The sequence below is a fragment of the Mirounga leonina genome, unplaced genomic scaffold, assembly GCF_011800145.1.
Source record: "Mirounga leonina isolate KUSES-001 unplaced genomic scaffold, KU_Mleo_1.0 Mir_129, whole genome shotgun sequence".
Taxonomy (NCBI): Eukaryota; Metazoa; Chordata; class Mammalia; order Carnivora; family Phocidae; genus Mirounga; species Mirounga leonina.
Window position 1 is genome coordinate 20,396,459 of NW_023270323.1, and position 539,032 is coordinate 20,935,490.

Below are 539,032 nucleotides of genomic sequence, written 5' to 3' on the forward strand. Positions count from 1 at the left end.
TCGATCCAGGGACTCCAGGATCATGACCTGAGCCGAAGGCAGTCGCTCAACCAACTGAGCCACCCAGGCGCCCCAGCTCAAGTCCTCTTAATGGCCTTCAAGGTCCTACAGGATCACACAATCTGCCCCTCTATACCTCCTCGACCTTTTCTCCTGTCACTGTCCCTTGTGGTTACTCTATTTCAGCCACCCTGGCTTCCCTGAGATTCCCTGAACTGTCCAAGGACACATCTACTGTGTGCTCTTTGCACTTGATGGATATTTGTATTTGGAGCAGTTTCTTCCAGGTAGCCATAGGACCCACTACCCCTCCTCCTTCGGGTCTCCTACACTCACAAGTTTAGCAAAGACTGTCCCAAATTAGAAAATTGCTGGGGTGGGGTTGGGGTTGGGAAGAGTTTGGAATAAGAGAGAGAAGAGAAAAGAAAAAGGATATTTAAACTTTGAGTTTCTCCTAAGGCCAGGGTCTAGTTGCTTTACTATTTGGTTGAATCCTCAGAAGCTATGAGATGAGGATGACAATATGTCCATTTCACAGATGATATAACAGAGGCACAGAGGGATTAGGTCATAATCTCTAATAAATGTCTAGCAAATGGTTGAGCTAGGTGTCCAGGCAAAAACCTAACCTCAAAACCTATCCTTGGTCGCTACATCATAGATTCCCAGTTTCCTATTTAGTTGAGAGCAAGCTGGGATGCCTATTACAAAATTCAAATTTTACAAAAGTAAAGAGATCAATATGGCTTATTTTTCTAAGTTCTTCACCTTGACTCTACCCTAAAACTAAACTTGCATGTGCTCAACTGAAGGGTAGATTCCAGAGATTCCTGGCCATCTTTCAACTAATCATCTGGGATCATTTTTGCATGATAAAAATTCCATCCAGTGGCCCACTACACACGGATGCTTGTCAGCAAATTTACTCCTTCCAGTTGCTGCTAAGGGAGACATAAACAGAAGGTCCTGCCAGTGAAGGAAATGAAAGGAAAGTAATTTGTTAATGGCTCTACTCAACAGTGCCATTTCCCAAAATTCCATGCTGGGTGGCCCAACTGTTTAGAAATCCATGCTCCATAGACCTTTCTTTAAGAGGAGCTGTAATGCTGGTCCTTGCGCAGATGCCTGAGAAAGCTTGGGGGTGTCTGGATCCCCCTGTTATTATGCTGCTGTGACCCACCCCCACACCCATTATCTTTCAATCATCAGCTCAGCATTTCTTCCTCCCCCTCTGGCCTATTCTTCTCTCCTGACCTCTGACTTACGTATTTGCTTTTCCCCTTCTGGAATCCTGGCCCGAACTGGCTTCAATCACTCAAAACTCTGTGCTGCAAGGAGGGTGAAGGACATGGGGGAACAGTGACAACCAAGTGACTCGAATGGAATTGTTTGCCGCCTGCCTCCCCGCCAACCTCTCTCCGCCTTATTTAAGGTGATGGGTTAGTGATTAAATGACCATGAACCATCAGTGAGAGGCTGGTTTCTATTGTAGATTGGTTTCCTATGAACAGTAAATTAGCCCAATAAATAGCTAAATGTAAAATGTCTTATCAAATCTGATTTCTACTTTCTCCGGTTAAAGTTTGGGAACGAAGTGGTGGTCAGGGTGTTATGGAATGGTCCCCTACATCTTACTAATTGCCATCAGGATAACTGTAACTTCCAGTTGGAAATGTTTCCCAGGTGCTAATTAATCTAAAGTTCATCAACTTAATCCAAATAACAATCCTGAGAGGTCAACTGGTATCGTACCTGTTTTACAAAGGGGGGAATGTGAAGTGACTTGCCCCAGAGCCCAATGTTAGATAGTCTTTGCTTACATGTCCATCTCCTCAATCAGACTAAGCTCCTCCAGGAGCAAGGAATTGGAATTCAAACTCAGCGTAATTCCAAAGTCCGTTAGGCAACACACCTCCTGATGGCCAGCAATATCCAATGGGAATATTAATTCTTTTCTTCATGTACTGGTTTATTTTAAAAAACCCAATATATTGAGCACCTACTGTGTGCTGGGCTTGGAAGTTATAAAAACATTTGGTTTTTACTCCCTTATAACCTAGTTGAAAATGAAAGGCATATAAAAAGGAAAGGTAGCATTTCCTAGTGTCAAACAGGAATTCGAAAGAGGAAATGCTGTGTGCACTCTGGTTCAGACCAGAGAGTAACCAGTGAGGCCCGGCAGGACCAGGATGGTCTTTTAGAGGGAACCGCTATTGACCTGGACCCAGTTAGCTCTTGGGCCATTTGCTATAGGGGCCCTTGAATTATATAAAACATGAGCTGGAGAGTAAATCCTTTCTATCGTCCCCAAGGAAGAAATTGAAACAAGGACAATGAAGCATGCCTTATTAAGGGCCAATTTCTCCTTTTAGGAAAAAAAAATGCTAATGGGTCATGGTCAGTGCATACAAAGCACAGACTTTAAAATAACCGTCTTAAAGTTTAGATATTCATTATTTATCTGAAATTCAGATTTAATATCCAGTATTTTTATTCACTACATCTGGCAACCCTACTCTCACCACCATATCCCATTCAGAACTCCCTTGTTTGAATATCTTTTACTGACTTTGAAAAGAAAAACCTTTAGAAAGGGGAAGGAGACAGGTCAGCCTTGCAGACTGGGAGCTTGATTTGGTCCCTGCAGCCAGAGGTGAATTCAGGGGCAAACCTCACATGAACCAAACTATTAGGAGACTGACACACGGATCCAAACCAACCAGACTTACAGTGTTCCAAACCACCATGTTTTTGGCCAGTGCCTGGAATGCTCTTCCATCCTTCATCATTTGCTTGTAAACTCATTCATTCATTTATTCATTTAGTCGATTCATTCATCGAGTCAGCTAGTCTCTGTTGAGCACCTACTGTATACCAGGTACTGTATTAGGAGCTGAACACCTAGACTTCCCTTGCTGTTCCAGCAACAATAATCATGACAATAGCTAATATTTTTTAGGGCTTGCCATGAGCTAGGCACTGTATTAAATGCTTTATATCTATTAAGTCATTTAATCTTTACATAACACTATGATATCATTACTATTTTTATTCACATTTGACCAATAAGGACATTGAGATATAAGTCTTTTTAAAAACCAACTAACAAAAAACCCCACTTGTTTTCAGTCATACAGCTAATAAATTTTGGAGGCAGGATTTGACTCCAGCCGTTTCCAGAGTCTGTGTAGTGTCTAAATACTATATTAAGTGACCAGCTTTTTAAAACCCTTTCCTCCTGACTCGCCCCTCCCCCAAGTTAGTCATTTCTGTCTCCAGGCGCACATAGCATTGTAAACTTAATAAACTTCATGAATAGTTCGTTTTACTGCATCACAGATTCTTTGCTTACATGTCCATCTCCTCAATCAGACTAAGCTCCTCCAGGGCAAAGATAACACCTTATTCATTTTTGTATCTTCCGTGCCTAGCACAGTTTATGTCCTAAAATAAGTGGTCAATACATGTTGCTGTATTAATTTCTTGCTAGCCATGGTAAGCTAGAGTGGTACGCGTATCATTCAGGGTCGATCTAGGAAAACAGAAATTATTCTAAGTATTTAAAACACAGGGACTGTGACAGAGGGGATTCATTATATACATAGTGGACGAGCTCACAAGCCACTGTGAAGCCACCCGCACCCCCACCCCCAGGAGGCTGGAGATCTGCCTGGCAGAGACATGGCAGGCAGGATCTAGCGCACTAGAAAAGACAAAACCACCATCACGCGGTCTGAGATCAAGAGACAGGAGAAACAGCCTGGCTCTGCCTAACCCCCTCCCTCCCTCCAGTCATTCATCTCCCATTGGCCAAACCCTGCCAGAAGCCAGTTGACTAGGGACACTGAGAAGTATAGCCTGCGTGGGTTAGCCCCCTTGGAGAGGAGCCAGACTGGCTTTAAGGGCAGGAAGACCCAGGACAAGGGGCAGAGCACCTGTCAGAAATCGCACCTCTCTTGTGAGCCGCATGAGAAGCTGCAGGGTAATGAAGCTGACCACCGCCGCAGTGATGGGGGCTGGCCCTTCTGTGTCCCATCGTTTGTCCAGGACCTATGAGGATACCACCTTTCTGCTAACTTACTATGTGTTGGCCAAGTCTAAGTTCACATGGATTGGGCTACTTCTTTATGTTTCAATTGACATCGACAACAACTACTTACTGAGCTTCTGCTTTGCATCAGACATGGTGCTAGGTCCAGGGGAAACAGAGCTCAAAAAGTGAGAGGACCTGTACGTCAAGGCATTCTCGGTCAAGGGGAAACAGACAACAAATATCTGCCACATGGTAAGGGATAGGACATATGTTTGAACTTGGGGGGCTCTGATGAGGGTCATGCCCCACCCCCCCATAGGCTGGAAATGCAGGGATAAGATTGTCTTATGAGTCTTTAATCTGCAAAATCAATGCAAATGGGTCAGAGTGGAGATAAGCAAAGATAAATGAAAGATAGGTAATAAGCCCTAAGACTCCACCCAGCTCTGAAATCCTGGGACTCTGCGCTCTACACACACACCAGAATGCCACCTTATAGTGTACGTACTGTATACCACGCACGCGGCCAGGTCTTTCCATGCAAAATCTCCTTTACCGGACCCCTGGCTCTCTGAAGGTCACTCCATAAATGCTTGAACTTCATAAACAAAAATTTTACAAATGGAGAATGATGCGAGATTTTCTTTGTCCTGCTCGGGGTCATAGAGCTAAGAAGTTGCAGAGCAGGCATTAGAAACCCCGCCTCCAGATCCTCATTTCTGCTCTGAGACACTAACTACCCCAGACACAGCAGTGTGTTCGACCGTTGCAAAAATAAAACTTGGCTAAAGGAAGACCCCCTTAATTTCCACTTAGTTGACTGCTTCCCACACTGAGTGCCAACTCCTATTTTTTAAAAAAATTAAGTACATGTAATATTTGGTTATTATTTTTCACATTCAAACAGCTGACTGGGTCAATAAGAGAGGGTGGTGGTTTTCTATCCTTATCATTTTGTTCTTTTTTAATACAAAACCTTTGCAAGGTATGTTGCTTTTTAAATGTTCTGCACCAGATGGGAGCTCATTCTTGGCTTTTCCACAACAGTGTTCTCTAAGATGAGACAGAGACTCTTCACCTCTGTCTTCTGTCCCCTGTCATCTAAATGTGGAGCTTGTGGAGCGGCCGGCTCCTTGAAGACAAATGGGAACAGCCTGGGAGCAGGCTTTAAAGTGATGAGGACAATGGGTTTTGACTCCATTGGGTTTCTCTGGGAAATCGCTAAACCTCCCATAGGTTTTTAAGTGCTTATTTCAATTTGAGTATGCTTCTGCCTTGTATAGTCTTACCATTTCTCTGACCCTAAAAAAATGTCCCTACAGTAAACACAGAACAGGTGAAGTCAACTATTATAAGGTGTCCATGAGTAAAATGAAACAAAACAATAGCTCATCAAGATCTGCTATTTAAGAAGAAAGAAATCCCAGCCTTGATTCTTCCTGTGTATTCCTGCAGCTGGCTCTAAAATTTGAGGAAGTTATTTTATTCCCAGTGGAACAAGAGACTGGAGTGTTTATGCCTTTCAGCTACTCATCGTAAAAGAAGGAAGACTTCAGGAGTGAGTGGACAGAGAGAGTTGGGGTTGGTTCCAATGGCCATCATCGTTGGCATTCCTGGAAAGGAGCTATTTGATGGCTCTGCTCATGGCTTTCAGGATTCTCTTTGTGCCATGGAGTGGGAGGTAATTGTCTGTTCGACATTTTCCAAACGCTAGCTGAACTGGACGGCTGGCCAGGAACCGTGTGCTTGGGGCAGGCTGTCATTCAGTAATCACTGACTAAGGGCCGTACTAAATGCTTTGCGGGGGGACCTGCATTTCATCTTTAAACCAACACCATGAGGAAAATACAGTTATGATTTTTTTTTAAAGATTTTATTTATTCATTTGAGACACAGAGATACAGAGAGCGAGAGCATGAGCAGGGAGAGAGGCAGAGGGAGAAGGAGAAGCAGGTTCCCTGCTGAGCCAGGAGCCAGATGTGGGGCTCGATCCCAGGACCCTGGGATCACGACCCAAGCCGAAGGCAGATGCTCAACCATCTGAGCCATCCAGGCGCCCCTACAGTTATGATTGATAGATGCAGAAGTTCAGATGATGGTGATATTTCCAATCTTTTTCCCATCACAGCACCTCCAGGGCTGAGAGGACAAATCTCATGACACATGTGTATGCCATCGGCAGTGTGCTGGAGGGAAGGCTCAAATTTGGACAGGGTGAAAGTATCCTGCAGGGTTAAGAAAGTGGCTGAGCTGAAATTTAAACCCAAGGCCATGACTCTGAAACCTGTGCTCTTCATCACTGATTTATACTGCGGTGTACCATCGAATTATTCGTGTGGTGGTGTAAAATTCTCACAAACATCTCCAAGGGGTGAATTATATGTCTTTATTTGAAGGCTGAATATAGCTGAGCCCCTTATGGTGCTGGTGTTGGGACACAGGCTAAACCCTCACTTGACTATTGGATTGTACTTCCAATCATCGGTGCTTTTTAGAGTCACCGTTTGACTAATGCTTTCATGGAAATCCTGTCATCTCACCAGCTACACTGTAAAAAGATTCTATTCTACGTACACTCTGAGTGGGAGGGTGTTGGAAGTCGGAATTGCAAAGTCAAGCAAACAGTAGAGCTATTACTACAGTAGGAAGAGTGGGAGTCCCTGTTTCTGGTGAATTTAATATATCTGACTGCAATCTGGGAAAGCAAGTACAGTCCTTCGCAATTCTTCCTTTTTATACTCTTCAGTCCACTGAGAAGCTACTTAGGAGGATATTCCTTCCAAGACCAGCTAGTCAGTGTCCAGCCTCCCCGGTGTGACCCTCTCTGTCCACAGGATACAGACGCAAAAAGGGAGCAGGGCTTGCTCATCTGCGTGTGGCTTGTTCATCGGGTCCTCCCTGCTCCACGTTCACTTTATTGGAAGCCTGTTTGGGTGTGAGAATTAAAGATTGCATGTGCTGTGTTCCTCTCCCCGGAGACAAAACCTCTCCCTGGGCTTTTCTTCCTCAAAGTCATGTGTTTCACCGCGTGAGTGTTTATTGCTTATTTGCCTAGAATGTTCAATTCAACGTCCACCAAGAAAAGAGGACAAGTGCCTAAATATACTAAATATACCAGAACTATACACAAGTTTTAATCCTCAGGAAGCTCTTCCCTGTCTCAGTGGTATTTACTCTCGGTTAAGCCCTGAAGGAACCGAGAGGTGTGTCTCTATTACCAAGACCCGGGGGGAGGGAGAGTCACGCCGTGGCTGGGAGCTGGCATGGCAGCTGAGCTAAGCCTTGTTCCGGGAACCCAGAAACTGAAGGTGGCCTTTCATGAAGCAGATCCCCCACAGAAGACGGCAAATGAACATGAACCTGCACACCACACACCCAAGTTTTCAACTTTCTGTGATGTTTATTGAACACTTTGTTAATCTGTGCCTTACAAAACCAGCTCACTACTGACGCAGCAGAGACAGTTGTCATTTACCCCTAAATGCCTTCCCATTTGCCTTGTAAGCAATGACTTTTTCAGACAAGACCTTGTTTTTTCACTGTTAAAAATGAGAGTCTCTGAGGAAAAAAGTAGATATTAGATCTTTAGTATATGTGCTGCCGAAGTGAGCACAATAGATATTAGATCTTTAGATAGCACCACTCACCTCACGAGACCTGGGCCAGGAACCTCAGCAAAGGGGGAAATTGTGCTAAATGTGTTTAGAGGAATAAAACCAAGAAATAAAGCTTGGGTACACTATACCATTCATTTTGTAAGAAAGTTCTACTGTATTGCTAAAGCTGAGAAAATACTTCCAAATCACATGACTGCAGTCAACATCCAGACCTAGAGCAAAACTACTAAGCAGTAGGATTTGTGCCATAACAAAGATTTTCAAAAGAAAGAAAATTATGTAAACCTCCCCTCCTCCCTCCCTCCAAGCTAGACGGAGAGGTAATTAAAAAAAAGAAAAGAAAAAGAAAGAAAGAAAATCTTTGCTGGGCTGGAAGAAAAGCAAGAAAGAGAGTAAGTCCTTGGTCAGAGTGGCCGACAGAAAGTAGGGATGATAGAGACCCTCAGATGGCTTTGAGGATCTTGGAGCACGTGACTCATGACTCCACGCCCCACCAAGAATCCTGCAAGGAAATATTCTCACGGAGAGCCGATGCCAACACAAGGGGCTATAGTAGAGCAGGACAAGTTGAGCCAAGAGACAATCTAAGATAAACCCACCATCACCAAGTCCATGCTTCCTGTCATGTCAGAGCAAGACAGAAGAGCAGCCAAAACTTTCCCATGGCTTCCCTCACACCCTCCCCCCATGAGACTGGGCAAGAGCGGCTGAGAGAAAGCCAGTGGACTGGGAATGCTCTTATCACTGTGTGTGTCGAGAAGCCAAAGGGCGGGGGCAGACTATGGACGTCGGCAGTGGATGGCAGTGAAGACAGATGCCAACAGCCACAAGGAGGACTTGGCAGTTAGCTGCCCACTCTTTAAATGTCCAGATCATATGTGACAATGCCAGGAACCAAGATCGTCTTATCCTTAGGGGGAAGGTTAAGAAAATAAAAAAAGGGTGGGAGGAGGAGAAGAATCTTGAAGTAAGAATTTACTCAAGAAGGACTGGGTTTCCCAAGACTAGAGTCGCATCCTGACATAGTTCTTGTCCTGCTGTGCTGGAGTTCTCGGAGAGAATTTGCTGGTCTTTTTTTTTTTTTTTTTTTTAAGATTTTATTTATTTGAGAGAGAGACAGAGAGGGCATGAATGGGGGAAGAAGCAGAGGGAGAGGGAGAAGCAGACACCCTGCTGAGCAGGGAGCCCAACACAGGGCTCGATCCCAGGACCTTGAGATCATGACCTGAGCCGAAGGCAGATGCTTAACCGACTGAGCCACCCAGGTGCCCCGAGAATCTGCTGGTCTTGATTGACTGGCAAGGGCAGGCAGCACCCCCAGGAGTGGCCACGACAGAAACATGCTCCCACTGGCTCTTAGATGGAGTAGCTTGGCAGACATCATCCCTCATACCCATCAGGGAGCTGGTACCTGCCACGGTGTGTTATAAACCCTTTCCCTGTTCTTCTAGGACTACTATGAAGCTCTGGGGAAGGAAAACCTCCCAAAGCAGACAATCGTGGTAAAGGTCAAATTCTTCAGCAGAAGAGCTAAAGAGAAGATTAAGGGTAAAAGGGGGGTAGGGTGGGAACAGGGGGCTGTGTCCTGGTGTTTTGAAGTCACATGGAGGAAGGGCCATTAAATGCTAACCAGTGCTTTTCAAAAAAAGGACTGGGTTTTACATGAGAAGTAATTGAATTTCCTTTGAATTAGAAAGATTTCGTTTTCTATTATCAAGAAGAAACTGGGGCTCATGAGTTAATTTAATTCAATTATGGAGAAATAAAATTACTTCTTAGCTCACTTGAGATTGACAACAGCAAAAAATTTACTCCCTTGACACATTTTAGTGTAAATACACTGTTACTATTTCAATTGTATCTCAAGTTTCAGAATGAGAGGCTTGAGGCCCTCTTAAAGGAGTTTTACCCCTCAGTGCAGGAATTAGAAGGAGCTTTTTTTAGGAGATGTAGTGAGGAGAGGGTGAGCATTGGGGTTGTCGCCCAGGATCCACGGCCCCCTTCCTTCAGTGAAGCAGCCTTGGTGACCTCACCCCCTCTCCTGTTGGGAAAGCCCAGCCTCGGCCAATCGGCACATGACCTTCCCCCGAGGGGGTTCGTCATGGGTGAGCAGCCACCACCGAGGACAGGCCTCCTCTCTCCCGAGATGAACACCGACACACGGCACCAGGCTTAGTTTGAAATGGACACCACAGAAGGTAAAGAAAAGATGTCTGGCAAAGCGCTAAATCAAATCCACCCTGAGACCCCTGCTTCTGAACTTTCCAGGACTGAGTCCCTCGGTCGCTTACTGCTGAACCCCGTGTGAGTTGGGCTTTGTGTTATGTGCAACCGAAAGAACCTGAAATGTCATGGTTCGAGAAAGGGACTTTCTCAGCCGCTAAATCTCAATGTCTGAGTAAAGTAGGGCCTCACAGTCGTTACCTCATACTTTAATGCCTTTTTTTTTCCTACAAGGGTATTCAATGAGAAAAACCCACAAAGAAGTAAAACCGAATCCTATGGAGTGAAAAACCCGGGGTATCCTTTTTCCCCCCCATATTTCACATTTATCTTCCCTTCAACCTGTGACATCATTCTCCTGGTGACCTGTGCACGATGGATCTCTTTCTTTTCCTTCCTCCCTCTTCTTTCCTGCCTTAAAGACAGGAGGGGAGGGGCACCTGGGTGACTCAGTCGTTAAGCGTCTGCCTTCGGCTCAGGTCATGGTCCCAGGGTCCTGGGATCGAGCCCCACATCAGGCTCCCTGCTCAGTGGGAAGCCTGCTTCTCCCTCTCCCACACCCCCTGCTTGTGCTCTCTCTCTCTCTCTCTCTCTCTCGCTGCGTCTCTCTCTGTCAAATAAATAAAATCTTTAAAAAAAAAAAAAAAAGACAGGAGGGGAGGACGAGGGGCAGGAGCAAGAGAGAGAAGACAGGCAGGCTGGCAGGCAACCTGCTTCTGATTGGGTGGAAGGAACATTCCTTCTTGGCTCTTACATAAAACTACGAATGTGTGCTCCCATTGTTCAGGGATATTGGGTGACTCCGAGAGAACAATCCATTCCACAAATTCCACTGACAGCTCATGAGCAGGTGATGCAAGCAGTGGGACACAATGCATGGGGATTGTTTGCTCTGTCATGGCTCTCAAGCCTGGCCGCTACAGGATTCTTATATTTCACTCACTCAGTTTCTCTCTCACAAACCACTCCTAGGCTCTTAGGGTGACCTCCCAGGCCAGAGTTTAGAACAAGCCACTGGACAGGACACTTATCAAAGTGCAAACATTGACTTTACAATGTGGCAGGTAAAAATAACCTGCCCGAGCGAGACTCCAAGTGCGTCAGGGGAGGCCAGCGTCCTGGGTGGTATACAGTGTACTCAAGACTTCCTCCTGGAGGCCTTCTCTCCCACGTTCTTTTCTTTCCTTCCCGTGGCTGCGGTCAAAGGAGGCCGCTGTCTTTACGATGTTAGATTTTTAAGTTTCTGCCCTTTCTGATCTATTCTTTGCCTTTTGGGAAAACAGACAAATTCCAAATTGACTGCTGCATACAATAGCAGTGCAAAGGAGCCCGCTAGCATTGATTGGTTACTTCATTCATTCATTCATTCATTCATTCATTCATTCATTCATTCATTCATCTGGCATCCAGAGCATGCGAATCCAGGAAGAGAGGTACAATTCCCAAGGCTTGGTTTCAGCTCACAAAACCAATGATGAGGTTGGGAGGGAATCTGAGGCTAAAGTCCAGACTACTCCGGAGGTAACACGTGGGTATGGCTCAGGGCCTGGCCAGGGAAGAGCAGAGGATAGGGCAAAATATTTTCAGATGTGATGCAGGTGGGGAAATGCCCCTGCTAAATAATAATAATTGGATCCTTGCATCCATGCTGAAGCAAGGGTGAGTTTAGAGTCAACATCCTGCTAGTTAGAGCTAAATCACATTAGGTTCTGTGCTTGGAAGAGTGAGACTGAAAAACTCTACTGGAAGAACTCTCAAAACTCTACATTAAACAATCCAATTGGAAAATGAGCAAAAGACATGAAGAGACACTCAAACCAAGAGGATATATGGTGACACATGAAAAGGTGTTCAACAGGACTAACCATGAGAGGAATGCAAATTAAAACCACATTGAGATATCATTAAATACCTGTTAAAGTAACTAAAATAAAAAATAGTAATAATGACAAATGCTGGCAAACATATGGAGAAACTTGATCTCTCACACAATGATGGTAGGAACGTAAAATGCCACAGCCATTCTGGAAAAGTTTGGTAGCTGCTTTAAAAACTAAACATACATTTACCTATGACCCAGCAACTGCACTCCTGGGCATTTATCCCAGAGAAATGAAAACTTATGTTCCACATAAGTATACGACTGATCACAGCAGCTTTGTTTGTAATAGCCCATAACTGGAAACAACAAAAATATCCCTCAGTAGGTGAGTGGTTAAACAACCTGTGGTATATCCATACCATGGAATACTACTCAACAATAAAAAGGAATAGTATTTATATAACATTACCAAAGTGACAAAATTAGAAATGGAAAACAGATTAGTGGTTGCCAGGGGTTAGGGACTGTGTAGGAATAACATGTGGGGGGATGAAATAGTCCTATATTTTGATTACACTGGTGATTACATGAATTTATATATGTGATAAAATGGCATGGAACTATACACATGCATTGTACCAATGTCAAATTCCTGGACTCGATATTGTACTACAATTATGTAAGATGTAACCATTCGGGGCAATTGGGTAAAGGATTCACCAGAACTCTTTCGTACCATTTTTTGCAACTTTCTGTGAATTTATTATTATTTTAAAAAAATTTTTCTGGGGGTGGGGCACCTGGATGGCTCAGTCAGTTAAGGGTCTCCCTTTGGCTCAGGTCATGATCCCGGAATCCCATGATCAGTCCTGCATCGCCCCCCTCCCCAACTCAGTGGTGAGTCTGCTTCTCCCTCTGACCCCCCCCAACTCTCATGCATTCTCTCTTTTACTCTCTCTCAAATAAATAAATAAAATCTTAAAAAAAATTTTTTTTGACCTTACCAAGAGTTTCTGGACCTAAGGCAGATGCTGTGACTTCTGTGGTTTGCGCTCTCCAGCATCCATTTAGCAGTGGTCTCCTGTTCACTGTACCCAAATTTCCTCAGTGGGACCCCCTCTTAGCCACTCTCTGCCCAGATAGTTCCAGTGAAAACACATGACCTGGGCCTAGGCGGTCAGCATATCATGTTCCCCTGAGCCACTCTAGACTGGATTTTGCTGGAGCTGGAATGGAAATAATTGCTCTTTTGCACTGGACTCAGATCTGGAAGGATAGAGGTCTGGGAACCACATAAGGGGCCGGGAATGACACTGTTGCCAGGGAAACGTTAAGTGAGAAAAAGAGAAAGAAATTCCTTTCCGAGGAAATCGTGTGAGTTTTGCGTCCAGTCATGCCTACCTTCGGACTGTTCTGTTTGTGAGCCAACACATCTCATAAATCCCGGAACAGGCGGCCCTCTGCTGGTTACCATAACACCTGGATATTTAGCAGTTAATGTAATCCAGGGAGAGAAAACCGCCTACCCTTCCAGAAACAAAACTGCAAAGAGCTCTCAAGGTTGCCCACGAACCCATCTCCTTGGATCAGTGGTACTAATGGAAACCTGTTCTCTGGGACTCGTGGCCACAAATCCACTGCATCTACCCTCCTAAGAGTTGATGCTGAAACCTAACACCTGCCATGGGGGGCGTGACGGGTAGGGCAGGAAGGAGTCACGTTTCATTAAATAAGGAGGAATACTGATCCTCTGAGCAGATAATATTTAGGACCCTGTCTCTCCCTCCAACTCCACATGTCATTCTGCTTTTTCATTTTCTCATTTTATTTTGCTTACCATTTTGCTTCCAAATGCCTTCATGTATAGCCCAGTTTTTGTCTCCTTTCTCTTGTTTGCCCCAGTCACAAGATCCATGGTTCTGACCCGGCCTAGTCTCTGTCCTCCTCTCTCTTGTCCCTCATGAGGCCCCGAGGAGGTCTGAGGCCCACACCTTCCCTCTCCTCTAGCCCCCGCCTCCCCATCTTGGTGAAAACGGGGTTCTTTCCACCTGTGCTCTGGGTCCCAGATCCTCAGGATTCCTTCTGCTCGCCCTTATACACATGCCCAAATTTCTCTCCTCATGTGAAAACAAACACTGGCCCTCACCCTTTGCCTCCTGCTAATGATTGCCCTATCTCTCTGCGCTTCTCAGGCAAGTTTCTGGAAAGAACATTCTCCCTTGATAGGCTCTGCGCTTCCTTACCTTTTATTAAATGCCTAGTCCTTGGCCATCTGGCCTCTGCCTTATTGAAACTGCTCTCTGAGACCTCCCAGTTGCAACATGGAAAGGACTGGTGTGAGTCTCAGTGTTTGCAGCCCCTGTGCGCTGCCTGAAGTTGTTGCCCGCTCCCTCCCCACAAACGCCCTCTCTTGGACTTCCCTGATGCCACGCTCCTGGTTTTCTTCCCACCTCTCTGTCCACTTCTCCGCAGTCTCCTTGGCGGGACCTTCTTGTTTTGCCCTGCTTCTCAGAGATTCATGCTTGGCTTTCTGTGTGTCATTACATTCTTATCGTCACCACACTCTACCTGGGAAATCTCCTCACAATCTGTGACTTCACTTAACACCATTACAAGTTGCCAAGTCCATTTCCTGGGCTCCAGGTCACCTCACTTGAGGCCCTCCACCAGGGTCTTCAAGTTCCCCCTGTCCAAATGGAGCACAGCCTCTGTCTCCTTCTCTGCAGCACTCCCTCTCTTCCTCCTGCAACCCTTGCAGGGAAGGGCGGCACCAACCACCCAGGCCCCCAAGCCCCCCTTCCTCCCTCCGTGTGGTCAGCAGCTCAGCCCTCTGGGTTTTAGCTCATTCCCAGCCTCTGACGCTCCTGATTTCTTACCAGCTTATCCCACCTGGCTCATCTCCAGGTTTCCCCACACACCTAGCCCCCAAACAAAAATGTGGTTAGGTTCCACCTTGCTTCGAGCCCTGCCTTGGCTGCTCCTGGTCTTCCTGGTGAAGGCTTCTCTCGATGCCGCACCCTCAATGACAGGCTTCCTGCCTTTCCTCCTGACACTTCCCCAAGTGCACCCTCACCCCCGCAGCTGACTCCTACACTGACCTTCCAAACGGTTCAGCTGTGTGTCACTTCTCATGGAAACCCTTCTAATGTGCCCAAGCTGGCTCTGTTCCTTCCCATGTGCACAGAGACTGTCACGGTACGTGTCCCTATACCGTGTCCTCCATAACAGCAAGATAGCCTCATGGGCAAGGGAAGGGTTTCTTTTTTTTTTCTTTTCTTTTGTATAGCACATTTTTTTCCCCAAATTTTGAATTTGAAGATTGAATAGTCCCCCCCCCCCCCCCCCCCGCCCAGGATTCTGCCTACACAGTACCTATGAATATGACCTTATTTGGAAATAGGGTCTTTGCAGATACAATCAAGATGCGGTCATATGAGATTAGGATGGGCCCTAATTGAATGACTGGTTCCTTATAAGAAGAGGGAAATCTGGACAAACACACAGTACAGAATATCACATGAAGAGAGAGGTGAAGATCGGAGTGATGTCTGAAAGAGGCAAGGAAGGATCCTCCCCTACAGGCTTCAGAGGGAGCGTGGCCCTGCCACCACCCTGATTTCAGACATCTGGCCTCCCAAGCAATGAGAATGTGAATTTCTCTTGCTTTCAGCTACCCAGTTTGTGGTACTTTCTTATGGCAGCCCTAAAAAACTAATAAAATTATCTTATACAGAGAGAAACACAACAATATGCAGTTGACCCTTGAACAATGTGGGGGTTAGGAGCACTAACCCCCTGCATCATTGAAAATCCACTTCTAACTTTTTTTAAGTTTTTTCCCAAAAATCCACTTATAACTTTTTATAAGTTTTCCCAAAAACTTTACTAATAGCTGGAAACTGTACCAGTAACATAAGCAGTCTATTAACACACATATTTATGTTTTATGTATTATATACTGTATTCTTACAATAAAATAAGCTAGAGAAAAGAAAATGTTAAGAAAATCATAAGGAAGAGAAGATACATTTAGTACTGTACTATATTTATCAAAAAAAAATTTATATAAATAGGCCTGCACAGCTCAAACCTATGTTGTTCAAGGTTTAACTATAGATTAATATACCTATTAATATAAAATATAAAATCAAGTGTAACATAAAATATAAAATAGATAATATATTTATTAATATAGATATAAATTTTTTAAAAGATTTTATTCATTTATTTGAGAGAATGAGAGAGAGAGAGAGAGAGAGCACATGAGAAGGGGGAAGGTCAGAGGGAGAAGCAGACTCCCTGCTGAGCAGGGAGCCTGATGCGGGACTCCATCCGGGACTTCAGGATCATGACCTGAGACGAAGGCAGTCGCTTAACCAACTGAGCCACCCAGGCGCCCTAGATATAAATTTTTTTTACTGAATCATTTGAAAATTTTAGAGATCATGACATTTATCTCTCAATACTTTAGTATGTATCTAAGAGTAAAGACGTTCTTGTATAATTACAATATCATCATACTCTGAAAATGTAACCTTAATACAATAATATAGATTATATATAATACATAATATATAACATAATATTTATTTGAACTTCCCAATGGTCATAACAACTTTATAGCTTTAAAAAAAAGTTCAGAATTCAATCAAGATTCAGTTACTGTATTTAATTATTGTTTCTATAACCTCCTTATAGAGCAACCGTTCTTTGTCTTTATTTTTTTCTTCTCTTAACATTGACATTTTTAAAGAGTCTAGGCCAGTTTTGTACATTGCCCCCAAATTTGGATTTGTCTGATTGTTTCTTCATGATTAGATTCAGGTTAAACCAGTTTGGCAAAGAGCTACAAGGGTGACATTGTGTCTTTCTCAGTACATCACTTCGGGAAGCACCTTATGACATTGATTTTGTTTGCTTTGTTTTGTCTTAATTTTTTATTTGAGTATAGGTGACACGATGTTACATTCATTTCAGGTGTAGGACACAGTGATTTGACAAGGTTATATGTTATGCTATGCTCACCACAAGTGTAGCTACCATCTGCCCGTATGACACCTGATTTGATTACCAATACTCATTACTGGCAACAGTAAGTTTGATCACATGGTTAAGGTAGAGGATTGTGTCTTACTGTATTCCCAGTATTTATCAATAGGCCTGTGACCCAGGAATTGTTCATTGAATGAATCAATAAATGACCCTTCTGAAGTCCAGTAGTCTACACTGAAACTAAAAAATTTGAAACCTTAGCAACATGTGCAACTTCATACCAATCATCTACATCACCTCCTATTAATCCTGGACATCACTGGGCCACAGTGACTTTGTCATCCCCGCTTCTACCATGTTAATGCTCCACACTATGATGTGAAATCTGTTGTGCAGAGTGGTATTGGCTTATAGAGAGTTGTACTGTGAGCTTAGGAGCTGTGGAACATAGCTATCAGGATGGCTGGCTGTAACACTCAAAAATGAAACAAACTGACTCCAATGTCACTGTTTTCTTCCAAGATATTTTATTTAGGTCCCAGCAATTTAGGCCAGTCGCCAGAGTTAGCTAATATGTTTGTAACAGCCAATTATAAAATGTTAATTTTGAAAATTATCTGTTTATCTTTCAACACACAGCCTTCAGATCACCTAAAACCCCAGGGCTTACTGTCTGTAATTGGTTTCTGTCCACCATATTTAATCACTGGTCAATATTTTTACAAAGATACTCAATTTTGATTACAAAGGGAATGTTAGAGATGAGATCATGAATGATTAAAAAAAAAATAAAAGGCTTTTATTATGGAGCCAAATACTAGTGAAGCCATACGATTTAGCTCCCGAAAGCTACCTCAGATCCAAAGATGGAAATACCGGACCTTGATCACTATAACAAGAGTTGTTGTTTCTCACAAACAGTGAGAATTCTCTTCTACAATATGTGGTCCCTAGTTCTAGCTGCCCAAATATTGGCAGAAAGCTGTGGGGAGTGTTCTAATTGGCTTAGTCTGAGCTAACTTCACACACTGCAGGAAGCACTGGCATAACCACTCTGGTAAAAAAAGAAAAAGTTGATGAGCTCCCTTGGCTTCAGTGTTTATGAAGTACACCCAAGCAAACTTGGGTGGCCTTCACAGAAATTTAGTAAGGACAAAAATGCAGTCCTTGGTGTCTGTAGTACCGTATCCACTGCTGGATGTCATTCTAACAGAGAAGGGGCGATCTAGATCTCATCAGAGGAGTGTCATCAAGCAATGGTGTTAAGAGGGAAGTCCTGGGAGCCAAACCACCTGAGTTCAAAGTTAAGCCCTGTGACTTACTAGCTGTAGAACTTTGGGCACATTGCCTAACCTCTCTGTGCCTCAGTTTCCTCATCTGTAAAATGGGGATAGGACTCACCTCAGGGTTAAGGGAGTTATATGAACTAATATATATGAACTGCTGAGGATGACACCTGGCACATAATACGTAGTCAGGAAATGTTGCTTATTATTACTGTGCCGTCATCACCACCACCATTATCTCCTGGAACAACTGGTGAAAATAAAGCAGGGAAAATAAAAAGGAGACTTGGAGGGATATGACTGGTCTCTTCAAAGGCTTGAAATGCTGCCAACAGGAAGAGGGATTAGGTGATTTCCGTGGGACCTGGGAGCACATCTAATATCAAAGGGTATAAATTACAGGAATTCAGAATTGAGCTCACTATGTAGGGTACATTGTCTTAATGATCAGAGTTATCTGAAGATTAGAGGCTTGCTCTGAATGAGAGATGTCCCGGGTTACTGGGGTGTTCAATCCCACCCTGGATGATCCTGTGGGATTTAATAATTAGCTGGAAGACTGAATTAGGTGATCCAAAAGAAGATAGCCTTGTGAGTCTATAATCAAATACACCCATTAAAGCATCAAGCACAGTGTTAAAGAATGATTAAAATATAAGAAGCTCTACACAAATCAAAACCCCTATATTGCAATACTGCCACACCTCACACCTCCCAAATCTACTCATGAGTCATCCTGATTTCCACCTGATACCCACATAAACAGGAAAGAGATGCAGTAAAGAGATACCACCTGAATAACACACTCAGGGACACCTGGGTGGCTCAGTTGGTTAAGCGCAGACTCTGGATTTCAGCTCAGGTCAGGCTCTCAGGGTCCTGAGATGGAGCCTCAAGTCGGGCTCTGCACTCGTCACAGAGTCTGCTTCTCCCTCTCCCTCCGCCCCTCCCCCCTTCTTGTGCACGCTCACTCTCTCTCTCTCCAAAATAAATAAATCTTTAAAAACAAAATACACTCAGACGCATATACAAAAACATAGGAAGCACCTTATACTATAGGAGTTTAAGTTCTAACATCAGTCAGCGTATATGGTAAGAATCACCTACAGTCAAAGTTGCCCTGAAAAATCTAGAAAGGCACCACCTTAGCAACTGTTTCTTTGTAAGCTGAGCACAGTTTCCCCCGTGTTGTGAATGGTCTCTGCTTCTCTGGTTCAGCACTAAATAAAGGAGTCGGCTTGAATTTAAGTGCCAAGTTCTATGAAAAACATATATGTTTAGACAGTACACTCTGTCAGGGGGAAAAGAGATTTGTTCCCTAGCGAGATGAGACTAAATGAGACCAATGAGATTCATGTCACCCACTCGTTCTCACTTCAGGACACATACTCAGTGAGTAGAACAGCAAATTAAATTGATTTTCCTATTTTGTCTATTTCTTTTCTTTTTCCTAATTATCCAAGGGCACAGAGTTGAAGTCACTGAAGTTAAATGCACTGCTCTGAATTTCAGAGCAAACCAGGGCTTCTAGTCGGCAATCGCTATCTTTCAGTCTCTGGTTTCTATGACTACTCCCTGGCCCCTGGAGATGCACTTGATTGTTTATCCAGTGCCCTCCTTTCTTCTGGAAAAGGCACCCCCTTCACCGGGGGAACTGCCCCTTCCCGGCTGCGGTCTGTGATTCCAGGGTACCACCCACTGGAATGCCTCGGTGGCCATGCAGCAGGCATGTGACCCAAACGGGGCCAATCAGGAGCCTCCCCTGGGATTTCTGCACCCGCTGAGAGTAGTTCTCAGTCTATGGGCTGAAGGAACACAACAAGCAGAGAGCACAGCGTCCAGAGGTGGAGGAGGGGTTCCTGGCTCCACTCCTGTCCTGGTTCCAGTAATCTCGAGGGTCCAACAGGCTCTTGCCCTTCCTGTGGTGATCCAATAAATAGCTTCTTTTTGCTTAATTGGGCTTAGGTCACTTCCAATAAAAGGAATTTTAATACAGTCCTCAAGGGTTTGAGTCCCTGACCTGTACCAATCTCAATATTCTCCAGGCAAATGAGAGAGTACACAGAGATAAGCTTGGATACCTGGTGCCAAACTTGTTACAGTGCATGTTTGGAAAGGGGTTCATTTCCCAGCAGGTTCCATGGAGCCCTACGAGATGTGAAGAGCCATTTAAATCCTTGCAAATCATTCAGATTATGTAACACACACACACACACACACACACGAAAGGGAAGGAGGGAAGAAGAAGAGTCAAAATGAAAGAAAACCCTGTGCTTTAATGAGAATTCCCTCTACCTTTGCCTCTGTCTTTCAAAGTTATCCGATCAAGGCTCTCATTTAACCACAGCAAACATTTCCTGCGTGCCTGGTATGTGCCAGAGGGGGAGATAGGTTGGAGGAGACTACACAAATGAATATATGCGGTCCCTGTCCTCAGGTGGCTCAGCACCTGAAAGATTCTCAAGGTTTGAGTCTCCTCAAAATACCTCCAACAGATTCATTGATTCTTTGTTCCCCTATTTATCAGAAGTTGAGATAATTTGGTATTTGATATGACTAGTAAGAGTCTAGCTCTCACTCTTCACTAGGAACACACACAGACACACACACACAGCATCAAAATGACAATCTTAACAATTTCTGAGAATTATTTGAGTAGACATTTTCTTATAACAAATAAATCTCTCGTTTTGAAATATGTCCTTCTGGATTTTTTTTTTTTTAAAGATTTTATTTATTTATTTGAGAGAGAGAGAATTAGAGAGAGCAAGCACATGAGAGGGGGGAGGGTCAGAGGGAGAAGCAGACTCCCTGCCGAGCAGGGAGCCCGATGCGGGACTCGATCTAGGGACTCCAGGATCATGACCTGAGCCGAAGGCAGTCGCTTAACCAACTGAGCCACCCAGGCGCCCGTTCTGGATTTTTTAAAAAAGATTTTATTCATTTATTTGACCACAGAGGGAGAGTGCACGCACGCACAAGCAGGGGGAGTGGGAGAGGGAGAAGCAGGCTCCCCCCTGAGCAGGGAGCCTGATGCGGGGCTCGATCCCGGGATCATGACCTGAGCCGAAGGCAGTCGCTTAACCAACTGAGCCACCCAGGCGCCCCTCCTTCTGTATTTTTATAGAGAGAAGCTGAATTAAGGAAATTTACCACAAATAATTCAGCATTTCGTTGGAAGGAAAAAAGATTCATGTCCCCTTCCTAACACGAGCCATTGTTCTGTTGAAGCCACAGTGTCACAGGGAGTGGCTAGTAGATCATTCGACCCACATCCTTTTACAGGTGGTACACCTAGGAGGCCTTGGCTCAAGGAGCAGTCCAAGGCCACACAGTGGCAAGCTCTGGCCCAGGGTCCTACTCTGCAAACACCTGGCTCTTTCCTCCCTCTGCTAGCATGCTTAGGCCTCACTGACCTGGGAATTAGCAGAATAGATCCCAGGATGCTGAAGAAATTTCGAAAATGACCTCAGCCACCGACTGAAGCCTTAATGTCCAAAAAGAAAAAGAAAAAGAAAAAGCCCTAAGATTTCCCTAGGAAGTCAACACTCAACCAAGAGAAATTCTTTAAATTTCATTTCAGAGGACAAGAATCCCAAATCTTATCTCTCTATCTAGCACATCGTCTGAAAAATGACAAGTTAGTCAGATAGGAATTCTGAGAAGCCACCCAGTCAGAGCTTAGATTAGCAGAGCTGAGAATAGTCTGCTGGGCGTGCAGGGTTAGGAATATAATGTACTTGGGATGCATGCAGCTTTACTGCTGGGAATGGGAAAGGGAAGGGAGTGGGCCTCTCTGGACATTCTGTCTTTAATAGTCCAGGTAATTTGCCTACAGCCATGCAATGCCCCCTGCGAATAAACCAGGGTGACTCATCATTTCCTGGACAATGAGGGTGTGATCCAGGATGGGCAAATATGTGATCTCTTCCCCCCTTGCACCCAAGGCAGGCATTTTCCACTTATCAAAGTTCAGACTCTTTACAACAGAGCAGACCAGGCAATTGTCACTTAGAAAAAAACCTTATTGCTACCCTTGCAGTGGTCCTTTGAGCACTAAGTATCTAATCCCTTTGCACGACTAGGGGTGAGAAAGTCACCCAATCCGTAACCCTAGGGAACGTATTTGAAGACAGTTTTAATGATAATGAAATGAACAGAAGTTTCACAGAGTGAAATTTCCTCAAGTGAGAACATAACACATCATTGAATTCTGGATATGATGAAAGTTTAGCTGGAAACAAAACACCCCACATGGGCTCGCTCAAAGCAGGTTCCCAGGCCTCCCTTGTAATACTTTTTTTCCCCCCATAAATTTTCCCTTGTGTTTGTGGACTGGGGTTGGAATTGGAGGTAGGAGCTGTAACTCAGGAAAGGGACCCAGGACCAGAAACTTGGAGAACCAGGACTGGAGACAGAACTCAAGTGCACTGATTGATTGGACTTTCCCCAGGGATTGGCCCTGGGACTTTGCATTTCTGTCAAGTACTTAACGGCATTATATCTATTAGCTGATGACTTTGGTTTCCTTTTTTAAAAATCATACTCCTTTTCTCATAAATTGTGACCAAAGTGCTATTACTAGAGTGTCAGCTGACTAAGGCCATTCAGTGCAGGGATTTCTCAAGGTTTCTAGGTAGGGACTCAAGTAAGGTCAAGTCTGATGGCCTTGCAAGGGAACCCCGTCCTTCACACCATGAGCAGCTCTGCTTAGAGCTTCATCTACTCTCAACACAGGGGAACTAATGGGGCAGGGAAATAGGATGACTTGAACTTTAGAAATATTTTCATAATGTGAAGGGTGGATTTTAGGGAGGGCAAGATTAGAGACTAGAAAATTGGTAACAACACTATTGCAATTGACCAAGAGAGATGAAGAAAGATGGAGAGAAAAGATGGAGAAAAAAGAACAAGTTTGAGTAGGAGTAGTAGGTAAAATGAGCAGCCTTGGTGACTGATTGACCATAGAGAGTGAAGGAGAGGGAAGACTCTGGGTGGACCAGAGGAGGAGGACCAGACCCCCATTCCCTCTTAGTCTACTGCTAGCTTCCACAATTTTCCACTAACCTGACTTTCCCAACCTCTCTCATTGTCTTTGTTTCATTATGAACTATCATTTCTGATTATTAGAAGTGACTCACCTGTAATGGTATTCCATGTCAGGCCCTATGTCAATAAGCTGAGCTTTCTAGCCATCTGGTGTTTGGTCAAGACAAATTATGTCCAAAACCTTGAATTAATTATTCACTCATAAAATTGTTAACAGTTGGGTGAGAATGATAAGTCATCTATCCTAGGTCAGAAGAAAGACTTCTCAATATGACTCAATACAGGGCTTCTCAGTATGACTGTAAATAATGGAATTAAATTTGGCAATGGAGAACATTTATCCAAACAAGTTTCAGCTTGAGTTTAAATGGTTTTTAAATGGGGAGCACCTGGGTGGCTCAGTCGGTTAAGCATCTGCCTTCGGGTCAAGTCATGATCTCAGGGTGCTGGGATGGAGCCCCGCATCAGGCTCCCTGCTCAGCGGGGAGCCTGCTTCTCCCTCTCCCTCTGCCTGCCACTCCCCCTGCCCAAGCGCTCTCAATCTCTCTCTCAAAGAAATAAATAAAAATCTTCAAAAAAAATAATAAATGGTTTTTAAATGTAATATTCAACTCTAGTTAATGACTGATGCTGCAAAGCAAGACAAATTTCACATCCTCAGTTCATGAATTCCACTGAAATAAAAACCAAGCCATTGAAGCATTTAAGGGCAAAGGGCAATTAGAAGACTGGAAACAGTGGTCAATTTATTCATTAGAAGCTCAAAAGGCAATAATAAATAGGTAAGAACAATTTGAAGACCACAGCCCAAATGACCCTCAGAGAACGAGAGAAATTTTCTATTTTGTCAAAAATCATGGAATCACCCTCCCTTTTTCTTCTTGTATTCTTATTTTCTTTCTTGTGCTAAACATTTTCTTTGTTTATTTATTATCTTTTTCTCCTTCCCCACACTTCATTTCTAATTATAATTGGGTTATATTTCAACTAGTATATATATATTTTAAAGATTTTATTTATTTATTTTTTAGAGAGCGAGCGAGAGAGAAACAGCACGAGAGGGAAGAGGGTCAGAGGGAGAAGCAGGCTCCCCGCTGAGCCGGGAGCCCGATGTGGGACTCGATCCCAGGACCCTGGGATCATGACCTGAGCTGAAGGCAGACGCTTAACCATCTGAGCCACCCAGGCGCCCTCAACTAGTATATTTTTTAAATAAAGTTTCACGTGTCATGTTTTATTGTGATATAATTTACATGCCATAAAATTAAGTTCACATATCATAATATTCACCCTTGCTAACCATATAATTCAGTAGTTTTTAGTATATTCACATTGTCGTGTGGCCATCACCACCATCTAATTTCAGGACATTTTCATCACCCCAAAAGAGGCCCTCGTATCCATTAGCAGTTACTCCCCACTCTCCCCCACATGCAGCCCCTGGCAACTACTAATCTACTTCCCATCTTTACGGATTTGCCTATTCTGGACATTTCATATAAATGAAGTCATACAATATGTGGCCTTTCATGATCTTCCACCCAGCATCATGTTTTCAAGGTTCTTCTATGTTGTAGCATATATCAGTGCTTTGATCCTTTTTATAGCTGAATAATATTTCACAATATGGATATATCACATTTAGTTTATCCATCATCAGTTAATGGCCATCTGGGTTTCCCTCATTTATGGAGTATTATGAATAGTGCTATTGTGAACATTCTTATGAACACTTGTGACATTTGTGTGGATATATGCTTTTACTTCTCTTGGGTATATATCTAAGAGTGGAATTCCTGATCATATGGTAACTCTATGTTTAACTTTTTAAAATTTATTTTAATTTTATTTATTTTTATTTATTTATGATAGAGAGAGAGCACAGAGGGAGAGGGAGAAGCTTCCACTGAGCAGGGAGCCCGACGCAGGGCTCAATCCCAGGACCCTGGAATCATGACCCAAGCCAAAGGCAGACACTTAACCGACTGAGTCACCCAGCCACCCCTATGTTTAACTTTTTGTGAAAATTCCAAACTGTTTTCCAAAGTGGCTACCAAATGTTACTATGCTTCATATTTTTCACTTAAATATTTAGGCTTTTAGAAATTTTTAAAAAATCAATTAAGTTGCCTCTTGGTTATTAACAGCCCAAATTGAGTTTTAGTGTGGGTCATTGGTCCTCAATACACTCAAGGATTTTAACCCTAGGCCAGAAACTGTAGCACCCAAACATTATAATGATCTGCTAATGACTACCCAGTAGTATATCACTTTTTAAAGATCAAAAATGTCTAACCCAGATAAGAAAAAGCAAAGTCCCAAGTCCTCTAAGTCTCCCCCTTATCCTCAGCATTTTCTCTATGCCTACCAAGTTGAGGACAGAGATTTGTCTCTGTGTTCGCTAATGACAATGAAACCATTTTTTTTTAAAGGCTTTACTTCAGGGGCGCCCGGGTGGCTCAGTCGGTTAAGTGTCTGCCTTCGGCTCAGGGTCCTGGGATCAAGCCCCGCATCGGGCTCCTTGCTCTTCGGGGAGCCTGCTTCTCCCTCTGTCTGCTGCTTCCCCTGCTTGTGCTCTCTCTCTCTGACAAATAAATAAAATCTTTAAAAATAAATAAATAAATAAATAAAGGCTTTACTTCAGCAATTACCTGGCTCTCCTTTCACTCTTGAAGTAACTACCTGTAAATGTGATCAAACAGATGGAAGTACTGTTTTTCCCCAAATTTTAGAAATGGAATCAGCAACCAGCTCTCCCTTTTCCCGTAGTCAATTTGAACAGTTTTTTCTAGTATTTACCTGAGGTTCTCTCCCTTTCAGAAGCTAAAGCATACATGCAAATGTCTATTAGGGAGTCACGAAAGGCCCAACAGTACAACAGCTCCGTGGAGGGTCCTCTGAAGTCAAGGGAAATCCAGGACGAGTCTTTGACACAGAATCGACCACCTACCTGCCCTAGCCCCGCAGCTGGCAGCTTAACACCAGGCTAGCCTGAGGCCAGTGGCACGCTGCAAAGCACTGAAGCGTCCTAGAGGACTTGTTTGTGCAGATGTGGGCATGCTCCACGGTTTGGGGACTTTTATGAAATTGCCAAGGAAATCAGTTATGATCCAAGGCTCAGTTATGCTTCTTTCTTCCCTATATTTTAGCAAACTATTAACCATTTTCCACCTGAGCTCCTCCATAAAGCTCTCTCTTCAGTTAGTAATACTTCAGGTCTATGATATGGTCTTTGCTGGATTTTTTGCTAATTCTCCCTCCGTGGGAACACCTCATCCAACTGTAAGAGAAATGTGTAATTCAAGTCTGCTGCATTACTCCCCTCACCCCAAGCCCTCACCCCTTAGGGCCATGTTAGATTTTCTTTACCCACCCCAACCGCCCTCACTTTGGAGGTAATTTGGGTAACGGCTCCCAAAAAGGCCACCAAATTTGAAGATGAAGAATTTCCCCTCTTTGTGCCTTGATCCCCAAACACCCTGCAAAGGGCATAACATCTAAAGCAGGCACATGAAGGTGAGAAGCAAAGGAATTTTGAGGGAATGGTCAGCATTCCAAATCTACCAGTTTCCTGCTGCAGTTCTCCTTCATTATTCTCTTCTTACCACTTAGCAGGGGAAAAAGGAAAGAAGGAAGAGAATTTTCTCTGAAAATCAAGACTCAGTTCATAGACTAACAGTAACATGGCCTTCCTTTCTGTCTTCTGGAGATGTCCTCCCCACAGAGATCGAGAGCGTCCCAAGAATCTGTTCAAGATCACAGCCAATCATTCTTTATAATCACGGGAGCAAATCTCAGGAATGAGCTGAATGCCTTTGAGGGGAGTTATAAACACAGTTTCAGGTTGCTCAAGTCACACGGCATACATTTAAACCATTCAACAACTTCTTCCCAATATTATGTGTCAATTTCCTTCTAGTCTATACGCCAAACCTTTAACCGGACACTTGACACTATCTGTTCAGCATTTCCATTCTAATTCCACCTGCATGCTTAGGCTGACTTCTGTCTTGAAGTCCTTAGTCCTTGTAGAAAGGCGATCTATTTTGTTCTCATGCCCACTCCCTTAAGGCCTCAGGTTGAAATTCCTTTCCTAAAGATCACCTGGCCTGGACCTGAACCAGGACCCTGGCCTCTGCCCCTAGAGATCCTCAGGAGCACCTTCTCTAGCTTCTACATTCTGCAACAGCTTTGCCTATCTCACTTCATGGTCAGCCTCCTGCCTTTTCCCTACCCCTTCCCAGCCTACCTGGCCAACGGTCAGCAACCAACCAAGGATCACAGTGTCCCAACCCACAGCTTTGCATCTCCCTCCACAGTTTGTAACTGGGACACATTTGAATGGAATGATAACACAAGGGTGTTTTATTTGAAATTTATTTCCCTGGGTAAGCACTATCAGGCACCCATGTTTTGGAAGAAAGAATCCTCCCAGATTTTAGAAGAAAGAAATTTTTATTTTGCAATGCACACAGTTGCCACCCTGCCATGGAGCCCCCAGCTTATCACAGGTAAGAATTTGGCAGGTATTTTTCTGAAAAGTGGTAGCCATGATGAAAAGGGCCTTGGGGAAGGGTGTGTGTGTGTGTGACAGGTGCTGAGTAGTGACTCCATACCTTCTATGGATATACTGGAAGAACAGGAAAATCCTGATTATAGTGATAGAAGCATCATTCTAGGGACTTTAAACTTTAGCCCCATAGAAGCCACTAAGAGCAGGCTGTCATCTTAAGTAATTTGCATTTTTTTCACTCGCATTTTTATCACACCCAGTAAGTTGGGGAATATTAGTTTATCCTACTGGCAAATGGTAGCCAAGAGTCTTGTCTTCTGCTGCCACCTTGTGTTTAAGAGGAGAAAGTCCAAATTCATAAAGTTGATCTGGCAATGAGAAATGTGCATTTCAGAGCTGGAGACATCTAAGAAATTCCCTAGCTCAACTTCCTTCAGTTAACAGATAAGGAAACCAAGACCCAGACTGAAACCAAGAGCCCCTTGCTCCTTCCTCTGCACCACACCACTTCTCTGGACAATTACATTCATAGCATATACACTTGGGTCAAGTCCACAACAACTCAGACCATCAATGTACCTGGCAGCAAAACCCAGTGTGTCCAAATATGTGTATGTCTCAACTATTAAAAGCATTTACAAGGGATTGCAGTCATATGTGACAGGGCCCAGGAACCAACGATGAGAGCTAACATTATAGAGCTCTCACTATGGATCAGACACTGTTAATTACTGGGTCTGTTATCTCCAATTCTTTGAGTCACCTTATGAAGCAACAACTATTATCCTCAACTTACACTTCAGGAAACTGAGGCTTAGAGAGGTTAAATAACTTGCCAAAAATCACAGAGCTCCTTCTGACAGAGAGAGAATTCAAACTTGCATCTGTGCAGTACCAAGTCTGGGCTCTTAACTCTTTATCATTACGCATCACAGTGACTTTATGCCAACCAGCTTCACTTCATAAGAAAGGTTCAAATGGAGATCCCTTAAGGGCCCATTCACTTAGTACCCTTCTTCGTCTACATCCTATGATTTCCCTTCCTTTTGCTCTCCTGTACCGTGATCCTCAGACCAGCAGCTTCCCCATCACTCACAAACTTCAGAAATGCAAATTCTTGGCCTGAACCCCAGACCTACTGAATCAGGATTTCTAGTGGTTGGGCCTGCCAATCTGAGTTTAACAAGCCCTCGGGGTATCCTGATGGCGATCAGGTTTGTGGTTCACTGCTGTAAATATATAGGTACTTCAACAATAGTTTGAAATTAAAGAATGAGTGGACACAGTATTTTAGGTATCTGTCTAAAAACAGAAAACAGAGAGAATGTATTTCATTTAGGAGAGGCCAAACTCCAATCTTATTTAGCTAGAGGGAAAAGACTCCTGGAATATTTACAGTTTCTTCCAAATCCCACTCGACCCCTTCCCTATTGGCCTTAGAGTTATTTTCTACTTAGCAAGAGAAGCCAAAAGGGAAGAACTGCACAGATGGGCGCAGGTGTTGAGGAGACACATCTCCATCCCCAGGCCGGCACTCAGCAACACCATCATAATGTTCCTATCTGGAGGGGACGCTGGTTAAATGCTTTACCAGTAAAACTCCCCGGCCTTTTGGACATTGTTCTAAAGTTCTCTAAACCACTTTTTTTAATAATATATTTTTCTGGTGATAAAAGCAATACACATTAATAATCCTAAAACTTTAGAAAAATAGGGAAACTATAAAGGCAGTTAAAATAATCTCTTCTCCAGTTCCTCAAAGAGAACATTATTAACAGTTTGTTATATTCCCTGCCAGCCTTTTTCTATGCAGAGATAAGTATTTTTTATGACACATACAAATTGATGTCAACATTTTCATACCAGAAAATCATATAGATGAAGACTCCATATATAAATCTTTATCTGAATATTAGAATTTTTATGATAGATTTACAGGAGGAGAATTAGAGGGTTAAGAGTTACAACCTTTATCTTTTGTTATTGGCAAACTGACTTTCAAGAGCCTGAACCATTTTACAGTTCCATCAACGGTACCTGAAAGCACCCATCTAAACCCTTCCTCAATCAACACTGAAAGTGTTCAGATTTTCTCAACTTTGCTGAGAGTAACCTGAATTTTGGCATTATTCAAGGATTTGGGAGATGAGAACAACATGTATCCCATCATCCTTCTCTACCTGAGAATTCCAGACCTAGGGTAACCCAAATGATCACATAAGAACAAGTTCACTTTGGGATATATTAAACTCTACATAGAAAAAATTATTAGGTAAATGTCCAAAACTTCCTAATGGAGTAAAGAGTATAAGAAGTACCTGCTAATTACCCTCACTAATCCATATACGTACAAAGAACTTTTTAAATGCTTTAACTCAGGGGCGCCTGGGTGGCTCAGTTGGTTAAGCGACTGTCTTCAGCTCAGGTCATGATCCTGGAGTCCCAGGATCGAGTCCCGCATCGGGCTCCCTGCTCGGCAGGGAGTCTGCTTCTCCCTCTGACCCTCCCCCTCTCGTGCTCTCTCTCTCTCTCAAATAAATAAATAAAATCTTTAAAATAAATAAATAAATAAAATAAAATAAATGCTTTAACTCAGGATTCAAAAATTCAGATGTTTTCAGGAGTCAGGCAGATAAATAAATTAGCAAAACAAACCAGGGAAATAAAATAGGCAGCAGTTTGCAGCAAATGTAGACTGTACACCAGAAGAAAGGCATTCAAATTTGTGTTTAAAAAATGATCTATATATTCTTGCAATGAGCAATCTGAAAATGAAGTTTAAACATAACTCCATTTATAAAGACGAAAATAGAAATACTTAGGAATAAATTTAACAAAAGAAGAAAATACTTAGGAATAAATTTAACAAAAGAAGTGCAAAACATGCTCTGAAAACTACAAAACATGGTCAAAAAAAAATTAAAGAAGACCTAAGTAAGTAGCAGGACATCCTATGTTCATGGATCAGAAGACTTAATAATATTAAGATGGCAATATTCCCCCAAATTGATCTACAGATTCAGTGCAATCCCTATCAAAATCCCATTTGGCCTCTTTGTAGAAATTGACAAGCTGATTCTAAAATTCATATGTAAACTCAAGAAACCTAAAATACCCAATAATGATTTTGAAAAAGAAGCATAAAGTTGGAAGACTAACACTTTCTGATTTAAAATTTATCATAAAGTCACTAATACAGTATGGTACTGGAAGAAGGACAGACATAAATAGAATGGAATAGAATTAAGAGTCCAGAAATAAACCCTCATATTTATGGTCAATTGATTTGCAACAAGAGCATCAAGATAATTAAGTGGGGGAAAGAATAATCATTTCAACAAATGGTGCTGAGGCAACTGGATATCCATGGACAAAAGAAGAAGCTGGATCCTTATCTCAGAACGTAGTAAAAAATTAACTCAACATATCAAAGGCTTAAATGTAAGAGCCAAAACTATAAAGCTTTTACAAGAAAACATAGGCATAAATCTTCGTGACCCTGAATTAGACAATGGTTTCTTGAATATGATAGTAAAAGCACAAGTAACAAGAGAAAAAAATCAATAAATTAGACATTATCAAAATTTGAAACTTTTGTGTTTCAAATGACACCAGCAAGAAAGTGCAAAGACAATACTCAGAATGGGAGAATATTTTTGTAATTCATATATTTGATAAGGGTTTGCACCTAGAATACATGAAGACTCTTAGAACTCAGTAATAAAAACAAATAACTCAATTTTTTAAGTGGACAAAGGATTTACATAGACATTTCTCTAAATAAGATGTACAAATGCCTAATAAGCACATGAAAAGCTTCATAACATCATTGACCACCAGAAAATGCATATCAAAACCACAATGACACATCACTTCACACCCACTAGGGTTTCTATAATCAAAAGATGGCTAACAAGTGTTGGTGAGGATATGGAGAAACCAGAGCCCTCACACCCTTCTGTTGGGAAGGTGAAATGTTCTAGCCACTTTAGAAAACAGTTTTGGTAACCTAATATAAGGCAAATTTTTGTGTATGTTACTCATACTTGGTCACATGAGTTTATCTGGAAGGATATTTGGGTTTATCTTCAGGACATTATTCAGATTTTCCACATCTTTCTTAGTTTTCCTCTGTTGGATCAGATACAGATTAACAGAGGTGACTAAAATCTTCTAGTTTTATTCTTTCTGACCATTGTTGCATAAAGTTATATAAAAAGGCTACTGTCCTTGTAAATTGTATTTTTTATTATAAATTTTATCTCTTTGCCCCATTTACAACTCAAGTCCAGCGCTGGGTTTCTTTCATTAGTATTCACATTTTTATGCCTTTGCCCATCCTTTTGGTTATTGTGGAGAGGGCCAAATATATAATTAAATTATCTTTATATAAATGGGATCATAAATGGGGAAGATTTGTTAGTATGGGGAGAGAACTATAAGAGCATTAAATTTTCATCTTACATAATAGAAAGTCAATAGATAGTACTGACATCTGACAAGAATCAAGAAAAATCCATATAGGCATGTTATTAAAAATATGGTTGCAAATATTTTTAAAAATAGTTAAGTGTTGAGTGGTTGCCTTAGAGAATCAGGAATGAAGTAGGATGGCATTGGGGGAGGGGAGGATACTTGAACCTTTAGCCAAGTTGTTTTAGGACACATATTCTATGTACCTTTCTCTGCCCTCTGGGTTTACTGTTAAGAATATTGATAATATATAGATATGATTTATTGAGAACCTACTATATATGTGCTAAGTATTATACATATATAAAATGGAAGTAAAGCCAGACCCTGGAAAAGCCCTACAACATTGGGTCCTAGAGTCAAAACAGAGTAGATATCTTAAAAGATCCCAAAATAAAAAGCATTTGATAAAATTCAACACATATTCATGTTTCAAACAAAATCTTAGGAAAGTAGGAATGGAAGGACATTTCCTTAAACCTCCTTTAATTTTATCGAAAACTTTAGTAAGGTGAGTGCTATTATTATTGCCATTTATCAGATAAGAGATCAGATAAGGGCTTGTAAGTGGCAACCCTCTGCCTGGCTGCATGACTTGAGGTCTTTCAACCATCAGAGTCACCTTAGGTTAATGGGACACAAGTACACAAGTAGTTCTCAGGGGCACCCGGGTGGGTCAGTTGGTTAAGTGTCTGACTTCAGGTCATGATCTCAGGGTCCTGGGCCTGAGCTGCTCAGCAGAGAGACTGCTTGGCCCTCTCCCTCTGCCCTACCGCTCCCCCTGCTCATGCTCTCTCTCTCAAATAAATAACTAAAATCTTTTCTTTTCTTTTCTTTTTTTTTTTTTTAAGAGAATGCAAGAGCATGAGCAGGGGGAGGAAGAGAGAGAGGGAGAAGGAGAAGCAGGCTCCCCACTGAGCAGGGAGCCCAAGGCGGGGCTCGATCCCAGACCCTGGGACCATGACCTGAGACAAAGGCAGACGCTCAACCGACTGAGCCACCCAGGCGCCCCAATAAATAAAATCTTAAAAAAAAAAAAAGGACACAAAGTAGTTCTCAGAATGAAAACTCAAAGCTATACTCTATACCATTGTCTCGTGTCCACAAGAGGGCACCGGGGCTCACTTAAACCCAAGTCTAATGTTGAGAGAATGATGTAATCGTATAGTATCAAACTGTGATAGTAAATTTGGAAACCCGCAAGTGTGCATTTTTCAGGGTCCATCTGCAACTTGGGCCAGAATTGACAGCTCTTCCCTTCTCAGTAATAAAACCTACTGCAAATTAGAGTCTTCATATGCTTCTCTCTACCCCAACCATCAGGGAACACTCAGGCCATATTAAGGATCAACTGCATAACCAGCTGATCAGCACTTCCTCAATGTAGTGGTGATGTATGGAGGCTATTTCTGTGACTTCCAATTAGGCATAGTGAGGGAGAGTATTCTTTCTAGGGAGGATGTTTCAAACTTGGGGAAAGGAGGAATATTGTGTGTATGATTTGAAAAAATGTAATCAAAATTAAATTTTACATTTGGGAAATTATTTATTGTTTCTACATTACAAATATTAAACAAAAGTGCAAGGGATTTTTATGTTTATCAAAAAGGCAGGAGTTTTAAAAATTAAGACGTTTGGTTCTAGTTGATTTGTTATTTTTTATTTTTTTAAATAAACTCCACACCCAGTGTGGAGCCCAATGCAGGGCCTGAACTCATGACCCTGAGATCAAGACCTGGGCGAAGATCAAGAGTCGGACACTTAAGCAACTGAGCCCTCCAGGCACTCCTGGTTCTAGCTCATTTAAACCCATTTAGGGCTGTACAAAACATTTTCTATTACAAAGCATCAAGATCTCTCACATTCATCTCCTCCTCCCATGGTTAACAGCCACTTCCATGGTTCAAGTCCGTATTTATCCACTTTCTATTTCTAGAGTTTTATAAATAGGGGCACAGCCAAATTCGGGGAAAAGGCTATATTATCAGGTTCTAGAGCTGAGTCAAAACAGAAGAGGACATCTTGAGAGATGCAGAAAAAGCATTTTATAAAAGTTTGCATCCACTCATGGTTTTAAACAAAATCTTAGGAAATTAGGAACAGAAGGGTATTTTCTTAAATTAGTAAATTAAAACCACAATGAGATACCATTTTGTACTCACTAGAATGGCTAAAATAAAAAAGAGAGAAAATACCACGAGTTGACAAGGGCGTGAAGCAACTAGAACGCTCATACACTACCAGTAGGAGTATAAATTGGTATAACCACTTTTCACAAAGATAGGGACAGAGTTAAAACAACAACAAGGGATGGTGAAGCACGTTGGGGCCAGCGACAACTCCCTAGGGACAAGGACAAGGAGAGGGAATGGTTCTGAAACTCGAGACCTGTCACTGTAGGAAACGCCGGCCAGCAGGAGCCTCTCTTTTGAGAGAGCAATGCAGCCCCAGTAAACGTAAGGCCCACTCTCCAGTCTCCCTTCCATTATTCCAACTGGAAACTAGAGGGCAAGAGGTCAGGCTGATGGAGTCCACACAGCCCAGCTTCCTGGGGCCCAGAGCAGGGTGGAGGCAAGAACATGGATCTGGGGGCACAGAAAGAGAAAGTCAAAATTTGTTTTAAAATGACAAAACACTTGTCAGAAATGTCAAAACCAGAGCGCGGGCTCTGGAGTCAGGTGACATGGATCCAAGGGTGGCTCTGCCACAGACCAGCCATGAGGCCTTTAGGCTACACACTGAACCTCTCTAGGGCTCAGTTTCCTCATCTGTAAAAAGAGGGTAATAATAATAACCATCTACCTCATAGAGTTGTGTAATAAGCAAAAGAATGGATATAGGAGAAGAATTTAGCACGTAACAGGTGTTTCATGAGTGATGGCTACTATTTTTAAATTTAAGCATTCCCCTTTTCATATTCTATTCTTATTTATACAGTTTATTAAATCTAAATATGTCCTATATTTTGCCTATGCTTAAGAAGCTCCTCTCAATAGAAATGCTCCCGAGTCTCCTCTACAAACCCTCTAAGAAGTCAAATGTGACTTTCTCCACGAAGACTTCCCCGAGCCCCTCATCCAGAAGAAGCATTTTCCGTGCATCTAGAGGCCACGGTCCACTCCTCTCTAACGGCACTTAGCACAGTCCTCACTGAAATACAGCCCAGTGTACACACATCTACTCCCATTTCCTTAAAACCAGGGACTGTGTCTCGTTCTTTTTTATCTTTGAGCTGACTGCAGCACCTAACACAACACGTGATATACAAATGCTTGTCACCCTGACTTCAGTTGGAATTTTGGTGAATCAAACATTGCTTGAAGCAAATTTACTACTGGTTGACATTTTTAAATCCTCTAGTTCTACTCAGTATTTGTTGAGAGGGTTTCTATTCTGTATCATCGCTGGCGGCAAAAAGGAGCTAATCACTATGCTATTTACTGAGCACCTATTTACCCTGTGCCAGGGTTTTCTTTACATATTATGCCATGTAACTTTCACAACCAGCCCTTGAGGTAGGAGCAGATAAGCGAAGTAGGCCCAAGGAGAGAATATGACCTGCCCAAGGCCACAGCAACTAGTACGTGGTAGAGCTTTTATTCCCACCCAGACCTCCACAAAGCCTGTATTAAGCCATGTGGCTTCGCACAATTAGTGTAGACTGATGGCAGGTGTAAACAGGCTCTTCTGGGCCTTACTTTCTTCATTTGTACAATGAGAGAGAACCGGATGCTCTCTTAGATTGCTTCCTGTTCTCCATTTTAGAAGCTTTGTGTGTTCATATCATGTGCCCGTGTTGATTACTGTGGGGACATTTCTTTCTTCATCAAGGCGGTTAGAAAATACAGGCGTTCTCAGTTTCCATCATAAGTGCAAGAGGCAGGTTTGGTGAAACTGCTTTCTATGGGACTCAAATTCCCCTGTCTTCAGTTTCATGGGTTACGGTGAAGTCAACAAGAGTGTAATTTGTATTTGCATAAAACCAGAACACAAAAGAAAAGATTCAGCCATTACTGAGTATTCCCATACTGAAAGGGCAAAGTTCACTTCTGTTAGCTACTCTCTCTATTCAGCAAATATGCCTCTTATCTGCTGGTAATATCCCAAATCTCTCTAGCTTTCTCACTATCTTTGGGAGATAAGCAGAAACCCAGACTATTTTGTTAAACTAAAATATATTTGATGATTAAGGGGGTGGAATCCAGGTAGCATTAATTAACCATGCAACTTCTGAACTCCATGTTTGTGATTCATAAGGAAAGAAAAAGTCAACCAGTCTTCCTTATACACTGCTGAAAAGAGAAAGATCCCTCCTTCATCCTCTCCCTCCCTACAATCTACCCACCCATCTATCCTCCTTGAGCTATCTATCCATCTGAGCCCCAGTCCAGCTCAGGGAAGTTAGGCATACAGCATTCACATTGCAAGTAGGACAAAGAGGTTACCCCTCTCTGTATGAACGAACTCTTTGGGAACCAAAAGTATAAACTCTCAATCTGTAAACATGAAATAAAAAGCTGCCCAAAGCAGCATCCTATCTCTGATCATATAAAATTAGATTTTTCTATCTCACAACCAGAAAACACAAACCTGCATGACTAGAGTCAAGAGAACAAACTAGCGTTCCCATAAGGGGAAAGGACTGAAGACTTCGAATCACACACTACCTGGCTCTAAACCCTCCCGTGATTCCCCATCACACTCAGGAAAAGCCAAAGTCCTCATGCTGGCCAAGAGTCCAAACCTGACCTGGCTGCCCACTACCGTCCTCCTTGCTCGCTCTGCTCTAGCCCCACAGGGCCTCTTTCCAGATCTTCAGACGTGTTTGGCATGTCTTGCTATAGGACCCTTGGACTAGCAGTACCCTCTGCCTTGGACTGTCTTTCCTCAAACATCCCCATGGTCCACTGCCTTACCTCCTTCTTATTCTATTTCTATTTCATTGAGTTTTCACTCTATTCTCCATTATTACCTTTCCTACTGACTTTGAGATAGTAAATTATTATTTGAGCCACTAAATGTGGGAATTATTTGTTACTTAGCAATAGATTACTGAAACACCAAGGAAAATAATTTCTCTACAAATGAGCTACTTTAAGGAGTTCTGAGAGAACAGTTTAGGAGGCCCAGACCTACTGTTGAGGTTCAGCATTGTTAAGGTGTTTGGCTGATATGCTGTGAGATCAGAACTCATACAACGTTAAAATGAGTAAAAATGTATTTTGGCTCAGAGAGCTGAAATGACTTGTCCAAGATCACACAGCCAAGTAGGAACAGATCTAGGAGTAGAACAGGGGTTCTCTTAACTCTGTTCACTATACATTCATTTACTTGTTCTACAAATATTTACTGAGCACATTCTTTACATAAGACACAATGCCAGGAGCCAGGGATATTGAGATGGTCCTTGTCCTTACAGAGATTACATTTCATCAGATGAGATAGACCTTAAGCAATGAGTTACTTAATTTTTTGTTTGTTTAATTACAACTATGATAAGAATCACAAGGGGGAATAGGGTGCTTTGAGAGTATATGATGGGGGAGGGGATCCTGAAATAACTTGGGGAGAGCAGAAAGAGACAGTTAAGCTAAATCCAAAGGATGAATAAGAATCAACTGAATGAAGAAGGGAGTGGGGAACATTCCAGGCAGAAATAAAACCACGTATCTTTTCCACAACAGCAACTACTTCTCAAATAATATGGTGTCCTTTATTCTTCAATGCTGGGGTCAGCAAGATAATTAGGAGATAATAGCAAGTGGAAATATACAAAATTAAGAGAGAGAGAGAGATCAATAAGAGTGAAGCTCTCTTGACTGAGAGACCTAACAAGGAAGTCACTAGTCCAGGAGAACCTGTAACACCATGAAAACCGAAAGACGGGAATGTTTAAGCTGTTTGGTTTATGTACCACCAAAAAAAAGATCTCACTAGAAAATCCTGTACCTCAATAATTTGTCTTTGCCCACTGCTTTCATTAGGGACACCTACCGTGCAAAGGCTCAGATACACAAAATGAGGGCATCTCTGAGGCTGGGGACAGGTTAGAGCTACATGTTCTGTGTGAATTTCTCAGGTCACAACCACTTCGCAGTGCTGACAGTGTCTGTGAAGATGGCCCATCCAACTCCCTAAAACCGTAGTGCTCTGACCTCCTCACCCCAGAAACTTCCCCTCCACCTGATTCAGACACCTGTGCCCATGACATATCCTAGACCTATTATTAGGCAGAAATGCTCTAACCCTCAAATCTGAAATTCTTACGCTCCAAACTTTGAACAAACCTTCCCAGCCTCCTCATCTTGCCACATGTTCTCTGTGTTGTGCTCACCCCACATATTCTTCCATCTTGACAAATATGTGGTCCATTGGCACCTCCATTTCCTCCCAAACTATATGTTCTTTTCTACCTCGAAGTCCTTTCGATGGGATTGCCCAGGTCCCCTTGGTTGACTGGTGTCCCACCCCTGAGCTGTTGTATTGGCTGCTAAGGCTCTCAGCTGCACTCTTTCATGAAAATTGCCCTCTTCAGAAAGGAGAAGAAAATGCCTACAGGTTACATACCATCCCCTGGGGGTGGCCTATAGCCAATGACTGATAAGAGTGTACGAAAATCTGTCCTCTTGCCTCAAAGTGGATAACTCTGTGCTGCTTTTCATGCTTTATGGATCCTTTGGAATCAGGCTGAGGACAGACTTCAGCTGGAACCATATCTTAACTTCTGCGCCATGCTGCCTTCCTCACTTCCATACATAGGTTTGGACCTATATATAGGTGCAGTGGACCTTATACCAACAGCAGCTCTTACAGCATCCAAGCCCACAACCTCACATCAACAGTCTCCCTCTCATTGCTGATTCCTCAGTATCTCCCACCCTGCAACAAGCTACTACCCCGACGGGAATGATCACTGCAACGCTCGTTGTGCTGTACTTTGGCCATCAGCTCACTTTTTCTCTAAGCTCCCACACAGTGGGGGCCATTCATTCTTCTCAGGATCCCTGGTGCCTAGCACACAGAAGAAAGTTGATCCAAATAAATGTTTTGGACTCAGAATGGTTCTAGAAGCAGGAATTTCCAGTCAGTTAGGTAAGAGTTTCTCTCTCTCACTCTCTTTAAGATTTTATTTATCTGAGAGAGTGAGCGAGAGAGGGAGAGCAAGCAAAAGTGGGGAGGAGTAGAGGGAGAGGGAGAAGCGGACTCCCCACTTAGCAGGGAGCCTGATGCAGGGCTGGATCTCAGGACCCTGGGATCATGACCTGAGCAGAAGGCAGACACTTAACCAACTGAGCCACCCAGGCACGCTAGGTAAGAGTTTCTCAAAAAGAGAAGAGCCTTTCACCCTTTGAATCAGATTGCAGAGGTGACAAGCTTAAGCAGCCCCTTTAGAACTGGCTTTGACCAATGACCTCCATTTGCTAAATTCCACATATGGCCTGTTTGAGTATCAAAGGCAACACAACAACCACGGAGAGCGCCACACAGAGGGCACCACAGAGCCCTCCTGCTACTCATCTCAGGATGAACAACCAAAAAGCCAGGGTATGTGGGTGCTCTCAAGTTGTCAGTGTTGGGGAGCATCCCTTATCATTAGGCACCTACCTTAGCCATTCCTCATGCCATGCATGCGTCACCATCAGCACATTCTTTTCCCGGTTCATCCTCTCACTGCTTTCAGCAGAAGGGCCTTGTGCCCTGAAATATTCACCAGCTGAGAGACTTCTCCCCCATTTCTCCAGCTCTACAGTCCTCTCCCTTTGTGGGAAAGTACAGTTGCCCAATCCAAAGGTGTTGGGTGATCCTGTTTGACAAACAGGAACAAACCAGCAGTGCACAATGTTGATTCAGCCTGGGAAGGGCCACAGGCAGCTAGCTACATACCAAGGTGAAAACGCAAGTACCATGTTGTCCCTCCATTTCTTGTAAAGACTCATGCTTCTTACTTCCTTAAAGACATGCCATGTGGGTAAAGAGTGTACAACTGAACATGACAACAGAATGATGAGCATAAATAAAATCTGGAAAGGCCTGGAAATTTAGGAAAGAGTTTGAGAAATTTGGCAATCATGTTTCTGTTGAGAAATAGCTGGTCCATGGGGGGTGGGGATCAATCTGGGGCACACACCAGGAGAAATCAATTTAATTAGGGAGGGGGCAGTGAGCACGGAGAATGAGAAAAATAAACAAGGGCCAACCCACTCATTTCAAAATTCAGAACAAAGACCATAAAATGGATATCATAACTACAGCATATAATAAAAAGTTAATATTTTTATTTTTGTTAACACCAGTTAAAGGTAAAAGAGGGAAAGGGGCAGAAGAGAAGTTCAAGGGTGAGTAGAGACTAAGAAAGAAGGGGGGGCTCTCTTCTCCTCCAGTTTTGGACTTGCACCTCAGTCTTCACTCCCTCACCTCCAGCTGAAGCCACTCAACCCCCTGATGAGACATGAGATCTATCAAACCTACAGAATCCTCCAGTAGCTTTTCCTTTACCCTTTCTTGAGCAACTGAGGCGAATACCATTACCAGCAATTATTCCCCCCAGAATTAGGGTTGCCTGATTTAGCAAATACAAATATAGAACTCCGAGTTAAATTCGAATTTCAAATAGATAATGAATAATTTTTTAGTATACGTATGGCCCATGCAGTATTTGAGACCTATTTATACTATAAATAAATAAATAAATAAATAAATAAATAAATAAATAAATAAATAAAATACTTGTTTACCTGAAATGTGAACTTAATTAGGTATCCTGGATTTTATCCAGCATCTCCACCCAGAATGCCACTATCAGAACCGAATTATGTTGAAATTATACCTCTAGCAAGATTTGTATGTTTCTGGCATGTTCTCTGAGAGGAGTGTAGGGACAACCCACACCCTGCAGCAGCCACCCCAGAGAACATGGGAATCTGTGCCTAAACTCTAAGGTCATGTGGACAGGATTGTACACATGGTTTAGTCAAATATGGAAAAGTTGAAAAAAAGGAAACAATTTCCCCTGGGCGGCAGTTATTAATGCAGAGTTAGGACGAGACTCGATGTAACATGTTTCTTTTTTTTCTCTTCCCCTCTTACCAGAATTTTCTTATCAAAAACTTCATACACAACACACAAACCTTCAGGAACCACACCGAATTCTAAAATAATTTTGGAAACTTAGAAAGTATAAAATGAGTAAAGAGTATAGTAAAGTAAGTGTTGACTTTTGTGAAATCAAACTTTGTAATGTACCTCTGGAATCTCAGTTTTAAATTCCACAATCAATTACTTTTCAATCAACCGGTCATTCAGACCTTCAGAATGCATGCTTGCTCCAATGGAAAAGCTCTGCAAAGCAGGCTAATTCTCATTAGCACATCCATCACTGGGCTAAAACGTGCCTCCCTGCCAATAGACACCAGCAAAGGCAAGGAAGGTGGGAAGAAGCAAATGAAAAGGGCAGCAAGCAGAAAATGCTTCCTTCTGCTTAGTGTGTATCTAAGGGCTATGGAAATGCTTCAAATTTACTAATGAGCCCTGTTGCCATTTGAGAAGCACATTGCAACCCTAGAGCCTAACAGAGACTTTCACCTAGCAGCAAACTGGGTCTAAGATCTGGGCGAGGATGTTTGACCCTTAGAGACTTTTGTTAAAAAGCCTGCATTTTCTAGAAATGGTATCCAAAGAGGATTTTCCTTTTTAGGAACTCCTATTCTTTTGCCAGCTTCAGTGAACAATTCTGATGATCACTCTCCATGGGAAGTTTTTCCAAATTTAATGTCTGTATCAGTTTGGATATTCTGGCTACAGATAACAGAATACCCATCTAAAAATGGCTTGGACAATGGGGGGGGGTTGTTTTTTCACATGACAAGTCAAGAGATGGATGGTCCCAGTGTTGCTCAGGAGCTCCCCGATGTCAGTGATCTGAGTCAACTTCCCACCTGTTTTCTTGGCCTATGCCTCAAGACTACAAGATGGCTGCAGCAGCTCCCTGGATGATACATGTGCATTTGAAACCCAAAGCGGAAAGAGATTTTACTTACTAGACTTTTTAGCATCAGAGAAAAATTTCTTCCTAGAAACCCCAGCAGGTATCCACTTGTGTCTCATGACCTGAGCTGACTCATATGCAAGGGAATCTAGGAAAGCAAGAATCCAGAATTTCTAGCTTCTATGTTGTAAAATGAAGGCTCTGATAGCAAGGAGAGAACTGCCAGGCTGCTCACTAACTGGTACACATTGCACGATAGTGCCCTACCATCACCACATGCCCAAACCATCACCATAGGCCTAAAAGCCTTTCCAACTGGCTTTATCTCTTGATTTCCCTATTTCTACTCATGACACCAGCAATCTTTCTGTCATTACTCTGGAGACCTCAGACTACTCTTAGACTTCTTCCCTTCCCTAATTCCCATAACCAACCAGTCTCCATGTCTCAGGATCATCCATCCCTTCTCAAAGGACCTTCTCTCTCTCCTCTCCTTTTGGTTTTAATCTAGCACATTAATTTGTACCCTTATCAATTCAAAGCCAGACTAAAGTGCAAAAGCCACCAAACCATTCTGCCCTCATCCCAGATATCACTTTCTCATGTTTCCCATCCAGAAAACTTTCAAAGATTCCCCCATTAACCACAGAAGATATTTAAAACCCTTTAGCCTAGGGGCACCTGGGTGGCTCAGTCAGCTGAGCGTCTACCTTCAGCTCGGGTCACGATCCCAGGGTTCTGGGATCGAGTCCCATGTCGTGTCGGGCTCCCTGCTCAGTGGGGAGCCTGCTTCTCCCTCTCCCTCTGTCTCTTTCCTCTGCTCACACTCTTTCTCTCTCTCTCAAATAAATAAATAAAATCTTCTAAAAAATAAAAAAATAAAACCCGTAAGCCTGATCCTGAAGATCAGCCACCATGGGCTGCCATGGCTGAGAAAGCAGACTTTGTGGTTAAATGACTTGTATGATATTTGGCAACTAACTTAACTCTCCAAGAGTCAGTTCATTCATTCATGAAGTGAAGGTGATAATAAACCAGAGCACACATGGTAAGTGTCAGTAAAGGTAATTGTTGTTTCCGCTGCTGTCCTTGTTATGAGGTCGCAGGCACCCTACTATGAATTGGGGGCTGTAGGTGGCTAATGCCTACACGCCGCCTGCCCGGGGTGAGCTGACTGCAACTGCTGAAATGCAGTCCAGCTAGTCCATCGGCTGAATGCACCTCTAATCTACCACTGAGTACCCATTTTATAAACTGATTCTTTGTCTTTCTCTCCTTGATTAAGGTGAGTCCCAAGGGCAGTACCATTTTGGGCTATGCTTACTCTTCAAGAAAGCTTCCTTCAAAATCCTAAAACTTCGGGCGCCTGGGTGGCTCAGTTGGTTAAGTGACTGCCTTCGGCTCAGGTCATGATCCTGGAGTCCCTGGATCGAGTCCCTGGATCGAGTTCCGCATCAGGCTCCCTGCTCGGCAGGGAGTCTGCTTCTCCCTCTGACCCTCCCCCCTCTCATGTGCTCTCTCTCTCTCATTCTCTCTCTCTCAAATAAATAAATAAAATCTTAAAAAAAAAAAAAAAAGAAAAGAAAAATCCTAAAACTTCATTTTGTCTTCAAGAAGACCTTCATTCCCTCTGAGGTCCTAAACCCTGGCTCATGTCTTGACTCAGTCTTTCAAAGAATACTATGCTTCCAGAAGCTGTTAACAGTATTTATTTATCTTCATTTGACATCCTTGCCACTTCAAAACGCAGAAACGAAGACGTGGTGCTTCTTTGTTTCTTGATGCCACAGTTAGACTGTTTCTGTACATTTTCAGTACTGGAGATTAAAGGCCACACCAGGAATTAAAGAGAGGCACGAATTACATTCTTCTCACTTGGCCATGGTCTTGTGAGTTTGCTTTTTCATCCTCAAATGTTTACTCCTCTTAATTTGACTCTTTTGCCAGTTTCCGCAAGCCAGCCATAATAAAAGACAATATTGTATACTAGAGCATCCGTTCTCTGTTTAAAAAACAATAATAAAAGGTATATCTTAAAGATAAGCCAGATCTGTACCCTGCTAATCCTTTCCAGCCACAGAAGAATTCCACGTAATTAATGCTTCTTTTGCCCTCTGAAATTATCCAAGCAATGAAAGGCCGGGACAATGCCTCAGTTCCCCAGTTCATTTTGGCAAAGTGCTGGCAGGGGGCTGAGCCCTGCACTCCCTCCTTCTTCCAGAGCTCTGGCCAGAGGCAGACATAAGAGTGTCCCCCATGTTTCCAGTCTGCATAGGAACACTTAGGGGTATTGACCCTGGAAATAGGTTCAAATCATGGCTGTGTGACCGTGAGCAAGATCCTTAACTTATCTATGCCCGAGCTCCCTCATCTACATTGAGGATACAAATGGACTGGCCTCATTGGATTGCTGTGAGAATCATGTGAGTTAATACATGTAACATGCTTAGGGCACTGCCTGACATATGATTAAGAGCTATGTAAGTGTGAGCTCTTGTTGTTACTAATACTCTTTCCTTTGGCTTGGCCACCTGTCAACAGTCTTGACGGCTTACTGGAATACTTCCTAAACATTCCTCCAAAGCTCTCTATTCAAAACCTCAGGCCGGCCCATGAATCAACCAATTTCATTCTGTGGAAAAGAGTCCAAGAAGAATAAATGGGGAATGCTGTATACGGTGGAGCTAATGCTTTATCGGCGTCTTAAGAAATCTGGCCAGGCTAGTGCTTTATCAGGTTCTTAAGAAATCTGGACAATAGAAATGCAAACTGCCTTGCTTAAAGGGGAGTCCATATTTTATTCCTCGCCAATGAAACAATGTTCTCCTTAAAAGTCAAACAGCATCCCTCTCACTGCCTAGTCTTTATAAGCTCCTACTCAAATATACATGCCACAAGAAAACTGTTAATGTCTGCACACTTCAAATAGCTTTGGCTCATTAAAAATCAGACTCTTGACAAGTCCATTAATCCTAGGATCTCAACTCTAAGGTCATGTTCACTTTACAAAATCATAACCAGAGCACCTATGTATAAAGTTACTCTTACGATAAAAATGTGTCTAAGATTTTAAAAATCTTTCTAGTGGTCCTTCTTCTCACTTAGCAACTTCTTTTTTAAAAAAATAAATGCTATAGTTTATACACTTAAATGATTTGTCTCCCATACTGTGCTTTTTTTTTTTTTAACCATCTTCAATAATACCTCTAACTGCACAGTACTAGAAACTAAGATAGGTTGAAAGAAGTCGATTGCAACTTCTTCCTAGTTTCAGGATAAACACAATTTACAGGGCACATAAAAACCATGATGACACACATAGTAAAAGGTCTTTTCACCAAAAGACTATATAAATACTTTGACTGAATTATCTGTGCTTCAGGTCTCTTAGCTCAGTAAGTGACACTAATGAAAAGCAAAAAGGCCAAAAGAAAGAAGGATGGCAAAGAACTAAGAAAGCAAAGGCCCTAGAATAATCTGAAATTGGCTCCATCCATCCTTTGAGAGTTGACTAATGGAAACAGGGAACCTCTGTTTCCACTCTATAGTTCCAAATTCTTAGTGAATACTGTCTGTGTTCCAAGTGCAGTAGCAAAATAATAAATCAGAGTGGATTCAAAGTAAGTATGACCCTGTTCGAAGAGACTAAACATTTAGTACAATTCGATTTTCTGTGGTTCACCTACTAGTTCCCAGCATGGGTTGGGGTAGAAGGTTGGTACAGGACCAAGAAGTAACAGCCAAGCCAGATACACACGATTAATAAGATGACTTTTAACATGATAGTTAATAAGAGAGATATTTCTAAATTTAAAATTACCTTTCTCGGGGGAGGGCGGGGAGATTGGTAAATAGGTGATGGGGATTAAGGAATGCACTTGTTTTTTTTTCCTTTTTAAAAAAATAAATATTTTATTTATTTATTTATTTGTCAGAGAGAGAGAGAGCACTCACAAGTAGGGGGAGTGGCAGAGGGAGACGCAGTCTCCCCACTGAGCAAGGAAGCCTGAAGCGGGGCTCGATCCCAGGACCCTGGGATTGTTACAGGATTTTTTCTCCATGGGTGCCCGCAGTTCTTGGTCACACCAATTCGAAGAATGAAGAGGTAGACCATACAGAGTGGTGGGCAGCAAAGAAAAGTTTTTGAGCGATAGCAAAGTGATAGTACAAAGCTCCCGAGAAGGAGGGAACCTGAGAGGGTTGTCCAAGAAGTGCACTTATGATGAGCACTGAGTGATGAAAAGAATTGTTGAATCACTATATTATACACCTGAAACTAATATAACACTGCATGTTAACTAACCGGAATTCAAATAAAAACTTTAAAAAAATTACCTTTCTCCCCAGCAATCCTACTCCTGGGTACATATCAAAGGGAACTGAAAATATATGTCCACCCAAACACTCTGTACATGAATGTTCGTAACAGCATTATTCATAATAGTCAAAGGTGGAAATAACTCAGATATCCATTAACTGATGAACAGATAACTAAAATGTGGTATATCCATATAATGGAATATAATTTGGCAACAAAAAGAAATGAACTACTGATTCATGCTAAAATATGGATAAATCAGGCACCTGGGTGGCTCAGTCGGCTAGGTGTCTGCTTTTGGCTCAGGTCATGATCCCAGGGTCCTGGGATCAAGCCCCACATCAGGCTCCCTGCTCAGTGGGGAGTCTGCTTCTCCCTCTGCCCCTCGTCCCCAATTGTACTCTCTCTCTCTCTCTCGCACGCACGTGCAAAAATAAAATCTTTAAAAAAATAAAAAATAAATAAAATATGGATAAACCTTGAAAATATTATGTTAAGAGGCCAATCACAAAAGGCCACACAATGTACAATTCCATTTACATAAAATGTCCAGAGTAGGCAAATTGACAGGGACAGAAAGTAGATTAGTGCCTGCCAGCAGCTGGGTAAGGAGAGAACAGGGAATGGGTATGGGGTTTTGGGGGGACAGTGATAAAATGTTTTAAAATTGATGTGGTGATAGTTGCACTATTCCATAAATATACTAAAAATCACTGTACAGTTTAAATGGGTGAGTTTTATGATACATGAATTATATTTCAATAAAGCTTTTTTTTTTAAACTTTCTTTTCTCTCATTCTTCACCAAATAAATATTTATTAAGTAGTTGCTCAGTACAAGTTACAGGGCTAATAGCAAAGTATTTAAGACACACAGTAGACCTTTGTCTTTCACAAAGGATACTTCTGGAAACATTTCCAAATTGTCAAATAAATGATTACCACTAGGGCTGAGACATTGCACAACTATAGGGGTGTCATTCATTTGGGGATCTATGTGAATGATGTCCCTCGGTGCTGCACAGAGCAAAATCTCATGGCCATACGGGGTGGTCCTGGCTACCAATAAAAGCCTAGCTTGCAGCTTTCCTTCCTGGAACTCCCCCTCCCCATCACCACCAAAGAACCAGTTCTTTCTCTTTTTCCTTTTTTTTTTTTTTTTGAACTTTACAAGAATTGAATATGTGCCAATGGATTGGGATATGGATAGTTGCTCAGCCAAGTGATATGCTTTATTGCCAGCACTCAATGCAGATCTACAAGGAAAAGTTCCATGCTCATCTTATTTATAGCCAAATAATCTTTTGCTGCATATTTGAAATGTCCTTTTCAAAATATACTAATTGCCATCCTCTGTCTTCTCTGGGCTTTTTGAACTGCCAGTTAAATACACAACTTTCTGAGCTTTTGAAATAAATATAGTCAGTAATGCAAATACGTATGCTTTCTTGATCAAACTCATTTGTGTTCACTTGTACCCCAACCAGCAGAGATGGAAGCTGTTGATCTTTAAGCAAATGGCAATGCACACATATTCTCTTCTGTATGTCAGAGAGGATGGAAAGCAACTAGTCACATCCATAAAATTCCTCTTGTCTTTGCTTAAGGGATAGGAAAGCAGAAAAAATTGAAATGACCAAACTGAGATCATATTAATATCTATGTAAATGAATCATATGACCATGTAGGACTGATTTCCCAAAACCATACATTTATTTGGTTTTGGTTTTTGGTTTTTTTTAAACATTTAACCAGGAGTGCCTGGGTGGTTCAGTCAGTTAAGCATCTGCCTTTGGCTCAGGTTATGATCCCGGGGTCCTGGGATCGAGCCCCGCATCGGGCGCCCTGCTCAGCGGGAAGCCTGCTTCTCCCTCTCCCTCTGCCTGCCGCTCCCCCTGCTCGTGCTCTCTCTTTCTGCCCAATAAATAAAGTCTTGCAAAAATAAAAATAAAAAACAGTTAATTATTTTGATATATTTCAGATATATAAGATATAAAAAATAGTAAATATCCCTATGTCCACTACCACCATACATAAGCAATAAATATAATTGGAGCCCTGATCATATTATTCTCTTTTCTATTTATTTTCAAATGGCTTGGGCAAGGACAAAAAAGTGATACACAATGCCTTTTCAGGAACTGCAGAACAAAACAGGGGTCACAGCCAAGCCAACATTCTGTAAAGGTGCTGCCTTGTATAGTCCAATATAAAGGGATTACCTGACCACAGCTAACTCCACTCCCCCAGACCCATTCTGCCACAATGTCTCAAACACTCATTACTAAAGCATCAAGGCCCCTCTACAGAGGTGAATGAACATACTTGATCCATTTATAGTGGGCAGGTGGGTCCATGAAAATACCATAAATGGCTGCATCTTTAAATATTTATTTCTGGAACAAAATCTCCCAAGCAAGTAAACATATAACTCTTCCCTCATAAATGTTCTATCAGTTTTTCTATTTGTATAAGGAAAGAAAAAATACTCAATTAGGAGTTTATCTGCTTTCCAATCCTTCTTACCAACTCTAGCCAGGGAAGTTTAAATCCTCCTTTTCACCTGGAAATTAAAAAAATTAAAAAGCCCAGAGCCCAGGCTATTTGCAGGCAGCTGGTACCAGTAAGAGGCAGGAAGTGGGGGACATAGGTAGGGGGACTAAGAGATGGTTGACTCCCAATTTGACATCTCAACTCCTGAATCCAGAGAACACAGGGCAATGAAACAATATGGAAAGATGACTAGAATAGGTTTCCTATGCAATGCGAGAAGGGAATGAGTTCTTCGGTTATCTAATATTTACCGTCGATGTGTTTACTGCATTGGATTCCACCCTCTAACAGAGACCCGAGTGAACAGACACAGGAAGGTTATATTCTCGCTGGTAGAGCAGAGAAAGGTCGGCGGCTTCACGTGCTCTCCCTTCGACAAGCCTGGCTGGGCAGCGTGAGGACTTGGGTCTGAGAGAGGGCAGTGGGAGAGGAGGGGAGGGAGAGAAAGGGCGGCTGGCCCTGGCCATTTTCTCAGATGGCAGGCCCACCACCCAGGCTCTGAAACTTAGATTGTAATCACAGCCCTCCTACTTTCTGCTAACAGATGTTGAGTCTCTGAGTCACTACATCTCAACCGCATTTTTGCAATCTGAGTAAAATCCCCAGTATTAGAAAGGAAAATTGAAAGACTATTCCTGCTGACCCATAATCAACCCTCTCAAGACCTATTTTTTAATTTGCTTTTTGTTTTGTGTCCTCTTTCTATATTCCCTGTTCATAATGACTTCAGTCCTCCCTTGATATAAAAGAAAATGTTAACTAAAAATTATGGATGGAAAAAGAACCATCCTGAACACCTCATGTGTTCTTTAGCAAGTATTTACATCTCACTTTTTTCTAAAAACAATCATAGATGACTTTATGGGAGAAATTGTGTATATATATGTATATATATATATATACATATATATACATATACATACACTCACATATATCAATCATACAAGCTATATATACACATATATGATAAATTAGGAAGAAAAAATCAGGACAATGATTTAAAAATTTAAAAATTAATACAGTCACTGTAACTGAGCATTAAGAATGGTTTTGAGCCTCCAGACAATTCAGGCAAAAACAGAAAAAGGACATATTATGCGTAGTCTTGCTGCAAGGGGCAATTGTCTGAGATTCCCTAAGGATGTGGGGCTGTCCTTTTCTCTTTCCACACATCAAGTTAAATCAAATATTATTTAGTTTAAGAAATGTTGCTCCCAGTCTCTCCGACTTTTTTCGGTCATATGAATTTAGATACATTTCATGAACATTCTCTGATATTTTTAAACCTTACTTATTTTTCCAAATTCATAGGAACTGCAGACTCACAGAAATTGTAGCTGAACTTATGCTAGCTCACTCCAGACTCACACACATTGTAGAAACCCATAGCACATTCCCAGAAGCATTATCTTAATGCAGTAGGTTATACATGGAAGATTAAGAGATGAAAGGAGAGGTTACATCTCCTAATTCTTAATCTTCTGCTATTTCTGCTTAAGAGAAAGAAATACATTTCAGTGTGCCAGAGGAAAATAAATTAACACACGGCAAATATCCCAGATGGGGACAAAAGATTATATGTTCAGATCTTTTGAAAGTGAGTAAAGTTGATAACCAAATAGGCCCATGGACTTACTTGCAGCTCTTCTTTAACTAAGAAACAGAAAAATGGAAGGACTCAGCTAAAAAATCCAATGTCTAGAGATGAATTGGATTTTGTTGCCCCTAAGCTGGTTTACAAGAAATGCAGTAATCTGACACTTGAAGGCCAAGTCTCTTTAATAATGGACAGATCAGCATTTAGAAAACAGATCCTTCAGTGTTTAGTGGAGGTCATCCAATTGAAGCAAATGGTTTTGGGAGTCTAGGAAAAGAGTAGAGAGATCATCTCTCCTTATGTATGAAACACACATGCCTCTCTAACCTGATTAGGTAACTGATTCTTTCAAAACAAAGAGTTTTCAAATTACTCTAAAAAACGGCTGCCTCCAGATTCAGATCCCAGAGTCCCCCCTGAAGTCTCATTTCCCCCATATGCCAGTCCTCAGCATACTGCCTGATTTGTAGAAATATTCTGCAGGCATATTGCTGCTCTAAGATTGTTTGTATGCTCGTGTAGTTCATTAGCTTTAAATAAAATAAAATATATGGTAATATAGGCAAGATTGTTTCATGTGATTTCTCTAATGTGGAGATTTAAAAAAAAAAACAGTATGGTTTTGTGCTGATTAAATCATATGGAACTGGGGGGATATTGCAGAAAATACTAGGAGAATTCACTACTGAATGTTTTTTCATTCCCTGTAATTTTTTCCCCAGCTGGGAATATTGTATTAAAGAAGGCTTGTGTGGGGGCGCCTGGGTGGTTCAGTCGTTAAGCATCTGCCTTCAGCTCAGGTCATGATCCCGGGGTCCTGGGATCGAGCCCCGCATCAGGCTCCCTGCTCAGCGGAAAGCCTGCTTCTCCCTCTCCCACTCCTCCTGCTTGTGTTCCCTCTCTCTCTGTCTCTCTATCTGTCAGATAAATAAATAAAAATCTTTTAAAAAAAACTTTCTGTTCAAAAAAAAAAAAGAAGGCTGGTGTGAAGAATGAATTTGCATTTAACACATTTTGGTCTATCCTTCCTTCTGAAGAACTGCATTAAGAAAGTTAAATGCTATATACAGGGGCACCTAGCTGGCCCAGTCAGAAGAACATGTGACTCTTTATCTCAAGGTCATGAGTTCAAGCCCCACATTGGGTGTAGGGATTACTTAAATCAAACTTAAAAAAAAGTTAAATACTGTGTATAAATTCAAGTGATTTTCTTTGGATTCCTTAAAATTCTATTTTAGCTTATAGTTTTTAATCCAAAAAGCCAACATTGCTTTATAAGCTTTTAAAATGTCCAGTCAGCGTATACTCAAAAAGCAATGTGGGATACAGATTTTATACATCTTCTGCAATCAATATTTGATTTTACACTACATTTATTAGAGCTTCCAAATGCTAATTTGATATCTCTAAAAATTCTGTAAATAGTTAACTCTTCGAGTTAACTATCGAGATGTGGACTAATACACTCATGTTTTCCCTTTCCTATTTTCAAAATCAGGGATGTGCATTAGTGAACATGACAAAAATCTCACCCTCATCTTCTATCACTTCTTTCCTACGAAAAGAAGTCGTGCCTATATATATCGATAATGCTTTACATTTTTATCAAGGTTTATATAATTCAGTTCGCCAGGCTAATCGGGTCAAGTCTTTTGGGGGAAAATTTCTAAATCACATATATTCCTTAACACAAAACTAAACTGCCAAGTACAAAATCACTTGTATTCTCTGAAACAAAGCCAAAGGAAGATGCAGAGAGAATGATAAAAATGATGTGACACTAAATTTGCTGAACCCTATTCTAATCACATGAATTACTTTCTCGATAACCTTTAATGGTCCTCCACAGCCAAGTGTCCAGCCACTCCTTATTTCCTATTACTTTCTTCATACACTGTAAATTGTAATTTAATCAAATACAACCATTCAAAGCATAAAACTATCCCATACTTCACATTTTATTTTATTGAGATATAATGCACCTACCATGATATTCACCTCATTAGACTAGACAAACCAGTGGTTTCAGTATATTCACGGAGTTTTTCAACCATTACCACTACCTAATTCCGTAACATTTTTATCACTCCAAAAAGAAATTCTGTACTTCTTGGTAGTGACTCTCTAAGCACCCCTCCCCTTGTCCCCGCCACCCTCCCTCCCCTGGCCATGCTCGAGTTTCCACAGCCGCTGACAACCTTGCTGTTTCCATGGATTTGCATGTTCTGGACATTGCATACAACTGGAATCATGCAACGTGTGGTTTTTTGTGACTGGCTTCTTTCACTTCACATAATGTTTTCAAGCTTTATCGGTGATATAGCAGGAATCAGTACTTCACTGGAATAACATACCATTGTATGAATATAGCATATTTTGTTTATCCATCAGTTGATGAACATTTAGGTTTTCTCCCCCCACTCCCTAACTATGCTGAATAGTGCTGCTATAAACATTCATGTATTTCATGTACAAGATTTTATGTGGACATATGTGTTCATTCTCTTGGGTATATACCTAGGAATGGAATTTCTGGGTCGTGTAGTAACTCTATGTTTAACTTTTCGAGGAACTACCCAATTGTTTTCCAAAGTGGCTATACCATTTTACATTCCCACCAGCAATGCAGGAGGGTTTCAGTTTCTCCACATCCTTGCCAACCCTTGCTATTGTCTGTCTTTTTCATTGCAGCCATCCTAGTGGGTGTGAAGTCGCACCTCATTGTGGTTTATAATTTTGATTAGCATTTCTCTGACGACAAAGGATGTTGTGTGTTTTTTGGGGGGGTCATTTGCAAACCATTTCTGGGGAAATGTCTATTGAAATCTCGTGCTCATTTTTAATGGGGTTGTCTCTTTTCATTGTTGAGTTTTAACAGCTGTTTGTCTTCTTTAACTTTATTATTTTAGCTTTATTGAGGTATAATTGACAAATACAATAGTTATTTATATATTCTAGATAATAGACCTTATCAAATACATGATTTGCAAATATTTCTCCCATTCTGTGGGTCATCTTTTCACTTTCTTGAAAGTGTCCTCAGAAGTAAATTTTTGGTTTTGATAAAGCCATTTATTTAATTCTTTTTCCCCTTTGGTTGCTTGTGTTTTACATGCCCTAGCTAAGAAACCATTCCCTAATCCAATGTCAGGAATATCCCATAATTTTTTAAATTGTGATATAGTTCACATACCATTCTTAAAAACTTTTTTACTATAACACATACACCAAAAAGTACACACAACCTAAATGCATAACTTAATTATTCTAGAACTATCATCTAGGTCAAGAAACAGAACGTTGCCAGATCCTAAGAAGACATCCTCCAGTGTCCCATCGCTGCTTCCCAATCATAATACCTTCTCATCTCCATGACAAGATTGTGGTTTTTGAAAGCAAATCCCAAATTAGATCCACTTCTTATTGGAACAGCGTTTATTACAGTACTTGATAGCAAATATTGTTGAATGAATTAACAAAGAATGGAAATTCAGTCAATTTTACTATTTAATAGTATCTCCTATAATTTTTGACTGGTGAAAAAGTTTAAAGTATCGCACAAAACTGTGTTTCTCCATCTGTTTTTGGTTTTTGCTTGTTTTGGCCCAATCTGTCTTAGCTACATGACACATTTTGATCAGTTAATGACTTACTCTAGATAAAGGAAAGAAAATAATAGTGTTCATGACAAAACAGCTGATAGTTATTTATTGCATGCCTACTCTATGCCTGAAGCTCTGCCAAGCATTGTGTCAATCTTCACAATGCTCTTAATGAGATGTCTATTTTTAGCTCTTCCCTTATCTGCTCTCCACTGACCCCCATTCTTTAATTTTTACCAACAGAAGTACTAAGGCTTACCAAGGCTATAAGTAATGTATCTCAGATCACACAAGTAACAAACAGCAGAGACAGCATGCAAAACCTGGCAATCTGACTCCAGAGCCTATATGATACAACCCTCAACTCTTCCCAGGTAAGTCTGATGCCCAAAGTACATTAGAGCTGCCCTTAAATCTGTTTAGGAAAAAAGATGCTCACTAGATCCCTGGTGTCTTTCTCAGATGTCCTTTCAGAGGTACAGACCCTTGAAACAGGAAGTATTCAATAAATGCTGCTTATTACAACACATTTTCTTATTGTTGGATGTTGGACGCATTCTTGATGCATTCCTGTATCACTTTCTGACCAGGAAACAGGCACTATGGGTGTTAAGACTGAATAAGACCCCTCCTTGGGTAAATTCCAACTGTTCCTGCTTTTATTTATTTATTTTAAAGGACTCAAGAACATGTTCAATCTTTTATTTAAAAACTATAAACAGGGTGCCTGGGTGGCTCAGTTGGTTAAGTGTCTATCTTCAGCTCAGGTCATGACCCCAGAGTCCTGGGATCGAGTCCCGCATTGGGCTCCCTACTCAGCGGGAAGCCTGCTTTCCCTCTGCCTCTGCTTCTCTCTCTCTCTCTCTGTCTCTCATGAATAAATAAATAAAATATTTTTAAAAAATATACATAAATAAATACTATAAATAGTCACCAAAGTAAATAAAGCCATTCTATAACATAAACTGTTAGCTCTATATTTTTTACTGCACATCTTAAGGACCCAGCAGAAATGGTGATTGGGAGGCCTTCCACATTTTTGGATGCTAATAGAACAGGTAATAGGCAGTTGTAAATGGATACATTTCACACTGGGGGAAAAAGACAATTTAAGGAAGTGAGCAGTTTCTGAGTAGGAATGCGGTACAGTATGTTCCTGCTTTTAGATAAGGGAAAGTATGTGGTCACAAAGAAAGAAGGAACTAGTACCAATAAAAGGTAACTATCTGCAGGTAACCATAGAGCTGTGTGATTCCATAAAAAAAATACCCATAGCAGATTAAGGGTCACTCAGAGGTGCTTTCTTCGGTCAAGACCTTAACGATTCTTTTTCAGTATGAAGATAAGTGACATTTCATAATAAAAATGGAGCTGGATATTATAAAGTAGTGCATACATGCATGCGCCGACCATACACACACAGCTTTAACCTCTTCCCTTTAAAAACGCACAGACATAGCACAAGATAGGAACTTGATATTCTTGGCATTTTTTTTTTTTAAAGAAGGGGAAGGAGGGGCCAAGAGAGAGGATGACAGAGAATCTTAAGCAGGTTCCACGCCCAGTACAGAACCCTATGTGGGGCTCGATCTCACGACCCTGTGATCATGACCTGAGTGAAAATCAAGAGTCAGACACTTAACCGACTGAACCACCCAGGTGACCCTCCTTGGCAAATTTTGGAACCAGTTTAATGAGAATATAACCAAGACTGAACTGAAGAACTCTCCATTAACATCACTACTTTCTGTTTAGGGCATTACTGAGAGGCTATCACCTGACCATGGGGTATTTGTCTCATTTACAGCACACAGAAGTGAATATATTAGATGAATTAAATTCTGCTTGAAATGCGGCATGCTAAATTGCCCATAGCTTGGTGGCAGCACGCTAACAAAATAATGAATTCAGTCTGGGCCTAGAGAACACAACCTTGGCAAAGGCATTCTTGGCATTTTTAGCCTCGTTCATTAAGTGGCAATACATTTTCCAAGAGCTTCATTAGCAGTTGAAGGTGGGAAGAATCTATTAGGCCATGCAATTATCCCTTTACGGACAGGTCAATCCTGTTCCAGCGTCCGTTCTACACAATGTAGCAATGCAATCTCCGTTTTCGGCTCTGTGAAAAACTCTCAATCCCAAGAAAGGCTTTTTTTTTTTTTTATTACACCTTACCTTTGTACATCATTTTTTTCCTTTTTATCCTTATGTTTTTCTTCATACTTATTTCGCCATCCAAAAGTATTTTATCTGCAGCTAATTTTATTTTAGCTTCAACAGTAACTTATTTTCCAAGTACTGTATTAAAAGGAGTGTTCCAGGGGTGCCTCGGTGGCTCAGTCGTTAAGTGTCTGCCTTCAGCTCAGGTCATGATCCCGGAGTCCTGGGATCGAGCCCCACGTCAGGCTCCCCGCTCCGCGGGAAGCTTGCTTCTCCCTCTCCCACTCCCCCTGCTTGTGTTCCCTCTCTCGCTGTGTTTCTCTCTGTCAAATAAATAAATAGAATCTTAAAAAAAAAAAAGGAGTGTTCCGCAGAGTAGAGTGAATAACATTTTCTATCTCTTGAGAACTGGCCTTCAAGTATATAGTGCTTTGTGGTCTCAAAGCATTTTCACACACAAAAATTCACTTGATTCTCACAGAAACACTATGGGGTAGACAGATGCAGCGTAGTTAGTGGCTCTGAGTCTGGGGTCAAAAGACAGTCTTCACGTCTCTTTCTTTGGCTGCAAAGTGGGGTTTATGAAAGAACCTACTTCATAAGTGTGTTGTAAAGAAGAAATGAATTAATGCATACAGAGCATTAAATTTGGGCACACGTTAAATACTAATTGAGAGGTAGCTATAATTTTTTAAAATGTTGTTAAACCTTGTATGTCAATGACAAATAAAGCTTTAAATGAAGAGAACTTTTCATTTTACCAGACCAGATAGGACTTCGCTGACCCATTCTTGATATTTTTCACCTTAAACCTCAAGCTTCCTTTCTCTAAAGCTCCATATCTTCACCTGCCCGTTATCTTGTCTTAGTTTCAGGTATACAGCACAGTGATTCAACAAGTTTATACGTTATGCTGTGCTCACCACCAATGTAGCTACCGTCTGTCACCACATGACCCTATTACAATACTATTGACTATATTCCCTATGTTGTGCCTTTTATTCCTGTGACTTATTCATTCCATAAATGGAAGCCTGTACTTCCTATCCCCCTTCACCCATTTTGCCCATCCCTCCACCCTCCTCCCCTTTGGCAACCATCTCTTTGTTCTCTGTATTTATAGTTCTGTTTCAGTTTTTTATTTTGTTTCTTAGATTCCACACATAACTGAAATCACATAGTATCTCTCTTTCTTGTCTGACTTATTTCACTTAGCATAATACCTTCTAGGTTCATCCATGTTGTCTCAAATTGCATGAGCTCATTCTTTTTTATGGTTGAGTAATATTCCATTGTGTTAATGTACCACATCTTCTTTGTCCATTCATCTATAAATGGGCACCTGGGGTTGTTTCCATAACTTGGCTGTTGTAGATAATGTTGCTATAAACACTGGGGTGCATATATCTTTTTTAATTAGTATTTTTGTTTTCTTGGTGTAAATACCCAGTACTGGAATTACTGGATCATATGGTAGCTCTATTTTTAATTTTTTGAGGAACTTCCACAATGCTTTCCTCTGTGGTTGCACCAACTTATATTCACACCAACATTTGTTATTTTTTGTCTCTTTGAGTCTAGTCATTCGGCCAGTGTAAAGTGATATCTCATTGTGGTTTTGATTTGCTTTTCCCTGATGGTGAGTGATATTGAACATCTTTTCATGTGCCTGGTTAACATCTGTATATGTCCTTTTTGGAAAAATATCTATTCAGGTCCTCTGCCTACTTTTTAAAATTGGATTACTAGAGGTTTTTTGGTGTTGAGTTGCATAACTTCTTTATATATTTTGAATATTAATCCCTTATTGGATATATCATTTGCAAATATATTCCCCACTCAGTAGGTTGACTTTCTGTTTTATTGATGGGTTTGTTTTTTTTTTTAAGATTTTATTTATTTATCTGACAGAGAGAGATAGCTAGAGAGGGAATACAAGCAGGGGGAGTGTGAGAGGGAGAAGCAGGCTTCCCGCTGAGCAGGGAGCCCGATGCAGGACTCAATCTCAGGACCCTGGGATCGTGACCTGAGCTGAAGGCAGAGGTTTAATGACTGAGCCACTCAGGTGCCCCTATTGATGGGTTTTTTCACTGTATAAAAGCTTTTTATTTGGTGTAGTTCCGAGAGTTTACTTTTACTTTTGTATCCCTTGCCTTAAGAGACATATCTAGAAAAATGTTGCCACAGTTGATGTCAAAGAAATTACTGTCTATGCTCTCTTCTTGGAGTTTTATGATTTCAGGTCTTATATTTAGGTCTTTAATCCATCCTGAGTTTATTTTTGTGTATGGTGTGAAAAAGAGGTCCAGTTTCATTCTTTTGCATGTAGCTGTCCAATTTTCCCAACACCACTTAATGAAGAGAAAAGTCTTTTCCAGCTTTGTTGTGCTTTTTCAAGATTGCTTTGCTATTCAGAGTCTTTTGTGGTTCCATACATATTTTAGTATTATTTGTTCTAGTTCTGTGAAAATTGTCATTGGTATTTTAATAGGGATTGCACTGAACCTGTAGATTGCTTTGGGCAGTATGGTCATTTTAATGATATTTGTTCTTCCAATCCATGAGCATAGAATATCATTCCATTTGTCTGCATTGTCTTCAATTTCTTTCATCCGTGTTTTATAGTTTTATAAACTTAAGTTTATTCCTACATATTTTAATCCTCTTGGTGCAACTGTAAATGGAATTGTTTTTTAAATTCTTTTTTTCTGGTACATTGTTATTAGTGTATAGAAATGCCACCAATTTCTGTGTATTCATTTTGTATCCTGCAACTTTACTGAATTCATTTATTACTTATAATGATTTTTTTGGTGGAGACTTTAAGGTTTTCTATGTACAGTATCATGTCATCTGCAAATTGTGACCATTTAACTTCTTTCTTACCAATATGGATGCCTTTTATTTCTTTTTTTGTCTGATTGCTACAGGTAGGACTATGTACTATGTTGAATAAAAGTGAGTGGACATCTTAGTCTCATTCCAGATCTTAGAGGAAAAGTTCTCCATTTTTCACCATTGAGTATGGTGTTAGCTGTGGGTTTTTCATAATTGTCTTTATTATGTTGATGTATGTTCCCTCTAAACCCACTTTGTTGAAAGTTTTTATCATGAATGGATGTTGAATTTTGTCAAATGCTTTTTATCTATTGCAATCATCATGTGATTTTTATTCTTCATTTTGTTGATGTGATATATCACATTGATTCATCCTTGCATCCCCATAATAAATTCAACACAATTGTGGTGAATGATCTTTTTAAATGTATTCTTAGATTTGGTATGCTAATATTTTGTCAAGGATTTTTGAATCTATATTCATCAGGGATATTGGCCTGGAGTTTTCTTTTTTTATAGTGTCTTTGTCTGGTTTTGGTATCAGGGTAATGTTGGCCTTGTAGAATATATTAGGAAGCTTTCCTTTTCGATTTTTAATAATTTGGAGAGAATAGGTATTAACTCCTTGTTAAGTGTTTGGTAGAATTTAGCTGTGAATCCATCTGGTCCTGGACTTTTGTTTGTTGGGAGTTTTTTGATTAAAGATTCAATTTTTTTACTAGTAATTGGTCTGTTCAGATTTTCTATTTCTCCTTGATTCTGTTTTGGAATATTGTATGCTTCTAGGAATTTTTCCAGTTCTTCTAGGTTGTCCAATTTGTTGGCATATAAATTTTCTTTTTCTTTTTAATTTATATAATTATTTGAGAGAGAGAAAGAGTATGTGTGGAGGGGAGGGACAGGGGAAGATGGAGGGAGAGAATCTCAAGCAGACTCCCTGCTGAGTGCAGAGCCTGACGTGGGGCTCCATCTCACGACCCTGAGATCATGACCCGAGCCAAAATCAGAAGCTGGACACTCGGGGCACTTGGGTGGCTCAGTCAGTTAAACATCTGCCTTTGGCTCAGGTCATGATCCCAGGGTTCTGGGATGGAGCCCCAAGTCGGGCTCCCTGCTGAGCAGGGAGCCCGCTTCTCCCTCTCCTCCCTGCTCATGCTCTCTTTCACTATTTCTCTCTCCAATATATAAATAAAATCTTAAAAAAAAAAAGAGCCGGACACTCAAATGACTAAGCTACCAAGGTGCCACATGTCATATAAATTTTAATAGTGGTCTCTTATAATCCTTTGTATTTCTGTGGTGTTGGTTGTTACTTCTCTTTCATTTCTGACTTTGTTTTCTCTCTTTGTTTTTTCTTGACAAGTCTAGTTAAAAGTTTATCAATTTTGAGAAAAACAAGGTATATCAATTTTTTTTTTATCTTTTCATAGAACCAGCTCTTGGTTTCATTGATCTTTTCTATTTATTTATTTATTTATTTATTAGTCTTCATTTCACTTATTTGTGCTTTGATCTTTATTATTTCCTTCCCTCTACTCACGTTGGGCTTTGTTCTTCTTTTTCTAGTTCCTTTAGATGTAAGTTATATTGTTTACTTGAGATTTTTCTTATTTCTTGAAGTAGGCCTCTATCACTATAAATTTCCCTCTTAGAATTGTTTTTGCTGTGTCCCCCAAATTTTGGACTGTTGTATTTTCATTTTCATTCATCTCCATGTATTTTTTTTTTATTTCTTCTTTGATTTTTTGTTGACTCATTGGTTATCTAGCATGTCATTAGCTTCTATGTGTTTGTGGTTTTTTTCAGTGTTTTTCTTGTGATTGATTTCTAGTTTCATACTGTTATAGTTATAAAAGATGTGACCAAAAGGATATGATTATAAGCTTCTAAATTTATTGAGACTTGTTTTGTGGCCTAACATGTGATCTATCCCAGAGAATGTTACATGTGCACTTGAAAAGAATGTATATTCTGTTGTTTTCGGATGGAATGTTCTATATATGCTAGATACATCTGGTCTAATGTGTCATTTAAATAAAGATACTATTTTCTTATTGATTTTCTGCCTGGATGATCTATCCATTGATGTAAGTGGCTGTTAAAGTCCCCTACAATTTTTGTATTACCATCATTTCTCCCTTTAGGTCTGTTAATATTTGCTCTATGTACTTAGGTGCTACAATATTAGGTGCATAGATATTTACAATTGTTATAGCCTCTTGTTGGATTGGTTTATTGTATCCATTTTCAAAATTAATTATTGGAAAGTAGGATGCACTCCTTGGAAGTCAACCTTATAACCAAGTCATTTCTCTAAGTTCAAGACAGTGCAAATGAAGTTTTGGCATGCAAAGGTCACCAGAATTCTTCAAATTATGGCTAGGTTTATGAAAGTTGGAACTATATATCTTCATCTTGAGCTTTCTATGCTTTCCCTTTTTCCTCACTTCATTCCTTAAAGATCGCCAGTTGAAGTTTGTGCCTTCATTTGTAAGGTCTAGGAGACCCTCGTTAGGATTAGCAATGTGTATAGAGGGCAATCACCGAGAGCCTTGACTTTTGTTTGCTCTAGACTGGAACTCATTACTTAGCTGCTTAAGGCATTAGCTTCTCTTACCAGTATTTGCTCTATACTTTATAGTTCCATGACCATTCACCTTCATCCATATTTTAAAGTCAGACAGGCCTGGGTTTGAATCCCAGAGGGACTACAAAGAGGCCATGTGATTTTGGGTTGATTTAACTTCTCTAAGCCTCAGTTTACTCATCAATAAAATGGAGGTAGCATGCTTTCTTTTCTGTGTTCTGGGGAGGACCAAGGTTATATGTATAAAAATCATCCAGCACAAGGGTTGGCATAAAGCACAAATGCAACAAATAATTTCCTATTATTCTCTTCACAGAGAAGCAAAATACTATTTTAGCAGTATTCTGCTCTCTCTTAATCCCATATTGTCATTGTATCTTCAGCCCATACCCAAGCATAGTCCTTCCTTGTCTGTTATTGTTGCTAAAATGTAAAATTTAACAAACAAACAAAAGAGATTTTGCATTGCCCTTAGAACTTGGCTTTTGGTGTTCTTAGTTATGTTTAGTTTATTTTTTGCAAGGCTTCTGCTGACTCTAAACTTGGACTTACTGTTACTAGTACGAGGTGAAGGTTTTAGATTCTTCCATGAAAAATGAATCATCATCACTGACTGAAAGGCCAAATAAAGCATCCAGGAAACAGCAGGACCCCTCTTGCTGCACTTGGTAAAGAAAATACTACAGACGAGGCCATGCCTCAGTGGCTGAGGCTTCCTGTCACTCCTCTTAGTTACGGAGGGAGTCTGTATACAGGGCAGAAGACACAGATTCATACAACTGTTTCTGTACAAAACCTCTATCCCACCATCAACACCAAATTGTACTGTCTTGAGAATTCACAAGGCAAGCTGGACGAGAACATAAAAGAGGAAGAACGTGAAGGAGCAGACGCCGTGGGAGAAGAGGAAAACAATTTTGCTTTCAGTCTATCTGATTAGGCTGTGATAATGCTTTCCACAGAACTGTCCATCACCACCTCACTCAGGTCAGACACGAGTCTGACCCGAATGCCTAGGCAACAAAGGGCAAACAATGCCAAATTCAATTTTAGCTGATCCTTGAAAGAAAGAAAAAATATTCTTCAAGGGGCCTGTTGAGAGCACCACACGAACCCCACATTTTTCATTTTTGACATCTTAGTTTATGTTAACACTTTATGATATAAAATGGAAACCAAAATAGAGTAAGATAAAGAGCAGAGACAGACAAATGTGTAAATGCTGCCCAAGATCTCCGTTTCTGCTCCCCAGACCAGAAATTTTGTCTCTTTCCTACATCCACTTTAAAATTTTATTTTCAAAAGTGACACTTTCTCACTTAAAGCAATGATGTTTTTCCAGGGAGAAAAAAAACCCCAGCTCTGTTCAACCTTTTATGTATGCAACTTTAATTAATTTTTCAAGAAACTTTCCATTATTAGAAATACATAAAAGTGTTCCCCAAAGCCTAGCAATCTTATATTTGCCAACAGTCTAATATTCAATGGACTTCAGTTTTGTACTTAAGGTGATTTCAATGTCCACTCAGGTCCTCGGAGAAACAAATACCAAAGTGGAACTTGACATGCAAGATGTGTACTTGGGGAAACACCTGAGGAAGATACAGGGGAGATGGGTTGGGAATAAGAGGTGAGAGCCTTCTGACCCCTGTCAAGTCTGACACATGTGAAAGGAGAGCAGGAAGGAAGGAGGACTGAGTAGGGGGAGCTTCAGCCTGGCTGCAATCCTGAGAAAGTCTTGGCCAGGTTGAACCTAGCGCAGACTGCCTAGCATAGCAGGCATAGGTCAGGAATGACCCAGCCTTCATCCCTCACCTGCTCAGCCATCCACCTGCAGCAGAATGGGGAGCATGGCCTTGGCATGAACACTGCAGCAGATAAAAGGTGTTGACAGTTGGAGGCTGTCTGACCATTATCTTCCTTGCAGCAGTTTCTTCTGAAGGAAGATCTGAGCAGTGCCCCTCCTTGGCTACTGCAACTTCTTAGACTAGTGGCTACTTGAAATTATTTTTGGAATAAGATAGGTATCCACCCATACATACATACACATGCATATATACTAGCTCTTTGGATAAACAAGTGATATGGATCAACTTTGCTAATAGGATTCAGGTGCCGTCTTGACCTTTTTACTGAGGGAAATTAAAGAATCTATAGATCTTTGAAAATTTCTTGATATTGGTTCTAAATGATTGCGAATTCCTGGGGACCCAAATCACCATTGCAGGCCAGTAGTCAAAGAGAAGACTTAATGGTGCTCAGAGGATCAATGAAGTTTGGGCTCAAGTTTACTTTCCAGGACTCACCCTATGGTTATTTCCTTAGTTCTTCAATGTATAATTGGTGGAAATGGGCCTAATCTCTACACTGGAATGTTGCAAAAGAGCTAGTACTGTAGAAGGGCCTACTGAAAGCCACCCCGTCCTAGGCAATAAACTAAAAGCAATACTACATCCCTAGGATAATTGCCAAGATAAATGTCACCACCGAAGACTTAAAAGATGCAGGTATGGTGATTCCTAGCCTTCCAATTTAGCTTGCCTATTTGGTCTGTGCAGAAGATGTATTCATCTTGGATAATGATCATGGGTTATTACAAACTTAATCAAGTCCCGCCAATTGTAGCTGCTATTCCAGATGCGGTTACTTGAGCAAATGAACGTAAGTATCTGGCATCTGGTACACAGCAATTGATCTAATTTGCTGCCCATCAAACAATTCTCAAGTATCATTACAAGGCTTGTGCTTTCAACTAACAAGAGACAACAGTACACCCCTCCAGTCTGTTACCCCAGTCTGTTTCTGCTCTCTGTCATAGGCTAGTCCACACAGATTGTGATCATCTTGACATCCACCAAACATCACATGTATCCACTTCATTGATGATATCATGCTACATTACTCCTCATAAGCAGGTCATAGTAAATATCTTTATGCTTAGTCCTTATTTTAAATTTCCTCTGCTAAAATAACTAGTGTAGTTTCTGTTTTCCTATCTTCTACTTTCTAAACTCTTTATGGACTAAGCCAAAAACTATGGTCAAACGTCTATTATTTTTCCATGGAAGTCTGAGTTGCTCCATAAAAGTCAGCTATCCTTATGATTAAAATAAGTACCACATGAGATATTCAAACAAATTTTTCTACTGGACTCATAATTGCCTTTGACTCCTTTCCATGATACTGGAGTAAATTCTGGCCCTTTAGTTAATTTCTCATTATCTGTGGGGCAAAAAGCATTTATAGCCAGTTATGGGCTGAATTATATCCCCTCATCCCCTGCCAATTCATATGTTGAAACCCTAACCCCAGTACCTCAGAATATGATTGCATTTGAAAATAGGGTGTTTAAAGATACAGTTAAGTTAAAACATGGCTATTAGAGTCATATGACCTTAACCCAGTATGACTGGTGTCTTGTAAGAAGAGGGAATTTGGACACAGAGGAAACATCAGGGATGTGCACACACAGAGGAAAGACCATGTGGGGACGCAGTGAGAAGGTATCATCTGCAAACCAAGGAGAAAGGCCTCAGAAGAAACCAAACCTGCCTACCTCCTTGATCTTGGACCTTTAGCTTCCAGAACTGCGAGAAAAATTTCCATTGTTTATGCCTCCCAGTGTGTGTGTGTGTGGTATTTTGTTATGGCAGCCCTAGCAAATGAATACATAGCCTATGATGTAAAGATGTAATATGGCTTTTAAAACCTTCAGTGGTAAGAAACATAAAGGTCCTAAAGACAAGGGTGAAAGCATCTCTGTCTTGGTGTCTGTTTCGGTGTGTTTGTGCATCTGTGTCTCCATCAGGATCTCTACTTTCCCCAATGTCTTAACCTCTCTTGACAACTCTTTCCTGTTTTGTTTTGTTTTGTTTTGTTTTGTTTTGTTTGGGCAGGGAGGAGAGTTTTATTTGACCCTCTCTTTCTCCTTCTTTCCCCAAAACTCTCTTTCAATTAACTAGATAATACTAATGATACTTACTGTGTATTAGCCACTGTTCTGGGAGCTTTACTTCTATTAACTCATTAAAACCTCACATGATCTTATGAAGTAATTATGACCTGTTATCCCAGTTTTAAAAATGAGAAAAACAGAGGTTGAATAATTTTCCAAAGGTACACTGGTGACTGAATTTCAATTTGAGCCCAAAAATTCTGGCTCTAGAGCTTGCGCTTAGTTACTATGCTATGCCAGCTTTTACATTAAAGGGAAGGATGCCTGTGAATATGTCCATTCACAAATATGCTATTTTTGCTAAATTGAAGGCAAATTGAAAGACCATTTTTATCTTACATATAAGTTTGGTTTTTTTTTAAAAAGGTTTTATTTATTTGACAGAGAGAGACACAGCGATAGAGGGAACACAAGCAGGGGGAGTAGGAGAGGGAGAAGTAGGCTTCCCACTGAGCAGGGAGCCTGATGCGGGGCTCGATCCCAGGATCCTGAGATCATGACCTGAGCCGAAGGCAGATGCTTAACGACTGAGCCACCCAGGCGCCCCTATCTTACATACAAGTTTAAAAGAGCCTTTAACTTATGTCATAACTTATATAACATAAGTTATGTAACTTACATCATAACTTATATAAGTTACATAACTTATGTCATAACTTATATAACATAAGTTATGTAACTTACGTCATAACTTATATAAGTTACATAACTTATGTCATAACTTATATAACTTATATAACTTATAGCCCTTAACACTTTTCCTTGGGTAATATTAAAAAGTTACCTCTTTTGGTAATGGTGAAAGTCCACACATGCATAATCCAGAAGAATAACATACACACAACTTCTAAATTCAAATATAAAAATTCTAGTGATGATGAATAAGAAGTATGCCCTGATACTGTAACAAACATATGAGTTGATCCTATTTGAGCCTCACAAGAACTTTGTGAATTAGAAGGAGCAGGTACATTAGGGTTGCTTTCCAGACGAGGTAGAGGCTAGGAGAGACTGACAATGAGCAGGGGTGTAAGGCCACAGCTACCTTTGGTATCAACCACAGGTCCCCCAGTTCTTCCACGCAACTCTTGCCACTTCTCAGAGAAGTCAAGTAAATCGCAATACTAATGCAATACATGTGCTCAACTGTCCTGACGTGACTTTAGCCAAAGCACCGAGAATACACGATGCAGTTAGAATGAGGATTTTACCGTTTTCTGTGCCTTAGCCTAGACTTCATGACTCAGCATCAATGAAAGGAAAAGTGGCTCCATGGCACTCTATCTGGCTGTGTGGGATTTTCCTCCATTGATTTTTTTTTTCTCCATATACTGCTCCAACTTGATCCTGTTTAGTGAATGAGGCCTGACGGCAAATCGAAGGCTGAATAAAAAGCTCCCCGCTGAAGCGCTGTCACAGCCACTCAACCTAGGCTCCCAGGAACTTTGGCAGGCGGAAGAATCCTTTGTCTTCAGTCTATGACAAGAGTGGAAAAAAATCTCAACTATTCGGCTGTGTAGCATCATTCAAGCATGCCTTAATGGGGAAGGTCTAATGAGGAATGTGGTCTTTGAAAAATCTCGCTTTAAAAACTCCCAAAGCATTCTCAACTGTACAAGTCCACACAATTATAATTAATAGGATTCAAACTATAAACCAGAGATTATGTTACTATTTTACCCAGTTTGATGGCCACGGATGCTTCTTTTCTTTACTGGTTCTGTTCAAAGAGATCTTGGCCTGTTATTATAATCAAATGTGTAGGAGAAAACATCCCTATTCTTCGTGGATTCTATGGAGGTAGCAGGAATAAGAGAATAAAAGAAAAGCCAATTTTAAACTACCAAATGAACCGCAGCTGCCCTTGGCCCTTTCCAATCCCCCTGCTTCCTCTCCTGCTGTTGACCTATTAATGGATTCCTGCTCTTGGGTTTAACTCAACTTTCAGAGGGGAGCTGGTTCCAGTTTGAACAGTTGGAACAGTCTTTGAAGGTAACCAGAGCTCCTTCCCAAAAACAGGACACAGGTTTCTAGCAGGTAAAATTCACTTAAAATTATTCTTCTATCGTCATTCCTAAAGAAATTCAAGAACATTCATCCTAACATTGTACTTCATGCACGATTACAATATTTCCAATTTAATAAAAAAAAGACAAAGAGGGCTAAAATACTTCAAAAGTGTGTGTGTGATATAGTATGTGAATTATATCTCAATAAAATTGTTATTTTTAAGGTATGTGTGTAGTTGAGAAGGGGAAAGGATGAATAAAGATGACTAAAGATAGAATTTTTCTGATTTTAACAAGTCATCACTAGAGGAGGGGGTGATGGGAACTTACTGCTTAATCAGTACAGAGTTGTAGTTTGGAACAATGAAAAAGTTCTGAAGATGGATAGTGGTGATGGCTGCACAACAATATGAACGTACCAAAAGTTGCTGAATTGTACACTTAAAAAATGGTTAAAATGGTAACTATTACATGTGTATATTTTACAATTAAAAAAAAGTCATCACTGTTATTTTAATTAACAAAACCATGACTACAACAAGACTACATGCTTGTTCTAGAAGCCTTAGAAAAAGAAATGAAAAAAGAGGAAAATATAAATCACTTAAAATCCCACTATCCAGACATAATCTTAATACTTTCCTATCTATAGTCTCCTAAATTTTATCAAAAACATGTAAGTAAATTAAACTGGAGTTGTACTAGCAATATTATTTACCAATGTATTTTTCACTAAAAATACATAAACACAAATATATATATCTTTCCATACCTATATAAAGATACACCTATATATGTGTGTATATACATTATACATTACATCAGCATCAGCATTTTTAGTGGCCCTGTGGTTTTGGACATTCAGATTTTTTTTCCAGCTTTTTGCTCTTTTAGATAACATATCAGTGAACATCCTTGTATATACATCTTGCATGATTTTTTTTTTTAGGGTAAATCCAGAGTTATAAAACTGTTGAGTATGCATATTTTTTTAGAGTTAATACATGGTGCCCTCCAGTAAGGATTCAACCAGTTTGTATTCCCATGGAAAATGTATGAAATTACTACTACCAACTGCATGTTATCACTCTTCCTGATCTTTGTCAGTCTTACAGGTTTAAAAAAAGGTTTAAAATTTTTTAAAACTAAAAATTCCATCTCACTTCAATTTTTATTTCTTTAATTACAGAGGATGATAAACGCTTTTCCTCGACTCCTTGCTATTCTTTCCTCGTGAATTGCATGTTCATGTCTTTTGCCAATTTAGCTTTTAGGTATAGCTTTTTCCTTTTAGTTTTATGTAAGAGCTCTCTTATATTAAGGACCTTACCCTATTTATCATATAATTTTATTTTATGGAGCTTTTGCCATATAGATATTTTCAATTTTTTTTAACATAATCAAACCTATCACCCTTTTCTTTCCCATAGAATTTTTGCCTTTATCATGTTTTGCTTCCTCCAAATAACAAATGTTTATCTATATTTTATTTTAGCACTTTTTTAGATTTTTTAAAAGTGTGACATAATAGAGATCATATATGAAAAACTCACAACTAACATACATACTCAGTGGTGAAAGACTGAAACTTTAACTTGAGGAATACAAATAAGAGAAAGATGCTCACTCTCACCACTACTGTACAACATAATATTAGCCAGAGCAATTAAGCAAGAAAAAGAAATATAAAAGGCATCCAAACTGGAACGGAAGAAGTAAGATCACCTGTTTGTAAATGACTTAGTCTTCCATACGGAATGCCACACACACACACAAAACCTGTTAGAACTAATAAATGGATTCATCAAGGCTGCAGGATACAATATCAACATATAACAATTACTGTTTCTGTGCACTAACAATGAAGATTCTGAAAAGGAAATTAAGAAAACAACTCTACTTACAAAAACATCAAAAGGAAAGCTATCCACAAATTCAGTGCAATCCCTATCAAAATTCCAATGACGTTTTTTGCAGAACTGGAAAACTCTATCCTAAAATTCATATAGAATCTTAAGGGACCCCAAATAGCCAAAAAAAAATCTTTAAAAAGAAGGACACAATGGTAGGTCTCACACTTCTTGATTTCAAAACTTATGGTGTTGAACCCAATGCAGATAAACATATAGACCAATGGAAGAGAAGAGGGAGCCCAGAAATAAACTCTCACATATATGGCCAAAGGATTTTAATTTGACCATTTAATATTGAAAAGACAGTCTTTTTAATATATAATGTTAAGAAAACTAGATATTTACGTGTAAAAGAATGAAGTTTAATCCTTGCTTTATGCTATATACAAAAATTAATTCAAAATGGATCAAAGACCTAAAGTAAAAACTGAACTATGAAACTCTTAAAAGAAGACACAAAGAAAAAGCTTCATGACATTGACTTCAGTAATGATTTCTTAGATACGACACCAGAAGCACAGGCAAAACAAAAAAATAGTGTGCTTCATCAAAATTAAAAACTTTTGTGTGTCACAGGACACTATCAACAGAGTGAAAAGGCAAGCCATAGAAAGAGAGAAAAAAAATTGAAGCATATATCGGATAAGGGATTAATATCCAGAATATATATATTTAAAACCACAGCAACAAAAACCAAACAATCCAATTAAAAATTGGGTGGAAGGACTTGAATAGACATTGCCCCCCCATTATTTCTTCTTATTATTATTTGCTTTTTCATAGGGGAGATCCTGGCTTTTTAAAAAATTATCTTATATCCAGTCACCTCACTGAATTATTTTTCTAGTTATTCTCCTATAAACTTTTTCCTTTTTTTTTTTTTTTTTTTTTTAGAATTCTTCAAAGATTTAGGATTTCTGGTTGTGAAACTGCTGCTACCTTGCAAAGCAAACATTCCCGGGCTTAGTACTATGAACTATTTTAAATATTTGCTTTGTAGAGGAATTTTTTTCCCAGAAGAAAATGGCAAAAAACTGTATTTTTCTAAAGCCTCACTAGATTGCTTTCTAGTCTTTCTTTCATTATCACACTTCCTTATAACCAGTGATTTCCCCTACCAACAACCCCAACCACCATCTCTTTTCTTCTGTGTCACTTATAAGCTTTAGAAAAATCAAAAGTAAACTGTCAACAGGAAAATGTGATTTATACCATTCAAGAACACACTTCTGAATTAAGTGGGAGAGCTAGAAACCATAACAGAAAAAAAATGGATAGTTATTGATTTGTTAATTGCACAAGAACTATCCATCATCTGTTTCCACGAAGAGAGTGCCACTACACTTCAGCAATTATACATGTATGCATTCACTACAGATCCCTTGGATCTGAGAAAGGCTTGATCACCAGGTACTAGAATGGAGGATGGCAGGGGATTTTGTAGACTTTTGAGAGACTCTTCCTTCCCCACCCCCACCTCTTCTCCCCCATGTCAAGCGTCCCCATTAGAAGTCAGAGTGGACAGCCAAGGCAGATACCGCAGGTCAGGGGGCACAACTGGGCATCATGGGTGATCAAGAAGCTCCTGCCCTCAGGTGGCCCATGCCCCCCCTGTGACTTCACAACGTGTAAGATGGCCCTTGTGAAATGCTTTTGCACCCCTCACCCTGAAATGCTTTTTTGCCTTCTTCATAATCTTACTAGTTTAGCAGCTTATTCACCTTTATAACCCTAATGGGGTAAGATTTCCCTATATTTCCATAGTCTCAATGAATAAGAATTTCTCAAGCTTGAATTGCCAGCACACCTTACCCTTCTGTAACATAACATTTTTTTGGTCACAATGTTAAATGCTTGTGTGTCCTCAAACTCCACTGAAGAATGAAATTCTATCCTCAGTAATTTAGCAAAAATTTTCATATTTTACATTATTTTGCTTTCCCAGGACACTGCAACTTCATTCCTCCAAAGACATGCAGCACACAAAACATGGGCAAAAAATTTTTTTTAAGATTTTATTTATTTATTTGCCAGAGAGAGAGAGCACAAGCAGGGGGAGCGGCAGGCAGAACAGGCAGAGGGAGAAGCAGCCTCCCCACTGAGCAAGGAGCCCGATGTGGGACTCGATCTCAGGACCCTGGGATCATGACCTGAACCGAAGGCAGACACTTAACCGACTGAGCCCCCCAGGAGTCCCAAAACATGGGTAAAATTAAACATAGAGATTTAAGATCTTGATAATGAGAAAGGCGTTCTTAATTCTTCCTTCAGAGAAAATCCTAGAATCCACTGCCTAGGTCTTCTGAACGTGGCATATCCTCTCTCATTCCCTAAATTGACTTATGAACAACTTTTTAGATTTTCCTGTTTCTTTAAGTAATTAGGACTCTGCTATGCTTTTTAGACCTTTGTTTTGGTCATCTTCCTCTACTATAAATTTCAGTTAATTAAATCAATACATGATGAGTAATAATCTACTTTGTGATTCTTACTTACTTTCTATCTCTGTTTTTTTGTTCCTTTTCATTTTTTTTTTAAGATTTTATTTATTCATTTGAGAGAGAGCGCACAAGCAGGGGGAAGGGGCAGAGGGGGGAGGTCAATGTGGGACTTGATTTCAGGACCCTGGGATCATGACCTGAGCCAAAGGCAGACACTTAACCAACTGAGCCACCTAAGTGCCCTGTTCCTTCTCATTTCTTATTACCAGACTAAAAGTGGCTTTTTCTTTACCATTCAATGTTTTTTAATATAAAGAGTTGTGGAATCCTCACTGTGATCTACTTCAGAACATTTCCATGACCTCAGAAAGAAACTTTGTACACACAGTCCCTCTCTATTCCCATCATTAGCCTCATGCACAAAGAAATTTACTTTCTGTCTCTATAGATTTGCCTCTTTTGAATATCTCATATAAGTTGAATTGCATAATATATGTATTTGTGTGTGTGTCTGGCTTCTTTAACTGAGCATAATATTTTTGAGATTAATCAATATTGTAACATTTTTCAGTAGTCAGTTCCTTTTTTTCTCAAATAGTATTCCATTATATAGCGATACCATATTTTGTTTATCCAGTTGATGGACATTTGGATTTTTTTCACTTTGTGACTATCGTAAATAGTGAGGGCACAAACAATTGAATATGTCTTTTTACAGACATGTTTTCATTTCTCCTGGTTATATACTTAGAAGTGTAATTGTTGGGTGATAGGGTAACTCTGTTTTTAACATTTTAACATTTTAAAATTAAAAAAAAAAACACCATATGTTTTTCCAAAGTGGCTGTACCATTGTACATTCTCACTAGCAATGTATAGCAAGGTATATTTTTAACCTTCATGAAATGACAGCATAAATAGGACAAACCAAGGAACTTTGACTAAGAAGAATTTTCGCCCTGCCTGAGAGATGGGAAGATGGAGGATAATTTCCTTCTGTACCACTTTCTGAATCTATTTTCTATTCCACAGGCTCCCTGCAGTTTGAGGAGGCATAAATGTGTTCCACAATCAACACCATGAAGTTAAAATGAACACTGACTTGCCAAGACCTCCCTCATTATAATGAAATGCCCCTCCCTGTGCTCACATACACACAAACATGATTTTTAAAATTCCTTGTTAATTCCTACTCGTACAAAGAGGCAAATACCTTCCTCACTTGCTCTTTTTTAATAGAGTATAAGTTTATTGCTTTATTATTTAGAGCTGAACTCTGAATAAACTGAAAAAAGGAATAATGCCTTTTGCATTGTTATATTCAAATATGAATTGAGAAAAGAGAGGACTGGAAGCATATTTCTTCTCTTGAGCGGCCAATTTCAGATAGCTGACAACATGAATTATATTACATAAAATCTATTCATTATTCTAGCCATTCAAGATCAAGCTGAAGTTTAAGGCGGACTAATGGCTGTCACATGAAGCTACAGTTTGTCAGTCTTCAGTGAACTCAAGCAAAAAACAAGGAAACTGGGAAAGGACAACATAGTGAATCAAAGAATATTCATATTGAGGGGAAACAGCTTCAAAAGAAGCTTCTTGTATTGAATTTGGCAGTGGTACAAGTTACTTTAAAACACTGTATTTTAGTGTTGAAAAGTTACTGTGTTATTCTGAGGTTGGGGTGGATTAGAAATTGTGTTATAATTTATTGCTTGCTTAGGTGCCAAACCTCATTCCACTGCCACGGTATAATGTCAAATATGCTGGACTGAAAAACAATATGTTGTCCACTTTCTTCTTGTGCTATGTTTATCATATGAATTGAGAAAGAAGAGAAGCAACATAAATAAAATTCTAGAAAAGAAACTATGCTCAGAGAGCTCCAAAAGAATCAGATATTTTTTCTCTCTGGCTATTCTGCTCAGGGGAGCACATTTTCCTTAACCAGTAACCTGTAGAGCCTAGAGAAGAAAGGAATCTACAGAACAAAAGAGACACTGGATTGTCCTCTCAGAGGGGAGGAGAAATTTTCTGGTGCTTGATTCATACTGAAAAAAGAAGTGATGATTAAACCAGTGTGACTTCTCAACCCATTCAGTGGAGAAAGAGAAAGGCAGTCCTGGGAAGGGGTAGAAGATGAAAGAGATAATTTTAAAACATGCTATCCAAGAATGAATTTCTCCTTTTCTTAGCACCCAAAGAAACATAGGTCTACGATACATCTGGAGCCCTCTGACTTGAATTTTATGGCAGCATGGAAAGACCATAGACTTTGGAATCAGATCTACATTAGGCTTTCGGATCTAGCTCTTACTTAGTAGGCATTCCCCTAATGGTGGTCATCTTGGTTTGGGTTTCCCCAGAAGCAGACTCTGAGACGAGAAGTCAAACTCAAGTGAAGAAAACTGGAAACACTGGAAAATGAAGCGCACTGAGAGGGAAGTGATAAGGGAGGCAAGGGACGGAAGGCAGTCCACAGAGATGTGTTTTCAAGCAGCTACAACCATGAACCAGTGAGGCTTACTTCTGCCAGGGCAACTCTAGGAGCTCGTGGAAACCACTCAGCTCAGAGTTCCCCATCCAAGGGATGAGAGAGCTGGGCCATATATCAACTCAACTCAGTCATAGGTTGAGTGTTGCTCCCAGAGTCCTTAAGCAGGTGGCAAAGGGGAAGCAAAATAAAGTCCTTACACCAAGAAATGTGGATGCTGACAGTTGGCAGTCAAGCCAACACACCCAGAAGTGAAAGGTGAGGGAATATGGTGTGGCAGTGACTGGGTCAGCTTCAAGGAGTAGAAAAAGAAATAGAGAACACGTGCCCTTTGGGTGCAGAGACCTCGTTTGCTGTTGTTTCCCCAATGCTGTCCTATTTTAGGCATTCGATAAATAATGTGTGGACCGAATATGTCAGTGAACGCATGAAATAACTTAGCTTTAAATCTGGGCTCCAGCATTTATAAAAAATCTCTTTTTTCACATGTCAAATCAGATCTCATTCTATAAAATCACAAATAAAAGAACTTACCAGAGTATTAATTAACCCACAGCAGAAAATGAGTAAATAGTAAATATTGTTACTATGTGTCCATTTCCTTCTTTCCACTTTGTGGTCCTCCCCGCTTTATTTTGCCTTCTTTTATAAAGAGGAAAGGTAACTGCAGTACTTCAGCGCCTGGCTTCAGAAACTCGCACTGCACCCAGCACACTGGAAGGGTCCACACCACACTTTCTTCATAAAGGTCAAATGCATCTACTTACATATGTTTGGAAAGCTGTGATCGTCATTCTTTCAAGATACTGCCAGGAACTCATGTAATTGTAAATGGCGAGTCGAGAGCACCAGGATGCAACTGTAATGCAATCCTAAAGAACAAGACTAACTAACTTTCCTGCAGCTCATACTTAGGTTGGCGGCTGTGTGGTTTTTGATCTGCTGCTCAAAAGTGAAAATATGAAAAACAACCCCCTGCCCCCCAAAAAATCAAGGAATAAGAGGAGAGTGTCCAGTATTTTCTACAAATTCATTTCCCAAAATATACTCACTGTCCTATTCCTTTACTATCCTATCTCAACCCGCAGCGTGTGTATTTATTGGTGGAACCCAGCCAGATCCTGTGTCTGAATTCCAGCAGCTCACCTCACAGTTTCCCTGAGACGAGGCCTTAAAAAAATTGTGAACTTCTCAGAGGACTACACACAAGATGATAAAAGCTTAAATTATGCCTATACAACTTCTTCCATTAAAAGTTTCCAATTTTTTGGGTGCCTGGGTGGCTCAGTTGGTTAAGCGACTGCCTTCGGCTCAGGTCATGATCCCGGGGTCCTGGGTTCGAGTCCCACATCGGGCTCCCGGCTCAGCGGGGAGCCTGCTTCTCCCTCTGACCCTCTCCTCTCTCATGCTGTTTCTCTCTCGCTCGCTCTCTAATAAATAAATAAATAAAATCTTTAAAAAAAAAAGTTTCAACTTTTTTAAAGGAAAGGAATATGACAATTACTTCTAGAAGTTTAACCTTTCTTCCCATCTTCTAGCAAATGTGTGGTTTAGGATATAACTTAATCCCCAAAGGGCTAGGTACTTAGTCCAGCTAACCTGAAGAATGCTTATTCCATTTAAATTGTCTGTATGTTAATTCCAAATTCACGTCATAGTTACCTTTAATCTTGGAATCTTTAGAATTCTCGGATCTGTCTGAACTGTTACCAGGAGCTAAGAATGGGTGAGGGATGAGACCAGTTGAGCAAGGACACTATTAGGCAGCAATGGCTTGTGTGTGGAGGTCCCAGGATTATGCCAAGTGAATGTACTATTAGGAGAGCTAGAAAGTATGCCTTTCAGGGAAGGTGGGTACTAATGAGAGTCATGGAACACGAGCAGACAGGTTAAGCATGGAGAGAGTCAGCTAAGCAGGAGACCAAACTGGAAGAGCACTAGAGATTATGGAGTGATATGCAAATAATCAGTAGTTTATTTATATTATAAGGTAAGCAAGAGCTAGAAAGGGACGAACAAGATAAAGTTTGGTACAATGGACACTCCTCCATGGAAGACCATCTGTTGTGGTGCTGATCTCTTCACCATGTTGGAAGGCATGAACTTGAAGTACCCCAGAAAATCAGCATGAACCTCAAGCTTAATTCCCTGGACTAACTGGATCCAGCTCCTGTTAGCTTTAGATTGTTTCACGTTCATCGAGTCAGTTAGTATTTCTCCTTGGGTAACTGCCCTGATTTTAGAGTTAAGGTTTTATTTATCATGCCTATCCAGATGATGGAATATATCCAGCCCAAGAGATAAGCCCAGGGTTCAGGCTGATGGGGAGCAGGAGTTTCAGTCAACTGAGGAGACAAGAGCAGGAGAGAGAAACAAAGGCACTGTTGATGACTGTATGTTAAGATGGAATACAGCAAGATCCCAGCTGAAAAACAACAATCAGAGGGGTGAACTGAGACCAAGGTTAGAACCTTGCAGACGTAAAAGGCAGGAAGCAGGGTCTGAGAAGATGTGGGGAGTCCAATTTAATTGTCGAGGTTGACGTCTTAGATATGTTCCTCACTTCCTGGTACAAGCTGCCTTCAAGATGCCATTGGGCTACCTGACTCTTTCCCACAGCTCACACATCCCAGTCCTTCTACCTGATGATCCTGCCTTAGGATGAAGTCGATGGAGGTGCTCTTTGGAACTATAAAATGACAATGAGGCCTTTACTTTCAAAGGTAATTTTCAGGCTTACATTTTAAAAAGTCTTAGATTAGCACCTAACTAGTTTTATGACCTTCTGCTAGCTTCCTGTTTATCTATAAAATGGAAATAATAATGGCCCTCTACCTCACAGAGTTTTGTGAAGCTTATATGAGATAGCATGCCAGTTACAGAGCAGGACCTCAGTAAAGTTAGTCATATGACTATGACAAAAGCAACTCCAGTAGATCTTGTTGGCTTGAGGTGATAAACAACCCAAGAGATCAACAGTTATGGGATAGAGGAAGATAAACGTCTCCCAACTAATCAAAAAAAGAATATTTGCCATTTATTTGTATATCACTCCATAAATTATAATAAATTCTTACTGTTGACTTTTGGAAGGCCCTGTCCTGTTGTAGACTCAAGAAGGACCTTAGAAATTCATACGAAGGAGAAAAGAGAAGGCGGCTTTAAGAGCCAGCACTACAAATCTCCCAGAGTTTAAATACATGCCAACAGTCCCTCTCACCATAAATAGAGGAAGAATCGTGATGTGATGTACTCTCACACCCTGTACTGAAACCCAGTCCAAGGTCCTTCCACAACCTACAAGGTCCGATATGATCTGACCCCTGACTGCCTTTCCATTTTCATTTCATACCACTCACTCTCTTGCTTACTTCTATAGACTGATTATGTGCCCTCCTTCATATGTTGAAACCCATTGCCCCAATGTGATGATATCTGGAAGTTGGGGCCTTTGGAGATGACTAAGTCATGAGGGTGGAGCCTTCATGAGTGAGACGTGTGCTCTTATAACAGACCCCAGAGAGCGCCCACACCCCTTCAGGCATTTGAGGACACAAGAAGACAGCCATCTGTGGACCAGGAAGCAGGCCCTCCCCAGACCCCGAATCTACAGGCACCTTGATCTTGGACTTCCCAGTCTCCAGAACTGCAAGAAATAACTTTCTGTTGTTTATAAAGCACCCTGACTATGCTACTCTGTTACAGCGTCTGAACAGACTGAAACACTTACTATGGTCCAACAACACTGACTTTATTTTTGTTTTGAACATTCCAAGACTCTCCGGCCTAGCCCAACTTACAAACCTCTTTGCATGTCTGATTTCATGTTTCTCATCCATCAGGTCTTAGCTCAGATATGATCTTATCAGAAAACTCTTCTCTGGTTCCCTCTTTAAAGTGACCCCTGCTTCTCATACCTCTACCCCACAAATACTATCACTCTGGAACCCGTCATATTGTTTGTTTGGTTTTTAATAATACTTACCAATCCTGAAATTATCATAGATGAACATATTTATTGCCACTCTCTTTCCCCTGGAACGTAAGCTCCATGAGGGCAGAGAATTATCTGCTCAGCGGTTCAGTGTGAGGTAGTGAGTGCAGCCAGGATACAGAAGTCAGTCAAATATCATCTTGGTTATGTGGGTTGCTAGCTCCTGTTCGATACCTACTATTCTCCCACTGGTCCATGTCATCATAACTAAATTCTGGATTGTGTTTTGTCATTTCCAAGCACTGTTGTTTAGCTTAACTCATTGGATACTTATAATAATTGCATTAGGTAGAATGTTTCATTTTGAAAGATGAGGAGACTGAGGTCCAACAAAGCTAAGTTACTCCCCACAGTCACAAAGCCAACAGAGACTATGGTAGAAATGAAATGTTCATTTTCACTCCAAGCCCTACATTGTCTGGATTGTGTATTGTGCTACACTGGACAGGCTTGCCTAAAATGGAAAAAAAAGAAAAAGAAAAAGAAAAGATAACAGAAATACAACCCTAAATCAATACAAACATACCAAAGTGCATTGAAAAATAAACATTCTAGATAAATACCATAAATCTCTAAGATAAAATGCAGTTCAAAATGGAGAAGGATATAGTAGATGGCTGAGGAATGAAAAAATGCAATTGACGTAAGAGCAAATTCAGGCTTAGATGCCCAGGACTGAGTGTTCGGCACATCCGTCTGTCAAGTTAGAAAAGCCTCCTCTAAAGGCAGGAAAGAACTGTCCCTTCCATTCAGTGGATCGAGATACACAAGTTATCTTTTGTGGGGAAAGTCATTAGAAGATGGGGGAAAACAGTGCTTAGACTGGGCAGAGAAACTTGGCCTCACTTCCTCTCATTGAGAAGGGGCTGGGATGTCAGAGCATGAGAGATGGATGGACCAGGGATAACACCAATTCTGCGGCTCTTTGGATCAAGATATTCACTGCTTGGAAGTACATCAAAGTGAGAGATGTGGAAAAATCGGTCTACGGGTTAGTTAAGACCCAGAATGTTCTTTAGGGTTTTGTTTTTTTCAAAGATGGAGAGGAAGTCTCTCATTATGTGTCTCCAGTCACATTGTGGGTTCATTAAAATGAGACAGACCAATATTCCTTAAGTTGTGTTCCCTGCATAGGAGGCAATGCCTTGAGAATCTATTAGCTTTGAAAGAAAGCAGAATTCTTACCAATGCTAATATCCATTTGGCACACCACCTCGGCATGCTACTTGAATACGGTTATTTCCAACAACATGGATGGGATTATGAGCTTAGTTTGTGACCAAAAAAAGGACACAACACTTTAAGCAATGTCTAAATTGGGTAATTTCTGAAAGTTAAATAAAACCATAAATTTCTGTTTTTTCCAATCTAATTCAACTCAACAAACATTTACCAAACACTAAGTATGTGCAAGACCTCATTAAATGAAGAACCAAACTCAACCTACTTGCCTCATTTTTTAAAGAGGTTTTTCTAGTATCTCATTTGCACATCTTTCTAACAAAACTTTTTTTAAAAGATCCTCTTTAGTATTCATTCATCTTCCTCTTCATTCATTAATATATTTTCATTGTCATCATTGTTGTGCATAGTTTAAGCACTGTGGATAACAGAAAGAAAAGAAGGAAGGAAGGGAAGAGGGAGGGAGGAGGGGAAGGAGGGAGAAACATTATTAGCTTCTAGAAGTTAATAGCCTAACAGGAGCTAGGATTCATTTAAAAGTATAAATGGCACAACCAGAAAGCACTTATTCCCTCACTGGCCGAGCTTTACACACACACATGTATGCACTCACACACACGCACGCACACACACAATTTTTTGCTAAGGCAGTAACCATCTTGGCAAATAAACGAACTTTAGTGAGTCTCAGTTTTCTCTCTGTGTAATGAGGAAGTTGGATTGAATGATTGTTGAGATTCTTTATAACTCTAAAATCCTATAAATAATTTCACATTTATTAAGCATTCATTCTGTGTGAAATGGGAAGTACTCTCCTAGGAAAAGCAGGACACACAGCATGAAGTAGACCTCATTTGGCTTTAAAGAGATTATAATTTATTGGCAAGATGCCAAATGCAAACAACTACCTGTATCAGATAATGGTGTAAATAAAGGTGTTGGAAAGATGAGAGCAAGGAGGAATTTGTGCAAATGTACGACAGGGGTGGATTTAAGGGAACAAACACACGGTTTCAGGGCAGCAGAGAGAGGAGACTCCCCTGGCAGGAAGGGCAAAGAATGCTAAAGGAAAAAGCAGGAACAGTAAGAAGAGAAACTCAGAAAGAATTGGTTGTGTTAAAAGATCAATAACAAGCTGACCTAGCTTGATACTTGGGAGGAAATGGAAAAGATGACTTTGGGGTGAACTAAATCAACCAGCCCAAGGTCTTGGGGAACTGCTTAGAAATCTATTTCAAATTGAACTTGGGGACCATGGCTGAAGAACTAGTAAAAACTGTTTTAGTGCAGAAGAAATGGGCCAAGGGAGATGGTATGGCTGATGCTGGTGTGTTGAAACTGAGGGGCACTAAGGAAGCTAGAAGGTTGGGAAGTGCTGAATCCAGACAGATGGATATAGAAAATCCAGAAATAAGAAAATCTCAACATGATCATCCAGACAATTATATTCTAAATGAGTAATTTCCTAACCTAGGGACTATTGATATTTCTAAGATTTCTCGCAGTGCACTAAAGCAGTTCATATCACTTTAAAGATTTATTTATTTATTTTAGGGGGTAGGAGCAGAAGGAGAAGGAGAGAGAATCTCAAGCAGACTCCATGCTGAGCATGAAGCCCGACGTAGGACTCGATCTCAAGACCCCAAGATCACCACCTGAGCCGAAACCAAGAGTCAGACGCTTAATCAACTGCACCACCCAGGCACCCCTAGTTCATTTCACTTTAAAATGGCAGGTCAATTGGGATGTTTTGGATGATTCTCTCAAGAGAAGGAATAATAAAGAGGATTCATGGATTAGATCAAATCACTAAGGCTAGAAGAATCCATTTAAAAAATCGGAATAGTGTCAGCCAACAGGAAGCCTGGAGACCTATGTTTGAGGACACCTCTGACTTCACCTACAGAGAAAGAATGCGAAGATGGGGATGGGATAGGGTTAGTGAGCTGAGCCTCGGTAGACAAGGCTAGAGGAAGGCTATGATTTAGACTGACAGCAAGAAGATGATGGCGTCATATGCAGAAAGAGGAGTTTCAGAAAAGGCGATGGTGTGAAAGATGGAACCACAGGATTTATACACAAAGAGAGTCCAGCTAATGCAAAGACGCCTCCCAGGGGAGCAGGAATCAGGAACATGTGCTCTGAGTGTCGATGACCTTATAAGAGCCTGGAGCAATGGCTTCTTCAGAAGGCCATGTTTGAAATGCACCAAAAGGTGCCTCTCCAAATGAAGACACCACCAATATACTTACTAAGAACTGTTAAGTGCTCCTCCTTCTATGGGTCTTGGACTACTTTAAAAGTGTTGCTTGAACAGTAGTCATACCTATTTTATGGTACCTTATAGGACTAAGTTGTGTTGTTTTTTCTAAAGATTGTTTTCCTCTAATAAATTTTGAAACATATATAATAAAAGATTAATCCCATATTTTACCCAAATAACAGCTCTAGAATCTAGACAGAGCCAAATATTTGGCAGGCAATGATGACTGAATGGCATAGTGTGTTAAGTGCATAGACCCCGGGAAACCAGAATGCCTGGATTCAAATTCCAATTCTATCACTCTCTAGCTGTGAGAGCTGCAGAAAATTACTCAAATACTGGGTCTCAGTTTCTTATGGCTAAATTTGCAAACTCCATTGCCTTCCTCATGGAGCTGTGGAAATTAAATGAGTTAACACATATGAATGCCTTGGAATAGAGCGTGGCAGGTAGTAAGAGCTCAGTAAGTGTCAGTTGTTGTTGTTGGGTATTATTATTACACTTGTTACTTGATTTCTGAACCCTGGAGCAGGTGCATCCCTACCACAGGTGGAACCGTTTTTCTCAGCCACAATGCGGAGTGAGTCATAATAAAATCATGCTGCCAACTTCCTGAACTATTGAATTACTTGAGCTTCCACATACAATCACTACTAAAAAAAAATAATAATAAAGTTGCCCTTTCTTTTTGAAGTTCACAAATGACAGAGGCTTTTTCCTCAACCTCACCTTTCCTTTTCAAGGACATTAAACCTCAAAGAAAAAGACTTGAAAATGATTTCTTTTAAAGCCACCCTTTTGTAGTTCCTTTCCCCATTCATTCTCCTAAAGAAAAAAATACTTCATTCATTTTATTGTCATCCATACCTGGCAGCTTCTAACTGCTTTTGTATAAGTGTATGTGCCTTTCCTATGTATGATTCAATGTGTACTATCCTTTCCCTTCCCTGACAATGGAGGTCACCCTACCTTGAGGGAATAGTGGACATCTGGCTACCAATGTATGAGCTGGTGGGAACTTTTCTCATTGTCCTAGAAAGAAGATCTGGGATATGCATGATCAGCCATTAAATTTCACTTTAGTCTCAACTCTTGGAGAGATGATATGGTCTTACTTACATGGACTTTCATCGGTGCTCAAATGCTTGGTGGCAGGCAAAATCAAACCCTCTCCCTGCAAAGACATCCACGTTCTAATCCCTGGAAACCATGATTATGTTAGATTATACGGCAATGGGGAATGAAGTTTCCAGATGGAATTAAGGTTGTTAGTCAGCTGATCTTAAAATAGGGAGATTATCTTGGTGGGCCCAAAGTGTTCCCAAGGGTCCTTAAAATTGAAGGAGGGAGGCAGAAGTAAGAGATCAGAGCAATGCAATGTGAGAGGGACTTAATCTGCCGTTGCTGGCTTTGCAGATGGAGGAAGGGGATTGTGTGCCAGGGAATGTGGGTGGCCTCTAGAAGCTGGAAAGTGCAAGGACGCAGGTTCTCCCCTCGAGCCTCCAGAAGGAACACAGGCTTGCTGACACCTTGATCTTAGCCCAGCGAGACCTATGCTAACTTCTGACCTATGGTTTAAGCCACTAAGTTTGTGGTGATTTTTTTTTTTTAAGATTTTATTTATTTATTTGACAGAGAGAGAGAGCACAAGCAGGGGAGCGGCAGGCAGAGGGAGAGGGAGAAGCAGACTCCCCGCTGAGCAGGGAGCCTGACGCAGGGCTCAATCCCAGGACCCTGGGATCATGATCTGAGCCAAAGGCAGACGCTTAACTGACTGAGCCACCCAGGTGCCCCAGTTTGTGGTAATTTTTATAGCAGCAGTGGGAAACTAATACATGCTCCATCTCTGAAGACCTGCCAGGCATCTTCATCTCATGGGACTCTACCTCCCACCTCCCCCTGCCTCCTGCTCTGTTTCTTCTATGCTTATTAATGCAGTAGAAGTTACTGAGCACATACTCTGTGCCAGGCACTTCACTGGATCCTGCAAATGCAAGATGAAATAAGACATAGCCCACATCCTCTTGTTTACTCAACAAATATTTGTGTCCCAGGCTACTCGTGTTAGATGTGGCAAAAATGAAAACAGTCCCTGCCCTAAAGAAGCTCTTCCACTTCTAAGAAGAGGACCAACATAACTAAAAAATTATGATTTCACATAATAAGTGCAGGTTATAAGAGTATAGAAGAGAGACCCCCTAACGCAGCTTGATGAAATCAAGAAAACTTCGGAGAGAGGAAGAAATGGAGCTTGGATGAATCAGTTTGCCAGACAGACAAGAGCTTTGAAGAACCGTGACACTTGAAATGTGGCTAGTATGCATGAGGAAGAGAATTTTACATTTTGTTTCATTTTACTTTTCATTGAAATGGAAATAGCTAGATGGGGCTGGTGGCTACCATACTGGACAGAGCAGACTGCACCAGATTATGCCCTCAAAAGGAAAGAGATTGCCTTGTCTAACTCCTTTTTCCACTTTTTCCTCACTGGAAAGCAGATATTGTGGCAAGTCACCTTTGACCATGCAGACGGGGCATCCCCTCTAGGACAGATGTAAGAAAAGTAGAAGGAACTTGGGTCTCTGACATCACGTAGCCAGCTTTCAGTTTGGCTTATGCTCAGATTGTTATGTGAGAGTGATAGAAACCCCGGTATTGTTTAAGCACTTTGTTATTTTGGATCTTTGTACAGCAGACAAATCTGTATCCTAATACAAATGTCCCCTAGAATAATAAAAAGCAATAACCATAATCTTTGCTGAGATCTCTTTGAGCGCCTTTGTGTGCCAGGCACTAGGCTAACTGCTCTACATGCATGGTCTCCTTTAATCCCCATACATTCCAATAAGGGAGATAATGTACCCCCTCATTCTGCAGATTAAATGGAGCCTTAGAGGGGTGGCTCATTAGCAGTAGCATTCGGCCTATCCTACAGCAAACTGTAGTCCAATGTACAGACACATAATATCTTACCACATAAGGCCAGGCAATTTGGGTATACAACCAGAATTCTAAAATGCAGATATGATATTTATATTTGTGGCAAACATTCTCAGTCGTCCACCTAGCACCCATTTCCTCCTTCCTCTTGAAAAGAGAACCCCAATTTATTCAAACAGTGGGCAGAGATTCCTTGACATCAGGAAAGGTAGGTTCCAGGAAAGAAATCCTGCCTGGTCTAAACTAGTCATGATAATCTCATGCCCGTTGGCCAGTAATTGGTCTGAGGAGAGGTATGTGGCACAGTTCTGGTTAATGAGATGTAAGCAAAGGTCTGTTAGGGAAGGTGTCTCTTTCCAAATAATAAGCCAAAACCCTGCCCAGAATAAAAATGCAACACTGGAGGCCTGGCATCCATCATGTAACCATGAAGACAAAAGCCTGGATCATAGGGCTGGCAGAGCGGAGAGATCATCAAAGTCCATGTTGATATGACTGAGCTGTGGCTCCTTGCATGGACAGCCTACCTCCAGACTTGTTGCAGTATGAGAAAAACAAACCCTAATTTACTTAGGCCACTATAAGTCAGGTTTTCAGTTACTTATAGCTGAACACCTTCCTAACTGATACATACATGTATACATCGATCTTTTGTTTTCTTAGAAAAGGCAAGGAAAAGTTACAAACCTTACAGTGGTATCCTGCACACTCTGGGCTGACTGCTGGAAACCAATTATTCACAGTAAGAATCCATTTCCATCTCTCTCAAAACACACGTTTTTGGGGCTATGAAAACTAACCTAAATAGGTAAGCTTGGGCAAAATGCGTATTTATCCCTTTCCCACCCTCAAACTAAAACAATTTTCTCCTCAAATACAAATGTTTCTTAAGTAATGCATATGTGTAAAAAACATTTATGTTCTACTGTTTTAGACAGTTAATATTCTGAAATTTTAAAAGAAATTTCTGTAATCTCTGTTAATCTCTGTAGTCGAAGAGAAAAACAGAAATACTAAGCCTAATACATAAAAAGGATTCCTTCAGTGGGTATATCTAACCATACCAAAGAAAAAGAACTGAGGCATGTTATGGATGACTAAGGTTTAAAAACTGGTTTAAATACACAGATATAGAAAAGAGGCAGAAATGGTGTCTTGCATTTGATTAATACTGAAAGTTGATTCACTTCTCCTTTCTGAGTGTGCAAAAAGCAATAAATAATATTTATGTAATCAATTATCCCAGAATTATAAAGAAATTCTAAAATATTCTGGAGGGCTAGCTATTTTCATTGGATGGGAGAAAGAGCAGATATTTTTCTAGTCATATGCTAAATAAAGGTACACATTCATAAACATATACCATGCCACTCCCTTCACCGTGTTGTTAATCTTTAATCTGATTTATAACTGAAAAGATCATGTGGTAGCTGCTTTTACACTATTTCATTCACAAAAAGAGATTATCCATTGAGCAAGCACATTTTTCCCCAGGATTTCATAGACTAACTGAGCTAGACACATTTTTTTTTCTTTCAAATGCCAAGCCATACAAAATATTTCCAGATATAATCTGAAAGGTATGCAGCAGCAAATTAAGCAATATTCAGGTAATCCCCGGCCTTATGGTTGCATTTTTGACAGACCTGACAGAAGTTTTAAAGTTGAAAAAGCAACGTGAACAAAGACAAGGTTACAAAAAGAAACCTACCTTAGAGATGATTAATGGTTCCCCGTGCTCCAGGCCACCTTTCAAAGTAAAGCCCCAAGGAGCTCCTCCCTGCAGGAACGCTTCCAGATAAATGTACCTGCCCTTGGGGGTCCTGTTAGGGTTTAGTGTGGCAGCAGTCTCCTCGAAGTTCTCTGTGGTCCTCATCGTGCCCAACACATGATCCCTCGAGTTAAATTTTAAATGCCTGAAGCTGATTCAGAGCAGGGCTTCTATTCATAGCACCTTATCCCATCCTTCAAGATACTCGCCGGCCAAAAAAGAGAGGTTTTGAGAAGGGAATTCTTTCAGATGTAAAAAGTTCTTCTGAGCTTAACTCCAAGATGCTGAACCAGGAGGATTCTTCACTTCGACATTTCTGAATGTAAATTCTCCTCCTGGGATTCCGGGATCTCACTGAAGCCCCGCGGTGCTATATATCTCCCCACTCCGTTTGAAAAAAAAAAAAAAAAAAAAAAAAAACTTCTTTCTATGTCACTCTCAAGACCGCTTTTATTTCGGGCGCACACACATGCCCCAAAACTTTTTTTCTGTATATTTCACAGGGAAAATTAAAATAGTCTTACAATATAGCAAGAGAATTGCAAAAAAACTCAAACGAATACCTAATTTCTAATTGATTATCAACCCTTTCTTCCTCTCCGAGTGAAATTTACCATTACAATAGCCTCCCCTCTCCCCAGAAGTAGCTTTAAAAGAAAGAAAGCACTTACTATGCCTCTGCTAGCTTCAGAATTTTCTAACTTGTCCCAAAGAGACAGAGCCTCTGTGCTAAAACTTTTTGCTTATGTTTTTCAGCAATAAGTTCACGGTGTGTTTCTTGCCCAAGGAAAAAAAAAGTTTTTGCAGGATGGAGAGAAAAATGAAAAAAAAAAAAAAAAGCAGCATGGTAAATTAATCCTCAGTGGAACAAAAATATCCAGGAGGCAGCTGAGTTCTTTCTTTGGTATTTTCAGCGATGATCAGCGACCACTGCAGCCACTTGCCTCTTCGGAGAGAAAAAGCAAGGAAGTGAGAGGAAAATGGATTAAGGCAAATACAGGCACCGCAACCTTTCTGCACAGTAAGCACTGCTATGCAGAATTCAGTTCAGCACAAAAACTCGCCCAATCCACACAGTCTTACAGCTGGTGAAACGTAGAAAGTTAAAAATACCATACGGATGGCTAATTACCAAGGAGTAATTAGATAGAATAGCCCCCATCTTGTACCAATTAAAGCAGAATCCCTGGCGGTGAGACACAGGCATTGGTATTTTTTAAAACTCTGGGCAATCCCGCTGTGTTGCCACGCTGGAAGAGCAGTGTCTTAAGCACTTTCAGTAAACAGTTAAGGGACGCGGTGGTGGCACAAGGGCTTTACTTTTTGTTGTTAGAAGAAAATACCAAGTGTCATATAGGACCAGCTTCTCATCTTGAAATTTGACTCCCCATCAAATTTCTGCTTGTCTGACTCAAAACAAACAGGAAGCAGGCTTTCTTCTATATTTTAATTGTTACCTACTCCAAGACTGTTATCTAGTCCTTAAATGAAAAGAAATATACTTAATGCCTGGCAAGTAATAGGTCCTCACAGCTGAATGTTATTCTAAGTTTAGGTTATCAATAGAATTTTGGATTGTTATATGACCTTTAACATTACTACTTTTTATTAAAAATGTGAACAGTGCAAGATAACTATACATTTTACAAAGAGGTTCAGCCATTAAGTTATGGGAACAATTTAGAATTATTTCCAAGGGATATGTTTGCTAAAACTCTTACTGTTTAAAAGTATGTAGTAATGTGAATTATGTTGGAAATTTAGGTTAAAAATTACTGTGGGTTTTGATATCAATTTAATTTGAATGTTTGGACTTATAATTAGTGAAAATATAATAGAGAAGCAGACATAGTATGCAAATAAGTCCAGATGATATTTAATGTACAACACACTTCATCTGAAGGGCTCCACAACAAAAAAGGTACAATCTCATTTTTATGTAATGATAGTATTTTAGTGGAAAGATAAAGTGTGCCAAATGAAAGTATATGGCAAATATTGTCTGACTCTTAATAGTAATTGATGCAATTTTTATTGCTGCTTCCTTTTGCAGCTTAATTTATAAATTAAGAATAAAAGGAGAAACATTGACTTTTCTTTCACTTGATTATTCAAAGTGCGTGCGTGTGTGTGTATACAGTTAGTGTCCTAAGTAGATGAATAATTTTTTTCTGAAAATTATTTTTGTGGCACTTATGATCTTACTTCTAACTCATTTTGTAAAAAATGACATTTTACAGAATCAACATTTAATATTAAAAGTAATGAAGCCAAAAACAAAAGGTAAGGGAAAAAAAAGGCAAGCAATGAAGAATACAACTAGCTGCTTATAGACTGATAAAACCTCTATTTTATATTATCATCAAATATATTTAGGACCTAAATATTTGATGAAAATTGATATATAATCTGAAAAAAAAAGTCAAAATTCCTTTGGTAGATATGTATAGCAACTGAGAGATCAGAGTTAGAATACCTTTTTCTCCCATCTTCCATTGCTCAGAGTCAACGAATACATCCTTGTTTTTGGAGGTAAACACCTAGAGGCCATGACAAGGTTAAATGATCTGATGGGAGTCATCCTGCAAACAGCATGAGTGGGCATAAAATTAAAATCTTCAGACACTTAGGAAAGGAATCGCAGCTTAAGGTAGGTCTTTTGCATAATTTATAGCAAAAAGACAACTTTCTATATAGCCAGCATTGCTAATTCATAGGAAGAACTTCTGCTAGGGCATGTGATTTGGACCCATACTCTAATTAGAGAATAAAATTAGACTCCCCACTCCTTCTCAGGGAGAGAGAAATAGCCCTAGTGTCTCAAGAGGCTGACAGTGGGAGGGACAGGATTCTAACAGAGACCAGGGTAGTTTTCTTTCTAAATCTTTGGCTTCAGATTCAGGCTTTCTGAAGAAGGATTTGTTTTTTGTCTGCTCAGTATCTCTCTGGGGAGCCACTCCTTCACCTATCCTGTGGTACTGGTGGGCTGACCCTGCTCCTGGGCTCCAGGGTTGGACATATGATCCAGGCATCAACTGCCCTTTGGCTCAAATGACTGGCATATGGAGGGGCATGTGACTCCATCTTGGCCAATGTAATAACTAGAAATTTTACTAGAGCTATTAAAAAGGGACATTCTCTCCTATGGGATTGCTAACCTGGTAGGGACAATGCTGGAGTTGCTGGAGGTCATCTCTGCCATCACAAGCCTGAGAAGGAGGAAGACAACACCTAGGAAATCAGTTCAAGGTATGGAAACAGTGTTTTGGTGATACCATTTGAGGTCTGGGCCCAACTATACCTCATTTAAGCCAGTAATTCTTGAACCTCCTGGTTTCAGGACCACTTTACACTCTTAAAAATTATTGAGGACTCCAAAGAAACTTTGTTTATGTGTGTTAAAGCTATCGGTATTTACTATATGAGAAAATTAAAACAGAAAAGAACAGTTAATATATTTATTAATCACTTAACAATAGAAAAGCCATCATATGTTAAACAGACTAACATATTTTACTGAAAATAACTATATTTTCTCAAGCAAAAAAAAAATCACCGAGAAGCATGAATTTGTTCTACATATTTGCAAATCTCCTTAATGGCCAGTTTAGTAGAAGACAGTTGGATTCGACCATCCACTTCTGCATTCTATCTGTTTGATATCACAAGTCAGGTAGCCTCTGGAAAGCTCTATTACACACTTGTGAAAGGACAAGCAGACAAAGGCCAACAGTGTCTTAGTTATTATGAAAATGATTTTGACCTTATGAGCCCCGAAGCGTCTCAGGGACTCCTTGAGGCCCCCACAGCACACTTTGAGAATTGCTGCCTTCACCAGATGCAGTCATCCCTAAAGGCACCACACTCCTAGTTATAGGAGATCATAAATACCTGTTTATTTGTCCTTTAAACAGCTGGAGTTGGGGTTCTGCCACTTGCAGCCGAAAGAGTTCTAAGCAAGGCACAACGAAATCCTTTGTGGTTCTTCCTAGTTTGGAAGAAAGTTTAGGGAAGCTTAGTGCAGTCTCAAAGTCTCTCCATCTTATTTTCTCTCTTTCTACTGCTTCCCTTCTTTCTTCGTCCTCTAACTTAGATTTATTCCTTTTTTAAAAATCGAATTGGCTTTCTTCAACAACTCATGAATGGGGCAGCAACCCATCTAGCGAGTAGAACCCCCAGAACTACTCCTATTCTCTTTGCCATGAAGAAATCCTTTCATAACAGCTCACAACTTCACTTTCTGTCTCCACATGAAAAATTCCCACTGCTGGTAACTGAGTGTATGTTGCTCTCTTACTGTGAGCACGGCCCCAGGGGAAAAATAGTTCCATCATATTGATTCTCCCATTTGCCTGGCATCCCTATACTAAACAGTTTTAAATGTCATTTGCCTAAATCATTGTGTTGACTCAGAACCATGCATCACTCTATTTGTTAACATCACTTAAAGAGAAACTAATTTATTCGTTTCAAAATTCTCATATCTTGATTTTAATTTTTCACAGTAATGTTTAATGTTTTTATCTTTATCTTTGCTAGCATTTTAAATATGACATTTAACTTACTGGATTTTTTTAATGCCTCTAAATTTAATATTTCTAAGATTGAAAAAGCTACTAGATTATTTCTGAAAATAAAGTAGGAGTGACATCTAGTGGCTCTTCAGGCTCATAAGTAATCATTGAAGTAACTGTAGATAATAAATTAGAGGTTTGGAAGGTTATTTAGTCTTTCTTAGAAAGGGCATCTCAGAATTATCCCAAACAGACAAAACCCAGCCTTGTTTTAGAGTTTGCAACCTTTCAGAGGCAAAAAGAATCCTCTCTTTGTGTGGCTCCTTCTTAAAATTAAGGACGACTTTCCCAGCAGACCTCCCCTCACCTCTAAATGCCAAGAAACCTCCCCTGAAAACAGTCACTTGGAAGAGAAATAAAGCCCAAAGATGAGTATAAAATAACCTGGGATCCCTCTGCTAGAACGTCCCTTGAAGAAGCATTGTAGCTTTGGAGAATGTTGTGTTGGATACCCAAACACAACTGAGATTCTCCGAGAAAGGAGCAAGGAGAGATGGATGTTATGCATGCGACTTATAGCGTCTACTTCATAGACTATCCTAACAGTTGTTGCAAAACTATCAAAACAATCAATTTAAATCTTTTGGGAATGATCAAAATGTTCTGTGCCTCAACTGAGGTAATAGTTTCACAGGTGTGTACCTCTGTCAAAACAGCGACTGGTACACTTTCAATGGATACAATTTATTAAATGGAAATTATACCTCAATAAAGTAGTTTTTAAAAAACTCAAGGACTTGGGGCGCCTGGGTGGCTCAGTTGGTTAAGCAACTGCCTTCGGCTCAGGTCATGATCCTGGAGTCCTGGGATTGAGTCCCGCATCGGGCTCCCTGCTCGGTGGGGAGTCTGCTTCTCCCTCTGACCCTCTTCCCTCTCGTGCTCTCTGTCTCTCATTCTGTCTCTCTCAAATAAATAAATAAAATCTTAAAAAAAAAAAAATTCAAGGACTCAGTCAACAGAAGGACAAACAAAATGTGGCGTATACATACAATGGAATATTATCCAGCCTCAAAATAGGAGGCAATTCTGACACATGCTACTAGGTGGAGGGACCTGGGGGACATTATGTTAAGGGAAATAAGACAGACACAGGACAAATACTATAAAACTCCATGTATTCGAGGTGCCTAGACTAGTCAAATTCACAGACAAAAAGTAGAATGGTGGTTGCCAGGGCCTGGAGAAAGGGGAATGGGCTGTTAGTGTTTAATGGGTACGGAGTTCCATTTGGGAAGATGAAAGAGTTCTGGAGAGGGATGTTGGTGATGGTTGTAAACAATGTGAATATACTTAACACAACCGAACTGGGTACTTAAACATGGTTAAAGTGGGGGCACCTGGGTGTCTCAGTCAGTTGAGCATCTGACTCTTGGTCTCAGTTAAGGTCTTGATCTCAGGGTCATGAGTTTGAGCCCCGTGTTGGGCTCCACATGTGAAGTCTACTTTTTTTTTTTTAAGGTTTTATTTATTTAGTTGACAGAGAGAGAGAGCACAAGCAGGTGGAGCAGCAGGCAAAGGGAGAAGCAGGCTCCCCGCTGAGCAGGGAGCCCAATGTGGGAATTGATCCCAGGACCCTGGGATCATGGCCTGAGATGAAGGCAGATGCTTAACCCACTGAGCCATGCGGGCGCCCCGTGTGGAGCCTACTTTTAAAAAAATGGCTAAAGTGGTAAATTTTATGTTATATACATTTTACCACAATAACAAATGTTTTTTTTAAAGTATTTATAAAAAGTAAAGAAACATTGTTAAATATGATACTATAGATAATCAGTTCATTATTCATCACTTACCCTTCCTGAACAAGGTTGTGGGTAGATGCCACAAAATTGCCAGATGCATAAAGAACCAGAAAAGACCTGATAGCATATACTAAATATTAGACATCTGACAGAAGTTATAACTGATACAGGAATTATTATGGTAGGTTATTATTTAAAAGCTGGTAGAAGGGTGCCTGGGTGGCTCAGTCGGTTAAGCACCCAACTCTTGATATCAGCTCAGGTCTTGATCTTGGGGTCATGGGTTTGAGCCCTGCACTTAAAAAGTAAATAATAAATAAATACATAAATAAAAGCTGGTAAAAGTATATCCATACACTTGTTTTATTTCTTAGATAAGAAGTAAAAGATCTTCATATACTCAGCAGTCACATTGGATGGTTACAAGAAAGGGTATAGTTTTTCTTTCCTTTGGAAAAAACAAAGACAACTTCAAAGACACTGGTAATGATGGTGATTGACCTCAATGGCAGAAACATCGGCTAGAGGAGAAAAGACGATCTGCCTTTATTTTACTTCCTATTTGACCTCTATCTCCTACTTCTATCCCTCTTTTTCAATCTTCTGTAAAATAAATTGTCCTGAAAACAAACGAACTCAAGAACTTGTATTTTTTTAAAAAACTCATTTCAGCATTGAAAAAGAGAGTGACTGGGGCATCTGGGTGGCTCAGTTGGTTAAGCATCTGACTCTTGATTTCAGCTCTGTTCATGATCTCAGGGTCCTGGGATCGAGCCCCACATCAGGCTCCACACTCAGTGGGGAATCTGCTTGGGATTCTCTCTCTCCCTCTTCCTCTGCCCCTACCCCCACTCATTTTATCTCTCTGTGTCACTCAAATAAATAAAATCTTTTTTTGTTGTTTTTTAAAGAGTGACCACAAATTAACCTTCTAGGTAGGTGGAAATAGTCTACATTTGATTGGAGAGCTTGATACTAGGTGTATACATTTCTCAAAAGTCATTAATCTGTATATTTAAAATGAATGAATTCCATTGTACATGATGTATACCTCAATAAAGTTGATTTTTTTAAAAAAATTATTTGAGAGAAAGAAAGAGAGAGAAATTGGGTGTGGGGAGGAGGTGATGCAGAGGGAAAAGGAGAGAGGGAATCCCAAGCAGACTCCTCAATGAGTGCAGAGCCTGACACAGGGCTCAATCCCAGGACCCTGAGATCATGACCAGAGCTGAAATCGAGAGTCAGACGCTTAACCACCTGAGTCAGCCAGGTGCCCCTCAATAAAGTTGATTTTAACAACCTCAATCAACTCTAAAGAGTAGAAACTTCCATGCACTAGGATAGTATATGAAAGTCTTCTTTTACAGCTAGTTTCAAAAGAAACCCCAAATTAGAAACTGTTCATCTTCTTAGTCCACCCTGCTGGGAAATGTTCCTAGAAATCTACTCACATCTATTCCTGGGAAGCAGGTGGATCTTCCCGCCTCTATTTAAATTTCCATCCATCCCACACACCCTCTTGCTTGCTTCCACAGCACTTAACCCCTTCTAATATGTTAACTAGGTCATCATGATTATTTATGACCTGTCTCTTGCAACTAGAATGTTAAGTTCCATGCGGGCAGGGTTTGGTCTGTTTTGTTCACTGATGTTCCTGATATAGAGTTGGTGTTTAATAAATATTTGTTGAATGAATTCAGGCTTTCTTATTAAATATATTTCTTATGTTCTGAAGAATGTCAGAACATTAACTATATGGTCTTTAATATTCTATACTCTATCAACTTGCAAAAATTACTGGAGATGATTTGCCATTTATTTTCTCTCCACTGTATATTGAGTCACTTCGATGTGTCCACATTGTACCAGGCATTGGGGAAATATGGCTGTCGGATAAGAGTTAACATAGAAAATCTTAAACCATAATCAGAAAGGGAAAATATCTATACTAAAAATCCAAGCTACTCTGTCACTCCGGTCTAACACTGCATTTAGTTTTGAAGATATTTCACAAAGATCTTTTAAGTTCAAAGTCATAAAGGACCACAATGGTTAAAAAAAATTAGATAATCTACACTACATATTTTTAACTATCACCTATTTACAAAACTGATTGTGTTTTAGGAAACAAGATCTTTTTTTAAACTAAGCAAATCATGAATTAAATTTTAAGTGACCTACATATATATCATGATTATGATGTATGAAGTGCTTTTCTGGTACAATTTTAATAAATGCTTTTATACTAAGATAAAGTTCTTTGATTTTATAGAATCATAGTTCTTTTTAGTTAGAAAAATGTCTTGCAATAATTTCTACATCTAATATTTGGCAGGTGAAAATACTAATGCTCTAAAAGGTTAAATGGCTTGCCTAAGATTATTTAGTTAGTGTCAAAGCTCAGACCAGATCTGGGTTCCTTATTCCTGAACCATCCTTGAATCAACCCACCCTTCTTAATTGTACCTCATAAAGGCCAGCAGCCATTTGGATTGACAACAATAAGAAGGGTACTGTCTCCTTGAAGGCAGAAACTGGAGCTTTGTAATAAACCAACACCCCCACCCCCCACCCCAATGCCTAGCACAGAGTCTGGTCCAGAGTAGGAACCCAGTGAAGGGAGACAAATAACAACCCTTGTCCCAGACATGGACTCTTACTAAAGAACTCTTGGTGACTTGGGCCCTATGTGACTAGAACCCCAGCCTTCTCCTGTTGGTGCCCTCTGCTCAGGCCTCACTGGCCTCTTGGTTGATTCTCAAATACACCAAGCATGTGCTTGGGAAGTTCTGTCTACAGTATACATCTGGCTCCAGCCCTATACGTCTCTGCTCAGTGTCACTTTATCAATGAGGTGCTCTTAGAGCACACTATGAAATGGTGCCTGATAAAATGTTCAACTTTTCATGTTTGTGGGCCCTGCTCCTGGGCTCCCAGGGAAGCTATACTTTAACACTACCAAGGTGAAAATGACTCGGCAAAACCTCAAAGCATGGGCTTTTTTCTGCCCCACACCACACACTGTACTTCTGTTTTGTTAAAAATATAACCATAAAGGAGCATTTCAAACCTAAAGATAAGAAAAAGAAAAAAGACTTCCTGGTTCCTGTAAGATTAAAGTCATACAGCCTTGCACATACTAAAAACATAACATAAAGCCTGTAACTTTCTGGAATGTCCTTCATCATGATGATTTGCAACTCTTTATGTGGAAAAAAAAAAAAATCTATATATAACTCTGTACCAAGCGTTCTTTTCCTGGAGCACTCTCTTCTTTGTGAAGATGGTGCATCCCAGGCAGATGTCTTAACTTGAGCTCGAATAAAATTCTTTTCCTTTCTCTTTCTAATTTTAAAAAAGACTTGTTCATTTTGTGTTGACATACCCCACACTCCCTAATTTCCTTACCCTGTCTCCATAACACTTATCATTGTCAGACATATTTGAACTTGTCCCTTTGTCCCTTTGTGCATTGTTCATCTTCCTCTACAAAAATGTAAACTTCATGAGGATAGGGACTTTATCTGGTTCATGGCAATATTTTCAACACCTTCGCATGGCATGTGACAAGTACTTTATGAATATATGTGAAATGTCTGAGTGAATGTTAAAGGAAATCTGGACAACTTCATCTTTAAATTCTCTATTTGAAAAACTAAAACTTAATTCAGTATAAAAAATATTGAGAAGTAAAACTTCAAGACACTTCAAAATGCAGAGACTTGTATAAGAAAATTCAGTGCACATAATCTCATACATATATGTGGTTTTATTTTTTTATTTTTTTAAAGATTTTATTTATTTATTTGAGAGAGAATGAGATAGAGAGAGAGCACATGAGAGGGAGGAGGGTCAGAGGGAGAAGCAGACTCCCCGCCGAGCAGGGAGCCCGATGCGGGACTCGATCCCGGGACTCCAGGATCATGACCTGAGCCGAAGGCAGCCGTTTAACCAACTGAGCCACCCAGGCACCCTATATGTGGTTTTAAATAGGGTTTTTTTTAAGTTTATTTATTGTTCTTAGTAATCTCTAGACCCAACGTGAGGCTTGAACTCAGGACCTTGAGACCAAGAGTCACATCCTCCTCTGACTGAGCCAGCCAGGAGCCCCTAAACTGTTCTATACAGTTCTAATTAACACATGTTAATTAAGGACTTCAAATAGAAAAGAAAAAGGAACTTAGTTCTTAGGGTCCGACATACAAATATAAACATAAAACTCCAATGGAAATCCTATATTAGTAACTAAAATATTTCCTTGCCATAAGAACTCATGCTTCGATGGAATAAGGATTAAAACAAAAAAAATTAAAATTGCTTTCCGTTTAGCTACAAAACTTAAAGCATTTACCTTTCCACTTAATACGGCTTCGTTCTCTATTAAACTACTTAATTCTACAGGCAATCTTAAATCTCTCTGGGTCAATAAATGAAATAATTTAAATTCCAGGTCTGATCAAAAGCAATCTTTAGCGGCACTTGATACTATTTTATTAAAATCCATAATTACATTAAGTAGTGTAGGATTTATTATTTCCAATCAGTTTAGACAGAAAAAGTTATTCGCCGTAGGTGTGTGTAATGTGACTGCTAACAGTATTACAAGCCGGGTTGCGTCCGTCACACGCGGGCCCTTCCGGAGCCCTTCCGTCTGAGCACTCATTTGGGCAGCACTGAGAGGCCTGAGAGTGCGCTCCTTTGATCCGATAAATTCTATGTTAGAGATGACGACAGAGAGCAACCGAAACACAGCGGGGGAAACAACTCTCCGTGGGCCAGAGGGTCAGCTCTCCCGAGAACACACTTGAACCTCGAAAGCCGCTCCAGACAGAGGATCAGCAGACGCAGAGGCAGAGCGGCGAAATGTGAATTGCGTTAACTTGAAACGGCCGAACGCGAAACGAAGGGCGGGAGTGGAGAAAGGGTCAGAAGCTGAGGAAGGGTGAGGGTGAGGCAGGGTGAAGGCCTGACGGGCCACACGCCACGGCTGGGCTTGACCCTGAGCGATTACGCAGACGTAGGATTTGCGTGGGTCTGTAAGAATTTGAGAAGATTTGCGGGACAACTGCGCGAATGGTCTGGGGGCGTTGGGGTGCACGTGTTGCGGGGGGAACAAGAGGGGGACGGGGAGACCGGTTACGGGGCTGAAAAAAAAAGTGAGAGGCCTTGAGTGACGGAGAGTACAGGCGCAGCCCCGAATCCAGGGTCGATCGGGGCAGGGCTGGCCGGGTTCGACGTACGCAGCCCCCTCAGTCAGGGCTCCGGGTGGAGGCGGCCCGGGTGGGGGAGGGGGCGACGGCGCTCGGTTGCCCCGGCGACGGCGCCTGGGGGGCGGAGTCGGGGGCGGGAGGTGCCCAACGGTCGCCCGCGCGGCTTGCGTGGAGCCGGCGGAGGCCAGAGCCCGAGCGCCGCGAGGGGCGGGCGCGGAGGTGGGGCGGCAGAGCGCCCCGCGCCGCCGCCGCCGCCGCCGCCGACGACGACGAGGAGCCGCCGCCGCCACCGCAGCCGCCGGGTCGACGCAGGTGCGGCCGCCGCGCCGCCGGCGCCCCCCGCGAGGATGCGGCCGGTCTCTTAAGATGAGGTGTTGGTTGCAGGTAGGGGGGCGGAGCACGGGGCGGGGACGGGCGAGGGGTGGGTCGTGCTCCAGAGGACCCGGAGCAGCGCATCTTCATTTCTGGAACCTTCCAGGCCTTGTGTTTGTTTCGCACATGGCAGATGCCCAATAAATTGTTTCTTGAACGGAAGGGACTGCTGTTGTTTTCGGGGATCGCAAGACCTCCGGGGACATTGGCTGTAACTCTGGGACCAGAGGGCCTTGTGCAAAAAGTATTCCACCCTTGGGGGTAATAACCGTGGATCCTGTCCCAACATTACCCGCTAAACTCTTGTTCCTACTCCGCTTCCCATAGACAGGGGGAATGGGTTGGAGAAGACGTGGAGATAAAGAGGAATGTCTAGCCTTGGACGGGGACCAACCTGGCATCCACAGTGGGATTGTAATAAATGTTGTGTAAGGGCTCTGTCAGCTGGAGCCCTCCCTGTAAGTGACATTAAGAATTTGGCTCTGCCCCATTATCAGCATCGGTCAGAAACGCTGAGTTTGCAAATGAGTCCAGCCTTTTCCACAAAACTCTGTCCCAGATCAGCACTCAAGCTGTTCCAGGATTTGTTCCTGCATCTTGGTGTACCTTAAGGTCAAGGGAAAGTAGAAGAAAAATGAGGTCTGCCACTATTTCTCAGGGTTTTTTGACTTGGCAACCACTTCTTGCTTTCTCTATCAGCTGATGATTCAGGAAAGAAAGGGCCAGTGCCCACCATGCATCTCAGAGACTAGCTAGGCAGGACTGTTTCTGTGTGTAAAGTAATAGGGTGGGGGTCCTGGTCCCTGGTCCTCCCACCTCCTACCACACTTACTGTTTTTAATCTTACACAGTTATCTATTTGTGTTGTGGGTAAAAGGTTTTTTATGCCATAGAGATATTATTATACTCCAAATAAATTGAGGGCAGAAATGGACAATTTATTTGGTATGTGCAAAGTCTTTACTATTGTGTTTTACAAAGAAGACTCGGTGTTGTCTAGTATGTTAGAATCATGCACTTTAAAACTGCACAATTTATTAAATCGGGCCTCTGTGAACCACATATTCCCAAACCAGGTGACCCCGATCATATGGTATAGTAGGTTGGGTAAGAGCCACTCAAAAATATCAGGTCCTAATCCCAGGAACCTGTAAACGCTCTAAGGAGAAAAGGGTCTTTACATATAATGAAGTCAAAGATCTTGAAATGGGGAAATTATCCTGGATTATCTGGGTGCGCTTTAAATGCAAACACAAGTGTCCTCACAAGAGAAGCACAGGGGAGATTTGATACAGACAGAAGAGGAGACTAGAGTACCACCACAAAGTTAGAGATCAGAGTGATGAGACCATAAGTCAATTTGTAATGCCAGCATCCAACAGAAGCTCGAAGAGGCAAGGAATAGATTCTTTCCTAGAGCCTCCGGGGAGAGCACAGCCCTGCCAACAACCCTTAATTTCAGTCCTGTGAGACTGCTTTTGGACTTCTGGCCTCCAGAACTGTGAGAGAACAAATGGCTATTATTATAGCCACCAAGCTTGTGGCAGTTTGTTACGGCAACTACAGGAAACTAATCTATATGTTAATTGTTATAAATCACATAAAACCAATCCTGTATTGATGGGTATTTTAAAGCTCTGCAGCTGGGGCAATGACAGGTGTAGTAGTGGAGACTACCAAATATTTTCCGGAACCCTGTAACTCTCAAGGAAAAGGCTTGAATAAGGAATTTGGCTAGAAGTGAAAATAAATTAGGTGCATAGGAAAGAACTAGTCTAACACTTAAAGCAATTTTTGGACTCTCATTTGTATTCCTATTAATATATCACTGTATTTGCTCTGGTTAAGAGAATAAAGGTAACTTAAGCTTGGTTCTTAGCTAATACATTATTGGATATCCATCTTATGTATATTAAATTACAGTTGCAGACACCTGGGGATTGAGGCCCAAGCCTAGGGAAAGTAGGCAATACAGACGTGCTTCCATAGGTGGGGATGTTAAAATCTGGCTAAAAGCAACTTCTGGTCATCTTGAAATTAACACACTTTGAAGTTTTCATGGTGTAGGAAAAAACCAGTGTTGAGGTTTAATTGATTGACTTCCAGGACCCAGGCAGCTAATATGCACCCCCACTCTTAATCCACAAAACATAACGACAGTGAACATACAACGAGTAGCCAATCTGCTTTCTTTCTGAACTGCTTTTCTGAAGTGTAATTTATATACCCTAGCATTCACTAATTGTAATTGTAATAGCATTCTCAAACCCGGCACCAACCCACTTTTGACCACTGGCGCACTCTATAGAGTTAGGTTTTAGTCCTTCTGCTGGGCTACTCCAATGGCCTCCTAACGGGCCTCTACTTCCACTCAGTGTATTTTTCACTCGACTGCTGGATGATCATATGCCCCTGATTAAAATCCTCCAGTGGCTTTCCACTGCAATTAAAATAAACCCCAGTGTCCTTTTCAAGACACCGTGAGCTCTGCCCCCCACCAAACTCACCAACACCTTCTCGGGATAATTTAGGAAAGAAACTGATAATAAGTGCTCCTTGGGGCACGATACACAATTGGCTGTCCATAAGCAGGCCTCTCACCCCCCTTGTCTACATGGTAGCCTCACTGCTTCCTTTCTGTCAGTCAGCAAACACTAAGCCCTTTTCATCTCAAGGCCTTTGCATGTGGTATTTCCTCTTAGGAGCTTCCCCAGTCCCCTGTGGGGGTGACTCCTTTTTGACATTCAGCTCAAATACCACCTCCTCAGAAAGGCCTTCCCTGACCTACCTGAACTAAAATAGCCTCAACTCTCTGTATACCACTCCCTGTGCTATTTTCCTCATTGCACTGAATCCCTCTCCAAAATTATATTTTTGATTTGTTTCTTTAGTGTCTCTCTTTCCCCACTCTAATATAAGATCTGTGAGGGAAGAAATTTGATTGGTCTTGATCTCAGCTTCATCTCTAGTATTTACAAAAGCACTATTCATAGCAGCAGTACATTTTTAAGCTATCAGAATGCCAGCAATGGTAAGTAATAATTATTGAGTGCTTCCTATGCGCCAGGCCCTGTGCTGAGTGCTTTGTATGCATGAATAATTTAAGTGAAGCTTATTACTTTACTATAGTAAATTATTGTTTTCAGAGGCATTAGGCAGTTTTCTTTACCTTATTATTGAACACTGATTTTAGGGACTGGATCAATGTACATTGCTACCAGCAATATAGTTTTGAACTTCCTCTCCCACAACCTTAAAAACTGAAGTGGAGGTTTTTGCTAAGAAGGAGAGAAAGAGCTAAGAGAGGATTGAACAGAGAATTGTGAACATATACAAATGATATAGGTAGACTCTAGTGGGGGCACATTATGTGTCAGGGGAAAGGCAGGAGATGAAGCTGGGTGGTTGGTTAGGCCAGATCCTAAAGGGCTTTGGGTGCTGGTTTTAGTTCAGACTTTAGTCTTTGAGTAAGATATGGTAAAAGGATCTGATTTTAAAGGAAATTCTTAAAGATTGTAAGAAACTGACACTAGAAAGATCCCTTTGAAGTATTTTGTAGTAGGTCTGGCAAGAGCTGATTAAAGCATGAAAGAATATAAGAGTAAAATTAACTAAATTTCATATTTGAGCACTCCTTCCTTGTGACTGAAGGACCACACTTAAGTTGTCTTTGCTGAGTTAAAAGGTATTACAGAGATAGATTCAACAGAATGTGGTAACTGATTGGATGTGGAGTTTGAATAGATGAAGAATAAAGACATGAAAATGTCTTAACTTGGGAAGTTGGGTTTATGGTGTCTTGATCTGACAACACCCTTGAAAGCAGATTTGGTGGGAATATGAAGAGACAGATGTGGGATAAGATGAATTTAAGATGACCGTAAAAATATATGCAGAGGTGGTAAGGAACAGATATTCATTAAAATTTATCCAGAGCCCCCATTTTTTTTTTTTTTTACAAAGTTGCATGAAACGTGCTGACAGGATTGCCCCCATCTGGCTCTGCTGTTGACTAAAATTACTTGTGAGAAATCATTATATTTTTGGTCCTTTTTCTGCTGAATCTTTTGCATAGGAATGCATAGAATGTCCAAGTTGGAGAAGATTTTAGAGATCTTCTAATCCAACACTCTGCCCTTGAGAGGGCACCCAGTGTCAGTTGTCATCCCAACAAATACTCATCCCCTCTCAGCTTGAACACGCACAAGGAAGTTCTCCACATATACATTCAAGGTACTGTAGCTTTTAGAAAGTCCATCTCCACCCTGTACTAGAACCTATCTCCCTATGTTCATTAGTCCTAATTCTGCACAGAGGATATTGTCATTTATTTTTCTAACATAGCAACTGTTCACTTAGTTTCCCCTGAGATATGCCAAAAATCCTGGTTGGTTGTCATCTCAGCTCCACTGCTTAAAATTTATAGACCTATTACTGACTCACCAGATAGGAATTCTGCCTAGCAACTTTTCTAATCAAACTCAAGAGCTGTTGCCTGATTAAAGCATCTCCAAGCACTGAAAAGCAATTTAAATGGTCAGAAGATATTCAGGTGGTCAATTTTAGTCAGTTCGGACTATACCTAGAAAGGTCTGGTCTGGCAAGGTCTGGGCAGGGGTTTTACTTGGTGTGTTATCTTGAATGCCAGTGAGATCTGTACCATCAAAATTAGCATTGGACCAATAGGGAGCATGTACTTGCACGGGTTCTGTTGTACAAGCATAGCCTAGGTAAGTGCCATAGGCTATTAATTCAAATATACTTTCATATACAAAATAAGCCCAAAGGAAAAAGAACTTAAAGGCTTTTGTGGTGGTGGTGGTTATATATGTGTATATGTATGTGTTAGGTATTGTCAGGATCTCAGGTGATGAAAATGAACTTGTGAATTGAACTTTAAAAAAATAATACATTTTAGATAATGAAGTATGGTTATATGTTAATACACAGATTTTGAAATATTTTCTTTTGCAGGTGTTAATAGGATAAGTGAAAATAAGAATACCCATATATTAAGGTATCTCTTGTTTTACTTTGAATTATATTTAAGAATTGTGAACGTATACAAATGATATACTAATTTATTATATCTATGTCTATATCTAATTTATTTTGGAGCCTGAAGCCTTGAGCTTGATGAATGCCTTGGCTGGAATATCTAAGATAATAAAGCTACAAGGGCTTTCTCTCTGTGGTTTTCAAACTCTTTTCAGCACTTTTTCATGTGTCTGTTGGCCATTTGGATGTCTTCTTTGGAAAAATGTCTGTTCATGGCTTCTGCCCATTTCTTGATTGGATCATTTGTTCTTTGGGTGTTGAGTTTGATAAGTTCTTTATAGATTTTGGATACTAGCCCTTTATCTGATAGGTCATTTGCAAATATCTTCTCCCATTCTGTTGGTTGTCTTTTGGTTTTGTTGACTGTTTCCTTTGCTGTGCAAAAGCTTTTTATCTTGATGAAGTCCCAATAGTTTATTTTTGCCCTTGCTTCCCTTGCCTTTGGCGATGTTTCTAGGAAGAAGTTGCTGCAGCTGAGGTCGAAGAGGTTGCTGCCTGTGTTCTCCTTTAGGATTTTGATGGACTCCTGTTTCACATTGAGGTCTTTCAACCATTTGGAGTCTATTTTTGTGTGTGGTGTAAGGAAATGGTCCAGTTTCATTCTTCTTCATGTGGCTGTCCCATTTTCCCAACACCATTTGTTGAAGAGACTGTCTTTTTCCCATTGGATATTCTTTCCTGCTTTGTCGAAGATTAGTTGACCATAGAGTTGAGGGTCCACTTCTGGGCTCTCTATTCTGTTCCACTGATCTATGTGTCTGTTTTCGTGCCGGTACCATACTGTCTTGATGATGACAGCTTTGTAATAGAGCTGGAAGTCCAGAATTGTGATGCCGCCAGCTTTGCTTTTCTTTTTCAACATTCCTCTGGCTATGCGGGGTCTTTTCTGGTTCCGTACAAATTTTAGGATTATTTGTTCCATTTCTTTGAAAAAAGTGGATGGTATTTTGATGGGGATTGCATTGAATGTGTAGATTGCTCTAGGTAGCATTGACATCTTCACAATATTTGTTCTTCCAATCCATGAGCATGGAACGTTTTTCCATTTCTTTGTGTCTTCTTGAGTATTTTATAGTTTTCTGAGTACAGATCCTTTGCCTCTTTGGTTAGATTTATTCCTAGGTATCTTATGGTTTTGGGTGCAATTGTAAATGGGATCAACTCCTTAATTTCTCTTTCTTCTGTCTTGTTGTTGGTGTATAGGAATGTCACTGACTTCTGTGCATTGATTTTATATCCTGCCACTTTACTGAATTCCTGTATGAGTTCTAGCAGTTTTGGGGTGGAGTCTTTGGGGTTTTTCCACATAAAGTATATCATCTGCAAAGAGTGAGAAGCCACGTTCTGCATGGAGCACTGGGTGTTATGCACAAACAATGAATCATGGAACACTACATCTAAAACCAATGATGTAATGTATGGGGATTAACATAACAATAAAAAATTTTTTAAAAAAAATAAGAAGAAAAAAAAAAAAAAACTCTTTTCAGCAGAGCATCTGCATTCCATAAAGGTGTCTCTGGGGCAGAGAGGAGGGTGTGTAGTTGGGGCTCTGATAATTTAAAGAAAGGCTTCCTCTGCTTCAAAAAAGTTTGGAAAACAACTGTATTCTCATTTAGTAATGGTGGAAATTGAGGCTTAGAGATATGAGAAGATTTGCCCCTGCTCTCACAGGTAACCAGTGACAGAATTAAGTTTCCCAATTTTAAATCCTGTCCTTCTTTCATACTGCCTCTTTACAAGACAGTATTATGTACTGGTGAGGTATATCTTAAATAGTTTACTTCTGTATTAGATGATAATAGTACCTGTGTTTACTCAAAGCAGTTTAAACCCACTTTCTTTGATGTTAGTGGACCTGTATGAAACTTAGTATCTTCTTTCTAGATGAATAGGAAGATATAGCCATTTATTATGGGAAAGTGAGTTAGTATACACTGCCTAAATTATAAAGACAGTATTGTTCACGTTTTACTATCCTGTTATGTGATACTATATGCATACGGATTGAGGCAAGTACTATATAGTAAGGCTGCACATGAGTTATCTTTTCCTGTTCTTTTCAGGTGCACACTCTTTATTTCCATCTTATATTCTTATAGGTTAAATACTGTTCTTACAGTCACAAAGCCAATAGATCACAGAGCTAGGATTTGAACCCTGATAGTCAAGGAACAACATCTAGAGAGAAAGAATGTGATTGAGAGAGCAGACATTAAGAGCCATGTGAAGTTAATTGAGCACTTCACAGTAACTAGAGCAGGGAAGGCAGTATTCAGCATCAACTGTACTCCTCATTGCATTTCTGAGATTGCACCAGCTTACGTATGTTGTATTCAGGTCAATGTGGGGGTGCCTTAGAACTTCCTAAGGAAAACATATCTTCAGACTCGTTCTTTCAGAGTATGGACCAATTTTATAAAATCCCCAGTCTCAGGCTTCTGTGGAAAGTAGGATGGTTCAGCAGCTTAGGGGCTTCAGTCATTAGTTGAGAAATCTAGGAATCCTCCACAAAAGTCTTTTTGTGATCTGTGGTTTCTAAGGCCTTTTCTGCAACACTCCAATCAAATAACCAGAGTAGAATCTTTTTTTTTTTAAAGATTTTATTTATTTATTCATGAGAGACAGAGAGAGAGACAGAGGCAGAGGGAGAAGCAGGCTCCCCGTGGAGCAGGGAGCCCGATGCGGGACTCGATCCCAGGACCCTGGGATCATGACCTGAGCCGAAGGCAGACGCTTAACCGACTGAGCCACCCAGGCGTCCCACCAGAGTAGAATCTTTACCTAGTTGTTACTTGTCAGAAATTCAAGGCTCTTTTCAGTGTGAATCTATTCATAATTTTAAATCCAGCAGAATTGTTGATAGTAAGTGTTGGGCATACCCAAAGAGGCCAAGATCTCAGCTTTGTACTTAGAGATTTAATCAAACACACGTAAGTTATGTGTTATGACCCCCAAATCAACAAAATGCAGCATTTTAACAATTTTATGTCTTATTGTGGCCAAAAAAGCTTTCTTTTGCCAGAAATCCTTAATAATTTAATAAGCTTTATGCCCCAAAATAGGAAAAACGTTTCAATTCTTAGTGTCATGAAAGTAGAGAAACACTGAGTGATTTGACCAAATTGAGGATATGGTCAGTCTAAAATTGTAAAAATGTGAATTGCAAATGCCTTTTTAAAGACAGATTTCATTAACCAGCAGCACTGGCAAATTGAAATACTAAACATCTTTAAAAATAAATGTTCATTTAAAAATCCTTGCTTAAGTAAATAAACCTATGCTGTCTTATTTAAACTATTAATTTTCTTTTCTTTTTTTAAACTGTTAATTTTCTAAGAAAAAAAATTTCCCCTGAAGGGCTGCCACTCTTCAATGGCCTAAAACCTATCAGGGGATACTGAATTAATGAGTTTATTACATTCATCATCTTATCCAAAATAAACAAATGGTTTTTTGTTTTTTTAAGGATTTATCACACAAGTTATTTAATAGGAGGTCTTTGAATTTAGGGAGCGAGAAAGCACAAGTTGGGGGAGGGACAGAGGGAGAGAATCTTCAAGCAGGCTCCCCACTGAGCGCAGAGCCCACATGGAGTTGATCCCGCGACTCATGAGATCATGACCTGAGCCAAAACTAAGAGTCAGATGCTTAACTGACTGAGCCACCCAAGTGCCCCCATACTTGATTTTTTATATCAGGTTATTCTAAAGTCAAATCTCCTCCTTTCTTCTCTTATCTATTCTCCAACTTTTAGTTTCAGTTCTGCTTACCTTACTCATAGGTTCTGTTTCCCAGAAACTTTGGTATCTAGCAGAGCGAATCAGTGTATGACTCCCAACACTTGGCTGTGATTCTCCCGGCCCTGCTCATTCCTTCATGTTTTTGATCTATCTGTATTTTATAATATTAACATTACTCAGTAATTTGAATTTTCTAAGTGTCTTTCATCATCCTGAAGAATCCCCAAATGCCATTTTAGTGTGTAAGTTATACAGCAAACATTCGTGATAAAACTTGCTTAAATGAGAGCTTCCCCCCAACACACACACCATAGCAATCTCTTCTATTTAGAACATTTGAATTGCCTAGCAATCTTGACTAACATTCTAATTCTTTATGGAATGTCTCCCTACCTATTACTTATTTCCTAAAAATGATAGTATGAAACACATTAAGGTACAATTTATCTAACTGTAGTTTTGACAGATGGCATCTCAGTAATCAAAAGGGAGAAACTGTGAGTGAAATAAAAAGGAATTCTGTTCAATAAAAATTCTCTTTAGGTCACAGAGTTTAAAAAAAATGTTTACCACTATGCATGAATTACTATAAAAATGATAAGCAATATGTCATATGTGACCTTTCTCTTTCCATCACGTTGATGGTCCTTGCCTATATCTCTTTGGTTTTTTTAAAAAGAACCAGGATTCTGATTCATTACTTTGATTTATTGTTTTTCTGTTTTCTACCTCATCAATTTGTCTGTATCTTTATTATTTCCTACCATGTGCTTTCTTTTGTTTTACTTTTTTTCTTTTTGTGTTAGAAATTTAGTTCACTTATCGTCATTCTCTCATTTTTATTGAAACAGGCGTTTAAGGCCGGGGGTTTTCCTTTTTTCACTGCTTTACTGCCTCTCAGATGCTTATGTATTGTGTTCATTGTCATTATTTTTTGGAAGTTCTTTAATTTCCCTTATATTCTCTTTATCACACAAGTTATTTAATAGGAGGTCTTTGAATTTCCAGGTGAAAAGACCTTTTTGCTTTAGGGTTTTCATTTCAAAAATGAAAAATGGGGTTTTCATTTCTAGTTTTATGACTTTGTGACCAGAAAATGTTTGTAACATTTTTACTTTATGAACCTGCTGATCTTTTTTTTTTTTTTAAGATTTATTTATTTGAGAGAAAGAGTGCATGCGTGCGGGGGCGTGGAGGCAGAGGGAGAGGGAGAGAGAGAATCTCAAGCAGACTCTGCGGTGAGCACTGAGCGCAGAGCCTGGTGCCAGGCTCTATCTCACCACCTTGAGATCATGACCTGAGCCGAAACCAAGAGTCCCATGCTCAACTGAATGAGCCACCCAAGCGTCTGTGGAACCTGCTGATCTTTTATTTGTGCCCTAGAATATCTTTGGTTTTTGGCAATGTTCCTTCCATGTGTGCTTGAGAGGAAGGTATATTCTCTATTATCAAAGTGTTGTGTTTGATGTATATTGAGAAGTCTACCTTAGTGATGATTTCATCTAAATCTTTTATATCCTTACTTACTTTTTGTCAGCATGACTTATCTCACACTGAGCAGCCTGTTAAAGTCTCCTCATCACTGTGTTTCTAGTCCTTATTGCACCTCCTGTAATGTATGTTTTATCTAAGGGGGGTGGTGTGTTAAATGGTACATAGAGTCAGTTGTACCTTTATTGTGGATTGTGGCTTTTAACTTTAAGCGCTCTTTGTCTTATTTAATACTCTGCCTTGAAGACTACCTGGTCTGGTATCAGGATTTTAACTGGTGCTTTCTTACTGTTTTCATTCTCCTGGCAACTCTTTGTCCATCACTTTATTTGCAGTCTTTTTGAATCAGTGTCTTTAAGTGCCCTCTTGTATAGAGACAGAGTTGAAATTTTTTAAGAGCCAATTTGAAAATCCTTTTTTTTGAATAGGCAAGTTAAGTCCTGTGATGTTTATTGATATGACTTTTATGTTTGGTCTAAATTTTGTCACATTATTCTTACATTATCTTCTGGTGATAAAATTACTATATATTATATTTACTGTGGTTTTTTTTTTTTTTTTTTTTTGATGTTTCTCCTTTTTCTTTAAAAGAATTTTTTTGTTGGGGCACCTTGGTGGCACTTAGGGTTGTGAGATCAAGCTCCCAGTCAGGCTCCACATGGAGCCTGCCTAAGACTCTCTCTCTCTCTCTCTCCCCTTCCTCCCTGATCTCTCTCTCTCAAAAAAAAAAAATTTTTTTTTGTCACTTGAGAAGGTTTGTGTTTTTATTCTAGTGGTTGTCTTCACATTAATACTTTTTGTAATACACCTATAGACAGACCCCCTTTCCTTTTACTTAATTCTTTGCTTTCTGTCAGTTGTAAATGATGTTTTTTGACAACCAGTGGTCTTCTACTTTTCCCCTTTTTATCACTTATCTTCCCATTTTGAGTTACATTTGTTCTTTTTCACACATGTAATATTTATATATTATTCTTCCATGTCATCGCTCTACCCATGTTTTAGTCGCAACTTTACAACTGAATAGGTAACGTTCGCCATCAGACCTTTTGCACACTTTCCCCATTTTTTTTTTTTAAGATTTAATTTATTTATTTGTCAGAAAGAGAGCACACAAGCAGGCGGAACAGCAGGAAAGGGAGAGGCAGACTCCCTGCTGAGCAAGGAGCCCAGTACAGGACTCGATGGCAGGACCCCGGGACCATGACGTGGGCCGAAGGCAGACACTAAACCTACTGAGCCACCCAGCCGTCCCATGTTTTGTTTGTTTGTTTGTTTTTAATGCTCACGTTCATCTTTTTTTCCAAATTTTATTTTAGAAAATTTAAAGCCTACAAAAAAAACAAGATTTTCACCAGTTGATCACACTTTGCCATATTTACCAGTCATCTTCTGGTTGGATGAAGCCCACCTCCTCTTGCAGATTCCTCAGAAGGGGCACATGTATACAGTGTTCTGGCACATTCTAAACAGTTTTTCTATGGCTTTGACTCTTTCAAAAATCTTAGCAGGATATAGGTGGTTTGTACTTTCTTTCCTTGTGTTTCTTTAAAATACTGGCTACTATTGCCTTGCTTTGTATGTTATTTTTGAATAATATGATGCCATCCTGATCCTCTTGCCTTTGTAAATTATTTCATCTTTTTTGCCTGAAGGCCCTAAGGATTTTTTCATCTTTAAATTCTAAATATGGTTTTATTAGGATATGTTTCAGAGTTGATCATTCTTGGTCGCTATTCCCTATTGTGAAAAATGTGTAGTAGATTCAGGGCTTCCTTTATTTCTAGGAAAGTTTCTTGGGTTATAGTTTTAAATAATAGTTCCATTTCAGGGTTTTGACTTTTTTTTCTTCAGGGACACCAATGATGTCCAGTCTCCTTTGCCTGTCTCCCATCTCATTCACTTTCTTTCTCAGCCTTTTCACTTGTTTTCCTCAGTTTTCATCTTCTGTTCTCCTGATTTTCTTCAGGGCCTTTATTAAGTTTTCATTACAGTCTGTCCTCCCCTGGCTTCCTCTGTAATTTGGGCTTCCTTTCTGATACAATATTGTTGTTTTCTTCTCTTTCTTTCCTGACCTCAGCCAACTCTCATTTCATTCCTTCCTGTTTGCTTGCTTGCTTGTTTTACGTGTTTCTTGGTTTTACATTTCTGATTCGAGGGTGATTTTTCATATGCTCAAATGCTTGTTTGAGAATATCTGGTTTGGTTTGCAGTGTTGTGTTACAGTTTTCTTCACCTCATGTTTGTCAGTGCAGTGGGAGGGGGATACTTTTTATCAGCAAAAAAGATTTTATTCACATTTTCTGATATTTTGTAATAGTTTTGTGTGGGTGTGGCCTGCTTGTATCTATTCCTGTTCATCTTGTGGACAGGATTTAGTTTGAGAGTGCCCTCTTCTGGGCAGTTTCTGTCATGCGTGGTGGTGGAGGAGTGGGAGGGGTAGAAAGAGGGTTGGCATATCTTGCTGCTTTTTGTTTCTGCTGGTGCCTGAATGGTTCCTACTCCCTCCTTTGTGGCCATGTTTGCTGGGGAGATCATCTCTTCTCCAGTAACACTGCTTCTCTGAGGCTGCTACTTCTGGTCCCCCTCACTTTCAAGCCGTTACCGGGTAACCAGGGCTGTGGACTCTACCTAGTTGCAACCGGAGCCTAACATCTTGGCTTCTCCTGCTCACTTTCTGGGGTGCATATGTCTGTGCTGCCTCCAGCCCTCTGCTCCCCCTGCTCCTTTTCAGTTTTCCAGTGTCTCCTCTCCCATTCTGCATACCTACATGCCCACAGGGCTGGCGGGTGAACGGTGGGAGCAACTTGGGAAAACATTTTCCCTCTGCTAACAGATAATTTGAAGGTTGTAGTAATCTCTGTCATCTAGGGATGCTGAAGGCATAGAGCCCATGTGCTTTTATGCGTTTGTTCTCCTTGTTGATTTTATAGCTGTTTTCAGAGGATGAGGGGGAGATTTGGAATCAGGCCACCACCATTTTCCTCCAAACCCAGAAGTCTTCTTGGCCTAATCTAAAATTATGAGCACTGTTTGATATTAAAGAAATTTTTTAGCTTTTATTAATGATTTCCGATTTGCTGGTTTGTGAATTTTTTTTAACTAATTTGTGACTTTTCACTAAGGAGATATTTTCTACCATTATTCGACCATGTAACCAGAGTGCTAATCATCATCGTAATTAAAGTATTAGTTTTTGATTTTCAGGTTGTCCTTAATAAGCTACTTAGATATTAAAAGCAACAATTTCTACAGTAAGAGTCTATTCACTCATTAATTTTATGTAGTGATAAAATATTTCTGTATAAATATTTTCCTGGTAAAAAGTTATTACTAAATTTGAAATATGAACAAAGTCAGTTCCTCTTCTATGAATTTTGTTCTCATAGTACCTTATTAATAAAGATCAAATCCCTGTCTTTTATAGATAAGAACTAAAAGAACCAAACAGGGAAGCACTCATATTTCAAGATCTCTAAGAAGAGGTAGCAATATTTAATATGGAACAAAAAGCTGGTGAATCAAATAATGATCTTTTATCAAGTAGTGGTGTCACATCCAATGGAGGTGCGTATTCTTTATCAAACAAAATGGGAAAATTGGAATTAAGCAGCCCTCAGAATATTCATTCAGGCTGCTGTTTTTTAGTATGTTTTGGTTTTAACTGCAGGGCACAGACCGTGGTAATGAATGTTTATTGTTGGAAATTCTACTTTTTGAGGAAGAAACTGTTTAGTCTTTTAAAAATAGTATATCAATTTTTTTTAGCAAATGTTTACATTACTTTTTTGGTTTAAAAATTGTTTCCGTGTTGAGGGACTACAACGTGTTCCATGTTTCCCTAACACCTTCTCTTCCCTGGTTCACTCGAAGCCAGATTCCTGTGTCATTTTGATTCCTTTTCCCCTGCCCACCCCATCCAGTCAGGCATGCTCCTTCTGGTGTAGGCAGTGGCTCTCGAATCCATTCTTCCCTCTCCATCTCTACTGACCTACTTCCGGCCCCCTCCCCTCTGCCCAAACCGATCTCAGTCCAAGGATAGCCAGCAGGAAAATGGTAACAGGTGGGATAAATCGGCAGAACAGTGCAGGGAATTGGCAAGGAGTTGGTGTCGAAAGATCTGAGAAGCCTCACAGGGGAAGAGGCAACCCAGGGAGGCGCAGCCTGGGGCTGGAAGGACAATGAGAAGAAGAAGTGTTCTGAGGGCAGGAAAGCGAGAGCTCACACCTCCAAGAGGGCTGCCTGGAGCGAGCGGAAACCACCACTCAGGGCCAGAAGCTCAGCTGAGGCAGGTGAGCGGAGTCAGAGTTGTGCCAGGCGCAGCTTCTCTTCTCCTCGGCCGGCCTCCGGGTCTTCCCAGCACCTCCCATGGTGACCTCCCAGGAGACAAGGTGGGAAGGGAGCCTGGGAAAAGTAGTTCTCTGCAACACACCGCAGAATAGGGGAGAGCTAGGGAATGGACTTTCTGGCCGTTAGGCAAGTAGCCTGCACGGTCCCTGACTGCTTTCCCTGCCTGTCTCTCTCATCTAAAAGAATGCACCCAAAGTTTATTCGCAATTACAGATCTGTTGTTTTACTGGTCTGCTTAAACACCTTTATTTCAGCACAAATACTTTGAGAAATCTTCTGCTTTTTAGGATGCTTATGCCATCCTGAGATGCCTCTGTCCCTCCACCTTGCTGTACCCGTCTCCCCTGCCCACTCCACTCACCCACCTCCCCACACACTCTGTCCCTCGTACTCATTGGGGCACCAGCACTTAGCTCCTGGGTTGTCTCTCCCTCCTCAGGCACATCATCATCCCAGGATATCATTGTCCTCATGCATGACCCATCTGAGATCTTAAAGCTTCTTGACCTTTTTAGTTCTTCTCATCTCGATCTTGACTCTAGCCACCCCACTTCTCTTACTTGGATCTTATTACCAAGAACTGTTAGACTTCTGAAATCCAACCTCTTGTCTTCCAACTCTCTCAATCCCTTATTCCTAGAGCACCTATTCTGCCTCATGAAAGGAGTGATTCTCAACCATAGCTCCATGTCAGAATCACTTTTTGAGATTTTAAACATTTATATGGCTTAGATCCACACCTAGAGATTCTGATTCAGTAGGTCTGGAATGGGGCTTAGGTACCACTGGATTTTTTTTTAGACTCCCCAGGTGATACTGATTTCCAGTAAGGGTTGAGAACAACTGCTCTAGTTCCGCCATTTTCTCCTAAAGTAATACTGCTTCTTATCCTCACTTTCTCTTATCATTCATTTTTTCAGCCAACCACTTGCCAATCTCTTTAACTTTTTCTCGTATTCTTCTGTTGCACTCTTACAGGAAAACCTCCATCTTTATCAGGCTGACTGCCTTCTCCATTTTTGTACTGGGCTTCTGGAAGATTCTCCTAGAGAAAATACACAAATTGTGGATTTTCCATCAGTTTGTCACCTCACAGTCGTAGTCTCCTATCTCATCTGTGTCCTTGATAATGCTAGAGGAGCATTCAGTGGATAAAGTTTCAAAATAGATTTTTTTGATCATAAATTCACATGGATAACTCAAATTCAAATCCAGAACCGTGGAGTTCTTCCTCATTTTCTCTCATTCCATATCTGCATCTCCCCTACAGTGAAATTCTAGTTTCTAAAACCTTCAGCATATTTGTTCATTTTCTCTCTTGCATGGTCCATACAAAAGCGTTTCAGAATTATAACCATGCTACCACCGTGAACAACTTCCCAGCTAAGTGAGGCTCACGAAGACCACAGAGTACTGTGTTCTAAAGTTATTTTAAGGAACTATTTTCTTTGTGACATTATGTTACAAACTTTCTATACCCTTAGGTTTATTTCTGTTAGTATTCAACTTCATTTTATTTTTTGAATATGTATAACATGTACATGGCTCAAAAGTAAAAACTTAATGAAAACGTATATTCAGTAGAGTTTTGCTGCCATCCCTCTCCCTTCCACTCTATTTCTACCCATCCCTATACCCCTATAGCTAACCATTTTCATGAGTTTCTGTTTTTATTCTTCCAGGGTTTCTTTTTGCAAAAGTAAGTAATTGCTTCCCCTCTCCCCTGACATACATGTGCACATGCTTAACACATTCACTCTTATTTCTCCTTTCTTACAAAGAGGAGGGAAATTAACCTCTACCTATTAAAGGGAGGACCATCAAAGAATTTATGAACATACTTTCAGAGCACCACAGTTTGCCCACCTCTGGTCACAAATTATTTACATTTCTCTCACCTACAAAGTACATTCACTCTCTCCCGAGAAGGCCTTTAACAGTCTCATCCCATTACAGCATCCATCCATTCAAAGGCCAGAATCTCTTTTTTGAAATTAGATTCAGGTATGGATGAAGCTCCTCAGTTGTAAGTCCTTAAGTACGGCTCCCTGAGTTGAGTTCCTCTTCATCTGAAGACCTGTGACAGCCAACGTACAGTGGCAGGGCCACATGTATCAAAACTACCGTTCCAAATGGGGAAAACAGGAGGCACACGGTCCATCACGATTCTGAAATCTAGCTGAGCACAGGTTTCCCGTTCCCTGATTAGGACTCAGGCTTGGGAATAATTCCTCATGGTTCTTGGAGCCATTCTCTGGACTCTTGGGTCTAACTTTGAGACCTTTTTTTTTTTTTTAAGATTTTATTTATGTAATTGAAAGAGAGAGAGAGGGAGCGTGTACCCAAGCACGAGCAGGGGGAGGATGAGGGGCAAAAGGAGAAGGAGAAGCAGGCTCCCCACTGAGCAGGGAACCAGATGTGGGGCTCCTTCCCGATCCCAGGACTCTAGGATCTTGACCTGAGCCGAAGGCAGATACTTAACCAACTGAGCCACCTGGGTGCCCCATGAGACCTCCTTCCTTTATATGAAAGATAGCGTATGTTTTCAGATAAGGGGTTTCTGCTTATTGGAAGGTCTCTTTTCATCTCACACTGTCTCTGTCCCTCAGTCCAAACCAGTGGTGTTTCTTGAATATAATTCTCTAATATCTCTGTGGCTCTTCTGTGAATCTTCCTGGGTTTTACTTCCTTATCTTCCCTTTAAATATTGGTATTTCTTCAGAGTACTCTTCTTGGTCCTCTTTTTTCATTCTATACTACTGTCTCTGGATGATCCCATTGACTTCAGGGATTCACTAGAATTCAAATGCTGATGATTCCCAAATCCTTATCTCTGAAGCAACACATACTCCTGAACACACAAATCAAACAGCATTACTTGGATGTTGAAGCTCAAAACCCAGTAGAGATCTTTGACACCCCCCTGTCTTTTACTTACCACATATATTTCTCAAGTCCACACCCTTTCTGTCTGTCACCACTGTCTGCTTTAGGGTAGACGCTTGCCATTTCTTGCCTGCATCGTTGAAAGCCTTCTCCGACTCCATTCTCTACTTCAGTTTTATCCCCATCCAGTGCATTCTCCACACTGAAGCCAGACAGCTTTTTCAAACCACAAACCTAGTTAACTACTCTCTTACTCTCAAATCCACTAATGACTTCCCGAAGCTTTCAAGATGAAATTCAAGCTCCTTGGCATGACCACAAGGTCCTTCAAGATCTGGCTTATATCTTCATTCTCATATCTGGCTACTTCTTTCCTGTCACCTGGAATATCTGTGCTGATTCAAGCCTCCTCACCAATAATTGTGGTGCTCCCACTGCCTGCAATGCCCTTCCTCTTCTCCTTAATATACTTCAAGGTTCATTCAGCTCAGGTATCACTTGATTGCTATCAAGTAAAACTCACTCCTCTTCCCTAATCTCCTTTTTACGTAGTGTTCGTCTCTCTCAGAGCTCTTACCAATCTTTTACTCGTCTATTTTCCCCAAGACCTTGAGCATCTTCAGGGTTCATTAAGGAAATCACCTAGGATAATGTTTACCACAAAATTATTTTATTAGTAAGTTGATTGATTAATTCTTTAATATTTAGGTTCTTCAAGTCCATTTTTTATGTCATCTATTCGTGGTACAATAATTGAAAACACATCTTCAGCTGGGACATTGACACAAATTCCTTTTTTCCCCAAATATGAAGTGGAACTTGATTCTCCTAGAAAAGTCATCCCATACCCTGGAAAGGAACACATTGAACGTGTTTTGGAAGAATATTCACATCAAGTCAAAGATCTGCAGAGAAGACTAAATGAAGTGAGTTGCGTTCTTTTCTTCTAGTACTTTATGCCATTTGGGAATGACAATGAGGCACGTTGCCTTGGAACAGAACCTAAACTTACTAAAAGAAACACTTAATGATGGATTTATTGGTTAAACTTGTTAATTTGGCTTATGCCTTCTATTTCAGTATTAAAAATTGGGCACATGAAGTTTATATACCTATTTTTCTCTTGTTAATAGTCAGAATGCCCTGGTTTCATTGTTAATTTTAATTAAACTTGAATAGCTCAAAATGTTATAATTAACGATGTTTATCTGTAATTATAATAATTGGTTCGGGCCTGCTGTCCTGCTCTCATGATACATTGTTTTTCTTTTTTTTTTAAAAAAAATTTTTAAATTATTTATTTATTTATTTATTTGAGAGAGAGAGCAAGAGAGTGCACAAGAAGGGGGGAAAGTCAGAGGGAGAAGCAGACTCCTTGCCAAGCAGGGAGCCCAACATGGGACTCAATCCCAGGACCCCCAGACCATGACCCAAGCTGAAGGCAGATGCTTAACTGAGCCACCCAGGGGCCCTGATACCTTGTTTTTCTTTACAAAGCAGTTGTGGGGATAGGTTTTTAGATGTATGTGTATATATGATAACTAAATAGTATATAGAAGTTATTTGCTAAAATTTTATTTTTATATTTGCTAAAAATTTTTAAGTAGATCTTATGTAGAATGAAGCCAGCTTTAGCCAGCTTTACAGTTGTAAACTGTGTCCCAGTAGTCTGTAGTCTTCTAAAAGTGAAACTTACCATTGTACCCAAAGCCTCTCATGATATAATCCCTCTCTGTATATTTTAACTTCATCTACTATCTGTTCCCCAAATGTACCCTCCATTCCAGCAATATTTAGCTATTTGCTGTTCCCTAGAGATAGCATGCTCTTCTAAAGCTTCATGCTTTTGCCCAGGCCATTTCCTCTTCTTTACCTTGTCTGCCTGGCAAATTCTTATTATCCATCAAGACTCAGCTCAAGCATTTCCTTTTCTGAATCCTTTGCTCTAAACAGGACTAGGTATATTCTCCTCTGTATGGCTGTTGCCCTATGTGCACATGTCTGTTGTAGTATTTAGTTCGTGTTACCGTATTCATTAACACCTTGTTCTACCTCATTCAGACTGTGTAAGCACATTTAGGGAAAAAACTACAACTTCATTAAGTGCTAAAAATCATGTACTATTGTATTATGTACAGGGATACAGAGATGAATAAGGTAGGACTCATAAGGGGTTCATAGACTTGAAGAGGATCTGGTATATAAACAAATAGTCATAATACCTTATGATAAGTTCACTAATAAAGAGGATAGGTGGGTTGGGTGGATGGATGGATGGATGGATGGATGGATGGATGGATGGATGGATGGAGCGAGCACAGAGATACCAGTGAGGGAAAGAAACAGTGTCTTAATTCATTTTCCCTGTCCATCCTCTGGCAGAGTATCTGACACTTGATTGGCTCCCAGTAAATATGTGTTAAATCTCTAAATAAATAACAGGACTATTTGGATACTTGTAATATTTAGCATGAACCTCTATGTAACACATGTGCTAGGTACTGGATATATAAAGCTGGAAAAGATGCGGCCCTTTCTATGTACACATTTACAGTCTGTGGCTGAGATTATTTATTTATTTATTTTTTAATATTTATTTTTTATTTTTTATTTTTATTTTATTATTTATTTGACAGAGACACAGCGAGAGAGGGAACAGAAGCAGGGGGAGTGGGAGAGGGAGAAGCAGGCTTCCTGCTGAGCAGGGAGCCCGATGTGGGGCTCGATCTCAGGACCCGGGGATCATGACCTGAGCCGAAGGCAGAAACTTAAAGACTGAGCCACCCAGGTGCCCCTTTATTTATTTATTTTTTAAGATTTTATATATTTGACAGAGAGAGACAGTGAGAGAAGGAATACAAGCAGGGGGAGTGGGAGAGGGAGAAGCAGTCTTCCCACCAAGCAGGGAGCCCGATGTGAAGCTCAATCCCAGGACCCTGGGATCATGACCTGAGCCAAAAATCAAGAGTCAGATGCTAAACTGAGCCACCCAGGTCCCCCAAACCTCATTTGTTCTTGATACCTCTTCCCTGGTGTCACTTTATCACCATGTCCATCCATTGTACCTCATATATATTTCTCAGATCTGTTTCCATTTCCACTGTTGCCATCCGAAGTTCAGATTATACTGTAGTCATTCACCTGAACTATAAGAGGAAAAGATAGAGGGCCTTAACCTTATATTGGCTATATAAACATTGTCAATTGCAGAACCAGCTAGTATCCTATCACACTTCCTTTCCTGTGTAGTGTTTTTTCTGGTGGTTATTTTTTTTCTTAAGATTTTATTTATTTATTTGAGAGAGAATGAACGAGAGAGAGAGCATGAACTGGGTGGGGGAAAGTCAGAGGGAGAGGGAGAAGCAGACTCTTATGTTGGAGGGAGCCCGATGTGGGACTTGATCCCAGAACCCTGGGATCATGACCTGAGGTGAAGGCAGACGCTTAACCAACTGAGCCACCCAGGCGCCCCTTTCCTGATGGTTATTCTTGCCTTTCTTTTTCCTAATGCTGTGTGCCTTTATCATATGATCTTTTTTTTTTTTTTTTTTTTAAAGAACCGCCATGTAGGTTTTCTCTCAAATCCTCCTTTGATCCCGGACTCTTCAGGAGTCTTCTGTCCTATTTTCCAGTCTAGGTGAGTTTCTTAGGTCTGTCTATAACTGTTTTCTTCTTTGCATTGCTTTCCTGATTAGATCCATGATTTCCAGAATTCACTGTTTTCTGTCTTCCTTTCTCTTGATCTACTTCTTCATTTAGTCAAAGCACATCTTTAGAAACTTAAAGGGTATATGTGCATACATTTTATGGATCTTTGCATTCTGAGAATGACTTTAGCTGGGTAAAGTTGAAAGTCATTTTCTCTCAGTCCTTTGAAAATATTGTGTCCTTGCATTTCGTATTGCTACTGAGAAGTAGATGTCTGTCTGATACTTGCTTCTTTGTGGATGATATGCTTTTACTTAATTTAGCTGGATAAAGTTGAAAGTCATTTTCTTTCAGTCCTTCGAAAATATTGTGTCCTTGCGTTTCATATTGCTACTGAGAAGTAGATGTCTGTCTGAAACTTGCTCCTTTTTGGATGATATGCTTTTACTTAATTGAGGTTTGTCTTTGGAAGCTTTAGAGTCTTCTGTCTCTGAAAATCCACCATAATGTGCTTAGGTGTGGATTTTAGTTTTTTCATTCATTGTGCTGGGGATTCAGTGGATCCTTTGGTCCACAGATTTGTACTTTTCAGCTTTGATTTGTTTTTTCTTTGATAGTTTCATTCCCTCTGTTTTCTCAGTTCTCTCATTCTGTGGCTCCTATTGGTCATATGTTATCTCCTAGGTTATACCTCTAAATCTCTTACCTTTACTTTCAAAAGTTTTACCTACTTTCCTACTTTGGGGGGACATTTCTTGACTTCTAACATTTCTATTGCAGCTTTTTAGTGTGCAAGCATAGTTTTAATTTCCAAGAACTCAGTTCTCACTTGGTCACTTCCTTGGCATTGTATTTTGTTCTTACTTTACAGCTGTGATGTCTCTCAAATTTCTCTGCAAATACAAGTTTCCGGAAGTGTTCTTCTGTTGCTGCATTACTTTGTTTCTTTGGATCCTTTTTTTCTCGTGTTTGCTTCTTTGTTTAACCTTGGTCTCCGTTTTTTATTTTATAACCTTTCTTCAGGTGTACAGTGGTGTTGGTTGGTTGGTTGGTTTTTGTTCATACTCAAGGATGAACAATAAAAAAGCTGATGGCAAGTTGTCTAGCAATAGGCAGAACTTGATGGCTTTGCTTTGGGATGATTACATTGTATCAATTTTTATGCTGGGAGGTCTTGCAGTGCCTGATTTTAGAGATCTTAGTGAATTTCTCTGTGGTAGAACACCTTGACTTTTGGGGGGTGGTTGTCTGCTGTCAAGTTTTTAAGTGGTTTGGAAGTGGGGATTGACTTTTCTGTATACAGAATTTTAACCAGTTTTCCTGTTTTCAAAAATAAAACTTATTTCTATATCTTGAGGTAGAAGTCTGATTTGTTTTAGAAATAGTGTTTTGGTTATTAAGTAAAGAATAGATTTTGAAAGGGGCCAAGCTTGAGACAGTGATACAAGTTAAGATAGTTCAGTAATCTAGGTAAGAAATGATTAATTAGGCCCTGCAATATGGTAAAAGGAGAAGGAAGTACACATAAAAATAAATTAGTAATATGTGGATTTTTGGAAATTATTAGGAATTTCCTAATAATTTAAGGAAATATGTTCCTCTGGTAAAGGCTGATTTGCATGGCATTTTTTTTTTTTTTCAGAGCAATGAATTGCATGAGAAACAAAAGTTTTACTTAAGGCAGTCAGTCATTGATTTGCAAACAAAACTTCAAGAGATGCAAATGGAGAGAGATGCCATGGCTGACATCAGGTTGGGCATCGTTACCTAAAATTATTTTAAAGTTTTACTCTTTGTAGTATAAAGCTACTTGTGTGAATATGAATTTTATCAATATTGTTTCTTCTCTTTCATTTATTTCATAGACGAAGGGAGAGTCAGTCCCAGGAGGATTTAAGAAATCAGCTTCAAAATACAGTTCATGAACTTGAAGCTGCCAAATGCCTTAAGGAGGACATGCTGAAAGATAGCAACGCACAGATAGAGCAGCTGAGAAAGATGATGCTTGGCCATGAGGGAGTACTTCAAGAAATCCGATCAGTCCTAGCTGACTTTGAAGAAGCCGCGGGCAAGAAAATATACGAACACGAGAGCGTGTCTACTCTCCACTTCCGCAACATGGGCTCGGCTATTAGTAAAGTCCTGAGAGAATTAGACACAGAGATTTCTTACCTTAAAGGGAGGATATTTCCAGTAAGTGGTGAGAACACTATTCAATTTTATATTAAAATTCATTAAGAGAATAGTATTAGGTATATAATTTTTTAAGTTCTTAAAAGTAAGCCAAGTTCTCATTTTTGTTCTCTAAAATAACAGTTATTTCTACAATGATGTCTCAGTACTTTAAGGGAACTAGCTTGATTTACCTGTATGGCTTCATGAGAGTATAACCAACCAAAGTAAACAATCTAATAAAATGCAGTGATAGAGTGTATTCGGTTTCTGTATTACTTTTATTTGCTTCTTTCTAAAGTGTTCCTCTAGGGATGCCTGGATGGCTTAGTCGGTTGAGCGTCTGCCTTTGGCTCATGTCATGATCCCAGGGTCCTGGGATCGAGTCCCCCACTGGGCTCCCTGCTCAGCAGGGAGTCTGCTTCGCCATCTGCCCCTACCCGCCACTTGTGCACACAGGGGTTCTCTCTCTCTCTCTCTCTCTCTCTCTGACAAGTAAATAAATAACATCTTTAAAAACAATAAAGTGGTCCTTTGGTTGGAAAATCTCCAACGTTTCCAAGATGTAGATTTACCAGTCCCTAAATCAGCATCTCTTTTTTGTAACTAGGTAGAGGATCAGCTTGAAGCACTGAAGTCTGAATCACAGAATAAAATAGAATTGCTTCTTCAACAACATCAAGATAGGTGGGTTTCTGACTGAAGTATAGAAAGTCATAGTGAACTAAACCATAGGTTTACAGTCCCTCATCAGCAATTCCAAAATCGAAAATGTTCTGAAACAAAAGTTTTCTTCGTTGGTTTGTGGCAAGTTCATGTGAAAGGGAAAATTTTTCTGACACTTGTTTAAAAGGTTCAGGAAGACTTTATTCAAGGCTTTTGCAATAGGGATTCTGTGTTAGGGGAAAGAGATGAGACTCAGCTCTCCCAATACAACCAAGGAAGTAGGAATTTACAGCCAAGGAGCAGGTGAGTGGGACAGTGGAGACATCAAGGGTGGGGGGATTCTCACTAAACTGATTTAGCAAGATTCTTACTAAGCCTGGACAGGCCAGGGCGGTTGGGGGAAGGGTTGATGGGTGCCAAGGTCAAGGCCTACAAGATGACTCAGAGGAGCCTGACTAAAGTTTGGTCAAAGAGAGAGTCTTTTGTCATTCATTTGTTGACAAAACCTGACTTGAGCTTAATGTAAAGCTTTATGATATAAAGTCTTTATGATTTAGTGTAAATATTTAAAAACCTGTTGTTGTATTTGTAATATGTTTGGCTTATAGGAACTTCCCTATGTGTGTCATATAGTATATAGTAGTTGTAACTTATTACCATTGTAAAATTAAAAAAAAAAAAAAATCCGAATTCCAAAACTTAAAATGAGCACCATGTTCAAAGTCAAAGCAAAATACTCAATTTGTGAGTGTTGAAAACCATTAATTTTTGGAATAATTCATAATCAAGGAAAATCTTATGTATCAAATAACAAACACCACATTCTTTTTATAGGATTGAGCAGTTAATAAGTGAACATGAAATTGAAATAACAGGACTTACCGAGAAAGCTAGCAGTGCTCGAAGTCAAGCCAATAGCATCCAGAGTCAACTGGAAATCATTCAGTATGTGTGTCCTCTGGTTTGAAATTGGTATCATTTATCTTCATTTTAGAGATACTGTTTTCATTAATGTTCTGTCCTAAGATCTTTTAAAATTGGCTTTAAAATCTCACAAGAAAGTAAAACTTCTCTCACATTCAAATGAATGGAAAAGATTACTTAAAGATAATATTATATGACCATATAAGAAGTATTATTGGCGTAAGTGAGAAGGTATTTGTACCCCTCCACCTGTCCAGTTTGTTGCGGGGGCTGTTTAGGGTGACAAGGTTGGCAGCAGGACAGGGCTCCAGGCGTGACTCAGGCCCACCCTAGAGGCCAGCCAAGCCCGCGGCTGAGGGCTGAGGCCCGTTGTGATGGGGGAACAGGAGCAGGGGGTATTTCCTTCGAGAGTAGGAAATAGGAGAGCGACTAGAAGTTCTTTCTTTAGGCTTTTCTCCTCCTTTATGCAACAGTACTTTACACAGCAACTAAAGGGATGTCACTGTGGCGCCTTGTCCACATCTGTCTCCCCCATTGGTGCACTGAGTATGTTGTGACTGCCTTTCTAAAGGCCCCAGTCACTAGGAGTAGCACGTCCTGTTGGCCCATAAGCAATGAACTGTGTGAGAGGACCGGGCACGGGCATGGTGGGCTCAGTCTTCCCTGATCCTTCGCAGGCAGCGGGCGCAGTGCGCACCTTGTGCTCAAGAACAGTGTGACCAGAGGCCGGTACCGTCTGCACGCCAGGGGTTAGACACGTATTCCCTGTAAGGCTGTCCTCGCTGGCCAGGGGGTGGACAGGAGTGCTGCATGTGGAGCCAAGGCCTGGGGCAGCAGCCGCCACCCCTGCACCCTGTATTCTCCCTTAGAGGGAAAAAAAAAGTATTGCAAGTATTTAGGCCTCTTGAAATTGGATGTTTTAAATATTGTTCATATTACAACTGATAGGATCAAAAACACGTGTATGTGTAAATATATATAAACAAAACGTATATGTATATATATAAATAATTTTGTAATTTGAGCTTATATGTATTGAAACCTTTTATTGGGACATTTTCAATCATATACAAAAGTAGAGAGAAAATAGTACAAATGAACTCCAATATATACTATCTAGTTTCAGCACTTAACAACATGGTTGAACTGAAGCTTTTAAGAAGAAATTTTGGAAAATAAAAGACTTTTCACCTAGTTAATGCCATATAAAAGAACTAGTGGCAGTATCTAAATCACACTTATTCTTAGTTTGCTGTTTGCTTTTATTCCCCTTTTAAACTCTTCTTAGAGAACAAGCAAGAAACCAAAATTCAATGTATATGCGCCAACTCAGTGATCTGGAATCTACTGTTTCTCAGCTACGTTCTGAGTTAAGAGAAGCCAAAAGGATGTATGAAGACAAGGTGAGGTTAGATTTGGCTGCTCTGCCTCCCCACACTATTATACACAGATTTAATTACAAATTTTTTAATAGTTTATTTGAAAATGAGGAATCAAAGTAATGTCAAATTAAAAGCAGTTTTTAAGATGGAGTAGGAGGGTGCCAAATAGTTTTATGTTAAATTATAAAAAATTTTTAAAGGGGGCACGTGATGTAATGAGCACTGGGTGTTAGATGCAACTGATGAATTATTGAACACATCTGAAAAAAATTATAAATAATTTTAATTTAAATGGTTTATCCAGATTAATTGTTAATTGTTCAAGTTTCTAAAAAAATAAGTTAAAAATAAGAGCACTTAAATTTTTTTTTACAGGCTTAGCTCTAACACAGATTTGGAACCAGGCAGTCTCCCCCTACCACTCAGTACTTGAGGGGCCTACCTCTTAGGTTTTACTTCAACTCCCAGTTATTAATCACTGTGTGGCTAGCAAACCGAATTAATAAGATTAGTCTAAATAAAAAATAATTAGGAAGATAAATCTTCATCTTTCATCACACAATTCCTCTTAAACCCAGATACTCATATTTGATATTCTGTAGTTTTTATTCTCTCACTTTCCATAGCTAAAGAGGAGCTGTTCACTATCAACCATTTATCCAGAGCTTATGTTTTCATTAATCGCAAGCATTTGTAAAACAGTAGAGACCCTAAAAAACCAGCAGAGGGCTCCCATTCAGAGGAGCTCAGTTTCTTCATTCCCTGTGAGAAGGGGGGCCCACCATCCATGCCTATTTGCGGCAGTCCAGTTTATACCTGCTATCCCCGTGTCTGTTTTGTGAACACTACCTTTCATCTCCAAATTGACTCAGTTTGGAAGACAAACTCTAATAAGTCATCCTACCTATAAGAGAACCTCCCGTTTTAACCATCGCTTTTAGCCAACTTCTCACACTTTAGCTGATTGGGAAGAAATAGAATATAAGGAAGTTGCCAGATTTCCTCTAAAAAATAGCCCAATTCTACAGGGTGGTAACAGTACAAGAAAAAAAAAAAAACTTCACATGGGAAGAAGCAGTTAAATACTGCAGCTCTAATTCTTCCAGACATTTGCCCTCCTTCGGGCAGTCCCTCATTTAGTTACCCCGTCACCCCTGTGTTGGCCACAGGAGGGGGCTGTTCCCCCTTGGTTCTCGAGTTCAAGGGCAGAATGTAAAATTACCTCGACCTTAATTCCCTGTGGCACAGCTAAAATAAGAATAGAAAATTTAGACATGGCTTTACTAAAGTCTAAACAATAAAGAGTAATGTGAAACTACATAATCTCAGTTATGAGATTTGGATCCCCTACCATAGTGGCTTTCAAACATTTTTCATCACTACCCACAGTAAGAAATAGCTTACCTTCCTATCTGCTATACACATATGACTGAAACGAGTTTCACGGAACAGTATTTACCAATATAGTAACCGATATTCATCACTATTCAACCTATTTTAAAAAAATTAAATATTCGTTGTTTATTGACAAACCCTTTGAAAAGCTATGAAGTCCTAAGCAAAACTCAACTCACTTGTGTCTTCTTACATAATTTGAAAGTGCTCTAGCTTTCCATTGTAATGTTGCTTGGAAAAATGACCCCTCCATAAGCTATCACCCATTGTTTGCTAATTCACATACAGTCTAGATACAGCACCATGCTGCTCAACTCTAAATTTGAGCATGGTGGGAAATTTTAATGAATACTGAATACAGTAAAGAATACAAAGAATACAAAAACTGCTTTTGAGTTTTTATAAATATTTATCTCTTTGGCATTGTAGAAGCATAAGCATCCAGATGAATGACTGCAGACTTTTTCGTATGAATGTTCTGAGGCCGTATGGATATATAATGATACAAATAGATATGATGTTAGAATCATTATCTTATTTTGCCCTAATGTAAATAGTGGATCACCAATAATTTTGTCAGTCTTAAAAGGTCAACATTTAATAAAAATAAGGGGGACATACTACCTTAGCTAATTTTAATCTAGATCAATGAGATTCATAACAACATATTGAAAATACGGAGTTGGCACCAAGATGGTGGTTAACTAGGCTCTCTTATTAGTAACTCCCTTTAGTCAGGGAACACTGAGAGCTGATTATCTTGTCATGTTAATATAGAGTTGAATGTACTTTGGCCTGAAATGTCATCATGGTGACATTTTCACATGGTGAAAAATCAAGCTAGTTAACAAAAGGATTTCATTTGGGGGTCATGAAATATTCTATTGTTATGAAATGTTTTTGTTGTTGAATATAAAATCTAAAAACCACAAACCCTTGCTTTATTTCTTTCATTTTCATATACCTTGACTTTACATTGCTAAAGCCTATGAAAACTTTAAAATCAATTTTGTTTTCTACTGTTTTTATGAGCATATTAGTGTATACTATCCAAATAACACTAAGGGAAAAAAATCAAAGAAAATAATACATAAAAGCTATGATTAAAAGTGAGATTTTTTGTGAGAAGAAACTTTAAATGAGTGTGTAGATACTACACATCAGCATAGTTTATGAGAAACAGTATTGTATTTTCACCTGCAGTCAGACTCCTTCAGAAAAAAGTCTTTATTATTTAAAAAATTGGATGACATGATAGGTCTGAAAAAAACTTTTCCAACTAGAAAGCATAAATTGTCCTTTAGGAGGACAGTGTGTGTCTTCAGATTAACAAAATATTTTCATACTGATGGAAATAGAAACTGTGTTTCAAAGAAAATTGTAGATGTAGCTTTTGTAGCTTACAAAAGTGTTCTACTGTAATGCTTTTTTCTATTCTTCTCTTTCCATTTTAGGAGAACCTCCAGAATTCCCCTTTACGAATTTGGACCAGTAGAAGCTGTCATTATTGGCTCTGTAGATTTGGCTTTACTCTTAACTTTCGCTTTTTGACAACAAAAATATCTCATGATCTTGATTCTAAGTTTACTTTTCCTACTTTGAAAGCATTTGGGGCTGAATTTCATACTCAAAAAGTAAAGATTTAGTAGCACTGGCTGGAGCTATATCCTGTGTGGGAAGAATCTGTGCAAACCTATTTGTGCAGTTCTGCCAATGCACCCCTGTGCTGACCCACAGCACCTCTCAGTATCCAATGTCTGTGTCATCTTTCGGAGCACAGAAAACAAAAGAGAATTCGGCTTGATTGGGAACGTCTCTAAAATCATTGTAAAGATTCGAATGAGATCCAAGTACTTATTTGTCCAGTGATCCAAAACAGAAAGTAGATTCATAGATGGTGAAAGGGAAAACCAGTGCTGCTATTGGAAAAGAAAAGAAAAAGAAAAAACCTTTGATATACCTCTCGGATGTCAGTATTTATTCTGGACATTTCAGAAGGCTTTGTAGTGTTTTGTACAGCTGTTTGTTCAGCTCAGCTGCTACTTCAGTGGTTTTCCCTTTCACTCTCCATTTCTCTTCTTGATTGATTAAGTAACAGAAATATTTTTCCTCTAAAAAGTGAAAGGTAAAAGCAGAGCTATAGCAGTTGAGTCAGTACTGACAACTACAAAACCAATGTTCCTGCAGGGGTCTGGAGGAACTTCTGATGCTTGATAAACCTAGAGGGAAAGAGGAGACTTGGCTCTCTTCTTTTTCTGTGTTCTTTTCTTTCTTTTCTTTTTTAAATTTTGGTCTCCTGAAGTTTACCATCCAGTTTGATGTTATCAAAGGGTGATCCAGGATATTTAAAAAAAATGAAAACGGACAAAATAGCAGGTCTTAATTTAAGCTTTTAAAGCACATGGACAAATACTTTGCTCAAAGAGAAAATAGTTTATGCCAAGCTTGGACTAGAAAATGTTTTAGTCATATGAGTAACTCTTCACTTTGAAAGTGTTCTTACTAAATTTATAGCTCAGAATGTTGTTTCTTTGACCATATTTTGTTTCCAAAAACAAGTGGAAATTATAGAATTTCAGCTTTATTAATACTGTTCTTCTCATGTGAGAAAGTATTAGACACAGAATTGAAAGGACTTCAAAAGATTATCTAGAATATTCTTTTCAAATTTTGGGTTAAAAAAAAATTGAGATTCAGAGAGGTCATGTGACAGAACTGGACCAGAACCTAAAGTGTTTGACTCTTAGCCTGATCATGTTCCCTCTCTGATTACATTTGTCCACCCACAGTAAAAGTCTGTGGGCTTTCTCCTAAGTATTCCTGATGTCATTACTAAGTGTGTGCTGATTTGGTCTTTCCCAATAATAATAGAGCTGAAAGGATTATATCAGCTGATACCATTCCTCCACTTTCCTTAGGAAGCTACTCATGCCACGGAGGTTGAGTTGTTGTATGGCTTTTTTCTATATACGCCCCCAAAGGAGCACAAGAGTGCAAGAATTTCTTTATAGGATTATTAGAATCTTTTAACGTTTCTATTGGTAGCCTAATGTTTTATATACATTTAATTCTTATGAAATACTTGCTGATATCTAACATACAGTCAAATATAAAGTCATTTTTAAAATATGTCCAATGTAAATATTAAAATGTGTATTCCAATCCCTGTAGGCTATGATTCTACTCTGTAGGTAAATGTGAAACTGTTTGATGATCCTATATAAGTACTTTTTAAAAGTCATATATATGTATGTGTAGTTAAAGGTATATAAATTCTATGTATTCATACTTAGCATTTATCAAAGAGGTAGTTGCATATATGTGTGTTTATATAACTAATAAATATGTGCTGAATTAATAAACGAAGGTCTTAAATGAACGTGGTCCAGAAAAAAATAGAGTCATCAAGAAAAAATTAATCTTGCTCATATATTTTCTAAGAAATTTTCATCACGGTTTGTCCTCCAAACCAATCAATAGGTTTTATTCTTGACATAGTAAATCTGGAAGCCTGTTGAAGTAAGAAGGAAATGTAGCATTTATGTAGATATGAAGGATTTCTTATTACTGGTTGATGAAATAGTATTTTAGTGATTACACTAAGTATCAACATGTTCTCATTATTTTAATATGTCTGTATCTAAATTATGAATTTGTGGGGCGCCTGGGTGGCTCAGTCATTAACCGTCTGCCTTCGGCTCAGGTCATGATCCCAGAACCCTGGGATCGAGCCCCGCATCCGGCTCCCTGCTCAGCGGGAGGCCTGCTTCTCCCTCTCCCCCTCCCCCTGCTTGTGTTCCTTCTCTCGCCGTGTTTCTCTCTGTCAAATAAATAAATAAAATCTTTTAAAAAAATAAATTACGAATTTGTGTGGCTCAGCTAAAATCCAAACCTGGGGTCTCCATCATCTGAGATCTTAACCTCTCCGCCTACCTTGCATCTACAGGTCAAGAGCTGTAGGGATGCTATGAACAGTGATGGGCCTTCTGGCGTATTGACATACGGACACGCATAGTCACACAGATCAAACAGCTGCCCTGTCTATGAGAGAAAAATGCACCTATACCAGTCCTTTGAGATTGGTATTCACCCATTTTATAGTTGAAGGAAATGAGGATTGGAACACATAATATGTATATAAGTATTTTAAATTAATATATTTAATTTAAAATAATTTTAAATTAATATATTTATGTACATATAAGTTCATTCATCCTTTCCAAATTGACTAATAATGACAATAATGAAAAACTTATTACCATTCATTCTTTTATATTCAATGCCTTTTGTTATTGAAACTCTGATAGTCTTAAAATAGCTCTTCTACATATAGTACAGGTCGTTTGTGGGGGCTGTGCAGAATGTTATTTATGCCTCATCAAGCTTCCTTAAATACTGAATGACAACACATTCATAGAAGGTAAATCTTGAATAGTGTGAAAAAGATTACAGACAATGTCCATATCTAACGGTATCAAATATTTCATTTTGGCTAATTTCCCTGGCTAAATTAAATTCTATATAGATCCTAAGTTTAGAAAACTTTGCAAAACATAATCTTTTATTTTTGCCCCCCAAATAATACCATTTGTTTCCCAAAGACTGTATTTTATACTCCCCACTAACATAGTCAGATTGATTTGTGCTTTCCTTTTAGATAGAAGAGCTTGAAAAGCAGTTAGTCCTTGCCAACTCAGAGCTAACCGAGGCACGGACAGAACGTGACCAGTTCAGTCAGGAATCTGGAAATTTGGATGATCAGCTTCAAAAGCTGTTGGTAAGACTATGCTCTAAATATGAATACGATTAATTCTGGGAAGTTCCTCACCAAAATATTTCACAAACTCGTTTTATTTATAAGATTACGAATTTTACATAATACTTGTGTATACATACACAATAGACTGTCTTGACATTATTCAAGTTTTGCGTATAAATAATATTCTAAACTTTACCTTTTTTTTTTTTTCCTTAAGCAGTGATAGCTTGTAAGTTAGGTGAAGCTAGTCTTCAAACGGCCCGTCTTTCAATTAGGTAAATGTGTTCGACTAAATTGAGGTAGTACTGTTTATTTTAAAGCCAAATAACATTTGAAACACAATTTGAAAGGAAGTTTAAGTAAAAAATTTTTTTTTAAAAAGGAAAGAAGATTCCATAATAGTGAAGCAGCCTGTGCCCTGTTAGAGGTACTAGAGGCTAAGAAATTTAGGAAAGGAAACTCTTGGCCCTCCTTTGTGTGATATTAGCGGTAGACTAGAATAAATTTCTCTTACCCCCAGCCCCTCCGCAGGGTGTAGCGTCCTCTGCTGGTGGAGCCGTCCTTCATAGGCTGTTGGGGCGTTTGAGGGGAAAGGGCTAAAGATAGAGCTGGCGACTGCGTGTGACAAGCTCCAAACCTTGGGATAATCCTTCACTTCTTTCCCTCCCACTGGGTGTTTCCTTGAGTCCTCAGATTGAATCTGAAAATCTTGCAGATTGTCTGAAAGACCCTGAAAGCCCCCCTCTCTTTTTCATCTTTACCGCCACTACTCCTCTATCCAAGCCCCTCATTAGACCTGGAGCAGGGCAGTGTCTCCTTACAAGGGTTCCTACCTCCAGTCTTTCCCCTCTTCAGTCTGGCCCATAAAGTGCTGTCATGCTCATCTTTCTAAAATATCACTCTGATTATGTCACTGTAATTCAAAAATTACATTCCCCGTAAAAGACTCCCTACCTTTCAACACTGTTCATGATCCAGCCCCAGTTTACTGTTCCAGTCCTTTCTCTCTACATATGCCCAACTAAACCACACAAACCCCTTTCCAGTCCCTTCTTACAGATCTCTGCACCTCCCAGCTGTTCGCGAAGGCCACTCAAATGCCTTCTCGAAGTATTTTGATCTCCTTAGTGATTTCTCTCTGCTGTTGCTTAGCTCTGTCTCTTTAATGAAAAATCACTTCCCGTTCTTTGTGTCTGTGTCCTACCTTTCCCTTTGGGTGATAGGTCCTTTGCAGATCTGTGTGTCTTTGTTTCTCCTACTCTATTTAGTTTTTGCTAACAGTAAACACTCACTATGTTTTTTTTTTTTTTTTTTTTTAGCTACTAAAGAGGGAGGTAATTCAATTCACAGCCAACCACTACTCCCCTCCCAATACCAAACACTATTCTGTCATTTCTGAAGCAGTTAACCACATTACTATTGCTATTCTTTCAAGCTTTTGAGCATTTCTTTATTACAGGAGCACACTTGATGCAAGGCATAATACCTTTGCTAGAAAGTCCAAAATTTAAAAACAGGATGACTTTAAAAATCTATTGTGTTTTTCTTTTCATTTTATTGTTTGGGGTCTAGTCCATTGAGATGTACTTGTAATGCAAGAAATTATAAGTAAGCAAAATGTTAACTTATTTATCTAGTAAATAATTGTTTTTAAGCCATTAAAAAGTAAGATTCCAAAGTCAGAGGCTTCTCAAATCACATAAAACCTCCAAAAATGATATAAGGAAAATAAGAGTTTTACTTTAATTATTTAATACAAGTTGGGGAACATACCTCACTTCTTCTAGGCTGATCTACATAAAAGAGAGAAGGAGCTGAGTCTGGAGAAGGAGCAGAATAAGCGTCTGTGGGACCGGGACACGGGCAACAGCATCACCATTGACCACCTGCGGCGGGAGCTGGACGACAGGAACATGGAGGTGCAGCGCCTGGAAGCCCTCCTCAAGGCCATGAAGAGCGAGTGTCAGGGCCAGATGGAACGGCAGGTCAGGCAGGACATGGACGGTTTCTCCCAATAGTGTCTTTAGAGGAAAAATGTATTTTATATGTTATTGGTAGAGTTTTTTTTTGAACATGTATGGGCCTAAAAATAACTTTGAGCAAGTTATAAAAACCTGTTATTTATTTCTATATTTTTGACCACTGATTAAATAAAATGTTCAGCTTCATCTCATTTTTGTTCATTGTTGAGTGATGAAATTGCCATCCAATTGCCTTTTGGTTTTCACCTAGAAATTGGTAACCTAATAGTCGCTTATTTCAGAAAAGCATCAAGCCATAGGAGATCTGAGGAACAGCAAGGTAGAAGGTTTCCAACAGATGTTTTTTTTTGGTTTTGGTTTTCCCCCAAACTAATTGAGACTGATAGGAACACAAAATGGATGCAGTCCATTTTAGTGCACCAGTGGCAAAATGTGGAATGCTTTATTAACAGCCCTGAACCTTAAGTACGGAAAGGACACAGGTCCGATGCTAGGTATTGCCACAGAGACATAAACAGCATTCCACAAAAGAGTAAGCTTCCCAAAATGTGAAAGCAAACCAGAGGGACCAGTCTTGACTTAGAATCCAGGCAAACCACTTTGCTACTCTTCAGCCCAACCTGGGCAAGAAGAAAGGTGAGAGGAGCAACTGGGAGTTAGATTCTTACTCTTTTCTGGAAAAGGACCTGAGAATGTGAGTGTGTGTTGGATAAAAGCCATTACTCACTTTTCTCTCAGAGGTAGAATTAAGGGGCAAGTTGGACGGAAATAGGAAGAGCAGCTTCTTCAGTCTTGTCACACTTCTCCCTATCCTAATTTAAGTTGGTACAGAAAACACCCTCAGAGGAAACTTCCCAAGCTCCCACACTAGAACGCCATTCTAGAGGAGTATTATTATTTAATTAATGTCTCTCCACCTTGGTCTAATTAACTTAAGTGGGTCTGTGGTCTGTACAGGTATCTGACAGCAAAACGATTTGAGTTAGTCTAAGTGATACCAGATTCATGATTTCATGTTTGTGAGCTACCTTGTTAAACTCTTGAGGTTGCCTCTACCTATCTGCCCAAATCCATGAAATTTTCTTTTCTTCAACACTCAGATGGCAGCAATTCAGGGAAAGAATGAAAGTCTAGAAAAAGTGTCCTCCTTGACTGCTCAGCTTGAATCCACCAAAGAGATGCTCCGCAAAGTGGTGGAAGAGTTGACCGCCAAGAAGATGACCCTGGAGAGCTCAGAGAGGACTGTATCGGACCTGACCGCTTCGCTCCAGGAAAAAGAGAGAGCCATTGAGGCTACCAATTCAGAGATCACAAAGCTGCGCTCCCGGGTGGACTTGAAATTGCAGGAGCTACAGCACTTGAAAACAGAGGGAGATCACCTCAGAAACGTGCAGACCGAGTGTGAGGCCCTCAGGCTACAGATGGCAGAGAAGGACAAGGTGATCGAGATTTTGCGACAGCAGATTGAAAACATGACACAGCTGGTTGGCCAGCATGGACGAACTGCTGGCGCCATGCAAGTAGAAAAGGCTCAGCTCGAGAAGGAGATCAATGATAGGAGACTGGAGCTACAGGAATTCAAGGTCTGTAGAGGGTTTTTTTGGCAGCTTAGCTTCTGCAATATCTTTCCCCTCAGGAGGAAGTTGACTTAAGTCACTGAAGATGGGCTCTGTGAAGATGGTCTGTGGACCCCAGAGATTGAAAGTATCTGTGCATCTGTGTGTTTTTGTGAGAAAGGATCCCTACTTTTGTTAGATTCTGAAAGGAGTGGGTGGCCCCAAAATGGTTCAGGACTACTGATACGAAAGAGAAAAAATCAGAAAATCCAGTTTCCCCAGAAGTCATTTCTGATCCCACAGTTTGAAGTATTTTCTCCCTCTCTGGACAGACCTCTCATTGAATCCCATCTCTCACCACTCAGTGACTGTAAAACACTGCATTGTTGGCTCAGTCTTGGCTTCCATATCTGTGGAAAAAAAGAACAGTTAACATAGTCATATTAGTTGCAGGTGTACAAGATAGCGATTCCACACTTCCATACAACACCGACTTGGACTTGGACACATAGCATAGAGAAGACGCCCATCTTCAACAGGTGTTGGCAAGGAAGTGGAGAAAAAGGAACACTCAGGGTCCCTGGGTGGCTCAATCAGTTAAACATCTGACTGTAGATTTTGGCTCAGGTCTTGGTCTCACGTCGTGAGTTCAGGCCCTGCATTGGGCTCTATGCTGGGTATGGAGCCTACTTTTAAAAAAAAAAAAAAGGAATACTTATGCACTGTTGGTGGGAGTGCAGCCACTGCAAGAGCACTCTTACCTTCACCCCCACCACTGTTTATGCTTCACACAGGAGCCAGAGTTATATTTTAAAGTGTTACATTTTATCACTCCCATATTCAAAACTCTCCAATGGCTTCCTATCTCACTCAGGATGAACTTTCACATCCTTACATTGCCTCTGAGGCCAGTCTTGCCCATGGCTCCCTCCCTGATTTCATCTCTGACTACTTCCTCCCCATTCTCAGTCCACTCCAATGTAGAGGAGGAGAAATCCTTCTTCCTCTGTCTTTCTAAATTCTCAGTAACCAAGACATCAACAAGAGAAGAGCAAAGAAGTTTATTAATATATCTCATAGGGGGGTGCATGGGTGGCTCAGTTGGTTAAGCGTCTGCTTTGGCTCAGGTCCTGATCCCGGAGTCCCAGGATTGAGCCCCACTTCAGGCTTTCTGCTCGGTGGGGAGTCTGCTTCTCCCTCTGATTCTCCCATCTCTATATATCTCTCTCAAATAAATCAATCTTAAAATCAATCAATCTCATATATACAAGGGAGAAACCCAGGGAAATGAGTAACTCAGGTGGCTTAGAAGTCAGGCTTAAATACCATCTTTAGCTGAAAGGAGGATGTGGAGAGGCAAGTCATGGAAGGTGACCAGGAAAACTATGGATAAAGGAATGAGGTTTGTTTTGCAGATTTAAGCCATGCTTTCCCCATTGATAAGTTTCTCTCATAATTTAGAGTCATCCTTCCTTTCCTGGTCAGAGAGGGAGACATCCTTATAAATGGAGACTTCCTTTATAAGTATAAGTACCCCTTAAAGGGTACCTTCTGTTTTCAGACCTTCTCCTCTGTCTGCTATTTCTCAAAATAATCAGCTCAAAATAATCCTAATGCCAAAGAGGCATGTTTGGGGTAGCATATTCTGATTTCCACCAGCCATTCTGATGGACTTGCTCTTCCCTGAACACATTACCTGTGCCTAGGGCTGTCCCCGAGCCTGTCACGTGGCTTGCTCCTTTACCTCCCTCTTTGAGGTTTCTGCTCAGCAGAGAGGGTCAGGGTCCCCAGGACTACCCACAGGTTCAGCCATTTGCTAGGACGACTCAGAACTCAGCATATAGTTATGCTCACGGGTACAATTTATTACAGTGAAATAATGTAAAGCAAAATCAGCAAAGGGAAAAGGTACATGGAGGAAGCTAGGCACAGGCTTCCAAAAGTCCTCTCCTGCAGAATCGTGCAGGATATACTTCACTCGCCCAGCAACAATCTATGACAGTACATGTCACATGTTCCTGACCAGGAAGCTCATTAGAGACTCAGTCCCCACGGTTTTTATACTGGAGACTGGTCACACCGATACCCATTGCCTGACAACTATTCCAGACTTACAGAAGGAAAGCAGGTGCTCGGCATAAATCATTTTGACTGCAGAACTGGTTTAGGTACAGTGAGCTACTCTTATCAGTTGGAGTGGTGGGAACCCTCCCAAATCCAAGTTCCCAGAAACCAGCCAAGGGCCAACCTCTTTGCAGGCTTTAATAAGAATAGCAGTTGGGCTCTTTTCTACATACCAACTGACCTCTTACATGCAGAGCCCCTCCCCTGCATTCATCCTCCACCCCCCACCTTCTTTTATTCTTTGTTTTGGTCACTTATTATTACCTATTAAATATTTGTTGTTGTCTGTGTCCTCTCACTGGAATGTAAGCCCCCTGGGGACAATGACCGAGCTTCCTGCTACTCATGCCTGGGACAGGGTAAGGTTAGTGAGGCACCTAGGACTCAGAGCTCAGGGAGGCGCTCACCTGGGGCCTCACTTGCCTCACCCCAGTCCCTGCCCTGCTGCTCTATCCCAACATGTAAAATAGTGCCGGGCACAGAGTAGGTGCTCAGTACCTTTCTCTTTGAAATGAAAAAAAAAAAAAAAAAAAAAAAAAAGAATAGGAATAATGAGTTATTGCAAACAATACTGGAAATTGACATCTAAGGTTAAAGAAAGGTAAAGTATTCCATTTGCTTTCCCATTTACTCTTGAGGCTTTATAATAAAATAGAAATTTAATATTCTAGGAAATAGTGAAAAGATATTAAATACAAAGAGGATACTAATACAATGTCCACTATAAGTATTTGTACATATTTTTTTTTTTACTTCTTACTCTGTCCTTTGTATTTATCCCTATATCTAGATTTTAAAAGATAAAAAAGATGCAAAGATACGGGAGCTTGAGGCCCGAGTGAGTGACCTGGAGCTGGAAAAGGTGAAGCTGGTTAATGCAGGCTCTGAGAGGCTCCGTGCAGTGAAGGACATCAAACAGGAGAGAGATCAGTTATTAAATGAGGTGAAAACTAGTAGGAGTGAGTTAAACAGTCTTACAGGTATGTTACTTCAGTTCAAATTCTGCTGACAACTCAGAGCACTGCCAGTGAAGTCCAGCATGGATGCTAGGACTGTTGCAAAAAATGGCCACTCATCCCACATCATAAACAGGGAGAATTATGCTGCCCCAAAATCCTGCTTCTGCTTAGAGAGCTCCCATATCTTACACTCATTAACTGTTAATTTTAGTCAACCCTCAGAGTCCATGAAATTCTTTACTGAGTTGTTTTTTTTTTTTTTTAAGATTTATTTATTTATTTTAGAGAGAGAGTGCAAGCTTGTGTGTGTGTGTGTGTGTGTGTGTTTAGGGGGAGAGGCACAGGGAGAGAAGTAGACTCCCCGCTGAGCACAGAGCCCACCAGGTGGCTCCAGTCTCACAACCCCAAGATCATGACCTGAGCTCAAACCAAGAGTCAGACGCTTAACTGACGGAGCCACCTGGGCACCCCTTTTTATTGAGTTTTCAAGAAACGGGTGAAGGAAGTGGACACCTTGAGTCCTTTGGGTCAGTTAGCTTGATTAGAGGTTTCATAATGAAGCAACATGTATAAACAGACTTGTGTAGATTTCTTGAAAAATCAGTTAAGATCAATTAAGATCTTAGATTTAAAAACAAGTTCTAGTTCACGATTGGTGTGGTGCGGGTATCATTTACTACACACACACACACACACACACACGCACGCACGCACGCACATACACACTGTCAAGGATTCCTGAGCATTTACTAGGCCAGATACTGCGATAGGCCCTAGAAACACAACAGTGAGGTTCCCGGCTAGCGGGGAGCCAGACCTCTATAGAACAGGTCACAGGAAGTGGGTTGAGGCACAGTGTGCTGGGTGCAATTGGAGGAGAGTGTAGACAATCAGTCTCCTATAGGATTCACACCTCCTCTGCTAACTTTGAAGAAAGAAAGGGATTTGGCAGGTAAAAAAGAGGTGGAAGGGCAACCCAGGCAGAGAGAACATTATGGGCAAAAGCACAAGGCATGAAATAACAATGTAAGCTCAGAAGTATGTGAGTAAAAGTGCAAAGGAACAAGGGCCAAGAAATGAGGCAGAGTAGATAGGCAGAGCCAGACAGTGCGGAGCCAGCAAAGACATTAAGTAGGAGATTATTGTCATCAAATTTACATTTTGAAAGGACAGTGTCGGCAGGTAAATAGAGAAAGGCAAGACTATAGGGCCAGAGGCCAGCCAGTTAAAGAGGGTGTTGCAATGGCCCCAGGGAGCCATGAAAACTTGAACAAAGGCAGTGGCAGTGAGAATGAGAGAAAAAATTAAGAGTATTTTGATGATTGAACAACAGTACTTTGTGATTGGAGGAGTTGTGTGTGGCCTTCAGGTTTTAGGTCTGTGGTATTGGGAGAACAGTGGTCACCAACGACTGAGAGAGGGAAACCATTAGGAGGGGCAGGCTTGAGGGCTGGAGGGTGAGATATAGCCAGTATGAGATGGTTGGTGTGGGTGGTTCACATGGAAATGTCTGGGTAGACAGTTACATCTCAGCAAAGAGGTCTTGGCTCTGTTTGTTCCCTTTGTATATATAAATCTATCATATATATAAATATATAAAAAGGTAAGTAGGTGTGTGTGTGTTTTTGTATAGAATGATGAATACACGCCAAGTATTTTAATAATTACTAGAAATAAAAAGAACACATGGCAACCTCAGGTTATCATGTCTTGGAGCTTCACCTACCTACAGATGGTGGTGAGATCTGTTGTGGTACATATGACCACCCAAGAAAGATGCAGTTCATGTGAGCCAATTACACTGGCTGGAAAAAATCAGTGAAGAGTAAAAGGAGAGTAAAATGTGACTGTACATCTAATTTCTATAACAGATGATGATGTAGATAAATGAAGTCTCTTCCAACTCTGAAATTCTGTGATCATTAATTACAAATAAAATACACTTCATACAACGAGATAGACAAAAGTAACCATCTATTATTATCACATGGTACAGAGGACTATGAAGTCTTAAAAAGGAATTTTCGAAACAAAACTGAAGAAATGGAAGCTACTACAAATAAACTGAAAATGCAATTAAAATCTGCACAGTCTGAACTTGAACAAACAAGAAATACATTAAAGTCAATGGAAGGATCCGATGGTCATGGTATGCTTTGCTGGATTTTATTCTTCTGTTTTTAATTCCATTGGTCTAGACTTATTAAAACATAAACCTGGATACATCGCCTGCCACCTCTCTCAGGTGCCACCCGATGTGAGAGATACACAGTGATAGGCACCAATGATGGGTGTTAGATAGCAGTCGTTCTACTCAGGGTTTTTTAGGGAAAATGCCATGTGCTTAATATAATCCCTAAAGTATCTGAGTTTTTCCTGTGGCTGTTTCAGTAATTTCTAACAGATCTCAATGTCTGTAAGTGCCAATTAATTATTCTTAAGGAAGTGTTGATAAAAATACAAATTACCAATGATTTTCCCTTATTTTTCACATGTTCGTTATCCACACAAACTATAAATTTGTGGTTAATTGTCAGTTCCTGACTCTTTCTCTGCAATAAAAATGGGATGAAGCCCTGGGAATTCAACTGCCAGGATGAGTGGTCCCTTGTCACCACTTAGACCTGTTCCCTTTGTCCCTTGCTGCCCATATTAATTCTAACAGAGAAGGTTATCTGCTGTTTTATATTATTCATATTGTTGTTGGTATGGCTATATTAGCTGGCTATAAGAATAAATATTAATCTAAGTAAAGTCTATATTTTTTTATTTCTCAATATTTTTTAATGTCAAAAGATTTATTTCTGTGCCTGCTTCAGCAGCACATATACTAAAATTGGAACCATTCAGAGAAGATTATTGTGGCCCCTGTCCAAAGGCCACACACAGATTCTTGAAGCATTCTGTATTTTGTGCAGTTCTTGCAGGTTCAGCTCTTTCTTTGCTGGTTAACACCAAGAAAATGGTGGGGTTTGGAGAGGTCACTCAGGAGGCCCATTTGGGGTCTGTTCCCTCCCCCCACCACCAGAGAGAGTCCTTTCCTCAGTGCCCTCCAGGCATTCCGACCACAGCCCCAGTCGCATTACAGTGATTAAATTAACTAGGTAAACCTGTGTTTGCATTCAAATGCTTATTTTTATTAATTAAAATTATCTTAAAATAAGAGAGATTTAAGAAATAAGCTTTGAAGGCCAGCCATGATGCACTTAATGAGACCAGAGTTCTTCTGAGTGCTTGAATGAGGTGACTGATGAGCGAATGATGTCAGACTGTCGCTCTGTTAATAAAGCCCTGTGCTCTGCCTAATCAGCCCTGTTTTGACAGCTAGAGGAACTGAATCTTGTTAGCAAGAAGTCAGACCTTTCATCCTCTCTGATAGTTTGTTTCTAAAGAATAGTACATTTTCTCTTTTTAACCTCTAAGCGCTATTTGGATCTGACTCAAAGCCATGGCATTTTCAAATCTCTTTCCTCAGCTACCTGTGGGAAACAACACTGGGTCTCTGGCTTTGAATTTCCAAGCAAGGGTGAGCTTCATAGATCTTTTCAATGACCTGCCATGTCTGAAGTATTCGGTGCCTCCTACCTGCTTTGAACATTCTCATTCCATCACTAGTTTTACTAAAATAATTCCATATATATGCTTATGCTGCCAAAAATGACTGTTGAAATAGTAGTGAGTGCCAAACACATGCAATAACCATGGGAATAAAAACTGAATGGTTTGTGGTATCACTGGAATCTTTAAAAAGATCACTTAATAATAGATGTCTTACACAGTCACTTATGACATGTTTATAGGATATCATATAAACAAATAAGAGATGTCTTTGGTATTTTAAATATGAATTTCTAGAAAATTATTTTAGTAAAAATATTACATATGTTTGTCATTATATGACTATGTTTATGTATATGTTTTCTATATGGGTAGGTATGAATTTGATCAGTATTCTATAACCATGGGAGATAGGGCAAATTATGATAGTCAATGAAATTAATACCAATAGGAAGGAAATCAAAACATCAATCTCAGCTCAACATCTCTGAGTAATTGCTGAAAATTGTTATATCCCAATACTGTGAAATCTGAAGACCTTTCTCCATGATCACTCTCTTGAAACTGTCCAAGTGCCTTGGAGAATCTTGTCGCCTTCTCATAATGTTTAACCATCAATTTATAGTAGCCTCTCAAAATTTAGAAATCTTAAAAACTAAGGCAGTTTACTTCCTTTTTTTCCCCCAGCTATGAAAGTGGCAATGGGGATGCAAAAGCAAATCACAGCTAAAAGAGGTCAAATAGATGCTCTTCAGAGCAAGATACAGTTTTTGGAAGAGGCAATGACAAATGCAAATAAGGTAAGTACCTGTCCTCAGAGTGGAGGAAGCCAATCTGTTCACTCTTTAATAGGAGAAGACAGAGGAGTTACAAAGTACAACAGAGACATGAGGTTATTTCTAACCAAGAGAATGAGGGAAAAGCTCCTGAAGGAACATTTGAGTAGGATCTTGAAAGAGCTAGTATTTTAAATGCAGAAAATGGGCAAAAGGACGTTCCTGGTAGAGACAGGAAATGATTTTATGTGACGTATGTGTTCTTAAAGTCACTGTGCTCTGCCAAACTGTGCAGTACAAGCCCCGGGGGTGCTGAGAACAGTGGGATTAGGAGCACCCCACTAACAGATTTCATCAGTGACATAAAAAAATAGGAACGGAATGAAAATGGTAGCAGTTTTACACATGTCACATGTTAAATGGTGAAGAATACATAAATACTACAATAAATATGGTCCTTTAACTTGAAAAAGACCTGAAGTTTGCTTGTGGAAGTGTGCATCAGAGGGTTGCGGCTTGTGAGGTATTATAAGGGGGCAAGAGGGGGGTTTTCTGTAACACCAAATGTGCGTGGATGTGAATCCTAAAACAAGGTAAACTGAGGTAGCGGTAGATGGGTGTTTGAAGAGTGTGCATGTATGCTTTTTGTGTATTCCTACACAGCTCTGTTTAGCTGGGCGCAGTTTTGTGTTGACTTAGTATAAATGAAACTGTACATAACAAGTGTGAAATCGGTTTTGTGCTCAGACGTTCTCTGATACATCAGTCACTTTGGAACAATTTTCAAAAGAAGTTACATCAGAACTGACTGTACGGAGGTGAAGCAGTAACGAGCTTGCGTAGAAGACAGGTGCAGCTCAAGTTAACTGCTTTCCCCATGCCCCACAGGAGCTGCTGACAGCCTTTAGAGTGAGGCTAAACAGTCCCGATATGGACAAACGCATGTGTTTGGGCAGACCCCTCGTCATAGGGACTTAGTTATTTCCGTTTTAGGGTTCTTTCCTATTTTTTTCTTCCCTCCTTTTCTCTTATCCTAAATTTGTTTTTTTCTTTTTCTTCTCCCATTATTTGCCCATTTGGGACGTAAAGCAGTGCTTATCCTCATCCTCCCTGGGGAATCTTAGGGCATAAGAGGTCACTGCCTGCTGTCATCACAGGTGCCTGTCCCCACCCAGAGGAAGGGATTCATCAAAACCCATGGACATCCCCTTCAAACAGAAAGGAGACAACTTGTAAAATTAATCTTTCTTTCTGAAGCCTTTTCTGTCTAACTAATCAGAAAAAACAATTATTTCCATCCAAAAGGTTTATTACAGTGGCAATACCATCTACCTTTTTTACATTAAACATTTTCTTGAAGAAAGAAATATATAAAGAAATACAGACTCAGTAAGTTGAAGTAACTTGACTACTGTGCATTTCTTTTTGTCTCCCTATCTCATGATGCTTTTTTAAAGGAACGTGCACAAATTTTAATGAAATTTTGTTGAATACCGAAGGCTCTCCAGAAGTATATCAATAAGCTCATTCTTATCACTGGGCCTTGAGGGCAGGAACTGTGTGTCCCATCTTTTTAGGGTCTGCAGTAGGCATTTATGAAATGAATATTCAACCTTAAAATAGAAGCCCACAAAGCTTTCAAATAAAGCATCTTCTTTAAATCTCTTTTGTCATTTTAAACAAATTACAATAAAATTTAGTGTATGATTACTCAATCTCAATTCACCATAATGCCGTCTCTTTTTATGCAGCATAGTTATTACATGTTTTGTAGGTTTTATCAAAGATTTAATAAGCCTAAGAAGAAGTAATAATACCAGTAGTGATAAAAATAAAAGAGTACATGGTAACAATTCTAATAGCTCCCAGCTCCAACTCAAATGCAATTAAATGGCATATGAATTAAACTATAGTTCAGGTCTTTATAAAGTTTCATATTTCCATCACATCTGAGCATCTATGTCAGCATATTATTTCTGATATTTTTTCCTCTATAATTATAGGAAAAGCATTTTCTAAAAGAAGAAAAGAATAAATTGAGCCAGGAACTGAGTACAGTTGCAACAGAAAAAAACAAGATGGCTGGAGAGCTGGAGGTCCTGAGATCCCAGGAACGCCGTTTGAAAGAAAAGGTTGCTAATATGGAAGTAGCTCTTGATAAGGTAGTTATTAACCAAACGTGTAATTATCAGCTAAATAGCTATGAAGTAGACTTGTTCTGAATAAAAGCTCCATGTTGATAGGAACCAAATCTCTATTACATCACAATCACCTGGCACAAGGAAAAACCGCATCCTATGGAGAAGGCTCTTCTAAGCTTTAAAACATAGTTATAATGCATACATTTTACAAAATTCTCTTTTTCAGGCTAATACAGTCACAGGAGCGGTAAGATATGAGATGTAAGATGCTCCTGATGTCCTTAGTGGACTGAATAAATTAAAATGTCTCCAGTCTAACTTACTGCCACAGAATGACTTGGACACTAGGTAGAATACAGTCTGTTAATGATATCAATAAAATGATAGCATAATTCTACTGTCTGACATTTGTTGGGGTCCAGAAAATGCAGGCAGAAAACACAGCTTAAAGAATGAGAAGGATTAATGACCCTGGATTTGTAATTGCCATTTATCATAGAGGAATAAATCTTTCTTGTCACCTGAGAACTCTGGAAGGCTAAAAATGTACCCAGACTAGTCCTTGATTCTTAAGAAATCAGAGCCTTTATGGTTAGGTAGAATGACCTGTGATCCCTCCTATGTCAACTTTGATTTTAAAACATGAGATATTGATTCAATGAATTTCAGTTGTTATTTCTCTGTATATTTTTCTTATATTGCTAAAGCTGTTTGCTCATTTCATCCTTAGCTTCTTCATTCTCTTGAATGCCCTTCATGTACTAAATGCTGTGTAGATGCTGGGGACACAGAGAATAAAGATGGCCTCCAATCGTTCTAAGTTTACTGAATAAAATAAATTAATAGACAAATGCAAGTTAGTGTGCTAAGAGTGGGGGAAGTTCCCTTGAAGAGATGGCAACTTGGTATTTATAGATTATTAAAATAAAATTGTATAGAGAATGGAGGATAAACCACATGTGGTTGCTTGATCGTAGGCATCTTTGCAGTTTGCAGAATGTCAAGATATCATACAGCGTCAGGAACAAGAATCTGTGCGCCTAAAACTTCAACACACTTTGGATGTAAAAGTGAGGTCTTTTTTTTTTTTCATCATAGTTTAAGCAAAAAATAATGCCATTCTTTAATATACTTATATATTTCCTTCCTGTGCCTTAGATACATTCAAGTGTACTTTCAACATTATCTGATACTAGCAATTACAGAATCTGTATAAACATCCTTACATGCTATACCTATCCTTTTCCTACGGTAACAAATTGAAGCACCATACTCCGAATTAAGTTTATAATAAGAGAGGCAAACACCTTCTTCAGGAATGCCTTGAGGCTACCTGAAAGAAGAACTTTATATACAGAAGTGGGTCAAGCAAGTGCAAAGCCCCGACATGCAAGCGTGTGTAGCTTGTTTGGAGAATAGCAAAAATGATTTAATCTGCAAGACAGAAACATGTGTTCTTTAAAAATGGTACATTTTCCATTGAAATATATGTCTATGTTGCAAATATATTTTAAAGCTTCAGACATTCATTAAAGTCTTAGTAATAGATACTTTCACAGGCTAGAGCACTCATAGTTGTAGAGGATTTTTCTCAGTAGTTAGCCAGAACTGCCGTGGAGTCTGGCAAAAACTAGGAACCAGTTTACTGGCCCACCATCCAAGGTGTTTTCATGCCTCAAATGCTTTTTACAGTTAGCAGTGTGAAGGCATCTCCCTAAGCATATGCTTCGTCTTCAAAGAGTAACTTAGAAGCATCTCGCTTGATACTTAGGTTTCTGACCTTGTAGATGTTCAGCACCTGAGACTGAGATTATTTTTGCAAAATACACTTGATTTCACAATTCTAGGTGTAGGTCAACAATTGCTTTTGCTTCCATCTGTATTGCTTTCTAGGAACTTCAGGGCCCTGGATACACCTCAAATACTTCTGTGAAACCTCGCGTTCTACAGCCATCCTCAGCTGTGCGTTCTCATTCTAACGTACCGTCATCCCAGTCCACAGCCAGCTTCCTGTCTCATGTAAGCAACTAGTCTCATAATCCCTGAGGCAAATGACCTAATATGCAAATAATTTTAAATTGAGAAGAACTTCATTGAAAAAGACATCTGTAGTTATGACATTTTCAATTACTAGATTTTAGATTTATACAGACCAGATGAGTGAAAATGTTTACTTCACTATTTGGTGTTTCCTCTGGGGAAGACAGATGAAATAGTCAGTGGGATTAATGTTAACAATAATTGGGGGTTTTTAAGTTTTCATTTTAATTCCAGTGTGTTAACATACAGTGTTCTATTAGTTTCAGGTGTACAATATAGTGATTCAGCACTTCCATACATCACCTGGTGCTCATCACAAGTGACCTCCTTAATCTCCATCACCTATTTAACCCATCTCCACCCCCCCACCCTGGTAGCCACCAGTTTGTTCTCTATAGTTAAGGGTTTGTTTCTTGATTTGTCTGTCTCTCTTTTTTTCCCTTTGCACATTTATTTTGTTTCTTAAATTGCACATAGGAAATCATATGGTATTTGTCTTTCTCTGACTGATTTTCACTTAGCATTATAGTCTAGCTCCATCCATATTGTTGCAAATGGCAAGATTTCATTCTTTTTGTGGCTGTGTCATATCCCATTGTGTGTGTGTGTGTGTGTGTGCATTGATTTTTGTATCCTGAAAATTTACTGAATTTGCTTGTCATATATATATATATAAAACTTCTTTATCCATACATCAATTGATGGCCATCTGGGCTGCTTCCATTTCTTGGCTATTGTAAATAATGCTGCTATAAACATAGGGGTGCATGTATCCCTTTGAATTAGTGCTCTTGTATTCTTTAGGTAAATACCTAATAGTGCAATTGCTGGATAATAAGGTAGTTCTATTTTTAACTTTTTGAGGAACCTCCATGCTGTTTTCCACAGTGGCTGCAGCAGTTTGCATTCCTACCAGCTGTGTATAAGTGTTCCTTTTTCTCCATATCCTCACCAACACCTGTTGTTTCTTGTGTTGATTGATTTTAGCCATTCTGACAGGTGTGAGGTGATATCTCGTCGTTTTGATTTATATTTCCCTGATGATGAGTGATGTTAGGCATTTTTTCATGTGTCTGTTGGCCATTTGGATGTCTTCTTTGGAGAAATATCTGTTCATGTCCTCTGCCTGTTTTTTCATTGGATTATTTGGTTTGGGGGTGTTGAGTTGTATAAGTTCTTTATATATTTTGGACACTAACCCTTTATTAGATATGTCATTTGCACATATCTTCTCCCACTCAGTAGGTTGCCTTTTAGTTTTGTTGATTGTTTCCTTCGCTGTTCAGAAGCTTTTTATTTTGATGTAGTCCTGATAGTTTATCTTTGCTTTTGTTTCCCTTGCCTCAGGAGACATATCTAGAAAAAAGTTGCTTTGGCTGATGTTAAAGAAGTTACTGCCTATGTTCTCTTCTAGGATTTTTATGGCTTCAGCTCTCACATTTAGGTCTTTAATCCATTTTGTGTTTATTTTTGTGTATGGTATAAGAAAGTGGTCCAGTTTCTTTCTTTTGTATGCTGCTGTTCAGTTTTCCCAACACCACTGGTTGAAGAGACTGTCTTTTTCCCACTGGATATTCTTTCCTGCTTTGTCGAAGATTAATTGACCATATAGTTGTGGGTTTATTTCTGGGCTTTCTGTTCTGTTCCATTGATCTATGTGCCTATTTTTGTCCCAATACCATACTGTTTTGATCACAACAGCTTTGTAATATAACATGAATGCCAGAATTACGATGCCTCCAGCTTTTCTTTTTCAAGATTGCTTTGACTATTTGGGGTTTTGTGGTTCCATACAAATTTTAGGATTGTTCGTTCTAGTTCTGTGAAAAAAATGCTGTTGGTATTTTGAAAGGGATTGCATTAAATGTGTAGACTGCTTTGGGTAGTACAGATATTTTAATAGTATTTGTTCTCCCAATCATGAGCATGGAATTTCTTTCTATTTCTTTGTGTTGTCTTCAATTTCTTTCATCAGTATTTTATAGTTTTCAGAGCAAAAGTTCCTTTCACCTCTTTGGTTAGGTTTATTCCTAGGTATCTTATTATTTTTGGTGCAACTGTATATGAGATTGTTTTCTTAATTTCATTTTCTGCAGCTTCATTATTGGTGTTTAGAAATGCAACAGATTTCTGAGCATTGATTTTTGTATCCTGAAAATTTACTGAATTCGCTTGTCAATTCTAGCAGTCTTTTGGTGGAATCTTTCAGGTTTTCTCTATATAGTATCATATCTGCAAATGGTCAAAGTTGTACTTCCTTCTTACTGATTTGGAGGCCTTTTATTTCTTTTTGCTGTCTGGTTGCTGTGGAAGTCAAAGACTTCCAATACTATGTTGAATAAAAGTGGTGAGAGTAGATATCCTTGTCTTGTTCCTAACCATAGAAGAAAAGCACTCAGTTTTTCCCCATTAAGGATGATGTTAATTCTGGGTCTTTCATCTACAGCCTTTATTATGTTGAGGTATGTTCCCTCTAAATCTACTGTATTGAGGGTTTTTATCATGAAGGCATATTGTACTTTGTCAAATGCTTTTCTTACATTTTTTAAATGATTGTATGGTTCTCATCCTTTCTCTTATTGATATGATGTATTGTGGTTATTGATTTGTGAATGTTGAACTACCCTGGCAACCCAGGAATAAATCCTACTTGATCATGGTGAATGATTTTTTTAATGTATTGTTGGATTTGGTTTGCTAGTATTTTGTTGAGGATTTTTGCATCTATGTTCCTCAGGGATATTGGCCTGTAGTTCTCTTTTTTAGTGATGTATTTATCTGGCTTTGGTATCAGGGTAATGCTGGCCTCATAGAGTGAATTTGGAAGTTTTCCTTTTCTATTTTTTGGAGTAGTTTGAGAAGAAGTAGTTAATCAAAAAAGTTTGATTAACTTTTCTTTAAATGTTTGGTAGAATTCACCTGTGAAGCATCTGGTCCTGGGCTTTTATTTGTTGGGAGTTTTTTGATTACTGATTTAATTTCTTTGCTGGTTATCAGTTTGTTCAAATTTTCTATTTCTTCCTCTTACAGTTCTGGTAGATTATATATTTCTAGGGATTTATCCATTTCTTCTATGTTGTCCAATTTTTTGGCATATAGTTTTTCATAATATTCTCATAATTGTTTGTATTTCCGTGGTGTTGGTTGTTATTTCTCCTCTCTCATTTGTGATTTAATTATTTGAGTCCTTTCTCTTTTTTTCTTGGTAAGTCTGGCTAGAGGTTTTTCAGTTTTAATCTTTTTTTTTTTTTCAAAGAACCAGCTCCTGGTTTCATTGATCTGCTCTATTGTTTTTTTAGTTTCTATATCATTTGTTTCTGCTCTAATCTTTATTTTTTTCCTTCTTTCTGGCTTTAGGCTTTGTTTGTTGTTCTTTTTCTAGCTCCTCTAGGTGTAAAATGAAGTTGTTTGTTTGAATTTTTCTTGCTCCTTGTGGTAGGCCTGTATTGCTATAAACTTCCCTCTTAGAACTGCTTTTGCTGCATCCCCAAAGGGTTTTGGACCATTGTGTTTTCATTTTCATTTTGTTTCCATATACTTCTTTATTTCTTCTTTATTTTTTTAATTTTTATTTTTTTAAAGATTTTATTTATTTATTTGAGAGAGGGAATGAGATAGAGAGAGCATGAGAGGGGGGAGGGTCAGAGGGAGAAGCAGACTCCCCGCTGAGCAGGGAGCCCGATGCGGGACTCGATCCCGGGACTCCAGGATCATGACCTGAGCCGAAGGCAGTCGCTTAACCAACTGAGCCACCCAGGCACCCTCTTTATTTCTTCTTTGATTTCCTGGTTGACCCAGTCATTGTTTAGTAGCATGTTATTTAACCTCCATGTGTTTGTGGTCTTTCCAGATTTTTTCTTGTGGTTGACTTCTAGTTTCATAGTGTTGTGGTCAGAAAATGTGCATGGTATGACTTCAGTCTTCTTGAATTTGTTGAGGCTTGTTTTGAGGCCTAATATGTAATCTATTCTGAAGAATGTTCCATGTGCACTTGAAAAGAATGTGTATTCTGCTATTTTAGGATGCAATGTTCTGAATATATCTGTTAAATCCATCTGTTCCAGTGTGTCATTCAAAACCATTGTTTCCTTGTTGATTTCTGTTTGAATGATCTGTCTATTGATGTAAATGGGGTGTTAAAGTCCTCTACTAATCGGTTAGGTCCTTTATGTTTGTTATTAACTGTTTTATGTATTTGGCTGCTTCTATGTTGGGTGCATAAATATTTACAATTGTTAAATCTTCTTGTTGAATTGTCCCCTTTATTATTATATAGTGTCCTTTGTCTCTTGTTATAGTCTTTGTTTTAAAATCCATTTTTTCCAGGGCGCCTGGGTGGCTCAGACAGTTGAGTGTCTGACTCTTGATTTCAGCTTGGGTCATGATCTCAGGGTCATGGGGTTGGGCCCCACATCATACTCCATGCTGGGCATGGAGCCTGCTTGGGATTCTCTCTCTCCTTTTCCCTCTGCCCCTCCCCCCCATTCATGCTTGCTTTCTCTCTTTCTCTCAAATGAATGAATGAATGAATGAATGAATGAATGAATGAATGAATGAAATTTGTTTTGTCTGGTAATAAGTATTGCTACTCTAGCTTTCTTTTGACATCCACTTGCATGATAGGTATTTCTCCATACCCTCATTTTTCAATCTGCGGGTGTCTTTAGGTCTAAAATGAGTCTCTTGTAGGCAGCATATAGATAGGTCTTGTTTTTTTAATCCATTCTGTCACCTTGTCTTTTGTTTGGAGCACTTAGTCCATTTACATTCAAAGTAATTATTGGTAGATATGTATTTATTATCATTTTATTATTTGTTTTGTGGTTGTTCCTGAAGATTTTCTCTGATTCTTTCTTGTCTTTCTTTCATGGTTTGCTGGTTTTGGATTTGTTTCTCTTTATTCTTTGCATATTTATTAGTATTTATTGGTACACAGTTACTATCAGGTTTGTATATAACCTCTTCTGCATATAGCAGTCTATATTAAGTTGATGGTTGTTTAAGTTTGAACCCATTCTTTATTCCCCTCCTCCCCATATTTTAGGTGTATGTTTTTATATTTTACATCCTTTTATTTTGTGAGTCCTACGAATGGTTTTCTACAGAAATACTCATTTTTACTGCTTTTGTGTTTCCTACCATTATACTGTTATTTTTGGTCTCTTCTTCCCACTCAAAGAGCCCCCTTTAATATTTCTTGCAAGACTAGTTTGCTGCTCATGAACTCCTTTCGTTTTTGTGTGGCTGGGAAACTCTTTATCTCTCCTCTATTCTGAATGATAGCCTTGCTGGATAGAGTATTCTTGGCTCCACATTTTTCCCATTCAGCACTTTGAATATATCATGCCACTCCCTTCTGGCTTGCCAAGTTTCTGTTGAGAAATGTCCAGCTAGCTTTACGGGTTTTCCCTCGTAAGTTAAGGACTACTTTTGTCTTGCTGCTTTTAAGATTTTTCTTTTTATTACTGTATTGCCAGTTTAATTACAGTATGTCTTGGTGTGGATCTGCTTTCGTTAATTTTTATGGGAGTTCTCTGTGCCTCCTGGCTCTGGATATCTCTTTCCCAAGATTAGGGAAGTTTTCAGCTATTATTTCTTCAAATAAATTTTCTGTCCCCTTTTCTCTGTCTCCTTCTTCTAGGACTCCTATAATATGAATGTTACTACATTTGATGCAGTTGCTGAGTTCCCTAAGTCTATTCTCATTTTACATAATTATTTTTTCTCTCTTTTTTGTTCAACTTGATTACTTTCCATTACTCTGCCTCTTCTGGGTCACTTATTCTTTCCTTTGCTTCTTCCACCCTGCTGTTCATTCCATTAAGGGTGTTTCTCATTTTGTTTATTATACCTTTTATCTCTGGTGTGATATTCCTTATCTCTGGGTTAAGAGTCTCACTCACGTCTTCCACTCTTGTCTCAAGTCCAGTGAGTATCCTTATGATCATTGCTTTAACTACTCCATCAGGCATGAGACGTATCTGTTTCACTTAGATCTTTGGATAAGTCTTGTCCTGTTCTTTCATTTGGGATAAATTTGTCTGTCTTCTCATTTTGTCTAAGTCTCTGTGCCTATTTCTGTACATTAGGAAAGTCAGCTATGTCTCATGTTCTTGAGGGTAATGGCCTTATGAAGAAGAGGTCCCTGTAGTGCCCTGCCTTGTAGTATCCCCACTCCCCCAGGTCCTGGTGCTTCCCAAAGTATCTTCAGTGTGTGCTGTGTGTGCTCTGCTGTTTGTCCCGGCCACTTTATCCTTCAGGCCAGTCATCTGCAGAGGTTCTTTTTTCCTATTGTGGATAATGTTTGGTCTAATGTGAATGTGGCGAGTTTTAACTAGGTGTGCTCTGGTCTGTTTGTGAAATGAGACCTGTTGCCGGAACCAAGGCTCCACAAAACTCCCATGTTGGGAGACACTGTGTGAGTAGTGTTTTGGGCTGGTCTTCTGGGGGAGGTTTCCCACCACACTGGAATTGACGCAAGCGTGACTAGGAGAGGTGGTTACACTGGAATGTGGAGGGGAGGGTGATAGGGCTTGGTGTAAGCAAGTTAGGTAGCAAGTGTTGGTGCTGAGCTGGTTCCCACAGGTGGAACCACAGCTGGTTCCCACAGGTTCCCACAGGTGCTTATGTTGAGGGGTAGGGAAAGGAAATGGCACCAACCAGTTCCTTTGTTCCCAGAGGGTCCTCTCTGTGAATGCTGTCTCTGGGACACACTCTAAGATGAGCAGATGACATTCCCACTGTGTGGCCCAGGTGTTCTTCAGACCACTGTTTCCATTCTGTGTGTCCACAGGTGGTTCGCCTGCCTTCTCTCCAAGAGCAGTGCAGTGCCCTCTGGTCTCTAGCCCCGCCAAGCCCACTGATCTTTAAAACTCCAGACTTTAAGCCCCACTAGTTGCTAGAAGTCACAAAATTCTGCTCCTTTTGCTTTCCAAGCCAATTGCTATGGGGATTCATTTTACCTGTGCACTCCCCTTTGTGTTAGTCTATCTCTCACCCTTTTCCCTCCCTCCTGCTGTGGCCAGGATCCATTTGTCTCTTAAACCATGTCTCTAGATTTTCTGCTTTTTTCAATGTGGCCTCTTCTCTACCTTTAGTTGTGGAATTTGTTCTGCCAGTCTTCAGGTCAATTTCTGGGGTATTTAGGATGATTTGATAGTTATCTTGTATTTGTGGGATGAGGCAAGCCTAGGATCCTCCTACTCCACCGCCATCTTCCAACCCACCAATAATAATTGTAAAGTACATTATTTAATAGTCTTATATTCAGTGCTTTCCATCACAAGCATTTCCAGATTACAAAGCGAATGTTGAGATGGCTAAAATAAGCATCACTTCAAATGCCAAAGGCAAATTAGTGGTATATTTAATATTCTACCAAGATGAAAATGATTTGCTGTATATTGTTTCTTCATGAATGTGAATTTATTTATAATCATAAAATTTTAGTAATCATAACATGTTTTTATTCCCTTTAGTTAAAACTTTAGAGACTTTGGGAAATTTTAGTTTTAATTTTTTATACTTTAAAGCTCAGGGGAAAACATGCGCAATGAAAAATTCAGGCTTTGTCTCCTCTGAAGATATATATTTATGGAACCACTAATACCCTGCAACCAATATTCAGCCCCAATTCCAAAGAAATAAAATTTACTCCATAAATAACATAAAAATCAATTTCATTAGTTAACAGTATATCAAGAGGTTCACCAGTGATCTGTGGTTATCCCACCTGTGCTTTTAAATGAAGGCATGTACTGTGAAATGACTAAGAGGGGAAAGGACTTCTCTCACACACTTCAGATATGTGCACTGAACAAGCTGTCACACAATAAATAATAAAACATCCGATCAAACAAGAGAATGATAATATTAGACATAGTTCTTTCTGGAGACTGGTACTTGGAGGTGGGCAGAGAAAGAGCAAGAGACTGCTGCTTTTTGGTTTTAAGTGTTATACAATTATCTTTAAAATTATGCACATGTTACATTGATAAAAATTAAATTAAACCACCCTCCCAAAATAATCAGAAGTCATTGGTGTGTCTCTCACTACTTTTGTGACCTTGGAAAGCCAAATATATTGTGCCTTGCTCTTTTCATTCTAATGAAGAGTCTGGACTAGATGACATCTAGGGTCATCTAGAAACATCAGCTCTAAAATTACACGACTTGTTATTACCCAAAAGCCAGCCTAGGAGATCTGTCTAATTGTGCAAAAATAAACTCTACTTGATTATAAAGAATCTCATTCATCATTGAAAAAGTACCAGTCATGTCTATTGAATCAAAATTTTAAATAATTCTAACAGCAAAAATGAACTATATTTCCTAAACAGACTGTCAAGCATGCTTTGTACAATTTCTTCTCTTAAAAATGTTTACGATATCATTTTATACAATAAAAGTAACATACATTCTTCGTTTTGTTCATTGATGTCATCCCAAAGTACCTACAACAGTGTCTAGCATACAGTAGATACTCAATAAATATTTGTCTAACGAGTGAATGAATTGAATTCATTGTAGAACATTGTATTCTGGATTCTATTTTTTCTACTGGTAAGTCAGTTTTAAGTCTTCCTGTTGCTCTTTTGGAGGTAATTTTTTCTCTGACCACTTTTTTTTTTTTTAAGATTTTGCTTATTTATATGAGAGAGAGAGAGAGTGCAAGCAGGGGGAGGAGCAGAGGGTGAGGGACAAGCAGACTCAGCACTGAGCTTGTAGCAAGACCTGGGGCTCGATCCCACAACCCTGAGATCATGACCTGAGCCAAAATCAAGAGTCAGACACTTAACCAACTGAGCCATACAGGCATCCCTCTCTGACCACTTTTAAGACTTTCTCATTGTTTCAGTTTATAGCAATTTGACTGTGATGTGCCTAGGTGTGGTCTTTGTATTTATCTTTCTTGAGGTTCACTGATCTTAGTAGGTGTCTGGATTGATATCTTTCATTAATTTTAGAAAATTTTTATCCCTTACCTTCTCAATTATTATTTCTGTCCCATTCTCTTATTTCCTTCTGGTACAATTAAAACATTATTCTTTTTTAATTGGTATGTGTAACTCCATTATCTGAATTCCCTATGGGCCTGTGACCATTGTTTCTCTCAGTTTTCAGTCACGTTGTCCAGTCTTTTTGCTTTCTTTTTTTTCCCATACTTTTTTTTTTAGAATAGTTCTAGGTTGACAACAAAATTGAGAGAAAGGTACAGAGAGATGTCCCCACTTGTGTACAGCCTCCGCATTATCAACATCTCTCACTGGAATGGTGTTTGCTACCAAGGATGGATCTACACTGACATGATATCATTACTCAAAGTCCATGTTTTATGTTGAGGTTCACTCATGGTGTTGTGTATTTTATGGATTTGGACAAATGTATAATGACATAATATCCATTGTTATACGAAGTATTTTTACTGCCCTCAAAACCCAACCTCTTCTTATTTATCCCTCCCACGCACCTCCACACCGGCAACCACTGATCTTTTTACTGTCTCCACAGTTTTGCCTTTTCCAGAATGTCATATAGTTGGAATCATACAGTATGAAGCTCTTTAAGATTGACTTCTTTCACTCAATAATATGCACTGAAGTTTCCTCCATGTCTTTCCATGGCTTGATAGCTCATCTTAATGCTGAGTAATATTCCATTGTCTGGATGTACCACAGTTTGTTTACTCATTCACTTACTGAAGGGCATCTTGGTTGCTTCCAAGTTTTTGTAATTATGAATAAAGCTCCTATAGACATTCATGTGCAGATTTTTGTGTGGACCTATGTTTTCAGCTCCTTTGGGTATCAAGGAGCATGATTACTGGTCATATGATAATAGTATGTTTAGTTTTGTAAGAAACTGCTGAACTGTATTCCACAGTGGCTGTGCCATTTTGCATTTCCACCAGCAATAAATGAGAGTTCCTGATGCTCCACATCCTGGCCAGTATTTGATGTTGTCTGTGTTCTGGATTTGGGCCATTCTAATAGGAGCATAATAGTATCTTGTTTTGATTGACATTTTTCTAATGGCATATGCTCTGGAACATCTTTTTATATGCTTATTTGACATCTATATATCTTCTTTGGTTGAAGTGCCTGTTAAGGTCTTTAGCCCACTTTTTGTTTGCTTCCTTTCTAAATAATTGAGTTCTGGACATTGACTATGAAAAATTAGATAATTTTGGTTTCTAGGTGACATTATTTTTCCTTCACAGAGGATTTACATTAGCTTCTGGCTGGTAGCTAAAGTAAAAGCACTAACAATCCCACATCACCTTAATTCATTTGAGGATTGAGATGATTCAGTCTAAGGCTCTTATCGCGAAGCCTGAGGTTTAGCAGTTGCTTTATCTTCCACCTCTTGGCTAGAGTTCCAGTTTTTATCCCTCTAGCGTCTTGATTCTGCCAAAAGCTGATCTCATCTTCCCAGCCTCTCAGCTAGTTCTTTTAGAATTGATGAATACTTCTAGAGAAAATGGCTTTAAATGCCTCCCTTGTCTGGATTCTTTTGTTCCAGACTTTGGCCCATATTCTTTACTATGTTGATAGGTCTCTAATGTCAGGCAGACTTAGAAATTTTATGTGTATACTCTTCTACTGAATTTCTAAACAGAAGGGTTGTTCTACCATTACTGGAAAAAGAATTCTTCTACTGTTACTCTTTGCCCATACAGTTTTAGATATTAACTATAAATCTATACTATAGAATATAAAAATTTACCTCTGTTTTAACCACACATACATGCACACATATACACCTTTCTTTTCACTGCATATTCCCCCTTATATAATCATATCATACATTTGGTTAAGTTGCATTGTTCAGATTACTGACAATGTAAATATTGTTCTCTAACTGAACTACAGTGAACTGTGACTATATTTCCTTTTGCCCTTAAATTTAATAATTATCTTGTTTTATTTTGGTTTGTTTTCTAGATATCTAGAACTAATTATCCCTCAAACATTCTCTGAAAAATGACTGTAAAATTCCTTTTAGTATGAGCAGAGTAAACAGATATTTTATCAATTCCTTGTTCATATATTCATGTGTTATGCATCATCCTTTTAGAGACCTCCGTGTTCCTGTTCTGATCTGGAATGTTCGCTCTCTAGGCTTGCCATGTAGTTGCCTTTTTGGATTTACCTTCTGTCACAATCCAGAGAATTCCCTTCACCTTTTTTCTGTTTTTTAGTTTTAATTTCCTTTCTTGGTTTCTTTCTTTTGGTGGAGCATATGATGCAGAGGCTAACTATGAAAGGGTGTATTTCATCCTTTAAGTGTTTTAAAACTTTGCATGTCTGAAAATACCATGTGCTTGATACTCAAAATTTTGTTGCTGTAGTGTCATTTTGACTCCGGGGTCTTTGCCTGTGACTTGTTTTTGTTTTTCTTAAAGTTTGTAGGGTCTTTTCTTTATCCCTCATAGATTCATTTCAAGATGATCCCTGCTGGAGGTCTTTTTCTTTTCATTGTGCTGGTACTTAGCAGGCTCTTGCATTCTTTTGTTCTCAGAAATTTTCTTGTATCATTTATTTGATCATTTTCTCCCTCCATTTTTCTCAGTTCTCTCTTTTTCGAATTCCTGTTAGTCACCTAACTAGAGAGTTGGACCTCTCTGGTTATCTTGAATTCTGACTTCCGTGTTCATCTCCTCATCTTTTATTCCCACCTTTTAGGAAATTTCCTCAACTCTGTCTTCTAAACATCAGTTGAAAATTTTTTCTGATATCATATATATATATATATTTTTTTTTTAATTTCCAGGAGCCCTTTTCTCTTTATATAGTTTTATGTTCTTTTGTGATAACAATACTTTCTCATTTCTGTTTAAAGATAATAACTTCAGTTTTTCCTGTCACCTGAATCATTGATATTTTTTCAAATTCATTTTTTCTCTTTGTTTTGATATCTGTCATTCATGTTAAAGATTTTCCTTCAATGTTTAGTGGTCAGTGGCTCTTCATTCATATTTAAGATTGAGGCCCTAAAAAGCTGCTTAAAAGGTCTTTGTAAGGTTGACAGGATTTGTCAACTGGTAGATGGTTAGTTATTGTTTGAGGTACCCAAAAATTACTTGGAGGTCTTTTTTCTTGGTCCTGTGAGTTCTCCTAAAGAAGGATTCTCTTGGGCGCCTGGGTGGCTCAGTTGGTTAAGCGACTGCCTTCGGCTCAGGTCATGATCCTGGAGTCCCGGGATCGAGTCCTGCATCGGGCTCCCTGCTCGGCAGAGAGTCTGCTTCTCCCTCTGGCCCTCCCCCCTCTCATGCTCTCTCTATCTCTCTCTCTCTCTCAAATAAATAAATAAATAAAATCTTTAAAAAAAAAAAAAGGATTCTCTTATTACTGACTTATAGGTGTAATTCACCTGCCAGTATTCTGAGAAGTGAGTTGGGTGGGGAGTCTGGGGTGCCTGTCTAGCTATACAATCTCACTTAATGCTCATGTTTCCAGTTCGCAGCCTTACTCTTGCTATGCCACATATCCCTTTGGAGCCTAAAGTCCTGTGGTTCAACCTCATGCAGAAATTAAGCCTTTAAATTCATCTAGGGAAAAAGAATGAGTGATTACCTGTCTATGTGGGGAGAGCATCTGGGTTTCTAACAGCTTCTCCCATAGACTTTTAGCCAATCCTCCCATTTTGCCACTCTTTCTCCTATCTTGGCCTTCATAAATACAGGAAGCCTCCAATTCCTGAGCCTTTTTGGAATGCTCTCATGCAGAGCAGCTTGCTTCTTGTTGGCTGCTTCTGTGCAGCTACTTTTCAGCTTTCTTTGTTCTGCTTAATCAGTTACAAATTATGCATTTGCTTTCCATCTCCTAAAATTTCATTATCCTTACTCATCTAATGTTATCTCTTTTTTCCTCTTTATCTTTATTAATTCCTTTAGTGTCCTTTCAGTTGGATAGAGTAGATAGAGTAGAAATAAATCGAAGTATCATGTTCAGAAGTGGAATATTACCATTTGCATTGTTCTGCATTGGCCTTTCATTTATCTTGCTAAATTCTAGTCTGCCTGTTCAGTAATTCTAATGATAGCTGTTATATACTGAACACCAGGTACTGTTCAAAGTACTTTCTGTAGATTATCTGATTTATTCCTCACAACTTCCACATAAAGTAAGTGCTGTTACCATACATATTTTACAGATGAAGAAACTGAGGCTTGGAAAAGCTAAGTGACTTACATAGAGTTCACATGCCAAAAACACAGTTATGCCAAGATTTAACCAAGGCAGCCTACGTCTAGATCCTGTGTTCTTAACCATTATTCTGTACTGCTTCTCTACAATACACTGCTGAATGCTGTTTATAAAAAAAATTTAAATAGTTGATGATGTAAATAGATTATCTGCCTGAATTAATACTGCATTTCATACATGCATATATACGTACACACATACATACAAAAACACACATGTATTTGGTATCTTTACATAAGACTTTTAATGTTTCAGATAAAGGCCATTTTGCATATAAAAATAAAATATTTTGAGGATAATATTTGTTTTATTTATATATCAGAATCCATGCACATGTTCTATATGTAATGTGTATTAGCTATGCTTGATCTTTGCCAACAAAGTATCCACAATGTGGGCAAGATTTTTAGCAACACTTTATGTTTGTCTTGTTCCCTACTCACCCATTCTCAGTATACAATGTAAATAATATATTTATATTCTAAGTAGTATATTCATATTCCACTTTTATTATAGTCTTCTAACAGAAATACAAGTATAAGAGATAGACTTGGTCAGACATTCTCAAAATAGAATAGTCTAATTCAAACTGAATGAGATCAAGCTTTTATTTTTAGCTTTTCCATTTATCTTCTATCTTTGGAGAATGGAGATAGGACCAGTTGAGAAGCACATAGTCTCCTTAGACATTACTTATCTTACATCATAACTCATACATTTGCCTGTAATGGACTCAAGGCCATTAGAGAGAACCATATTTGGAGAAGATGGAGGTGCATTAGAGATATAATTTAGGAGTCATTTTGGCAACAGGTCTAACTTAAAGTGATTTCAGAGTCAAAATGTAATAGGAAACTAACCCAATCACAAAATAAACCTTAAGTTTAACTGAAGAGTATAAACTTATATTCTTCCCTTGAAACCAAAAGCTTGTGGAAGTTTCAACCTGAAAATGTATATCCTCTAGAAATAGCCTTAATGTGTATCCTAAAGGTCAAAAGATTGGAGTGGGGGGAGAGCACGATTCTTTAGTGGGGTCCGGTAACTTCAGGAGGCACTAAGTTTAGTTATTTCTTTACCAGCCAGAAAAGAGTCATACATACACAATGTTCCCAGCTATTTTCTAATTTTAAGAAGTACTTCACTCACATTGTAAATCAAAATATTTCCATATGAATTAAATAGTAGTATATTAAAAATGAATCAATATAAGTATGACAAGATGTACAAAAGATTGATAATTTTGACTAAATAAAACTAATACTGACTATGACTTACAAAAATCACAAACCACCATAAAACTAAAAGGAAATCACAAACTAAAAAATATTTTGAATAGATAAAAGGCTACTATCTATCATATAAAGAGTTTTTACATATTTGGAAGAAAACAATATATACTCTAAAAGAAAAGTATACTGAAGATACAAATTTTGTAGATACAAAATTCATAAATAAAGAAATGCCAGTATCCAATAAACATGAAAAAATGTGCAAATTCATTTATAAACAAATAATAATGACATATAAAAGCAAAAACAAACTACCAATTTTGCATATAAAATGGTAAAGTGGAGTAATGGGAAGGTTGTGGCATAATAGCCACTCTTGTATCATACCCTGCTGATAAATGTATGAATTGACACAATTTTTTGTTGTTTTTGCTTCCAAAGCCCACATCTCTTTTTTCTTTTTAAATGAATGGATTCGATATTTCTAAAGTAGTTTTAGATTTACAGAAAAATTGAGCAGAAGCTATAGAGAGCTTCCATAGACTCCCTTTGCCCCCACCCTACAGTTTCCCATACCGTTAACATCTTTCATTACTATGGTACATTTATTACAAAGGATGAGCCAATATTGATACATTATTATTAACTAAAGTCTATAGTTTACATTGTAGTTTACCCCTTGTGTTGTACATTCTATGGGTTGTGACAAATGTATAATCACATGTATCCACCATTACAGTATCATGAAGAGTAGTTTTACCACCCTAAATTGCCTTGTTTTTCACCTAATCATGACACCCTCTGCACCCCTGGCAACCAGTGATCTTTTTACTTCCTCCATAGTTTTGCCTTTTCCAGAATGTCGCATAATAATCATTTAAGATTGTAGTCTTTTCAGATTGGCTTCTATCACTTAGTATTATGCTTGCAAAATTCCATGTCTTGTCATGAATTAATAGCTACTTTCTTTTTGTCACTGAGTAATATTTCATAGTACGGATGCACCACAGTTTGTTTATCCATACACCTATTAAAGGACATCTTGATTGCTTCTAAGATTTGGCAGTTATGAATAAAGCTCCCATATGCATCCAGATGTAAGGTCTGCATCTACATTCATTTTTTTTGCATGTGGATGTCCAGTTGTCGCACTATTTGTTGAAAATACCGCCACCATCTGTTGAAAATACCATCCTTTCTCCATTGAGTTGCCTTTGCTCTTTTGTTAAAGATCAGTTGACTATATTTGTATGTGACTATTTCTGGCTCTTTATCCTGTTCCATTGATTATTTGTTTATTCTTTCACCAGTGCCACTCTTATCATGGTAAGATCTGACATATCTTGACATACAGTTTTGCATGGTGTTGTCAGTTCTCCAACTTTGTTCTCCATCAATATTGTGTTTGCTATTCTGGGTTCTTTGACTTTCCATATAAACTTTAGAATCAACTTGTCAGTATCCACAAAATTTAAAAATTACTAGAATTTTGATTGGGATTGCTTTAAATTCATAAATCTGATTGGGAAGAACTGACATCTTAACATAGTGAGTCTTCTTATCCATGAATATGGAATCTCTCTCCATTTATTTAGATCCTCTTTGATTTCTTATGTCTGAATTTTATAGTGTTGCTCATATAAATCTTGTACATATTTTGTTAGGTTTATACCTAAGTATTTTATATTTTGGGTACTAATGTAAATGGTATTGTGTTTTTAATTTTTAAATTCCAGTTGTTCATTGCTGATATGTAGGAAAGCAATTGACTTTTGTATGTTAATCTTGTATACTGCCATCTTGCAATCATCTCTTATTTGTTTTAGGAGTTTTGTTGTTATTGTTGATTCTTTGAGATTTTCTACATAAAGAATCATGTCATTTGTGAAGAAAGACAGTTTTAATTCTTCCTTTGCAAATCTGTGCACCTTTTTTTTTTTTCTTTTTGAATAGCTATGACTTCTGGGATGATTATTTTTTAAAGATTTTATTTATTTGAGAGAGAGAGAGAGCACACAAGCGGGAGAGGGGGGGCAGAGGGAGAGGGAGAATCAGATTCCCTGCTGAGCAAGGAGCTGGACATGGGGCTGGATCCCAGGACTCTGGGATCATGTCCTGAGCCTAAGGCAGACGCTCAACCAACTGAGCCACCCAGGTGACCCTGGGATGATTTTGAATATAAGTGGTGAGAGGGGACATTCTTGCCTTGTTTTTGATCTCAGCAGGAAAGCATCTAGTTTCTTACCATTAAGTATGATGTGGGGCACCTAAGGGGCTCAGTCGGTTAAGCATCTGACTCTTGATATCAGCTTTGGTCTTGATCTCAGGGTCATGAGTTCAGGTCCTGCATTGGGCTCCATGCTGGTTGTGGAACCTACTTTTTTTTTAAAAAAAAAGAAAAAGTATGATGTTAGCTATAGGTTTTTTGTGGATACTCTTTACCAATGAGGAAGTTCCTCCTCTATTCCTAGTTTGCTGAGAATTTTTATGATAAATTGGTGTTGGATTTCATCAAATGCTTTTTCTGCATTTATTGATAGGATCATGTGATTTTTTTTTTCTTTAGCCTGTGTTATAAGGCGCTTTAAGCATCTGTGTGCATGTTTTTATGTGGTTATAAGTTTTCAATATAATCTTATAATTAACTAATTTTTGAATGTTGAACTAGCTTTGATTACTTGGGATAAATCCTCCTTGATTTTATGTAACTTTTTAAATAAATTGTTGAATTGTATATGCTAATTTTTTGTTGAGTATTTTTCTATATATGTTCATGAGAGATATTGGTCTTTAGTTTTCTTTTCTTGTAATGTTTTTGGTTTTGGTCATGGGGTACTAGCTTCACAGAATGAGCAAGTAAGTATTCCCTGTACAGCTATTTTCTAGAAGAGATTGTAGAGAATTGGTATAATTTCTTCCTTAAATGTTTGGTAGAGTTTACCAGTGAACTCATTTGGGCCTGGTTCTTTCTGTTTTGAAAGGTTATTAATTATTGATTTAGTTTCTTTAATAGATTTAAGTATATTCAGATTGTCTGTTTCTTCTTATGGAATTGGTCTGTTTCATCTATGTTATCAAATTCATGGGCATAGAATTGTTAATAATATTACTTTTTTTTCTTTCTTGAGGCAGAGTCCGATTAGAATTTTTTTATACTTACTTAAAACTCATATCTAACACAATAGGGACAGTTGTATTCTGTGTCTGCCTATTTAAAATTTAATCTAAGAACAGGCTCCTTAACAGATTTACTTGGAGATCAATCAGATTTGAAAACATGATCTAAGCGATAGATTGTTAAATCTAACCTAAGAGAGGTGTTCTTAGAACCATTTTGGGAAGGAGACAACGTTTTCTTGTGAACATTCTATCTAGGAGGAATTAAGCAAAGAGTGAGTGGTTTAACATATTTCAATTTTTACAGTCTGCTTTAAAACTTTTATGTTAAAAATAAAAGAAGATAAAAGCATGACATCAGGGGCACGTGGGTGGCTCCATGGTTAAGTGTCTGCCTTTGGCTTGGGTCATGATCCTGGGGTTCTGGGATTGAGCCCCACATTGGGCTCCCTGCTCAGTGGGGAACCTGCTTCCCCCTCTCCCACTTCCCCTGCTTGTGCTCTCTCTCTCTCTCTGCCAAATAAATAAAATCTTAAAAAAAAAAAAAAAGCATGACATCACTTCCAAGCTTCTCTCTACACACACTCAAGCACTTACTCATTTTGTGTGTCTGGCAGGATGGAGTTTGGTTGTGGTCAGTCTCTGCCTTTTCCAACACCCCTGGCACAGAGGAGTGAGGATAAATTAGTCAGTGAAAGGCCACCCCACCCGTGCTGCACTCTTCCAGAATGAAAAAAGACTAGAGATGTGACCACTACATGCAACATATGATCCTAGATTAGCTCCTATAAAGAAATACTAGTCTTTATCTTTTTAATATTCTTGGGATTTGCAGTGATGTCCCCTCTTTCATTTTTGATAAAATAGTAATTTGTATATTCTCTCTTTTTTTCTAAGTTAGCCTGGTACGAGGTTTATTGATTTTACTGATCTTTTCAAAGAATTATCTTTGGGTTATTGATTTTCTCTGTTGATTTCCTATTTTTAATTCCATTGATTTCTACTCTAATTTTTATCACTTATTTTATTTGCTTACTTTGGATTTAATTTGCTCTTCTTTGCAAGAAGAGAATTTGCAAGACATTTGGATTATTAGTTTTAGATCTTTTTTTCTAATATGTGCATTCAATGTTATAAATTCCCTTCTAAGCACTACTTTTGCTACATACCACAAATTTTGGTAAGTTGTATTTTCATTTTCATTATGTCAAATATTTTTAAATTACTCTTGAGATTTCTTCTTTGGTCCATGTGTTATTTAGGAGTGTGCTGTTTTATCTCCAATTATTTAGGAATTTTCCAACTATCTTTTTGTTGTTTCAGGTTCAATTCTACTGTATTCCTAGAGTATATATTATATGATTTTTATTCTTTAAAAATTGTTAATATGTACTTATGGCCCAAAATGTGGTCTATCTTGAGGAATGTTCCATATAAACTTAAGAATATGTGTTCAGCTGTTTTTGGATGAAGTAGTCTATAGATGTCAATTATTCCAATTGATTGAGAGTGTTGTTAAGTTCGGCTATGTCCTTACTGATTTTCTGCCTGCTGAATTTGTCCATTGTTGATAGAGAGTTATTGAAGTGTCTTCAGCTATAATTGTGGGTTCATCTTTTTCTCCTTGCGGTTTTTTAAAATTTTCTTTTATTATGTTTTGTTAGTCACCATACATTACATCATTAGTTTTTGATGTAGAGTTCCATGATTCATTGTTTGTCTATAACACCCAGTGCTCCATTCAATACGTGCCCTTCTTAATACCCATCACCGGGCTAACCCATCCCCCACCCCCTCCCCTCTAAAACCCTCGTTTGTTTCTCAGAGTCCATAGTCTCTCATGGTTCATCTCCCTCTCTGATTTGCCCCCCTTCATTTTTCCCTTCTTTCTTCTTCTTCTTTTTTTTTTTTTTTTAACATACAATGTATTATTTGTTTCAGGGGTACAGGTCTGTGATTCATCAGTCTTACACCATTCACAGCGCTGACCATAGCACATAACCTCCCCAATGTCTATCACCCAGTCACCCCATCCCTCCCAACCCCCACCCCTCTAGCAACCCTCAGTTTGTTTCCTGAGATTAAGAATTCTTCATATCGGTGAGATCATATGATACTTGTATTTCTCTGATTGACTTATTTCACTTAGCATAATACCCTCTAGTTCCATCCACGTCATTGCAAATGGCAAGATTTCGTGTTTTTTTTTTTTGATGGCTGCATAATATTCCATTGAGTGTATGTATGTATATATAGGTATATATATATACCACATCTTCTTTATCCATTCATCTGTTGAAGGACTTCTTGTCTCTTTCCATAGTCTGGCTATTGTGAACATTGCTGCTATAAACATTGGGGTGCACGTAACCCTTCGGATCACTACATTTGTACCTTTGGGGTAAATACCCACTAGTGCAATTGCTGGGTCGTACAGTAGCTCTATTTTCAACTTTTTGAGGAACCTCCATACTGTTTTCCAGAATGGCTGCACCAGCTTGCATTCCCACCAACAGTGTAGGAGAGTTCCCCTTTCTCCACATCCTCGCCAACATCTGTCGTTTCCTGACTTGTTAATTTTAGCCATTCTGACTGGTGTGAGGTGGTATCTCATTGAGGTTTTGATTTGGATTTCCCTGATGCCGAGTGATGTTGAGCACTTTTTCATGTATCTGATGGCCATTTGGATGTCTTCTTTGCAGAAATGTCTGTTCATGTCTTCTGCCTATTTCTTGATTGGATTCTTTGTTCTTTGGGTGTTGAGTTTGATAAGTTCTTTATAGATTTTGGATACTAGCCCTTTATCTGATATGTAATTTGCAAATATCTTCTCCCATTCTGTTGGTTGTCTTTTGGTTTTGTTGACTGTTTCCTTTGCTGTGCAAAAGCTTTTTATCTTGATGAAGTCCCAGTAGTTCATTTTTGTCCTTGCTTCCCTTGCCTTTGGCGATGTGCCTAAGAGGAAGTAGCTGCAGCTGAGGTCAAAGAGGTTGCTGCCTGTGTTCCCCTCTAGGATTTTGATGGATTCCTGTCTCACATTTAGGTCTTTCATCCATTTTGAGTCTATTTTTGTGTGTAGTGTAAGGAAATGGTCCAGTTTCATTCTTCTGCATGTGGCTGTCCAATTTTCCCAACACCATTTGTTGAAGAGACTGTCTTTTTTCCATTGGACATTCTTTCCTGCTTTGTCGAAGATTAGTTGACCGTAGAGTTGAGGGTCCATTTCTGGGCTCTCTATTCTGTTCCACTGATCTATGTGTCTGGTTTTGTGCCAGTACCATACTGTCTTGATGATGACAGCTTTGTAATAGAGCTTGAACTCCGGAATTGTGATGCCACTAGCTTTGCTTTTCTTTTTCAACATTCCTCTGGCTATTCGGGGTGTTTTCTGGTTCCATACAAATTTTAGAATTATTTGTTCCATTTCTTAAAAAAGTGGATGGTATTTTGATGGGGATTGTGTTGAATGTGTAGATTGCTCTAGGTAGCATTGACATCTTCACAGTATTTGTTCTTCCAATCCATGAGCATGGAACGTTTTTCCATTTCTTTGTGTCTTCCTCAATTTCTTTCATGAGTATTTTATAGTTTTCTGAGTACAGATTCTTTGCCTCTTTGGTTAGATTTATGCCTAGGTATCTTATGGTTTTGGGTGCAATTGTAAATGGGATCGACTCCTTTATTTCTCTTTCATCTGTCTTGTTGGTGTATAGAAATGCCACTGATTTCTGTGCATTGATTTTATATCCTGCCACTTTACTGAATTCCTGTATGAGTTCTAGCAGTTTTGGGGTGGAGTCTTTGGAGTTTTCCACATAAAGTATCATATCATCTGCAAAGAGTGAGAGTTTGACTTCTTCTTTGCCGATTTGGATGCCTTTGATTTCTTTTTGTTGTCTGATTGCTGTGGCTAGGACTTCCAATACTATGTTGAATAGCAGTGGTGATAGTGGACATCCCTGCCATGTTCCTGACCTTAGGGAAAAAGCTCTCAGTTTTTCCCCATTGAGAATGATATTTGCTGTGGGTTTTTCATAGATGGCTTTTATGATATTGAGGTGTGTACCCTCTATCCCTACACTCTGAAGAGTTTTAATCAAGAAAGGATGCTGTACTTTGTCAAATGCTTTTTCTGCATTTATTGAGAGGACCATATGGTTCTTGTTCTTTCTTTTATTAATGTATTGTATCACATTGATTGATTTGCGGATGTTGAACCGACCTTGCAGCCCAGGAATAAATCCCACTTGTTCGTGGTGAATAATCCTTTTAATGTACTGTTGGATCCTATTGGCTAGTATTTTGGTGAGAATTTTTGCATCCGTGTTCATCAGGGATATTAGTCTGTAGTTCTCCTTTTTGATGGGGTCTTTGTCTGATTTTGGGATCCAGGTAATGCTGGCCTCATAAAATGAGTTTGGAAGTTTTCCTTCCATTTCTATTTTTTGGAACAGTTTCAGAAGAATAGGTATTAATTCTTCTTGAAATGTTTGGTAGAATTCCCCTGGGAAGCCATCTGGCCCTGGGCTCTTGTTTGTTGGGAGATTTTTGATGACTGCTTCAATTTCCTTAGTGGTTATGGGTCTGTTCAGGTTTTCTATTTCTTCCTGGTTCAGTTTTGGTAGTTGATACATCTCTAGGAATGCATCCATTTCTTCCAGATTATCTAATTTGCTGGCATATATAGTTTTGCTCATAATATGTTCTTATAATTGTTTGTATTTCTTTGCTGTTGGTTGTGCTCTCTCTTCTTTCATTCATGATTTTATTTATTTGGGTCGTTTCTCTTTTCTTTTTGATAAGTCTGGCCAGGGGTTTATCAATCTTATTAATTCTTTCAAAAAACCAGCTCCTAGTTTTGTTGATCTGTTCTACTGTTCTTTTGGTTTCTATTTCATTGATTTCTGCTCTGATCTTTATTATTTCTCTTCTCCTGCTGGGTTTAGGCTTTATTTGCTGTTCTTTCTCCAGCTCCTTTAGGTGTAGGGTTAGGTTGTGTATTTGAGATCTTTCTTGTTTCTTGAGAAAGGCTTGTATTGCTATACACTTTCCTCTTAGGACTGCCTTTGATCCCAAAGATTTTGAACAGTTTTGTTTTCATTTTCATTGGTTTCCATGAATTTTTTAAATTCTTCTTTAATTTCCTGGTTGACCCATTCATTCTTTAGTAGGATGCTCTTTAGCCTCCATGTATTTGAGTTCTTTCCGACTTTCCTCTTGTGACTGAGTTCTAGTTTCAAAGCACTGTGGTCCGAAAATATGCAGGGAATGATCCCAATCTTTTGGTACCGGTTGAGACCTGATTTGTGACCTGGGATGTGATCTATTCTGGAATGTTCCATGGGCACTAGAGAAGAATGTGTATTCTGTTGCTTTGGGATGGAATGTTCTGAATATATCTGTGAAGTCCATTTGGTCCAGTGTGTCATTTAAAGCCTTTATTTCCTTGTTGATTTTTGCTTAGATGATCTGTCCATTTCAGTGAGGGGGGTGTTAAAGTCCCCTATTATTGTATTGTTGTCGGTGTGTTTCTTTGATTTTGTTATTAATTGGCTACTCCCATGTTAGGGGCATAGATACTTACAACTGTTAGATCATCTTGTTGGGTACACCCTTTAAGTATGATATAGTGTCCTTCTTCATCTCTTATTATAGTCTTTGGTTTAAAATCTAATTTGTCTGATAGAAGGATTGCCACCCAGCTTTCTTTTGATGTCCATTAGCATGGTAAATGGTTTTCCACCCCCTCACTTTCAATCTGGAGGTGTCTTTGGATCTAAAATGAGTCTCTTGCAGGCAGCATATCAATGGGTCTTGTTTTTTTATCCAATCTGATACCCTGTGTCTTTTGATTGGGGCATTTAGCCCGTTTACATTCAGGGTAACTATTGAAAGATATGAATTTAGTGCCACTGTATTGCCTGTAAGGTGACTGTTACTGTATATTGTCTGTGTTCCTTTCTGGTCTATGTTACTTTTAGGCTCTCTCTTTGCTTAGAGGACCCCTTTCAATATTTCTTGTAGGGCTGGTTTGGTGTTCGCAAATTCTTTTAGTTTTTGTTTGTCCTGGAAGCTTTTTATCTCTCCTTCTATTTTCAATGACAGCCTAGCTGGATATAGCATTCTTGGCTTCATGTTTTTCTCGTTCAGTGCTCTGAATATATCATGCCAGTCCTTTCTGGCCTGCCGGGTCTCTGGTTAGGTCTGCTGCCAATCTAATGTTTCTACCATTGTAGGTTACAGACCTCTTGTCCCGAGCTGCTTTCAGGATTTTCTCTTTGTCTCTGAGACTTGTAAGTTTTACTATTAGATGTCGGGGTGTTGACCTATTTTTATTGATTTTGAGGAGGGTTCTCTGGATTTTGATGCCTGTTTCCGGAAGTTCTCTGCTATAATTTGCTCCAATATACCTTCTGCCCCTCTCTCTCTTTCTTCTTCTTCTTCTGGGATCCGAATTATTCTAATATTGCTTCGTCTTATGGTATCACTTATCTCTCGAATTCTGCTCTCGTGATCCAGTACTTGTTTGTCTCTCTTTTTCTCAGCTTCTTTATTCTCCATCATTTAGTCTTCTATATCACTAATTCTCTCTTCTGCCTCATTTATTCTAGCAGTTAGAGCCTCCATTTTTGATTGTACCTCATTAACAGCCTTTTTGATTTCGACTTGATTAGATTTTAGTTCTTTTATTTCTCCAGAAAGGGTTTCTCTAGTATCTTCCATGCTTTTTTCAAGCCCAGCTAGTATCTTTATAATCGTCATTCTGAACTCTAGTTCTGAAATCTTGCTAATGTCAGTATTGATTAGGTCCCTGGCAGTCGGTACCGCCTCTTGTTCTTTTTTTGAGGTGAGTTTTTCCATCTTGTCATTTTGTCCAGAGGGGAATAGATGAAAGAGAGAACAAAATGCTAACAGGATAGCAATGACCCCCGAAAAATATACACTAAACAAATCAGAAGAGACCTGAAACCAGGGGGGAAAGAAAGGGAAAGAAAGAAAAGAAAAAAAAAGAAAAAGAATATGATCAGGCTGGTGAAGAGATCAGTGCCACACACTAGATTTTGGGCATATTTTGGTCTGTTAGAAGAAACTGCCTCCCAAAATTTTAAAGAAAGAAAAACTTACATATGTAAAAAAAAATAAGGGTAAATACGATGAAGGGATGGAATATGACTGTAAAGATGAAAATTATAAAAGATTTTATAAAAGGAATTGATAAGAAGTTGGTTGAAAAAAGAAAGAAGAGAAATTTAAAAAAGAAAAACAAAAAGGGAGAGAATGTGGTCAGGCAGGAGACTAGAACAAAGCCATACACTAGAGATTTAGGGTATATTTTGGTTTGTTACAAGAAACTGTATCCCAAAATTTTAAAGAGAGAGTAACTTATATATATACAAAAAATAAGGCTAACTACAATGAAGGGACAGAACATGACTCTAAAAATGAAAAATAAAAAAGATTTTTAAAAAACGGATTGATAAGATGTTGGTTGAAAAAGGGAAAAAGAAAAATTTTTTAAAAAATAGAAAAAGAAAATTTAAAAAATTAACTTTGAAAGACTAAAGAATCATGGGAAAAAAGCCATGAATTCTATGTGCAGTATTCCCCTAGCTCTGGAGTTCTGCCATTCTCATTGATCGGTAAACTTGGTCTTGGCTGGCTGTTCTCGCTGATCTTCTGGGGGAGGGGCCTGTTGCCGTGGTTCCCAAGTGTCTTTGCCGGAGGCGGAATTGCCCCGCCCTTGCCGGGTCTGGGCTAAGTAATCTGCTCGGGTTTGCTCTCGGGAGCTTTTGTTCCCTGCAAGCTTTCGGTACAGCTTTGGAGGAGGAGAGTGAAAATGGCGGCCTCCTAATCTCCGCCCCGGAGGAGCCGAGAACTTGGGGCCCCACTCCTCAGTGCACCCCCAGAGAAAAGCAGTCAATCACTCCCGTCTCCCCGGTCTCCTGCCGCACTCTGTGCTCACCCGGCCGGTGACCAAGGGTTTCTCTCTCTGGCACCTGACCCCATGTGGAGTCTCCAAACCCAGCAGATCCCTGTGGTGCGCTCCCGCGCCACTCCTCCCGGGGGGAGAAAGGGGATTCTCCCCGGATCTGCCACTTGTTGGGTCCCTGCTGGAAGAGCAGTGGCCCGACTGTGCCATGAATCACGGTTTATGGCAACCCCGAGCTGAGAGCCTGCTCCTCGGCTCCATCTCTGCAGCCGGCTTCCCCGCTCCGATACCTGGGAGCTCTGCCACACTCTGGCACCCCCCGTCTTCCTGTGACCCCGAGGGTCCTGAGAACCCACTGTCCCAGCGAGGGTTCCACCCCCTACTTAGCCACTGGAGCGACATCCCTCAGCGGAGCCGACTTCTGAAAGTTCTGATTTTGTGCTTTGCGGCTCTATCACTTGCCAGAAGTAGCCGACGGAGGCCCCCTCCCCCACCATCTATCTTCCCGAATATCACCTCGGGTTCACTTCTCCGCACGTCCTACCTTCCAGAAAGTGGTCGTTTTTCTGTTCAGAGTTGTTGCTATTCTTTTCTTCAATCTCCTGTTGAGTTCGTAGGTGCTCAGAATGGTTTGATCCCTATCTAGCTGATTTCCTGGGACCAGACAAAATCCAGGTCTCCTACTCCTCTGCCATCTTGCTCATCCCCCTCTCCTTGCAGTTGTTTTTTTTTTTAAGATTTTATTTATTTATTTGAGAGAGAGAATGAGATAGAGAGCATGATAGGGGGAGGGTCAGAGGGAGAAGCAGACTCCCTGCTGAGCAAGGAGCCCGATGCAGGACTTGATCCCGGGACTCCAGGATCATGATCTGAGCCAAAGGCAGTGCTTAACCAACTGAGCCACCCAGGCACCCCTCTCCTTGCAGTTTTATCAGTTTTTGCCTCACATATTTTTGATGCCCTGCTACTAAGTGCATACACATTAAGGATGGTTATATCTTCTTAGAGAATTGATCCCTTTATCATTATGTAATGCCCCTCTTTTCCTTGCTCTGAAGTTTGCTCTGTCTGAAATTAATGTTAGCTACTCCAGCTTTCTTTTTATTAGTATTAGCATGATATTCTTTCTCCATCTCCTTACTTTAATCTATATGTGTCTTTATATTTAAAGTAGGTTTCTTGTAGGCAACATATAGTCTGTCTTGTTTTTTTGTTGCATCCTGATAATCTCTCTTTTAATTGGTATATTTGGAGCATCAATATTTAAATTCATTATTCATATAGCTAGATTAATATTATGTTTGTTACTGTTTTCTTGTCATTGCTTTTGTTTTTATTCCTATTTTTGTATTTTACTCTTTTTCTGTCTTTTGTGGTTTTAATTGAGGAATTAAAAATATATTCTCTCCTTTGTTAACATATAAATTATATTTCCTTTTTTCCTTTTTTTAGTGGTTGTCCTAGAGTTTGCAGTATGCATTTACAACTAATCCAAGTCCACTTTGAAATGACACTATACCATGTCATGGGTAGTACAAGGACCTTATAATAACAAAATAGTCATATTTCCTCCTTCTTGTCCCTTGTATCATTGTGGTCATTCATTTCACTTATCCCTAAGCATGTATATATGCACATATATTTTGTGTATTTTATTATTATACTATGTATACATAACTGGATGCATTATTCCTATTATTATTTGAATAAACTGTTAGAGCAATTAAAAGAAAGTTCTTTATTATCCTCTGCCTTGTTTCTCAAATTCCACATATCAGTGAGATCATATAATTGTTTTTCTCTGATTGACTTATCTCGCTTAGCATAATACCTTCTAGGGAAGGAAGGGAAAAATGAAACAAGATGAAACTAGAGAGGGAAACAAACAGTTTGTTTGCAGAAACAAACAAACTCTTAATCTAAGGAAACACATTGAGGGTTGCTGGAGTGGAGGAGGGTGGGAGGGATGGGGTGGCTGATTGATGGACATTGGGGAAGTTATGTGCTATGGTGAGCGCTGTGAATTGTGTAAGACTGATGAATCACAGACCTGTACCCCTGAAACCGTTGTACCCCTGAAAAAAACAATACATTATATGTTATAAAAATAAATAAATAGAACCATTTAACATTGCACATTTAAAAAAAAAAAGAAAGAAAGTTCTTTATTTTACCTTCCCTTATTCCTTCTCTAAGGATCTTCCTTTCTTTATGTAAATCTGAGGTTCTGACCTATATCGTTTTCTTCCCCTCGGAAGAACTTCTTTTCATATTTCTTGCAAGGCAGGTCTACTAATAACAAATTCCCTCAATTTTTGTTTGTCTAAGAGTCTTATTTTTCCTCATTTCTGAAGGATAATTTTGCAGAGTATAGTTCTAGATTGGTGGGGGGTTTTATCTCAGTATTTTAAATATTTCACTTGAGTCTCTTTTTGCTTGTGTGGTTTCTGAAGAGAAATCTGATGTAATACTCATCCTTGCTACTCTGTGTTTTTTCCCCTCTGGCTTCTTTAAAAACTTTTTTTTCTTTGATTTTCTGCAGTTTGAATATGATATGCCTATGGGAAGATTTTTTTAGTGTCTGTATTGTTTGATGTTTCATAATGTTCCTGGATATGTGTCTTGGTTCTGTCATTAATCTTGGAAAATTCTAGGCCATTATTATGTCTGTCTTTCTTTTGTTTCTTTCTCTTTCTCTTTTCCTTATGGTACCCCCATTATGTGTATGTTACACCTCTTACAGTGGTCCCACCGTTCTTAGACATTCTCGTCCATCTTCTTCATTTCTTTTTCTCTTTGCATTTCAGTTTTAGAAGTTTCCATTAACATTTCTTCAAGCTGAGGCACCTGGGTGGCTCAGTCACTTGAGCGTCCAACTCTTGGTTTCTTGGTTTCAGCTCTGGTCATGATCTCATGATTGTGGGATTGAGCCCCATGTCAGGCTCTGTGCTCAGTGAAGAGTCTGTTGCAGATTCTTTCTACCTCTCCCTTACCCTCTGCCTCTCCCTGCTCACCTGCTCTCTTGTGCACTCTCTCTCACTCTCTTTCTCACCCTCTCTAAAATGAACAAATAAAACCTTAAAAAAGAAAAACACATTTCTTCAAGCTCACTGATTACTTTCTTGGTCATGTCCAGTCTATTGATAAGCCTATCGAAGGCCTTCTTCATTTCTTTATAATTTTTTTCTAGAATTTCCTTTTGATTCCGCCTTAGAATTTCAGTTTTTCTGCTTACATTATCTGTTTTTGCATGTTGTCCACTTTTTCCATTAGAACCCTTAGCATATTAATCATAATGAAATTCCTAGTCTAATATTCCAAAATCTCTGTCATATCTGAGTCTGGTTCTGATGCTGGCTCTGTCTCTTCAACTGCATTTTTTTTGTCCTTTTAGTATGAGTTTAATTTTTTGTTGAAAGCTGAACATGATGTACTGTGTAAAAAGAACTGAAATAAATAGAACTTTAGTGTGAGGGTTTTGTGTTTATTTGGCTAGGGGTTAAACTATGTGTGCTGCTTGCTGTAGCTATAGGCATCAAAGGCTAAAATGTCCTCTGATGTCCTTGTTTTCTCTCCCCTTTTGTCTTTGGGTTTCCCTAGAGACTTCTTAAATAAGGTCTTTGACATGCATTTTTTTCTGTTGTAATCTCATTATTCTACAGAAGCCTTATTGAAGTCATGCGTCATAAAGGTGTGGGGAGAGGTGAAGCATTCTATATAGTCCTGTGATTAGGTCTCAGTCTTTTAGTGAGCCTGTGCCACTGGGCTGAGGCCCTCCCAAGTTCTCAGTTTTGTTACCTCCCACCCCTACCCCCCCACCACCACCTTTAGGTGAGACAGGAAGGAACTGAGTTGGGTATTTCCCTTCCCACTTGGTCAGATTCTGGTATGACCCAAGCTGTTAGGGGCTCTGGTTTAATAGTGTCCCTTGAGGGCTGGATTTAAGAACAGAATGCTCTGGGGGCGCCTGGGTGGCTCAGACGGTTAAGCGTCTGCCTTCGGCTCTGGTCATGATCCCAGGGTCCTGGGATCGAGCCCCACATCGGGCTCCCCACTCAGCGGGGAGCTTGCTTCTTCCTCTCCCTGTGCCTGCTGCTTCCCATGCTTGTGCTCTCTCTCTCTCTGTCAAAAATAAATAAAATGTTTAAAAAAAAAAAAAACAACAGAATGCTCTGAACATATTTCAGAATACTTTTCCCCTATTCTGCCAGAAACACGGGGGATTTTTTCTCCACCCTTCACCTTAAGAACCTGTTGGGCTCCTGGAAGTAAAACTCACAGAAGTATGTGGCCTCAACCTGGAGTTTTTAACTCTTACATTTGTCCACACTGAGCCTCCAGCAGTTCATCAATTAAAATTTTTCTCCCCATTACTGGCTTAAATGAAGGGTTTCTGCTCCTGGACTTCTGCTCCAGTAAGCTATGATTCTACCATTGACCTCACTTCTCAGATGAACATAAGAAGAGTTGTTGATCGTTAGTTTGTTCAGCTCTTTTCGTGTTGTGAGGACAGAGGCAACAACTAACAAGCTCCTCACATACTGCATTGGACTGTTAGGACTTCTCTAGAAGATAGTTATCAGAAGTCCTAAAAATGCCTTTGGATTCACTAAGATCATTTCTATAAACTGGTCTTCAGAAAATAATCAGAGATAGGTACAAAGGTAAATACATGAAGATATTCACTGAACATTATTTATAATAGCAAAAATTGGAAATAATACAACTGACAATAGGGCATTGATTTAAAAATTATGAAACATCAGTGTAGCCATTAACAGTTATGGTTTTAACTAATGTTTAGTGGGGAAAACGTTCATGGTACGTCAAATGACTAAAAATCCAATGAAAAAGTAGTGTATACATATACAGATGGCCTGTCTCTCCATTTTGCCTGAGGCCCCAAAGCCAGGAATAAGACATAGACACCCTAAAGCAAGGTACTAGACCACTTATGCAGCACCAGCTAAAAGATTGTGAAACCAGTTGTAACTACTTTTAGCTAGTCAGTTCAGGGCTTTACAAGGAAGGCCAGGAGTTGACGAGGCCTACAGAGAAGTGTTTAGAAGAGACTTGCTACAGTTTGGCTATTGTGGACATTGCTGCCATGAACATTGGGGTGCATATGGCCCTTCTTTTCACTACATCTGTGTCTTTGGGGTAAATACCCAGTAGTGCAATTGCTGGGTCATAGGGTAGCTCTATTTTTAAATTTTTGAGGAACCTCCACACTGTTTTCCAAAGTGGCTGTACCAACTTGCATTCCCACCAACAGTGTAAGAGGGTTCCCCTTTCTCCACAACCTCTCCAACATTTGTTGTTTCTTTCCCTGTCCATTTTTGCCATTCTAACTGGTGTAAGGTGGTATCTCAGTGTGGTTTTGATTTGGATTTCCCTGATGGCTAATGATGATGAACATTTTTTCATGTGTCTGTTAGCCATTTGTATGTCTTCTTCCTAGAAGTGTCTTTTCGTATCTTCTGCCCACTTTTTGACTTATTTGTTTTTTGGGTGTTGAGTTTGAGAAGTTCTTTATAGATTTTGGATACCAGCCCTTTATCTGTAGATGCCCTTCAATAGATGAATGGATAAAGAAGATGTGGCCCATATATACAATGGAGTATTACTCAGCCATCAGAAAAGATGAATACCCAACTTTTACATCAACATGGATGGGACTGGAGGAGATTATGCTAAGTGAAATAAGTCAAGCAGAGAAAGTCAATTATCATATGGTTTCACTTATTTGTAGAACATAAGGAATAGCATGGAGGACATTAGGAGAAGGAAGGGAAAAATGGGGGGGGGGGGAATTGGAGGGAGAGATGAACCATGAGAGACTATGGACCTGAGAAACAAACAGGGTTTTAGAGGGGAGGGGGGAGGGGGGATTGGTTAGCCCAGTGATGGGTATTAAGGAGGGCATGTACTGCATAGAGCACTGGGTGTTACACGAAAACAATGGATCGTGGATCACCACATCAAAAACCAGTGATGTATTGTATGGTGACTAACATAACATAATAAAATTAAAAAAAAAAAAAAGAAGAGACTTGCCAGTATGCTCTGGTCCCCCCACTCTCCCCCACCTCAAGTGGAGATGGAGGAGCTTCAGGGAATACTCCTCCAGGGCTGGGCAAGTGTCCCCTGGGGTTTGATTTTGAGTCTTTTTAAGAAAAATTCATAGTCAAGTGCCTCTCTATAATCGGCAAAGTAGAAAAGAGGACAGCCTTGGTGGCACATGGCACTCCACTGGTGGAGGGCAAAGGTAAGGCGTATGCTTTCTATGGCCCACTTATAGGCCCTAGAGGAAGGGCCATTTTTAAAAGGGACCTCACATGATCTTCATCAAGGTATAAACTGCTGGAAGACCAGGGCTGGGCAGGGCTCATAAACCAGCTCACCTGCTAGTGAAGTCCCCAGACAGCACCCCAGGGACCACTCAAGGGGGGCCTCACCTCCCTCCTCTGCTTTCCTCACCTTTTGTCCCCAACCCTGGAGGGGCCCAAAGCAGCAGCATAAGGCAAAAAAAGAAAAAGACTTACTCCTCTTCACTGAAGTCTTTCAAGCCTGAAACAGTCCTCTCCACTCATTCTGTAATTTTATACATTGCAAAAAGACAAGAGAGAAACACCTCAAAATGTTAAAGTGTAAACAGGGTTTATCTTCTGGCACACAGGATTTTTTTCATCATGGTTTTTTTTTAATTTTTAAGTGAAAATTTAATACCTATATAATCAGAACAAAACATGTATATATATTCAGAAAATGTAAGTGGTTTTTTATAATGACCCTTCAAGAATTAATTTGTTGTCTATAAAATATATATATTAAGCAGTTAATTCCTCAGAAATATGTTCTTGTATGGTATAATCTCATATGAGGCCTTGTCCTCTAGAAGAAATCTTTTATAATTTGCCAAGTTGGGAATTTAAAATTGTATTATTTTTCATCAAAGTAGTTGCTCTCTTGATTAAAAAATAATTATTGATTTAATACTGACAATAGGCCATTTGCCTTACGTACATTATTTCTAATCCTCACACTAATCCAGCAGGATAGATTGTATTGTCCCCATTTTTAAAATGAGGAATAGGACACTTTAGAGAGGTAAAGTTGCCCAGGGTCCCACAGCTAGTACACAGAGGATCCAGGATTAGTACTCAAGTCTGTTTATGCCATGCTGTTCAGAGTTCCCAGATAATGTATATGTCCTTTCTCTGTCCTCTTCTATGTTTGTATTAAAGAAAACTTCTGGTTCACACACTGAACTTGTACAGAATTGGTCCATAGAATTGAATTAGTCATAATCTTTGGTTGTATGACACAGTCTTGTGGTTGATCCCTACATGGCTTTATTTATTTGACTGTTTAAAATAACAATGAACACAACTGAACACATTGCCCAGCCCAAGAATTAGCTTACCAAGGTGCTCCTCCCCATTCCACCCCCAAGAAGTAACCACTCTCTATAATTTTGATACAGTAGTAATATATAAATAAATCTTCAATGTAAAAGTAGCTAAATACATGTAGAGATTTTTAAAATAAATGAACTCATACCATACATATTGGTTTACAACTTGGTTTTTTTATACTTAATATTTCTTGGAGGTTTTTCTCTACAAGATACCCCTAAGGAACCAAATTCTCTAAAGTTTATTGATAAATGAGGAGTATCTGCTTTGGTTCCACAACCTCTAGGGGATCTTTGCCACAGCCTTCAGATTCCTTGGTTTGAGCCTAAATGTATGTAATATCTGGAGGTAGTTGTGACACCTCCGCATGTAGCAAAATCCTTTACATATTGCAGGACGTATGTATGCACACTGCCCATCCCCCCACACCCCCCCACACACACAGCTCAACAAATATCATTTGTTAAATGGTTAGCATTTGTTATAATTGTGTCAAGTTCACCTTTCCTTTAGTTAAAAGTAACAGTGTAACAATGTTTGCATAGAAAAGTAATTATACTTTTTAAATAATAAACTTCATGCTTTATTTGAACACATAGTTATAACAAAAAATATTTTCTTTAAGTGGTAGTTATAAAATTTACTGAGATGTAACTTTCAGACTCTGCACTTTTACCCCAATTTATTAGCTATTTATTTTGCTTATTGCATAAATATTTAATTTTCTGGGATTTAATTTGGTCTCTAGAATCCCGTTTATCCTGTTCCTAATATTTCCTTCCATGGCTCACTTATACTAACCTTACTGGGAAGACTCAAGAGAGAAAGAATTATCTTCTTCCAGGCTTACAGTAGGTTCAATTCTGGAGCCACCATATTACCTTTTTTTGAATGTCAATGTTGAAGGTATTAATGTAAAACCACGAAGGTAAATGCTTTCCTCCCTATATGGGTTCTAGAAAAAAAGGTAAGCTGTTGAACATGCCCCCCTCCACCGCCCACTTACAAGAAGCTGTTCAAAAAACTATTTGAAAACAAAAAGGAGATAAGTTTCTGACTGTGACCATATAACTTTCCCCCTGCAACTTGAAAGAATGATAATATCTCTACTTATATCAAGGGGAGCATAGTAGCTAGAATGCACAGCTAACCCTGATAACTTCTTAGTAGTGGCTCTACCCAGCTACTTAATTGCTGCACTATAAGTTATAGTACCTTTCTGGTGATTCTAGATCAGCAAATATAGAGCATATAAAATAGGTTTCTATAAATTTCTATACTAAGGGGAGAGTGAGGGGGGAAACAGCCTTTCTTGGTACTTACTGTGCACACATTAAGTAATCTTGTTTCTTATACCCTCCTTGTAAAGTAAGAGGTATTTTCCTCCTTTTTACAGATAAGGAAATGGAGATTAAAGTAAGCGTTCCTCTTGTTAAAAATTATCTGTTCATCATGCATTTCCCTCCCATAATGATCTGTATGGTCTCCACAGGCAGGGACCAGATATATTTGTCACTTTACTTCAGTTTCTAATGGAGTGTCTGGCACATAGTAGGTGTCCTGCAAAGTTTCTTGAAGTGTGAAAGGTAACTTGCTCAGGATCCCATGGTGAAAGAGTTGGGGGTGCAGAAGCTTGTGCCCTTTTCCACTGTACCACCTGCCTCTCCCCTCCCGGAGGGTTTAGGGAATGTGCCTGGCATTGGTGTTCTTATCTCTTTAGTGGTTTTAAAGATTCCCAAGGTGCATTTGACTTATAAATCAATCCTTGTTGAAGGCTTCTGAGTTTAGGATAATTGCCCTCATGTGATTTGTGAATTACTTTCAGTAATAACCCGACTATAATTATGTTGAGGCCAGTTGCTCAACTATATTATTTAATCTTTCCCCATATTCTGTAATTTTGTGATCTTAAATTTGGATACTTCATAGCATGCCGATCACATTTCCTAATGAATTTATCCAGTGAGAATCAGTCACTGTACAACAGTGGAAAGATCATGGGCTCTCAAGTCAGACAAATGATCATCTTTATTCCAGTTTTGCCATTTACTCCTTGCATAATTTTGACCAAATTATTTAACCTCTCTGTGCCTTGGTTTTCTCTTTTCTAAAATGGAAGCCATTATTTCTACCTTATTGGCTGGTTTGAAAATTAAAGTTCAGATGAGATAATATGTAGAGTGCCTGATGCATGGCAAGCACAGATAAATGGTGCTTCTGTTTGTTCGGAATGATGAGCCAAGTCTATGAAGAGAAAGTTTGGTTAGAATAAATGTTGTCTAGAACTTGGTACTAAATACACAAAAATACAAAGTGCAGCATATGGGAGATGTGGCTTATCAATAAGGGCCTAGGGAGCCTCAGGTGACTGCCTGCTCGGTCTGAGTCAGCAGTATTATGCGGCAGCCGAAAAAGGTTTTAAAAGATAGCATCCAGATCCAAGAGGGGGACAGTTCTCCACACTGCTCTGGTCAGACTCTCCCTGAACTTTGTGTTTCAATGTCTAGGCAGGGAGAATCACTGATTAAGCAGTCTGTCAAAAGAGACACTACCAGAGTGGTGAGAAATGGTGAGCCCATGCCACATGAAAAGAGTAGATGGCTTGAGGAGATTTAGCCTGCAGTGTGTGTTACAAAATGGAGGTAGGGGAGTGGAGGGTGAAGGGATAAAATAAGTATCTGTTTCTAAAGGGTTATGTTCCACTTGTTCCCTATGACTCTAGAGGGTAAAAGATGACCAGGGATGTAAGTTGTATGGAGGAGATTCAGTTTAATAAGTCTTTCTCTCAAAAGATTAAAGGTGTATAAAAATTAAACTGCCTTCCTTGGTTTTTGGTGATCATGCAAAGGCCAGATAAGTCTATTGTGAGGGTGCCATAGAGGAGATTTATCATCACTTCCGTTTGAAGATTAGACTAGAACCAAATGATCTTCAAGACCCCTCCAACCTTGATGTTTTTGTGATTTCATACCCAAGCCAAGTGTAGCTTATTTGTAAAGGAGTATAAAAAGAGTGATAATCAAATCAAGTCCTTGCCTCTATAAAGCAGCTTACATTTTAATTGGAGGAGCAACACACATTCCAACAGTTCTTAAAAGTATTAGGATGAAGTCATAATATGAGAATGTCATAGGGCTGATTATGATTATTTGCTAAGTGAATGTTGGAATTCAATGCTTTTCAACCTTTTTTTATTATTTCAAATTTTTATTTAAATTCTAGTTAGTTAACATACAGTGTAATCTCAGTTTCAGGAGTAGAATTTAGTGATTCATCACTTACCTATAACACCCAGTGCTCATCACAAGTGGCCTCTTTAATACTCATCACCCATCTAGCCCATCCCCCGCCCACCTCCTTCCAGCAAGTCCCCGTTTGTTCTCTATCATTAAGAGTCTCTTATCGTTGGGGCACCTGGGTGGCTCAGTCGTTAAGCAGCTGCCTTCGGCTCAGGTCATGATCCCAGGGTCCTGGGATCGAGCTCCGCATTGAGCCCCACATCAGGCTCCCTGCTCTGTGGGAAGCCTGCTTCTCCCTCTCCCACTCCCCCTACTTGTGTTCCCTCTCTTGCTGTCTCTCTCTGTCAAATAAATAAATAATATCTTTAAAAAAAATCAAAATAAATTTTAAAAAATGAAGTCTATTAAAAAATTGTTCATGTCTTTATTTTAAATTACTGGAGCCAAACTTAATAATTAAATGGAGTCTAACTTATGAAACTCTGAACTCTTGGCAATTTCCATCAATAAACTGTAAAGACCATACATACTTAACCACACATTCAGTCAGTCAGAACTCTTGACATCTTCAGCTGAATGTTATCTGTGGTTTGTCCACAGGGTTAGGAAGGGAAGGGGAATGTGAGGATTATATCAATAACATCAACACTTGTTTGGCATAGACCCTAGAAAAGCAAAACCAATGTTCATTCAACAACCAATGTATATGGCAGGTTTAACTCTACATTGGGACAGACACCTCCAGCTAAAATAGCTTGATGATGATTGATGACTTTCTAGCCGTGAGTGTCCTCCAACTAAGACCACCTGCTCACCAGAGCAACTGCTAACTATCAGTTGGTTTCCCCTTTTGAGGTGCCTATTGGGAACATCTATAATTTTTATTATAAATATTCTTCAGGGAATACTTATATATCTGAAAATCATTTAAAATTATTCTCAAATACCAACTAACCCAGTTTGAAAATACTGAGGGTCTCTTTCCTCATAAGTAAAATGGGGAGTACATTAATTCATCTCTAAAGAGTTCCTTACTTCTAAAGTTCTGTAGCTTTATAAAATTCAGCCCTTAAAAAGTACTGGAATTATTTTGCCTGGACATAGTTGTAAATATTTAATGACATAGTACACTATTCATACTCCATCATTAAAATTTTTTTTTCAAATGATTTAAGAATAGATATGTTTTGTTTGATCCTATGAGTGTATCCTCTAATTTATAAATATGGATATATAAAGAAGTATACACACATTTATAAATTAGATACAGCACTGTGTTGATTATTGATTGGTTGTTATTGATTATCCCTGAGATTAGTAAGATTATAGGTGATTTTTGTTTTTTCTTCTTTCTCCTCCATAATTTCTATTTACCAGCTGAATTAATTTTACAATAGGAAATAGCATACAAATCTAAAAAAAAAAAAGACTAAGGTGTTTGTTTTGTAAATTGTTTTAATACAGCACTCTATGAAACCTAACATATTGAAGGAAGATCCAACAAGGGACTTGAAACAGCTTCTCCAAGAGTTGAGAAGTGTGATCAACGAGGAACCAGCTGTGCCTCTGGGCAAGCCCGAAGAGGAAGGGAGAACACCATCCGTGGGGGTCTCCTACGTGGCTGTGTGAGCCTGGGTGTACTGCGGGATGGGAGAGCTTCTCTCAGCGTGGTTCCCTGTGTGAGGGGGAGGTTTAACTAACTTCGGAGACGACCTGACCTTACCAGGGAAAACAGTATGAAAGTGGAGGAACTAAGCAAAAGTCAAACAACTTGATATCAAGAGCAAATAATACAGTTATTCTGTTCAGAAAGAAATCGTCAAAGCAAGGTGTTACCCAAAGTTACATTCGTAATTTATAGGTCCCGACAGATTTTACATCCATAATCTTATTTGATTATCGTAACAACTGTTTGAAACAAGACAGGGCAGGATTTATTTAGCCCATCTTAAAAATGAGAAAAACATAAGTTTCAAAAGGCTGACTTGCCTGCAGCCACACAGTTCAGTGGTGGAGCTAAACTAGAACCGTGAGAATTACATGACTCTCCAGATATAATCTAGTAGGAGAGTCCTTGGTTCTCTAGGTATTCATGCCAATGACATATACCAAATTAATAAAAGATCACACCCAAAAAAGATTCAGTCAGTTCACCAGCCCTTCCCTGTATATACCTGCAGAAATTAATGAGATTCTCATATTCGGTTTTAAAATTTTATTGTGTGTTATTATTAAATTAACAAAGCATTTTAATACAATACACACTATATTTTTAGTATTATAATTCTAATTATATACTAGCTGTTAGTATTACAACAACCTGTTGTAATATTCATTTTCTGGTTATATGACAAATACCTAAAAGTAATACTCTCCGAAATACTTATATATAAACAATCTCCAGTTTTTAAGATGTTCAGTTAGTATATGTTAACCTGAAGTGGCTAAATATTAGCTGAATTTATTTAATGTTTATTAATAATATTAATAGTAATAGCAAAATTGTAAGTGCAGCCCAGTTACATAGCATAACATTGCATTGTCTGAATCACATGTCGGAAACATTCCATTGGCCACCCCAGTGAGGAATGCATATATGTGCAAAGAACTTTTGTTTTTATGGGAACTCTATAATAGGCCTTCTAAGCCAGGGCAGTATTGATTATTAAGGTCATTTGACAGATGAGTAAATTTAGGCATAGATTGATTTGCCTTCTCCTATAAAGCAAAGAGGCAAAGCCAAAAGTAAAAGTTAGAGCCCCTGGCTCCCAGCACTAATCATTCCACAAAGATTACTATGATTTCTCTGGTGAGATGATTTCCATCACTTTAGCCACTAATCGTGGGCTTAAATTATATTGGACTGTATTGAACATGAACATATTTGGTCCCTGCCTTTAAAGAATGTATGTTAATTTGCTATAATCCTACAAATGACCTTGTCACCAAAGCCTAAACTCGGCCTAAAGATTTTAAGGGTCTATGAAAGCATTTCTGAGTTGATGAATTCCAGGGGCAGCCTTCTACAAAATTTGCTTGGAGGCCTAAAATCTACTGTTGTGCTTTAAAGAGCAATGGATTATTCTAAAAATACATGGAATCTAGAAATTGTTCTTTGTATAAGTAACTGAGAGTTATATTTATCTATATAGAGATGATGGAGTAAGAGGTTGCATTACTGAATCAAGCCTGAGGTTAGAGAGATGCCTTAGGTAAGAAGAATCTGAGATTCTGATCTAATTAATTGTCCAAGAATTTTTTGTGTTTCCCGGTAATTTGGGAAGTCTGGACAGTTTACATGGGAATCAATGGGCATTTGGGCATTGAAGGAAAGCTGTTGCATTAACTAAAACTAAAGCGGATTTCAGTGTAATGTATTTTCTAGAAATCAACAGGAATCTTTTTGGCTTATTTTCAGTTTTGCTGCTGTTTACCCATAGGAAGATATTTACATGGTATGCCATACAAAAATGGAAGACTTTTTCTACATTTCACACTCATTTATAATGGCTTACCTAACTTTTGAGAGGAAGGTAGTCCAGAAGGAAAGTCTAACAACCTCAATACAGGATTATAAGAACCCCACAGAGAACAATCCCATTTTCCTCAGTAATTGAAGAGCTAAGTTTTTAAATGAAGTCCTAAAAAGAGCATAAAGAAATGAAATCCATAACCCCTCAACAAAGACAACCTCTTTTATTTTTAGCCAAGAAGGGAAAGTTAATATTAACCTGTTATCCATGTAAGACCCACAGGACATTGCTCTCAGGCCTTCATCAGCTCCTCACTGTCTGCTGTGTTAGTGACCTGGTCTCTCAGTCTGAAGTTGAGGGAGCTCCCTAACTTGTCACCAGCCCGCTTTACTCCCATAGTATGCTCTAACCAAAACAGACTACTCCTGGTTCCCAAAAGGAGTCAATTCCTTTCGTCTTCAAGCTGTTCTTCACATTGTTTCTCCACCTGGAAGAGCCAGTGCCCCAGTCTCACTCTTTGAATCAGCGTTGGTGTAAAAGCAGTGTTCAGAGGAACAGGTACTTTTATCATTAAGTAAAAATAACACTGTGTACTCTTTGTTTCTCCCACCCTTCTGCCAACAGAAGCAACAACTCATTAAGGGATTCCACTGAAGGTAGCAAATCCAGTGATACTCTCAGCAGGTGAGAAATGATCTTACCAGTCCCTGACTATATGAGTCCCCATTTCTACTCTTTACTCATTAATTCAGTAGATGGTTAGCTGCCCATTACATGCCACACTCCACGCTAGGTCTGTAGAATGTAACAGTGGGCAAGACAGACATGGGCTTATAGTTTTAACATCTGTTTATTGACTGACTGCCTGGAAAAAAAAACCTTACTTTTATCTTTTCTATTTTCACCACCTAAAAAAAAAAATAGAGATATCAGAGCCTTTCTTATATCCTAAGACTATGAAAATGAATTCTGTTTAAATCCTGTTAGGTGGAGGCTAATTCATTGCTGTATATTCAGCACCAGAGTAGTCATTCAGTAAACATTTGTTTAGTGAATGAATTAAGACAGTATTATAAATATTTTCTTACTGTCTCCACTGCTTGATCAATATATACAATGAACTTGAATCTTTATAAAATATATCTTTCTTTTAAATGAGTTTTGATTTTCTTCTCCCCTAGGTGTGTGACACTACATAGAACCTATTAATAATATCTATAGCTATCTACGGCATATTTTTATTTTTACATTTTCTGGATGCTTTAGACTTATTTAGTCTATCTAACTTAATCTTTGACTTAGGCAATATTATGTCCATATATGATTTAGAAATGAAGACTCAGATTGCTTAAGCAACTTGCCAGAGTCATACAGCTTGTAAACAGTGGAGTCAGATTTGAACTCAGGTCTTGCTGGCCCCTGAGCTCAGGTGTGTGAGCACATCTGTGTACCTAGACCGAGCTCCCTGGGAAAGAGCCCAATCCTAGGCATGGAGCACAGAGGGGCTACTCCCCTAAAATATGTAACGCTCTGCTCTAGTTTTTCTATGACCAGAAAAACCTGTTTTTTTCAGCAATGATGTGTTTGTGAAGAGAGAGATTGGGGAGGAAAAGCTGGACCTGGCCCCTTCCTGTGTTCAAATGGGAAGAAGAGGTTTTCTTTCTTTTTTTTTTTTTTTTTTTAAGATTTTATTTATTTGAAAGAGAGCATGCACGTATGGGAGCGGGGTGGGGGATAGGGAGAGAGAATTTGAAGCAGACTCCCTGCTGATAGTGGAGCCTGAGGCGGGAGTCGATCTCATGACCCTGAGATAATGACCTGAGCCCAAACCAAGAGTCGGACGTTTCACTGACTGAGCTGCCCAGGCGCCCTGGGAAGAAGAGGTTTTCAGATATTTTATAGAAGCTCTGAAAAGTATGAATCATACTAGAAAATTAAGGAAGCACTTGAATGCTCTCTACTGTGGCCAATTGGTCATTTTTAAAACTCACACCTAAAAAAATGAGAAAGGATACCACCGTTGCTGTTTTACTACAACATTTCACTGTCATTGCGGCATCTTTACTTCACTCAATATCTTATGGCAACATTTCTTCATTTAGAAACTTCTGCAACCTTTTAAGTTAAATCAATATAGTCCGTATACCTGGAACAGAATAAAAAATTAAAGACATGAGCACTTCTGTATGTGGATTTGTGCTTGAATTACTCTGAGAGCCACATCTCTCAGAAGTTTTGTAGAGAATTGACTTTTCTTATTTTGTTATGTTATTATAACAATGGGCAACATTATGCCCTAAGGGAGGTTTCCAATAAAGGCTTCGAAACATCTAGCTCCCTTTTACACATCTCTATATGGATATTTCAGGAGCTGAAACATACTGACCCTGAAGATCATAATGACCAAGACGAAGCAAAGGCCATCATTCCACGAAACCATCCCCCCATCTCATCTTCTGTTTCTGTAAATGGCACCCTGATTTTCAGGGCACCTCTGCTTAAACTCTTAACATTATCCTTGATTCTTCTTTCTCCTTTGTCTCGTTTCTCTAGTCACTAAATCTTATTAATTTTGACTCTAAAGCAGTTCTCAAATCCATTTTCTTCTTTGTACATCCTCTCAAACCCCTCTGTATTAATTCCCTATGGCTACTGTAACAAAATTAGTGGCTTAAAACAACACAAATTACATTTCCAAGGAGGCCCAAAGTCCTCAGTCAGTTCCATTGGGACAAGTCACAATGTTGGCAGAGCCACACTCCCTCCAGAAGCTCTTGGGGTTAATCCATCTCCTTACCTTTTTCCAGCTTCTAGAGCTTCATTCCTTGCACTCTGGCTCATGGCTTCTCCCTTCATCTGCAGAGAGCAGCATAGCATAGCATCTTCAAATCTCTCTGCTGAGATTGCCACATTGTCTTCTCGCTTCCGAATGAAATCTCCCCCTTCCTCCCCTTATAGACGCTTGGGATAACCTCCCGGATAACCCAGGATAATCTCCCCATCTCAAGACCCTTGATTTCATCACATATGCAAAATCTCTGTAACACTCGTAGGTTCTGGATATTCAGAAGCAGATATACATGGCAGCCATGATTCAGCCTACCACACTGCTTTAGGCCTCACTCCCTTTCTCATTAGGCTCTTGTGGTGGCCTTGACAGTGTTTAGTGTGGATGTTTTGAAATCTCCAGTCTCTTGCACGTTCCAGTCACTTCTGTATATCATTTTCAAATTGATCTGCCTAAAGCACACATCAGACTATGTCTGTTTCCCAGCCCCAAAACCTTCAAAGGCACCCCACTGCCTACTGCAGCAGAAACAATCTGCCCTGAGAATTAAGGCTATGCATAATATAGCCACGGCCTTCCTTTCCACAGCTTTTCTCCTAATACAGCTATCCTCAAACTTTTTGGTCTCAGGCCTCCTTTGTAGTCACAAATATTGAAGATTCCTAAGAACTTTTGTTTGTGTAGGTCATTTCTATTGCTATTCTAAGTATTGGAAAATAAGTTTTTATATTAAGCATTTTAAAAATTTAAAACATTGTGATATACATTTAGAAATAACTAAGTTGGGCGCCTGGGTGGCTCAGACATTAAGCGTCTGCCTTCGGCTCAGGTCATGATCCCAAGGTCCTGAGATCGAGCCCCACATCGGGCTCCCTGCTCGGTGGGAAGCCTGCTTCTCCCTCTCCCACTCCCCCTGCTTGTGTTCCCTCTCTCGCTGTGTCTCTCTCTGTCAAATAAATAAATAAAATCTTTAAAAAAAAAAAAAAAAGAAAGAACTAAGTTTATTACATGTTAACATAATGGCACTTTATTATAAAAAATAACTTTGTCCAAACAAAAAATTTTGGGGAAGGCATTGTTGTACAACTTAACGTGTGGCTTAATAAAAGACAGTTGGATTCTCATATCTGCATCTGCATGTAATCTGTTGTGACATCAGATACCGTGGAGCCTCTGGGAAACTCCACTGTATACTTGTGAGGGACTGAACATTAAAAAGCAGATAATATCTTAGTAGTATTATAATGAAAACAGTGTTGACATCACAAACCCCCTTCAAGGGAACCACTACCATCCTATTCTTACACCATTACCCAGACCACAGAGAACAGTGTGGTTGATTTCAACTTGTTGATTTAAATAAGTCTGATAGTTTTGTAAAGTGATGCTACTGTTGCCAAGAGAGGTTCCTTTTTTTGTCCTTTTTTTTTTTTCAATAAGTTACTAGGATTGTGTCTCTTGGAATCCATGAGAGAAATATTTGGGTTTTATAGCTATTATTACAAAAAATGAATCTTCTAACCAATATTATTACATTTCTGTTCTGCAAAATGTTCATGGGTACTGAAGGCATAAAGATAATGTAACTTTGGATCTCCCTCTTAGGGTATTTTAGGATTTCTGCACTTTAGGATCATAACTGCCATCTTTAGTTTATATTTTAAGTTATCACTTTTATGTGTGTTAGTTTGCTTCTGTCCATAAATCTTAACACTGTGTTTGTGGAATGGAATGTTTGCATGACCATCCTTATGCTTCCAGAGAACCCGTCACATTACACACAGGAGACTTGGAAGATCCATCTAGTTGCTTTACATTCCCATCCACAGGTGAGTATTCACTGAAAGTACAGAAATTGGGCCTGTCTAAAATTCCAGTGGCTCCTCATTTTCATGAGAGTAGAAGGCAGGTATTACAGTAGCCTATAAGTCCCCATTAACTCTCCAGACTCGCTTCTTCCTCCTCCTCTCCACCCCCCACCCTCATCACTCTGCTTCATCCTCCCTTGAATTGTTCCTTGAACATGCCAGGCAGCTTCTATACTAAGGCTTTTACACCACTGTTCCTTGCATGTTGCTTAATCCCTCAGCTCCGTTAAAGCCATTGCTTAGGTGTCACTTACCCAGTGAGACTACTCTTACCACCTTATGTAAAAATTGTAACTCTGCCATCCTCCCAGTCACCCTGTTTCTTTTTTAAAATCACACTTAGTATATTTTTAATATGTAAATTACTAATTTATGTTGTTCATAAAGATGACTGTGTCACCTCCTGCTAGACAAAAGCTGCACGAGGGCAAATGTCTTTAATTGTTTGGTTTCCTGATATATCCCAGGCACATAGCAGGTGCTCAGTAAATATTTATTGAATGGATGAAAAGAGAAAAAAGAATGGAGACAGATGGTTCTTTTCATGATTTCCAAAGGCGTATAATCCTGTCTATAAAATAGGGAGATCAAGGAAGAAAATGGAAGATACCAGAATCTGTTGAAAAACAAAATGGCATAACAGACTAGAAATGGAAAAGAATAATAAAGTCATTACAGGGGAAAGCCCTAGGGAAAATATAAATAGGATAGGCATGACTGAAATCACATAAACTTGATGGACTTCCTAGAGAAAATTACACGAAAGATGAAAAATAATTACAGAGAGTATATTAGATTTGGAAGTTATAATTGGTCTTCCTATAGAAGAGAATAAAATGAATGGGGGAAAGAATGAAACTGAAAATGATAGTTATTCAACAGAAGTGTAGCTATAAATCTGGACAATAATAATGTAAATAGGGAAAAACGAGGTGTGAAGTAAAAGAGATAGGAGAAAGATAAGTTTCCGTGGTTTCTTGTTTTTAATGGAAGATTGTCAATCTATATCTAAAATCAAAACAATAATTTTAAATAAAATAAATGCAAATTCTTAATTTTTAAATAATCTTTAACTTGTGAGAAATCTTTACAAACTAGTATTTTGAAGAAAAAGAGCATTTATTTGAAGTTAATGCTTTTTACTTCACTTACATGTTTTTACTGTGGTTTTAATAATTACAAGAGACTACAACATATATCCTTGCCTTATTAGATTAAATGAGTGCTTTTTCTTTTTTGCCTGCGTTGGGAGTACTTTAGAGCATATTAATTCCATTCACTATCCTTTCAAATTACATACAATTGTTGTCACATATGTATTTTAATTATAAAGGTGAATACCACAGTGGATAATTTGCATTGTTTTTATAGTTAATATCCATTTAGATATACCCACATATTTATACTTTACTTTCTGTCTGGTATCATTTTACTCTTATGCCTTGAATTTTTCCTTTAATGGAAGTCTGCTGGTGATACATTCTCTCAGTTCCTGTTTTTCTGCAGGAACTGTTTGGGAACATTTTCTCATGAAAGTTTGACTTTTTAAGAGGTGCAATATACTATTTTTAGTTAATTCTGTCCTTTACTTTTGTTCTTGCCAAATTTTAGCAAGTCCATCTGTGAAAAATTCAGCTTCTCGTTCATTCCATTCTTCTCCTAAGAAGTCTCCAGTTCACTCACTCCTAACTAGTTCAGTTGAAGATTCGGTGGGTTCCACATCACAATATAGATCCACCAAACCTGTTCATTCACCTGATCCTGTTAAAGGTAAGAATGATTTGGTATCACTGATGAGATTAATTGATTTCCTGCTCTGGTGAATTGAAAGTTCTTTTCCATAATCAGAATTAATAAGATTTTACATGATGTTCTTATGTGCAAGCTCTAACTGATGCTCTTTAACTTAAGTGAGTCTTATTTAAATAAAACAGCTATTGTGTGTGCACGCGTGCACACACACACACACACACACTCACACACTCCTTAATAAATATGCAGAAATATTATATGTGAATATTTTCTCTTTCTTTCTCTGACATGAGTAATTAACTCCCCCCCCCATTTTACTATAATTTGGGTCTTTTTTTATAAATGCTGTGACTTACCTTATTTACGTTCTTTAAAACCATGGCTCTCTTCAGTCTCAGCCTTCGTAAGTGCAAGTATCAATCATACAAACTTGTCAAAATGTTCTCATTTTTAAATTTTTAAGTTCATTTGTTATTTGCTCAGACAGATGAGAAAAATGGTTTGAGTTAGATTTAAGTGGACGTTAGGTATGTGTACATAGATGTTGAATTGAATGTGAAATGTTTTTCCGTCTATGACAGCAGCGCAGGCAACCCCAGTGCTCTCAGGCAGCGTCCCCTTTGACGAGGGGTAAACTGGGCAAATTGTTGCATCACTGCTCAGGCAGCTTTTAGTCTTTAGGAATTCTCTGCCTCACACATTTCTAGATTCCCTCCAAAATACGAAAATCACAACCTAATCACAGATGTTAATACATTTTCTTTTTTACCATCTTTTTTCTGCATTTTGCCTCCTTCGTCCCTTACGTTTCTAAGTTATCCTTTAGTATTTTTAAAAACTTTAGAGCAGCAAATTCTTTAACTATTAGAGCAGGGACTTGCAGGAGTAGAACAATACTTCTGGTCACCTCATTAATTTGTGATTACCTAATAGCATGGCATTTTTTTCTATTGTCAGATACTCATCAAACACCATATATTATTTATGTGAAAACTATCTCGGGAACTGTTTTTCATCCTCTTGAACTAGAATAATTCTTAGATGATTGCCTTTAATACTAATATCTGCACAGAAAAGGGGCTTTTTTTTGATAGGAAAATGAGCCACCAAAAAATATTTTCAAGATTATACAGCAAGTCAGGGACTAAGATCAAAATTAAAACTTCAAGATTGCCAATCAATCTTTTTAGAGATTGGCAAAACTGAGCACACTTATTAGAGTTTAGCTGACATGCTTCTAGCCCCCTTCACCTGCCACTGCCACGTTCATTCTAGGCTCACTGCGGCCATGTCAGCGTCCGCACCCTTGCCCCCACCATGTAACACTGTCCTCACTCAGGGCACAGCCACCAACACGGGCACTTGGTCTCATGCACATTCAAAACTGTTGCCAGTGGCAGTATTAAATCTTGCTCTTCCAAACCCTAAGTTAACGGAGCTACTCAGGTTTGGTATGGAAAGCTGTCATTTATAATGCAGAACATATCATTAAATTTAAAGTATTCCTCTCACTCATCCCATTTAATGCTATGTAGTTAAATAACAATAAATCAGATTGGTTTGAAACAAATAAGCTAGTATTGCAATATTTAGATAAAACACTTTTTTATTTTTAAATAGTGTTTTAAAGTTTCCATTATTTTAAAGGGAAGGTTGTTTAACCTGTAATTGGAAGATTTCTAAAATACCGAACAGACTTTTAATATCACATCTAAGCAATTTTCTAATAGCTTCACAGTCTCAGCCAATAGAAACAACAGGAAAAACATGCAGGAAGCTTCAGAACAGACTGGAAAGCTTGCAAACTCTGGTAGAAGATTTACAGATGAAGAACCAAGGTACTGTGCACATTTCAGAGAGATCTTCCTTGCTCAAAAGAGTACTCACCTTCCCTTCAGGTTAAGCCTCCTATCTATAGAGCCGCTGAAGAGGATATGGAATAAGCAATTCAGAAATCTTAGTCAAAATATGAAGGTCTTAGCCATGAGTAATCCCTGAATTAATTATTAATTAAGTAAGTAAGTAAGTACAACCCCGGGCAGGTCACCTAAGCCCCACTCTACTCTGTCATCTAATAGGGACGAGAACACTGCTCATCAACCCTCGGTAGCACACGTTTCAAGCAGTTTTTCACATGAGACTTTCCCACACACTGTCTTTCTTGTCCCTGTGAGGTCTGTACCAAGCATTTGTATGACAGTAGTCAGGATAAGATTGCAGTTGATAGTTAGAAGACAAAATAACCCTATTTCACCTTTACACAGGATTTAAATTAGCATAGGCTAGAAGAGACTGTGCCACCCAGTGAATCACTAAATAAAAAAGAGAAACTACTTTTAAATGTACTAAAGCTGTTGGATTGAGAAACTATCGTACTCTGCAGATGGGAGGCAACTTTGGGGGCATAAGTTCTAAGTGGGTGTTCCCATGGATGTGGGAGGTTATGGATATGTTCCATGGATTTGGGAGGGCTATCATGTTTTATGCTTTTCTGGTATAAATTCATGAATCCAGGAGCCTTTGTCAGAGAGAAATAATTTTGGAGTATACTTGTTATTCTTAGTCCATCTTTCCGTCCCTAGGGAATATAAGTTGCTAGATGAAGGATAATAAATATTTTTCTAAGAACAATTCCTTCTCAAGTAAATTTAACCTTACTAATAATAACAGAAATAACAGCTGCTATTAGTATTTACTGAGCACTTACCAGCTATGTGCCAGGCGCTGTACTCTGTGCTTGACTTACATTTTCTTTATGTGAGCCTCACAACAACACAGGGAGGTGGGTACTAATATCAGGTCATTTGAAAAGGAGGAAACTGAAGATCACATCACAGTCAGTCAGTAAGTTCTAGGTCACACAATGAGTAGTAGAGCTGGGACTTGATCTCTGCGATTGCTGATTCCAAAGCCCACTTTTTTTTTTTTTTAATATGTTAAGGCTATACCAAATTGTTATTAGGGAAAACTCCAAATCCCTTCCGATAATCCCAGATCCCTATGTATATACATCAAGAAAAACATTTGATTTTAAGTTTATTGTGATTTTTTTAAAGGATGCATTATCTTATTGGCCCCGTTTTTATTCACATTTTGACTTCATTTCTGAGTATATATCTGAGTATACACTCAATATAATAATGTAATAACCTAAGTGGGAGACGTATCTGTTTAAAAAATAAAAAGACCTTTTTATTTGATGCATTGTCTGGATGGATTGTCTCTTGGAAATTATGAAACAGATATTTTGGAGAGAATTTTGGTAGCATTGATCAAAATTTAAATTGCACATATGTTTTGACCCAGAAATTCCACTTATAGCAATTAATTCAAGAGAAAATTGTACAAACACATAAAAGCCTGTTTACAAATAGCATTGTTTATGAAAATAAGAAAGCAACTTTTTAAATCCAATTAGCCAACATATAGTACATTATTAGTTTCTGATGTAGTGTGCCACAGTCCATCAGTTGCATATAACACCCAGTGCTCTTCTATCTTAATGCCCATCACCCAGTTACCTCATCCCCCCACCCCCCTCCCCAGCTTGTTTCCTAGAGTTCAGAGTCTCTTATGGTTTGTCTCCCTCTCTGATTTCTTCCCAGTCAGCTTTCCCTCCCTTCCCCTATGATCCTCTGCACTGAGAAAGTAGCTTTTTCTACTGAAGTGTAGTTGACAATGTTACATTAGTTTTGGGTGTAGGACAGAGAGATTCAACTTCTCTGTACTTTATGCTGTGCTCACCACAAGTGTGGCTACCACCTGTCACCCACCATACAACGCAATTACTATACCACTGACAATACCATTCCCTTTGCTGTACCTGTCATTCCCATGACTGTTTCATTCCATAATCAGAAGCACGAGAAAGCCACTTTTTAAAATTTTATTTACTAACATGTTGGTACATTCATATAATGGAATACTGTGCAGTCATAACAAAACATGAGCTGAACTGGAAAAATGTTGACTTCTTTTAGGTGAATAAAGCAAGCTACAGAACAGCTCATACCACATATTTCCATTTGTGTAAAGCAAAGTGTGTGTGTGTGCGCGTGCGTGTGTGCGTGCACACGAATATATTCACCAAACTGTTTTCCGTGATGGCCTCTGAGGGGGGTTCAGCAGATTGGGGGAGCAGAGACAAATACTGACCTTCACCTTCGTCTCTCTTTGTGCCCTTCTGAGGGGTTCAAATTATTTACAGTTAGTATGTCTTACCTCTATAATAATTATGTTCATTTAAAACAACTGAAAGAGTAAAGATTTACCCTTAGCTATTTAATATCAGTCTTTTCAAAAATATGCTACTTTGAAATGTTTAAGAACTTCCTGAGCTCAGAACGTATCTATTCTATAGTAGCAAGCTGACCTTTTAAGAAGCACATTATAGAATTTAAAGCCAGAGCAGATGTTGCTAATCTAACTTTGTTTTATCAACATTTTCAGCAATGTCTTCAATGATCAGAAATCAAGAAAAGAGGATACAGAAAGTGAAAGACCAGGAAAAAATGTTACTAAAATGATACATTGCTTGCCTCTTCTTTACAGAAGGATGAGGCCCAATTAATTGTGGTGGTGCTTATAGATAGTGCCCTGTGTACTTTTTTTCTTTTTATGTGAAAATTGAATAAAAGATACCCTGTCCTGTAAACTCTATTTTGAAATAAACTATTCTTGAATGCTCTCACAGTAAAACTTTAAACTGTTCTAGCTAGATGTGAAAGAAATGCATACCTTATAAGGTATTAATTGGTGCTAAGACTAGTGTGCTGGAATAATTATGTGTTTTTTATTATCTTTACTGGTGCTTAAGCAATACTCTTTTCTGCTTTAAAAACAAAAACAAAAACTTCACATGCAAGTAAAATATGTGGTATAATGCCCAGAACAAAAGGACAAACTCCAACGTATTACAGGGATTCCTTTTGTGACCCTGAACTCACTGTTCCGTCTTTATCAATGAATGTCATCAGATAACAGAACATTGGGGCCCCTAATTAAAACTTTTGGAAAGGTTTCTCTATTACAGATTAATAACTACAAAGAAAGAAAGGGAAAAAATGTGTTCTTCAGCCAGTGGGTAACTTCTAGATTGAATGGATAAAATCTGCCTTGATTAGATTTTCTTAGTTTTGTATGTGGAGTGTTTTCTAACACCAATAACCAATTCTCTGTGGACACCAGCTAGGTGTCCTAGGAGTCAATTCAATTCTAACACTAACTACCTGGCGTTATTATCAGAGTTTCCAGGTTTAAGGATTCAGTCCCAAAAGACTTTATGCCCCCACTTCAGAGGCAATTGCACGTCCTGGGCCACCCATACTTCTAACTGACCGGCTATGAATTGGAGTTCCCCCCAACCCCTCCTCAGTGTCACTAATTTGCTCGAACAGATCACAGAACTCAGGAAAGTGCTTTACTTACTATTACCAACTTATTTTCAAGGAAACAGCTCAGGAACAGCCACATGTAAGAGATGCACAGGGCAAAGTAGGACATTCTGGTACATGAAGGTTTCATGCCTCTCAGGGCGCGTCACCCTCCCAGGACCTAGATGTGTTTGCCAACCTGGAAGCTCATCCAGTCTTCTTCTGTGGAGCTTAATCTGCTGCCCCCCGCCCCCTTCTGAGATCGGTGGGTGGGGCTGAAAGTTCTAACCCTCTCATCTGTCTCTCTGGTCTTCGTGCCCAAGACAGCGGGACGATGTGGCAGGACAGCTGGCCAGAAAAGCCCGTACTCCTGTTGCACAGTACGGATGCCACTGGGGCACGGCTGCCCGGCTCGAGGCTCTCTCCCAGCCCTGCCTCCCCTCCCATCTCCTGACCGGCTCTCCCTAGACTTGCCGATGGAGCAATATGCGGCACTTCCTGGCCGGAAGAATAGTAAGCGTTGGTGTCCTTCCTTACGTAATTTCCTCTTCCGTGAGCTGGGCACGGTGGACAGTGAGGTCCTGGGGGTGGCAGAGCCCCAGGACAGAAGCAGCCTGGGAGACAGTCTGCGAGGAGAGCCGCCCTTGTGCCAGAAACAGCCACTGCGGGCATTTAGTGAGCACGAAATAGGCTTCTGGTGCAGCCTTCTCAACACGTATGGTGTCTGTCTGTGAGAGCAGATGGCCTTAGGCCCAGCAGCGCTGATAGTCCGCTAAGGCCTCCGGTTTCTCCTCCGAAGGGCGCGTTACACTCTAAGCCTGTCCAGTTTTATAACACTCTTTTAAAACATGAAGTTTGATATTATATGTATCTCTTACATCAATAGGTTTTACTGAAAGATTAATTTTTATTTCATCAGGTAATGATAAAATTGCTAGTGAAAGCACTCTAAAGATACTTTTATTGTAAACTGTTTTCCCTTTAATTTTACCTAATAGAAATGTTGGGCATTCTGTGAAGTAACAGTAAATGCCCTATGAAGACCTTACTGGTAGAATGTGAAATTCATTCTGGAGAATATAAAAAGTATATGTGAGTTTAACATACAAGTGCTACATGAGCCAAAAACTGTCCTGTTCTTTTAAGCACTTCCTAATACCATTTTCCATTGGGTTTATGCTCTTTTCAGCAAAGACCACCTGTAACTAGGATTAAATGCTGTGTTTCGCCAAAAGATGTTATACTTATTACAAGTTGTTTTAACATAAAAATTCAAGTACAGGCATGCATAATGTCCTTCCAAACAAAGGTAAAGTTTTTTTTTTTTTAATCTAAAACGTTTTCTCCAAAGAGAGGAGAAAAATGGACTCCTCTTGCCTCTGATGTTTGCTTTTTTTCTGCATGTCTGTTATTAGTGGAGGAAAATATTGCTATTTTATTTTACATCTAAGCTATTATGGTACTAAGGTTTAGACAAGTAATTCAGAGACTCAATAAAGATATTAAAACTCAGATTTTATTTGTTCAGTTACAATAAAGTTTAAATATTTTATTTCTTCTCAGAACAAAGATGTACTTCTGTATCACTGTCCTGTTATAATTTTGTTACCCAAGATAGCTACTGGTCTGAAAGGAGAGGGCAGGAGAAATGACTGCTATGGACCAGTCTATCTGTCAGTCCAGACCCGTGAGAGAGGAGGGGCAAGGGGAGAGACAGTCCTACAAAGGCCCTAGAGGTAAATGACGGCTGTGTCCCCCCCTGCAGTCAGGCTGTACCTGGACCTCCCAGGCCTCTAGGAGCATCATGCAGGACACCTCACTCAGCCTACACCTTAATGGCATTCCTGTTCCCTCTCCTCGTGGGCTCCTCCCAGTGACCCACTCTGACTAGGCCCCTTGTTTCTACACCAGTTTGCCATCATTAAGACAACAACTTACTTGCTACCTTCAAACCACAGCTAGCAGGTAAAATCAAGCAAAAAAAAACAAAACAAAAACACTGGGAAGTCTTCACATCCTTGCTAGTCATATTTGCGACCAGATATCTCTGATCACAGTTGCATATGGCATTAATTATTTTTAAATATAAAGTGTGCATGTAGTAAAGAGAGAGTTTCTCCAGTTGTACCAACAGGAAAGCAGCTCTTTTCGAATGAGGCTTGCTTCACTCCTGGGCTTAAGGATCAGCCAGAGGCTCAAGCTTGAACCCTGTGCAGCTGGGTGGTGTGTGTGTGTCCTGGCCAATCCACACCTGAGGCGTGGCCAAGTCATGCCCCAAGAGGACCAAGCCCTGAAGTGTAATGATGGATCAGCAAAAATCCACCCATCAATGCCATGGGGGAAAAAAGGCCACGCTCACTGAAAGCATTACCTACATATATATATTTCTGCACATTAGACAAAAACCACTGGCAAATTTGAAACAACGCTGATGGCTAAATTTGGAGTTCTACTTCCTTTATTTAAAATTATTCAATGTGCTCCACAAACTTAGCTTTTTCCAGATTCTGCAACAGCCTCTCTGGTACTTTGAAACACTGAATCAGTGAATCCCCCACCACTTCTGAACCACTTTATCCTCGTGGCCAGTGTCGAGGAACCTGTTGCTGCATTCTTCCCAGCGGGTAATCTCCCCATTGTCTACCACTACAAACTTCCATTCCACCACCGTATCTGCGGGCAGGGGCACAGAACGAAACCAGAACCCATCCTTGCTACGCTGGAGTGTGATGTAGGCCTTCCACCTCCCAAGACTCTCGTGGTCTCCAGTTATTGCAATGAATTGCGTCCCAGTGCTTGTGATATAATGCACCTGGAACCGGACACTGACTCGCTGAGACCCTGAAGACACCACTGCTATCTTTTTTCGGCTCACATCCACTTCCTGACCTCTTGGTTCCATAATAGTGCTTCTGTCACAGTCCATTCCCTGGTTTGGGCTTAACACTGGAGCCTCAAGACTGCCACCCAAACCGACATCTCCCCAAGATGAGTGCCTGGACACCACTTCCCAGTCCTCACTGTCGGCCCGGTCCTGACTGCTCAACTGTGCAAGGCTCACTTCTTTGGCTCTGTCAATGACCAGGTTGCTAGAATACAACTTTTCTGCAAAACAGGAAGCTACTTTAGCAAGTGCCTCTTGTCCTTTCTGGAATCCCCATCCTCCTATAGGAGATTCAAGGCTTTCATTTCTTGAAACTTCAGAGTAACCCCGAGAGTTACCAGTCTCCGATGTAGCTAGAGATTCTGTGTCTGGAAACTGTCCAGAAGGAACATGCTCTCTTGAACTGTCACAATCACTGTCTTTTCCAGAAGGACTCTGCAGTCTCCATGCTGCATCCTGTAAGTTACCATGGCCTTTGGTCTCTGAAACCAAACATCCATTGCTTTCTTGAAGATGCTCTAAAAAACCAAAGGGAAAATGTTAATAGTGTTAGGCAGTTCTTGTGAGAAAAAAGGCTGAGAAAATAGGTTTAGTTATTGAAGACTTCACCACTAATCTACCTGCAGCTCACAAAATCCATCTTGATTCAAAATAAGTACTTAATTACGGAGTTCAGACACTAACTGAACCAACAGTGTACTCTAAGAATATGCATGCATATCCAGCAATAAAAGGCACATCAGGGTGCCCACACAAGAGTGTAAATGAAGTGGCAAGTTGTAGAGGCAGCCTTGTAACCCTGTCCTGGTCCCTGATCTCCGCAGTCCAGGCCACGGTGGCATGCAGCCATGTTGTTCAGCTTCTATCATCAAAAACTGCTGTTCCACCTTCGGGGCAAAGATCCTCGTGGCTACCCCACAGACCCTAAGGGTACACTTGTACTCCTAGGAACTGCATGCAGACCGAGGATCAGCTCTCACAGATGTGGGCAGATCCCCAGCTGCTGTTGCTCTGGGCAGATACAAAGGACGGCAGTGAATTGCTGGGCAAGAATTGGGGGTGGTGGTGGGGAGAGAGGGCTGGTTTCTCCTTGCCAACCCCATATGCAGCAGGAACCTCTTCAACAAAAGGTAGGCTTTTTACATCCCCTCCCATTTTATACTTAAAAAAGAAAAAAAATGTTCTTGACACTGCACAATCCAAGCTCCCTAAAGGGTCAGTTTCCTTCTTGGCCACCTTACCGACATTCCGAATAGCTCCCTACAAGATCGAAATCTCCAAAGTCATACAATCAGCACAAGATGGGGCTTTTCTCTTGGGGTTGGGGGTTGGCCTTGTTTAATATATTACCTCTTTTTAATGGTGGAGTTGTGAGACATAAATATTACCCTGAATTCCCAGTCTTCCAACCTAAAACATGAGGCTGGCTTTCAGAAGAAGATAAATGAGCTCTTTGCTCATCCCAAACCAATCCCAGGAAAAGCACAGAGGCAGATTTTCAAATGGTTACACGTGAACACATACTCCACTAAAAATAAAGTTCCCAGACGTCATTTTCACCGTTCGGCTGGAGTCCAGGCATGGGCAGCTGGCCAAGGGAGGGCACTGAAAGCTAAGGGTTTCTGCCAGTGCTCTTACTTTGGCTAGTACACAGTTGCTAACATGTACACACACAAACCTGGATGTCAATTCTACTCATCGGTGTCGGGTCCTCTATTACGTAGGTCCCTTCCCGGGGTATTAGACAACCCTGTGCTGTCGGGGCCCATAGCTCTGAAATGGGTGGCCAGCATGCAGCCTTAAGGCTTCAGCTGAGGCTGTCACGACCAGAGTCCAACCTGAACTTTGCCTTCCTGACAGAAGCGTCCAGATAGCGGGAGGTGCTCACAGCCTGGGTGTTCCCAAACCCGGCTCTTCCAAGGGGTGAGGGATGGGAGGACGTGAAGTTATGGGATTGGGACTGAGAAAGTGTCCCTGCTCGGTCGGAGATTGAAGAGGGTTGTAGGATCCCCCTGAACCTAAGCACTCCTTTTGTAAGGCCCGGAAGGGGCGCCGCCGCTGCAGCCGCCCGCACTGCGCCAAGCGCCGCCAAGCGCAGGAGCCCGTTCCGCACCCCCGCCCCCGCCCCGCCTGCCCCGCCCCGGCCGGAGGGGCCAGACAGGTCCTCCCGGGCGGGCGCCGGGCGCAGAGACTCTGCCGGGCGCTGCCCTCGGACGATGGGTAAGGGAACCTCCGGGGCCTCCGTGAGGCGAAAAACCTGCCCGGCGCGTGCGCACCGGGGAAAATGCGAGGCGTGGGGAGGGTCGTGCCCCGGGCAGACGAGGCTAGTCCGCGGAGAGGGGCCGCGAGAAAAACTCCAGGTGGGTTTTTTTTCCTCCCTCGGCGAACTTCAAAAGCTCCCTGGCAGATCTGCCCTCGAGACGTGGGAGGAAGAGTACCTGGTTTGGTGACCAGCTCCCGCCTGGAAGGTCCAGGGCTCAGTCCCCCGGCGCCATCCTGATCGCCTCCCGGAGCCGCAGCGTCCCCAGGAGGGGCGTCCTTCTGCTCCGCGTCGCTCTCCTTCCCCGTGTCCCTCAGCAGCCACACGAAAATCGCCCCGGCCAGGCCCCCTCCGACCAGCAGGGCGGACCAGACGGCGCCCATGGCTGAGAGGCTGCAGCTGCGGGAGGCAACGGCAACCGGGACCGGGGCTCGGGTCACGCAGGCAGAGCCACACCTACCCCGCCCGCGCCAGCCTTCTACGGTCCCGGCGGCCGGCGCTCCTGCGCGGAGCCCAGCCCTCGGCGACTAATACTCAACTTTCGCAGCCCCGCCCCACTGCCCGCCCCGGGGCTGCAGCCCCAGGCTCCGGCCGGGCGGAGACTCGACCGCCTCCTTTTCCAGCGTGTTCATTCCCGACCCCGCCCGTGGCTGGCGGGTGCATGGGTGCGCCGTTCCCCGTGTGGCCCGCGCGCGGAGAGAGCCCAAGTGCGCCCCGCTGCCGCGCGCCAGCCGGGCCCTGCCCCGCCGCCCTTCCTTCTCGCTCCAGCTGCCGGGGAGGCCGGCTCCGGCTTCGGCCTGCGCCGGGCACCTCGGCGCCTCCTCCGCGTGGCCTGTCAGCCGCGGCGCGGGCAGCCACGGACCGGGGCTTCCGGGAACTTAGACGCTGGAGAGGCCGACGTGCGTCGGGGAGGCGCGGGCTTGGGCTCTGGCTGGAGGGGTAGCGGGCCGGGTCGGGTGGGGCAGGCGGGGAGCACAGCGGCCGGCGGGCGGGGAAAGCCCTTTCGGCCGCCGGTTAGCTGCGCCGAGCTTCCCCCCAGCCTCCGCCACCCCCTGGTAAAATGAAAGGATTGGCCTGAGACCCAGCCATCTATCCGTGCCAGTCATCTCAACCACATCCAGCCGTTGCTTCTTCCTCGACCTGTGTGTGTGGGGGGAGGGGGGGGTGCAAAACGCGTACCCCCTTGTCTGGACTGGATGTTGCCCAGGGACAAACTCCTACAAATGGGTTTATTAATAAAAAACAGCAACCCTCTCTGTTAAGCGCTGTGTGCCAGGTAATGTATGTGTTTCATTTGATCCTCACAAGCCACCCACCATGGGAGCTAAGTAAGAATTAGACACACTGTCTTCTCAATTCACTCTGTTGATCTGACAGCTTTACACACCGGCTTCGAGCTGCTAATTCCCACGTTTGTGTCTGCAGCCGGAGCCTTTCGCTGGAAGCGCATTTCTACACCCGGCTGCTAAGGCCACAGCTGGCTAATACCGCCTGGGAATAACCAGTAAAATGGCTCCCTCTGGTAAGGCGAATCGTTCCAATGTGCCCCATGTTCAGGCACACAGCAGCCCCTGACCCGGTTCCTGGAGGGCTGGTGCGAGCCTCCCTCGGGTCACAACTCCTACGGTCCTAAGGGAGGGGGGAGGGCGACGGTGGGGGACGGCACTGGGCCTCTCTTCCTGGACGCTAACAGCTCAACCCCAGCTCCCTGGGGTCTGACTCCCTGTCTTCTCCCCAGGCCCGCTGCTTGCCCCGCCTCCCTCATCTCGGAGGGAGTGGCGACCACATCCTTCCCCAGGGCTGGCACACCAACAACTTGGAGTCGTCCTCCGCTCTCTTTTCTTCCCCTCTCCCAGTAGGCAGAAAGTAGCAAACTGCCACTCTTTCTTCAAACTACGGTATGAAGAATTCTACTTCTCTGCTGTGACACCCTGGTCTGCCACCAGCATCTCTCACTTGGATTACTGCCGTCACCTCCGTCTGCGCTCCCTGCTTCCACCCTGGAGACCCTACAGGCTACTCGCCAAAGCAGCAGTCGGGATCATTGGTAAAACATCCCCTGAGCCTCTGCCCAGGACCGTCCAATTGCTCTGTAGCTCATGACAAAAAGACCTTGTTAGTTTGCAGCTTCCTCAGGAGCTTCTCACGTGTGATCTGAAGCCGGCGCTAGTGTGGTTTGGAGACCTAGGCAAACCACTCCAGATTGGTAGGTGGCGATTTCAGTAAGCAGGGGAATTGGGGGGCTTGTCCTGGGCCCGGAAAGATGAGTGGATGAGTCTGCAGACATGCATCCAGACAGCTATCCTTTCTCACTCACCCTCTGCAGGTGTTTGCACAAGGCTCATCTGCCCTGTGAGCCCTTCCCTGATAATCCCAATTTAATTACAACCCCCTCCTCCTTATAACCTTCTTTGCTTTATTTCTCTCCATAGCATTTAGGGCATCACTTCTTTTTTTTTTTTTTTTTTAAGATTTGATCTTTTTTTTTTTAAGATTTTATTTATTTATTTGACAGAGAGATAGAGGGCACAAGTAGGCAGAGTGGCAGGCAGAGGGACAGGGAGAAGCAGGCTCTCTGCTGAGCAGGGAGCCGGACGTGGGGCTCGATCCCAGGACCCCAGGATCATGACCTGAGCCGAAGGCAGCCACTTAACCGACTGAGCCACCCAGGCACCCCATAAGATTTGATCTATTTATTTGAGAGGGAATGTGAGCTAGAGAGAGCACAAGTGGGGGGAGGGGCAGAGGGAGAAGCAGAATTGGATCCGATCATGACCAGAGCTGAAGGCAGATGCTTAACCGACTGAGCCACCCAGGCGCCCTAGGGCATCACTTCTAATACACTGTAATATCCATGATTTGTTCTGGTTGATTTCTTTCTTTATCCTCAGATAAACTACCTGAAAGGAGGGTTTATTGTCCTTTGTCTTCTGCTAAATTCCTGGCACCTAGAGCATTCCCAGAGTGGTCCCTCAAAAAGTACAGATTGAGTGAATGGATTAAAAGCTCCATGTATACTCAGCCATCAGAAAGGATGAATACCCAACTTTTACATCAACATGGACGGGACTGGAGGAGATTATGCTAAGTGAAATAAGTCAAGCAGAGAAAGTCAATTATCATATGGTTTCACTTATTTGTGGAACATAGGGAATAGCACGAAGGACATTAGGAGAAGGAAGGGAAAAATGGGGAGGGGGGAATTGGAGGGAGAGATGAACCATGAGAGACTATGGACCTGAGAAACAAACAGGGTTTTAGAGGGGAGGGGGGAGGGGGGATTTGTTAGCCCTGTGATGAGTATTAAGGAGGGCACGTACTGCATGGAGCACTGGGTGTTATATGAAAACAATGGATTGTGGATCACCACATCAAAAACCAGTGATGTATTGTATGGTGACTAACATAACAATAAAATAAAAAATAATTAATTAATTAATTAATTAAAAAGCTCCATGTATTCCCAGGCTAGAGCTTAATGCCATCTTCTTCATATAGGTTCTATTTGCATTTTTTAGCACAATGTAGACACTACTTTTTTTCTGTCAAGTAGGTTTCATGTCTTAAACTATTTAGAAGTCAATGATGAACTTTTTAAGACCTCTAAAATTTAAAACCACTAGCAACCACCCATTCATCTCAATCCAGGCAGCTTTAAGATAAAAAAAAAAAAAATCTTGCAGTAAGTTGAAAATAATAAAAAGTGATATCAAAGGTATATTTTTAAGAAAATGAATGTCTTACTAATTCATTCGTAAGTCATAAGACTATTATAGATCTATTTTTTAATAGAATTTTGTAGAAAATTTTAGAATTATTCTATCTCCTTTTGTCAAAGTAAAACTTGATGTCATAGGACATAGGACAAGGACATAGGATGTCCTTGAATTTTACAAATTCTAAAGCCAATAGAGTGGTTTTATGAATAGTATGAAAATTCTTGAACATTTTCTTTTTATTTCCTCACTGATAACTTTATGAGCTGCTCATTGGTCAAAGTTTCTTTTTTTTTTTTTTTTAAAGATTTATTTATTTATTTGACAGAGACAGAGACAGCGAGAGCAGGAACACAAGCAGGGGGAGTGGGAGAGGGAGAAGCAGGCTTCCTGCTGAGCCAGGAGCCCGATGTGGGACTCGATCCCAGGACCCTGGGATCATGACCTGAGCCGAAGGCAGTCGCTTAACCAACTGAGCCACCCAGGCGCCCCTCAAAGTTTCTTTATCAATGTGCTCACAAATGAAGTCCCAGAGGATCTGTAAAATCATAGAAGGCAAGCCCCACTATCCATTTCTAATAACTAGAAGGTTCTTAGTAAAGATTTACTGTTGTCATCAATTGCTATTTATTAACATATAACCAATAAATGATACAGTTCTTTCCACCCATCAGAATTCTTTTTACTTTGTATCAGCTTTCTCATGCAACATTTTAAAAGAACATTATTTATTTGGCCTTCCTTTTGGCTTTTCTAAACTTAAATGTTGACTCATTGATTTCTGTGTTGCTCCTTTAAAAAGAAAAAAAAAAGCAATACTCCACTCACTACCATATTTCTTGGAAGTTTGTGGCTACATAATCTAAAAACATGCTTCCCACACTAACGGTACCATGTTTATCACTATATGGGTGCAAATAGTGTTGCCTTTATGTGGAAGTCTTTGAGCCTAGGGAGACGGAAACAGAAAAGGAAAGCAGGTTCAGTAGAAGCGGGAGGAAGATGACGCATTCTGCTGGGATGTGTTAAACTTGAGCCAAGAGCAGGCAGCTGGAACTGGGGGCATGTTGTTTAATGAGAAATTGGAAATTCCTCACAGAGAGGGGACAGTGAAATCTGTGGTAGAGATTAACGTTACAAAGGGAAATCAATGTGCTTCAGCCATAGGCATAATATCAAGAAAACAGATTGGAAAGCTGCCTCCCTATGGCTACTTACGTTGCTATTATGTCTTTATATTACATTTTAGGGGTCATAATAGATATAGATATGGGTGGATATTTTAAGGTTTTATATGTGTCATATATATATATATCATATATATGTAACTTAAAAATGCCCAATATGCATATTAGGGAGTCAATGATGGACTTCTAAAGGCCAGTTATATTTATTTTTACTTATATATGTTAATATATCTATATGTATGTGTATACTTTTATGTAACATTATTTTTTTTCTTTAACTTCATGCAAGAAAAGATTTCTCCCTCCTGTGTGTGGAAGGATGAAGACAAAACAATTAAAAGCAGCTTTGTTTGCAAGGCCAGGGGATTAAATAGGATGGGACGGAAGAGTTAGGGAAGAGAGAGAATAGGGAGACTTGTTTCCAAAGTCTGTGCAAGAAGGTGGTGGGGAGGGGAGAACAGGGGTGTCGCTCAGCAGAATTTAAGAGGATAGAGGACTAAAAAGAAATGGGTGGATTTGACCTATACGAGGTCTTCGGTGACTTCAGTATTTGTGAGGGTATGCACTCTGTTTTGGAAGGCTGAGGTATAAATGGGGGGAAGGCTATGAAGTCCAACTTTCATAGGTTAGCCTTCTCTCAGGAAATCTGGAGGCAAGGGGTAGGAGAGAAATAGAAGTGTCCCTTAAGACCAGAACAAGGTCCAAAGGAAGTTCTCTCAGACCAAGAAAGACCTACCTGGGCATGATTGTAAGGAGGAAAGAGCCAGTGAAGACTGAAAATTAATAAAAGGAAACCTCCTTTAAAATGGAGTCGGGAGGAGAGAAGCGGGAGCTCTCTCAGCCTACCACCTGTAGTCAGCTGGTGACGCAACAGGAAGAGAAGGACCCAGCGGTGATTCTATTTGAGCGCCTATGGCACTAGCCCAGCAGGAGGAAGAAATGTTTCTCCTTCCGCGGCAAGAGTCCCGCCAATGAGACTGTCACAACTCAGCCAAGGAAAAGCCATTATGCTTCCACTTCCCAGTTTCCTCCAATGGACTTTTTGTTATTAATAGACCTCCCAGCTGCCCCCCTTTCCTCTATGAAAGGGTGTTCCTCTTCTTTGTTCTTCAGACTAGCCTCTGGTTTTGCTGGCTTTGATTGTTTCACATTGCAATTCTCTACTATTCCGGAACAAACCCATCTTGCTGGTAAAGTAACTGGCAGTGTTGGTTTTAAGGCTAAGACCACACCTGAAGATGTGAGGACAAGCTTCATGGCAATCCCATAAGGGAAGAGGAAGGTGGCTCCGAAACACCAGGGGAAGGGTTGGCCTGCGATGAATGAAGGAGAGGAAACAGGCATGCAAAGAGGAAAGAATGAACAGAAGAAACAGTTGAGGTACAAAGGAGGCAGGGAGTGAGGACGTTATCAGCTGAGTGAGAGAAAGGAGGTCCAGCTGAGGTTTGAAGGAAAGCAGAGGAAATCGCCACTGAGAGAAGAGATCACCTGTTGGGAGACCTGTCCTTCCTGGATCATGTTGAGTCTTCAGTCCTGGGCCTCTGCTGTGCTCCGAGCTTCCCCGACCTTCCAGGGCCCTCACCCCCACTCAGACCCCACCTAACTGTCCAGCCGACCAGACAACTGCTTCCCAGTTCCTGTCTACACCTCCCTCCCCTCTGGCTGTGATCCACTCTGCAACCACTCCAGACTTAATCCTCCTACAGAGCAGCTCCCCACAGGGCATCTCCTGGGTCTACCAGATTAACTTCAACCCCACTGTAGCCTTCAAGGTCTCTATGACACAGTCCCAAGGACCACTCCAGGCCATTCTCTTACCATTGATCTGCACTCCAGCCAAACTGGGACTCTCCCGCTGGAACCTTCACTCATTAGTCTAGAGATTTCCTAGAAGCCACTTAACTTCCATGAAACCTCACCCCAGCCCACAGTCCCATTCCCCAGCCCCCAGCCCTCAAACTGATATGTTGGCAGACTTCGAAGAAAAGAATTACATATTGTAACTGTCTTAGAAATAAAATAGGTTTTCTGTGTTGGTATAATTATTTTCGTAGTTTATCTCATCCCCATACTAGATCATACATTCCTTGAGGGCCAGAGTTCATTTATTCTTTGTGTTCCCTGGAATACAAAGTCTATTATCTAAGAGGCCTTTTAACTCTCCTTTTTTCATTGAATACCCCGTGTATACTGGCACTAGGCTAAGTGCTTTATAAGGATGATCTCATGTAATGCCCCGAGAGATGTAAGCTACTCAAGGTCAAAAAGCTGCTGGGTGACTGAGCTGGGCTTTGAACCCAGTATTTGACCTCCCAGGACCCAGGCTCTGAAACTCTAGCTATGCTGAATCCTCACGGCTGACTACTAAACCATGTCCAAATTTCAAAGCATACATTTTAGAGGTGAAGGTGCAAATGTGGATGTGTGACACCAGAGAATGCCTCTGGGTGGTATTCCAACATTTACAATGAATTTCAGCCTTGTTCCTAATTTATAATCACTCTCTCCGCAAGCCATCGCCTCCTCAGGGAGCTGTACTCACCACCACCAGCACCTGTCTGCTGCTGTCAAGCCTCCGGCTTCTGCTCCTCCCCAGAACATGAACCACAAGCCAAACCTTTCTGCAAAGCAGTCACATGGGAGCTGCCCAGTTTCAGATTTCACAGGGACATTTTCTAACTGCAAATGTTTGCAAACCTCTGACTCATCTTAGTTCCAGAATAGACTCAATGCGGAGATCTCTTCTGTGAAATGATGAAGCCTTTAGAGAAAAGGGAAATCTGTGTTGGGAAATCCAGCTCACTGTATTGAAAGAAAGTTAGATTACAACTTGGTGGACTCCTGATGGAATAAAGCACTACCTGTAAATGGTAAAACTACTACAAAACTACAAAAACCACTAATAGCTAATTGAACAAAATCCAGGAGACTATCACTGTGATATTGCATAATACAGGAGGCCAAAATATTTCTTGACCTTATCAATATAAGGCTAATCATTGAAGGATGCCATAGACAAAGTTAGCAGACAGATCCAGATGGGGAGATTTTTGTGTTATTAAAACTGACAAGGGAATAATATGTGGATCTATGGGGACGCCTGGGTGTCTCAGTGGGTTAAGCGCCTGCCTTCGGCTCAGGTCATGATCCCAGAGTCCTGGGATCGAGTCCCACATCGGGCTCCTTGCTCAGCAGGGAGCCTGCTTCTCCCTCTGCCTGCCGCTCCCCCTGCTTGTGCTCTCTCTCTCTCTGACAAATAAATAAAAAAAATTTAAAAAAAAGTGTGGATCTATAATGAACTCCGACAGATTGCCAAAAATTGAAAACAAAAACATAAACTCCAATGTAAAATGAATAGGGGATGCTTTTCCCTGGGGTCTAGAACAGTGCCTGGAACATAAAAGGCATGTACAGTAATTTTTAGTTAAATAAATGAATGGCTAGCAAAAAGGTGCAGGAATACTGGTAAACAGATAAATGCAAATTAAAACGATGATATTATACCATTTTACATCCAAATATTAGAAAGAAGATGTGATGTTGCCAGTGAGAGTAAACAGGTAGAAACAATCTGGAGAATAATCTGGAAGAATTTTGTGAAATTTAAGTATTCATATACCCCATGACACAGTAATCCCACTCCTGAACATGTTCGGCCCAGGGAAAATTTTGCACAAGACACACAGTGTTATTTGGGGCAACAGTAAGTTTAAGGTCACCTAGCTGCCCATCGTGGGGAAATAGCTAAGTAAAACATGGTGGATGCCTATGAAATACTATGCAGTAGGGCACCTGGGTGGCTCAGATGGTTAAGCGTCTGCCTTCGGCTCAGGTCATGATCCCAGGGTCCTGGGATCGAGTCCCACATCGGGCTCCCTGCTCCTTGGGAGCCTGCTCCTCCCTCTGCCTCTCTCTCTCTCTCTCTGTCATGAATAAATAAATAAAATCTTTAAAAAAAAAAAAAAAGAAATACTACGCAGTAGACAGACCAATGAACTAGAGCTACACATGGCAACATAATTAAGTCTTAAATACATGAGGGTGACAAAAGGTAAGAAACAATAAGATTTCTAGTACAATAACATTTATGTAAGTTGAAAATACTCAACACTACAGAGTTTCAAAAACACATGCATATTTAAGGTCAAGTATTTAAACAGATTAAAGAGAGTAACTGGTGGGCAGGAGGAGGGTTGGGGTAGCCAATTCTCTTCATTCTTCACCCCTAACATCTTTCCTAGCCTTGAATCTTGCCATCAGTAATGTGCTAGAGACAGTCTGTACCAGATCACAAAAGTCAATTGAGAAATTTTCAGGAATTTCGTGAGCTGGTTGGTAAACACAGTCATTATTAAAACTTAAATATCCTTATAAATAAATTACATTAACAACAAAGGTAATAAAAACTCAAAAACTTATCACGCTGTAGTTATTAACAACATTTTATTAGTATCTATGGTCTTGAAGTTACTTACATCTCCTATCTGGGCGTTGGAAATAATATATAATGGTACGCTACCTGCGCTTCTCTTTGGAGTTTGAAGCCAGATTTAGATGTGCTGTTTCAGCTCATTTCTTCGGTCAGCTGAGAGGTAACAGCTTTGAGGGCAGCTTGAAGCAAGAGAAGGCTTGTAGCCGGTCCAGGAAGCTCTGCCCTCTGATCCAGTGAATCCAGTGTACTTGAAACGCTTGTGGCAGATAGGGCTGCCGCATGGCGCTTTGGCACGTCCAGGAAGGCAAAGCGGAGCACAGGCCCCCAGGGGTTTGCAGCCCAGCCGTGAACTCTGTGGCATATAACTGTTCTCCTTTTGAGAGGCCAATCTTGGTTTGTTGCTTGGCACCAATAAATACAGCAGCCTGTTCATGAGCCATTAGGTAACCAAGCGACTGATGCCCATTGTAAACTCGGGGTCATCTGATCCACCAAGACATCAAGTCAGCTAACATTTAGTGTGTCTGTACTGTGTGCCAGGCACTGTTCCATGCACTTTACTTGTAACATTTCCTTTCATCTTCACCACAATTCTGGGAGGCAGTTCTGTTATTATTGCTATTATCCCTGCTTCAGCTGAGAAAACTGATACAGAGAGAGGAGAAGTGATTTGCCACCTAGTCATATAGCTCATAAGTAGCAGAGCTTGGTTTGCACCCAGACCCTCTGGACCCAAAGTCCACATGTTTAATTACCAACTTATATGGCTTCTCACGATCAAGTGGAAGTTCTCTGTGTAGGACTGCGCTTGAGCAGAAATGGAAGACACGACAGATTGCATGGCGTGCTCAGTCCTACCATAGTGCTGCTCTTCCTCCGCCTACACATCTGACCCAGGGATGCTCGCGAAGCCCAGGGGACTGAACAAACAACCTGCCCAAGACGATGGCAGTGCCACAACGCTCTAGTCCAACTCAAGGCTGGCCCTGAAGAACAACTGAGGAGAATTTTCCAGTAGGCAGAATTTTTAGCATTTCATCCCGTTGACCACTTTGTCTGAAAGGAGACATGGCCTGGGGTGCATATATCGCCTGTACTGGACAGAAACTGATGGTGTAGCTGGGTAGCCGGACTGGGAAGGTCATGAATGCAAGGCTGATGGTAACAAAGATGTCTGGGGAAGAGGCGTTCAGGGGATCTCTCAGAACGGATCCTCTAGAGTATGAGGATATTTGGTTCTTCATGAACACCTGCTGAAGGTCTCCGCTGTAGAGGAAGTGCTCAGTAATCACGTAAAAAGGCTAACCTAGCCTTAGCATGTCAGCCTATGTCTTTCCCCAGGCACTCCAACGGTGCCTGGTGATCTCATGAACAAAGTGGGCATGTGCGATGCGTTGAAAACATTAAGGAATTGTGAGAAAAGTGGCTTTACTGGAATAGCTACTTTTTCTGGATTTGGATTTGTGTTCCTATTTAACAAACTTCTGCCCACACCAACATTCATAGATTTACTGAATGCTTATTCACCACCATGGTATTCCACCCCACATTGGCTCTCACTAAGTAACTAATTTTACAGGAATGGGCTGACACTATGGGGTTCATGCTTCTGTCATGTACTCCATCACCGTAAAGTGACCTCACAGAGGGCATGGCAAAGACTCGTTCACAGCACAATTGCTATGTAGTCAGTCCAGCAGATTACTGAGATGAAATTGTGACAGACCCAGAGGATGAAAGGTCATCACCCAGAGATTTTGTATTTGAAGACAGATGCAGTCATTCACAAAACTTTGGGACTCAGTATTCTTTTAATAAATTCCCTTTTTGATTAAATTTTACAGAGTGGGTTTCATAGAGAAAGATCTCGAAGGATATATTCCAGTGAGTGAAGAGTGGTTATTTCTGACTTTGTAGGAATTAGTCATAATTTCTATATTCTGTTAGTTTATATTTTCTGATTTTCCTAACATGAGCATTAACCTTTTTAACAAGAAATAATTTTTGGAAAATTAATTTTAAAATATATATCATCTTGAATTTCCGTTAAACTTTATGACTTATGACCTTATCTTTAGGTACACATTTATTATCAAGACTAACATGCCTAAAAAGGGAAAAAACTTGAGTAAGCTTTATTCAAAATTAAAGAAAATAATATTCGAAAGAAAGAATAAAGGTGGTGTTCACTCAAGACCAGGGAAAATAATACTATGGGAAAGTGCAATAGGGTAATTCTGCCTTTTTTTTTTTTAAGATTTTATTTTTAAGTAATCTCTATACCCAACGGGGGGCTCGAACATGCAACTCTGAGGTCAAGAGTCCCATGCTCCACCGATAGAGTCAGTCAGGTGCCCCAGAGTAATTCTGCTTTTATTTATGGTTTTATTTATTTTTTACAAATAGTTAATATAACTATGTAATATTGACAATGCTACAAAAGTGTGAGAAGACTATGTGTGACTATTGATCTCACCACTGATAGGATATGTAAGATATTGATTAACAGAAGCAGACAGCCATTGTGAAATGTTTTTTTTTTTTTTTTTAAGATTTTATTTATTTATTTGACAGAGACAGAGACAGCGGGAGCAGGAACACAAGCAGGGGGAGTGGGAGAGGGAGAAGCAGGCTTCCCGCTGAGCAGGGAGCCCGATGTGGGGCTCGATCCCAGGACCCTGGGATCATGACCTGAGCCGAAGGCAGTCGCTTAACCAACTGAGCCACCCAGGTGCCCCAGTTGTGAAATGTTTTTAAGTATTAAGTATGAACTTTATGGATGTTGCCAAGTCAAAGATGTATATCCATGGGACACTCATAAATTTTATTTAAGGTTTAAAATGAGACAGAGAAATAACCAAGTATGTGGTAAATACAATTGGTCTAATCATCTTTCCAAGATTCTTCTATGCTTGAGTTATTTTACAGAAGTCTTATTACACTCACATTTATGTTCCTTCCTGATATACATCTTCTCAAGGAACTTTAAAAAAAAAAGTAAACCTTCATTAGATTGGCAAACAAATATTGTACAGTCCTGCCCACAATCACTACCATACGCAAATTCACAATTTCACACTCTGACATATATCCTTCTAGTACTCAAAATCCCGTGTTGACAATTGGCCATGATAAATGTGAGACTTTGGAAGCTATTTGTACAGCATCAGAAATACCTAAATCTAATTCCCATTTGTTCTGTGCCCAAGTCCAGCCCAGCTCAGCTCAGCAAAGCCTCGTGCTGCTCATCCCTTCTATTAAAAACCTGGGACCCATCTGTGTAGCAGACAGAATGAAGCTGAGGGTAATGAATAGAGTAGATAATCCAGCAGCAGATACTGGAATGTGTATAAAGTACCTGTGCTCATGTAACATATATGAATGTGTATGTACAGTGCATCCAGACCTCACGTGAATAAAAAGAGAATGAATGTTTATATATATATGTGTATATATATACACACATATACGTATATATATTTAAATAATGACATTGAAAACATATAATATATATACTAAATACATTCCCTCCTCTCTCTGTCAAAATATTATTGATAAAATAGAGGATATAGGATGTAAGAATAAAGGAAGAAAATATATTCCAGGGTTTTGAATGACAGGTGTTCTCAGAGGACTCAGCTGTAGTCAGGGGCATCATCTCTCTCTAGGTAATGCAGCCAAAAGAGTACAGCCGGTGTGTCAGGCGTGCTTCTTTTTGCCCAAAATTGAACTAAATGTTCATCAACAAAATGGATTAAACCAACAAGGGACAAATCAAAATTTTTTTAAAAAGTGTTCTGCCACTAAAAAAATGTTAAGACAGAACTGAATTATTATAACAGCAAACAAGGAGATATATATATATCTCCTATATATATGGTCCTTGGCAAGAGGAATATATATATACACTTATATATATACACATGTATCATATAATTATATTTATGCTCAAGTATATTTACATGTTATAAAATATATAATATGTGCAATTAGGTAATTAGACAAAATATAATAAACATAGGGGTGCCTGGGTGGCTCAGTCAGTGAGTATCCAACTCATTTTCAGCTCAGGTCATGAATTCGGGGTCGTGAGATGGAGCCCCGTGTCAGTGGGGGTCTGCTTGGGATTCTCTTCCTCTCCCTCTGCCATTCATGGAAAAGAAGAAATCCAGTATTGCATTTCCTGAACTTCATGTTGGCTGCACGGCTTCCTAAAGACACATGGGATGTGCACACAGAGGACACTGGATAAATGCATGACTTAATAGCTACAACTCTGGCAGCCTGGCTAGCTGGTTTCTTGCTGTGGTGACAGGGCTGGTCTGGGCACAGAACTCTAGGCTCTGAGGCCCTCCTGCTAAAAATGGTCTGCTCTGCCAACCTCCCACCCCACCCATGTGGCACGTGGCCTTCCAAGCATGGCCGCTCCACGTGGGAAGCAGCTGGGGCTAGCTTTACAAGTTAAGAGAGGGGAAACTACATGGGAGGTAAGAAAAAGTGGGGAAAACACAGAAGATACTGGTGGGCCCCTGGAAAGTGAAATTTTGCCCTGTTCTGTTTCCACACAAGGCTTACCCCATAGTACAACACTATTGCGAATCTCAATTCCATTTTGTCCTGACCCAAGCCATAGCTCTTTGTCCTTAGATGTGGAAGTAAAAGACACTCAAAGACTTCCTAGAGACTTCAGAGTGTTTGAGTGACAGAGTTTGCAAGGTACATGCCCTGCACATAGACCCCTTTCACTTTGGTCCCATTAAGGCCAAACTCAAGGTAGGTAAGTGAATAGGAAGACAGCACCTCTGAGAGCAGAAACCAAAGAGGCAGAATAAAAAAAGCAAAAGCCAAATCCCATCTCTGAGCCTTTGTCTGGGGAAAAGCATGCCCTTTCTTCCAGGGGCCTGAGTCCTGGTATGAGAAGTACAGTTGACCCTTGAACAATATACTACGGGGGTTAGGGGCACCAGCCCCCCCCCCTCAACTGAAAATCCATGTATAAGTTTGACTTCCCAAAAACTTTACTAATAATCTATACTGTTGACGAGAAGCCTTACTGATAACATAAATAGTTGATTAACATGTATTTTGTATGTTATATATGTTATATACCATCTTCTTACATTAATGTAAGCTAGAGAAAAATGTTATTAAGAAAGTCATAAGAGAAAATACATTTTTAGTATTGTACTGTATTTATCCAAAAAAAAAATTTTTTTTTCACATTTAAGTGGACCTGCACAGTTTAAGCCTGTGGTATCCAAGAGTCAATTGTATTTTGCTTTTGTTAGGGCCCTGTCTCATCAACACCTGTGAGCCCCTCAGCCAGTCTTTCTGAAAGGACCCTTTACTCACATTTGGCATCCTATAGCCTCTGCTTAGAATGAAATCCTTAAAGGCAATGGTTCCATGAAGGTCTGCAAGTAACTCCTCCTAAAAGAGGATCCACATTAAAACAAAAACAAAGACAAAAAAAACCCAGTCAGCTGTTAGAAGTTTGATTCCATACTTGTCCTAATAAAAGCAGTCGGTTATTTTTAAAGTACCTCATTTTAAATCACTTCCTTCTCATCTGGGACTTTATGTGTAGATAACGTTCATGAGTTGATGAGTATAAAGGCTTTCAAAAGATGTCCAACTTTCTCTCCTTTCCCAACCCTTTTTTTTAATCCTTGTATTAAGGAGAAGCAACACTTTTTAGCAATTAGACAATTATTAAGCCCAGATGTCTGGAATCTAACCTATTTGAGATTAACAAGTATGATACTGTGATTTTTATTAAGACATATATATTTGGTCTTCTTCCCATTCCTGACACAGAGCTCCTAAAACCATTGCAATTTCCTAAGTGATAAGAGCCACAAAGGCAAAAGGAGAATTTTTTGTTATTCATAACTAGCCCCTTTTAAGCACAACAGAGATTATGTTAACAAGGTGATTTTTGGAAAGCCCTTTTAGAGCCACAGGATGGGGTCTGGTTGCCAGAGGAAACAACCACGTGAAGAGAGGGTTTTCGGCTTTCGGCTCCATCCTGCAATCTCTGGCTGAATTAATCGCAGATGACCAATGATGTAATCAACCCGTGCCTACGTATTAAAGCTGCCATAAAAGCCCAAAAGGACAGAGTTCAGAGAGCTTCCAGGTTGGTGAATATGTGGAGGTTTGGGGAAGGTGGTGTGCTCAGCGAGGGCACAGAAGCTCTGTACCCTTTTTCACATACCTTGCTCTGTGCATCTGGCTCTTCCTGAGTTCTCTCCTTTTATAATAAACCCATAATCTAGTAAGTAAGCTGTTTTCCTGAGTTCTTCATGCAGATGACAGAACCCGAGGAGGAGGTGTGGGGACCTCCTGGTCAGAAGCACAGGTGAGAACCTGATTTGTGATCGGCATCGGAAGTGGGGGCAGGGTTGTGAGACTGAGCCCTTACCCTGTCAGGTCTGATGCCAACTCCAGGTAGATAGTGACAGACTTGAGTTAAATTGTAGTAGGACACCCAGCTGGTGTCTGGAGAATCAGACAATTGCTTGGTGTGGGGAAAAAAATCCTCACACATTTGGTGACCAGAATTGAGACTAATAGAGCGAGAAACAGGAGTGTTTTTTTCACTTGACAATATATCCATAATTTTGAGATCTGTTAAAAAGGAACGACAGGCCCGAAATGGAGTCAATTCTGTTAAGCCCCCCGAAGATTTAATACCTAACCTAACTGTCGGTTCAGCCTGTCCCAGGAGTGGGATTTTAAACCAGTCCATGTGGAGTTTCCTGATGAGCACTAGCTGAGGTGCTCTGCTAAAAACCACAGCCTTTCCGTCTAAGGAAGGTGACCTTGCCTACAACAAGCCTTTCTTTATTTTGCTAATAACTTCCTGGTACAGGGCTAATCACCCCTTGTACCAGTTCCTGCCACACCTGACCTCGCCAGTCTGGAAACCTCATGGACAGGATGCTGATTTTTCCAGGATTTGAGAGCTATTAATAAGACAGTGATTCCCCATCCCAGTCATTCCAAACCTGAACACCCTTCTGTCACACGTTCTACCAGACTCCAAATGGTCCACTGCGGTGGATTTGTTCAGCCTTTTTCAACACCCCTGGTGACCCCAGTAGCCATATCTATTTGCCTTACTTGAACTGTCAACACTCTACCTGGCCAGTCATGCCTGAAGAATTCATGAGGTCCTTTCTTACTTCTCTTGAGCACTTCACCAAGATTTAAGCAACACTCCAGTTCCTTGGGAAATCCACCCTTTTGCAATATGTAGATGACCTCTTGCTACTTTCAGCCTCCAAAGAGGAATCCACAAAAGATTCCATCTATTTGCTAGAGCAGTTAGCTGGAAAGGAACACAAAGTCTCTAAGAGAAAATTACAATTACCTCTACACACGGGTCATCACCTGGGTCATTACCTAAGCCCTGAAGGACTTCAGCTGTGTCCCAAAAGAATTAAGCTAATCCAGGAATTTCCTACACCCACAGTTAGGTGACAGATCTGTGGATGACTAGGCTTGACTGGTTATTGCAGATGATGGGCTCCTAATTTTTCGCTATTAGCTACCCCACTCTATGAACTTACTAAAATTTCAGTCCCTGAACACTTTCCTTGGGAAGACAAATGTGAGCAGGCTTTCAGGAGACTGAAAGAAGCAGTGGAAGAACCTCCTGCCTTAGGGCCGCCTAACTGTGCAAAACCTTTCACCTTATTTGTGCAGGAAAGGGATAATCAAGCCCTGGGGATGCTCACTCAAGAGGAGGGTAGTAAACAGAGGCCTATTACCTAGTACAGCACATACCTTGATTCAGTTGCTCTTGCCTATCCCAGCTGTCTTAAGGCTACAGACACAGCAGCAAAACGAGTGGCAGTCTCGTCAGATTTGACCCTGTCTGAAGTCTTCTTAACTCAGAACTGACTCAGCCTTTCTTGCAGGCAGACTAACTTCCTATGAGATCCTCCTGCGTCCACCGCCTCATCTGTGTCTTAAACATTGCAACACCCTTAATCCTGCTACGTTACTACCTCTACCTGAGGAGGTCGAGTCCGCGACTACAAGGTACCGATGGCCCGTTTTTGTGATAGCACGTCCTGATTTATGAGATACTCCTTTAACTATTCCTGATCTATAATCTTCATGGATGGGTCATACCGTAGAAATGAAAAAGGGGATTTTCAAGCTGGCTGTGCTACTCCTACCCAAGATGACCTACTCGAAAGAGGAAACCTTCCCCAAGCTCCATCCACACAACAGACGGAGCTCCGTGCCCTTACCCGAGCATGCCAGCTATCAGGAGGACAAGCAATATTTATACCGATAGCCAGCATGTCTTTGGGGTCGTCCATGACTTAGGCATGTTACAGAAACAAAAGGGCTCTCTTATGTCCTCTGGGACTCAGTCAAAAATGGGCAACAGGTAAATGATCTTCCTACTGCTAGGCTCTTACCTCCTGAAATTGCCGTCATCAAAACTGAGGCTCACACTGAGAGACTGAAACCTGAGTGTCCGGGAAATGCCCCAGCTGACTTTTGTGCAAAGGCAGCAGTAAATAAATCTATAAAGACTGTGGCACGTGGATGAAACCCATTCTGCTTCTGCAAAAAAATGACCCCTCCTCGCCAGATTTTGGCCATCCTGGTATCCTTGTAACATGGCAACAGTCTGCACCTGAATCAGAAAGTAAGATGAGTAAACAGGGGCTGTAAATGAAACGAACAGTTGGGGCTATGGGAAACTCAAGACAGCTGCTTGGTTCTTCCTGGCTCCCTGATAAACCCCACTCTTTGGTTTTTGCATTACCGAACCCACTGCAGGGCTTTTAAGATGAACTCAGATTATGAACTGACATTGGTGGGGAAACTTCTATAAAACTGCAAAAACAGTCTGCAGCAATGTCTGACGGGCCAGGTTCATAATCCTAGAGAAACTATTTTTGTTTCCAAAGGCCTCAAACCTCCTCCCTCTGGACCCTCGGGACACCTGCAGCTGGACTTCATTCAACTGCCCCTTAGCTCGGGTTATCAATCTGTTCTGTTACTTGTGTGTGCCTTCTGGATGCGTGCAAGCCTTCCCCTGCTACAAGGCTGATGTCCTCACGATGGCAAAGAAACTGTCAGAGAATGTGTTTCCCACTTGGGGGATACCTTCCACAATCTCCAGCCATCAAGGCACCCACTTTACTTGGAAAATCACAGGAGGCTTAATGAAAACCTTGCAAACGTTTCGGAATTATCATTGTCTTTATCACCCGGAATCAACAGGTGAGGTTTAGAGAACTAATGGGATCCTCAAACTTAACATTTCTGAACTTGCTGAAATCATGGGACTCCCCTGGCTTAAGGTATTACTTCTGCTCTCCCTGTTTGCAGCACCTCCTTTGGGAAACATAAACTCAGCCCACAGGAGATAGTCGCCGTCAGACCAATGTCTAATACAACCTTCTGCTGATCCCTTGTCTCATGCTAGTATGACCAGCTACTGTACCTCTTTACTGTCTGATGCTCAAGCATATCATCAACAGATTAAAGAAGATTTAATCTGATCCCAATTCAAGGCCACAGGCTAGAGTCTGATGATTGGGTATTCCAGAAGCATCATCAAAGAAAGACAGCCCTTGAGCCCCATTGGAAGGGTTGACCACTCCTGACAGTGGTACTTCTGACCACTGACACTGCGACAGAACTAGAGGGTATTGAGCCCTGGATACACAGCCCACAGCTAAAGAAGGCTCCACTTGGCATCTGGTCCTGTACAGATGCTGGAGAACTCTGAATCACATAGGTGAGGAAGAGAAGTTATCTGGCACCAAAGTAGACTGCTTCTACCCAAGACTCTGATTAATACCTCATACTTTGACTAAACATGAAACCCCTTCTTCTTCTCTTTTCATTAGTCGAACATTGGCCAGGAAAGATAATTCCATCATCTGTATCTCCCAGTCCATTGCTAAGGGAGGCAAACTTGCAGATTACTGGATTCATCATGATGCAAGAGACCCCCTGGTCCTCCCTGTGACCAATTTCTCTTATATTCCCACATCACCACAAACTACAGTTGAACCCCTGCTTAGAAGCAGGTACCCAAGCAGACACATTTACCCATGTGAACCTTTGTATATTTGCACCCCCACATGCCCATGATTATATCAAGATCAGATCTGCCCCCACTCACCAAGAGATCTCACCAGCAGGACCCATCTTTGTCAGGCACTTAGGATGACTTTTTATTTCAGGCTAGACGGTTCTCTTCCCATATGCACTAAAAACCTGGCTGACCTCTGGTGTAGGAGTAAATACAAATGAGGCTATGATCAGAAACTTCTTAACTCTTGGAGACATTGCAGATCCCATTGCTAAGACCCTAGCTGCCCAGCAAAGATCCTTAGACTTTCTGGCCAAAGTGGTCCTTGACAACAGGATGATCTTTTAGCTGGGCAAAGAGCTGTCTGTGGTATGGCCAGCACCACATGCTGCATGCACCTGGACTAACACTTCTGGGGAAGCTGAAACTCAGTTACATTACATCACTGAGCAAGCCACTTGGCTTAAAAGGGTGACTCTTAGGACTGGGTCATTCTTTAATTGGTTTGGTCTTGGGAACCATGGCTCCAAAGTGCACTCCAAACACTGGGAATGATCCTGCTTATGGTTATCGTCATAATCTCCCTGGTGTGTTCCGTTCTCTCAAAAGCTTGAAATGCATGTTTGTAGCTGCTTATCACCAAGCAAATGATCTCCCTAAGACTGGAACATCAAAAAAGAGACGAAGAGAATGGCTGGCTAAAAGACTATGAGCCTGAAGTCACGACCTGTGAACACCACAGCGATTCATCAAAAGAAATGGGATCAACAAGAGCTGTTAGAACAGACGCCAGCTGAGAGTAGTACTAATGCCTTCAATTTTTTTTTTAAGATTTTATTTATTTATTTGAGAGAGAGAATGAGATAGAGAGAGCATGAGACGGGGGAGGGTCAGAGGGAGAAGCAGACTCCCCGCCGAGCAGGGAGCCCGACGTGGGACTTGATCCCGGGACTCCAGGATCATGACCTGAGCCGAAGGCAGTCGCTCAACCGACTGAGCCACCCAGGCGCCCTAATGCCTTCAATTTTGATCACACCTCTCAGTTCAGCTGACAGGTTCATGAAGGGAACGGGGGAGGGGGGAGTGTTAAAAAGAAACAACAGGTCCAAAATGGAGTCACTTATGTTAAGCCCCACCGAGATTTAATACCTAATCTAATTGCAGTTTCAGCCTCTCCCACGAGTGGGATTTTAAACCAGTCAGTCTAGAATTTCCCAGTGAGCACTAGGGAGCTACTCTGCATAATATCCCTGCCCTTCCGCCTAAGAAAGGTGACCTTACCTGGAACAATCTTTTCTTTTGCGATAATTTCCTTGACCCACCCCATTTCTGCCTATAAAAGCCATCCATTTTATACAACTCCTTGGAACACACTTCCAGTTATTAGGATGGTGCCCAATTCGTGAGTCACTGAATAAGGCTAATTACACCTTTAAATTTACTTGGTTGAATTTTGTTCTTTAATAGATTTTAATTTCAAAGGCCATGACAATCAGAAAAGATTTGCTCCAGTCCCAACATCTTTGGGGTATTTATGTATCCTTTTGGTTTTACCTTTCATTTATTTGAATTTTAAAATTGGATAGATAAGTTTATGTCATTGTAACTCAGTTCTTTAATACCATTTCACCTTCCAAATGAACGCAACCAAGAATAGAGAAACTCATGTGTTACCAGCAAGATAGCCATGTCATCATAGTGACTGCCCTTTAGCAGCATCCCATCACTCCTGTGTCTTACAAATTGGGACGCCATAGTCAAGTGCAACTAAAGTGCACAGGGTAATTCAATCTTCAGGAATTACAAGAGTGTGATTTATAAACATCATTATGGAACAACCCCATTGTTTTGAATCCTCCCTGTCTCTAAGCTGTCAGGTAAATAATCTTTTACTGTAATATATAACCATATTTCCAAAATCTAAACATTACTTCTTTTTCATGAGCTTACTGTCACCATTTTGGCAAACATCTTTACTTACTTTTGCCATCAAAATGGAATATTCTTGTACAATTCCTTAAACCTTTAAGAATTAGTCTTTAAGAATATATTTCTTAAAAAAAAAACTTCTAAGACACTTTAAAACAATAAGTTTTGTAACCATTTTTGTTTTTCAATATTTAATTCATTGAGAATTGTTCATTCATGTGTTTTGTTATTTTTTTAAGTACAACTGGAATAGTTTTATGTTATGTGTGAAATTCACATAAACTTAGATATTTTGCTCCAGAAAACACACACCAAGAAATTCTACTGAACATTATTTACATTATTTATAGGCTTATATAAGCATCTTGTGCATATAAATTTCTGTCATGCCCCACATCTGAAAACAAGAATTTCATACCCACTACTAGAAAAGATAAAAATGACCATCCTTCCCGTCTAAGCTTTCCAATCTAAAGGAGGCAATCAATGAGTGATTACTGAATGAATGAGTAGGCAAATTTGAACAGCATTTTACTTTTTTCCAAAGTGTTTTCACATCATTATATGGGAGAAGTTTTGGACCTGTTGTAAAAGAGAAGAGGTTCACAAATATTCTTATCAGAGTTCTTTCTGTTCAGGTGTTGCATCATTATTTCCAAATTTCTAGGACTACGATGAGTACCTTCTTTCTGTTATGCGCTTGTACACAAGAGTTGGGCAGACAGAGTTTATTTGCAGTAACATTAGAGCACATCCTTGTTACGTGTGTTTGTTGCTTTGTGATATCAATCAGTGCTTATTAACCTTTGCCCCTTTTCTTTCAGACAGATCCTACAACTCTGCTGAACTGCATAAAGATGTTTCCCAAATGTAATTCTGAATTCTTTAACATTCATCCGTTGCTGACAAAAATAAACTTCACATTTAGTTACTCAAAGAACCCATGATGTTACATCCATTCTAAGCACAGAGGTGGTCCTACCGGGTCACACCGCCTTTTGAACAGCCAATTTATCCATTGAATTAATTGTTCCAAGAATGCTAGGAATACGATGAGTGGTTGTCCCATCTTTAGAGATGGTGTGTCTACCACAAAGTCAGGAGATTCCAAGTCTTCCTTATTACACATACAATGTGTACTTATTACACATACACATACAATATAATGGCTTGGCTTTCTCATTGCTAAGGTCAACATGCAAGCTGGAAGACTTTCTGGAGCCTATGTTTCACCCAAAGACTGGCTTCAATCTGAAGTACCAGGTACGCTGTGATAATCTTTAGATCAGATGATCAAATCTCAGCATATACACATACCTGTTCCTGCAGCTCCTTTTTAAAATTGTCATCTTGAGCTTTACATGAGACCTTGGGGTCAACCAAAGGTTCATCTGCTCTTTGCTTTTTCCACAACTTGGTGTTCAGATACCATGCTCCATACCTCATCTTCACACACTTTGGTTTATGAGGATTCTACAGAAAATAACATTATTCCCAATTTCATTTGTTTTTTATGCTTGTCATTCCAATAAATTGAAGATTTAGCTTATGAAAGCAGTAGCATTTATTTTTAGTTTATGATTGATCCTTGCCAAAATATTTTATGAAGTTTCAGTATGCTTTGGTTTACAAAGGTACCTTGAAAAGTTCATGAACAAGAAAATAATGTGATGGTTAAGTATGGCCTTTGGACTTAGGCAAACGTGGATTCAAAACCAGCCTCCCCTACTTAGTAGCTATGAGTCCACGGGCAAATTATTTAATTCTTCATCTGTAAAATGGAGATAATAGTATCCACTCCATAGGGTTGTAGTAAAGATTAAAGGAGAAAGTTATGTAAAGCAGCTAGAAATCATATAAAAATCACATATTTCACTGAAGGATAATGACCTTAAACAATACTGAGCCAAATGGGGCACCTGCGTGGCTCAGTCGGTTAAGCATCTGAGTCTTGATTTCAGCTCTGGTCATGATCTCAGGGTCCTGGGATCGAGCCCCATGTCAGGCTCATCGCTCAGTGGGGAGTCTGCTTCTCTCCCTCTTCCTCTTCCTCTGCCCCTCCCCCTGCTCGCAATGGTCCCCATCTCTCTGTCTCTCTCTAAAATAAATAAATCTCAAAAAAACACCAATACTCAGTCAACCAAAATAATGAGCTATAGACTTACTATGAACCCAGCACTGTGTTCAGCCTTGTAAATGCTACACTACTTACGATCAAAATGCTATCCAGCAACAGCAACAACAACAAATATGCTATCCAACACTCATCTCTTGCCTCCAGTTGGAAGAGAGAAAGAGAAGGAAGAATAAATGTCATTCCTTTCTTTCTCCCATTCCTCAGTAGCGAATGAAGGATGTAAAGAGATCTGTCAGATCATAGCCTGATAGCGTGGATGTAATGCCCACACACTCAGCAAGGCAAAGATATGAAACCACAAAGATTCTGCCCCTCTCTCTTCTCACTCACATTTAAACCTAAGGCAGAATGTGTGGGTCATTCTAGAGTCAAGTCCGATATTCCTTATCTAAAGCAAAGAGGATGGGACAGAGCAGAGTGGGGGGGTGGGGAGTGAGCCCTTCTCAGAGCTGAATTCAGCATCTTGATCCCTCCATTTCAAGCATACTGTTTAAAAACTGTAACCACCTCACAACACTCCTTGTTTTCCTTCCCTGCCTCACTTTTCTTAACAGTACATATCACCATTTGATATGCTATATAGTCTTCCGATTGCTTGTCTCTCCTTTCATCCTCTAAAATGTAAGCTTCAGAGATTGTTCCCGGATACAACCCTCTGGCATCTAGAACAATATTTTGGACATAATAGGTGCTCAATAATATTTGTTGAATTAAAATTGATTGTTTAACTTGGCATTATTGATACTTTGAGCTGGATAATCCTTTGTTGGGGGGTCAGGGAGGGTGCTCTCCTAAGCATTGTAGGATGTTTATTTTTTTTTTAACTTTTTTAAAAAGATTTCACTTATTGGGAGACCTGGGTGGCTCAGTCGGTTAAGCATCTGCCTTTGGCTCAGGTCATGACCCCAACTTCCTGGGATCGAGCCCCACATCAGGCTCCCTGCTCAGCAGGAAGCCTGCTTCTCCCTCTGCCTCTGCCTGCCTGCCTGTCTGTTTACTTGTATCTCTCTCTCTGTCAAATAAATAAATAAACTCTTTAAAAAAAAGATTTCACTTATTTATTTGTCAGACAGAGAAAGAATGAGCGCACAAGCAGGGAGAGTGGAAGGAAAGAGAAGGGGGAAAAAAAGGAGGGGATGAAATCTATACTACTGTTACACTATAGATCTGAGTTCTGAAATATGTTATGGTGACTAGTAATCTTTCAAGACTCAGTACAAACATAATTTCTTCTGTGAGGGCTTCACTGAACCCACCCTTACCCCGTGCTTGGTGGAATTGATTACTTCTTCCTAGGTCTCTATGAACCATGACATCATTTCATTATAGTTAATCGTTTACCTGTTGACCCAACTAGCTGTAAGCTCCTTAAGTGCAGGAAACAAGCCTTTGACTCTGCTCCTTCATTTGTTCCCAGCACTTTTTGGCACATAGCAGTAGAAAATCAGAAATGTTTGTTGAAGGATTGCATAGACAAATGGATGAATGAATATACAGGGCAAAGAGAGATATGCTGCAGTAGGGACACAGACTGCTAGGAGAGATTAGAAGAATGAATTAATGTCAACCAAGGGACCTGAAAAATCTCCATGGAAAAACTGGCATATGACCTGGGTCTAGAGGAAGATACGAAAAGGTAGACATGGGAAGAGGGGCACTTCAGGCAGAGAGAATATTATGAGCACAGGTAAGGTTGAGGGAAAGCTCAGAGTTTTAAAGAAGACCAAAGAGCAATGTAACAGGCCCAAGAGTAGGTGGGATAAAAATAAAGATGGGGATTTCCACTTCTGGAATAGGGATCAGATTTACCATCCCACATGCAGCAGCCAAAAAGTTGAAATAAGTATAAATATAAATATAATATAAATATACACACACATATAATGGTTTATAAGACACTAGACATCAAATAACAAGTAGGATGTGCTCTCTGTCACTATCTCTGTCTCTCTCTCAAATAAATAAAATTTATTTTTATTTAAATTAAAAAAATTTTTTTAAAGATCTTATTTATTTGAGCCATAGAGAGGGAACACAGAGGGAGAGTGAGAGGGAGCAACAGACTCCCTGCTGAGCAGAGAGCCTGACATGGGGCTTGATCCCAGCACCCCAAGATCATGACCTGAGCCAAAGCCAGATGCCCAACCGACTGAGCTGCCCAGGCGCCGGCCCCAGTTCACTGTCTTTTTTTTTTTTTTTAAAGATTTTATTTATTTATTTATTTGACAGAGAGAGAGAGACGGCGAAAGAGGGAACACAAGCAGGGGGAGTGGGAGAGGGAGAAGCAGGCTTCCCGCGGAGCAGGGAGCCCGACGTGGGGCTTGATCCCAGGATCCTGAGGCCATGACCTGAGCCGAAGGCAGACGCTTAATGACTGAGCCACCCAGGCGCCCCCCAGTTCACTGTCTTGAGAGACTTTCCAGGCCACAGAGCAGGGAGACACTCAGGAGGAGACCAGCGGACTCTCCGAGTTGAGGAGACAGAATTGAGAGACCAGACCAAGGCAGTGCAAGTTGGCAGCAAGAAGTAACAGGAGAGAAGTGCATAGAGAGGGCACCCAGCAGTTTGCCTGCGTCCCCCTCAGCACGTGTATGAGAGGAAACTGCCTGAGTTTAGGGAAAGAACCACCCAAAAGCATTAGAAGCAACAGGGCCCAGCACGTACACAAGGCCAGGGACAGTGCCTGTTCCCTTCTGAGAAACCCGAAGACTCACAGGACACTGGGTACAATAAACTGAAGGGTCTTGTCCCAGTAGTAGAGAATTAGCCATAGACTGAACATTCCTTCAGTCCTTCGTAACAAATTTTAAGAGCTGACCCAAAAGGATCAAACTTTTCCAAGTAAGTTTAACTACATCCCAGAACAAAACTCAGAGGGAGAGGGAGAAGCAGACTCCCTGCAGAGCAGGGAGCCCGATGCGGGACTCGATCCCAGGACCCTGGATCATGACCTGAGCCGAAGGCAGACGCTTAACTGACTGAGCCACCCAGGCACCCCTCAAGTCAAACTTTTTGAAATGAAAATTATAATGTATATAATTGATGAAAAATACCCTAGAGGGATCGATGGCTGATTAGACGTTGCATGAAGAACAGATTAGAACCCGTAAGCATAGCAATCATAGCACAGAGAGGAAAAAACAATCCCAAACTGAACAGAGCAGCAGTGAGCTGTGAGACAACCCCATGCAGCCTAATTACATGTAATGGGTGTCCTCGGAGCAGGGAGGGGGAGAGACAACAACATTTTTGAAGAAATAATGATCAAAATTTTCCAAATCTGATGAAAACTTATAAACCCGTGGATCAAAGAGACTCAGCAACCCACAGGCACAAGGTGTATATAATAATCACAGGACTCACAAGCAGTGACAAAGAGAACATCTTTAAAGGAGCCCAGGGAAAACACACATCCAGAAAAACACAGATGAGGAAGGCTTAAGATTTCTCATCAGAAACAATACAACCAAGAAGGCAGTGGAATACCATCTTTAAAGTACTGAAAACAAACAAAACACTGTGAGCCTAGAATTCTATACCCACAACAATAGCTTTAAGAATGAAGGCAGAATAAGGATATTTTCAGACATACAAAAGCTGAAGGAATTAATCACCGGCAGATCATTACTAGAAGCAGGGTTAAAGGAGGTCCTACAGGCAGAAGGGAAATGACACCATATGGAAATGTATTTGAACTTTCACATAGTGACCCTCTGTCTGCCAGTCAAAAGGTCAGTTTTGGCAATAACCACCAGGGCTTATAAAGAAGCGGTTGTGCAATGATTTGTACATACGGGGAATTGAGCAATTTGATTCAGCCCAGATTCAGGGCGAGCTGTGGTTCAGGCTTCGGGTGTGATGGACATAATCTGTCTGTCCAACATCACTGTGCATTTTATGCTTTAGAAAGATGAGGAGCAAATGGAAAATTTTAAGTGCTGATATTAGTGTTGGAAAGCATAGTTTTCATAAACCTTATGCAACAGAGCCAAGGATGGAAAACATCACATAAGTAAAAACAGGTCAGTCCATTGTGTTCAAATATAAAGGACAAAGTTACTATGTTTAAATGTTAGAAATATAGTATCAAAGATCACACGTAAAAGACAGAGGGTAGAGATAATATATTGTTTTTCACTTTCAGAGAAAGGAACTTCCTCACACCCACACCCACCCCAGACCACCACTTAGGTACTTAAATCTGTTGTTGGACTTGGGGCACCTGGGTGGTTCAGTTGGTTGAGCTTCTCTGACTCTCTTGGTTTTGGCTCAGGTCATGATCTCAGGGTCGTGGGATCGAGCCCCGTGTCAGGCTCTGTGCCCAGCACAGAGTCTGCTTCAGATTCTCTCTCCCTCCTGCTTTCTCTCTCTCTCTCAAATAAATAAGGATGTAAATAAATAAATAAATAAAATCTTTAAAAACAATCTGTTGTTGGACTGATACAATTTGATTCGTGTGCATATGTATTTGCAGTTGTACGTCATGTAGAAAAGCACTTAAAAGTCCATTCTACTTCCCTTTGGAACACAGCTTGTTTTTTCTCCTCTGTTTCCTTGTTCTTCTATCTTCACGGGCAAGTGGTATTGAAAAACTGAGCAATTTGTTAATAATTGGCAAGCATGTGCTCAAGAATGTGGTCAACAAGACTCCCCCCAGAATTCATGAATTCTTTGGACAAAGAATAAACAACTTTAATGATCATTAACTGCAGCATTTAACTCTTGGAATAATAAACTTTCATGTATATTTCCATCACCTGTTAGAATTTCAACATATAAAACACATAGAGAGGATTTCAACATATAAACACATAGAGAAAACAATGAATATTCAGATATTAACAATAATGCTGGGGGTGCCTGGGTGGCTCAGTCAGTTGAGCGTCTGCCTTTGGCTCAGGTCATGATCCCAGGGTCCTGGGATCGAGCCTCACATGGGGCTCCCTGCTCATCGGGGAGACTGCTTCTCCCTCTGCCCCTTCCCCCTGCTTGTGCTCTCTCTCTCATGCTCTCTCTCTCTCAAATAAAAAATAAAATCTTAAAAAAATAATGCTGAATGGCATGCCTTGTTTATATAACTAGCTTTATTATGTATATTAAATATTCATTGATTTAACAAATATTTATTAAACACCAAAAAAAAATTCAAGAACTCTACTGAAAAAGGCCAGGCACCCCTCTCCTGAAATACCAGAATTCAAGAACATTTAAGATTTTAATCCAACTTAATTTTCTTTGATTTTCAGTCTTCTCTTTCGGCAATTACCTGTGGTTTCTGGTGTTTCTGCTCACAGTCTAGTTTCTGGAAAAACTGTGGCTCCTGCAGTTTCTTTAACCCCACTCTCTTCTTTAGCTCTAGAGGAGGCTGGTTGAGTCTTATCGTGTGGAGCACATCATGGCTTGGTTTACTCTGATAGTCAATGTCAAACTGTTTCAGGATGAACTCTTCATCAATGTTTGAACTTCCCTGGAAGAATATCACATTGCATGAATCAAGGACAAATGGTGAAATTCTTCTTTAATCTAAAGGAGGCATTTGACTATGGCTAGAGAAGAGGTAGTTTGGAGGAGAGGTAGAAAATACTCAGACAGCATTCACTGGGGACAAGAAGTATTGGGGTTCTGGAGAACTTTGTCAGTGTATTAAGGAACAACTTAGGACCAGCCAGAAGCAGTGAGTCCCTGAGGGAATTAATGGGCTGAGAAAAATTCAGTCTGTTTAATCCTAAACAAACTTCTGAGTGCATAAAGATGTGGCACACACACACACACACACACACAGGAATATTACTCAACCATAAAAAAGAATGAGGTCTTGCCATTTGTGACAACATGGATAGACCAAAGGGTATTATGCTAAACGAAATAAGACAGAGAAAGACAAATACCACATGACTTCACCTATATGTGGAATCTAAAAAACAAAACAAATGAACAAACAAACAAGAAAATGGAAACAGATTCATAAATACAGAGAACAAACTGGTGGTTTTCAGAAGGGAGAGGGGTGGGGGAATAGGTGCAATGGGTGAAAGGGGGTGGGAGGTAAAGGTTTCTAGTTATGGAATAAATAAGTCATGGGGATAAAAGGTACACCATAGGAATACAATCAATGGTATTGTAATAGTGTTAAGTGGTGACAGATAGTAACTACACTTGCAGTGAACGTAGCATAATGTATAGAATTGGAAAATCGCTACATTGCACACCTGAAACTGGAGTCAGATAAATGGATTCAGATAGAGAAGAGCAGCCAAGAGACAGAGAGAACACAAAACAACATTTAACCCCTAGATCTAGCTATACCTGAGGTTCCTAGGACCTCTGGATGGTTCCCTTACCTCCCTTAATCCAGTCTGAATTATAGTTCGGTCACTTTCCAATGAAATAGTCCTAAATAATATATTGGACAGAACTGACTAATGTTTTCAAAAAATGGGGGAGGAAGATTACAAATCCTAGTGGGTCTTAAATCCAGGAAAAACCTAAGGAATTAGACATCTACAGGGACTCAAGAACACAAATAGGTATTTAAATGGGTTCTCGAAAGGAGGGCAAGGAAAGATTTTAAGAACTAACAAAAGTTTACTCATGTCAGAAATACCTTTTGTGAAGGTTGTGGTTAAACATAGCTGTCTGAGTACTTACAGATAAATATAACTGAGAAAAATGAATTGAAGGAGTAAAGGACAAAGAGAAAAAAGGACATTGAAATGGAAAATAAAAATGTGAAACAAGAGGGTGGGGGAAATGAGTAGTTATTGGCCAAAATATATAAACTTTCAGTTACAAGATGACTAAGTTCTGGGAATCTAATATACAGCATGGTGACTATAGTTAATAAAATTGTATTTATACTTGAAAGTTGCTAAGAGAGTAGATCCTAAGTATTCTCACCACACTCAAAAAAGGTAATTATGTGAGGTGATGGATGTGTTAACTAATCCTATTGTGGCAATCATTTTGCAATATACATATATATATTATATGCAATATATTATATGCAATATACATATATATATAGAATTATCACATTGTACACCTTAAGCTTACACAATGTTATGTCAGTTATATCTCAATAAAGCTGGCAAAGAAAAAGAGCCACTAAAAAGAAAGAAAGAAACAACAGCAATGTGACATATAAACAATAAACACTCAAATAGGCTGCAAGCTTGCAAACTTTCCAGAAACATCATCTACAGGAAACATTTGTGATCATAAATGGTGGAAGAATCATAAATTCCTTTATGACTTTATTTGACTTAGATCATATCCTAACATTGTTTTTTAATAATAGCAACTCTGAGCTTGACTTTAAAAAGTAGGTTGTAAGTAATACTACTAACTTACAAAAGTAGTAGCCCAGTTGCAGAAGTTCCTAACTCCTTTGCGCACATTTTCATAACAAAGAGGACCATCTTTATGGAGCAAATCTGTTTCGCTTGGCTTCTTTTCTTCATAAAGCCATTGACCTGGATGTGACACAGGAGTCTTCTTGGGACTAAGGATAATGAGATCATCAAAGACTTACAAGATGAGACACCATGAATCCAAGTAGATTTCAAACACTATCTTTTTTTTATTATTATTATGTTATGTTAGTCACCATACATCATTAATTTTTGATGTAGTGATCCACGTTCAAACACTATCTTGAGAGAATAAGATGGTAATGCATGCATTTCTAAAGTCTCTCACAAGCTCATACAAGGTAGATGTTAATTTTCCAAAATCACCTTCTCATCCATATCATAAAGGCAAGTATATCATGATTAGTTATAATAATTAAAATGTATATGGCATTTTCCAGTATAAGTTGAGTTTTTGAAATTATGAGTACCATTTATTAAGATATGTGCCAAATTACTGTCCTTGGAGTCTGCTAAAGCCATAGGCAATCTTGACAAGCAGGAGATGTCCTTGACTTCTCTCTCTCTCATCCCTAAAATCCAGCCCCTTAACAAATCTGGTAGGTTCAACTCTGTCTCCATCTCTGGACTGTTACAAATGCTCCTCACTGGTGTCTCTGATCTTCTCTTAGGGCCCCAACCCCCAACACCTAATCCATTCTCAGCACTGAAGCTAAAACAGTCAATTTCAAAATATAAATCTGGTCATAGCAAATGAGGCCACCCTTCACCCTCAATTAAACCTCTCAATAGCTTCTTTTTATTTTTATTTTTTTTAAAATTTTATTTATTTGCGAGAGAGAATGAGAGACAGAGAGCATGAGAGGGAGGAGGGTCAGAAGGAGAAGCAGACTCCCTGCTGAGCAGGGAGCCCGATGCGGGACTCGATCCCGGGACTCCGGGATCATGACCTGAGCCGAAGGCAGTCGCTTAACCAACTGAGCCACCCAGGTGCCCTTAATAGCTTCTTTTTAAATTGAGATATAATTCACATACTATAATATTTACCATTTCAAGGTGTACAATTCAGTGGCTCCCATACATTTACAAAGTTATGTAACCTCTACTATTATCTAATTCTGGAACATCTGCATTACCCCCAAAAAGCACCTCCATAACCACTGACAGTCACTCTTCATTTCCCCCATTCTCTCTGCTCCTGAAAACCAGTAATCTACATTCTGTCTCTATGGACTTGCCTATTCTAGACATTTTATCTGAATGGAACCTTATAATATATGGCATTTTGTGTCAGGCTTCCTTCACTTAGTATCACATTTCAAGGTTCCTACATGCTATAGCATGTATCAGTGGTTTACTCCTTTTTATGACTAAGTTACATTTTCTGAATGGACCACATTTTGTTTATCAATCATCAGTTAGTGGACATCTGGGCTATTATGCATAGTGCTGCTATGAACGTTCAGGTACAAGTTTTTGTGTTCAATAGCTTATTACTCTCCCATTAAAGACCTAAGTCTTAACTCAGTTTCCAAGGCTCTTCATGGCCTGATCCTTGCTTGTATCTCCCGATGCTTCTGGCATTACCATCCTGCCTTACTCTCTGAGCTCCAGTCATCATGGCCTTCTCTCAGTTCTGTGAATTCACCATGCTCCCTTCAGCCACAGGGCCTTTGCACATGTTGTACCATCTGACTGCAATGCCTTCTGCATTCCCTCATCCCCCTTATGTTCCAACATACATATCCCTTCCTCAAGGAGGTATTCCTGGGCTGTCCCCAGAACCCATACTTCCTTTTATTTGTAGCACCCATATATTAATTCATCCATCCATTCATTCAACAAACATTTATTAAACACCAACTAAGTACGAGGCACAGCTCCAGGCATTAGGATTCAGCTGTAAATAAAGTTTAAACCCTGTTCTCATAGAACTTAAGATTGAGACATATAGGAAAGAGGTAAGCCTATGCCAGGTGATTGCAAGTGATATAAAGAAAAATAAAAGAGGGCAGGAGGGATGGATAGTGTTGACAGGGGACTTTTTATTTCTACAGAGAAGGCCTCGCTACCAAAGTGACAGAGACCCAAAAGAAGAAGTGGATCACACCATGCAGAATTAAACTGCAGACACCAGGCAGAAAAGAAGAACATGTACGAAGGCCCCAAGGCATGAGCTTGCTGAGAGTGGACAAGGAGCAGCAGAGAGGCTCGTGTGACTGGAGGACAGAGGAGAGGAGGGTGAAGCCTGACGGGTAACGGGGCCTGATCATAAGAGACTTTAGAGGCAACTGTAAGACTTTGGATTTTACTCTGAATAAGCAAGCAAGTGGAAAATTTTTTAAAATAAAAAACATAGCATTTATTGTCATCATATGTATCCTGCAGCACATTTTTTAAAATTGAAGTATACTTGACACATGATCGTGTCACATTAGTTTCAGGTGTACAACTTAGTGATCCGACAGGTCTATATGTTACGCTGTACTCACCATAGATCTAGCTGCCATCTGTTACCCTATGAGGCTATTACAATACCATTGACTACATTCCCTATGTGTACCTTAACTGGAGAATTTTGAGCACAGGAAGGAGGCTGATGTAACTTTTTAAAAGAATCATTTTAACTACTGTGTGACAAATAGGCAGGGAGAGGGGCTACGTTGGGTGGAGGCCATGAGACCACTTAGTAGACTATGGCAATAATTCAGGCAAGAGATGGTGTTATCTTGGAACAGACTGACAGTCATACAGTAGGTGAGAGTCCGGATATATTTCAGAGATAAAGCCATTAAGATTTGTTGGCAGTTTCAAAAGTAACTGGAAGAATGAAGTTGCTATTTACTGATCTGGAAAAGACAGAAGAGTGAGTAGGTTTGGGGAAGAAATCAAGAGTTCAGTGTGGACTTGTTGAGTTTGAGATGGCAAATGTACATCCAAGGGCAAATGTTGAACAACCATATAAAATGGGCAGGATGAGGTCACCTCGGTAGATGTCCAAGACTGATGCACTTCAAGGTTAAAAGGAAAATGAGGAGGAACCAGCAAACAAAGACTGAGGAGAAGTCATTGAAGGAGGAGGAGAAGCAAGAATGGGGGGTGTTCCAGAGGCCAGGTGAACAAAAGTGTTTCAAGAAAGAGGACATCAATCAATCGTGTCAACTGCTACTGGCCCATCAAGAACGATGATCACCGAGAATGGACTAGGTGACATAGAAGTCAATGGCAACCATGACCAAGGGCAGATCCATTGGAGTGCTGGTGAGTTAAAGAAAGAAGAGGAAGTGAGTATGGACTCCACTTTCATGGAGTTTTGCTCTAAAGGAAAGGAAAGACTCTGAGCTCAATGAAAGTTGTTTTGAAGAGATATTACCTCATGCTGTGGTAGGCTGATAATGACCCCCAAAGAGATCAGGTGCTAATCCTTGGAACCTGTGAATGTTACTTTACTTGGAAAAATCATCTCTATAGATATGATTAATTTAAGGAGCTTGAGATGGGGAGATTATCTTGGATTATCTGGGTGGGTCCTAAATGCCACCATGAGTGTCCTCGTAAGAGAGGGCACAGGGAGATTTGACACACACACACACACACACACACACACAGAGGAGAAGGGGATGTGAAGAGAGAGCAGACAGATTTGAAGATGTTGACCGTGAAGACTGGAGTGATGTGGCCACAGCCATGGCCACAGTAGCCACCAGAAGCTCGAAGAAGCAAGGAGTGCATTCTTCCCTAGAGCCTCTGGAAGGAACATGGCCCCGCTGATACTTTGATTTCAGCACAGTAATACTGATTTTGGACTCTGGCCTCCAGAACTGTGAGATAATAAATTTCTGTGGTTTTAAGCCACCAAATTCATGTTACTTTGTACAGCAGCCGCTGTATAAGAATATGCTAACAGAACGTGCTAAGGCTATGCTGAAAAACTTGCCATTATGTAATTATACATTCACTTTGTGATGATAATTTATTAAGATACTAGTTTTGTTCACTTCCTCTATACTATTATCTTCCCTCCTTTTAAGTAGATAACACATTTGTTTTGAATTCCTTGCCCTGGAGATTTTTTCAGGGTTGATTTTTTCAGGAGAACTGCCTATGGTTAAAGGCAGAACGTATATTGTGTAGAAGCCCAAGCTGATTGCAGCAATTATGCTAGATATTGTGGGTGACGTGAGAAGAGACAGGTGGGTGTACAGAGTGTACCACAAACAGCAAGAATGGAGAGAAGAGTCCCAAAGACCAGAAAGAAGTTAAAGATCAGTCCTGCAATTATTGGGGACCCATCCGCTTTCTTATAGTACAAATAATGACCATGATTGGTTTGCTGCTCAGTGGGATGAGGGCTTGGGGTCAGATATAAATAGAAAGAGAGAGAGAGAGAAGTGGTATTTTATAAACATATGGCTTTGTGAACTAAGATGCATATCTTCTCTAAGTACTCACTGCTCCCTTCCACACCACGCTGCACTCACCATGAGGACAGGGTCCTAATCCGTTTACCACTATATCCTCAGAACCTAACATTGTCTATGACCCATAGCAGGTACTCAGTAAGTACTGTTGTTTTGTTTTCTTTTGCTTTGTTTTGCATAAAGAGAACTAGCTAACAGTTCACTGAGGATCAAAAAATTCAAAGATGCTCATTAGGGCCACAGTGACCCACACTGTTGGCGTCTCCAAGTGTATCCCTACTTATAACACTCCTCCCTCTTCCCCACCCAGGTTCTGAGCAAAATAATGTAAAAAGCAAAGATGAGGGGGCACACTCAGGGGCCAGGATGGTTGGGCTCCTGTCACCTTGTGTCTCACTTTAGCAAACATGTATAATTTAATAAAAGCTCTACATGGCCCCTTCCACACACCCTGACCATGGGCCTGGGTCCTCTGTAAGTGGGCTGGGGGCTGTGGATTGGCTGCTCTCTCCTTCACCCACACTCCTGAGGGCCCACCAGTGACCTCATTTAAATTCACAAGTCGAATTTGTATCCAAAAACTATTTTTTTCAAGATTTTATTTATTTATTTGAGAGAGAGAGACCAGGGTGGGGAGGGGCAGACAGAGAGGGAGGTGCGGGCTCCCCACTGAGCAGGGAGCCCTACATGGGGCTCAATCCCGGCCCTGGGGATCACAACCCAAGCTGAAGTCAGATGCTTAACCGACTGAGCCATCCAGGTGCCCCCCAAATCTATTTTTGTGTAGTATACTTATCATTACATTAACATTTCAGATTAAATTTGTGAACTGGGAATACAAGAGTGTGATACAAAAGAAGGAGGCGTCTGTGAAAATTAAGCTTAGTGCTTTGGAAAGGGTCAATGAAGGTGACGTTACTGGTGTGGTTTATGCAAAAACAATGACTGGGAACTTCAAGCAGACACGTACTCCAAGCAGACACGTACTCCAAAAAGGTTTGACACTAAAAGACGAGCAAGTGAATATACAGTTATGTTTTAGGATAAAATAAAATGTTTCAAGTACTTAAGTATCATCTTTTCTGATTCCCTGTGTTAATCTCTTTGTTTTGTTTTGTTTTCCAACCAACTATTGGTCCCAATCATGTTGAGTAAAAGACTTCTGACATAGATCACTCAAAGAGTCATTATGGGCCGATTAACCAGGTTTTCTGCAGTTTCCTCTTCCCAAACAGCTGTGCTAGAGTCAAATACTTGTGTCGGCTCTATTGCTGGATAATTCACAGCCATTTATGAAATAAACACTACTCACAGTAGGACCCAAGGCTCCTTTCCTTTCTCCTTGGGCACTTAAGTTATTTTGCTTCTAGAAATTATTCAAAAGGAGCTTTGAGAAGGTAAGTCCTCAAATGTTTCATCAGGTGACAGAACCAACAAGGGGTTAAGAACAATACTTACAGTCCCAGGTCGACTTGGGTAGAATGCTTTTTTAAAGGTTTGGCTGATTCCTTTTTTCTTTTCCTGACGCCCTGACAATAAGCCCATGTGTCCTCCAGTTTCCTGTCGGGATCCAGCACTTCCAGCACCTTTAATAAGAGCTAAAAATAGAAAACAGCCTTGGAGGGAAGAAAAACATGCCGAGAAAGAAAGCCCCTTGATTCTAAAACAGAACAGACCAACATGCCCTTTGCTTTGCTTTTCCAGCGGTTATGCCATTCCTCGGTTTCTGCGCGAGTCCTGTGCTGGGCGCTGTGGGGAAGTGTCCCCCACCTAGACATTAGGGATGCGGCCGTTGTGCTGAGGTTGGATCTCCTCTAGACGGAATAGTGCCCCTGGGCCTACCCTAGTCCTTCACTGCCCCATTGAGCCAAGTGCCTCTAGAGGGTTTCTATAGTTTTTGACTGCCCAGCATCCATTCTTCCTCCCACACATAACAGTGTCTAGATTTTTCTTTGGGACCCCAACCTTGCTCCATAGGCAGCTCAGGACAATCCAGTCCAATGGAACCAGTGACTGGTTTAGGAACAGGCACATAACCCAAGTTTTACCCATGGGAACTAGGCCATGGGATTTTGCTGGAAGCATGCAAAAAGAGGTGTTCTTTTTCTTGGCAGAATTTAAATCTAGAGCAGCCTGTGGCCATCATATTACCATAAAAAGAGATCCTGCCTCAGAAAGAAGCCAACACACCTCTCTGGAGAGGTGAGACATGGAAATAAGGGCCACCATCCCAAGTGCCATCTGAGGGTATGTGGAGATAATCTGCTTGTCATGGGCTCAGAAGCTCTGGCCTGCAGGAGGCAGTGGAGGAAAGCCCCAAGTGGAAAATAAATGATCAGAAATTCTAGTTGTCCTTTCTACAGTCTTTTCTGCCACTAATCATTTATTCATTCATTCGAGCCCAGTGGTGACAAGAGCTACGATGAAAAATAGATCACAGCGAGGGTTAGAGGAGGGGGTAGAAGGGAAGTGTTATTTTATGAGACATTTGAGCAAGGATCTGAAGGCGTGAAGGAGTGAGCCAGACAGACACGCAGGGGCAGGTGTCCCGGGCATGGAAAAGAAATCTGAATTGGACATGCTTGCTCATGTTCACAGAGCAGCAAGAGGCCAGGGCGGCCGGAGCCAGATGAGAGCAGAGGAGTAGGCGGTGAGGCTGGAGGGGGAGCGGAGCAGGGATGGGGCGGAGAGCAGACGGATGCACAGGGCCTTTCCAACCAGGGCGAGGACTTTACTCTGCCTAAGAAAGGGCCCTGGAAGGGCTTTGCAGGGAAGTCAGCCGTGCTGACTGACCTAGGGGACAGACTACGTTGACGGGAGTGGGTAGCAGGTATTGTTAGGTCCCTGCCCAATATCCATGCCGCCTTTTTCCTCGAATCTAACAGAACTGTATTCTAGATTTTGTTCTCCGTTGCAATGCCCAACCAAGAAACTCAATTTTCTAGACTCCCATACAGTCAGCTGGAACGGACCCTTTAACCTTTGCTCCCACCACCCCCATCCCCCCCGCCCTCCCGCCCCCCACCCTCCGCCCTCTTGTTTGAAAGACAGACCCGATGCGGAGGCGTGGAAGCCACCCTGAGATTCAAGCGCAAGAAAGAGCCAGACGCTAAGGATTATGGCGCTCAGAGTCAAAAGCAGCCCGGGACACTGGAGCTGCCCTCCAAACCCAGCCTGACGATGCGGTGACTTTTCCCCATGACTTTTCAGGTCCCCCCATGCCGCCTACCCAGCCGTTAGTTAAGTACGATGGACACCGGCTGACACAGGCTATAGTAACAGAAGCAAGACCGGACAATTCCGCCCTTGGTTTCTGCCCTCCAAAAGTCCCAAGCAAAGGAGACTGGTAGACCTTCAGGGGAAAAGAAGTCGAATGTTTCTGGTTTACTGGACCTTTATAAGTTGTGTGGCTTCATAGCAAGCAAAGGGAGTGGCAAGTGCCTTGCTGCCAATGTCTTTCCCGGGAGCAGAGAAAGGAAGTCTGCACCAGCCCCCATGAGCACTCTCACCCTGGGAGGCGTTCCTCGTGCCCCCAACCATGCAAGCATGTCACCCCCTCAAAGGAGCTCCCACATATCCAAGGAGAATTCTTTTCAAGGCCCTCCCACAGCCCTAGGTCAGGAGGTCACCTCAACAGGCATGTCTTCCCCCAGATTAGGGTAGAGAGCCAAAGGGTGCGGGGTCAGCTGGGCTTCACCGTCCGCCAGGAATGCCTTCCGTGCTCGCGGCACTGGTGACAGCTTGGGAAAGAGGGCTGTTTCCTTGGGCCGCCTGTGTTGCCTCTTCTTTGGGGCAGGTCGGGGAGCTGTGTGATGGATCTGGGGGAGAAAGGCCTCCTGAGGACCCCGAGTGAGCAGACCCTTGCAAGGAGGGCAGCCCCTCCTGAAGTCATCCAGTCCCTTCTTCACAAACGTCCACCGCAGGCTGTTCAGGGAGGTGGGACACGTCGGCTTGTGCCTGTGCTTTGTGAAACACTTGGAAGGTAGACCCTCCTTGTACCTGGAAGACAACATGCCTGGTCGTATGGAGCACAGGACTTGGGGCGGGAGACAGAGGTTGTAAGGAGGCTGGCCTCCACCTTTCTTGAGGAAGTGAGGTAAGAGAGGAGGGGTTCTGTGGAGAGGGTTGAGCTAATCAGACTCCTAGTTCACCGCACATCATCTCTGGCCTATGCAAGGCCCTTCTCCTGTTTCCTTAGGCTATTATCCGGCATCCCATTCTAATTGCCCCCCCTGCACAGGCAAAACCCCTCTCACAGATTTAAAATGTACCCTTTTGCTTGTACACTCCTTGTAATATCTGTATCATTCTTTTATGTGCATGTATTCTTAATTTACATAAATGGTACTATTCCATTTCTTACTGATTTGCCAAGTACCATATTATAAAGTCCCATCCATGTCACTAGGTGTAAATCTAATTCATTATTACCACCTGGTTCATCTATCCATTCTCCTTGTCACAAGTTGCAACCCCTCCAGGGACCTTTTCTTATCCTTTAAAAGACCATAGTGCAGTGGGAAGAACCTGCATCCCAGGGACCATTCACGCCTAACTAGCCAAATGACCTTGGCACTTCATTTAACCTCTGTGGGCCTCAGTTAACCCCTTAACCTCAGAGGGTCAAAGATTTCAAACTGGCAGTCCATGGGCTGCATGGGGCCTACAAACCTGTCATTTGGTCCCTTTTCTGTTTGAATAAGAATTAGAACAGCTAACATATATCAAGGACTTCTTATATAATAGGCATGTTCTACATGCTTTACATGTATGAACTTACCTAAATCTCATAACAATCTATGGGCGCCTGGGTGGCTCAGTTGGTTAAGCGACTGCCTTCGGCTCAGGTCATGATCCTGGAATCCCGGGATCAAGTCCCGCATCGGGCTCCCTGCTAGGAAGAGAGCCTGCTTCTCCCTCTGACCATCCCCCCTCTCATGCTCTCTCTCTATCTCATTCTCTCTCAAATAAATAAATAAAAGTCTTTAAAAAAAAATAAATAAATCTCATAACAATCTAATGAAGTAGATACCGAGTACTGGCATTATTCCCACTTATAGATAAGGAAATTGAGGCACAAAGAAGTTTGAGAACAAAACAAACACTTGTGAAAGATCCCACAGCTAATAAGTGGTAGAGGTGGGATTTTAATCCAGGTAGTGTGACTCCAGAGAAAGGTGCTTAAGCACTACACTAGAGCTTCTGACATAGAAAAAAGTTCACATACATAATCTAGAACAAAAATCAGGCTCTCTGGGAACACTGGGTCCACCTTTTCATGGAGCCACCAATTGGTATAATGGTTGTCCCCTATAGACAAGTCCTATGCTCTCTTAGTCACAGTCTCTACCCCTCCCTACTGCTTTATTCTACCCAGCCTGCTTCACCCAGTTTCCTTACCCACCAGGCCCCTGTCTGCACTGAGTTGTTAGGGTATAAATATGAGATGGAAGCAGTTGATGGAAGGAAAATGAGACCAGTTCCTAGATAATCTAACACATCCAGCCATTGCCTAAGTCAGGATTTGGAACCTGAGCAGCTGAAGGGCAGGTCACTCGTTCTCTTAATACATCACTGCCTTAGTCAGATATTTCTATATTATTGGTGTCTTTTCCTGAAGCCTCTTCCACCTCCAGGCCCCTTTCATCTGTAATGGCTCATTACACCAAATCTACTCCTTGTTGCACTCATCTTTATAGGTACAAAGCATTTTTAAGAGGTTCTAGTTTAACCCCTATTCTTTCCTTATGAGTCCTAGAAACGTCTTGCTTGCTGTATGTGCATGTTGGCGGGGGGGGGTCTTAAACCAGCTCTACTGTGAAGATCTAGATGAAAGGATACAAAAAGTTGCTCTTTGAAATGAACAAATCACTCTTAAATAGCTAAGTGGCAGGGTGTTGAAATTACATCTAACCTTAAGATTTGATGACCCATTCAGCATGACCTACTAGCAAGTAAACTTCTATAATATTAGAAATCTTTACAAAGATTATTTTCTACACATTCACAACTAACTCAAACATCCAAGCACTTCATGAAATCAAATCTGATGACTGATATTTTTGCTTACGGACAGTTATACCACTCGAAATGGGGTAAGTATGGCAGCTAGCTCAAGCCTCAGAATGTTAGAGCTGGCAGAACCTGAAGGAAATCTAGTCCACCTCCTCCGCGCCAAATGAAGAAACCAAGTTCTGAGAGATGAACAAACAACCACTACAGCAGGAGGGTTTCCCACTACCCCGCTTTGCCTCTCGTAGCTAATAAACTTACCTCTGCATTTTGTTAGGTTTATGAAAAAGTTTGCTTGACCCAGAAAATAAAACTGAAAACATTTTTTCTAAACATTTACTATTTTCACAGTCATTAGCATCTGCTATGTGGATGGATATCTCCATCTGTAAGAATTACAAAAGAGTATTGGTCATTTATCCTAAAGAAATGAAAACTTATGTTTGTACAAAAGACTGTATACAAATGTTGATAGCAACAGCAAAAACCAGAAACACCTGCATGTCCTTCAGTAGGTAAAACGAATAAACAAACAGTGGTACATCCACACCAGCAATAAAAATGAACAAACTACTGGGGCGCCTGAGTGGCGCAGTTAAGTGTCTGCCTTCAGCTCAGGTCATGATCTCAAGGTCCTGGGACTGAACCCCACATCAGGCTCCCTGCTCAGTGGGGAGTCTGCTTCTCCCTCTCCCCCTGCACCGCCCCCATGCTCTCTCTCTCAAATAAATAAATAAATCTTTTTAAAAAAATGAACAAACTACTAATATGGTGTCTTGGATGGATCTCAAGGGCTTTATGCTGAGTGAAAAAAAGCCCATCTCAAAAGGTTTTATACTGTATTTTTCTATTTATCTAACATCCCCAAAAGAACAGAATTATGGAAATGAAGAACAATATTGGTTGCCAAAGGTTGGGCGTAGGGAAAGGGGTGCTGATAAAGGGGTTGCAAGAAGTAGTTCCCTTGTGGTGAGGAAATTGTTTTGTGTCTTGATGAATACATGTGACAAAATTTTATAGAAGTTTATACACACACAACTGCAAGCAAAATCTGGTGAAATCCAAGCAAGGTCTGCAGTCTAACTAATATATTGTGCCAATGCCCATTTCCTGCTTTGGTAAAGTACTGGTTACCTAAGATGGTACCACTGGAAGCAGCTGGGGGAAGGGTACATGGGACCTGTGCACTATTTTTGCAACTACTTGTAAGTCTATAATTATTTCAAAACAAAAACTTTGAAAATGTAGGGAAAAAAGATTCCCAGAGGGTTCATAATTGCTAAAATGTATACAGTATATACTATGTGCCAGTAACTGCTCTCCGTGTGGTATGTCGGTTAATCATCAGGACAATCCTATAAAGCTGATTCATTTTATTGTTCCCATGTTACAGTTGAGCAAACTGAGCCCAGAAGGAGCAACTAACTTGTCTAAGGTCGCGAGGCAAGCAAGATGAGAACTGGCCTTAGACTCCCACCTTTGTGATTAGATCTAGACTTTGGAATCTACCACCATATGGGGTTGCCTCCAAGAGGGCCGAATTCCGTTCTCATAAATAGCTCAAGGAATCCACAGAGACAAAAAAAACCTTGGGTTCCTGCCCTGTGACTGTGATACCAACCATCCAAAATGGCAACAGACCGCCCCAGTGTCTGAGGCTCTCCCCCAGACACAGGCCCAGCTTGGCCACAGTCACAGGCCGGGGGGCCAAAGGCTCCAGATCCAGTTGGCTAACCCGGAGAAGGGTGAGTGGTAGACTAAGGCAGTCTCCACGGAGGACTCTGTGGCCCTCAGTTTCCCATCTGGAATGGCTATGTTAATCTACAGCCCCTGGGAGGTTGTGAGGAGAGCAGAAAAAAAGTGTGCTTTGCGACAGGAGCGTCGGGCGCTGGTTATTTTATAGTTTATATTATAATCATTTAGGTGCCAGGGCACTTGGGTGGCTCGGTCGTTAAGCGTCTGCCTTCAGCCCAGGTCATGATCCCGGGGTCCTGGAATCGAGCCCCGAACCGGCTCCCTGCTCCGCGGGAAGCCTGCTTCTCCCTCTCCCACTCCCCCTGCTTGTGTTCCCTCTCTCGCTGTCTCTCGCTCTGTGTCAAATAAAGAAATAAAATCTTAAAAAAATAATCATCATCATTTAGGTGCGGAGAGGTGGGGAGAAAAGGCAGGCGGGGCCTCCAGCCGCGCCCTCCCCGGCCATCTGCCCCCCGCCGCCCAGCAAGCAGGGCGTGCAGGCGCCCGCACGCGGCACCCACCCGATGCGCCTCCCCGGGCGCGCGGAGCTTACCGGGGCCCGCAGGTCCCGCCCGCCGGCAACCGGGTGGGCGCCGCCGGTCCGCACAGCCGCCAGGCCTCGGCCATGGTCTCCCCCGCTCCGGGACGACAGCCGGGCCTCGGTGCTGTGTATTCCCGGCGGCCCGGGTCGCTAGGAGACCGCCGAGCTGTGCGCCGGCCAGATTCGCGCCGGCCGGCGCAGGCGCCCCCTTGCGCACCCCGCTTTCCCCCGGGAACGCGCCGCCCCACCCCCACCCGCGCCGCCCCACCCCCACCGCACCCCCACCCCCACCCCCACCCCCACCGCACGCCGGCCTTCGCTGCAGCCAGGGGCGGCGGGCCGGGGCGGGCCGAGGGAGAAGGAGCAGGTCCTTGGTTTAACCGTGTGGCAGTCTGTCGGGAAGGCATCGTCCTCCCCCAGAAATTACGGTAGGCGGGACCACGCCTGTTTTGCTCACCACCATTTCGAAAAGGGTTTGTGGAAGGAAAGGAAGAAGCGGCTGGAATGATAGCAACAGAAAAAGAGTGAAAAGGGAGGGAAAGGGATAGACTGATTTCGGGTGGTAGGAAGCCCTTTTAGCATGGACTGTTTTTTGGAGGTCTTGGAAATCCCTAGGCCTCACCGCCTCTGCGAACTGAGGGCTGAGTACTAATACCTGGTCACCGGCTGATTTCCAGAGTCCCTTCCCGCTCTCGTGTTGATTGATTCTTTTGCCGGGACCCACTTCTAGCGGCCAAGTTCCCATCCAGTTGGTCCCGATAGGCAGAAGCCCATGGAAGTATGGGTGGCATGAGGATGTGTGTTGGGTTTTGTTAAGTTCTCTTACTACTTCCGAGTGTTCCTGACTTAAATACTAAGCATTGCTTCCAGAGGAAAAGAGCAGCAAAGCATTCTCCTGTCCCCAAATGTTAAATTGTATTTAAATTGTTTCTTTACAATGGGATAATTTTCCTAGTCATTTAAAGATGAGTCTTCTCGTCTTCAAACTCTCTGGGAATAAATTAGCTTCACCTTTGGAAATCTGTTAACTGTCTGGATACTATTTTTTTTTTTTTTTTTTTTGGATACTATTAAAGTTGCTCTGACTGGTACTAGTGTTATGGGACAGAACCAGTTCCTAAGGCAGGTTTGGCCGCCCAAGGCTGGAAAGTCAACAATCTAGAGACAAGTGGTGGTGGGAGGAAAGGAAAGGTTGCTTTATGCATGAAGCCAGAGACTTGGGGAGGTGGTGGACTAATATCTCAAAGACCATCTTTCCCATCCAGGTGAAGCTGGAGGATTTTTAAAGGGAAAGCTGTAGGAAAAGGGGGGGGGGAGCGCCGTGTGCAGGAGAAGCAGGTGCCCAGGCAGTTAGTCATCTGCTGTCATGACCCTGAACAGACTTGCTGGCATCCATGGCTGCTGTTTTCTAATGTAGTCAGACCTTATCTTCTGGGAAAGTTTGGTCCTTCACTCCTCAAGGCCAGTGGTGTGCAAATCTCAAGGACAGTCAGTTCTGCTACAGATCAAGGGACTTTGGTCAGCAAGCAAGGAGTGCATAAGCTTGAAGCAAATTAACCCTTCAAGCTGGCTGGAGTGCTGATACACTAGTTCCAGCATCTTCATTTGCTATCTGTGTCCAGCTGCCTTTTCCATGCAGTGTAGAGCCCTGGGTCCCACCACCTGAGATGACTCCTGACTCAGCTATTTAATAATTAGGCACCCCTGGGCACAATTACTCAAACTGTTTTTTAGCTCCATTGATTTTCTAGTCTGAAATGGAGGAAATAATAGTATCTCCTTATAAGGGTTACTGGCAGATCAAAGAGATAATGATGTAAAGCACTTAACAGTGCTGGCTATTAAGAATCCCTCAGGAACTGCTGAGCAGTAGTATTATCTCAGTTGGGGGTGGGGGAGGGTAGTAATATTTGCCCTGCCTGCTTCACAGAGCTGTTGTAAGAGTCAGTTAATGGAGAAAGCGACAATTGTAATGATTATAAGGAGTCTGATCCATTGTTTTCATTATCTTTGGTAATATCTTTCATGTTCATTTGTTGGCAGATTCAAGCTTCTATTACTTTGAGGAAGTAGGATTTTTTCATAAGACTGAGGGTAAGGGTTTTTATCTCTTGCTCCTAGTACTGGGCCTGGCGTACAGTAGGTACTCATTCAACAAATTTTGGCTGTTATGGTCATTCTCGGCACTAAGGATGCAATGAGGAATAAAACAGACTTGGTCCTTGTCAGCTTGAGTCTTGGTTTCTGGTGTTTGTTGCACGAATTAATAAGGAACCACCTGTTTCATGACTTTTGCATCCTCGCAAGTTGATTATTTGCTCCATGTAGTAACTTTGACTCCGTATCTAGTAAGAGACAAATAACTTCTTTTTATTTCATCACATTCTAAACCCAAATTATAGTCATTACTCAGGGGATCTCTCATTCATTCTCTCTCTTCTCCATCTCTTTTGCAACACAAAGGTAAAATGTGTTACATATATGAGTAGATGTTATTTAAGAGTGAGGATAATGAGGTTCTGGGGGTCTTTTCTAGCTTTACTACCAGGTAGTGTAACCGTTTTATTTCCCAATAGGATTACTCAAACACCCATAACAGGGTTGCCAAACACTATTACTGCATCTTTCCCGCTCAAGGACTAATTACTGTCTCTGTAGCATTCTACTCCATACACAGCAATACTTAGTTCATGGTACTTTCCAGAAAAAAAAAAAAAAAAGCATTTGAACAACAAACACAACAGAACTTTAAGCTGAGAAATTATAAAGTGGTCCTGGACTGGTAGAAACCTTTGGTGTCTTTACAAAATATTGCCAGTCATCCCTGCAGGACTACAAGGAATCTAGACCACTGTACCCCCAGCCAGTTCTTACAGAATTCCTACAGATAAATTTACAGTGGACATGAGCTCACTAACAAAAATAAAACCCACGAGGAAAAAAGGCACAATGACTAAGAGACAGCAGAAACAACAAAGAACAGAATCTGATCACAGAGACTTTATGTATTGGGATGTTCAGATACAGAATATACATAAATAAGATTAGTTTTGTATAAATATATATGTTTACGTACATAAAATAAGCATGTTTCATGTGTTTTGGAAGTAATAGAGGGATTTGGAAATATGAGCGAAGTACAAGAAACTTTTTAAAAGATAGATTTGAAAAAGAACCAAAAAGAACTTACAGAAATGAAAACTATAATCATTTCAATTGGCCTCGAGAGGTTATGGCCCAATGGATGGGTGGGTCCCTGAGATCCAGCGAGCTGGTAGATTTGAGGAGATGCCTGAGGCATCTGTAGTAGGCTAGACACATTCAAAGGAAGTTGGAAGAGATCTCAGCTGCTACTTTTTGGAGAATGATGGGCCGTGAAGGGTGGATGAGATGTAGAGATTTGCTGCTGGTAGGAGTGGAACCAGTGCTGTTACTATGGAGACCAATCGAAAGGACTGAGTCAAACCAAGTAAACAGTGTGTTTACAACAGTCTGCGCTCTCATTTGCCCCCGCCTGTCCCTCCTCGGCCCTGGCACCTACAGGCAGCATTTGGGGGTGGGTTCAAATAGCAGAAGGCACTGAAAGGAGATCTGAGGCGGGGGGCGGGTGGAGAACAGGGTATTTTCTCTCTCCCTTTGTCTCCAAGGGTGTATATATATTTCTTCCTTCACTTTCAGCTCCCACCAGGCAGCCCCGATATGATTCCAACTCCCATCAGACTCAGGCTCCAGTTGTAAGTAATTCCTGTGGTTTGGATGTGGTAGGGGCTTTCCTGCTACTAATCTCTGGGTTATCTCATATCCTCTGTTTGGCTCTCAGCTCTTCCATCACCTCTGGAACCTGTTCTTGCATTTAAATTCCTCAGTTTTAATTCACTTAGTGTGGCTGCTGCTTTCCTGGTTGGACCCTGATGCATATGTTCCTTATGACCCAACATTTCCCCTGCAGGGATAGGAATCCAGAGGAATTCTCACCCATAGGGAACATATGTATGAGGATATTTGTCACAGCATTATTAGTAGTATCGGTGAGTTGAGGGTGATGTGTGTGTCCATTTCTGTGATGCAGATGGATAAGATGGATAACTAGGCATCGGTTAGAAGGAACAGTCTAGACATATATTCAGCAACATGGTTAGACTTTTGAAAATGTAGTGCTGGGTGAAGAAAGAAACAGTGAGATTTTTTACTACAATATGATTTATATAAATTAAAAATGCATGCACACAAAACAAAAATATAAGTTTTACAAGAACTCCTACAGAGAGAAGGATATACTTCAAACACTTAGGAATGGTTGCTTATGGAGAAGGCAGAGGAATAGAAGTGGAGAATGGAGAAGAAAAGGAATGTATGAATGAATGAATAAGAGAGGGCCTTGCACACCCAATTGAGAATGGAGCATCATGGATTAAAGAGTAAGATTAACCAAGGGGCTACACCTGAAGTTGAAAAAAAAATGTTGCCAGAGAAATAGTTACAAGGTGGCACTGAGACGTAATTTCAAAGAACACATTGTGGATTAGAAAGTTTGAAACAATACCTGCTCCAAAGCCAAGTTAGATTGCAGTTAAAGAGCAAACACACGGGACAGATGGTGAAGCAAGGAGCCAGGGCTAGTGACAAGTCCTGGATAATGCAGGGGTGTTGTTGAAATTCCATGGCAATGTTATGTGAGCCCGGCTGAAGAGGATTCTAGGTCTTCTGATTTGCATTCAGACCTGAGCAGAGATTATGATTTGGAGTCTCACAACTGAATAGAAATGTTCCAAAAAAATCCTGCTTCATAGCTTTTTAGGGTCAACTACAGCCTGAAGCCTGGGCTGTTTCTCAAGTGGGGCTCAGATTATGATCACTATATGCATTAAAAAATTGGAAACAAGGAGCATTTGGAGTGTATTAGAGGGGACTTGAATTCTCATCCAGTATAGTTTAATTAAAATATGACAATAATAGAAAAGAAATATTTAACCATGACATTAGGATTTACTTTCCTTTGCTTGTATTTTTAGAGTTGGCATGCCTTTCTTTGTTCAAAAGCATTCAAGTTCTGGAAGATTCTTTGCGTAAATGTTGTAGGAGTACTTGAAAAATGACCATATGCAGAGACCCCAATATAATCAATATCAGTTAAAAACAGTATTATATCTGTTTTTCATTAAGCTTCAAGTGAGCATGGCTCTTCTCTTTACAAATGGAGACATTAAACTGTGTTTTGCTCATTAATTCTGGTGCTCCTCCAAACATAATTAACTCCCTCTCAGCAATTAACATATTTGATAGTGTTTATTTGGGCTGTTTCTCATTTGTACATAATGATGTTAAAGAAATATTTGTTAGGTTGAACTGAATTTTTGTTTTCACAGTTTGTGAAGCCAAAGAAGCAATTCAAATAAAACAGTAATGCATTATTGACTCATTAGACTTACTAAGCTCATGTCTAATGACATAAGGAGATTAAGACAATCACTTGAACTCATGCAGCCAATTAGTGGGGGAATCCCATCATAACCCAGAGCTCTACACTGAGTCATCCGGAAAAAGAGTTGACTCATAAACCAAGCTAAAGAGTCAATATAATATAGTGGCTAGTTTGGGTGACCAACCTGGGTTTGAATCACAGCCCCACCACTTAATAATGCTGGGCAAGTCCCTTGCAGCCTCTATACCTCAGTTTCTTCTTCAGGAAAAGAGACCTACTAATAGTCTACATCATATGGTTGTTGTACGGGTACAGTACAGAAATAATCTAAAACTATGCTTTCCAATAGAAATATAATGCAAGCCACCAATGTGAGCCATATATGTAATTTAAAATTTTCTAATAGTCGTATTTTTAAAAAAATTTTATCTGTTTATTTGAGAGAGAGAGATAAAGAGAGAGCACACGACGGTGGGGGAGGGGCAGAGGCAGAGGGAGAAGCAGACTCTCGCTGAGCAAGGAGCCTAATGTGGGGCTCCATCCCAGGACCCTGAGATCATGATCTGAGCCAAAGGCAGACACTTAACCGACTGAGCCACCCAGGCGCCCCCTAGTAGTCATATTTTAAAAAGTGAAAAGAAACAGATAAAATTAATTTTGATAATATATCTTACTGAACCTGATGAATCAAAAATATTATCTTAACATATAATCAACATAAAAATATTAGTGAGATATGTTAACATTTCTTTTTTTTTCATACTAAGTCTTTGAAATGTAAGCACATCTCAGTTTGGACTAACCAGATTTCAAGTGCTCATTAGCCACGTGGGGATGGTGGCCACCATATTGGACAAAACAAAAATTAAGTATTTAGCCAAGTGCCTAGCACAAAGGAAGCACTCGAGGAATAGTGGCTCAGAAACATGCCCTGGGTTTACCCGTAGGTCGATTGCATTTGTTGCTCAGTTATAAGGATAGAAAATACATGGTATTAACCCAAGTTTGAAATTTCATACTTTTATGAGTATGTGCCTCCATTTCAGTTATTTTTGTTCTGTTTACTCCAGAGAATAAGATGTTGCCCTTTTCCCCTTCTACTGTGAGCAGAGGTTGTTAATCCTGGAGCTGTTTGGATGAGGGACTTTCACTGAGAACTCAGGTGAAGAGTGTAGCCCCCATAAAGAATTTAACAGAATTTTTGTCCTAGTGAGCAAACTGCATTTGGCTGGGTAAATATTTAATGTGCTCTTATTACCACTGGAGCATACCTGGAGACCAAATTATAATTTTATTCTATAATTTTGTAATATTTTATATTACAATGTTATTTCTTTGAACCTGAGACGGGTAAGCACTCTCCTTTTCTCCTTCCCATCACATCCTTCCTAGACTTCCTTGGGAATCTGGCCCTAAACAGGCGCAATAAATTCATGTGCATAGCCTCTTTGGAGTTGGCCCTATGTTGGCCTCAGAGTTGCCTTTACCTGCTGAATCCTTGGTGATCAGAGCTGAGCTAGGAACCCTGCCTTCTGTATGTGGAGGTCCTGAAGCTAAGTGTGGAATGAGGAGCCAAATTCCCCAGGGCCCTGGCAGGATCCTTCAGCCGGTCCACAGAGCAGTGACCAGCTGTCTCAGAAAGACCAGACTTATATATGTAGAATGGCAGAAACAGGGTCCCTGAGCTAGATCAAAATCTGACAAGACAGTAGAGGTAAAGGAGACTCTGTCCCTAGTCCCTGAAGGCTGAGCCAGGCCAGGAAACACTAGCCTAACCCAAGGTGACTTGGAGGCATTCAGCCTCAACCCTGATGCAGAAGAATCTTTAGAGTCTTGGCAAACATAGACCTAACAATGCCATAACCTTCCTTAAAACCTTCAACAGCTCCCCCTTAGACACAGAATACGTTCCGACTCCTCAGGCCGGGATTTAAACCCTGCAGCTCTGACCTGCTCACGTATTTCCCTTCTTCCTCACTCTTTCTCCTCTCCAATTATATTATTCTGCTTTCTAGTCTTCCCTCCCATACTCTTTCTTTCTTTATGTTGTTCATGTTGTACACTTTGCCTAAAAATTCCTTAGTCGTGGGTCTCCACCACTGTCTTTAAAGTCCCCACTCCAATCCCACATCTCCCAGGGATAGAATCTTTGCTTCCCCTTTATCTCCAAGAGAACTCCCTTCAGTCCTCCTTCTATTAAGTAAGCATCAAGCGTTTAGCATTTTTAGTGGACATTACCGCTGCTTCTTCGGTGATTATCCTACCCCTTCCCCGTTGTGCAGCAGTCACTCATTTTGGGAGAATGACTGCACTCAACTCTCACGATGGACTCTGACTAGTGTAACCACTGTAATCTCATTCCACCTGTGACTGGTTCAGGTCCGGACAGTAATGCAGCCTCAGTCAGTCAGTTCTGGGCATTCCTCGGGGATCTGGCTCAGATTGGGCCAGTGTTCAATGCAAGTTCAACGGCTGGAGGAAAAGAAGACTTCTCTCATGTTCTCAATGGTATTTGTTATTATGATTTACAATTCATTTTTTATTCACCAAAAATATTTGAGGTGGTTGACTTTACCATGGAATTTGAGCCACTGGAGGGGAAAAGATCATTTACCATCCTACCTAGCTCCTAAAATGGTACCTTACAAGGAGCTCTCCAAATTTTGCTTGAATTTATGCTCCAGTCTCTATGGACTTGGAGGACACAAACCAAACTCATCCATGGGCCCAAACTCCTGAGTATGTCCTTAGGATGACTGGACTTTACTTTCTGTGATACTGACAATATATGGAACAGGACTGGGACAGGCAGACATCTAAAATTAACTCTGAATCTGAGATACCTTTGCTATTATTCATACCAAGTCAAGCCAACTTTTACTTAAAAGTGGACCCTATCGGGCCATGGCAGTTTCTAACCTGTGTTTTTCACATCACCTTTGTTCATCTCATTACCTGAAATAAATATATGAAAAAGCTCCACACTTGGTCAAGGCCATAAGACATCCTAATTACTACAGAAACAAAGGAACCTAGTTAATTGTGCTTATACTGGTGTAAATCCTTTAATGTCTGTCTTCATTACTTTTCCTTTAAAATTCCTATGATAACTATAAAGTGACTTAAGCCTGAATAGCCAGCCTGACAGGTTTCTGTTGGTTTGGGATAATTAATTAAAATGTCCTTTAATCTCTCCAAACCACTTCATCATATATGTACAACGTTTTGTTTTGGTGTATGAGCTTAAAGAGTATTAAGAGCATGAATGTTGGTGTCAGCTGCCTAGATCTGAATCCTGGCTCTACTATTTCCTAGCTGTACAAGCTCAGGAAAGTGATCTAACCTCTCTATGCCTCAGTGTCCTCATCTGTAAAAATGAAATGGTAATAGCACTTACCTCATTGGGTTTTGTGAAGATGACATGAGTTAGCACATGAAGAGTGCTTAGAACAATGCATAGCATGTAGTTAAGCTCCCAGTAAATATTAGGGCTATGATTCATAGGATTTCTGAAATGGAGAATCTAAATAGAACTACTCAATGCATTTTAGGGACCTGTGCTTCTCGAGATTCCCAGGCCAGCTTTGTTAATGGCAGGACATGGTGATGAGGTGGTAATATGAAAAATGAAAACCAGTTTCTTTTCTCTCAGTTGGTTGACAATCTCTCTTGAGCCCTTAACTGGGAATCCATATCTGTTGTGTCCAGTTACTAGCTTCATGATCTTGGGCAAGTTATTTAATCTCTCAGAGATTCCCCCAGTTTTTTGTTTTTTGTTTTTCAAATGTAAAATGGGGATATAATCCTACCTCACAGGATTAGTGTAAAGGAAGGAAAATATGAGCATGCCTACCACTGTCCCTAGCATATGACAGCGGTTTCCCTCCTCCTAATGCCCACCTGAAGTTCATCAAGAACAAAGAGTTTGAAATTTTATTTTAAAAACAATTGCCCTGGGGAGGGAGGAGCAAGATGGCGGAGGAGTAGGAGACCTGGATTTCATCTGGTCCCAGGAATTCAGCTAGATAGGGATCAAACCATTCTGAACACCTACGAACTCAACAGGAGATTGAAGAAAAGAACAGCAACAATTCTCTGAACAGAAAAACGACCACTTTCTGGAAGGTAGGACATGCAGAGAAGTGAATCCAAGGGGATATTCGGGAGGGTAGACGGCGGGGGAGGGGGCCTCCATCAGCCGCTACCGGCAAGTGATAGAGCCACGGAGCACAAAATCGGAACTTTTAGAAGTCTGCTCCGCTGAGGGACGTCACTCCAGTGGCTAAACAGGGGGTGGAACCCTCGCGGGACAGTGTGGTCTCAGGACCCTCGGGGTCACAGAAAGACCGGGGGTGCCTAAGTGCAGCAGAGCTCCCAGGTATCGGAACAGGGAAGCCGGCTGCAGAGACGGAGCCAAGGAGTGGACTCTCAGCTCGGGGTTGCCATAAACCATGATCTGCGGCACAGTTGGGCCACTGCTCCTCCAGCAGGGACCCAAAAAGCAGCAGATCCGAGGAGACTCACCTTCCTCCCCCGGGAGGAGTGGCACGGGAGCGCACCGCAGGGATCTGCTGGGTTTGGAGACTCCACATGGGGTCGGGTGCCAGAGATAGAAACGCTCGGTCACAGGCCGGGTGAGCACGGAGTGCAGCCAGAGACCAGGGAGACGGGAGTGATTGACTGCTTTTCTCTGGGGCGCACTGAGCAGTGGGGCCCCGAGTTCTCAGCTCCTCTGGGGCAGAGATTGGGAGGCCGCCATTTTCACTCTTGGCCTCCAAATCTGTACAGAAAGCTTGCAGGGAACAAAAGCTCCCGAGAGCAAACCCAAGCAGATTATTTAGCCCGGACCGGGCAAGGGTGGGGCAATTCCGCCTCCGGCAAAGACATCTGGGAACCACGGCAACAGGCCCCTCCCCCAGAAGATCAGCGAGAACAGCCAGCCAAGACCAAGTTTACCGATCTATTAGAATGGCAGAACTCCAGTGCTAGGGGAACACAGCACATAGAATTCATGGCTTTTTTCCCCATGATTCTTAAGTCTTTCAGAGTTAATTTTTTTATTTTATTTTTTCTTTTTCTTTTTTTTTGAATTTTTCTTCTTTCCTTTTTCAACCAACATCTTATCAATTCCTTTTTAAAAATCTTTTTAATTTTCATCCTTACAGCCCTATTCCATCCCTTCATTGTATTTACCTTTATTTTTGTATATATATAAGCTTTTCTTTCTTTAAAATTTTGGGAGGCAATTTCTTCTAACAGACCAAAATACACCCAAAATCTAGTGTGTGGCTCTGTTCTATTCACCAGCATGATCATATATATATATTTTTTCCTTTCTTTTCGCCCCAGTTCTGGGTCTCTTCTGATTTGTTTAGTGTATATTTCTCTGGGGTTGTTGTTGCCATTTTAGTATTTTGTTCTCTCGTTCATCTATTCTTCTCTGGACAAAATGACAAAACAGAAAAACTCACCTCAAAAAAAAGAACAAATGGGGTGCCTGGGTGGCTCAGGTCATGATCCCAAGGTCCTGGGATCGAGCCCCACATCAGGCTCCCTGATCGGCAGGAAGCCTGCTTCTCCCTCTCCCACTCCCCCTGCTTGTGTTGCTGTCTCACTATCTCTCTCTCTGTCAAATAAATAAATAAATAATCTTAAAAAAAAAAAAGAAAGAAAGAGGCAGTACTGACTGGCAGGGACCGAATCAATACAGACATTAGTAAGATGTCAGAGCTAGAGTTCAGAATAACAATTATAAAGATACTAGCTGGGCTTGAAAAAAGCATGGAAGATACTAGAGAATCTCTTTCTGGAGAAATAAAAGAACTAAAATCTAATCAAGTTGAAATCAAAAAGGCTATTAATGAGGTGCAATAAAAAATGGAGGCTCTAACTGCTAGGATAAATGAGGCAGAAGAGAGAATTAGTGATATAGAAGACCAAATGATGGAGAATAAAGAAGCTGAGAAAAAGAGATAAACAACTACTGGATCACGAGGGCAGAATTCGAGAGATAAGTGATACCATAAGATGAAATATTAGAATAATTGGGATCCCAGAAGAAGAAGAAAGAGAGAGAAGGGCAGAAGGTATATTGGAGCAAATTACAGTGGAGAACATCCCTAATTTGGGGAAGGAAACAGGCATCAAAATCCAGGAGGCACAGAGAACCCCCTTCAAAATCAATAAAAATAGGTCAATACCCCGACATCTAATAGTAAAACTTACAAGTCTCAGAGACAAAGAGAAAATCTGAAAGCAGCTCAGGACAAGAGGTCTGTAACCTACAATGGCAGAAACACTAGATTGGCAGCAGACCTATCCACAGAGACCTGGCAGGCCAGAAAGGACTGGCATGATATATTCAGAGCACTGAATGAGAAAAATATGCAGCCAAGAATGCTATATCCAGCTAGGCTGTCATTGAAAATAGGAGAGATAAAAAGCTTCCAGGACAAACAAAAACTAAAAGAATTTGCGAACACCAAACCAGCCCTACAAGAAATATTGAAAGGGGTTCTCTAAGCAAAGAGAGAGCCTAAAAGTAACATAGACCAGAAAGGAAAAGAGACAATATACAGTAATAGTCACCTTACAGGCAATACAATGGCACTAAATTCATATCTTTCAATAGTTACCCTGAATGTAAATGGGCTAAATGCCCCAATCAAAAGACACGGAGTATCAGATTGGATAAAAAAATAAGAACCATTGATACACTACACACAAAAATAGACTCAAAATGGATGAAAGACCTAAATGTGAGACAGGAATCCATCAAAATCCTTGAGGAGAACACAGGCAGCAACCTCTTCAACCTCAGCCACAGCAACTTCTTCCTAGAAACATCACCAAAGGCAAGGGAAGCAAGGGCAAAAATGAACTACTGGGACTTCATCAAGATAAAAAGCTTTAGCCCAGCAAGGGAAATAGTCAGCAAAACCAAAAGACAACAAAGATATTTGCAAATGACATATCAGATAAAGGGCTAGTACCCAAAATCTATAAAGAACTTATCAAACTCAACACCCAAAGAACAAATGATCCGATCAAGAAATGGGCAGAAGACATGAACAGACATTTTTCCAAAGACGACATCCAAATGGCCAACAGACACATGAAAAAGTGCTCAACATTGCTCAGCATCAGGGAAATCCAAATCAAAACCTCAATGAGATACCACCTCACACCAGTCAGAATGGCTAAAATTAACAAGTCAGGAAACGACAGATGTTGGCGGTGATGCGGAGAAAGGGGAACCCTCCTACGCTGTTGGTGGGAATGCAAGCTGGTGCAGCCACTCTGGAAAACTGTATGGACATTCCTCAGAAAGTTGAAAATAGATTTACCCTACAACCCAGCAATTGCACTACTGGGCATTTACCCCAACGGTACAAATGTAGTGATCTGAAGGGGCACCTGCAGCCCAATGTTTATAGCAGCAATGTCCACAGTAGCCAAACTATAGAAAGAGCCTAGATGTCCATCAACAGATGAATGGATAAAGAAGATGTGAGATATAGATAGATATAGATATAGATATAGATACACACAATGGAATATTATGCAGCCATCAAAAAATGAAATCTTGCCATTTGCAATGACATGGATGGAACTAGAGGGTATTATGCTAAGCGAAATAAGTCAATCAGAGAAAGACAATTATCATATGATCTCACTGATATGAGGAATTTGAGAAACAAGATAGAGGATCATAGGGGAAGGGAAGGAAAAATGAAACAAGAGGAAACCAGAGAGGAAGACAAACCATAAGAGACTTAATCTCAGGAAACAAAATGAGGGTTGCTGGAGTGGAGGGGGCTGGGAGAGATGGGGTGGCTGGGTGATGGACACTGGGGAGGATATGTACTATGGTGAGCACTGTGAATTGTATAAGACTGATGAATCACAGACCTGTACCCCTGAAACAAATAATACATTAAATGTTAATTAAATAAATAAACTAAAATAATAATAATAATAAAAACGATTGCCCTGACAGGAGCAGCGCCTTTACAGAAGAGGTCTGAGCACAGCGGTGACAGTGGGACAGTCACCTTTGGCTTTTTCACCCAACCAGAAGATTTGCCATCAGGCTCTGAGCCTTCGAAGCACTCACTTCACTTGATCTTTATCTGTCCTGGTGCAGGCTCTTCAGTCAAGAAAGCTTACAAGGCAGCTTTGAATAAAGGTGACTTCCTTCTCTGCTCAAGAGATTCGCCTTTCTAAAAGACATGAGGAAATAGTCTCACAAAGATCAACATTACTTCAACAAATGGAGAGTCAATCTGTAGATGAAAAAGAGGAAAAGGCATGTTAGATGCAAGCAGCTAAGACTTCTTTTATAAGGAACCTTAGTCTTTTAAAGGATATAGAAACAACAGCAAAGTCTCTACAGACCCGGATTCACCCAATTCCACCACCAGAGATGGTTTCTCTTGAGACTCTTTACTGGGTATCAATAGAAGAATATATTCCCAAATGGGAACAGTTTCTTTTAGGAAGAGCACCATATCCTATCAGTGTTGAAAATGGAAATAAAACAGAAAATACCACTCAAAAGGGGGCACAGTGATAACTTCCTCATATACTCTTTCAAAAAAAAAAAAAAACCTGTTTGGTACAGCTGAATATTAAAGAATACACAGGTCATTTCAGGAACATAAGAATCGAACATGTTCATATTGTCCCATTACCTCCTCAATGACAGTGAAGAGAGGAGAATCTGCTGACAAGTCTCTGGTTATCACTTTGAGACCTACTACTACTTCGAGGTCATGAATTTGCTTTCTGCCAAACCCATGGATGTGTTAAGAGCTAATATTGAAAGGTGGGCTGTTTATTAAATATGTTGCTAAAAATAAATAAATACATAAATAAATAAGTAAGAAAAAGAAAAACTATTTCCCTAAAGTGAAATTTATCTTAATTTTACTATTTAAATCAGCCACAAGACAATTTTAAAGAAAGACTAACATTCCCTAAAATGAAATGATGGGGCATCATTTAAAACTATTCATTTAAATAAATCCCAGTGGTCCATTGTATATAAATGAAACCTACTTACATATACATACACAAGGATTTTAACTACTGTCTCACTGAATTTATAATTTAGCATTTTAAAAGAAAGTTCTAAGTTATTTCATTTTGTGCATATTAAGCATTTCTGTGTGTCGGCTTTTTAGGGAGGCATAAAAACGACTTGTCTTATCTGACTGAGACTTCTTGCCTTTTGTAAAGTCTGATACGAGAGCACTAGCAAGTTTTGTCCCTCCTTGGAAACCTAATTTCTGTTCTACACAGAATGCTTCAGAATGGTAATAACATTTACAGAGCACATCCAGTGGCAGGCACTTTATATACACTTCATCTCATTTCATCCTTAAAACATCTCCGTGAGGCAAGTCCTATTTATTATTTCCATTCTATACATGAAGAGACTGAGACACACAGAGGTTAAATAATTGGCCTAAGGTCACACAGCTACTGAGTAAGGGAAGCAGGATTCAAACAGGAGTGGGCTTCAGAGTCCACTGACATTGTTGAACTTTATCTGAGCCCTCTGCTCCCAGAAAGCAGCTGAGATACCTCCCGACCTTCTTGTGTTCCAGCTAGCCTCAAAGGACCCCCTGCCCAGCAGAGATAAGACCTGTCTTCACCACCTCCTTTCAGGACTCTCCTTTACCTTCCTCAACAAAACCCCAGACCCTCTTTTTTTCTTTGAGACATTCATTCCTCCTTCATGAATGAGCATTTTTCCCTTGCACTAGCTGGAATAAAATCATCTCTTTAATCATCCTGTGCATTTTCACACCAGAAACTTAACCACATACAGACAAGTTTGCCAATACCCGAGAAAATAACATCCGATTCAGAGGTTCCTACACTGTGGTCAGGTAATGTCTCTTTTGGTGGAGTGGCCCACATACATTTTATCCATCGTCTCATAAGCACTTCAGAATTTTTTTTTAAAGATTTTATTTATTTGACAGAGACACGGCGAAAGAGGGAATACAAGCAGGGGGAGTGGAGAGGGAGAAGCAGGCTTCCCACGGAGCAGGGAGCCCGATGTGGGGCTCGATCCCAGGACCCTGGGATCATGACCTGAGCCCAAGGCAGACGCTTAACGACTGAGCCACCCAGAGAAGGCAGATCCTTGAGAAGATATGCGGTACGGTCCATTCCCAGAAACTAAGACTATTTTTTTCCCAAAGATTTTATTTATTTATTTGAGAGAGCAAAACAAGAGAGATCACAGAGGCAGATAGAGAAGCAGACTCGCTGCTGAGCGGCGAGCTTGATGCAGGGCTCGATCCCAGGACCCCAAGATCATGACCTTAGTCGAAGGCAGATGCTTAACTGACTGAGCCACCCTGGCGCCCTGAAAAGTAAGACTATTAAAGCTGATTTGACAGATTTGATGTTTTGAAAATAGAATTTCTTTCCCCAAATCAATCTCTCTCCAACCTCCCTCTTGCCACTCTCTGCTTCCTTCTCTCCCTCTCTCAAAATGTCATTAAATGTGAATGTTCTCAATAGAAAGGTTTAGCAAAATCCCCCATCAGCATTTATGAGCGTCTCCTATGTACCACTGTACTACTTTCTAGGGTATAGAAACAAGTAAAACCCGTGGCTTGCTCTCATAGAGTTCACACAGAATTAGAGCTCAAATCTAGCTGTACTCTACCGGAGAGCTCTCTGTACAGGATTGCTTATTGAAAGCACATTGGATGAGGACAGCTGTATAGAAAGTGCCCTCGAACACTGACATCAAGTACGAGATGATCATGACAAAAAAGCTTCCTCCTCCCTTAACTAGCACCCCTAAATTCCTCCCACTTTAGTCAAAGGTTTGACATTTAGCTTTCAACAAATATTAAGAACCTACCAAGTTCTGGGAACTCTTCCAAGCACTGCAGAAATAATCTCATGGTTGGATCTCTCTGTGCTTGGTCTCTCCATTTTTCTACAGTGTCAGGAGTAAGGCACACATTTAACACAATAAAAAGTTCTCTATCTTCTGCATGACACTTGCTTTTATTTTCCAGGAGGGCAAACTTCAGGACATACAGGAAGGAGTTCCATCTCATTCTCAGAAGTTCACCATGTCTGATACTGCTGGTATCCAAGACTTTCCTTCTTTTTTCTCAAGATCCAGAGAAAAACTTTCTTTTTGCTTCTAATATTACCATAGATGGCAAACAAGACATATCATTTTTACAGTGTTCTTTGGGGCAATTTTAATTAACCTTCATTAAAATAAATTTGAGAAATGTCTGGAAGAAGGGACAAATATTGGTAAGGTCATTAAATGGAGTAGTTATGTCATCAAAGATAATTATCTAGGTTTCGGTCATGGTCTCTCCTTTATTACTGAAATGATGGCCCACTTATAGGACACGTGTCCTTTCTTAGCAAGGGCTTTACTTTCACCCAGCATTTTTATGGTCATGATCGTTGTCATATTGCTTTAAAATCTTACTTGAATTAGCAATGAGTTATCTTTGTCAGAAGCTGTGTCTGCTTCTTATGAGGCAGTTACTGATAGAAGACAGCTGAGATGGAGGGCTAGTGCAAACACCTGGGGCAAGCAAGGCTCTATGGGCTCGCTCCACCCCCGGGCTGCCTGGCTCACCTGTCTGCAGCCATCTGCTTTCTCCTAAGCTCACCTGCCGTTCCTTCCCTTGGATTCTACTCCTGCCTCTAAGGCTGTTTAGTCAAATTAACCTCTGGGAGGGTAGGTGCCGCTTCACAGGTGCTGGGGGAAGGGTAAAAATAAATAGAAAAGATAAATAAATTTTCCCCAGTGCAGCAATGGAAAGAGACACCCCCCACCACCACCACCACCACTACTTTTCTTAGAGAGCGTTAAAGACAATTTGTAATTGCAAATTCTTCTCTGTCCCTTTGAGGTGTATGTATGTCTTTTTCAAAGTGAAATTAAGTTTTTGCCATCTTTACAATCCAGGAATGTCTTTCTTAAGGGCCTGGGCGCCATCTCTTTGATATGAATCATCAAGAAGATAGCATTCCTCTGTCCCAGTTTCTGTGGGATGGTAGGAGCAGGTGCCTGGCTCTAAGCTGTAAAACGACTACCTGTCCTAAAGACACAGGAAGTCTTCTTTTCCCTTTGGGTGAAGGCAACTGCTGACACAAATGGCCACTCGATTGTGGCTGTCCTGTGTGACGAACGGTGCTGCCAAGTCCTCTTACTTGAGGAGTCGTTATTGTTCATCTTGAGGACATGTACAGAATAGGTTATATCCGCCTGGGTAAATAAAAAGGTGAGATTTTTTTTCTGCCTTTGCCATATCTTTAGCTGATAGCCTGTGATGCACATCTCATTCTGGCTTAATGATTATTCAATTCATAAAACTGTTTTCTTTCTCTTCTCCTTGGTTGGCAGAAGATTTCATTATTAATGACATTCCCCCAACATCATCAGAACCTGGGAAGACAAGGTGTGACTGCATTATACACCGTGGGGGGCAGGGCCGGTCATCCCAAGATGGAAAGAGCTTTACTTACTGAAACCCCTTTACAGGCAAAGCACTGTACATATGTTAGCGGAACTCCTGGATAAGTCACTTGTAGTTGGGGATGAGAACCCCAAAGACCAGGCTGGAGTTAAAATAAATTGCTTCCAAGGAGGTTTGTTTCATTAACAACTATAGGATTTTTTAAAATACTGAATACGTGTGCAAATATGGTCCCAGAGCTGGACTTGGAAAGAGGCTGACCTCTGCCACCAGTCCCCACACAGCCTTATATTTGATGTTAAACAAATCTGTAAAACCATGATTTTGAAGGGGTGCAAAATTATTGTTAGTCTGAGGCACCCACATGTCTAAGTCTGATCCTACCAGACAGCTCTCACACCTAGAGGGTCCATTTCCCTGCATTAGCCTTCACCTGGAGCCTCCCACCCGCCTTCCTCCTGAGCTTCACGTTAGAACTCCTCCTGACCAAGACCCAAACCAACCACTCAGCTGAGGCTTAGGAGTCCTCTGTGATGGGCATATCCATGAACAAACGGGGTTGCTTCCCCTGTGCAGCCCTTCAAAACATTATTAATATCTATAAATGCCCTTAAAACAGAGTCTGGTATATAGCAGGTAATGTTTAACTTTTGATAAGACAGAGTAAATGGAGATTTTTTTTTAAGATTTTATTTTTAAGTAAACACTACATCCAACATGGGGCTTGGAACTCACAACCCTGAGATAAAGAGTCACAGGCTCTTCCAACTGAGCCAGCCAGGTACCCCAAGTAAATGGAGAATTTGAGAGGCTTCCAAAATTAGCAAGAAAAGGACAGGGTTATGTTGTAAAGCCCCTAGAGAATCTGGTGATTACACAGGACCTGAGAGGCCACAATAAGACAAAAGTGGGGTTGAGGGCAGGGGGGAAGGAAAAAAACTACGATTAGAGAGATGATCCCTGGAGGGTTGAGAGGTGGATGCCGTTCAGGACAGGAGACTCAATTTTTTTTTTAAAGATTGTATTTATTTATTTGAGAGAGAGCAAGAGCACACAAGCAGGGATAGGGAAGGGCAGAGGGAGAGTGAGAAGCAGGTTCCCTGCTGAGCAGGGAGCCCAAGGTGGGGCTGGGATCATGACCTGAGCTGAAGGCAGATGCTTAACCGACTGAGCCACCCAGGTGCCCAAGGAGACAATTTAAAAAGTGATATTTTGCACCATCAAATATTAAGATTTTATTTCAGGCAAAGTATTGGGCCTGCTCAGCCTCTGGAATTTCTATGTAGAACTCTGGCATTATATTTGGCTGGAACCCTCATTTTTTAAAAAACCACTTTAGGGGCACCTGGGTGCCTCAGGCAGTTAAGCATCTGCCTTTGGCTCAGGTCATGATTTCAGGGTCCTGGGATCGAGCCCTGTGTCAGGTTCCCTGCTCAGTGGGGAGTCTGTTTCTCCTTCTCCTTCTGCCCCTCCCCTGGCTCATGCTCTCTCTCTTTCTCAAATAAACAAATAAAATCTTTAAACAAAATAAAATTAAATAAAAAATTAAATAAAACCACTTTTTGAGGCATGATTGACATTAAAAAGCTGTACATATATAATATACACAACTTGATGAGTTTGGAGAGAAGTATATACCCACAATCACCATGATCTATGTTATGGCACCACATGCCATAAACATATCCATATTCTACAAAAGTTTCCTCAACCCTTTTTTTTATTATTATCCGTGTGTGTGTGTGTATGTGATAAGAATACTTAACATAAGATCTACCCTTGTAGCAAAAATTTTTTAAGATTTTATTTCTTTATCAGAGAGGGAGAGAGCACAGTAGGGGGAGCGGCAGGCAGAGGGAGAAGCAGACTCCCCACTGAGCAGGGAGCCCGATGGGGGACTTGATCCCAGGACCCTGAGATCATGACCTGAGCCGAAGGCAGACGCTTAACCGACTGAGCCACGCAGGTGTCCCTGTAGCAAAATTGTAAGTATGCAATACAGTATTGTTACCTATAGGTACTATGCTATACACTAGATCTCTAGCACTGATTCATCTTGCATAAGTGAAACGTTATAGCCCTTGACTAATCCTCCCTGTTGCCACCTCTCCACAGCTCCTAGCAACCACTCTTCTACTCTTTGCTTCTGTGAGTTTGACAATTTTAGATTACTCATGTAAGTGGTATCATGTAGTATTTGTCCTTCTGTGACTAGTGTATTTCACTTAGCATAAAACCCTCTAGGCCCATCCATGTTGTCTCACATGTCAGGATTTTTTTCTTTTTTAAGGCTGAATAATATAATATTCATTGTGTGAATATAACACATTTCTCTATCCATTCAGGCATTGATGGATATTTAGATTGTTTCCATGTCTTGGCTATTGTGAATAATGTTGCAATGAACATGGGAGAGCATGTATCTCTTTGAGATCCTAATTCCAGTTCTTTTGAATATATACCTAGAAATGGGAATCCTGGACCATACAGTTCTATTTTTTTATTTTTTTGAGGAACCCCCATACTGTTTTCTACAGTGGCTGCACCAATTTACATTCCCACCAACAGTGCATAAGGATTCCCTTTCTTTTTTCCACATCCTTGCCAACACTTGCTTTTCTGGGGTTTTTTGTTTTGGATTTTGGTTTTGGTAAGGACCCTCATTCCTTTTTTTTTTTTTTTTTAAGATTTTATTTATTTATTTGTCAGAGAGAGAGAGAGAGTGCACAAGCAGGGGGAGCGGCAGGGAGAGGGAGAAGTAGGCTCCCCGCTGAGCAGGGAGCCCAATGCAGGACTCGATCCCAGGATCCTGGGATCATGACCTCAGCCGAAGGCAGACCCTTAACCAACTGAGTCACTCAGGCATTCCCAAGGACCCTCGTTCTTATTTTTTATTTATTTATTTATTTATTTTATTAGAAAGAGAGAGGGAGGGAGGGAGGGGCAGAGGGAGAGAGACAGTTTTAAGCAGGCTCCAACCCCTGTGGAGCCTGAAGTGGGGCTCCATGTGGGGCTTGATCCCCAAACCCTGAGATTATGACCTGAGCCAAAATCAAGAGTCAGATGCTTAACCACTGAGCCACCCAGGCACCCCTGGACCCTCGTTCTTAAATGTGCAGTTTCTTTTTTAGTTCTCACACATAGATATTAGTTCCTTCAGGGTCATCACCTATTGTTAAAGAGTTTGGAACTGATTCCATAATATCACCCAGCATAAGTCAAAGAATAGGTTTTATTGGTGAAAAAGAGAACTCACAACACCAGGATCAAGGGTGGTGGACAGTGTGTAGGTTGTGTTCTGGAGGAGGAAGCTTTTCCCCACCACCCCTTCTTCCTCTACCCCTCCCTAATCCCCTCCCCACCAGAATAAATCTCCCTTTCTGTAGAACAAGTGCAAGACAGTGGCCTTGTTTGTAAGGAGTAAACACACTGCATGGTGTCAGACATGCTGGATTTAGAGATTTCTCTCTCTCTCTCTCTCTTTTTAAAGATTTTATTTTTAAATAATCTCTACACCCAATGTGGGGCTTGAACTCACATCCCAAAGATCAAGAGTCACACGCTCTAACCACTGGGCCAGCCAGGCTCTACAGGGTTTTGTCTCGTTATAGGGGTTGATTAGGAATGCTAGCTGCCCTGTACCTGGGGACCTTTGGGCCTGTGGGGTACGCAGTCTCCCATGAGGAGGTAAGGAAAGCTGAGAGGAAGTTGCCAGTCCCATGGGCAACTCTGCTGAGAGAATGAGGGAGCTTCTGAGGTCCCTGCTGACCCCAGGTGAACACACATTCTTGGATAGTCCTGCTCCTTATATTAACAGAGAATGTACTTCCCTTTTATCTTCACCCTGGGGGAAAAGGTGGTAGAACTTTCTAGAGTTGTTTACCATCACTGAATTTTCAAAAGATCTTATTCTAGGAGTGATTTTCACTCAAATCAAATGGTATATGAGAAAGAAAAAGGGAAAAAAAAAAAAAAACAAACCCTTGGGAGCATTTGATATCTATACATCTCTTTCTTATACTCTCCCATCTTCTTATAAAATTCCAATGTGATTTGTATTTTTTACTGAAGTGCAATTCACATAACATAAAACTAATCATTTTAAAGTGCACAATTCAATGACAACAGTATAATTATATTGTTGTACAATGACCATCTCTATCTAGTTCCAAAACTTCATCATCCCAAAAGAAAACCCTGTGCCCACCAAGCAGTCACTCCTTATTTTCTCCTACCCCTGTCCCTGACAGCTACCAATCTTGTTTCTATCTCTATGGATTTACTTATTCTGGATATTTCACATAAATGGAATCATACAATATATCACCTTTTGTGTCTCTCTTCTTTCACTTAGCATACTATTTTCAGGATTCATCCATGTTGTAGCATGCATCAGTACTTCATTCCTTTCTGTGGCTGAATAATATTCCACTGTATTTATATAACACATTTTGTTTATCCGTTCATCAGGTAAGACATTTAGGTTGTTTTCCCCTTTGGCTATTGTAAACAGAATTGCTATGAATATTTATGTACAAATATTTATTTGAGTACCTGTTTTCAGTCCTGTTGTACCTGTTTTAGGAGTGGAATTTCTGGAACATATGATAAGGCTATGTTTAACTTTTTAAAAAAGTATGATTGGTATCCTTGTCTCCTCTGGCTCAATTAGAAATGCAGGAAAACAGTGCTGCTCAAGATAGATTGCAATGCAGTTGAAGCAATCACTAGTCATGAATATTCTAAAACATTCTTCATTGAGGCTAAAAAGAGAGAGTGTTGGCTATTTATCAAGGAACTGGAAATGTTTCTAAACCAGTAGTTTTAAAGTTAACTGAATAACAATCTTTCTTGATGTTGTATTCACACAGGAGGCTTCTGGGTCATAATTTCAAAGAGGTTCAGCAAATGTGGCTCTAGGTAAGAGGTGAGGGACAGGTCTTATTTTTACCCTGTCCAGAATCTAGCACCTTAACCCCACCCCCGAGCTCTTGCCACAGCCCTGTCTCCAGGCAGCCAGACACTTCCTTTCTACCACTCAGGGCTGCCAAGGACTGCCCTGACCCTCAGGCAGAACCCTCTTCACTCCCCATTGCCCCCCCCAAACACTCCTCCTCCCCACCCCCACCCAGAGATAGATATTGAGTAAACTTGACTTTTTCATCTAAAACAACTTCTACCCATGCAATAAATCATAAAATAATAACTGTAAACTCTTATGTTGCTTATTTAGCCCTGATTTCATAATGTGCAGGACTCAGACAGCCCTGGTATTTCATCATATGCAACACTGAGTTGAACAGTATCTAAACACAACTCAAGGGGCACCTGGGTGGCTCAGTCAGTTGGGCGTCTGGTTCTTGGTTTTTGCTCGGGTCATGATCTCAGGGTCCTGGGATCAAGCTCCAAGTCCCGATCTGCACTCATTGAGGAGTCCACTTGAGGATTTCTCCCTCTCCCTCTGCCCCGCTCCCTGCATGCAGGCATGCTCTCTTTCTCTCTCTCTCAAATAAATAAATAAATCTTTAAAAAAGGGGATTAAGAAAAATAAACACAACTCAAGCTTCATTTGCTTCTAGAAAATACCATCAAACTACCTCAAGTGAGAACAGATTATAATACTTTTCACATCAGGGCATACATTGGAAATTCATTTCTAGCTACCTTGAGGCTGAGGGGAACCTGCAGCTCATTCCTGGCCTGCCATTCTAGTCCAACATCAAGTCCAGGCAGGCAGAAATATTCTCTCTCTCAAACAGCTAATGTCAACCCCACTGCCCCTCCTGGTTGTCCACGTCGCTGAGAATGTTGGTACTGTCACAGCTTTTTTTTTTTTCCCTAAATCAATTGTCACTGCTTTCCTTTTGCTCTTAGAAAACCCAAGGCTGGAAGTCCTAACCAGGAGTTCAGTGGCTAAGAGCCTGGCATAAGCCTGGCTTAAATGTCTGACGGACTCGAGTTTCAGCACCAGCTTTGCTTCTTACTGGCCACATGATTTTGAACTACTTTGTCAACCTCTCTGTGCCTCAGTGTCCTCCTTTTTAAAATTGAGACACAGTATCTACTTTACAGGGCATTGCGAGTATTCAATTTCTTTTCTCCTCCTCACTCCTCTGCCTCCCCATGCTTCCCACCACCACCACACATTCTGTCAGAAGAGACTATGCTTGGGGCATCAGGGGACGGAAGAGAACAAAGCAAATAGATCGTGGCTTCCCAGGTGTCACGTTTCAAAAACTCCGCATCCTTAGAGAAACCAGAAAAGAAACACAGATTTGAAGAGGGGGCTTCTTATTTCTGCACAACCCCAAACAGAATAAAGCCAAAGCCAAAGCCAAACAAACTAAAAAAGATTCCCCTAGTTTGGGGTGCAAAGATGGTAGTCAGGAAGACACAGGGTTTCCTGGTTGGAAGAGGTAGCAGACTGGGCCAGATTCCTTCTGCTCTGCCATGCTCAGAGTGTGATATATAAAGGATGAAGAAGCTCTAGCCCAGGGGGCTGTCACTTGTCTCATAAAGGAATTCTGTAAATATTAGAAGTTTGGGTTGACCGGTAAGATCAGAAGGATGGAGACAGAAATTTTTTCTTACGCATCCTGAATTGCTCAGGGTTAAGGATACTCCACAAACATTCAGACATAACAAAAATCAAATCACTAGGGCATGTTGGGACATTTTATAGATTGCCTTCAAAGAGTAGTAAGAAAGCAAAGAACTTTAGAGAGCTCTTGGAGCGGGCTTATCACAAAGTAACGAAGGCCTAGGGCCACTTCCGTTCTTTTTTAGACCCCTGGGATATTAAAGTAATTAATAAATAACAAAAAATGGTGTTTTAGTTGTCTATCATGGCCTAGCCGACTACCCCCAAACTGAGTAGCTTACCACACAGCCATTCATGGGCTCACAACGTTGCAGTTTGGGTAGGGCTCTGCGGGGACAGCTCATCATCTCTATTCCATGTAGCATATGGGGGTTTGGATGGGCTATGACATGCCTGATGGTCTCTCATGCTCCAGAGTCTCTCTCCATGTGGCCTCTCATCACCCAGGGGTCTAACCCGAGCTTCTACCATGGGTGATGGACTGCAAGAAGGTAAAGGAAGGAGCTGCCGGGCCCTTTAAGGCCTAGACTGGGAATTGGCACACTATCGTCAGTCCCATCACATTCTATCAGTCGAAGCAGGTCACAAGGCCATCCTGGATTTAAGGGATGGAGAATAAACTCCACCTTGGATTCCAGGAGCATCAGGAGCCTACAAAGAAAGAGTTGTTCACAGTCGTGTTTGGAGATGGTCTACCCTACTTGTAAAAATTGTGGTGTACTTTAAGTGTTTACACTTGGGCGCCTGCATGGCTCAGTCGTTAAGCGTCTGCCTTCAGCTCGGGTCATGATCTCAGGGTCCTTGGATCGAGCCCCGCATCGGGCTCCCTGCTCAGCGAGGAGTCTGCTTCTCCCTCTTCCTCTGTGCCTACGCCCTGCTCATACTCTCTCTCTCAAGTAAATAAATAAAATCTTAAAAAAAAATAAATGACTACATTTAACACATTAATACTTTTAACATAAAAGTACGCAATGATTATCCAATAACCTCCGTTGAAGATATCATTATTCTAGATTTCAGGTGGGGCCCTAAGAGCCCTTCTTGCTTCTCCTGTCTCAGAGTCTATTGTCCTGGAGCCTTTTTCAGAGTTTGTGAAGGAAGTTTGTTCTCTTTCTGAGTCTTGAATGACTGAGTTTTGCAGCAGGCACCAATAGTCATTCATTCACAAGGGTGCTTGTTCTTCTCAAGTTCCTGTTCTTCTGATTTTAGGTATAGAGAGGTCACTGGGAAACTTCCTGCTTGTCTCTCTGCCAGGGCATCAGCCTCCACACCTCACCAGTAGCAGCAGTAATCTCCGTCTGACCCTCAGGAGAGTGATGATCAGGGGGTTATTAGTCTGTGTACCTGCCATGTAGCCACCACTCCCTATATAGAGAGTTGAGTCTCACCTGTAGAGTGAAATGATTCTAGAGCACCAAAAAAGACGTAACGATGCCAATTAGCAGTGGCGGTGACATGTCGTATAGAAAATAAGGAGGATGTTCCAAGGGGCTTTGGGAAGCTTGTAGGAGAATGTGGGGGCTTGAGGCCCGTCCCTATGTGTAGCCGCCATGGGGTGGAGAAAAAGACAGAACTAAACCGAAAGCCAGCCAGGCCAGGTGCTAAAAGGCTGTGTCAGCTCTTTATGATATGACAGAAATTACTGTGGGATTACAGACTGCTATTTGGGCAACATGGGTTCTTTTTTTTTAAGCTGTTTATATTTTCTGTAATTAGGTCCTTTTGTTAGTGTTTAGTGCATTTTTTAAATGCTAGTCTGGTCAGCTGTGCTAAGAGGAACCAAGAAAGAGGTTTTTGTCCAGCTTGGACGAGAGTTTTAAAGGGGAAGCAGCTTACCAACCGCCTGACATAGTGGAAACAATGGAGTGGTGTTGCCTGAGTGAGAGAGCCTCAAAGGGAAGGTAAACTGAGGGCAACGGAGTTGGAAACCCTTGTTCAGGATCCCTCCCCACACCGAGATGTATTTCTCAAATCTGGGCCCATTGCTCCATCCGCACAGTTTGTTACTGCCCTAATGGACCAGACAAGAGGCAAAAAGGGATCTCAATGAACAATGAGAAGGAAGACTGCCCCGGATTGGTGGCCTAGGGCCACCTAGGGTGTTAGCTGTGGAGTTTGCGCTCAAGATTGGGCTAGCAAACAGAAAATCTAGTCTGGGGTATGGAGGAGGAAGGGTTCCACTTGAGCATGCACTGCTGGGAGCCAAACAGGAAGGAAGGTCACCAAATCTTTTTTCTAGTTAATGAGGGAGAGGACACACACAGACTGCAGAGGACCCCAACCATTGCCCAGGCAGGGGACAAGCAAGGGTTAGTGGGCTAGCATGGTCCCTTAAGCAAAGTGGGGCACAGGGAGAGCTAAGGGAGATAGCTGGAATCTAAAGCAGAGATGGGGGCAGAATAGAACATTACCATGGCAGGAGTAGGGGTAGGGAAAGGCTGCTGGCGGGGGGGACATGAAGACTGGGGCCACCCAGGCACTGTGGGCATGAGGCTTGGAAGAGCTGAATCATTCCAGACCTCCCCCCTCCAGCCTGCCTCGGGGCTACTGCTCGGTAGAGCTGGGAGTGGGCACCCCTGTCACTGTCAATGTCCCAAGTTCAGGACCACTCTGCTCCATATGTCTGGGGCCCATGACTCAAATGGCTGGGGACAGCAAGGGGCTGGCAGTGCATCTCTCTTCCTGCAGGCTCAAGCCATCTCTCTATGGTCTCTCCGGTTTCTCTCCAGCACAGAGGTCTCAGGGTAGCTAGACCTAAAGGTGGCTCAGGGCTCCAAGAGCAACAATTTCCAGATGCCCCAGGCAGAAAGAAATTGCAAGGCATTTATGATCTGACTTCAGAAGTTCCAGGATACGTGACTTCTACCATATTCTACTGGTTTAACAAATCACTAAATCCAGCCCAAATTCAAAGGTAAAAGGTATAGATCCCACTTCTCAATAGAAGGAGTGTCAAAGAATCTGCCACCATTTTAAATGCATCTCCCTGAGTCCTTAACAAAGTCTCCCCGCTGAACTAACTGCCTGTCTGCAGATTCTCATTGACGGCAGCTGGGAGGCAGCAATGCCCAGGGTAGAAAAAGCAGGCGCTTTGGAGGACAACAGCCTGCGTTCCTGTCTAGGCAAGGATCCACCATTCAGCAACTGGTTGAGCTTGTTAGGTTACATACCTTACAGAGCCACGGTTTCCTCTTGTCAGACAGGAATAATACCATTATAGCGACCAAGAAAATGTACTTCTCAGATCTTCCAGTGCAGAGCACAACCGACCAGTGGATCTGTCCCAGAGACTGAGATCGGAAATCTCTCCTCTGATATTTATCGCCAGCTTGGTGCAGAGGCCAGCTTGCCGCGGCTGCTCGCAGCCCATGACTAAGTACAAGAGGTCTATTCCTGGGAGATGCTGGACTCCTGGGATAGGCCAGTGTGGCTTGAGGAACCCCCACAGCCTTGCTGAACTTTCTTAGAGCTGCACTGTAGTATAAGAAGCTTCCTTCCATACAACCGTCCTTCCTTGCTTCTCCACATAGCTCACACCTGCATCCCAGGTCCAGCTTCCTGTGTATGTTCCCTCATCAGTCTCTTGCAGAGTGTTCCTGTCTGACACTGCATTTGGGGGGGAGGGGGGGAGGGGGGATGGGACAAACAGCCACCAAGTCACAAGATTGCTGTATTAAATAAATGGGTGTGTGTAAGCACCTAACCAAAGGCTGGCCTATGGTTGACATTCATTCAACGAATACTGAGTCCCTGCTGTGTGCAGGCTTTAGCCTGTTTGTCTGGGACATAATGGTGAGCAAAGCAAATAGGAACAATGTCATGGCCACCTGCTTGACGCTTCTTCCTGAGTCTCACTGCTGAGGGATAAAGTCCCAACTCTTTTATGGGACACAAAGAGCCTTTCAAAGTCTGACCCCAAGGGACCTCACCACCACCCCCACCCTATAGTCTGTACACCTGAGCCTAGAAGGAAAAGGAACTGCCTCCTTTCCTCTTTCCATCTTACTCTTTCATCCCCAATGTCTTAGCACTTTTTCCTCCCCTTGAAATGCCTCCCTCCCTTGTACACACCCCTCACATGACAAACCCTTACCCATCCTCCAAGATTCAGTTCAACTGTGGGGTCTTAGGTCACGCGCCCAGAATACGCTTGTGGGCACAAATCTCAGCATGCACCTCATAAAAGCACCTGTAACATTGTGCAGTAATGGCTGTAACAGTGTCCCTGCTAACCGGGGAGCTAGTCTAGAGCGGGGGGGCAAGGTGGTATCCACCCCGAATCCCCAGTGCCTGGCACTCGGGAGGCCCGCAGTTCACCCCTGCTGAGCGGGTGAGTGAATCCGCCGGGGAGCACAGGCCATTTTCCGGGGTGACCGAGGAGCCGGGAGCGCAGCCGGGCCGGGCCGCGGTCGGGGAGCCGCAGGCGCCGGGGGACCGCCCGGGACGTGCGCGGCTGGCCAGGGCCGAATCGCGGCGCCCGCCGCGGGGCACATGACTGCGGGCTCAGCCTCCGCCCCGCCCGCTTCCCCGCGCAGCTGCCTGCTGGCCGTCGCCTCCCGGGGCTGCGGCGAGCCGGGTCGGCGAGCGTCACCGCCCTGCACGCTCCCTCTGTCCCTCCCGACTGCGCGGGGCGGGCGCCCGACTGCGCGAGCGAGGGAAAGCGAAAGCGAGGCGGGTCGTTCCCCTCGCCGGCGGCCAGCCAGGTGCACGGGAGCCGGCAGCCCAGCCGCCGAGCCGGGCGCCGCGGGCGCCGCACGGTCGCGGGTGTTCAGGCCGCTGAGCGGCGGCGGCCCCTCCCTCCTTCCTGCGCCGGCCGGCGGGGCCTGGCCCGGTAGCGGCGCGCAGGATGGGCAGGTGCTGCTTCTACACGGTCGGGACGCTGTCCCTGCTCCTGCTGGTGACCAGCGTCACGCTGCTGGTGGCCCGGGTCTTCCAGAAGGCCGTGGACCAGACGATCCAGAAGGTGAAGCGGGCGGGCTGTGTGTGTGTGTGTGTGTGTGTGTGTGCGCGGGCGGGCTGGTGTGCGCGCTCCCGTGTTGGGCGGGGGACACTTCCAGCCCACCCCCCGAGGCTGAACCTCGTACAGGGAATCTCTGCGCCCTGGCAGACCCTCCGGATACAGCCCTCCTTTCTTAGTTGTCTTGTCGGGGTAGATAGGTAAGGGTTAAAGAAGGATGGAGAGGAGTAAGATAAAACTGTGGATCTAGACTTTTTAGAAAGGTTTTCACTTACATTCTATCTTTTGCCTCCCCCTCTACGCCCTCCCTACGCCCCAGTCTCTCCGGCCCAAACATCTTTCCCTCCCACTTAATGAAAAAACAAGACTAAACGAAAACACTACAGCCCAGGCAGGTTTGTTGGCTGCTTGCTGACCTTTGAAGTGGTGTGGGGCAGGGGATGCCAAGCGGCTGTGCGATCTATTGTGTTCTTGCCTTCCTGGACTGGGCAGGGCTGTTGGTAGGGAGGCCAGGCCTCTGGGCTGGGTGACATTTCAGTCCATCAAAGTCTGTGCTGGTTTCCCTCCGACTAAACATGTGGTATCTCATACCAACAATCTGGGTTGCTTTGTCTCACCATGGATTCGTGCTCTTCCTAAATAACCGTAAGCTTCAGGCAAGGATGCATTTAGATTCTGAAAGAATCTGAACCTGTCTCTTACCCTAGATGGGTGGGTTGGAGAGCTGGTCATTTCAGATTTCTGAGTCATTTGACTTTCCCAGTGCTCATTCCTTCTGCCTTTCACCCACATCCACCAATCTGTGTGGAAAGAGGAACAAGAGAGAGTTACTGGGATCACTTTTTCTTTAAAAAAAAAAAAAAATCATTGGAGCAGGCTTTCTTGTTAGCACCCAGAGCCCCATGGTTTGCACTTGCTGTTGCCTGGATTAAAAAGCCAGTTTGATCACCGAACTCCCAGTTAGTCAAGTTGTCTCATTCAGGTGGCAACAGACATATTCCTTTAATAGAGGTTGCCAAAAGCCATCAATTACTTGAAATTTGGCAGTTAAAGGTAAATTAAAAAAAAAAAAGTCATGGTAAAGCATAATTTAATTTTAAAGTTCACGTTACTGTGGGAGGATGAAGCTCGCTGTCTGAACTTCTCAAAGACCACTGTTTTCCCTGAGCACCTGTGTTCAAGGAAAACCAAATATAATCTTCTCTATTTCTGGCCACTTGCAAATCCATGGCAAGATTATTTAAGGATATAAACTCTTGGGGCGCCTGGGTGGCTCAGATGGTTGGGCGTCTGCCTTCGGCTCGGGTCATGGTCTCAGGGTCCTGGGATCGAGCCCCACATTGGGCTCTCTGCTTGGCGGGGAGCCTGCTTCTCCCTCTCCCTCTACTGTTCTCCCTGTTTGTGCTCTCTCGCTCTCTCTGCCAAATAAATACATAAAATCTTTAAAAAGAAAAAAAAAGTATCAAAAAAAGGATATAAACTCTTGCTTGGATGACCATAGTTAAGCCATCCAATTATAGTCAGTATGTGAATCTTCTTGTGTGGTTTTAAAAGGCTGTTTCCGGAGAGCCCCATGAGATGAGTGGTCTCCCTGGTGCCTCAGATATTACCAGCCCTCAGATGCTCTGTGGGTCTCCATTTCATGGGCAGGTAGGGAGGTGGCTGTAAGGCAGCTTGCCTGGGCCTTGAGTTTGCATTGATAGTTGATGATTGGCTTTTTTATGTGGTCTTCTCTGTGAGGAATGGACTCTGATCAGACTAATAAATTATAGTACAGGGGAAGTGGATTTTCAGAATTGCCCCACCCCATTATGGAACACTGAACAGCATGGTGTATGAAATTAGATGACAGGGCTAGTTCAGCAGACAGGAATATTGTAAGTCAGCCAGAGGTCACGCATTACCATCATTACCATTCCCCTCTCCTGGGTCACCTGTAGAGTGGTAGCATGGGATAGTGGGACAGAGTAAGGACTCTGCAGTCCACACTCCTCCACATGAATCCTGGCTCCACCATGTACTAGCTGGGTGACCTTGGGCCAGGTGCTTCCCCTTCCTTGATTCTGGGCCTCCCTGTCTGTAAATGGGAATAATAACAACTCAGGAGAATAGAGAGGTTATAAGAATTATCAGGGAAAATGGGTAATTTTCATTAGTTTCATTAGGATATAGTTAGTGCTTTGTAAAGAACTTTTGTTTTTGTTAGAAGCCACGTGAGTCCAGACAAAATACATGAGATTTGGGGTCAGACACCCTGTGTTCAAATCCCGACCTTACCGTTTGCAAGCGTTTTGATTCTGGGCAAGTTACTTAACCTCTCTGAGCCTCAGTTTCATTACTTGGGCAAGTGAGGACGTTAGCTATCTTAGGCACAGTGGTGCATTTACTGGGAATCACACAAAACTTACGCTTCAGGTCCTCATTTGCACAGGCTCTTCCAACACTCGGTACCTAATTCTGTATGCAGAATTTTCTTTTTCTTAGGAAGGGTCTCCTCACGACGTGTAAGCTTCCCACGAACCCGGGACCTGCCTGTGTGTGTGCCGTTGGGAGACTGAGCGAGCTACCCCGTGTAAAGCAGCCAGCACAGTATCAGGCAGGGGATAGCTGAGCAGTCATGGCTGCCTCCGTCATGTCCAGAGGTGTCATCACGAAACAATTCCTTCATAACTTGCCCTTAGTATAGTTGTAATGAAATCCACCCTGATACTCCCAGTTCTTAGGGTTTTTTTCCATTTGAAGATTATCCATGCCCTGGCTTGTCTATATCAAAAAAGAGAAGAGAGGAAAGGGGTGCCATTCAAATGAGTAGGTTTGGCTGATTGTGAGAAGCGTGGTAACATAATTTCTTTTTGTTTTTTTTTTAAAGGTTTTATTTACTTATTTGACAGAGAGAGACACAGCGATAGAGGGAACACAGCAGGGGGAGTAGGAGAGGGAGAAGCAAGCTTACCGCGGAGCAGGGAGCCCGATGCGGGGCTCGATCCCAGGACCCTGGGATCATGACCCGAGCCGAAGGCAGACGCTTAACGACTGAGCCACTCAGGTCCCCCGGTAACATAATTTCTATTAGGATAATTTGCAGGGAAGATTTTAAGATTAAAGGGAGATTTACATTTTGGCCAGTGAATGGAGTGGAAGGAACCAAGACAGTTTGTTCCATTCTTGGCCCCACTGGTTACCGCCTTGTATTGGGCAAGCCCTACAATTTGTTCTGCTTCAATTTTCTCAATTGCAAAACAGGCATCGTAATGTCTCCCTCTTTGTTTGCTCACACCCACTTCTTGGGGGATATTCTGAGCAAGTGTTCGTTTTGGGTTTTTTTGTTTTTGTTTTTTAAGATTTTATTTATTTATTTATTTGAAAGACAGAGGGGAGGAGCAGAGGAAGAGGGAGAAGCAGACACCGTGCGGAGCACAGAGCCCGACACCAGGCTCCATCTCAGGACCCTGAGATCATGACCTGAGCCAAAATCAAGAGTGGGAAGCTCAACTAACTGAGCCACTCAGGCATCCCTGAAGCATTTTGACTGCCCTGAAGACAGAGCTCTTAAGAAACCATTCAATCTCTGTTTCCTCCCCAGAGCCTGGAAGGGCAGAATTTTATGTTCTGTCTCGCTTGGTAAGGCCACTAATTGTCCTGGCATCTAGCACAGTGCCTGGTCCAAGGTAGGTACACAGTAAATGCCTGTTGCCTCACTTTTGGTCATTTGAGTTGAAAGAACGGTGTTCTAGGAATCAGCAGACCTCGGTGAAAATTCTTTTTTTTCTGGCACTAGCAAATATTTGGATTAAGTTGAGCAAGCCAAGTAGCAAATATTGAACCCCTCAAAAGCTCAGGTTTCTTACTTTGAAAATGGGAGTGATAAGAATACCTGCCTTAGGGTTGTTGCAAGAATGACATGAAAGGATTGACCTAGAACATCTAACACAACATCTTGCAAAATGCCCAAATATTAACAGTTGTTATTGTTTGTAGCTATTATTTTGTCATCTGTGAGCTGAAGCTTAGGTAGTAGATAAGTTTCCTTCTCCTTCCAAACTTCTGAGCCTCATGATACAGGCATGTGAGCTTTGTTCAAGAGCAGCTATGCAGCTCAGAATATTAAATTTGCCCCTGGACTCACCGACAGTTTGAACATCTCCCAGAAATGGGAATGCAGAGCCAGCCAGAGTCCGGGCTGGCTAAAAAGAAAAGGGCTGGCAAGGGAACCAGTAGAAGGAAAGAAACTGTTCGCATGTTTTGCTTCCTATTCACAGGCCAAAGAAGGATGATAGCATTAGGTGTCAGGAACGAGGTGAACGGGACAAATATACTTATCCTTGGCCGGGACCTGAGACTCTGGGCACACAATAACAGCCAGCCTCTTTTGGGAGCCATAGAACTTTGGAGCTATTCTGCTGAGGCCTCAAGAAATAAAATAGAATCATTGATAATTTAACCAAATAACATTAATGGTGAATATGTGGGAGTCTTCTTTTTTAAAGTCGAATTAGCTAAACATCTTCATGTATGTTTATGTAAAGATGATCAACTATATGTAATCTTTTATTTTATTTTATTTTATTATGTTATGTTAATCACCGTACATTACATCATTAGTTTTTGATGTAGTGTTCCATGATTCATTGTTTGCATATAACACCCAGTGTTCCATGCAGAACGTGCCCTCTTTAATACCCATCACCAGGCTAACCCATCCTCCCACCCCCTCCCTTCTAAAACCCTCAGTTTGTTTCTCAGAGTCCATAGTCTCTCATGGTTCATCTCCCCCTCCGATTCCCCCCCTTCATTTTTCCCTTCCTGCTGTCTTTTTTTTTTTTTTTAACATATAATGTATTATTTATTTCAGAGGTACAGGTCTGTGATTCAACAGTCTTAACACAATTCACAGCGCTCAACTATATGTAATCCTAAAAGACTCCTTCTTGCCTATCTACCTCATCCCCCAAATTGCCTCTTTTCAGGGTTATGAAGACTTAGAACCTTAGAATAAGAAAAAACCTGAAGCATTACTGAATCTGTTATTTTATAGTTGAGGAAACTGAGCCCGTATCAGTTTTAAGATAGGTGGCGGTGGGTACCAAATTGCCTTTATATTAATGTGCCACTGGAAATGTAGATAATGGAAGGCCAGATGGAGAGGTAGGGGTAGGGTCAGGCATGCAAGCTGGGTGTCCTAAATCACTTTTCCCATCCCAAGGATGACCATAGAGCCTGTTGCCTGCAACAGTCCTGGTTTATTTACATCTGTTGTCCTGGCATAATTATTAGCACCCTCTTTTCTTTTAAAAGATCCCTGGTTTGGACAATATGTTCTATCCCCAATACCACACTGTCCTCCACTTCTTAGCAATAAAGAGGAGCAAGGAGCTAAAGCCCATTCAAGCTGTCTTCAGAATGATTGGATTTTTTTTTTTTTTTTTTTTTTTTTTTGTAAAGCTGGAAGAGGAAGCTCATGGGAGTCTAAGGGTGAGAACCACAGGCCAGTAAGCCCTCCTGAGAGGACAGTAGAAACTGGAAAGTCAGCAGGACCCAGGCATACTCTGTATCTCCCACTGCTTCCTCGGTTTTTCCCTACCAAAGTGTTTCCTCTGTTGACTCACGGTGCCCAGGCTGTTTACTCATCGAGGGCTTCCTCAGCCCCAGCCCTATGTGATGCTTCAGCTGCTGAGCCTCCCAAGAGCAGGCTTTATCTCTTGGTTTCTCCTTTCCAAATGTGTAACAGAGTAATGTGATTGGCTCAGCAGAAGCAGAAATCACAGATCCTTAAACAGAGGCACTATCCTTGCAAGATTCTTTAACTCCTAAGCAAAATTATCCAACTCCTCCCTGGCTTTTAGAAACATGATCTCGTGATATCAAAATCATATTACGTTTCTTTCAGTATCTCACTAATTCATGGTGACCATGAGTGCATTCATTATTAATGGTTAAGGCAATGGAGTAAATCGGTAGGTCTCAGTATAGTCCCTAGACTCTAGGAACTGCATCAAAATCACTTATAGAGTTTCAAAAATGCAGATGATGCCAGCATTGCTGAATCAGACTCCTTAGGACTGGCCCCCAAGTTAAAAAACTAACCATGCAGCCCATGACTGGTTTGGATGGTGATTATGGCAGCCCACATCTTTATTCCTTGAGATGGCAATTCCTTTTTTTTTTTTTAACCTTTGTATTTTATTCTTTATTTTTGTTTATTTTTCTGATAAGAAATACATGCCATTATAAAAAGTCAGATACAACAAAAAATAATAAAGCAGAGATAACTACTGTTAACCTAGTGTTAACTATTCCACATTTTTATTTATGCATGTATAGTAACAGATACACTTTACAAAAATGGGGTGCTTCTATTCCCACTCTTTATTTACTTTTAATTTCATCTGGTATAGTTGACATCTGAAAGAGATGATAATTCCAGTTGAGGACGTTACTACTAGTGGTTACTATCATTTTTCAAGTTTACATTAAAGGAAGGATTTGGTAGGGGGAGGGGAAGGGTGTTGCTTGTGAGAACCGTTCTTGCTTTCTTAATAAAGCGCAAGATTTCATTCTGTCAGGCCGCAGCAAAGGGGCCATCTGTTCTGCCAGACTTTTGCTTGTTCCCTGGGGGAGAATCAGCAGGTGGGATTGTAAGATCATTAATGCAAACATAGGATGTTGGCCAAGTGACTAGGCATTTATGGCCTGTGTCGTCAGGATATATGCTCTACATACATGGTGTACTAAATGCGGGGACCATTTTTCATCAAAGCTGGTAACCAGTCAAAAGCAACTGAGGAAAATAAGGCCACTTTTTGGTGTTTGCTGTCTATATGTTTGCTGTACTATAAAGTACTTTTATGTATATGCTTTGGCAGTCTTTCATTTATTTAGCAAATATTTACCGAGTGTGGACCATTTGTGCGGCAATGTGCTCAGGAGCTATGGATGCAAGAGTAAAGTAGACATAATCCTACCCTTGCAGAATTTAGACTCTAATTCAAATCTGGCGGGCTCAGGCCCCTTTACACTCTTCAGTTGAAGACCCCAAAGAACTTGTGTTTCTGTGAGTTATAGCTATCAGTATTTACAATATCAGAAATTAAAACTGATAAATTTTTAAAGCACAGAGTACACAGCACGTATTAGCTGTCAGAGCAATGACCTTGTTACATGTCTGCTGGCCTCTAGAAAACTGCACTCTACACTCAGGAGAGAATGAGTGTGAAAAGGGCAAATAATGTCTTAATATTATTATGAAAATAGTTTTCACCTTGCGGACCCCCTGAGAGGGTCTTGGGGCCCCCAGAGGTCCTCAGGCCTCCCTTTGAGAGCTGCTGATCTAGTTTTCATTTAATTAATTATGCTGATTTTTAGATAACTTGAAAAAATAACATAGTATCTCTGTTATATTTCTGTAAGAACAGTTTGGAAACTATGTTATTAATGTTTTCAAGCCACCAGGACTTTGTTTAGTGCGTTGTACATACCTTCCTTTAGTTTCCACACAAGTCCATGGTTAAAGGTAGTAGTTTGGGTCCTCGGTGATGCAGGGTCAGTGAATCATTGTCTTCCCTGTGTGCTAATCAAACTAGACTGGACCATCAGCATCTCTATAATGGAATTATTTGAAAAGTCCCCTCTGGCGTCAGCCCTGCCTATGACAATGTCAATCCCTAGGACATAGTTTGGTACTTAAGGCTGGCTTGAAAGCTCTCTTTGAAGGTGGGGACCCTGCCATATTTAGCTTTGTATCATCTTCCCATTCCAGCAAGTGCCATGTCATACATAGTAGATGTTCAGTAAGTATTACTTGGATGAATGCAAGGATGCGTAGATGAAAATTTACCTACTCGGGGATGACCTTGTTTGCATATTATTGTTCATGTTGTTGTTTATCTTCACATTTTTATTATGCTCTAGGCCAGTGGTCATTGCCTCACTATACCTTTAAAATCTAGAAGCTTCACCCAACAATCCAGCTTTCCAGCTTCACCTGAAGCATGTGGATGCTCTGCGTGCTAGCCTCACCACAATCCTGTGTGGCAGCTGTCTGAACAGAATGAGGCTGCCCTTCAGAGGGGACCTCCCTCCCTGTGCCCATGGACCCTCCCATTCCTGCCGGCTCCCTAACTCGGAGGCCCAGCGAAGGTGCCCTTTGTGTCATTGTGTCTGCTCTGTTGTCTTTCTTAGAGCAGAGAAATATCTGTTTGTACCCAAACCTCTTTACCAAAAGAAGGGAAATGGAAGAGGCTGAGAGAAAATGAAAGAGGGCATAGTTCTATGGAGAAGTGAATATTATTGCTAGGGTTTGACATCAAACAAATGGGCAAACTTGCATCCACTTCACTCACCACACCCACCTGACCCCATCAAGCATCTGAGTTTTTACACTCTTTCTAGAGAAATAGAGGCAGAATGCCATTGTTAGAAGAGCATAATCACTCGTGCAAGTCCCACTTTAAGGGGAGTTGCTTTTAATGCTGTACTTCTGATAATCAGTGGTAATGGAAGGAAGAGGAGCCCAAGTTCGAAATAGGTGATGAAAGCGTCACTTATATCAACTCAGAGATATAATCACAACCCAGCAGGTTGTAAAATAATCAGAGTAGCTCCACAAGTTACACACAGAACCGGGCATTGTTTTCATGGGCACCCTTCTTCTTGATTCACATCTTAAAAATCCTCTTTCTCATCTACTCCTTCAACCACTCCCTCTGCACACACATCTGGCCACCTGGTCCTTTTGATTCGGTTTCCATCTGGTGGCTGCTTTCTCTCCCTCTGGGCTGGCAGTTCTCAGCCTTGGTTTCACATTTATTATTATGTGGAAACATTTAGAGAGTGGTCTAGCGGGTGTTCTGTAGCAGGAGCTTTTCAGGATAACTGGTCCACCCCGTTGTCCTGTCTGTCATTTATAGACAGAGTAACAGCCTTCCACGGGAACGAATGTTGGAACATCAACTGTCAGATCTCATTAGCTGAAATTATTACAATTGCAATTAGAGCAAAATGAGCTCATCAACAGTGACATTAAAAAAAATGCCAGTGCATTTGTTCTTGAGTGAAAATAAGGTCAGAGAATTAGGGTAGAATGTTAATGGCAGCTTATTTCTTTTACCTCAACAGAGAATAAAAAAAGGTAAGCAGTGCAAAGGGCTTACATTACTACAAGAGTCTGGATTGGGTTTGCTTCATTTCAGGGAGAAATTTTATTTATTTATTTATTTATTTTTAAGAATATTTATTTGAGAGAGAGAGCGCGTGCACACACACCCCCACACACATGGTGGGGGAGGGGCAGGGAGAGAGGGAAAAGCAGGTTCCCCACTGAGCAGGGAGCCCGATGCGGGACTCAATCCCAGGACCCTGAGATCATGACCTGAGCCGAAGGCAGATGCTTAACCCACTGAGCCACCCAGGCGCCCCTCAGGGAGAAATTTTAAGAAAACAAAGCAAACAACCTGGTATTTTGATATTTGGTGAGTTTTATCAACCTGGAGTCTAGTGAGAATCATTCACATGCGATTAGGGCAGGTTGTCAGCGTTGGTCTGCATTATCTCTGGGTGAATGCAGACCGTGTAGATGGCTATATGGATGCTCAAGTTGTGTTTAATTATTAACTAGCACTCTGTTGAACTAAAAGAACAACCAGCAGCGCTCTTGAGTCCTGCAAGTTGCCTTAATGGTTTTACCTATTCCCATCCAAGCCTAATGCAGGTCCCTCGGTGCTTATTCTTAACATTTGCAAGTGGCTTATACCAGGACAGCTGGTTCAGCAACCCTCCTAGTGCTGCCTTCCTGAAAGATCTCTATCCGGCTGACTTGGATGTGTTGTGTCTTGTGGCTGTATCACGTCATGTCAGCCCCCACACGAAGCAACTAATCCAGCTTCTACCTGGGGAGCGGCGTGGGTGGTTGAGTGTCACTGGCGCAAAAAAGTGCCTATGAGGGAGTGACAAACGGTGGCAGGTGACGGGCTGCGTCCCCTGAGTGGGGCAGGGGAAGGATCTCAGACTTGATCCTGTGAGCACTGGAAGGACCTCGGACTTGATCCTGTCTGCTCCCATAGGCCACTTTTGACAGAACTGTCTGGAGGCTGAGGTGGAGAATGGATTTGAAAGGAGCCTGGAGAAGAGATCATCTATGGTCTTGCTGCCGCCCAGGCCACCTCTGGGATCAGGAGTAGAGATGGAGATGAGGAGGATAGGATTTAGGATTGATGAGGGGAGAAAAATCAAGTCGGTTTTTGGTCACGTTGACTTTCCGCACGCAGCCTGTGGGATGTCCAGATGGGGATTTTAGGATGGATCCATACAACTGAGATGACCCAAATAATTACCCTCTTTGGGCTGAATTCCTGAGCCTCACACATCATTGTTCACTGGCTGCTTCGTCATGCCAGTTTTGTGTCCTTAGCTAAATTTCTTTGTGAGAACAGCCTATGTCTGTTGGGCACATAGAAATCTCTCAATCTATACGTATTGACTAATAAGCCGAAAATAAGTTTTTTCATTTAAATGATTAATTTGGTTGTTGACACTGCAGATTCACCACCTGACTCAGTAATCTTTCCAATCTTTCTTTTGGTAGTAGTACTACAATATTATGCCTGGAAAAATCCATCATGTTCTACTTGGCTAAAATTTATAAGCAATATCCAAAGTCACATGGTAAAACTGATTTAGGACCTTGCATTGAGGTTTCATTTAGTGTAACTGGAAAACTCGGTTGATCACAGGGTTTGTGTGTTAACTGTCACTACCGGGGCAGAATCCTCCATGAGGACAATCAGTTGTTCCCAAGCCACACCTTCATGTCAAAATTGTGCAAGGGGCTCTTTGTGACCAAGGGAACTGGTTTGTTGCCTTGGGCAGAATTCATGACTTCTTGTGCCAGATGTTCTCCGGGCTTGAGGTTAAGGTTATTACTTGCTCCTTTCTGAATCCATCCTTTGCAGGGCAAGCCCCTGGGAGTGTACGGTTGAATGCCCTGAGGATCTGGGAGTAGAAATTAGAGGTTTCAGGTCAAAATGAAGCCCTCTTCTGGACCATCCTCTGGCAGGAGGTTGAGGGGCTTTTTTGGACTCATTAGCATGACGAGGCAGAGAAGTTACGTGGACACAGCGGAGCTCAGTTCTCCCCTCATCAGCCCCTCATGCGTCTGTTCCAGCCTGGGAGTTTACCACGACTTCACGCAGCTGCCTAGTTTCCTCTCCTCCAGAGGTGAGGCCTAACTCCCCAGGCAGCTCTGGGAGTCTACGTCAGGGTTTTTCCATAGTTTTACAGTCTCCCCGGGGTAGGGTTGCCAGATAAAATATAGGATACCTAGTCACATTTGAATTTCAGATAAACAGTGAATAATATTTTGGTGAGTACATCTCTTGCAATATTTTGATTCACTTCAGTTTATCGGTTGTTGACATCCTGCCATATTTATTTCATCCCTCTCTGATATACTTTTTCTTAAATTATTTGAATATAAATTGCAGGCATCACAGTGTGTTGGTCCTGAGTCCTGCAGCATGCATCACCTAAGAATTAAGGCACTTTGGGACATAATCCGTGCAATACTTGGGATGCACTCAAGCTAGCAGCCTCTGTTTTTATTTGCTAATTCTGGCAGCTCTCCCCTGGGGGGTGTGGTCTCCTGGCAGCTGCTAGAGGGGCCAAGCATGGGGTTTGCAAACCCACAGACCTGGACTTGGTCAGATGTGACTTGACTTAACTTGATTTTTCTGTGAACTTGGGAAGGCCAGCACCACCATTTCCTTGTCTGAGAAATAGGAATTCTTACCTTGCAGGGTCCATGTCAGGCTTGGAAATGATGGCATAAAGCCCTAGCAGAGCCCCTGCCTGACTCCTGACTCCCTTCCTGATTCAGGAAATAGTAGCTGGCCCTGGTAGGAATGGTACCTGAAGTGAATGTCTCAGGAAGGAGATAAAAATGAGGAGGCTACTGTATTTATGAACCTCCCTCTGTTCTTTCATTCCCCTTCTCCTTCTCCACTTGGTGTGTGTACACACACGACATGCGGTCCACTCTGGGACTTGAAAAACATCTAGCACCGTGGTGTGGAGGAAAAGAGACACATTAAATGTGCAGGAAAAGCCAACACTCTCGAGGGCAAGACTTGGATGGAAGAAGAAGTGGTGTGAGACTTGTGTGGGTGTTGACGCCACTAAGAGTGGCTAGGGAGAGGGGGGTGCTGGCGATGGGGGTGGAAGCAGGAGGCAGATGGTGAGGAGAACCCCAGGTTGTAACAGAATCTGCTATCAGTGTGACTCTGGCAGGCTGTCAAGGATCCCTTCCATCGTTAGGCTTTGCATTTGCTCTGTTTAGTTAAGGACTCAGGTGTGCTAGATCTTTATTTCTATCCCAAGAAACTGCCTTAGTCGACTTGACATTTGAGGGAACAAGTTCAAGTCAGACTGTTGTAAAAACATCCAGTTTTACCCTCTGTTCTGGGAAGGATTTAGCCCTCCTTTCTGGAGACGCTTCTACTTGTCTTTGGATTTTTGGTTGCCTAAGAGCTGGACGCAAACCAAAGGGGATAAACTCGGGCCGTTAACCCATCTGTCCATTCATACTTGCTGGTTCTTTCGAGGTTTATAATTCTGAGGTGATTTTCTTTACTTTAATAAATAAATGAGACTGCAAGTCCTTTCTTACTCTGAAATTCGTCACACGCTGTGACGCGTGTCAGGAAGAGTTAGCAAGGAATACAGCCTGCTCGATCAGCCATCCCGGCAATAATAGGGAAAGAAATACTGTGAAGCCAAGTGTGGGGGATGGCAGCTCCTGGAGCTTTTGTGGGAGAACTGACCACAGCTGATGCGGCATCAGTCTCGCCTTTGTTGTGCAAGGACAGAGGAAAAGCCTTGATGAAGTTGGTTCTCTGTGGATCCACTCCTCCTTTCCCTCAGGCCCTATTAATGACACTTTGTAGAATCTGAGTTTCTGTCTTAGATTTTCACTTTAAAAAAAAATAAGGGAATGATTATTTTTTCAGCTTCCAGAAGGAATTTATTTCTGTTGTAAAAAAAATCCGAACAATGCAGAAAAATATGAGAGAGAACGGAAGACCCCTCCTAACCCTGTCCCATAGAGATGTGTGTGATTAGATGGTTAGCGTAGAGGCTTAGAGATTGTGACAGCAGCTAAAACATCGAAATTTTTAAATTATCTGGATTTTACCCCCCTGATATTTTCATGTTTGCATTTTATCTGCTAGTCTTCTGTACATATATACATATTTTACACTGTCTTTTTCCATTTAACATAGATCATGAGCATGTTGCTTATTTCCCTGTAGTCTTTATCATTTTAATGGTTGCTTTCTACTCCAGCCTGTGAATTATCATAATTCGCTAAATCATTCTTTTCTGCTTGACATTTTGGTTATTTCTGATTTTATGCTAATTCTTTGTTGTCTCAGTCTAAACTGAATTATAGATAGAGCTATAAGAGAGGATCATGACTAAAGACTTTCTGTGTGGTTTCTTTTCTATCGTTTAACATTTGCTGGACTGTCAATATTTCAACAGACATGATTCCTTTTTTAATTTAAACCGAGACCTTTGATTCCCCACCCTGAAGGTGGCAATAATCAGGATCACAGTTACCATTCATTGAGCGTTTTGAGTGTGGCCTGAGATAAGCCCTCTGCTGAAACCTCATAATCATCCTTACAATAATCCCAGCCAGGCCATCCTTCCCACTTGTGCCCATGTAACCTTCTAAAACACCTCTCGCCTGCCTGTGTCAACTCAAAATAGGCAGCGTGGCTCAAAAGTTAGGAGCTTCAAATAAAAACAAATCCAGCCTAGGTGAGGAGAGACTATTTGAAAGGACTAGTGCAATAGGGAGCAGGGGATGTGCATTAGGGAGGACTCTGACAGGGTGATCTGCTTGAGCCTCTTTTCTAGGCAGGGAAGGAGAGTAAACAAGGCTGGGAAGGAGAGAAGCTTAACCAAAGTTGGGCTAACAAGCATTTCTTTCCACCTTGATGAGGTATGATTGACAAATACAAATTATACATATTTGGTGTTGAGTTGTGTAAGTTCTTTGTATATTTTGGATATTAACTCCCTATCAGATACATCATTTGCAAATATCTTCTCCTCTTTGGTAGGTCGCCTTTTTTGTTTTACTGATGGTTTCCTTCGCTGTGCAGAAGCTTTTTACTTTGGGGTAGTCTCAATAGTTTATTTTTGCTTTCGTTTCCCTTGCCTGAGGAGACATAATTGAGAAAAATGTTTGCTTTGGCTGATGTCAGAGAAATTACTGCCTGTTCTGCCTTTTTTGACTTTAGGTCTCACATTTAAGGTCTTTCATCCATTTTGAGTTCACTTTTATGTATGGTACTGGAAAACAAAATAAGCGAAGGGGAGTGGGAGGTACAGGCTTCCAGTTCTGGAATGAGTAAGTCACGGGGATGAAAGGCCCAGCATAGGGACTGTAGTCAGTGGTACTGTAATAATACTGGTGGGTGGCAGACGGCGGCTACACTGTGGTGAGCACAGCATTATGTATAAACTTACTGAATCACTATGTTGTGCACCTGAAACTAATGTAACACTGTGTGTCAACTATACTCAAATTTAGAAAATGTTTTTAAACTGTATACATTTAAGGTGTACAACCTGATGTTTTGAACAACATATGCATTGTGAAATGATTATTATAATCATACTAATTAACATATCCACCACCTCACATAGTTGCCTTTGTGTGTGGGCGGGGGAGAGTGTGTGTGTGGGAACACACTTGAGGTCTATTCTCTCAGCAAATTTCAAGTATACAATAAAGTATTATTAACTATAGTCACCATGCTGTACATTAATAGGCATTATGTTCCCGTCAATCAGTGGGAATGTGTGGTTCAACTAATTAGTTAGGAGGCAAAAAATGGGAATGTGGAGGGTCTGTGTCTGGCCTGGTCAGGTAAACGGGGGGTACACAATGGGGGGAACCTTATCTAAGTTACGTGGGGAAGGTGTTTCTTTGCAGTAAGCCATTTCCTGGAACACAGAAGGGGGGTTCCTGAACCATTTACTGTTTTCCAGGAATGTGAGGCTCTGGTAAAATTCAACAATGCCGGGAGCTCAGGTTTGGAGTGAGTCCTGGGGTGGGAGGCCGACTCCACCTTGCAAACCTTAGGCATTCTCCTAACCTTTGAGCTTTGGTCTCTTGAAGTGTAAAACAGGGAAAATGATTTTCACTTTGTAGGCCATTCAGGGAATTAACTGAGACAAAGGGCAATATAGTGCCTGGCTCTTGATAATGCTCTGCAGCTCAAAACCTTCCATGGCTCCCCATTGCCTATCAGATAAAATCTAGGCTCCTATGACGCTAACCTGTCTCACTAAATGAATCTCCCTACTCCTTATAAAATCCACACGTAGTCACACCTGCTACTGTCCCATCTCTGTATGTTTTATTGTCTCATTCTCCACATTCACAATCTTTCTGATCAAGCGGAGGGTTCCAAGAGAGGTGGACATGGAAGGCACAGAGGAAGGGCCCACTCTGCCAAGACAGAGAAGATAGTTGAATCAACCCTGGCTGTCCATAAGATGTCCACCCTCATGACCTCCCTCTGCTTGCTAAATTTTTATTCATTCTCCCTGGCTCACTTTAAGGACTGCCTTTCTCCATCTCAGTTCTTAGAACCCATTCTCTGAACACTATTGAGACCATTTTCTGGCATACTCATTGACCATATATCACATACTACCTTATATTGTGGATTAACCTGCATGTGTGTGTCAGGATTCCCCTAAATAGAGGGCAAGCTTCTGGAATGGGTATCTCTGACAGTGCCTAGCACATACACAGTGTTTTGATGATTTGCATTCGTGGTTCTATACTTTGCAAGAAAACCAAGGGTATAGCAACTGCTTCAAATAGTTGTTAGGCAGAGGGGTCGTGGAGGGACACAGATTTTTTTTTCCACCCACAAAAGGAACTGGCTGCACTTAGCTCTTTAGGGTGCTGGCTTACTGATAAGATGCACAAACTGATAGGTGCTAGATTTCCCAAGTTTATGTGATTCTAATGAAGCTATTGCTTTCTCGTATCTGAAAGTGACTAAAATGGCCAGTGAGCAACCATCTCCTCTGGGTACACTTTAAAGTTTCCTTGGATTTGTGGCTTGGGAGCTGCTCTTGCGAGATCTGGCACCGTGACTTTGCATGTGACCCCCACGCCTTTCGCCGGTGCCTCTCCAAAGGCCTCCTATCAGGTACTACATACGGCCCCACGGTGGCGCAGGCCGTGAAGTGGCCCACTCTTGATTTCGGCTCAGGTCGTGATCTCAGGCTGGTGGGATCAGGCCCTGTGTTGGGCTCTGCACTGACGCTCTCTCTCTCTCTCTCAAAAAGGAAAAAAAAAAGAAAAGAAAAAAGTTCTTCTTGTCCAGCATCTTACAAGCAAAGTCGGTAGAAGCTAGTGTCTAAGTGTTCTCTCTCTCTTTTTTTTTTTTTTTAAGATTTTATGTATTTATTTGTCAGAGAGAGAGAAGGCACAAGCAGGGGGAGGGACAGAGGGAGATGGAGAAGCAGGCTCCACACTGAGCAGGGAGCCCGATGCAGGACTCGATCCCAGGACCCTGAGATCATGACCTGAGCTGAAGGCAGATGCTTAACGACTGAGCCACCCAGGCACCCCGTGCCCAAGTATTCTAGTACTATATTTTGTTGATTGAACAGATATTTCTCCAAGAACTGCATCATTCTAGACACTGTGGGGAAGATCAAAGGAAAAAAAAAAAAGACCCTTTCTTTGTAGGTCAGCACCTTCTGTTTGAAAAAGCCAACAGTTAACCTCATATATTACCATATTGAGTAGATGCACTGTCCTCATTTTCGGTTGCTGGTATGGCCTGCTTCATGTTGATTCCTGTTAACTTTGATCTTTAGAAGATGTTTTCTATCCTGACCACGTTTTCCCTAAGAAATTCCAATGTAATGTGTTATGGGGTTCAAAAGAAGGGATGATGCATCCAATGAAAGGGGGATACTCAAGGAATTCATAGAGGAGAGGACGTCATTGCCTTGCTCTATTCTGGAAGTTTATGGACAAGAAAAAGAGGTCCTTATTTTAATGAAATCAGACAACTTAAAAAATATCTTTGGACCTTCAAAATCCTCTAGAAGACAAATTATTATTTATACGTTAGATTTCTCATAGTTAATATATTAGCTTCAGGTAGGTTAAATTCACGTTACTAAGCTGTTTCTTGAAGCTACGTGCATACTTTATGGTGGAGAAACTCTACCATATAACTTGTACCACTAAATGTGTAGTGTAATTTAAACTAGGTACCAAGTTTTTGGTCCAAGTTGTGCAGGATAAGTTAAACTTAAATTACATTCTGTTAACCAATATGAGTGTATTTCTGCAAGCATAGTTATGTTGAAATAAAGTTTTAAAAAGAAAAAAAAAATGTGTAGTATATTTCTACCCATTTTTTTTTTTTTAAATGTTATATGCAGAAGTAGGGTCGGAGGGTAGAGAAAAGCCGCACAGGATTCCAGCCCCAGCTCTGACCCTCAACACACCCCCTTACCCTTCTGGAGCCCCTGAGTTCTATCTTGTCAACCTCAGGACCTTTCCAGTTCTGCTGTTCTCTTACTTTCTGAGCTTGACTCTCTCTCCTGCTCCTCTTCAGATAACTAAGATAGGAGATAAGATAAAAGACCACAAGCCTCTTAAAAAAACGCCTGAAATTACCTCTCTAGCTGCCATCTTGCATCCCCGCGTGTGTGCACCTAATCTCAGCTGGTCCGCCCGAGACCCCTGAGCGCCAACCCTATTCCCCCGCGCGGTCCCATTTCCGCTCCAACAAGATGAAAGAAACTATTATGAACCAGGAGAAACTCGCCAAACTGCAAGCCCAAGTGCGCATTGGTGGGAAAGGAACTGCTCGCGGAAAGAAGTGGTTCATAGAACGGCTACAGCAGATGATAAAAAACTTCAGTTCTCTTTAAAGAAGTTAGGGGTAAACAATATCTCTGTATTGAAGAAGTGAATGTGTTCACAAACCAGTGATCCACTTTAACAACCCCAAAGTTCAGGTATCGCTAGCAGCGAACACTTTCATCAATACAGGCCATGCTGAGACAAAGCGGCTGACAGAAATGCTACCCAGTATCTTAAACCAACTTGGTGCAGACAGTCTGACTAGTTTAAGAAGACTGGCTGAAGAGGGGAAGAATGAAGGGGGGGAAATCGGAGGGGGAGATGAACCATGAGAGACTGTGGACTCTGAGAAACAAACTGAGGGTTCTAGAGGGAAGGGGTGTGGGGGGGTGGGTGAGCCTGGTGATGGGTATTAAAGAGGGCACGTTCTGCATGGAGCACTGGGTGTTATACACAAACAGTGAATCATGGAACACTACATCAAAAACAAATGATGTAATGTATGGTGATTAACATAACATCATAAAAAAGAAGAAGAAGAAGAAGAAGAAGACGGGCTGAAGCTCTGCCCAAACAATCTGTGGATGGAAAAACACCACTTGCTACCGGAGAGGATGATGATGATGAAGTTCCAGATCTTGTGGAGAATTTTTTTTTTTTAAAGATTTTATTTATTCATTTGAGACACAGAGATACAGAGAGAGAGCGAGCATGAGCAGGGGGAGAGGCAGAGGGAGAGGGAGAAGCAGGCTCCCCGCTAAGCCAGGAGCCCGACGTGGGGCTTGATCCCAGGACCCCGGAATCATGACCTGAGCCGAAGGCAGACGCCCAACCATCTGAGCCATCCAGGCGCCCCATCTTGTGGAGAATTTTGATAAAGCTTCCAAGAATGAAACAAACTGAATTGAGTCAACTTCTGAAGAAGGTGAAACTTGAAGAAGTTACTGGGAGCTGCTATTTTATATTATGACTGCTTTTTAAAATTTTTTTCATGGCTCTGATAAAATCTAGATCTCTAATATTTTTAAGCCCAAGCCGCTTGGACACTGCAGCTCTTTTCAGTTTTTGCTTATACACAATTCATTCTTTGCAGCTAATTAAGCTGAAGAAGCCTGGGAATAAAGTTTGAAACAAGGTTAATAAAGTTCTTTGCCTAGGAAAAAAAAAACGCCTGAAATTAGTGATTCAGCTGCTCAGGTGCTGGGCAGAGGAAGACCCATGCATGCAGGGCGGGTGGGGAGGGCTTCACCCGGGAGAGTCTGAGCTAAATCCGCAAAGTTGGAGGAAAGGAGTTTCATGGTTTGTCTTTAAATTTCTCTGTCTCGTCAATCTGATCTCATCTCAGAAAATCAGTACTGATAGTAAAGGCCAGAAATATTTCAATGATGTGTTGTTTGAAGAGAAATCTGACGATTAGACATTTTGAGCGGATGCCAAACCACAAATAATCCCCAGTTCTACGGCATGGCCAACGCATGGATGTAAATTTACATTCAGCCCTCCGGATCACTAGCTTGACTTCGAAGAGCTTAGGTTTTCTGCATTCATTTATCTCAGAGCCACTTTGCTTTTCCCTGCAGAGATTCTTGAGATATTTTCTATTCAATAATAGAGCCATATCAAGTTCCCTTGCAAGATTCCTTCTATTAAATCAGAGGCCTGGACTACTAACATGTGACATTCTGTTGTCTGCTGCATCACAGTACATTTTAGCGTGTGGTATTGGACATGCTTTGAAGCCGGTCCCTTTCTCTGTTGTCACTCAGAGCCTCACTGCGAGAGGTGACCTCAGAGGGTGCTGCTTTTACCATCTAGTCTTACTGTTCACCACTGGCCTTACGATGTCTATACCAGTCAATCCCATTTTCCTCTTTTGATTTTCTTTTTAAAATGTTCTCAATGTTCATTTCTTCATCGGTTATAAAAAAGTTGGAGAATACCAAAATTCATAAAGGAGGAAATAACAGTGATCCAGATTCCCAACACTCAAGAGTTAATGACTGTTCATACTTTGGGTTGTTTATTCTCAGTCTATCCCTTTATCTTTCTTGGGTACTTCAGTACCCTAAAAAATGCAGATTTTTCCCCACTAACAAGTTGAGGACGATTGAGACTACTACGAAGTAAGTTTCTGTCTCTTAACCTTGAGCACTAGATTAATCAGGCTTCCACTGCAGCTCTGCATAACAGACAATTTCCAAGTCTCAGTGTCTTATAACAGTGACATTTATTTCACACTCATGGTGTGCAGGGTGGCTGAAGTTTGAGCTTGGCTGGCTCAGCTGAACTGGGCTGGACTCCAGGCTTCATGTCTGGTCCACACATCACCATCTTAGGGCCTTGGCTGAAGGATCCACAGCTACCTGAAGCATGCTCTTCTCTTCGCAAAGGAATATTGGTGGAAACCAGCCATGCTTTCTAAAGCCTGAGCTCAAAATTGGGGCATTGCCATCCCACCCACATTTCATTGGTCAAATCAAGTCACTTGGCCAAGCCCGAAGTCAATAGGGTGGAGAAGAATACTCCTCCCATGGGGGGACCAAGGTGTATTAGTTTGTTAGGGCTGCCATAACAGATACCACAGACTTGAACAAGGAAAGTTCATTTTCTCACAGTTTTGGATACTACAAGTCTTGAGATGAGGGTATCATCAAGGTTCATTTCTTCTGAGGCCTCTCTCCTTGGCTTGTCAGTGTTGTCTTCTTCCTGTATCTCCACATGGTCTTTCCTTTGTGTGTATTTAGTCCTAAGCTCTCTGTCTTATAAGGACATCAATCATATTGGATTATAGCCCACCTGAATGACACCATTGAACCTTAAATTTCTCTTTAAAGACTCTGCCTCCAAATGCAGTCACATTCTGAGGTACTTGGCATTAGGATTTCAATATATGAGTTTGGGAGGGGGCCCATAACACATAGTAAAGGTGGGAAATGAAAGAAGGATTATAGATAAAGAACCTCAAGCATTTAACATCAGTGAGGCTCAGCTTCCTCATCTTTAAAACAGGGATAGGCATCTCTATGTTATGGGTTTGTTAGGGACTGAATGAGAAAATTCCTGTGAAGCCCCTGCTGCAGGAGGTGGTAAGGATGGGTGTGGTTCTACTTCACATGGAAAGACCAAATCCAGCCTTCTTGGGCCTATTGCCTTGTTGTTCTACCATGGGGGCAAGCTGAGAGTGTTCAGTGCTTCTCAGAATGGCCTCCACAGCAGCTGTACCATCTTCATAACAAAGTCAATAGAGCCTTTTGGGTATTCAATCTATGACCTTGGTTTTGGTGACACCATTTCTTCCCATGAGCTATGGCTATCATCTTTCCTTTACTACAAGTAGTTACTGAAGACCTTTTATGGCTTAATAGGGCTGTGGGCTTCATATTGACCTAAGGCTTGGCCCTCCCCCCTAGGGACCACAGTTGAATGCCTATGGAAACAGTATGTGAGCCAGGAGGTCAGAGCAGGGAGTGTCCCTCTCTCTGCCTCTGTGTTCAAAGCCAACTGCCTCACATAATCTCCTTTTGGTTTTCTCCCCTAGAATACGGTGTTAAGGAATGGTTCCGAGACCTTCGACTCCTGGAAGAAGCCCCCTCTGCCTGTGTATGCCCAGTTCTATTTCTTCAATGTCACCAATCCAGAGGAGATCCTCAGAGGGGAGACCCCTCGGTTAGAAGAAGTGGGGCCATATACCTACAGGTGAGTCCTGACCACCTCCCTGCCATACCAGCCAAAAATACGGAGTGACCCCACTGTGGGCTGAGTCCACCTCTCTTCCCACGAGCATCCTCTGTGTGCTGGGTGGGGAGCACAGGTTTGGGTGACATCTGTCTGAAATGTTGCTGATGGTTGGCACACGCCTGTGACACCTCGACAGAGAAGGCTTTGTGGACTAGGGCCTGTCTCAGCCTGTTATATTTAGAAATGCAGCTGCTTCCTCCTGAGTTGGCTGTAAGTGATTATTGAGCCATGAAGAGCTGTTCCCTACCCCCAACCCTTTTAAGGTTACCCCTTGATTCTCTTAAATGACTTATAGGGCCTTCCTCTATTTCCGTCCCCCACATACTGTTTTTGACCAGGTCCTACAGTTTGTTGTTTGTCTGTAGACAGGTCTTTCTGTTTCTTATTCACTCTTTTCCCCACCCCTCCTGGCTATGAGAGATAACCAAGTGGCAGGGTAGGTTAGAGCCTTTGGCAGGGATGACCAATTCCAAACACAGGGGAGGTAGGAGAATCACTTTAATCATTTTTTAGAAGATTAGTAGAGGGAGGTGCTCAGGAATCTTATGGTCAGAGCATTTTCCCTGTTGTTGCAGTACCCACCTCTCCCACCCACCCACCCCCAATAATCTTTCCAACAAAATTTCTCCTTACCTAGTTTAAGAAAAACTAGAGGAGGGCACCTGGCTCGCTCAGTCGGAGTGTGCAGCTCTTGATCTTAGGGTTATGAGTTCAAGCCCCAGGTTGGGTGTAGAGATTACTAAAAAAAATAAACTAAAAAACAACAGTAGAAGAAGCAAACAGCAAGATCTTTTTTTGTATAGAACTGCTAAATGGTAAAAATGCCTCACAATTCTGTCATAATCTATTGCTCAATAAATGGTTGCTGACTAATTCATATTATAAATCAGTGCTATTCCCTTGCAAGAATTCAGAGATAAAAATCTTGGTCCCATGGGGCACCTGGGAAGCTCAGTCGGTTAAGTGACCAACTCTTGGTTTCAGCTCAGGTCATGAGCTCAGGGTCCTGAGATTGAGCACCTGGTCAAGCTCTGCGCTCAGTGGGGAGTTGGCTTGAGAGTCTTTCTCTCCCCCTCTGCCTCTTCCTGCCATATATGTGTGCGTGCACACGTTCTCTCTCTCTCTTAAATAAATATATAAATTAAATCTTTAAAAAAAAATCTTGATCCCTGCCTCAGGTGTTCACAGTCTAGCTCTGGAGTTGAATTACCTGTTTTGAATCTCACCTCAACCACTTACAGTTTTCTGTGTCTCTGTTTCCTTACCTGGAGATAAAAATAGGACACCCAACCCAGGATTGTGATTAGGATTAAATGAGCCAATGAGTCAGTATTTAAAAAGTGCTTAGATGAATGCCTAGCACATACTTAGTGCTAATTAAGTGTTTGATATTATTATTCATCTTAGCGGATTGTTTTAGTCTATATAAACCAATATCCAGATTTGTAAAGATGAACTTTGTTGTCATATAAAGGAATTTTAAATAAATACTTGGGTCTTTATTTTTAAAAGCAAAGTTTTGTATGTGTTTAATGCCTGCAGCAACTATGTGCAGGGTAGAGCAGATCTGTGTTTGTGGCTGAACTGCTCAGGGGTATTTAGAAGTTGACCTAAAATTAGGATCTGAATGTTTATCTGCTTTTTCATTTTGCAATTTTAACCATTTTCTATTGAGATTAAAAGAAAGCAATATAAAATGCATAACCATTTTTAAGTGTACAGTTCAGTACTGTTAAGTATGTTTTTACATTGTTGTGCAACAAATCTCTAGAACTCTTTCATCTTACAAAACGGACACTCTGTAACCATTAAATAACTCCCCTCCCCTTGCCCCCTACCTCCTAGTAACCACCATTCTACTTTGTTTCTATGAATTGGACTGTCTTAGATACCTTGTGTGAACAGAACCATACAGTATTTGTTTTTTTGCTGTTTTTGTTTTTTCACTAAAATTTTTTTGGGGGGGGAGACTGCCTCCACATAAGAATGAACTCACCTGAGAACTAAGGAAAACAATTTGCCCTCGGAGTCTCCTGGACCTGTTCCTATGGTCATTATCCTCATTTGAGAAAAAGAGATGCGTTGTAATCATAACCCAGAAAAAAACCAATATTCCATTAAAATGTCTTCCAGGCCATTGTGTCCGCCGGCTTAATGTGCTATTGTAGGTGTGGTCACGGGGATAAATAAATCCTAGGAGTAAAGCAGTGTCTGACTGTTAACCAAACTCCCTCCATGTTCCCGTTTTAGAGGGACCAAGACTTACTCCTGACAAAAGCCCCAGAACATCTTGCTAGGGGTTCTTAACCCTGGGTCCACGGATCCCTAAGGCCCATGGATAGAATTCAAAGTGGTCTGTGACTTAGGTGGGGAAAAAAATTATAATTTATCTTCAGTAACCACTCACTAAAATTTAGAATGTCCTTTGAGTATAAATGTAGGCAACAAACCACAGTGATGTAAGCAGTACCCGTGGCTTCATCACCAATGGAAACACAGATATTGTGTCTCATGATAGATGTTGCTCAAGATACCGTTCATTTCCAGAAATGTTTCAGAAATGTTTCAAAATTACAGTAACTGTTAGACTTGCAGCTACATCTTATTTAAAGTGTCAGTAAAGAAGCGTGTATATTACCATATCACAGATTTTTTTAAATGATACCTGTATTTTGGTAATTGGCTTCCTTTGTAATCCTGAGTATTTTAGTCTCTGTATGTAAAAACATTTATCTGAGAAAGGGTCCATAGACTTGACCAGACTGCCATGGGGACCAATGGCCAATGGCATAGATGAAGGATCCTGAGAGCAGATCCAGGCGTTTGGAAGGCAGTTCGGTCACTCACTGATTGCTTCATATTTCCTTCCTCTGGTTTTTCTCCCTGTCCTGGTTTCTTTTCCATTCCACTGCCAAAGATGATTTCCCAAAGGGAAATCTGCCATTTCCTTCCATTCCCTGCTCAGGGCCCTAGAGACTCTTCCTGTGTGATGTTCCAGGCCTGAGCAATCTGGCTCCTTTTCTATGTCTAGCTTCTTTGTTTTATTTTAATTTAAATGTAATTTTTTGGCACTCTCAACCTCGGCTTTTATACTCTGATCAGAGCTATCCGATAGAAATTTACTCTAAGCCACATGTGTTAGTTGAAAATGTTCTAGGAGTCACATTTTAAAAAGGTGAAATTAATTTTAGTATTTTATTTACCCCAGTACTATCCCAGTGTCCTTTCAACATGTAATCCATATCCAGAATTATTAATGAAATGCTTTACATCCTTTTTAATTTTTTTTTTAATACTAAGTCTTTCAAATCCATAACACATCTAATTTTGGACTAGCCAAGGTTCGAGTGTGTAATACAGCCATGTGGGGCTGGTGGCTACCATGTTGGACAGCGCAGTTCTAACTGTATTCCAGTTGTTTGTTGGTCCCCAACAGTGCTCTGCCATTTCAAGCTGTTCCCTCAGTCAAGAATGAACTCACCGGGACGCCTGGGTGGCTCCATGGGTTGAGTGTCTGCCTTCAGTTCAGGTCATGATCCCAGGGTCCTGGGATCGAGTCCCACATAGGGCTCCCTGCTCAGTGGGGAGCCTGCTTCTCCCACTCCATCTGCCTGCCGCTCCCCCTGCTTGTGCTCTTCTCTCTCTCTGTCAAATAAATAAATAAAATCTTAAAAAATAAAAAAATAAAAGAATGAACTCACCACTACCTCTCTCAGCTCAAATGGTGCCTTTTCCTGAAACTTTCCCTGACTTTGGATGAGCTCTCCCTGGTATGTGTGTCTGTTACAAACTGACTAAATGCATTTTAACTATTGGTTACATATCTGTCTTTCTTCCCGATATACTGAAACCTCAAGGAGGGGCAGAAACCAAGTCTTTCATACCGGAATATCCAGTGGCCAGTGAATATTTGTGAAACAAGTGAATGAAATATCCTCAGCCGTGGTTTAAATCCATAGGGACACAAGAGGAGAAATTGTGGAAATCTGCAGAACACAGGTAGCTCAGCTGGAACCATAGGACTTAATCGGGGAAGCCCGGGAGTCAAGGATAGGTTCAAGAAAGAGGAATAGGGTCTTGAAAATGAATGCCTTTGTTTAGGAACAGACGCTCGCATGCACAGTGCAAACTGCAGAGCCTTCCTGGCAGGGTTGAGTGCGTTGTGAGCTGGAATTTGCAGAAAAACATGGCTTTTTAGCAACACTTGTGGCCCTTCTTGTGAGCCTTTTGTAGTCATCTAGTGGATCTGATTTCTACCACTCGTGATTTAATTATGCTATTGTTTAGACAAGACAGACAGAACATTCCAATAACTCCTGCCCCAGTGCTAGATAGTTCCATGGGTTCCCTCCCAACTGAGTCAGCTGACTTGATTGGGTCCACAGGGGCCTGGGGCAAAGGAAGGGGAAGGCATGCTGGCCTCCCACTGCTCAGTGTGGATTGGTCTTGCTGGTGGGAAATCTCTGAGAAGGGGGAAAGGACATGCCCTGATTAATTGGACATGCAATTTACAGTGGCACGTTTCCCCCAACTTTAGCATACTGGTAAGTTCAGTGTATTAATGTTTTTGGAAAAAGATGATGGCAGTTCCACCCTTAGATAAAAACCAGTCAGTCTGGTTTAAGGAATGTCGTGTGTTATTTACATTTGTATAAAGCTGTGGGTTGAGCAGCCCTGGACCGGGCCTGTTAGCACAAAGCTAATTGGCTTCATGATCCTGTCACGTACTGACATATTTGCCTAAAATGTGTATCCAATTTATGATGTGCACTGGCTTCTGCAAGCTTCTGGAGATCTTTTTTCATTTTGTCAGATTTCTTTTTCTTTTTTGCCTACTATTTAACATATCAAGAATTAAAAAGAAAAATCAATTTGTCCAAGGGCTCTTTCAACTAACTCTCATATTTCTAAGACATATTTGCAAAATTTACAATACCCTGTTAAAATATCTCCCATTTGAGTTTTTTAGCTTTGCGGTTTGGATAAATTTCTTTTTTAGGCTCATATTACTGTTTTGATAGTAAAGGAAAAGATGTCAGGGATAAATATCTCATAAGAGTATTTTTACTATTCATTGACCATTAAGTAGTATTGGGTTATGAAATAATCAACATATACAATGTCATATGTAGCATTTCCTTTAAAAGTATAAACTGTATCTGATATTGTTGACCTTAAAAGTAAAACAGCCAGTTATTTTCCAGCAAAATGGGTTTATTTGGGAATAGCAGAGGAATTACAATTCAGGACCTGCAAGCCATAGCAAATCGAAGGCAAGTCTGGAGATCAAAAGAGAAGAACGTTACTTTATAGAGGAAAGGAGGAAGTTGGGAGGGGCTGTTGGAAAAATGAGAATTTAGGGTGGTGATGGTTTCTTATTGGCTGAGCTTGTTCCGGGCAAGGAGAAATTGTTTTGGTTGCAGTCTGCAACCGAGGATGAGTTGGTAAGGTGTAAGAGCTCCCCCTTCTGGCCTCCTGACTATTTTAAATGAGGGTTTTATTGGGTTTCACATTTTAAAAATAACATATATAAGCAGTAAAGATAAACTTGAAAATAGAGTAAAGGAGAATACGACTAACTGCTACTGTCCATGATTACACTGTCTCAGAGATAACCAATGCTAATATTTTAGTGGGTATCTTCTCAGCCATTTTTCTGTGGGTGAGTTTGACTTTTACGTGGTTATCATACTATATATCTACATATGATTTGCATGTACATATACATTAATATGTCTGTTCTGTTCACTTAATATTACATTGTAGGTATTACCCCATGTTATGTCTTTGTCGTGTAACTGAACCCAAGTTCATATGCCCAACACACAGGAAAGCCGGTCACCCAGACCAGGAATGTGCAGCAAGGAAAGGGTTTATTGGAGAGGCGTCCAAACGAAGAGACAAGGGGAGGGGAGGCCTCAAATCTGCCTCCCCAAAGGGTTTGGGTTGCATGTATTTAAGGATAAGGGGTCAGAGTGTCATGGGGTATATACATTGAATGGAATATGCTGATTGGATATAGGGAGAAAGGAGATGTCCTCCTTTTCTGAGCATATGTGTGCATTCAGGAATCATGTTTCTTCCTGGGCTCTGTGTTCATTAAATGGCAGTGGAAGCATGATATGCAGGGGAGAGGGAGATCTCAGGGTGTGTCATCACACAGGTTACTTTTGTTCACTGTTGGTCTTTTCTGCCCAACTACAAGAATTCTTCCCCATTTGTTCCAGACAGTCTCGGCTACTCTTATTGGTAACCAGTCAACTTCTGCAAAACAAACTCCTAAATCTATCCAGTTAACCGGAGTTTCCTTAGGGTAGAACCGTCAAGCATTTGTTAACTCAACATCTTGGGTTCAGTCTTTATACAAATACATTTTAATGTTGATAATCTTCAGGAGCTAGAGTGAATGTATTACAACACTTTGCTTAACCATTCCCTTCTTCTTGGTCAGCTCTCATTTCATTCTTTGATTACCACACAGAATGACCATTCTCCCCATTTCTGAGCTTTAAAAGTCCTATTCCCTTCAAAGGTTTGATATTCAAGTCTATTTTCTTGTAGTTCTGTTGTTTTACATTTAATTTCTCAGGGATCTAATTATCTCCTTACAATTTAGGAAAGGTAGGAACTTTGTTTAAACTTTTGAATTCTGTCCTATTAGCCCTTTGATCCTTTTCTCATCTCCAAGACCAGCAGTATACATTTTTTTAAATGTCAAAGAGATGATAGAAAATTTAGAAATGCCATGGTTATTGTTTCATTATAAGAGAATACTTATCTCTTTTTTTTTTTTTAAAGATTTTATTTATTTATTTGAGAGAGAGAATGAGATAGAGCATGAAAGGGTCAGAGGGAGAAGCAGACTCCCCGCCGAGCAGGGAGCCTGATGCGGGACTCGATCCCGGGACTCCAGGATCATGACCTGAGCCGAAGGCAGTCGCTCAACTGACTGAGCCACCCAGGCGCCCTTTATCTCTTTTTCTAACCCTGACTCAAACTCTTCTCTGATACCACATTTTTTTCTCAGGATAGAAATGGAAGTGGCTTTAGATAAATTAGTTTTTTTTTTTTTTTAATCTTTTAACTGCTTGAAAGTAAGAAAAATAGAAAATGATCCCTCCTGCCCCCCTTTCTTATCTTGTACAAAAGGTGGTGACCAGGTACTTGTGAGTTTTAAATGTACATGACAGTCCTGGCTGACCTACCTGCAGGAGACAGTTGGGTCAGGTTAACACTTCAAGGATGGGGGACCATTTCCATCTTTAGGAAGGAAACTATTTCTTGCACACCCCCAACAAATGCAGGTGGTGTTCTTCCTGCTGACTGCCCCCCACCCGCAGCTTTTTCTCAGTATTCTGCTTTGGGCTGTAGGTTTTTCAGTCTTTCTCTTGGTTGACAGGGCAGTGGTAACAGAAAGTTAAATACAGGTGCTACTCAGCACTGTTGGAAATGGAAAATATTCTTCTGCCCTTCAAGGTTCTTCTAGCTGGTCTAAGAATTAAATTGACATGAGACAAAGATTAACAGGAGAAAGTCAAATTTAATTACCCACAAGAAACCCATGTAAGCATGAGATTCCAAAGACAGTCAGGCAAAGGGAGATATATATGTCATCCTGAACTAAGGAGAAGAGGATAGGAGTCTGGGACTTCAAAAGGAAGGAAAACAGTTTGTGGGAAGATGAAGAAGAGTAAATTTTTGGTTGAATGTTTACAAGGCCACTCAGATACAACAGGGTATAAAGGACTTTGGTCAAAGAGGCCTTGCTAGATGTCTCCCTGTCTACCATACCTAGTTCATATTCTAATGTGAATTTGTGGTGATGGCTGTCTCCCTGGAGCAGGTTCTCTATCTAAATTCTTTAAGGCAGTTAGCGTGAGGCCAAAGTTTCTTCCTTGGTTTGGGCCGTGATTCTTTTCAGCGCAAAATAATGAACATGCCCAAGTGGCACATCCGGAGGCCGTCGTTCTGAAGCCCTACAGCACCCTGCCTTTGTGCTGCTTCCCTTGCTCTGCCCTTTCCTCCTTGGCAGTCCCGTCCACTCTGTGACTTCACTTCTCTGACATGGCTGAGAAGTTCATGTTCAGCCCAGCTGGCCCGGAGCTGCAGGCTGCTCTTCCTGAAGCTCCTCTGCTGTGCATCCTCCTCCATGGGACCACAGTTTTCTCCCAACTCCATTTAGGAAACCCATCCTACGGTTCATGCTGTGCTCTCTCTGCCTCTATTTGGAAACCCCTCGCCTCTCCCACCTGAGAGAAGCCTCCTCCTTCCATAACCGGCTCCTGCACAATGTTGACCTCAGGACTCCCATTCCAGTGGCCATCCCTCCCTCCTTTGGGTATTTGACTAGCGCCTTGAGTCAGCTTCAGAGCACTTTCCACATGTGAAATGGTGTTGGGACGGCAGTCCTCCCATGCTGTACTGTGGAGTTCCTGCAAACAGGAACCAGATCTTTACATCTCTCCATCTTGAGAGCTTTGCACAAAGCCCGCTTGCACATGGTATTAGTAACTAATGCTTACTAAACACTTAGTATGTGCCAGGCAGTATTCTAACTGGATTACAAGACTATGTGGATTTAATGCTCACAACAACCCTACAAGGAAGGCATCTTATTATCTCCATTTTAGAGATGAGGAAACTGAGGCACAGAATCAGTGGGTAACTTCTGAGTCACAGAGCTAGTAACTGAGGAAGCCAGGGTCGAATGCACAGCCTGGCAGTCAGCACCCGTGCCCCACCCAGCATGCTCGTGACTTCTGACAGTAGTTCTCAGCAGAGAGCAGTGGATGGGCGGAGACCTAATGGCTGAAAGATGAGGATTATATGACAGTCCTACATGTAACTAATTTATCCAGCATCTCTGAGGAATTAGATATTGCAGAGATGTTAATTGTCCAGCTAATTAAAGTTATTTCTTTTGGTTTCCTTATCTCAGGCTATTGGTTGCCTTCTGTGATGGTAAGATTTTATTTAATCATTCAGGAGTTTAAAAACTTTTTTGTTTTAAAAAGTATTAACTCTGTTTTAACCAAAAATAATTTTAAATGAAAAAGCTCTAAAATCAGTCTTGTATTTTCCTGCCTAATTAAGTAGTTCATGGTGTATAACTCAACCTTTTATTAATGTCTAGGGCCATCACTGTGATTGAAAAACAGTAAGCCAGGGGCGCCTGGGTGGCTCAGTCAGTTAAGCGTCTGCCTTCAGCTCAGGTCATGATCCCAGGGTCCTGGGAACGAGCCCCGCATCAGGCTCTGCTTCTCTCTCTCCCTCTGCCGCTCCCCCCTGCTTGTACTTTCTCTCTCTCTGTGAAATAAATGAAATCTTTAAAAAACAAAACAGGGGCGCCTGGGTGGCTCAGTTGGTTGAGCGACTGCCTTCGGCTGGGGTCATGATCCTGGAGTCCCGGGATCGAGTCCCACATCGGGCTCCCTGCTCAGCGGGGGGTCTGCTTCTCCCTCTGGCCCTCTTCCCTCTCGTGCTCTCTGTCTCTCATTCTCTCTCTCAAATAAATAAATAAAATCTTAAAAAATAATAATAATAATAAATAAATAAATAAAAAACAAAACAGTAAACCATAATCTGAGCCTGTGATGTCCTGGGGCCTTGAACATCAGTAAGATTTATTAGCATCTACTAAGTACCAGGCACTTCAACTACAGTTCCTTAATTAATTGTCTAGGCATAAGATTTGCTTTGCCTTTTTTTTTTTTTTAACTCTTGTGTCTCTTTCTGGAAGTTTCTTTAGTGTTGCTGGATGTGTAGAGCAGAAATGGCTCACTTCTTGCTCTCAGTCTGCTGTTCCCCAGGAGACCACCCTGCTTCTGGTTGACTACTCTTGAGAAGCTGTGGGGGAGGTTTGGGTAACCAGACTTGTTGGTATTATTATTAAAATCCCTCTCCTTCCCCGGTGGCCTCCCTGCAGTTCCAGCTGCTACGAGGCTTGGGAGGGGAAACATTCTGGGTTTCCTCCATCAGTTGCTGTTCCAAGAGGGAGGCCCCTCACCCTCCCTCCCCTTGGCCTCTGAGGAGGGGAGGCCCCTTCTGACAGCCAGTAACACTATCTTCCTTCAGTTAGAACACAGGCCATATGTCAGTCATGTCTTAGGGTGGCTGGTGGCTGCAGGAAGTCATGTGGTTAGCTGTGAGTGACCTGACATAGTCCCCTCATGCCTGCCAAGGGAATTAAGTATTTCTGTGGTTTGGGAATCCTTGGCTTTTAACTTCTGAAATTTGTTGAGAAACCAAGTCAAGTTACCAAGGGCTTAAAGTGATTGGAAACTCCATGCTCAATTTCCCTTTAAAATGTTAGGTTCTTGCAGGGTAAACAATAAAGAAAAATTTAAAGAGCCATCTTCAGAGTCAGTAAATATAAACAAACATAAATGAAGCAGCCCCCAGGCTTGGAATTATTCCAGCCTCTAGGTTCGTGACATCTAGGTTCAGTGAAAAAAATGTTAAAAGCCTTAGCGAGGTTATCAGTTTTCATCATTAGTCTGGAAACTTGGCAGAGTTCATCCCTGGGCTTCTGCACCGGGGTGGGGGGGCGGGTGTCCCAGCTCTTGGCTCCTTGGCCCGGCTTTCTCTGAGTGCAAGTTGGTGTGTTCACCCTGGGGTCACTTTTTCTATTTCTAGTTCCTTAGTGCTCAGCCCAGGCCACTGTGGGGTCCTGGGCCACAAGTACAAGGAGCTACACCTAGAGAAGGCTGTCCCCCTCACCTTCCCTGCAGGAGGCTCTGGGACAAGCCAGTGGCGGAGGGGTGCCCCTCTCTGTAGGCAGAAGCCTTGGCTGAGGTCCTCTTCTCCAGTTCTAACAAATCACTTTGCATTCACTTATGTGCAGAGTCAAGGAAAACCTTGGATATGGAGTCAGGTGACCAGGGTTCCAAACCTGGTCCTGACACTTGCTGGTGAGTCTGGGGCTCCTACTTTATGTGAATCTCCATCTTCTCATCTATCAAAAGACCGGGTTGTGGTTTCTATATATGGGTCTTCGGTGGCAAGCAAGACAGACCATCTCTGGCTAATTTAAATAAAAAGGGGAATTATTTGAAGGCTATAAAGTGGGTTACAGACTCCAAGGGGCAGCTGGGGCAGTTGGGAAGACAGGGGCAGGATCCGGGGCAACTTTCTAGGTCCAGGTCACAGGGGTGCACGGGTCCTCGCATGCCGTATGCACCCCTGCTGGAGGAAGCCGTCTTTCTACTGGGTTTTCCATCTTGAGGCTGTGTGCTCAGGAACAGAAGCCAAGGGAGTGAACTGGTCGAGCTTGGGTCCCTCACCACTGCCCAGTGCAGGAGAGGAAGGAGAACAGGGCTCTGAGCAGAAAGGAAATGAGTGGGCATCAGACAGCAGAGTCTGCTGACCGACCGCACGAGCATTTGATGCTACGTAGAGCCTCTGTCCAGTTTTGTACTGATTCCTCGTCACTGGAAGTGTGTGTAAGTTTTCTCTCTCTCCTATTTGGCATTTGTTAGAGGCATTCAGGGGTTTCATCCTGCAGATAATTTATTTTTTTAATTTATTTTTAAATTTTTTTAATAGAGTTTTTTTTTAGATTTTTATTTATTTATTTCACAGAAAGAGACAGCGAGAGAGGGAACACAAGCAGGGGGAGTGGGAGAGGGAGAAGCAGGCTTCCCGCAGAGCAGGGAGCCCGATGAGGGGCTCGATCCCAGGACCCTGGGATCATGACCTGAGTCGAAGGCAGATGCTTAACGACTGAGCCACCCAGGCGTCCCCCTGCAGATATTTATTAAGCACCTCTTAAGGGAGGCCAGGTCTGACTCCTCTAATGCCCATCTGTGCCCTGTGTCCCCATCTGTAACACAGTGGGGCAAACACTCTCACCTCCATCTGGGCCATAGCCTTGCCGTAAGGACTAAATGAAATCAGATAAAATTGTGTGGTTAAATCCTTTGAGGAGCCATGCAGGCTCAGATATTTATTTATTGTGCATAGCTTGGTGCTTAGATAAAGAGCAAAGACACCTATTTTGATGCATCTCTGTATATACGTTTGTTATTTGCTTGTCTATTTTTATTTTAAGTTCGGGAAATTGAGGTTTCATTAGCTTGCCTGCAGTCTACCTGAGGTATTAAGATAATTCCTTCACAATCTAAATGATGTCACTATGCAGTTTAGTGCCAAAAACATGGTACCGACAGCCCCCTCCATAGGTGTTCAGGGGTGTGGCTGTGGTCAGGAAAATCCTGGGAAGGGGGGGGTAGCCCTTGTAGCTTTGTCAGAATTATAAACTCTTATTGATTAGCTCTGTCCAATAGAAATATAATGTGAACCACATACGTAATTTAAGATTTTTCCAATAGCCACATCTGGAAACAAAGCAAAAAGAAACAGGTGCAATTAATATGAATAATATTTTTTTATTTTACCTATTGTATTTAAAGTTGTATAATTTAAAAGCAGGTAATCAACATAAAAATTTAAGGAGATATTTTACACTCCTTTTTTTGTGCTGTTTTTGAAATCTGGTGTGTCTTTTACCGTCACAACACATCTCAGTTCCGATTAGTCACAGTTCAAGGGCTTAGTAGACATGTGGCTCCCGGGTCAGACAGCTCAGCCCTAGACAGAATAGGAAGAAGACAAGGCAAGGAGCAGAGGGAGAGAGAGAAGCAGTAGACGCTGGAATTTAGTGAACATCGACTATGGACCAAGCAGGGCCAGCCCTAGTGCAAACCATTGGATGAACCAACTATCAGATCCTGTGTTTATTTAGAATTTTGATATTTTGTTCATCGTGAATGTTTTTGCATTAGTTTTGACCTTAAAAAACGCATTGCAATATGATATGCCTTCATTCCAGAGTGTTCTGGCACCTCTGATATTTTGCACTCAAGGCGAGTGCCCCCCCAACCCTAATGAGGCCCTGGCTCCAGGCACTTTCTGTGAACTTAATACTTCATGGGGGGCATGAACCTGAACCAAACTGAGCTATATTACAAAAACCAGGAGCAAACTCCTCTAATTTACTAAGCCTTGGGCATTTATTTTGTTAAATGAATTTTCAGCTGAAGTCACGCTAGAAATAAAAAGACTTTGGAAAATAAGTTGAAATTCAGACTGAATCTGTGAACTGAAGAGTTTGAAAATTTTTCAGGAGCAAACTGTAACACAAGAGAGAGTTCACTGGCTTTCATTTCTTGGTCAGGGTAACCCTGGGCCATCGTTTCCTCTGTTGTAGGGGAAAAGGATGAAAAGGACAGTGTTTTGAGAAGACTATCCAAGGCCTTATTTCCTTCCCACATTCTACTTTAGTCTCAGGTGTTTAGGAGGTCGGTATCTGTAGGCTCTCTCGTTAATGCTTATAGTGGAATGTTGTATTGGAAATAACTTTGATGCTAAAAGAAAGGTGAAGTATTGCTTTTTAAAGTGGTACCAATTTCAAACAGAATCCTTTTCTTTCTTTTAGGGAACTCAGAAACAAAGCAGATATTCAATTTGGAGATAATGGAACGACAGTATCTGCTGTTAGGAAAGAGGCCTATGTTTTTGAACGAAATCAATCTGTTGGAGACCCTAAAGTTGACTTAATTAGAACATTAAATATTCCTGCGGTGGTAAGTAGGCATTTTTAGTATCATTATTGTGGATTTTAGAAGAAAAGAAAAAGCTAAGTTAAGGCTATTACGTTTTTACATTTAGGAGTTATTATGTTAAAAATATACGTATATAGGGCGCCTGGGTGGCTCAGTCGTTAAGCGTCTGCCTTCGGCTCAGGTCATGATCCCAGGGTCCTGGGATCGAGTCCCACATCGGGCTCCCTGCTTGGCGGGAAGCCTGCTTCTCCCTCTTCCACTCCCCCTGCTTGTGTTCCTGCTCTCGCTATCTCTCTCTCTGTCAGATAAATAAATAAAATCTTTAAAAAATATATATATATACGTATATAAAAATAGAAATATATGTTTACACTTCCCTTCCTTAGAGTTCATCTGAGACTTTTTTCTGAGATTTTTCAAATGGTGACATTATCTTTTTAAAGATGTTTTCAATGGTTCAAAGATAAGATCTTTTCAAATGGTGACGTAATGCAAATTTTAGGATTCTTCCCCCCCACACACACAGTTTCTTGCTGTGTGTTCAGGATCAGCTCTTGTGCAAATAAGTATGTCCCTAGTATTTTTTTGAGGGGGTGGGGGTGGATAGCGAATAACTTTTTAAAGATTTATGTGCCCCTTGTTTTGGTTCAGAAGGTCCCAGCAAAAGAATTTGCATACCACTTCTTAGTCTAGATTTCGACCTTAGGTTTTTTAATTCTCAAAATATAGACTGACTTTCACCCCCCTTAATAAGTAGCAGAGACTGGGTGCTGATTACAGCCTAGCAGGATTTCACTGGGCTCAGTTATGACAATCCCATCTAAGAAAGATGCAGGAGACCCAGAAAACTTTCCTATTCACCTACAGCAACCCCCTCTGAGGCTCCCATTCTACGACGACACATGAGCTGGACACTCAATGGTGGACCCAGAACTTAGAAATTACTAGATCCTAGATTTGACCTTGCCCTGCTGCCTACGCCTGCAGGTTTTTTGTTTTTGTTTTTTTAAAGTCTATGACACCGTTAGATAGGTTTCTTATTTATTTATTTGACAGAGAGAGACACAGCGAGAGAAGGAAAGCAGGGGGAGTGGGAGAGGGAGAAGCAGGCTTCCCGCGGAGCAGGGAGCCCGATGTGGGGCTCGATCCCAAGACCCTGGGATCATGACCTGAGCCGAAGGCAGACGCCTAACAACTGAGCCACCCAGGTGCCCCCTCCTGCAGGGTTTAAAGTGAGGGGCCAGCCTCTGGCTTGGATCACAGGGGCCGTGGCGTCACCTTGTGGCTAAAGATGCCAGTGTATTTACAAGAGTTTTTCTCGTTCCATTGGCAGTGTGGAGAGAACTCAAGAACTAGCTGCAGATGGGAATGCTAAGCTCAAACTTACAATATATAATACTGAGAAAGGAAAACAACTGAAGAGTCTTGTTCTTGCACACGCATCCAGGGAGGATCTTTCTGGCTGATTTTGCAGCTATTCAGTCTTAACATTTACTTTTAAGCCTCTTTGCCAAAGGGGCAGGAGGAGAGAGGGGCGGGGATTCTACCTGAACTTGCCTGTCCTTCTCAGACTGCCATGGAATGGGCCCAGTTCCGCTTCCTCCGGGAGCTCATCGAGGCCCTGTTGAAGGCCTATCAGCAGACGCTCTTTGTGACCCACACCGTGGACGAACTGCTCTGGGGCTACAAAGATGAGCTCTTGTCCCTCATCAACATTTTCAAGCCAGAGATCTCTCCCTATTTTGGCCTGTACTATGGGGTAAGTTGACTTTTCTTTTCAGAACCTCTTTATTCATCTGACTGGGGTGAGGGGGAGGTGCGGAGGGGGGGGCACTCCAAGCCAGATTTCATCTTCAGTTCAGGTTTCTTCCAGAAGACCAAAATTGCCTGGAATTCTAGATGTCTTGTAGAGCTTGTGAAAAATAAGAAAGTGTTTTAGTTTTTAGGAAAAAAAATCCTTCTCCCACAATTTCAACATGCTACTTGCACTGACTTTGAATGAGAGCAGCTATGAGAAATACAGAGTGTGACTGTGCCATTAATCAGATGCGATCTTTCAAAGTGTCATAAAGTCAGTGATCAAGGCCAAGTCTCCACTGAGCCCATGCATCAGCCTGACAGAGACAAGTAGGAAACTAAATAGGAACATGTAATCCATTAGGGGTGGTAGCTACATGTTACGCTTTCAGACATGTCATTCACCAAAGAGACTGGTTGATTTGAAACTCTGTGTCGCTCATCTGTGATTTCTTATGCTTGTAAGTGGAATTTTGTGTGGTTCCTTGCAGATTTTATTCACTTTGGCTTGACATAAATTTCAGCCTTCAGGTAATTATTATTCAAAGCAAATGTTATTGCTGCCTGAGTTTCAAATGCATTAAAGTTAAAAGGAATTTTAAAAATCCGTCTTCCCCCACCAAAAAAACCAACAAAAATAAAAACCAGAAACCTGTGTAAAATGGAGTGAGATGTGGGTAATGACAAAAACTCAAAAGAAAGTGTTAGATGAAAGGTGGAGTCTGAGATTGTGATGAATTTCTTCATCTTTAAGTTTGTAGTTATTCTCTGGTTGTCACTACTCAAGAATCTCACCCTTATCCTGTCATCTCCTAGCATGTTCCTCTGTGTCTATGGCAAATGGTATACATTTGTGCCTTCAAGGGTATACAAAACTTGGACACCATCCAAACAAAACAGTAAAAAAGTTTTTAACATGATATATGCAAGAGGTGGGGGCTCCTAGGAATAGGGCTGGGCTGACCCTGAATCCTTCATTCTGGGGGGGTAGACTTGATAGATGCTCCCGAGAAAATCCCATCTGATTGGAACCCAGGTTCCACAAGACCAGAGGAAGCACTGATTTCTTGTTAAACTGTGACTAGACCTCCCTTCTCGAAAAAATTTCAGAACTTCTAAGAGAAAGACAACAAAGCTTTTTTAAAAAAATTATATTTATTATATTATGTTATATAATGTATATTTATTAGAGGGGGGAGGGGCAGAGGGAGAGGGAGAGAGAATCTCAAGCAGGCTCCACGCCCAGCACAGAGCGCGACTTGGCTCAGATCTCACGACTCCGAGATCACGACCTGAGCCAAAATCAAGAATCAGACACTTAGCTGACTGAGCCACCCAGGTCGCCCAACAAAGTTTTCCTTAAGGCCCTTTGGGTCCCGGTGGCTTCCATCCACCTGCCAAGTAGATCCTGTTCCTAAGACCTCAGTATTTTTCAGGTAACTTCCTTGTATAGTCTGCTTTTTTTGTTTTTACATCATTGACTTCATCAGACTTATAACTAAGATCCTTTTATATCTTTTTAAAATGTAACCCACATTTATGGACTGGTTAAGAAATTGGCATTTTTGCTTTCCCCAGGCAAGGATGTGTTGTTTTATGTATTTATTTACTTCTTTCTTCCTTTCTCTGTCCTTGCCCTTTACCACTCCTTGCAGACACCGCTGTATCTCCACAGGGCCCCACTAGTAAAAAGCCCTGTGCCATTGCTTAGTTAGATTAGTATGTTGAGTGGATTTCCCACAGCCAGGAATAGAGCATAAGACCTGGAAACAGAGAGCCTGGATTTACGTTCTGACTTTTTCACTTGATAACTGTGGGGCTATTTCTGAACCTCGGTTTCATCATGTGTGACTTGAGGCTTCCAAAGCTGTTTTGCAAGGCTAAGTGAGAAGTCCATAAAATGCTTTGCAAACTATAAATCGCAGTACACATTTCAAGAGCCGCCATTCTTTCTCCCCATGACTGGCTCCAGAGAGTACCCTGAATTCGTATGAATGACTGGTATATCTTTCCATTTGGGACCCAAATAAACTCCCTGTGGTGTTGTTGGTTAAAAGGAGTGTTTCTGGTCAATTTGTCATCTGCTCTGGTCAAATACTGATTCTTTAGCCAATAGCACAAAAGTTCACACTTGAGCCGCCATTCATTCGAAGACTGGGACAGGCTGTGCAGGGGGCACACCTCCCTCGGCACCCACTCCTCTGCCCCCGCCCGAGCCTGGCCGAAAATCTTTCCTGAATCCTGGTGGTCTTGTGCGAGCATTCCCCTCGGATGCACCAGGCTTGCATGCCTGCCCCACCTGCTCCGCGACACATGATGAAGAGAGAAATCTTGGCGAATGCCACTGAGCACTTTTCCTTCAAAGACTCTAGTGATGAAACAGCCAAACAATTAATGGGGAGGGACAGGGTGTGAGAACGAACAGGAGGAGTGAATGTAGAATATTGGCACAGAACTTCTGAGAAGAAGGGACCTGGTTAAATATCAGATGCTCACATTTGCATTTTGCAGGGCCAATCAGCATATTTTTACCCACGGATTTTAGGGCGCCTCTGTTCTCCTTGGTGTTAGAGTGCCAGCGTCTTTGAGAGATCAGCCAGTCCAGCCCGTCCTTCGGGGGCGGGGGTGGGGATCATGCTTAGGTTACAGTAGCGACAGGACTGTGGTGGTCCTAGCTCAGGGCCCCTCTCCATCTCCTGCAGTAATATGTTCCTTGTATCCCACACACATCCCTGCCATCCTGACATAAAACCTCTTGATTCCTGCCTGTCCTCAAGGAGGTTCTAGCAAGAGACAGGGAAGCATGCACATGCAATGTCTGACTCTTGGGCAGAAAACGGCTGGGGAGAACCCTTTGTGAATCACTGTGAAACATTTAAATGCTTCTCTACTTTGCTGAGCCCATGTCTGAGTTAAGTGGAGGACTTTAGGAAATAGCATCCATTCATTTTTAAAATTGGTGGTTCAGCATTTTTTACGAAGAGTATTTGAATTTTCTCTAAGTTGGTGTAGTGTTCACGTTGCTGCTCCTAAAGAGTTCTTTCTCATATCTTAAAGTCACGTGAAGCTTCATGTGGGGAACATGACATGACCATTATGTATGTGGACCAAGTTGATATATTGACACAGTTGGCGAAATAATGTTAAGTGACGGAACGAAGAACCAAAGTAGGCAGAACACATGAGAATTCACAAAGGGTATGAATGTTTTTTAAGGCAAAGAGCTGAATGATATGAGAAAAGGGTTCAAACTCCGGGAATATAGAAATGCAAAAAGAGATAAGAAACCTTTTTCTTTTTTGGTTCATCTAATTAGCAGAGCTTAACAAAAGTAACTTGGGGAATGTAAACTGATGTACCCTGCAATTTCCTCCACTTTCCTGCTGGGCAACCTTGAGCAACTTGATAATATGTATCAAAAGGCTTAAACATGTTGGTGTCCTTTTCTCTAGTGATTTTACTTTTGTGCGTCTGTGTAGAAAACAAAAGTACTGACAACGCTTTTAGGCATTAAGATATTCATACAACATTATTTGTAGTAGCAAAAAAAATGCAAAATTAAATATCTAATAATAAGAGAATAATTAATTATTTCTACATAATGTTGTAGAGTCATTAAATTACACCTATGAAGAACTTTTGGTAACATGGGAAATATGTTAAGTAAAAAATTGTGTGTGTGTGTATAAATATATATATGCACAATTACATATATGTATAAAAATTATGTGTATATATTACACATATATAATTTATCTTAGTTCAATAAGCAAATCTTGTATAGAAAAGAAACTGAAAAGAAACAGACCAAAGTTCCCATGGTTAAGAGAATGATGAATAATGGGCACTTTATAAAAAAAAAGATTTTAGATTTTATTTAATTATAAAGAGAGAGAGCACGAGTGGAGGGTGGGAGGTTGCCGGCAGAGGGAGAAGCAGACTCCCATTGAGCAGGGAGCCTAATGCGGGGCTCGATCCCTCATGACCGGAGCTGAAGGCAGACGCATAACTGACTGAGCCACCCAGGTGCCCCTGGGCACTTTTTTTATACATCATTCTGGATTTTCTAATGAGATTTTGTTACTTTTATAATCAGAAAAAATGTATTACTTCTATAATCAAAAGAAAAACCTATTTTATTTATTTATTTTTTCAAAATAAAGCAGAACACAAGTCCTGTGCATCACCAAAATGCATCTGTGTTAATACGCAAGAAGGTATCTGTGACAGACCTCTAAAGATCGCTTAAAGCAATGGAAATAGAACAGTCTTTGGTTATTGTCTTCTTCTTAGCTTATCTACAAAGTGCCTGTCACATGATAAGCATTGAAAAGAATGAAAACAATTATAATAATAGTATTAGAATGGACGCACCATGAAGGCCGTAGTTTTGTTCACTGATTTCCAGTGCTAGACACATGGTAGGCATTCAGTAAGTGCTCGCTAGTAGATGAATGAGTACTGCAGCCTGGTCAGCACATCAGCCCGTGGAGTGTGGGGTTACATAGCTGGGCTTCAGTCCTAGCTCCACCACTGGCTGGTTGAGTGATCTGGGCAAGTTATTTGACTTCACTTTGTTTCAGATTTGTCATCTATAGAATGAGGGTGAAAGAGTGCTTGTCTGTATTTGTTTCCCATTGCTGCTATAACAAATGGCCATAAACGTAGGGGCTTAAAACAACACGGATTTATTATCTTACAGTTCCAGATGTCCATAGTCCTAAAAGCAGGGTGTGGTCAGGGCTGTGTTCCTTTGGAGGCTCTAAGGGGAAATCCACCTCCTTGACTTTTACAGCTTCTGGAAGCAGGCTTCATTTCCCAACAGGGAATCATCTTCACTCTCAGTCTTTCCAGCTGACCTCTGCTTGTCATCACCATTACTACTCTGACCTGGCCCTCCTGCCTCTCTTTGTAAGAACCTCTGTGATTGCATTGGATCCACCCAGGTAATCCAGGATAATTTCCCCATCTCAAGATCCTTAACTTAATCACATCCACAAAGTCCCTCTTACTATATTAGACAACAGATTCACAGGTTCTGGGGATTAGAATGTGGACATATTTGGAGGGCCTTTATTCTGTCTACCACGCTGTCTTATGTGATAGTGATGAGGATTTCATGAGATAATCCATACTACAATTTTAGAGCAGTACCAGGAATATTATAAATACTCAATAATTGTTAGCTCATATTACTTTATTATTATAGAGGAACTAGTACCCATGCTATTTCCCAGAAATCAAAAAGCTCTATCTTCAGATAAAGAATTTGTAAGGATAGAGGTTGTCTGCATGTGCCCTTAAGAAGTGTAACTTGGTGGGGCACCTGGGTGGCTCAGTCGGTTAAGCATCTGCCTTCAGCTCAGGTGATGATCCCAGGGTCCTGGGATCAAGCCCCACATCGGGCTCCCTGCTCATTGGGGGGTCTGCTTCTCCCTCTCCCTCTGCTGCTCTCCCTGCTTGTGCTCTCTCTCTCTGTCTAATGAGTAAATAAAATATAAAAAAAAAAAAAAGAAGAAGTGTAACTTGGAGAGAATGTACAGGTGAAGAAAGCTTACTTGAAAATGGGACTATATTAATACCACTTTCTTCTGTTGCAGCTAATGTATAATAGTGTCCTGGCCTTGGACTTACGCTTTCTTATTTTTTGTTATTAAGCTATAATTCACTTATCATAAAATTCACCATTTTAAAATGTACAAGTCAGCGGTTTTTAGTATATTCACAAGGTTGTGCAACCACCACCACTGTGTAATTTTAGAACATTTTCATCATCCTCCCCAAAAAAGCCACATACTCAGTAGTCACTTCCATTTCTCCCCTTCCACTAACCTACTTTCTGTCTCTATGAATTTGCCTGTGAATCTATAGAAATTTTTTAATGGTTAAAAGGTTTGTGTCTTTTGGTTTTCTTTTTGCTTTTGTAAAGAAAAGTAAGATTATGCTTTTTGTTTGAAACAGAACGTAAGTAATCCCCCCACATACCTGCCCAACTCTCTCCAGCCCCTTTGCGGTGCTGGGACCTCTGGTGCCGGGGAGGAGAGGCCAGGCTGGCCCAGGCTGAGAGAGGAGAAGAGTCAGCACTCTGTGTGGGAGCTTCCTCAGAGCCAGAGAGGAAGGGCGTTTGGGAATGGAGCTTGGCTTCTTTAGGCAAAAAATATATTAAAGAACTCAGCATACAGGGGCACCTGGGTGGCTCAGTCATTAAACATCTGCCTTTGGCTCAGGTCATGGTCTCAGGGTCCTGGAATTGAGCCCTGCATAGGGCTCTCTGCTTGGCAGGAAGCCTGCTTCTCTCTCCCACTCCCCCTGCTTGTGTTCTCTCTCTCACTCTCTCTCTCTCTCTCTCTCTCTGTCAAATAAATAAATAAAATCTTTATTAAAAAAAAAAACCTCAGCATACGTGCCCACTCTACAAATGGGGGCCAAGAGGTACCACCTCTGAGTTGGACCCATCTCTGGCAGTTGAACATTCATATGCAAGATGGACATTTCTGTAAATGGAATCATACAATATATGACCTTTGTGTCTGACTTCTTTTATTTAGCATAATGTCTACCAGGTTCATCCAGGTTGTAGCATGTATCAGCACTTTATTCATTTTAGGGCTGACATAGTCTATTGTATGGAGAGACCATACTTTATCTGTTCATCAGTTGGTAGATGTGTGGGTTGTTTCTACTTTTTGGCTATTATGAATAATGCTGCTCTGAACATTTGTGTACAGGTTTTTATACGGACATTGGCTATATACCTTGGAATGGAATTCTCCTGGGTATAAAGAGAGGAGTGGAATTTGGGGTCATATGGCAATTCTGTTTGACTTTTTGAGGAACCACCATAGTTTTCCACAGCAGCTGCACCATTTTCCATTCTCACCAACAGTGTATGAAGGCTCCAATTTCTCCAGATCCTCACCAATGCTTGTTATTTCCCCCCCTTTTAAAAATATTTGTTTTAGAGAGCGAGCACGAATGGGAGGGGCAGAGGGAGAGGGAGAGAATCTCAAGCAGACTCCCCATTGAGTGCGGAGCCTGACTCAGGGCTCGATCTCACGGCCCTGAGATGACGACCTGAGCCGAAACCAAGAGTTGGACAATTAACCGACTGCACCACCCAGGCACCCATTTTCCTTTTTTTTTCTTTTATCACCATCCTGGTGGGTATGAAATAGTACTGTGGCTTTAATTTGCATTTCTCTGAAGACTGATGATGTTGAGCACCTTTTCCCGTACCTGTTGGCCATTTGCATATTTTCTTTGGAGAGATGTCAAATCCTTTGTCCATTGTTTAATTGGGCTCCTACTTTTTAAGTAATAATATGGTTAATAGGGTATTTAGTCAAATAGTCACTGTATTCTTTACAGTGCCCAACTAGGATAGTTTCGCGAAGCTTAAGTTTCTCAGTTACTGTATCAGTTAGGGTTCTCCGGAAAAACAGAATCAGTGGGAGATCCATATCTATATCTATATCTATATCTATATCTATATCTATATCTATATCTATATCTATATCTATATCTATATCTGTAGTATCTATCTGAGAGATTTATACATATTAAGGAATTGGCTTATGCAGTGGTGGAGGCAGCACGTGGCCAGCCTGAAATCCGTAAGATAGGCTGGTGGGCTAGAAACTCAGGCAGGATTTCTGTATTGCAGAATTGAGAATTCCTTTTTGTTCAGCAAACCTCAGATTTTGTTTTTAAAACCTTCAACTGATTGGATGAGTCCACCCACATTATCAGTGGTAATTTACTTAAAGTCAATTGATTGTAAGTGTTAATCATATCTACAAAATACAGCAACATTAAGACTAGTGTTTGACCAAATGACTGGGCACCATAGTCTACCAAGTTGACACATAAAATTAACAATCACGGTTTCTTAAAATGATCATATTCACTTATTTTCAGAAAAATGGGACGAGTGATGGAGACTATGTTTTTCTAACTGGAGAAGACAGTTACCTTAACTTTTCAAAGATTGTGGAATGGAATGGAAAAACGTAAGTGTAACAATTTACCAGTATAATTATTTTTTAAAATTTTGTTTAAATTGAACGTCCACTTATGTGTTATTTCAAAAAAAAATATTATCAGTCATTTTTTGCATGAAAAGTCTATAAATATGTAAAATATCTTTATAATTACTATTGTATAAATCAAGATTGGGGTAACACACTTTATAAAATTAAACATCAGAGCTTTGTAGACTATTAATGGCTAGGTATGAGTTATAAGCAGTGAAGAGTTTCACTTTGAATGATGTGTAGCTACAACACAAATACTTTAAAACCACTTGTTTTGGGGGGAGAGGGAAGAGTTTCTCTTTTTAATCTAATTTAGTGATTGTGGCTTGTTCACGTGTTTTTCTTTAAAGATAAAATACATTTGACTTCACTATCATGGTATTTCAGAAATATTTTTTAACATTTGTAACTTAAAAACAAACTACTTCCAAAAGAAGCTGAGGGAATTTGCAATAAAGCAACATATAATCCAAGATACTTTCTTTAAGACAGAGGAATTAGAAACCTTGGAGAAAAAAGGAGGGTAGTTCTTCAGGGACTGAGGTAAGAGGAGTTCTGTTCTTGAACATTAAATTTACATCTAAGCTTCCCAGAAATATGGGCAAAAAAACTGGTGTGGAATATAGGGGAAACCCTCTGTACTACCTTTGCAACTTTTCTGTAAATCTCAAACTATTTTTAACCAACTGAGCCACCCAGGCGCCCTCAAACTATTTTTAAATAAAAAGTTTATTTAAATTTTAAAAAGCACGCATATCCATGTACATAAATATATATTGGTGCATGTACATAAACATACATTTGTGCACACACCCCCCAAAATAGGTAAGATCCCCGAAAGAATATATGAGAAGCTGGTAACAGGGTTGCCCCTGGAGGGGGGGATGTGGGTGGCCTGGGGGGGTTGGCCACAGGGAGATTTACTTGTGCACAGGATAAAGCTGGATTTTGTTTTAGATTCAATCTGTTATTTTCTTTCTAATCTTTCAATAGCACAGTGTAATCCTTTTAAATACATAATTATTGATACAGTTACAATATAATGATATAGTATTTAATATATTGGACTTTTTTCTGGTTTATGTCTATTCTACCCTCAGATTTTTTTTTCAAAGATTTATTTATTTATTTGTCAGAGAGACAGAGAGAGCACAAGCGGGGGAGCGGCAGGCAGAGGGAGAAGCAGGGTCCCTGCTGAGCAAAGAGCCTGACGCGGGGCTCGATCCCAGGACCCTGGGATCACGACCTGAGCCGAAGGCAGATGCTTAATGGACTGAGCCACCCAGGCATCCCTATCCTCAGATTTTTATGGTTCATATTTAACAATAGTTTCCTGACAAAATTGAAAGCTGTCTTTTGTCTCTTCTCCTCCCAAACAGGACACTAACTTTACCAATTTCGTAACACTTTATGCCCATCTTCCAAGTTATTCTTGCCTTCAACTTGTTTCACATTCTTTGGAAGCCAAATATAGTAAAATGCTTATTATTTTTATAGTATACTTAATTAAATGTACCAACATATTTTATTAAATTTTCTGTGCGTTTTATTGAAATTCTAGTTAGTGAACCTACAATGTAATATGAGTTTCAGGTGTACAATATAGTGATTCAACACTTCCGTACATCACCCAGTGCTCATGACAAGTGCACTCCTTAATCCCCATCACCCATTTAGCCCATCCCTCCCTACTTCCCCTCCAGCAACCCTGTTTGTTCTCTATAGTTAAGGGTCTCTTCTGGTTTGCCTCCCTCTCTTTTTTTTTCCCTTCACCTATGTTCATCTGTTTTGTTTTCTTAAATTTCACAGATGAGTGAAATCATATGGTATCTGTCTTTCTCTGGCTTATTTTGCTTAGCATAATATACTCTAGCTCCATCCACATCATTGCAAATGGCAAGATTTCATTCCTTTTATGGCTGAATAATATTCCATTGTATATATGTACGTCACCTCTTTATCCATTCATCAGTCAATGGACATTTGGACTCTTCCTTAATTTGGCTATTGTTGGTAATGCTGCTATAAACATTGGGGAGCATGTGCCCCTTTGAATCTGTATTTTTGTATCCTTTGGGTAAATACCTCGTAGTGCAATTTCTGGGTGGCAGAGTAGTTCTATTTTTAACTTTTAGAGGAATCTCCATATTGTTTTCCAGAGTGGCTGCACCAGTTTGCATTCCCACCAACAGTGCATGAGGGTTCCCCTTTCTCCACATCCTCGCCAACATCTTGGGTTGTTAATTTTAGCCATTCTGACAGGTGTGAGGTGGTAGCTCATCGTGGTTTTGATTTGTATTTCCCCGATGATGAGTGATGTTGAGCATCCTTCATGTGTCTGTTGGCCATCTGGATGTCTTTGGAAAAATGTCTGTTCATGTCTTCTGTCCATTTCTTAATTGGATTATTTGTCTTTTGGCTATTAGTTTGATAAGTTCTTTATAGACTTTGGATACTGACTCTGTATCAGATATGTCATTTGCAAATATCTTCTCCTGTTCCGTGGGATGCCTTTTAGTTTTGTTGATTGTTTCCTTCGCTGTGCAGATGCATTTCATCTTGATGAAGTCCCAACAGTTCATTTTTGCTTTTGTTTCCCTTGCCTCAGGAGATGTGTTGCTGTGGCTGAGGTCAAAGAGGTTTCTGCCTGTGTTCTCCTCTAGGATTTTGATGATTTCCTGTCTCACATTTAGGGTTTTCATCCATTTTGAATTTATTTTTGTCTATAGTGTAAGAAAGTAGTCCAGTTTCATTCTTCTGCATGTTGCTGTCCAGTTTCCCGGCACCATTTGTTGAAGAGACTTTTTTCCGTTGAATGTTCTTTCCTGCTTTGTGGAAGATTAGTTGACCATACAGTTGTGGGTCCCTTTCTGGGGTCTCTATTCTGTTCCATTGATCTATGTGTCTGTTTTTGTGCCAGTACCATACTGTCTTGATGATGACAGCTTTGTAATAGAGCTGGAAGTCCGGAATTGTGATGCCGCCAGCTTTGCTTTTCTTTTTCAAGATTGTTATTCGGGATCTTTTGTGGTTCCACACACATTTTAGGAATATTTGTTCTAGCTCTGTGAAAAATGCTGGTAGTATTTTGATAGGGAGTGCATTAAATTTGTATATTGCTTTGGGTAGTACAGACATTTTAACAGTATTTGTCCTTCCAATACATGAGCATGGAATGTTTTTTGATTTATTTGTGTCATCAGTTTCTTTCATAAGTGTTCTATAGTTTTTAGAGTACAGGTCTTTTACCTCTTTGGTTAGGTTTATTCCTGGGTATCTTATGATTTTTGGTACAATTGTAAATGGAATCCATCCCTTAATTTCTCTTTCTGCTGCTTCATTATAGGTTTATGAAAATGCAACAGATTCCTTTATGTTGATTGTGTACCCTGCAACTTTGCTGAATTCATTTATGAGTTCTAGCGATTTTTTGGTGGAGTCTTTTGGGTTTTCTACATAGACTATCTTGTCCTCTGCGAATAGTTAAAGTTTGACTTCTTCCTTGCTGCTTTGGATGCCTCTTATTTCTTTTTGTTGTCTGATTGCTGAGGCTAGGACTTCTAGTACTGTATTAAATAACAATGGTTAGAGTGGACATCCTTGTTCTTGTTCCTGACCTTAGAGGAAAAGCTCTCAGTTTTCTCCCCATTGAGAATGTTATTAGCTGTAGGTCTTTATGATGTTGAGGTATGTTCCCTCTATCCCTACTTTGTTGAGGGTTTTTATCAAGAATGGATACTGTATTTTGTCAAATGCTTTTTCTGCATCTATTGAGAGGATCATGTGGTTCTTATCCTTTCTTTTATTAATGTGGTGTATCACGTTGATTGATTTGAAAATCTTGAACCACCCTTGCAGCCCAGGAATAAATACCACTTGATTATGGCAATAATTCTTTTACTGTACTGTTGGATTCAATTTGCTAGTATCTTATTGAGAATTTTTGCATCCATGTTCATCAGGGATATTGGCCTGTAATTCTTCTTTTTAGTGGGGTCTTTGTCTGGTTTGGAATCAAGGTAATGCTGGCCTTGGGGAATGAGTTTGGAAGTTTCCCTTCCATTTCTATTTTTTGGAACACTTTAAGAAAATAGGTATTAATTCTTGTTTAAATGTTTGGTAGAATTTCCCTGGGAAGCCATCTGGGCCTAGACTTTTGTTTGTTGGAAGATTTTTTGTTCAATTTCTTTGCTGGTTATGGTTTTTGTTCAAATTTTCTATTTCTTTCTGTTTCAGTTTTAGTAGCTTATATGTTTCTAGGAATTTATCTATTTCTTCCAGATTGCCTAATTTGTTGGCATATAATTTTTCATAATATTCTCTTATAATTGTTTGTATTTCTGTGGTGTTAGTTGTGATCTCTCCTCTTTCATTCATGATTTTATTTATTTGGATCCTTTCTCTTTTCTTTGTTATAAGTCTGGCCAGGGGTTTATCAATTTTATGAATTCTTTCAAAGAATGAGCTCCTAGTTTCATTGATCTGTTTTACTTCTTTTTTTGTTTCTATATCATTTATTTCTGCTCTAATCTTTATTATTTCCCTCCTTCTGCTGACTTTAGGCTCTATTTGCTGTTCCTTTTCTAGCTCCTTTAGGTGTAAGGTGGTTGTGTATTTGAGACTTTTCTTGCTTTTTTTTTTTTTAAAGATTTTATTTATTTATTTGAGAGAGAGAGAACACAGGAACAGGGCAGAGGGGAGGGAGGGGCAGGAGGAGAGGGAGAAGCAGACTCCCCACTGAGCAGGGAGCCGGATGCGGGGCTCAGTCCCAGGATCCTGAGATCATGACCTGAGCCGAAGGCAGACACTTAACTGACTGAGCCACCCAGGCGTCCCGAGACTTCTTGCTTCTTGAGATAGGCCTGTATCGCTACATACTTCCCTCTTAGGACCACTTTTGCTGCATCCCAAAGGTACTGGGCTATCATGTATTCATTTTCATTTGCTTCCATGTATTTTTTAATTTCCTGGTTAACCCATTCATTCTTTAGTAGGATGTTCTTTAACTTCTATGTATTTGAGGTCTTTCCAAATTTTTTCTTGTGGTTGACTTCAAGTTTCATAGTGTTGTGGTCTGAAAATATGCATGGTACGATCTCAGTCTTTTTGTACTTGTTGAGGCCTGATTTATGACCCAGGATGTGATCTGTTCTGGAGAATGTTCCATGTGCACTCAAAAGAATGTATATTCTGCTGCTTTAGGATGAATATGTAATATATATATATTTATATAATATATATTAAGTCCATCTGGTCCAGTGTGTCATTCAAAGCCATTGTTTCCTTGTTGATTTTCTGCTTAGATGATCTGTCTGTTGCTGTAAGTGGGGTGTTAAAGTCCCCTATTATTACTATATTGTTATCACTGAGTTTCTTTATGTTGGTTATTAATTGATTTGTATAATTGGGTGCTCCCAAGTTGGGGGCATAAATATTTATAATTGTTGTATCTTCTTGTTGGATAGACCCCTTTATTATGATATAGTACCCTTATTCATCTCTTGTTAGTCTTTGGTTTAAAATCTAGTTTGTCTCGGGGCACCTGGGTGGCTCAGTCGTTATGTGTCTGCCTTCGGCTCAGGTCATGATCCCAGGGTCCTGGGATCGAGCCCCGCATTGGGCTCCCTGCTCTGCGGGAAGCCTGCTTCTCCCTCTCCCACTCTCCCTGCTTGTGTTCCCTATTTAGCTGTCTCTCTCTGTCAAATAAATAAATAAAATCTTTAAAAATAAATAAATAAAATCTAGTTTGTCTCATATAACTATGGCTAGTCCAGTTTTCTTTTGATGTCCATTAGCATGATAAATTGTTCTCCATCCCCTCACTTTCAGTCTGCAGGTATCTTTAGGTCTAAAATGAGTCTCTTACTCTTAATCTTAGGAAACAAACTGAGGGCTGCTGGAGGGAAGGAGGGTGGAGGGATGGGGTAACTGGGTGATAGACATTAAGGAGAGCATGTGATGTAATGAGCACTGGGTATTATATAAGACTGATGAATCACTGACCTCTACCTCTGAAACCAATAATACATTATATGTTAATTAAAAATAATAATAATAAATAAATAAATATAAATATACAACTACAGAGGAAATAAATATCACATGCATAGAAAAAATAAAGTAAAACAAAATAAAATGAGTCTCTGGTAGGCAGTATATTGATGGATCTTGTTTTTTTCATCCATTCTAATACCCTGTGTCTTTTGATTGGCACATTTAGTCCATTTACATTCAGAGTGATTGTTGATGATATGAATTTAGTGCAGCTGTATTACCTGTAAAGTTGGTGTTTCTGGAGATCTTGTCTGTTCCTTTCTAGTCTTTGTTGCTTTTGGTCTTTCTTTCCCACTCAAAGAGTCCCCTTTAGTATTTCTTGCAGGGCTGGTTTAGTGGTCATGAACTCCTTTAGTTTTTGTTTATCTGGGAAACTCTTTGTCTCTCCTTCTATTCTGAATGACAGCCTTGCTGGATAAGGTATTCGTGGCTGCAGATTTTTCCCATTCAGCACATTGAGTATATCATGTCATCTCTCTGGCCTGCCAAATTTCTGTGGACAGGTCTGCTGGGAACCTTATGTGTCTACCCTTGTAGGTTAGGGTTGTTTTTTTTTTTTTTTCCCTCACTGCTTTCAGGATTTTTTTTTCCTTATCTCTGTATTTTGCAAATTTTACTATGATATGTCTTAGTGTTGACCTGCTTTTGTTGATTTTGGAGGGAGTGCTCTCTGCCTCCTAGATTTGAATGTCTGTTTCCTCCCCCAGATCAGGGCAGTTTTCAGCTATAATTTGCTCAAATAAACCTTCTGCCCCTTTTTCCCTCTCTTGTTCTGGGCCTCCTATGATACGCATGTTATTATACTTTATGGAGTCAGTGAGTTCCCTAAGTCTACATTTATGATCCAACACTTTTCTTTCCATCTTTTCAGCTTCATTATTTTCCATAATTTTATCTTCTATATCACTTGTTTGTCCCTCTGCTTCTTCAGTTCTTGTGGTCATTACATCCAGTCAGTTTTGCATTTTGGTTATGGCATTTTTAATTTTGGCCTGACTAGTTTTTAGGTCTTTTATCTCTGTGGTAAGGGACTCCCTGATGTCTTCTATGCTTTACTCAAGCCCAGCTAGTATCCTTATGGATTGTTGTTTTAAATTCTGATTCAGGCATATTACTTATATCTGTGTTGATTAGATCCCTGGCCATGACTGCTTCTTGTTCTTTTATTGGGGATGAACTCCTCCATCTTGGCCTTTTGTCTGGGTCTCTGTCTTCTATGGGTTAGGAAAGCCTCTTATGTTTCCTGCTCCTGAGAGTAATGTCTATATTAAGAAGAGCTCCTTTACTGTCCAGGGCCTGGCGCTTCGGGAAGTGTTTCTGGTGCATGCTGCATGCACTCTGCTGTTGTGTTTTGGCTGCTCTATCCCTCAGGTCAGGCCTCTGCAGAGTTTCTCCTTGCCTGCAGTGGGGAGTGTTTGGACCTTGTCCAGTGTGTGGTGAGCTTTAACTAGGTGTGTTTTGTTCTGCTTGTTAAGAGAGGCTAGATCCTGTTTCCCCTAGAGCTGAAGGTTTGCACTGCTCTGTGGTCAGTAGACTTGGTGGGTGAGGGGATTTATGCTGGTCTTCTGGGGGAAGGGCCCCTTGCTTCTCTGGCTTTCGGGCACCCTTGCGCTGGTTCAGAAGCACCTGCAGAGCGCAGGGGAGTGGGGCTTGGGGTAAGCAGCTCAAGCCTCCACTGCGGTGCTGCTCGCTGAAGTCTGTCCGTGCTGCTGAGCAGGGGTAAAAAGAGCATCAGCCTGCTGCCTCATCCCCAAAGGGGAATTTGCACCGCCGTTGCTCAGGAAGCCCTCCCAGAAGAGCAAACACTCTCCCCTCATTTGTCCCAGGCTTCCCTCAGACCCTTGCTTTCACCCTGTGTCTGAGCCATCTGCCCATCTGACGGCGCAGAACTCCTGTGTCTTAGCTCAGGCCCGCCAGCTGGTTTTCAAAACTGCAAGTTTTAGGGATCCAGCATAGCATCGACCTGCGCTGATCCTCTGGGGGAGGGTCTTGCCACACTGTGGCTGGTGCCGGTTTGTCCCAGAAGGGCAGTCACATGAATACACAGGGGCTTGGAGTTTATGGTAAAGCGCAGCAAAAAGCCCACAGCCAGGTTAGCGGCCCGCAGCAGACATCTCTGCTCCTATGCTAATGAATTGGACAGATCAATGGCACCCGCTGGCTCTTCTGTCCCTGGAGAGGCAGTGCCACCTCTCCCACGTGCACTGCAAGAAGGGGGACTGTCTCTCCCAGTGGGACCCAGGGGATCTTCCGACCACACTGTCTGCTCCCGGGCCTCTGCTCTTCTTCTCCACAGGAGCACCTCTGTACCCACCAGGCTTCCCCCAATGATCGCATGGACTTCTAGAACTTTAGTCTCTGAGCTCAGCCACTTGTAAAAACTTGCAGTAATCAACCGCTCTCGTTTTCCACGTCAGTGGTTTTAGGGAAGTGTTTTTCTTGTGTGATAACCTGTACCCTGTGCCCTCTCTCTCTCTCTCTGTGATCGGGGGCTCCCTCCCCTCCATAGCACTGGAGATTCTTTTCTCCCCCAAATCACGTCTCCGCATCTCGTACCTTCCACGACGTGGCCTCTTTTCTCCCTCTAGTTGTGCAGTTTGTTCTCTCAGTCCTCAGATGGATTTCCTGGGTGCTCAGAATGATTTGATATTTATCTAGCTGTGTTTGAGAGACAAGGCAATCATAGGTCCTCCTACTACTCTGCCATCTCAGCTCCTTCCTCAAGAGCTGAACATATCTATCCTGAGCTCTCCTGTCAGTGGGCTAGCTCCAGACAAGGCTATTGTTCATGCTACATTGAATCACTATTTTAATAAAATGGGTATTTCTAAACCTCTACATAGGATACTCTTTTTTGCAGGAAGGAAAGAGGGATTTTTGGACGTTGCCTCTATCAGAATTGATTTGGGGATCAGGTGCCTACTCTGACCCCTGTTGATCTAATTCTTAACCAGCATCCCCCCTGTGTCTGAGTATGAATAAGATTCTGTGGGTAGCTGGCTCCCAATTAAGGCCTGAAAAGTCCTGACCACCTGAAAAGATCTAAAATCAAATGTGATAGTCTATTCTTTCTTGTGCTTATCAATTACAGGTCCCTTGACTGGTGGACAACAGAAAAGTGCAATATGATTAATGGAACAGATGGAGATTCTTTTCACCCGTTAATAAACAGAGAGGAAATTCTTTATGTCTTCTCATCTGACTTTTGCAGGTAAGAACTTTCCACATAAGTTATTTGACTGCAAGATGACCAAAAGGGTGAGGAATGTAAGGAGCTACCCTTCATAGGCCTGGACATCTCTGCTTAATCAGTGACAAATGCTGGGGCGCCTGGGTGGCTCAGTCATTAAGCGTCTGCCTTTGGCTCAGGTCATGATCCCAGGGGCCTGGGATCGAGCCCCGCATCGGGCTCCTTTGCTCAGCAGGGAGCCTGCTTCTCCCTCTGCTGCTCCCCTTCCTTGTGCTCTCTCTCTCTGTGTGTGTCAAATAAATAAATAAAATCTTTTAAAAAATATCATTGATGAATGCTGATGTCATATTGAGAGACAGTGTGGCATACTGGTTCAAGGCACGGGATCCAGAGCGTGACTGCATTGGTTGATTTGAACACCAGCCCCAACACTTAAAGCTGTGTGACCTTGGGAAAGTTATTCAGCACTTCGTGCCTCACTTTCTTCATGTGTCAAATAAAGATTGAAATTGTTGCCTACCTTGGGAGTTGTTATGAGGACAAATGCGTTACTGTTAGTAAAATACTTCGCCCAGGACTTGTCAAACAGTAAACAAAATTAAATGATGGCTCTGAGTTATTATGATATGCTCTGTCAAGCATGATACTTCACCTGGTCTTCCAGTCAACAGGTAACCTCTACACAGAGGATAAAGCAAACTGTTGTCCCTAGTTCAGAGTTTGTAGGCATTTGCTGAGCTGTCACCTTCCCTTAGATCATACCTGCTGCCACTTGCCTTGTGAGCTCTCCCTCTCTCCCGCCTGCTCCTTCATGATTATGGCTCCTGTCTGGGAAGAAGGCATCCTGCTCTCCATCCTGATTCCCGTCCCCTCATCAGCTACTGCCTGTCTCCGCCCTTCACCCTCAAACTGCCTGAATGAATGGCTGACTCATACCATCTCTACATCCTCCCTACTTACCCCGACAAGCCTTTTCATGAAACTCCTTAAAGTCCCAAGTGACTTAGTCGCATTTGACACTGTTGATTCAATATGCTGAAGAATGGCTGTTCTTCTGGTGTTTCATAGCTCACATAATCGCACCGCCTACCCAGTCAGCCCTGCCAGGAACAGTGGTGGCATTATAAATCTCCCTGCTGTCCTGCATTGACTCTGCTACCAGATGCTGGGATGCCTCCTCAGGAAGAGCTCTTGCATCGGCCCCCACCTCTCCGTCCCTGCTGCTTTGCCATGCTTCCCAGCCGTCCCAGCGCCCCCACAGACTACCACAGTCCCTCTCTGGCTGGCTGCCCTCGCCCATACATATTTGTGGGAGGACAGAAGGGTCAGAAAATGCATTTGAATGCAGCAAGTGAAACAAGGCCACCTAGAAGCACCATAGGAGGCTTTTTGAAAGATTTGGTGCGGAGGAAACATGTTTTTATCCGACACGAGCACTCTTTTAAAAAAAATATTTATTTATTTAATTGACAGAGAGAGAGAGACAGCAAGAGAGGGAACACAAGCAGGGGGAGTGGGAGAGGGAGAAGCAGGCTTCCCGCCGAGCAGGGAGCCCGATGTGGGGCTCGATCCCAGGACCCTGGGATCATGACCTGAGCCGAGGGCAGTCGCTTAACCAACTGAGCCACTAGGTGCCCCCGACACGAGCACTTTTGAAGGGCCATTTGGCAATGTTTAGTAAAGCCGAGGATGTGCAAACGCCATGGTGCCTCACTGTTCTGCATCAGTTCCCTGGCCCAGAGAACCCTTGTGTAGACCTGTAAGGAGACTTACACGGAAAAGTTCATTGCAACATGGTTTTAGTAGTGGAAAATTGGAAGCAACCTACGTCTCTGTAAAAAGGAGAATATAAATAAATCGTGGTGTATTCATATGATAGAATACTGCATAAGATTTAAAATACAAGAACCAGACAATGTAATGTTATAAATCTTAATAATGTAATATTGAATGAAGAAGCAAATTACAGGAAGAGAATATGGCATACTGTTTTATATAACATTTAAAAATAGCAAACCATGCCACACATTGTTTATGAATGTGCACATTTGTGAAAGGATTAAGACCTGCAAGGGAAGGATAAACCCCAAGTTCAGGACAGTGGTTACCTCTGGGGACTCAGAGAAGGACTGGAATCAGGAGTGTTATACAGGGGTGCCTGGGTGGCTCAATCGTTAAGCGTCTGCCTTCGGCTCAGGTCATGATCCTGGAGTCCTGGGATCGAGTCCCACATCGTGCTCCCTGCTCAGCAGGGAGTCTGCTTCTCCCTCTCCCTCTGCCACTCTCCCTGCTTGTGCTCTCTTGCTCATTCTCTCCTTCTCTCTCTCAAATAAATAAATAAAATCTTTAAAAAAGAAAGAAGTGTATACAGAGAGCTGCAGTTGTATCCATACTATCCTTTTTATTTATCTGAGTAGTATTTGTTTTAAAAGGTATTTATTATGGTATTTTCTCTACTTTTCTGTTTGCCTAAAATATTTTATTTAGAAAATGCTATAGGGGTGGGACGTGAGTAGAAGGCAGCTCCCATGTGATTCACAACCCTGCAAGAGACGTGTCCCGCCTCTGGTTCAAAGATGAAAATAGCCAGACCCAGAAAGCAGTTCGCTTTGGCCTTCAACTGAAGGGCTGAGGGATCACTTGAGACAGTGTATGTGAAAGTGCTTTCGTCTGTCGCTCAGGATGTGCAAATACAAGGGTGGTTAGTAGTACATGGGACCACTGTTTGAAACTCCGTAGGGACTGACGCCAAAATTACGTCAAACTCCATTGAGATAAATGACTGAAATAATAAACATTGTAATAAATTCCAAAATGGAAACTATTTTTACTTGAGGGAAATGGGTATCAAAGTATACATTCAGATCAAATGTCTGGCTAACGGGGCACGTTTCAAGCACTTACGTATCTACCTGGCCGAGCCCTTTGCCACCTTTTCTGCTTCTGCTTTGCCTCTGCCCTACCCTTGCTTCTGCTTCGGCCACACCGGCACGTGTCCGTGCTGGTCTGGACGACTCTTTTGCTTCTTTCCAGGTGAGTCTCTGTCCTAAATGTCCTCTTTATTTTCTACCACACATTTTTTTCCCTTGGCCTGGTTTGGCTGTTACTACAGTTGCTGCGTCTTAAATGTCTTTCATGATAATTCCTCTTCTGCACCGAGTGGTGTGAGTTCCTTTCAAGCTTTCTTTTGCATCTTCATCTCCCACCTATACCCCATCAACTTTAGCCACGTTGTGCCTGAGAACGGTTGTTAACTAACTGGTTCGGGGCAGATTACACTGACCAGAGCCCACACTGACTTTTCCTCCTTACTTCCTACCAGATCAGTGTACATAACTTTCAGTGACTTCGAGAGTGTGCAGGGACTGCCTGCCTTCCGGTATAAGGTGCCTGGAGAAGTACTAGCCAATACCTCAGACAATGCCGGCTTCTGTGTGCCTAAAGGAAACTGCCTGGGCTCAGGAGTTTTGAATATCAGCATCTGCAAGAATGGTAAGAGCTCAGGGAAGGGACAGGATTCTGTGTGTCTAGAATGCAGGATTAGTGTTCTTCAACAAAGAATGCTGTCAGCCCAAATGAAAGAGTGATTCTGACTTTTTTTTTTTTAAGATTTTATTTATTTATTCATGAGAGAGAGAGAGAGAGGCAGAGGGAGAAGCAGACTTCCCGCAGAGCAGGGAGCCTGATGCGGGACTCGATCCCGGGACTCCGGGATCATGACCTGAGCCGAAGGCAGACGCTTAACCATCTGAGCCACCCAGGCGCCCCTGATTCTGACTTTTCAAGAATAATATTTCACAATATGGTTATAGGATGATAAAAAATTAGTGGCTTTTCTGTATTGCTTGTTTTTTTAAACAATTTAAGGTATAATTAACATATAACATTGTATTAGTTTCTGGTGTACAATATATTTGTATATATTGTAAAATGATCACTGCAATAAGTATGGTTAACATCCGTCAGTCACCATACATAGTTACAAAACCAAGTCTTGTGAGGAAGACTTTTACTTACAAAGTCTGGTGATGAAGACTTTTAAGACCTGTTCTCTTAGCAACTTGTAAATATGCAATGCAATACCATTAACCATAGTCACTATGTTGTAAATTACATCCCCGTGACATTTATTTTATAACTGGAAATTTGCACCTGTTGACCCCTTTCATCCATTTCTCCCACCCCAACCCCACCGCCTCCAACAACCACTGATCTGTTCTCTGTATCTGTGAGCTTAGCTTGTTGTTGCTGTTGTTTTTAAATTCCACATGTAACTGAGATCACAGATATTTGTCTATGTCTGACTCATTTCACTTAGCATAATGCCCTCAAGATCCATCCATGTTGTTCCACATGGCAAGATTTTCATTCTTTTTATGGCTGAATAGTATTCCACTGTGTGTGTGTGTGTGTGTGTATACACACACATACCACATTATTTTTTCGTTCATCCATTGATGGACAGTTAGGTTATCTTCATATCTTGGCCATTGAAAATAATTCTGCAATGAACATAAGGATGCATATCTTTTCAAAAATTAGTTTTTGTTTTCTTTGGATAAATACCCAGAAGTAGAATTGCTGGATTGTATGGTAGTTATATGTTTAATTCTTTGAAGATTTTATTTTTATTTATTTATTTATTAGAGAGAGAGAGGGAGGTATGCGTGTGAATGGGAGGAGGGCAGAGGGAGAGGGAGAGGGAGAGAATCTCAAGCAGACTCTGCCCTGAGCGTTGAACCTGATGTGGGGCTTCATCTCACAACCCTGAGATCATGACCTGAGCCGAAATCAAGAGTGCGACACTTAACCAACTAGGCCACCCAGGCACCCCTATTTTTAATTTTTTCAGGAATCCTTAAATTTTTTTTTACAGTGGCTGCACCAATTTACATTCCCACCAACAGTGCAAAAGTGTTCCCTTTTCTCTGCTTCCTCACCAACAACTGTTGTTTCTTGTGTTGTTGATTTTAGCCATTCTGACAGGTATGAGGTAATATCTCATTGTGGTTTTGATTTGCATTTCCCTGATGATTAATGATGTCGAGCATCTTTGCATGTACCCATTTGCCATTTGTATATCTTTGGAAAAATGTCCATTCAGATCCTCTGCCCATTTTTTAATTGGATTGTTTGGATTTCTTGCTATTGAGTTGCATGAGTTCTTTATAATAATATTTTGGATGTTAACCCCTTACAGATACATGATTTGCAGATATTTTCTCCCATTCAGTAGGTTGCCTTTTGGTTCTATTGATGGTTTCTTTTGCCATGCAAAAGTTTTTTAGTTTGATGTAGTCCCACTTGGTTGTGTTTGTTTGTTTGTTTGTTTGTTTGCTTTTGTTGCCTTTGCTTTTGGAGTCAGATCCAAAAAGCCATCACTCAAGACCGATGTCATGGAGCTTACCACCTATGTTTTCTTCTAGGACTTTTATGGTTTCAGGTCTCATATTCAAGTCTTTAATCCATTTTGAGTGAAGTTCTGTGTATGGAATAAGATAGTGGTCCAGTTTCATTCTTTTGCATGTGGTTGTCCAGTTTTCCTGACACCATTTATTGAAGACTCTGTTCTTTCCCCATTGTATATTCTTGGCTCCTTTGTGATAAATTAATTGACCAATGGTGCATGGGATTTATTTCTGGGTTTTCTATTCTGTTCCACTGACGTATGTGTCTATTTTATGCCAATACCCTACTATGTCTTTATAATATAGTTTGAAATCAGGGAGTGTGATGCCTCCAGCTTTGTTCTTCTTTCTTAAGATTGCTTTGGCTGCTCGGGGGTCTTTTATGCTTCCACACAATTTTTAGGGTTGTATATTCTATTTCTGTGAAAAATGCCATTGGAATTTTGAGAACGATTGCATTGAATCTGTAAATTGCTTTGGATAGTATGGGCATTTTAACAATATTAATTTTTCCAATCCATGTCCATTTATTTGTGTCTTCTTAAATTTCTTTCCTCTTATAATTTTCAGTGTACAGGTCTTTTACCTCCTTGCTTAGATTTATTCCAAGGTCTTTTATTCTTTTTGATGTTACTATGATTGGGATTATTTTCTCTTTCTTTTTTTTTTTTAAGATTTTATTTACTTATTGTCAGAGAGAGAGAGAGAGCATAAGCAGCGGGAGGGGCAGAGGGAGAAGCAGACTCCTGGCTGAGCAGGGAGCCCGATGCGAGACTCAATCCCAGCACCCTGGGATCATGACCTGAGCCAAAGGCAGGTGCTTAACCAACTGAGCCACCCAGGTGTCCCTGGGATTATTTTCTTAATTTCTCTTTCTGAGAATTCATTATTAGTGTATAGTAACACAACTGACTTTTATATATTGATTTTTTTTTATCTTGCAACTTTACTGAATTTGTTTATTAGTTCTGGCAGTTTTTTGAAGGAGTCTTTGGGGTTTTCTACATATGATATCATGTCATCTGCTAATAGTGACAGTTTTACTTCTTCACCAATTTGGATGCCTTTTATTTCTTTATCTTGCCTAATTACTCTGGTCAGGATTTCCAATACTATGTTGAATAAAAGTGGCGAAGGTACGTATCCTTCCCTTATTCCTGATTCTAGAGGAAAAGCTTTAACCTTTTCACTGTTGAGTATGATGTTAGCTGTGGGCTTGTTATATATGACCTTTATTGTGTTGATATATGTTCCCTCTATACCTACTTTATCATGAGTTTTTATCATAATGGATATTGAATTTTGTCACATGCTTTTTTCTGCATCTGTTGAAATGATCATATGATTTTTTATCCTTCACTTTGTTAATGTGGTATATCATGTTGATTGATTTGCCAGTGTTGAATCATCCTTGCATCCCTGATGTAAATCCCACTTCATTATGGTGTATAATCCTTGTAATGTATTGTTGAATTCAGTTTGCTAATATTTTGTTGAGGATTTTTGCATTTATGTTCATAAGAGATATTGGCCTAGGGGCGCCTGGGTGGCTCAGTTGGTTGGGCGGCTGCCTTCGGCTCAGGTCATGATCCCGGAGTCCTGGGATCAAGTCCCGCATCGGGCTCCTGGCCTGGCAGGGAGCCTGCTTCTCCCTCTGACCCTCTCCCCTCTCATGCTGTTTCTCTCTCTCTTGCTCTCTAATAAATAAATAAATAAAATCTTTAAAAAAAAGAGAGAGAGAGAGATTGGCCTATAATTTTCTTTTCTTGTGGTGTCCTTGTCTGGTTTTGGTATCAGGGTCATGCGGGCCTCATAAAAATGAGTTTGGAAACGTTCCCTGCCCTTCTATGTTTTGGAATACTTTGAAGGATTGGTGTTAATTCTTTGAGTGTTTGGTAGAATTCACCAGTGAAGCCATCTGATCATGGACTTTTGTTTGGTAGGAAGTTTTTGATTACTAACTCAATCTCTTTACTAATAATTGATCAATTCAGATTTTCTATTTCTTCATGATTCAGTCTTAGAAGGTTATGTTTCTAGGAATTTATCCATTTCTTTTAGGTTGTTTGTTGGCATATAATTGTTCATAGTAGTCTCTTATGATCCTTTGTATTTCTGTGGTATTAGTTGTAACATCACTTCTTTCATTTCTGATTTATTGATTTGAGCTCTCTTTTTTTCTTGATGAGTCTTAGCAAGGGTTTGTCAATTTTATCTTTTCAAAGAACCAGCTCTTAGCTTCATTGATCGTTCCTATTATCTTTTTATTCTCTCTTTCATTTCTTTCCACTCTGATCTTTGTTATTCCCTTCTTCTTCTAACTTTGGGCTTCATTTTTTTCTTCTGTTTCTAGTTCCTTGAAGTATAAACTTAGGTTATTTGAGAATTTCATGTTTCTTGAGATGGGTATTTATCACCATGAACTTCTGCCTTAGAATTCCTTTTGCTACATTCCATAAATTTTGGTATGGTGTATTTTCATTTTCATTCATCTCAAAGTATTTTTTGATTTCTCCTTTGATTTCTTTTTTGACTCATTAGTTGCTCAGGAGCATGTTGTATAGTTTCCACATATGTGTGAATTTTCCAGTTTTCTTCCTATAATTGATTTCTAGTTTTATACCATTGTGTGTAGGAAAAAAATGCCTGACATGATGTCAATCTTTTTAAATTTTTAAGACTTGTGGCCTAACATATAACCTGTCCTGGAAAATGTTTCATGTGCACTTGAGAAGAAGGTGTATTCTGCTGCTTTTATATAGAATGTTCTTTATATATCTAAGTTCATCTGGTCTCATGTGTCATTTAAGGCCAATGTTTCCTTTTTGATTTTCTGTCTGGATGATTTATCTGTTGATGTAGGTGGAGTATTAAAATCTCCTGTTATTATTGTTTTGCTATCTATTTCTCCTTTTAGGTCTGTTAATATTTTCTTTATATATTTAGGTGTCCCTATTTTGGGTGCATAAATATTTACAAATATTATATCCTCTTGTTGGATTGATTCTTTTGTCATTATATAATGCCCTTCTTTGTCTCTTATTACAGTCTTTGGGTTTTGTTTTGTTTTTTTTTAAAGATTTTATTTATTTATTTGAGAGAGAGACAGATAGTGACAGAGATAGCGAGAGAGAACACAAGCGGGGAGGAGAGGGAGAAGCAGGCTTCTGCTGAGCAGGGAGCCCAAGGTGTGGCTCCATCCCAGGACCCTGGGATCATGACCTGAGCCAAAGGCAGATGCTTAACTGACTGAGCCACCCAGGTGCCCCTACAGTCTTGGTTTTAAAGTCTATTTTGTCTGATGTAACTATAGCTACCCCAGTTTTCTTTTGATTTCCAGTTACATGGAGCATTTTTCCCTCCATTTACTTTCAGTCTGTTTGTGTCTTTACATCTGAAGTGAATCTCTTTAGGCAGCATATGGGTGGGTCTTATATTTTTATCCATTTGGCCACTCTGTCTTTTAATTGGAGAATTTAGTCCATTCATTTAAAGTCATTATTGAGGGCCACCTGGGTGGTGCAGTTGGTTGAGCATCCGATTCTTGGTTTCAGCTTGGGTTGTGGTCTCAGGGTCATCAGATTGGGCCCCTCTGTGCTGAGCACAGAACCTGTTTGGGGTTTCTCTCTCCTTCTGCCCTGCCCCCCCCAACACACACACTCTGTCTCTCTCTCAAATAAATAAATCTTTAAAATATAAATAAATAAAGTAATTATTGGTAAGTATAGACTTATTGCCATTTTGTTCATTGTCTTCTGGCAGTTTTGTAGTTCCTCTGTTCCTTTCTTCTTCTCTTGTGTAATGCTTCTTATTCCTAGAATGTCACTTTGTGTTCTTTCTGGGTGGTAGTTTAGAAGTCTTAATAGTAAAAATAGTTCATGTTTACCAAGCAATTATGTAGTCATTGTTCAGCTAGTCATTATTCTAAGTGGTTTACATATATACATTAGTTAATACGTGTAAATCATTAACTGATTTCATGTTCATAACAATGCTAAAAGAGAAAGTGGAGAACTTGGTAATGAGAAAGTACATATCTTGTTAAAAATTTATGATGAGGGGCACCTGGGTGGCTCAGTCGTTAAGCGTCTGGGTCCTGGGATCGAGCCCCGCGTCGGGCTCCCTGCTCCCTGGGAAGCCTTCTTCTCCCTCTCCCACTCCCCCCTGCTTGTGTTCCCTCTCTTGCTGTCTCTCTCTCTGTCAAATAAATAAATAAATAAAATCTTTAAAAACAAAAAAATTTATGATGATTCAGGGGTGCCTGGGTGGCTCAGTCAGTTAAGCATCTGCCTTTGACTCAGGTCATGATCCCAGGGTCCTGGGATTGAGCCCCATGTCGGGCTCCCAGCTCAGCGGGAAGTCTGCTTCTCCCTCTGCCTCTGCCCCTTCCCCGACTCGTGCTCGCTCTCTCGCTTATTCTCTCTCAAATGAATAAATGAAATCTTAAAAAAGAAATTTATGATGATTTCAAAACAGAGTTAATTTTATACCCTGACTGCAAATTTCCCAGTGTCTCTAAATGTCTGAGCTACGCTGCTCCTTTCCATGAATGAGGCAGAATTATTGGGACGCCTGGGTGGCTCAGTTGGTTAAGTGTCTGCCTTCGGCTCAGGTCATTGGGATCGAGCCCCGCATCGGGCTCCCTCCTCTCCCTCTGCCTGCCGCTCCCCCTGCTGTGCTCTCTTGCAAATAAATAAATAAAACCTTTAAAAAAAAAAATGAGGCAGAATTATTGGTGGTACAACTGACAAAAGCATTTTCTTCTTCTTGAGAACTAACTTTAACAATCCTCTGTTGCATAATTATTCAGAGTGCTCTTACTAGATAGGCATCCAGAGGCCTCTTTTTATAATCGTGGAAAGCAGGGCTCAGAGAGGGAAAATGATTTTTATAAAATTCTTATCTCTGAGCAAATCCCTGCTAGAACATAGGGTCTGCTGTGATACTTCTTAGGCTATAATTCCCCTTTAAAGTTTCCTTTGAGAAATTTTGTAACCCCTCTTTCCTGAATAAAGTTGTCTTTACTTCCTGAATAAAGTAATGTGCTAGCTTTTGCCCTCTTATCTAATTTGCTTGAAAAAAAAAAAAAATCTCCTTTTGAGGTAATCTGAAGTCAGCAGTATACCTCCCTATTCCTTCTCTCCCAGGGCAGTGGCTCCTAAACCTGGCCCTGCGTAGGAATTATCTGGAGAGTCATTAAAAATCTATGTCCCAGGGCCCACATACCAGGGCCCCAGAACCTGTATTTTTAACATGAGCTCCAGGTGATTCTCATGAAGATGGTACCTACTATTTGGGAACCACTGTGCCAGGGGACATGGCACCCCTCCCTGGAGATAAGACCAACGGTAAATGGGAACAAGTCCCTGTTTCTGACCTCTCCGGCTTTCTTAGTAGATGAATGGTCCTGAAATAGTGCCTGGTCCACTCAGTCCAGCTGCCTCTGGCTCAAGGCACCAATGTGGACATATTTTTTCTCATTGTTTTGTTAACGTTCTGCTTCCTCAAGAAGTTGATGTCAGAATCAACAAAGATTCTATTTGGCAACTCAACCTCTTGCTACAGTCCTTTTCCTCTTGCCTGTTTTGTACTCCCAGATGTGGACTGAAAAGTTCAGCTCTCTGGAATTATCCTCAAGTGTTTTGAATTTCCCCAGAGAACATTTTGGATAGTGGGATGAGTGAGTGTTCTGGAGTCAGGTAGATCTGGGTTTGATTCATATTCTGTTTGGCAACACATTAGCCAAGTTGATTAAGGAGGTAGACCTCAGTTTTCTCATCTGTAATATGGGGGTTGATGATAACTTCCTTGGAAGGTTGTGTGAAGGTGAGAGATTATGTATATAAAACACTCAAGACAGTGTCTGGCCCTTATTACGTTCCCAATAAATCTTTAAAAATAACACTTTAAAGATCATTGTAGATCACAGAGAAGGAAATTATGGCTTTGTGAAACTGTTTAGTGAACAGAAATTATGGCTTTGTGAAACTGTTTAGTGAAACAGAATACATGGATGTGACAGATAATATGTATCTTGAGCATGGCTGGTAGATATGTAAGCAGATCTAAATTACTTGGCAACAAGCTCATTTCTCCAAATGTATGTTTCCCTTGTAGCAATTATTGGATCCCTCTCTCTTCAATAGCACGATCTAGAATAGGTTTCTTTTAATAACTTGTTTCCCTATGTGTTCCTTTTTTAAAAAACAATCTTATTAAAGTATATTTGACATACAGTGTTCTGTTAGTCTCAGGTGCACAGCATAGTGATCTGACAATTCTGTATGTTAATACATTCACCACAATAAGTGTAGTCACCATCTGTCACCGTACAACATTATTACAATTATTGACTATATTCCCTATGCTGTGCTATTCATGTCTGTGTGACTCATTTATTTTATAACTGGAAGTTTGTACCTCTTAATCCCCTCCATCTACTTCACCCAACTCCCCCAGTCACCTACCCTCTGGCAGCCACCACATTGTTCTCTGTCTTTATAAGTCTGTTTCTGTTTTGTTTGTTCATTTGTTTTGATTTTTAGATACCACAAATAAGTGAAATTACATGGTGTTTGTCTTTGTCTGACTTATTTCACTTAGCATAAGACCCTCTAGGTCCATCCATGTTGTCACAGATGGCAAGATCTCATTCTTTTTTTATGCCTCAGTAATATTCTATTGTATATAGATACCACATCTTTATCCATTCACCTATTGATGACACTATCGTAAGTAATGCTTCACTCAACATAGGGGTGCGTATTTCTTTTCAAATTAGTATTTTCATTCTCTTTGGGTAAATAGTAATAGGATGACCAGATCATATGGTATTTCTATTTTTATTTTTTGGAAGAAACTCTATACTATTTTCTACTGTGGTGATACCAATTTACATTCCCACCAACAGTACACAAGGGTTACTTTTTCTCCACATTCTCATCAACATTTGCTATTATAAGTGGTCTTTTTTTTTTTTTAAAGATTTTTATTTATTTATTTGACAGAGAGAAACACAGCGAGAGAGGGAACACAAGCAGGGGGAGCGGGAGAGGGGGAAGCAGGCTTGCAGCTGAGCAGGGAGCCCAATGTGGGGCTCAATCCCAGGCCCCTGGGATCATGACCTGAGCCGAAGGCAGCCGCTTAACCGACTGAGCCACCCAGGTGCCCCATAATTGGTCTTTTTGATACTAGTCATAACAGCAGGCGTGAAGTGATATCTCCTTGTTTTGGTTTGCATTTCTCTGATGATGAATGATGTTGAGTATTTTTTCATGTGTCTGTTAGCCAACTGGATGTCTTCTTTGGAGAAATGTCTGTTCAGGTCCTCTGCCCACTTTTTCAACAGATTATTTGTTTTTTCAGTGTTGAGTTGTATAAGTTCTTTATATATTTTGGATATTAATCCCTTATCAGATATACTATTTGCAAATATCTCTTCCCACTCAGTAGGTTGCCTTTTTCTTGTGTTGATGGTTTTCTTTGCTGTGCGAAAGGATTTTGTTTTGGTGTGGTCCCAATAGTTTTTGCTTTTGTTTCCCTTGCCTGAGGAGACATATATGGAAATATGTTGTTAAGGGCAATGTCCAAGAGATTATGTTTGTTTGTTTTTTTTCTAGGAGTCTTGGGGTTTCAGATCTCATAGTTAGATCTTTAATCTGTTTTGAGTTTATTTGTATATGGTATAAGAAACTGGTCCAGTTTCATTTTTTTTACATGTAGCTGGCCAGTTTCTCCAACATGATTTATTGAAGAGATTGCCTTTCCCCCCATTGTATGTTCTTGCCTCTTTTGTCATAGATTAATTGACCATGTAAATGTGGGTTTATTTCTGGGCTCTCTATTCTGTTCTGTTGATCTGTGTGTCTGTTTTTATGCCAGTACCATACTGTTTTGATTAATAAAGCTTTGTAGTATATCTTGAAATCTGGATTTTGATGCCTCCAGCTTTGTTCTTCTTTCTCAAGATTGCTTTGGCTATTCAGGGTCTTTTGTAGATTCTTACACATTTTAGGATTATTTGTTCTAGTGCTGTGAAAAATGCTATTGGTCTTTTGATAGGGGTTGCATTGATTCTGTAGGTTGCCTTGGCTATCATGAACATTCTCTATTTGGTTCTTAAAATGAATAGGGAAGAAAATAAAAGAAAAAAAGAGATCATGTGGGCAGACCTTGATCTAGTCAAATGCTGGGCAGATAGAATGACCAGGCAAAGTCTTAAAAAATTCTGTAACAACATAGTCAGGAGAAGAAAGCCTGTCTTATGTAAACAAAGAAAAATAGAAAAACAGAAAAGCAGGCAAAAAAAAAAAAAAAGTCCTTTTTACTGGTAGAGATTTGCAGTTGAAACAAGTGCTTTCAGATGAGACATCTGTCATTCAGTTAGAATTCTGCCTTTGTCACCTTACAGCTGGATGTACCTGGGTCTGTTTTTTTTTTTTTAACTCCTGTGAACTTCACTTTCCTCAAATGCAAAATGAAGTTAATAGTTCTAACTTAATAGGGCTACTGGGAATGTTAATTAAAATAATGTGTGTAAACCTTTATATTTCATGGGTGAATAAATACTGAAGAATATATAATTTAGCCATGACTTCAGTTTATATGGTGGAATAAAATAATGTTAGGGTAAATGAGATGTCAGAAAATGAAGTATAAATCCCAAACTCGGAGGTGTCAAATGGAATTTTAGCCTGCCCCGCTCCCCCACCCAAGTTTACTTACGTATAGAATTTCCCCCTCTGTAGGAACCAGGTTTGTGGGCAGGAACTTTAATTTCATCTTGGACTTTCAAGAACCACATCGTTCATTTCTGTTTTCCTTAAAATGCAGGTGCGCCTATTATTATATCTTTCCCACACTTCTACCAAGCAGACGAGAAGTTCGTTTCTGCTATCGATGGTATGCACCCGAATAAGGACTATCATGAGACATTTGTGGACATTAATCCTGTGAGTACACACATCTTCCTGGTAAAAGCGTGGATTTTATTCTGTCTACACAGTGTTTATTGGTTTAGTCCTTAGCATTGTTAAAATACTGTCTTCCTTTCATATACACATTCAAGGGGAGAAGACTCAGCTCAGTGCATGTGATACCTAGTTGCACGGCCTTACAGGCTGAACTCTGTGGCTCTAATAGGCAGAAATAGCAGCAAACCTGCTTTAACAGAAAAGCACCTATAAACACTGCATCACTGGAACAACTGAGATTGAACCCGTGTAACCTGGTCAGTGTTCCGTTGGCAGCCTTGGACTTGAGCGTATATGCGTTCTCCCACAGGCAGACAGATCAGCAAGGCTGAAGACATACATTCTTTTTTTGCTTACTGCCAGGAATGTTTTGGTTGAAATTTAAATATATGTATTAGCTTCAGTTACTTTTGGCAAGCCTCGTTCTACAGGCACTTCTGAGAGTTTATTGTATGATATTAATTTAAAAGGCATTAGATATACATATACTTTAATCCTGTTTTCAAAGAGGAGATAAACTAAAACCACATGAAAAGGAAGGGAATAGCATTTCATAATGTGAGAGAGCCTCTCACTGTAGGAACCGAGGTAAAGGTCAGATATCTTCATTCTGGGGATTTTGAACACATGGAGCAGTAAAGAAAAAGCGAGAACAGTCTTTTACAGCACAGCAATTTATGGGCACTTCACTCTTGTATCTGAGAAATCAATGGTCTTATCTTTTTGTGAAAAAGATCAGGTGTTTCTTATCCCCCTTTTCTCTCTTAACCTTCAGTCAGTTCCTCTTCCTCAGCAGAACTGAGGGCAGGTGCTTGTCCCCGAGGGCTGGGTGCAGTCCCTTAACCTCGGTGCAGAGGCGAAGCGGCCATGGGGAGCCAGCAGCCACAGCTGCTTTCCCGGCTTTGGGCGGGGGGAGGTCCTCACCATCCTGGGGACCACTCCCTGGCTCAGAGCTCCCTCCTGCCAGGGTCGCCTAGGGCTTCGCTCTCCGAAGTTGCAGCATCCTGGGTGCCTGCTAGAAATACCGATGTCAGGCTTCACTCCAGACCTGCTGAATCAGAATGTGGATATTCACAAAGTCCCCAAGAGCTCACACGCATATTAAAGTTCGAGAAACACTGGTCCACCAGGCACCCGACCACATCCGCAGTTCTCATTCTGTCGGAGGTCAGGCTTCCCTTGTCCTCCCTTCCTCTCAGACATGGTAGCCGCCACCCTGGCTGTGAGCACCACACAGAAACGCTGCCCTATTGAGAAAAACTGTTTGTGGTTTTAATAAGCCCTAATGTTTCCTTTTTTGCTTCTCTGATTGGCAGTTGACTGGAATTATTCTCAGAGCCGCGAAGAGGTTCCAGATCAACGTTTATGTCCAGAAGTTAGACGACTTTGCGTAAGTTTTACCTCTTTCGTCAGAGGCAGCGGGTCGTTTTGCTGCATTGACTTTCTGGTGGGGTCGATGTCAGGAGACAGCCCATTAAGTCTGCTCACTCCTGCCCTTCAGGGATGAGGCGTAACCGGCATTCGCATAGGCTGCCTTGGTCTTGGAATTTACTTATTCTTTGTCACCAAACATGTATAGCGTGCTTTCCATGGATCACACATTGTTCTAAGTATTTTACACACAGGAACTCATTTATTCCTCACAGTTAGGCTGTGTTAGCCCCATTTTACAGATGAGGAAACCAAGGCACAGAGAGGTGAGGTAAGGCTACAGAGTCTGCGCCTCTCCACGCTGTGCAGCGTTGTCCTTGCCACGACTCCGGTCTTCCCACTGCGCCCACCCAGCGCCAGCCACGGGCTCCCAGGCGGGCAGCTAAAATAGGCTCCTGAGTCCAGCCCTTCCTCCCCAAACTCCATCTAAAAACCACCACTTAATTAGGATTACTAATTAAGGATTACTTAATTAGGATTACTAATAGTCCTGCTCAGACTTTTCAATAGGAATTTTTTGGGTATGAGAAAATGCTTATGACTTAATGTTAATGAAAAAACAAGTTGCAAAACTATACATAATATCATATATCTATTCTTTCTATCTATCTATCTATCCATCTATCTGTAACACTTGGCTCCCCCATCAGATTTGCAGATTTAATCCCACATGTCACGGATCTTTCTAGAAAGTAAATGTGGTTTGCAAGAATGCATTTTGCCACCCCTGTGCACATTCCTGAGGCAGTATAAATTAGTAGTTAAGACCTAGAGCCTTAGAATCAAAATGAAATTACAATCCTGGCTCCACCTTTTACTCATGTTGGTCCTGGGCAAATGACTCTGAGCCATAATTTCCATGTCTTAAACCTGGGACAGTGATACCTACTGCATGAGACTAGTGTGAGAATTAAATGAGATAGTGTCCCCCAAACACCGGGCACAGAGCTGGTTCTTGGTAACGTGCTCTGAGCTCTAGTGAAGACAATACTTAGTGGCCTGGTCATAAAACATTCTGAGGAGGGGCGCCTGGTGGCTCAGTTGATTAAGCATCTGACTCTTGATCTCCGCTCAGGTCTTGACCTTAGGGTCATGAGTTCAAGATCCGCGTTGGGCTCCGCTTGGAGCCAAAAAAACCATTCTGAGGAGTGGCAGCATTGTTCAGCTGGCTGTGGCCATCCTTCTGATAACTCTTAATAGTAATCATTTTGATGAATTTGCTCTCAGCATCTTGTGTTTTCATAAAGCTTGGAATTGTTGACCTGACAGATTGGAATCTAACTTCTGACTGATAAGTGTTTGCAAAGATAACTAAGAAGTCTTTATAAGTTCTGGGTAATTTAATGGAGTAAGTGTGCTGGAATTTTCATATAAACTTATCTCTCCAGGGGGGCACCTGGGTGGCTCAGACGGTTAAGCATCCATCCGGCTCTTGATTTCACCTCAGGTCTTGATCTCAGGGTTGTGAGATCCAGCCCTGCATAGGGCTCCGCGCTCAGTGGGGAGTCTGCTTGTCCCTCTTCCTTCCCCTCTGCCCCTCCCCCCACTCATGCAACTTATCTCTCCAGGCCAGTGTGCTATCATAATGAGGATGCCTATAAAATAATCTCAGATAATTTTCTTTTATCCAGGTATGATTGACATACAACATTATATTAGTTTCAGGTCTACAATATAATGATTCAATATTTATATGTATTGCAAAAGGATCAGCCCAATAAGCCTAGTTATCCATCACACTAGGTTCAGATGTTTTTTTCTTGTGATGAGAACTTTTCAGATGTACTCTCTTAGCAACTTTCAACTGTGCGTTACAGTATTATTTACTATAGTTGCCATGCTGTACATTACATCCCTATGACTTACTTGTTTTATAACTGGAAATTTGTACCCTTTGACTCCCTCCACTCATTTTGCCCAACCCCCAAGCCCCAACTCTGGCAACCACCAATCTGTTCTCTGTGTCTGTGGGCTTGTTTTTTTTGTTTTTTTTTTTTGTTTTAGATTCCACGTATAAGGGAAAATATACAGTATTTGTGTTTCTCCATCTGATTCACTTAGTGTAGCGCCCTCAGGGGCCATTCATATTTTCACAAATGGCAAGATTGCATTCTTTTTTATGGCTAAATAGTATTCTAGTGTGAATATATACCATGTTTTCTTTATTTATTCATTCATTGATGGATACTTTGGTTGTTTCCATATCTTGGTTACTGGAAAAAATACTGCAATGAACATAGGGGTGCATATATCTTTTCGAGTTAGTGTTTTTGTTTTCTTTGGCTAAATATACAGAAGTGGAAATGCTGCATCATATGGTATTCTGCTTTTAATTTTTTGAAGAACCTCCATGCTGTTTTCCACAGTGGCTGTACCAATTTACCTTCCCTCCAACAGAGCACAAGGATTCTCTTTCATCCACATCCTTACCAACACTCACTACATTTTGCCTTTTGATACTAGCCATTCTAACAGGCATGAAGTGATATCTCATTGTGGTTTTGATTTGTCACCTTTTGTCTTTATAGTGAAACGGGGAACATTAGAACCCTGGTTTTCCCAGTGATGTATATTAATGAGGTAAGTTCTGGGAGGGAGCCATGGGTATATTTTACTTTTGAAAGCTTGGGAAACTTCCATTTTGATGTCTACTATTGTAGCTATGTAATTTAAGATGTGAGAAAGGGGGAAAGGTGATTTTTAAAAACCTGTTTGTCCTCAGAAAATGTCTGTTTATATGTTTACGTGAGGCTGCCTGAGATTTGTTTGAGATTTGAAAATGACAAAAAATTTTCTTTCTCAAGAGCATGTTTTGGGTGAAACTCTTTCTGGACAGCTGGTTATGTAAGAAACAAAATGCAGAGGTAAATGGAGCAATGGCAGACACTGTTGAAGCAGAATAGCCAACACTCAGATGACCAGTTAAAACCTCCTCCATCTTTGAAACTCTGCCAGTTTGCAAAATGTAATTGGTTTACCATTCATGTCATTGAGCAGGAGGAAAAGAGGGTCAAATTAAAATGATTGGCAACATTACATGAAAGTTTTGTGTAAGGTGGTTAAAGAAATGACTGAATAAAATGTGATACATTCTTATTAATTTTAGTGATATATGGTTGCCTTATCTTTTATCATAGCATAGAGGGGTTTTTTTTGTTTTGTTTTTGTTTTGTTTTTTTACTTTCTGATAAACCAACATATATCACAAATTATAGGACACAGATCCTGTCATAGTTTAAACAAAAAGAATTTCCCTAACGAAATACTTCTTTCTTTCACACTGTACCCCAGAAATTTTATCCCTAAATGTTAGGTATAAATTAAAGTTTTGCAAATAAAAACATTTTCAGAAAGCTCGGAAAACACCTGCTATTCAGAAAGCTCGGAAAACACCTGCTAACACCTGTGATAAATTCTTTTCTGAATCACATGCATTTACTATATAAATCTCCTCAGTTCCCTCTTTCTTCTACCCAGTTTTGAGGGGGAACATGCAGGGGTTTTCCCTCTCCGATAAATTCTTGATCAGCTCGCTTCTATTGTTAGCAGCATTTTTTAAAGTTTTTATTATTTTTCTCTGTTCCCTAAAAACAAACAAACAAAACAAACAACAACAACAAAACTTGTTCTGCATAGAAAATTCAGTAACAGGGACTGGCAAGAAAAAGGAGAATTAAAATAACTTTCACAAAACCTGGGCCAGACTGACATTGTTCTTATCTTACTCAACAGCATGTTGTTAAATTGTTTCCAATAATAACTTTGTAAAAAATAATTTACACTTTGTAGAACTAACACATGCTCTTTATAGAGCTCTTGGAAAACTAAAAATATGTTTTAAAAGTGAATCACCATACAAATATTGAATCATTATATTGTACACCCAAAACTAATCTGTTTATGTCAATTATACCTCAATTAAAATTTTTAAAAAATATTTAAAAAAGCAAATCACTGATAACCTGTCCCTCAGAAACAAGGACAGCTGACATCTGCTTATGTTGCCTCTTAGTATTTTTCTGGTTTTGATATTAGGTAGTTGAGACCATTCCATAGATACGGTTTTATAACCTTTTTTTCATTTGGCATTACATTGGTAGCCACATTTATAAACTTTCGAAGGGTTTGTGATTACCATTCTAAGACAAGGCTTTTATTGTTTCAGAGGGAAAATGTAGGCACTATTTACCAGTTTATAGGATCTATTTGCAATTGTTCCTGAGTCATCATTGTTATTGTTTGTGGAGAAGGACACAAAGCAGGCCTTTTTGGAAATGAGGAAGGATCCTGTTCTGCTAACTTATGTTCATAGTTGTGTTCATATTTGAAGTCCCCTCCAACTCAACCTTTGCTTTGCTCTTTTGTAGAAGACTATATTGAGTTCAGGGAATTATGGAGTAAAACCTTATGCTTTTGGTGCCTCCTAGAAAGAACTTGACTTTACTCTAGAAAAAGGAAATATTAGACCTTGAAGTGACCTTGGAGACTGTTCTCCCACCTCCTTTTTCCAGAGAAGGAGACTCTAACACTGATGGATCTTGGCCAGTTATTGGAAGCACCAGCCCTAGAAACCCATCCTCTGCCTCAGTCTAGTGCAGATTCAGCGTAAATTAAGCCCAAAGTTCCATTTGTTGCTCATAATTTTTATGAAATTAAACTCTCCAGACACCTCACCCATTACAATTTAAAGAGATAAGATCTTTGTTCTGCATCCAGAAAGTGTTATTCTAGAACATTTTCCTGGTTATCAATACCCTCTGGAATTCTAGTGAGCCTCAAGACTACTTTAGACACTCTATTGAGACGTCTGGTCTTTTTTTTTTTTTTTAAAGATTTTATTTATTTGAGAGAGAGAATGAGAGAGAGAGAGCACATGAGAGGGGGGAGGGTCAGAGGGAGAAGCAGACTCCCTGCCGAGCAGGGAGCCCGATGCGGGACTCGGTCCAGGGACTCCAGGATCATGACCTGAGCCGAAGGCAGTCGCTTAACCAACTGAGCCACCCAGGCGCCCCAAGACCTCTGGTCTTTTTAAGAAACATTTTTTTTTTTAAGATTTTATTTTTAAGTAATCTCTACACCTAATGTGGGGCTCGAACTCACAACCCAGACACCAAGAGTCACACACTCTACTGACTGAGCCAGCCAGGGCCCCGAGATCTCTGGTCTTGATTACTAGAGATTTAACCAAGACAGTAATTATACTTTCCACATACCATTGTTGGAATATTTCATTCATTCAATCACTGGCATTTATTCAGCAGCTACTGTGTGCAGAATGCTATTCCTAATGTTGAGGTGACTGAGATATATAAGTCTTGCCTTTGGAAACCTCACAGTCACAAGGAGGCCTACAGATCAACAGACAGTTACAACACAGAGTGCACAGTGGTGGGGGGTTTTAGGGAGTGATACGGAAGCCTAGTAAAGGAACCTTTAACAGGCCTGAGTTGGCCAGAGAAAACTTCTGGATAGAAGTTATGCTGAGTTGGATATTAAAGGATGAGTTGGAGTTGTCTGATACAAAAGATGGTATTATTATTTTTTAATACTTTTTCCTTCCTACTTCCAACCTAATTTGAAAGGAAGACATGTTTTCAGGAAAAAAAAAAAAGATGTTAATGAATAAATGCCCCCCTCTGCTTACTCTAATTTATAAATGAATTTTTGGTCTCTTTGGTTTGCTAACAGGAAGACTCACCCAAATTGTGTTTAATGATTTTGAGGAAAGATATAGCAAAAAACTCTATACCCTGAATATTTAGTAATCAGGGGAATACTATTTTCTTGCCTTCCAGAGTGTTCTCATTGATAAAGAGACTGCAGGTCGACTGAAGTCTGTGATTAACACTACTTTGATCATCACCAACATACCGTACATTGTCATGGCCCTGGGTGTGTTCTTTGGTTTGATCTTCACCTGGCTTGCATGCAGAGGACAGGGATCCATGGATGAGGTGAGTGGTGGCTGGAGGAACTTCTCTCTTACTGGGTAACTTTACCTGTGGGAGGTCAACTGTGCTTCGTTGAAGGGCTGTCAACTGGCTCCATCACCCAGTTGATGGAATCCTCAGGGTGGATTCTGAAGGTTTTATGCTGGGCACAGTGATTTCATGGTTATATTACTACTAAACCAAATGAGAAGCAAGGGGAGTGTGTCAAAGAGGGAGGAGTAATACAACGGTATTGTCCAGGATTTGGGGCTGGCTTGGTGGGCATGGAATCCCTGGGAGTAAGCTTAATGTTTCTGAAAATAACCGGAAAGGAGAGGAAGAATATTTAACAGCTAAACATCTGGCCTTTGGTGTCAGACTGCCTGCATTCAAATCCCAGTTCTGCCACTTAATGGCTGTGCGGCACTAGAAAATGTGCCTCAGTTCTTCATCTCTCATTATCCCACTTTAGGAGTTTTTTTGAGGATTAGAGGATATAGTAAACAGAAAGCACTTGGCCCGGTGTTAGCATTTCGTAGGAGCTCAGTAAGCATTAGTTATGTGATGAAGCAGTTCGAAGATTATAGAGCAAGACAACCAGAGACCTGCTTGGAAGGAATCATAATATATCAGAAGATAGCTGTCACTGAGTCATCACTGCACACGAAATGACTGGCACAGGAGAGCAGTAACTTCCGTGGAGAGAAGGGAACCCGCCCAAATGGATGGGATAAACAGGGTTAGGCTGGCCTCTCTAAGTGACCAGCCGGCCAACGCAGCTCAACCGTCAATGAGCCTTTCCTGGGGGAGCGCTTCCTAAATTCTCAGCAACGGCCCTTTTTGCAGCGAAGCCTTTCTCCCCACTTCTAGCTGCTTCGGCTAAGTGTCTGAGGCAAATGTGAAGTAGGAAATAGGTTGAAACCATCCGAAGAGTATTAGCTCCGATTTCCCTGTGCTCTGCGTTCTTCCGTGATTTCTCTTAACCTGTGCCCATCAGGTTAGCGTGAATTAGGCGTGAGGTAATTATTTTGCCATTTCTGTGTACGGCTCTCACTTCCAGTCTGACGTAGCGCGGTCACTGAGATTTTCGTAAGCACAGGCGAGAGCCCAGAAATGTTACTCCTCCTGCTACGGTGAACCATCTTTGTGCAGTCACCAAGCAAGCAGCGGCTGAGCCCCCCCCGCCTCTGAGCACCCCCTGCTCTCAGGCGGGAGCAAATGCCGTGGAGCGTGACGAGGGTTGCGGCGCGGGTGGGCGCAGGCGAGGGCGCTGCTCTGGAACCGGGGTGCGGCTGGGAGGGCTGAGGGCGGGCCTCGCGAGAAGGTGAGGCGTGAAGGGCAAAGCGGCGGCAGGCCAAGCCGGAGGAGAGGCCAGCGGGACAGCCGCCCTCCTGTCAGTCTCCGCTGCTTCCGTCTTCCGCCGCCACCCTGCCGCCCAGCGTTTCCCATCCTGAGAGAGCTTTCTGAAGTGACTACCTGACTCTGCTGTCCCCTCTCTTCTGAGTCTCAGGGAACCGCAGACGAAAGAGCACCCCTCATACGCACCTAACTGAGGCCCGAGCTCGTGGAGGAGCCGTGTGAGCCGTCCTGAGCTGGACCCGCCCTGAGGAAACTAGCCGCGTCCTCACAGGCTCGTCGCCTGTTGCAGAGAGGAGGGCGGAGACCCCGCGCTGGCCAGTGAGGAGAGCGTTGCGGCGGGAGGTTAAGCCACAGACTGACCTGGCTGGCCATTAGGCTTTATAAAATTGTTTTGTTTTCCATGGGTCTAGCAAGTATTTAATAAACTCTTGTATAGTAATTTTGTTGTTGTTGTTATTAGGTGCTGGTAGCTCCGGAATTTTGTGACCACTGTTGTGGTTAAAATGTGTCCGCATCGCTTGTTAACGTTCCTTGGTCTAACCTTATTCAGTATGCTTCAGTCACCAAGCTTGGAGCGCAAAATATATAAATCCCATTTTATGTTGTATTCCTCCATTCATTTCACCCCCAAAACAGAAGCAAATAAGAGTTCGGAACCCAAGGTAAAATGGGAGCCTCATTCAATACATCATTAAAATGCATCTAATTTCCTCTTTTAAAAAGGTGATATATTGTATTTCATGCTAATCTTCAGTTCATAATTCCTCCAGGAAAATAATCAGCCTTTTGACTACTTTCAAGCCGGCTGGGAACCCAGCGGGGAAGGGGTGGGCGGGCTGAGGTATGCAGTGGGGCGATACCTGGGAGTTGATTGTGATTAAGCCCCTGAGGGTATTTGACTTGTACTTTTGTGAATTGAGAGGATGCACAAATAATGTTGGTGAGGACAAACACAGATATTTCATATGGAGTAGAAGTAAATGCTAGTTATGACATTTGTGGGTAGTTTGGTTTGTTTTTTTTGTAGTCAAAGTGATCTTGATGTGGAAAGGTGCTTCTGGGAGGTGTCATCAGTAACTGATTTTTTCCCCCAGTCACCCTTGCCAAATATGATATTCTATCAGTTACAATATTATTGAGTTGTTCTTTGTAAAATTATTTATGAATATGGGAAATCCATCCCTCCACAGCCTAAATTACACATACATTTCGGGAAGTCTGACTGCACTAACAAGACATTTCTTCAGGCAGTCTTCTTGGGAACTTTGAAATTGTTTTTGTCAGTTGGCTTTCTTTCCTCAGATTTGGTTCCTTCCAGTGTTCTGTGGTTCACTGTCACTCACTGAAGAGAGAAAAATGTGCCCTACGCTTCCTGCGACAATCACCTTGCTGACGGAATGAATGATGGTGTTTTAAAATATTGCACAGAAAATGCTTTAAAGGAAGGTCCCTGGGGACCCAGGAGCAGGGCCGCCTCTCCTCAGAAGACCTCTTGGCTTTTAGTGCAACCTAAATCAGAGGATTAGGAACCATCACATGTCACAAATTCAAGCATATTTAAGGGCATTTTCTTTGTTCTCAAAATTCACTATTCATTTTTGATCAAGAAACCTATATAGTTACCCAGCAAAGTGTACATAGAATTTCTTAACAACTGAATCATCTTACAGGATTTTGTGTTTAAAACTGGAGTTCAGTGTAAGCAAATGAAGAAAAAAAGCCATGGATTTCACAAATACAGCTTTTGATCCCTGTGTGGAGGTAATAAATCCCATTATTTGCCCCAATTTCTTCCTCTCTACACTAAAGCAATATGTGACATGTTCCCTTCTTGAGGGGGCAATTCATTCAACTCTCAACTTCTCTGTGAATGAAGATAGAACTTGTAGATATCCCAAATCACCAAAATGGGAAAAACTAAACTGAAAATATTTTGTCTTCAAGAATGCCAAATATCTAGATTTTTAAATTTATCAATATTTAACTATATAATTGGCACACCTTATTCTTTTGTTTATCCACTTATCCACATGAATAAAACTGATAAACCAGTGCATATTCATTGGCTCATCCTATTATCAGGGTATAGTCATCTGTGAGGAGGACATTTTTAAATACTACAAATGATTTAACAGCTGATGTACACTTCAGACTGACTCTCACACAGGCAGGGAAACCAAAAACATATTACTGCCATGTGATTCTTAATAGTTATTTGGCTTAACATCCCGTTTGGTATTATCTCTCTGAAAAATCTGTGGCAAGCCCATACACTGCAGTCAAGATTATAGACTGGTTAAGAAGAACGAATGTGCCTATTTGGCTTTAGGGTGAAAATAACAAACTATTCCTCATGCTGATTCTCTTGGTGCCATTATCCTGGAAAGGCCTCCAAAGTCTTTGTGATTGTCATTATCACAGAATATGTGTGTCCTGTACTATGACACTCAATTTAGGGAGAAACCAAAGAGAGAGGTGACCTCGCTTCTCTCAGGGAAAATTGAGAGTTGAACACAGGACACGAAATGGGCTTTGCCACTTTTAGCTCAAGGCTTTTCCTACTGGACTTTATTTCCTCATGTTCTAGAAAGATCACTAATGGTCAAGTGGAGCAAGTACTGTACAACTAACCCCTATTGGGGTTTTTACTGAAGGGAGGCTGGTTTTTTTTCTATTTAAATTGCTTGAGATATACATTGTGCAAAAGGTAACCTTCACACTTGGCCCTCTGGGCATTATTTCTGGAATTAATTGCTCGTGGCTATCAAACAGAATACTGACCAGAATGCTCTTCCTGTAGCTTAAATAACTGGTTCATTTCATGTGATTCTTGACCTGTTTATTTCTACCCTTAACGCAATGAAGTATTTCACTAATAAAACTGTTTCTAGGAAATTGCACTGGAAATTGTATGTTATGTCATCAGATGACCAGTCGTCTCTGGTCATCTGAAAGTCGTCGACTTTCATTTGAAAGATGCTCTTTGCCCTCTTGACAGATGCAGGCCTGAGTCGCACCCGTTGGGCCACTTGTGATTTCTGCTCGGCTGTGGTGGCCAGTTCTAGGCAGCCTGACCAGTTGAGCTTGAAGCGGGCGCCACACTGTGTTCCTCTGCCCAGGGCTTTCTGCAGAGCCCTGGGAGCCCCTCAGGAGCACTGGGGGCCAGTAGGCTCAGGTATCGACCCTTAACCAAAGGGGGGCAAGAGCAGGAAGGAACATGTTTACAAGTGACAGAAGGTATTTGCTTGGAGTTCAGAGAGGGAAGAATAGTGGAGATAAGGTTAGAGAGAAATGCAGGGTCCAGATCAACTTGGGTCTTATTAAGCCATGTTAAAGATTTTGGTCTATCTTAAGACCAACAGGAAGTGTTGCAAACTGGATTGAGGGGTCGGGGGAGAAATAGGAGACATGTCAGGCTTGTTCAGAAAGGCCTACTGTAGCTGCAAGGTGAATACATTGAAAGAGTCTACATGGACCCAGGGAGGTCAGTTAGGAGGCTGCCATGTTAGGTGGGTCCCTTTGGGGTCTCCGTTGGCATGCAAGATGGATCTTGTGTGGGTGTCATGCACCAGCCTCCAGGGTGAATTCCACAAAGCTGCATAGCAGGGGTTAAGTCATGGGCTTTATTGAGGGAAAATAAAAATGTTCAGAGGTATAGGGCCAGGAAAGCAAGAAAAAAGGCACAGACCCTCCATCCTCCTGTCATCCTATGGAGGCCAGCCAAGGGCCAGAGTACTGTTTGGTCTCACTAAGGAGCACATACCTGCCTTCTAGTCCCCCTTTTTAAGGGGCAAGAGTGAAGAAGCAGTCTTATCCATGAAGGAATGTACAAGCCACTGAGCAACAGGCAGTTTGGATTTCGGGTGAATGCTTTATAGAAACTGTCTGGGACTGCCAGCTGCCTATTTCCGGAACGTTACAATCTCCATCACTGGGGTAAAGAGGACCCCGGTTCCATGGGACCTGAGCTTGGGTGCAGCTCCTTCTCCCAGCAGCAGGGCAACCCAGAATGAGGTCACAGTCCGACAGTCCAGCTCACCGCACTGCAAGGGCTCCTGCAATGTCTAGGTACAGGTTGGCAGACCTTTTCTGTAAAGGGCCCAATGAAACAGTTTTGGCTCTGCAAGCCTCTCTTGTCACAACTACTCAGTTTTGCTCTTGTATCATAAAAGCAGTCATGGGCAACATGTAAACAAATGGATGTTTCTGTGTTCCAATAAAACTGTATTTACACAAATACATGACAGTCCATGTTTGGCCATCATTTGCTAATCCCTGGTCTAGGCAAAAGATTATGGTAACTGGAATCAGGGAGATGGCAGTGGAGATGAAGGGTTTTAGAAATGCTTAAGACTTGGAGATGAGGGGCGCCTGGGTGGCTCAGATGGTTGGGCGTCTGCCTTCGGCTCAGGTCATGATCCCAGGGTCCTGGATCGAGTCCCGCATCGGGCTCCCTGCTGGGTGGGGAGGCTGCTTCTCCCTCTGCCTCTCTCTCTCTCTGACTCTCATGAATAAATAAATAAAACATAAAAAAAAAAAATAAAAGACTTGGAGATGAATATGGGAGAGGGACATGTCATGGAACTCATTCACCCCATTCCACAGTATTGAATAAGGTCTGTCACGGGGGCAGACACTCTGCCAGCAGTAGGGATACAACCAGTTAAGAAAAACAAAACAACAAAACAGAGTTCCCTGTCCTCGTGGAGCTTATATTAAATGTGGGAAGCAATAAACAGGTGGTGGTAAGTACTAAGGATATTTAAGAAGCCACAGTGACAGGACTGGAATGTGCTATTTTAGAAAGGGTGGTCAGGGAAGGCTTCCTATGGAAGAAATATTCACCCATTCTTTTTCATCCCTGATCCTTCTCCCCTTCCATCCATTATTTCTGTGATTTCACTCTGCGGGTTCTCCTAGCTCTCTGGCCATGCTCTCTCAGGCTGTTGAGGGCTGTTTGTTCACTTCTTAATACCCGTGCTCAGCTGCAACCTCTTCTCACTTGATAACTCTTCCTGACAATTCCATTGACTCCCTGACTTCAATTACAACCTAAACACTTACAGCTGAAACAGGGGTCTGACTTCAACCTCAGCTGCTGGCGGATATCCTCCGCCAGATTGTCCTCAAATCCAGAAAGCAAAAAAAGGAATTCATTTTTTCTTGTCTTCGTTCCAAATTCCCATTACCTGGGGAATGGCATCGCAATCCACCCAGTTGTACAAGCCCAAAACCAGGGACTCTTGCTAGACTATTTTCCCTTCCCTCCGCATCCCCTCAGTCATCAAGTCCATCTGCTCCTGTCTCCCTTCCCGCTGTCCTCTTCCCTGGGTCAGCACTCTCACTGGGGCTCCTGCAATTACCACTATTGGCATGATTTAATTTTTTGAATAGGTAAACCGTTTACATTTTCAAAAAGCATAAAAGGGGTTTATAGCGAAAAGTCTTCCTCCACCCATCTCCCAGATACCCAGTTCATCTTCCCAGAGGCAACTGATGTTACTCACTTTTTTATATATATCTTTCCAGGAATATTTTATACAAGAATGTGTATTATATATTCTAACCCTTTTTTCCATCTCCAAAGTTGTAGCATATCATAGACAGTATTCTAATTGTTTTTTATGTGATACATCTTTGAGATCTTTCTTTTCAGTACATAAAGAGCTTTACTGTTCCCATTTCATGTCTGAATAGTATTCCTTTGTATAAATGCAACTATTTAAGCAAACCCGTTTGTTTCCAGTCACTTGTTATTATACACAATGCTGTAACCAAAAACCTTGTAGTCCATAATTTTGTCCAATCATTTATAAGATAAATTCCTAGAAGTAGCTGGGTCCAAGGATTTGTCATTTTGATAGACACAATGGCTTATTATTTTAATTTTTATTAAAGTATACAAGCACATAGGTTTAAGAATCAAATAATTCTAGAAGATTTATTTTTTTTTAAAAAAAGGAACTTAAACAGATACCATTCTCAAAGGCACCTCTGTTAACCCTTTTTTTTTTTTTTTTTAATTTATCCCCATGACTAGGTAACAGGCTGCTTCGTCTATTTTCATGAGTTTTAGCATTATCCATCGCTCTACAATACGGAGATGAGGATTTGGCCTTCCTACCTGGGCCTCATTACACACTCGTATTCAACCGCACGCACACCTTTCCCAAGGGTCCTCCCTAAGGCAGATTTTAAGGGCCTTCCGACGGCACGCCCCCGCGAACTCGCAGCATTTCCCCACGCTTGTGACGCCCCACACCACGTGAAGCCACTAAGCCCCGGAAGCTGGCGGGACCGGGGGCGTTCCCGCTCCAACCCCCGCCCCCTGAGCCTTTCCGGCATTCCGGCCTCTTAGGCTAGGCCAGAAAAGAGGCGGAACTCCCGACTCCGAAGGCAGTTTCCCGGTGGGACTGAAAAGCCGAGTGCACCGAGTGTCGCGGGAGCGGCGCTTTGGTCCCCTGCTCCCGCGACATGGCCTTCAACTTTGGGGCTCCTTCGGGCACCTCTGGCACCGCTGCAGCCACCGCGGCCCCCGCGGGTGAGTGATCCTTCCGGACCTTCTCCCGGGGAGGAGGGGAGGCCTCCGGTCCACCCCCTCGTCCGAGGTTCTCCAGGTCGGGGGGCGGGGGGGGGGGGGGGGGGGGGCGGGGATCTCCTGGCTGCTTGGGGATTTTAGGTGCTTCGGAAAAGGGCGGGCGGCGGCAAAGCGGGCCCAGGCGGCTCCTGAGGAGGCCGCGGGGGAATTCGAGGCCCAGCCTGTGGCTCTCATGCTGTGCGTGGGTCCCCGCAGGGCCCTGTCCTCCTGGGGGTCGCTTCCCGCCGCCGGGGAGCCCTTCTCGGAGAGACTGGAGAGCGGCTCCTCTTTCCCATTGCGGGAGACCCGCCCTGCCCTCCTCACCTCAGCCTCCGGCATCCGCGGGAACGCTTGCTCGGCTCCCTCTGCTGGGCTCGGCGAGGTTAGGGCTGGGGAGCCGCGGGCCCTGCCTTGCGGCTCCTTCGGTGCTGGCCCTTTGGTTCTTGCCGCGGGGACTTGACGCTCCTGCTCCTCTCTCCTGTCCCCACCTCCGCTTTCTTAACTCGTTTGGAGCTAAGTCAAGGTTTGTCTTTGTTCCCTTCTGTAAAACCTGCTGACTCTTCTAATCCTTATCTTGCTTTCTTTTTCTTTTCTTTCCCCTCTCCCGTTTTAAAATTTTCTTTGCCTACACGCCTATCAGGATTTGGTGGGCTTGAGACTGCCAACTCCACCGCCAGTGGGTTTAATTTTGGGGGTTTCGGATTAACTGCTAATCCTGCAGTGAACTTTAATATTGGGAATTTCGGTGTTTCTACTACCTCGGCGACTCCGTTCAATTTTGGTAACAGTCTGGCAAGTGCAGGTAGATACTGCGGGTCGTATGTGTAACGAATGTTGGGAGCTGGAGTCCAAGAATATTTTGTGGTTCCTAGTTTTGGAAAGAACAGCGACTTGTCTAATGAAGAAGGGAAATTCATTTTCTAGTGTCGAATCAAAAACATTTGTATCCAGTTTTGACTGTCTTAAAAGATTTGGTATTAAGAAATCTTGCAAGTTATAACGTTCCTTTGTTAATCTTGTATTTGATTGAACAGACTATACCTTCCAAGTGATAAGAATTTGGAATGGATTATTATTTTGAGTAGAATATGTTTTCCAAATTGTTACGTATCTCTTCCAAAATAGAAGCTCAGCAGTCAGGCCCATTTCTCTGGGATTCTTGGACTCCTGCAGTCATTTTTTTTTTTTTTTCATTTTTCCTGCATCTTTCATTGGAATTTCATTTGATTGTCCTTGTGTTTCCCAAAAGAAACAAGTCTTATACGAACAGCAGTATCCTGTCTTGTTTTTTTAAGGTGTATAACAACAATAATGTATTTCTTTGATCCACTCAGCAGATTAGGATACATTTCTATAAGGTATGTAATTATAGAAAGAGCCGCCGATTTTTTGCTGGATTTTTTGAGATATGAGCAGAGCAATTTAATTTATTGTCAGATAGTATTGAGTTCTAGTAGGTAGGCTAGACATCTTTGCATTAAAAAAAATAATGAAGATTTTAGTATCTATATAGGTTGAAGCTTATTGGAAATTTGCAAAACAAACTATGATGTGTATATATGTGTATATAAATTTAAAATAGGTCTGTATGTACCTCTTATAGTTATCCTATAGAAAAGTCTTGTTCCTCTGCTGCTCGTATATGAATTTATTGTCCATATTCTCTTACATTATGCCACTTCTGCCCATGCCAATTATATGCATTTGGTAAACATTATTTATTCCCTAAAATTTATTTGGGTATTTGTGCAGTATTTGTTACTGCAGTGCGAATATCACCTTGACATCTGATTTGAAACGTTTTGAAGAATACTTGAAACCTTGGATTCCAAAGATAAAGCTGTCCGTTATCGTTAAGGTATATTTTAAGTGATCATGTATCACTGTCATTGGTATGTTTATTATTCCCTGTTTGCTTAAAATTGGCAGTGGGTAAAACAACATTATTTTGAAATTTGTGTTTCCGAACAAAGCCACCCAGCTTGTAATTCAACAGCAATAAATAAACCTGTTGGTATTTGCTTGATTTCATGTTCATTTGGAGTTATCAAAAGTATTGAGTTGTGATAATATAATATAATAATATAATATAATATATAATAATAAATATATTATAAAATATAAATATAAATAAATTATAAATATATAAATATAAATAAATTATAATATAATATATAATAATATAATATAACTATATATATATATAATATAACTATTTTAACCACGTTTATATATGTTCATTAACTGAGACTTCAGCAAAGGGATGATAGAAATTCTTGTTTATTTTGTATCTTTGCAGAGCCACTATTACTAATAAACATTTTTGGTATTAGGAAGCATGATAAGATACTAATATTGTGTAGCCAATTCAGAATATATCAATAGTTTTTCTGTAGGAGTGAAGAATAATGAAAAAGACTGAGAACAATGTTCTATACTTTCAGGTGATTTTTTTAATCAAAATGTTTACGGTTTCCAATACTGCAAATAGAACCTACAAGAAAATAGAGGATTTGGTTATGGCTACAACATGCAGTCTATTCTTAAGTAATTTTCCAAATCAAAATTATATGATGAATATCTGAGGGTTGGGGTTTTTTCCTTCTTATATCTTTTATGTAACATGAATCTGTCTCTTATACTAGAAATATATGAGATTAAAAGTTAGAATTGCAAAAAACTGTGGCATAACTCAGCACTAATGGTTCAAATATTTTTCTTAAAAGTCTTCTTGGCACCACATTGGTAATCAGGTAAAAACTGACAATAAGAAAAAAAAATATATTAGATTGGCTATATTCCATCCCATTCATATGTCAAGTTACATATGTTTAAGATGAGTTTCATTTCTAAACTTAACCTAAAAATGAAATTTGTAAATCTGTCAGTTGCCAGACTAGTGCAGAAAGCTGTGCTAGTTCTGCTCTCCTTCCTTGCTACTGCCTTCCATTTGTGGGTTTTGTTTTTTTTTTTCCCCTTACCTCTTCCTTCAAGAAACACATTCTTGTTGTAGGGAGTTCATTATGTTTCCTTTGAAAAGTTCCTAAGTTTTCATGAAGGCTAAGTAGAAACATAAGCTAAAAGAGAATGTAAGTTAATTCACAGAAGCCAAAGTTGCAAACTGACACCACAGTCCGCCAGTATGATCTGTTTGACACACTGTTTTAAAAACATTTGAATTTTTTGCCAAAAAAAAAAAAAAAAAAGTGAATTAGGGTTTAAAATTCTGTAAATTTCACGTAGAAAATCTAGATCTAATGTTTCTCTTGGGAAAAATAGGAATATACAACACTACTAAACTACCATTCTCCCGTAGCAGTAACCTGCTGGAATTTAGAAACTGCTGCCACTTTTAAAAACTATTCATGTTGTCTGTTTCACTTATTAATGTTCTCAGCCTAAATCTTGTAGGCATTTGAATTTGCAACTCCTACTCCAGAAAGTAAATGCATAATCATTTTAGAGTTTGTTAAGCATGGTAATAGGCTTAACATGTTTTATCACCTGTAACTGTTAATCAGCCCTTTAGTTGAAGGGTATATATTGCATTGTGGTATTTCTATTTTAAATACTTAGTCACTTATTTCTTGCAACATTGACTTTTTGATTAGTAGTATAGTTTAAAAAATTGAAGTTGAAAGTAGAGAAAGGAAAAATTAGATCAAAATATTTTGTCTTTTTACGTGGCAATGATAAAATAATTTGAAAAAGAAATTACTTATGTATACAAAAGATTCTTCCTTTCTATTTATCCTTTTTAAATTAGGTGGGTTTGGAGGATTTGGGACAACATCTACAACAGCAGGTTCTGCATTCAGCTTTTCTGCTCCAGCTAACACAGGCACTACTGGTAAGAGGGTATCTTAAGTCATTTGTAGAAGTGAATGAGCTAGAGATCAGATTTTTTTTTTTAACTTAGGCAATTTACATTTTTCCTTCAAAGGACTCTTCGGTGGTACTCAGAACAAAGGTTTTGGCTTTGGTACTGGTTTTGGCACAACTGGAAGTAGTACTGGTTTAGGTACTGGTTTGGGAACTGGACTGGGATTTGGAGGATTTAATACACAGCAGCAGCAACAGCAAACTAGTAAGTATAAGAGGCCTTCGTCTTACTTCAAATATAAAACTGTAACATATAGCTAACATTGAGTGCACTGTTCAAAACACTTTAATGGATCTCTTTTTTTGAAGATTTATCAATATTATGTTCCACAAGACTCCAAAAGCTAATTCTCATGTTTATATATGATGATAGCAACTGGGGAGAAGAGTGATTGGCAGGATCAGGATTATAAAGTCTCTGTGTGTAATAGCATTCCATTTAAATTTTCCTTGTTGCTAAAAGTAACACAAAAAAGAAAACTGCACAAAAGTACACCCTAATGAATTATATCAAGGTGAACACCCTTGTAACACTGCCTATGTCAGGAGGTGGTCTCTGGCCAGCCACTTGAGAAGCCCTCCACACTGTGCTCACAGTCACTTCCCTATCAGAGGAACTATAGTCCTCTTTCATGGTGATCTGTTCTTTACTTTATAGTTCTGTCATGTAAGTGTGTAAGCATTATTGTTTAGTTTTATTTGTCTTAAAACTTTGTAAGTTCCCCTGTTAGCCCTCTTTTTTTTTTGTTTTTCCAGTTTGTTAAAGAAATGAGATACTTGTCATACAGAATTTTTCAAGTCAGGACTTTACTGGATTGTATTCCTGTGGTATAGTTTAACGTATTTCGTTGTCTTCTCTGTTTCTTGTAAATTGGGTTGGATGTAGGTACCTATTTATGTTGATAGTTCAGTTTTTTGTTGGGTTGCAAGACTATAGGTCGTATTGCATTCTTTATCAAGAGGTATATAATGTCAGTCATGTCTATTCTTTGTCGTGTTAGCAGCAGCCATTGGTGATCATTACTTCGATCCATTAATTTATCAGGAGTTGCAAAATGGTATTACTCTGACTCTGTGACTTTTTTTCCATGTATTTGTTGGAATACTTTTATAAAGAGAAACTTTATCTACTATTTGGTGATTCTTTCCATATTTATAATTAGTTTTCAAAATAAAGAGTTGGTTCTCTATGATTCTCCAAAGGAGACCAATTAATTTTTATTTAATGTTAGGAACTTAAGTATTTCGGCTATTTGGTATTTTTTTAATCTGTTGCAGTTATTATCCTTATTGATACTTAAATTGTTCCATTTTTAGCCAAAGATACAAGCCTCTTCAGGTTGGCTTCCAAGTCCTTTGACACAAGCTTAGAATTAGTCTTTGATAGCTTCCTTACTAGCTGATATGGCAGTATGCTCCAGGGTTATCTTGTATGGGTTAATTTATTTAATTCTCACAAGAACTCTATGAAATAGTACTCTTCTTGTCTCCATTTTATAGGTGAAGAGAGGAAACTGAGAGATTGTGACTCTTCCATAGACCTCCCAAGATGTAGGATAGAAACATACATTCAAGTTCTTTGACTTCCTATGTAATGCTCTTTTCACTTTTCCAGTCTGCTACCTCTTAAAATCACTTTCATTTCATTGTTCTGAGGTAACTTGATTGATTGGCTAAAATTCATCCTACTCAGTTATTGAAGATTATTAAACATGAATTTCAAGAATTGTCTGGCCAATAGGACAAAGAAAATAGAATAGTAGTCTCAATTCTTCTTTCTAGTATTTCAGTCATTTCTCTTTGTTGGAAATCCAAGTACTTTAGGAGAAGAAGGGGAAAGTGAACTTTTTTTTTTGTTTCTTGAAATAAAGTCTCTCCAATTCTCAGGTATCATAGTTACACTTACTTTCATTAGGAAAAATGGGAAATTGAATTTGGTTTTATTCATTTGCAGAACAAAGGGGCTTATTCAGTTATTAGCATCCACTTACTGACTGTATGTTGTATGTCAGGCATTGGTGATATAAGGTTGAAAGCCACAATTTCCTGCTAATAGCCTACAAGGAGACAGAATAACAAATATTTAATTAGAATAATAAACACCCAGTTATACAGAATACATATGTAATGTGAAAGCACTAAAATGAACCCCTACAAGGTGTTGTGGAATACAAAAGAAGAGCTGAATCTTGAAAGAATTAGTTGGATAAATTCAGAAGAGGGTATTCCAAGTAGAGGGGATAACTGATAAAAGCATCATTGCATGGCATATCATAATGAATTTGGGACCTGCTGCCGTAAGGAGTTTTGAGTTTAATCTGCAAAGATTATGGAACTGTTGCCTTATTTTTAAAACCCCTGCTTGTATGAGATGCTTGCTGTCTGGTAATACTGTTGGTGATACGTCTAATCTCAGCTGCTGACTTCCTGGACAGTACCTCTTATTCATTGAAAACTTTGGCAACTGGCTGTTAGTCTTCCTTTTCTTTTCAACTTCTGTCTATCTGGGTTATTTAAACATCACATGGCTATATATTCAAACAGCCATGCCATCTACCTTTTATTCCAAAAACCTCTTCCATTTCTCTTCAACAATTCTTACCCTGGACCTTGGCAACATCTGAAAATGTTCTAATTTCAAAATCACTGGTGTGAACATCCCACAACCTATTGTTCTTTTAGCCTGCCTTTTTAAATACTTCGAATATAGCTGTTCCTAGACCTCATTAGGTCTTTAGATCAGTGATATTTTCATTTAGACCATTAGACCATTTAGACCATTTTCCGTTCTTCCATCAGCTCCTTCTTGTCTTCACTAACCTCTCTAATTAGCTTAGATTCCATGTCCTTCCATTTCAGTCACTGGTTGCCAAATGCTAAACTTTGTCATTTTATCATGTGCCTGAGGAGGTAAAAAATCCCACGCGGGTGAAAGCCCAACTGTCCCTCCGGATACTGCTTGAGAAAAATCACACAGTACAAAAGATTGAATAGTACCTCTAAATTCTTAATCACTGACTTAAGTTGGGGCCTCAACATTGCCTGGTAATCCTTAGAAGTTTATTTAATTTATTCTCCCACCTTCTGTAACACTTAAACCTTTGTTCTCTTCAAATCTCAGATTTCTCTATTCTTATTTTTAGCAGATGGCCTTGATCTCCACTTCAGAAAGAAAATAAAATCCCTCATTCCAGTTCCTTCATTTTCCCACTACCAGATCTGTTTATCTTCCTCCCTCTATACTCATCCTTTTCCCTTTTCACCTGTGCTCTGGATCTCATTCTTCCAAGCGACCCTTCTACTGTTGATTATTCTTTCCAGCAACACCCCTCTCCCCAAAATAGTCTTCAAGTTCTCTCCCCAAAGATCCTTCTTATCCACATTTAAACAACCTGAAGTTTCTTTTTTCTTAAAACAGTAACCAACTTTAATCTCACATCACATCTTCATAAACTACATGAAATAGTTATGGAAAAGGGGATCCCCTTCTGTTGTCTTCTGTTACCTCTTAGCCCACAGTGATCTGGATTCTGTTTTCTTTACTCAAACAGATAAGATCATTAATCCTCTCAAATCCAATGAATACTTACTTTCTACTTAAATGAAAAATTTAACACACAAAAATAAGAGTAAAACGACCCCATAGTCTACTGAATAGATTCAGCAAGTCAGAATTTGCCATACTTGTTTTATCTCTCTCCTTGGCTCCCCCGCTTTTTTTTTTTTTGATTGCTGAAGTATTTTAAAGCAAATCCCAAACATGTCCTTTCACCCTCACTTTACTGTGCTTCTCTCTTTAAAAACATGGACTTCATTCCAATTCACCATTAATAATTTCTTGGTATCATCTAATACCTAGTCCTTAATCACATTTCCCCATATGTTTCATTAAGGCTGGTTTATTCAAATCATGATCCACACAAGATCCCCACATTCATTTTCTTGTTATCATATCTCAAGTTCTTCTTTTTTTTTTTTTCTTAGAATGAGAAAGCGTGTAGGGGGTGAGGGAGGGAGAGGGTGAGAGAGAATCTTAAGCAGGCTCCACACCCAGTATGGATCCCGATGCGGAGCTGGATCTCACAATCCTGAGATCATGACCTGAGACGAAATCAAGGGTCGGACACAACCAACTGAGCCACCCAGGCGCCCCTCAAGTTTCTTTTTAGTATAGAGAGTTCCCCACTCCTTTTTTCCCCCCTCAAGAATTGTTGGAGAGACTGGGCCAGTTGTCCTGTGAAATGTCCCCAATTGGAGATTTGTTTGCTTATAGTATCATTTAACTTTATCCCCCATTTTTCTGGTAAATGAAGTTAGCTTTAGGTACTTTAGATTCAAGTTTGACTTTTTGCCATGGATACTTTGCCAATTGTGCAGTGTACTTCATACTGCATCACATTAGAATGTGTATCCCTCTTTTGGTGATGCTGAGATTGATCAGTGGGCTCGGGGGGGGGGGTGGTGACAGCCAGTCTGTCTTATAAAGTTCCCCATCAGTCTTTAACTTAATGATTTCATTCATTGATGATCATTGCCTCAGTCAGTTATTTTATTAGGAGTTGCAAAATGGTGATTTCCTAACTCTGCCCTCCCTTCCACACTAAAACTATTCTGTAAAAGAAGTTTTTTTTTATTAAAGATTTTATTTATTTATTTGACAGAGAGAGACACAGGAGAGAGGGAACACAAGCAGGGGGAGTGGGAGAGGGAGAAGCAGGCCCCCCGCGGAGCAGGGAGCCTGATGCGGTGCCTGATCCCAGGACCCCAGGATCACGACCCGAGCTGAAGGCAGACGCCCAACGACTGAGCCACCCAGGCGCCCCTAAACATTACATATTTATTTTAAAAGGAAGATTTGTATTACTGCTATAAATTTTGGAAAGCCAGTATCATCTGTAAAGATAGGATAACTGAAATTAAGCACACAGAAAATGTAATAGTGTTAATAGATTCTAGCTAATACTTTTGCCTTAAGCTCTGAGCCTTAGACTTCTGCTTTCCTTTGGTAAAATGTGAGATAAGCAGGTGTTGTGAGTCATTAAAGGCAGACTAGTACCAAACTGAGACTTTTAAAATATATTATCAGATAATTAAAAGATAACTTCTTGTTATGTGAATTAGTCTATTTAGTGGCTCAACTGTTGCCTGACAGCTATAATTTCATGTACTGGGGATACTTACTTAATCTCCCACTTTGGAGATACTGATCTGATCTAACAACTTTACCTTTTCTGTTGGAGAAATTGTAGCACAGAGAAGTTAAGTGACTTACCCAAAGCTACACGGCCTGCTAAAGCTTTTAGCTTAGAATCCTAATGATTAGTTCATTTGTTGTTCTTTTTACTATTTCTTTGTAGTAAGAGAAGGAAAAGTGATCAAGTTGATATTGATAAAACAATGATATAATGATGCTTTTTGCTGATTTTGTGTCCTCCAGTTTGTATTTATTACACACATGTAATAGTAATAAAGGTTTAAAAACCAATTCTGCAACTTCACAAACTTTACTTTTCCGTATCATATCCATATGCATTTTTTTTATGTGGGTCTAATATGAATCCAACTAGTGTACTGGTAATGGAATTACTTGTATTAAGATAATCATTAGAAAAGTTTAACATTATAAGGATTGTCCTAGTATATTAGTTTCCTAATGTTGCCCTAACAAAGTATCACAGACTTAGTATATTAAAACAATACAAATTTATTATCCTATAGTTCTGGAGATCAGAAATTCAGAAATGGGTTTCACTGGGCTAACATCAGGGTGTTGGCAGGGCCATGTTACTTCTTGAGGCTCTAAGGGAGAATCCATTCCCTGGCCTTATCCAGCTTTTAGTCTCTCTCCCCGCATTTTCTGGCTTGTAGCCAGCCCCTTCCTTCGTCTTCACATCTCACTTTGACTCTGACTTCCCGTTTCCCTCCTCAGGACCTTTATGATTGTGTTGAGCTCACTTAGTGATAATCCAGGATAGTCTGAACTCAATCTCTTAATTTCATCACATCTACAAAGTTTCTTCTGCTGTGTAAAGTAACATATTTACAGGTTCTGGGGATAGGATGTGGACATGATGGGGGGAAGGGGCATTATTCGGCCTACCATACCTAGGATCTGAATTGACGGATTTTTTTTTTTTTTTTTTTTTTTTAAATACTAACTACGGGGTACATTTCTAGCATTAGGTGGTCTCTTCAGTCAGCCCACACAAGCTCCTACACAGTCCAGCCAGCTGATAAATACTGCAAGTGCTCTTTCTGCTCCAACGCTGTTGGGAGATGAGAGGGATGCTATTTTAGCAAAATGGAATCAGCTGCAGGCCTTTTGGGGCACAGGAAAAGGATATTTCAACAATAACATTCCACCAGTGGAATTCACACAAGAAAATCCCTTTTGCCGATTTAAGGTATTAGTATTTCTTTTGATCCTCACTTGAAGAGTGTGTGTAAGAGAGAATGTGATATTTGGATTAAAATACGAAGGAAACAATTGCTTGGTCTTTAGTACTCCTTGAATATGGTACAATTATACTTTTGTTTTAAAGATACAGAAGTTATTAAATTGAAGTGATTTCTTACATATATGTGATTGAAGGTGACCAGAGTATGAATGAAGGAAGGTATGATCAGAATGTAATTTAAAACTGAGGAAAAAATGTTAACGAAAGGGGAGTGGTCTGCTTGGCATCTATAAAATGGAGACCCAAAACTAAATTTGGTGATACTCATGTAACATTGTCCAGGAATGTATACCCCAGCCAGCAGACAGACTGTATGTGCTGTTTGGCATGTATAATTCTGTTGTCAACTATTATAACTGGATGCTAAAGCCATTAAAACAGTATAATCTTTTTCTTTCTAATTCCATGCCTACCAAACAACCTTCTCATTTGAATTTGGCTTCTCAGAGATTGTCTCATCAGCCAGTGAGAGTATTTAGGTCAATTCGATGGCATATTTTTAATAACTAATGTATTGCAATCCAGTTTATACTTCAGCTACTTTTTTTTTTTAAGACGTATTTAATAATTTTCTAGAGAGAGTGCATGTGTGCGGGGGGCAGAGGGAACAAGAGAATCCCAAGCAGATTCTCTGAGTACGGTGGAGCCTGACTTGGGGCTGGATCCCACGACCCTAAGATCCTGACCTGAGCCAAAACCAGGAGTCAGACACTCAACCAACTGAGCCACCTAGGCACCCCAGCCACATTTCAGTGGCAAAAAAAACAACAACACTTTTTGTTGCCTGTGTCAGTCTCTAATCAATATGTATGTAAGCTTGTGTTTGGAGCTGCAAGGCTGAGGATCAGACCCTTCTCAACATGGTTAAACAACAAAAAGTGACTAGCTTATCTTACTAAAGAACATCTATCTCCTCACTCTAATAAAAAGAATTTTTAAGTGTTTATAGTTGAAATTTTATACTTTTGTTTAGTGACTAAGAGCTATACAGTGGACATAGGTTGAATAGAACTTTTTTTTTAAGTTGATATATAACATACATATGATAAAATGAGAACTAGAATTCTTTTTTAAAAGGTGGATTATTGGGCTCCTGGGTAGCTCAGTTAGTTAAGCATCTGACTCTTGATTTTGGCTCAGGTCATGATCTTAGAGTCGTGGGATCCAACCTTGTATAGGGCTCTTTGCTCAGTGGGGAGTCTGCTGGAGATTCCCTCTGTCCTTCTCCCCTTACCCCTCCCCCCCCCAAATAAATCTTTTTTAAAAAGTTGCATTATAAGTGATGACAAAAGAAAAGGCTTCTGTCTAAAAGAGTAATTCCTTAGAAATTTGTCATATTTAATATTATGTTAAAAACTAACATGCTTTGTAAAGTTTTATATTACATGGAACCATAAAATGATGTAGACATTCTTTATAGTATTGTAAGTTTGACAGTGTTATTCTACTTTAAAAGTATTTATATTTAGAAAAAGTATAGTAATCATATCTTCGTATATCTAAAACTTAGTTTAACATTCTGTAAGTCAGTATAGTAAAATAAATTAGGTCCTGGTCCATGACTTTTGCAGTCATTTTTATAATGACATGCAGAATTGTTTCATCAGAATTCAGAAACACCCAGCAATAATGAATATCAAAGTTTTTTAGAGGAGAAGGCTATTTGGTTACTCTGTTGAAGAGAAAATTTTAATTTCACTGTAAGTTTATATTATTCTTGGGTAAAGTAGTTTCTCTTTATACTTGTGATGACCTAGGGCACAGAGTGGTGGGAAGAATAATTATTTCCTTCATTAGCAGACATTAAGCTGTTTTCCTTGTTTTAGCAGATATTTAACGTATTAATATTAAACATCTGATGTAAAATCTGTACATAGTTTTGATATTGTTTTTGTCATTCTACAGGCAGTAGGATATAGTTGTATGCCCAATAATAAAGATGAAGATGGGCTAGTGGTTTTAGTTTTCAACAAAAAAGAAACAGATATTCGAAGCCAACAACAGCAGTTGGTAGAATCATTACACAAAGTTTTGGGAGGAAACCAGACCCTTACTGTAAATGTAGAGGGTATTAAAACATTGCCAGATGATCAGTAAGTATACATTAAATACACCATTTATTTCTGTGCACCTTGGTCCAAAGAGAGTGATCCAATAGCGTTTTTGTTGATAAAGCACAAATTAAATCTTAGAATGTTATTACTCAGCTAGTGATTATTCAGTATTTATAACATTTGTTTAAAAGCATTTTTCTTAATCTTGGAGTTATTTTATTTTATATTTATTTATTTTTCAGAGGCGGGAGGGACAGAGTGAGGTGGGGAGAGAGAATTTTGCAGGCTCCACGCCCAGTGCGGAGGCCAGATGCGGGGCTTGATCTCGCAACCCTGAGATCATGACCTGAACCGAAATCAAAGAGTCGGACATTTAACTGAGCCACCCAGGCGCCCCTTAATCTTAGAGTTCTTAACTTACCAGATGCTAATAATTCCTTAGATTTTTCATTCAGAAACAGGAAGAAATGTTAATCATGGCTGTGTGTGCAAATCAAAGGCCACAAAGACGTTATTGGAAAGTTTTAACTGGTTACTGTTCATGCTCATTCATGGATAATAACTATGACTCATTTACTTCTTATGTCTTCGTATAATTTTCATACTTAGTGGCAAAAGCATTTACTTTGGGATATGCTGGGTTAGAAGAATTATTATTAGTGAGGTATAATAACTGAGATCAGGTAAGCTTCAACAGAATCTCCAAAGTACTTCTCAATTCTGGAAAAGATAGTAACATTTACATAGGACTTTGCAGCGAAGCAAACCTTTTACAAATATTATATGTCTGTCTCATTTTATCATTCAAGTTGATTTACAAGTGAACATAAAGTAAGGGTTCCTTATTTTCCAAGATTTAAGAGAATACTATTTTCTAAAACAACAATTTCTGTATTCAGCTAGCATCTTTCTAAAATCACATGCTGCACTGATATGAGTTGTAGCTATGAGTTGTGTGCTCTTTTATAACTTGGTTATTTTTCCCCCAGGACAGAAGTTGTCATTTATGTTGTTGAGCGTTCTCCAAATGGTACTTCAAGAAGAGTTCCAGCTACAACACTGTATGCCCATTTTGAACAAACTAATATAAAAACACAGTTGCAGCAACTTGGTGTAACCCTTTCTATGACTAGAACTGAACTTTCTCCTGCACAAATCAAACAACTTTTACAGAATCCTCCTGCTGGTATGTTTTTAGTCACAGAGTTGAGGAAATGAAAGATTTAGAAATATATATGCTTCCTCTATTTTGGGAGGTATTAGTTGGTTATTAATAAAACTAGTGTCTATCATGTCGGCTAATTTGGGACAAAGTTTTGAATGTTTTCATTGCATTTAGCTTTTTTATTCTATAGCTAATATGCTTGTTAGAAATGTTGGGAAATGACAAACTAAAGAAAAATAATCCATAATCCATCTACCCAAAGGTAATTCACTTTTAATATTTTTATTTTTTTCTAACTTGTGCTGAGCATTCAAGTAAAACCTAAATAAATGTGTTCTCACCAAAAAAGATTGTAAATGGCATAACTAGATTGACTGTATTACAGATCCTCTTTATCTCCTTTCCACAGAAATAGCTACTACTACTAATTTATTATACTCTATTAGTCCCTTATCTGTGATTTTAATATGGCATATGTACATGGAAATCCTTAAAAGGATTTTGCATTGTACGTTTACTGCAACTTGCCTTTTCTTTTCTTTTTTTTTTTTTTTTAAAGATTTTATTTGACAGAGAGAGATAGTGAGAGCAGGAACACAAGCAGGGGGAGTGGGAGAGGGAGAAGCAGGCCTCCCGCTGAGCAGGGAGCCCAATGCGGGGCTCGATCCCAGGACCCTGGAATCATGACCTGAGCCGAAGGCAGACGCTTAACGACTGAGCCACCCAGGCGCCCCTACAACTTGCCTTTTCAATTGTAGTATTTCATAGCACTTCCCATCCCACGACAGTACATGAAAGTAAATATTCTTTTTAAAAATCTACATGGAATACCATGGATGTACCTTACTTCACTTAACTTCTATGTTATTTCCACCTTTTCATTATTATAAACTATGCAACAATTAACATCCCTATAAATATGCCTTAGAACACGTGGATATGTATTTTAGAATAGATCTCTGGTAATGAAATTTTTGAGTTAAGATTATGTATATTTTATGTTTTGTTAGAGACTGCCAAATTGCTCTCCAAAGAAAGTTGTACACATTGTAACAGGAATGTCTTTTTTCTCATATTTCTTTTTTAATATTTTCTCATTTTGATCTTTTTTTGCCAGCAATGAGATTGTCAGTCTCTTTTAATTTTGCCATTCTGAATGCAAAAATCACTTACTTTCATTAGCATTTCCCTGATTTCTAGTCAGTTGAGCATCTTTTTATATGTTTATTAGCCATGTTTGTATCTTTTGTGAATTAACATCTCATGTTCTTTACCCATTTTCTATTAGATGTTTTTGTCTTCCTTTCTGATTTATAGGAGCTCTTTCTATATTCTGGAGGTTAATGTATTATCCTATAGATTGTAGGTATTTCCCTTCAGTCTATAACTCTTTTTTTAAGCTTATCCTGCAAAAATTTTCATTTTTGTAGTGGTCATATTGAATAGTCATTTTTCATTACAGCTTCTTTAGGAGGGCCTCTCCCATACAAATATTATAAAAACAGAATAGTTTTTTTCAGAAAACATATTTCTTCTTTTTGGTAGGTGTTGATCCTATTATCTGGGAACAAGCCAAGGTGGATAACCCTGATTCTGAAAAGTAAGTATACCTTCATCTTATTTTCATATAAGGACTAAAATTTGCTAAAGAATGTTGACCCCTGGCTGGTTCAGTTGGTAGAGCATGGAACTCTTGATCTCAGGGCCATAAGTTCAAGTCCCATGTTGGGCCTGGGAGCCTACTTAAAAAAAAAAAAATGTTGACTGATAAGGCCATATAATATGGTGAAAACCTTGACATCTGAGTATCACTCCCCTAATTATACTTGCCTTTAAAAGTACAATTTTTGACTGAACTTTATTTCCTCATTTGTAAAATAAAGTTGAATAAAATCTGATTTAACACTGTTGATTTCATAGTCATTGATCTGCCTTTGAACCCTAGAAATTTATTGTGAAATTACATGAATGTTATTATGAAAAACCCTAATTTCTTATACTTTGTAATAATAGTAAAAGGCTTAAGGTCTGATAATTGACCACTTGGATTTCTTCAGGTTAATTCCTGTACCCATGGTGGGTTTCAAAGAACTTCTTCGAAGACTGAAGGTTCAAGATCAGATGACTAAGCAGCATCAGACCAGATTAGATGTAAGCATTTAGCTTCATTCTCTGCCTCTGGGAATAGTAAAAAGAGATTACAGACACTTCTTTTTACCATGTGGATTACTGTTATGTCTTAGAGGGAAACAGTATAGCGTTATGAGCAAATTAATAATTACAGTTTTGTGCAACTACTTAATATAGAGCCTCCAAAATCATGTAAATCTGATTTGGTATATTTTAACAAAGAATTTAGAATTGTTGGCTTAGCATTGCTATTAGGCTGTTATTTCCATTTCCAGCCAGGGAATGCATTTTTTTTTTTTTTGGGGGGGGGGGGGGGGTGTTCTCCTTTTTTATTTAAATTCAATTAATTAACATATAGTGTATTATTAATTTCTGAGGTAGAGTTCAGTGATTCATCAGTTGCATATAACACCCAGTGCTCATTCCATCAAGTGCCCTCCTTAGTGCTCCTCACCCAGTTACCCCATCCCCCCTCACCGGCCCTCCAGCAACACTGTTTCCTATAGTTAAAGAGTCTCTTATGGTTTGTGTCCCTCTCTGTTTTCATCTTACTTTATTTTTCCTGGGTTTGTTTCTTTTACTGAGCAGAATCATGCTGTATGTATTGTCCTTTGATGTGCTTGTTGGAGATGTTATCAGCCTAGCACACTCCTTTTATCCATTATATATTCCACAGAATTAGTGTCACTATTTGGGTTGCTTCATTCTGCTGTTATAATTATGCCCACTTTTGTGCACAACCCAGCACAGGGGCTGGAATTTGAGGGGAAGGTGTGTTGACTTGGCATTGAGCAGGTGGCAGGCTGTGCATGCTGACTCTTGCAGGAGGGCGGCTAGACTGTGAATTTGGGACCCACAGGCCGATGGCATCCATGTGTGATGGGGACATGGCTGGTTTTGCTTTTAACTTTTATTTTTCTGGGAAACTATCTCTCTTTCTATTCTGAATGAAAGCCTTGCTGGATAGAGTATTCTTGGCTATAGATTTTTTCCTTTTAGCACTTGGAATTTATCATGCCACTCCCTTCTGGCCTGCAAAGTTTCTGTTGAAAAAACACACTGATAGCCGTATAGGGTTTCCCTTGTATGTCACTGCTTTCCTTTCTCTGCTGCTTTTAAAATTCTCTTTATCACTACTTTTGGCCATCTTATTTACTTTGTGTCTGGGTGCAGACCTCTTTGGGTTGGTTTTGTTGGGGGCTGTCTGTGCCTCCTGGATCTGGATTTCTCTTTCCTTCCCCAGATTCAGGAAGTTTTCAGCTATTATTTCTTCAGACAAATCTGCCACCTTTTCTCGCTCTTCTCCTTCTGGGGTCCCTATCATGCGACTGTTATGCTTGGCAGTGTCACTGAGTTCCCTGGGTCTGTTCTCATTTTGCATATTTTTCCCCTCTCATCCTCTCAGCTTACTTTCCATTACTCTGTCCTCCAGGTAGCTGATCCGTTCTTCTACTTCTCTTGTTTTCTGTTTATTCCAGGTGGTCTATTTTTATTTCCATCTAGTGAGTCCAATAGCTCTAATTGGTTCTTTTTTGTATCTCCTATCTCTTGGTGGAGGGTCTCATGGAGGTCCTGCACTCCTTTCTCAATTCTAGTGCGTATCTTTATGAGCATTACTTTAAATTCTCTATCAGACATATTACTTATCTCCATTTTATTTAGGTCTCTTGCTGTGATTTTGTTCCGCTCTTTCATTTGGGACATACTCCTCTGTTTCCTCATTCTGTCTATTGCTGTGTCTGTTTCTATGTGTTAGGAAAGACACCTACATCTCCCGCACTTGAAAGTAGTGGCTTTAGGAAGAAGAGGTCCTGCAGCGCAATGTTTCCTTTTCACCAGAAAATGGTGCTTCAGGGGTGTCTCCTATGTGTGTTGCTACAGGGGTGTCCTAGCGTTGTGGCGGAGCTGTGTTTGCCTTTAGTCCGGTCTAAAGTGGCTCTCTGCCTGTTGTGGGCAGAATCCGGTGCCCGTGTTGTTAGTGGGCCGGTCCAGGGCTGCCTTGGGCTTGAGTTGAGTCAGACCAGGCGTTTGCCAGAGATGCAGGAGCACCTAACTGCAGGCACTGTCCTTGTGTAGTCCCCTGAGAAGCTTTTGTTGGTGGGTGGGGCCTGCAGTCAGACCCACTGCCTGCCCCCAGCACACTGCTGGGGTCACAGTCAGACTGGTGTGTGGTTATCTTCCCCTCTCCCTGGAGCAGGACTCACTGTGGAGTGGTGCTGGCCCTTGTCTGGGCCGTGCGCACACTGCCAGGCTTGTGGCACCACTTTGATGGGATTTTACTAAGAGCGATTGGAGGGGGTGGATTCGTTCTAGCCTCTTGTCTATGCCGGGCTGCAGAGAGTCTGTTCTGTCAGTTTTCGGGCTGCTTTCTGGGTTATTTATGCCGACGTGGGTGCTCTCTCGGTGGCCACGTGGCAAGAGGTGAGCCCAGGGTCCTCCTACTCTGCCATCTTCCTGCAGCCTCTCGCATATTATTTTCTTAAACACTTATTTATGAGGCCTTACCAAAATGAAGGCTATAGTTGTGATTCTTTTTGTTGGCATAGTTTAATTGTAGATTAATGAAGCACACTTAAATTATTGAATGCTTAAATCTACGTAATATCCTTAAAGGTTCTTAAAGGTAACCTCCAAATTCTTATGTGGAATTCCTGATAACATACTCATTCAGACTGAATAGTGAAAAGCTTACTGCTTTATTTATTTATTTTTAACAGAACAAAACCCCTGTTCTTTTTTTTTTTTTTTTAAGATTTTATTTATTTATTTGACAGAGACACAGCGAGAGAGGGAACACAAGAAGGGGGAGTGGGAGAGGGAGAAGCAGGGTTCCTGCCGAGCGGAGAGCCCAACGCGGGGCTCGATCCCAGGACCCCGGGATCATGACCTGAGCCGAAGGCAGACGCTTAACGACTGAGCCACCCAGGCGCCCCAGCTTACTGCTTTATAAGCAACCCATTTCATTGTCAGCTAACTAATTGATACAAATTCTCTTATTTACATTGATCCAGTATCTGCCTTGGTATAACTTACACCCATTTTCTCTGGCATTGATTTGTAGGTGATCACTGTGCTTCCTATGACAGCATTACAGATATTTGAACATCGTAATCATTTCTTCCTTTTTATTATTCTCTTTTTTGGCTATAAACTTAAGCATGGTTTTTCATGTGACATGATTTCCAGAGCCTTCATTATCTTGGGCTGGACACATTGGATTTATCAGCATCATTTTTAAAATGAGTTGCCACAGTACTATAAATTGGGTATGACCAAAGTTCTTCAAAATAAGACCAAAGAAGCTATTACCTCTCTTTATTTTTGTTAGTCTTAGTAGAGGTTTGTCAATTTTGTTGATCTTATCAAAGAACCAAGTTTTTGGTCTCATTACTTTTGTCTCTAGTATTCTGTTTATAATTTCATTTGTTTTTAACCATTTTCTTTGTTCTGCTTGCTTTGGGTTTATTTTTTTCTTTTTATGGTTCCTTTAGGTAGCAGCTTTAGGTTATTGAGACTTTTTTTTTCCTTCTAAGCACTGCTTTAAATCCCACAGATTTTTATAATGTCTTATTTTCATTTTTGATACATTCAAAATACTTTCTAATTTCTTTTTTTTTTTTAAGATTTTATTTATTTTTTAGAGAGCGAGCGAGAGAGAAACAGCATGAGAGGGGTGAGGGTCAGAGGGAGAAGCAGGCTCCCCACTGAGCCGGGAGCCCGATATGAGACTCGATCCCAGGACCCTGGGATCATGACCTGAGCCAAAAGCAGACGCTTAACCATCTGAGCCACCCAGGCGCCCAATATTTTCTAATTTCACTTGAGAGTTCTGTTGAATTTTTTTGACTAACAGATTATTTAGAAGTATGCTTCATTTCCACATGTTTGGAGATTTTCCTTTTACTCTCTTGTTGATATCTAGTCTAGTTCTATTATGGTCAGAGAACTTTGTATAATTTCAATTATTTTAAGGTTTTTAACCCACATGCCTTTGAAAAGAATGTGGAGAATGCTGTTCTTGGGTGGAGTTTTCTTTTAGTGTCAGTGAGATCTGGTTGGTAGATTGTTCAAGTTCTTTATTCTTGTTGATTTTTGTGTTTACTAGTTCTGAGAGGAGAATTGGGAGTCTCCAGCTACAGTTGTGGATTTGTCTTTTTCTTTCAGTTCTGTCAGTTTTTGTTTCCTGTATTTTGAAGATCTGTTTCCTCTTTTCTGCCGCCTTTTGGGTTTTTTTGGACACTTTTTAGCATTCTGTTTTTAATTTACTGTCCTTTCAACAATTTTTTTTTGATTGCCATAGGGCATCTCTCAGTGGGGGTGGGCGTTGTGTTTTGTCCCCAGGGCACATTTGGCAACGTCTAGGGACTTGTCTGGTTGTTAGAACTGGGGGAGTGCTACAGGTATCTATTGAGTAGAGGCAAGGATGCTGATAAACATCCTAGTGTGTGCAGAACAGTGCCTCTGCAGCAATTATCACGCCCAAATTAATAACAGTAGTCCCCTCTTATCCACGGTTTCACTTTCCGTGGTTTCAGTTACCGCGGTCAACCACTATCTGGAACCCCTATCAGAAGGACAGTAGTAGCCTAGTGCTATGTCACAATGTCTAGGTCATTCACTTCGATTCATCTTATCGGGTAGGCATTTTATCATCTCACATCATAACAGTGGTGAGTACAGTACAGTAAGATTTTGAGAGACCACATTCATATAACTTTTATTACAGTATAATTCTATTGTGTTAATTTCTTAATGTGCCTCATTTATAAATGAGGCTTTATCATATGTATGTCTGTATAGGAAAAAACATAATATAAGGCTTGGTACTATCCATGGTTTCAGGCATCCATTGGTGGTAGTAAAACATATCCCTCATGGATGAGGAAGGACTGCTATAGTACTGGAGTTGAGGAAACCTTTTCTAGATATTACAATGTATCTCCTAACATCAGTGTTAATACAGACTTTTCTTGGAGCTGTAAGCATGATGCTCACTTCAGTTTTGGGCTTTGTTGAACCCAGAGTGGGGTATGCCAGAGGTTGGGGACAGTGGTAACTCACCACCAGTTCAGTGGTACTTCAAATTCATGTCTTCTTCCCCAATCCTCTTGCCACTATTTTTCAGAGTCCTCAAATAGTTGCCCATGCATTCAAGTTTTATAGCTATATTCAGTAGGAGAGAGAAAGTAGCATATACTTAAGTCCATCTTGTCCAAAATCAAAATTGTTCCTATCTTTTGCTAGTTTTTCTGTTGCACTTAACTTTTCTTTACTGAATTTCAGGAGTTCACCATTACTCTGGATTTTAATCTCTAGTCTGATTATATTGTTCAGATATCTCCTCCTTTCTCATCTCTCTGCCAACTCTGCAGTGTCCTTAGTTGAACAGAAAACTTTAATGTAATAATATCCACTAGTATCTTGCCCTGGTTTCTTCTTGGGAATTTGCTCAAGAAATCATTCCTTACCCCAAGTTCTGAGAGTCTCCTACATTTTTTTTCCCTAATATTTTAGAGCTTAACCTTCCACATTGGGGTCTTCTATCCTCATGGAGTTCCAAGTTTGCACAATAAGTGGTATGAACCCAACCTTGTTTTTCTCTAGTGGGTCAGATTTTCCAATGTCGTCCATAAATAACATCCAGTGTTATTTTCCCCCAATGATTTATCAAAGCATTTATGCTATCAGGTCACCATATGTGCATATATATATATGATGTATTCTGTTCTTTAATCAGTGGCTTTGTAGTTTATTTCAGCATGTGATACAGTGAATCTGATTCTTCTTTCACAGTTGTGGCATCTTTATAGATCTTTACTGTTCTATTAACAGTATTATAATCAGTTTGTCAAAATGCTAGAATTTAGGGGCGCCTGGGTGGCTCAGTCGTTGGGCGTCTGCCTTCGGCTCAGGTCATGATCCCAGGTCCTGGGATCAAGCCCCGCATCGGGCTCCCTGCTCAGCGGGAAGCCTGCTTCTCCCTCTGCCTCTGCCCCTGCTTGTGTTCCCTCTCTCGCTGTGTCTGTCAAATAAATAAAATTTTAAAAAAAACAAAAAACAAAAAAACCCTAGAATTTTAGTTGGAATTGCATTAAACATTATTTGTAGAGAATTGAATCTTCATAAATTATTCCATCATGAACATGTTACATTTCTTTACTCATTGAGGTCTTTACTCATTGAGGTACTGTCCTTTGAAACAATTTTAAATACTTTATTTTTATTATGTTAGTCACCATACAGTACATCATTAGTTTTTGATGTAGTGTTCCATGATTCATTGTTTGCATATAACACCCAGTGCTCCATGCAATACGTGCCCTCCTTAATACCCATCACTGGGTAACCCATCCCCCCCCCCCCTCCCCTCTAAAACCCTCAGTTTGATTCCCACAGTCTATAGTCTATCATGGTTCGTCTCCCCCCCTGATTTCCTTAAAAACCTTGTGCATTCTTCCTTGGGTTAATTCCTAGATTTATAGTGTTTGTGAGTAAATACTGAATGGTAACATTTCCATTTTTTCTTAGTTACTGCTGGTTTAGAAGACCACTCTATAGTCTTTCGTGTCTGGAAGCCTGCCAACTCCTCAAAACTGGGGGGGGGGCGGGGGGGGAGTACCTAGGTTACATAGTATAAAACATGGCTACCTACTTTTGTTCCTTCAGCATGACCTGTCACTGGAAAGTTTCCTTAAAAGGTGACATGTCCAGGTGGACACAACTAAAATATGTCTTGCACAGTCTTCTTACCCTCTTTCTTGTAACCTCTTAATATAGCCAATGCCAAAGAATGATTAATTATGATAGGAACAATTATGGGATTAATTCAGGTTGGGTAGCTTTAGTGAAATTAGATTTAACTCCCACCTGTAAGGTTAAGACTTCATAAGGCAGAACAGTATGCTTTCAGGCCAGGCAAAGAGCAAATCCAAGATGCAGAGGCATAAAAACGTATTTGGTTGTATGATTAATATCCTTCCTTTCCCCCTACACTCTGATCAGTCCCTCTCAAGTATTCTGCAGCAGTTCATATTGGACTATACTATCCAGAAGTAGTTAGATTTAATTGTCTATTAATGCCACTCCTGGATGTCACTATAGCTATTGACTTTTTCCATTCATGGGCTGGTTGTTAATATTACTAAAAATTTCTTATTTCTGAAGTATATGTTTTTTCTGTGCACTTTGCCTCATCACTAAATTTCCTAGAGCTCTTAAACCTTTGAGTGGTACTTTTTAATTTTTAGATGCACAAAGGGGAAGAAATATAAGGCAGATTTAAAGAGTTTATATTTTGAGAGATGAATCTATCTCATTTTAGAATTAGACTTTGCATATAGATAAACCTGATAAATATTTGTGATGTCTATACTTACCTTCAAAACTTTCTTTTAAAAAACAGATCATATCTGAAGATATTAGTGAATTACAGAAGAATCAAACTACAACTATGGCCAAAATTGCACAATATAAGAGGAAACTCATGGACCTTTCCCATAGAACCTTACAGGTAGTAATTTGGAAAAATTTTTTGAATAGTTTTAAGACGGTATGTGGGACAGTGCTTAATAGAGATTTTTTTGGAATAGAGAAAAACATACTGAAAGGAAGTAATAGTAACTTGAAACTGAAAGTACCGAACTTCCTCAGTAAAACTTGGAAGATGGAGGAGAGGTCTCACAGGAGTGGGTGAAGAAAGTAAATATATTCTAAAATTCACAACTTATTGAGAGGGTAGAAGCAGTGAAGAAATAAATCATCTTGGTGCAAAGAAAGCCTGTATCAGATCACTAACATCCAGTTTTCATAAAAGTAGTAGAAAAAAAATACTTGATTTTTCAGTGCTAGAAAAGGGAGTATAACCATTAATGAAAATAATAGGATGAAAAACAAGAGAACTTCAAAATTAACAGAGGGAATAAAAGCATGAACAGCAACAAAAATTGAAATTATAAACAATCATGAAGACAGAACCATTACCTGTCAGAATCCGTGGAATACAGCAAGAGCTGTAGGCAGAGTAAAATTTATAGCCTTTAAGCCTTCTTTTTAAAATACAAATGCAAAAAATAAGGAACCTAGTACTCATGAAGTTAGAAAGACTATCAAGAGAAGCCAGTAAGAGAGAAATAAAGATATGAAATGAGTGAAACAAGAAAATTAATCATAGTACAGAAAATAAATTGAAAGCTATTTCTTTGAAAAGGTCTTTTAAAATAGCTAAATATAAGTCTGAAGGAAGAAAAGAAAAATTAGTAGTAAGAAAGGAAACATTACTATAGATAACAGAACAGAATGGGAAAATACTTCATGAAATTCAGGGCAACAAATTTGGGAGCTAGAGAAAATAGCTTAATTTTGCTGATTTTATTTTTGCTAAAAAATCATCTACAAGAGACGCAAAAATCTTAAATAGACAAATACTACAGAAACAATTGAGAAACTTAGTAAATATCAACCATGGAAAAATACCAAGGCCAGATAGTTTAATTGCTGAACTTCGTCTAACCACTAAAGAGCTATTTCCAAAGTTGTTGTTATTCTAAATAAAAGGAAAAATATATAGACCATCTCCCTGTTTTTTAAAATCACTTTGAGATAAAATTCACCAGCCATACAATACACCCATTTAAAGTATACAGTTCACTGGTTTTTAGTATATTTAGTCTGTGCAACATGGCCACAATCAATTTTTGAACCTTTTCATCACCCCAAAAAGAAACTCCATCCCTATTAGCAGTCACTCCCCATTTCATCCCAAACCCCCCAGCCCTAGGCAACCACTTTCTGTCTCTATGGATTTGCCTCTTCTGGACACTTCATATAAATGGAATCATGAGATGTGGTCTTTTGTGACTGGCTTCTTTCATGTAGCATAGTGTTTTCAAGGTTCATCTGTGTTGTAGCATGTAATAATACTTTTTATTGCTGAATAATATTCTGTTATATGAACATACCACATTTTTAATCTATTCATCAATTGATAAACATTTTGGTTGTTTCCCCTGTTTGGTTATTATGAATGTTGCTTTTAACATTTGTGTACAAATGTATGGATGTGTGCTTTCATTTTCTTGGGTACATAAACCTAGGATTGGAATTGCTTGATCATATGGTAACTCTATGTTTAACGTTTTGAAGAACTGCTAAAAACTGTTTTCCAGAGCAGCCACACTATTTTACATCTGTTTTTAGTACCCCAAAATAAAAATCTATTAACAGATACTTCTAATAAATAAGAGATACAAATTATGCTACGTGAAAGCAGCCAGATTTAAAGGCTACATATGACATAATTCTGTTTTTATGATGTTATGCAAAAAACAAAACTAGAGACAGATAACAGATCCATAGTTGCAAGGGGCAGGTAGTCAGGGGAGAGGAGTGACTACAAGGGGTAAATGGAAATGATCTGTACCTTGATTCTGGTGATGGTAACATGATTTTATCAAGATTCATGGTAACTGTACACCTAAAATGGGTGGATTTTGTTATATGTGGATCATACCTCAATAAATATGACCAAAACAACAGAAGTGCAGTAGTTTTAAATGAAATATAAGCAAAAAGATTCGAACTATTTATCAAATCCTATAAGAATATACTGTGACTAAGTAAGGTTTATTTCAGGAATGCAGGGTTTTATAACAGGAAATCTATCAGCATATAATTTATCATGATCAACACATTAAAGAAAAAAATACAATAAAGACTTTAGCAAAAATTCAAAGAAGCAAAGCACTAAAATCACATTTCAGAAATACTCAATATTATTAAGTGTTATCTTGGAGGTTTTCATAAATATAATGAATAGGTAAGTAAGTAACTTAACATAAACATTGGAAGAGATTTTCTTTTTGCTAATGACTTGATAGTGTATCTAGAAAACTCAAGGGGAAGAAAACATAGAATATGGTTGAGATGGCTAGATAGAAGATGCATGTACAAAAACTAGCATTTCTTTATACTAGTAGTGGAATTAGGAAAATACTCCATTTACTGTGATGAAAAATTGTAAAATACTTAGGAATAAATTTATGAGGGAAGTAAAAAAATGTGAGATAAAGTCTTTACAAATAGACATATAAACCATATTCTTAGATGAGATTTACTATTCATTTAATAAGTTTAGAAAATACAACTTTTAAAGACTTGATTAAAATCTTTCAGTTCATAAAGAAGGGTAAGTGAGAATAGCTTTTGAGGGAACAAAATAGTGAAGGGGATTTGTCAGATTTTAGAATCTATTTTAAAGGTTCTGTAACAAATCAGTGTGGGATTGGCATAGAATTGGACAGTAAAGATAATAGAACAGAATAGAGAATCCAGAAATAGATAAATAGATGCCAGTATATCTTAAAATTTAGTGTGACAAAGTGGTAGTATCTCAATTCAGTTGGTTTATTTAATAAATAATGCTAGAGTAACTGGCTATCTAGGGGAAAAAATGGACTGCTGTATTTTACCATAGACAAAAATAGGTGGATTAAAGAGATTTAACTCTAACAAATTTATGAAGCTACATGCACAGCCCTAGGGATTGGAGAGATTTTTGGCCAGAAAGCCAGGAACTGTAAAACAAAACTGGCTAAATAATTAGAAAATTTTCTGTAGCAAAAGGTACCAGAAGCCGTTTGTCAGTAGTCATGTGACAGATACCAGAAAAAGAAAATTGAATTTGCAAATGGCACTGATTATTCATATTATACAAAGAGATCCTTTAATTCTGACCAAAAAACCCAAGTGAAATATGGGTAAAGAATGTGTAAAGGCAGTTCACCAAAGAGCAAATGCAAAGTAGTTCTTCACTATTAAAAGATGCTCCTCGAAATAAGTCAAACAGAGAAAGACATGTATCATATGACCTCACTGATATGAGGAATTCTTAATCTCAGGAAACAAACTGAGGGTTGCTGGAGTGGGGGGTGGGGTGGGAGGGAGGGGGTGACTCGGTGATGGACACTGGGGAGGGTATGTGCTCTGGTAAGCGCTTTGAATTGTGCAAGACTGTTGAATCTCAGATCTGTACCTCTGAAACAAATAATGCAGTATATGTTAAGAAAAAAAAAGAAGGTAGCAGGAGGGGAAGAATGAAGGGGGGGAAATCGGAGGGGTAGACGAACCATGAGAGACGATGGACTCTGAAAAACAAACTGAGGGTTCTAGAGGGGAGGGGGGGTTGGGAGGATGGGTTAGCCTGGTGATGGGTATTGAGGAGGGCACATTCTGCATGGAGCACTGGGTGTTGTGCACAAACAGTGAATCATGGAACACTTCATCTAAAACTAATGATGTATGGGGATTAACATAAGAATAAAAAAAAAAAGATGCTCCTTTAACTTTCAGGGAAGTGCAGATTAAAGAAAAAAATGTGGGTTCCATTTATACTCATTAGTTTGGGGAAAATTTAAACAACTTACTGATGATTGGTATGTGGGGAAAAGGATACTCTCATGTGGCTTATGAATCTAAATTGTTTGTGAAACAATTTAGGAGCTTCTGTTAGACTGAAAACATGCTTTTAAATCCAGCAGTTTCATTCTTGGCCGGGGGGGGGGGGGGCGGGTTCTGTATCAGCGAATCTATCTATCTATAAATGTTTATTACAGTATTTATAATATCAAAACTAGAAACAAAATATATACCCCTCAATAAGAGGAATAACTGAATAAATTATTGGTTATTAATGCATGAAAAATTACGCAGGCATTAAAAACAAATTAGAGGCATGTATCAATATACTAATGTAGACTGCCAAATAAAAATGGGCAAACCTAATTCAAATCTTGAACTCTTTTAAGATTCTCATCTGGTCTCTTTCAACAACTGACTGTAATAAAATTACATAACTAAAAAGAGAATCATGATTCTATTGGTATTGTTGATGGGTTTTCTTTATATAGGTCCTAATCAAACAGGAAATTCAGAGGAAGAGTGGGTATGCCATCCAAGCTGATGAAGAGCAACTGCGAGTTCAGCTAGATACAATTCAGTGTGAACTGAATGCACCTACCCAGTTTAAGGTAGGCATTTGTAAGACCATAAAGCTAGAATTTGCTAGTCTTCAAAAAGAGGAATTTTGTATACTGGTTTTTATTAAATATTTTGCTCTTTAATCAAAACTTCCCTTCTAAAGTAGACTTTTTTTTTTTTTTAAAGATTTTATTTATTTATCTGACAGAGAGAGAGAACAAGTAGGCAGAGAGACAGGCAGAGGGAGAGGGAGAAGCAGGCTGCCTGCTGAGCAGGGAGCCCGATGCGGGGCTCGATCCCAGGACCCTGGGATCATGACCCGAGCCGAAGGCAGACGCTTAACCGGCTGAGCCACCCAGGCGCCCCTAAAGTAGACTCTTAATGTTGTTTTTGGCTTGTGTTACTGTTTCACATAATGGACAGAGGGAGAATTAGGTAACTTTATTAGAGTAGTACCCATCCTTTTAAAAAAAAAAAAGATTCTCTCGGGCGCCTGGCTGGCTCAGTCAGTAAAGTGTCCGACTCTTCATTTTCAGCTCATGATCTCAGGGTCATGAGATCGAGCCCTGTGGCAGGCTCCCTGCTCAATGGGGAGTCTACTTGAGATTCTCTCCCTCTCCTTTTGCCCCCCCCCAACACACACGTGCACACACACACTGTCTCAAATAAAGAAATCTTAAAAAAAAAAACCAAAAACCTGTTGTTAGCAGTTGTAATTGGACTCGGTCTTATTTTTAGGGCCGACTAAATGAACTGATGTCCCAAATCAGGATGCAGAATCATTTCGGAGCAGTCAAATCTGAGGAAAGATACTACATCGATGCAGATCTGTTACGAGAAATCAAGCAGGTAAGTGCACTAGCACCTTTTAAAAAGGTGAATTCACTTCACATCCGTTAGGCTTGCTAATGCCCAAAAAAGAAACCTAAGAAGTTTGACAAGGATGTGAATAAAATAGGATCCTTATGCATTGCTGGTGACAATGTAAAATGGTGTGGCTGTGGAAAACAGTTAAAACAAAAAAATTAATCCTCTGTCTACCTGTATGATCAAAAAATTAAACCTCTGTCTACCTGTATGATCCAGCAGTTCTACTTCTGGATATATACCTAAAGAATTGAAAGCTGGGACTTAGATATTTGTACTTCTGTGTTCTTAGCATTATTCACAGTAGCCAAAATGTGGAAGCAACTCAAGTGTCCACAGATAGATGAATAAACTACATGCAGTATATATACATTGTGGAATATTATGCAGCCTTATTAAAAACAAAGGAAATTCTGACACTCACTACAACATGGATGAATCCTGAAAATGTTATGCCAAGTGAAATAAGCCAATTTTTATAAAAGGACACATATTGTATATAATTCCACTTAGCGGAGTACAGTTCACAGAACGGTGGTTGCCAGGGGAGGGGGAGAGGGGGATGAATATTAGATGAATACAGAATTGATTTGGGAAGATGAAAGTTCTAAAGTTATAGTGATTTTTGTGTAATGTGAATATACTTAATGCTACTGAACTGTACACTTTCAAGAACGGTTAAAATGAGTATTTCGATGTTTTGTATATTTTATAATATAAGACGAATTCAGTTAGTAGAGGCATAGAGGTCCCAAGACCCTGCTCTTCAATGGGCAGGTGGTAGTGGCGGCGGCAGCAGCACTTGAGAGGTCATTAGAAAGGCGTGTCAGTCCTTACTCTGTCCCTACTTAATCTGCATTTTATTTAAGGTCAGTGACTTGTATGTACATTGAAGTCTGAGAAGTAACTGCTGTACATCATATTCCCAGCCTGTATGCTACATATAAATTGTGAATATGTCCAGTTATGCGTCCCTTCAGGGGACCTGGCTAGAGGTTGGGGTGGCCAAAACCACTCCAACCACTTTTAGACTTATTTGGTTTGAAAAATTTGGAAAGTACTGCTCTAGCTTATTTCCTTTAGTATAGATACAGTTAGGTTTAATGAAAAATAACCGTTGACTGTATCTAAAGAGATCAGAATGGTAAATTTTATAGAACATCTTTGGTGGGACTGTCGGCATGGCCCTGAGGATTTTAGATGGTTATAATTATCCACAAATTCAATTTTATTATGTGCTTTAGAATGGATATTGTCATTTTATACAGTTAAAAGACCAGTTTGGCCCCTAGATTCTTGGGAACTTAGGTATACAGACACTTGATTATATCCCATTGTAAATATCTACAATAAAATGAGCTGAGAAAGATTTCAGCATATTGAGGTAAAGAGTTGTTAACTATATTAAAGAGTTTATGCAGTAAAATCTGGAATAACATAAACACCTACCTAAAACAATGAAAAGCAGTGTATTGTTTTGGGATTGAATCACATCTCATCACCTAGTTTAGGACCTCGAGCAAGTTTCTTACCTGCATCTCAATTTTTTTTATCTGTGGCACCAAAGGGTGCTTAAAAGAATATTAAATAACTTACTTAGTACCCACGAGGCTCTAAAAACTGCCTTAACACCTGGATACTTAAAAATGTCAGCAGTTGTAGTTACCACATTATCATTATTACATACTTTATACTTCAAAACCTGAAAATTCAGTTTACAGAATGATTATTTTGCTAGTCCTCTATATTCGGGTACCTTCTTGCATTCCACTTTAATATAAAATCTGTATCTTCTGTAAAATTTCTGTTGAAGATATTCATTTGATTGTTTTTTACAGTATGTTATTATAGGTCATAGAAATGTGTTAGCAAACGATGTAGTATGAATGTTTACGCATGTGCACTATATTTAGAGCAGCTGTTAAGTGCTGTATTGCTGGTGAAATAGTGAAAAGTCCTTATTCCTGTGGGTAACTTGCACTTTAATAGATTAACATATTAATCTATTTTTTTAATCCCTTCTAGCATTTGAAACAACAACAGGAAGGCCTTAGCCACTTGATTAGCATCATAAAAGATGACCTAGAAGATATAAAGTTGGTAGAACATGGATTGAATGAAACCATCCACATCAGAGGTGGTGTTTTCAGTTGACAGTTCGCAAACCTATGTTAAGGGTTTGTGAAATGTATCTTCTTGCTACATCAGACCTTCCTTAAGAAACTGATCACATGGAGGGAAAAAAAGGGAAAACAATCCTCTCCTGGCTTTTGAGGAGTTACTGACAAATTACTTTTCATCAAATCTGAAATGACGTCCACTTCACAGCTCTTCAGAGATAGCCTTTGAAAGATTTATACCTGAAAGCTGTTCTTTACTGTACAAGAGAAGTACATAATTACCAAAAATATGTACCATTGTACATTTTGACCACAGCATTCTTAAAACTAATCAGTGTTTAGTGATTATTCTCCATTGAGCCTGTACTCTGCTTTCCATAGCAAGTAAATATGAAATACCTACTTTGCACATAACAAAATAAACTATAACTACTTGGCTGTTGGAGCTTTGTACTTCAGGATGTAAATGTACATCAGTTTTTATATATTTGTGAATTCATCTGTGGGAGGAGTAAAGGAAATCGAAGAGTATTTAAAGATTAATGTGGTTTTCTTTTCATTCTATAAAGATTTGAAAATATATTTTTATATTTTACTTATTTGGAATTCACAGAACACACAAGTGATTAGGATATAACAAAATTACATTTTATCATTTTTGCAACTTTTTTTGTTTTTTAGGCCTTTTTATTTCTAAAAAAATAAATTGATTGTAATTACTTTTATATAATTCTGTCTGATGCTTTATTTGGCTATGGGAGAGTAACCATGTCCTCACAAGTATTAAATCATAATCACAATTCAAGAATTTCAGTCTTAAGTCTGATTTTTCCCTAAGTAAAATGTATCAATGCTGACATAGTTTGACTAGCTTATGGCAGATAAAACTTACTTCAAGTACCATCTACAGTAAAGAATTCTCTAATATATCATTAGTATTTGAAAACAACTAGAAAATCTGAACTAGATCATGTGAAAGTGATTTTTGAACAATCAGAAATTTGACTACAGACTTCAAGCTAGCCTGCATGTTGGCCCCTCTAGTAATGCTTTAACTTGGCATTTCTGTATGATGCTTTGGCTTATAATGAGAGGTGTTTTGAGAAACAGGCCCATGAGTTTTGCCAGTGTGTTTATGGGGATGGTGATGAGTGTGATACATATCCAGAGGTCATCCTTTCAGATCCCACTGAAGGAATTTCTGTCCATTTGCAAACTAGGTAAAGTTGTATAAGAGACTGGGAATTTTAGAAATGATTCTAAGTTAGCTGCTAAAAGTTGGCAGCCACTTTTGCCAAGCTGGTGGCATGCAAACTTGTTAATACTCTCTTCCATCATACTTTCCTACTCAATTCGTTGCAATTCCAACCGTGCTGGAAGAGGAATTTCTTTCCTTGTGTTTTCTCCTTGGCCCAGAAAACAGGCAATCTCATTCTTCTCTTCCATGTAGCAGAGTATAGGAGGTGTTTCTGTCCTTCTATACACCCTCATACTAGGAAGAGAGTTGTTGACCTAACCGATGAGAAGTTTTACTCATTGAGCCATAAATGCTAGTGCACAGATTGCTAATCGTGCATGCCATGTTCACTTCTCTAGCCTTTCATTTTTTTGTGCTCTGATATTCTCAGGCTGCTAATTTCACAAGATAAATACTCCTAGGCAGGGTCCAGGGCCTGCCTTTTAAAGACTGACCCAGCCAGCCTCCTAAGTTTCAAACAATCCCACAGACTGCAGGTGTTAAGGCAGGCCCATCACCTCTGTTCATGTGGCCTTTTAGATAACGGGACTTGGTCAAAGTATAGCTGTGGTCGGAGTAAGTACGTGACAGTCAAGTTCTTGTGTAGGTGGGTAGGAAGGGGGAGGACCCACTTTGGCCTGAGGACTAAGTTGTACAGCACAATTTATAGTTCTGTGTTTAATCTTCAACTGGCTAACAGTTCTTGTGGCCATGAAGAAGAGAGGTAAACAGAACTGAAGCACACTGCGACTACAGGGAAGATGGTGGCATAGGAGGATCCTGGGCTCTCGTCCCCCGACAGACACTGAGGATGCAACTAACATGACGCAACGAACTCTGAAAATGACCTCAACAGTAACAGCACGGCTCTTCCACAGCTAGAGATATAAACACACACACACACTCAGAAGGGCAGGGGAGGCAAAGATGCAGTTAAGAATCAAATAGCATGGTGGTGACCCACAAGCGGGAGGGATACACAGGCATGGAGGTCTTCCCTGAGGAGGGGATCAGATCCCAAATAGGGTACTGCCAACCCTGGAGGTGTTCCTGGGAAGATGAGCCATAATAACATCTGGCTTTGAAAAATCAGCAGGACTTCTCACCAGGAGACACCGGGAGGGCAACAGGAAACGGAGACTCCACCCCCAAAGGGCCAGAGCCCTAAAAAACCGGGTTCGAGAACCAGCACCGAGGCAGCAGTTCAAAGAGTCTGGCTTATGCGTGAAGATTTACTGACTAATTTTAGGGTATGTGCTGGAGGGGTATGGATCTGTCAGCGCTCTCCATGACAAGACCTGCTAGGGCGCACAATTGTTCTTGCCCCCCACCACCGTCCTGGAGCTTCGCTGGCCAGCTGCCAGCAGGAGCCAGGTGACACTCCACCTACCCTGCTATCCCTGCTCACCCAGCCCTGGAGTTCCCCTGTGGACCTGTCTCAGCAGGCTCCCTCCAGAGTAGCTCCTACCACGCTAAACCCAGCAGGCAGCCTCCTCGCCCCAGGCCCTTCCAAACCAAATCCTGCCCCGGGAAGGCGGGGAGAGCGGCCAAGCCCTGCCCTCCAGCACACACACACACCAGTGGCAGCCAGGCCTCCCAGCCACCTGCACCAGGAACTAAACCCACCCCATCAGCACGGCCGGAGCAGCTACAGCTGTGCCTGGCAGCCAGCCATGCGCGCAATGAGTCCTGCCCACCAGGGTAGCTGCAGCCGCGGCAGCCAGGTCTCGCGCTCACCTGTGCTGCAGGCCCGCTCTACCCACCAGCGCATCCTCAGCACTCACGGCCCTCCAGTCACAAAAGGAGGGCGCATGCAGCCCACACGTGACACCCCTGGAGTGCCAGCTTCTAGAGACCAAAGGGACTATGCTACTGGGCCCCACAGGATGCCTTCTATATAAGGCCACTACTTTCAAGTGTGGACTAGGAGATGTAGCTGACCTACCTAATGCACAGAAACAGAGAGCCAGACAAAATGAGGAGACAACAAAAGAAGACAAACCTCAGAAAAAGAACTAAATGAAACAGACAAGCAATCTACTCGATAAAAGAGTTCAAAGTAATGGTCATAGAGATGCTCAGACTTGAGACCAGAGTGGATACACTCAGAACTCTAACAAAGAAGTAGAAAATATAACAAAGAACCAGTGAGAGCTGAAAAATACAGTAACTGAAATGAAAACCACACTAGAGGGAACCAAAAGTATGTTAAACGATGCAGAAGAATAGATCAACCAGTCTAGAAGACAGGGAGGGTGGTGGAAACCACTGAAGTTGAGCAAAAAGAAGAATAATTTAAAAAATTAGGCCAGATTACGGGAACTCTGCAACAACATCAAGTGTACTAACATTTGTATTATAGGGATCCCAAGAGAATAGAGAAAGAGGCAGAAAACTTATTTGAAGAAATAAAAGCAGGTAACTTCCCTAATCTGGGGAAGGAAATGGACATCCAGGCCCAGGAAGCCCCAAACAAATGAACCCAAGAAGGTCTACACCAAGACACATAATAATTAAAATATCAAAAATTAAAGATAAAATCTTAAAAGCAGCAAGAGAAAAGCAACTAGTTACATAAAGGGAAACCCCATAAGGCTATGAGCTGACCGTTCACCCGAAACTACAGGCCAGATGGGAGTGGCATGATAAAGTGCTGAAAGGAAAAAACCTAAAACCAAGAATATTCTACCCAGCAAAGTTATCATTCAGAACTGAAGGAGAGATACAGAGTTTCCCAGCAAAATTTTAAAAAGTTCATCACTACTAAACCAGCCTTACAAGAAATGTTAAAGGGACTTCTTTAAGCAAAAAAAAAAATCATACCTAGAAGAAAACTATGGAAGAACAATTTCACTGGTGAAAGCAAAATATATAGTAAAGGTATGAGATCACTTATAAAGCTAGTATGTAGGTTAAGACACAAAAGTAGTATAATCAATTGTATCTACAATATATACAATTGTGTATCTACAATAAAGGATACACAAAAAGATGTAAAACATGACATCATATACATAAAACATGGAGAGGGCAAGTAAAAATGTAGTGGTTTTAGAATGTGTTTGAACTTAAATGACCATCAACTTACTATAGACTAACATATAATCTAGTATTACACACACACACACAGGATGTTATAACCACAAACCAAAAACTTGTGATACACAAAAAATAAAGAAGAATCCAGGCATAATACTATAGAATGTCATCAAATCACAAGGGAAGAAAGCAAGATAAGAAAAAAGGATGGGTGGCTTAATCACTTGAGCATCCAACTCTTAATTTTGGTTCAGGTCACAATCTCAGGATTGTGAGATTGAGCCCCACATCAGGCTCCACACCTAGTGGAGTTTGGAAAACAAAACGAAAAAGCCAGGAAACTACATTAAATGACCAGAAAACAATTAATAAAATGGCAATAAGTACATGCTTATTAACAATTACTTTAAATGTAAAGAGACTAAATGTTCCAATCAAAAGACAAAAGGTGACTGAATGTATAAAAAAACAAGACCCATCTATATGTTGCCTACCAGATACTCACTTCAGACCTAAAGACAATACAGACTGAAAGTGAAAGGAAAAAGATATTCCATGCAAAAGGAGGCCAAAAAAAAAAAAAAGAAAAAAGCCAGGGTAGCAATACATATATTAGATGAAGTAGACTTTTAAATGAAGACTGTGGTTGGCTGGGAAGATGGAGGAGGAGGACCCTAAGCTCACCTAAGTCCCATGGATACAACCAGATAACACCCATATCAGTGTAAATAACCTAGAAAACCCGAAGACTGGCAGAACAAACTTCACAACTAAAGGCTAGGAAGAGGCCACATCAAAGAAGGTAGGAAGAGCGAAGATGCGGCCAAGGAGCAAATCAGACCATGGCCATCCACAGTGGGGAGGGAGCTGGTGTGCAGAGAACGGCAGAAAATAGACTTTCACACCAGGGAGTCAGTCCAAGAATGGGGAAGACAAATCTCCATAATATTTGCCTTTGAAGGTGAGAGGCGCTAAATATTTTGAGTTCTTAAAACCAGCAGGACTTAACAGCCTAGAATTTAAAAAATTAGTGGTTTCAGCTCAGCCTAGACAGCATTCAAAGTGGAGTTTCCACCATAAAGAGAAAGCACAACAACCCACCCATGCAAATATAGCTTAGAACTAGCAGTTTGAAAAACACAAGGGGCAGACGGGAGGGATAATGATTTCCTCAGCTCAGAATGCAGCTCAGAGACAGGCATCACAGGGAAATCCCTCCAGGAACAAAGGAACTGGTAGGCACCATTTCTCTCCTCCAAGCCCCAGCATAAACAATGGCCACCTGTGAAAAGTAGTGTGGTGCTGAAACTCCTTACCTAACTTGCTGGCACTAAACCCTGTCCCCCCTTGCTTCAGCAGATCCGCCTTCCCAGTCATACTTGCCTGAGTCCTGGCTCCATGGGGCCCTCCCCAAGAAGACCTATGCAAACCCTGGCAACACCACATCTCCTGACCCACCCGTTTTACAGGACCTCAGTTCCTCTGGCAGGGGGCAGGTCTCATTTTGCAGGCAAACCACCACACACCTTGCTGCCCACAATAGGCAAAGAGAGGCTCTGCAGACAACTGGACTGAAGGTAAAAAAGAGACAAAGACTCAACAGCAGAGCACACACAACACACATAGGAGACACTCCCTGAAGCACTAGGCACTGGGGACCAAGGGACACTGCACTGCAGGGCACTATAAGACCTCTCCTTCACAAGGCTATTATTGTTAAGAGCAAAAGAAGTAGCTGACTTTCTTAACCTATAGAAACAGATACAGAAAGTCAGACAAAATGAGACAAAAATATCTCCCAAATGAAAGAACAGGACCAAACCACAGCAACAAACCAAAGTGAAAAGGATATAAATAATATGCCTGATAGAGAATTTAAAGTAATGATCATAAGATACTCACTGGACTGGAGAAAAGAGTGGAGGACATCAGTGAGACCCTTTAGAAAGAGATAAAAAAGAACCAATCAGAGATGAACACAATCGATGACATTAAAATACACCTGACGGAATAAACAGCAGGCTATATGAAGCAGAAGAACAAATTAACGACCTGGAATGGGGTGCCTGGGTGGCTCAGTTGTTAAGCGTCTGCCTTCGGCTCAGGTCATGATCCCACGGGCCTGGGATCGAGCCCTGCATCGGGCTCCCTGCTCAGCGGGAAGCCTGTTTCTCGCTCTCCCACTCCCCCTGCTTGTGTTCCTGCTCTTGCTATCTCTCTCTCTCTGTCAAATAAATAAATAAAATCTTAAAAAAAAAAAAAAAATTAATGACCTGGAAGGCACAGTAATGGAAAGTAACTAAGCTGAGAAAAAGACGAAATTATGCAAGCTGAGAATAGTGTTAGGGAACTCAGTAACTCCATCAAGTGTAATAACATCCACATTACAGGGACCTCACAAGAAGAGAGAGATAAGGGGGAAGAAAATTTATTTGGAAGAAATAATAGCTGAAAACTTTCCTAATCTGGGGAAGGAAACAGATATCCAGATCCAGGAGGCAGAGACATTCTCCCCCATCCCACATAACCAAAGGAGGTCCAAACCAAGACACAGTAACTAAAATGTCAAAAAGTCGCAATAAAGAAAAAATTTTAAAAGCAGTAAGAGAAAACAAGACAGTTACATGCAAGGGAAAACGCCCCCCTAAGGCTATCAGAGGTTTTCAGCAGAAATTTTGCAGGCCAGAAGAGAGTGGCATATATTAAAAGTGCTGCAAGAGAAAAATCTGCAGCCAAGAATACTCTATCCAGCAAGGTTATCATTCAAACCTGAAGGAGAGATAAAGAGTTTCTCAAAAAAAACTAAGGAGTTCACAGTCACTAAACCAGCCCTACAAGAAAAACTAAAAGGGACTTTTTGAATAGAAAGACCATAAGGGAGAGTATGAAAAATAAAAAAACAAAAGCAGTAAAAATAAATATTTCTATAAAAATTAGTCAAGGGATTCATAAAGTAAAAGGAGGTAAAATATGATACCATACACTTAAAATGTGGGGAGGAGAGGAGTAAAGAAGGGGTTTAAACTTAAGCAACCATCAACTTAATATAGACTGCTCTATGCAAAAGACATTATATGCAAACCTAATAGAAACCACAAATTAAAAACCAAGTAATAGAGGGTGCCCAGGTGGCTCAGTTGGTTGGGCGGCTGCCCTCGGCTCAGGTCATGATCCTGGAGTCCCGGGATCGAGTCCCGAATTGGGCTCCCGGCTCGGCAAGGAGTCTGCTTCTCCCTCTGACCCTCCCCCGTCTCATGTGCGCGATCTCTCTCTCATTCTCACTTTCTCAAATAACTAAATCTTAAAAAAAAAAAAAAAAGTAATAGATATGCAAAGAATAAAGAGAAAGGAATCCAAGTATATCACTAAAGAAAACCAAAAATCATGAGAGCAAGAAAATAGAGAAAATCTATAGAAACAACAACAAAGCAAGTAACAAAATGGCAATAAATACATATTATCAGTAATTACTTTGAATGTAAATGGACTAAACATTTCAATCAAAAGACATAGGGTGCAGGGCACCTGGGTGGCTCAGTTGGTTGGGTGTCCATTTCGGTTTCGCCTTGGGTCATGATCTCAGGGTTGTGGGAGTAAGCCCCTCATTGGGCTCCATGCTCAGTGGGGAGTTTTCTCTCTCTCTCCCTCTGCCCCTCCCAGTGCATGCATGCACTCTCTAAAATGGGTAAATAAGGGGCACCTGGGTGGCTCAGTCAGTTAAGCCGCTGCCTCTGGCCTAGGTCATGATCCCAGGGTCCTGGGATCAAGTCCTGCATTGGGCTCCTTGCTCAGCAGGGAGCCGGCTTCTCCCTCTCCTCCCCACTTGTGCTCTCTCTCGCTATCTCTGTCTCTCTCTCTCAATAAATAAAATCTAAATGAATAAATAAAATGGGTAAATAAATCTTAAAAAAAAAAAACACAGGATGACAGAGTGGGTAAGAAAATAAGACCCATGTATATGCTGCCTACAAGAGACTCAATTTCAGACTGAAAAACATCAGCAGACTGAAAGTGAGGGGATGGTGGGGTATGTGGGTGGCTCAGTCAGTTAAGGTTGGCCTTCAGCTCAGGTCATGATCCCAGGGTCCTGGAACTGAGCCCCGAGTCAGGCTCCCTGCTCAGCGGGGAGTGCTTCTCTCTCTCCCTTCAACCCCTCCCCCCCCGCTCATGTTTTCTCTCTCTCCTTCTCTCCCCAAAATAAATTAAAATTAAATTAAAAAAAAAAAAAGTGAGGGGGCACCTGGGTGGCTCAGTCGGTTAAGTGTCTCCCTTCGGCTCAGGTCATGATCCCAGAGTCCTGGGACTGAGCCCTGCATAGGGCTCCCTGCTCAGCAGGGACTCTGCTTCTCCCTCTGTCCCTCACCCCACTCATGCTCTCTCTCTATTAAATAAATAACATCTTATAAAAAAAAAAGTGAGGGGATAGAGAAACATCATGCAAATGGATGCCACAAGAAAGCCAGCGTAACAATATTTATATTGGACAAAATAGATTTTAAAACAAAGACTGTAACAAGAGACAAAGACACTATGTAATAATCCAGGGGACACCCCAGTAAAAGGATATAGCAATGTAACTATTTATGCACCCAACATGGGAGGACCCTAATATATAAAACAGTTAATAAAAACATAAAAAAATCAATAGTAATACAGTAATAGTAGGGGACCACTAACACCCCACTTACCTGGATGGACAGATCATCCAAACAGAAAATCAACAAGGAATGACACACTGGACCAGATGGACTTAACAGTATATTCAGAACATTCCATCATAAAACAGGAGAATTTTGCAAGCGCACATGGAACATTCTCCCGAAAAGATCACATTTTAGGCCACAAGACAAGTTTCAACAACTTCAAAAAAAAAAAAAAATTCAAAGCTATACCATACTTTTCTGATTATAACACTATGAAACTAGAAATCAACCACAAGAAAAAATCTGTGCTCACAAGTACATGGAGGTTAAATAACATGCTATTAAACAATGAATGGGTCAACCAAGAATTCAAAGAAGAAATTAAAAATTACAAGAAAACAAATGAATATGAAAACACAACAGTCCAAAAATCTTTGGGATGCAGAATAAGTGGTTCTAAGAGGGAAGTTTACAGCAATATAAACCTACATCGAGAAACCAGAAAAATCCAAAGTAAACAACCTCACTTTACACCTAAAGGAGCTAGAAAAAGAACAACAAACAAAACCCCAACTCAGCAAAAGGAAGAAAATGATAAAGAGCAGAAATAAATTATATAGAAACTAAAAAAACAAAACAAAAACAAATCAATGAAAACAGGAAGCTTGTTCTTTGAAAGGATCAACAAAATGGATAAACCTCTAGCAAGACTCTTAAAAAAAAAGAGAGAACCCAAAGAAACAAAATCATTAATGAAAAAGGAGAAATAACAACCAAGACTACAGAAATACAAACATTTATAAGAGAATATTATGAAAACCTACATGCTAACAGACTGGATAATTCAGAAGAAACGGATAAATTCCTAGAAACATATGACCTATCAAAACTAAAGCAGGGAAAAATAAAACAACTAAAGCAGGAAGAAATAGAGAATTTGAACAGACCAATTACCAGCAGTGAAACTGAATCAGTAATCAAAAAACTCCCCAAAATAAAATTCCAGGACCATTTGGCTTCACAGGTGAATTCTATCAAACATTTAAAGAAGAGTTAATACCCATTCTTCTCAAACTATTCCAAAAAAATACAAGAAGAAAGAAAATTTCCAAATTCATTCTATGAGGCTAGTATCACCCTGATACCAAAACCAGATAAAGACACTACAAAAAAAAAAAGGAGAACTATAGGACAATATCTTTCATAAATATAGATGCAAAAGTCCTCAACAAAGTATTAGCAAACTGAATCTAACAATACATTAAAAAGTAATACACCACGATCAAGTCAGATTTATCCCTGAGATGTAAGGGTGGTTCAATATTCACAAAACAATCAACATGATACATCACATCAATAAGAGAAAGGATAAAAAATATACGATCATTTCAATAGCTGCACAAAAAGCATTTGACAAAGTACAACATCCATTCATGATAAAAACCCTCAACAAAGTAGGTCTAGAGGTAACATGCCTCAACATAATAAAGGCCTGATAGGAAAAACCCACAGCCAACATCATACTCAATAGTGAAAAAAGGAGAGCTTTTCCCCTAAGGTTAGGAACAAAACAAGGACAGCCACTCTCCCCAATTTTATTCAACATAGTACTGGAAGTCCTAGCCATAACAATGACACAACAAAAAGAAATAAAAGGCATCCAAATTGGCAAGGAAGAAGCCAAACTCTATTTGCAGGTGACATGATACTATAGATGGAAAACTCTGAAGATCCACCAAAAAACTACTAGAACTGATAAATGAATTAAGTAAAGTTGCAGGATACAAAATCAATGTAGAGAAATCTGTTGTTGCCTTCTTATACACTAATAATGAAGCACCAGAAAGTGAAATTAAGAACATCCTGACTGAGCCTGGGTGGCTCAGTTGGTTAAGCATCTGCCTTCCACTCAGGTCATGATCCCAGGGTCCTGGGATTGAGCCCCGAATTGGGCTCCACACCTGGTGGGGAGTCTGCTTGTCCCTCTCCTTCTGCCCCTCCCCTCCTGCTTGTGCTGTCTCTCTCAAATAAATAAATCTTTTAAAAAAAAAGTCCCATTTACATTTGCACCAAAAACAAAGTATCTAGGAATAAACTAAAGATGTAAGAGATCTGTACTCAGAAAACTATAAAACACTGATGAAAGAAATTCAAGATGACGCAAAGAAATGGAAAGACATTCCATGCTCATGGGTTGGAAAAACAAATACTGTTAAAATGCCTATAACTACCCAAAGCAATCTACAGATTTAATGTAATTCCTATCAAAACACCAACAGCATTTTTCACAGAGCTAGAACAATCCTAAAATTTGCATGGAACTACAAAAGACCCTGAATAGCCAAAGCAATCTTGAAAAAGAAAATCCCGGAGGTATCACATTTCCCGATTTCAAGTTAAATTACAAGTGGTAGTAATCAAAATGGTATGGCATAAAAACAGATACACAGATCAATGGGAAAGAACAGAAAATCCAGAAATCCACAATTATATGGTCAATTAATCTTCAACAAAGGAGGAATGGAAATGGGAAAGAGACAGGCTCTTCAACAAATAGTGCTGGGAAAACTGGAGAGCAACATGCAAAAGAATGAAACTAGACCACTTTCTTTCACCATACACAAAAATAAACTCAAAATGGATTAAAGACCTAAATGTGAGACCTGAAACCATAAAACTCCTTGAAGAGAGTACAGGCAGTAATTTCTCTGATATCGGCCCTAGCAACATTTCTCTAGGTATGTCTCCTGAGGCAAGGGAAATAAAAGCAAACATAAATTATTGGAAATTCATCAAAATAAAAAACTTCTACACATCAAAGGAAACAACCAAAACTAAAAGCCAACTTACTGAATGGGAGAAGATATTTGCAAATGACATATCCGATAAATAGTATCCAAAATATATAAACAACTAATCCAACTCAATACCCAAAAACAAATAATTTGATTAAAAAATGGGCAGAAGATATGAACGCACATTTCTCCAAAGAAGACATCCAGATCACCAACAGACACATGAAAGGATGTTCAACATTACTCAACATCAGGGAAATGAAAACCAAAACCACAATGAGGTATCATCTCACACCTCAGAAGGGCTAAAATAAAAAATACAAGAAACAACAAGTGTTGGTGAAGATGTGGAGAAAAAGGAACCCTCTTGTACTGTTGGTGGAAATGCAAATTGGTGCAGCCATTGTAACAGTATGGAGATTCCTCAAAAAATTAAAAATAGAACTACCCTATGATCCAGGAATTGCACTACTGGGTATTTACTTAAAGAATACAAAAACACTAATTCAAAGGGATATGTGCACCCCTATGTTTATTGCAGCATTATTTACAATGGCCAAATTATGGAAGCAGCCTAAATGTCCATTGGTACCTGACTGGATAAAGATGAAGTGGTATATATACGTATATACAATGGAATATTATTCAGCCATAAGAATGAAATCTTGTCATTTGCAACAACATAGATGGATCTAGAGAGTATAATGCTAAGCAAAATAAATCACTCAGAGAAAGACAAATGCCATATGATCTCACTCATATATAGAATTTAAGAAACAAAACAAATGAGCAAAGGAAAATAAAAAAGGAGACAGAGGGCACTTGGGTGGCTCAGTCGGTTAAGCATGTGCCTTTGGCTCAGGTCATGATCCTAGCGTCCTGAGATCTAGTCCCATATCGGGCTCCCTGCTCAGCGAGGAGTCTGCTTCTCCCTCTGCCCCTCCCCTCTGGTTCATGCTCTCTCTCTTGCTCTCTTGCTCAAATAAATAAAATCTTAACAAAAAAAAAAAAAAAAGAGAGAGAGACAAACCAAGAAACAGACTCAACTATAGAGAACAAACTGATAGTTACCAGAGGGGTTGGTGGGTGAGGGATGGGGGAAGAACACACTTATCATAATGAAAAAAAAAATGATTAAAAATAAGTAAATAAAATGAAGACTGTAACAAAGGACAAGGGTATTAAATAATGATACAGGGATCAATCCAACAAGAGGATATAACAATTATAAATGTACACCCAACATATGAGCACCTAATATATAAAGCAAATATTAATAGACCTAAGGGGAAACTGTCCCTGATACAATTAATAGGAGACTTTAACACCCCACTTACATCAACAGATAGATCTAGACAGAAAATCAGTAAAGAAATTGTGGCTTTGAATAACATATGAGACTAGATGGATTTAACAGATATATACAGAATATTCCATCCAACAACAGAATACACATTCTTCTCAAGTGCATAGGGAATATTTTCCATGAAACATCACGTTAGGCCACAAAAGAAACCTCAATAAATTTAAGGTGACTGAAATCATATTAAGTATCTTTTCCAACCATAACATTATGAAACCAGAGCTCTGTTACAAGAAAAAACTTGAAAAAAAACAACCTCAGGAAGACTAAGCAACACACTATCAATAAACAATGGATCAAGAAAGAAATCAAAAAGAGGAAATGACAAAATACCTTGAGACAAATGAAAATGGCAACACAATGGTTCAAAATCTTTGGGATACAGCAAAAGCAGTTCTAAAAGGAAAGTCTATTAGCACTAAACCTAATAATCAAGAAACAAGAAAAATGTCTCACAATCTAATCTTACACCTAAAGGAACCAGAAAAACAACAAAGCCCAAAGTTAGTTGAAGGAAGGAAATAATAATGATCAGAGCAGAAATTAACATAGACTAAAAAAACAATATAAAAATGATTAATGAAACTACGCTGTTTCTTGAAAAGATAAACAAAACTGATAAACCTTAAACCAAACTCATCAAGAAAAAAAGAGGACCCAAACAAATCAGAAATGAAAGAGAAGTTACAACCGACACCACAGAAGTACAAAGGATGAGAGACTACTATGAAAAATATATGTCAACAAATTAGACAACATAGAAGAAATACATATATTTCCAGAAACATAGAATCTTCCAAGACTGCATCAGGAAGAAACAGAAAATGTGAACAGACCAATTACTGGTAACAAAATCAAACTGGTAATCAAAAAACTCCTAACATCAAAAGTCTAGGACCAGACAGCTTCACAGGTGATTTCTATCCAACATTTATTTATCTATCTATTTATTTTAAAGATTTTATCCATTCATTAGTCAGAGAGAGTGAGAGAGAGCAAGTACACAGCAGGGGGAGCAGTAGGCAGAGGAGAAGCAGGCTCCCCACTTAACAAGGAGCCCAATGTGGGACTCGATCCCAGGACCCTGAGATCATGACCTGAGCCGAAGGCAGACGCTTAACCCACCGAGCCACAGGCATCCCTAATTTTTTTTAAGTTTTATTTATTTATTTATTTGACAGAGAGCACAAGCAGGGGGAAAGGCAGAGGGAGAGGGAGAGGAAGAGGGAGAAGCAAGCAGTCTCCCCACTGCGCAGGGAGACTGATGCAGGGCTCAATCCCAGGACCCTGGGATCATGACCTGAGCTGAAGGCAGACACATAACCAACTGAGCCACACAGGTGTCCTCTACCCAACATTTAAAGAAGAGTTAATACCTATCCTTCTCAAGCTATTCCAAAAAATAGAATAGGAAAGAATGCTTCCAAATTCATTCTACCGAGACCAGTATTATTCTGATACCAAACCCAGAAAGAGACACTACAAAAAAAAAAAAAATTACAGATCAATATCCCTGATGAACATAGATGCAAAAATTCTCAACAAAATATTCACAAACCACATTCAACAATACATTAAAAAAAGGATCATTCACCACAATCAAGTGGAATTTATTTCAAGGATGCAAGCAAGCACAGTTCAATATCTACAAATAAATCAACATGATGTATCACATTAACAAAATTAAGCATAAATCATTTCAATAGATGCAGAAAAGGGACGCCTGGGTGGCTCAGTCAGTTAAGCGTCTGCCCTCGGCTCAGGTCATGATCTCAGGGTCCTGGGATCGAGTCCCGCATTGGGCTCCCTGCTCAGTGGGGAGCCTGCTTCTCCCTCTGCCTTCTGCTCCCCCTGCTTGGATTCTCTGACAAATAAATAAAATCTTAAAAAAAAAAGATGCAGAAAAAACATGTGACAGAATTCAACATCCATTTATGATAAAAATTCTCAGCAGAGTTGGTAGAGAGGGAACGTACCTCAACAAAATAATAGGCCATATATGACAAGCCTACAGCTAACATACTCAATGGTGAAAAGCTGAAAGCTTTTCTTCTAAGATCAGGAACATGACAACGATTTCCACCCTCACCACGTTTATTCAACATAGTACTGGAAGTCCTAGCTGTGGCAATCAGACAAGAAAAGGAAATAAAAGGCATCCAAATTGGTAAAGAAGAAATGAAACTGTCACTATATGCAGGTGATATGACATTATATATAGAAAACCCTAAAGACGCCACCAAAAGACTACCAGAACTAATAAATGATTTGGTAAAGTTGCAGGATAAAAAATTAATATACAGAATCTGCTGTGTTCCTATATACCAGCAACTATCAGAAAGAGAAATTAACAATCCCACGTACAATTACCTCAAAAAGAACAAAATACCTAGAACAAATTTAACCAAGGAGGTAGAAGAACTGTTATGTACTCTGAAAACTATTAAGATTACTGATGAAAGAAATTGAAGATGACACAGATAAATGGAAAGATACTCTGTGCTAATGAACTGGAAGAATAATATCAAAATGTCCATACCAACCAACCAAAGCAATCTACAGATTCAGAACAATCCCTATAAAAATGCCAACAGTATTTTTCATAGAACTAGAACAAATAATGCTAAAATTTGTATGGAACCACAAAAGACCCCAAATAGTGACAGCAATCTTGAGAAAGAACAAACCTGGAGGTATCCTTTATTTCAAACTACACTATAAAATCTATCGTGTTCAAAACAGTATGGTACCAGCATAGAAAAGACACACGGATCAACTGAACAGACTGGAGCGGCCAGAAATAAACCCATATTTATATTGTGAATTAATCTATGATAAAGAAGGACTAATATACAACATGGAAAAGACCGTCTCTTCAATAAATGGTGCTGGGAAAACTGGACAGCTACACGAAAAGAATCAAGTTGGATCACTTTCTTATACCACATACAAAAATAAACTCAAAATAAGTTAAAGACCTAAATGTGAGACCTGAAACCATAAAACTCCTAAAAGAAAACATAAAAGTAATAAACTTCTGGACATTGGCCCCAGAAATATTTTCCTGGATCTGGCCCCTCAGACAAGGGAAATAACTGGAACTACATCAAATGAAAAGGCTTTTTGCACAGCAAAGGACCATCAACAAAACAAAAAGGCAACCCTATGGAATGGGAGAACATATTTGCAAATTACATACTAATAAAGGGATGATACCCAAAAAAATATAAAGAATTCATACAACTAACCAAAAAAATAAACAATCTGATTAAAAATGGGCAGAGGATCTGAATATGAATTTTTACAAAGAAGACATACAGATGACCAACAGATACATGAAGAGATGCTCAACATCACTAATCATTAGGGAAATGCAAACCAAAACCATAATGAGATATCACCTCACACCAGTCAGAATGCCTAGTACCAAAGAGAGAAGAAATAACAAGTGTTGGTGAGGATGTAGAGGAAAGGGAACACATGTGCATTGCTGATGGGAGTGTAAATTGGTGCAGCCAACATGGAAAACGTATGGCGGTTCCTCAAAAAATTAAAAATAGAAATACTACATAATCCAGTAATTCCACTACTGGGTATTTAGCCAAAGACAACCAAAACACTAACTCAAAAGATACATGCACCTCAAGCTCACTGAAGCATAATTTGTAAGAGCCAAGATATGGAAGCAACCCAGTGTCCACTGATAAATGAATGGATAAAGAAGTTGTGGTGTATATACAGTGGAATATTACTCAGCCATAAAGGGAATGAAACCTTGCCATCTGTGACAACATGGATGAACTAGAGGGTATTCTGCTAATTAAGTCAGACAGGGAAAGACAAATATCATATGATTTCATTGATAGGTGCTATCTAAAAAATAAAAAAAAAAAAGAACAAACCAAACACAGAAACGGACCCCTAAATACAGAGAACTGGTGGTTGCCAGAGAGGTAGAGGGATGGGCAAAATGGATGAAGGGGATTAAGAGGTACAAACAGTTATAAAATAGTAAGTCACAGGAATGAGAAATAAAGCATAGGGAATATAATCAATAATATTGCAATAACTTTGTATAATGATGGCTGGTAACCACACTTATTGTGGTAAGCATTTCATAATGTATATAATTCTGAAATCACTGTTGTACACCTGAAACTAATGTAATATTGTGTGTCAACTATACCTCAATTAAAACTTTTAAAAATAAATATAAATAGGGATGCCTGGGTGGCTCAGTTGGTTAAGCGTCTGCCTTCAGCTCAGGTCATGATCCTGGGGTCCTGGGATTGAGCCCCACATCGAGCTCCTTGCTCAGCGGGGAGCCTGCTTCTCCCTCTGCATGCCACTCCCCCTGCTTGTGCTCACTCTCTCTCTGACAAATAAATAAAACCTTCCAAATAAATAAATAAATATAAACAAACCAGACTGGGGGAAAAAAAAGTGTGCAGACAACTTTTTTAAAAAAGCACATTGAACCCGTAACACCTAGTCTAGATTTTAAGTAGTTTTTCTCTTATCTTTCAAGGCGGACTTAAATCCTTTTTGAAACACTGCAAAATGTAAACAAGTGCCAGTTACCAAAGCCCATGCCTAAATCAGTCACTATTCAACTACCACAATACCTTGGGAAAAAGAATACCATACTGTATAATCTCATTTTTTCCTTACTTACTTAGCATATATACATTCCTTCACTACTGTCTATTTTCCTGGATTAATATGAGATTTAAGTTAGGGACTATATGTGAAACACTTGGTAAACAGTCATGTTTACAGAAATATATAGTGTTTATATATTAAAGGAAGATGAAGAGATTGTGGGGTGATACTATTTGAAGTCAAAGTTTGATCCTTCAAAGATGAGTAAAACTTCTTTAAAATTCTAATTCAGGAAATAAACTCATGTTAATCACTAACAGTACTGTATATTTTAATACCTGGCAATTCTACGGAAATTATATCCAACAATCTTAAAGTCTTTTATTGAATTCAATCAGAAATATACAGGGTTTTTTTGCAATCATAAATATAGAAATAAATGAAAAATGAATTCTATGACATACCTGGACCAACTCTGAATTTACAAAGTAAATAAAAAATACTCGGTTCTCATTTTATCAAGTGACTCTGACCAACAAGTGAAAAATACATCATTCCTGTTGATGGTTTCTTGTGGGATTCCTTGAGTATATTTTAAGTAAATAAAGACTATATTAGACTACAAAGCAACAAAGAGATTTACAGCAGAAGCACTGATTAAAATGATGAACGTCCCCAACGGTGGAAGGAGCATTTTGCCAGAGGATGCAGAGGGATGGGTTTTGGGACCTGGAACTGGAACTGGAACTGGACCTGGAGCTGTTAATGAGAACACACAATCATTGACACATGTCATTTCTGATACCCAGTTTCATGCACCTAAGCCATGTATCCTTAATATGTAGACATTCAAGTTGAGCTACAAACTTTCCTAAAACACTAACCAGGAACAATGTTGAAATAAATATAGTTCATTACAGATTTCAGGCTGTATTTTCATATATTATCATCAGGGTGTGTGTGCTGACACAGTTTTTATCTAGGATTCCACAGCCTTTTCAATATCTATATAGACAAGATACTTTTTGTTGTTGTTCAAGTTCTCTAGAATTTCTTAGCAATTTTTTGTTTTCATTTTCTGTATATACATGCAAGGTAAAGTTTGATTCTATTTCAAGACGATATTTCATATGTATATGCTAATAGTTACCAATATGTGATTAAATTCAGCTGCATTTTTAAACACGAAGCCCTGCCAGCTGAAAAAAAAAAATTAACTTTTTCCCTCGGTACACGAAACACTGGTCTGGAGGAAACGGTTTCCCTTTCATCTGAACTAGTGAAGAGAAACAGTGGAGCCCACTCATAGGATGATGATCTGTTTCACACTCCCCGTAACTGAATTATGGCTGTGTTTTGGTTCAGACTGTACAAGGGAAGACTGGGAAGTATCCAAATGGGATCACCACTCAGATTTCATACATGAAGCCAAGAGAAACAGCCAGTAAATTTTATGTCTTTAACTCACATTATCAATTTACTCGCCATAATTATAAAAATGTAGTTGTATGTATACAGATGGGGAAAGGGACAGGCAGGTACAATCATACATTAGTTTGTTACTACAGAGCAGTGGTTCTCAAGGGAGCAGTACTGCCCCCTAACAGGCAGTTTGGAATTTGTCAGGGTATATATATACATATTTTTTTAAGAGTTAAATTTGTCGGGGCGCCTGAGTCGCTCAGTCAGTTAAGCGTCTGCCTTCGGCTCAGGTCATGATCCCAAGGTCCTGGGATCAAGTCCCAGATCGGGCTCCCTGCTCAGCGGGGAGTCTGCTTCTCCCTCTGCCTCTGCTGCTCCCCCATGCTCATGCTCTCTCTCGTTCTCTCAAATAAATAAATAAAATCTTAATAAAAAGAGAGTTAAATTTCTTTAATGGGACCATCCCTACTAAAACTGTCAGCATGTGCTGAGTGTAAGGAAATCATGAGTTAGAATCTTGATCCTGAGCATTTCCTTCTTTTGTTTTTAACCTTTTCCAAAATTTTGTACCTTTCATAAATCATTTCCATCTGTAGGTGATCTTTAGGATCTCTAAAAATAGCATACTACTTTAGTTGTCTTGGTTTTTTTTTAATTTTTATTTAAATTCAATGAACACATAATGTATTATTGGTTTCAGAGGTAGAGGTCCGTGATTCATCAGTCTTATATAATACCCAGTGCTCATTACATCACGTGCTCTCCTTAATGTCCACACTCAGTTATCCTATCTGCGCCCCCCCACCCGTCTCCCCTCCAGCAACCCTCAGTTTGTTTCCTATGCTTAAGAGTCCTCTTATGGTTTGCTGTCAGGTATTTTTTGATAGTCACAACAGTGGGGTAGTAGAGGGCTCTTTGGCTCGGGTCATGATCCCAGGGTTCTCGGGTCGAGCCCAGCACCGGGCTCCCTTCTCTGCAGGGAGCCTGCTTCTCCCTCTCCCTCTGCCTGCTGCTTCCCCTGCTTGTGCTGTCAAATAAATAAAATCTTAAAAAAAAAAAAAAAAGTAGAGGGGCTAGATATCTTGCAATGCTCTGGACTGTGTTTGCACCAACCCACTTCCACACCAATTTCAAATGCACTGGCAGACATACATATAAGTTAATAACCTATTTATAATGCTTAAGTCCAGAACCTGAATCAGTTTTACATAGAAACAAAATATTTTTGGATAGTTCCAATAAACCTCAGTTTCTATCTAGCTTCTATTTCTTGCCTTTCATTTTCTTAAACTTGCACAGAATTGCTTCCAGTCTTTTCTTAAATCCAATTTGTATAATTAATACAATCACCTGTCCATTATTTCTTTTAGTATAATGTAGGCACTTACATATTGAAATCTATATAATTTTGTTATAAATTATAATTAGGACATTACATTGATATTCTTATGGGTACAAGTAGGTCTTCTTATCTACGCATGTTATTCCAGACACTACAAAGGCTTTATAAATATTTGTTATAAAAAGGGAGAACTGGGTTGATAGGGTTGAGAACCACTGCTCTAAACAAAACACACAGCTGAAAATGACTGAAGAAATTAAGTTACTCCCACCATATACACACTAATAAGCATTTGGATATGACATTATATCCCATATTATGATGCCTTAAACTCTTGAAGCTTTGTTCCTGTTACTGAGGAAAAATAAATTTGTCACTTTTTCTATACTGCAGATCAGACATTTATCAACTAAGGAAATGAAATATTTCATACCAGGATTGCCGGTATCTTCTTGACTTTTGTCTTCTAAAATATAAACAGATTTTGAGTTAATTATATTGTACATCTATTTATCCAGAAGAGAATAATCTGATTAAGCAAACTTGGTTATCTCTGAAAATGGGCCTGAAGGGCAGAGTATTAGGTTTAGATTTATGTGTGGGGTTGAGGAAGCGTTTAATTTTTACTCACTTGTGCTCTTTGAATTTTTTTTTTACTATTATGTGTATGTGTTTCCATTAAAAGAAAGATTAAAATTTTATTTACAAAATAGTATTTTCTGGACATTGAACTAAGATTCCCAAGTACAACATTAATACCTATCATTTACTAAGTGCTTCCTATGCATCATACTTTGTGCAAATGATTGATGTACATTGTCATGTTTCTTACAGTCTCAGTAGGTAGGTATAGTTATCAGTATTATACAGATGTTCCTCAAAACTTGCATAAAACCACAGAGGTAATGAATGGAAGCAATGTCTAATTTCAAAACCTCTGCTCTCAATTACTATGATACACGACCTCAATTATAATGCTATACTAGCACTGAAATATTACGATATTGCCGTATTTTGACAGCTTTGAAGCCAAATACCAATTCTTGGAGCCCAGGATAGAGGTGTATTTTCTATAACTACATCTGGTTGGAAGACAAGTGTCATATGACAGAAAGTGAACAAAATTTGAAAAGTGTGAGTCCTAGTTTTCTCTTTCTAGTCTTTTACAGGTTCCTTAAATTTCCTATATTCCATATCTTCATCTCTAAAATGGCAATAACAATATTTAAGTGGATTAAACAAGATCCTGTGGTAAATGTTTTTTGCCACTTTTAAAAAGCCTGTACTACACAAAGCTTTCTAGGTGAGTGCACAATACAAAATATTCCCAGCAAAACCTGGTGGCCTATTTTTTGGAGGACATGGTAAGGGCAGTGAGGAACACAGAATGACTCGTCTCAAACACACCTCTTTGATGATGCTGTTCCAGTTACTACAGATTCCCTCACAGTAGCCACGTTACCTTGGGAAACCTCGTGTCCCATTCTGGAATAGACCCCTGCAGCAGGAAGCCAACTGTTCCAGCTGCAAGTCAACTGTCTTTTTCTTTGCTTAGCCCAGAGAGCCATAATAGCGGCCTGCTGCTCACACTGGTTCCTCAACATTTTCTCCCTCTGGCTCGCAGACTGGGATATCAGAAGCTGAACAGCCCAGGTGTTTTCCTTTGCCCTCGCAAGACTGAGCTAACTGAATGATGATGGTAAAGGACCCAGAAAACCATGATACCTCCACCCCCAATAAAGAATTTATTACCAGGTTTTTCATCCAGTTGTACCACTTTTATTCCTAAATGAGAAAGAATTTCAGATAATAAGAAAGACAACTACCATTTACTACTATTTTAAACTACCATTCATTTTGCCAGACTTTATCTCATTAGGACTTTAATCAGTCCTGCAAGACGTTTTCTTCATTTTACAGATTTGGAAGCAGAAGCAAAGAAAAGTGAAATAACTTATATATAAGTTACCCAGAGGAAAATGGCAGAGGAGAGACTTAATGAAACTAGGGGTCTACACAGCCTGTGTTCATTCCCTGCCCGGCTCAGCAGCTGCCTTTCAGATAACCACTGGCTTGAAGGAGCCAATGAGAACACTACACAAACTCAGGTCACTGAGTTGAAGGGTTGTAGACACACAAGATGTGTCATCAGTGTTGTTAGAGGTTCACTTCAAAGTTGTGAGCAAACAAACATGTGGCCCAACGTGGCAAATCCAGGTGAATATAAAAGAGCTGCTGGACCTTCTCTCTGGGCCTAAATCTGTGAGTGAGGCGATTAACTGTGAATATGCTGTCTTTGTATACAGCACTGTGCTATTTCCATAGACAGCGATGTTAGGCAAAGCTCAGCACTGTGCTATTCATTCCATAATAATAAGACATACCAAAAATTATTTTCAAAATACTGCAAGAACTCAGGAGAAAAGATTTAAGCATTAAATGGGGGCTTGAACCCTGAGATTCTGTGTTTTTCTAGTCCTTACAGATATTCCCATAAGGTAAACATGACAATTATTAGCCGTATTTGAAAGATAACAATTCTGAAGCAGAGAACTGTTAATACTGTCCACAGCTCTCTTGGAAATTATGTCCACTTTTTAAAAAATTTACTTCTCTTTGTCCCAGGAAAAAAATTAAGTTTAGAGACTTTTTCCTCCTCTGTAAGCATTAAGTTCTAAGCCCCTTCTGAGGAACTTGACAGAAATTACTGTTCAGGGCGCCTGGCTGGCTCAGTCGGTTAAGCGACTGCCTTCGGCTCAGGTCATGATCCCAGGGTCCTGGGATCGAGTCCCACATCGGGCTCCCTGCTCTGCAGGGAGCCTGCTTCTCCCTCTCCCACTCCCCCTGCTTGTGTTCCCTCTCTCGCTGTGTCTCTGTCAAATAAATAAATACAATCTTTTAAAAAAATAAAAAATTTAAAAATTAAAAAAAAAAAAAAGAAATTACTGTTCAGTTTCTCTGGCCACAGAAGCTCAAGGCCCCTCAATGGCCTTGTTCTCACCAACAGCCTCACACTGTTTAAATACCTATTTGACATTTTCATGATTATATCTTATAGGTAAGTTAAATCTGCCATGGTAAAATAAAACTGGAAAAACACTTGAAGAACCACGTCTTAAGGAATGGGTGGGTACTAGGTCGTAAGTTAAGAGACGTGGGTCCTTTATTCACTTACATGATCTTGTACAAAGTACTCAGGCTCCCCTGCATTATCTAATGGTGACAATTATAACTATACCCCCCAAATTGGCAGCTTCCTCTCTCATATGCCAACCACTGCTTACCTGGTAGTGAAAACATTTCTGGAATTTTCATTCCTAAATGAGAAAGAAGCTTTCAGTGACTTACAGTTTGCTCCAGTGAGTGTATTTTCCCACCTCTTATCTAAGTGATACAAGTGCCAAAGCTCCCACTGCACTGTAGTTTCTGGCTTTTTATTTGAAACTTCTGGCTATGAGAACCCTCGCTGTGCAAATCCACTTCAAGCTTAGAGGAGTCTTCTGCCATGGCACCGCACACTGAGTTTGTCTATATGCCAGAAGACTATATTTTGTTACCTTTCAGCTTTCGTGTGAAGCTGAAGTTTCTGCCGAGTAACGTTAGCTGTAGAACCTAGAAGGTGCTGGCTTGCATACCTCCAGGTCCCAGCAGCCTTGCCTTCAGCCATGCCCCTAAGAAGCTAACTTTTCTGCTCCAGGAACACATGTATACTAGAGATGAAAGACTCTTTTTTCCTCTCTACTCTCTTCTCCAGCTAAATCTTTGTAGAATGGCTAGTAGGCAGCTGTAAGGGAACGGTTAATGAATAACAGTCTCATGATAATACATTCTTTAATGCCTGGGGGAATTCTTCTCACCTCATACTTGGGCCCAAAGGGTAAAAAGAAAGCTGTCTTACCAGGTATTTGGGTGGGTTCATGGCTTGTCATACCTCAAGACAGAAATGAGTATTAGTGTTAATCAATTATCTTGCACTGTGAATACTCTCTTTTGTCTACACCCTCCCCCCCAACCCTAAAAAAAGTAACAACAAAAACACCTTTCAGTGGCTCTTCATTCTCTGACAAAGCCCACTCCTTAGCCTGGACTTTAAGAACTTCCATGATCTGGCCCCTATCTCTCCAATCTTATCTTTATAAGTCAGTCCTAGTACAGCAGCTTTTAAATGAAACAGTACTGAGTTTAAGACTCTGTGTGAGGGCGCCTGGGTGGCTCAGTTGGTTAAAGCGACTGCCTTCGGCTCAGGTCATGATCCTGGAGTCCCTAGATCGAGTCCCGCATCGGGATCCCTGCTCGGCAGGGAATCTGCTTCTCCCTCTCCCACTCCCCCCATTTGTGTTCCCTCTCTCGCTGTGTCTTTCTCTGTCAAATAAATAAATAAAATCTTTAAAAAAAAAAAAAAAAGACTCTGTGTGATTTAGTTTTATTGTCATTATAATTATTAGCTCTAGGGCGCCTGGGTGGCTCAGTCGTTAAGCGTCTGCCTTTGGCTCAGGTCATGATCCCAGGGTCCTGGGATCGAGTCCCACATCGGGCTCCCTGCTCGGCAGGAAGCCTGCTTCACGCTCTCCCACTCCCCCTGCTTGTGTTCCTGCTCTCGCTATCTCTCTCTCTGTCAAATAAATAAATAAAATCTTAAAAAAAAAAAAAATTATTAGCTCTATGATTGGGCAGGCTTCTTAATCCTTCTGAGCTTCAATTCCTTATTTATGCAAAAGAAATACATCATAGGTTTGTAAGTAAGTGATGATTAAAGGAAATAAGTCATAAAAGTGCTTAGTACACTGCATGGAATCCCTCTGTTCTGGCTTAACTCATTCCTCAAACTCTCCATGTCCAGTTAGTCAGCCCTTATGTTTCCCGCTAACCTTGTAGCTAGTCGCAGAGGGTAAGGAAAAAGATCACTTACCAAATAAGACAGTGGACTCCTGGCTTTTCATTTCTAAAGATGAGAACAGAAACTCTTTAGTGAAAAATGCAATCAACTTGAAAATTAATTTAATCTTGTATTTATATGGCTATTTACAGTGAAAAACTAAAAGCTTTGAGAGATGGCAGGGACCAGGGTAAAAGGGGAGAAAATTTAATCCACTGGAGCTTGACTGACTTATGGTGAGAACAACTATGGCTAGAGACCCAGGCTCTCTCCTAGATTAAGCAAAACAACAGCTCTTTGTGATTTTTTTTTTAAGATCAGTCCAAAAACTCCAAACTACATTTGTCATATTAAGAATAAAATTTGATTACATAATACATTATAATTACAGATAATTTGGAAAAACACAGGAAATCATTAAAAATTACTCAGAATCCCAGATCTCAGAGCTACTCATCCTCAATATTTTTGGTATATCTCCTTTCAATTTCTTTGCTATGTATATGTACATATACATTTTTAAGCATTTTTTTCCAGCCTTGAGAGATGTAACTGATAGACAGCACTGTGTAAGTTTAAGGTGTACAGCATAATGTGACTTACATATATTGTGAAATGATCACAATTAACATCCAGCATCTCATATATTTTAAAAAAGAAAAAAATGGCTTTTTTCTTGTGATAAGAACTCTCAAGATCTACTCTCTTAAAAACTTTCAAATGTACCATACTGCTGTACTACTATACTCATCCTACTATACATTATATCTCCAGTACTTATTTCTCTTACAACTGGAAGTTCGTATCTTTTGACATTTAAGATTTATTTATTTTAGAGCAAGAGAGAGAGACAGAGAGATAAGCAGATTCCCTGCTAATAAGCACAGAGCCCAACATGGGGCTTGATCTCATAACCCTTAGATCATGACCTGAGCTGAAATCAAGAGTCGGATAGCCAACCGAGCCACCAGGCGCCCCTCTTTTGAAATTTTTAAATAAACTGCTATTACAGTTCATATGTTTTTATATATTTTACTTGCCACTATATTATAAGCACTTTCTCATACTTTTCAAAAATATGATTTTTAGGGGCACCTGGGTGGCTCAGCATAGAGTCACCTTCTCTCCCTCTTCCTCTGCCCCTCCACTGGCTCACATGCGTGCATGTGCTCTCTCTACAATGGATAAATAAATCTTTAAAAAAGATATGATTTGTTTAGTATTTCATTATATGGATAGTATTTAACAATACCCAACTGTTGGACACTAAGGTTATTTATAAATTTTGGCCACCACACACTGTAAACATTTTGTACACAAATCTTTATTTCCTTAGTACAAGGATATAGGATATAACACAAATGTGTTATAACTAGGTTAAAAGGTATGGACTTTTTAAGGCTAGTAATACATACCATCAAACTGTCCTTCAGAAAAGTTCCAAATTTTAATCTTACCATTAATTTGTGAGTGTCCCTGCCCCAGCACCCTTGAGGACATTTGAGTAATACCATTATAAAAAAAGACAAGAACAAAAACTTCGGAATGAGCTGTACTTCGAAATATACCAAATAATCAGATGGATATAGCTAAAAGCATCTATTACTCAGATTGCTGGAAGCAGAAATAAATACAGAAAACATTTTAATTTAGAAAAAAATAACGCCATTTTTTAATGCCCCTGCCCAACACCCTAGGTTACAAGAGTTTGTAATTAGTCACACCTTCCTCTATCCATATAACAGCTAACATAAAAACAGAAAATATGCTCTTTAGTATATGTGCTGCCAAAGTGAGCACAGAAAATATACTCTTTAGAACTAGTTCCTCAGGGCGCCTGGGTGGCTCAGTTGGTTAAGCGACTGCCTTCGGCTCAGGTCATGATCCTGGAGTCCCTGGATCGAGTCCCGCATCGGGCTCCCTGCTCGGCAGGGAGTCTGCTTTGCCCTCTGACCCTATCCCCTCTCATGTGTTCTCTCTCATTCTCTCTCTCTCAAAATAAATAAATAAAATCTTAAAAAAAAAAAAAAAAAAAAGAACTAGTTCCTCATATCATGTCTCTAAATGCTCTGTCGGTCATCTCGGAGTTAAACAGAAGAGTTAAGTAAGAGACAAGGCTACTGCATCATCTTTATAAAGGTCTATCTATATAACTCAGGAGGGCTCTGATATACCAAACTAGTAAGCTAAAGTGGGTTCTGTCTTCTTCCCACTTTTCCTTACTGTGTTATGCTTACCTGTTTCCATCCCTAAGAGAGCTATATTGCCAATGAAAACCCCCAGAGTTTACAAAAATGTCTTACCAGGGTCTTCAAGGTTCTGGTCTTTCTCACCTAAGTTATAAGAAGAAACTTATCCATTTTAATGATAAAAAAAAATTGAGAATAACTATAGTTACAGCAAACTATTTTCAGATATTAGAGCCACAAAGAACCACTTGGTATGTCCAGTAAACTAAAGCTACTAAATTTAAGTGTCAGCCAGAATCTAAATGCACCGAATTGGGCTGGAACCTTCCTCTGGCCCCTTTTATTAAGAAAAATCAGGGAGACGAACCATGAGAAACTATGGACTCTGAGAAACAAACTGAGGATTCTAGAGGGGAGGGGGTGGGGGGATGAGTTAGCCTGGTGATGGGTATATTAAAGAGGGCACATATTGAATGGAGCATTGGGTGTTATACACAAACAATGAATCATGGAACACTACATCAAAAATTAAGGATGTATGGTGATTAACATAATAAAATAAAATTAAAAAAAAAAGAAACCACTATCCTGTGGACATTATGGAGAAATAAAAAAAAAAGAAAGAAACAAGAGAAAGAAAAATCATCACATAGAGCAAGTCTCCTGGGGATCTCAATGAGGTAGAAAAATGTCCGTCTTGAAGAGTTAGCTGAAGTCCATGTGAAATGACCAGTAAAACTTGTGGCTGCAATGGGCCAATAAGAAGTGCTGTTAAGCAAGTCCTCAGGGGCTTCACGTGAAGCTTCACAAAATGCTTCACGTCCGGGCAGGAAGTATCTTCCAAACATCAAATAAATTGCATACTTAAGGAAAAGCCAGATGCTTTCCTCTCTTCAGTAAAGAAAAACTTACTGTAGCTAAATGGGCCAAACACACAAGGAACTTATGCAAAAAAGTGATCTGAGTCATATCAATGGAAGTGGAAGCTTAATGGGGAAAGCATCCAATCACCCAGATATTTTAGTCAAATAATCGCAAACATCAGCATATTTGACAGATGAAAATGAGTAGCTTTTCTGCTTTCATCTGGATGTGTGGTGCCACACAGGCTAATCTCAATGACGGAATACAGAGCTATATAACAGGCCCTCAGGCCTGTCAAGAGCAACTAGCCCTTCGGGACCTACCAACCTTACTCCCCAGAATGTTTCCGTATTATTCAGATCTCCAGAGACACAACCTTCCCATTAACAAAAAGTTAAGTTTCCCCCAGAATAAATTCTTTTTTCCCCATCTCTTTTCTCTCAAGTTACACCTTCATACCTGCAAAGTACTCTTTCTTCACTAAGAAGTGAATTTGCTAAACAGGAAAGAGCTACTAAATACTAAACATCCATGTAAGGATTATTTTTAAAAATTAGAGCACACTTACCAGGGCTGTAGATATAGATGGGTAGATGATGTTCTGAAATACAAACATGTTTTCATTACCTAGTACTATGCTCAGATGTAAGTAAATGTCAGGTTCAGTCTATTTTTAAATGTTTATTAATAAAAAAGATTTAACTTGGCTTCCAAAAATACAGTAATATGAGAAATATAAAATTTCAATTTCAAAAACAAATGGGTATGGATTTTAACTACATGAAGAATTCACAGAAAAACTAGCCAGGAACACAGCTAGAAACAGAACTTTATAGTCAAACTTTTTAACAAGGAAATCTTCAAAGGGATCCACCCAAAGCATGCATTAGCCTAAAGCACTTTCTGGAAACTTTGGTTCAAATCTGTTGGGCTTATCTGATAAAGCTCCTCCTCCTAGAATTCCTGTTTATCTTCCCAAATCTTTCCCATGGTCCTCTAAGGAAGATTATTTTTGTTACCTCCTCCTATTTTTCCCTGAGGAAGGTCAGACAGACCACATTACGATTCTGTCCCCTCAGTCCCCTTCAGCCATATCTATATTCCTTTCCTTTTTGGTCTCCCAAATGTTATTTCCTAAGATATCAAAATATGGGAATATGAATCTAGCACTGTGCATAGGAATCATGTAGGGACATTCAAAAGTCCTTAAGCTCCTCCAAGGACAGGCGAGGGTGAGAGTGGCATGGTCCTTGCACGCCCAAGGCAAACGCAGTGTTTGAGAGAACAGCCACAGGCAGGGCTGGGGGTGGAGCGCAAGCCACAGAGGCTCCTGGGCCCTCCACCTGACGGGACGGTGGTGGTGGTGGTTGTAGCAGCACAAGCAGCAGCACAAGTCAGCCTTGAGAAGATGATGGCTGCAGAATGACAACGGGGTGGGTGGCTCTGACCCGTATCGGGAGACAGCATATTCCCATTCAGAAATAATACTTTAAATGCATATCTTACCCATGTTCTCAACACAATTTTCAGTTTTTAGTCCTGAAACATGAAGATAGAGCTTTATTAGTTAGATACTCTATGCCCTAGAAAAGATTTCAAAGATTTTATTTATTTATTTGACAGAGAGAGACACAGTGAGAGAGGGAACACAAGCAGGGGGAGTGGGAGAGGGAGAAGCAGGCTTCCCGCTGAGCAGGGAGCCTGATGCGCGGCTCGATCCCAGGACCCTGGGATCAAGACCTGAGCCAAAGGCAGACGCTTAACGCTGAGCCACCCAGGCGCCCCTGCCCCAGTAAAGATCTCAAATTGGTCTTATAGCTACTGGTAATCTAATCTGTCAATTTTAGTCTATCAGATCCATAATTTGGTGGGAGTTGAAATGCGGAACAATTACATTTTTGTACTCACATTACAGCCATTTAACAGCAGTATGATCTTTGACAAAACATCTAATGTTTCGGGAATTCAGTATCCTTATCTGTATCTTTCACTGGGAGTTTGCTTCAAATAACCTCCAAATGCCCATCCAAGGCTAACACTTTATGATTCTATTCTATGATTAGTTGGCAAACGTTAGGAGAAAAATTATGTGTCTAATTAATCTTCTCTTCAGATACTAAATGTCCTCAACAGAAAACCTATCCTTTTACTATGACAATTTCTTTTTTAAGAGAGAGAGAGAGAGTGAGAGGGCATGTGCATGCACAAGAGCAGGGGGAGGGGTGGAGAGAGAGAATCTTAAGCAGACTCCACGTTCAGCATGGAGCACGACTGTGGCTCAATCTCATACCCTGAGATCATGACCTGAGTCTAAATCAAGAGTCAGACGCTTATCTTACTGAGCCACCCAGATGCCCCTATGACAATTCCTATTCACTGGACAAAAGAATCTCAATCAGATCTTAAAGATCCTTGGATATATAAAGAAAGATCCTTCACATTCACATAAACAAATGGTCTATCCCAGAACACTGATCTATATATGTAAGGAAATCCATAGTTTTTGGAAAGCAAGAATATGGCATCTATCACTGTATCTTTATAAGGCCCTAGACCCTCTTGCTGGGTCTAGGGCCTTATAAAACTAAATCATCAGTGCTGCAGTGACTCCTCTGAGACATGACATCCAGGGATATCTGCTAGCCTGCCCAACAGAGGTTAAGGCAAGAACTTCAGTGGGAGGACGTTTAGATTTGGTGCCAGCATGAGCCACGGAGGGCCTCCAAGAATGCCAGGATGGCCTAGAGTCCTATGGTCTCTTCTCCATGCCTGGCTAATTCACTGATCTAATCTGGATATTCAGCTACCTGAGGATGAATCTCTCCATATAAAATGGGGGAATCCCTAAGAGATCTGGCTTCACTATGAGAGATGTGCTTTTCTGTAATCTGCTCTCAAATCCTGTTCCATTTGGGGAGTTTGAACCAAGAATCTAGATGACTTGGTCCAGTTTCTACTGGTCCAGGAAATGGTACAGATCTATTAGAATCTGGATGGTGCCCTGAGGCTAACCTTAGGTCTCTAGCTAAACTAGAAATTAAAAAACAAAAAACAAACAAAAAAACAGTCTAGAGACTAATAAAAAATATCGCATTAGCAGGAGATGAATGAGTGCAAGTCTCACTCAGAGGGCTTAGCTGAGGGTGAGGTAAAGATGAGGGAAGATGTAGCTAAGAAAGCTATAGGTATAATAGATTCAGCCAGGGGACTAGACACTGGGGAATTTTTTTTTTTTTTTAAGATTTTATATATTTATTTGACAGAGAGAGAGACAGGGAGAGAGGGAACACAAGCAAGGTGAGTGGGAGAGGGAGAAGCAGGTTTCCCACTGAGCAGGGAGCCTGATGCAGGGCTTGATTCCAGGACCCTGGGATCAACACCTGAGCCGAAGGCAGACAGTTAACGACTGAGCCACTCAGGTGACCCAACGCTGGGGAATTTTAAAGCCTTTATCTTTCATCTGTACCACAAATTAGAGTATGTTTCTTAAAGTGTAATCTGCTAATCACATACTTCAGAATCATCTGGGTGTTTACTGAAATCGCAAATTCCAGGACCCTCGCCAGGACTACTGACAAAGAATTTCTGGGGGTGATGTCTTGTAATCTACATTTTAAACAAGGACTCCAAGTGATTTTTTATGCACCAAATTTTTGAGAGCCTTCTCAGTAGTAGAGATGGATCTCCTTTAATGTTTAATACAGATCCATTTATTCAAGACTGCGTTTCTCCTCCCTATTTGACTTTGGATTTAATTTTCCATTAGTGTTTCAACAGCAGAAAGTAAACTATTTTGGGTTTCTAAAGCAGTAACAGGATTAAAATGAATGAGACTGATCAAAAATAAACAGGAGAAGGCAGAAATACATAGGGAATGAAAGAAGAGAATATAACCACAGATTTGGTAGGTGTAAAAAAAAACCATGAGATTACTATGACTAGCTTTAGGCCAATAAATTTGAAATATAAGACAAATACCCAGAAAAACAGACTTTACCAAAATAACTCAAGAATAAATAGAGGGGCACCTGGGTGGCTCAGTCGGTTAAGCATCTGCCTTCAGCTCAGGTCATGATCCCAGGGTCCTGGGATCGAGCCCCGCGTCGGGCTCCCCGCTCTGCAGGAAGCCTGCTTCTCCCTCTCTCACTTGCCCTCCTTGTGTTCCCTCTCTGGCTGTCTCTCTCTGTCAAATAAATAAAATCTTAAAAAAATAAATAAATAAATAGAGAACTTGAATGACATTACAACCGTTGAATAGCTTAAATTTTTTCCACAAAGAAATTACCAAGATAATTTGGTTTTTACAGAGTACTAAAGAGAAGGTAGCTGCACAGAGAGCTCCAGAGATCTTCAAAGGGTTTCCCTCAAGTATTGAGCAAAATACTGTCCAACTTACACATGTGAGGAAACTACGTGAGGCCCGGAAAAGAACCCACAGGAACAAGAGTAGTGCCTATTCCCACCAGTCACACTGGAAAACCTTGTAAGTTGTCATTTTAGCAGTGAACTCTACAGTAAGAAGACTTAGAAACAGTCCAGACAAGAGTAAATAAAGCCTCTCAGGAATTCCCAATCTCCTTCAGATCCTAAGAAATTACAGATGTCTGTGACCAAACTCACAGCTGGTTGGAATTTCCAGCAACAAGACTAAGGCGGTATTTGTTGATCACTGGGTTTCTGCACACAAGCCCTTTGCAGGGCTGCTACAGCTAGCCTGTCACTGGGACTGAGACAGACTGTCTCACTGAAAGAAAAGTCATGACTCTCCAAACCCCTATCTTATCATGCAATGGATTCTCTCTGAACTTAAGTCCCATAGGTAGGATAAAACCCCAAAAGTTCCATCACATGGAAATTTTACTTCCAATTAAGAGCCAAACCTGGCTGCTAAGGCCTTAACCACTTTCACAAACAGGTGCCTGTCCATCTATCAGAACTGCAGTTTCCGAACAGTGGCAGAAATTCACAGGGCTCCCAAGGGATATTTTAAAATTTTAGGACAAACACAGATGTACTTGGTATCTGTCAGATATAGCATGAACTACTAGCTTGAAGTAGAATGCAGTTTCAAAGGTATGCCATGTTACATTCTGTTTGATGACCTCAAATATTTACAAGGCTGCGTTCTCAGCAATTGTGATAAAAAGCAAATATATGTGAAAATCAATGTGGATCAGCAAATAAGGTGGTATCCAATCTGATTCCAAGCTTTGAGAAGCTGTGCAGTGTCCAATAGGCACACACATCCCATTAGCAAGTTATTGTGGCTAAGAATGAAATATTTTTTTAAAAATTTGTGTATTATTTTTTAAAATAGTTATTACTAAGATGTTTCTAATTCTTAGATGAACATAATACTTATTGAGTTGTTTGACTTCACTTAATAAATGGAACTTTCAGGTATTTCTTTTAGCCTGTGGACACTGTGAAAACAATTACGACAACACTAGGGACACCATGAACCAAGAAAATTTGAGAACCTCTGCATTAGACACAACAAAAGCTTACTTACTACTTTACCCAAACTACTGGCTCAATAGGGGCCTTACCTACAAGAATTCACACCTGAGAAGACAGTACAGTTCTCTAATAAAACAGCCTGCCCCCAGGTTGGACAAATCCAATGGAATGCTGTATTCATCCATTTTAATAATAATTTGTTCATTGCCTTGGATGTTCTTGTGAGGAGAAGAACTTCAAATGGTGATCCTGGCAGGGACCCAGGCACCACCTTGGGACTGACTGAAATCTACCAGTGCCAACGCTAATGCTCTAAAGCTGTATGATCAGGCCACTGAGACACTCAGAACTGATTACTAAAGATAAAACCATATGCAGTCCCTCTCTATGGAAACAAACACAGCAAACACAACTCATGAAGTCAATCTTTATGTTATACATATACATGTTTATGCGGCGAATGCATCTAAAGAAAGGCATCTGGAGACTGGCAAAACAAATCAAGCATGTGTGGCCATTGTCCCTACTACAGCTTCTGGCTCTATAAGCAAAGGATTAGGGCTTTCAATAAAAAATTCTATCAGCCTCCCCACTGAAGATCTCTACAGGGTGAACTGGTCTGGCTATCTTCAGCTATTTATAAGTTGCATACAACCATGCTAACCTGTCTTGGCTGAGTTCCCAAGCTCCAAGGAATTAGGTATTAAAGAATGAGGTGAATTGGAGGAATAGTATACTCTCCTCCTTTTTGTGTAGGTGTGCTTGTCCTGACCTCAGTGGATGGACATTTATATAAAACCTGCTTTTACTTCAGTAAATGAATATATATTTATATTTCATATGACCTCAGCAAATAAACCGTTCATATTGATTAGATCAAAAACACCAGTATATGAGACTGTAGGCTTACTCTGCTTCCAGTGGTTCTGTAGCTAGTCTCCTTTGCCAGAGAGGTCACTGTGGAACTGATCATTATGGAAAAAAGGACAGCCAATCTGGATCATCCCCAAGAGGAAGTGACAGCATGTAATGGGTTGGGATTATGGTAGGCAGCTTCTCATACGGTTCCCAACAACCCTGCCTCCTGGTAGTTACACCCTTATATAATCCTCTCCTCTTGAGTGTGGAATGAACTAGTGACTTGCTTCTAGCAAACAGAATACAGCACACATGATGAGATGTTACTTCCGTGATTAGGTTTCAAAAGACTATGACTTACTGGCACTCTTTCTTGCTCTCTCTCTTGCTTACTCTGAAGAAGCAAGCTGCCATGTTGTGAGATACTCTATGGAGAGGCCTATGTGGCTAGGAATAAGGGAGGCCTCTGGTCAACAGCTCATGAAGAACGGAGGTCTTAGTCAACGACCTACAAGGAACCGAATCCTATCAACAATCCTGTGAGTGAGCTGGGAAGCAAATCATTCCCAGTCAAGTCTTATGATGACTGTAGCCTCGTGAGACAGCAAGATCCAAAAAGACCCAACTACATTACACCCAGACTCCTGACCCAAAGTAACTGTGAAATAATAAGTGTTGTTTTAAGCCACTAAATTCTGGACTAATTTGTTATGCAGAGATGGATAACTAAATAGGTGTGAGGGTCAGTTTTATTTATGTCAGATGTCTAGGATACAGTCCTCTGTTATCCAAACACTAATCTAGTTGCTGCCTTGAAAGTATTTTGTAGATGTGATTAGAGTCTATAATCAGTTAACTTTAAGTAAGGGAGATAGCCAAGGTAATCAGGTGGGCCTGATTCAATCAGCTGAAAGGCCTTAAGAGACTGAGGCTTCCCAGAAGAAGAAATTCTGCCTGTAGACACAGCTTCAGCTAATGCCCAAAAGTTCCAGCCTGCCCTTCCTGACAGCCTGACCTACAGATTTGGACTTGCCTTGCTAGCCCCCACTTAATATATATGACTTAATATATATTAAATCCTTGCAGTTAGTGACTTAATATATATTTCCCATATATTTTCTACTGATTCTGATTCTCTGGTTGAACACTGACTGATTATTGGGATGAACAAGTTTGGTGGATGAAAGTCTGGAGGAAGTTGGTGGTGAAGAGCTCTCTCTTTTGCTATAAATATAGATAAACTGTCTGAACAGCCTTCCAAATTGCTCTAGGTGTTGACTCATACTGTGAATTTCTCCTAGTGATGAATATGTCATGTCCTCTCTACATGAGATCTTATTGATGTCCCAGTCCCAGCCAATCTCAGACAACTGCACTGAAACTTCACTCCTCCCAGGGAAGGCTAAAAAAGTGTCAATTAGAACCAATGAAGATACTTATATTTAATGAGCCCTCAAGGAATAGGCATGGATTTATACAAACTAAGTCGCCGATAGCTCTGTAGGTTTACCTTCTTTTCCCCTTTTGATGGCTTAGCAGAGAGCTGGCTCAACAGGTCTGGGTAAGATTAACAAAATAGACTAATATCAGCCACTGGAGTCCAGGGCTAGAGTTCAGAGTATGATGTACACTCTACTATTTCTCTAAGTATTCTTCCAATAAAACCTTGTATCTGCACTATAAAGTACAGGGAATCCCAAAGCTATGGTTTTCTACCAGGTATTATAATTCATCTATAGTCTTCCCAATCCAGGTACAGTTTTCCAAATGGGGTCTTGGGTCTTTTTTTTTTTTTTTTAAAGATTTTATTTATTTTTTAGAGAGTGAGAGAGAAACAGCATGAGAGGGGCAAGGGTCAGAGGGAGAAGCAGGCTCCCCGCTGAGCCGGGAGCCCGATGTGGGACTCGATCCCAGGACCCTGGGATAATGACCTGAGCCGAAGGCAGACGCTTAACCATCTGAGCCACCCAGGCGCCCTTGCGTCTTTTTTAAAAGTAAGGAATGTAGCCTGATTACACCACTGACATTCCACCTTTAATCAGGTTTTCTAGGAAAGCAGTACAGCAGAAGGTTAACCTGCAGTAACTTCCCCAGTGCGGAAGGAGAAAGGGTTTTGTTGCCATTTACTCACAGTTCACTCACATATCCTTGGATTAGTATTTCTGACCACCAGGAAATTGTATTACCTAATGGGACACTGGTGTTTTCTCCAATTCCTAACCAAATGACCTATTTTTTTTTTAGATAAAAACTTATTGTGGGTCTTATAAAAATTAGTTATCTTGGAAATCATAAACAAGTTTAAAACAACACAGGACTGTGTTAGCACTAAATTTGGTATCTTTTTTTTTTAAAGATTTTATTTATTTATTTGTTAGAAAGAAAGAGCGTGGGCGAGAGAGAGTGAGCGAGAGTACAAGCAGGGGTAGCTGCAGGCAGAGGGAGAAGCAGGCTCCCTGCTGAGCAAGGAGCCCGATGCGGGACTCGATCCCAGAGCACTGGGATCATGACCTGAGCTGAAGGCAGCCGCTTAACTGACTGAGCCACCCAGACGTCCCGATTTGGTATCATTTTTTATCCCTTTTAGAAACAACTGTTTTTTTTTTTTCATCCAGAGTTTTATTCAGTCACAATGGAACAAGGTTCTGATTATATCCTTCCAGCTTGAGTTTTTAAAAGCCCCGGCTATTTTCCTTCATAGTGTTGAAAACAGCCTAGCTTTACTTTTTGGGGGGGGTTTCGTCCCTGAGATCCCAATGGTTGTCTCCAGATGGCAGCAGAGGACATTGGTTAGAATTCAGTTTGGCATTAAATCAACAGGATCAATTGCAGTGGCCTTTGTCAGAGCTCCCAAACAAATAGTGCATGTGAGCGTCCACAAAGTCCTCTCCTTGTGGCTGCTTTGAACATTAACTTGCTGTGAGAGCCTCTGCCTGACTTTGTGGGCATACCCAAAGGGGTGTGCATATTCCTCTCCTCCCTTCCTCGCATGAGCTCATATTGCACTTCCTCATGAAAACCTGAGCCCTGGCTCATTCTCAATCAACCCAATGGCTCCACCCCTTTTGTTCATAATAATCCCACTCACAAACAACTCTGTGGGTTCCACTGCCCACCTTTTGTCCATCAACCAGTGACTGATTTGGCCTCCATCTACTGCAGCCAGGGTTTCTTCCTCCACAAATGGCATTTGGCCAAATGCATCAGGAGCACCAAAGTGGAATCATTTTGTCATCCCAGCTTCAACTGGGTTTCTGGCTGTGATGTATTGGTTAGGTGAATAGGTTCTGGGGTGGGTGGTGGGGTCCTGATTTGTACTGTTCACTGATTTCCATGGTAAAGCTCTCAACCATGGCCAATTTCAAGCTACTGTGATGTATGAGGAACTGGGAAGAGATGTATGCCCACAATCAGCTTCCGTGAGCTGGTATGAGCCAGATCTAAATGGCTTGGTTTTTGGTCAGGTCCACTATATGGTTGATGAGAGGAATGGGCACTTTTCCTCTCAATACAAATTTACTCGCTTCAGTCTTCATCTTCCCTCTCAAGGTAGATAGTTTCATTCACTTGCAACGCAGGACCAGGACTGGGGTGAGGCAAATGAGGTGCCTATGAATGCGAAATTTAAAAAGGCACTCACTCTTAGAATCATGCAAGTTTACATATGGTACAAGTATATGACCCTAAGAGTAAGGACCTTCCTTAAATTCTGTGCTCCAGGCGTCTCAATGGCCACAACACTTCTGTCATTAAATCATAAGTGGATCAGCCCCCACCCCGGCATGGTGTCTCATCAGTACTTTCCTACTTACTTACCTGTACTTTTTAATCTCATAGTGCCTTGGCCACAATGAGTCAAGGTCTAAAAGTCTATCCCACTTCTGAGGCCCTACTGCAATACTCACCCTGCTTGATCAGCAGCCCTGGTTTTTGGGCTCAGCCAGACAGGCACACTCATAAGACCCAAAAAGGCTCTCTTCTCACTAGTTTACTCAGTTTTACAGAAGAATGCAAGGCAAGAAACGTAACACACTACTTAGCAGCAGGGCAGCATCAGATACATCCCTTCAATGCAAGTCCTCACAGCAATCCAGGCCTGTTATTTTGTTCCCAAAATGATGGCTCGGGTACAAGGAAACAAGCTTACACAGGCGGGTGCAGGAACCATCCTAGCTTAGTAGCCTCATTCCACAAAAAGACAGTATCTCTTATGCCAGTCCATGAGTATAGTTTCAGGACTCAGCAAGAAAAACACCTGCATATGTCACACCGCATTTGGGAATGCCCAAAGCTATGGCTTCCCCCAAATATTTACAGTTTATTCACAACCCTCCCAGCTCAGATGCATTTTACCAATCAAGGGCTATGTTTACCATTAGGTAGCGTTACACGGTTACACAGTGGTCATTTCACCTTCAGTAGATTACAGAGAAACAGTGTTAGAAGATCAACAGGAGGCCATTTTCACAGGAGGAAGGAGAAAGGGTTTTATTAATCTTTCACTCAGACACCAAGCCACAACATCATAAAATTTCAGAATGCTGGGGATGAGGAAAAATTCTAAAACCATCCAAAGATAAAAATAAGGTCTAATTCAAAGTTTTAGTAATTAGAATGGCTTCCTGCTCTTCAACAGCAGCACCAGAAACCAGAAGACAATGAAGGAATATCTCCAAAATTCCAAGGAAAATGGTTTCCAAAACAGAAATACGAATCTATGCAAACTATTATTCAAACTTACAGGTAGATTTTTTAGACATGCAAAGTCTTAAAAATTTCCCTCAATGTCCCTTTTCTCAGAAAACTTTTAGAAAACACACACCCTTGCCAAACAAAGAAGTAATTCAAGAAAGAGGAGAAAATCCAAGGTATAGGGGATTCCTCACAGGGGAGAAACAAAAGGAAGTCTCTACAGTTGTGAGGAGAGATTTTAGGATATTCAGCAGGCCTAAAGAGTACATCACAGAGTAGTTTGATGGGGGGAATCCAGGAGTATATTCCAAAAAAAAGAGAGAAAGTATCTGATATGTCTGAATGTACTAAGTGGAGATTTATATTTCTAAGGATTTGGAGGTGAATCATTGATGGGATATAAAAAACTAAGGAAACAAAAAAAAATCATACAACTAATAACCCTGGGGTAAAAAAGGTATTTAAAAAGGTATGAGTCTTGGGGTGCCTGGGTGGCTCAGTTGGTTAAGTGCCTGCCTTTAGCTCAGGTCATGATCTCAGGGTCCTGCAGTGGAGCCCCACATCAGGTTCCCTGCTCAGTAGGGAGTCTGCTTCTCCCTCTGCCTCTGCCTCTTCCCCCTGCTCGTGCTCTAATAAAAAAATAAAATCTTAAAAAAATAAATAAAAAGGTACCAGTCTTTATTACAATGGGGGATTGGGAAGGGGGAAAGGCACAAACACTGAGGAGGAGCGTAGGGTGGTGGTTATGAGATATATTTGGTTTACTGACATGACAACTATTTCTAACTCCCTTCTCCTTGCCTCCCTGTGCTAGAGAGGCTGAAAAAAGCTAATTACCTCATTTCCAAGCTTTTCTTCAAGTTATGGATTATCAAGTAGCTGTTCTGGTCCATGATATGTTATCAGAAAACTACTAGCAGTTTCTGGGAAAGTTTTTACTTTCCTGATTAAATAGGAAGATCTAGCTGCCATCCCACTTCCCTTTCCTTTTGTCTTGAACATGGATTGATGCCTACAGCTACAAGAGTCACATTGCAAACATGAATCAATAAACCCAACAGGGTAAGATTGGTGGAACAGAAAGACAAAAGCTGAGACTGAGTTACTGATAATGTAACTGATGAGGTTTAAAAATTTAAAAATCAAGAAATAACATGCTGAAATATATTATTAAAAACTTTAGCTGAGGGGCGCCTGGGTGGCTCAGATGGTTAAGCGTCTGCCTTCGGCTCAGGTCATGATCCCAGGGTCCTGGGATCGAGCCCCGCATCGGGCTCGCTGCTCAGCTGGGAGTCTGCTTCTGCTTCTCCCTCTCCCTCTCCCCCTGCTTGTGTTCCCTCTTTCGCTGTATCTCTCTCTGTCAAATAAATAAATAAAAATTAAAAAAAAAAAAAACTTTAGCTGAGGGGCACCTGGGAGGCTCAGTCATTAAGCGCCTTTGGCTCAGGTCATGATCCCAGGGTCCTGGGATCGAGCCCCACATCATGCTCCCTGCTCTGTGGGAAGCCTGTTTCTCCCTCTCCTGCTCCCCCTGCTTGTGTTCCCTCTCCCGCTGTCTCTCTGTCAAATAAATAAAAATAAAATCTAAAAAACAAAACAAAACAAAACTTTAGCTGAGAGGCAACTGGGTGGCTCAGGTGGTTAGGTGTCTGCCTTCGGCTCAGGTCATGACCCCAGGGTACCGGGATCGAGCCGCACGTTGGGCTCCCTGCTTGGTGGGGAGTCTGCTTCTCAGTCTCCTCTACCTCTCACCTTGCTTGTGCTCTCACTCGCAAATAAATAAAATCTTTTAAAAAAAACTGTAGCTGAAAAATTAAAAATGAATGCCACTGAGGAGTGAAAATTGGGGATAGGGAACAGTGGGGCAGGGAGTTGCTATTTTTCATAAGCCTTACAAGTACGGTTATGGGCCAGGTACTTCTTTGTTGTGGGGGGCTATTCTGTGCATTTTGTTTAGCAGTGTCCTTGGCCTCTACCCATTAGATGCTACTAGTAGCAACTAGGGATGACTGTGAGAGTTAAAAATTCCAGTTATTACCAAATGACCCTGCAGGGCAAAATTGCCCCAGTTGAGAACCATTGCCTTACAGTATTTTATTTAACTTTCAGAATGCTATAAATGTATTATTTTGATAAAATTAAATTATGGGGAAAAAAACTAATGATATGAACGGAGCTAGAGACCATCCATGTCATTTCTCTTTTCAAACACCTGTCAGTTTCTTTCCTGACCTTTCCCTGGGCCTAAGATCCAACTCCTTTCTTCCCAGACAAGCGCAGACAAAACAGAGACACTTACCACCTAGAAATGCACACTCATAATGGCTGCAGGTCTTGTTTGTGCTTTGAAGGATAAGGTTATTGCTGGCTCCATCCTGTGACACATTAAAAATCTCATTCAGAGGTATTAAAATAATTCTTTCACTTTCTTTATCAAAAAAATTTTCTATAGCAACTCCAAAGCATGTGTGGATGGTTAACAGAATGTGTTGGTCATTAGCAGCTTGAGGTTTGGCTGAATACGCCAAGGTGAAATGGCCAAATCTGGCTTGGTTTAGCCCTCCAAATGTAAATGAGACATCCTGGCTTATACTATACACCACAGTTTTGTAACTGTCCTCACAAGGTCTTCTCAGCAACTGCAGGGCTTTTGTCAGGTAAAAATGAAAAGCTTTGAACTGGAAGTCATAGATATAATCTTTTCGAGATAGGCCGGCCGTCTTCACAGCTTCATTGAACATATGGTAAAAGGGACTCTGCTCTTGAGCTTCAGAAACATATGCCATCAGTGCTATTCCATGGTTATCTTTAAAACTCATAGGGAGAAAGATGCGAGTCTTCCGGGCTTCCCATCTGGCTTCTGCATTTTCCCACACATCCTTCAAGAGCTGATGGCTTGCTTTTTCCTCCTTGAGCAATTGGGGAACATATTTGACTTCCATTTTGTCAGTGCATTTTAGGTATTCATCATCAAATGCATTATCTGCCATGTCTAACATTTCAGCCTTCACCTTCAAAAGAAAAGGAAAAGGAAATTAATACTCTTGAAATGAGATGTTTGGTGTATATCATTTTCTCTCCCTTACTGTCCCCACCCTCTCATGCCCTGCCTAGAATCTCTCCCTTGCTTAGACCCAACTTTGGACATGATTTTTATGTAGGAAGTATATCCCACTGTTATTGATAACTTTTGTCAGCTGTCATCTCTTTGTATGAAACAGTAAAGGTTAGCAATGAGAAGTATGGGAACGATTATGCCTGTAATTCACTCATCTGAACCTTATGGTGCAGAAGAAAGAATAAGTGTGAAATTAAAGGAATGGGTAGCAGTCTTGGCTTTAAACAATATTCTTAGCTAGATTTTTTCAACCCCTTAAGACTGCTGAATGACTCTGAAATATCATGTGTGAAATACGGTACATGATACATAATGATCAATATTATTCATTTTCCTTTGAGGATTCCCCCTCCCTTGCACACGTGGTTTGGGTAGAACTGATTCTGCACCTTCTCTCCAATGATAAGTAATGATACAGGGGTGTTTTCTTTTTTTTTTGAGAGAAAGAGCGTGCACGCACGAGAAAGAGCATGTGAGCAGGTGGGGTGGGGAGGGGCACAGGGAGAGGGAGAGAGAGAATCTTAAGCAGGCTCCACACTCAGCAGTGCAGAGCCCCATGTGGGGCTCAATCTCACAACCCTGACATCATGACCTAAGCCGAAATCAAGAATCAGATGCTTACTACTGGGTATTTACCCCAAAGATACAAATGTAGTAATCTAAAGGGGCACCTGTATCCCAAAATTTATAGCAGCAATGTCCAAACTATGGAAAGAGCCCAGATGTCCATCAACAGATGAATGATAAAGATGTGGTATATATATATATACAATGGAATATTATGCAGCCATCAAAAAATGAAACCTTGCCATTTGCAATGACGTGGTTGGAACTAAAGGGTATTATGTTAGGCGAAATAAGTCAATCAGAGAAAGACAATTATCGTATGATCTCACTGATATGTGGAATTTGAGAAACAAGGCAGAGGATCATAGGGGAAGATAGGAAAAAAAAAAAGAAACAAGACAAAACCAGAGAGAGAGATAAACCATAAGAGACTCATCATCTCAGGAAACAAACTGAGGGTTGCTAGAGGGAAGGGGATTGGAAGGATGGGGTGGCTGGGCGATGGACACTGGGGAGGGTATGTGTTGTGGGGAGCACTGTGTATTGTGTAAGACTGATGAATCACAGACCTGTACCCCTGAAACAAATAATATATTATATATTAATAATAATAAAAAAGAATCAGATGCTTAACTGACTGAACCACCCAGGTGCCCTAGTGATGCAGGTTTAAAAACCAGAGTGCTCCTAGGGGGGGAGAAAAAAAGCTTCTTCCGTCTACAACTATAAGCTCCACCCGTCATATTAGCTTGGGGCAGCCAGTGCTTATCCTTTTAGTTCCATGGAGAATCCTGACTGTAAATAAAGCCAACAAAGAAAGGCCTGCAGAGCTAAAAGGGAGAGAGAAGAGGCCCCGATGACATTAGTTAAGACCCTGGGTCTAGCTGTACCTGAAAGTTTTACCATAAGAATCAATAAATTCCATATCTGCTTGAGCTAGTTTGAATTGTGTTTCTGTCACACACAACCGAAAAGGGCCTAATGTATCTTTAAATAATACATACAACATAGTAAGTGGGGTTGTATCATATAATTAGCACTAGCTTGGAGCCAGACAAATCTGGGTTCAAATTCCATAACTAGATACTAATTAGATATGGGAAAGTTATTTCACATTTCTGAGCTTCAATTTTCTCATCTAAAAATGAGGATAAGGGAAATAATATCTTAACTGCAGGACTGTTGTAAAGAACTAATGATAAAATGAATATATGCAAACCCCTTACCCACACTGCCCACCCACCTATTAAGCCTTCAACACACTGTGGTTATTTTCATTATTTAATGATAGGAATACATGTATTATACTGTAAGCTCCTCAAGGGCAGGAAATGTGTCACATTTACCTTCTGAATTCCAAGCTGCTAGCAGAGCAACTAGCAAAATATTCAAGTGAACTAAATTAATGAAGGACAGTTGGAAGAAAAGGCAGGCAAGGAAGCCCCACCCCCCACCTTAAAAGGATTTTACACCACCCCCGGAAAGAGCCCTCCACCCTTTCCCACGTGATAGATAGATGACAAAAATGTGATTGGGTGACCCGTGCAGGGAGGGTTAATCAGATTAAAACAGCCTGCCAACAAGCCCATAAAAATCCCTAGACTTAGAAACTCTGGGGGCCACCCTCCTGGGTCCCCTCCCTCTTCAAGAGCTTTGTACTATCATTTTGCTATGGCTCAATAAACTTTGCTTTGCTGCCCACCACTCTTCATCTGGTCTGCCTCTTCATTCTTTGAAGCGGTGTGACCAAGAACCGCGGGCACTAAATAAAAAGAAATCCTGTACTCTGGCCTATGGATCAAAACAAAGGACAAGCAAATCTGCCCGGGGACACCACTTAAGGGTTTCTACAAATAAAAGGGTAATTCCCTCATCATTTTCTCTTTCCACTATTCTATACTTGTAATTGTACATTGGCTGCATAAGCCACAACCTAAGCAGGAGACCTCAGCTGAAAACTTTATAAGGACCCTTAGGAGCTGTTAAAGTTGCAGCCTCCGAGTGAATGATTTTTTTTTTTTTTACCTCATGAATGATTCTTTTTTTTTTTTTTTTTTTAAAGATTTTATTTATTTATTCATGACAGAGAGAGAGAAAGGCAGAGGGAGGAGCAGGCTCCCAAGGAGCAGGGAGCCCGATGCGGGACTCGATCCCAGGACCCTGAGACCATGACCTGAGCCGAAGGCAGACGCCCAACCATCTAGCCACCCAGGCGCCCCTCATGAATGATTCTTAAAAAGCGTGTAAGTGTGTGAGTGAAAGTGGGTGTGGCAGGAGTGAGGGGAGGGAGAAGGGGGAAAGAGAGAGAGAGAGAATCAACCTAAAAAAGCAAAATAAATATCCCAGGCTATCTGCTTCCTACTATCTCTCTTCTCCCCCTCACAGACAAACTTCTTGAAAGAAACGTCTACCCTTGATATCGCCATTTCATTTCCACTCACATCTCAATCCTCTTTACTCAATCCCACTCCCATTCCTCCACTGAAACAACTCTCACTAAGGGAACACCTCTTAGATTCTTTTGAAGATCCAACATATTCTATTGGCCATTAAATGTTGGGAGTTTCTCAAAGCTATTTATTTTTTAACTCTCAACTTAGGCAATTATATACATGCTCATAGTGTCAATTATCATCAAATCTCTCTGACCTGTCCCTGTAAGTGCCAGACCCGTATTATCAATTGCCTACTTAGTAACTCCACTTGAATTGCACAAAGACCCTTCAACTGTTAATAGTCTAAGAGCAAACTTACCATCTTAGTGCCTACAGCACCCATCAACAACCTGGTCCTTACAAAGACCCATCTATTCATTTTAGAGTTTTTCTAGGTATCTTCTTCTCAGTCACCCTCTGTGGTCACTCTATCACTAAGACCTAACAAACTTCTCCAGGGTGTCTTCTGTAAGCCAAGCACTAAGTGTTCCTATATATTAATGAAATCATTTAATCTTCATAGCAACCCTGTGCGGTAGATACTATTAGTCCCTTTTTTAAGGATGAGCAAACTAAGACAGAGTAACTTGTCTGAAATTGAGATTTGAAGCCAGGCAATCTGGCCCCAGCATCTGTCTTCTTAAACAAAATGCCCTGTTTCCAATGATAAAGACCACAGACATTTATGTAGCACTTTCAGAAGACTGTAATTTTCTCCTCCTAACAACTATTATGAAAGGTTGGGCAGACAATTCATAACATCATTTTATAAATGAAGAAACTAGGCCAGCATCAGAAACGGTCTTTATTATCAGCCACGGAATATTCTGCTGGGGAAGTCATTGAGACCACTGAACTCCTGGGTCTGTAGGTCAGTTTCCTGAAGTGGGAATCTGAGCTTCAGGAGATTAAATCACTGCCATCTCCTAGCCAAGAAATGCTTTTCCTTTGCAGCACAGAACGTACCACGGTGTATCTTGGGCACTAATACCTGACTCATTTTCAAGACTTAAGACATCACACCCTGAAACCACCTCCCACATTCCTCACATCATATCTGAGTCACATCATATCAGAGTGATATCATATCCTATCCAGCATGTTCCTTTCTTTTCCTATGCCTCTAACCAGTCTCCACAGGTCTAATTTTAGACATTAAGTCTTTCTGGCCCAAAGCCACAGTTGATTGTGTGTTCTGTACAGTGAGTACCTTGAGCAGTGAAAAAGTTCACAAATGCCACCACCATTCAGGGACAACTGAATGGATATTAAGGGACATGTCCAAAAGGCTAGGTGAACACACTGATAATATTTTCTTCCTCTGTTTTATCACTGAAACAAAAGCCCTTACTAATGAAATTTAATTAGCAAAAATTTATTACAAAAATATTACCAAAAATGTGGAAATGACCTAAATGTTAATGAAAAGAAACTGGTTAAACAAATTACAGAACAGTCACAGAACACACATGAAATTATGTTACAAAAGAATGTTAAAAATGCATATCAAAACCACAGTGAGATACCACTTCACATCCATTAGAATGGCTATAATCATAAGGAAAATAAGTGTTGGCAAAGATGTAGAGAAATTGAACCCTCATACATTGCTGGTGGGAATATAAAATGGTACAGCCAATATGGAAAACATAAAATTACCATATGACCCAGCAATTCTACTCATAGTTACATACCCAAAAGAACTGAAAACATGTTCACATAAAAATCTATACATGAAAGTTCAAAGCAGAATTATTCATTCCTAAGAGCCTTTAAAAAGTGAGAACAGAACCCAAATGTCCATCAGTTAATAAATGGGTAGGGGTGCCTGGCTGGCTCAGTCGGTTAAGCATCTGTCTTCAGCTCAGGTCCTGATCTCAGGCTCCCTGCTCGCGGGGAGTCTGCTTCCCCACCCCACCCCTCCCCCCACTCCTGCTCATGCTCTAATAAATAAAATCTTAAAAAAATTAATAAATGGATAAACAAAATGTGGCATAACCATACAATGGAATATTATTCAGCTCTAAAAAGTAATGAAGTACTAGTATATGCTACAACACAGATGAACCTTGAAAACAATATACTAAGTGAAAGAAGCCACATAAAGGGCCAGATACTGTACGATTACATTCTGGTGAAACAACCAGAATATGCAAATCCACAGAAACAGAAAGTAGTAATGGCTGTTAAGGGATGCAGGGAAGAGGGAATTGGGACTGATTGTGATAGCTACAGGACTTCTTTTTGGGGGTGATGGGAATGTTCTGTAATGAGATAGTGGTGATGGCTGTACAACACAGTGAATTTATGAAAACCACTGAATTATGTACTTTAAAATGGTGATTTTTTTATGATATGTGAATTATACCTCAATTTAAAAAATCATACGGCAGTACAGGCAACAGAATACACAATGATTCCCTTGACAAGGGATCAGTATATTAAATGCAAAATAAAATTTTAAGAACAACATAGTTTATTTTATTTTATTTTTATTTTTTTTTAAGATTTTATTTGACAGAGAGAGACACAGCGAGAGAGGGAACACAAGCAGGGGGAGAGGGAGAAGCAGGCTTCCTGCTGAGCAGGGAGCCCGATGCGGGGCTCGATCCCAGGGCCCTGGGATCATGACCCGAGCCGAAGGCAGACGCCCAACGACTGAGCCACCCAGGCGCCCCTATTTTATTTTTTTAAGATTTTATTTATTTATTTGACAGAGACACAGTGAGAGAGGGAACACATGCAGGGGGAGTGGGAGAGGGAGAAGTAAGCTTCCCACGGAGCAGGGAACCTGATGCGGGTTCGATCCCAGGACCCTGGGATCATGACCTGAGCCGAAGGCAGACGCTTAACGGCTGAGCTACCCAGGTGCCCCAGAACTTAACATATTTTAAAGAAGGCACTTCAAAACAGTGGAAAAATATTCAGTAGTGATGTGACAGTTAACACTGTCGAGAAAGAAATCAAATGAGATGCCTCGCTCATATTTTACATAAAAATGTTACAGAATGTTTAAAGATTCAACTGCAAAAAATAAAATCATACAAGTTTTATCAGAAAAAAAGAACACCAGATGTGAGAAAATGGTCATTATATAGTTCAACAAAACACACACAACCAAACACTGCAGTGTCATCTTATTTGGACAAAATAAATATTTTAAGAATACTTAATGACATAAACATTTATATACAGTAGTAACTTAAAAAGCAAAGTAAAATAATACTTTGTACAGTGTGAACCCATTTTTCTAAATTATAAACACACACACAGAAAAAAGCCAAGACTATACACCAACAGATTAAGAGTCTTTTTCCTCTGAGTGGAGGGATTGTGAATGATTTTTACTTTCCTCTGTTTGCTTAATTTTAATTTTTTCAACTTTCTACAGTTGGCCTGTATCTAATGTGTAAAATGAAAAGATAAAATCTACTTGTAAAAATCTAATTTACCTATTCTATTTATTCTATCCACTCTCATTTCCAACATCAACCCACCCAATGTTGCCTCAGGCAACATTATATCAAGAGTTCCCATTCCAATGACCACATACTTCCCATTCCCAACATTACCTGGAAAATGTCCATTAGAATCATAGCTGCCAGCAGCATGGTGACCATATCAAAATGTCCGGTCTTCATTTTTCTCTTCTAAATTAAAATGAAGAAATTCCAATTTAGCAGACTTAAAAAAGAGTAAGTGTAGGGAAGTAGAGCAGGATGACACAGTGTATGTATTTCATTCAGGGTGAGAGTAGATATCATGATGGTCAGGAAGTGATCATCAGTAAATTTCCAATGGCTGGAAGGGCCATTAGATTCTGTCTGGTGGCTAACATCCTCATTCTACAGATAGGGAAACAAAAGCTCAGAGAACTTCAGAAATTTGTTCAAGATTAAATCTGTCCATTTCCATTCTCCTCCAGCCATGCTGTCTCTCCCATCATGGACAGTCATTGGTAGTCATATTTTCTTCCTATCTCTGAATTTCCCCTTAGCCTACACAGGAAATTAACACAAACTATAAAAAACAATCACTTCAGACTGGTGGTCTCCTAGCTCCTAGTTTCCAAAACTTCCCCAGTAGTTATGGTCCATGCACATCATCCATTCTTTTATCCTCTTTGCAAACTAAGTCACACCCATCTGTGTAGGATGGAGGGAATGATGATATCAGTAGTGTTACTAACTGAAGGGTTACCCAAGGGGGCCTCCTTCCCCCAAATATTCAGATTCAAGAGAAGCCCAAGGATAAAACAAGTGTCTTGCATAAATTTCTGATGGCAGGAATGAAAATAAGAAAAAATTAGGTAGGCAGGAATTCTAATAAGATTATACAACTCTTTGGCCAAATGCCCAATACTTGTCCCAATATTTAGGAGACTGAAAGGGGTAAAGAGGAGGGTGAGAGGTCCTCAAGAGCTGAAGCTGTCCCCACAGCCATTAACTGACTCAATTAAAGGTTGGTTCTTTCCACATACCTGTAACAAAGCTGACTTTACTGGAACTGAACAGAGATCTCTACTTTATCCTACCAATCAACATATTCTGGCATCTGCAAATGGGAATAAACAGCATAGGGGAAAGGAGAGTTCTCTCTTTGGCCCCACATTCCCATCTTTACTCAGGAGCAGTTTCTTTCACTAGAGACTCTGAAATACACAACCAAAATGCCACTTTTGTGTTAAACTTCACTTTCTAAAAAAGATTTGAAATATAATACTTGACAGATAACTGTCATGAGGCAGTATGTGCCAAGCAAGCTCTGAATCAGGATTTTCTGAAAATTCTTTACTTCTGTAGCTGAGTGTAAATAAGTCAAAATGTTTACCTGGCTTTTCTGCCTGTGGAGGAGGTTTAACTGATGCTAGGTCTCAAACTGTTTCCCCACTCCCTCAGTTGTGGTAAGCGTGTCTTCAGGATGGGAGGTTGTTGACAGTGAGAGCTGAGAGGGAATGCTTTTCTTTTTATAAACACCCCCAGCAGTAGCTTGGCAGTGGCACCTCACCCCATTTGTGTTCTGCTATTTATATCTGGCCCCCACACTACCCTTTGGAATCACTGCTGTTAACACATGCAATCTCCAAGAGGCTTGTAAAGCCACAGCAATTCCCCCTAACCACACAGCATGTTCAGTTCCGAGCCCTGCTGTAGGCTTCTCAGAGAGTGATCACCTCCCATTCCTAACCCTTTGACTCTGAGATGTCAAACTAAAGCAAGGATTTTACCTGAACTAGATGGTTCACATAACCTAGGGAACTTGCTGTGTTAATCTCTGGCAATGATGATGGCCATCACCATTCACTCAAGCAGCTTACTATTTTTCAGGTAACTGTGCCAGCTGCTGGGATACACAAGCAAGTAAAACAAAGACTAAAAAGCACCCACAATCTGATAAAACACATTAATATTGACACTTAACCAAAATATATGTTGAAAATCCAAGTGAGTTTTAGAAAAAGTCTAGTGAGAACACTAAGGGAAGGATTTGGTAATACCTGCGACTACAGTTCCATCTGAGTAAGGTACACAGAGCAAATATATAGACTGCAATGCTGACGAACACTTAGTAGTTCGCTGACTGTGGATAAAAAACTGTGAAATATCCTAGGAAATTTATGCATATATATCAAAATACATTAATATAATATATTAGATAATGCACAATATAGAATAGCCCCAAACTGGAAACCATTCAAATGCCTAACAGTAGAATGGGTACGTTGTTATATTCATACAATAGAATTTTGTATAGTACTGAAAATGAATAAACTCTAACCATATAGAAGAAAATGTGAATAAATCTTAAAATATTTTCAAGCAAAAGAAGAGACACGAACATGTATATACTGTATGATTTAATTTAGATAGGGAACAAAATCAAACAAAGCACATCTATAGCATTAAAGTCAGAATACTGGTTACTCTGAGTAGGAAATAACTGGAAGAGGAACAATGAGAGTATCTGGGATGCTGTTTAGGTTCTGGTTTGGTCTGGGTGTTGATTATATGGATATATTCAGTTGTGAAAATTCACCAAGCTATATACTTATGTGTATTTTCCTCTGAATGTGTGCGTATGTACATATATTACTCAACCAAACATTTTAAATATTAAAGTGCACCCATTTTTATAAAACCCACCTCTAATCTTCAGCCTTCAAAACCTCTAACTTCTTCCCACTGCACTAGTTAAGCTGTTTAAGATACAATTTAATACACTAAATAGACTCCCAGCAATAGCATCATTAAAAAAAAAAAAAGGTTTGATCAGAAAGAAAAAAGAGGATTTGCACATCTTTTCAGGCTTTATGTTCACATGGACCTTCTTTTAAGTCTTATGCATGTGAGCCTATGGGAGTGGGATTTTCCTGTCTTTGGTACTAAAGCCTACCAGATTTGTCTATATATCACACAAAAGACGAAGTCCACCAAAAGCACTTAACAAACACTGCCTGAAGTTCAAGGCAAGTCTGGCCTTGTTTATGCTCAGTATGCTTTTGCTCCATTCCTGTTTTAAACTTTCTTTTAGTTGAGGTATAATTAACATACAAAACCTACTAGATTCAGGTGCATAACATGTTTGATATTGTGTATATTGCAAAATGATCACCATAAGTCTAGTTAACATGTCACCATATTTACAAATTTGTCTCTGCAATAATTTTTAAGACATACTCTCTTAACAACTTTCAAATATGCAATATGGTATTATTACTTACAATTACCATGTTGTACCTTTTATCACCATGACAGTTATTTTATAACTGAAAATTTGTACCTTTCCACTCCCTTCACCCATTTCATCCATCCCTCCCAACCCCCAACTATGGTAACCACCAATCTGTTCTGTCTTGGTTTTTTTAGTTTTTGTTTTTTAGATTCCACATATAAATGAGATCATATGATGCTTTTGTCTTTGACTTATTTCATTTTAGCATGCTGCTCTCAAGGTCCATCCATGTTCTCACAAATGGATGTGGTATATTTTATTCTTTTTTATGGCTGATAATATTCCATTTTATTTATATATGTGTATATATGTGTGTGCATGCACACACACATCACATTTTCTTTATCCATTCATCCACTGATGGACACTTAAGGTTGTTTCCATATCTTGGCTATTGTAAATAATACTGTAATGACATGGGGGTGATACATACCTTTTCAAGTTAGTGTTTTGTTTTCTTCATATAAATAAATACCCAAAAGTGAAATTGCTGGATCATATGGCAGATCTATTTTTTCCATAGTGGCTGCTCCGATATATACTACCACAAACAGTGCACAAAGATCCCCTTTTCCACATCCTTGCCAACGCTTGGTATTTTTCCCCTCGCAGTCCTACCCCTTTGTTCTTTTTGATAATAGCCGTTCTTCTAACAGATGTGATAGCCCACTGTGGTTTTCATTTGCATTTCCCTGATTAGTGACTTTGGAGATGTTTTAATGTACCCACTGGCCTTCTGTATGTCTTCTTTGGAAAAATGCCTATTCAGAGCATCTGTTCATTTTTTAAATTGGATTAATTTTTTTTGCTATTGTCTGAGTTCTTCATATATTTTAGATACTAACCCCTTATCAGATATATGATTTGCAAATATTTTCTTCCATTCAGTAGGTTGCGTTTTCATTTTGTTACTGGTTTCCTTTGCTATGCAGAAACTTTTTAGTTTGATGTAGTCCCAATTGTTTATTTTTGCTTTTGTTGCCTTTGCTTTTGGTGTCAAATCCAAAAATTACTGCCAAGATCGATGTCAAGGAACTTATTACTCTCTATATTTTCTTCCAGAGTTTTTATGGTTTCATGTCTTACATTCTAGTCTTTAATCCATTTTGAGTGAATTTTTGTATATGGCCTAAGAAAGTGGTCCAGTTTTCCCAACACCATTTATTAAAGAGACTGTCCTTTCCCCATTGTATATTCTTGGTGCCTTTTTTTTTTTAAAGATTTTATTTATTTGACAGAGAGAGAGTGAGCACAAGTAGGGGGAGCATCAGGCAGAGGGAGAGGGAGAAGCGCAGAGTTCGATCCCAGGACTCTGGGATCGTGACTGGAGCTGAAGGCAGATGCTCAACGACTGAGCCACCCATGTGCCCCCTTGGTGCCTTTTTCTAAATTAATTTACCATATATGTATGGGTTTATTTCTGGGATCTCTATTCTGTTCCACTGATCTGTGTATCTGGTTTTTTGTTGTTTCTAATTTTTTTCATAAAGATTTATCTATTCGTTTGAGAGAGAGAGAGAGAGAGAGACAGCAAGTGAGAAAAAGAGCAGGGGGGAAGGTTGAGGAAGAGGGAGAAGCAGACTCCCTGCTGAGCAGGGTGCCAAAAGCGGGGCTCAATTTCAGGACCCCAGGATCATGACCTGAGCCAAAGGTGGTCACTTAAATGATGGAGCCAGTCAGGTGCCCCAGTTGTTTTTAGGTAGGCTCCATGCCCAGCGTGGAGCCCAATGTGGGACTTGAACTCATGACCCCGAGATCAAGATTTGAGCTGAGATCAAGAGTTGGATGCTCAACTGACTGAGCCACCTAGGTGCCCCTGTGTGTCTGTTTTATGTCAATACTGTAGTAGTTTGATTACTATAGTTTTATAATACAGTCTGAAATCAGGGAGCCTGATGCTTTGTTCTTCTTTCTCAAGATTGCTTAGGTTATGCAGGGTCTTTTGTAGTTCTACACAAATTTTAAAATTGCTTGTGCTATTTCTGTGAAAAAATGCCACTGGAATTTTGACAAAGGTTGCATTCAATCTATACATTGCTACGGGCAGTATGAACATTTTAACAATTTGAATTCTTCCAATCCATGAGCATGGAATATCGTTCCATTTATTTGTGTCTCCTTATACTTCTTTCAATGTCATACTTCTCAGTACATAAGTCTTTCTCCTCCTTGGTTATAATTCGAGTACTTTGCTCATTTTAATGCAACTGAAAATGGGGTTATTTTCTTCTTGCTCTCTCTCTTTTTTTTAATTTTATTTATTTATTTGACACAGAGAGAGAGACAGCGAGAGAGGGAACACAAGCAGGGGGAGTGGCAGAGGGAGAAGCAGGCTTCCCGCGGAGTAGAGAGCCCAATGTAGGGCTCGATCCCAGGACCCTGGGATCATGACCTGAGCCGAAGGCAGACGCTTAATGACTGAGCCACCCAGGTGCCCCTTCTTTTTTTAAGATTTATTTATTTCAGAGAGAGAGAGCATGCATGCAAGTGGGGGGGGAGGGGTGGAGGGAGAGGAGAGAGAGAATCACAAGCAGACTCCCCACTGAGTTCAGAGACCAATGTGGGGCTTGGTCTCACAATGCTGAGATCATGACCAGAGCCAAAATCAAGAGCTGGACGTTTAACCAACTGAGCCACCCAGGTGCCCCCTTAATTTTCTGATAGTTTGTTATTGGTGTATAGAAATGCAACATATGTAATGTATGGTGATTAACATAAGAATAAAAAATTTTTTTAAAAAGTAACATATTTCTCTGTATATTGACTTTGACTTTTTTTTTTTAAGAGAGAGAGAGACAGCCCAAAACAGGGAGGGGCACAGGGAGAGGGAAAGAAATCCTTGAGCAGACTCCCCTCTGAGCACAGAGGCCAACTTGGGGCTCAATCCCAGGACCCTGAGATCATGACCTGAGCCAAAATCAAGAGCTGCACACTTAACCAACCAAGGCACCCAGGCCACCCTCTGTATATTGACTCTGTATCCTGCAATTTTACTGAATTTACTAGTTCTAATGGTTTTTTGGTGGAATCTTTAAGATTTTCTATATATAAAATGCCATGTCATCTGCAGAGTGATAATTTTCCTTCTTCATCTCCAATTTGGATGACTTTTATCTTTTTCTTGCCCAATTGCTGTGACTACGACTTCAACACTATGTTGAATAAAAGTGGCAATAGTGGGCATCGTTGGGGCTCCTGGGTGGCTCAGTTGGTTAAGAGTCTGACTCTTGGGGGGCGCCTGGGTGGCTCAGTTGGTTAAGCGACTGCCTTCGGCTCAGGTCATGATCCTGGAGTCCCGGGATCGAGTCCCGCATCGGGCTCCCTGCTCGGCAGGGAGTCTGCTTCTCCCTCTGACCCTCCTCCCTCTCATGCTCTCTGTCTCTCATTCTCTCTGTCTCAAATAAATAAATAAAATCTTTAAAAAAAAAAAAAAAAAAGAGTCTGACTCTTTGTTTCAGCTCAGGTCATGATCTCAGGGTCCTGGAATCAAGCCTTTCATTGGGCTCTGCACTCAGTGGGGAGTCTGCTTTTTCCCTCTCTTTCTGCCCCTCCCCCACTCACACATACTCTCTCAAATAAATGAATAAATCTTAAAAAAAAAAAAAAGAAAGAGCGGGCATCTTTGTCTTGTTCCTAATCTTAGAGAAAAAGCTTTCACTTAACCCCACTGGGTTTTTTTTGTTTGTTTTTTAATTTTTTTTTTTTAAGATTGTATTTATTTGTGAGAGAGAGAATGAGAGACAGAGAGCATGAGAGGGAGGAGCAGACTCCTTGCTGAGCAGGGAGCCCGATGTGGGACTCGATCCCGGGACTCCAGGATCATGACCTGAGCCGAAGGCAGTCACTTAACCAACTGAGCCACCCAGGCGCCCCCCCACTGGGTTTTAATATTAGTTGTGGGCTTGTCATAAATGGCCTTCATTATGTTGAGGGACATTCCCTCTATACCCACTTTATTCCAAGTTTTTATTATAAATGGATATTGAATTTTGTCACATGCTTTTTCTGCTTCTATTTAAATGATATGATTTTCTCGCTTCATTTTGTTAATGTGGTGTATCACACTGACTGATTTGTAAATGTTCAATCATCCTTGCATCCTTGGAATAAATTCCACTTGATCACAGGGTACGATCCTTTTAATGTATTGTTGAATTTGGCTTGCTAATATTTTCTTGAGCAATTTTGCATCTATCTTCATTAGGGCTACTGGTCTGTAATTTTCTTCTCAGTAATTGTCTTTTCTTGTCTGGTTTTGATTATCATGGTGATGCTGGTCTCATACAAGGAGTTTAGAATGTTCCCTTCTCTTTTATTTTTTGAAGAGTTTGAGAATGATTGGTGTTAATTCTTCTTTGGTAGAAATCATCAGTGAAGTTATTTGGTCCTGGAATTTTGTTTGTTGGGAGGTTTTAGAGATTTTATTTTTTATTTATTGGACAGAGAGAGAGACACAGCAAGAGGGGGAACACAAGGAGGGGGAGAGGGAGAAGCAGGCTTCCCACTAAGCAGGGAGCCCGATGTGGGGCTTAATCCCAAGACCCTGGGATCATGACCTGAGCTGAAGGCAGACGCTTAATGACTGAACCACCCAGGCACCCCTGTTGGGAGGTTTTAAATTAGTTTCAATCTCCTTAATAGTAATTGATCTGTTCAGATATTTTTTCTCTTCCTGATTCAGTTTGGAAAGGTTTTATGTTTCTAAGAATTTATCCCTTTTTTTCTAAGTGGTCCAATGTGTTAGCGTGTAATTGTTCAAAGTCTCTAGTGATCCTGTATATTTCTGTAGTATCAGTTGTAATGATTCTCCTGTCATTCTTGATTTTACTTAAATCCTCTTTTTTTTTCTTGGTGAGTTTAGCTAAAGGTTTGGCAATTTTGTTTATATTTTCTAAGAACCAGCTCTTGGTTTCATTGATCTTTTCTATTGTCTTTTTGTCTCTATTTCATTTATTTCTCCTCAGACTTTTATTTCCTTCCTTCTACTAACTTTGGGCTTCATATGTTCTTCTTTTTCTAGTTTCCTGAGGTGTAAGTTAGGTTGAGATTTTTCTTGTTTCTGAGGTATGCATTTATTGCTATGAACTTCTCCCTAGAACTCTTTTTGCTGTATCCCATAATTTTTGGTATACTGGTTTGGTATTTTCGTTTTCATTTGTCTCAGATATTTTTTTGGATTTCACTTTTGAATTCTTTACTGACCCACTGACTATTCAGTAGCATGTTGTTTAATATCCACATATTAATTTTTCAGTTTTCTTTTTGCAATTGATTTCTAGTTTCATACCATTGGGTTTGGAAAAGATGATTGATATGATTTCAATGTTAAGTTTGTGAAGACTTATCTAACCTAGAGTATGTTTTATGTGCACTTGAGAAGAATGTGTATTCTGTTGCTTTTGGATGATATGTTTTATATATACCTGTTAGGTCCATCTGCTCAAATGTGTCATTTAAGGTCAATGTTTCCATAGTTTTTGCTGTCTGATCTACTGATGTAAGAAGGGTGGTGTTCAAGTCCCCTGCTGTCATTGGGTTGCTGTCTAATTCTCCCTTTAGGTGTGTTAATATTTGCTTTATGTATTTAGGTGCTCCTATTTGGGTGCATAAATACTTATTAATGTTATATCCTGTTTTTAAATTGACCCCTTTATCATTATGTAATGCCCTTCTTTGTCTCTTATCACAGTCTTTGTTTTAAAGTCCATTTTGTCTGATACAAGTATAGCTACTCCAGCTCTCTTCTGGTTTCCATTTGCATGGAATATCTTTTTCCAACTCTTAATTTTCAGTCTGTGTGTGTCTTTATGTTTGAAGTCTCCTGGGGGCAACATATAGATGGGTCTTATTTTGTTCTATCCATTTAGCTACTCTACATCTTCTGACTGGAGAATTTATTTACATTCAAAGAATTACTGATGGCTAAAGACTTACTATTACCATTTTGTTACTTGCTTTCTGGCTGTTTTGTACTTCCTCTGTTCCTTTTTTCTTCTCTTGCTCTCTTCCATCTTGGTTTGACGACTTTCCTTAGTGGTATGCTTAAGATGCCTTTCTCGTTACCTTTTGTTCATCCACTACTGGTTTTTGCTTTGTGGTAATCATGAGGCCTACATATAAAAATTTGTAAGTCTATTTTAAGTTGATGACAACTCAAGTTTGAATGCATTTTAAAGTCTACATTATTATTCTCCCTCTAATGTTTTGTTTCTGATGTCACATTAAACATCTTTTCATCATATCATGTGTATCCCTTAACTAATTATTGTGGTGACATTTATTTTTTGTATTATTTTGTATATATATTTCTTTTAAAAAAGATTTTATTTGAGAGACAGAGAGAAGGCGGGAGAGAGAGAGCACAAGTGGGTTGAGGGGCAGAGGGAGAAGCAGACTCCCCACTGAGCAGGGAGCCTGATGTGGGGCTCGATCCTGGGATCATGACCTGAGCCGAAGGCAGACGCTTAAAGACACCCCTATATTTGTCTTTTAACCCTCATACTAAGCTTTAAGAGATTAATCTATTCCCTTCAGTAAATATTTACCTTTACCAGAGATACAGTTTTTCATATGTTTTCTTGTTACTGTTTATATTTCTTCTCAACTTAACAAGTCCCTTTAGTATTTCTTTAAGGTCAGTTTGGTGATGATGAACTCCTTTAGCTTTTGCTTCTCTGGAAAACTACCTCTCCTTCAATTCTGATTGTTAATTTTGCTGGGTAGTATATTCTTGGTTGGAAATTTTTTTCTTCCAGCACTTTGAATATATTGTCACTCCCTTCTGGCTTGCAAGGTTTCTGCTGAAAAATATGCTCATAGCCTATTTGGGTTCCCTCGCATGGTAACAACTTGTTTTCCTCTTGTTGTTTTTAAGAGTCTCTCCTTTCCCTTAACTTTTAACATTTTAATTATAATGTGTCTTGGTATAGGTCTCTGGTTTCATCTTATTTGGAATCCTCTGGAATCCTTATTTGGAATCCTCTGCCTGGATCTGGAATTCTATTTCTTTCCCCAGGTTAGGGAAGTTTTCAGTCATTATTTCTTCAAATAAATTTTCTGCCTCTCTCTCTTCTCTTTCTGGGACCCCTATAAAGTGAGCATTAGTCTGCTTCAGGTTGTCCTATAAATCCTTTAAACTATCTTCATCTTTTAAAATTCTCTTTGAAGTCCTGTGTTCATCCATTCTTCTTCCAAGTTCAGTAAGCATCTTTATGACCACTACTTTGAACTCTTTATCAGGTAAATTACTTACCTCCATTTCATTAAGGGATTTCATTTTCTGCTTTCATTTGGAACATATTCCTCTGTTTCTTCATTTTGCTTGATTGCCTACATTGGTTTCTATCAATCAGATGGAACAACTGCCTTTCTGTCTTGGAAGGGTTGGCCTTGTGAAGATAAAACTTATTGTTCAACACCGCTCTTGCTCTTAGTTGTCTCTCAAAACTTTGTAATTACACATATATCATATTTTATTTTTAATAGGTCCCAGTAATTGACCAGACTGGCCCCCAGAGCCAGGTGATCTGGAGGTGTCTCTTGGGAAGTAGTCACAAAATTGGGGCTCCAGACAAATGTATGAGCTCCTTTCTGGGAGATATGGGTGAGCTAGAGTGCAAACATGGCATTCCCTAGCCTACGTTCACTGAGAGCACCTGTATAGCCTCTAAAGGTATGCCAAACCTAAAGTTTGCCCTTTAGGCTGAAGCTCCAGGACTAGCAAGTAGGTGTCTTTCACAAAAAGACCAGGGGTGTTTTTCAGTCTGGTCTGTGCAGTGTCCTGGGATTGGTACCTACCAAGAACTCTGACTGTTACAGTCCCATTAGACACAGGAGTGCCAGTGCCCTTGGCCATCAGAGCCAGGAGTGATCAAAGGATATTCCCTGGGTGACAGCCACTAAAAACCAGGCACCAGATATAAAAACTAGGATACCAGACACATATAAGAACTCCCCTCTGAGGGATGATGGCACTCTAGAGTGTAGCACAGGGAGAGCATAAAGATAATGCCCACTCTCTGAGGTGTCAGGGAAGGTTTTAGCCCTTAGATGTGTGTGTTAACAGAAGCCTGCCCCTTAGGTTGCAACTTTGACGATAAACTAATAAGCCTTTTTCACAGAAGGATTGGGTTTCTAGGTCTTTTGCCTCTTGCTGTGGTAGTTCTTGGGGCAGCCACTGGGAGTGGTACTACTGTTTAAAAATTCTCTGTTGGTGATAGTCCCGTGGGACTATCCCGTGGGATAGTCCCGTGGGATCTATGAACTGCTACCACCAAACCTAGGCGATATAGAGGTGTCTCCTGGCAGCAACTGCCCTGTAAAAATCAGGGCAGCAGAGAATGGTGTAAGCTCCTCTCTGTACGATACTGGCAAGCTGGAGCAAGGCAGAGGGAGAGCACAAAGACTGCATCAATTGGCCTCTGTTCCCTAATAGCAGTTTTGTAGTTTGTAGGCCCCCTTATGTGCGCCAAACCAGAAGCCTGCCCCCCAGGCCAAAGCTCCTGGACAAACAGGTCTCTTTCTCAGAAAGACTGGGGGTGTGTTTCAGTCTGCTATCTGTGCACTGTCCCAGGAGTCCTCACAATGTTCCAGGCACCATTTTAGGTACTGGGTATAGATCAATGAACAAAATAAACAAACATCTTGCCCTTGTTAAATTTATATTCTTGTGGCAGGAGGCAAATAACAAAATAAATAATCAAATGATATGAGTATGTCAGAATATAGTAAGTACTACAGTTTTTTTGTTTGGTTGGGTTTGTTTTTGTTTTGTTTTTTTTAGTACTACGGTTTTTTAAAAAGTATTACAAGGGAAATTGGGAATGCATGTAGAGTTTGCAATTTAAACTGAATGATTAGGGAGTTAAGAGGGCGGAGTAGTAGGAGGACCCTATCCTTGCCTCATACCTGAAACACAGCTAGATAAATATCAAATCATTCAAAACACCAGGAAATCAATCTGAGGACTAGGAGAACAAACTGTACAACTAGAGGGAGAAAAGAGGCCACGTCATGGAAGGTAGGAGATGAGCTGTGATTTGGGGGAGAAAAGAATAGCGAGTGCGGGCGCCTGGGTGGCTCAGTTGGTTAAGCGACTGCCTTCAGCTCAGGTCATGATCCTGGAGTCCTGGGATCGAGTCCCACATTGGGCTCCCTGCCCAGCAGGGAGTCTGCTTCTCCCTCTGAGCCCCCCCCCCCATGCTCTATCTCATTCTCTCTCTCAAATAAATAAATAAAATCGTTAAAAAAAAAAAAAAAGAATAGCGAGTGCTAGGGAAGGGAGGGAGTCTGGATCAGGAAGAGAGGGGAGGGAGAGAGAGAGAGAGAGAGAATAGAGCACAGGGCTCTAGAAAAGAAAAACACTTCTCTAAAACCACTGACGTGGAAAATGAGAGCGGTTGATTACTGCAAGTTTTTACAAGTGGCTGAGCTCAGAGACTAAAGTTCTAGAAGTCCATGCGATCATTGGGGGAAGCCTGGTGGGTACAGAGGTGCTCCTGTGGAGAAGAAGGGCAGAGGCCCGGGAGCAGACAGTGTGGTCGGAAGATCCCCTGGGTCCCACTGGGAGAGACAGTCCCCCTTCTTGCAGTGCACGTGGGAGAGGTGGCACTGCCTCTCCAGGGACAAAAGAGCCAGCGGGTGCCATTGAGCTGTCCAATTCATTAGCATAGGAGCAGAGATGTCTGCTGTGGGCCGCTAACCAAGACACCAGCTTTTTGCTACTCTTTGCCATGAACTCCAAGCCCGTGCTCAGTGTGACTGCCCTTCTGGAACAAACTGGCACCATCCATACCACCGCGAGACCCTCCCCCAGAGGATCAGTGTGACACGCAAGGTCCCTATGATTTGGAGTTTTGAAACTCAGATGGCAGGCCTGAGATAAAATACAGTGCCACCGGGTGGGCAGATGGCTCTGACAGAGACATGGTAAAGGCAGGGTGAAGCCTGGGACAAACAAGGGGAGATTGTTCACTCTTCTGTAAGGGCTTCTGGAACAGCAGTGGGTGCGAACTCCCCTCTCTGAGGAGAGAGCAGGCTTACAACATTTTCCCCCCCCCTTGGACATCAGCACTGACGGACTTCAGTGAGCAGCACAGCTTCCCACAGTGGAGGCTTGCACCACTTACACCAAGCCCCACCTCCCTGGACTCTGCAGGTGCTTCTGAACCAGGGCAAGGGTGCCTGAAAATCAGGGAGCAGAAAGTGGGCCCCTCCCGCAGAAGACCAGCACAAGACACCTGCACACCAAGTCTACTGACCATTGAGTGCACAAAGCTTAAGTTCGAGGGGAAATAGGATCTAGCCTCTCTTAACAAGCAGAACAAAACACACCTAGTTAAAGCTCACCACACACTGGACAAGGTCCAAACACTCCCCACTGCAGGCAAGGAGAAACTCTGCAGAGGCCTGACCTGAGGGATAGAGCAGCCAAAACACAACAGCAGAGTGCATGCAGCATGCACCAGAAACACTTCCCGAAGCGCCAGGCCCTGGACAGTAAAGGAGCTCTTCTTAATATAGACATTACTCTCAGGAGCAGGAAACATAAGAGGCTTTTCCTAACCCACAGAAGACAGAGGTCTAGAAAAAAAATGCCAAGATGGAGGAATTCACCCCAAAAGAAAAAACAAGAAGAGATCTCGGCTAGGGATCTAACTGAAACAGATATAAGTAATACGCCTGAACCAGAATTTACAACAACAATCATAAGGATACTAGCTGGGCTTGAGGAAAGCACAAAAGACATCAGGGACTCCCTTAGTACAGAGATTAAAAAAACCTAAAAATTAGGTTGAAATTAAAAATACTATAACCGAGATGCAAAACTGACTGGATGGAAGGAATGAAGGATGGAAGAAGCAGAACAAATAAATGATATAGAAGATAAAATTATGAAAAACAGGGGCGCCTGAGTGGCTGTCGGTTAAGCATCTGCCTTCAGCTCAGATCATGATCTCGGGGTGGGATCAAGCCCTGTGTTGGGCTCCACGCTCAGCAGGGAGTCTGCTTATTCCTTTCCCTCTGCCTCTCTCCCACTCATGCTCTCTCTCTCTCTCTCAGATAAATAAATCTTTAAAAAATTATGGAAAATAATGAAGCTGAAAAGAAGAGGGAAAGAAAAATATTAGATCATGAGTGTAAACTTAGGGAACTCAGTAACTCCATAAAGTGTAATAACACTCATATCATAAGAGTCCCAGAATAAGGAGCAGAAAGGTTTACTTGAGCAAATTATAGCTGAAAACTTTCCTGATCTGGGGGAGGAAACAGACATCCAAATCCAGGAAGCACAGAGCACTCCCATCAAAATCAACAAAAGCAGGCCAACACCAAGACATATCATAGTAAAATTTGGAAAATACAGAGATAAGGAAAGTTCTGAAAGCAGTAAGGGAAAAGAAAACCCTAACCTACAAAGGAAGGCAAATAAGGTTAGCAGCAGATCTCTCCACAGAAACTTGGCAGGCCAGAAGAGAGTGACATGATATATTCAATGTGCTGAATGGGAAAAATATGCAGCCAAGAATACCTTATCCAGCAAGGCTGTCATTCAAAATAGAAGGAGAGATAAAGAGTTTTCCAGACAAACAAAAATTAAAGGAGTTCATGACCACTAAACCAGCCATGCAAGAAATATTAAAAGGGACTCTTTGAGTGGGAAAGAAAGACCAAAAGCAACAAAGACTAGAAAGAAACAGACCAAATCTCCAGAAACACCAACTTTACATGTAATACAATGGCACTAAATTCATATCATCAATAATCACTCTGAATGTAAATGGACTAACTGTGCCAATCAAAACACATAGGTATCAGAATGGATGAAATAACAAGACTCATCGATATGCTGCCTACAAGAGACTCATTCAGACCTAAAGACACCTGCAGGTTGAAAGTGAGGGGATGGAGAACTATTTATCATGCTAATGGACGTCAAAAGAAAGTCGGAGTAGCCATACGTATATGAGACAAACTAGATTTTAAACCAAGGGCTGTAACAAGAAATGAATAAGGGCACTATATTATAATAAACAGGTCTATCCAACAAGAAGATATAACAATTATAAATATTTATGCCCTCAACTTGGGAGCATCCAAATATACAAATCAATTAATAACCAACATAAAGAAACTCATTGATAACAATACAATAGTCGTAGGTGACTTTAACACCCCACTTACAGCAGTGGACAGAAAATCAAAAAGGAAACAATGGCTTTAAATGACACACTGGACCAGATGGACTTAACAGATATATTCAGAAAATTTCCTCCTAAAGAAAAAGAATACACATTCTTTTCGAGTGTACATGGAACATTCTCCGGGACAGATCACATACTAGGTCACAAATCAGGCCTCAACAAGTACAAAAAGATTGAGATAACGCCATGCATATTTTTAGACCGCAAGGCCATTAAACTTGAAGTCACCACAAGAAAAATTTGGGAAGACCACAAATATATGGAGGTTAAAGAACATCCTACTAAAGAATGAATGGCTTAACCAGGAAATTAAAGGAGAAATTTAAAAATGCACGGAAACAAATGAAAATGAAAACATGACAGTCCAAAACCTTTGGGACACAGCAAAGACAGTCCTAAGAGGGAAATATATTGCAATACAGGCCTACCTCAAAAAGCAAGAAAAGTATCAAACATACAACCTAACCTTAATCTAAAGGAACTAAGAAGGGCGCCTGGGTGGCTCAGACGGTTAAGCGTCTGCCTTCAGCTCGGGTCGTGAACCCAGAGTCCTGGGATCGAGTCCCGCATCGGGCTCCCTGCTCCGTGGGAGCCTGCTTCTCCCACTTCTTCTCTCTTTCTCTCTCGGTCTCTCATGAATAAATAAAATCTTAAAAAAAAAAAAAAGGAGGGGTGCCTGGGTGGCTCAGTTGGTTAAGCGACTGCCTTCGGCTCAGGTCATGATCCTGGAGTCCCAGGATCGAGTCCCGCATCGGGCTCCCTGCTCGGCAGGGAGTCTGCTTCTCCCTCTGACCCTCCTCCCTCTCATGCTCTCTGTCTCTCATTCTCTCTGTCTCAAAATAAATAAATAAAAATCTTTAAAAAAAAAGAAAAGGAACTAAGAAAGGAAAAGCAAATAAAGCCTGAAGCCAGCAGAAGAAGGAAAATAATAAAGATTAGAGCAGAAGTAAATGATATAGAAAGGGGAAAAAAAGCCAATAGAACAGCTCAATGAAATTAGGAGCTTTTTCTTGGGAAGAATCAATAAAATTGATAACCCTTAGCCAGACTTATAAAAAAGAAAAGAGAAAGGACCCAAATAAATAAAATCATGAATAAAAGAGGAGAAATCACAACCAACACCACAGAAATACAATTTTAAGAGAATATTATGAAATATTATATGCCAACAAATTAGGCAATCTGGAAGAATTGGATAAATTCCTAGAAACATATAAACTACCAAAACTGAAGCAGAAAGAAATAGAAAATTTGAACAGACCCATAATCTGCAAAGAAACTGAATCAGTAATCAAAAGTCTCCCAACAAACAAAAGTCCAGGCCAGATGGCTTCCCAAGGGAATTCTACCAAACATTTAAAGAAGAGTTAATACCTACTCTTCTCAAACTGTTACAAAAAGTAGAAATGGAAGGAAAACTTCCAAATTCATTCCACGAGGCCAGCATTACCTTGATTCCAAAACCAGACAAAGACCCCACTAAAGTGAAGAATTATATGCCAATATCCCTGATGAAAATGGATGCAAAAATTCTCAACAAGACACTAGCAAATCGAATCCAACAGTACATTAAAAGAGTTATTCACCATAATCAAGTGAGATTACTCTTGGGCTGCAAGGGTGTTTTAATACTCAAAAATCAATCAATGTGATATACCACTTTAATAAAAGAAAAGATAAGGGGCGCCCGAGTGACTCAGTCAGTTAAGCATCTAACTCTTGGTTTTAGCTCAGGTCATGATCTCAGGGTCATGAGATTGAGCCCCCCATCAGGCTCCTCTCTCAATGCAGAATCTGCTTGGATTCTCTCTCCATCTTCCTTTACCCCTCCCCCCACTCATGTGCACTCTCTCTAAATAAATAAAATATTAAAAAAATAAAAGGATAAAAACAATACGATCCTCTCAATAGGTACAGAAAAAGCATTTAACTAAGTGCAGCATCTGTTCTCAATAAAAACCCCTCACACAAAGTAGTAATAGAGGGAACATAACCTCAACATCATGAAGGCCATATATGAAAGACCCACAGCTAATATCATCCTCAATGGGCAAAAACTGAGAACTTGTCCTCTAAAGTCAGGAACAAGACAGAGATGTCTTCTATGACCATTGTTTTTAACACAGTACTGGAAGTCCTAGCCTCAGCAATCAGACAACAAAAAGAAATAAAAGGCATCCAAATCAGCAAGGAAAAAAAATCAAACTTTCACTATTCATAGATGACATAATACTCTATGTAGAAAACCTAGAAGACTCCACCAAAAAATTGCTAGAACTGATACACAAATTCAGCAAAGTTGTAGGATATAAAATCAACATAGAGAAATCTGTTGCATTCCTATACATCAATAATGAAACAGCAGACAAAGAAATCAAGGACTCAACCCATTTACTATTGCACCAAAAACCATAAGATACCTAGGAATAAACCTAACCAAAGAGGTAAAAGCTCTGTACTCTGAAAACTATAGAACACTTATGAAACAAACTGAACAGGACACAAAGAAATGGAAAAATATTCCATGCTCATGGATTGGAAGGAGACATGCTGTTAAAATGTCTATACTACCCAAAGCAATCTACACATTTAATGCACACACTCCCTACCAAAAGAGCACCAGCATTTTTCACATAGCTAGAACAAACAATCCTAAAATCTGTATGGAACACAAAAGACCCTGAATAGTCAAAGCAATCTTGAAAAAGAAAAGCAAAGCTGGAGGCATCACAATTCTGGACTTCAAGCTTTATTACGAAGCTGTAGTCATCAAGACGGTATAGTACTGGCACAAAAACAGACACACAGATCTGTTTTCCACACAGTGGAACAGAATAGAAAACCCAGAAATAGACCCATAACTATATGGCTATATGGTTAAATAAGCTATATGGCTAAATAATCTTCAACAAAGCAGGAAAGAATATCCAATGGGAAAAAAGTCTCTTAAATGAATGATGTTGGGAAAACTGGAGAGCTGCATGAAAAGAATGAAATCAGACCACTTTCTCACATCATACCCAAGAATAAACTCAAAATGGAAAGACATAAATGTGAGACAAGGATCCATCAAAACCCTAGAAGAGAACACAGGCAGCAACCTCTTTGACCTAGGCTGCAGCAACTTCTGGCTGGACACGTCTCCAAAGGCAAGGGAAACAAAGGCAAAAATGAGGTATTGGGACTTCATCAAGATAAAAAGCTTTTGCACAGCAAAGGAAACAGTAAACAAAACCAAGACAACTGACAGAATGAAAGAAGATATTTGCAAATGTTTTATCAGATAAAGGGTTAATATCCAAAATCTATGAAAAACTCAAACTCAACACCAAAAGAACAAATAATCCAGTCAAGAAATGGGCAAGAGACATGAACAGATATTTCTCCAAAGAAGACATCCAAATGGCCAACAGACACATGAAAAAATGTTCAACGTCACTCGACGTCAGCGAAATACAAGTCAAAATCACAATGAGATACCACCTCACACCAATCAGAATGGTTAAAATTAACAAGTCAGGAAACAACAAATGTTGGCAAGAATGCAGAGAAAGGGGAAGCCTCTTACACTGTTGGGAATGCAAACTGGTACAGCCACTCTTGAAAACAGTATGGAGGTTCCTCAAAAAGTTAAAAACACCCAGCACTTGCACTACTGGGTATATACCCCAAAATTATAAATGTAATGATCTGAAGGGGCACCTGCATCCCAATGTTTATAGCAGCAACGTCCACAATAGCCAAACTATGGAAAGTGCCCAGATGTCCATCAAAAGATGAATGGATAAAGAAGATGTGGTACATATATGTACATATACAATGGAATATTACTCAGCCATCAAAAAAATGAAATCTTGCCATTTGCAATGACGTGGATGGAACTAAAGGGTATTATGCTAAGTGACATAAGTCAATCAGAGAAAGATAATTATCATATGATTTCACTCATATATGGAATTTAAGAAAAACACATGAACAAAGGGGAAGGAAGGGAAAAATAAAACAAGGCAATCAGAGAGGGGGACAAACCATAAGAGACTCTTAATCTCAGGAAACAAACTGAGGGTTACTGGAGGGGAGGAGGGTGAGGGGATGGGGTAACAGAGTGATGGGCATTAAGGAGGGCACATGATGTAATGAACACTGGGTGTTATATACAACTGATGAATCACTGAACTCTACCTTTGAAACTAATAATACACTGTATGTTAATTAATTGAATTTAAATAAAAAAAGAATTGACAAACTCAACACCCAAAAAACAAATAGTCCAGTTTAGAAGTGGGCAGAAAACATGAATAGACATTTTTCCAAAGAAGACATACGATGGCTAATAGACATATGAAAAGAGGTGCTCATTATCACTCATCATCAGGGAAATACAAATCAAAACCAGGATGAGATACCACCTCACACCTGTCAGAATGGCTAAAATTAACAAATCAGGAAACGACAGGTGTTGGCGAGGATGTGGAGAAAGGGGAACCCCCTTACACTATTGGTGGGAATGCAAACTGGTGCAGTCACTCTGGAAAACAGTATGGAGTTTCCTCTAGAAGTTAAAAATAGAACTACTCTACCACCCAGCAACTGCACTACTAAGTATTTATCTAAAGTATACAAAAATACTAAGTTGAAGAGGCACATCCACCCCAATCTTTATAGCAGCATTATCAACAAAAACCAAATTATGGAAAGAGCCCAAATGCCCATCAACTGATGAATGGATAAAGTATGTAGTGCGTGTGTGTAGAAGATACACACACACACACACACACAGGAACATTTCTCAGCCATCAAGAAGAATGAAATCTTTCATTTTTCCATGACTTGGATGGAGCTAGAGTGTATTATGCTAAGTAAAATAAATCACTCAGAGAAACACAAATACCTTATGATTTCACTCATATGTGGAATTTAAGAAACAAAACAGATGAACATAGGGGAAGGGAAAGAAAAGAGGGGGAGGCAAACCATAAGAGACTAATAACTATAGAGCACAAACTGAGGGTTGCTGGAGGGGAGGTTGGTAGAGGGGTGGGTTAAATGGGTGAAGAGTATTAAGGGGTGGGTTGAATGGGTGAGCCCTGGATTTCATATGTAAGTGATGAATCACTAAATCCTACTCCTGAAACCAATATTACACTGTATGTTAACTAATCAGAATTTAAATAGAAACTTTAAAAAAAACCTGGATGGTTATGGAGGATTCACTGAAAAGGTGGTATTTGAAAAAAGATTTGTAGGAGGATAGGGAGGTCACCCATGAAGAATGTGGTGGAAGAGTCATCACGCAGAAGGAATACAAGAGGGGGGTGGTGGAAATACCATGCAAGCATTTGTAGGCCATCGTAAAAACGTTGGCTTTTACTCTTAAGAAGGAGAGAGAAAATGACAAGGTTTGAGCAAAGGCATGACATGATCTCACTTATTTTTTAAGATCACCTGGCTATTATGCTGAGCATAGGGTGTAAGTAGGGTGAGAGTAGGAAGACCAGTTTGCAGGTTATTATAATAATGCAAGCAGAGATTAGGGTGGCTTGAACCAGGATGGCGGCAGTAAAGGTGGTAAAGGTGTGACTGACTTAGCATAATACTTTGAAATCCATCCATATTGTTGCATTAATCAGTAGTCCTAAAACTGACTGCAGTAATGGCTGAACAATTCTGTGAATATACTAAAAACCATTAAATTGTACCCTCTAAATGGATGAGTTATATGGTATCCGAATAACGTATCAATAAAGCTCTTTTTTTTTTTTAAAGATTTTATTTATTTATTTGACAGAGAGAGACACAGCGAGAGAGGGAACACAAGCAGGGGGAGTGGGAGAGGGAGAAGCAGGCTCCCCGCGGAGCAGGGAGCCCGATGCGGGACTCGATCCCAGGACCCCAGGATCATGACCTGAGCCGAAGGCAGTCGCTTAACCAACTGAGCCACCCAGGCGCCCAATAAAGCTCTTTTTTAAAGAAGGAATGAACTACTGATATATGCAACACAGATGAATCTCAAAAGCATTACGCTAAGAAGTCAGTTGCAAAAGGCTACACAGAGCATAATATTTAAATGACATTCTAGAAAAGGCAAAAAACAGATTTGTCATTGCCAGGGGCTTGGGTGGAGGGAGGAGACGGACTACAAGGGGCATGAAAGAACTTCTTTGGGGTGATGAAATGTTTTACATCATGACTGTTTTAGTGGTTACATGATGGTATACATTTGTCAAAAGTCATAGAGTTGTACTCTTAAAATTGATAAATTTATATAAATCATAAACACAGCTGATTTTTAAAAATAAACTAGGGGCGCCTGGGTGGCTCAGTTAACCATCTGCCTTCAGCTCAGGTCATGATCCCAAGGTTCTGGGATCAAGCCCCACATCAGGCTCCTTGCTCAGCGGGGAGCCTGCTTCTCTCTCTGCTTGCTTGTCCCTCTCTCTGTCAAATAAATAAAATCTTTAAGAAAGAAAAAAAATTTTGTTCATATTCCTTGGAATGTCTTTGTGTATGCCAAGAGTTATATGTATCCCAATTTGAGAACTACTACTATAAAGCAACTGTAATATGGCAATGGCCCATAGAAGAGGCTGAAAAAGAGCTGAGAGGTCCAAAGGAACTTAGGGTTGTGATCAGATAATGCAAAGTACATGTATCTTAGAGACTGGAGGTCAAGCCAGAACATTACAGCAGTACATGTAAATTACCATCATCCAAAGAAAACCAAGCAGGATCAGACACCTCAGTGCAGGTCAGTGACCACTAGAGGTCAGCACCAGAACAAGATACCTTTCTTCTAATGGCAGGAGTTTAAATTGCTTTTAGAAAGGACAGAAGAGAAGGGGAGAAAAGAATTCTGAATTGAACTATTTACTCAAAGAAGGCTGTTTCAACTTACAAATGACTAAATTTTAATTGGCAAGATTAACATTTCTACCATTAATGGACACGAGGGTTTGTGAACTGAGTTGAGTTCCAATATAAAGAAATATAGTTTTGTTTTGCACATTGTCCCCTCTCTACATTGTGGCCCTCTGCCAGTAGGGAAAATTGCAGTCTGTGTTCTGCTAGCTCTAGTGGTTAGGCTGGTCTCCAGCACTGGTGACATTTAACTGCTGGTTCAGTAACTACTGCTTTGGGGCCCCAGTTGGCATTGGGTATTCTAAAACAATTTCTATGTCCTCTGACCCCATTACCACAGATGAGCTTCTTTGGCCTTGCTGGTCATCCTCTTAGACAAAATAATAGCTAGTTTGTGCTCCCTGATACCTTAACTAGGCCCAAAGGCAAACCTAGGAATTCCTTCACAATAACCTTGATTGTGTAGAAAACTGGAGAGGAACCTTTGTTCTCAACATATTCTGCTACTTTACTATTTCCAATTTACTGCTTGGGTGGCCCCATGTTAGACTTAGTGCTTTTCTAAGAGACCTCAAAAATGATCCAGTTTGTTCAAGGAGAGTCAAGAAAACAATCCCAACTGTTCGAGGATACCCTGAAACTGAGGACATTGTTTCTGAACTCCTCATCAATCCTTTCCAGGGTTTCAGTCCAGAGAAACCAGGACACGGGAGTCTAATCTTGTCCCCTTCTCCTTTTCTTTTTGTTCAGGAACCAACTCTTCCACTACCAATATTTTTAGGGGTACTTCCTATATGCTATTTCTGCCTCCTCTATTCTATGAACCCCCTTGTTCTGGTGTATCTACCTTTCCTTCCCTTGGACTACTTATGACTTAATACTAAAGGTGATTGTGGAGCACAGACATAACAAACTTTATAAGAGGAAATAAAAAGTTTATCTACTTAGTATTTTCAAAATAATTCAGAATATTACTCCTGTAACATTCCATATATAATGATACAGTGTCATATTTGTAGACACAGCTCTGTTGGTAGATTTTAAATCTCTAGGCTTTAACTCTCAACTTTTTTTTCTCCTGCAGTGAGAAACACATTCTTATCAAGGACAATGGGTCTCTATCGCAATGATTTCTAAGTGTGTATGTATGAATATGTGTGGAGTAAGCTATATTAGAGCAAGGTATGGTATTTCAAAAAAACACTCCTTCAGAGATTTCTCATATGTCCCTCATTATATGTAATCAGCCTACCTTTGCATCTCCTATAATGCTTAGTGTGTCTTTCATAGGTCTTTCACACTACGAGTACTTCATAAATGTTTATGAAATAAAGAGAGGGATGGGAGAGGGAGTAAAGAAGGTCAACCTTGGGCGCCTGGGTGGCTCAGTTGTTGGGCATCTGCCTTCGGCTCAGGTCATGATCCCAGGGTCCTGGGATTGAGCCCCGCATCGGGCTCCCTGCTCCGCGGGAAGCCTGCTTCTCCCTCTCCCACTCCCCCTGCTTGTTCCTGCTCTCACTATGTCTCTGTCAAATAAATAAATAAAATCTTCAAAAAAAAAAAAAAAGGTCAACCTTACTAGGCTTAAGATTTCCAGAATAAATATTAGCAGGAACAGCATTAGAATCCTTAGTCACCACAGGCAACAATTTAGCTTTTGCAACTACATCTAATCTATCTACTTCCTTGAAAAGAAATTATACTAATAGTAACTTTCAGTGAAAGTGGTAAAGTGTCCTGTTTCTGGTCACCTGGACTTACAATTTTGGCCTCACTGAACAGTTAGATGAACTATGACTTGAAACCATATACCTCAGTGACTCAGCAATCTTATACTATTGGACCATGTTACACACACAAACTCAGACACAAGTTCACATAAAATACTAATATGCCAAACCATGGAGTTCAATGTCAATGCTTTAATATTTGTAAACTAACTTTATTTTCTTCAGCATTGTGATAGAAACACTTGTAAGTGTGAAGCACTAAGTTATTCCTGCGTATTTTCCTATATGGTGATGCTGGATGGAGGCTAAAGCCAAGTGAACGGTGACTGTCCTTAGCTAACCTGTTATGGTCTTACAAATCTCTTTTTCAGCTATTATTTAAATCAGATAATTTGGCTGTTTGTCAAGAAATCTAGACAAGAACCATGAAGGTAGCAATTCACTTTTCTGTGGAGTAAAGCTGCAGAGTCCAATCTACAAATAAATATTCACCACAGAAACAGAGTAACTAAGACTACCGTGGCAAAATTTTAAAAACAAACTATTTAGAGAATCATTTTATTGAATACCCAAAATGTTCTAGGCAGACCTCACTCAACAAATACGAATGATCTATAGTAATTGTTGAGGATTTGGTTTCTCATATACCAATCATTGATTTGGATAATAAACCACCTCTGAGGAAAAGAAATAAGGGCATATGACTATTCCCACTTGAAGTCCATCCTTTCAAGTTACTCCCAAACTTGCAAACCAAGATTCTAGGACAATGGATTGTAAATCAAACTTCTTATTGAGAACAATGTTAACACTAAATAACAAAAAAAAAACAAAAACTGAAACATGACATTAATAAAATTAGGGGATCCCTTGCACTCACGAAGTACTTTAAAAGAGAAAAGAAAGTATCAATAATTTAGGAACACAGACTTAAAAGGAAAAGGAGATGCAAGAACACAGCATATAGGAGTCAACATCAGGATTTTTCTCCAGGCAAGGGCCCAATCTTGAGTGAGTGACTGGCTAAAAAGGCAAGCCCAGAAATAGATTTTTGTCAAATTCTCCATATCCATATGATTCTACAAAGGCAGTCACTCATTTATTCTTCACTCTAATACTTACTTAAAAAGTAAAACAAAACCTTGAGTTGTCTACTATGTGCCAGACCAAAGAGTTCAATGTCAATGCTCTAGTATTTGTAAATTAACTTTATTTTCTTCATTCTTGTGATAACAATACTTGCAAGTGGGAAGCACTGAGTTATCTGGTTACCATTTTCCTAGATGCTGGACTGAAACTAATGCCATGTAAATGTGACATCTCTATACCTCATTCTGTCTCAGTAGGGTGACCAGGATCTTAGGTGCACAGACAGTTACACAGACAATTGAGTTATTTACTGAGTGCTATGTGTTAAGTCAGGTGAGAAATACTAACATTTTTAAGACAGTCTTTGGCCTCAAGATGTTGTCTAGTGATGGTAACAGATTTAAGATGAGGAAGTGTGGGTATCACATTGCTAGGAATGAACAGAGAAGTCTTGGTGAGAAGCATATTTTCTTGGGGCGCCTGGGTGGCTCAGTTGTTAAGCGTCTGCCTTCGGCTCAGGTCATGGTCCCAGGGTCCTGGGATCAAGCCCCGCATCGAGCCCCGCATCGAGCCCCGCATCAAGCCCCGCATCGGGCTCCCTGCTCCGCGGGAAGCCTGCTTCTCCCTCTCCCACTCCCCCTGCTTGTATTTCCTCTCTCGTTGTGTCTCTCTGTCAAATAAATAAATAAAATCTTAAAAAAAAAAAAAAGCATATTTTCTTTCTTACAAATATATAATTTGGTTTTCTTCCAAAGAATATTGGCTTATAATTATCCTTTCTTCTGAATGTATCTATCCCAAGTGTGTCTATTTTCTTAAAAAATCTTATACACTTAATACTTTCAGCTTAAACATCAACTATTTCAGAGTGTTTATAATGATAAACAACAGCCCCTGCTCCATTTGTTGCCAGCAATAATCACTTGCAACTATTTTAACTTTTTTTTTTTTTTTTTAGTATAGTTGACATACATTACATTAGTTTCAGGTGTCCAACATGGTGATTTGAATTTATACATTAGTTTGTGGTATGTTTATCACAAGTGTAGCTACCATCTGTCACCATACAACACTATTACAATATCACTGACTATAATGCCTTATGCTGTGCCTTTTATTCTCATGATTTATTCATTCCAGAACTGGAAGCCTGTATTTCCCACTCCCCTTCACCTATTTTGCCCATTCCCACCTCCCTCACCTCTGACAACTGTCAATTTGTTCTCTGTATTTATAGGTCTGATTCTGCTTTTTGTTTATTCATTTTTTAGATTCCATTTACGAGTGAAATCATAGGATATTGTCCCTCTCAGTCTGACTTCATTTAGCATAATGCCCTCTAGGTCCAACCATATTGTCACAAATGGCAGTCTCATCCTTTTTTATGGCTGTGAAATATTCCTGTGTGTATGTGCATGCACACATATGGTGTATATAGTGTGTATATATACACATAGTGTATATGTATATATAGTGTGTATACACACATCTTCCTTATCCATTTGTCTATTGATGGATACCTGTGTTTCTGTATCTTGGCTATTGTAAATAATGCTACAATAAACATAGGGTGCATGTATTTTTTCAAATTAGTGTTTTCATTTTCTCTGGGTAAATACCCAATAGAGGAATTACTGGGATCATATGATATTTCTGTTTTTAATTTTTTGAGGAGCCTCCATACTGTTTTCCACACTGGCTACACCAATTTACATTCCCACCAACAGTGCACAAGGTTTCCTCTTTCTCCACATCCTTGGCAACACTTGTTATTTCTTGTCTTTTTGACTTAAGCCATTCTGACAGGTATAAGGTGATATCTCATTGTGTTTTGATTTGTATTTCCCCAATGAGTGATGCTGAGCATCTTTTCATGTGTGTGTTGGCCAGCTGAATGTCTTCTTTGGAAAAATGTCTATTCAGGCCTTCTACCCATTTTTTTAATTGGATTATTTGTTTTTTTGGTGTTGAGTTGTAGAAGTTCCCTATATATTTTGGATATTAACCCCTTATCAGATATATCATTTGCAAATATCTTCTCCCATCAGTAGGTTGCCTTTTTGTTTTGTTGATGGGTTTCCTTTGCTGTGCAAAAGCTTTTTAGTTTGATGTAGTCCCAATAGTTTATTTTTGCTTTTGTTTCCCTTGCCTGCGGAGACATATCTAGAAAAATATTGCTATGGCCTATGTCAGAAATTATTGCCTGTGTTCTCTTCTAGGGCTTTTATGGTTTCAGGTCTCACATTTAGGTCTTTAATCCATTTTGAGTTTATTTTTGTGTATGGTGTTAAAAGATGGCCCAGTTTCATTCTTTTACATGTAGCTGTCCAGTTTTCCCAGCACCATTTACTGAAGAAACTGTCTTTTCCCCATTGTAATTTCTTGCCTCCTTTGTCATAGATTGACCATATATTCATAGGTTTATTTCCGGGATCTCTACTGTTTCATTTATCTATGTGTCTATTTTTGTGCCAGTATCATATTTTGACTACCACAGCTCTGCAGTACATCTTTAAACCTGCAACTGTGGTATCTGCAGCTTTGTTGTTTTCTTTCCCCCCCCCTCAAGATTGCTCTGGCTATTCTTTGTTATACTATTAGTTATTTGCTTATACTACTACTATATCACTAGTATATCAATGTATATTCCAATGTCATGATCATTATCACATTCAAAACAAAACATTTCTAATGTGAAGATCAAATTAATAATCCTTTCTGGCAGAATATACTCCACTAATCATTTGAAATCATGCCCCATTTTTGGTCTATTTCATATTTGGTCATTACAATTTTTTATTTTTCTTTTGATTTTCTGGAGTGCTGTTGTTGGGAGACAAAAATGTTTGTCTCCATCATATCCCTAATGTATTTCTATTTCCAATTCTATTGTTTGGAACCCATTTTGTGTTTGTTCTTAGAGTCTACTTTTAATCTGAACCAAATGCTTTCTAGGCCAACAACCACACTAGAAAATCTTTAAAGTATCCCTGGGTACTTTTTCCATTTCTTGTATTATATAGCTTTTTTCTTCAAATTTATCTTGTGGGAATACATTCTGAAATAATTTTCTCCTAAAGGATGCATGGAAAATAAATATTTTAGTACTTTCATTTTTGAAATGTGAATATGATTTAACAGTTTGGTTAGTATATAATTCTAGGTTCAAAATAATCTTCCCTCACAATTTTGTATAATAGATGATTCTCAAAGATTTGTATAAATTCAACTTCTTAAAAAAGCAGTTTTAGGGGCGCCTGGATGGGTCAGTTGGTTAAGCATCTGCATTTGGCTCTCAGGTCGTGATCTCAGGGTCCTGGGATCCTGCGACTGAGCCCTGCATCAGGCTCCCTGCTCAGCAGGGAGTCTGCTTCTTCTCCTTCTGCCCCTTCCTCCACTTGTGTGTGCTGTCTCAAATAAATAAAATCTTTAAAATAAATAAATTTTAAAAAGCAGTCTTAGTGGGGTGCCTGGATGGCTCAGTCGGTTAAGCATCTTAATCTCAGGGTCCTGAGGTCAAGCTCTGCATTGGACTCCACGCTGGGCATGAAGCCTTAAAAAAAAAAAAAAAAAAGGCAGTTTTTCATTCACAGCAAAATGAGAGGAAGGTATAGAGATTGTCCATATACTTCCTGCCTCCACACATGCATAGCCTCCTCCATTATCAACATTCCCCCACCAGACACTTGTTACAAGTGATGAACCTATATTAACATATCACAATTATCCAAAGTCCATAGTTTATATTAGGGCTCAGTCTTGGTGTTGTACATTCCAAAGGTTTGGAAAAATGTATGATGGCATGTGTCCATCATTATAACATCATATAGAGTAGATTCACTGCCCTAAAAGTCCTGTGTTCCACCTATTCATTCCTCTTCCCTGCCTCAACCCACTTACCTTTTTACTATGCCCATAGTTTTGCCTTTTCCAGAATGTCATAGAGTTGGAATCATACAATAGTGCTCTTCAGTTTGGGGCCTTTTCAGATTTTTTTTTTTGCTTAGTAATGTGCATTTAAGTTTCCCCGTATCTTCTCATGGCTTGACAGCTCATTTCTTTTTAGTGCTAAATAATCCCATTCCATTCCATAATTTCCATTTAGTGCTAAATACTCCACTGTCTGGATGAACCACAGGTTTATTTATACATCCACCTACTGAAGGACATATTGATTGCTTCCATGTTTTGGCAGTCATCAATAAAACTACTATAAACAAGCATCTATATGCAGGTTTTTGTATGGACATACATTTTCAACTCCTTTGAGTAAACTGGGAATGCAACTGATGGACTGTATATTAAGAATATATTTCATTTTCTAAGAAACCCCCAAACTGTTTCCCAAATGGTTGTAGCATTTTGCATTCCACCAGCAATAAATGATATTTCCTCTTGCTCCACGTTTTCTTGCCAAAATTTGGTGTCATCAGTGGTCTGGGTTTGGCCCTTCTAACAGATGGATAGTGGTATTTCATTGTTGTTTTAATTGACATTCCATGATGACATATGATGTGGAGCACCTTTTCATATGTCTTATTTGCCATCTATGTATCATCTTTGGTGAGGTATCTGTTAAGATCTTTGGTCCATTTTTTAATCACAGATACTCTAGTAGTATCAAGTCAGATCTAGTTCATCATTCCTTCATTCTCCGTATCATTACTCCTTCCATCCAAGGCTGCTTCTCCTCAAGTAGTAAGAAAACAGCTCTCTGTACTTCCTTTCTCATACCATAATTTAATTATAACTATCATCTATGCAATTGCCATATGTATTTTTTATTATTTTTTAAAAAGCAGGTGAAGTAATAGCTATATTCTCATCTTCATTTTTTTCTCCATATAATACAAAATTGATTAATTACCATAGATTTAGGAAGGAAAAAAAGGCTTTTCAAAGGGACAAAAAATAAGCTTTTTTCATTCATTCATCAGCTATAAAATGTCCAAAATTGCATGGGACCTTGTGGATTAAGGAAACAACACAAGGGTACACAGGATCTGATTTACTAACTGGAAAGGCCCTGTGGAAGTTATGCCTTCCTATGAGACCAAAAAAAAAGGAAGAATAATTTCATTTTTTGCCCTGTACATTTCCTTTTGAAATGCATAAAGAAAAATAGTAAAACGGTGAACATTTTACATAACTTGAAGGATAGAGCAACATTCTGTCTCTGGGCATGACTAATGTTTCTCAAGAGTTTAGTTATTAACTCTTTTCCCAAAATTAGAAACCCCCACATGAAGTAACTACTGTTAGAATACCATTCAAACTCAAAAGAAAACTGAAGATAACTTAATGCTTGTTAATTTAAGCTTACTCCTTTCTAGAATAAGAAATCTTGCCTTTTAAAAAAGGGGAAGCAAAACCAAACGGGGTAGTCTGTTCTGTAGATGAGAAAAGTTGATGGCTACATAAATGGGTCTGGTAGCTTTCTCACATGTGTCTCATCATCCGTAACTGCTTTCTCTTCTGAAAGAATTGAGTTCCTGCTTACTCCTAACCCAAATACCAAATTCAAATGCTCTCTTGTTAGCTTTTACATAATACTGACAAAAGACCACCACTGAACAATCTCATAAACTTTGCTGGCTAATACTGTCCTTAGACTATCCAGGGAAAAGATTCTAAAAATTTACGTGGAAACCCACTTTCTCACAATCCTATACTTTGGAATTCTTCTCATTCGCTCTTTAAACCAATATTTACTAAGCCCCTAAGTATCAGACACTATAACAGGTGCTTAAGACACAAAAATAAAGTCCCCTGTCCTCAAAGAACTTACAGTTTATAGAGAGGTGATACCATACAAACAAAAATTATAGTATGTGAGGTAAGAGCTAGGTCAGAAATATATATGGGGCACTATGAGTCCATAAAGGAGGGCAACTCCTTCCGCTTGAGATGGGGAAGAGGTGCTGAAAGGAAGTGGCAATTCAGTTGAAGACTGGATACCAAACAGTAGTCAGGAGAAAAAACCAGAGAGCATTCCAGGCAGATTTAAAAGTATATACAAGGCACTAATGGCATAAAACAGTAGCACACAATGAAGAAAATGCAAGTTATACAGTATAGCTGGACAGCATGATATGTGTTAAGGAAGTTGAAGGCTAGGGAGATAAGCAGGGACCCAGATCATAAGGCTTAGAAGTTGGGACTTTTCTGAAATGGCAATGGAAAATCATGAAGCAAGGGAGAAATACCCAATTTCAGAAAGGTCCTGTTTCTTCACAGAACATGAATATGGATTAAGCTATAAGCTTTAACTAGAGGCAAGGCAATGTGTTGACAGACTTGAGAAATCCAAGTGAGAAGTGGCAGGAGCCTGACCCATATCAGTGTAACAAACCTAGAATCAAAAAGATTTGGTAACAAGTGACATGGGGTGGGGATGTATAGAGGGACAGTGTAATATGAAGGAGATTAAGCTGATTCCCAGATTTCTGACCCAGGTAACTGAATGGGTAAGACCAGTAACAATCAAGGTAAGAAAGAGGAACAGGTTTTAGGGAGAAGTTTCATTTCAATGTAATGAATATGAGGTCCCTACAGGATATCACAGAGAAGATAATCCAGTAAACAGATGAATTTATGGTTCAGAGAGAAATATGAGATAGTGTTTCAAATTTGAGAGTCAACAGTTACATTAGTTTTCTATTGTTGCTACAGCAAATTATCACATACTGAATGGCTTAAAACAACACAAATGTATTAGAGTTCCTAGATCAGAAGCCCAACATAGCTCTCCAGGGCTAACATCAAAGTGTTGGCAGGGCTAATTCCTTTTTAGAGGCTCTAGGGGAGAATCCATTTCTTTACTCATTCAGATAGTTGGCAGAATTCAGCTCCTTGAAGATGTAGAGCTGAGATCCTAGTTTCCCTGTTGGCTCTCAGCTTAGAGGGATTCCCAGATTGTAGAGGTGGTCACCATCCTCCATCTTCAAAACCAACAACAGCAGGTGGAATCCCTCTCATACTCGAATTCACCACCTTTCTTTTGTTGTGTCTGACAGTTCTCTTTCACTCTTAAGTGCCCATGTGATTACACTGGTTCCATTTTATGTATATATGCATATTAAGATCCACAACCTTAACTCAAGTTGCAAGGTTCCCTTTGCCATATAATACATCCACAAGTTCCAGGGATTAAGGCATGGACATACTTAGGGAGCTATTATTCTGCCTCCCATATTAGTTCATAAGTGTAGTGGGCTTGAATGCGGAGGATAATGCCCTGGAGAACACTGGCATTTGGGTATAGATGGAGAGCAGTTATAGAAGGAAATTAGGAAGCAGACTAAGCGTTGTTATAAGAGAGGTTTTCATGAGGGAAAAAAAGTTAATAAGACCACAAAGAAGTCAAGCTAGATAAGAAACAAATAGAGTCCTTTGAACTTTGTTATATAAGAATAACCAGTAGCTTCAACATCCTTGGCATCACAGAAATACAACTCAAAACTACAATGAGATACCACCTCACACCAGTCAGAATGGCTAAAATTAACAAGTCAGGAAACGACAGATGTTGGTGAGGATGCGGAGAAAAGGGAACCCTCCTACACTGTTGGTGGGAATGCAAGCTGGTGCAGCCACTCTGGAAAACAGTATGGAGGTTCCTCAAAAATCTGAAAACAGAGCTTACCTACGACCTAGCAATTGCACTACTGGGTATTTACCTCAAAGATACAAATGTAGGGATCCGAAGGGGTACCTGTACTCCAATGTATCAGCAATGTCCACAATAGCTAAACTATGGAAAGAGCCCAGATGTCCATCAACATATGAATGGATAAAGATGTGGTGTTCCACATAATGGAATATTATGCAGCTATCAAAAAACCGAAATCTTGCCATTTGCAACAATGTGGATGGAACTAGAGGGTATTATGCTAAGTGAAATAAGTCAGAGAAAGACAATTATCATATGATCTCACTGATAATGTGGAATTTGAGAAACAAGGCAGAGGATCATAGGGGAAGAGAGGAAAAAATGAAACAAGATGAAATCAGAGAGTAAGACAAACTGTAAGAGACTCTTAATCTCGGGAAACAAACCTAGGGTTCCTGGAGTAGAGGGGGGTGGGAGGGATGGGGTGGCTGGGTGATGGACACTGGGGAGGGCATATGCTATGGTGAGTGCTGTGAATTGTGTAAGACTGATGAATCACAGACCTGTACCCCTGAAACAAGTAATACATTATATGTTAATAAAAAAATAAATACATAAAAGAATAACCAGTAGCTTTTGGTAGTTCAACAACAGAAAAAAAAATCTGGTATCAGTAGGTCAAGGAGAAAGGAAAAAGTATAGAGACTATGCAGAGAGATTACTGAAAGGATGTGATGATGATTGTATTAGTCTGCTGCTTCTGCCATAACAAATACTACAAATGAGGTGGCTTAACCAATAGAAATTTATTTTCTCACAGTTCTGGAGGCTAGAAGTCCAAGATCAAAGTGCCAAGATCAAGGTTCCTCCTGAGGCCTCTCTCCTTGGCCTTCAGATGGCCACATTTTTTCTGTTTCCTCACAGGATCTTTTTTCTCTGTGCACGTGCCCTGGTGTCTCTTCCTCTTCTTGTAAGGACGCCAGTCCTATTGGATTAGGGCATCACTCTTATGACCTCATTTAACCTTAATTATCTCTTTTAAAAGCCCTAACTCCAAATAAAGTCACACTCGGGTCAGGGCTACAACCTATAAATTGTTAGGTAAGGGGACACAGTTCTATTAATAACAATGATGATGATGATGATAATGATGATCACTGCTAATATTTACTGATCATTAAATGTGCCAAACACATTGGTAAGCATTTCATATATACTGTCATTTGACCCTCAAAGCAACATTATAAACAACTGTTATTTCTCTCGCTTTATCACTTGAAGAGCTGAAGCAAGGTCATACATCTAGAAGCGGCAGAGCTGAAACTTGAATCCTGGTCTTTTAGCTTGAGCTCATGTTCTCAAACACTTTGCTCTCTACTTTTCCAGTAGTTTTAATAGAAAAGAAACAAATAGATAGCAGCCAGGTTGATAATATAAAAATGAGAGAGGGTTGGGTTTTTTTTTTTTTGGTTGTTTTGTTTTTTGCTTCACTTTTATCTTTTTTCTCTAAATCCAAAGCTAAGAAAGGCTTAATGAATTAGTATCTTAATTGGGGGGAAAAGCTCACAGAAAGGGAGAGGCTGAAGATTGATTCTACTGTTCCACATTTACTTCTGCCCTGACCTTCATGAAAGCTGACTAAAAAAGTTGCATTGCACAGCTACTTAAAATTATTCCCTCTGCAAATAATTCTTATCTATCATGTGATAAGATGTATGATATCATGTGCACTATGTAAGAATCTTATAACACTATAGTGAGCAAAAACAGGAAACTGTCTTTCCCTTATAACACTAGTTACATAGTCTAGTGAGGGAGGAAGATACCAAATACTAATAAAGAAGTATATAATGATAAACTGAGATAAGTGGTATGGGAAAAAAAAAACATACTTTTATGAGACTCTTTTTTTAAATTTTTTTTTTTTTTTAGATTTTATTTGTCAGAGTGAGCGAGAGAGCACAAGCAGGGGGAGCGTCAGGCAGAGGGAGAAGCAGGATCCCCGCTGAGCAGGGAGCCCAATGCTGAACTCAATCCCAAGACCCTGGGATCATGATCTGAGCCTAAGGCAGATGACTGATTGACTGAGCCACCCAGGTGTCCCTTTATGAGACTATTTAATAAAGGAAACTGGGAGCACCTGGGTGGCTCAGTCAGTTAAGTATCTGACTCTTGATCTCAGCTCAGATTGATCTCAGCTCAACTCATATCAGGGACATGAGTTCAAGCCCCACGCATTGGGCTCCACACTGGGTGTGCAGCCTACTTTAAACTTAATTAATTAATTAATTAATTAAAGGAATCTGACCTAGACTAAAGGGGGTCAGGGAAGGCTACTCTAAAAGAAAGTTACTACTGAGCTCAAAGCAGAAGAATGAGCAATATGTGTAATTGGGAGGGGGATGGGCAAGACGGAGGCCCTGTGCGATGTGTGGGAAGGACTATGGAGCATTTGAGGAACTGAAAGAAAGTTAGTATGGCTGGTGCTAGATAACAAGGGACAGAGTGGTGGAAGATGAAGCTGGGGAGGCAGGTAGGGCCATTATAATTAATTGGTTCTTAATCCTAAAGGCTTTTGGAATGTTTTAAGAGTACCACAGAGACACAAGATTGGATCTGCCTTTTAAAAAAGATCCCTGGTATGGTGACTCACATAATAAAATAAAATTTTTTTAAAAAATAATAAAAATGGGATGCCTGGGTGGCTCAGTCGGTTAAGTGTCTGCCTTCGGCTCAGGTCATGATCCCAGGATCCTGGGATCGAGTCCTACATCGGGCTCCCTGCTCTGTGGGGAGCCTGCTTCTCCCTCTGCCTCTGCTTCTCTCTCTCTCTCATGAATAAATAAAACCTTAAAAAAAATAATAATAATAATAAAAAAGATCCCTCTGGCTCTACTATGGAGATTAGAGTCAAGAAAAAACAGAATGAATGCAGGATGATCAGGTAAGAAACTACTGAAAACTCCCATGTTTCTGGCTTGCACAACTGGTTGCAACTGGTGGGTGATGGTCCCATATACTCAGACTAGGTACACTGTAGGAGGAAAGAATTTATGTCTTTGGATTTGGATATATTGAGTTTGAGGTGCCTCTTAAAATACCCAAAGGGGGATCCTGACTATGCAGTTGTATATCTGAGTCTAGAACTCATAAAAGAGGTCTGGATTAGAAATATAATTTGGGAACCAGTGATGTATATGTAATTACTGAAACATGATCAATGACTACAATGCCTAAAATATAGCTAATGACACAGGACAGAGGTTATAGGACAGAACGTGGTAAGACTAGGTCTGAATCAGAAAGAGAGAGAGAGAGAGAAAAGAGAGAGGAAGACAGATGGATGACAATTAACATGGAGGGACAGATGGGCCTGCAAAGAAGAGGCAGACAGATGTAAAAAACCATGAGTACAATACCATAGGAACCAAAGTAAGAGAATTTCAAAAAGGAGTTCAACAGCATGAAATGCTCTGATAAACACCAGTACTCTGTTAGAATTTAAAGGAACCTTAGAAACTGTCTGATTCAGTAGCCCTTTATTTCTTAAATTATGGAATTAAGATTCAGGGAATACTCTAGTTAGTTTATAGAATCTAGATTAAACCTTAAATTCTTAACAAAGAGGACAATACTCTTTTCATATACTCAGTTGCCTGATGACTAGTGATGATGACTAGTACTTGATTCAGCTTTTCCTTGTCACCTTTACTCCTTTAGTCTTTCACAGTATTTCACCAAACCTCCGCCTATGTAAAAGTCATATTTCTAAAACTTCTCCAAGTCCCCCCCCCACCTTTTTTAAGATTTTATCTGTTCATTTGAGAGTGGGGGGAGAGAGAGAGAGCACACGAGCAGGGGGAGGGAGAAGCAAACTCCCCGCCAAGCAGGGAGCCCAAGTCGGGGCTCGATCCCAGGACCCCGGGGATCATGACCCAAGCCAAAGGCAGATGCCCAACTGACTGAGCCACCCAGGTGCCCCACTTCTCCAAGTCCTTAAGTCATAATCCATTCTAAGAGTAGCCTTCACCAACTCTAAATTAAGCTGCAGACTGATCTGGAGCTACAATAAGAAAGTAATTTTCCACCCACTCCCTACCCCTACCCATTCTCACCACCCCTAACCAAAGCTGTTACACATCAGAGTTTCAGAATAGCATCCTACACTCTGTATTCAAAGGACTGTTTAACGGGAAACAACTGGAAGAAAGGTCTGGAACATAATTCTTTGACTGTCAAGCTGGCATATTCAGTCATCCTCTCTTGCTGGGGTAATATTAAAAGTTCAGTCCCAAAGAGAGATGACAGAAAGAAGAAATTTAAAAAGGAAGGGGAAAAAAAAAGGACAGGTGATAGAAAGGTAGGAACATGGGACACAGTCTCTTTTATTAATGTGATTTTTACATGGCAGAGGAAATTAAGGTAATTATTATTAAGCACCCTATAGTCCATTCTAAGTTATCTTTTATACAGAGGTAAACCTATTCCATAGATAAGCAATCCAATGTGGACAATTCAAAATTCATTTGTTTTTGGAGTATTATCGCAGTTGTTGGGGTAGTGGTGACATTTTTTTTTTGTCTTTTCAATTTTTTTAATTTAAATTAATTAACATATATTATTTGTTTCAGGGGTACAGGTCTGTGATTCATCAGTCTTACATAACACCCAGCACTCACCACAACACATAACCTCCCCAACAACCATCACCCAGCCAGTGGTATCTTGAAAATAATCTTACATGTGAATTAGCCTTATGACTAATCATCTAGGAACCCGTAACACTTTAAAATAAAGAACTACACTGTCAAGACACAATCTCCATAGTTTCTGTACCAAACCCTGCTTCTCACTCCATGCTCCCAATGAATAACATCACCTTTCAAACTGATGCACTATCTCAGCGCAGTTTCTGGGGATTTTTGGTTTTGTTTTATATCTGTAGACATCCTAGTTGTTTCATACTGTCTACACCAGACGCTGGGGTAAATGGTTAATCAAAATTTTCGATTTAAGCGACCTCCTTCCTTAACTTCTATAGTATTCGAGTGAATGAAGAATTTTCCTGTATTGGCATACCTCAAGAGATACTGAAGGTTCAGTCCCAGACAACCGTGATAAAACAAATTATTGCAAAGAAGTGAGTCAAATGAAATTTTTTGGTTTCCCATGCATATGAGAAAGTTATGTGTACACTCTACTATAGTCTACTAAGTGTACAATAGCATTATATTTTTTAAAAATGTGCATGCCTTTTTTAAAGTAGTCTCCATGCTGGGCTTGAATGTGGGACTTGAATCACGACCCTGACTGAGGTCAAGAACTGAGCTGAGATTAAGAGTCGGACACTTAACCAACTGAGTCACCCAGGAGCCCCCAAATGCATATACCTTAGTTACAAGATATTTTACTGCTAAAAAATGTTAACCATCATCTGAACTTTTAACAAGTCATTATCTTTTTGCTGGGAGAGGCTCTTCTTGCCTCAATGTTGATGGCTGCTGACTCATCAGGGTGGTAGGTGCTGAAGGTTGGGGTGGCTGTAGCAATTTCTTTTTTTTTTTTTAGATTTTATTTATTTATTTGAGAGAGAGAGAATGAGAGATAGAGAGCACGAGAGGGAAGAGGGTCAGAGGAAGAAGCAGACTTCCTGCTGAGCAGGGAGCCCGATGTGGGACTCGATCCCGGACTCCAGGATCATGACCTGAGCCAAAGGCAGTCGCTTAACCAACTGAGCCACCCAGGCGCCCACTGTAGCAATTTCTTAAAATAAGACAATGAAGTCTGCTGCATCAATCAACTCTTCCTTTCAAGAACAATTTATCTATAACATGTGATGCTGTTTTACTACATTTTATGCACAGTAAAACTTCTTTCAAAATTGGAGTTAATCCTCTCAAATCCTGCTGTTGCTTTAGTAACTCAGTTTATGTAATATTCTAAGTTCTTTGTTGTCATTTCAACAATCTTCACAGCATCTTCATCAGTAATAGATCCCATCTCAAGAAACCACTTTTTATTTTTTTGATATAGAGAGAGATATCGTGAGAGAGAGAGCACAAGCAAAGGGGAGGGGTAAAGGGAGAAGCAGACTCCCCACTGAGCAGGGAGCCCGATGCGGGACTCTAACCCAGGACCCTGACATTATGACCTGAGCTGAAGGCAGATGCTTAACCAACTGAGTTACCCAGGCTCCCTAAGAAACCACTTTCTTTACTCATCAACAAAAACGAGTCCTCATCAGTTAGTTTTGTCATGGGAATGCAGCAAATTCAATCACATCTTCAGGCTCCACTTCTAGTTCTCTTGCTATTTCCACCACATCTGCAGTTACTGCCTCCAATAAAGTCTTAAACCCCTCAAAATCATCCATGAAGACTGGAATCAATGTCTTCCGAACTCCTGTTAATGTTAACATTTTTTACCTCTTCCTATGAATCACTAATGTTCTTAATGGCATCTAGAATGGTGAATCCTTTTCAGAAGGTGGTTTTGTTTTTTTTTTAATTTTATTTATTTGGGAGAGAGCAAGCGAGAGAGCATGAGCAGGGTGAGGGGCAGAGGGAGAAGCAAGCTCTCTGCTGAGCAGGGAGCCTGATGTGGGACTCGATACTGGAACTCCAGTATCATGACCTGAGTCGAAGGCAGCTGCTTAACTGACTGAGCCACTCAGGCATCCCAGAAGGTGTTTGATTTATTTTGCCAGATTCATCAGAGGAATCACTATCAATGGCAGCAGTAGCCCTACAAAATGTATTTCCTAAATAAGAAAAGTTGAAATTACTCCTTGATCCATGAGCTGCAAAATGGAAGTTGTGGTAGCAAGCATGAAACAATATTAATCTTACTACATATCTCCCAACAGAGCTCTTGTGTGACCAGGTGTATTGCCAATGAGCAGTAGTATTTTGTAAGGAACCTTTTTTTTCTGAGCATTAGTTCTCAACAGTGGGCTTAAAATATTCTATGGAAATGTTAAATCACTGTTATTGTATACTTGAAACTAATATTATACTGTATATTAACTAATTAGAATTTAAATTAAAACTTCAAAAAAATTCAGTAAACCATTTTGTAAATAGATGTGCTGCTGCCAAGGCTTTGTTGTTCTATTTACTGTATAGAGCACAGGCTAAGTAGATTTAGCATAATTCTTAAAAGCCCTAGGATTTTTGGAATGGTAAATAAGCACTGGCTTCAATTAAATCACCAGCTACATCAGTCCCTAACAAGAGAGTATGCCTGTCCTTTGAGCTCTGAAGCCTGGTATTATCTTCTCCTCTCTAGCTATGATAGTCCTAGATGGTATCTTCTTCCAGTAGAAGGCTGTTCTGTCTATACTGAAACTCTGTGTAGTGTAGCCACTTCATTAATTACCGTAGCCAGATCTTCTGAATAACTTGCTGCAGCTTCTATACCAGCACTTGCTGCTTCACTTTGTACTTTGATGTCATGAAGATGGGCTTCTTTCCTTAAACCTCATGAAACAACATAGGCTAGCTTCAAACATGTCCGACAACTCATCTCTCTCAATCTTCATAGAATTGAAGAGAATTAGGCCTTGCTCTGGATTAGGCTTTGGCTTACGAGACTGTTGTGGCTTGTTTGATCTTCTATCCAGACCACTAGAACTTTCTCCATATCAACAAGAAGGCTATTTCACTTTCTTATAATTCATGTGTTCTCTGTAATAGCACTTTTAATTTCCTTGAAGAACTTTTTCTTTGCATTTACAACTTGACTGTTTGATGAAATAGGTCCAGCTTTCAGACTATCTCGGCTTTCAACATGCCTTCCTCACTAACCTTAATCATTTCTAGCTTTTGATTTAAAGTGAGAGACATGTGACTCTTCTTTTCACCTGAACACTTAGAGGCCATTGTAGGATTAGCAACTGGCTTATTTTCAGTATGTTGTGTCTTGGGGCACCTGGGTGGCTCAGTCGTTAAGCGTCTGCCTTCAGCTCAGGTCATGATCCCAGGGTCCTGGGATCGAGCCCCGCATCAGGCTCCCTGCTCCACAGGAAGCCTGCTTCTCTCTCTCCCGCTCCCCCTGCTTGTGTTCCCTCTCTCGCTGTGTCTCTCCCTGTCAAATAAATAAATAAAATCTTAAAAAAAAAAAATATGTTGTGTCTCAGGGAATAGAGACGGAGAAGGAGAGAAATGGGGAAACAACAGAGCAGTCAGAACACACGAAACATTAAGTTCACTGTCTTATATAGGCACAATTCATGACTCCCAAAAACAATTACAATAGTAATATCAAAGATCACTGATCACAAATCACCATAACAAATAATAATGAAAAAGGTTGAAATATTACACGAAGTACCAAAATGTTACACAAAGTTAACAAATGCTGTTGGGAAAATGGTGCTCAATACAAGGTTGCCACAAATCTTCAATCCGTAAAAAAAACCACATTATCTGCAAAGTGCAATGAAGTGGAGCTCAATAAAATGTGGTATGCCTGTATCAATCAAAGACTTAAGTAGAATATATGAAAATGCTAATAAAATTTGGAAATAGATATTTGAGTCTAACTCAGGATTCCTCCATGTTTTAATCTTAATGTACCATTTAGCATAACTGATTATTATATATCCTTCAGATCTCAGCATCAGCAGACTGGTTCACTAACCAGAGAGACACTCTTTTCCAAACCAGAAGCACTGCATGAGATTCTGAGGTTTCCTGTTTCTTCATGCCTTCCCTTCTTTGTCTATTGCAAATATCAGGTTTTCCTGAGATCACAGCTGTCCCCAACCTACTCTTCCTTGTAGGATAGATTCAGGTACAGGTCTACATTGGCTAGTGGCCAGAAAGAGAAAGAAGGAGAGAAAGAAGTTTCGGCAACACCTTACAACAACTCTGAAAGATGCTATTATTATTTAATGGCTAAGTTCTATCTTACTCTTGGGCTTGAATTTCAGGTACCTGAAAAATTAACTAGATTTTGTAAGCCAAGAATTACATAAATATATTTATTAAAACTTTACTTGACCTCATTTGACATGTGGAAATCTAAAAAAGCCAACCAAGCTCACAGAAAAATCAGATGGCCAGAGATGGGGGGTTGGGAGGCTGGTGAAATGGTGGAAGGGTGTCAAAAAGTAAAAACTTCCAGTACAAAATGAGTCATGGGGATGTAATATATAGCATGGCAACTATAGTTAATATTGTATTGCATGCATGAAAGTTGCTGAGAGTAGATCTTAAAAGTTCTTATCATAAGAAAAAAATTCTGTATGTATTGTGATGGACATTAACTAGATTTGTGGTGATCATTTTGCAATATTTACAGATATCAGATCATGTTGTATACACTTAAAACTAAAATAATGTGTATCAATTATAACTCAACTTAAATATTCATATACACACACACATATACACACACGTGCACACGCACACACACATTTGGAGGGAAAAAGTTTTATGTAAAGCAATTAGGAGGAAATAGCAGACAAATCAGACAAAGTTACTGTCCTGGAGGGACCTCTCAAGTTTAAAAATTACACCATCATTTTAACATCTTTAAGAATGTAGGTTCTGACTCCCTAACCCATAACTCACAGATTTCTTGACCATACCCCATCAACAAGCGTTTTGCTTACTTTACTGGTGTTAGTGCTACATACCCACCCCTACTTAGCTAATGGTTTCTTCTGCAACCCTCATCTCTCTTCATGAGTCATGGAAAAATGCGGCAGTTCTCCAACTCCTATTTACATGGTTTGCTTGGGTTTTTTTTCTTAAGTAAATTCCTCTACCCTTAATGCTAGTGAACTTCACTAATCCATTTTTTTTTAATGTCAAAATCATTTGGTCATTTTACTGAGCTGTCCACACAACTAGGGATTGCCTGAATATGTGAAGGGAGTACTGGATGGCAAGTCAAAAACATTTATTTTTCTTCTGAGGTTATCTACAAGTAGAAAAATCAATTGAGGGGGCACCTGGATGGCTCAGTCAGTTAAGCATCTGCCTTCGGCTCAGGTCATGATCCCGGATGGGGTCCTGGGATTGAGCCCTGCAAAGGCCCTGCTCAGCGGGGAGTCTCCTTCTCCCTCTCCTGCTGCCCCTCCCCCCGTTCATCTGCACCCCCTTCAAATAAATAAAATCTTAAAAAAAAAATCAACTGAGAACAATTGAGAATGTAAGCTAAAAGCCACTTAATTCAAGGTTTTAGATAAACAAAAATTCAAAGGTTCAACTAACAATCTTTTAAACTTAAAACCAAGAAATAACCTTTCCTGCTCTTTTTCTCACCTTTTAAATAACTAGTTGCTTTTTCCCTATTTGCTCCTGATGACAGAAAGAAATGAATTTCTCTAAACAAATGCAACGGCAGTGATTAATTCCTAGAATTATAAAGCTCAGTTAACTGTTAATATATGCATTTTAGCAACTTTCTCTTTCATTAAAAGAATCTTTCTTCAGGGTTCCCGGGTGGCTCAGTTGGTTGGGAGACTGCCTTCGGCTCAGGTCATGATCCTGGAGTCCCAGGATCGAGTCCTGCATTGGGCTCCCTGCTCAGCGGGGAGTCTGCTTCTCCCTCTGACCCTCCCCCCTCTCATGCTCTATCTCATTCTCTCTCTCAAATAAATAAATAAAATCTTTAAAAAAAAAAAAAAAGAATCTTTCTTCAGAGTAATATGCACCCTGTACAAACCTCTACCTCTGGCAGTTATAGGAGGCTCAGGTTCAGTCTCTACATTATCTGCTAACCAGACTCAAGTAATTCCTTCAAATTCCCAAAGGTCCTATCTACAAGTATTCCACACATCATAATCTTCCTTCATTTTAAAGAATATAAACAAAGCCACTATGACAATGGCTACCAAGTTGGGTTTAAAATAAGTAGGTAATCTCAATATTATGATGAAAAGGGCATTCATGGGGCACCTGGGTAGCTCAGTTGGTTAAACATCTGACTCCTGTTTTCAGCTCAGGTCATGATCTCAGGGTCACGAGATCAAGCCCTGAGTCAGGCTCCATGCTCGGCACAGTCTGCTTCTCTCTCTCTACCCCTTCCCCAGCTCTAAAATAAATGAATCTTAAAAAAAAAAAAAAAAGAAAGAAAGAAAAGGGCATTCATATTAATTAAATGATTCATGACAGTAACAGCAGAACTTCTTGGCTAAATTCTAAATGAAATTTGATTCTACTTAATTTTATTGTACAGACTGTAACTGTTACTTATGAGTAATTAACACTTTACAGCTGACCCTTGAACAATGCAGGGATTAGGGGAGCCAAATCCCCACACAGTCAAAAATTTATAATTTTTGATTCCCCAAAAACTTAATAGCTTGCTGTTGACCAGAAGCCTTACCAATAATATAAACAGTTGATGAACACATATTTTGTATGTTATATTATATACTATGTTCTTACAATAAAGCTAGAGAAAAGAAAATTAAGAAAATCATAAGGAAGAGAAAATATATTTACAGTACTATATCTATCAAAATATATCCACATATAAGTGGACCCATACAGTTCAAACCCATGTTGTTCAAGGGTCAAGTGCACTCATAAAGGCTTCTTGTCAGACTACCTCAGATGGGATTCCCTAGTTTCCAACATAGTTGCTATCTACAACAGTCAGCATGCCATGAGAAATTTCTGAAAAGAGAACAGAAGATTGCCAAAGCACAGCTCTGAATATCATGGGTGAAAACTAAAGGGGGCTGCTATCAATGTTCAAGAGTAATTATTCTCTGAAGGATTAAAAAAATAAGTAGTTAACAGAGATTGCCTCAAGAAAGGATAGACCTATTTTTGGTAACTATGATTTATTGTTTATTGAGATAAAATTGGTATATAACATTATATAAGTTTCAGGTGTGTAACATCGTAATTCGGTATCTGTATGCACTACACCAAAAGTCTAGGTATGATCCATGAGCATATAATCAACCCCCTTCTCCCATTTCACCTACCCTTCAATCCCCTCCCACTCTGATAAACAATCTATTCTCTGTATCTATGAGTTTGTTTTTGTACTGTTTTTAAGATTCCATATGAATGAAATAATGTGGTATTTGTCCTTCTCCATCTGACTTATTTCACTTAGCATACTACCCTCAAGGTCCATTCATGTCTTCGCAAATAACAAGATTTCACTCTTCTTTATGGCTCAGACATAATGCCATTGTCCATATATATACACCACAACTTCTTTATCCATTCACCTATCAATGACATTTGGATTGTTTCCATATCTTGGCTATTGTAAATAATGCTGAAATCAACAGAGGGGTGCATATGTCTTTTTAATTTAGTGTTTTCACTTTCACTGGATAAATATCTAGAAGTGGAATAGCTGGATCATACTATAAATCTATTCTTAATTTTCTGAGGAATCTCCACTGTTTTCAATAGTGGCTGTACCAATTTACATTCCCACCAACAGTGTATGAGTGTTCTCTTTTCTCCACATCCTTTCCAACACTTGTTATTTCTTGTCTTTCTGAAAATAGCCATTCTAACAGGTGTGAGGTGATAGTTCATTGTGGTTTTGATTTTCACTTCCTGAAACTAGTGATGCTGAACATCTTTTCATGTGACTGTTGGACATCTGTCTATCTTCCTTGGAAAAAACGTCTATTCAGATCTTCTGCCCATTCTGCTGACTGCTTATTTTTTTCATTGTTGAGTTGTAGGAGTTCTTTATATATTTTGGCTATTAACCCCTTATTGGGATCTTCTCTATTCAGCAGGTTGCCTTTTGGAGGATGATTTCCCTCACTGAGCAGAAGCTTTTTAGTTTGATGTAGTCTCATTTGTTTTTGTTTCTCTTGCTTTTGGAGTCAGATCCACAACACATCATTAAGACCAATGTCAAGGAGCTTACCACCTATGTTTTCTTCTAGGAATTTCTTCTAGGAACAAGCAATAATGCTTGTTCTTGGCAATTCCCAAGGCCATTTACTCTAAAACTTCTTTTCTCTTTCCCTAATTCTTGGATTCTATCAATGTGAGACCTATTTCTGAGACCTCAATTTTGGCAATATGTTCACAGTCTCTCTCTAGTTTTCTAGACTCAGCTCTGGACTCTGCACATTCTTCAGATTTGGTGAAGACTCCAGAACTACAAGGAAAAGTCTTCCTCCACTAGTTTAACTTACAGAACTCCATCTACTAGCTGGGCTGATTCCTGGCATCCTTCCAAATATGTACATTCAAACTTCAAAGGTACAAGAAGGGAAGGGGCCTGGGATGAGGAGACAGGTGGAAATTAAGGCTACTGGAACTCTAAGAAAGGATTTAGAATATAGGCTAAAGAAGAAAGGTGGTGGGATGAACTGATGACAATAAGGAGCAGCACTGTGACAGTTAACATTGATGTCCTAAAACAGTTTCGTTACCTCCTCCTCTATCCTTCCCTGTTTTTCCTGGAAGGATCTAAGACCTTCATCCAGTATAAATTCCTAAGGAGAGGGACTGACCTGCTGGTTGCCTCTTGCACTGACTTCAACTACTGCCGAAGACCAGTAGCTAGCTGTCCATCTCAGCTAACTGAATAAAGAACACAGGCTTCTTGCTTTTTTCTCTATACCTGGCGTAACCATCCATTCTAAAGTTTTCTATGAGTCACTACTGCTAGTCATGATGGGTAAATAGAGATAAATATTACTAACAAAGGGAAATTTTTAAGAAGTCTCACAATATATATTAAATGGGTTCTAGACCTTCTCAAGCTTTCCTAACTGCTCTTTCACCAGGACCCTAAGAGTCTATTTATCCAAAATTATTCCATACTTAGTCTTCTACTCCAATCTTCTTTTGAGTTTTCTATTTTCCGGGAAGCTTATATCTGGGAATCACAAATTCAGACCTCTGAGACCTTTCACTTCGGACCTTTCACTCCCGTTTCATCACAGAATGGAACTCCAGTGTGCTTTATCACTGCTACTGTCCCAATTCCGCTACTCACTAAAGTGTTACTAAATGTGTTAAATGTTTTGAAGAAGAGTTACATAATCTTTTGAAGCCTCATTTTAAACAGTGGATGGTGGTGCCCTTCCTTACAGAATTATTCTGAGGACTAGTGAGACAGTATGTACAGTAGCATATGCCAGGCATCCAACAAATGGTGGCAGTTGTGGTCTTTATCACCCATCCTATTACCACCGTATATTCAGCCTACGACTGATACAGATGCAAGGTGCACAGTAGGAACTAGAGCTGAGGAGTGAGCCATGTTTCCCTGACTATTCCTCCTAGTACTTACCTACCCCCACGTTAAAAGAAAGAATACTGAAAGCAAGCTAGGTTGTATATCTAAGGTGGAACCAGGAAGTTAGGAAAATCTCAGAAATAAGAAAATGAGAATAGAGTTTTGTTGGCTTTTTATTAAAAAGGAAAATAGCATTCAGCATAATGTACAAAGTAAAAATAATACATAGCCAATCTAAATATTTAAAAGTTGTTTTTGTTTTGAATCCGAAAGTCATTTATTCTAAGTATCAAGATAATATTGTAACAAAAAATATCCTTCTAGTCCTTTTGTTTTTATAGTTTTGACTATATCTCCTATTTAAAACATTACACTGATAAACCTTTAGTTGCAACTCTTAAGTCACATGTACCAAAATGCTCCTTATAAACAGCTATTTTCTTATCCTACTAAAAAATATATACAAATAAATCCAATGCAGCTTCATACCCTACATACACAGCTGCTCCTTTAACATTCACATGCAGGACTCTTCTCTCCAGGCATGATCCTTTTGTGCATTACTCTTTTTCCAACTAGCCCCAAAATAGTAACAGCCAGATCAATTTTCCTCTCTTCCAACTTCTCTGAATAGCATGGAAGTAAACTAATGGTAAGTGAAGCTACTGCATAACTTTCACTCGTATTGAATGAAACTTCCTTCAATTAGCTGTTTGTAAAGTTGCTCACTGCTAATGTCTCACATGCTTCTAACCCCTAACGATAGACATGTTGTTTCCCAACTCAGAAAATTAACATGAACATCCACATTGACCTGGCAGTTGTGGATTAGAGTCATTTTTCAGGCAGCGAGTTTAAGGCCATCCATAAAACTGCCTTTGTTGTGAGAAAAATGACTTCTCTGAGGTTTATGATGATATTGAAGCTACTTTGTACAACCCACTGCTCCTGGCTCAATACATGCTAATGGCAGCATTCTGTGAGGAGTACAGAAGACATGGAAAAGAGGGTTAATCTATTTACTGATGTAACAGAACTTGTTTCTTATTCTGTGTTCTAAATTTTACTATACGAGGTTTTTAAATTTTACCTAAATTTTTAAATGGAAGTAGTTCATTTTAAACCCATGTTTTTTTTCCCTTCTGAATTACTGTGAAAACAAATCAAGTAGCTTCTCTTCTACACTTGTTAATTATAACCTAATAAAATCAACTTGGCAGTAAACCTGGCAAAAAGTAACAGGTCAAGACAAGTAAATTTGGTCCTAGATAAACAATATTTATATGCTACACTTTAAAAAGCAAATAATGGGGGTACCTGGGTGGTCAGTCAATTAAGCATCTGCCTTTAGCTCAGGTCATGATCCCAGGGTTCTAGGATGGAGCCTAGCATCAGGCTCCTTGCTCAGTGGGCAGTTTCCGTCTCACTCTGCCTCTCCCCCTCCTCCAGCTTGTGCTCACTCTCTCTCTAAATGAATAAATACAATCTTTAGGAAAAAAAAGAGCAAATAATGATTATTTGATAACTCTCATTCCAAAAGGGTAAATATTAAGTTTTCAGACAAGGAATGGTAGATCAAAATCTTGAGTAACTTCTAAGAAAATGAAAAAGCTGTAGTTCAGTAAATCACCTGTAGCTTACTATTCTAGGAAACCCTCTCCTTTGCAATAAATTTAATCAAGACAATGGAAAAACATTATTCAACTCCAGGAACAAGAAAAGCCTGTCTCTGACCAGCATGAATAGACATAGTTAAAAAGCTAAAAGTAAACTGAACTATAACTATTTTTCAAATCTTCAATCACTGAAAGCTAAAAGCTTATTTCTTCTCTTTGTGCTCATCTTTCAGATATCTCTTCTTTAATATCAGAAATTAGGTAGAGTTCAGGAACTCCTGGGTGGCTTGGTTAAGCGTCTGCCTTCGTCTCAGGTTGTGATCCTGGGGTCCTGGGGATCAGCCCTGTATCCGACTCCCTGCTCAGCAGGGAGTCTGCTTCCCCTTCTGCCCCTCCCTGCTCATGCTTTCCCTTTAGTTCTTTCTCATCTCTCTCAAATAAATAAATAAAATTTTAAAAGAAGTTTCCCAAACAATGGTTAAAGGAATTCATGACCATTAAGCCACCCTACAAGAAATGTTAAAGGGGACTTTTTGAGTTGAAAGGGCAGACCGTAAGAGTAAGAAAAATATGAAGCACAAAAGTAGTAAAAAAAAAAAAAATACGTGTATCTGATAAAATTATTAAAAGGACTCACAAGGGGCACCTCGGTGGCTCAGCCATTAAGCGTCTGCCTTCAGCTCAGGTCATGATCCCAGGGTCCTGGGATTGAGCCCCACATCAGGCTGCTCTCTCTGCGGGAAGCCTGCTTCTCCCTCTCCCACTCCCCCTGCTTGTGTTCCCTTTCTCACTGTATCTATCCCTGTCAAATGAATAAAATCTTTAAAAAAAAATAAAAATTAAAAAAAAGACCCATCAATATGCAACCCACCGGAGACTCATTTTAGACCTAAAGACACCATATCTTGAAAGTGAGAGAATGGAAAAACATTTATCATGCAAATAGATGTCAAAAGAAAGCTGGAGTAGCAATACTTATAACAGAGAAAATAGATTTTATTTATTTTTTATTGTTTTATTTTATCTATTTATTTTTATTTATTTATATATAAACTATATATATATATAACATTCCATCTTAAAACATCAGAATACACATATTTTTTACATGCACACAGAGCATTCTCTAGAATATTAGGCCACAAACCAAGTCTAAACAAATTCAAAAAGATCCAAGTCATACCATGCATCTTTTCTGACCACAATGCTATGAAACCAGAAATGAACCACAAGAAAAAATTTGGAAAGACCATAAATACAGAGGTTAAATAACATGCTACTAAATAATGAATAGGTTAACCAGGAAATCAAGAAAGAAATCCAAGGATAGAAATAAATGAAAATGAAAACACAATGGTCCAAAAACTTTGGGATGCACCAAAACTGTTCTAAGAGGAAAGTTTATAGCAATACAGGCATACCTCAAGAAACAAGAAAAACCTCCAATAAATAACTTAACCATACACCTAAAAGTGCTAGAAAAAGAACAAAAACCCAAAACCAGTAGAGGGAAGGAAATATTAATAATCAGAGCAGAAATAAATCAAATTAAAAAAGAAAAAACCCAAGAGAACAGATCAACAAAATTGATAAGCCTTTTGCCAGACTCAGCCAAAAAGAGAGAGGACTCAAACAAAATCACAAGTGAAAAAGAGAAAATAACAACTGACACCACTAGAAATACAAAAGCTTGTAAGAGAATGTTATGAAAAATTCTATGCCAACCTCCCCACTGAATCAGGAAGGAATAGAAAATTTGGACAGATTACCAGCAATGAGATTGAATCAGTAATCAAAGAATTTCCAACAAACAGAAGTCCAGGACCAGATGGCTTCACAGGTGAATTCTACCAAATATTTAAAGAGTTAATACACATTTTTCTCAAACTATTCCACAAAATACAAAAGGACAGAAAACGTCCAAGTTCATTCCCTGATACCCAAACCAGATAAAGACAGTACAAAAAAGAGAGCTGCAGGCCAATATCTCTAATGAGTATAGATGCAAAAATCTTCAACAAAATACTAGCAAACCCAAATCAAACAACATATTAAAAACAATCATTCACCATGATCAAATTGGATTTATTCCTGGGTTGCAAGGGTAGTTCAATATTTGCATATCAACCAATGTGGTACATTACATCCATAAGAGAAAAGATATGAACCATATGATCATTTCAATAGACGCAGAAAAAGCATTTGACAAAGTAAAACATCCATCCTTGACAATAACCCTCAACAAAGTAGGTCTAGAGGGAACATACCTCAACACAATGAAGGCCTTATATGAAAAGCCCCAACCAACATCATACTTAATAAAGAAAAACTGAGAATTTTCCCCTACAGTCAGGAACAAGAGAAGGATACCCACTCTCATCAATTTTATTCAACATAGTGCAGGAAGTCCTGGCCACAGCAATCACAACAAAAAGAAATAAAAGACATCCAAACTGGTAAGGAAGAAGTAAAACTCTATTTGTAGATGACATGATACTATGGATAGAAATCCTTAAGACTGAACCAAAAAACTACTTGAACTGATAAATGAATTCAGTAAGTCACAGGATACAAAATCAATGTACAGAAAACTGTTGCATTTCTGTACACTACTAATAAAGCAGACAAATTATGAAAACAATCACATTTATAATTCCACCAAAAATAATAAAATACCTAGAAACTAAACTTAACCAAGGAGGTGAAAGACGTGTACTATGAAAAGCATAAAACACTGAAAGAAACTAAAGGCAAGAAGAACAAATGGAAAGACACTCCATGTACATGGACTGGATGAACAAATATTGTTAAAATGTCCATCCTACCCAAAGCAATCTACAGATTTAATGCAATCCCTATCAGTACACCAACAGCATTTTTCACAGAATTAGAACAATCCTAAAATTTGTGTAGAACCACAAAGACCCCGAACAACAAAAGCAATCTTGAGAAAGAAAATCAAAGCTGGAAGTATCACAATTCCAGATTTCAAGTTATATTACAAAGCTGCAGTATTCAAAACAGTATGGTAATGGCACAAAATAAACATACAGGGGTGCCTGGGTGGCTAAGTTGGTTAAGCGTCTGACTCTTGATTTCAGCTCAGGTCATGATCTCAGGGTTGTGAGACTGAGCTTGTGTTGGGCTCCACACTGGGCATGGAGCCTGCCTAAGATTCTTCCTTTCCCTCTCCCTCCTCCCCTCCCCACATCTCTTAAAAAATAATAGACACATAGATCAATGGAACAAAACAGAAAACCCAGAAATAAACCCACAATTATATGGTCAATTAATCTTCAACAAAGGAGGAAAGAATATGCAATGAGAAAAAAACAGTCTCTTCAACAAACGGTGTTGGCAAAACTAGAATAGCTACATGCAAAAGAATGAAATTGGCCCACTTTCTTACACCATACACAAAAATAAACTCAAAATGGATTAAAGTCCTGAATGCAATACCAGAAACCATAAAAATCCTAGAAGAGAGCACAGTCAGTAATCTCTCTGACATCAGCTGTGGCAACATTTTTCTAGATACATCTCCTGAGGCAAGGGAAACAAAAGCAAACATAAACCACTGGGACTACATCAAAATAAAAAGCTTCCACACAAAAAAGGAAACAACCAACAAGACTAAAACACAACCTATGCAATGGGAAAGATATTTGCAAATAACGTATCTGATAGTATTCAAAATACATAAAGAACTTACACAACTCAACACCAATAAAACAAATAATCCAATGAAAAAATGGGAAGACATGAACAGATATTTCTACAAAGAAAAATATATAGATGGCCAACAACCACATGAAAAGATATTCAACATCACTCATCATCAGGGAGATGCAAAACAAAACCACAATGAGATATCACCTAACAACTGTCAGAATGGCTAAAATCAAAATCACAAGAAACAAGTGTTAGTGAGTATATAGAGGAAAAGGAACCCTTGTGTTGGTAGGAAAGCAATCTGGTCCAGCCTCTGTGGATAAAAGCATAGAGGTTCCTCAAAATATTAAAAATATAACTACCATATGATCCAGTATTTACACAAAGAATATGAAAACACTAATTCAAAAGGATATGTGCACCCCTATGTTTATTGCAGCATTATTTACAATAGCCATATTATGAACCCAGCCCAAGTGTTCATCCATACATGAATGGATAAAGAAAATGTGGTAAAACCATAAAAAAGCCATAAAAAAGAATGAAATCTTGCCATTTGCAACAACATGGATGGACCTAGAGTATGTATAATGCTAAGCAAAAGAAGTCAGAGAAAAGATAAATGCCATATGATTTCACTCATACATGGAATTTGAGATACAAATGAATGAAGGAATAAAAAGCGACAATACAAAAAAACAGACTCTTAACTATAGAGAACAGATGGTTACCAGAAGGGAGGTAGGTGGGTAGATGGGTGAAATAGGTAAAGGGGTGGGCACCTGGGTGGCTCAGTCATTAAGCGTCTGCCTTCGGCTCAGGTCATGATCCCAGCATCCTGGGATCAAACCCAGGATCGAGCCCCGCATCGGGCTCCCTGCTCCACGGGAAGCCTGCTTCTCCCTCTCCCGCTCACCCTGCTTATGTTCCCTCTCTCTCTATGTCTCTGTCAAATAAATAAAATCTTTAAAAAAAAAAAATAGGTAAAGGGGATTAAGAGTACACTTATCTTGATGAGCACTGAGTAATATATGGAATTATTGAATCATTATATTGTACACTTGGGAATACAACACTGTATGTTAACCATACTGGAATCAAAATAAGGTTTTGGGGATCAGATATTGTACAATTTTACTAAAAAACCACTGAACTGGGGCCCCTGGGTAGTTCAATCAGTTAAGCATCCAACTCTTGATTTCAGCTCAGGGTAGTGAGATCTAGCCCTACAGCAGGCTCCACACTGGGCATGGAGCCTGCTTAAGATTCTCCCTCTCCCTCTGCCCGCCACCCCCCTCCCCGAGCTCATGCGTGCATTCTCTCTTTCTAAAACAAACAAACAAAAAACACATTTAACTGTATATTTACAGTGGTAAATTTTTTGGTATCTAAATTATATGTCAATAAAAAAATAAGATTGTGAAAAACTAACGTTTTAAAAATTTTTGGTTGTTAAACGAATTTAAATGTGGAATATGTGTAAATAAATATATGATTTCAGGATAAAATGTAAATTATAATTCTCAAAAGAGAAGTTAAATAATATAAAATAATCATCTGAGAACAGTAGACTACCTAAATCCCAGATTATGCAACAGAAGTAGGAAATAGGAGGAAATGTGTGATAGAGTGATTTTCTCATCTTACAAAAGAAAGAACCAGAAGACACTATTCATGGTTGATATAATGCGAAAATGTAAGGTAAAAAAAAAAAAACTTTATGGATTACTAGCAAAATTTAAAACAATGTATTCAAGTAAGAAAAATGTTCAAGAAAAGACATTTAATTTAAAGTGAGAAAGTAATCTAGATATGCCAACTGCTAGTGTCTCTGTGGGAAAAAGTATGTAGGTTCCTCCAAAAGTTAAAATATAACTACCATATGATCCAGTAACCACATTACTGGGTATTTAAGCAAAGAATATGAAAATGCTAATTCAAAAGGATATATGCACCCTTATGTTTACTGCTGCATTATTCACAATAGCCAAATCGTGGAAACAGCCCAAGTGTCCATCAACAGATGAATGTATAAAGATGAGGTATGTGTATAAATCTGTATATATAGATATAGAAATATACACACACACACACAGAAATATTAGCCATAAAAAAAGAAATCTTGCCATTTGCAACAACATGGATGGATCTAGAGTATAATACTATGCAAAAGAAGTCACTCAGAGAAGATAAATACCATATGATCTCACTCTATGTGGAATTTAAGAAACAAACAAAAAAACGAACAAAGGAAAAAAAAGAGACAAACCAAAAAAGTGACCCTTAACTATAGGGAACAAACTGATGGTTACCAGAGAGGAGGTGAGTGGGGGGATGGGTGAAATAGGTGAAGAAAGAACAAGAATACAATTATCATGATGAGCACTGATTAATGTACATAATTTTTTTTTAAAGATTTTATTTATTTATTTGAGAGAGAGAGAGAATGAGAGACAGAGAGCACGAGAGGGAAGAGGGTCAGAGGGAGAAGCAGACTCCCTGCCGAGCAGGGAGCCCAATGCGGGACTCGATCCCGGGACTCCAGGATCATGACCTGAGCCGAAGGCAGTCGCTTAACCAACTGAGCCACCCAGGCGCCCCCCCCCCTTTTTTTTTTAAGATTTTATTTATTTATTTGAGAGAGAGAATGAGATAGAGCATGAGAGGGGGGAGGGTCAGAGGGAGAAGCAGGCTCCTCGTTGAGCAGGAAGCCCAATGCGGGACTCGATCCCGGGACTCCAGGATCATGACCTGAGCTGAAGGCAGTCACTCAACCGACTGAGCTACCCAGGCGCCCTAATGTACATAATTTTTTAATCACTAGCTCATACACCTGAAACTAATAGAACTATACTGTTAACTATATATTAGCTATATATAACTATAGAACAATATAGTTAACTATACTGAAATTAAAAAAAAATAAAACAGGAAACAGCAAGAAAGCATTTTTAAAAGTTTACAAATTACCAATTACTCAGTAAATAAATTCACCCATTAAACAGCCTTTAGATACATTTTAAAATATCTGCATATGACCCATTTAAAACAAATGGAGCTAGAAAGCTTGGGTGGAAAAGATAAATATACATAGTAAGAAAATAAGGGTTATATCAAAGTAGAACCCAAGATGTAAAAAAATCACATGAGAAAAGAGGATCATTTTTTTATAAATCCACAAGTCAGACAACTTTATACACTAAATACTACTACTAAAATATACATAAAGTAAAAACTATTAAACATGCAAAAACAAATGGATATAAATTCAGAAGTACAGGGAGACTTCTTTAGATGTGCAATTATAGTCAGTATAAATATAAATAAGGTTAAATAAAAGTCATTTGATGTCAAATAATGTAGGTCTTACATACTAAGAGTTTGGACTTAAAAGCAAAAGGTGATAAAAACTGTTTAAGAATGTTCTTTTGTATAGTGATGTGAAGAATGGAGGGTGAACAGACTGAGAGTAGGAAGACAACCTTCCTGACTGAAAGAATGAATGGCAATCAGAATTCACTGCCCATGGTCAATCCCATAATGAAATACATTTCTAGGAAATGCTACTTTGAGAATGCTGGTTCCCATTTGGGTGTACCCGATTCTATGTTTATATAGCTCTTTACTCTTTACAAAGTGCTTTCACATTCCTATTACTTGCAGCACTGTAACAAACAGGAAAGGACAGTGACATGTAGATGGGAACAAAACAGAAACTCCTGGAAGCAAAAGAGCATGACTCAAGGAGGGGAATTCCTGTTGCCCTAAGAGGATTGTAGGTATATAAAAGTGCCCTACATATGCCAGTCAAGAACTTCCTTTCACGTTCAGCATTTCTCCTCCCTCCAAGAAGAGGATCGACACTGAAGCAGCGGCAACAGCTGCAAAAGACAAACATGAGTGTGAAGGGCATGGTTATAGCCTTGGCTGTGATAGTCTGTGCTACAATTGTTCAAGGTATATGGTACCTTTTACTTCTTAGCTTATAAATTTATTTTCTAATGCTTCAAATGTCTTTTTTTTCCCATCTTTTCTTAAAAGATTTAGTAAATTTTTATTTAACCTCACACATTAGAATTTACTACTGCTTTGACAGAAAATGTTTGAAGTGTTTAAGGTACTAGAGATGATTGGTGAAACTAGAACTGATAAACTTGATGGAGTTTTTGATTTGCCTACAGTATCTGGCAAGAGCCTTTAGCAGTAGTTTTAAATGTTAAGATTTTATGTAAGATAATGTTATTAGCTTCCTGGAAATATTCTTGAGCACAAGAACAAGAAGCAAATAATCTTAATCTCCAATAAATTTTCATACTTCCCTTTATTCTTTAATGGTTTGTTTACAAATTTAAGGAGAAAATCAACATCTTACTTATGTTCCTTTCCCAGTAACAGCAATGTCAAGTGCTATTTGACAAATTGCTATCTTTATCCTTAATGAAAACCCTGCTCATATTCTTCACCAGGATTATAAACTACAATCATCTGTTGCAATCAGATGTATTAGTAACTGATGCTGTGATCTGTTCTAGGCTTCCCCATGTTCAAAGGGGGACGCTGTCTTTGCATAGGACCTGGAGTAAAAGCAGTGAAAGTGGCAGATATTGAGAAAGCGACCATAATTTATCCGAGTAACAACTGTGACAAAATAGAAGTGATGTAAGTAACGAACTTGCTAAAGATGACAGTGGTGGGAAGCTTTTTTATGTTTTTTTGTTTTGCTTATGTTTTTCCATCCAAAATTTAAAACTGTTTTGGATTTTCCCTTAACAGTATCACCCTGAAAGCACATAAAGGACGAAGATGCCTAAATCCCAAATCGAAGCAAGCAAGCATTATAATCAAGGTAGGGTACCAGATACTGATATTTTATAATTGATTTTATCCAAGACAGATCTTTTGAGAAAACAGACTTGCAGAAAAGATTCTGCTAGGATTTTGTGTGAAGCATTTTGATAAGAAGTCTTTGGTTTAACTAGCTTTCCTTTCCTGCCATATGTTTTTACATGTCAACTCAATCACTGGGCAACAAGAGCAGCACAACGCTTAAAATCTCTCATTTTCTCATTTCAGAAAACTGGAAGAATGAATTTTTTAAAATACCAAAATGTATGAAAGTCCTGGGAAAAGAGGATTTGAAAACTTACAACAAGTTTAACTGTGACAACTAAAGTGATAAGAATTCCACAATAGGAAATGGATTTTCTCCTGCCTCTTGCAAAGTATGTTCTTTCATTTCTACGTCAGCAAACCTCAGAAATCTGATGGTTAGAACTATTCTTTTGTGACTATGAAAACATTTCTGTATCTAGAAGTTATGTGTTTGGACTTGATCTATCTGCCATATTACAACCTTCACTTACAATGAAGATATTAACATTATTACTGGAGTCAAGACCTATGAGTCAAATGCATCCATGTGTGTAATAAACATTCCCCAAATAATTTTTAATGCAAATCCACATTTTTTTACCCAAAAGCCATAGCACATATATGTTCTTATATATATTACTGTTTTATAAAAAGGCTATAATTCATGAAATGTACTATGAAAAAAATTATAAGCTAAGGAAACAGGTAAGAGTGCAAATATTTCATAACTGAATTAGTAGTTCTGGTCTTAATTTGATTTTTTAAGCAACTTTTTCTTTTCATTGAGATTTTGGGGTGGTGGTTTGGTTTTATTTATTTATTTTTTAAGTTGGCTTCACACTGGGAGCCAAATGCAGGGCCTGAACTCACAACCCTGAGATTAAGACCTGAGCTGAGACCAAGAGTTGGACACTTAACCAACTCAGCCACCCATGCACCCCTTTCATTGAGATGTGCAATAAAGATATGTGTTTACTGTGCATTTTGGTTTTATCTATACTTACAAATTGTAGCAATATTTTGGATACATTTTAAATATAAAACACTTTTGCCTACAAAAAATGTTAAAAAATGAATATATGCATGTATCTGGCAATCACCTTTACTTTCTGGGGTTCTTTTTTTAATTTAAATTCCAGTTATAGTTAATATACAGTGTAAAGTAGTTTCAGGTGTAGAATTCAAGTGTGATTCAACACTTACATACAACACCCGGGTGCTCATCATACATGCCCCTCCTTAATCCCCATCACTTACTTAACCCATCCCCCCCCCCACCCCCCCTCGGTAACCCTTAGTTTGCTCTCTAAAGAGCATGTTTCTTGGTTTGCCTTTTTTTTCCCTATGTTCATTTATTTTGTTTCTTAAATTCCACATATTAGTGAAATCTATGGTATTTGTCTTTCTCTGACTTATTTTGCTTAGCATAATACTCTCTATCTCGATCCGTATCATTGCAAATGGCAAGATTTCATTTTCTTTATGGCTGAGTAATATTTCACTCTCTCTATATATATATATATCACAATATTTCACTGTGTGTGTGTATATATATATATACACATACATACACGCACACCATAATATTTCACTCTGTGTGTGTGTGTGTGTATCACATCTTCTTTATCCTTCGATTAATCAGTGGATATTTGGGCTCTTTCCATAATTTGGCATTTGACAAAGTACAACATCCATTCATGATAAAAATCCTCAACAAAGTAGGATTAGAGGAAACACACCTCAACATAATGAAGGCCATTTACCAAAAACCTATGGCTAATATCATCCTTAATGGGGAAAAACTAAGAGCTTGTCCTCTGTGGTCAGGAACAAGGCAGGGATATATACTCTCACCACTCTTATTTAACATCATACTGGAAATGCTAGCCACAGCAATCAGACAACAAAAAGAAATAAAAGGCATCCAAATCAGCAAGGAGGAAGACAAACTTCCACTATTTGCAGATGACATGATACTCTATACAGAAAATCTGAGACCCCACCAAAAATTGCTAAAATTGATACACATATTCAGTGAAGTCACAGAGAGCAAAATCAACATACAGAAATCTGTTGCATTTCTGTACACCAATAATGAAGCAGCAGAAAGAGAAATCAGGGAATCAATCCCATTTACAACTGCACCAAAATCCATAAAATCTCTAGGAATAAACCTAACCAAAGAGGTAAAAGATCTGTACTCTAGGATTCTTTTTCTTAGAAAAACACATAATCTACTTTTTAATCATGCCTACACCATAAAATTTTGGGATATCTAGACAAATTTAATTTGAAAAGAATCAAAATCATTTTCTTGTAGTAAAATATCACAACCCTTCTTGTTTTCTAAAAATTGAGATGCCTTTAACAATTTTAACTTGTATTTCAAGAAATATACAGCTACCTGTCATCACATAGAATTGTTTAAAAATATATTTTAATGGGTAATTGTGAAAGACAGTGGTCTCCTTTTTTAAAGGGGTCTTCCTAGGTCCAAACCCCTTTTTTACTTAGGGCAAATCCCTTATTATGGGAGTCTGGGTTGGAGGTCAAAAGAGAAAACCATAGGAAGGAGATCCTCCCAGGCAGCCAGAGCAAGGTCTTAGCCTGACCACGCCTACCCTAGACTTTGAACTCCAGCTGGCACCACAAAGATGCTATCAGTAAAAAGAAGTATTTAAAGTGGCAGTAGTAGTAGTAGTATAAATCTTATTAGATTTGTGGCTTCCTAACGCATATTCCTAGAACATGACTATGGCTAGTCCCTCCTGCAAGCTAGCTCCCTTGGGTTTTTGTCCATTTTCCAAGCCTGACTTTTCAGTCTTCCTACAGATTCTTCAACTAACAATTAAATTCCTCTTCTGTTGAAGCTAACGAGTGTTGGTTTCTCTGCACATAACCAAAAATTCTAGCTGATTTAGCACTTTTTATAGACACCTATACATTTGAAACATGAAAATATTTGTTATAAAATTACCATAAAATAATGTGATATTTCTGTGTATTTAAAAACAAAAAAGGGGGGGATCTCCTGCATGGCTCAAATGGTTGGGCATCTGCCTTTGGCTCAAGTCATAATCTCCAGGTCTTGGGATCAAGCCCCATATTGGACTCCTGGCTCAGCGGGAACTCTTCTTCTCCTTCTGCCTCTCTCCACTGCTTGTGCTCTCAATCTCTCTCTCAAATGAATAAATAAAATCTTTTTTAAAAAAGCGATGTTAACATATCATTTGTGCATCTTTCCCACTGATATCAGAGCCAACCATAAAGTGGATCATAGAATGGACAGAAAAGTAGCAGAGCAGGGTATCTGGCTCCAAATAGGCCCTCTTACTGAATGGTTTTCTGACTGGTGCCTACAAGCAATAATAAGATGCCAACTGTTATCCAAGGTATTTGTATATAAATCTATATAATTTATTCACATATCTATAGTATAATACAGATACGTATAGTATAAAGACATAATATAGATATATAGCATAAATATTTTATATATCACAAACTTATATATAAACTTCCATATTGAAATGAAACTTCTATATAAATTCCCAGGATAGTTTTAAGACCTGGATCTAATATTTTACTATCGGCAGTCATTTCTTTTTTTAGAGTATCTTTAAAAAATCATTGAGTTAGGACTACATGATAAATTTCTTTTAGGAAAGCAGTATAAACCAGTACATTATTATTGAGTAGATAACATATACTTAAATTTCTTCATGGCAAAATAAGCATATTAAAGAATGAACATATTGAGCCAAGATTCTTCCCACCTTAGTACCTTTGCACATATTATTCCCTCTGCCCGTTTCTTCACTAAACTAACACCTACCAATGACTTAAATCTCAGCTTACATGACATTTTCACCAAGAGGTCATCACCACCCCTTCAATCTCAGACTAAATATACTATTTGTATTTGTAACACTGTCTTCTTTTCTATCACACTATTTATTGTAACTGTATTTACTGCAACTGTTAACTGTAAAGATTTATTCCTGCCTAATATCTACTCTCCCTCCCACAAGTACAAGCTCAAAAGGAAAGCCATTTAGGATAAAAAAGATGTGGTGTGTACACACACATACATATATACACAATGGAATATTATGCAGCCATCAAAAAAAAACAACGAAATCTTGCCATTTGCAATGACATGGATGAACTAGAGGGTATTATGCTAAGCAAAATAAGTCAATCACAGAAAGACATGTATCATATGATCTCACTGATATGAGGAATTCTTAATCTCAGGAAACAAACTGAGGGTTGCTGGAGTGGTGGGGGCTGGGAGGGATGGGGTGGCTGGGTGATAGACACTGGGGAGGGTATGGGCTATGGTGAGTGCTGTGAATTGTGTAAGACTGTTGAATCACAGACCTGTACCCCTGAAACAAATAATACATTGTATGTCAAAAAAAGAAGATAGTAGGAAGGGAAAAATGGGGGGGGGGGATCAGAGGGGGAGACGAACCATGAGAGACGATGGACTCTGAGAAACAAACTGAGAGTTCTAGAGGGGAGGGGGGTGGGGGATGGGTTAGCCTGGTGATGGGTATTAAAGAGGGCATGTATTGAATGGAGCACTGGGTGTTATATGCAAACAGTGAATCATAGAACACTACATCAAAAACTAATGATGTAATGTATGGTGATTAACATAATAAAATAAAATTAAAGGGGCGCCTGGGTGGCTCAGCCATTAAGCGTCTGCCTTCAGCTCGCGTCATGATCCCAGAGTCCTAGGATCGAGCCCCGCATCGGGCTCCCTGCTCTGTGGGAAGCCTGCTTCTCCCTCTCCCACTCCCCCTGCTTGTGTTCCCTCTCTCTCTCTGTCAACTAAATAAATAAAATCTTAAAAAAAAATAAAAATAAATAAAAAATAAATTTAAAAAAATTAAATTAAATTAAAAAAAAAAGCCATTTTAGTCCTAATCCACAGTAAAGTACCTAGCACATGAGACTCTCAAAATATTTGAGAACAGAATGACTGGCAATCAAAACTAAAGAGAAAGGAACTTACATCAGAGAAAGAGCATGCAGGAATGTACAATGGTAAGAAAGTAGAAGGTGAGTTTTGAAAATAATAATTAGATTGGTTTGGAGTGAAGATATAAAGGACTTCAAAAGTCCAACTAACCAACCTTGAGTTTTACTCTTTATAAAGTGGAGATTCATTAAACATTCATAAATAGGAGAATGAACCTATCCAAATATTCTAAATTATTCTGGGAATAGGACAGGAGGTCAATTGGAATTGGGAAAGACTGGGAAAAGAAATACGTTGTCATAGCTCAGGTCTGTATTTCCCAAACTTCAAGTCATTCTCATACCATCTTCACAATTTTTTACCATATTTTCTGATCAATCTTCATTATATTTTGCAAATTCTGTGTTATCACTTTTATTTTACTTACATTTACATAAAAAGGCAAATTTTCACTACTATGTGTGAAATCAGTATCACTTGCTATAGAAATAAAATGTAACAATAAGGGATGCCTGGGTGGCTCAGACGGCTAAGCATCTGCCTTCGGCTCAGGTCATGATCCCAGGGTCCTGGGATCGAGCCCCACATTGGGCTCCCTGCTGAGCGGGGAGCCTGCTTCTCCCTCTCCCTCTGCCCGCTGCTTTCCACTGCTTGTGCTCTGTCAAAAAACAAATAAAATCTTTTTTAAAAAATATTTTATTTATTTATTCACAGGAGACAGAGAGAGAGAGGCAGAAGGAGAAGCAGGCTCCCGGCGGAGCAGGAAGCCCGATGCGGGACTCTATCCCAGGACCCTGGGATCATGACCTGAGCCGAAGGCAGACGCTTAACCGTCTGAGCCACCCAGGCGCCCAAAAAAATAAATCTTAAAAAAAAAAGTAACAATAAAAGGAAACACAATGAACAAATACTAAATTCCAGCTAGATGTTATTGTGCCAAATTTCAAAGCCTCAGGCCTTCTCTGTTTGTCAAAGAGAGATTAACATAGTTGATGAGGTGTTTGAAAGCTATACTAACACCAAATTGACACTTTCCATGATTTAATCAGGGAGGCTAAAATTAAAATGAGATTAATGAATATTAAATGTTATTATCAGTGAGCCCCCTGGCATTGTCCCACATTTCAGGAAACACTGGTTTGAAAAGTAAGGGCAGTAAGTTAAACAGCATTACCATATAACCCAGCAATCCCACTCCTAGGTATATAACTAAAAGAAATAAAAACAGTTATTCAAACAAAAACTTGCACACAAATGTTCAGACAGCACTATTCACAATAGCTGAAAGGTAGAAATACTCAAATATCCATCAAAAGATAAATGGATAAAGAAAATGTGGTATAGGGACGCCTGGGTGGCTCAGTCGTTAAGCATATGCCTTCGGCTCAGGTCATGGTCCCAGGGTCCTGGGATCGAGCCCCACGTTGGGGTCCCTACTCCACGGGAAGCCTGCTTTGCTTCTCCCTCTCCCACTCCCCCTGCTTGTATTCCCTCTCTCTGTGTGTCTCTGTCAAATAAATAAAATCTTAAAAAAAAAAAAGAAAATGTGGTATATATACAAAATGGAGTATTATTTAGCCATAAAAAGAAATGAAATACTGACAGAGACTACAATCTAGATTAACCCTAAAAATAAGATGCTAAGGGGCTCCTGGGTGGCTCAGTCAGTTAAGTGTCCAACTCTTAATTTCAGCTTGGGCTCCCCAGGCTCAGCGTGGAGTCTGCTTCTCTCTCTCCCTCCCTCCCGCCACTTGTGCTCTCTGTCTCTCTCTCTCATTTTTAAAATAAATAAATAAATAAAATCTTTGGTGGGGGGTGGGAGAAGATGCTAAGTGAAAGAAACCGAACACAAAAGGTAACAAATTAATGATTCCATTTATATGAATTATCTAGAATAGGCAAATCCATAGAAACAGAAACAGATTAATGATTGTCAGGGGCTGAGAGATGATAATGAGGAATGACTGCTTAATGGGTACAGAGTTTCTGTCTGGGGTAATAAAAAAAAGGTTTAGGGCGCCTGGGTGGCTCAGTTGGTTGAGCGACTGCCTTCGGCTCAGGTCATGATCCTGGAGTCCCGGGATCGAGTCCCACATTGGGCTCCCTGCTCGGCGGGGAGTCTGCTTCTCCCTCTGACCCTCCCCCCTCTCATGTGCTCTCTCCCATTCTCTCTGTCTCAAATAAATAAATAAAATCTTTAAAAAATAAATAAATAAATAAATAATAAAAAAGGCTTAGAACTAGATAACAGTGATGATTATATAACACTGAATGCACTTAAAGCCACTGAACTGTATAGTTTTAAATGGTTAAGGAATCAAGGAAAATGCTAAGGATCTGAATCTGAAATGAAAGCAAAGAAGGGAATCAGGAAAAGCTGAGATTTTGATGTTTAAAAGATTAATACTGCCACTAACACAAATAGGGAGATCAGAGGAAGATATGGTTTAGCTGTAGGCTGGGTTTGGGTTTTTTTTACATAATTTTTTTAAAGATTTTATTTATTTGAGAGAGAGCGAGAGAGAAGGAACAGGGGAGGGGCAGAGGGAGCAAGAGCAGCAGAATCCCCAATGAGTAGGGAGCCCGACATGGGGCTCGATTAATTAATTTTTAAAAGGAATTTTTTTTTTTTAATTTATTCATGAAAGTCAGAGAGAGAGAGAGAGAGGCAGAGGGAGAGAAGCAGGCTCCCCGCCTAGCAGGGAGCCCGATGCGGGACTCGATCCCAGGACCCCGGGATCATGACCTGAGCCGAAGGCAGACGCTTAACCATCTGAGCCACCCAGGCGCCCCTAAAAGGAATTTTTAAAAGTAATTTTACATGCTTGATCCTAGGACTCTGGGCTCTATCCTGGGACTCGGGGATCATGACCTGAGCCAAAGGCAGACACTTAACTGACTGAGCCACCCAGGCGCCCCTGCAGGTTGAGTTTTAAATACATACAACCTAAGATGCAAATATTTACAGTGATTTAGAAATTCCGAACTGTTTCCTCTAATTAACCAAAAGGAGTTTATAAATAGATGGGATAATTTTGCATAGTAGTACTAGAAAAAATTGTATTTAATTACGTTTGGCTATTGATATGTACTAAATATACCCACAAAGAATTAATATACCTCTTTAGTATATGTTTCTTAAAGACTTCCAGAACCAACAAAATTTGTAAATCCTTATGATACAGTCAATGCATCCTGTGGGTTATAAACCGTACACTCTCATACCCACAGCTGTTTGGTAGGGGAAGGAAAGATAGTATTACTTAGTTGCTTCTTCTTGCCTTGTCTGTAAATTTTATTTGAAACTGACATCTTTCTGTACATTGCAACTATAGTTTCATTTAGGTACCAAATTAGGATAACTACACTTCCTGGAAATCCCAGCCCCATAAATGCAGATGACGTTGCTTGGTGCTGCTCAATAGACTGCTACTATATTAGAAATGCCCTGAGGTGAATTAAGAGACCTTCCATAATTTCTCACAAATCATCATTTAGCATTCTTCTTTAAATTGTTTACAAAGAAAAGACAAATTGTCAGTAAGAGCTTGAAGAAAATGAAATGATCTAAAATATGGAAGAGCGGGGCACCTGGGTGACTCAGTTGGTTAAGCATCTGACTCTTGATTTTGGCTCAGGTCATGATCTCAGGGTGATGGACATTAAGGAGAGCAAATGATGTAATGAGCACTGGGTATTATATAAGACTGATGAATCACTGACCTCTCTACCTTTGAAACTAATAATATACTGTATGTTAATTGACTTTAAATATAAAAAAAATAGACTTCTAAGAAAATTTGACTAAGTTTAGGCATGAATTCTTTTCTATATTACAGGAAAACTTGAAGTATTATTAAGGAAATTAATTTTCAATATTACAGTATTCAAGACATTGCTTTCTTTGCCATTTTTGTATACAATTAATTTTTAATTTTTATTGTTATGTTAATCACTATACATTACACCATTAGTTTTTGATGTAGTGTGTATACAATTAATTTTTAAAAGGAAGAAAATATTTCAAAAATACCTTGGATGTAAAACTCTCAAAATTAAGGGTCACATTGTCCCAAAAAGACATTTTGATAGAAAGAGGTGAATTGGTCAATACCATAATTTAATACTAATATGTATTAGAAGAATCATTTTCTAAAAAATAAAAATGATTCTCTGAATCCACAAGAAAAAAAAGTTACTTGCCATAATCCTTTCCTGAGCCATCCCACACATATACATTTTAAAATACATCACTCTCTCCTTACTACCTCTACTATAACACATCATTCTTACCTGCTTACAATGCCTTCCTCTCCTAGGAGATTCTAAGACTCCTTTCAGTAATCATGGGATCTCTTTGATGATCTCTGAGTGTCCATGGCTGGTTGTCAATCATTCTACAATACTTACTTTTTCAGGACTAAGATCATGTCATACTTACTCAAACTCTTATAGCACCCATGCTAGTAAAATAAAACTGTTGGTGCCCGGAGCAGCAGAAATCAAAGGGTTTTCACCAGATTCTGCACAAAGTGGTCTTCTAGTTGTATAGTTAAGTAATCCTCACATTTGTATAGCTGGCAAATGTTGTACTGAACAATGTTCTTAGAAAATTCATAGATACTTCAAATACTTGTTTTTCTAACTTATAGTAGTCATAATTTTGTGAATCATTTGTATTTTCATTAATTTGTCATTATTGTTGCTTATTTTGCATTAAAATATAAATTTATAAACAATATATAATACATCTATTATAAAATAATACTATATATATATTATAAGACCGTAGTTCTCAACATGTGACACCCCCACCCTCACCCCCTAGGGGGTCCTTCATTTTTTTTTTTTAAAGATTTATTTATTTGAGAGAGAGAGAGAACAAAAGCAGGGAAGAGGAGCAGAGGGAAAGAGAAAAGCAGACCCCCTGCTGAGCAGGGAGCCTGATGTGGGGCTCGATCCCAGGGCTCGATCCCAGGACCCTGGGATCGTGACCTCTGCCTGGGCTGAAGGCTTAACAGACTGAGCCATCGAGGCATCCCCCCCGCCAGGGGTCCTTGAGACACTCTCAGGAAGTCTATAAAGTCAAAAATAAATAAATCTTTAAAATATAGTTATTTTAGAGAGATTACGCAAGCATGAGTGGGGAGAGGGGGAGAGGGAGAGAATCAGACTCCCCACTAAGCATGGAGCCCAAAATGGGGCTTGATCTCACAACCCTGAAATCATGACCTGAGTCAAAACCAAGGGTCGGACACTTAATCTACAGAGCCACACAGGCACCCCAAAAGTCAAAACTCTTTTCATAGTAATATTAAGGCATTATTTGTCTTCTTTAATCTCATTCTCTCATGAGTTTCCGAGGGGCTAGCTGGCACATAATACTGCAACAGATTAAATGCAAATATAGATGAGACTCTAGCTATCTTCTATTAAGCAAGACATTGCAGACTCGAAAGAGATTTGCAAAAATGTAAAACAATGTTACTCTTTTCACAAATTTTTTTGGAAAATACAATTATTTTTTATAAAAATACATTATTTCTGTTAATATGGAATGGGCTTATCACTACGTTCCAATAACATCCTTGCCTTGCCACTTTTTGAGATGTTATGAATTTCCCACAGGTGCCCTCAGCATCCCATGTTAGTTCTTTTAATCTTGCACACACCTTCATTAAATCCTTTTCAGAATTCCAGCTGAGTGTCCTTCAGTTTTCTTCCAGGTCCCTGTCTGATACTCCTCTTGATCCTGGGTCAGACAGATTCATCAAGAAAACCTGTTTCTTCCTGAGGAACAACTGATGCTACTAATGTCAGGTGATCAGGTACCCTGATTTGTTGGTTGACGTCATAGATTTTGTCACTAGAGGTTGATAAAAGCAATTCTCAGTACAGTAGACTGGTTATAAGACTCTGGACTTAGATTGCCTAAAAGGTAATCCTGCTATAGAATCCTATTTTGGCGGGATGCCTGAGTGGTTCAGTCGGTTAAGCAGCTGCCTTCTGCTCTGGTCATGATCCCAGGGTACCAGGATCGAGTCCCACATCAGGCTCCTTGTTACACAGGGAGCCTGCTGCTCCCCTGCTTGTGCTTGCTCTCTGTCTCTCCCTCTCTCTCTGACAAATAAATAAAATCTTCAAAAATAAATAAATAAAAGAAAAAATAAAGAAGCCTATTACGGCTTATTATAAAACAGGTACAGGTCTCCTCCGATATCTGAAAGTACAGCATTCCTATGAAAACTTTCTTTTTTTTATTAAAGATTTTATTTATTTATTTGACAGAGAGAGAGAGAGAATACAAGCAGAAGGAGCGGCAGGCAGAGGGAGAAGCAGCAGGGAGCCCGATGTGGGGCTCGATCCCAGGACCCTGGATCATGACCTGAGCCAAAGGCAGACGCTTAACCGACTGAGCCACCCAGGTGCCCTCCTATGAAAACTTTCTTAAGTCAAATGTCATAAAGCAAAGAAATAATTACCATTAATTTATATGGAAAAATTTTTGAGTTTTCCCAGACCCAAAAAATAACCTCTCTTAGGTTTTTCTGGTAACTTAGGACACATCTTGCTAACAGATGCACAAAATAAATAAAGCTGAAGCACAGATGCTCACAGACACAGTTCAAGCTATGGCAGCCTGATGCTGAGATGCTCAGTATAGTTCCAGGGGAAGGAGTTTGGTGGGCCACGCTTGCTGTTCCGGGTGTGCACTATCTCTATAATGGCTCTGCAAAACAAACACTGAACACCCTTTTCATTTTCCACCTTTTTCCATAAAAGCTAAAATCCTCTTTGGATTTCTTTCAGTTGTCAAAAACAGATACTAACATATGTCTTTGTAAAAGTGATGTGGCATGGAGCACCTGGGTGGCTCAGTTGGCTAAGTGTCTGACTTCGATTCAGGTCATGATCTCAGACTCCTAGGATGGAGCCATGCGTGTCGGGCTCTATTTGTCCCTCTGCCCCTCCTCCCACTCATACATGCACACTCTCTCTCTCTCTCGCTCAAGTAAATAAAATCTTTAAAAAAAAAAAAAGCACAGCTTAGCACAAAACATATGGTATTAATTTTGACATATTATTAATAAAATAAATTCTAACACTAAGCAGTTTATTCAGGCAGTTAATACATAAATCAGCCATCCTTTAGATTCCTTATATTAGGAACCATGCCTACCTTGAGAGCCCCTGTATTGGGATTCACCAATATACCTTTTATTTAATTAAAAGATTTTATTTATTTATTTGACAAAGAGAGACACAGCGAGAGAGGGAACACAAACAGGGAGAGTGGGAGAGGGAGAAGCAGGCCTCCCGCTGAGCAGGGAACCCGATGTGGGACTTGGTCCCAGGGCCCCGGGATCACAACCTGAGCCGAAGGCAGATGCCCGACTGAGCCCCCCAGGAGCCCCATCACCAATACATCTTAATTCACAGTCTTCCAGCCCTTCTAGAGCTAGGAAGAAAAAAAGACAGAGAAAAAAGAGAAAAATGAAAGAAGTTAAAGAGAAAAATAAAGAAAAAACTTAAAAAATAAAGAGACACAGAGAAAGAGAGAAGGGGAAAGGAAACCAAAAGGAAACCAATTCCCACTTCCTTGTCTTCTTCGCCTATCCTCTAATTTTATCTCCTACTGTCACATTTATTCAGTCTAATTTACTAACCATAGTCTTTCCATCTCTCCATCTTCAGTTCTTTGATGTCTGGATTAACAATTCAATGACCCTCTCCGGACAGGATGCTGACTTAAACACATCAATCACTCTACTAAACCAAAATATTGTCATAATTTAACAGAGATTCTTGGAAACTCCCCAATGCTTAAGATATAAAATGACTCAAAAAGGTAGTGGCATAATTATGCCACATTTCTTTGGCTCCTCTTCAAAGGAGAAATAAAGGATCTAAAAATATTTCCCTGAAGTGAGGACTTTATGGTAAATTAATTTTTTAAAGAATCTCAGGTGTACAGATTTGGATTAATCATCATTTTAGTTGATGATAGTCATCTCTGATCCATGCACACATTGTGTATACATATGTTTGTAATACAATGAAGACCCATGAATTCATTAGAACATTATCACTTAAAATATAGCTATAACTATGTTCCTTCCCTATCACGTTCCCTTGCCTCCTCCAACTCCAAGATAATTAATATCCTGAGTTCTGTGTTTATTATTCCCTTGTTTTTTTAAATTGCGGTAAAAGAAACATAACATTTTGCTATCTTAATCATTTTGAAGTGTACAGTTCAGTGGCATTAAGTACATTCATATTGTTGTGCAACCACTGCTCTCGTTTTTTAAAAAGATTTATATAAACATACCTAAATAAAATATTAAACTTTAGTTACACTGAACTTTATAAAAAGAGTAATCATTCTGGGGGCACCTGGGTGGCTCAGGATGGTTAAGCATCTGCCTTCAGCTCAGGTCATGATCCCAGGTTCCTGGGATCGAGTCCATGTCTGGCTCCTGGCTCGGTGGGAGGCCTGTTTCTCCCTCTCCCTCTGCCTCTCTCCCTGCTCATGCTCTCTCTCTGTATCTCTCTGTCTCAAATAAATTAAAAAAAAAAAAAACTTAAAAAAGAGTAATCATTCTGTATTTAATCTCAACACTATTTTACTTGATGCTACTTTAGAAAAACTCATCTACATTTCCTGCAAACAAGTCTTGCTTGTCTTTGTCAGTTTTATTCCTAAGTATTTCATGTTTTTAAATATTTATTGTTGCTACTGTAAATTTTTCTTTTAAAATGACATTTTAATTATTTGTTACTGATGTAGAAAACATGATATACTGATCTAGCTATCCACTTTGATAAGTTCTGATATTACTTTAACACTTAGTAAATTCTTCTGGGTTTTCTCTGCAGATAATTTCTACAAAGTTTTATTTCTTCCTTTCCAATTCTTGTGGATTACTCTCTTCTTTTTTTGTTTTATTTTTCAGGCTAGGGGTTACAGCAAAATGAAAATGAAGTGAAAAATGGGCATCTTTGTCTTGTTTTGTAAATCCCCAGTATACTTTATTATAGGTAAGCCAAGTTATCCAAATAAGCCCTTTCCTAAGAGTAAATGCTGCATGATCCAACCCCCTCAGTTCTACCCAGAGACTCACACCTATGGCAATAGAGTAACAGAAACATCTGATGACACAAATAACTTCATCATCCAGAGAGAAAATACTATTTGTTGCATGTAGGAGAAAAGCTAAAATTTGGCCAGAGAGCTGGCTATATTTGTGAAATGTTAGCTGGTAAAAAACTCATTTAGATTTGTTAAAAATACCCTTCTAATCCCATCATCTTTAGAACAACCTGAAAGGTGGATGGGTTGGGTGTTAAAATGAGCACCTAATTTTAAGAAGACTGAAGCACAGACACACCTAACATCTAGGATCACAGAGCAGGTGAGAGACAACACTGTATACTGTATCTCTAGATGCCCAGCCCATCCCATCATCCCATCAAGTGAGGAAAGCAAAACACTGTATGGTCTAAAATGCACCCAAACAGAAGCTATTCTCAGTTCTTCCAATCATGATGATTTTAAGGGTCTACCGTCCACTTTGCATTTTGCTTGGACTGGCTGTGAATGATGAAACATATCAAAAATTTAAAAGTATGTAACCAGTATTACCAAACAATGTCAGCTAAGGGAATCTTGTGGGAGTTCAATCAAAACTATCAAAGGGAGGGGCATCTGGGTGGCTTAGTAGGTTAAGCATCCAACACTTGATCTCAGCTCAGGTCTTGATCTCAGGGTTGTGAATTCAAGCCCTGTATTGGGTTCTACACTGGGCATGGAGCCTACTTGGGAAAAAAAAAAAAAAACACAAACAAAAAAAACAAAACAAAACAAACAAAACAAACCTATGAAAGGGAAAGCTATGCCCTCCTCTCCTACACTCTCCAAAGTGTATTGTACATCAGGGGAAGGACTTCCCAGTCCACAGAAATCACTGAACTCCTCCAGCTCACTTTTTAGGAAACTTCTTTTAAGCACACTGGTTTCTCGGAAAGCACTTTTTTTCTTGGCCCATAATGAATCAGTCAGGGCAGACTGTTTCTTTCAGCCTGAAGCCATAATTAAAGGCTTAAAGATAAACCAGCAGCATCTGAATGAAACTAAAGACGGAATATTTCCTTAACTCTTCTTTTCTTTCAAAACTGAACTCACATCAGTGAATACAAAGAAAGGAAGTATGTCAGAGCTTTGAAAAAATTAGAATATAAATTTAAGAAGAGCTGTAATTTAGATTTTTATTCAAATGATCCATCTAGGATTGCCTGTGGATATAACAAGTAATAGCTGGCCTTCTATTATCCCTGAAAGGTTGATTTTTTTTTCCCAAGTTCTTCTCCATATTGGTAACACAAAGTTTCTCCCCTTAAGCAAATCCCCACTCAAAACAAGAAGAGAGGAATCCTTTGTTTTTATTTTATGCTCACCAGACAACTTCAGGTTACTAACTCAACTTCCCACATACCGTGATACTGGAAAAGGGTGATTTGGATACCAGACTCAGTATTCCCAGTCATTGGACGGTCCTCATTATAAATGAATAAACTATCTTTTTTATTTGCATCTTAGTCTCTTGTAGATTAGGCCAGCAGAATTAATTCTTTAAGAACACTAATTTTTTTACTCTGGATGATTAGAAAAAAATAGAGGAGTTTCTGGACTGTAAAACTGAGAACCAGACACTACAGAATCCTAAAAAAGTATTACCATCCTTGTGAAACTCTACCAACCTGCCTGCCTAAGGTTGGCTGGCTTCCTTCTATACCATTTGTTATGACACTTCTCTAATTGTATATGCTTTCCCTTCCTGGCCATTTGTCTAAATAAGCACAATAATGTTCATCTGAATGCTCCTGGTCTTTATGAGTACATTCTTCTATGAACATCCATATTATTTATTGTCTGAACCACTCATTTGGCACTGATCATACAGTTTCTTTTATTGATATTGTTTCATAATTTTTGCTGTTTCCAATTAGAATGCAAGCCATCAAAGACCAACATCAGATCATTTCCTCTGAGAGTAGCTTGGTTCCCAACACAAAGTACACAAACAATTATGAGAAGAAGCACAACTCTCCTCATTCTTCCAGTACCATCTATGGCCATATATGTAATGTACACTGAAAACATTTGCATTACTTCATTCATTCAATGAATAATTAAAGAGAACTTCCAATGAATAATTAAGAAGCTTTTTAGGAGCATCATCCTTTGCATATTTACCCCATAGTCCTTGAAATGATTCTGGACTATAGCTCACTAAGAATATCTGTATTAATTCTATCTACTTGAATCTATACTAACTTCTGAGGAAATTACAGTCTTAAGTTAAACTTGGTTCCTCAATCTAGAAAAATCAAGAACAACCATGTCCTAATGTAGAAATATGAGTCAACAGAATTTCTTTTTGAAGATGTATAATTCTTATTTATGCTGTTTCTTCAAATCTGTATAGATTTATCTGTCTATCTATCCCTCCCATCCAGTATTTACTGAATACTTCCATATGCCAGGTGATATTCTAGCGGCCATGGACGCAGCTGTGAATAAGACTGATAAGGTCCCTGCTTTTTGACGGCTTATATTTTAGTGTGGAGAAATAGATATTAAACCAGTAAAAAATAACCAAATATCAGATAGAAATACCAAACAGAGAATTAAAAGATCATGGGTGCTTTAGATTGTATGCTAAAAGAAAGTACTATTTAGCTAAAATCCAAATGTCCAGAAGGAATCACCTATGCATAAAACAGGTAAAGCATTCCAGATAAAGAAAACAGCTAATGTAAAGGCCATGGTGACTGGAGTGTAGTGGTTGAGAGAAAAAAAAAGTGAGATGAGGTTAGACAGATAGATAGCAGTTAGACGACAGAGAACTTAATAAAACAAGTTAGTTACAAAATTGGATTTAATTCTAAGTACAACTGGAAGTTGTTGGAGGATCATAAGCAGGGGAGTGACATGGTCACTTACATTTTAAAAATATCACTCTGCTCTGCTACAGCAATTAAAAAGAAAAAAGCATATGTCTAGAAAAAGATTTATGCAGAAATGTTTTTAACAGCTTTATACTAACTACTAAAATGTGGAAACAGTTGAGGTGTCCACCAACAAGAGAATGGATAAACCAACTGGTGTTATTTGTGCAATGGAATACTATGCAGCAATAAAGACAAAATACTGATTCATGCAACTACACCGATGAATCTAAAACATATGCTGAGAAAAAAAAGGCTTGCACTAAAGAGCATATACTGAAATGGTCCTATTTATACAAAGTTCTAGAAAGGAAAAAACAAATCTATAGTTAAAAAAATTCAGAAGAGTAATAGTGTCAGGAGTAGAGGCAATGGGGTGAAGACAGACTGGCAAGTGGCATGAAGGGACTTTCTGGTGTGGCAGTGATATTCTAGAACCTGACAGGGATTTCGATTATACAAGTGTATGCATATGTGAGACTCATTTAATGGTACAATGAAGACCCGAACATTTCAATATATGTAAATTTTACCTCAAAAAAAAAAAAAAACATAAGGGGCACCTGGGTGGCTTAGTCAGTTAAGCATCTGCCCTCAGCTCAGGTCATGATCACAGGGTCCTGGGATCAAGCCCTGCATCGGGCTCCCTGCTGAGCAGAAGTCTGTTTCTCCTTCTCCTTCTCCCTCAGCCCTGCTCGTGTATGCACACTCTCTCTCTCAAATAAATAAAATCTAATGATAATAATAATAATAACCACAAAAACTAACTCAATAGAAAGCACGCTGGGATGATGGAGTAATATGACCTCTGAAAATCTCCTCTGTAAAAGCAAAAAGAACACTGGAAAAAAAATCTGTCAAAATCAACTTTTTCAGAACTCTTCAAATTAGCCAAAAGTTTGCAGCAGTATGGAAAACATCTAAGACACAGCTTATCTCATTAAGAACAGAACTCTGTGGCACTTTTCACTGCCCTGTTCTCATTCCCCTTTCGCATGATCTACACAGTAGTCTTGAAAAATAACAGCGCCACAACTATGTAGCTCTGAAAAGTTGCCTAAAAGCCAATGGAGGGGCAGAATGGGTTTGGAACTGCCCAAAAGCCCATCCTATTTGATTATCACTACTGACTTGGTTAAAGGCTTCCTTAAAAGTTCACAGGGCTTGTCTTTATTTGATTCTGAGCTCACTTGGTTAAACAGCCCTACCCCTAGCTCTAATGCTAAACTAATCAGCAGCAACTGTTTAACAATTATTAACTACCTGAAGTAGTTGGGTCTAATAAAAGATTAAAATTTTAAAAGAAAAACTGGGGAATGGGATGTCTATGGAGGGCTTTGAAAAGCTCCAACATAGTCCTAGGTATCTAGAAGGCCACCCACATGTGCAGGGCTGTGTGCACACACAGAAAAGAACTAAAATGGCCCTCATCTCTCCCTTCAAGCTGACCTTGAGGTTCTGCACAAACAGGAAATGAAAGCAAACGCAGAACTGTAAATAGCCTCTCAGAGCACGGAAGGCATACCCCAACACATACCCAGAGCCTCTAGCTAAGGGCTGGGAGATTTACTGGTTGGTTCAAGGCATTTAAGGAAGCCTTAGTCCAACTGTTAGCTCACGCTTAAGCTAACTGAACAAAGACTTCAGTAGCTCTACACAATAAACAATAAAGATATTACAGAATTAGTTCAGGAAAATCACCAAAGAGCAACAACAATAGCAAATCCCAAGGAGGGGAAAAACTGGACTTCCTGCGTTACGATGTTATTCAAAAATATCCAGTTTCAACCAAAAAAAATATTATATGACATGCAAAGAGGAAAGTATGGTTCATGCACATTTAGAAGTATTCAACAGAAACTATTCCTGAGGAAGTCCAGGGGCTTCTTCATTGGACTTACAAGACAAAGACTTTAAGTCAGTTATTATAAATAAGTTAAAAGAAATAAAACCCATGTCTAAAGAATTAACAGAAAGAATGAGAACACGACCTTACCATATAAATATCAATGAAAAAATTCTAAAAAAGATTCTCTGGCTTTAAAAAGTATAAAAAAGTGTAATAAGCAAAATAAGATATTCATTAGAGAGATGCAATAGATGATTTAAGCTGGCAAAAGAAAAAAATCAGCAAACCTGAAGACAAGTTCATTGAAATTCTCCATCTGAGAACAGAAAAAAAAAAAGTAAAAAAAAAACTTAACAGAGCCTCAGAAATGTATGGATGGAATACTATCAGGTGTACCAATACATGTATAATGGAAGGAGAGAGGAGTGGAGAAAAGGGAGCAGAAAGAATATCTGAAGAAATTATAGCCAAAACGTTCCCAAACTTGATGAAAAACATTAACCTGCATAACTAAAAAGCTCAACAAAGACCAGAGATCTACAGCTGACATATCATAATCAAACTGTCAAAAGCCAAAGATAGAATCTTCAAAGCAACGAGAGAAGTGATTCATCATGCACAAGGGAGCCTCAGTAAAATTCCTAAGTTCTCATCAGAAACCACAGAAGCCAGAGGCAGGAGCATGACATATTCAAAGTACAAAAAGAAAAATACTATCATCAAGAATTCTATACCCTGCTGCAAAATAATCCTTCCAAATGAAGGAGACAACTATTGTACAATTCTGTGAATATACTTTAAAACCACTGAACTATTGTATACTTTTAATGGGTAAATCACATGGTATGTAAATTACATCTCAATAAAGCTGTTATATTAAAAAAATGAAAGAGAAATCAAAATATTCCAGATAAACAAAACTCCCTGAGAAAATGTCACTCACAGACCTGCCCTAAAAGAAATACTAAAGAAAGTCCTTCAGCTTAAATGAAAGGCTAGACAGTAACTTAAATCCACAAGCAGCAGCCAAGAGCATCAGTAAAGAGAACACATAGGTAAATATAAAAGTTAGTATAATGCTGTCTTTTCCATCTGATTTTAAAAAACAACTTAATAAAGCAGTAATTATAAAGCTGCACTAATGAGCTTATGATATATACAAATTTACCTGATATGATAATAGCAGGGGATGAGGAAACAGTTATAATGGAACAAAATTTGTGTATACTATTAAAACTAGATTACTATTAGACAAAAGTATATTGTTTTAAGATGTTAATTATAATCCCCAGGGAATCACTTAAAAAAACAAAACAAAACAAAACAGGGTGCCCGGTGGCTCAGTCAGCTAAGCGTCCAGCTCTGGTCACAATCCCAGGGTCCTGGGATCAAGCCCCACATCAGGCTCCCTGCTCCGCGGGAAGCCTGCTTCTCCCTCTCCCACTCCCCCCTACTTGTGTTCCCTCTCTCTCTGTGTCTCTCTCTGTCAAATAAATAAAATCTTTAAAAAAAAAAAAAAAACCAAAACCATGAAAGAGAACAAAGAAGAAAGGATCAGAAAAACACAACAAAAACAACCATAAAACAAGTATCAAAATTTCAATAAATATGTGTCTATCAATAATTATTTTGAATGTAAATGAACATTCAAATCAAAAGACAGAGAATGACAAAGTAGATAAAAAAAAACAAGACCTATTTATATGCTGCCTACAAGAGAGCCATTTCAGATCTAAAGACACCTGCAGATTTAAAGTGAGAAGGTGGAGGGGTGCCTGGGTGGCTCAGTCGTTAGGCGTCTGCCTTCGGCTCAGGTCATGATCCCAGTGTCCTGGGATCGAGCCCCGCATCAGGCTCCCTGCTCCGCGGGAAGCCTGCTTCTCCCTCTCCCCTCCCCCTGCTTGTGTTCCCTCTCTCACTCTGTCTCTCTCTGTCAAATAAATAAATAAAATCTTTAAAAATAAATAAATAAAAAAAAAATAAAAAAAATAAAGTGAGAAGGTGGAGAAATATTGATCATGGAAATAGATGTCAAAAGAAACCCAGAGTATAGGGCGCCTGGGTGGCTCAGTTGGTTAAGCATCTGTCTTCAGCTCAGGTCATGGATCCTGGAGTCCTGGGATCCAGCCCCTGCATCGGGCTCCCCCCTCAGTAGCAAGTCAGCTTCTCCCTCCGACCCTCCCCCATCTCATGCTCTCTCTCTAATAAATAAGTAAATAAATCTTAAAAAAAAAAAAAAAAGCCAGAGTAGCAATCCTTATAATAGAACAGACTTTAAAACAAAAACTGTAATGAGAGAAAAAAAAAAGTACACTATACAATCATAAAGAGGACAATCCAACAAGATATAATTGAAAATATTTATGCACCCAACATGGGAGGACCCAAATACATAAAGTAGGTAATAACAAACATAAAGGAAATAATCAACAGTAATAGTAGGGGACTTGAACACCCCACTTACATCGATGGACAGATCATCCAAACAGGAAATTAACAAGAGAATATTTGCTCTGAATGACACACTGGACCAGATGAATTTAACAGATATATTCCGAACATTCCATCTTAAAACAGAATACATGTCCTTCTCAAGTGCACATGAACAGTCTTGAAAAAAGCTCACATATTAGGCAACAAAACAAATCTTAACAAATTCAAAAAGATGAAAGTCATAACATGCATCTTTTCTGACTACAATGCTATGAAACTAGAAATCAACCACAGGAAAAAATCTGTAAAGGGCCCAAAAATACATGGAAGTTAAATAACATGCTACTAAAATAATGAATGGGTCTACCAAAAAAATCAAAGAAGAAATCAAAAATTACATGGAAACAAATGAAAATGAAAACACAATGATTCAAAATCCTTGGGATGCAGCAAAAGCAGTTCAAGGAAGGAAGTTAATAGCAATATAAACCTACATCAAGAAAAAAGAAAAAACTCAACCTAACCTTATACCTAAAGAATTTCGAAAAATAACAAAATCCAAAACCAGAAAAAATAAAAATTAGAGCAGAAATAAATGATATAGAAACCAAAAGAAAAAAAGTAATAGAACAGATCAATGAAACCAGCAGCTGGTTCTTTGAAAACATCAATAAAATCAATAAACGTGTAGCCACACTCATCAAAAAGAGAGCAGACCCAACAAAACAAAATCACTAATGAAAAAGGAGAAATAACAACCAACACCAAAGAAATATGAACCATTTTAAGAGAATGTTATAAAAATTTACATGTGAAAAAACGGTACAACCTAGAAGAAATAGCTAACTTCCTGGAAACATATAACCTACCAAAACTGAATCAGGAAGAAATAGAAATTTGAACAGACAGATTACCAGCAATGAAACTGAATCAGTAATTAAAAAAAAAAAAAAAACTCCATTACTAGGGCGCCTGGGTGGCTCAGTCGGTTAAGCGGCTACCTTCGGCTCAGGTCATGATCCCAGAGTCCTGGGATCGAGCCCTGCATTGGGCTCCCTGCTCAGCGGGAAGCCTGCTTCTCCCTCTCCCACTCACCATGCTTGTGTTCCCTCTCTCGCTGTGTATCTCTCTGTCAAATAAATAAATAAATCTTTAAAAATAAATAAATAAAAAATTTTTTAAAACTCCATTACTGAGCCATCAAAAAAGATGAAATCTTACCATTTACATCGACATGTATGGAACTGGGGGGTATTATGCTGAGCGAAATAAATCAATCAGAGAAAGACAATTATCATTATGGTTTCACTCATATGAAGAATATAAGAACCAGCACAGAGGATCATAGGGGAATGGAGGGAAAACGAATGGGAAGAAATCAGAGAGGTAGACAAACAATGAGAGACTCTTACCTATGGGAAAGAAACTGAGGGTTGCTGGAGGGGAGGTGGGTAGGGGAGTGGGGTAACTGCATGATGCACATGAAGGAGGGCACATGATGTGCTGAGCACTGGGTGTTAATATGTAACTGATGAATTACTGAACTCTACATCTGAAACTAATGATGTACTATATGTTGGCTAACTGAATTTAAATTAAAAAAAAAAACCTCCCAAAAAACAAAAGTCCAGGACCAAAGGGCTTCACAGGCAAATTCTATCACTTAAAGAAGAGTTAATACCCATTCTTCTCAAACTATTCCAAAAAAAACAGAGAAAGGAAAACTTCCAAATTCATTCTATGAAATCAGTATCATCCTGATACCAAAACCAGATAAACACACCACAAAAAAAGAGAACTATGGGCCAATATCTCTGATGAACATAGATGCAAAAAATCCTCAACAAAACACTAGCAAGCTAAATCTAACAATACATAAAAACAATCATTAACCATGATCAAGTTGGATCTATTCATGAGATGTAAGTGTGGATCAATATTCCCAAATCAATGGGATACATTACACATCAATAAGATGAAGGAAAAGAACCATATGACATAGTACAACATCCATTCATAAAAGAACCCTCAACAAAATAGGTCTAGAGAGAACATACCTCGATATAATATAAACCTAACATGAAAAATCTACAGCCAACATCATACTTATGATGAAAAATGGAGAGCGTTTCCCTATAATGTCAGAAACAAGAGAAAAATGAAAGAAAGAAACAAGACCAGATGTGTACTCTCACCAATTTTAATCAACATAGTACTGGAAGTCCTAGCCACAGTAATCAGACAACAAAAAGAAATAAAAGGCACCCAAATTGGCAAGGAAGAAGTAAAACTTTCACTGTTTGCAGATGACATGCTACTATAGATAGAAAATCCTAAAGACTCCACCAAAATATGACTACAGCTGATAAATGAATTCGGGATGCAAAATCAATATACAGAAATCTGTTGCATTCCTGTACACTAATAATGAAGCAGCAGAAAATGAAATTAAGAAAACAATCCCAATTACAACTGCACCAAAAATAAAATGTCTAGGAAGAAACTTAAGAGATTAAAGACCTGTACTCTGAAAACTCTAAAACACTGATGAAAGAAATTCAAGACGACAAAAAGAAAGACATTCCATGCTCATGAACTGTAAGAAAAAATATCATTAAAATGTCTATACTACCCAAAACAATCTACACCTTTAATACACTCCCTATCAATATACTAGTATTTTCACAGAACTGGAAAAAATAATCCTAAAATTTGTATGGAACCACAAAAGACCCCAAAGAGCCAAACCAATTTTGAAAAAGCAGAACAAAACTGGCAGGATCACAATTCCAGACTTCAAGTTATATTACAAAGCTGTGGTAATTGAAACAGAATAGTACAGCACAAAAACAGACACACACATCAACAGAACAGAATACCCAGAAATAAACCAACAATTATATGGTTAATTAATCTTCAGCAAAGGAGGAAAGAATATGCAATGGGAAAAGCAGTCTCTTCAACAAATGGTGATGGGAAAATTGGACAGCTACATGCAAAAGAGTGAAAGTAGGCCACTTTCTTACACCATATACAAAAATAAACTCAAAACAACAGATTGAGAACCTAAATGTGAGACCTGAAACCATAAAAATCCTAGAAGAGAACACAGGCAGTAATTTCTCTGACACTGGCTGTAGCAACATTTTTCTAGATGTATCTCCTGAGGCAAGGGAAATTGAGACCAGTGCTAAAGTTGAACGAGCTGATGGATATGAGCCACCAGTCCAAGAATCTGTTTAAAGTCAGACATTTAATGGTGACAAATAAAAAATCATATTTGTGATGTTTAAAAATAAATAAATAAACAAACCATTGGGACTACATCAAAATAAAAAGCTTCTTCATGACAAAGGATGCAATCAACGAAACTAAAAGGCAACCTACTAAATGGAAAAAGGTATGTGCAAATGACATTTGTGATAAAAGGGTTAGTATCCAAAATATACAACGAATTAATACAACTCAATACCCAAAAAACAAATTCTCCAATTAAAATGGGCAGAAGAGGGGCACCTGGGTGGCTCAGTGGGTTAAATGTCTGCCCTCAATTCAAATCATGATCTGGCTCCGGGCTTCCTGCTCAGTGGGGAGTCTCCTTCTCCCACTGCCCCTTCCCCCCTCCTTGTGCATGCTCTCCTCCCCCAAATAAATAAAATCTTTTTTAAAAATAATAAATAAATAAAATGGGCAGAAGACATCAACAGACATTTCTCCAAAGACATACAAATGGTGAGCAAACACACAGAAAGATGCTCAGGGCACTTGGGTGGCTCAAACAGTTAAGCGTTTGCCTTCAGTTCAGGTCATGATCCCAGGGTCCTTGGATGGAGCCCTGCATCAGGCTCTCTGCTCAGCAGGGGTCTGCTTCTCCCCTCCCTCTGTGCGCTCCCTCTCTCTCTCTCTCTCTAGTAAATAAAATCTTTAAAAAAAAAAAACGCTCAACATCACTCATCAGGTAAATGCAAATCAACACTACAATGAGGTATCACCTCACAACTATCAGAATGGCTAAAACTAAAACAGAAGAAACAACAGGTGTTGGCAAGGATGTGGGAAAAAAGGAACTCTAGTGCACCACTGGTGGAAATGCAAACTGGTACAGCCACTGTGGAAAACAATATGGAGATTCTTCAAAAAGACTAGAACTATCCTAAGACTCAGTAATTGCACTACTGGATATTTACCCAAAAAATATAAAAACACTAATTCGAAGGGATACATGCACCCCTATGTTTACTTCAGCATTATTTACAATAGCCAAATTATGAAAGCAGGCCAAGTATCCAACAATAGACAAATGGATAAAGAAGATGTGGTATATATATATACACAATTCAATTCAATATTATTCAGCCAGAAGAATGAAATCTTGACATTTGCAACAACATGGTTGGAGCTAGAAAATATTATGCTAAGCAAAATAAGTCAGTCAGAGAAAGTCAAATACTATATGATTTCACTCATATGTGGAATTTAAGAAACAAAACAAACTAGCGTAGGAAAAAAGACAAACCAAGAAAGACTACAGAGAACAAACTGATGGTTACTAGAGGGGAGGTGTGTAAGGAAATGAGTGAAATAGGTGTTGGGAATTAAAGAGTACATTTATCATGATAAGCACATAGTAACGTATAGAATTGTTGAATCTCCATACTGTACTCCTGAAACTAACATAACACTGTATGTTAACTGTACTGAAATTAAAATTAAAAAATTTAAAAAATAAGTGAATAAAAATACTTTGAAGTATATACATATCTATGTGATTGTTTACCAGCTAACATTCATGTATATTTGTATACATTTATGAATAACTTATATATACCACAGCATTTTCCATTTTAGTATGAATTCCAGTGTGAGATCCATCTTAAACCTTTTCTGTTTAATTACTGAGGCACCCAAAGTAACTTCAAAGATGGTCTCAGCCATTTAGACAGAATGGAAATCAGAAATTCAAATCAAGAACAATATCCTCTCTAAAGAGGCAGCTTAACAGAGCTGTTAAGAACATGGACTTTAGAGTTATAATTTCTGGGTTAAATGAGTCATTATTTAAGGAATAACAGAGTCAATAATCATAAAACACTTCGAACATAGCGAGGCACACAGTTTTTGCTTTGTAATGTTTAATTTAAAAAATCAATTAAATAAGAAATATTTTCTCATTAATAACATATCTAACCCACTTGATAGGTAATCTGCCTCAAACTCTATTTTGTTATATACAGAGCATCTTAGCTGAGAATTTAGATACAAACAAAAGTAAAATTATCATTTTTTTTTCTAATGTTAGAACAGTTCAGAACCTCTTCCATCCTTGATGTCAGACATTTCTCTGAAAATTCTGGCATTTTTATTCACAGTCTAATTTTTTATTCTGTACAAACAGTTATGAGAGGTCCCCTCCATATCACGACCTCTCATAAGCCTTACCCTCATCAGAAGAAAGTCTCTTTGCTGGGTGAAAGTCGTCTGGGTTCTATCCATTCTGGCCTCATTTCCCTTCCTTTTGTCTTTCCAGTTTCCCACAGCTAAGTCCCCTGACTTACTGACTTGAAAGCTCAGCCCTGGAACAGACTGAGCTGGTATTTAGCACTCCAGCAATTTTGGCCTGCCTCAAGCAACAACTTAGTCACTGTTTTTTTGTTTTTTGTTTTGTTTTGTTTTGTTTTTTAAAGATTTTATTTATTTATTTGAGAGACAGAGAATGAGAGAGAACACATGAGAGGGGATAGGGTCAGAGGGCAAAGCAGACTCCCGCTGAGCAGGGAGCCCGATGCGGGACTCGATCCAGGGACTCCAGGATCATGACCTGAGCCGAAGGCAGTCGCTTAACCAACTGAGCCACCCAGGCGCCCTTAGTCACTGTTTTGATGACAAAATTCCTACATTTGAGGTTCCAAGTTTTATGTGTGCCCAGTTTGCAGGTATGGGCTCTTCTCATGGTATCTGTGCCAAGTTCTAAACCAGTGTCTACCAGCTAAACCAGTTTAATCCCAGGATGGAAACAGCCTTAACCGGGCCTATCTGTAAATTGTTGCAGCTTAGCTGACTATGAAAAGACTTCCCAGATACTTCCCTAGGTTCCAAGTATTCACCTGCATGAAATTTCCCATTGCAGCATGATGCCTGCATTTCAAACAGCATTTCGCCTTGAATCCCATATTGCCAATCAGTTGCAAAAAAACTATTATATCCCTTGGATACTGAATTTCCACTGTTAGGCCCAACACATGTTACACTATATGGGTATCATCTGCTTCCTACTGATGTTACCTGCTGTGAATTAATCAGCCAAGTGCTACTGAATACTAAGAAACCAATTTTTGCCCCTATTTGCCCTGTTAAAATTATGCTAATTTCTGCTACCTCGGCTACCAGTTTAACAACTGACACTTTTTATCCTCTGCTTCACATTTGAGAATGTCTTTGAGCTGTATCAATCTTAAATCAACCTCTGTTTTCATCCTGTTCTCCCAAGGTCTCTCTATCCATGCCCCTTTTTAAAATTTTTCTTCAGGGGCACCTGGGTGGCTCAGTCGGTTAAGTGTCTGCCTTCAGCTCAGGTCATGATACCAGGGTCCTGGGATTGAGCCCCAGGCTGTTGGTAGGCTCTTTTCAGCAGGGAGCCTGCTTCTCCCTCTCCCTCTGCTGGCCGCTCCCCCTGCTTGTGCACGAGCACTCTCCCCTCTCCCTCCCTCTCTCTCTCAAACAAATAAAAATCTTTAAAAAAATTTTTTTAAAAACAAAAATAAATTTTCTTCAAAAAGGAAATACCTTGTTTTTGCAATAATCTTATCATAGCTATTAATCCTTTTTTTATGCCATTCTAGATCTTACCTTATGATGTTTCATTCAGGGACTTTTCTGAAAAACACAAAAATTGCTTACCAACACTAACAGAAATCAGATATCCAAATTAGTGTTTTCCCTCAAAACAGTTATATGTAGAAGACTATTCAGTTATTCTAATGATGTCATGATTGTTCAAAACATTTCTGGAATTCTTTGAAACTTGCCAGTTCCAGATCTTTGACCTTGTCCAAGAAGACCAAACCTATTATTTATAGTATTTGATCAAAAGACAATGCTTGGCTCAATTATTTCCAAAAATTAGATTTACAAAGGATGAAAAATTGTTATTACTAAAGAACTTTTAAAATTTTTCTTAGCCTCTTGGGTGCCTGGGTGGCTCAGTCGGTTAGGCGTCTGCCTTCAGCTCGGGTCATGATCTCGGAGCCCCGGGGTCGAGCCCCACATGGGCTCCCTGCTCAGCTGAGAGTCTCCCTCTGCACCTCCCTACCGCTCGTGCGCACTCTCTCTCTCACTCTCTCTCTCAAATAAATAAATGAAATCTTTAAAAAAAAAAATTTCTTAGCCTCTGAAAGTAATTACAAAGTTTAAGACAAATGTTGAGAAAAAGCATAGTAAGTAGACTAAATAGATTGCAACCTTTGTATGATCTAACACAATTATCTTATCTCTAAGGTTCTTCTTCCATATATAAAATGAAGATAACAACGTTCCCATTTTCTTACAGGTTACTGTAGAGATAAAAAGAAAAAATACATGACATCCCTGGAACCCATAAAGTGAATAAATATATTTATATTCATGACTTAATGCTGCAAATTAAAATAGATTTAAAACACAGCATAGATATACTCATTTTAAAACTGTGTTCCTCAGCCATAAAAAAGAATGAAATCTTGCCATTTGCAATGGTGTGGACGGCGTTAGACGGTATTATGCTAAGCAAAATAAGTCAGTCAGAGAAAGACAAATACCATATGATTTCACTTATATGTGGAATTTAAGAAACAAAACAAATGGACATGGGGGAAAAAGGCAAAACAAGGAACAGACTCTTAACTATAGAGACTAACAAACCGAGGGTTGCTAGAGGAGAGATGAGCAGGGGGATGGGTTAAAAAGGTGATGGGGATTAAGGAGGGCACTTGTGATGAGCACTGGGTGTTGTATGTAAAGTAATGAATCACTAAATTCTACACCTGAAACTAATATTACACTGTATGTTAACTAACTGGTATTTAAACAAAATCTTGAAAAGAAAAAAAAACTGTATTTAAGACTGACTTGAGGATTAAGTTGACATCTTTATTTTGCAGGAAGCAAAAGATGAGAATCAAAGTTTCATTTAAAAAGATTCATTAAAATGTTTTTCATTAAAAAAAAAACTTACATGCAATTAACTTCTGTTTTTCAAGAAACCATTCATATTTTGGAAAGTGAAACCTAACTCACTCTTAGTGAAAAAAGAAGGAGGGAAATTCCACAACTCAGAGTCACAATAAATACTAACAATATCTTTGATTCTGCAACATGGGACTTCCCCAAGTAACAGACAGCAGGTTTTGCTGAGTCAACTATAATGTTACCCAATCAGAGTTAGAGAGGGAAAGTGCCTTTGCAAATAAATACTGCATCCTAACCCCACATTTTCTGAGACACTCAACTGCTTAGACTTTCTGAGCCTACTGCAGAGGAACCTCCAGTCACGACATCATGAACCAAAGTGCTGTTCTTATTTTCTGCCTTATCTTTCTGACTCTGACTGGAACTCAAGGTAAGGAACATGAAGGGATATTTAATTTGTAAGGTCAGAAATAGAACTGAGTATAAATTCTATAATAATAGGAATAGTGTATTCACAAAAGTTTTACAACCTGCCTATAAATGAAGGGTAAATAAGCAGAGATTCCATCTGGCCACAGAGCGTACAGTCAGAAAAGCAAATGGAATAAAATAGAGGAGGAGCAGAAGAGGCAGTGTAAGAGAATAGACAAAAAATGTAAAAGGGGCGCCTGGGTGGCTCAGTTGGTTAAGCAACTGCCTTCGGCTCAGGTCATGATCCTGGAGTCCCGGGATCGAGTCCCGCATCGGGCTCCCTGCTCGGCAGGGAGTCTGCTTCTCCCTCTGACCCTCCTCCCTCTTATGCTGTCTCTCATTCTCTCTCTAAAAAAAAAAAAAAAAAAAAATGTAAAGGAATGAGGGAAGAGAGGATGACACAGATACTTCCTTAGTCAACTCAGCTTAATTAACCATTTGAACCATTCAAGGGTATGAATTTACACTTCTCAAGTTGCAATTCCATTCTTTCATATAACCAACTAATTAATCATTCAGAGCTGTGTTAAAATGCTATTATTCTTTCTCCAACGGACTTAAATGACATGGGGATATTGGTTCTGCTAAGCAGTAACCAATTCACATTAAATGCCTAAAATGAAAACGGCACTAACCTCCCCTGCTCTCTGTACCTCTTCTTCCCACAGGAATACCTCTCTCTAGAACTACACGCTGTACCTGTATCAAGATTAGTAATGGATCTGTAAATCCAAAATCCTTAGAAAAACTTGAAGTGATTCCTGCAAGTCAATCTTGTCCACGTGTTGAGATCATGTGAGTAAAATGCCATCCGAATATCACTTCCCTAGTTGTAATCATATATTAAATATGTAAGTATGATCACAAAATCAGTAAAGGGCTTGTAATGATTCTAAGACCTCTGTATAACCAAGGGAAACATCTAGAATGAAACATAAACATCTGATCTAAAAACTATATTCCATCTGTTTTATTGGCCCAAGACTGTTTTAAATATTTTCACCCTTTCTTACTTCTACAGTGCCACACTGAAAAAGAACGGGGAGAAAAGATGTCTGAATCCAGAGTCTAAGAAAATCAAGATTTTACTGAGAGCAATTAGCAAGGAAAGGTAGGTTTGCTGCTCTTTGCAGAAGAACTGTTCTTTAAGAAATGTCAATTTTGGGAAGTCAGAAATATTTGCATTGAGCTTTCCTGTGGGATCCTTGACTTGAAAGTATTTACCATCATGCCTGCCTCTACTTCTATTTATTTTATACTGAGATCTCATCTTGTGCGGTATCAAAGGTTACCCTATCTATCTAGAAATGTCAACCCTGAGGAAGAGCTTTAAGTATTCAAGCAAAGCTACCGAATTTCCCCCAAGCCTTTCCTGGCCTTAAAAAAGCAGCCCCTGTAATCCACAATGATGATATAGCAGCAAGAAAGCTCACCAGATACTTTGCCTGGGGACTCAGAATGTTCCAAGCAGAATCCAGGTTGAAGCCAAAGTTGAGTATCACACTTTTACACCTTCTTTCTTTTCTTACAGGTCTAAAACATCTCCTTGAACAGAGAAGCATAATCACTGTAATACTGATAAAGATGGACCAGAAAAAGACTACCTCTGCCATCATTTCCCTGCACACAATATATGCAAGCCCTAATTGTCCCTGGATTGCAGTTCTCTTAAAAGGTGACCAACCATTGTCACCAAATTAGCTGCTACTACTCCTTGAGGGAGGTGGACGGTTCATCACCCTATCCTGGCACTATAAGCTATGCTGAAGTACTACATTTTCAGTGAATGTACCAGGTCCTACCCTACTACTGACACTTTCCTCACCTGTCCTACCTTCTAACCGTTATTAAGGGATATTTCCACCTCTAGACTTATCAGAGTTCTCTGAACTTCACAAAGTACCCATAATACAATCTCCTTTTTTAAGAAAGACCTTTACTCCACGAGCTTCTACTGCTATCCTCCCAAGGGGCCCATATTCTTCCAGCAGTTATATATATATGCAACTCCAAATACATAGAAGAACCTAGAAATACCTGAAAATGTATGTGAAAATACTACTTTTAATGAAAAGCTACGTAAAGTAGGATTCTTAGATATACATATTTCTTGTTTTCAGTGTTTATGGAGTAACTTGTGTAACTAAATACCACACGATTGTGCAATGAAAAATTTTAAAATCTAGATGTATACTCTGCATGTTATGTAAGACAGATATGCTGGATGTGTTTTAAAATAAAAATGCTGTGCTCTCTTGAAGATGTTAAGAAAGATTATATGACTGTTAGCAGATCAAAAAAGTAATAAAATAATAACTAAAATGAAGTGTCTGGTGGGTCATTTGACTGGAACATGTATTTCACAGAAGAATCCAATGGTAGAAGACAAATGAGTTTGAGAACTATCATATTCCTTCCAACTGCAGTATTCTGAAAGGCCCATCATACAAGACTCTTTTGGACTGATGTGGCCTAACAGACTTCACCTGAGCTTCAGACCCTTATATAGAGATGTCTCATAGACATCTGAATATCCCACAGAAACATCAAACTCCAAAATATCTCAAATTCCCCTCCCCCAGATCTAGTTCTCCTCCTATATTCTATGTCCTAGTTTAACAATACTAGCAACCACTCAGTTCCCCAAACCAGAAACCTGGGAGTAATTCTATATGCCTTCTTCTTCACCTCCCATATCCAATTAGTCACTAAGGAAATATCTGCAATGCATTTATAGTTGGCAAATTAGTAGCATCTAGAATATATAAAGAATTCCTATGAATGAAACAGGAAAGGATAAATAACTAAATGAAAAACGGGAAATAGAAATGAAGAAAGAAGAAAATATACAATGCACAAGTTGAATATAAAAAATACTTAACATCACTAGTAATCAGGGACATCTACATTCAAATCATTTTGGGATACCATTTGACACCACCAGACTGGCAAAACTCTTTAAGGTGGATAAATACCAAGTGACAGGAAGGCTTTACAGCAATGAGGAATACCACTCTACTGCTGGTGAAAGAAGAGTAAGCTTTGGGCGCCTGGGTGGCTCAGTTGGTTAAGCGACTACCTTCGGCTCGGGTCATGATCCTGGAGTCCCGGGATCGAGTCCCGCATCGGGCTCCCTGCTCAGTGGGGAGTCTGCTTCTCCCTCTGACCCTCCCCCCTCTCATGCTCTATCTCATTCTCTCTCTCAAATAAATAAATAAAATCTTTAAAAAAAAAAAGAAAGAAAAAGCTTTAACTACTTTTGAAACCATGTTGGTATTATCTTATAAAATTTAACATGTGCACACTCTATGTCCTAGCAGTTCTACTACTATGAATACACCATAGATATATTCTTACATATGACATATGTCAGAGAAAGTTATGGGAACATTGTTTATAACAGCAAAACTCTGGACATAATCCAAATGTCCATAAATAGAATGGATAAATAAATTAGGGTATATTAATTCCATGGAATACCATACAACAGTGGAAATAAAATGTAACTCCACACATCAACATGGATGAATCTCAAAAATAATCTTGCACAAAAGAAACATGTCACAGAAAAATATATGCAGCATAATTCCATTTATTATGAAATTTTAAAACAGGCATTAAACATTGGATTTAGGAGTGAAGACATATATGATGAAAACAATCAAAAACAAAGGAATGATGTCCATTAAATTCAGGATGGTTAACTACTTCAGAAGGTGAGAAAAGGAATGTAGTGAGGGAGGGGCACATAGGAGCTTCTGAATTATGGTAAAGTTCTACTTTTTAATAGATGGCAAGCTTAGGTGGTGAGTACGTAAGAACTTGTTCTTTAATCTGTATCTACAAATTTTAATTTTTTTTGAATACATGAAAGACCACAAATACATGGAGATTAAACAACATGCTACCAATGAATGGGTCAACCAAGAAATCAAAAAAGAAATAAAAAAATAAATGAAAACACAAAGTGCAAACCCTTTGGGATGCAGCAAAAGTGGTCCTAAGAGATATAGAGCCTTACCTCAAGAAGCAAGAAAAACCTCAAATAAAAAGTCTAACCTTACACCTAAAGGAGCTAGAAAAAGAACAACAAATGAAGCCTAACATCAGTAAAAAGAAAGAAATAACAGACTAGAGCAGAAATAAATGATATAGGAACTAAAAAAACAATAGAACAGATTAATGAAACAAGGAGCTGCTCCTTTAGAAAATTTAATAAAATTGATAAACCTCTAACGAAACTTATCAAAAAGAAAAGAGAAAGGACCCAAATAAATAAAATCACAAATGAGAGAGGAGAAATAACAACCAACAGAAATACAATTATTAAGAAAATATTATGCAAAACAAATTGGACAACCTAGACAAAATGTATAAATAACTAGACATGCATAAACTACCAAAACTGAAACAGGAAGAAACAAATCCATAACCTGCAAAGAAACTGAATCAGTAATCAAAAATCCCCCAACTAACAAAAGTCCAGATAGCTTCATAGGTGAATTCTACAAAACATGTAAAGAAGAATTAATACCTATTTTTCTCAAACTACCCCCAAAAAATAGAAAACAAAGGAAAACTTCCAAATTCATTCTGTAAGGCCAACAATATCCTGATACCAAAACCAAATAAAGACATCACTAAAGAGGGCACCTGGATGGCTCAGTTGGTTAAGCGTCTGTCTTCGGCTCAGGTCATGATCCCAGAGTTCTGGGATGGAGCCCCACATCAGGCTCCCTGCTCAGCAGGGAGTCTGCTTCTCCCTCTGCCCCTCACCCCACTCTTTTGTGCACATGAGCTCGCTCTCCCTCTCTAATAAATAAAATCTTAAAAAAAAAAAAAAAGACATCACTAAAAAAGAATTACGGCCAATATCCCTGATGAACGCAGATGCAAAAATTCTCAATAAAATACTAGCAAACCAAATCCAACAATACATTAAAAAAATCATTCAACACGATCAAGTGGGACTTTTTCCTGGATTGTGAGGGTGTTTCAATATTTGCAAATCAATCAGGGTGCCTGGGTGGCTCAGTCAGTTAAGCATCCAACTCTTGATCTCAGCTCAGGTCTTGATCTGAGAGTCATGGGTTCAAGCCCCATACTGGGCTCCATGCTGGGGGGGGCGGGGGAGCCTACTTAAAAAACAAAAAATCTGCAAATCAATCCATGTGATACACCACATAAATAAAAAGAACAACTATATGAACATTTTGATAGATGCAGAAAAAGCATTTGACAAAATACATCTACTCAAGATAAAAACCCTCAACAAAGTAGAGTCAGAATGAACATACCTCAACATAATAAAGGCCTTATGTGAAAAACCCACAGCTAATATCATCTTCCATGGGGAAAAACTGAAAGCTTTTCCTCTATGGTCAGGAACAAGACAGGGATGTCCACTCTCACCACTTTTACTCAACATAGTACTAGAAGTCCTAGCCACAGCAATCAGACAACAAAAAGAAATAAAAGGCATCCAAATTGGCAAGGAAGAAGTCAAACTTTCACTATTTGTAGATGACATAATACTCTATACCGAAAACTGGAAAGACTCCATGAAAAAACTGCTAAAACTGATACATGGATTCAGTAAAGTCACAGGATACAAAATCAACGTACAGAAATCTGTTGCATTTTTTAAAGATTTTATTTGAGAAGAGACAGAGCTCGTGCGTGCACACACGAGTAGGGGGAGGGGTAGAGGGAGAGAGAGAGAGAGAAGCAGATCCCCCACACACCCCTGGCTGAGCAGGGAGCCCTATGTGAGGCTCAATCCCAGGACCCTGAGATCATTGACCTGAGCCGAAATCAAGAGTTGGTGTTCCAACCGACTGAGCCACCCAGGTGCTCCTGTATAGTCATGTTATAAATCTGAGAGGGAGAATCTCTTTTTTCTAGGGAAATACATGGTCCACAATGATCTTATATATTGCAACATCATCTAAGAACACTGACCTAAAGGATAAGGGAAAAAATTATTGTAATTGTGTCTCTTAATTTTCTTTGTCACAGTATACTTAGTTAATTCACTGTTCATATCTAGAACTTGATAACTAACACCATTTTCACGCCATTCAGGGACTGGCTGAGAACCTCAATAAAGCACTAAGAATACGACAATAATTACTCTGGTAATTCTGAACAAGTAATTAAAGTCTGCCTAAACCTCTGTTTTCTCACCTATATAAGCAGAAATAGATATCCTCCAGAAATGTGAGCAAAATAACTGTTAAGAGTCAGCTAAAATACTATATCTAGATGAAAGAATTAGAGATGGTTTTCACTTTTTACTTTATTCTCCATATTTTCTACAAAGAATATTTTCACTTTCTAATAAGAAAAAAATTTAAGCGAATGAAAACCAACTGTCAAAGACACTAAGTGTTAATCTTAAAGGGCTAGGATTTATGTTCTCAGTGATCCTGAAGTCATCCATCTCTGAGAAAAATCTGAACTGAAGAGAGCCATATATATACGTATACATATATATGTGTGTGTGTGTGTATATATATATATATACACGTGTGTGTGTATATATATATATATACACACGTGTGTGTGTGTGTATATATATATATACACACACCAGAACTTTTGTCCAATGCTAGACTATAATTTAATTGCTTATATTAAAAAATCATTAAACCACCACTGGATATATTTCAGGTCACCAAATAATAATATGTCATTATTAGTCTCCCTGCTTACCCTCTTGCCTGCTTTCATTTATTCTCTACATAACAGCCAGGTTAATACTTTTAAAATATAAATGAGATTACGGATCCCCTGGTCTCAGCCTTCCAATAGCATACAGTCTGTAAAGTTCTATATAATTCTCCCACCTCATTCGTATCATTCTCCCTTCCATGTTTCCATTCCAGCTAAACAGCCTCCTATTGCTTCTCAAGCACAGTAAACATATTCCCATAGCTTATTCCTTCACTTTATCCAGGTGTCTACTCAAATACGCCTTCTCAGAGAAAGCTTTCCTCACCAGCCTATTTAAAATAGCACTACTTCGGGGCGCCTGGGTGGCTCAGTTGGTTAAGCGACTGCCTTCGGCTCAGGTCATGATCCTGGAGTCCCGGGATCGAGTCCCGCATCGGGCTCCCTGCTCGGCAGGGGTCTGCTTCTCCCTCTGCCCTCTTCCCTCTCGTGCTCTCTGTCTCTCATTCTCTCTCTCTCAAATAAATAAATAAAATCTTTAAAAAAATAAAAAAATAAAATAAAATAGCACTACTTCTATCATTCTTGATCTATCACCATCTATAAATATATTACATATTTTTTTCATGCCTTTGTTCTCCATCCCCATAAAGGTCTATGAGAGCAGAACTGTACCTGTCTTATTTGCCACTTACTGTTGGTACCTACAAGAGTACTAGACACATAATAATGCTCAAGACTCACTGAATGAATAAATAAGTTACTGGCATTTGCCATAGCTAGACTCCTTTGGAAACTGGTACTCGCTCTAAGGACAGGACAACTTTCCAAAAACCTTAAATACTTCTTGAGTCTTAGAAGAAAGTGAACTTGGAAATAAAGAGACGCTTACTAGTTTTGTTGATTCACCATACAAGCACAGAGGGAATGATGACCTTCTCCCATTACAATATCAAACATGTGCATTGGCAAACTGTTTACTGAACTATGAAAACTCCGTGGGAAGAGAATTAAGGTTTTAAGCAGGGGTGTAAGTGACTTTCAAAAACAAAAATGTTTCAAAGCTAAGTTTAATGTTCTAATAGCAGCAACAGCTGTTCAGAGGAAGGGAAAGTCTCTCCCACCCCGAGTTTCATACTGAAAGATCTTTCAAAAAAAAAATTTGTGTGTGTGTTATTTTCACTTGACACAGAGAAGAGCATGTTGTTTACATGTTATGCAACATTTTCCCAGGACACTCAAATCTAATTAAAGCCAGAATAGCATGGCTATCTCATTTCCTAGACTCAGATGCAGGAAACTCCCTTAGTTAACTTGAGAATGGGAAAGGGGGAGAAAACAAAAAGGGGAGTTGAAAAAAGCTTAACATCAATCTGAATTTAAGAAGAATTATAGAATCTGGAAGGCTGTTATTCCAAGAGCAGATCATCTTGGGATGTGTCATTTTTAGGGATCAACAACTTCCCTAAAATTATAAGCAAAATGAATATACATGTATTCATAGTCTCTACCGGATTCTCAGAGGTCTATAACCTCGACAATTAACAGTTTGCAGAGCATTCACCTCAGCCATAGGGATACCAATTTTATTACTTCATATCTGGGAAATCCCTGCATGTAAATTATACTGAAAATACTTGGTCAGTGTGGGGATTTATTTAAGAAACCTAAACTGACCTCAAAGATCTGGGTCCTAAAGGAGACATCAATGGTTATTTCCAAGGTATTCCTAAAATTTCCAAGACCACCTGGCCTATTTTATTAATCAAAATGACATCCCCCCCTTTTTACCTCTAGGACCACTGAGGCAAAAACTTCTCTGTGGTTAGAAATTAAAGACCTCCTTTAAATCATTATATGAGGTGAAAGGGAAATATGCCTAGAATATTCTCAATTGCAATCAAGTTCAACTTAATAATTACTACGCACCTACTAACTTCAAGATCCAATGGCGCAAAGACAATCAAGGAATGGTGCCTGACCTCAAAATTATAATAATCCAGCTGAGAAAACAAAACATATATATAAAACAAACATCACCACCAACAAAAGATAGTAAATACCAATATTCACATAAGTGGAAGTGGTATGTGTAAATAAAACTGATCAAAGAATTCTAATATGTTGGAAATAATAGTATTATGCATTGAATATAGTAGAAATAGGTGTTAAATCAGATGACCACGTAAATATCACTAAAACCCTGTAAGGTTATAAAACAAGGTAAAGTTTTAAAGATAAAATTAAACAATGCTTATATTATTGCAATCATGAGAGTGAAACGAACAGAAATCAAAGTTATAACTTGCCTAAATGGAATAATGGGTAAAATTGAGACTAAACCATGAATATGCCACTCTACACTGTGTAGGTAATAGAACTTCTCATCTTGTCAATGATATTATAAGAAAGTTTCAGGGACACCTGGGTGGCTCAGTCAGTTAAGCCTTTGACCTCAGCTCAGGTTGTGATCTCAGTGTCCTGGGATCAAGCCCTGCAACAGGCTTCCCAATCAGCAGGCAGTCTGCTTCCCCTCTCCCTCTCCCCCTCCCCGTTTGTCCCCCGCTTCAAATAAATAAAATTTTTTAGAAAAAGAAAAAAGAAAATTCCACGCAGCAATGAAGTCAACCATAAGTAGGGACGGAATAATATGTGATCTACTTAGCTCCACCTTAGTAGTTCTAGGGAGGAGCTTGGAAGACTCCTGGGCAATCAACAAGAATAATCCTGCTAAAAGGCAAATTGAGGCACAATGAAATTGTTAAGAGTTTATTTGGGCATACATCAATTCAAATTGGGCAGCACCAAACCAAAATGGTTAGGAACACTCCACAGGAGCTCAGGGAGAGGTTTTTATAGAGAAGACATAGAGGCAAATCAAGGAAATTATCTGATTGGGTTTTGCAATTGCCTTATTTGGGAAAGCCTAGTTGTCTGTCTATGATTAGTTGTTCTTAAGGTTCATTTTCTCAGATTCAAGTGCATTGACTCTGGCTCAGATTTTGGTTTGGGTGCATAGGCTTCCAAGCAACATCAATGTAACAACCTCCTTGTTTATTCACTTCAACAATCCATAACGAAATTTTCAATTATAAGAAATTACCTAAACATATTGCTTCTGAATTTAGGACTTGAAGAGCAATTATATCTCCTGATGATGGGTAATCAGTACAAATAAATGAAATCTATATGGATACATGTTGTCTCCTCTAATCTTGTCAATGCTCAGTCATTACCCAGAAGGAACACTAATGGGAATAGAGTAAGACAGTCAAAATTGTAAATGCTGAAATAAGTGTAAAATTATTCAGGAAAAGGATGGATGACCTACAACTGTAGTGCATTCAGGGAAGATTTGACAAAGGAAGCAGAATGTGTAGCTGTCTGCTCAAAGTAATCTAACTCTAAGTGTAACTCTTTTTGAGGAGCATGCAGAACTTCAGCTTAGCCAGGGAGCAAGCATCACAGAATCGGCATTATAGACATACACCATCCCTGTACACATACAGACTTCTATACATAGTTTAACATACCTATGACACTAAGATAATTATTTAGCTTGGAGAGAAAGAAGGACTGAGAAAAAAATACTAGAAACATTAAAATCTCAAGTCACAAACCTCAGACATTAAAAGTATATACTATATATATTTTTGGAATAAGTAAACAAAAATTAAATTGGAATTATACATTTTTAGTAAACAGCAATATGAGTATTAGTATCATGTCCACCTCTAACTAAATCACTCAAAATAAAAACAAAGAACAAATTACTTTCAACAAATGACATGCAAGAAAACAGAAAGTCTAATTAACAAATACCACAAAACCAAAGAAAAAAGTAAAATAGAATATATCCACAATGGCAGACATCATAACATGAGTTGAAAATGTTAGAGCACAATTTTCAACTGGGAGCACTACCACAATTCCTACCAGAAGTACATTGAATCTTGCAGTGAGTGGCAAATGTAGTTTGAAAATGCACATTCAATTCTGTAATTTGAAAAACAAAACAGTAACAACTATTATTTTTGTAACTAAGAACTACAAAAAAATAAAGCTTATACAATCCTCATGACTGACAGAGTGTGTCAGAAAATAAAATGAAAAGGGTTAAGAATAAATTTTGTTATTAATGCTGTACATTAGCATTTGCTACAAACATAATAGGCACATCTGAACTCAAAAGAAGTACATTTTATTTTTTTAAATGCTTTATTTTCTTTATTAAAAAAACTTTTTAATGATTATATTAATTTATTTAAAGAGAGCACACACACATGTGTGTGCTCAAGGTGGGGAGGGGCAGAGGAAAAGGGAGAGAGAATCTCCAGCAGACTCTGCACTGAGCACAGAGCCTGATGTGAGGCTTAATCCCATGACCCTGATCACCACCTGAGCCAAAACCAAGAGTTAGACACTTAACAGACTGAGCCACCAGGCACCCGTTCCTTATTAAAATTTTAAGAAAATAACATGTGAAACAATGAAAAGATTTATAAAGAAAAAATTCACCTCTCCTTCTTTTATTGTAACCAATGTTGAGATCCTTCCACATCCCTCCCCCATTCACAATAACGTTCTATACATACACATGTGTAGAAGTTAGGATGCTCAATGCCTAAAAAGGAGAAAGTACAAGAGAAAGTGTCCTAAACCACCCCCGCCTTTTTTTTAATTGTACAGGAAAAAAATGTATGAAGAACATGGTTTTATTAGGGTTCTTTCAGTTGCAAGATACAGAAACCCTACTTAAGCCAGTTTAAGCAAAAACAGGGAATTATCTTGCATGTAACTAAACTGCAGAAAGCAGGGAGGGTGGCGGTGGAGAGCCTGTGTCAGGGACAGCAGGATTGAAAAGTTCAAACATCCTCAGGTCTTTGCCTTTTTCTCCTCTCCTCTTAACTCTGCAGTCTTTCTGTCTCAAGGAAGTTGATTTAATTTCCTTGGAAAAACTGGAACCATAGCTACTTGCAACCCTAGGCATTCTTTCATAAAAGCACTTAAAAAAAATTTCCCTCCAGCTCCAGGGGGAAGAAACCCTGTGGCCACAAAGTCTGTAACCAGAAAGATTTTGGGGATGAATGCTAGAGAGCCAAAATAACTGCAGGTCAGGAATGGCTTGAGTGAAATTAAGAGGATACCTATTTAGTGATCTGGGAAGCCTGAATTGAGAAAATGGTTTAAGGAAGAACTATGGTTGATTGTTAACTCTGCTTTTACTAGATATATGTCCCTGAAAAAAAAAAGTGACTGAATTTTTGGATCTCACTTTCTTCATCACTAAGTTTATTACCTTTTTTTTTTTTTTAAGATTTATTTGAGAGAGAGCAAAACTGAGAGAGCGCTGACGTGCACGCATGAGTAGAGGGGGGAGGGGCAGAGGGAAAGGGACAAGCAGACTCTGCCCAGCAGGGAGCTTGACATGGGGCTCCATCCCAGGACCCTAGGATCATGAACTGAGCCGAAGCAGACACTTAACTGGCTGAGCCACCCAGGCACCACTATTATCTGCTTTCTGAGCACCAAGCTTGTGGGGGGTCAAATCAAGTGAGGTGACAATGTAAATACAGGACACAGGTGTGAGATAATGTTTTATTTTAAAATCAAGTTTGATTTTTGTGGTCCTAGAGTACAATACAAAAGGGGCTTTTAATTCCCAAAAGCTAACTTTTTTCCATTGCTATTTCATGACTTGCAGATCTCCTGGACTCTAAAAGGCAGAAAATAAGCGATTTTCAAAATAACAACACTGAACAACTTGAAGTACCACTGAGTGGTGAGATTAGAAGGGGATGATTAAGTAGGTTGTAAACATGGATATGTAGAAAAAGGAACAAAATCTTTACTTATTTCAGGTAAGAAAAAGTATATATTGCAAAACCTGAGATGTAATGTCCTCATTTTAAGAGAAGATATACAAAAGTAACTTTTGGAATTCAACTCTGATTCAGGTCTCAAATATAACTATCTGAAATTTACTTCAAATAAATTTTATCCTAACACACAGAAGCAGGCTTTGTGTGTCATTCCACTTCTCTTGACCTACATTTATAGAGATATGTCAAGTCACTGGCTGAC

General features: G+C 40.1%; 8 protein-coding genes, 1 long non-coding RNA gene, 2 other non-coding genes and 1 pseudogene across 43 annotated transcripts in view; 9 read left to right on the forward strand and 3 right to left on the reverse strand.

The window, feature by feature from the left end:
- Positions 1-8,647: 8,647 nt before the first annotated feature.
- LOC118010962 lies at positions 8,648-8,781 on the forward strand. Its single transcript, XR_004679376.1, has one exon. It is a non-coding gene; the product is annotated as a small nucleolar RNA SNORA3/SNORA45 family (small nucleolar RNA).
- Positions 8,782-97,710: 88,929 nt separating this feature from the next.
- On the forward strand, positions 97,711-198,588 carry CCDC158 (coiled-coil domain containing 158). Of its 20 annotated transcripts, none has more exons than XM_035004737.1 (24): positions 97,711-97,793; positions 103,485-103,527; positions 112,230-112,369; positions 116,747-116,964; positions 121,329-121,438; positions 121,552-121,879; positions 122,469-122,545; positions 123,359-123,469; positions 124,737-124,851; positions 130,883-131,002; positions 132,772-132,969; positions 134,067-134,549; positions 137,437-137,626; positions 139,602-139,754; positions 141,851-141,963; positions 143,943-144,101; positions 145,058-145,150; positions 145,974-146,099; positions 183,729-183,889; positions 186,362-186,421; positions 190,287-190,354; positions 192,005-192,163; positions 193,876-193,983; positions 196,595-196,835. In XM_035004737.1, exons 3-24 carry the CDS (start codon positions 112,303-112,305, stop codon positions 196,669-196,671), a joined length of 3,294 nt encoding a protein of 1,097 aa, XP_034860628.1. In that variant the 5' UTR covers positions 97,711-97,793; positions 103,485-103,527; positions 112,230-112,302; the 3' UTR covers positions 196,672-196,835. The 20 variants fall into 20 exon arrangements, with proteins under 20 accessions (XP_034860628.1, XP_034860630.1, XP_034860631.1 ...); XM_035004739.1 differs by lacking the exon at positions 97,711-97,793 and adding an exon at positions 97,836-97,870; XM_035004740.1 differs by lacking the exon at positions 97,711-97,793 and adding an exon at positions 97,904-97,960.
- Positions 140,412-140,518, forward strand: LOC118010938. Its single transcript, XR_004679357.1, has one exon. It is a non-coding gene; the product is annotated as a U6 spliceosomal RNA (small nuclear RNA).
- A 423-nt stretch (positions 198,589-199,011) lies between the features above and the next one.
- Positions 199,012-212,360, reverse strand: STBD1 (starch binding domain 1). 2 transcript variants are annotated; one of them, XM_035004761.1, is made up of 3 exons: positions 212,084-212,360; positions 202,840-203,060; positions 199,012-200,919 (listed from the first exon to the last, which is right to left on the reverse strand). In XM_035004761.1, exons 2-3 carry the CDS (start codon positions 203,042-203,044, stop codon positions 200,060-200,062), a joined length of 1,065 nt encoding a protein of 354 aa, XP_034860652.1. In that variant the 5' UTR covers positions 203,045-203,060; positions 212,084-212,360; the 3' UTR covers positions 199,012-200,059. The 2 variants fall into 2 exon arrangements, with proteins under 2 accessions (XP_034860652.1, XP_034860651.1); XM_035004760.1 differs by lacking the exon at positions 212,084-212,360 and adding an exon at positions 210,107-210,123.
- On the forward strand, positions 202,545-219,974 carry LOC118010429. 8 transcript variants are annotated; one of them, XR_004679200.1, is made up of 4 exons: positions 202,545-202,621; positions 204,087-204,183; positions 204,400-204,867; positions 205,553-205,752. It is a non-coding gene; the product is annotated as an uncharacterized LOC118010429 (long non-coding RNA). The 8 variants fall into 8 exon arrangements; XR_004679201.1 differs by lacking the exon at positions 202,545-202,621 and adding an exon at positions 202,685-202,761; XR_004679204.1 differs by lacking the exons at positions 202,545-202,621; positions 205,553-205,752 and adding exons at positions 203,054-203,560; positions 219,922-219,974.
- Positions 214,800-275,096, reverse strand: FAM47E (family with sequence similarity 47 member E). Of its 3 annotated transcripts, XM_035004757.1 has the most exons (9): positions 246,225-246,430; positions 241,555-241,924; positions 239,384-239,523; positions 233,485-233,635; positions 231,401-231,601; positions 225,315-225,470; positions 220,435-220,655; positions 217,349-217,426; positions 214,800-214,979 (listed from the first exon to the last, which is right to left on the reverse strand). In XM_035004757.1, exons 1-8 carry the CDS (start codon positions 246,296-246,298, stop codon positions 217,372-217,374), a joined length of 1,368 nt encoding a protein of 455 aa, XP_034860648.1. In that variant the 5' UTR covers positions 246,299-246,430; the 3' UTR covers positions 214,800-214,979; positions 217,349-217,371. The 3 variants fall into 3 exon arrangements, with proteins under 3 accessions (XP_034860648.1, XP_034860649.1, XP_034860650.1); XM_035004758.1 differs by lacking the exons at positions 220,435-220,655; positions 246,225-246,430 and adding an exon at positions 273,885-275,096 and having other exon boundaries at positions 241,555-241,743; XM_035004759.1 differs by lacking the exon at positions 220,435-220,655.
- On the forward strand, positions 251,851-260,445 carry LOC118010725 (annotated as a pseudogene).
- A 162-nt stretch (positions 275,097-275,258) lies between the features above and the next one.
- SCARB2 (scavenger receptor class B member 2) lies at positions 275,259-355,942 on the forward strand. Its single transcript, XM_035004763.1, has 12 exons — positions 275,259-275,677; positions 297,121-297,278; positions 310,756-310,903; positions 312,453-312,641; positions 320,597-320,688; positions 329,858-329,977; positions 333,279-333,448; positions 344,197-344,315; positions 345,653-345,726; positions 348,296-348,347; positions 351,563-351,721; positions 353,208-355,942. Exons 1-12 carry the CDS (start codon positions 275,561-275,563, stop codon positions 353,244-353,246), a joined length of 1,437 nt encoding a protein of 478 aa, XP_034860654.1. The 5' UTR covers positions 275,259-275,560; the 3' UTR covers positions 353,247-355,942.
- Positions 355,943-359,462: 3,520 nt separating this feature from the next.
- On the forward strand, positions 359,463-391,090 carry NUP54 (nucleoporin 54). Of its 2 annotated transcripts, XM_035004764.1 has the most exons (12): positions 359,464-359,597; positions 363,400-363,483; positions 363,577-363,720; positions 369,693-369,919; positions 371,879-372,066; positions 373,017-373,213; positions 374,738-374,792; positions 375,250-375,343; positions 382,725-382,832; positions 387,226-387,345; positions 388,034-388,144; positions 390,188-391,090. In XM_035004764.1, the coding sequence occupies exons 1-12, from the start codon at positions 359,531-359,533 to the stop codon at positions 390,314-390,316; spliced, it is 1,524 nt and encodes a 507-aa protein (XP_034860655.1). In that variant the 5' UTR covers positions 359,464-359,530; the 3' UTR covers positions 390,317-391,090. The 2 variants fall into 2 exon arrangements, with proteins under 2 accessions (XP_034860656.1, XP_034860655.1); XM_035004765.1 differs by lacking the exon at positions 382,725-382,832 and having other exon boundaries at positions 359,463-359,597; positions 390,188-390,687.
- Positions 391,091-408,317: 17,227 nt separating this feature from the next.
- Positions 408,318-539,032, reverse strand: part of ART3 (ADP-ribosyltransferase 3) — a 145,431-nt gene continuing 14,716 nt past the window's right edge. The window contains exons 1-12 of one of the 3 annotated variants that reach the window (XM_035004767.1): positions 440,615-440,722; positions 439,357-439,434; positions 431,964-432,675; positions 420,161-420,193; positions 419,223-419,255; positions 417,905-417,934; positions 415,635-415,667; positions 414,624-414,656; positions 414,010-414,042; positions 412,478-412,510; positions 411,159-411,191; positions 408,318-408,720 (exon numbers count right to left, since the gene is read on the reverse strand). In XM_035004767.1, coding sequence (XP_034860658.1) covers positions 408,581-408,720; positions 411,159-411,191; positions 412,478-412,510; positions 414,010-414,042; positions 414,624-414,656; positions 415,635-415,667; positions 417,905-417,934; positions 419,223-419,255; positions 420,161-420,193; positions 431,964-432,675; positions 439,357-439,425 — 1,182 coding nt within the window. In that variant the 5' untranslated portion in view covers positions 439,426-439,434; positions 440,615-440,722 and the 3' untranslated portion in view covers positions 408,318-408,580. Of the gene's footprint in view, positions 408,721-411,158; positions 411,192-412,477; positions 412,511-414,009; positions 414,043-414,623; positions 414,657-415,634; positions 415,668-417,904; positions 417,935-419,222; positions 419,256-420,160; positions 420,194-431,963; positions 432,676-439,356; positions 439,435-440,614; positions 440,723-539,032 lie in introns of those variants that run through there. The other 2 variants (XM_035004766.1, XM_035004768.1) reach the window with 2 other exon arrangements.
- On the forward strand, positions 495,235-496,928 carry CXCL11 (C-X-C motif chemokine ligand 11). The gene is made up of 4 exons (XM_035004772.1): positions 495,235-495,440; positions 496,016-496,142; positions 496,257-496,329; positions 496,557-496,928. Exons 1-4 carry the CDS (start codon positions 495,284-495,286, stop codon positions 496,596-496,598), a joined length of 399 nt encoding a protein of 132 aa, XP_034860663.1. The 5' UTR covers positions 495,235-495,283; the 3' UTR covers positions 496,599-496,928.
- On the forward strand, positions 526,111-528,602 carry CXCL10 (C-X-C motif chemokine ligand 10). The gene is made up of 4 exons (XM_035004773.1): positions 526,111-526,235; positions 526,945-527,071; positions 527,298-527,387; positions 527,808-528,602. The coding sequence occupies exons 1-4, from the start codon at positions 526,175-526,177 to the stop codon at positions 527,824-527,826; spliced, it is 297 nt and encodes a 98-aa protein (XP_034860664.1). The 5' UTR covers positions 526,111-526,174; the 3' UTR covers positions 527,827-528,602.

Excerpts from the sequence above, each read along its gene's own strand:
- CCDC158 (XM_035004737.1), top strand. The coding sequence starts at position 112,303 with ATGGAACAAAAAGCTGGTGAATCAAATAATGATCTTTTATCAAGTAGT. Across the intron at positions 121,880-122,468 it reads TTAAAGGGAGGATATTTCCA|GTAGAGGATCAGCTTGAAGC; the intron begins GTAAGTGGTGAG and ends TTTTGTAACTAG. Across the intron at positions 134,550-137,436 it reads TGGAGCTACAGGAATTCAAG|ATTTTAAAAGATAAAAAAGA; the intron begins GTCTGTAGAGGG and ends CCCTATATCTAG.
- STBD1 (XM_035004761.1), bottom strand. The coding sequence starts at position 203,044 with ATGGGCGCCGTCTGGTCCGCCCTGCTGGTCGGAGGGGGCCTGGCCGGG. Across the intron at positions 200,920-202,839 it reads GGAGCTGGTCACCAAACCAG|AGCATCTTCAAGAAAGCAAT; the intron begins GTACTCTTCCTC and ends TTGGTTTTTTAG.
- FAM47E (XM_035004757.1), bottom strand. The coding sequence starts at position 246,298 with ATGGCCGAGGCCTGGCGGCTGTGCGGACCGGCGGCGCCCACCCGGTTG. Across the intron at positions 231,602-233,484 it reads GCAACTGGGCTACTACTTTT|GGAAGTTCAAACATTGATGA; the intron begins GTAAGTTAGTAG and ends ATATTCTTCCAG. Across the intron at positions 225,471-231,400 it reads AGAAACACCAGAAACCACAG|AATCCTCATAAACCAAAGTG; the intron begins GTAATTGCCGAA and ends TATTTTCTGTAG.
- SCARB2 (XM_035004763.1), top strand. The coding sequence starts at position 275,561 with ATGGGCAGGTGCTGCTTCTACACGGTCGGGACGCTGTCCCTGCTCCTG. Across the intron at positions 320,689-329,857 it reads GTGGAATGGAATGGAAAAAC|GTCCCTTGACTGGTGGACAA; the intron begins GTAAGTGTAACA and ends TATCAATTACAG. Across the intron at positions 348,348-351,562 it reads CAGTGATGTATATTAATGAG|AGTGTTCTCATTGATAAAGA; the intron begins GTAAGTTCTGGG and ends CTTGCCTTCCAG.
- NUP54 (XM_035004764.1), top strand. The coding sequence starts at position 359,531 with ATGGCCTTCAACTTTGGGGCTCCTTCGGGCACCTCTGGCACCGCTGCA. Across the intron at positions 369,920-371,878 it reads ATCCCTTTTGCCGATTTAAG|GCAGTAGGATATAGTTGTAT; the intron begins GTATTAGTATTT and ends GTCATTCTACAG. Across the intron at positions 372,067-373,016 it reads AAAACATTGCCAGATGATCA|GACAGAAGTTGTCATTTATG; the intron begins GTAAGTATACAT and ends TTTTTCCCCCAG.
- CXCL11 (XM_035004772.1), top strand. The coding sequence starts at position 495,284 with ATGCCAGTCAAGAACTTCCTTTCACGTTCAGCATTTCTCCTCCCTCCA. Across the intron at positions 495,441-496,015 it reads CTGTGCTACAATTGTTCAAG|GCTTCCCCATGTTCAAAGGG; the intron begins GTATATGGTACC and ends GATCTGTTCTAG. Across the intron at positions 496,143-496,256 it reads TGTGACAAAATAGAAGTGAT|TATCACCCTGAAAGCACATA; the intron begins GTAAGTAACGAA and ends TTCCCTTAACAG.
- CXCL10 (XM_035004773.1), top strand. The coding sequence starts at position 526,175 with ATGAACCAAAGTGCTGTTCTTATTTTCTGCCTTATCTTTCTGACTCTG. Across the intron at positions 526,236-526,944 it reads GACTCTGACTGGAACTCAAG|GAATACCTCTCTCTAGAACT; the intron begins GTAAGGAACATG and ends TTCTTCCCACAG. Across the intron at positions 527,072-527,297 it reads TGTCCACGTGTTGAGATCAT|TGCCACACTGAAAAAGAACG; the intron begins GTGAGTAAAATG and ends TTACTTCTACAG.